The sequence below is a fragment of the Pseudophryne corroboree genome, chromosome 5, assembly GCF_028390025.1.
Source record: "Pseudophryne corroboree isolate aPseCor3 chromosome 5, aPseCor3.hap2, whole genome shotgun sequence".
In the NCBI taxonomy this organism is placed as follows: domain Eukaryota; kingdom Metazoa; phylum Chordata; class Amphibia; order Anura; family Myobatrachidae; genus Pseudophryne; species Pseudophryne corroboree.
Window position 1 is genome coordinate 82,046,122 of NC_086448.1, and position 576,716 is coordinate 82,622,837.

At 46.5% G+C, this 576,716-nt stretch overlaps 2 protein-coding genes across 13 annotated transcripts; one reads left to right on the plus strand and one right to left on the minus strand.

The window, feature by feature from the left end:
- Positions 1-551: 551 nt before the first annotated feature.
- AKAP9 (A-kinase anchoring protein 9) lies at positions 552-467,640 on the minus strand. 10 transcript variants are annotated; one of them, XM_063921432.1, is made up of 51 exons: positions 467,410-467,640; positions 391,262-391,516; positions 383,630-383,674; positions 371,818-371,871; positions 371,202-371,372; positions 352,798-352,953; positions 350,806-351,003; positions 343,245-345,554; positions 341,639-341,819; positions 339,188-339,267; positions 338,069-338,177; positions 329,370-329,455; positions 327,555-327,648; positions 326,210-326,423; positions 323,325-323,418; positions 315,939-316,301; positions 247,452-247,796; positions 235,546-235,770; positions 233,514-233,657; positions 233,017-233,120; positions 193,435-193,643; positions 164,000-164,220; positions 96,827-96,989; positions 76,431-76,643; positions 71,994-72,032; positions 70,597-70,829; positions 69,551-69,670; positions 58,952-59,128; positions 56,426-56,530; positions 56,024-56,176; positions 54,090-54,263; positions 42,374-45,436; positions 28,961-29,098; positions 27,266-27,778; positions 25,493-25,556; positions 23,417-23,523; positions 23,127-23,315; positions 22,659-22,847; positions 21,353-21,497; positions 19,773-19,992; positions 16,641-16,791; positions 14,208-14,873; positions 10,242-10,441; positions 8,793-8,901; positions 6,774-6,956; positions 5,040-5,228; positions 4,647-4,879; positions 4,405-4,490; positions 4,012-4,144; positions 3,076-3,197; positions 552-1,056 (listed from the first exon to the last, which is right to left on the minus strand). In XM_063921432.1, exons 1-51 carry the CDS (start codon positions 467,542-467,544, stop codon positions 1,013-1,015), a joined length of 13,914 nt encoding a protein of 4,637 aa, XP_063777502.1. In that variant the 5' UTR covers positions 467,545-467,640; the 3' UTR covers positions 552-1,012. The 10 variants fall into 10 exon arrangements, with proteins under 10 accessions (XP_063777502.1, XP_063777495.1, XP_063777493.1 ...); XM_063921425.1 differs by having other exon boundaries at positions 19,773-19,995; XM_063921423.1 differs by having other exon boundaries at positions 19,773-19,995; positions 164,000-164,217; positions 326,210-326,441.
- A 44,779-nt stretch (positions 467,641-512,419) lies between these two features.
- MTERF1 (mitochondrial transcription termination factor 1) lies at positions 512,420-542,579 on the plus strand. Of its 3 annotated transcripts, none has more exons than XR_010177584.1 (2): positions 512,420-512,616; positions 541,323-542,579. XR_010177584.1 is itself a non-coding variant. In XM_063921433.1 (2 exons), exon 2 carries the CDS (start codon positions 521,444-521,446, stop codon positions 522,617-522,619), a length of 1,176 nt encoding a protein of 391 aa, XP_063777503.1. In that variant the 5' UTR covers positions 512,434-512,616; positions 521,431-521,443; the 3' UTR covers positions 522,620-524,586. The 3 variants fall into 3 exon arrangements, 2 of the variants coding, with proteins under 2 accessions (XP_063777503.1, XP_063777504.1); XM_063921433.1 differs by lacking the exon at positions 541,323-542,579 and adding an exon at positions 521,431-524,586 and having other exon boundaries at positions 512,434-512,616; XM_063921434.1 differs by lacking the exons at positions 512,420-512,616; positions 541,323-542,579 and adding exons at positions 512,632-512,813; positions 521,431-524,586.
- Positions 542,580-576,716: the final 34,137 nt, after the last annotated feature.

Sequence of the window (576,716 nt, forward strand, 5' to 3'; positions counted from 1 at the left end):
GTGTATGCCGCCAGCGACGGTCATTGGTGTGCGGCCCCTCAGGTCGGCAACGATCGTCGCTGTCGGCAGTGCATACAAGCTCTACCTGGACTGTCGTCTAGGAGCTGCATGCACGGCCGGCGGCTGCGTGACGTCACTGAGCAATATGAGCAGTCATATCGCTCAGTGCACACGGGCGGCCTCTGACTGCACGGCCCAGCAGGAGAAACACTAGACGTCGTCACTCGTGGAGCGACGTTGTCTAGTGTGTATGGACCATTAGCCAGTAACTTAGGAAGCTTTAACTTTGCAGAGTACTTTTAACCCTTTTGCGCAATGTTCGTTTCAGGGAACAGTTTATTTTCCCCATTTGTACCTCATGGTAAATTGATGGAGGTTAATGTCCAACATTTCCCAAAAAATATAAATATAATTCGATAGATTTTTAGCGGAGAATAATTGAGACTGTTACTGAGTTCTGGTTATTTTCTGACAGCTTGTAGCCTTATTCCTAGCTATGATGAGAGAATGCTTTGTGTTAGACTTGGACAGTAATTTCTCCAAAAACGTAATTGTTGAAATTGATGAAATTTATTTCAGTACTTTGACAAAATACCCATAAAATTCAAAACTTCTACCATTACAAAAATAGTTCTCTACATAGGATATCTTTTGCAATGCCAGTAGCAAATATTCGGACAAGACAGTCTCAATTTCAGCCTCCAAGCAAGGCCTCCTGTTCCATAATACATAAAAGTTCCTTTCACCCTCTTGATAAATACGTATAAGTTAATCATTTAAATTAGAAATCCACAAAATGTACAGGTCATTGACAGCTGATTTAAAAAAAACAAAAATAAAACAAAAAACAAAATAAAACACAGAAAGCGGATATACAGAAATGTCAGAATGCTCGATGCGGCTTTGCTGTATCCGATTGTTCTACGGGGCGGATGTTGGTCCCACAACATACACAATACGTGTGAACAGAAGCAGCAGTCTTACAGAAGGCAATTCAAGTATTGCAAGGACATTATCTTCTAATGCCGCAGTGTGTTGTGTTGTTTGCACTTGACCCTGTAATGAAAATACAATGAGATATGAATAGTTATTATGAGGTGAGGGTATTAGGATGAGCTCAGGAGATTCCAAGGTATGATGCAGTCAGCAGGTTGCCGTGGGGGTGGGCATTTTAAAGTATTAGGCCCCGTCACCCCTGTGGCATTAATTGCGTCAATAATGTTTCGATTCATTGCTCTCTGGGGAAGGGGAGTGACTAACATGATGCAGTTTTGTATATTCAAGTCATATTTGGCTACGCCTTTAAACAGACCTGCAAATCACAGTATTACAGCTGAGGAGGCGGGGCTCCAATCGTGGTCCATCTGCCCAGTCTATCGGGGGAGGAAGGGGAGGTTCTGGGTACTCCGAAACCCCCCCAGTGTGCGCCACTGCACAAGACACTGTTTCATTATAGATGCTGCTATGATGTGTAAGGGATGGAGCTAATAAATGCACGCAGACTAGCGATAGACAATATCAGGTAATAGCTATATATATTTCCTGCGTATATCACGTACTGAAACTTACAGTACTAACAGTTGACTGCCACCGAACAAAAGCAGAAGCGCTAACCACACCTTCACCATATAGAGCAGACCCATCTAGTTGGTGAGTTACCAAATTGGACAGATATTATTGTGTCTAGGGGACTAAACAATCACTGAGCTTTGGTGACTGAATAATCAAAGCCGAGATGATCAGTAGGCATTTTGAGGCTAATTCAGACCTGATCGCTCGCTAGGTTTTTTTTGCAGTCCTGCGTTCGCATAGTCGCCGCCCATAGGGGAGTGTATTTTCGCTTTGCAAGTGTGTGAACGCATGTGTAGCAGAGCTGTACAAACAGATCTTCTGCAGTCTCTGAGTAGCCCAGGACTTACTCAGTCACTGCGATCACATCAGCCTGTCCGGGACCGGAAATGACGTCAGAAACCCTCCCTGCAAACGCCTGGCCACGCCTGCGTTTTCCCAACCACTCCCAGAAAACGGTCAGTTGCCACCCACAAACGCCCTCTTCCTGTCAATCTCCTCGCGAATGGATTCTTCGCACAAACCCATCGCTGAGCTGCGATCCGCTTTGTACCCGTGCGACATGCCTGCGCATTGCGCAGTTTAGACCTGATCGCCCGCTGTACGAAAACTCAGCCAAGCGATCAGGTCTGAATTAGTGCCCTTTGATCGGACTGCCATGTGGCCTTATATAATAATAAATGGTGCTAGTAATTTTATTGCTCTGTGTGCAGCTGATTTGGTTACAGGTTTTGCTAGATGAAATATGAAATCAGCCAATCATAAACTAGTAAACAGTTCTGTGTGTGTGGTGGAGCCAAGTGGCAGCATCTCTAGATACAGTATTAAGGTGGGTACACACTGGCCGATATATATCGGGCGTTGTATTGAACGGACGATATATTGCGGGTCCGTCGGCCAGTGTGTCCGGGCAATATGTCTGTGAACTCTGTCGTTCACAGACATATCGCGTCAGTCCCGCAGCACAGCTGACGGCCAATATATCTACCGATAAATTGGCGCATCGCTCAGTGTGTACGGGCGACCAGCCGGCCGCCCGTACACATTCTGCGGCAGCCGGCGGTGATTGACAGCTGAACTGGGCGAGCGTGTGTACACGCCCGCCCAATTCATGACATCAGTCCATGATAGATCGGGCAGTGTGTATGCACAGCACACTGCACGATCCGTCCATAGATATATCTGCAGATCAATTGATCGGCAGATATATCTATCAGTGTGTACCCACCTTCAGTCACATATGGGAAGTCACACCATCACGCTCTGTCTTATGCCTGTAAGGCCACTACTACCTGAGGTCACTACTGCTCTCGTAGTCAGAGCACAGGTCACATACTGTAAGCCTAGGAACCAACCAGACATAGTGGGAGACCAGTCTGGGATGAAACCATTACTACTGTACCTACATTACAAGTGCAAAACAAAACCCATATTGGGAAGAAGAAGGGCATTCTGTGCATTGGGCACTGATGCTATGAGAGACAACATAACACTAGCTTGCATTACCTGACGGCACACTCCCTAGTCTTTTCTGCAAGGCCTCCAGCCGGGCTATGTAGTCTGTTAATGCCCTGTCGGGATCATAATGCTGAAGATGGGAGCAGGGACTCAGTTCCGATGAAATATACCTGCGAGAGGAGGGGGAATATTTGCATTTATTGGGAGAAAAAAATAAATATACAATTAGAATTTGAATGTACACCTAAAGATTATAAAGCTCACATCAATCTATAATAGAAAAATAGTAAGTTGAGTATTTGACATGGGAACATGTAACTATAAAATACACATTGTATTGTGTTCTGCGCCTGGTTTACATCATGGTCAGCATGTAACATGTGCACCTGCACTGTAGCAAGGGCTAATTATAATCCCCTTTCGGGAGACTATGTATTAGGGCCCGGGGTTTCAGAAACAGCGCGATTCCAGCCAACTAGGCTGCATATTTAAAACGGTAATACTTTATAAAGGCAAAAGCAGACTGGTTTTGTCATTTCAATTCTTGCCGCTTTAAATCTGTAGCCAAGACTGCTGGAATTGTGCTGCTTCTAAAAACCCGGACCGTATTACATAACCCCCGCAGTGACTGAGGAGGAGATGTATCAATCTTTTTGAAGAGGACAAGTGAAGAAGTTTCCCATAGCAACCAGTTTCTAGCTTTCATTTATCTAGGACATTCTGTAAAATCAAAGGTTCTAATTGGTTGCTATGGGGAACTTCTCCACTTGTTCTCTTTAGAAGGTTTGATACATCTCCCCCTAAGTTCTCCATTCCCCATCCTGGAAGGCGGACACTTTTGTGTATTAATATGTTTTCTATTCTGTACCCATTATGTAGTAGTGAGGTCTCCATATGCACAAATACAGTAGGACATCATAGAATCATCAACAATTAGTAACTGTGGATTTATCATTGTGAACTGGGATTTATATGTATATATACCTATGTTGGGAATTCACAGTGGACTGTGGGGAATCGAAGCCTGATCGTGACCGACATGAAGAAAGCCTCTGCTCCCCGTACAAATCAACACTGCCGGCCGGATGATACGGCGAGTCCGTCCTCACCTCATTACCTGAAAACGATGCAACAATTGATGTTACTGGTTTTTACATGGTTAATTAAAGTTTTGGAGGACTGTATTTTATGAATTCGGTCAAATCCCCCACCCCTACCCCCATCTAATGCTTCCCTGCGGCTTTAGCATCAAGCCACAAAAGCTCAGTAACACATTTGCCAGCACATGTACTGTAGTTGCCCCATCTGGATGAGACCAATCCGTTCTCTTCTGGAGGACAATAGGCCCTGTAAGGAAGTACAGAATATTCTTCTCACCTATGTTTTGTCCAAAACCATTTCGGTTCACACCGCCTGTGCCGGGACTAGTAGCTCGTTGCCAGCGCCGCACCAGAAATTTCATCCTGTATTGAACAAGCAACCCAACTATAATATTTTTATGGTTCCAGGGTAAAAGTAAAAAGCATTTTTCAAAGCGTTACTATTTTTCCTTATTATTTAGTATAAGGATGTTCACCAAACCCTTTGTGCAGCAATACTATAGCATAAATCTTGGTTACCTGGAAATGGCTATTGCCACTCGGGCAGTAGAACGGAAGCGGGTGAAGGCTCTAGAATGCTTTGTGACAACTTCTAGGTCAGTGTAGGACGGACGGCCACCCATCCGGGCAATGAGAGCCAGAGTGGCTTCCTCACACTCCTGGAACCCGCCGAGTAACAGCAGCAGGTATTTCTTCTGGTACACCAGGGCTTTCCTGAAGCTCTCCGACCTCAGGTATTTGCCATACACTCTCTGGAAGAAGGAACACACATTTAGGAACAAGGCACGCATAGATCTTTCTGCATTCAGAACCCGTTTGGCCTTCACACACAATCTCACATCACAGTAACATGAATCATAGGCCACAGTCTTGAAGAGTCTGACCACCTATTACAATAAAACCCTCTCTCACCTTCAGGGCTACATTCTCTGTGTCCCGTCCTAGATCCCTCTGTATGGCTTCATTCCGCAGCTCCACTTTTACTTTGGACAGCTCGGCCTCTGTCTGTTTCAGGGACTTGTGCAGATTCAGCTTCTCTCTGTTCCACGCTTCTCTCTCTGCTGCAAACGCTTCCATGGTCACTGTGTTATCCTGGGCAGACTGGGGGAGGAAAGAGAAGAAGACATCCCTTCTATAAAATGCACTGGCATAAGGAGAAGACAAATTACATCACTGAGCAGGCTTTAATGATGATATCAACAGGGGGCGCTGTCCGATCAGCAGGTGATAGAGCAGCCAACTGTCACCCCGATCCCATCAGGGAGTTATTAGCTGAGCAGACAGCTCTCTCCAGGCGCTAAGCCCAGGTAGTTAGAAGAACACAGAAGAGAATAAAAGTGGCCTAGAGCAGCTTGCACATAATAACGGATACTGTTTAGCTATGTATACATCGGCATTCACATTCTGCATTTAAGATAAGCTAGCACAGGCTAAATACATGTACACAGTTGTGAAAATATAAAATCACTGTACCAAAGGATATCATTCACATATTGGCTACTTTCCCGGCCTATAGACGGGAAGTAGACCAGCTGGCCCAGTGGTGCATCCACAACAACCTCGAGCTCAACCCCCTCAAAACTGTCGAGATGATAGTGGACTTTAGGAAGAAGTCATCTAGTGCACCTCCGCTAACGATTGCTGACAGTGTGGTATCGCTAGTGGACTCCTTCAAGTTTCTAGGGACAACAATCTCCCGGGACCTTAAATGGGGGTCCAACGCCGACGCCACTGTTGGGAAAGCGCAGCAGAGGTTGTTCGTCCTCAGGCAACTAAGGAAGTTCAACATCCCACAGAAGCTTCTGCTCCTCTTCTACTCCGCAATTGTGGAGTCGGTACTGTGCTCCTCGATACTCGTATGGTACAGCTCCGCCAGCGCGAGGGACAGATGTAGGCTCCAAAAGGTGGTCAGAACCGCAGAGAAGATCATCGGGGCCAACCTTCCCTGTACTTGTCCAGAGCTAAAAAGCGGGCAATGAAGATAGTAAAAGACCAGCTACACCCCGGCCACAGCATGTTTAACTTGTTTCCTTCAGGCAGGCGTTACAGGGCCGTCCCCGCCAGGTCCACCAGAAGCCTCAAAAGTTTCTTTCCCCAAGCGGTCCGCCTGCTGAACTCCTGAACATTGACTGACTAGACGTACACGTAACTAACTTGTGTCCCTACAGTATACCTATATGTGTGACTTTACTTCCCCCCCCCCCCCACTTATCTGTTACCTATTTGGCTGTTGTATAGCAAACTGAAGACAAATTCCTAGTATACGCAAGTATACCTGGCCATTAAAGCTGATTCTGATATTTAACTTGTGTTGTGGCTCATATTTTGGAAGGTTACACTTTAGTGCTTTTATCTCAATGACAGAGAATTGTAAAGTTTTTTATGGGAAGAGAGAAAAAGTACCAACCAATCAGCATCAGATATTTTTCAAACAGAGCCTGTAACATGGCAGTTAGAATCTGATTGGTTGGTATTTGATCTCTCTCTGCTTTATCACCCTCCAAGTCTTGATACATCTCCCACTTAGGGAGGCCCTCTGCTGAAACGGCCACAGGCATAAGGAAACTCCCCAGCATCAGTAACTGTGGGAGGAACTGCACTTGTGACATGAAGACTGACCCTTGCTGGCTGCCGTCAGGTACTTACATAGTCTCCAGATGATCCTTTGGCTCTATGGCGAGAGACCTCACCCTCCAGTCTGAGTAAGGCGTTCTGCAGATCGTTCTTCTCCCCAGTCAGTCTGCTGACGTAGCCGGTCAGTTCAGCATTCTGAGTCAGCAGCTTCTCGGTGAGCGTGTTGGCCGGTAATCCTGGTGGTAGCACCAAGTTCTGGAGAGATATTAGAAAGTAAAGTTAGGGGATCCCTAATACGGAAGCCGGTTATGTGTGTTACAGATTAACTCCAGTATTTACACAAATATAACCCTGATACAACTTCAATAGCCCAAGACGGCGTAGTAGACCTTTCCTTCATCAGTACAAATGAGAATACTCATAAATAAAGTGAATGTCGGTAACATATAACTATGTTATGCTCCAGCTGCAGCTAGGGGATTTCTGTAGGTACATGATGATTGTTCCTCTTTAGTAAGAATGTTTTCATATTTCATTGGAAATCTTCCTTTGTTTGTTTCATAAGATCTTCCGCATTGAAGGACAGCATATTGCCTGAGCAGAGATCCGTGGTTTGGTTCCTATTATATGTTGAGTCTCCCATTTCCAACATACTTGGGACCAGACGTATTTTGGATATCGGATTTTTCCATATTTTGGGATATTTGCATACCGTAATGAGATATCTTGGGGATGGAACCTAAGTCTAAACACAGAATGCATTTATGTTTCATATAGACCTTGTACACACAGCCTGAAAGTCATTTTTTTTTGTATCACTTTGTACATTAAACAAAGTTTGCGTGCATTGAACCATCATAGATCAAAAGGTTTAACATTCTCAGCTACGCTCGAAACATTCTGTATTTCGGAATATTCCGTCCTTTTACAGCCTTGGTGCGTTGCAGGAAATTCCCAGCATAGCGTGGCATATGATACGCTATGCTGGCTTTTGAATTGGAGCTGGCGGTCGCGTGCGTATGTACGCTCCTGCCGCCCATTCATTCTAATAGGAGCCGGCTAGCGATGCGTACGCAGCGGCATGCCGTGACTCGCCTGGAGCCAGGACTCCCAAATGCTGGACTATACTTCTACAAAAATTCCAGAGAGGCATTTTTCCCCTGTCTTCCTACTGTATGTACTGTAGATTTTATGCCTTTTTAGCCAATACCATCCTTGTGAATGATTAGTAATACTCCAGTATACTTTTTCTTGTGTCTTAGGAGACTGGACTCCCAAGTGCAGGACTATGTTTCTACAAAAATTCCAGACAGGCTTTTTATTCCTCCTGTATGCAGATTTTATGTTGTTTTATCAAATAACCTTTTTTTTCCTGCTTAAGCACAATGTGGATTTTCCTCTGAGAATTAAAAAAAAAAACCCTACGCCCACTAAGTCTCAGAGGAACATAATTCTTTACATATATTTTTATTCCAGTGAACAGGTGGGAAGTCTGATTTATACAGCACTTTGCTCTTTAAACTGGATCCCAGACAATTATTCTTTCACATTTTTTCCTTTCCAGGTGATAAGTGACTAGGTACTGTGATTTCACATTGCCTGAATTATGGTTCCAGAAGGTCAAGACAGGATCCAAAAACAGATACCCAGGCTTGGGTACATCAGTAAACAGTAAGTGCATACAAGTGTTCTTTGGTTCGCATGCACCTGACCATTTTCCTTCAGCTGTTTTTGCGTGATAGTTTCTCGCTAAGCTATGGCAGTGGTATATAGCTACAGTAAAGTTTTTATGAATCATTTTTATTTTTACGGGTGTTGTCATTTGAGAACTGGAAATGGTTACATGGAGAATCCAGTGATCAAGGATTAGGCGGTTTTCCACAGGTTGTGCAACAACAACTCCTAGTAAGCCATCCCAGCCTGCAATAAATATTTCCTTAGATATGGATGGGCCCTTACAGGCAGACAGAAACTCACGCGAGAAAGTAAAAGCAATGTATTTAATACAAGGTGCAGGAAGGCATGCAGAAGTCATTCAATCAAAGTCATCTGAAGGCAGAGAACTCCTTCCAATCCCCAGTGTCACCTCACCTGTCCTTGGAGTGACAACATGGCTACGTGCTCGAGCTGAGACAGAACATCTTGAATGCTGTTTTGGGACCAGGCAAATGCGTCGTCATCTGCACCCTCAAACAGTACCCTTCAGGAAAGAATACAACCCATGTAAAATGCATTATATATACCTTATCCGTAACAATTTCTTCTAGGCTGCAGGATAGCAATATGAAACATATACTTTTAAGCGGCTTGCTGAATATATGAGGGTGCTGGCAGCACTGAGAGCGGGGCTATACAGCGCATTATGCAGGGTGAGAAAGTGTCCTGGCAGCTCTAGGATTTATACCATACAGGATTCCCTATACTGTCTGCAGCCAAGTGTCTGTTGTCATCAATGCAAGTGCTCACTCACCTCAGCCCCTGACATCTCACTGACATGTTTAAGTACAACCCTTATTCAATGCCGGACGTCTAAGGTTTCGCTGACTGATTTAATGAATGGCATTTCGTAGCTGCTTCAGAAGAGTTAGGAAATTAAAATGATTATAGCATGTACTGTGCAGCCTGGGTAATGAATGCTATGCCAACCTATGGCAGGAGTGGGCTGTGATCCAATACACATTTGGTGGAATAATCAGTATTGCTAAATAACATAATAGTAGTAAGTTGTCATGTAAATAACAAGAGCTGTAAAATGTGTTGGGTAAATGTAACTAAATGTATTTAAACTGAGCTGTTATTTCCTGTGAATGAGGATCAAAGGCTTTATTACATATGCAATTCCGCTATAGTACATATTTATACAGCTTGTGCTCAAACATTCCAAACAATAAATATGCCAAATAAAACACATGCCAGCCTACATCTAACCTGTATTACACACAGTATAAACACTATACACGGCTACATGTAATATAAATAAGACACACAAACACTACATATAATCTAAATATTACAAAGTTAAAAATTACTCTATATTCTAAATATGACAATACAAACACTACATCTAAACTAAATGTTACACAATGTAAAAACTATACACTAATCCTAGTAATGTAAATATGACAATAAAAAAATGATGATGTTATAGTGTATAGTTTTTACTTTGTGTAATATTTAGATTAGATGTTGTGTTTACATCTAATCTAAATACGACACAGGAACACTACTGTACATCTAATAAAAATAATACACAAGGTAAAAACTATACACTGCATCTAATCTAATTATGACACACAAACAACGTTACATCTAAATAATGCACAAAAAGAAACATCTCTACACTGCATGTTTCATCCAAATATCTAATCTAAATATTACACATGGTAAAAAGCATACAATGCTACAATTAATCTACATATGACACACACACACACACACACACACACACACACACACACACACACACACACACACACTGCTACCTTACATCTAATTATTATACACATGGAAACATGTACCATGAATAATACCCGGCCTCACCTCTGACTGGCTTTGGCTGCCAGCTTTCTCAGTTTAACGGACACCTGTCGCAGCCTCCGCCTGACGCCGTCTAGGCTGAAAGACGCCTCATCTGTATCACGTCCACCATCCGGCACACTCAGAGGATCAGGGCACAAAACATTTGGGGCGTCCCCAGCCTGCAGCTGGACGTCATTTCTTGCTGGGATTTTACTTGGAGTCTAGGGACAATACAGGGGATATAATTTGGCCTTTTTTTCAAATATACATAAATCACAGTTATTTATTTTCATTTCAAAGTGTATTCAGGACGGCAATGTGTTTAGTGTGAATTATGGGGATTAGCGCCTGAGTCCATGTATCTGGTATGAATTCACTATTTGCAGGCGAAGAACAGCGGGCATGCACCCCAACATGGAAGCACGTATATGCGCCGATGCAGCTAGGCTTTGTTTTACCACCTATACCTGCTGGCACCTAGATAAGTGTGAAATAAGCATTCTTACATAGGCCGAGTAAAGTAGTGGCATGTTTCTGCTGACCAGGAAAAATACATATTTACACTTATCTGTAGGAGATCAGGGGTAGGTACCAGCAGTGGCTGATGATGACATAGAATCAGCAGGGGTAGTTATTGTCAATGATTTTTAAGGCATTACCCTATTTTGCTGCATAGGGAAAACAGGGCACACCGATGTGACCTCGTACACTTAGCTTCTGTATGACATAAGTCGCAAGACTCCCGGTGAGACCGAGATGCCCCGAGAGGAGAATATTTCTGTACATTTTGCGATTTATACACATAGCGGAATCAGAGAAAAGACAATCACCGTGTCCTAGAGACGCCGGGCTGAGGTGAAGCTGCAGCTGTCTGCATCATAGCTCTCTTGTTACAGATTCAGACTCTGTCTCATACAGATGTACAAATGCTGCACATTACAGTAGTCTGCATACACTAGCAAAACAGTCTTGTCACTTCACATCGTTTTATTTGTGTGTACAAGAAGAACATTTTGAGCGATAAGCTGATTGCAGCGGCCAAGTTGCCCCTTGGCGAGACTTGAGCCACAGTGTATGAGAACGCATCGGTACTTGGCTCCTTAACTTCCATATAGGGGGGTCATTCCGAGTTGATCGCTAGCTGCCGTTGTTCGCAGCGCAGCGATTAGGCTAAAAATCGGCATTTCTGCGCATGCGTATGGGCCGCAGTGCACACGCGCGTCGTACTTTCACAAAAAACTATGCAGGTTCACACAGGGTCGAGCGACTTTTTTCCGTTGCTCTGTTGATCGGTGAGTGATTGACAGGAATGGGGCGTTTCTGGGAGGTAACTGACCGTTTTCCGGGAGTGTGCTAAAAAACGCAGGCGTGTCAGGTAAAAACGCAGGCGTGCCTGGGGAAACGGGGGAGTGGCTGGCCGAACGCATGGCGTGTTTGTGACGTCAAAGCAGGAACTAAACAGACTGAAGTGATCCCAAGGACGGAGTAGGTCTGCAGCTACTCTGAAACGGCTTGAATTTTTTTTAACCCAGTTCTGCGATCCTTTCGGTCGCACTTCTGCTAAGCTAAGATACACTCCCAGAGGGCGGCGGCTTAGCGTTTGCACTGCTGCTAAAAGCAGCTAGCGAGTGATCAACTCGGAATGACCCCCATAGTCTTAACTCGTCCGGATTTCTAGTAAGTGCATACACTATGGGGGTAATTCAGAGTTGATCGCAGCAGCAAATTTGTTAGCAGTTGGGCAAAACCATGGCCCTCATTCCGAGTTGATCGCTCGCAAGGCGAATTTAGCAGAGTTGCTCACGCTAAGCCTACGCCTACTGGGAGTGTATCTTAGCTTCTTAAAATTGCGACCGATGTATTCGCAATATTGCGATTACAAACTACTTAGCAGTTTCAGAGTAGCTTCAGACTTACTCGGTATCTGCGATCAGTTCAGTGCTTGTCGTTCCTGGTTTGACGTCATAAACACACCCAGCGTTCGCCCAGACACTCCCCCGTTTCTCCGGCCACTCCTGCGTTTTTTCCGGAAACGGTAGCGTTTTTATCCACACGCCCCTAAAACGCCGTGTTTCCGCCCAGTAACACCCATTTCCTGTCAATCACACTACGATCGCCGGAGCGAAGAAAAAGCCGTGAGTAAAAATACTATCTTCATTGTAAAATTACTTGGCGCAGTCGCAGTGCGATTATTGCGCATGCGTACTAAGCGGAATTTCACTGCGATGCGATGAAAATTACCGAGCTAACGACTCGGAATGAGGGCCCATGTGCACTGCAGGTGGGGCAGATATAACATGTGCAGAGAGCGTTAGATTTGGGTGGGTTATTTTGTTTCTGTGCAGGGTAAATGCTGGCTGCTTTATTTTTACACTGCAGTTTAGATTTCAGTTTAAACACACCACACCCAAACATAACTCTCTGTACATGTTATATCTGCCTCCCCTGCCGTGCACATGGTTTTGCCCAACTGCTAACAAATTTGCTGCTGCGATCAACTCTGAATTACCCCTATGTGCAGCAGTTACCGCTTCACCCCCATGTAAAAATGTAGTGATTACCAGCAAATGCCGGGGGCACTATGCGTCCCCATCATTATCGGCGATGCTATCTACAAGATAGTGCGCTGATGTGACAGGGAATGTATGAACAGTCAGTGGCACTGACTGTTCCGACAATACCTGGCTGCATCGGCTGGCAGCTATGGGATACATGGGAGATCTTGCGTTGCTTGCGTATGCCCAGTAGAGCCGGCCGGGCAGTGAGAGGCAGCACTAGGCTGATGCGCTGTGGGCTCTGACAGTGATCGCCGGAGGGTGGAGTTTTCACTCGCCCACTTCAGCAGCTGAGATGTTAATACATTTTGTCGCTAGTACTTCTTGCTTCGCCTCGGTAAAGAGATCCGTGCCGCTATAGTACACCTACCTCCCAGTGAGTTAACATACTTTTGCTCTCTAATCCTACCACAATTACAAACCTAACCTTTTAAATAGAGTCCTTTATAGCTTAAAAAAATTGGATTTTGGTACTTACCAGGTAAATCCTTTTCTTTGAATCCACAGGGGGCACTGGAGTACTCTTGGGGATATGGACGGGGCGTTAGCAGGGATAGGCACATTTAAATATTTAAATGTGTATCCCTCCTCCCCTCTCCATACTCCCCAGATGCCTCACTGCAAGTAAGGGAGGAAGAAAGGGAAATGGGGGGAGAGAATACATTTGCCCTTCTGGGTTTAAGCAACATGTAGCATGTCAGCTGCTAGGGAATCCCAAGTACCAACCCAACCTGCAGCCTACTGTATATAGATTTGTCCTTTTATACCTAGCGTCTTTGCGTTATACGGCACAAGACACATGGCACAACGGAGACACTGTAACACGGGTAGCGTAGCAAATCTTTTTTAAATTTTGCACCCTAGCCCCATTGCAAACAAAGCTGCTCACCAGAGACGCACAGCTGCGACTTTTCTCACACAGGAATTGGTATAACACAAGTACTAGTTGCAGATGAGGCATAACGGAACTTAGCGGGAGGAAGAGCAGCAGGCGCTCATATGAGAACCCATTTTACACCGAGACGAGACTCCGTTGCACATAGATGTACAAGTACCGCAAGCCCCAGAGGTCAGTGTATACCATCAGATTCTATCATGTTCTAGAATGCAATAGAGAAATGATAGCTAAAATCTGATTGATTATTATGGGTAACACCTCAACTTTTAGTTTTTAGAAGCTTTAGTAAATCTACCCCATGGTTTCACACCTTTAGAACATGAATGAACTAACTTTCGAAGTCATGAACGACGCATTTCACCAAATGCTATCTCGCAATGTCTCTCTTAGACATAACTCAAGCGACAAAATCATAGCAGCAAACATTAATTATTGCCTAAAATGTATAGAAGAAAGTACATACTTACAAAACACAATAAACCATTCGATGTAAATTACTTTGATATTTTAGGAATAAAATAACACTGAACTTACAGATATTTCTGGACGTTCTCTTCTTTCAGAACCACTTTCTTTGACCCTTTCATGTGCAGTGCTCTGAAGTCTCTGGATGGTCTCCTTTAGCTGCTTCCCCTCTGTCTGGTGCCTTCGGACCTCAATGTCTCTCTCCTGTATCTGCTGCTGAAGACCTTCCACCGTGGCCATCAATTCCTCTAGCTGAGTCTCAGCCAGCTTTGCAGCCTCTTGCTCGGCCTCTAACTCTTTCTGTAGGCTTTGCCTCTGCTCTTCTAAGCTCTGCCTCAGTTGAACACACTCCAGTTTATGGCTCTCCACATCGCTCACCAACTCCACTATACGACTATGTTTACTATCTAGCTGGCCCTGTAGTTCCCTCAGCAAGTCCTCACTCAGTTTGTGCGCTTCTGATTGTCCATTTCCGTCCGAGCTCTGCACATTTGCATCTAAGCCTTGCTTGCATTCCAGAGCATTAGCCAGTTCACTAGAGTGAGTCTTTTCGGCATCCAGAAAAGCCTGAAGCTCTGATACTTTGCTTCGCTCTTGGGATAGCTTAGCTTCATGCAGATTCTCCCTGGATGCTATCTGCTCTTGGAGTTCCTTAACCAGCTGCTCTTCCTCTTCCAAACGCTTGCTGATCTCCAGATTCTTGGCCTTCTGGTCCTCTAAAAGTATTTGAAGATCCTTAGAAAACAAAACCATTATTAACTTAATATAAAATCATGTTTGCAAACAAACAGATCAGAAATTACGGTTTCATAAAAGGCGACTTGTAAGCATGATTGAAAACTAATCACATTACCGCTGAGATTTATGCTGTAATAATACATGCACCACTAGAACTTTATGTTGCAACAGCGGAAGGCTGCTACAGTATCAACTGAATGAGGAACTTTGCTGGGGCGCCTTGCGTGTGGAAGGTTTCCGTGATGCTGCGCTCATGCAGAACGTTGCGGCGACTCCACATAAGTGGAAGGTTTCTGTGAAACTATATATAGAGCAGAAAACATTTTAGAATCAATATTACTCTTATTAATGTAAATTAATTTATCCAGTGTGAGCCCAGAGCGTCACATTCATTCCTAGCATCCGCGGATGTGTGTAAATGTTTGCAGATATGTCTTCAAATATTTATATTGTAAACTGTTTTTGAGTTCATTTAAGTGTCAGAAGTAGGGCTTGTGGCGTTCTGCTGTGGCCCTAGGGGTACACATATCTCAGGTGAGGAAACGTGGAGTAGGAGGGTTGGATTATTCAATATGCTGCAGCAGGAACAGGAAACATTTCATTTAACTAGTAGAGAAAGAAAATTCTCTCCTGGTAAAATGTTTGATCCTAAGTTATTTGGCGGTTTTATATATATCTAAGGGATATCTGTCCTTCTTAATGGTTACTGAGATCATATACTAATACACTATCTATACCGTTAGTAGACAGACATTACTGTATAGAAAAGTCCCTATAAGGAGGGATTACCAAGAGTTTACAAATTACGTGACACCGGGTATACCAAGATACCTTGCTATTATACTCAAACAGGGACGAACTCAGGCTATACCTTGCGTGCTGGAGAAAGGGGGCGTGGTCATGCCTTGCAGCACATGCCATGTGTTACAGGGGTGCGGGCTCGTGCTAAGCCCCCATCTAAGCATGCCACCCGAGCCAAGCGCCAGGAGGCAGGGCAGAGCGTCAGGAGAGGCAGGGCAGAGCGCCAGGAGGCAGAGCAGAGCGTCAGGAGAGGCAGGGCAGAGCGCCAGGAGGCAGAGCAGAGCGCCAGGAGGCAGAGCAGAGCGTCAGGAGGCAGAGCAGAGCGTCAGGAGGCAGAGCAGAGCGTCAGGAGGCAGAGCAGAGCGTCAGGAGGCAGGCCAGAGCGTCAGGAGGCAGGCCAGAGCGTCAGGAGGCAAAGCTGCTCAGCCAGGCATTCACACGGCTGGGCCAGTCCTATCTGGCCATCGACCCTTCTGGGATTTGCCAGTAGAGCCAGACGTAAGTCCGGCTGTGCTGAAATACCGTTGCTACGGTCTTTATTTACTTTATTTTTAGAAAACCAGGCCTTACACATTACTGTTTAAAGACCTTGGTTGAATGATATCTTATTTATATAGATGTTTGTGTGTCATACTGTAGTTTGTTATACTGAGTACTCCAAAAAAAAAAAAAGGGGGGGTGTCATCCAAATCATTGTGGGGAGTCACTTACCCAAGCCCACGTTCCGGTCATGGCTTCAGTACTCCTGCATGCTCCGGTGCCCCAGTCAGTAATAAAAATAACAGCTGCACCTGAGAAGAACGTGCCCAGCACCTTGTGGCACTACATACAGCTGTGTGCTAAGGGCAGGAGGTGGGGTATAGGGGAGGAGGAGCCTGTGCCGTCACACTGTAACTAGTACCAAACAATAATCACAAAAAGCCGATGACAGAAAAAAATAAGGGTACACCGGAAATCTCATACCTCCAGCTCTTCCTTTTGTCGCTGCTCATTGCGTTCCCTCTTTGTCTTCTCCTTCTCCAGAGACCACTGGAACTCTCTGCTCTTCTTTTGTTCATTTGCTAATGCATCACTAATACTGTCCAGTTCCTCCCTTTTCTTCTTGGCCTCCGACCTGATATAAAGCCAGTATATAGTAAGATACACTTCTAAATGTTTTCTAGAAAACATGCTCTATAAGAGGGATCAGTACGAAATCCCTCCGGACGGAATCCCGGCGGTCGGAATACTAACACCGGGATCCTGACCGTCACAATCTTGCCAGGGGGGCGAGCGCAACGCAGCCCCTTGCGGGCACGCTGCGCTCACCACGATGCGGGCCCAGTGCCTCGCTACGCTCGGCACACTAATTTATTCTCCCTCTAGGGGTGTCGTGGACTTGTGCCGGGATTGTGCCAGTCGGGATCCCGATGTCGGTATTTCGACCGTCGGGATTCCGTCCGGCGGGATCTTGACCGCATCCCGTATAAGATGCTAGCTTCATAACAAGTGCGTAGTCTAAGAAGTATAAAACATAATCCATGTTACACAACCCATAAAATGTTCCTTTCTCAATCTGCGCAATTATGGGGCCTCTTTTGTGGTGTCGCCTGCTGAGTAACGGGGACGTGAAAGGGTTAAAACAGCAGCATCTACAGGTTGCTGGCACAGTCTATGAGAGAGTAAGAAGAGGGAAAGTGTGGCCTAATGGCAGCCCAATCATTACCTAAGTGCAGCAAGGGCGTGTCCTAAGGGCAATGGGGGCATGGTCTAAGAGCAGTGAGGGCGTGGCCCAAGGACAAATTGTATAGGTTCAAACTAACAGAGAAGAACACAACTTTACATATAGAGAAAGGGCGTGACCAGGAAGAGGGTGAGGCTGCATTTATTGGAACAGCGAAATGGGCTGGAGGGAGTGTGAGATGTTGATTCTGTAGGGGACAGGGGCCAATGGACTGACTGGTAGAGGGAGGGGGGAGGTGTCAGCAGAGGGATGCAAGAATTTACATGGTCTGCACTATACAGGGGGATACACGATGGTGTGCACTATGCAGGGGGATACACTGTGGTGTGCACTATGCAGGGGGGATACACTGTGGTGTGCACTATGCAGGGGGGATATACTGTGGTGTGCACTATGCAGGGGGGATACACTGTGGTGTGCACTATGCAGGGGGGATACACTGTGGTGTGCACTATGCAGGGGGGATACACTATGGTGTGCACTATACAGGGGGATACACTATGGTGTGCACTATGCAGGGGGATACACTATGGTGTGCACTATACAGGGGGGATACACTGTGGTGTGCACTATACAGGGGGATACACTGTGGTGTGCACTATACAGGGGGATACACTGTGGTGTGCACTATACAGGGGGGATACACTGTGGTGTGCACTATACAGGGGGATACACTGTGGTGTGCACTATACAGGGGGGACACACTGTGGTGTGCACTATACAGGGGGATACACTGTGGTGTGCACTATACAGGGGGATACACTGTGGTGTGCACTATGCAGGGGGATACACTGTGGTGTGCACTATGCAGGGGGATACACTGTGGTGTGCACTATGCAGGGGGGATACACTGTGGTGTGCACTATACAGGGGGATACACTGTGGTGTGCACTATGCAGGGGGGATACACTGTGGTGTGCACTATGCAGGGGGATACACTGTGGTGTGCACTATGCAGGGGGGATACACTGTGGTGTGCACTATGCAGGGGGGATACACTGTGGTGTGCACTATACAGAAGGATACACTGTGGTGTGCACTATACAGGGGGATACACTGTGGTGTGCACTATACAGGGGGATACACTGTGGTGTGCACTATGCAGGGGGGATACACTGTGGTATGCACTATACAGGGGGATACACTGTGGTGTGCACTATGCAGGGGGATACACTGTGGTGTGCACTATGCAGGCGGATACACTGTGGTGTGCACTATGCAGGGGGATACACTGTGGTGTGCACTATGCAGGGGGATACACTGGTGTGCACTATGCAGGGGGATACACTGTGGTGTGCACTATACAGGGGGATACACTGTGGTCTGCACTATACAGGGGGATACACTGTGGTCTGCACTATACAGAGGGATACACTGTGGTCTGCACTATGCAGAGGGATACACTGTGGTGTGCACTATGCAGGGGGATACACTGTGGTGTGCACTATACAGGGGGATACACTATGGTCTGCACTATACAGGGGGATACACTAAGGTCTGCACTATACAGGGGGATACACTGTGGTCTGCACTATACAGGGGGATACACTGTGGTCTGCACTATACAGGGGGATACACTATGGTCTGCACTATACAGGGGGATACACTGTGGTCTGCACTATACAGGGGGATACACTGTGGTCTGCACTATACAGGGGGATACACTATGGTCTGCACTATACAGGGGGATACACTGTGGTCTGCACTATACAGGGGGATACACTGTGGTCTGCACTATACAGGGGGATACACTGTGGTCTGCACTATACAGGGGGATACACTGTAGTGTGCACTATACAGGGGGATACACTGTGGTCTGCACTATACAGGGGGATACTACAGAAAATATCAATGCACACTACAGTATGTACAATGTGCTGCAATGTTTATGTCTGTCCTACAGAGAGCTCACCATCCATTGCACCATACGGTGTTTGGTTTCATACAGTCTCAGATGGCTTTGTGACAGTATTAGCCATCCCTGTGGAATACTGTCCACAACAACTATTACTGAACTCACATTCAGAGGGTGACAGTGCAGTAGGAGTGTCTGTAAGGTAAATATAATAACACTAGTTACCAGTCCGTTAAAATGACGGAACAACATAACAGTAATGTCAGCGCCGGCGGCTGTGCGCGACCGAATGGAGCAACACTTGAATTGCTCCGTCGGGCGCCATCTGGTGGCTGCTGGCGCGCAAAATGCTTGAATTCCCCCCACAGAGGTGAGGAGCAGTGTTAACCTTTTATTATACAGGATTTATGTTGTGATTACAGTAGTCGTTGCACAATAGTTACTGAAATGACTCCATAATGAAAGTACACAGGTCTACATACTGAGAAGCGTTTCACTACATGACGTAGTAAATCACCTGACAGACTCCAGTTCTTTAAAGTGCTTGTGCTGCAGTTTGAGCGCAGATTCCAGCTCCATCTTGGTTAGCGCAAGTTCGTTCTTGACTTCGGCTGACGAGAGCCTCTCGGAGGCCAGCTGTTCCTGCAGCTCGGCGGCTTTTGCACTCAGACTGTTGAGCTGTAAGTGAATTTCTTGCGAGTGTGAGGGCTGATCCTGCTGAATGTGCTGTGCGCCCCCTGCTGGTAGAACAGTACATAAATAAGTGCTACTGCAGTGATCACCTGTAGAGAGTACATGATGTGCATTCGGCTAGAAGGTCCACATTTGGCCGATCATCATATGTCAGACTTCAGGGTGTAGACAAACACTAACCTGCATTACACAATTAAATGGAAGACAAAGTGTGTTCAATAATTCCACACAGCAGCTAAGATGCTTTTAATGATGTTGCCCACATTTGTACAGCCCACTGCCTTACAATGATCCATTAATGTAGTGCTCTGGTGGGTGTCGTTCCCATGAGGAGAATCAGAGAACTCTCCACTGTAACCTGTCCTCTAAACTCAATCTGCTCGGATGCTGGGTGTGGGGGTATGGCAGCTCCTGTCCAATCAGGGCCCACATTCACTACACAGCACCCATCCTTGTGCAACTTAATCCCTAACTAGCCTGTTTGTACCTCCCTACAACTCTTCATAGGAACAGTGGTAAATGTGGGGTTCCAAGGAACCAGGAACACAATAGAGGTGCATTTATAATGATAAGTTTAGAAAACTGTCTCTGTTTCAGTTTCAGGCCTCTGCTAAGGGTCCCCTACAGAGCATGTTTTAAGGATTACCCTGGTAAATATACCAATTCACCTTTGCACAGTTGAAAGAAAACTCCTCCTTAAAATAATTGTACTGTCTTGGATAGGACAACAGATATACTCATGTATGTGCACTGGATACAATCATATATACAAAGGAGGTTTGTTGTATCTAAAGGTGACAGAAATAAAAGTGATTTGCCCGGAACTCAGAATCCTCTGAAGGTAAACTTCCCCTTCCATCTTTACACCATGCTCCTCTGGCCTTAGCCAAGTCACTGGCTTGGATGACACCAGTACTCTGGCTAGGAGATCTTCCCTTTCTGCCTGCTAGACTCAGGTAACAGACGTGGAATGGTCCTCACCAAGTTGCTACAGGGGGTGGACTCAAAGATGGGCGAGTGTCCTAGATTGCATTACCTGCCCTGTAACTCTTATAGTCACATGTTCTGAGACTACTGTTCCTGTAGCGTAAACTATTTGTTCTGTAACAGCAGTATGTCATACATTTGTTGTTTCTAGAACTCTGGGAACATTTTACAGATGTCAGTGAAAATAGGGAGTGTTAACAGGTACAAAGGAACACAGCCAACTGGGAAGTAAGGGGGGAAACCAACACAGATAGCAGACAACCCACCAGAAGCACCACAAGCCATCTATAGAACATTACCTACAGGGCTGGGATAATCACCCCCCCCCCCCCCCCCTCCATATAATAGATAATGCCCTCTTTTCTTACTTGTAGCCCCAAATTTAAATCAGAACACCCAAAAGAAAAACCAAGATACCTTCAGTGTTTGCATGAAATATTGGACTGACTTCAGCATCACTCTGCAAGTTTGTCAGCTGGGCTCGCAGATCCTGAATTTCAAGCAACAAACTCCGCCGGTCAGCATTCTGTATGCAGTCCATGGCATTTATTTGCTCCATCCCCTAGAAGGAAAGGGACATCGCCAACCAGGTAACTACAGACGTCATTCGACTTGCCAAACAGTACAGTACCCATGGTAAAGTATTATTGACACTTAAATATGACTATTAAAAAATATATAAATAATACTATCACCAACTGATAAGATGATTTGCAAACCTGGTTATTTAAAACACACATATCTATCTATCTATGCTAGCCACGTGGCTGGAACAGTTCACCTGTAAAACCATTACATAGGTGTCCTAAGCCAAGCTCCGGAGGACACAGGCCTCCCATGGTGCAGTAGGGCCAACAGGCGGTCAAATAAGATTACATCCAGCCAGTTAGCTCCTGTCATTTTTCAAATCTGTGATGATTGTATGGTGCGTTATAACCTTGCGCTTATCACTGGTTTATAACTTCTTTATCCCTTCTCCTGGTTAATATATCTGCCCCCCTCCCCCCTGTCTGGTAGTAGTCCTCTCTCAACCATCTCTCACTTGTGATTCTGTGAGGAGACTTGCAAAGCATGTACTGTGTGGGGTCCTGAGGACCGAGTTTGAGAACCTATGCTAAAGACCATATGCTATACAACAGGGAATTGAGAGGATTTTCCAAATTTGCTGCTGCTATTGCCTGAGAGGGATTCTTGTTATGCTTTTATCTTCTATGTTTGTAAGTGTGTTATGTTGTTAAACCTTTTGTGTTTTAAAACGATAATTTGCACTATTATCTTTCTCATTGTGTTCCCCTTTATGAGCAAAAAACTAGCTCCTGTACACATTTGTTACAGATTGTACATCAAAGAATAATTTGGAAACACCACCAGTCAATTGTGAAGTTGAAATATCTCAAAAAGACGGTATTATCCCTCTTTATTTTCAACTTTGTGGTGAATAAAGGGTGAATTGGTTTACCTTCGTGCCGCTTGTGCTCTATGTCTTTTTTTGAAACACCATTCTCATGGCCCTGTCATTGTAGTTAGAGAAGGTCACATATTGCGTCCATGGCTGGATGTCCATTTAATAGATTTATAACAACTACAGGGCAGTGAAGCCTGACCACCAATGCTGTAAACCCCATAACATGGGGAAAACTGACTCGCAAAACAATTCATAGTGGAGACAACCCCCCAGAAAAACTTACAACTTATTATAGCATTCGACAGAGCACCCAATCACCTGCTCCTGTAGCCTGTGCTGCATTTGGTTCAGTAGCGCAGGTGCATTGCAGTTGGCCAGTGCGGTCAGCTGCGTATGGAAAGCTGACATCAGCACATCCTGCTCTCTGCAGAAGACTTCCTGTATCGCCCTCAGCAGCTCTCCCCTCCAGTCCGGGGTCAGGTCATGAATATCTGACCGTGTATGAGGCTGAAATACAGGTAAATCACAATCATTAAACCTTTATTACACATACACATAATCAGGCTGTATATCTGTAGGTAATAGCATGTGTTATCACAAGGTAGTTGCCATAGTGTTTGATCTGAAGTGAAAAGTAACTGGAAGTAAAAGGAATATAATTTATCATGAGCAGGCAGGTAGAATGAATGGGATTGCCACCTAGGAATTATGTCCTTTCACACAGTGGAATCCCCAGAGAGAAGCTTACGGCAGACTTCAGCACTGGTCCCTGTTGTGTATACCAACCTCAGACTCCTTGTGGACCTGTATTTTCCTGATCAAGGCTTTCAGGGAACCAATGGTCTCTAGTAAAGCTTTTCTTTCCCGATGCCAGGACTGTGCGTTCACAGGGAAAGAGGTCTCTTTATCGGGGCTGGCGGCTTCGGTCAGCGACAAAACTTGCATTCCCTCCTGATGGACGGCCCTCAACAAGTCCTGTAACCAAAGTTGACATTGCTATTTAGTAAGAGCGCCAGGTACATAGCTATAAGCGGGAATAAGGCATAAGAGAGTTGCGGTCTCCCAGTGACTAGTACCTTGATCTGGCTCGGAATTAACTCTGTTGGAATGTCGCCCTCTGCTGTCAGCCCTGGGAGCTGGTCAAAGCTCTGTACATCGTATGTTCCCTGGCTCCAATCACACTCTGCCCCCACAGGCACAAAAATAAATAAATATTAAGGTGAACCAATTTTAAAAGAAAATATTACATTAGGTATTTACTGTAATATAACTCAACATGAGACACAGAAAAAGTGGTAAGTTATCCCTCCCTGTCGCCATCCCTGTCCCACCTCCCCCCCTCTCCCCCCAAATAGCTGCAGCATGGCATTCGTGCTGAAGCTTGGGGTCACTGTGAGTGGCAATACAGGACCAGATCTGCACATGCACAGTGTATCCACAATCTTGGTTGTGCGCAGTGCATCCCTATGAATCACGCCCACTATTGCTTAGTACAATTTATCATGGGGGGGTATTATCACTGATGAATAAGAGGGGCATGACAACTATGGGCTTAGAACAAAGAGATAAAGAACTCTCTATACTCCATGGTGAGGACTGCACACAGTGTCAGTAACACCAGTAATAACCCCTGTAACTGCACATACACATTCTTCAACAATTACTGCCATACTTCAGGAGCTACGGGAATATAAACCGTTTCATGAGGTCCTTACATAGTGTGTTGCTGGCCCTCAGCTCCTAGAAAAATAATTTCCAACAGGATGCAAAGTACAAATGTGCCCTCATACATCTAGCCTCAATGCACCACACAGTGATCCCCCAGGTCCCGAGCAATTCTGTGCTAGCGCTGGGCGTCTCTTTTGGCCGAAAATGAGTCTTAGTCGCAACGCAATGCAACTCGGACTGTGCTTATTAATTTGATATGGGACATTTGTAAATCTGTGAGAGTATATGAAGCACAACAAATCTTGGCAGCAGCATCATAGTACTTCACATACAGATTCAGACTCAGTCGCGTATCAAATTAATCAGTGCAGCCTCTCGGTGTGCCCCAGCTGAGTTGTGCTGCGACTAAGATGCATTTCTGGCAACATAAGAAAACCCAAAACACAAAAAAAAAAAAAAGACACTCAATGCTAGCAGAGTCTCCTGGGATCTGGTGTGCAGAGAGGGGCTGTTCGGTGTGACTGCAGCAATGCAGTATGAGGACATGTCTGTATAGTGTATGTAAAACAGCAGTTCCTATACTCTCTCTGCTTGGAAAAAGTGTATGATTAACAGCAGGTGCAGTAGTCCATTGCCCTGACGTGGCCTTATATATGTTCTCTCCCATAGAGCTTCTTTCATACGTCACACATCCCTGCCTCCACAGGGCAGTGGAACTGAACTAGTAACTGCCTGGGAGAGAGAAACGAATCAGGGAACTTGCATATTACTTGTACAGTTTCCTGCTCCGTGCACCTGGGAGGGCACACAAAACTAAAATATACACACATACATATATACATATATATATATATATATATATATATATATATATATACACACACACACACACACACACACACACATATATATATTTATACACATGGTCAAGTCACATTATTATGATCACCAGCTAATAGCCAGAGTAACCGCCGTATGCAGCACGGACAGCAGCTAGATGGGCTGGGATTGACTCCATAAGGTGATGGTAGTTTCGCCCGGTTAATTTTGACGGTGAGCGTGTTGGTCGGCCCTCACGCACCTTTGTAGCCGATGTGCGCCTCTCAAATAAATGGCACATGGGGCTCCACAGTTTCCACGTCGGTTATATGCAATGGTGCCATCTGTCCAGTCACGATACACCGTCACCACAGCAGCACGCCAACAGTTCACAAATTTTCAGGAATACTACCACCCTTGGCCCGAAAGCGGATAATCATCCCTTTTTGCAACTTGGATAAATCGCCACATGTGGTATGTGTGCAGACGGCCTATTGCAGACCTTATATACCCACCAAGCCAGCGCGTGACACGTGACTAAAAGGTGGTCATAATAATGTGACTCGACTGTGTGTATATAGGTCACATGTTGGCAGTTTTTCTCTAATAGCAGCTTCTCTTTAAATCTGCATTTATCAAGTTATCCTGCAGAACGTTGATCTCACCACTAGAGGCAGCGTCTGTGAAGTGAAATGATGTAGACAGTGCAGAATCCGGCGCACCACCTGCCTGGAAGCAATACAGAAATAAGACCACAAACTGTGTTTAAAACAAATTAAAAGAAAGTACAGTATATAACATAAAAGTTTACTTCTATATTCAAACTTTTGGGAGTTAGACCAAAAGTGCCCAAGTGTGGACCTCTGCCAAAGGGTCTTACTATATTAACTGTACAATAAACCTGGGCAGTACAGGTTGAGTATCCCTTATCCAAAATGCTTGGGGCCAGAAGTATTTTGGATATCGGATTTTTCCGTATTTTGGAATAATTGCATACCATAATGAGATATCATGGCGATGGGACGTAAGTCTAAGCACAGAATGCATTTATGTTTCATATACACCTTATACACACAGTCTGAAGGGCATTTTAGCCAATATTTTTTATAACTTTGTGCATTAAACAAAGTGTGTGTACATTCACACAATTTATTTATGTTTCATATACACCTTATACACACAGACTGAAGGTCATTTAATACAATATTTTTAATACCTTTGTGTATTAAACAAAGTTTGTGTACATTGAGCCATCAGAAAACAAAGGTTTCACTATCTCAGTCTCACTCAAAAAATTCCGTATTTCGGAATATTTGGATATGGGATACTCAACCTGTATATGCATATTTAGACATAAAAACAACAAAAGTAATTTAGAAGTGACACATAATAGCTAATTACATCGAAAATCACTACTGTAGTTGCTGGCACGGAGGCCTCTTTATCGGAATTAAACTTTGACCATATATACAGATTGCCAAATGTTGGGGTAGATGTGTCATGCCTTCTAAAGTGTGGAGAGGTTACTCATAGCAACCAATAAGCTTATAGCTAGTATATAGTACCTTCTATAAAATGATAGGTAGAAGCGGATTGGTTTCCATGGGCAACTTCTCCACTCTTTAGAAGACTTGATACATCGCCCCCATTGAAACTGTGTTGATACTATTCAATTATTTTCTCATTTTATTAATTGTTGATTAGGCCTTATTTGTATTTATTAATGGGATTCAGTATGTATCAGTGGAGGTCACCTTCATTAAATGTTATGTTCCTCTAACCACTTTCCTGGCGTGGTCACATCAGAAGCGTCCAGATACAAACGCCCTCTGGGCGGCTGGTGGAAAACAAAATCAGCAGCTGCCGCTCTTAGAGGGACCTCCCATCTCCTCTACTTCTGGTTCCCTCCCCAGTGCTTGCCGTGCCGCCAGTCACTGCTGATTGGGCAGCGTGGTGGCACCCCCCACCCCGTAACTGCAGATATTAGCAGCTGCTGGGGATATGTAAAAACCTCATCTTCCCCTGTGTACACCCAGTGGCTGCAGAGGTGCAGCCGCAAGGTAAATCCAAGACGTGATATTCCGATCAACGGTGGACCAAAATACAAAAATGTCAGTACGTACATCAGTCATCAATAGAAACAGATGTTTCTAAAAAAAAATTTAGTTTAAAAAAAAAAAAAGTTTGTATTGACTATGTTTTAAATAAACGTTTTAAGCAAATTCAATCATAATAACCCCCCAACAATTTCTGAGCATTTTTTAGAAAAAATATTAGCCATTTCAGTGTTTAATAAATAATATTAGGAATGTCGCAGTGCACACTTATTTGGGATCAATATGAAAGTGCCAACTGTACACAAGTATTACGAGTTCAGAAAGGAAACAACAATTTGTGTAATCAGCAAATTAATTTATCTTTAACGTAAATAAACTTACTGAGGTTTTCAAGGCTTCAATTACGGCTTTCAAGGCGTCGCACTCCTCAGTAAGAGCCTGGACCACAGCGTACTGATCTCTCCTCAAAGAGTCCGCCTCACTAATGTGCCGGGCCTCCATGTCTAGTATCTCCGCCGCGTGGAGCTCCTGCATTTGGCCGATCTTATCTGAATAGCGCTCCATTAATTCAGCCACCTGGTCAGAGCTGTTGCCCAGTTGTGTGACCCCCAGTTCATTCTGCACTCCTATGTGCTTCTGGTGAACATGGGAGGTCTGGTTGCTGTTGTTAACACTTGAAACCTTATCAGTCTGCGATGATGAGGTTGTCTTGTCAGAGGAAGTCCAATCTGTGCTCCTAACACTGTCCGTGGAGTCTATACCAGACGTGCTTTGTTGTTGCAGCTGCTGAAGTTCCCTTTGCATGTAAAAGGCCAATTTCTCCTCAGCGTGGGCAAAACATTTCTTCAGCTCTTGAAGGTCTTCCTCAAGATGGGCTAAACTGGATTCTTTTACCTGTCAAATCAGTAAATATGGATCACTTTTAAGACAAACTAGATTTCATCAGTGGTGACAGCAGTGTTCAATTTCTAAACTACGGGTTAAAAGTTGCATTACCACCTAGGAAGATGTTCTCCTAGGCTGACCGTCTCCAAAGCCCTGCTGCTTCCTTCTCTGCTGTGGATGTCCAAAAAATGGGATTGGGGCTTGCTATTTGCTCCCCATAACCCACAGCTGCCATAAAAGTGGTGCAGACATTTCTCTGAAGTCTCTAGCTGGGCGACGATGTCACCTTGAGAAAAATGTTTGTGATAATGGCGTCCTAAAATGCTACCTACAATGGAGGCAGCTATCATGTGGGCTGAACTAGAAATTATGAGAATGCAGACTGAACTGATTAAATACAAGGGTCTCATGAATTCCGGTCAGGCCTTATGAACCCTGTTAATGAAGTGCATCAGTGATGTCACTGGTTCCTAGTGAAATGATGGGCTGCAATCTCATGAATGATACTTTATTCCATAATATGGCAGCTGACGCTTTATATAATATAACTGGCTGGAATGTTGCTACACTCTGACTTGTGAACATGCCTCCTTACAGACACTGGTGGTCATTCCGAGTTGATCGCTTGCTTGCAGTTTTCAGCAGCCGTGAAAACACTATGCCGCCGCCCACTGGGAGTGTATTTTAGCTTAGCAGAAGTGCGAACGAAAGGATCGCAAAGTGGCTACAAAATCATTTTGTGCAGTGTCAGAGTAGCTTCAAACTTACTCAGCGTTTGCGATCACTTTAGTCCATTCAGTTCCTGATTTGACGTCACAAACCCTCCCAGCGTTCGCCCAGCCACCCCTGCGTTTTTCCTGGCACGCCTGCGTTTTTCCGAACACTCCCTGAAAACGGTCAGTTGACACCCAGAAACGCCCTCTTCCTGTCAATCACTCTGCGGCTGCCTGTGCAACTGAAAAGCATTGCTAAACCCTGTGTAAAACTACATTGTTTGGTGTAATAGTACGCCACGCGTGTGCAATGCGCCGCATGCGCAGAACTGCCGTTTTTTTGCCTCATCGCTGCACAGCGAACGAATGCAGCTAGCGATCAACTCGGAATGACCACCACTATTCTATGAAATGGCCTGTTATACCCTCACTGACCAGTATTACACTTGTTTTAAAAGTCGTTCAAATGTTTCCTCACCGTCAGCTCCTGTCTAAGTGTTTCTGTCATCTCTCTGTAATGATTCAGTTCTTCTTTGGTTACTCTTCCTTCTGCTTCAATTATTTGGACCTTGCGCTCCAGATCAATCACGGTGCTATAAGATTCATCATAATTTCCCTGCAAATACGTACAAATATTCTAGCACCAGTGCCATAGAAAATAATATACACAATTACATTTATGCGCCAATGGTACAGGTGCACCAGAGTTCTAATTGTTAAATATAAGTCATTTTTTTTCAGAGGTGCATCATTCTTATTGGTCTTTACGAAACTAAACGATCGTACAGTAAATCAATATCCCCAAAACAAAAAAGAATTTAACTTGGTCAGTATTTATGGATTACGGCCTGCCTCTCAATGACATTTGCGCTACATATGTGATTAGCAAAAAGAATAAAACAAAAGTAGAAGGCTACACCTGCCCATAAGGGATGCATTTAGCATCCCGATGGACAGGATGCCAGAGGTCACGTGACAACCGGAACACCTACAGCCGACATGCCGAAGGTTTCAGGGTACCCGGCCGGGGTGGGAGGCCCCGTAGGGTTAGGCACAAGGTGGGTTAAAATTAGGCACTAGTGGGGGAAGTTAGCCCTAGCTGCCACCCCCGAGGGGTAGCCCTAGCCGCCACCCCCAGGGGATTAGTGTAAGAGTGGGGGGGTGAAAAATACTTACCCCCTCCGACGCTGGGATCTTCACGGGCAGGATGCCGATGTTGGTCATGTGAGCACCGGCATCCCGACGACCGGTATTTCACACTGAACCCGGCCATAATAGTCACAGACTAACAGTTTCATGACCAGTGATGGTTTGCACCTTAATGAAATGAATATCTTTTGTTTGTTTCTAAACTAAGCAACTATGATACTGCTTGTTTTAAAGACAGAATAGACATTTGGTGGCATATTGGATTAAATATATCCTATCTTCTTAATTGTTTGCAGAGGAGATAAAACATCAAATCATAAAAAAAAAAAAAGTTTCTCTGAATTCCTCGAGTAATTCACACAATCCAACAAGGGGGGCGGGTCCATGGTTCTCGGGGGTGTGGAACAGGTCATGGGGGCCTGGGTTTGCAGCACACCTCATCTATCCGTGTGCCAGCCACGGACAGGCATGGGGCAGGCAAACAGAGATTCAGAACAGCTCTCTTCATGGCCAGGTCGGCCCAACAGGATGTCGCCCCCTTCTGGCATTTGCCAGATGGCGGTCCGGCCCTGGGTAAACCTATGTTTTTATATATATATATATATATATATATATATCTATATCTATCTATCTGCACAATGTGTCTGGCACTCACGCTTGGAAGATTTCAACAGGTCCGGTGCACAACCTCTCAGACGAGTATATGGATCCCACACAATGGAGGCACTCGGCGAATAATAACTGACACCACCACAGCCGGTACGGTCAACGTTTCAGGGACTTCTCCCTTTTATCAAGACACAACCAGCACTGACATAGAAAAACATATATATACAAAATTATCTCTTACCGAACACCAATAAACGAGCAGGATACATTGTCCCCCCAGCTGCAGGCACTAAACTCCACAGCTGTCCCACTAGCTGCCGAGAACAGCGTCCGAGCAGGGTGGGCGCGGCCTTCTCACGTCGGGGAATGGTTGCATAGCAACACTCCCCACAACGTCTCACAGCCAACCGCCGCAGCCCGCAGGTGCTGACCTCACTCCCGCGTCACCTCCTCCGTAGGTGTGGCCTGGTGGGCGGCAGACGATTGGCTCCACGCTGCGAGGGGTTGCCTAGTAACCTATGCCTATATACAAGAAGTCGAATTTCAACCCTCTGTCGTTGAATAAAAGTATCAAAACCTTCACCAATTGCATGGAGACGTACATTGAAGAAAGTACCCCCATACAGCATCCAGGTGTGCACAACCTCTCGAGGATAGAGTTTGCAGCTTTGAAGCAATTAGGCAATTATAAGGACATTACTATACGACCGGCGGATAAAGGTGGAGGCATCGTGGTGCAAGACCTTACCGCCTATAAAATTGAAGCGTATAGACAATTGGATAATACAGTGACCTATGAACAACTCAGTAAGGATCCGACTGCACAATACCAAACAGAATTGCATAAGATCTTAAAAAAGGCAGTGGAAGATGGAATCATCACAGATAACACTAGAGAGGCATTGAGCGAACAATGGCCCATCCTTCCGGTGTTTTACACCATCCCTAAACTCCATAAGGATGTGGTTAACCCTCCGGGACGCCCCATTATAGCGGCAAGGGATTCTCTCTACTACAATCTTTCTAAATTTCTGGATTTTTATGTACAGCCATTGATCCAGAAATTACCGCTTTGCCTGAAAGATACCACGGCCTTCATTCTTACATTACAGTCCATTTCACCTCTACCGACTCGCTATTTGCTGTGCACAGTCGATGTGATTAATTTATACACCAGCATTCCCCACGAGAGGGGTCTACATGCAATGGAAACATTCCTGAGGAACCAACCGGAATATGGTGGTCCCGATATTGCCTTCTTCATTACCCTTCTAGGTCTCACACTAGAAAGAAATTACTTTCTGTTTGATAACAAGATTTTTCGCCAACGGACTGGGTGCGCCATGGGATCATGTGTGGCACCCAGTTTCGCCAACGTCTTTATGAGCGAATTAGAGAAACATCTTTTTTTCAGCAACAAGGGCTATGCGGATAACATCCTCCTTTTCCGTCGCTACATAGACGATATCTTTATCATTTGGACGGGGACGGAAGCAGAATTCAAGGATATGATGACATCAATCAATGAAAAGGATTCTGACATTAAATTCACCTTTGAATGTAGTTTTGAAAAGATCCATTATCTGGATGTAGCTGTTTCAATAGGGACTGACTTCAGCATTAATACGAGTATGTATTACAAACCCACCGACCGCAATACGGTCTTAAGAGCAAACAGTTTTCATCCAGAATCCACAAAGTGGAGTCTCCCGTTCTCCCAATTTCTACGCATAAGACGAATCTGTAGCGACGAGGAGGACGCCCGGATACAGATCTCTAATATGACAGAAAAATTCAAAGCCAGAGGGTACTCTATAGATTCTCTTCAAAAAGCTGAACAAAAAGCTTTAGCCATTTCACGATCTGAGGCATTAAGGACTAAAACACGGACTGAAGACCAGTCCCGGATGGTGTGGACTCAGGATTATACAACTGCCAGTAAACATCTATACAGCAGGGCCAAAGGAATTTGGCCTGTGATTTCCAGAGACAAAGAATTGCCCTCATTGAAAAATACCTCACTGATGGCTTCATATAGGCGAGGACGTAATGTGAAGGATATTGTAGTCCATAATGATATTTCTAATCATGGTCCAGAAAAGCCAGTTCACTTCCTTACACGTCAACCTGGGAACTACAGATGTACAGGATGTACAACCTGCAGTTGCCTGGAAATAGGTGATACGTTTCTACACCCCAGATCAGGGAAATCCTTTAAGATCAGATATGCCCTTACGTGCACTAGCAAATTTATTGTGTATTATATCAAGTGCCCTTGTGGCCTGTTATATGTGGGTAAGAGTATAAGGCAGTTCAAAGAGAGAATTGCGTTACATAGATCCAGCATTAGAGCGGCACTGGAGGGGAAGGGAAGTGATCAGCCGGTGGCAAGACACTTCAAGAATTGCCATCATTCTTTGGCGACTATTCGCTATAAAATTATTGATCACATTCCAGACAGAGTCAGAGGTGGTGACAGGGGTAAAACCCTGTTACAGAAAGAAGCTTGGTTGATACACAAATTGCAGACTGTGCATCCCCATGGTCTTAATGAAGCATTAAGCTTCAATTGCTTCTTGTAATTTCTCCAGAGAGAAGTGAGCATAGGCCAGTTCAGGTCTGGTTTATTAGTATACAGATAAGTTGTTTTTCCATGCTTTTTACTAGGTACCTGAAACACTTTATTTAATCTATTAGTCTTCTGTAATTGTTATAGCATTACTGATTAGCAATATAACAACATGTTATTAAGATACAGGCCAGATGAATCTTATCCGTTATATTATATGTTTATTTTGCCTGATCGTTTTTCCACTATTGGTTAGGGAGGACGATCAGAATACCTCAGAGTCTTTTTTGTTATGTTTGGATATTTGTGTATGTTTTACATGTGCACATTGGGTGTTGTTCGGGATCCGTGCTCTCTTTCTGTTGGGAGTGGTTGCTAGGCAACCCCTCGCAGCATAGAGCCAATCGTCTGCCGCCCACCAGGCCGCACCTACGGAGGAGGCGACGCGGGAGTGAGGTCAGCACCTGCGGGCTGCGGCGGTTGGCTGTGAGACGTTGTGGGGAGTGTTGCTATGCAACCATTCCCCGACGTGAGAAGGCCGCGCCCACCCTGCTCGGACGCTGTTCTCGGCAGCTAGTGGGACAGCTGTGGAGTTTAGTGCCTGCAGCTGGGGGGACAATGTATCCTGCTCGTTTATTGGTGTTCGGTAAGAGATAGTTTTGTATATATATGTTTTTCTATGTCAGTGCTGGTTGTGTCTTGATAAAAGGGAGAAGTCCCTGAAACGTTGACCGTACCGGCTGTGGTGGTGTCAGTTATTATTCGCCGAGTGCCTCCATTGTGTGGGATCTATATATATATATATATATATATATATATATATATATATATATATATATATATATATATACACACACACACACACACACACATATAAACCCCTTGATGAAGTCTGAGGACGAAACGCGTTGTGTACACCTCCATTGACCCTCCATTTTCAAAGATAAGCATCACTTTTTTAACCTTAAGCATTTTTTATCAGTAGAAATTTGTTTTTACTGATTTTATGTGATTTAGGGTTCTAGCTTAAACTGCAGTATTTTATCTCTATCATTTTTTATTGCTCTTATTATCCAGCCTTTTATCTACTTTTTTATCCCATTATCATACTTTGTATAAATAAATTTGTTACCACTTTTTTTGAAAACCGTATCCAGCTATATTCTTCATAGTTAATTCTAATTAGACATTGTAAGTCGCTGGTACCCCTATTCCCCCCTTCCACATCTTAATCTCAAAGGCAGCTTATCACTGCCGAATATTTAGGGGTTAGCTGACACCTTACATTTTTAAAGGAGTGTCTTTAATCACTGTATTATCTTTTTATAAATATCTGTTCACACACACCTGTGGCGCCATACCCCCACTACCCAACACACACACACATATATATATATATATATATATATATATATATATTTATTTTTCATGCGTGTGCAGGTCCCTTCTGGACCTGCACACGCTGCCCAAAATCGCTGCTGCAGTAACGCCTAAATATCCTTTTTGCATTCCAGATGTGCATACTCCAGCTCTTACAGGCCCCCAAGGAACATCCTTAGGACGTTCCAGTCAGTGCTGTAATTCCCGGCATGGCAGGCCCCACCCCCTCCGAATGACATCATGGGGCATAGCCGGCACAGGGCGCAGAAGAGCTCGGTTACGGCACAGTTATTCATTTAAATAACAAATATATATAGGAGAATAGATAAAGAAGCAGAGACCTAGGCGCTATAGTACAGACGTGCGGTGGAAAAAATAATAAAGAACACTCTTTAACCCTTTTAAGAGTAGCAGCTCATAATACAAGATCAGTGTATGGTGTACACATAGATAAAAATAGGTAGTAGAGAAAATAAGCGCTAATGAGTGTAGTAACAATTATAACGGAAATACTCAGGTGGGTAAAAATTATGGCCTTGGACACTTATCTGGTAAGTGAGAACTTCCAGCCGATGTTCATCATTTTAAGATTAACATGTAAAAAGAAAAAAACAGCAAACATAGTGTGTATCGTTCATGGATTAAAATTATGTCATTTGCAATATAGGGCAAGAACTTAGGGAACTTGCTTATTCCCAATAAAATGTAATCTGTAGCTTCACAACATAAAATACAGATTTAATGAACAATAACATAAAAACGGCTAGACAACACACGTACAAGATTTAAAATGATAAAAGCTTATCTGTCCATCATAGGAATAGGGAGGTCAGCAACAAACTATCCCAAGGACACAAGATAGCCAAAGATTATGCGTACAGGATAAAAAAGTTCAAACGCTTATCTGTCCATCAAGGGGAGTTCAGCAGCAAACAGTCCCAACGCGTTTCGTCCGTCAAGGTGTGGACTTCCTCAAGGGGATCAAGACAGTGAGCTCAAACAGCTCCATTTATACCATCCAACAGGAAGCTGCACATGTCAGTTCTTAGTGACATCACTTCCTGTGTTGTTATTGATGTCAAATTTATTTAGAGACAAAAAAAGGACTTAAAAAATACCTAATTTGTTAGAAACATGAAGTGGGATAACTAATATTACCAGGCCAATCGTTATAGGAATATAAGTGATTAGGAAAGTGATTAAATGATGTAGACGGCGGTGGAGCGCATTGTGGAACGCACCGCCGTCTAAAATACCGGTGGAACGCACCGCCATCTTACGTACGTCACTTCCGCCAATGCAGACGGCGGTGGAACGCATTATGGAACGCACCGCCGCCCCTTAGGTGCGTCACTTCCGCCGCTGGTGCAATGACTAGGTGGAACGCACCGCCATTTTAGGTGCGTTACTTCCAAAATATGGAGCGCACCGCCATTTTGGGCGCCGTATCTGGCGGGGGGGCGGCTTATAACCACGGGGAACGGCGTATTGAAAAATATAAAACATAATAGTTAAAGAAAACGTCATGGTGATTGTGAGGAAAATTGTGGTTTGTGCTTCCTATTTTTAGTGCGAGTGACGCCATAATGCTGTGGAACGCACCGCCATTTGGAAAAACGGGCAGTGGAACGCACCGCCATTAAATTGAGTGACAGCTTCAATAAACTGATGCATAAAATTAGTGAATATGGAGAGTGAATGTATCTAACCTAAAATAAATATATATAGAGATCCAACTAGAATTACGTGAGGCAGTGGAATACGTGTTGTGAACGCTTATATAAATAGTGATGAATTTTAGGACTACAGTGAAGGGGATTGAAATAATTAAAAAAATGAATGAAAAAAATGAATTCTCTTTGTGCCGCATAAAAGCATCCAAATATCCTTAGATATATCCGGAAAATCCCGTTTTTTGAAGAGATGATTCTTATTTACATTTTTGGTGGGAGAAAATAGCTGAAATGGGAACACACAAGAACAAAAAATGGGCGAAAGGAACTTTCGTATTTGTAGCATAAATTATCATAAAAAAGAAGAAAACAGTACCATAAGTGAAAGAATGAGTGTAAAATACAGATCGCTAGTTAAAGAAAAGGGGCAATTTCAAAGGCTTCATTTAATCCTTGTGGTGATAATGTTTGGAGCTCATAAATCCAAAACATTTCACGTTTGGAGAGTTTGTTCAATATATCTCCTCCTCTGTCTCCAAGTTTGACCCATTCAATAGCTTTAAATGTGATCTCCTCTGGGTTCGATCTGTGTTTATCTATAAAATGTTTGGATACTGTATGATTATCAACTTTATTTTTGATATTTCTAATGTGTTCCTGTATCCGCAATTTTAGAATCCTCTTAGTTTTGCCCACATATTTTAGTCCGCAAGTACATTCCAATAGGTATATGATCATTGTAGAGTTACAATTAAGGAAATCTTTGATGGAATATTCCTTTGTGTTATTATGGTTGAAATTTTTTTTTCTATTGGGATGAAGAAATTTGCAAATATTACAGTTGCCGCATTTGTAGCAGCCCTTGCAGGTTCCAATGGTATTTCTTGTATTAGTGGTTTTGGTTGGCAAGTGACTAGGAGCCAGAATATCCTTTAAATTACTCGTTTTCCGAAAGACTATATCTGGTCTGGAAGGAAGTATTTCTTTAAGGATAGGATCAAGCAGAAGGAGATCCCAATGTTTTTTAATGGATTGCCTGATTTGGTGTTCTTGATTACTAAAAGTGGTAATAAAGGGGGGTGACATTTTTGTCTTTTTCTTTGGTGCTCTTGCTGAAAAGTTCTTGTGTAGATGTAATAGCTGTTTTCTCCAGTGCTTTATTAATCACAGTATCAGGATACTTTCTCTCATTAAATCTGTTGGCATATGTAGTTAGTTGATTCTCGCAGTCTTGTCTGTCGCTGCAGTTCCGCTTAATGCGGTAAAATTGGGAGTAGGGGATGTTTGTTTTCCAGTTTTTAGCATGACAGCTTATGAAGTGAAGGTAACTATTGGTATCAACGTTTTTAATATGATTGCTGATGACGATCTGTGTTCCATTATTTGACAGGGTTAAATCCAGAAAATTAATTTGTTCTTATTGATTTCATGTGTAAATTTTAGGTTATAGTTGTTGGATTCCAATGTACCTAAAAAGGCTTTAAACAGGTCTAGGTCTCCTTCCCAAATGATCAAGATATCATCTATGTATCTCTTGTAGATGATCAAATTATCAAGGTATGGATTATTGTTGTAGATGCATTCTTCCTCCCACGATCCCATCAGCAGATTAGCAAAGCTGGGCGCGAAGGTGGTGCCCATTGCGGTTCCGCAAGTTTGTAGAAAGAAGGTTTTCTGAAATATGAAATAATTGTGGCTAAGAGTAAATCTCATAAAGTCACAAATTGCGTTTTTATGGGTTGTTGTGATCTCCAGGTCTCTATCCATGAATTTTCTACAGGATTCTATGCCTTTCTCGTGTTTAATGCAAGTGTATAGACTTTGTACGTCAATGGTAATCCAGATGTAGTTCTCTTTCCATTCAATTTCAGATAGAATATTAATCACATTGCCCGTATCTTTCAGATAAGATGGTAAAGACATAACATATTTTTGCAAAAAAATATCGATATATTCTGAAAGATGGCTTGTGAGAGAGTCGATGCCCGAAATTATAGGTCTCCCTGGTGGACTTGTTAATGACTTATGTATCTTAGGTAGATAATAAAATGTAGGTATCACCGGGGTTGTCATCATTAGGAACTGGAATTCATTTTTATCCAATGTATTGTTATGGAAGTAATGGAGTAGTATTGGTCGTAGTTCTTCGATAAAGGAGTTAGTGGGGTCTTGTGAAAGTTTTTTATATGATGTAGTATCATTCAGCAGGCGATATGCTTCTTGTTCATATGCTTCCCTATCCAAGAGGACTATACCGCCTCCCTTATCCGCTTGCTTTATCACGATATTTTTATTATCTTGTAGAGCTTTAAGTGCTTCTTTTTCCTTGTTTTTCAAGTTCGAATAGGGATGTGGTGTTAAATCCATGTCGCATATATCCTTTTTAACAAGTTCCTGAAAGACGTTGATGTAGTTACCTTTAGACTCCAAGGGATAGAATTTCGATTTCCGTTTAAGGCCTGATTTAGATGGTTCTGTATGTGCCGCATCCTGCTCTTTCTTAGCAAAATGTCTTTTGAGAGTCAGTGATCTAGCAAATTTATTTATGTCAATGTAAGTGTCAAATTTATTAATCTGTTTTGATGGGGCAAATTTAAGGCCCTTACTTAGAATAGCAATTTCATCCTTCTTTAATTCATGACTGGATAAATTGAAGATGCCTTGCTCGACTGGGTCTTTCGCTAAAGGTGACGTCTTTTGTTCAGTCTTCCTGCGTCCGCCCCGGGTACCTCTTCTTCTTGTAGGCCTCTTCTTAGGGGAGATCTTCCCTTGAACCTCTCTCTGAAAAAGGTTTTCCTTGTGGAGAATTGATTTTCTGCGGTAGGGTCTGGAGATAAAAAATCAGAATCACTATTTGAATCGCATCTTGAAGTGCTGAAAATCTGTTATTGGTGTTCACATAGGTGGGATATGGAGAGTTGATCTTTTCTCTAGCTTGTTGTCCCTGTTGTCGGAATTGATTCTGGCCGGTATTCCTCTTTTGATAATATGGAGTAGTTTTCCATTTTCTCGCTCTTGGATCTTGAAAGACCGGAATGATCGGATGTTTTCTCTCTTGAAATCTGCTCCAATTTTGGAAGCGGTTATTCAGGTAGTCTTGTTTGTCTCTAAAGAATTTTTTTTGTTTGCCTTTAATAACTTCCTCCTCTATACGTTCAAGTTTCTTCGTCAGTGTTGTATCATTAGCTCTAAATTCATCTTTATCTTTGTGGGCCACTAATTGTTGTTCTTTAGTTGAGAGATCTTCTTCAATCTTGGTTAGGGTCTTCCTTTTTTCTATGATAATAAGCTTCATGAGGTCTATGGAACAATTGTGGAGAATCTCGTCCCAATTCTTGATGAATTCTTGATTTTCTAGACCAAATGTGGGTCTTTTTAAAAGTCTTAGGCCCCTGGGTATCCTATTAACTGTGATATATTGTTCCAGGCCTTTTATTTCCCACCATGTTTTAATTTCCCTGGTGAGAAGTCTTTCTGCTTCCCAAAATAGGGAGTCTATATCAGAGGTGTTGGGTGTATCTTTTACATTAGTAGAGTTTCCTTCATCAAAGATTTGATGACAGAGGTCGTTCCTTTTATCGTGGCCTCTATTTTTAAACATTATTTTTGTAGCACAAGTACTAGCTGCCTTTGGAAAATTACCAGAGTAAAGATAAAGTAGCAGAGACCTAGGCGCTATAGTACAGACGTGCGGTGGAAAAAATAATGAAGAACACTCTTTAACCCTTTTAAGAGTAGCAGCTCATAATACAAGATCAGTGTATGGTGTACACATAGATAAAAATAGGTAGTAGAGAAAATAAGCGCTAATGAGTGTAGTAACAATTATAACGGAAATACTCAGGTGGGTAAAAATTATGGCCTTGGACACTTATCTGGTAAGTGAGAACTTCCAGCCGATGTTCATCATTTTAAGATTAACATGTAAAAAGAAAAAAACAGCAAACATAGTGTGTATCGTTCATGGATTAAAATGATGTCATTTGCAATATAGGGCAAGAATTTAGGGAACTTGCTTATTCCCAATAAAACGTAATCTGTAGCTTCACAACATAAAATACAGATTTAATGAACAATAACATAAAAACGGCTAGACAACACACGTACAAGATTTAAAATTATAAAAGCTTATCTGTCCATCATTTTTGTTCTTGTGTGTTCCCATTTCAGCTATTTTCTCCCACCAAAAATGTAAATAAGAATCATCTCTTCAAAAAACGGGATTTTCCGGATATATCTAAGGATATTTGGATGCTTTTATGCGGCACAAAGAGAATTCATTTTTTTCATTCATTTTTTAATTATTTCAATCCCCTTCACTCTAGTCCTAAAATTCATCACTATTTATATAAGCGTTCACAACACGTATTCCACTGCCTCACGTAATTCTAGTTGGATCTCTATATATATTTATTTTAGGTTAGATACATTCACTCTCCATATTCACTAATTTTATGCATCAGTTTATTGAAGCTGTCACTCAATTTAATGGCGGTGCCTTCCACTGCCCGTTTTTCCAAATGGCGGTGCGTTCCACAGCATTATGGCGTCACTCGCACTAAAAATAGGAAGCACAAAGCACAATTTTCCTCACAATCACCATGACGTTTTCTTTAACTATTATGTTTTATATTTTTCAATACGCCGTTCCCCGTGGTTATAAGCCGCCCCCCCGCCAGACACGGCGCCCAAAATGGTGGTGCGCTCCATATTTTGGAAGTAACGCACCTAAAATGGCGGTGCGTTCCACCTAGTCATTGCACCAGCGGCGGAAGTGACGCACCTAAGATGGCAGTGCGTTCCACAGGTATTTTGGGCGGCGGTGCGTTCCATAATGCGTTCCACCGCCGTCTGCATTGGCGGAAGTGACGTACGTAAGATGGCGGTGCGTTCCACCGGTATTTTAGATGGCGGTGCGTTCCACAATGCGCTCCACCGCCGTCTACATCATTTAATCACTTTCCTAATCACTTCTATATTCCTATAACGATTGGCCTGGTAATATTAGTTATCCCACTTCATGTTTCTAACAAATTAGGTATTTTTTAAGTCCTTTTTTTGTCTCTAAATAAATTTGACATCAATAACAACACAGGAAGTGATGTCACTAAGAACTGACATGTGCAGCTTCCTGTTGGATGGTATAAATGGAGCTGTTTGAGCTCACTGTCTTGATCCCCTTGAAGAAGTCCACACCTTGACGGACGAAACGCGTTGGGACTGTTTGCTGCTGAACTCCCCTTGATGGACAGATAAGCGTTTGAACTTTTTTATCCTGTACGCATAATCTTTGGCTATCTTGTGTCCTTGGGATAGTTTGTTGCTGACCTCTCTATTCCTATGATGGACAGATAAGCTTTTATAATTTTAAATCTTGTACGTGTGTTGTCTAGCCGTTTTTATGTTATTGTTCATTAAATCTGTATTTTATGTTGTGAAGCTACAAATTACATTTTATTGGGAATAAGCAAGTTCCCTAAGTTCTTGCCCTATATTGCAAATGACATCATTTTAATCCATGAACGATACACACTATGTTTGCTGTTTTTTTCTTTTTACATGTTAATCTTAAAATGATGAACATCGGCTGGAAGTTCTCACTTACCAGATAAGTGTCCAAGGCCATAATTTTTACCCACCTGAGTATTTCCGTTATAACTGTTACTACACTCATTAGCGCTTATTTTCTCTACTACCTATATATAGGAGAATGATTACATATTCCCTTAAACAATAGAAACTTTCAAGAGTCAGTGCAAATTGGACATAATGGCAGCTAACATGTTCCATGAAAGTGTGAAGTGAGAGCCAATCCCTGCCAAGGATTCTAACAGAAAGGAAATGATTGGCCACTACTTGAGAAGTGATTTTTCCACTCCTTTATCTCATTTCAATATTCTTGTGCAGCATTATTAAATATACATTTTGTCACTGCTGCACAAAACTAGGTTGACTATCGCTGCTTCTCCGAAACCCCCGCACACTCTACGCAACACCTACTAGCAGATGATGCAAACTTCCAGACTTCTACAAACTTCAACTTGCTCCAAAAACACCAAATTTTGGTCTGCAGTTCACCCATTTTTAACTTTGTAAATGACCTATTTGGATAATGATTGTGACACCAGAGACCAACACAGGAAGCAATCTGTAGGTTTTAACTTTTTCACTGTACTGTAGAAGATCTCTGGTGGTGGCTAGTTTAATGTGGCCCATATATCTACAGCTCTATTCCGCATTCTGAAAATGCTTATTGGCAGACTCTGATGACGTGTGCAGAAATCGTCAAAATCCTAAATTAAAAAACCCAGACTCGCTGATTTCGATAATTTCCAACATATTGGATTCTGACGATGACCCGACTGAGGGACCAGTAAAATGGGCAAGTATGGGGCCCATTACTTTAACAAGTGATTTTCTTTTCCATTTCTATATAAATTTTACAATAAAAATGTAAAAATTCTGTAGATATAACTTTTATTAGTCCATCAACAGATTCAGTGTACCTTACCTGTGATATTGCAGAATCTACATTTTCCACATGACTTTGTGCCCAGTCCATATCTTGCTTCCCCCCTGTGCTGTCCAAGACTTGTTGCAGTTCGTAGAGTTGTTGCTCTTTCTCAGCTACCTGTTGGTTTGCGATGTTGACCAGATCCCGTTCTTCTTCCAGCTGCTCATGGAGGTCAGACAGCTGCTTCTCCAGCTCTAGCAGTCTTAAAGTCAGTACAGTCACATCTGGCTCTGCTCCCTCCTCCATGGAGTGTTCAGACACAATTGCCTGCAATGCTGTGGATTCTTTCTCCAGGATGCAGGACCTATCGTCTTCACGCACCTGTTTGGCGTGCACTTGAAAGGCTTTCAGTTGGGCTTCACTCACGAGAGCTGCAGCCACTTTTTCCCTGAGTGTGTCCTCCATGTCCAACATAATCTGACTATGATGATCACTTTCCACCTTTAACTGATCTTTGAGAGTCTCAATCTCTTCTGAATTCAGCAAAATGTCCAATTCTTTCTCTTTAATAACTTTACGAAGTTCCTGCAACTGAGATTCCATGCTGTCTATTGTACTCTGCATGGTCTCTTGGACAGAGGGAACTAAAACTTGGTTTTCAGTCTTCTCTCCCAATACTTTATCCACACGGTCACCAAGGACAGTACTCTGTGTGACAAGTGTGGCATATCTACTAGATTCGCTTTGACCAGCGTCTTGTGCAAGAAATGTCCTTTGCATCTGTCCTGGCTCTTCTTTCAAACAGTTGACCCCTGTTTTGGCCTCCAATGTATTGGCGGTATCTGCTGTATTACCATTCATGTGCTGGGCTAACGTCTCTGGCCACTGAGCTATAAGCTGATGTGAGCTACTTTCTGATTTCTCTATGGAGGTCCACTGCCCCGCTTCGCGTGATTTTTGGCAGAGAGTTTCAATCACACCATTCAGTCGCTCGATCTCCTTCACTTGCTGGTTGAGCAGGTTTTGCTGATTGACATACTGCAGCAACTCTAAATCCTTCACCTGAATCTCTTTTTGAAGTTGTTGTAATTGTGACTCCATATTGTGGATAGCAGCTTGGGTGGCGTCTTCCAGAGAAGTAATCATTGCTTGACTTGCTAAGAGCTCGGAGGTCTTTTCGATCAATGCTTCTTCCAGATGGGCTGCCTTTAGTCCCTCTTTGGTGGTTTCACGGTCACTGGATGCATTTTGTTCCGTTACATTGATGTGTTTCTGAGACTCTCTCAGTTTTTCCAACTCTTCTTTCAAATGAGTAAGCTCTATTCTTGCCTCCTCAAGCTCTGCCTTTGCTTGCATGGCCTCACCACCATCTAATTCTGCTTTCTGTACCAAAAACTCCTGGTTTTCTATTAATACTCCCTCATGGCTTGTGACGCTTTCTCTAGCCTTTGTCTCAACCTCGGAATTTATTGAGACTTTACGCCCTACTTCTGAGAATTCCTGCTTGAGTGTTCGGATCACCTCATTCAGCCGCTCGACCTCCTCTGTCTGCTGGATGAGCAAGTCTTTCTGGTTCACATACTGCAGCAATACTGAATCCTTCTGCTGGATGACGTTTTGAAGGTCTTGCAACTGTAACTCCATATTCCGGAAAGTTTTCAAAGTGGTCTCTTCCATGGCGGTGACCATAGCTTGGTTGACTAATGCCTGTGCAGTCTCTTCAAGCAAGGTTTCTTTTAGATTGGTCACTAGAATCCCTTCTTTGGCAGTTGCACTTTTTCCAGAATCGCTGTCCTCACTTACGCCAATATGTTTTTGAGCCTCCCTCAGTTTTTCCAGCTCTTCTTTCAATACAGTCAGCTCCATTTTTGTCTCCTCAAGCTCAGCCACAGCTCGTATTGCTTCCCCTTCATGCCCCTCTACCTTCTGCAGCAATGACTTGTTGCTTTCCATTAAGGTTTGACTTTCTCTATCCATTGACTCAACATTAGGATCCACCAAGCCTTTTTGCTTGAAGTCTGCTAAATCCTGCTGTAAAGTTCTGATCATGGCATTCAGACGTTCTATCTCTTGGTTTTCAAGCAGGTGTGTGGAGCTTGCAAGTTGCAGCAGTTGCGAGTCCTTGTCTTGTACAGTTTTCTGGAGATCTTGCAACTGACTCTCCAGACGATGTATTGTGCTCTCAGAAGCCTCCTGCACCGATGCCAGTAAGGCTTCAATTGCCAAGTGCTGTGCTGTTTTTTCTCTCAAAGCCTCCGTCAGCTTCTCTGTGCTAACTGTATAACATGCATCAATCTTGTCCTCTGATTTGATTGCAGCAACCTTATTAACTGCAATGTTTTCTGAAGAATTCCTAATGTTTTCCAGCTCTCTCTCTAATTGTTCTAGTTCGGCCTTAGTTGACTCCAGCTTACTGTTCAAGGGGGTCACATCGGTGTCACATATTTCAATTCTTGGAATTATTAATTTTTCTCTGCTCACAGAATTAATCTGGTGTTTAGAACAATCGACTTCACATATTTTATTGTCTTTGTCTGCTAGTTTCAGCTGAAGCCTCCCGATTATCTCGTTCAACTCTTGTATCACTTGGGTCTGTTCTTTCAACGTCATAACTTGATCATAATACTGTTTCAGAGATGCATCTTTTTCTTTAATAACCTGCTGCAGCTGTTGCAACTGAGACTCCATGTCCTGCATAGCAATGCGGACGTCTTCCCGCAGAGGTACGGATACTTGGCTGGATGGACTTGATACGTCATTTTCCCTTTGGCTACTGGACATGTTCTCAGTCTCTGCCACTGTAGTGCTCATCATTCTATTGGCACCAAGCTTTTGTTCCTTCGTGTTGGCGAGAGTGACATCGCTTTCTCCAGACAATGACTGTAAGAGGTCTTCCCTGTCAGCCAGGTCTGCAAACTGGTGCTGCCTGTCCTCTGCACTGGTGACTTCCACTGGCACTTTTTGCTCTATACGAGACAACTCGTCTTGTAGCTTCTCTATGACTTCATTGAGCTTTTCTACCTCCTCCTCGCTGTTTTTCTTCAAACGTTCCTGATCACTTTTCAAGCATTTAATCTGGCTCTTGTACTCCTTTAGTTTTTCGTTTTTCTCCTCAATCAACTGAAAAAAAAAAAAAAATGAAAATAAAAAATAGGAAAAAGGTTTAATAGTTTCATATATATATAGTTCCACAATCCGGAACTCAAATGGTCCAGTAGGTATCAACCTGTACGCCTTTATTGGGTTGTCAGTAAGTCCAGATAGGCAGGTTCACTCCTGACTAAAATCACGGCACTCCAGGATTTTGCAAAAAATTTGTTATTTAGAAAAACATACGGCAAAGCATAGCTATAAAGATAAATACAATACAGCTTCAATTTCTTAGTAATCCTCTGTAGATCAACGTTTCTGGGTCAAGCTGCACCCCCGTCATCGGGATCAAGGAGTTAGAGAATACTTTATATAATATTGTGCATAGCAATAAAAAAAAAAGAATCGGTCTAACAATCTTTTTTTGATTGCTATGCACAATATTGTATAAAGTATTCTCTAACTCATCGATCCTGATGACGGGGGTGCAGCTTGACCCAGAAACGTTGATCTACAGAGGATTACTAAGAAATTGAAGCTGTATTGTATGTATCTTTATAGCTATGCTTAGCCGTATGTTTTTCTAAATAAATGTTTTGCAAAATCCTGGAGTGCCGTGTTTTTAGTCAGGCGTGAACCTGCCTATCTGGACTTATATATATATTCTATAAAATGCCATTCTCTAAGAGCGTAAGAGTAAATATGGATGTGTGAAGGAAGCAGTCGAATGAAACTGGTGGAATCTACTGCAAACATCCTAGCGGCTTCACAGACTACCGACTTCCCTTCCTCAACCTTCTCATGGCCTTTGGTCACCAACCACTCCACATTAACTGATGGCAGATAAGGGGCTAAATGTAATATCCTGCAAGCTGTTGGAGGTGCGGAACTTTGTGTGCGTCTGCCTGTACATTTAAAGCAGCAATCATTTACAATACAAAATCAACCTTCTATATGTTTGCAGCTTTAAAAATACGGGCAGACTGGCACAAAATCCTGCACCTCCGGCAGGCCCCAGGCTATTACATTACGCCCAAAATATCAGTCTGACATAAGTCACGTGGGCAGCTGTAGTGCAGCATGAGAGGACTAACGAAACACTCTCCCTCAGTACTCTCCCTTTCTTACTCCTCTAACCATGCAAGTCACAGGTCAGTACTCCTGCAGGGGAGCAGCCAAATACCAGGGTCTGAAAACTTGTGCAAAAGAGGGGTCATAAAATAACCAATAAATAAAATATGATTTCTCTGCTATAATTAAAATGACTTACAGTATGGTGGTGCCTGCTATTTAACAGACTGCACCACTACTCGTTTATCAGGACAAAATACAGTATTGTCACTAGTGGTAGAAGACCTGTAACTTACAGACATTGGAAGCAACCATTTCATTGGCTGAACCAAGTTTTATAATAGTGCATTTCTCAGCGATGTCACTAGTTTCCCCAGCTCGTGGGTAGAGGAAGCTAAAAAACTGTAGGTACAAATTGTGTCATCTCTTCTAGGGGTGGACTATTCCACCCTGGGTAATCCTACGCTGTGCGCCCAAGATGGCTGCCGCACTTGGTACATTGTGAGGGTGGAATACACAACCCTTAGAAGTTATTACCCAAAATGCCTACACCAATCCTGCATTATGCTTCTGTGTGCTTAAGGTTTTCTTTTATGTCTGTGTGGCTTATCTATTGCTGTATTACTTAAATCTTCTGTATTATGTGCATTGTTTTTGATGTTTGTAAAGCACCTTGAGTCCTGTTGGAGAAAGAGCGCTATATAAATAAAAATAAGAATTTACTTACCGATAATTCTATTTCTCATAGTCCGTAGTGGATGCTGGGGACTCCGAAAGGACCATGGCGAATAGCGGCTCCGCAGGAGACTGGGCACAAAAGTAAAAGCTTTAGGACTACCTTGTGTGCACTGGCTCCTCCCCCTATGACCCTCCTCCAAGCCTCAGTTAGGATACTGTGCCCGGACGAGCGTACACAATAAGGAAGGATTTTGAATCCCGGGTAAGACTCATACCAGCCACACCAATCACACCGTACAACTTGTGATTTGAACCCAGTTAACAGCATGATAACAGAGGAGCCTCTGAAAAGATGGCTCACAACAATAATAACCCGATTTTTGTAACAATAACTATGTACAAGTATTGCAGACAATCCGCACTTGGGATGGGCGCCCAGCATCCACTACGGACTATGAGAAATAGAATTATCGGTAAGTAAATTCTTATTTTCTCTAACGTCCTAGTGGATGCTGGGGACTCCGAAAGGACCATGGGGATTATACCAAAGCTCCCAAACGGGCGGGAGAGTGCGGATGACTCTGCAGCACCGAATGAGAGAACTCCAGGTCCTCCTCAGCCAGGGTATCAAATTTGTAGAATTTTGCAAACGTATTTGCCCCTGACCAAGTAGCTGCTCGGCAAAGTTGTAAAGCCGAGACCCCTCGGGCAGCAGCCCAAGATGAGCCCACTTTCCGTGTGGAATGGGCTTTTACAGATTTTGGCTGTGGCAGGCCTGCCACAGAATGTGCAAGCTGAATTGTACTACAAATCCAACGAGCAATCGTCTGCTTAGAAGCAGGGGCACCCAGCTTGTTGGGTGCATACAGGATAAACAGCGAGTCAGATTTTCTGACTCCAGCCGTCCTGGAAACATATATTTTCAGGGCCCTGACTACATCCAGCAACTTGGAATCCTCCAAGTCCCTAGTAGCCGCAGGCACCACAATAGGCTGGTTTAAGTGAAATGCTGAAACCACCATAGGGAGAAATTGAGGACGAGTCCTCAATTCTGCCCTGTCCGTATGAAAAATTAGGTAAGGGCTTTTATAGGATAAAGCCGCCAATTCTGATACACGCCTGGCTGAAGCCAGGGCTAACAGCATTACCACTTTCCATGTGAGATATTTTAAATCCACAGTGGTGAGTGGTTCAAACCAATGTGATTTTAGGAACCCCAAAACTACATTGAGATCCCAAGGTGCCGCTGGAGGCACAAAAGGAGGCTGTATATGCAGTACTCCCTTGACAAACGTCTGAACTTCAGGAACTGAAGCTAGTTCTTTTTGGAAGAATATCGACAGGGCCGAAATTTGAACCTTAATGGACCCTAATTTGAGGCCCATAGACAGTCCTGTTTGCAGGAAATGCAGGAATCGACCCAGTTGAAATTCCTCTGTAGGGGCCTTCCTGGCCTCACACCACGCAACATATTTACGCCAAATACGGTGATAATGTTGCACAGTTACATCCTTCCTGGCTTTGATCAGGGTAGGAATAACTTCATCCGGAATGCCTTTTTCCTTCAGGATCCGGCGTTCAACCGCCATGCCGTCAAACGCAGCCGCGGTAAGTCTTGGAACAGACATGGTCCCTGCTGGAGCAGGTCCTTTCTTAGAGGTAGAGGCCACGGTTCTTCCGTGAGCATCTCTTGAATTTCCGGGTACCAAGTCCTTCTTGGCCAATCCGGAGCCACGAATATAGTCTTTACACCTCTCCTTCTTATGATTCTCAGTACCTTGGGTATGAGAGGCAGAGGAGGGAACACATATACTGACTGGTACACCCACGGTGTTACCAGAGCGTCCACAGCTATTGCCTGAGGGTCCCTTGACCTGGCGCAATATCTGTCCAGTTTTTTGTTGAGGCGGGACGCCATCATGTCCACCTTTGGTTTTTCCCAACGGTTCACAATCATGTGGAAGACTTCTGGGTGAAGTCCCCACTCCCTCGGGTGAAGATCGTGTCTGCTGAGGAAGTCTGCTTCCCAGTTGTCCACTCCCGGAATGAACACTGCTGACAGTGCTATCACATGATTTTCCGCCCAGCGAAGAATCCTTGCAACTTCCGTCATTGCCCTCCTGCTTCTTGTGCCGCCCTGTCTGTTTACGTGGGCGACTGCCGTGATGTTGTCCGACTGGATCAACACCGGCTGACCCTGAAGCAGAGGCCTTGCCTGACTTAGGGCATTGTAAATGGCCCTTAGTTCCAGGATATTTATGTGAAGTGACGTTTCCCTGCTTGACCACAAGCCCTGGAAATTTTTTCCCTGTGTGACTGCTCCCCAGCCTCTCAGGCTGGCATCCGTGGTCACCAGGACCCAATCCTGAATGCCGAATCTGCGGCCCTCTAGGAGATGAGCACTCTGTAACCACCACAGGAGAGACACCCTTGTCCTTGGAGACAGGGTTATCCGCTGATGCATTTGAAGATGCGATCCGGACCATTTGTCCAGCAGATCCCACTGAAAAGTTCTTGCGTGGAATCTGCCGAATGGAATCGCTTCGTAAGAAGCCACCATCTTTCCCAGGACCCTTGTGCATTGATGCACTGACACTTGGCCTGGTCTTAGGAGGTTCCTGACTAGGTCGGATAACTCCCTGGCTTTCTCCTCCGGGAGAAACACCTTTTTCTGTACTGTGTCCAGAATCATCCCTAGGAACAGCAGACGTGTCGTCGGAATCAGCTGCGATTTTGGAATATTTAGAATCCATCCGTGCTGTCGTAGTACTACTTGAGATAGTGCTACTCCGACCTCTAACTGTTCTCTGGACCTTGCCCTTATCAGGAGATCGTCCAAGTAAGGGATAATTAAGACGCCTTTTCTTCGAAGAAGAATCATCATTTCGGCCATTACCTTGGTAAAGACCCGGGGTGCCGTGGACAATCCAAACGGCAGCGTCTGAAACTGATAGTGACAGTTCTGTACCACAAACCTGAGGTACCCTTGGTGAGAAGGGCAAATTGGGACATGGAGGTAAGCATCCTTGATGTCCAGAGACACCATATAGTCCCCTTCTTCCAGGTTCGCTATCACTGCTCTGAGTGACTCCATCTTGAACTTGAACCTTTTTATGTAAGTGTTCAAGGATTTCAGATTTAAAATGGGTCTCACCGAGCCGTCCGGCTTCGGTACCACAAACAGCGTGGAATAATACCCCTTTCCCTGTTGTAGGAGGGGTACCTTGATTATCACCTGCTGGGAATACAGCTTGTGAATGGCTTCCAATACCGCCTCCCTGTCGGGGGGAGACGTTGGTAAAGCAGACTTCAGGAACCGGCGAGGGGGAGACGTCTCGAATTCCAATTTGTACCCCTGCGATACTACCTGCAGGATCCAGGGGTCCACTTGCGAGTGAGCCCACTGCGCGCTGAAATTCTTGAGACGGGCCCCCACCGTGCCTGAGTCCGCTTGTAAGGCCCCAGCGTCATGCTGAGGACTTGGCAGCAGCGGGGGAGGGCTTCTGTTCGTGGGAAGAGGCTGTCTGCTGCAGTCTTTTTCCCCTTCCTCTGCCCCGGGGCAGATATGAGTGGCCTTTTGCCCGCTTGCCCTTATGGGGACGAAAGGACTGAGCCTGAAAAGACGGTATCTTTTTCTGCTGAGAGGTGACCTGGGGTAAAAAGGTGGATTTCCCAGCCGTTGCCGTGGCCACCAGGTCCGATAGACCGACCCCAAATAACTCCTCCCCTTTATACGGCAATACTTCCATATGCCGTTTGGAATCCGCATCACCTGACCACTGTCGCGTCCATAACCCTCTTCTGGCAGAAATGGACATCGCACTTACTCTTGATGCCAGAGTGCAAATATCCCTCTGTGCATCTCGCATATATAGAAATGCATCCTTTAAATGCTCTATAGTCAATAATATATTGTCCCTGTCCAGGGTATCAATATTTTAAGTCAGGGAATCCGACCAAGCCACCCCAGCACTGCACATCCAGGCTGAGGCGATTGCTGGTCGCAGTATAATACCAGTATGTGTGTATATACTTTTTAGGATATTTTCCAGCTTCCTATCAGCTGGTTCCTTGAGGGCGGCCGTATCAGGAGACGGTAACGCCACTTGTTTTGATAAGCGTGTGAGCGCCTTATCTACCCTAGGGGGTGTTTCCCAACGTGCCCTAACCTCTGGCGGGAAAGGGTATAATGCCAATAATTTTTTAGAAATTAGCAGTTTTTTATCGGGGGAAACCCACGCTTCATCACACACCTCATTTAATTCATCTGATTCAGGAAAAACTACGGGTAGTTTTTTCACACCCCACATAATACCCTTTTTTGTGGTACTTGTAGTATCAGAAATGTTCAAAACCTCCTTCATTGCCGTGATCATGTAACGTGTGGCCCTACTGGAAAATACGTTTGTTTCCTCACCGTCGACACTGGAGTCAGTGTCCGTGTCAGTGTCTGTATCGACCTGAGGTAACGGGCGTTTTAGAGCCCCTGACGGTGTTTGAGACGCCTGTACAGGTATTAACTGATTTTCCGGCTGTCTCATGTCGTCAACAGTCTTTTGTAAAGTGCTGACACTATCACGTAATTCTTTCCATAAGACCATCCAGTCAGGTGTCGACTCCCTAGGGGGTGACATCACTAACACAGGCAATTGCTCCGCCTCCACACCATTTTCCTCCTCATACATGTCGACACAACGTACCGACACACAGCACACACACAGGGAATGCTCTGACAGAGGACAGGACCCCACTAGCCCTTTGGGGAGACAGAGGGAGAGTTTGCCAGCACACACCAGAGCGCTATATATATATATATATGGGGACGAAAGGACTGAGCCTGAAAAGACGGTATCTTTTTCTGCTGAGAGGTGACCTGGGGTAAAAAGGTGGATTTCCCAGCCGTTGCCACCAGGTCCGATAGACCGACCCCAAATAACTCCTCCCCTTTATACGGCAATACTTCCATATGCCGTTTGGAATCCGCATCACCTGACCACTGTCGCGTCCATAACCCTCTTCTGGCAGAAATGGACATCGCACTTACTCTTGATGCCAGAGTGCAAATATCCCTCTGTGCATCTCGCATATATAGAAATGCATCCTTTAAATGCTCTATAGTCAATAATATATTGTCCCTGTCCAGGGTATCAATATTTTAAGTCAGGGAATCCGACCAAGCCACCCCAGCACTGCACATCCAGGCTGAGGCGATTGCTGGTCGCAGTATAATACCAGTATGTGTGTATATACTTTTTAGGATATTTTCCAGCTTCCTATCAGCTGGTTCCTTGAGGGCGGCCGTATCAGGAGACGGTAACGCCACTTGTTTTGATAAGCGTGTGAGCGCCTTATCTACCCTAGGGGGTGTTTCCCAACGTGCCCTAACCTCTGGCGGGAAAGGGTATAATGCCAATAATTTTTTTAGAAATTAGCAGTTTTTTATCGGGGGAAACCCACGCTTCATCACACACCTCATTTAATTCATCTGATTCAGGAAAAACTACGGGTAGTTTTTTCACACCCCACATAATACCCTTTTTTGTGGTACTTGTAGTATCAGAAATGTTCAAAACCTCCTTCATTGCCGTGATCATGTAACGTGTGGCCCTACTGGAAAATACGTTTGTTTCCTCACCGTCGACACTGGAGTCAGTGTCCGTGTCAGTGTCTGTATCGACCTGAGGTAACGGGCGTTTTAGAGCCCCTGACGGTGTTTGAGACGCCTGTACAGGTATTAACTGATTTGCCGGCTGTCTCATGTCGTCAACAGTCTTTTGTAAAGTGCTGACACTATCACGTAATTCTTTCCATAAGACCATCCAGTCAGGTGTCGACTCCCTAGGGGGTGACATCACTAACACAGGCAATTGCTCCGCCTCCACACCATTTTCCTCCTCATACATGTCGACACAACGTACCGACACACAGCACACACACAGGGAATGCTCTGACAGAGGACAGGACCCCACTAGCCCTTTGGGGAGACAGAGGGAGAGTTTGCCAGCACACACCAGAGCGCTATATATATATATATATAGGGATAACCTTATATAAGTGTTTTTCCCTGATATAGCTGCAATATATATATTTATCTGCCAAATTAGTGCCCCCCCTCTCTTGTTTTACCCTGTTTCTGTAGTTCAGGACTGCAGGGGAGAGTCAGGGAGCCTTCCTCCAACGGAGCTGTGAGGAAAAAATGGCGCCAGTGTGCTGAGGAGATAGGCTCCGCCCCCTTTTCGGCGGCCTCTCTCCCGCTTTTTTATGGAAAAATTGGCAGGGGTTAAATGCATCCATATAGCCCAGGAGCTATATGTGATGTATTTTTTGCCAAAAAAGGTGTTTTTATTGCGTCTCAGGGCGCCCCCCCCCAGCGCCCTGCACCCTCAGTGACCGGAGTGTGAAGTGTGCTGAGAGCAATGGCGCACAGCTGCGGTGCTGTGCGCTACCTTATTGAAGACAGGACGTCTTCTGCCGCCGATTTTCCGGACCTCTTCAGTCTTCTGGCTCTGTAAGGGGGACGGCGGCGCGGCTCTGGGACCCATCCATGGCTGGGCCTGTGATCGTCCCTCTGGAGCTAATGTCCAGTAGCCTAAGAAGCCCAATCCACTCTGCACGCAGGTGAGTTCGCTTCTGCTCCCCTTAGTCCCTCGGTGCAGTGAGCCTGTTGCCAGCAGGTCTCACTGAAAATAAAAAAACCTAAAACTAAACTTTTTTCTAAGCAGCTCAGGAGAGCCACCTAGACTGCACCCTTCTCGTTCGGGCACAAAAATCTAACTGAGGCTTGGAGGAGGGTCATAGGGGGAGGAGCCAGTGCACACAAGGTAGTCCTAAAGCTTTTACTTTTGTGCCCAGTCTCCTGCGGAGCCGCTATTCCCCATGGTCCTTTCGGAGTCCCCAGCATCAACTAGGACGTTAGAGAAATTATTATTATTACCTTGCTATATGTTGCAGCCTCAAGTTGTGCCTGTGAGTTTACTATCTGCTCATTCAGTAGACTGATCTCCTGGTCTTTCGATAGCAATATTTCCTCCACCTTGTCTGCTCTGAAATGAGGCAGCTTAGACGAGTTGGTCTCTTGATGTTCCTGTTGTGTCTTTTCGATTCCTTCCTTAGATGTGTAAAACAAGAAAGACATTTAATGCTTTTGACATTTCTTACCGTTTTCTCATCACAAATGTTGATGAGGTTACTCTTCTTGCAATGATAATCCATCAGCATCCCTACACTTATTAAAAAACACAGGATGGGAGATCAGATGGAAGATCAGTACCATGGCCAAAGACAAAGCTCGATACAAAAATGCATATAGGCTCAATTCTTTAATTCAGATATATGAGCTGCCCCCAAATGCTTCTTTTGGGACTGGGAGTGGAGAGGGGACATTGTGGCACAGTGGTTAGTGGTGCTGCCACACAGCACTGGAGTCACTCATTCGGTTCTGACCAGTGCCCTATCTGGGAGTAGTTTGCATGTTCTCCTCGTCTTTACATGGGATTCTCCTGGGTGTTGATCTGGTCCCCACGCCCCCCCCCACACACACACACTCTAAAAGACATACGGTACATGTGGGTTTATTGGCTTCTCATAAAGTTAAGCATGTGTAGGAGATATAGATTGTGGCCTCCTTTGGAGCAGTACACTTAGAAAAAATGTGAGAGTAGGCGCTACATAAATACCAGTTAATAAATAAGTTAACCTCAGATTTTGGTGGTCAATTTTGGTAATTTCAACCAAGCTCACTAATAATTACCATCCGTGGGCAAACTGCCCATCCTCTTGTTGTCAGTGGGCAAAATGAGTACCCTTTGTTTGCATGACTAGCTGTAAGTAAACAGGACAACCTGCCTAAATTAATCATTTAAAATATACTAAATGATACATGTAATGAACGGTTTGTAATTTAAAGCCGGGTACACACTGGGCAACCTCAGCTAGCTAGCAATCAGCGCTATATCGACGATTACTAATTAGGGGAGATCGCCAGTACAAAAACACTGAACAATATCGATGTACAATATCGTTCAGTGACGTCATCCCCCTGACTCCCCGAACATGCATCTCAAAGATATAGTTAACATTGAGCTGCATGTTCAATAGTTCATAGATGAATGAAATCGACACGCGGGTCCATGCATAGTTCATCCATACACACTGGACGATATGAACGATAGATCTTTTAAAAATTTTTTTTTTAAAAAGATAGTTATCGTTCATATTGTCTAGTGTGTCGCTTAGTGTGTACAGTGCTTAACTCAAACAGATGTTGCGATCCCTGTCCTTCTTACCATCAACATGGCATCGTCCATATTTTAAATATTTTTTTTTAAATAAATACCAACATTTCTGAACCAATTTAAGCCGGGTACACATTAGACAATGTGTGTACCCGGTGATGGGACCCGGCAGGTGCATACACACTTGCTGATGTCGGCTGCGATGAAGCGGTGGCGGGGAAGGAGCTGGGCCATGCTACATTCAGCAGCATGGCATCGCTTGCGACATCGCCAGATTGAGCTGCATGTACAGCCGACAGGCGATGTTGCAAGCGACCATCGGGAGCGCGCATCGTTGACGATATAGTGGGTACACACTAGACGAAATCATGAACGATGTGTCGGAATCGGGCACATCGTCCACTATATCGTCTAGTGTGTACCCAGCTTTAAACTTTTTATTGTGACGATGCAATATATCTCAGCTGTCTCATATCTGGGACCTAATGTAATCACATGTTGCATCAAAAAGACTTTCACCAATGACTTGTATATTAGCATTCTCGGCAAGATGTATTTATGTGAGGGGGCTAGCCAAGACAATAGATATATATTTTGTACCCTAAACGGAAAAACAAGAGTAACGACATCGCACCTGTAGAACTTTATTCTCCTGCTCCAGCTCTTGCAGCCGGGTGGCAGACTCTTTTCTCTGGATCTCTAGCTGCATATGAAGCTGCTGGACCTCCTCGTTCTTATTCTCCAGCTCCTCCCTGAACTGCTCCAGCTGCTCCACCAGGTTTGTGACCTGAGGACCCAGAATGTGGAAACAAAGTGGTGATGAGAGTTTTCGCTTTATCACCTAGGACTTTAACCACGCCACATATCTCATCATTTCACATCTCAGGAACTATGGAAGGAGTGAGAGGCGTCTCCTTTATTACACAGTACTATAATGATAAAAGGCTCTCAAGGAGGGTCATGGGAAACACTCTAATTAATCAATGAATACATGATGTATTCATTGGCAATTCAGGTTTACTACAGAAAATGTCACCTCTTTCTCTTTTCTGTCTATTGCTTCTCGCTCCACCTGGAGCTGGGCTTCAAGAGGCATTTCTCCCTTTACTCCAAGGACGATAGAGGTCCTTCTCTCCTCCACCTATGTAAGGACATTAAACAATCAGGGTTATTGCCTAGCTGCAGTATTGGTTCATATTGGCCTGAAACAGTGTTTAAGTGGAATGTGCACTTTTGGACATTCTCTTATTTATGCAGCACAGGGAAGCACGGTTCTCGTAGTGGTTAGCATTACTGCCTTACAGCACTGAGGTCCTGGGTTTGAGCTCCTCCTCCTGATTGTGTGTTCATGTAGCTCCTCTGGGGCAGGGACAGATGCAAATGACTGACATTCTTTTTAAAAAAAATTACAAAATTAAGACTTTATTTAAAGCAAGAATGACAAAAATAATCAGACATAATCAAGCACAATGGCAATACTGAGAAAATCAGGTATTAATTCAGTCCTGAGCTATGTCCACACAAGTTAAAGTCAAGAAAGGTGTCATTTGTTTTTCTATGTAGGGGGAAAGAGAACAGAAGAAAAGAAAGAAAGAAAGGAGAGAGAACGGCTGGTGTGCTAGTCACAAGCGATGGAGCGGAGGAGGGAAATAGCTAGAGAGGGAAAACAGGGGAGAGGGCGAGAGGTTGTCTCTGGAAAAAAAGAAAGAGCTAAGGGAGAGCGTGCCCCAAAATGTGAGATCCAAGGTTCCCAGACCTCAATAAACGAAGTTGCAGAGTTATGCAGAATACCAGTCATATTCCATTGGATACATGTGCCAAATTCTATTAGTGATAACAAGCATAGATGGGGGAGATGGTTGACGCCAGGTCAAAGCAATTTGACAGGTGATTGCAAGCGCAAATACAGTACTGTATGTCTGATAATCTGACTGACATATTCTTTATAAAAAGACCGCAGAATATGTGGGAACTACATAAATATTTATAGAGCTACATAAATAGCTACAATAAACAAATAGAAGGGGGGGGGGACTGGACCAAACTATGGGCCTAATTCAGACCTGATCGCTCGCTAGTGTTTTATTGCAGTCCAGCATTCGCATAGTCGCCGCACACCGGGGAGTGTCTTTTAGCTGTGCAAGTGTGCGACCGCATGTGCAGCCGAGCGGTAAAAAAAACAACAACTTTGTGCAGTCTCTGAGTTGTCCAGAACTTACTCAGCTGCTGCGATCGCTTCAGCCTGTCCGGGCCCGGAACTGACGTCAGACACTCGCCCTACAAACGCTTGGACACGCCTGAGTTTTTCCAACCTCTCCCAGAAAACGATCAGTTGCCACCCACAAACGCCTTCTTCCTGTCAATCTCCTTGCGATTGGCTGTGCGAATGGATTCTTCATAAAACCCATCGCACAGCAACGATCCGCTTTGTACCTGTGCGACGCGCCTGCACATTGCGCGCTGCAAAAAAAACTAGCATGCGATCAGGTCTAAATGACCCCCCCCCCCTCATGTGTCTGACTGCAGCTCAGAAATGTTCCATTCTGCTTTATTGAATAAAAAACAGCAAATTGCATGCTTACTGTATTTGCAGTTATCTGCAGAAGCTACTTTCGTATAAGCCTAGAGCTTATATCAGTGACTGTAGGGTCCAGATTGATGATTCCTAAAGCTAGGATTTGCTTTTAAATAAAAAAATCCCATAGAGTCCGCTCAATCTATCTGCCTATTAGGTGGAAAATAAGCTGCAGGTGAGGCCGGGGGACGAAAGTTCCATCTCATTTGTGCAACTTATCGAAGACCTCAACGAGCCAATGGTGGGAATACAAACTGTCTTTGTGAAACAGTCCGTACCCTTCAGGTGTACCAGTCATGAAGCTATAACATTCTAACCCTGCTACTACAGTGTGAGTAAAAGAAACATTGCAATGTGTAGCTAGTAAGACACATCACTGCTGTGACAAAGCAGCTGTGATTGTGCCCCTCTCTATCACCAATGACGTTATATGGCGTCACATAAGTCAGCGGCTGGTGTAGTCGACACTAAGGTCACGTGCTGACAGTACTGCGCTAATCGCTGGGTGATGTCACAGGGCGTTACACAGGAGCACAGCGAGAGCACCTGCCAGTGCACGGGCTTTCTCACACTTACCAAGACACTGACGAGTACTGGCTAATGTCAAGCAGGAATTAAGAAAGGCGAAAACAGAAGGAACTATAAATTTTTCTAAAAGTAGACTTATATTAGATTATGTGCTGTGTGCTTCATTTTTGTTTTATTGAGCAGTTGCGTGTAGAAGACAGGTATGCATTAACCACTAACTAAGAATGACGCTACGATCTCAGTAGACCTTCCATGGTAAATCTTGGTTGTCTGTTAAAAACACTGCAGATTGCGCCACTTATACTATACATTGTGGAGAGAAACTGCACCGACGACACCATAAACATAAGTGTCTAAGTGGTGTCATCTGATGCCATGGAAACCTCTGCCATGTTCTAGGTGTATGGAATCACGGCACAGAGTGGCATTTGGAGGGGAGCGGCATATACCCCCCTTTACCTTCTGCAGACTGTCCGCGCTTATAATCAGGGCCTGCTCCAGCTCCCGGATCCTGCACTCCAGCTTCTCAATCTCCTCATTCCTCTCCAGCACGTCCCGCTGCAGCTGCTCTTTGCACAGTAGAAGCTCACTGCACTTGTCCGTCTTTTCCTTCAGGCTGCTCTCCAGCTTCTCCACCTGCCAGGGACAGAGATAACCAACTCTAAACATTTGAAAAGCATTTTAAGACAACATGATAACTAAGTGTTAGCTGCAACATACAAGTAAGTACAGAGAGAGAACATCACACCTCCCTTACACCAGAGGGATGAAGAAATCTTCATGGCAAAGCAGCCTATGATTTGAATACTACATGAGGGAATACCACACAGACATAATACAACATGAAGTGACCCCCAAAAAAACAACACATCAAAATGTGTGAAATTACACACTTACACACACACACACACACACACACACACACACACACACACACACACACACACACACACACACACACACACACACACACACACACATATATATAGACAAACGATCCAGGAGGCACTCAGAATGAAATAACAGACGACAACCAAACTGGTTCCAGTCGACGTTTCGGGGACTGCTCCCCTTTTATCAAGACACAACCAGTACAAATGAAAACAACATGTATAAATACATAACAGTAACTCACCAAACACCAATCGCGCCATTGTCCGCGCCCCCCCGAAGCCCGGTAATGACATCACCCATACGATCCCGTGTGAGGAATCACCGTCAGCTGTGTGAGGCGTGCGTTCCTGCAGTGCAGTGTATACCGGGTGCCTAGCAACGATCCCAAGGAGGCCTAGCTGACGCTCATTTCCGCTCCTGCGGCCCGGCGTCATGACGTCAGACGCTCCGTAGCCGAGGGCGGAGAGAGGCCCCGGATCACCCACTGGAATAGGTTGCTAGGCAACCGCACAACACCGAGCAAATGGCGTGATCTAGTGTGGACACAAGTGAAAAAACAAAACATAAACACAATACGAGTGATAAACTGAGAACATGGATATGTCTGTGAACCTAAAGTCCACATATTAAAGATATAAGACATCCGAAGCACAAAGCTCTAAGCCCGTCCCATTCTATAATTGCATATAGACATAAACACTAGTGAATGAGGCTAGCAATGTCTAGATATTTAAATTAGTCAGTAAAAAAAGAACAAAATCCTGACTTGAACACATAGTACATGTATTACCCAGGCCAGATCGAAAAATATGCTCTATCCGACCAAGTAGTGCAGATACTATTAATGTAACAATACCCAAATAAACTGCATGATAATTTAAACCAAATCAGAAGTTGAAAATTTATAAAAATAAGAATTTACTTACCGATAATTCTATTTCTCATAGTCCGTAGTGGATGCTGGGGACTCCGTAAGGACCATGGGGAATAGCGGCTCCGCAGGAGACTGGGCACATCTAAAGAAAGCTTTAGGACTATCTGGTGTGCACTGGCTCCTCCCCCTATGACCCTCCTCCAAGCCTCAGTTAGGATACTGTGCCCGGACGAGCGTACACAATAAGGAAGGATTTTGAATCCCGGGTAAGACTCATACCAGCCACACCAATCACACCGTATAACCTGTGATCTGAACCCAGTTAACAGCATGATAACAGAGGAGCCTCTGAAAGATGGCTCACAACAATAATAACCCGATTTTTGTAACAATAACTATGTACAAGTATTACAGACAATCCGCACTTGGGATGGGCGCCCAGCATCCACTACGGACTATGAGAAATAGAATTATCGGTAAGTAAATTCTTATTTTCTCTAACGTCCTAAGTGGATGCTGGGGACTCCGTAAGGACCATGGGGATTATACCAAAGCTCCCAAACGGGCGGGAGAGTGCGGATGACTCTGCAGCACCAAATGAGAGAACTCCAGGTCCTCCTCAGCCAGGATATCAATTTTGTAGAATTTTACAAACGTATTTGCTCCTGACCAAGTAGCTGCTCGGCAAAGTTGAAAAGCCGAGACCCCTCGGGCAGCCGCCCAAGATGAGCCCACCTTCCTTGTGGAGTGGGCATTTACAGATTTTTGGCTGTGGCAGGCCTGCCACAGAATGTGCAAGCTGAATTGTACTACAAATCCAACGAGCAATAGTCTGCTTAGAAGCAGGAGCACCCAGCTTGTTGGGTGCATACAGGATAAACAGCGAGTCAGATTTCCTGACTCCAGCCGTCCTGGAAACATATATTTTCAGGGCACTGACAACGTCTAGCAACTTGGAGGCCTCCAAGTCCCTAGTAGCCGCAGGCACCACAAATAGGTTGGTTCAGGTGAAACGCTGAAACCACCTTGGGGAGAAACTGAGGACGAGTCCTCAATTCCTCCCTGTCCGAATGGAAAATCAGATAAGGGCTTTTTCAGGATAAAGCCGCCAATTCTGACACGCGCCTGGCCCAGGCCAGGGCCAACAGCATGACCACTTTTCATGTGAGATATTTTAACTCCACAGATTTAAGTGGTTCAAACCAATGTGACTTTTGGAACCCAAAACTACATTGAGATCCCAAAGTGCCACTGGAGGCACAAAAGGAGGCTGTATATGCAGTACCCCTTTTACAAACGTCTGAACTTCAGGGACTGAAGCTAGTTCTTTTTGGAAGAAAATTGACAGGGCCGAAATTTGAACCTTAATGGACCCCAATTTCAGGCCCATAGACACTCCTGTTTGCAGGAAATGTAGGAATCGACCCAGTTGAATTTCCTCCGTCGGGCCTTACTGGCCTCGCACCACGCAACATATTTTCGCCAATTGCGGTGATAATGTTTTTGCGGTTACATCCTTCCTGGCTTTGATCAGGATAGGGATGACTTCATCCGGAATGCCTTTTTTCCTTCAGGATCCGGCGTTCAACCGCCATGCCGTCAAACGCAGCCGTGGTAAGTCTTGGAACAGACAGGGTCCTTGCTGGAGCAGGTCCCTTCTTAGAGGTAGAGGCCACGGATCCTCCGTGAGCATCTCTTGAATTTCCGGTTACCAAGTCCTTCTTGGCCAATCCGGAACCACGAATATAGTGCTTACTCCTCTCCATCTTATCAATCTCAGTACCTTGGGTATGAGAGGCAGAGGAGGGAACACATACCCTGACTGGTACACCCACGGTGTTACCAGAGCGTCTACAGCTTATTGCCTGAGGGTCCCTGGACCTGGCGCAATACCTGTCGAGTTTTTAATCATGTGGAAGACTTCTGGGTGAAGTCCCCACTATCCCGGGTGGAGGTCGTGCTGAGGAAGTCTGCTTCCCAGTTGTCCACTCCCGGAATGAATACTGCTGACAGTGCTATCACATGATTTTCCGCCCAGCGAAAAATCCTTGCAGCTTCTGTCATTGCCCTCCTGCTTCTTGTGCCACCCTGTCTGTTTACGTGGGTGACTGCCGTGATGTTGTCCTACTGGATCAACACCGGCTGACCTTGAAGCAGAGGTCTTGCTAAGCTTAGAGCATTGTAAATGTCCCTTAGCTTCAGGATATTTATGTGAAGTGATGTCTCCAGGCTTGACCATAAGCCCTGGATATTCCTTCCCTGTGTGACTGCTCCCCAGCCTCGCAGGCTGGCATCCGTGGTCACCAGGACCCAGTCCTGAATGCCTAATCTGCGGCCCTCTAGAAGATGAGCACTCTGCAACCACCACAGGAGGGACACCCTTGTCCTTGGTGACAGGGTTATCCGCTGATGCATCTGAAGATGCGACCCGGACCATTTGTCCAGCAGGTCCCACTGGAAAGTTCTTGCGTGGAATCTGCCGAATGGGATTGCTTCGTAGGAAGCCACCATTTTACCAAGAACCCTTGTGCATTGATGCACTGAGACTTGGCTCGGTTTTAGGAGGTTCCTGACTAGCTCGGATAACTCCCTGGCTTTCTCCTCCGGGAGAAACACCTTTTTCTGGACTGTGTCCAGGATCATCCCTAGGAACAGAAGACACGTCGTCGGAACCAGGTGCGATTTTGGAATATTGAGAATCCAATCGTGCTGCCACAACACTACCTGAGATAGTGCTACACCGACCTCCAACTGTTCCCTGGATCTTACCCTTATCAGGGAATTGTCCAAGTAAGGGATAACTAAAATTCACTTCCTTCGAAGGAATACCATCATTTCGGCCATTACCTTGGTAAAGACCCGGGGTGCCGTGGACCATCCATACGGCAGCGTCTGAACTGATAGTGACAGTTCTGTACCATAAACCTGAGGTACCCTTGGTGAGAAGGGTAAATTTTGACATGAAGGTAAGCATCCTTGATGTCCCGAGACATCATGTAGTCCCCTTCTTCCAGGTTCGCAATCACTGCTCTGAGTGACTCAATCTTGAATTTGAACCTCTGTATGTAAGTGTTCAAAGATTTTAGATTTAGAATCGGTCTCACCGAGCCGTCCGGCTTCGGTACCACAACAGTGTGGAATAATACCCCGTTCCCTGTTGCAGGAGGGGTATCTTGATTATCACCTGCTGGGAATACAGCTTGTGAATGGCTTCCAAAACTGTCTCCCTGTCAGAAGGAGACATCGGTAAAGCCGACTTTAGGAAACGGCGAGGGGGAGACGTCTCGAATTCTAATTTGTACCCCTGAGATATCACCTGAAGGATCCAGGGGTCTACTTGCGAGTGAGCCCACTGCGCGCTGAAATTCATTGAGACGGGCCCCCCACCGTGCCTGATTCTGCTTGTAAGGCCCCAGCGTATACGGAGGGCTTGGCAGAGGCGGGAGAGGGTTTCTGTTCCTGGGAACTGGCTGATTTCTGCAGCCTTTTTCCTCTCCCTCTGTCACGGGGCAGAAATGAGGAACCTTTTGCCCGCTTGTCCACGAAAAGACTGCGCCTGATAATACGGCGTCTTCTCATGTTGAGAGGCGACCTGGGGTACAAACGTGGAATTCCCAGCTGTTGCCGTGGCCACCAGGTCTGAAAGACCGACCCCAAATAACTCCTCCCCTTAATAAAGCAATACTTCCAAATGCCGTTTGGAATACGCATCACCTGACCACTGACGTGTCCATAACCCTCTACTGGTAGAAATGGACAACGCGCTTAGACTTGATGCCAGTCGGCAAATATTCCGCTGTGCATCACGCATATATAGAAATGCATCTTTTAAATGCTCTATAGGCAAAAATATACTGTCCCTATCTAGGGTATCAATATTTTCAGTCAGGGAATCCGACCACGCCAACCCAGCACTGCACATCCAGGCTGAGGCGATTGCTGGTCGCAGTATAACACCAGTATGTGTGTAAATACCTTTTAGGATACCCTCCTGCTTTCTATCAGCAGGATCCTTAAGGGCGGCCATCTCAGGCGAAGGTAGAGCCCTTACAAGCGTGTGAGCGCTTTATCCACCCTAGGGGGTGTTTCCCAACGCACCCTAACCTCTGGCGGGAAAGGATATAATGCCAATAACATTTTAGAAATTATCAGTTGTTATCGGGGGAAACCCACGCATCATCACACACCTCATTTAATTTCTCAGATTCCTCACCGAACATAATACCCCTTTTTTGGTGGTACTCGTATTATCAGAAATGTGTAAAACATTTTTCATTGCCTCAATCATGTAACGTGTGGCCCTACTGGAAGTCACATTCGTCTCTTCACCGTCGACACTGGAGTCAGTATCCGTGTCGGCGTCTATATCTGCCATCTGAGGTAACGGGCGCTTTAGAGCCCCTGACGGCCTATGAGACGTCTGGACAGGCACAAGCTGAGTAGCCGGCTGTCTCATGTCAACCACTGTCTTTTATACAGAGCTGAGACTGTCACGTAATTCCTTCCAACAGTTCATCCACTCAGGTGTCGACCCCCTAGGGGGTGACATCACTATTACAGGCAATCTGCTCCGTCTCTACATCATTTTTCTCCTCATACATGTCGACACAAAAGTACCGACATACAGCACACACACAGGGAATGCTCTGATAGAGGACAGGACCCCACTAGCCCTTTGGGGAGACAGAGGGAGAGTTTGCCAGCACACACCAGAGCGCTATATATATACAGGGATAACCTTATATAAGTGTTTTTCCCCTTATAGCGGCTGTATAGTTAATACTGCGCCTAATTAGTGCCCCCCTCTCTTTTTTAACCCTTTCTGTAGTGTAGTGACTGCAGGGGAGAGCCAGGGGAGCTTCCCTCCAACGGAGCTGTGAGGGAAAATGGCGCCAGTGTGCTGAGGAGATAGGCTCCGCCCCTTTTTCGCGGACTTTTCTCCTGCTTTTTTATGGATTCTGGCAGGGGTTAAAATTCATCCATATAGCCCTGGGGGCTATATGTGATGTATTTTCGCCAGCCAAGGTGTTTTTATTGCGTCTCAGGGCGCCCCCCCCCAGCGCCCTGCACCCTCAGTGACCGAAGTGTGAAGTGTGCTGAGAGCAATGGCGCACAGCTGCAGTGCTGTGCGCTACCTTGTTGAAGACAGGACGTCTTCTGCCGCCGATTTTCCGGACCTCTTCTGCCTTCTGGCTCTGTAAGGGGGCCGGCGGCGCGGCTCTGGGACCCATCCAGGCTGGGCCTGTGATCGTCCCTGTGGAGCTAATGTCCAGTAGCCTAAGAAGCCCAATCCACTCTGCACGCAGGTGAGTTCGCTTCTTCTCCCCTTAGTCCCTCGATGCAGTGAGCCTGTTGCCAGCAGGTCTCACTGAAAATAAAAAACCTAAACTAAAACTTTCACTAAGAAGCTCAGGAGAGCCCCTAGTGTGCACCCTTCTCGTTCGGGCACAGAGATCTAACTGAGGCTTGGAGGAGGGTCATAGGGGGAGGAGCCAGTGCACACCAGATAGTCCTAAAGCTTTCTTTAGATGTGCCCAGTCTCCTGCGGAGCCGCTATTCCCCATGGTCCTTACGGAGTCCCCAGCATTCACTTAGGACGTTAGAGAAAAGCAATTGAAACTTAAGGCTTCATTCAATCCATATGGTTGAACAGTTTGAAGTTTGTGGATCCACCATGCCTCTTTCTGGAGGAGAGTCCTTCCTCTGTCACCCCCCCTCCTATTAGCTGGAACATGGTCAATCATACGATAACGATATGAGGCCATCAACGAACTGTCCTTCAACAACCGAGTGTTGAAGGACAGTTCGTTGATGGCCTCATATAGAAGGGGCCAGAACATCAAGGACATTGTAGTCCATAATGACATTTCAGAGATGGGCCCAGATAGACCAGCCCATTTCCTCACACGAAAACCCGGCAACTACAGGTGCACAGGGTGCACCACTTGTAGTTGCCTGGAGATAGGAGATGAATTCCAACATCCCAGATCTGGAAAGTCCTTCAAGATTAGGCATGCATTGACATGCACTAGCAAGTTTATAGTATATTATATTAAATGTCCCTGCGGCCAGTTATACGTAGGTAAGAGTATACGACAGTTTAAGGAACGCATTGCTTTGCATAGATCAAGTATTCGTGCAGCCTTAGAAGGTAAAGGGAGCGATTTACCAGTAGCCAGACACTTTAAAAACTTTGGTCATTCATTGGCCACCATACGTTATCGTATGACTGACCATGTTCCAGCTAATAGGAGGGGAGGTGACAGAGGAAGGACTCTCCTCCAGAAAGAGGCATGGTGAATCCACAAACTTCAAACAGTTCAACCATATGGATTGAATGAAGCCTTAAGTTTCAATTGCTTTTTATAAATTTTCAACTTCTGATTTGGTTTAAATTATCATGCAGTTTATTTGGGTATTGTTACATTAATAGTATCTGCACTACTTGGTCGGATAGAGCATATTTTTCGATCTGGCCTGGGTAATGCATGTACTATGTGTTCAAGTCAGGATTTTGTTCTTTTTTTACTGACTAATTTAAATATCTAGACATTGCTAGCCTCATTCACTAGTGTTTATGTCTATATGCAATTATAGAATGGGACGGGCTTAGAGCTTTGTGCTTCGGATGTCTTATATCTTTAATATGTGGACTTTAGGTTCACAGACATATCCATGTTCTCAGTTTATCACTCGTATTGTGTTTATGTTTTGTTTTTTCACTTGTGTCCACACTAGATCACGCCATTTGCTCGGTGTTGTGCGGTTGCCTAGCAACCTATTCCAGTGGGTGATCCGGGGCCTCTCTCCGCCCTCGGCTACGGAGCGTCTGACGTCATGACGCCGGGCCGCAGGAGCGGAAATGAGCGTCAGCTAGGCCTCCTTGGGATCGTTGCTATGCACCCGGTATACACTGCACTGCAGGACCGCGCGCCTCACACAGCCGACGGTGATTCCTCACACGGGATCGTGTGGGTGATGTCAATACCGGGCGTCGGGGGGGGGGGGGGCGCGGAGAATGGCGCGATTGGTGTTTGGTGAGTTACTGTTATGTATTTATACATGTTGTTTTCATTGGTACTGGTTGTGTCTTGATAAAGGGGAGCAGTCCCCGAAACGTCGACTGGAACCAGTTTGGTTGTCGTCTGTTATTTCATTCTGAGTGCCTCCTGGATCGTTTGTCTACATGCTCCATGGAGAGGTTGTGCACCAGACCAGTATACATCTTATAAGCGTGAGTGCCGGACATTTGTTTGTTCTTATATATATATATATATATATATATATATATATATATATATATATAGTGTTCATTCTAGCACCCTGCACCTTTCAAAATCCGTGTAGTCCCTCTTTCCTGCCTGGGGTGTCGCTCTCTGCTGTGGTGCTTCTCAGCACACTCTGATCTGTTACTCAGTGCTGTGATACAGACCTGTGTGTGCTGAGAAGCACCAGCGCAGAGTGCGACACCCCAGGCAGGAATAAGGAACTGCACGGATTTTGAAAGGTGCAGGGTGCTAGAATGAACACTATATATATATATATATATATATATATATATATATAGGTTTAAGCCTCTTCTGGTACTGCTGTCTGTTTATTATCCGGAGTGCCAACCACGTTTGCATGCATATTGTATACACCAGTTAAGGGGAAGGTGAGGCACCCGGTAAGGTGCAATTTTGTCAGTATCTGTGAGTGCCGGACATTCTCTGCTATCTATATATATATATATCTTTTTTTTTTCTTATTGCTTTTACAATAATTATAATTATATTTTAATATAATGCGTCATTCTAGTTCACATCCTGCTGCATGTTACTGAAACTTAATTAAATCCCACCCCAAGAGATTTTGTTGCGATAAGATTTTTAGTAAGTTACTGCTGAATCCTTTCCTCTGAAGTAGGCTGGGGAACACTGGACCATGGGACTGCAGGTTGGTGGAAGGAGCAGGCACTTAAACTAAACTATAGCTTTAAATCCTAGCTCCTCCCAACTGCAACCCTATAATACTTCTTTAAGAGAGTCCGGGAAGGAATAGCAGTAACCCAGGGAAACTGTTAAACAATTAAATCAAACCAGTAGGGAAAGAGACTGTCAAGAACCAAAACCCCACACAACTGAGAGTAAGGGAGGAATGCAGTATCCCGCAGCCTGCTCTGGAGATAAGGATTCAACGGTAAGTGACCAAAAATCCTCATCTCTTTCAGCAAGACAGCCACCCACAGGGGAGGGAACGCTGACCGGAGAACTGTAACGCCCAAAGTGGACGTGTCACTGGAAGCAAAAACATGAAAACGGTAAATCTGAGAAAAGAAACTAGTTAGAACAAGGCCATCCAAAACGTGCCCTCCTCCGTGAGGCACCTAATTAAGACTACCATTATTGCAGAGGTTCTCAAACGCAGTTCTCAAGGCACCCCAATAGTCCAGGTTTTAGGTATAACCATGGCTCAGGACAGATGGTTAAATCAAATTCACTGAGGTGCTAATTAAGTCACCTGTGGCCAAGCATGGATAAACTTAAAACCTGGACCATTGGGGTACCTTGAGGGCCGCATTTGAGAACCTCTGCATTATGGGGATGCTCCCCCGGAGCTTAGGATTTAAAGCTAGAGTTTAGCTTAAGTGCCCGCTCCACCAGCCATCCTGCAATCCCATTGTCCAGCCTTGCTAAAAGAGAAAATCACATTCATCTTCAGACCTTCACTGAAATGAGTGTGTTGGTTGAAGATACAAATATTTCAAATCTATTTCAAGAGTGGGGCAGACAGAATAAGGTTGGGAACTTGGGGGAATCATTCAGACCTGATCGCTCGGTGCCGTTTATCACAGTGCAGCTATCAGGTCAGAAGTGCACATGCGCCGCCGCCGTTTTGTGCGCGCAGTCCGGCCAACGCAGGTGTGGCCGGACCGTTTGGGGGGCGGGACGCAGCGGCTGCTTGACCTCACATGCAGCCACTGCGACCCGGGCAGCGAAGAGTAGCTCCCGGCCAGCTTCAGGAGCTGCGCTGGCCGGGAGTTACTCTTCAAGTACAAAAGCATCGCCGCTGTGCGATGCTTTAGTACTTGTGCGCTGTGGGGGGGGCCTGACATGCGGGGCGGACTAGCCCTGTGCTGGGCGTCCCCCGCATGTCAGTGTAAGTGATCATAGCTGTGCTAAATTTAGCACAGCTACGATCAGGTCGGAATGACCGCCTTAGTGAGGAGAGAGAGACTGAAGCAGCCGTGCAAACTGTTATGCTTCAATGCTGACATATCACAAGGGACTGGTTTATTTGTATCCTACCTCATTGCTTTGATGATCATTAACAGGTTGATGTCTTTGTGGCATTTTAAGCTGCTGCTCGAGCTTCTGGATTTCCTGTTGGAACACATCTCTCTCGTGTTCCCGATCCACTGCCTGTTCCTGTGGCCAATGACAAGCAGAGAGTGAGCAGAATACGTACACGATGGCGGACGTGAGTCAAGTGCATGTACATACAATCATCGAACCAAGTGAGACCACACATATACGCCATTCCCCGTGTGTTAAGCTTGTGCTGCGCTGCTGTGCATTTATTGGAAAGCTTCCATTTCAGCGTGTCTGATGCACATTACCGCAGTTACAAATTTACATTCATTTCAATCAGAGCACATTTCAAACATAATGACGTGTGATTACCAAGCAATTTTTTTTTTTTTACAGTCCTGTCTGAAAGATACGAAGTCAAAAAGGATTGCCTGTTGTGTTTAAGGAGTTTTACTATTCTTCTTTATAACCTAGCCCAGGGGTCGGCAACCTATGTCAGTGCCAATTACATATCCCAGCATGCTCTGCCACAGTGTCGTTAGGGCATGCTAAACCTGTGACAGGGCATGCTGGGATATGTAATTCCACAGCAGCTGGAGTGAAACAGGTTCCCTATCCCTGACTTAGCCAGTGGGAGGCGCTGTTCCGTCACTTTGTATAATCACTGATTCATTTGAACCCCTACCCAGCAATGCATGCTCCCATTTTCAGCAAAGTATTTTTAGTCTATTCTTTGAAACATTTCCCTTTCAAACAACACTTGCTAACTACTCATACATAACTGACTGAGGAAAGAATTGAAGTAAAACCTTCATACAACTATGCTTTCTTTTCTTGTAGTGTTTCACGGGGGTCACAAAAACATAGCCAATGTCAGGTTTGCCTGGTCATGGTGTAGTTCATTAATGCGTAGTACTTTAACTTACTAAGTCAACAGAAGATATATATATATATATATATATATATATATATATATATATATAAAAATTTGTAAAAGAGTAACAGTCTCAAGTTACAGCATCTGGTCTTGTTCATTCACTTACATCTAAGAACCTGCGTGTCTTCTCCAGCTGTTTCTCCAGGGAGATGTTCTTCTGGCGGAGATCCACCAGATCAGCATTTTTCTCCTGTTCCAGTTCCGTGTAATGATTCACCTGCTCTTCCAGCTCAGCCTCCAGCACTTTCACTTGTTTGTGGAGATCCCCCGAGTCCTTCTCCGCTTGGCGCTGGACCTCGATTCTCTCCTTCAAGAGCTTCTCAGTCTCTTCTAACAGCTCTGTTCAGGGAGATCACACAGATCTCATCAGTTACTACTCAGGAGGGTAAGGATTTCCAATCACAGGGGCTCGATAAACCATACATTCACGTTAAGAAAAACATCGGATCGGCTTGACATATCGGTATAATCTCGGAACGCAAGTCAGAATGTTGCGCTATTTCCTAGCGAGTTTTAGCTGACCTGTGCAATACGGTCTCCTTTATGGAGCAGTGTCTTTGGTTACTATAGAACAATGCACAATATACCCACCCCTATGTATAATAGCTGTTTCAGTTTGCAAATTTACTCTCTTTTTTTTTCTTAATTAAAACTTTAATACATTTACAAAAAAAGAACAGTTTGATCCTACAGGAGGTCTCTCTCTCTCTCTATATATATATATATATATATATATATATATATATATATATAATAAAAAACCACAGCATTCACATATATATTTAATACTATATTGACCGATCTTCCGATATGTCAATCTTCCGAATCCGAGGTTTTTCCCAACCATGTGGAAAAGCAGGACACGTGCGCCCCGTGCACCGGGTGCAGGTGTAAACATAGTACTTCTCAGTTTGGAGTTTGTAGCAAACTGCAAACGTTCACCAGGTTCTGTTACCAGGGGAAGAGAACCATCACAAAGATGATTAATGTGAAATAGACAATGAAAAGAAAATCACCAGGTACGGAGTGCAAAATTTTTTTATTGCTATTTCAGCAGGCCCTGCCTATTACCATCATCTTACGGAAGTGCTAGACAGTGATCGTGGAATGCTCGGTGATCCAAAAAACATAAATCAAATCAAATCAATTATATTTGAGGTTTTGGAGCAGATTTCTAAATGGTGAGTGATAGAGGGATGAAAGTCACTGGGTAGCTATCGATGGTTGATGAATAAGATGATGGTTATTTCATATGAATGGATGGGCGATGTTAGTAACGATCAGAGATTAACCCCTTGCTAGCAAAAGGGGGTTGTAGCACCACAAAAGAAGTGGTTAAGTACAAGAGGGTTAGAAGCTGGTAACTGAGCAGTGGCAAGCGATTATTGGTTAGTGCGAGATATCAAGAGTGCAGAAAGCCCGAAAAGCCATAGGATTAATTCATTCCCAATCTGTGCCATTAAACACCCGATTAAAGTCTGGCCATGCGGGATACAAACACACCTTCTTTGGGAGCTGCAACGACTGCAGCTTCTACTAAGCCTGGGAGAATAGAGAACAAAACAAATGCAGTGTAATTCACATGCCATCTAAAGTTCTTCTGCAATGTGACAATACTAAGAAGGAGACAGAGTAGCACAGGGGAGAGTAGAGGTGAATTATGACAGGAGTAATGCGGTGACTAGTAAAACTAACGTAATAATATAAGCAATGCACAGACCCAGATAAATTGCCTGTGAGCAGCTGATCTCATCCTAGTACCACAACGGGGGAAAGCTGTACTGACCTGATACCGCTTCTATCCCAGGCTTTACCTGGAGCTGTCACACTAATGTCTTACCTGTACTGGAGGATGAGCATGGGGTACTGCTTATTCTATACATGTTATACTCCATGGGCAAAACAAAATACTTTTAAATAAATAAACCATGTATGAGAGGAGAGACTGAAGTCTCAAAATATGAATGCGCTTAGACAGGATGCATCAAAAAGGGGAGAAAAGGAACTTAGAATTAACTTGACCAGAGGTTCTCAAACGCGGTCCTTAAGGCACCCCAACGGTCCAGGTTTTAAGTTTATCCATGTTTGGCCACAGGTGACTTAATTAACACCTCAGTCAATTTGATTCAACCGTCTGTGCTGAGCCATGGAAATACTGAAAACCTGGACCGTTGAGGTGCCTTGAGGACCACGTTTAAGAACCTCTGAACTAGACTCTAGAACTAAATATTAATAATAAGTAAAAACCTCTGTTCAACTGGGAGGGTATCTACTTTGAATGCTAACCATACAGCTGTACATCAACACCCCCGGTCCTCTCTGCTGGCGCCCAGAGCAGATGTGGGCACCAATTCAGAGACGGACACCAACCCAATATTTTCGCAGGTGAACGATTATCGTTCATATGCGCATATATGAGTTGCACTGCGCATGCGTCAAGTTACAGTACCGTGGGTGGTTGTAGCAGAGGATTTGCCCACAGTGTGACTGACAGGGAGTGTTTCTGGGAGATAACGGAGGACAGGCGGCTCAACCGCAGCAGTGTCCTGACCGGTTTGGTTGTGTGTAGCAGAATGCGTCTGCAATCCCGTTTTCAGAAGCAATGGCTCCGGTGTCTCAATTTTGTGAGCCATTCTGAGCCACTGCGTACACATTTGCAGAAGTGGTGGCATTAGCTACAATCTCCGAATCAGCCCTGTAGAACAGAGCTTGATGTGGGGGTGGAGAGTCAGAGCTCTGTCCAGCATGGTGATTAGCATACTAGTCTGGATGATTAGCATACTAGTCTGGCTGATTAGCATACCAGTCTGGCTGATTAGCATACCAGTCTGGCTGATTAGCATACCAGTCTGGCTGATTAGCATACTAGTCAGTCATTCTCCGTGCAGCACCTTGGCCAAGAGTTGGAAACATTTTATGTTCTGCATTAAGGATATATAAAGACAGAATTGGACTGGACAAGCCATGTTGATCTTTGCTGCAATGTGGCATGCTGCATTGCAGCATGGCACACCGGGCTGTGACTATTCGCAGTCGGCTGTCGCTCCATTAATTCCATTAGGAATTAATGAAGTGATTGCAGGCTGTGTATAGTTGCAGACCAGCACACATCGCAGCAAGTTGAACATGGATACATCTGTATATCATTAATCAAAACAATATTAAATATTCAGCTACTTGTCAACATTTCCATGAACACGGAACCCACAGAAAACAATGACTGCTGTAACCACGGTAAAATGTGAATGAGAAAATAAATTGTATAAATAGACAGACAAGAGAACTTCATAGTTATCAAAGTCATTTAATTGTACAAATTATCCCACATACTACAGTCTCATCCAGTCCATGTACTTATTACAAAGGCTGCTTTGGGGAACATTAGTCGCTGTGTTTCTGTAAGACTCTTGTGATCAGGGTACTGGTATTATCAGTACGTTACACTGGGGAAGCCTCTTACATAAACTGTTGAATGAATGTCTAAGTACTGGGTACTGAGTACTGTATATATCTTAATAATCCTGAAAATTCTAGAATCATCAGACGACACTACCGCCAGGCAATGTTACTTTAATTTCATGAAAGAACCATGCACTCACTTATTTAGTTTGGTACAGTGGGGGTAATTCTGAGCTGATCGCAGCAGCAAGTTTGTTAGCAATTGGGCAAAACCATGTGCACTGCAAGGGGGGGGGGGGGGGGGCAGATATAACATTTGCAGAGAGAGGTAGATTCGGGTGGGTTATTTCGTTTCTGTGCGGGGTAAATACTGGCTGCTTTATTTTTACACTGCAAATTAGATTTCAGTTTGAATACACCCCACCCAAATCTAACTCTCTCTGCACATGTTATATTTGTCCCCTCTGCAGTGCACATGGTTTTGCGCAACTGCTAACAAATTTGCTGCTGCGATCAACTCAGAATTAGGCCCAGTATACTAAGCCAATGACTGAAACAACAGAATGATGTAGAAGGACAAGTATCTCTCCTACAGCCCAATCAGGCACAGGCTTAAAGCATGTAATGTTCAGGGGACAGTATGAAACCTGTTTGCAGTTAATTCCCTTGATCTTTGCAATGCTTTCAGAGTTCTGGAAAGGGGATACCAGCACATACTGGCTGATTCAGAGTTGAGCACAATTCAGTTTTGCTGACGGAACTTACAAATTTTCGCACTATGCATGTCCCATGGCGCATCATGCGCAACTATGGGCGATTAAAACTTGTTCGCAACTCAGTTATATCGCCACTTGCAACTGAATGGGTGTAACTGGGAGACAATATAATGTTTGCACACAGGCAAAGAGTTCTCAGGGCGTATCGTGGGAGTGTATATGGAAGTGGGGACTATAAGTCAGGTGAGGGTACGCAGAGGTCAGTCTGATTTTGGATGGATATCTTGCACCAGGTACAGAGTTTGTGCACATGCGCATATAGTGATGTCTGTTACTTTCACAAGCGTATGGATAGGGGCTATGAGGCCAGATAGAAGCCAACAGGATTGGCCAACAATCAATGGTTTTCTACCGATGGCCAATGATGCCTCACCATCAATAGCAGAGAAGGTGGCAATGTTTTATTTTTTTCCCATGTGCAGCAAAGGGGCACTGAGCTTAGCTCTGCCCCCTAGTGGCCCACTCAGTCCATCCCCTTCTGCGATTGGCCTGTAGTTTAGGCCTGCCACCCAGCGTAGGAATGCCCATCTATGGAGTAAGACCATCAACAGTTTTGCATCTATAGTTTCATGCCAAGCGCTGATGACATCATCAATGGTGACACCCAGCGGTGGCTATTGATAAAGCAACTCGGCATACCAGTGAAGATATTCGCATTTATTTACGTCTACACAATGCGACCGACTTGCGTTCAACTCTGAATGAGCTCCGTAGGGTGAACATCTCTTGGGGGTAAGCCTATGCTAATGATGAGCCCAACTCTAAATATGATCTTATAGACTACTGAATAATCAATTATTGTTATTACCTAATGGCTAAAATTATTTCATACTCAGGGTCAGGTGATGGAGGAACCAGTCTATCAATTAGACGTATTTATGGGTTCAAAGTTTAGACAATAGAATTGTGTACATCTGCTAAATGGAAAAAGAATAAACACTCCAAGAAGCTGCTAATAGAGGGACAATAATCACTAATATATATTTATTAATAATCATTCTAGGGCAATATTTCAGTCAACAGCATGATCCCCTGCTGCCTAGTGTCTGAGTGTGGCTGCACTATACAGATACTAGCACGATCCCCTGCTGCCTAGTATCTGAGTGCGGCTGCACTATACAGATACTAGCACGATCCCCTGCTGCCTAGTGTCTGAGTGCGGCTGCACTATACAGATACTAGCACGATCCCCTGCTGCCTAGTGTCTGAGTGCGGCTGCACTATACAGATACTAGCACGATCCCCTGCTGCCTAGTGTCTGAGTGCGGCTGCACTATACAGATACTAGCACGATCCCCTGCTGCCTAGTGTCTGAGTGCGGCTGCACTATACAGATACTAGCACGATCCCCTGCTGCCTAGTGTCTGAGTGCGGCTGCACTATACAGATACTAGCACGATCCCCTGCTGCCTAGTGTCTGAGTGCGGCTGCACTATACAGATACTAGCACGATCCCCTGCTGCCTAGTGTCTGAGTGCGGCTGCACTATACAGATACTAGTACTAAAGTGGACAGAAACATTAACAGTGCTGTATTAACCATCATACTGCCGTGATCTGCTGCTGTGTAAAGTTCAATGGCTTTAGTTCAAGTATAACATTATGCTGTTGTAAGTGAATATAATGACGGTCATTATGTAAGCTGCCTGCCAGCTGTCTGGCGGGGCCCTGCCACACGTTACGTGCTGGCAGTGATGATGTGTAATAACGTGACCTGGCATAATACACATAACATTGCAGGTACAATAAATGTTTATGGTACGTACTCTGCTCAGCTGGTGCTGCGTCGGCTTTCAGGGCTTCTCTCTGCCGGGAGAGCAGCTCCTTTTCCTCTTCTATCTGCTGCCGGTCCTGCTCCAGTTCCTGCAATCGGTTACCTGTACTTTGTAGCTCCTGTTCGAGATGCCGGATGAGATCGCTCTTTTCCTGCAGTTGCTTTTCAAGAAAGACTCTCTCGTCCGAGTACCCATCGAGGAGGCCTGGAGCGTGCAAAGGGAAACGGCTGTTACAGTGTGCAGTAATTCCTCACTGCTAGTTCTACAGAGTGACGGTGGTTTTGCAAATATTACACTTTAAAGAAAAAAAAAAAAGACAAACACAAACAAAAGTTTTTATGGCGACTTCCGTCTCCAACAGTAAACACCAATTTAGTTTTAAATTGATCTGCATGACCGATGCACATTGATGTTGATGGAATACAGAGCTGGCCCCTTTAAGAGCACAGTGGATGCAACTGCTTTAAATTTAGGTTAGCAGTATAACCTGCCAATCAAGGATGACACGGCTCAGCCACCCTGCTCTATTTTGGTCTCATTATACTGTAATGTCAGGATTTCATGAGTTAAGCAGAGGAAACAATGGTGGTGACATCATGGGAATGGGGGGGGGGAGGGTTGAGGTGGAGTTCTCAAAATAGACAACTTGCATTGAAATAGTGAAAAAGAAAAAAAAGAAAGTGGAAAGAAATAAAAGATTAAATCTTTTGGCCTGAGGTGTTTTACAGATATATCTATAGGCAATTCTATTGGAATAAAAAAAAGGATTTTAATTACCTGCCGGTAAATCCTTTTCTCGTAGTCCGTAGAGGATGCTGGGGTAAATTTTAGTACCATGGGGTATAGACGGTTCCGCAGGAGCCTTCGCCACTTTAAGACTTTTCAACAGTGTGAACTGGCTCCTCCCTCTATGCCCCTCCTCCAGACCTCAGTATAGGAACTGTGCCCAAGGAGACGGACATTCTCGAGAGAGGATTTACTAATAAACTTGTGGCGAGATTCACACCAGCTCACACCGTCCATAAACAACATGTTGGCTAACATGGCCTTTAACATAAGTCATGCCAACCAGCATGTATAACGCAACAGCTGTTAACAATTGAACACATGAAACAATGTGCAAAACAATAAACGTAATCAGCAGGAAAAATGAGCACTGGGCGGGCGCCCAGCATCCTCTACGGACTACAAGAAAAGGATTTACAGGTAGGTAATTAAAATCCTATTTTCTCTTACGTCCTAGAGGATGCTGGGGTCCATTTTAGTACCATGGGGATATACCAAAGCTCCCAGTACGGGCGGGAAAGTGCTAATGTTCCTGCAGAACTGACTGACCAAATTGAAGGTCGTCAGCAGCCGAGGTGTCAAACGTATAAAACTTATCAAATGTGTTTGCACCCAACCAAGTAGCAGCTCGGCAGATTTGCAAAGCCGAGACCCCCCGGGCAGCCGCCCAGGACGAACCCACTTTCCTTGTAGAGTGGGCTTTTACCGAAGATGGTAACGGCAATCCTGCCGTGGAATGAGCGTGCTGAATGGTACCCCTGAACCAGCGCGCAATAGTCTGCTTAGAAGCAGGACCCCCAATCATGTTGGGGTCATAGAGGACAAACAGAGATTCTGTTTTCCTTATCCGAGCCGTTCTTGCAACACAAGTCCTCAGCGCTCTGACAACATCCAAGGACCTTGAGACGGCTGAGGTGTCAGAAGCTACTGGCACCACCACTGGTTGGTTGATATAAAAAGAAGACGCAACCTTTGGAAGAAAGTGCTGACGTGTTCTCAGTTCAGCCCTATCTTCATGAAATATCAAATAAGGACTCTGTGACAGAGTTTCTAACTCAGACACTCGTCTGCCTGAAGCCAAGGCCAACAGCATGACCACTTTTCGAGTGAGAACTTTAACTCCACCTCTTGCAGAGGCTCAAAACAGTCCGATTTAAGGAACTGCAACACCACATTAAGATCCCATGGCGCCGCAGGAGGCACAAAGGGAGGTTGGATGCGCAGAACCCCTTTCACGAACGTCTGGACCTCAGAAAGAGAAGTCAATTGTTTCTGAAAGAAAACTAACAAGGCCGAAGGAGACTTCTTGGTTACACACCAAGATACATATTTTCTCCAAATACGATGATAATGTTTGGACATTACCCCTTTCCTGGCCAGAATAAGTGTGGGAATGACTTCATTGGGAATACCCTTATGGGCTAGGATCTGGCGCTCAACAACCATGCCGTCAAACGCAACCGCGGTAAGTCCTGATAAACTAACGGCCCCTGCTGGTCCTCGCGAAGAGGAAGAGGCCGAGGATCTTCCATTAATAACTCTTGAAGATCTAGATACCAAGCCCTCCTTGGTCAGTCCGGAGCAATGAGTATTGCTCGAACTCCTGTTCTTCTGATGATCTTGAGAACTTTTGGAGTAAGTGGAAGTGGAGGTACCAGATACACCGACCGAAACACCCACTGGGTCACCAGTGCATCTATCGCTATTGCTTGTGGATCTCTCGACCTGGAACAATATTTCTGAAGCTTCTTGTTGTGGCGTGATGCCATCATATCCACTTGAGGAACACCCCAACAACTTGCCACCTCCGCAAAGACTTCTTGGTGGAGGCCCCATTCTCCTGGGTGGAGATTGTGTCTGCTGAGGAAGTCTGCTTCCCAGTTGTCCACTCCCGGAATGAAAATTGCCGACAGAGCTTTTGCATGTCTTTCTGCCCAGAGGAGTATCTTTGTCACCTCTGCCATTGTTGCTCTGCTTTTTGTTCCGCCTCGACGGTTTATGTAAGCTACTGCCGTTACATTGTCTGACTGGATCTGTATGGGACGACCTTGAAGAAGGTGTGCCGTTTGATGAAGACTGTTGTACACAGCTCTCAACTCCAGAATATTTATGTGAAGGCGAGTTTCTTAATTTGACCCTCTTCCTTGGAAGCTTTTGCCTTGCGTGACTGCTCCCCATCCTCGGAGACTTGCATCCGTGGTCACCAGGATCCAGGCCTGAATCCCGAACCTGCGTCCCTCCAGGAGGTGAGAAATTTGTAGCCACCACAGGAGCGAAATTCTGACTTTCGCTGACAAGATTATCCTTTGATGCATGTGGAGATGCGACCCTGACCACTTGTCCAGTAGGTCCCACTGGAAGACCCTGGCATGGAAACGGCCATATTGTAGCACCTCGTAAGCTGCTACCATTTTCCCCAACAGGCGAATGCACTGATGAATTGATACTGTTCTTGGTTTCAAACGTTGTTTGACCATGCTCTGGATGTCCTGAGCCTTTTCCACCGGTAGAAATACTCTCTGTATCTCAGTGTCCAGAATCATTCCCAAAAATGATAATCTCATTGTCGGTTCGAACTGCGATTTTGGAAAGTTGATGATCCAACCGTGGTGTTGAAGCACCTTCGGGGACAATGCTATGTTCTGGAGTAGCTTGTCCCTGGATCTCGCTTTTATGAGGAGATCGTCCAAGTATGGAATTATGTTGACTCCTTTTGTTTGCGAAGGAGAACCATCATCACCTTGGTGAATATTCTCGGAGCCGTGGAGAGCCCGAACGGTAATGTCTGGAATTGGTAGTGGCAATCCTGAACCGCAAACCTCAGGTATGCTTGATGTGGAGGGGTAATTGGGGACATGCAAGTAAGCATTCTTGATGTCCATCGACACCAGAAATTCCTTTTCTTCCAAGCTGGAAATCGCCGCTCTCAAGGATTCCATCTTGAATTTGAACCTTTTCAAATAAAGATTCAGAGATTTTAGGTTTAAAATCGGTCTGACCGAGCCATCCGGCTTCGGCACCACAAACAGGCTTGAATAAAAAACCTTGGTTTCTATGTTCGGCAGGAACCAAGGCAATTATTTTGTCTTAACATAAAATTTGTGTATTGCGTTCAGGACATTTGTGCCGTCCTGAGCAGAAACTGGCAAGGCTGATTTGAAAAAATCGGCATGGGGGAAGGTCTTGAAATTCCAACCTGTAACCTTGGGATACTATCTGTAATATCCAAGGATCGTGGCCCCACCCGATCGCACTCCCGCAGAGGAGCCCCAGCGTCATTCTGTGGCTTTTGCAGAAGTAGTTGCATGACTTCTGCTCCTGGGAGCTTGATGGTGTTGTAGATTTTCTACCTTTTCCTCTCCCTTTTCCTGTGACAAAAGGGGTACTCTTAGCCTTTTTGTACTTGTTGGGCCAAAAGGACTGCATAGTATGAGAATGATATACTTTTTTTTTTTTTTTAAGCCGGTTTAGCTTCCGACGGCAGAAATGCTGACTTGCCAGATGTAGTAGTTGATATCATGGCATCTAGTTTCTCCAAAGAGGGCCTCACCCATGTAGGGGAGCGCCCAATATTTCTTTTGGATTCAGCATCAGCATTCCATTGGCGGATCCAGAGCGCCCTGCGGCTGAAATCGCCATAGTAGAGGCCCTTGAGCCCAGTAAGCCTATGTCTTTCATAGCCTCAACCAAGTAACCTGCAGAATCTTTGATATGACTTAGAATTTGCACCATATCATCTTTATCGACCGTGTCAATATTAACAATTAAATTGCTCACTTTTACCTACCCACACAGAAGCAATCGCGGGCCTGAGTAACGTACCCGTAGCAACATAGATGAATTTGCGGGCAGCAGGTTCTTTTAATGAAGCTGACCCTGGGGCAGGTAAAAATAAGAATTTTACTTACCGATAATTCTATTTCTCATAGTCCGTAGTGGATGCTGGGAACTCCGTAAGGACCATGGGGATTAGCGGCTCCGCAGGAGACTGGGCACAAAAGTAAAAGCTTTAGGACTACCTGGTGTGCACTGGCTCCTCCCCCTATGACCCTCCTCCAAGCCTCAGTTAGGATACTGTGCCCGGACGAGCGTACACAATAAGGAAGGATTTTGAATCCCGGGTAAGACTCATACCAGCCACACCAATCACACCGTACAACCTGTGATCTGAACCCAGTTAACAGCATGATAACAGAGGAGCCTCTGAAAAGATGGCTCACAACAATAATAACCCGATTTTTGTAACAATAACTATGTACAAGTATTGCAGACAATCCGCACTTGGGATGGGCGCCCAGCATCCACTACGGACTATGAGAAATAGAATTATCGGTAAGTAAATTCTTATTTTCTCTGACGTCCTAGTGGATGCTGGGAACTCCGTAAGGACCATGGGGATTATACCAAAGCTCCCAAATGGGCGGGAGAGTGCGGATGACTCTGCAGCACCGAATGAGAGAACTCCAGGTCCTACTCAGCCAGGGTATCAAATTTGTAGAATTTAGCAAACGTGTTTGCTCCTGACCAAGTAGCTGCTCGGCAAAGTTGTAAAGCCGAGACCCCTCGGGCAGCCGCCCAAGATGAGCCCACCTTCCTTGTGGAATGGGCTTTTACAGATTTATGCTGTGGCAGGCCTGCCACAGAATGTGCAAGCTGAATTGTACTACAAATCCAACGAGCAATAGTCTGCCTAGAAGCAGGAGCACCCAGCTTATTGGGTGCATACAGGATAAACAGCGAGTCAGATTTCCTGACTCCAGCCGTCCTGGAAACATATATTTTCAGGGCCCTGACTACGTCCAGCAACTTGGAGTCCTCCAAGTCCCTAGTAGCCGCAGGCACCACAATAGGCTGGTTCAAGTGAAATGCTGAAACCACCTTAGGGAGAAATTGAGGACGAGTCCTCAATTCTGCCCTGTCCGTATGAAAAATTAGGTAAGGGCTTTTATAGGATAAAGCCGCCAATTCTGAGACACGCCTGGCTGAAGCCAGGGCTAACAACATTACCACTTTCCAAGTGAGATATTTTAAGTCCACAGTGGACCAATGTGATTTTAGGAAACCCAAAACTACATTGAGATCCCAAGGTGCCACTGGAGGCACAAAAGGAGGCTGTATATGCAGTACCCCCTTGACAAACGTCTGAACTTCAGGAACTGAAGCCAGTTCTTTCTGGAAGAAAATCGACAGGGCCGAAATTTGAACCTTAATGGACCCTAATTTTAGGCCCATAGACAGTCCTGTTTGCAGGAAATGTAGGAAACGACCCAGTTTAAATTCCTCTGTAGGGGCCTTCCTGGCCTCGCACCACGCAACATATTTTCGCCAAATCCGGTGATAATGTTGCACGGTTACATCCTTCCTGGCTTTGATCAGGGTAGGGATGACTTCATCCGGAATGCCTTTTTCCTTCAGGATCCGGCGTTCAACCGCCATGCCGTCAAACGCAGCCGCGGTAAGTCTTGGAACAGACAGGGTCCCTGCTGAAGCAGGTCCTTTCTTAGAGGTAGAGGCCACTTCTCTGTGAGCATCTCTTGAAGTTCCGGGTACCAAGTCCTTCTTGGCCAATCCGGAGCCACGAGTATAGTCCTTACTCCTCTCCTTCTTATGATCCTCAGTACCTTGGGTATGAGAGGCAGAGGAGGGAACACATACACTGACTGGTACACCCACGGTGTTACCAGAGCGTCCACAGCTATTGCCTGAGGGTCCCTTGACCTGGCGCAATACCTGTCCAGTTTTTTGTTGAGGCGGGACGCCATCATGTCCACCTTTGGTTTTTCCCAACGGTTCACAATCATGTGGAAGACTTCTGGGTGAAGTCCCCACTCCCCCGGATGGAGGTCGTGTCTGCTGAGGAAGTCTGCTTCCCAGTTGTCCACTCCCGGAATGAACACCGCTGACAGTGCTATCACATGATTTTCCGCCCAGCGAAGAATCCTTGCAACTTCTGCCATTGCCCTCCTGCTTCTTGTGCCGCCCTGTCTGTTTACGTGGGCGACTGCCGTGATGTTGTCTGACTGGATCAGCACCGGCTGACCTTGAAGCAGAGGTCTTGCTAGGCTTAGAGCATTGTAGATGGCCCTTAGCTCCAGGATATTTATGTGGAGTGATGTCTCCAGGCTTGACCACAAGCCCTGGAAATTTCGTCCCTGTGTGACTGCTCCCCAGCCTCTCAGGCTGGCATCCGTGGTCACCAGGGCCCAGTCCTGAATGCCGAATCTGCGGCCCTCTAGAAGATGAGCACTCTGCAACCACCACAGGAGAGACACCCTTGTCCTTGGTGACAAGATTATCCGCTGATGCATCTGAAGATGCGACCCGGACCATTTGTCTAGCAGATCCCACTGGAAGGTTCTTGCGTGGAATCTGCCGAATGGGATTGCTTCGTAAGAAGCCACCATCTTTCCCAGGACCCTTGTGCATTGATGCACTGAGACTTGGCCTGGTTTTAGGAGATTTCTGACTAGTTCGGATAACTCCCTGGCTTTCTCCTCCGGGAGAAACACCTTTTTCTGGACTGTGTCCAGGGTCATCCCTAGGAATAGGAGTCGGGTAGTCGGGATCAGCTGAGATTTTGGAATATTGAGAATCCAACCGTGCTGGCGCAGCACTATCTGAGATAGTGCTACCCCGACCTCCAACTGTTCCCTGGATCTTGCCCTTATCAGGAGATCGTCCAAGTAAGGGATAACTAAAACTCCATTCCTTCGAAGGAGTATCATCATTTCGGCCATTACCTTGGTAAAGACCCGGGGTGCCGTGGACAATCCAAACGGCAGCGTCTGAAACTGATAGTGACAGTTCTGTACCACAAACCTGAGGTACCCTTGGTGAGAAGGGCAAATTGGGACATGTAGGTAAGCATCTTTGATGTCCAGAGACACCATATAGTCCCCGTCTTCCAGGTTTGCGATCACTGCTCTGAGTGACTCCATCTTGAATTTGAACCTTTGTATGTAAGTGTTCAAGGATTTTAGGTTTAAAATTGGTCTCACCGAGCCGTCCGGCTTCGGTACCACAAATAGTGTGGAATAGTACCCCTTTCCCTGTTGTAGGAGGGGTACCTTGATTATCACCTGCTGGGAATACAGCTTGTGAATGGCATCCAATACTGCCTCCCTGTCTGAGGGAGACGTCGGTAAAGCAGACTTTAGAAAACGGCGAGGGGGAGACGTCTCGAATTCCAATTTGTACCCCTGAGATACCACTTGAAGGATCCAGGGGTCCACTTGCGAGTGGGCCCACTGCGCACCGAACTTCTTGAGACGGGCCCCCACCGTGTCTGCTTGTAAAGCCCCAGCGCCATGCTGAGGACTTTGCGGAGGCGGGAGAGGGCTTTTGTTCCTGGGAACTGGCTGTTTGTTGCAGCCTTTTTCCTCTCCCTCTGCCACGGGGTATAAATGAGGCGCCTTTTGCCCGCTTGCCCTTATGGGGCCGAAAGGACTGCGCCTGATAATACGGCGTCTTCTTAGGTTGAGAAGCTACCTGGGGTAAAAATGTGGATTTTCCAGCAGTTGCCGTGGCTACCAGGTCTGATAGACCTACCCCAAATAACTCCTCCCCCTTATAAGGCAATACTTCCATGTGCCTTTTAGAATCCGCATCACCTGACCACTGCAGCGTCCATAAACCTCTTCTAGCAGAAATGGACAGCGCGCTAACTCTTGATGCCAGTCGGCAAATATCCCTCTGTGCATCACGCATATATAGAAATGCATCCTTCAAATGCTCTATAGTCAGTAATATACTGTCCCTATCTAGGGTATCAATATTTTCAGTCAGGGAATCCGACCACGCCAGGCCCGCACTGCACATCCAGGCTGAGGCGATTGCTGGTCGCAGTATAACACCCGTGTGAGAGTATATACATTTTAGGATATTCTCCAGCTTTCTATCGGCAGGTTCCTTTAGGGCGGCCGTATCAGGAGAGGGTAGTGCTACCTGTTTTGACAAACGTGTGAGCACTTTATCCACCCTAGGGGGTGTTTCCCAACGTGCCCTATCCTCTGGCGGGAAAGGGTACGATGCCAATAACCTTTTAGGAATTATCAGTTTTTTATCGGGGGAAACCCACGCCTCATCACACACTTCATTTAATTCCTCGGATACAGGAAAAACTACAGGCAGTTTTTTTCTCACCAAACATAATACCCTTTTTAGTGGTACTTGTATTATCAGAGATATGCAATACATTTTTAATTGCTTCAATCATGTAACGTGTGGCCCTAGTGGAAGTCACGTTTGTCTCATCATCGTCGACACTGGAGTCAGTATCCGTGTCTGTGTCTGCCATTTGAGGTAACGGGCGTTTCGGCCGGGCACAAAAATCTAACTGAGGCTTGGAGGAGGGTCATAGGGGGAGGAGCCAGTGCACACCAGGTAGTCCTAAAGCTTTTACTTTTGTGCCCAGTCTCCTGCGGAGCCGCTAATCCCCATGGTCCTTACGGAGTTCCCAGCATCCACTAGGACGTCATAGAAATTATTTTCTTTGACAACCTAGAGACTGAGGTGTCTATCATTGGGTGTGACTCCCACTTACGCCTATCCTCTTCAGGGAAAGGGTACGCTATCCTTAGACGGAGGAAAAGTCACCACCTGTTTTTTTTATTTTTTATTTAAAATAATCTTTTTCCTCAGGTGGAGGTGTTGTGTCAGGAAATTTCAACACCTCTTTTATAGTGACTATCATACATTGAATGCTCTTAGCCAGTTTGGGATCTACCCCCCTCAAATCTCCAGTGTCGACTTCAGTGTCGGAATCTGTGTCAGTGTACCTTTGCATAATTTGGGTCAGAGACCTTTTCTGGGAAAAGTAGGGGTCCCGAGTGGGTGACGTGGAGGAATCCGCAAACAGAGCATCCTCCACAGACTGTCTTGCTTTGTCTGTTGTTCAGACTCAGAGAATTTACATATTACTCTGCAGCTTTCTCACCCACACAGGCTCAGAACACTCTTGTGCCTCCAAAATGGTTTCCTCTGGGGAAGAACTTTCTCTAGACATGTTACACACGTGTACAGTCACACCACTCACACACACTATTGGGGACAGATCTACCTAAAGTCTGTCAGAGAGGCCTAGAGGGGACTGCCAGTCCACACCACGCGCCCTATATGTATTACATACAATGAATATACATATATACCAAAACAGCGCTTTTTATCCAATGTGAAGCCCGCAGACTTCAATAAATTATGTGCTCCCCTCCCCTTCTATAACACCCTGGTACTTGTATCAGCGATGTGAGAGGAGAAGCAGCCTGTAGGATCAGCGCTCCGGCATCTCTGTGAGGAGAAAATGGCGCCAAATGAGTGTTACAAGCAATTCTGAGGTGAAGCCCCGCCCCCTGTAATGGCGCGGGTCAGCCACAGTAATATTTATACTGGCAGGGGTAGTGTACATCAGTGGCTCACATGTATGAACATCTTGCCAGTGAGAGTAAGGATTTATTATGTCCCTCAGAGCGCGCCCCCCCCCCCGCGCGCCCTGTGCTGAGAGACATGTTGCTGCGCAGCGTCCCGTGCTGCGCTGGTACCTTTATGCCGCCATGATGACCGGAGGGCCCCTCTCTGCAGGTCTCCGGTTAATACTCACCAGCCTTCTGACTTCTGGCTCTGTTAGGGGGTGGCGGCAGTGCTGTGGCAAGGGCTGTGTTCAGTATCCTTCAGGAGCTAATGGTGTCCTGTCAGCGGAAGCAGAGCCATTAAACTAACTGAGAAGTTGGTTCCTACTTCCCCTCCTAAGTCCCACGAAGCAGGGAAGCTGTTGCCAGCAGCTTCCCTGTAAAATAAAAAAACTAACAAAATCTTTTTCAGTCAAACTCAGTAGAGCTTCACTGATGTGCAGCCAGTCCCCCGGGCACATTTTCTAAACTGAGGTCTGGAGGAGGGGCATAGAGGTAGGAGCCAGTTCACACTGTTGAAAAGTCTTAAAGTGCCGAAGGCTCCTGCGGAACAGTCTATACCCCATAGTACTAAAATGGACCCCAGCATCCTCTAGGACGTAAGAGAAAGAAGGGTACTCCTATCATTGGAGACACTTTCCTTACCAGATATGTTGGGTAACGTAGCCTATAATTGTACATGCAAATCTGACCACTACCAGCAGTTTTGAAGACTCTAGGTGAAATTTTACTGTACCTAAAGCTGGGTACACACTGAGCAACATATCCGATCCTGGGTACACATTAGAATGATATACAGTATGAAGGACAGAGCGACAAATTACTCTGTGCTTCACTTACACAGAACTAGGGGCCTAATTCAGACCCGATTGCTCTCTGCGGTTTTGCAGAGGTCTGCGATCAGATCTAGCTTATTAATAGGCAGCATTCTCAATACCAAAGTGAAGTCACTGGCTGAAAGTGTATTAACCACATAAATTATTCTTATTTAGTTAAAAACATATTTAAAACAGTATATAAATACTTTATTTAAAAAAAAAAAAATTAGAAAACATGCCTAGGGGGTATACACAGGCCCCTCACTATGCCCCACATTACTCTCACTAGTACCAAATACAAAAAATTGTACACCCCTTCCTCATCCCCAACCCCAATAAAACGTTATGTGGAAATACTCCAGGTCAGGGAACAGTGGTGGTCCCAAGATGCGACCGTGTCATTGAAAGCCCGACTGGTTAAGTGGTTAATACAGAGGCTGTACTCTCAGTGCCTCAATGATGTCACTGGTTCAAAGCTTATTTATTGGCTGTATTCTCAGTGACTTATACCCCTTTTACACCTACGAGCACGGGTCGCAGCCGGGAGCCTGACACGGGAGCTGCCCCCTGCTGCGACCCGTGCTCGGTCCCTTTCCCATCAGCAGTCACAACCCGGCATATGCCGGGTTGGTGACGCTTCTAGCTACACGGCAGGGGCGGCGCAGGGAGATCACATGATCTCCCAGCGCCGCCCATCCATACAGTGTAAACGGGAGCCGTGTCGCATCGACACGGCTCCCGTTTACACTACACCCTACCCGGATCATTCCCGTGTCCTACCCAGGTAAATAGCCGGGTAGGATTCACGGGTCACTTGATCCGGGTTGACCCTTTTCCACTTGCCAAAAACACGGGTAAATGCGCGCCCCCGTGCATTTACCCGTGTTTTTTGAGCTAGTGGAAAAGGGGTATTAGTGATGTAACTGGTTCCTAATCTAAATTCTCAGTGCCTGTGCGAGGACTCAATTGTAAAAGAGGTTTGGTCGCTGACTAAAAGCTGTCAATAGAGCAACATATGTACTTTTGCAACACTAATTCCCCATCCTTTTGGGAACCTTTGTGTTTAGTTTTCAGCAGTATCCAATTGTAAAGGTTTTCTTTTTTAGAAAGTTTGGTTATAAAGCAGAACAGTGAAGCCGCAGAAACGTGAAGCAGATGTATAAGAATAATAAAAGAACATGTAGAACTAGGAAAGCGCAAAAAGGATAAAAGATTACGAGACTGCGATGACCTAGAGATACGGAATTAAGTTGTTCCCATTTGCAGGGATAAAGGGAGATTGGGAGGATAAGCAGTGTGGCTAACTATCTCATTCGTGTTCCTCTAGTAGAGGGATGCGGTACATGCCAGCTCACCACGTTCTGCCCCCTCTTACACATGCCCGCTGGCGCTCCTCTCGGCACAATGGTATGTCCCGTCCCATTGCTGCTGTGGGAGCCATTGGCGGGATGTGGTGTTGGCTCCCACATTGCATGTCGGAGACGGGACAGACCTTAGATTTGCAGATTTGTAACTTCCCCGAACTGTACTTCTGTAAATGTGTTCTATGTTGTATCTCCTCTCTACAGCCCTACAGGAACCCTTGTGAGAATAATAATAGAACGTGCAATCATGATGACCAGTACCTAGAACAACAAGAGAAAGATATGCACATTCTGTACCGCGTACACACTATTACTAGGAGACCGTGGACAACAAAACATTACTGTCCTGACAATCCATTCAAACCAGAGAGGGGACTAAATGTAAGTCATACACGGTTTTACATGTACTTACCTCTTCACGCCTATCATATGAATAACTAACTAGCTGAGATAAATATTGACGGAACAAGTCTCCACAGGGCTATAGCATTGTCTCTGAATTCCAGCTGTCATCACCAATCCGTATCTTAAGGATTCTCACACCTGGAGACTATTGCAATATCCTCTCTGGAAACACTGTTCTAGAATGTACAAAATCCCTCCGACAATGTTAATTGAGTTTGAGATGTTCTGCACCACTGCCAAACCAAGCGGACAACACGTACCATTGAGCTCACCAACATGCATGTAACACAGATAACGGAACACTGAAAAAAGTAAGTTTTGGCCAATACTAATGCACTGACGGATCTTCTGATCGTTCAACTACAGTGTACTATATATCAGGTTGTGCATGGAGAACAGGCCATTTCCTAGAGCTGGTCTAGATACAGTTCCATCTAGTGCAGAGAGAAGACCTATATCATGTCCCTGGGTAACGAAAATAAAGACATGTCTAAAAAGTATCAAAGGAATCCAGGAAAATGAGGTGTAGGGAAATAAATGGCAGACATCTGAAGGGGAAAAGCTCCTCTAAAGGCCCGTACACACTAGTCGATATAGTAAACCACGTCGCTCATTTTGACCCTTCCTGAGCGACGTAGTTTACTATATCGACTAGTGTGTACGCTGTAAACGACAAGTGATGCACGGTTCCGCGGGTCGTTAAGGCCCTTGGAGTCAGCCGTGCACGCAGCTCAATTTGGACTCATCGTCCATAGCTGCATGCTCCCGCCGGCCGCGGCTTGACGTCACTGTGCGATATCGCACAGTGTGTATGCCTACTTTGGGTGGCCCAGCCTGGGAATGGGACACACTAGGTGATGTCGCTCACCAAGCACATCGCCTAGTTTGTATCCACCTTAAGTCATTTTTGTTTCCATTGCTTTGATAAGGAATTCAATTCTATAGCAGTTTTGTTGGTTATACAGTACAGATATGTCCTCATACATCTTTGCTGCAGTTACGCCAAACAGCCGCTCTTGGCACGCCAGGCCGCGTGAGAATCTTCAAGCGTCAGGCGTTCTTTTTATTCCTTTTTTTGCCGCAACTCAATGTGCAAGGAGCCTGAGCAGATTAATTTGATATATGACAATTGTATATCTCTGTGCGACTTGGTGTCTGAATCTGTACACGATGTGCTACAATGTAGCAGCAGCAGCTTTTTTCCAACACAAGTTCTGTTCTGCTCCGTATACAGACTCAGTCACACACAATATACAAGTGTCACATCAAATTATTCTGTATCTGTATATGTATCAAAGATTGCATAGAGACAAAGTGGACGGAGATAAAAATAGCAACCAATCAGCTCCTGTCATTTCTCAAACACAGCCTGTGACATGGCAGTTAGGAGCAGAATGGTCTGTACTTTCTCTCTCTCCGAGGCTTGGTACATCTCCCCCTTAGAATTCTAAAATGTGAAGAAGTAGAAAGAAACCTGATGAATGTACTTGTACTATTTTGAGATTACAGGACACATCAATCCTGCTGCGGATTCAGTGATCCAAGTGGAGTGTATATTAGAGTCAGGCATTGTACAACTAACCGATTTCCACAAAGAAATAGTAAATCCGCATACAATTAACTCAGAGCTGTCAGACGATATGAGTTGTGATCACTCTGGGGTCAGGATTTAGGTGGCACTGACAGGCTGGGGTGGATATAATGCTGCTAGTCAGATGCCCGGATTACAGGAGTCACAACTAGCAATTATAATAATATATATAATAACATATCATTAACAAAAACAATTAAACTTGAAAGGCGGTCAGGGAGCTCGCTGTACAATATAAGCTGAAGAGAAAGAACATTTATGTTTCTAATTATAGTTCATAGGAGAAGCACACATACTGAATGTACACATGTATGTACGAATATATTTTTACACACAATTGTGTGTGTATAATTGTGTGTGTGTGTGTGTGTGTGTGTGTGTGTGTGTGTATGAATGATATACAGTGTCTATCTGCTGGATGGTGTGTGTAGCATTCAGTGTAATGGGATTGTTACTACAGGAACTTCCTGCGCAGTCCTGGATACAATGTGCAGACTCATGAATAAGTTCAGATGTGTAATAAAGCACTAATATATCTGTCTGACACATCTGCCCTGTAGTAAATTCCTTCCTCACCGGCGCAGTGTGGAGAAAATGCCACGTCCCCCAGCATGACAGTACACTAGTGGCTGATAACTCTGATATAATACAGTGGATGTAACATCACACTCTGGAGTCTTACAGGCACAGAACAGAGATATTTCTAATTATGGGGATAATGCAGAGTGGAACCAAATGCAGAAATACAAACGTACATAAAATAGGGTCATTACAGCCATATGCTGGGCCAGGAGCACCAGTAGGATTCGCTACTTCCACCTATCCCGGTCTGAGGGGACCATCCCATGATTGGCATATTACTCCCAATTTGTGGGAGGTATCTCCCCAGAGGCATCAAATAGTGTTGTGCAAAGCGTACGCTGGCCACTATGTACACAAAGCGTACGCTGGCCACTATGACACGGTGAAGCCCTCAGTGTGCCACAGCCTTCCTCCTCCGTATGGATCCCATGTTGGGAGGTATGAGCCAGGCTTACATGAGATACACTTACATCCAAACTAATAAGTGAGTAATGCATTTGCTAGGTTTGCGCAAAATAAAAACTCCTCTGTAATACAGCAGGTGTCATCTTGTGCCTTGTGTACGTATGAAAGTGGCAAAAAAAAGAGCAATTTCCGGAATAAGCCCACAAGACCCTATAACTTAGGCTAGTGCAAGGAATACAGAGCAAGACCTCCCCTTCCCTCACCCCGTTCCAGCTCTACGATCATAAGGACAGGCGAGTGCACAAATCAGAATACAACGCCATTTGTGCACAGACACTGTACATAACAGAATATAAACAACCTCCTGTTTGCCCCACTCAGCACCAGTCCCTCTAGGTGTTAAAGCAATGCATTTATGTTATTAGTTACCCAACTGTGCACAAACCTAGTGTGAGTGGTCAGGTGTTGTTTCCACTACTACAATGTAGTAATAAACGTTCTAGGCTAAACAAATACAATGTGTGCGTGGTTTAATCACCTGGCAGTTGTGTTATAAATGTAACGTAATCATTTATCATAATTTATGTAGAACCACAAGCATCAGCTACTCTACCAATATCATAAGAAGGGGAAATTCTACCAGCCCAAGTAGGGTGTGTACCCATAGCTTGCATGCAGTGTAGGCACACGTTTTTTGCTGTTATACACATAAATAATAATAATAATAATAATAATATGTAGCCTATAAATTCACTAGGAACGTGATATCACTTGAAGCATATTGGTGGAGATGTATCAAACCTTTGAGAGAGATAACGTGGAGAGATAAAATACTAGCCAATCAGCTCCTGTCACGTTATAGGCTTAGTTTGAAATATGACAGGAGCTAAGTGGTTGGTACTTTATCTCTCTCCAAGCGTTGCTACATCTCCCCCAAAGATTTCAATGTCTTTATTATGCTCTTAGGGGGTGATTCAGATCTGATTTTAGATGTGCTAAATTTAGCACATCTACGATCAGTTACTCAGACATGCGGGGAGACGCCCAACAAACGGCTAGTCTGCCCCGCATGTCAGGCCCTTGCATGCTTTTGCACCCACTGAGTAGCTCTCTGCCTGCGCAGCCTAGCTGCGCTAGCAGGCGGCTACCCGACACGTTCTGGGTCACAGCAGCTGAGTGTGATGTCACGCAGTCGTCACAGCCCACCCTTGCAACGTTCCGGACGAGTCTTCATTATCTGGAACTACGCCCTACCAACTGCGTTCTATCGCCGCTGGCACGCCCCCGTCCCGCCTCTGCCTGTCAATCAGGCAGAGGCGATCGCAGCCCTGAGATGCTTTAACATCTCACTGGGCCTCCCGGGCTGCGCGAGCACACTCCCCAAATGGCTTCAGCCCGCAATCGCTGCCGCTGCAGTGATCCAGTCTAAATTAGGCCCTTAATACGTACATGAACAAGCTACATTCCCATGAATACTGTTATACCACACAAATCCATTGCAAGCACCCACTGCATGTAGACGTTCTCTCCATCCTAAAGTACACTGATTTATGGTTGCTACAGTACATTAATGCCCAATTACGTGTCACAATAAGAATGTATGTAAATACTGATTATAAAGCAATAAAGCCTACAAATCATATCATCTGGAACATACTGGCTAGTTTATTACAAATAAATGATTGCTGCTGTCTGTACATAGCTATAAACAGGCAGCAAATAATGATCTTGCAGGCAGTCAGTCTGGATACTCGCTAGCACTATACACACAGTGGGGCTGATTCAGAGGAGGGCACAGTGAGGATCGGTGCTGCGTATTCTGTTGCAGCGGATCTGCACGTATATGTACGTCTGAGGAAGCAGCATCAGATCCACAGCTATCGGCCAGCCCATCAACCAAATGAGTAACCCTCAGGTTACCCACGATGTCCGTCAAAACTAAGCTGTCTAGGCCAGTGAAACGGAGTCAGCCAACGACACGTAACAGTGGTCAATAATGCTGCAAAAAAAACAGGGGACTGGGACACCAACCAGTCCTCTAAACATTCAGAAACTTCGTCAAAACCAGAACAGCGTCCACCTGTCAATCAGTCCCAGTGTTAGCCGCAGCACGCCTGGAATGCTGAGCACGTCACACAGGCACTCCAGCCGTGCAGGGGATCAATACAACCTTGGTCTGTAGTCCTTGTAGAGGGAATTCTGACGTAATGCTCTCTCTCCATACACCCCCCCCCTATAATGCAGTAATACTCTACACAACAGTACACTAACATGTGCTAATGCCATTTTATATCACCCTCTGTATAATGATGTAACATGTGCGGAGAGAGTTAGATTTGGGTGGGTTATTTTGTTTCTGTGCAGGGTAAATACTGGCTGCTTTATTTTTACACTGCAATTTAGATTTCGGTTTGAACACACCTCACCCAAATCTAACTCTCTCTGCACGTGTTACATCTGTTCCCCCCTGCAGTGCACATGGTTTTGCCCATTAGTGTGCTTTTTTGGTTTACTAACTAACTTGAATAAGGCCTTTGGTCCTATATTTGAGCAGGCTTCATCTAGAAGAAGCACTGTATATATATTTCCTCTAGCCAGCTTCTGCCATGTCTCCATTTCTGTGGTGACCTGTCCTGTCAGTAAGAAATCGGAAACATCGGGGCATGTTTGCTATTGAAATAATGAAGACGATAACGAGAAAAGACTTGGTGTGGATTAATGTGTACAGCTAGGTGTTGGAGAGACAGGGACCCAGCAAGGTATGGGCAGCAGGAGTATAGAGGGAGGAAGTGGAGAAATGGTGTATAGGTTCAACTAATATTCATTAGAATGTAGTTTACCAATTGAAGTGGAACTCATTATATTGCTGAGGCATGAGGTACATTCTTCCTCATGCCTCACTGAAGATCTTAGTCAAGCGACAGGCTGCACATAGCTTGATTACACCATGTAAATAATGCAAGGAGCAGGAGACGCCAGTGTCTGTATATAATGTAAGTTCTGTAATGTTACTTACAGGAATTAGCCATGATTGCGGTACAGGTAGACGCACTGCTTCTGTGTGACCCTGAATATGAGCCATGTTATTGGAAGAGGACTATAGGATCTAAAGAGAATGAAAAATATTCACTCATCCGTCTATAGGGAGAGCCGGCCCGCAGAGGGATTGATCAATGTCAGATGTAACCACACAAAGCCTATTTCTGTACAGCTTGAATATGATACGTCATTATTACCCTATGTAGAAAGCACAATAGGCTTTGTTTCCTATTTGCTCTGCCCTGAGACAGACAAACCAGTCTCAATGAAAGAGTTTATGCTCTCTCTGTTTTATCACTCATAATGGCTGTTTTCATGATAAACAGGTGCGCCTTCGTGGATGACCTTAGCCCTGACACCTGGCTTGTCACTATAAGTCTCTTTACCATGGAGTAGGGAGGTTTATAAGGATGGCTATAGATTCAGCCTGAGGCCAGCACCAACTCGGAGTAGCAAAATAAGTGGTTCTCAACCATACAAACCACAGTAATCCCACGATCTAGTGCTGTTCACTCAGTGCATTTGCTATATAACCCTGTGTATTATTTAAGACATGTGCTTGTTTTACATTTGAAAATGTGGAACTTACAATAAGCACAGATGCAGTGGCAGGTGTCTTCGCAGTGCAAGCAGGAAGGAGTCCTGGGACATGCCTCCAGGAATCTTGCCTAACTTTCTCACCCTGGTCTAGTGTCCCACCTCAGGCCAAAAGAGGATACCTCCTCACACCCACTCTAAAGACCAGTACACACGGGGAGATGTGAGCCAGAGATGTGTGCTGAGCGAGGGAGGCGGCGAGGGGGCTGGGTGAAATGAGCGATGTGCTAGATTGTGTCTGCATGCTGGCCAATTTAGGACCGGCGATAGCGACGCACAGGGCCGCACATCACTATTGCTGTGGGGCATACACACGGAGAGATCCGTGCTTAACTTCTAAGCAATCTTAGAATTTAAGCACGGAACTCTCCGTGTGTACCCCCCTTACCACATCTCGCAGAGTTCCCCTGGCTTGCTCCCCCACAACCCTCCTTCTCTTAGCCTGGAACCTCCACTCCACTGACGCAATAAGGAAATAAGGAGGGGATCACCTACAGACTGTGGGGTATATTCAATTGAATTCGGATCCATTTCGACATTCATTTGTCGGAATGGATCCGACCTGGGCTATTCAATGCCATCTCAATTCAACTTTAAAAAAAAGTCGAATTGAGATGCGGGAGCTGAGTCGGGGGAGAGCCTCGGGCAGACGGGGGAGAGCAGCGGCTGTAGCGCTGTTTTTCCCAGTCTGCCCGCGGCTCTTCCCCGTCTCTGCTTCTCCCCGTCCCGCATCACAGCCGCCGCTCACGGCAGCGTCCACCCGGCTCCAGCAAGCGAGGTCTCGCTTGCTGGAGCCGGGTGGACGCTGCTGTGAGCTGCGGCTGTGACATCCTCTGACGCTGCTCTCCCCTGTCTGCCCGCGGCTCTCCCCGTCTCTGCTCCCGCACCTCACTTCGACTTTTTTTAAAGTCAAATTGAGATGGTCGAAAAGGGGGCCAAAACGCCCCATTTTCGACACAAGCACGTGGATCGGCAGCTATTCCGCTGATCCACGTGCTTTTCGACAAGTCGAATTCCTCAACTTGTCGAATAATTTGGGGTTAGATTGAATAGGTCGGAACCCCTTCCGACCTAAAAAAGTCGAAAACTAACGTCTTTTCGACAGACGGCAGCTTTTGACTTCAATTGAATATACCCCTGTATCAGATATTTGGGAATAAAATAAGCTGTTTTCTATGGGAAATCCATGTTTGTTTAGTGATGTTTCAGATTTGTAAAACAAATTATTAATGTTGGGAGGAGTGATTACGGCTTCAAACAATTAGGAATTATCCAAAGAAGCAGCACTGCCTTAAAACTGGACGGTATGAATATTTGAAAGGTTTCTAAGGCCGCTTGCAGAGGTCACTGACGTCCTGTATGTGTGCAGCATCGCATTTTATTACTGTCGCCATACCTTCTGCTTTGCTGAGTTCCAGGACCAAGTGCTCTCTAGCGCTGGCCTCCTCGTTGAGTCTTTCTTGAAGCTCTTCCTGGCATCTGAGCAGGTCAGTAGTCTCCTGCTTCCTCTTGATGGATTCCCGCACCAGCTCGGTCTGTGTCGCTTTGGCATGTTCAAGCTGCAGAGGGAATGAGACACATGATGAGAGAATGCAGAGAGCATCACTACTGAGAGTATGCATTTTCACCATCCTTATTTAAAATGCGACACAAGGGGCCTGCAGCACCTTACACAGTACATAAAGGGTGTGGAGCACGGGTGGTTAGCATAACTGCCTCACAGCACTGAGGTCATGGGTACAATTCCCACTAACTGTGTGGCGTTTGTACATTCTCCCTGTATTTGCGCGAGATTCCTCCGGGTGCTCCGGTTTCCTCCCAAAATTCAAAAATATATACTGGTAGGTTAAGTGGCTCCCTACAAAATTAATCCTAGCGTGAATGTGTACATGTGGTAGGGAATAAAGGGGCAGATGTATTAACCTGGAGAAGGCATAAGGAAGTGATAAACCAGTGATATGTGCAAGGTGATAAAGGCACCAGCCAATCACATCCTAACTGTTAATTTACATAATGGAGCTGATTGGCTGGCGTCTTTATCACCTTGCACATATCACTGGTTTATCACTTCCTTATGCTTTCTCCAGGTTAATACATCTGCCCCATAGATTGCAAGCTCCACTGGGGCAGGGCCTGATATGAATGGCCAACTTTTCTCTGTATAGTAACGCTAATAATAATAATAGTAATAATGAAAAACACAGTATAAACAAAACACTGCAGAACATGGACTACAAGGTTTATAAACATTGTTGCATCGGTTTGGTGCCGTTGTTAGCAGGGGGAAGGAGATAATGTTACAGGTTGGGTATCCCATATCCAAAATGCTTGGGATCAGAAGTATTTTGGATATCAGATTTTTCCGTATTTTGGAACAATTGCATACCACAAGGAGATATCATGGTGATGGGACCCAAGTCTAAGCACAGAATGCATTTGTGTTTCATATATACAGTACCTTATACACACAGCCTGAAGGTCAATTAATACAATTATCTTTAATAACTCTGTGTAAAGTGTATGTACAATGAGCCATCAGAAAACAAAGGTTTCACTATCTCAGTCTCACTCAAAAAATTCTGTATTTCAGAATATTTGGATATGGGATACTTAACCTGTATAAGTGAAGGAAGGAAAAGTACATGAGAGAAGAGGGCCCTGCTTGTGAGAGCTTACAGTCTAAAGGAGAGTGGCAGACAGATAGGGTGACACAGGGGGAAGAGACCGTATGCGAGAGATCATTAATATGCAAATAAAAAATAATCAAATCACTCTTTGGACACGATTGCACAGTGCACTGACATGATAACCTCCATTACACGATATCTGACCAGCACGCACCGTTCTCATCTGTATTTTTATTACAAGCGCTCACTTCAAAATTCATATACACCTAATATATATGTATACAGAAAATGAACCGATCCAAAAGGTCTGAGCAATGAGCATTTACCAAATTTAGAAACATAATAAAATAAAAAATTGGGCCATGTGAGGTAAATGGGAGGGAAACCTCCCTTAATCAAAGCAAGGTGTCAGCGTTCCAAACAGTAAAACAATAATTATCAAGTATAACAAGTTATTTCCTTAAATAGCCACGGCGGGGTATATTTACTAAAGTGCAGGTTTTTAGAAGTGGAGATGTTGCTCATAGCAACCAATCAGATTCTACTTATTTATCTAGCACCTTCCAGAAAATAATAGCAAGAATCTTATTGGTTGCTATGGGCAACATCTCCACTTCTATTTATCAAAAGCAGTGTCCATGCATGGGGAGCATTTTGAGGGGAAGAGATGAGAGGTGGCTAGACTGCACATGAAAATTCATACAACATGCTGAGACTTGTAGTTCTACACAGAAAGAAACATATTTCTTTTTTGCATGTGCACACCCTAGGGACCAAGCACTGCTGATAACAATAGTGAACTCTGCAATTTAACATACATCAAGAACTAAAGAACTAGGGGTGTGGTTCATAGGGTCGACCACTATTGGTTAACAGTAACTAAGTTGACACCCAAAATAGGTCGACACAAGCATTAGGTTGACGAGCAAGATCGACATGACAAAAGGTCGACATGAGGTTTTTTGTGGTTTTCTTCGTAGAGTGACCGGGAACCCCAATTAGTGCACCGTGTCCCCTCGCTTCGGGCAAGGTTACCGCTCCCATTGTAGTCCACATGATTCGTAAAGTATGAAAAAGTTAAAAAAACAACAACATTTTTTGAAAAAAATCGTGAAAAACTCATGTCGACCTTTTTGGCATGTCGACCTAGAACACGTTGACCTAGTGACCAGGTCGACCTAATGCATGTTGACCAATAGTGGTCGAATTACTGACTGTCGACCTAAGTGTGGTCGACCTAGAGACCGGATACCAAAAATTAGGTGCTTGGCATTTTGGTCCAAAAATATATAGGCCCACCCACCGTGTGCCTGTGACCTCATTATCAGGAGGGTTCCTAACACTTAGATACAAGTCCAAGGCGCGGGACCCCCCCCCCCCCCAAGTCAGAACAGGCCAAATGTCCCAATGCACCCCACTATTAAAGTGTTAGAAAGTGTTACTAAGAAGCATAAGCTATGGGTAAAAAGTGTTACATGAGTGAGAGGCAATGTTAGCAGTTGTTAAATAGACAGTAAAATAATAATGCGCTAACATTTTACAATGGGATGACCCAATTCAGCCAGGGCAACACCAACCCAGGTGCCCTGCTCATCCCTAAAACTGACAAATTGTATACATTTATTCAGGACTTACCATTATAGTGCCTTTCCCAAAATGCAGTCTGCAAATGTAAAGAACACATTCCTAATTAAAAACACCCAAGGCAGGTGGGAGGAGTGGTAATCAAGCTGAAGGAGTCTCCGCCTTTAAGTATTTGCATGTACACAATATAGAATATGGGGGGAGGGGCTAGACTGCACAACCTAATTCCAAACATAATGAAGCAATTCTCCCAGCTAGCAGAACAGCTGGAGCCCCAAATGTCTTCAGTTCTATAATCAGTGCACTCTACAGTCACCAGGATGTCCTTATTTCAGAAGCAGCAGTGTACCTGTATGTGGGAAACCTTACGTTGTAATAGGTGGGCAAGGGGGACTTCCCATGAAATATTTACTACGGGTTGGTGTGCCATTTAAGGCCTATGGTACATTTTTGTTTTAATCTACAATGCACAAAGTAATGAAACCATAACACCCATGTGAATGAAAACCTATACATATTTTTTTAGTGTTAATTATAATTACCAATAGGTTAAATTCAACAGTTATTAGATGCAGCAACAAAGGGCAATTATCTCTCGCTATCAGTGAATGGAGAGAGGACGTAGCAGTACGCGGGAAAACTCTTATGTCTGCCAGGGGAAGCGCGCAAAACATTTCTCCAACACCACCAGCTCAACAACCCACAGACTGTGTGTCTGGGCACATTCAATTGCGGCACAAAATTCTGAAAGTTGAAGATTTACATTTGGGATACTTTGATGAAATACTCTGAAATACTCTGAAATTTCTGCACGTGCTCATATCACATTTTCACAGGCAAATTCCTATCATACGAAAGCCAAGGATTCACTCACACAGAGAATGGTTCTGGCTGGGTATTATACATGTGAAGTAAAGCCACACTGATCCTTGGGCACATTTTTCTAAACTGAATCTGCTAGGGGGGCACAGAGGGGAGGAGCCAGCCCACACTAATGTTTTCTTAAAGTGCCAGGCTCCAATGGACCCAATGTATACCCCATGGTACTAATGTCACCCCAGTATCCACTAGGACGTTAGAGTAAAATAGGTGAATGAGGGATTGCCGGCACGATCTGCGTCATGAACTGGACAGAGCAATGCTGTCATCACACCCCTGTCAATCTGTATTATCTAAAGGGTGGGGATTTTGCGTGGGGTTGGGCGTGTTGACATGAGTATGTACCCTCACCCATTGTGGCAGGTAAGTGTCCTTTGGCTGGTGTACCCTTTATTCAGAAGTCTTCTACCTTTTGTATGTAAATATTGAAATAGTCATAATAATAAAGTGATAATTATTAGGAATAGAGAAACTTGTGTCCTTCTACATGAAGCGCCACACGTGTAATTCTTTACACTCAGCAGTCAACTCATATTCTGGTCTAGTAGCCAGTACCTACCTGATTTACCACGCATGATATAATAAGATTTTACTTACCGATAAATCTATTTCTCGTAGTCCGTAGTGGATGCTGGGGACTCCGTCAGGACCATGGGGAATAGCGGCTCCGCAGGAGACAGGGCACAAAAGTAAAAGCTTTAGGATCAGGTGGTGTGCACTGGCTCCTCCCCCTATGACCCTCCTCCAAGCCTCAGTTAGGATACTGTGCCCGGACGAGCGTACACAATAAGGAAGGATTTTGAATCCCGGGTAAGACTCCTACCAGCCACACCAATCACACTGTACAACCTGTGATCTGAACCCAGTTAACAGCATGATAACAGCGGAGCCTCTGAAAAGATGGCTCACAACAATAATAACCCGATTTTTGTAACAATAACTATGTACAAGTATTGCAGACAATCCGCACTTGGGATGGGCGCCCAGCATCCACTACGGACTACGAGAAATAGATTTATCGGTAAGTAAAATCTTATTTTCTCTGACGTCCTAGTGGATGCTGGGGACTCCGTCAGGACCATGGGGATTATACCAAAGCTCCCAAACGGGCGGGAGAGTGCGGATGACTCTGCAGCACCGAATGAGAGAACTCCAGGTCCTCTTTAGCCAGGGTATCAAATTTGTAGAATTTTACAAACGTGTTCTCCCCCGACCACGTAGCTGCTCGGCATAGTTGTAATGCCGAGACCCCTCGGGCAGCCGCCCAGGATGAGCCCACCTTCCTTGTGGAATGGGCCTTGACAGATTTAGGCTGTGGCAGGCCTGCCACAGAATGTGCAAGTTGAAATGTGCTACAAATCCAACGAGCAATCGTCTGCTTAGAAGCAAGAGCACCCAGTTTGTTGGGTGCATACAGGATAACAGCGAGTCAGTTTTCCTGACTCCAGCCGTCCTGGAAACCTATATTTTCAGGGCCCTGACAACATCTAGCAACTTGGAGTCCTCCAAGTCCCTAGTAGCCGCAGGTACCACAATAAGCTGGTTCAGGTGAAACGCTGACACCACCTTAGGAAGAAACTGGGGACGAGTCCGCAGTTCTGCCCTGTCCGAATGGACAATCAGATATGGCTTTTGTGAGACAAAGCCGCCAATTCTGACACTCGCCTGGCCGAGGCCAGGGCCAACAGTATGGTCACTTTCCATGTGAGATATTTCAAATCCACAGATTTGAGCGGTTTAAAATGTGATTTGAGGAATCCCAGAACTACGTTGAGATCCCACAGTGCCACTGGAGGCACAAAAAGGGGGTTGTATATGCAATACTCCCTTGACAAACTTCTGGACTTCAGGAACTGAAGCCAATTCTTTCTGGAAGAAAATTTACAGGGCCGAAATTTGAACCTTAATGGACCCCAATTTGAGGCCCATAGACACTCCTGTTTGCAGGAAATGCAGGAATCGACCGAGTTGAAATTTCTTCGTGGGGCCTTCCTGGCCTCACACCACGCAACATATTTTCGCCACATGTGGTGATAATGTTTTGCGGTCACCTCCTTCCTGGCTTTGACCAGGGTAGGAATGACCTCTTCCGGAATGCCTTTTTCCCTTAGGATCTGGCGTTCCACCGCCATGCCGTCAAACGCAGCCGCGGTAAGTCTTGGAACAGACCTGGTACTTGCTGAAGCAAGTCCCTTCTTAGCGGCAGAGGCCATGAGTCCTCTGTGAGCATTTCTTGAAGTTCCGGGTGCCACGTCCTTCTTGGCCAATCCGGAGCCACGAGTATAGTTCTTACTCCTCTACGTCTTATAATTCTCAGTACCTTGGTTATGAGAAGCAGAGGAGGGAACACATACACCGACTGGTACACCCACAGTGTTACCAGAACGTCCACAGATATTGCTTGAGGGTCTCTTGACCTGGCGCAATACCTGTCCAGTTTTTTGTACAGGCGGGACGCCATCATGTCCACCTTTGGTCTTTCCCAACGGTTCACAATCATGTGGAATACTTCCCGATGAAGTCCCCACTCTCCCGGGTGGAGGTCGTTGCCGCTGAGGAAGTCTGCTTCCCAGTTGTCCACTCCCGGAATGAACACTGCTGACAGTGCTATCACATGATTTTTCGCCCAGCGAAGAATCCTTGCAGTTTCTGCCATTGCCCTCCTGCTTCTTGTGCCGCCCTGTCTGTTTACGTGGGCGACTGTCGTGATGTTGTCCCACTGGATCAATACCGGCTGACCTTGAAGCAGAGGTCTTGCTAAGCTTAGAACATTGTAAATTGCCCTTAGCTCCAGTATATTTATGTGGAGAGAAGTCTCCAGACTTGATCACACTCCCTGGAAATTTTTTCCTTGTGTGACTGCTCCCCAGCCTCTCAGGCTGGCATCCGTGGTCACCAGGACCCAGTCCTGAATGCCGAGTCTGCGGCCCTTTAGTAGATGAGCACTCTGCAGCCACCGCAGAAGAAACACCCTTGTCCTTGGAGACAGGGTTATCCGCTGATGCATCTGAAGATGCGATCCGGACCATTTTTCCAGCAGATCCCACTGAAAAGTTCTTGCGTGAAATCTACCGAATGGAATCGCTTCGTAAGAAGCCACCATTTTTCCCAGGACCCTTGTGCAATGATGCACTGACACTTTTCCTGGTTTTAGGAGGTTCCTGACTAGCTCGGATAACTCCCTGGCTTTCTTCTCCGGGAGAAACACCTTTTTCTGGACTGTGTCCAGAATCATCCCTAGGAACAGCAGACGTGTCGTCGGAAACAGCTGCGGTTTTGGAATATTTAGAATCCACCCATGCTGTCGTAGAACTACTTGAGATAGTGCTACTCCGACCTCCAACTGTTCTCTGGACCTTGCCCCTATCAGGAGATCGTCCATTTTCTTTGAAGAAGAATCATCATTTCGGCCATTACCTTGGTAAGGACCCGGGGTGCCGTGGACAATCCAACCGGCAGCGTCTGAAACTGATAGTGACAGTTCTGTACCACGAACCTGAGGTACCCTTGGTGAGAAGGGCAAATTGGGACATGGAGGTAAGCATCCCTGATGTCCCGGGACACCATATAGTCCCCTTCTTCCTGGTTCGCTATCACTGCTCTGAGTGACTCCATCTTGATTTGAACCTATGTATGTAAGTGTTCAACTATTTCAGATTTAGAATAGGTCTCACCGAGCCATCTGGCTTCAGTACCACAATATAGTGTGGAATAATACCCCTTTCCTTGTTGTAGGAGGGGTACTTTGATTATCACCTGCTGGGAATACAGCTTGTGAATTGTTTCCACTACTGCCTCCCTGTCGGAGGGAGACGTTGGTAAAGCAGACTTCAGGAACCTGCGAGGGGGAGACGTCTCGAATTTCCAATCTGTACCCCTGGGATACTACTTGTAGGATCCAGGGGTCCACTTGCGAGTGAGCCCACTGTGTGCTGAAACTCTTGAGACGACCCCCCCCACCGCACCCTAGTCCGCTTGTACGGCCCCAGCGTCATGCTGAGGACTTGGCAGAAGCGGTGGAGGGCTTCTGTTTCTGGGAATGGGCTGCCTGCTGCAGTCTTCTTCCCTTTCCTCTATCCCATGGCAGATATGACTGGCCTTTTGCCCGCTTGCCCTTATGGGGACGAAAGGACTGAGGCTGAAAAGACGTTGTCTTTTTCTCCTTTATACGGCAATACTTCCATGTGCCGTTTGGAATCTGCATCCCCTGACCACTGTCGTGTCCATAAACTACTTCTGGCAGATATGGACATCGCACTTACTCTTGATGCCAGAGTGCAAATATCCCTCTGTGCATCTCGCATATATAGAAATGCATCCTTTAAATGCTCTATAGTCAATAAAATACTGTCCCTGTCAAGGGTATCAATATTTTCAGTCAGGGAATCCGACCAAGCCACCCCAGCGCTGCACATCCAGGCTGAGGCGATCGCTGGTCGCAGTATAACACCAGTATGTGTGTATATACTTTTTAGGATATTTTCCAGCCTCCTATCAGCTGGCTCCTTGAGGGCGGCCCTATCTTGAGACGGTACCGCCACTTGTTTTGATAAGCGTGTGAGCGCCTTATCCACCCTAAGGGGTGTTTCCCAACGCGCCCTAACTTCTGGCGGGAAAGGGTATACCGCCAATAATTTTCTATCGGGGGAAACCCACGCATCATCACACACTTCATTTAATTTATCTGATTCAGGAAAAACTACAGGTAGTTTTTTCACACTCCACATAATACCCTTTTTTGTGGTACTTGTAGTATCAGAAATATGTAACACCTCCTTCATTGCCCTTAACAAGTAACGTGTGGCCCTAAAGGAAAATACGTTTGTTTCTTCACCGTCGACACTGGAATCAGTGTCCGTGTCTGTGTCGACCGACTGAGGTAAAAGGACGTTTTAACGCCCCTGACGGTGTTTGAGACGCCTGGACAGGTACTAATTGGTTTGCCGGCCATCTCATGTCGTCAACCGACCTTGCAGCGTGTTGACATTATCACGTAATTCCTTAAATAAGCCATCCATTCCGGTGTCGACTCCCTAGAGAGTGACATCACCATTACAGGCAATTGCTCCGCCTCCTCACCAACATCGTCCTCATACATGTCGACACACACGTACCGACACACAGCACACACACAGGGAATGCTCTGATAGAGGACAGGACCCCACTAGCCCTTTGGGGAGACAGAGGGAGAGTTTGCCAGCACACACCAAAAACGCTATAATTATACAGGGACAACCTTTATATAAGTGTTTTTCCCTTATAGCATTTTAATATATATAGTCATATCGCCAAATAAGTGCCCCCCCTCTCTGTTTTAACCCTGTTTCTGTAGTGCAGTGCAGGGGAGAGCCTGGGAGCCTTCCCACCAGCATTTCTGTGAGGGAAAATGGCGCTGTGTGCTGAGGAGAATAGGCCCCGCCCCCTTTTCGGCGGGCTTCTTCTCCCGTTTTTCTGAGACCTGGCAGGGGTTAAATACATCCATATAGCCCCCAGGGGCTATATGTGATGTATTTTTAGCCAGAATAAGGTACTATCATTGCTGCCCAGGGCGCCCCCCCCAGCGCCCTGCACCCTCAGTGACCGCTGCTATGAAGTGTGCTGACAACAATGGCGCACAGCTGCAGTGCTGTGCGCTACCTTATGAAGACTGAAAAGTCTTCTGCCGCCGGTTTCTGGACCTCTTCACTTTTCGGCATCTGCAAGGGGGTCGGCGGCGCGGCTCCGGGACGAACCCCAGGGTGAGACCTGTGTTCCGACTCCCTCTGGAGCTAATGGTGTCCAGTAGCCTAAGAAGCCAATCCATCCTGCACGCAGGTGAGTTCACTTCTCTCCCCTAAGTCCCTCGATGCAGTGAGCCTGTTGCCAGCAGGACTCACTGAAAATAAAAAACCTAACAAAACTTTTACTCTAAGCAGCTCTTTAGGAGAGCCACCTAGATTGCACCCTTCTCGGCCGGGCACAAAAATCTAACTGAGGCTTGGAGGAGGGTCATAGGGGGAGGAGCCAGTGCACACCACCTGATCCTAAAGCTTTTACTTTTGTGCCCTGTCTCCTGCGGAGCCGCTATTCCCCATGGTCCTGACGGAGTCCCCAGCATCCACTAGGACGTCAGAGAAAACACCTTATACGGGTTGGGTATGCGTGACCGGCGGTCACCATACCGACGGCGGGATCTCGGCCGGGTGGGCGAGCGCAAGAAGCCACAGGTTCTATTCCTACTCTATGGGTGTCGTGGAGACCCACGAGTGGGAAAAGTCTCTGGTAGACGGCACGCCGACTGTCGGGATTGTAAATTGTCGGTATGTAGGGGGAAGTATTGTGACCGGCACATAGCTACTGTACATCCCCCCTATACTAGAAGGCAAATCTATGAAATGCTGGCCGTACATTAGTCTCATGACTTCCCCTGAACTCCCCAGGGAGCTCCTGGACACACGATCTGGTTTTTTTTGGAACACGATGTGCATACGATCTACGACCCATTGGCCACCCCCCATACGATGGATCATCTCATGATACATCATATGCTTCACAAACAGCATTACACTCAAATGACACTGACAGAAGGATCCATGGAACGGTGCATTGTATGTACATAAAACGTGGTACGATGTGCATACGATTACGACAGTTAATACGGGCTGCACGTATGATCAGAGGATGAGACGGTCGACCCGCGGGATTCTACCCAAAACATGTACGATGTGCACACGATGCAGCGTATGAGGCGTCAAAATCGTGTATTTATACATGATATTGTCTTAGTGTATGGCCAGCTTAAGAAAAGTGCCTCTGTAACCTATTCTATAAACGGGTGTAGTATGTGTTGCCGGCGCTCAGGCTCCCAGCGACCAGCATACCGGCGCCGGGAGCCCGAACGCCGGCATACCGACAGACTGACAAGCGCAAATGAGCCCTTTGCGGGTTCGCTGCCCTCGCCACGCTGCGGGCACGGTGGTGCGCTACGTGCGCCACGCTATTTATTCTCCCTCCAGGGGGGTCGTGGACCCCCAAGAGGGAGAAAAAGTGTTGGTATGCCGGCTGTCGGGACTCCGGCGCCGGTATACTGTGCGGCGGGATCCCGACAGCTGGCAAACTGAAGACCACCCCTATAAACAAGCATGATGTAACGCACATACCATAGGGGTTATTCCCCGTGATGACTAGTAGTTAATCTGTGATGGCAAGTGAATAACACTAAACGTAAGGTCATTGCAATACAGGTAAAAGTCCGAAAATTAGTATATCGTGCAAAAGTTAATTTATTTCAGTAATTCACGCCTGTGGCACTGCTTTAATAGCGGCCTTCAGATCTTCTGCATTGTCTGGTCTCCTATCTTTCTCTTGGCAATGCCCCATAGATTCTCTATGGGGTTCAGGTAAGGCGAGTTTGGTGGCCAATCCAGCACAGTAATCCCACGGTCACTGAACCAGGTTTTGGTACTTTTGGCAGTGTGGGCAGTTGCCAAGTCCTGCTGGAAAATGAAGTCAGCATCTGCATAAAGCTGGTCTGCTGAAGGAAGCATGAAGTGCTCTAAAATGTCCTGGTAGATGGCTGCGTTGACTCTGGACTTAATAAAGCACAGTGGACCAACACCAGCAGATGACATGGCTCCCCAAATCAATACAGACTGTGGAAACTTCACACTGGACTTCAAGAATCTTGGACTGTGTGCCTCTCCATTCTTCCTCCATACATATGGCACCTTGGTTTCCAAATGAGATGCAAAGTTTGCTCCCATCAGAAAAGATGACTTTGGAACACTGAGCAACAGACCAGCTCTTTTTTTTCTTTAGCCCAGGTAAGACGCTTCTGACGTTTGTTTTTCAGGAGCGGCTTGACAAGAGGAATACAACATTTGAAGCCCATGTCCAGGATCCGTCTGTGTGTGGTGGCTTTTGATGCACTAACTCCAGCCTTGGTCCACTCCTTGTGAAGCTCCCCCACACTTACCTGAGCTGAACCCCATAAAGAATCAATGGGGCATTGCCAAGAGAAAGATGAGAGACATGAGACCGAACAATGCAGGAGAGCTGAAGGCCGCTATTGAAGCATCCTGGTCTTCCATAACACCTCAGCAGTGCCACAGGCTGATAAAGTCCATGCCACATCGCATTGAGGCAGTAATTAATGCAAAAAGGGCCCAAACCAAGCACTGAGTACATATGCATGATTATACACTGCTCAAAAAAATAAAGGGAACACTAAAATAACACATCTTAGATCTGAATGAATGAAATATTCTTATTAAATACTTTGTTCTTTACATAGTTGAATGTGCTGACAACAAAATCACACAAAAATTATCAATGGAAATCAAATTTATTAACCCATGGAGGTCTGGATTTGGAGTCACACTCAAAATTAAAGTGGAAAAACACACCACAGGCTGATCCAACTTTGATGTAATGTCCTTAAAACAAGTCAAAATGATTAATGGGTTAATAAATTTGATTTCCATTGATAATTTTTGTGTGATTTTGTTGTCAGCACATTCAACTATGTAAAGAACAAAGTAGTTAATAAGAATATTTCATTCATTCAGATCTAGGATGTTATTTTAGTGTTCCCTTTATTTTTTTGAGCAGTGTACTTTTCAGAGGGCCAACATTTCTGTAATTAAAATACTTTTTTTTTTTTTATTGATTTTAGAATAAAATACTTTTTTTTTTAATTGATTTTATGTAATACAGGTATTTAAATTTTCTGAGATTTTAGATTTGGAGTTTTCTTAAACTGTAAGCCACAAACATCAAAATTACAGCAAATAAAGGCTTGAAATATCTCAGTTTGCATGTAATGAGTCTATATAATACATCAGTTTCACCGTTTAAGTTGAATTACTGAAATAAATGAACTTTTGCACAATATTCTAATTTTCTGAGTTTTACCTGCACCTGACCCAAAGCTAGAGCCTAAACCATGATGTTCTGTTTCATTCACACACTGGGCCCGATTCTGATTTGCAAGCAAAGCAAAAAAGCAAGCAACTGGGCAAAACCATGCTGTACTGCAAGTGGGGCAGATGTAACATGTGCAGAGAGAGTTAGATTTGGGTGGGGTGTGTTCAAACTGAAATCTAATTTGCAGTGTAAAAATAAAGCTCTCTAACATTTGTGGGCTACATGCAAAAGCAGACATTATTTACCCTGCACAGAAAAAATATAAACTGTATTTGCTCGCCTTGCATGGCAACATGGTTTATTCACGACACAAAGTTACTTGCTTTTTTTTGCTTTACTTACAAATCTGAATCAGGTTCAATATACCGAGCAGTTTTATTGCTATGTCCAGTTACCGAATCATCAGTCAATTAAAGAATTCAGAAGCTCTTCACAGACAAGGACTGTGAGAAATGTGTCTTTTGTCAATAGCAAACAGACTCTATTTGTAGCGCTGAGCACAATGAGCTTATTTGGAATGTCCACTGAGCAATCATTAATTATTTACACCAGAGTCTAAATTACTACGATACGGTGCTTGCTTTGGGCAGCCAGGTAATGTAATAGCCAGCCCAGCGGATTGCATTACTTCTAGTAACAAATATTTTCCACAGCAAACAGACCCAATAATGAGGTGGGTACAGTATGTGGAGCCTCATACAGAACACAGGGAGATGTCAAGTTGTAAGACTTTATTTTTGGCCAGCTATCACCAGATTCTTTTTACAGTGCATGCAAATTCACGAATACCCCTTTCACATCTCCAACGCCGGATCCCACCCGGGAATTGGAAACGGGTCCGCCTCGGGTGGGATCCGGCATTGGAGACTCTCCTACCTCTTTCTGCTGGCTTCCAGACCCGGCAATATGCCGGGTCGGTTACCATAGCGGCGGGGAACGGAGGCGGCGATGGGAGATGAGCTCATCTCTGTGCCGCCTCTCTCTATCTAGTAAACGGGTCCCGGATCGACTTGACTCGAGAATCCGTTTACGCAGCAACTGATCCGGTATTCAACCTGGGAATAACACTGCTTTATTCCCAGGTTGAATTACCGGGTCAGGCGACCCGGGAATTCCACCCTGGCGCCTTCACACCGCACACTGACCCGTGTCGACCCGGCAGTTAGTGCTGGCTCGCGCCAAGGGTAAGGGTAAAAGACATGAAGACAGGAATACCAGGGGCATTTTCAGCTAAGGTCCTATAGAAATAACATGTATGCTGATATGATTTCAGGTATTCTTAAACCTAAATGTGATCTGGTGGTGGTAAGTTGTGCAGGACAGCAGACCCAGAAAAGGAAACATAACTATACATCAGTACGGATAATGAACTGATCTTTCCAGATTTATCATATGTTGTACCCCCCTTCCTTATCTGGTAAATGTGCTTGGGACATTCATTTGGGTTCCAGATGTCCGTCAGTGGCTAGAACACTGGATGGACTTATGAGAAAAGTATTTTTATCTGAGGTGCAGGTGTATACTCTCCCCCCCCCCCAAAAAAAAAAAAAAAAGTTTGTATTAAAGCACTGCATGTTTTACAATAAAAACATTTCAAATAAAATATAAACTGTGTACAGTCCCATTATTGCATATAAACAAATTACAGTGTGTACAGAGATAAAGATATTATACATAAAACAATATTGTGTTTTGAAAATTGTATTCCGTACAGAGACTGAATATTAACATTTAGAAAGATTCAATACATATCAGTATCGGGAAAGTCACTATAGCATAAAAGAGAACTCTCTCCTGGTAACAGAGTGAATAAATATGTAAAGTATTGTACATTGCTCAGACCATGGGGGGTCATTCTGACCCGTTCGCTCGCTGCTGTTTATCGCAGCCGAGCGAACGGGTCTCTACTGCGCACGCCAGACGGCTGAAGGGCGTGCCAGGGCTGCGATCGCCTGATTGGCAGGCAGAGGCGGTCGCTGGGCGGGAGGGGGCGAAACGGCTGCGTTTGGCTGCCGTTTCGTAGGCGTGGCCGCTGCGAGCCGGGGAGCGAGGGGGGGGGGGGGGGGGAACTGACATGCGGGGCAGACTAGCCCTGTGCTGGGCGTCCCCCTGCATGTCAGTGTAAACGATCGTAGCTGTGCTAAATTTAGCACAGCTACGATCAACTCGGAATGATCCCCCATATCTCCATGCAGAAAAGAAAATAAGATTTTACTCACCGGTAAATCTATTTCTCGTAGTCCGTAGTGGACGCTGGGAACTCCGAAAGGACCATGGGGAATAGCGGGCTCCGAAGGAGGCTGGGCACTCTAGAAAGATTTATGACCACCTGGTGTGCACTGGCTCCTCCCACTATGACCCTCCTCCAAGCCTCAGTTAGGACACTGTGCCCGGACGAGCTGACATAATAAGGAAGGATTTTGAATCCCGGGTAAGACTCATACCAGCCACACCAATCACACCGTACAACTCGTGATACTATATCCAGTTTGACAGTATGAAAACAACTGAGCCTCTCAACAGATGGCTCAACAATAACCCTTTAGTTAGCAATAACTATTTACAAGTATTGCAGACAATCCGCACTTGGGATGGGCGCCCAGCATCCACTACAGACTACGAGAAATAGATTTACCGGTGAGTAAAATCTTATTTTCTCTGACGTCCTAGTGGATGCTGGGAACTCCGAAAGGACCATGGGGATTATACCAAAGCTCCCAAACGGGCGGGAGAGTGCGGATGACTCTGCAGCACCGAATGAGAGAACTCAAGGTCCTCCTCAGCCAGGGTATCAAATTTGTAGAATTTTGCAAACGTGTTTGCCCCTGACCAAGTAACAGCTCGGCAAAGTTGTAAAGCCGAGACCCCTCGGGCAGCCGCCCAAGATGAGCCCACCTTCCCTGTGGAATGGGCTTTCACTGATTTAGGATGCGGCAGTCCAGCCGCAGAATGCGCCTGCTGAATCGTGTCACAGATCCAGCGAGCGATAGTCTGCTTAGAAGCAGGAGCACCCAGCCTGTTGGGTGCATACAGGATAAATAGCGAGTCAATTTTCTTGACTCTAGCCGTCCTGGAAACATAATTTTTCAAGGCCCTGACTACGTCCAGTAACTTGGAATCCTCCAAGTCCCTAGTAGCCGCAGGCACCACAATAGGTTGGTTCAAGTGAAAAACTGATACCACCTTAGGAGAAACTGGGGACGAGTCCTCAATTCTGCCCTATCCATATGGAAAATCAGATAAGGACTTTTATATGACAAAGCCGCCAATTCTGATACACGCCTGGCCGAAACCAAGGCCAATAACATGACCACTTTCCACGTGAGATATTTTAGATCCACGGTTTTTAGTGGTTCAACCAATGTGATTTTAAGAAACTCAACACCACGTTGAGATCCCAAGGTGCCACTGGAGGCACAACCGGGGGCTGAATATGCAGCACTCCTTTTACAATGTCTGAACTTCAGGTACTGAAGCTAATTCTTTCTGGAAGAAAATCGACAGAGCCGAGATCTGTATCTTAATGGAGCCTAATCTTTGGCCCATAGACACTCCTGCTTGTAGGAAATGCAGAAATCGACCTAGTTGAAATTCCTCTGTTGGGGCCTTTTGTGGCCTCACACCAAGCAACATATTTCCGCCAGATGCAGTGATAATGTTTTGCAGTTACATCTTTCCTGGCTTGAATCAGCGTAGGAATGACTTCCTCCGGAATGCCCTTTTCCTTTAGGATCCGGCGTTCAACCGCCATGCCATCAAAACGTAGCCGCGGTAAGTCTTGGAACAGACAGGGCCCCTGCTACAGCAGGTCCTGTCTGAGCGGCAGAGGCCATGGGTCCTCTGATATAATTTCTTGAAGTTCTGGGTACCAGGCTCTTCTTGGCCAATCCGGAACCACGAGTATCGTTCTTACTCCTCGCCTTCTTATTATTCTCAGTACCTTTGGTATGAGAGGCAGAGGGGGGAACACATAAACCGACTGGTACACCCACGGTGTTACCAGAGCGTCCACAGCTATCGCCTGAAGGTCCCTTGACCTGGCGCAATATCTTTTATAGCTTTTTGTTGAGGCGGGACGCCTTCATGTCCACCTGTGGCCTTTCCCAATGGTGTACAATCCTTTGGAAGACTTCTGGATGAAGTCCCCACTCTCTCGGGTGGAAGTCGTGTCTGCTGAGAAGATCTGCTTCCCAGTTGTCCACTCCGGGAATGCACACTGCTGACAGTGCTAACACATGATTTTCCGCCCATCGGAGAATCCTTGTGGCTTCTGCCATCGCCATCCTGCTTCTTGTGCCGCCCTGTTGGTTTACATGGGCGACTGCCGTGATGTTGTCTGATTGGATCAGGACCGGCCGGTTTTGAAGCAGAGGCCTTGGCTGACTCAGGGCATTGTAAATGGCCCTCAGTTCCAGAATATTTATGTAGGGAAGTCACCTGACTTGAGCAAAGTCCCTGGAAGCTTCTTCCCTGTGTGACTGCCCCCCAGCCTCAAAGGCTGGCATCCATGGTCACTAGGACCTAGTCCTGTATGTCGAACCTGCGGCCCTCTTGAAGATGGGCACTCTGCAGCCACTACAGTAGAGATACCCTGGTCCTTGGAGACAGGGTTATCAGCCGATGCATCTGAAGATGTGATCCGTACCACTTGTCTAACAGGTCCCCCTGAAAAGTTCTTGCATGGAACCTGCCGAATGGGATTGCTTCGTAGGAAGCTATCATATTTCCCAGGACTCGCGTGCAATGATGCACCGATAACTGTTTTGGCTTCAGGAGGTCTCTGACTAGAGATGACAGCTCCTTGGCTTTCTCCTGAGGGAGAAACACTTATTTCTGGTCTGTGTCCAGAACCATCCCCAGGAACAGTAGACGTGTCGTAGGAAACAGCTGTGTCTTTGGACTGTTTAGAATCCAACCGTGCTGTTGTAGCACTTTCCAAAATAGTGCTACCCCGACTAGCAACTGCTCCTTGGACCTCGCCCTTATAAGGAGATTGTCCAAGTACGGGATCATTAAAAACTCCCCTTTTTCGAAGGAGTATCATCATTCCGGCCATTACCTTGGTAACACCCTCGGTGCCATGTACAGTCCAAACGGCAGAGTCTGGACTCGGTAATGGTAATCCTGTACCACAAATCTGAGGTACTCCTGGCGAGGATAGTAAATGGGGACATGCAGGTAAGCATCCTTGATGTCCCGGGATACCATGTAATCCCCCTCGTCCAGGCTTGCAATAACCGCCCTGAGCGATTCCATCTTGAACTTGAATTTTTTTATGTATGTGTTCCAGGATTTTAAATATAAAAAAGGGTCACACCGAACCATGCGGTTTCGGTACCCCAAACCGTGTGGAATAGTAACCCCGTCCTTGTTTAAGTAGGGGCACCTTAAGTATTACCTGATGGGAATACAGCTTATTAATTGCCTCTAGCACAGCCTCCCTGCCTGAGGGAGTTGTCGGCAAGGCATATTTGAGGAAACGGCGGGGGGAAGACATCTCGAATTCCAGCTTGTACCCCTGAAATACTACTTGAATGAAACAGGGATCCACCTGTGAGCGAGCCCACTGATCGCTGAAATTTTTGAGACGGCCCCCCACCGTACCTGGCTACACCTGTGGAGCCCCCGCGTCATGCTGTGGACTCAGAGGAAGCGAGAGAAGAATTATGATTCTGGGAACAGGCTGACTGGTGCAGCTTTTTCCCTCTTCCCTTGTCTCTGTACAGAAAGGAAGCGCCTTTGACCCGCTTGCTTTTCTGAAGCCGAAAGGACTGTACCTGATAATACAGTGCTTTCTTAGTCTGTGAGGAAAACTGAGGTAAAAATATTTCTTCCCAGCTGTTGCTGCGGATACGAGGTCCCAGAGACCATCCCCAAATAATTCCTCACCCTTATAAGGCAGAATCTCTATGCGCCTTTTAAAGTCAGCATCACCTGTCCAGTGACAGGTCTCTAATACCCTCCTGACAGAATGGACATTACATTCATTTTGGATGCCAGCCGGCAAAATATCCCTCTGTGCATCCCTCATATATAAGACGATGTCTTTAATATGTTCTCATGTTAGCAAACTAGTATGTTTGACAGGGTCACCGACCACGCTGCAGCAGCACGCTCTGCAGGTTTCAGTCTAGTACCTGAGTGTGTAAATACAGACTTCAGGATAGCCTCCTGCTTTTTATCAACAGGTACCTTCAAAGTGGCCGTTCCTAAAACGGCAGTGCCACCTATTTTGACAACCGTGTGAGCGCCTTATCCACCCTAGGGGATATCTCCCAGCGTAACTTATCCTCTGGCGGGAAAAGGTACGCCATCAGTAACTTTTTAGAAATTACCAGTTTCTTATCAGGGGGAACCCACGCTTTTCACACACTTCATTCATTCAGCTGATGGGGGAACAAAACACTGCCTGCTTTTTCTCCCCAAACATAAAAACCCATTTTTAGAGGTTAATGTCAGAAATGTGTAACACATTTTTTATTGCCGGGATCAAGTCACGGATGTTCCTAGTGGATTGTGTATATGTCTCAACCTTGTCGACACTGGAGTCAGACTCCGTGTCGACATCTGTGTCTGCCATCTGAATGAGCGGGCGTTTTTGAGCCCCTGATGGCCTTTGAGACGCCTGGGCAGGCGCGGCTGAGAAGCCGGCTGTCCCACAGCTGTTACGTCATCCACCCTTTTATGTAAGGAGTTGACACTGTCGGTTAATACCTTTCACCTAACCATCCACTCTGGTGTCGTCCCCACAGGGGGCGACATCACATTTATCGGCATCTGCTCCGTCACTATATAAGCCTCCTCCTCAAACATGTCGACACAGCCGTACCGACACACCGCACACACACAGGGAATGCTCTGACTGAGGACAGGACCCCACAAAGCCCTTTGGGGAGAGAGAGAGAGTATGCCAGCACACATCAGAGCGCTATATAATGTGGGGATTAACACTATAACTGAGTGAATTTTCCCCCATAGCTGCTTGTATATACAATATTGTGCCTAAATTTAGTGCCCCCCCTCTCTTTTTAACCCTTTGAGCCTGAAAACTACAGGGGAGAGCCTGGGGAGCTTTCTTCCAGCTGCACTGTGAAGAGAAAATGGCGCCAGTGTGTCTGAGGGAGATAGCTCCGCCCCTTTTCCGCGGCCTATTCTCCCGCTTTTTTCTGGATTCTGGCAGGGGTATTTACCACATATATAGCCCCTGGAGCTATATATTGTGGTATTTTTGCCAGCCAAGGTGTTTTTATTGCTGCTCAGGGCAGCCCCCCCAAGCGCCCTGCACCCTCAGTGACCGGAGTGTGAAGTGTGTATGAGGAGCAATGGCGCACAGCTGCAGTGCTGTGCGCTACCTTGGTGAAGACTGATGTCTTCTGCCGCCGATTTTCCGGACCTCTTCTTGCTTCTGGCTCTGTAAGGGCGACGGCGGCGCGGCTCCGGGACCGAACACCAAGGACTGGGCCTGCGGTCGATCCCTCTGGAGCTAATGGTGTCCAGTAGCCTAAGAAGCCCAATCCGGCTGCAAGCAGGCGAGTTCGCTTCTTCTCCCCTTAGTCCCTCGCTGCAGTGAGCCTGTTGCCAGCAGGTCTCACTGAAAATAAAAAACCTAATTCTATACTTTCTTTCTAGAGGCTCAGGAGAGCCCCTAGTGTGCATCCAACCTCGGCCGGGCACAAGATCTAACTGAGGCTTGGAGGAGGGTCATAGTGGGAGGAGCCAGTGCACACCAGGTGGTCATAAATCTTTCTAGAGTGCCCAGCCTCCTTCGGAGCCCGCTATTCCCCATGGTCCTTTCGGAGTTCCCAGCATCCACTAGGACGTCAGAGAAAAAGTAATAAATTAAATTACAACCTTATCTGTATCTCAACCCACACTCTCCCAACCCCAGAAACACCCTATGCTAAGAACAATCATATAAAATTCATCAGTCACCTAAGATGTACTATGTGTAGTTGGGATCAATCTCCACAGGTGAATCATTACCTATCAAACGTAATAAATACCAGGATGTATCTAATAAATACCAGGATGTATCTAATAAATACCAGGATGTATCTTTTAAACTGTGATTGAATTGTCTCTTCATCTCCGCAGACAGCGTAGCAATATAGCTTTCCCACATTGTGAAAATATTTCCTACTTTAGATTCTAGGCTAACTTCGACCCAATCCATTCTAAAGAGGTAGAAACGTTTACATTTAAACATGGAAAATGTAGAGGGGGAGTGGATATCCATTCCTGCAAAATGGTCTTGCGGGCCGCCGCACTAATCGCCAAAAGGAGGCGTTTGCCTCCTTTGCTAACTCTCATTGAGGATGGGACCATGCCAAATATCGCCCACTCTGCAGTGAAGGGAACATAGTTAAGTAGTGAGGTTTCAGCATACTGTTTTACTTGCAGCCAAAATCTTCTTACCAAAGGGCATGACCGAAAACAATGATAAAGGTCAGCGTTAGCTTCCCCACATCTGTAGCAGGCAGAAGTAGTAGAGCGTCCCATAAGGAAACTCCTATGAGGGGCTAGGTAAACCCTATGGAAAATATTCAAACACATTTCCGTATATACAGAAGAAGGTAAAGTTTTGCATGACGTTATGAGAGCAGCAAGATCTTTCATTTCATAGTCAGGGAACCACTGTGCCATACCTTTAGTTAAAACCGAATGATCCAAGGTGATCCTGAAGTGTTGGTAATATTGAGTAACAGAGGGGGTTTATTTAAAAGAGTATCCACTGGATTTTACCAATCTTTTTCTGAAAATGCCCGTATCACAGATGCAGCACAATGTTTAGCTTGCAGGAAGGCCAGAGGGTATCCCATTAAAGTGCTATGTTTTTCCAAAGCTTTGGTAAATGCAAAACCCGGTGTGTGGTCATCCAGGCAGCCCAGATCACTGACCCCGCCCACTTCCCATATTTTGAATGGATAAGTCGCTTGACCATTTTGAAAATCAGGTTTGTCCACGAATGGTAAAAAACAGAGATTTGTGACAGGTGTAAACTCATATCAATTTACTGGATTGATATTAAACATATGCATGCCTAAATATAAATGTATAAAATATAGCAGCAGATGGTATACTTTATAAACAAGTACAACACGTAAAAAAATGTAAATCAGAAAGCCATTTATTGTTTGTGTTGTTCTTGTTTATGAAGTATGCCATCTGCTGCTAATCTCTATGGATCTGTATTTAGAAGTTCAAGTTTATACATACATCTCGCATGGGAGTTATATTATTATTTTAGCCCATTCAATATTGGGGATCTCTTACAGTATATATTCTGTACCTCACAGAATCCTAGTTTTGTCATATAAAGTACAACTGGTCCAGTGTTCTAACCACGGGAACTCAAATAAATGTCCCAATCGCATTTACACATAAGGAAGGGTAGTACAACATATAATCTGGAAAGATCAATTCCCTGTCTATACTGGTGTATAGTCATGTGGACTTTTGGGTAATCCATTCCTTGGTATTAAAGTCCAGCACTGAATTATCACTGCAAACTCTTCATCTCTTTGTTGCTTAGCAACCACTGACGGACAACAGTGAGAGATTATCCAATGTCTACATTGAACTTAAAATGAGCTAATATAATCAGAATCACTCCCCTAATATTAATTTCCCCAAACACACTGTACACCAAGGTGGAAAAATCACTTTTAGCTTTAAGAGGTGTCAAAATCATTCCAGCATACAGAAGAGAAGATGTCATATGAAGTTTTCCTGCCTGATCGAGTTAATAATCTATCACCTTGTTCTGGCGGGTACAGGGATGGAAAATGACTTGTCCAAGATCACAAGAAGATAACAGTGGATCTTATTCACTAAGCGCACTAGCTGCACAATACAGATGACTGGTTTTGTGTCGGTGTGCCTACCCCACGCACGTTGCATGCCTCAGGGACTCACCTCCTCACACTAACTGTGCCAGTGTGTATAGGTGACTTGTGAAAACTACAACTTCCATCCACTATAGGACCTCCCGTTTCTTCAAATAAAACCACTTCTACAACACTGCTCACTTCAGTCCCATGTATGGCTTACATTTATTACGAGAGGAAAGAGACATCACAAGTGACGAGGTTTAGGAGATTATTTATTACCAGTTATTTATATAGCGCACACATATTCCGCAGCGCTTTACAGAGAATATTTCCCCATTCACATCAGTCCCTGCCCCAGTGGAGTTTATAATCTATATTCCCTATCACATGTACACAGACACATTCACGCTAGGGTTAATTTTGTTGGGAGCCAATTAACCTACCAGTATATTTTTGGATTGTGCAAGGAAACCGGAGTACCCGTGGGAAACCCACGCAAGTACGGGGAGAATATATAAACTCCACAGTGTTAGGGCCATGGTGGGAATCGAACCCATAACCTCAGTGCTGTGAGGCAGTAATGCTAACCATTACACCATCCGTACTGCCCATATGTACTAAACCCTGGAGAGTGATAAAGTGAAGAGAGATCAAGCACTAACCAATCAGCTACCAATGGTCATGTCACAGGTTGTGTTTGAAAAATGACAATTAGGAGCTGATTGGTTGGTAGTTTATCTCTCGCCAAGGTTTAATACATCTGCCCCTATATGTGACACTTTTGTGAGTTTGAAGCTTTATGTTACACTGGACACCCATAAATGCACTTCTATACCAAAGTGCAGTAACAAGCTGCTGAATGTGTTCCATGAAAACAAAAGAATGAGACACATCCTCCGTCATCTAAGCCCTTGTGCAAATAAAACCAATGCTCCCCCAAATGTGTCCCTTCGCCACTGTATTGCACTTTAATACTAATCTCACTGCTAACTGAAATCTAACTTTTACACTGCTCCAGAAAACTCTGCGACGATGCCCTCACCATGCAAAGAACATTGGTCCAAATGTATTAAGTGATACAGTGGAGACGGATAATGAGTGATAAATGACCAGCCAATCAGCTTCCTAACTGTCATTTTTCAAACACAGCCTGTAACATGGCAGTTAGGAAGCTGATTGGCTGCTACTTTATCTGTGTCCACTTTTAAGGCTTAATACTTAGTCACTCTAACGCAGAGGCGGCCAAAACGTCGATTGCGATCTACCAGTAGCTCGCGGAGCTCCCGTGGGTAGATCGCGACCAACTTCAGTCATCTGCTGCCTGCCGGTGATTTGCAGCGTTCCCAGTGCTGCATTGCACAGGTGCGTGGCTGATGTCATGACGTCACCCGCAAACCCACGCTGTGAGGAGCCTGTGCGCCGCTGGATGCAGTAAGCGGCGACGGGAAGCGGGATTCGGGAGCTGGCACAGCATCACAGCAGGCAGCCAGCCAGCCTCTGAAGCAAGCCAGCCAGCGGGGACCCTCTGAAGCCAGCCAGCCAGTCTCTGAAGCAAGCCAGCCAGCTCCCAGCCAGCCTTTGTAGCCAGCCAGCCGGGTCCCTCTGCAGCCAGCCAGCCATCGTGGATTACAGTATGTTGCACAGCAGCCTGTTCTTGAGTGGGATGGAGAGGTAATGCTGCACATGAGAGTATATGTACAAGGTGGGGGGGAATCTGCACAGAGGGGGACTCTCCACATGGTGGGGGAGTATGCTGCACAGTGGATTGTTCTGCAATGAGAGAGGGAGGGGGGATATGCACTGCACATGGGGCTGTTGTCTGGACCACACTTAGAAAACGCTGCCAACACGCCCCGCAACCGTCTCTGCCTGTCAATCAGGCAGAGGCGATTGCACAAGTGAGATGCCGTCGCATCTCACTGTGTGCACACGCGCGGTGCGGCGCTGTTCGTGCGCACACAGCACAGGGCTTCAGCCTGCGTACACCGCCGCTGCATCAACCAGGTCTGAGTTAGGCCCTAGTGACAGTAAAGCTGACACAGAGATTCCAATCAGGGTCTTAAGCCATTCTTCTATGGCCCAATCACTGGTACTCCATTTAGACGGTGCAAATTTGCACTTAGCGGCAGTAACTGCATGCAATATAAGCAAATGAGCCCCTGCTCGCCACTGTCATACAGTGTTATTCTGGTTTTCCTCCACCCAGTGATAATACCTATTAACTTATTACTCTGCATGGTACTATTTTAAGAAGGCAAGACAGACAAGGAGAGAGGGTGGTTTCCTTGTGGTAAAATAAAAAGACAACACCCTAATTTCTGCATAATGCTGACCCTCAGCTGTATTCCCGAGACTCTCCTGTTCTATTACTTACTGAAAACCGCAGCTAACTACTGTATGTATGTACCGACTGGCTGACTACAAAACACCTACTGCGCCATCACAGCAGGCAGCCAGCCAGCCTCTGAAGCAAGCCAGCCAGCGGGGACCCTCTGAAGCCAGCCAGCCAGTCTCTGAAGCAAGCCAGCCAGCTCCCAGCCAGCCTTTGTAGCCAGCCAGCCGGGTCCCTCTGCAGCCAGCCAGCCATCGTGGATTACAGTATGTTGCACAGCAGCCTGTTCTTGAGTGGGATGGAGAGGTAATGCTGCACATGAGAGTATATGTACAAGGTGGGGGGGAATCTGCACACAGGGGGAAGAGTTATTCTGCATGGGGGGGGGGGGGGGGGGGTATTGCACAGAGGGGGACTCTCCACATGGTGGGGGAGTATGCTGCACAGTGGATTGTTCTGCAATGAGAGAGGGAGGGGGGATATGCACTGCACATGGGGCTGTTCTGCATATGGGGGTATAGCGCTGTGAGGGGAAGGGGGGTATTCTGCACAAGTGGGAATCTGCAAAACATTGTGTTTATTAATATTAAAGTTTTTTTGTAATACGGACATTACTTTTGGTGCTGTTATTTAATGATGTCATTATTAATGCTTTTTTTTTTTTTTTTTATAAATGTGTGCGTCCTTACTAGTGGTGTTATTTGGCGTCATTCTTAATTCTGTTTTTAAATATGTGCGTTCTTATTGGTGTGATTTGATGGCGTCATTATTAATGCTATTTCTAAATGTGTGCGTTCTTATTGGTGTTATTTGATGGAGTCAGTCTTAATGCTATTTTTAAATGTATGCCTCATTATTGGTGTTGTTATTTGATGGCGTTATTCTTAATTAAACAAGTTTCAACGCATGGACGCCGGTAGATAACCGGTAAGTAAGTGAATAAAAAGTAGATCCCAGGTCCGAAAAGTCTGGCCACACCTGCTCTAACGCCTCCCATCTGCCGATGCAAACTGCTGCTCTACTGCAAAAGCTGCCATCTTGCCCTTGGGAACTTTGGTGGAAATCTATATGCACTTGCGTAAATTGAGGAGGACCACTACACACTGTATTTCAGCTGTTTTGCATGCCGTAAATGAGGCCTAATAGAAAATGAACTAGGCTATATTACAGTGAAGGTTGTGTTTATAATCAATTGAAACAGCAGGAACGTATTCCCTAACGAGGAACAATTCAAATGAACACCCGCCATAAAGAGTTGCTGCAAGTTTAAACTCGTAAAAAAAATAAAAATATTTCCATAATGCATGGAGACGTTAAAAATAAATCTTAAACTATGCTTCTCAGATTTCCAATATATTCAATAATAAAGAGTGGTAACGATACAACACAGCTTTAAGTAACAGGCATTATAAGTACTGTAGCTAACGGGTCTATTTACTAAGCCTTGGTTGGAGGTAAAGCGGACGGAGATAAATGATCAGCCAATCAGCTCCTAACTGCCATGTCACAGGCTGGGTTTGAAAAATGACAGTTAGGAGCTGATTGGCTGGTACTTTATCTCCGTCCACTTTACCTCTATCCAAGGCTTAGTAATTAGACCCATAAATGTATAAATGAGATAGTTGGGTATGATGGACATTTCTCAGTCTGTGGAGAATGTGTGGAAATGGACTGTGGGTGTGTATGTCCATGCCCCGCTTTCGCTCCTGCAGAGTAGCTCTCGGCCGGCAGGCGGCTACCCGCCATGTTTAGGGTCGCAGTGGTTATGTGTGACGTCACGCAGCTGCCGCGGCCCACCCTGCAGACGGTCCGGATACGCCTGCGTTGTCTGGACCACACTTAGAAAACGCTGCCAACACGCCCCGCAACCGTCTCTGCCTGTCAATCAGGCAGAGGCGATTGCACAAGTGAGATGCCGTCGCATCTCACTGTGTGCACACGCGCGGTGCGGCGCTGTTCGTGCGCACACAGCACAGGGCTTCAGCCTGCGTACACCGCCGCTGCATCAACCAGGTCTGAGTTAGGCCCTAGTGACAGTAAAGCTGACACAGAGATTCCAATCAGGGTCTTAAGCCATTCTTCTATGGCCCAATCACTGGTACTCCATTTAGACGGTGCAAATTTGCACTTAGCGGCAGTAACTGCATGCAATATAAGCAAATGAGCCCCTGCTCGCCACTGTCATACAGTGTTATTCTGGTTTTCCTCCACCCAGTGATAATACCTATTAACTTATTACTCTGCATGGTACTATTTTAAGAAGGCAAGACAGACAAGGAGAGAGGGTGGTTTCCTTGTGGTAAAATAAAAAGACAACACCCTAATTTCTGCATAATGCTGACCCTCAGCTGTATTCCCGAGACTCTCCTGTTCTATTACTTACTGAAAACCGCAGCTAACTACTGTATGTATGTACCGACTGGCTGACTACAAAACACCTACTGCGCCAGCAACCAAAGTCTCACCCAATGACACACAAAAAGCTGATAGTTGGGGGCAGTTCATTCAAACTGGGTTCAATATGAAAAGCCGACGGTCAGTATACCGATGCCAGCATCCCGATCGTGGCAATGCCGACAGGGGTGCGTTCGGTACCCTAACCTCCCTACCCTAACCCTCCCTGACCACATCCTAACCCTAACCTCCCCTATTGGTGCCTAACCCTAAACTCCCTCCGGTGGTGCCTAACCCTAACCCCCCTTCTTTGCAGCTTAACCCCCCCAGAGTGTGCCTAAACTTCCCACCCCCCCTCACAGCCTAAACCTAAGCTGGCTGTTCATACATACCTACGGGATCCTGACTGTCGGGACTCCATCGTCGGGATCCTGATCTTTTCGGGTTGCCGGAGTCGGTGTTCTGACGGCTGTCGGGATTCCGGTGTCGGTATTACGGTTGCCGGGATCCCAACAGCCGGGATCTTGAACGTATACCATTCATATGAACGTTAGGTGCCCACACGGCTGGCGGCCAAGTGTAGGATGGATCAACATTTAGGAGGATGTGGCCCATCCATTCACTTGGTGCCGCAGTAATTCCAATAGTGGATTCATCATCTGCATTTAAATGTTAAGCAAGGCCAGAAAAGGACTGCTGTGTACAGCACCGAGTACCTGGCCTCGCTCTCCTGATACAGTGCACTGTTTTCTTATCGTGAGGACAATGGGACAAGTGGCGTCTTTACTTACTGCAGAATAAACAGTCGATGTCACATCCTTGTCTTCCCGCAGCAGGTCCTGGCAGAAGTCTCCAACTGTTCCCTGTCCGTGTTTACCGATTGCATGTTTTATTTGCTGATCATTACACAGTGTGCTTGTTAACTACATACAAGTCTACAAAACGCACACATAATCCTTCTAATCTTTCCTCCCATAGATGTGCTCACCCGATAAACACACACAAGTGGTGAGAATGCCAAACGCAATGTATAAAACTTAAAGGACTGCCCCATGAACTAACAAAGTATCTCATGCGATGCAGTCATTAGGTCGGCAATAATAATAATTTACACACCACAAAGTCGACGTTTATGATGTCAACACTGTTACAATGTTGGGGGTCATTCCGACCCGTTCGCACGCAGCGGTTTAACGCTGCGGTGCGAACGGGTACGGAATGCGCACGCGCGGCGGCCGCAGTGCGCGACGTTGCCCGGCAACAGGGGTCGTTGGGTTACGTCGCGGCTAACGAAGGAAGCAACGTTCCAGGACGGATCCGGACCGCTGGCTGCCGTTTTCGGGAAGTGGTAAGGAAAAGGCAGGCGTGTCCAGGAGAACAGAGGGTGGATGTCTGACGTCAGAGCTGGCTCCAGCATCGCAGGGATCGTTGCACAGGGTAAGCATTTCCAGGGCTACTCTGAAACTGCTTGAAACTTTTTTTAGCTTAGCAGGGCTGCACAAGCGATCGCAGCCCTGCTAAGCTAAAATACACTCCCCCATAGGCGTGGACTAGTTGATCGCAGCAGCAGCAAAAAGTTGCTACGTGCGATCAACTCGGAATGACCACCGTTGACAGGCAACTTGCTGACATTTTCAGAATGTTGACATGCTCACAATAGACACTAGAGAGAGGGTTGGGGTTAGGTACTAGAGGGAGGATTAGGGGTAGGGCTAGTGTACTCACCGGGACACCGCTCCGTCAGTTGACTTTGCCGTAAGTGACAGTCGCATGATTACTGGGACCCGGAAGATGGCGTGGAGCCACCGCAATCGTCGGGAGCAGGTTAGTCCCAGAAGGCCCCCCAGTGGGAATATGTCGACATGCTATTATGATGACATTTCATCTGTGTTAACATGATGGATGTTGATATGGACATTGTCAACATGCTCAGCATGTCATCATGATGACCATTGTCTACATTCACGTCAACATTGTGAATGTCAGCATATCACACCACATCTTATTTAATAGGTGAATGCTGCCCCGTCTTATGGAGATGTTCATCTCTAGAGCCACCTTATGGTGGCATTGTGCCGTTGCAGTGTATCACCTATGATTGAGGAAGGGTACTGCTAGCCCCGGCGGGTCATAATGTCGTCAGTTGTGGGCTGCAGACACTTGCCAGCATGTTGAGTTGAGTTTATGCATTTGGGTTGTCACAGCGTTGCCATAAAGAAGACCACAGTGCTCTTGGAGCAATCAGCCCTGTTGGATTACACCATGCCCTTTTCTGCAGAATGGCTGGAGTCAGGCACTTGGCAGGAGGGTGGTGGATGCTCAATAGAGTCTATGGGGGTAAGTCAGACCTGATCGCTCGCTAGCTATTTTTTGCAGTCCTGCGTTCGCATAGTCACCGCCCACCGGGGATTGTATTTTAGCTGTGCAAGTGTGCGATCGCATGTACAGCCGAGCGGTACAAAAAGATCTTGTGTGGTTTCTGAGTAGCCCAGGACTTACTCAGCCGCTGCGATCACTTCAACCTGTCCAGGACCGGAATTGACGTCAGACACCCGCCCTGCAAACGGTTGTACATGCCTGCGTTTTTCCAACCACTCCCTGAAAACGGTCAGTTGCCACCCACAAACGCCTTCTTCCTGTTAATCTCATTGTGATCGGCTGTGCAAATGGATTCTTCGTAAAACCCATCGCAGAGCAACGAACGCTTTGTACCCGTGCGACGCGCCTGCGCATTGCGGTGAATATACATGCGCAGTTCTGACCTGATCGCAACGCTGCAAAAAACGCTAGCGAGCAACTGGGTCTGAATTATCCCCTATAAGTACTGAATAGCATCTTCAGCCTTTGTGGCACAGTTACATACAGTAGCCAGCAAGGTTAATAAAAAGGCAAATGCGTGAAATTAAGCCGCCATTAATTCCAAGAGATTGCACAAGATAACCTCCCTTACAGAAACGCTCTCCTTTCTATGTTGTCTTCTATTCCCAAAGGACAACCCTTTGTCTTCCGTATGGCGCTTGGTACAAAATGTTAATCAGTAAACTACTAATTAGACGCCCTCTCTCCCCAAAGTAAACAAACATATTAACAATTTAAACTATTCCATTCCCTTCAGGTTCGCCTATGTCCTTTTTACTGTAAGGTGGCCAAAGAGGCTACCCCTTATTCTAGTTCAGTATGTTTGACAGAACGTAAACATTCATAATGTTGACGTGTTTAGAATATCGACACTGATGACATGACAGTGGTGCATCGATGCGATTATTTAAGTGGTTGTGGATGTGAGTACCCTAAACATAGTCCGGCAGCTGTGGCTAATAACCCAGGGGTTGCGGCTAATGTTGTAAACCGGCGGTTGCGGAGGTATGTATGTCCTCAATCCTTATGTCGGCATTTCACTTGTTGACATTTACAATGATGGCATTGTGAACGTGTCAAATGTTAGCTGTCGGTGGTAAAACAGGAGACAGTGGAATACTAGTGACATTGACGGTGCTAGAGGAAAAGAATGAAGGCAGAGGCCCAGCCTCTTATAATAGTAATAGTGTTGCCATATGATACGAGAACACGATCACTCTGTTACAGTGCATCTACCACTTCCTTTTATTTCAGCGTCTCTATCCTGGTGGGGCAAGACGCATGACGTTTCCTGTCTAGGCTGGCCCCCCAGTCCCATTTCATATAGCCAATGTCCCCAGTATGAATATAGTAGAGTAGAAAGGTAAAAGTGCTAATCAGTTCAGAGGGAACGATGTTGCATTTGTGAGAATCTGGTTAGGGGCTGCATACCCCCATAGGTAAATGCTAGATACACTCTTGCACAGTTTATCTAGCAAACTATTTTACATAGAGCAGGGTATATATGCCCAATAGACCCTAGAGAAGCAATACAATAGCGGGCAATCCGCGGCGGAACACACCACTTGGAATTACAGTAGCCCAACATCACATTGCCATGGAGGGAAAGGGAGGTTTTGGGGGTGCGGAATTATCGATGGTGGTGGTCGTGAGGTGCACGTAAATGGATTAAATGCTGTCACTTGTCGCCTTCATGTAGAATAAATAGAGTTTCCTCTTTCGACCCTATTTTGCACAGCCCCCTAATTATAATCCTTTCACACCGAAAACCCGGGTCCGACCCGGTATTCTGAACCTGGGTTCGACACGGGTCAGACCCTTTCACACTACACTTTCAACCCGGGTTATTGCAGGGTTGGCTCCTTTTAACTCAACCCGGGTCAGCAATTAAAACACCATGGATGTCATTTTAAATTGACTTTTTTGGGCTCAGAAAGATGAGGTGTCAGAAGGGGACAAAAGGAGAGGGTCGGGACAGGGTTTATTCAATATCGGAGTGGAAGAAGGGACCTTCTGACCTAACTAGGGGAGGAGACACGTCACCAGGGGAAGGAGCCATGGGCGAACATGGGGAACCGGAAAAGTACGCTCGCCACGCTTCGGGCTTGGTGGCTCGCTTCGTTCGCCACCTGATTACTAAAGGTACTAGTTGGTGGCATGGATAGTAGAGGAACTATCCCGCTGGCCTAGCTCCTCCCCCTTGTGTCGTGGGTGCTCCCCCTGACGGAAAAGGTCCCTTAGGCCACTTGGATCTAGCATCAACCGTGGGGACAGCTCACAGCATTGCAGGAATCATGGCTGACAGAACTATGTTTTTATACACAATTGCATCTTTAACTGTCCCAATAACATACCTTCCAACTGTCCCGTTTTTCACGGGACAGTCCCGTTTTTTTGGGACTGTCCCACCCACGGGCTGCAGTGTCCCGCGTTGGGGAGGGGGGGGGGGCGGGCAGTTGGGAGGCTCTTGTCACTGCTGCTTTGCTTAGCAGAGCAGCGGTGAATAGACACTGTGCGCATGCGTACAGCATCTATTCACAGGCGACAGAGGGGGCATGCCAGCAGCTCAGAGAGTGCTGGGCGTGCCCCCTCAGTGACTGTACAAGGGGGTGTGACCCGCGATCGCAGCTCTACTACTAGACCACGCCCATTTCATATAGGTCACACCCCCTTTTCGGGCACACCTGCCCCTGGCGCGCCCCTTTGTATTTTTAATAAGTTGGGAGGTATGCAGTAAGCTGCCTAGCAATCTCTGCCTCACCCCTAATTCTTAGTAGCTCTAATTCTTAATGCTCTCTGTTCTCTCCTGTGTAGCTGGGCTCAGGCTGCTGACATCATCAAGGCACACAATGAACAGCCAATCAGCACTTTTACATGAATACAGGGTTGAATAACACTTTAGAGTGCACATTGACATGGGTCCAACCCGTGTATAACACTGCTTTTATACCGGGTTGAAATGCAGGGTTACTCGACCCGGGATATTCAAAAGTGGTGCTTTTAGACTGCACCTCGACGCGGGTCGAGCTGGCTCAACCCGGCAATATCCCGGGGGTATATTTGCGGTGTGAAAAGGGTATTAGTGGCATCCAAATTACAATAAGATGAGTTCTCACTTACTGGGGCTGTCAACATTATATTGCAACAAGGGGCACAAATGTGTCCGCGGACAAGTTTATTAACAAACAATACAGTGTATATGTACATTATCTGCCGACTGTCCCTGGCAAATGCCCTGCCGCTGTATTCTAACCAGTGACTCTCCACCTGACAAGCGGCTCAACACCTCTGCTATGTTACTGCTGCTCCTGTAGGTAAATGGACTCTCATTCATGTATGGCCTACACTGAAATGACTAGTTATGGATTAAATGAAGCTGCACAGCCATGTCCAAACACATCCACTGGGGACACTAGAGGGCCGGTGTGGAGAAACCTGCTCTAGATGTAATAACCGGAAAGAATGAACTTGGAAAATAATCTCTTGGTGCATCAGTAATAAGGACATGTGGATTAGAGCGATGCTGCGGGATTATATGGGGCGGGATACATTCACTAATGAAAGGACACATCCCGGGCTTCCCTTTATCATCACTACAAACATGTTTACATAAAACACAATACATCATCTGCAGTAATTCAGGTCACTGATAAAAGCTGCAGGAAAGGGCCAGGTTGGACAGGAACAGAAAACCCTAACGCCTCTACAACACCAGACCGTGTTCCAGGACAAGTCTAAATAAAGATTACTTAGATACAATGGGCCTAATTCAGACCTGATCGCTAGCAGGCGATTTTTGCACTGCTGTGATCAGATAGACGCCACCTACAGGGGGAGGGTATTTTAGTTGTACAAGTGTGCGAACGCATGTGTAGCAGAGCTGTACAAACAGATTTTGTGCAAGCTCTGAGTAGCCCAGGACTTACTCAGCCGCTGCAATCACTTGTCTGTCCGGGACCGGAATTGACCTCAGAAACGGCCCGCGTTTTTCCAGACACTACCTGAAAACGGTCAGTTGACACCCACAAACGCCTTCTTCCTGTCAATCTCCATGCGATCGCCCGTGTGAACGGATCCGCCGTACAAACCCATTGCTGAGCGGCGATCCGCTTTGTACCCATGTGACGCGCCTGCATATTGCGGTGCATACGCATGCGCAGTTTGGACCTGATCGCCCGTTGTGCAAAAACGCACAGCAGCATCAGATCTGAATTACTCTCAATATACAGAGCACGTCAGCTATCGGCACCATAGCTGATGAATGAAGCACAGAAGGCTGAAGTAAAGGCTGTGGGCCAGGACTGTTTAATTAAAAAGCAGAGGTGCCAGGACTGAGGCGGAGATGCCAATTTTAACAAAAGTTTGGAAGCAGATTAGAATAAAATGTTGTAATGCACAGGTGATGTTAATACATGTGGAAACTTCTGTAAATAATATCTGTATAAACAGGAAGTTCTGATGTTGTCACTTCAATGGGCATAATAAAAGATCAATGCAATACCTACTGTACTTTACTAAAGATATTAGAAGTCACCTTGGGTTTCGGTCACCTGTTTAAAGGCACTCTGCCTATAGCATCATGCTTTTATATAGTCACAGAAGTCCTTGGTTGATTTTAATGCCCTTATAATTTACAATATTAAATGCACAGTATATATTATCAGCACTGTATGTTATGAGAGCGTCAGGACTATAATCGCAGGCACTGCTGTACTGGCGCTATGGAGTAATATAAAGCGCATGTTTAAATTGGAAAAATCGATCAGCAATGTTTGTTTACACACCACTTGGGTAACCCAGTGATACAAGTAACACGGCATTCACTCTATTACCTGGAGGGCTGGGACGAGTACTTAACATACCAAAGTATGAAGCTACAGACATATTTGTATTTAGTTAAGTCAAACTTTTGTGTTAGAAAAAGAAGACGTACACTAAAAAAAAAAAAAAAAAAATGTATATATATATATATATATATATATATAGAAGATGGAAGGCGGCACTCAGGAGACTTACTTGAGAAAGTAGAAAACGTGCTTTTAATGGGTGACGTTTCGGGAGACGCACTCCCTTCTTCAAGACACAGCAATACAAATGAACACAGTGAAGAACAAAACTTAAATACCTTACCAGTCCCCGGCTCCGTTCCCTCCGTCACGGCCGGCGGCGTCCCGAGCTCCGGAGCCCGCACTTCCGGTTTCGGCTATCTCCGCCCTTTCCGGCTGACGTGACTCCGTTGCCGGGCGACGCGGCCGCTGGGAGGGACCACCTAAGCAAGGGATCTGTGTTGTCATGGCAATGCGTTGTCATGACACCAGAATGCTATAGAAAAAAACATGTGTAAATAAAGCAATATACAATCGGACCACTTCCGTGGAAATAAACAATATCAAAGTGTTTAAAAACGTGCTAGTGGCTGCCACAGAGTGATATACCATACATATTATAAAAAACACAAATCACATGTGTATAAAACAGTAAATGATCTACAGCGAATCCTATCAGACCATATATACTGACTATCTTTAGTGAAAAAAACAGAAGGAACTTTAAAAAGCACTAACAGCTAAGTCCAATCTAATAATAATGACCTATTCTAACGGTCTGTCAATAGTTAAACTACCTGAACTTCAGCCTCAAGAACCAACCCACCTGTAGAAGGGGGCTGTGGGTGTAAGGGTCCCTGTCTAGATGTTCTATCTGACCTTCCATATTAGTTCTGGTGGTCTGATATAACTACCCTATCAGCTATATATAGGATAATCCTTCCCCTGGGACTGTGGGGGTACGTCCTATATAGACCTATTTCAGCCCTGATCCACCAATAATCCTCACAAAAAGCAATTGAGGCTCAGGTATTCATTCAGACCGCGAGGATGAATCGTGTCTAATTTGTGGATCCACCTTGCCTCCAATTGCAACAGCTTTTTTGCTCGGTTGCCACCTCGAATAGACTCTGGAACCTGGTCCACTATTTTGTAGCGGACAGAGGCAAGACTGTGGCGCATCTGCGCAAAATGGCGGGCCACTGGCTGTTCGCTACTCCCTGATGCCAGGGCCGCCCTGATCGCTGACCTGTGTTGGGCCATCCTCTCTTTGAAAAGACACTGGGTTTTACCCACATAATAAAGACTGCAGGGGCAGATTAACACATAAACTACATATGTCGAGCTGCATGTTATTGCTTTGGGTATCTTCAATTTCTTTCCTGTATGTGGGTGTGGAATCGAGTCCCCAGTAAGCATATAGCTGCATGTGGTGCAGCCCAAACATTTGTAGCACCCTGCCTTACGTGTTAAAAAATGAGTGGTGGGTCGTGTTCTTGTAAACCCCGTTACATCATTCTTTACAACTAGGTCTTTAATGTTGGAACTGCGAGTATAGCAAGGCATTATTTGGCTGTTCTTTAGACTTGCTAAATTAGGGTCTGAAGAAATCATCGGCCATAATTGCTTAATTTTCTTGTTAGTCCTTCTGCTGGAGGTGTTATACTGGTTCACCCAGGCCATTTTAGGGGCAGAAGGAACAGGGGCTTTAACCTGTAGCAATTCCTGTCTATTTAGGGACACAGCCCTGGCACGAGCATTCTTCAGAAGCTTAAGTGGGTAGCCTCTCTGTGAGAATTTGTTCGTCATGATATCCAGCTGTATCTCCAGTTCCCCCGGGTCGCTAGTAATTCTGCACACCCTGAGGAATTGGGAATACGGTAAACCCTGTATTAGAGCTGGGGGGTGGAAGCTATCGAATCTAAGAAGTGTATTGCGATCCGTGGGCTTGGAATATAGAGTGGTGTGTAACTCGCCATCTCGTATCTGGATTTTAGTATCCAAGAAACAGATCTCCGACCTGTGTGTAGACACAGTGAACTTGATCGGACTGGAGGAGTTGTTATGTTCCTCTATAAGAGTGGCTAAGGTTCTTTCATCTCCAGTCCAAAACAACAACAAGTCATCTATATACCGAGTATATAGAAAAATGGCCTTGGTTGTCACACTGTTCTCAAAAAAAGTTTGTCTCTCCACCTCCCACATATATATATATATATATATACACACACACAGTCATGCTAGAGTTAATTTTGTTGGGAGCCGGTATATTCTGAAATTGTGGGAGTACCCAGGGGAAACCCACGCAAGCAAGGGGAGAAAATACAAACTCCTTAAAGTTAGGGCCATGGTAGGAATTGAACCCATGACAACAGTGCTGTGAGGCAGTAATGCTAACCAGTACCTTGTCCGTGCTGCCCCATGGCAAAATGTTGCACCTTCTGAATAAAGGGGAGCTTGGGTGGATGTGTACGTCTCTTCTTGAATGAAGGCTAAGACCAGGGTGAGATATGTGTGGAGTTTGTATGTACTCATGTTTTCCGTGTAGGGTTCATGTTTTATCCCATGGTCCAAAAACATATATGTACAGTAGATTACTTAATTAAAAGTGGCTATAGCTGGCCCTGTGGTACGGAGAACGGATTGTATACGAGGTGGGGCAGGGATAGATGTAAATGCCTGTACAACGTTGCATAATATATTGCCACTACAAAGTGTATGATGGTTTTGTGTGAAAAGAAATGCAGGGGTGGGTGCACGTAGGAGGCTATTACCTCGAGAACATCACTATTATGTATTCACAGAAGATGGCAGGAAATAGAGCTAGGCCTATACGAACAATGAGATGCCTTCTGCATCTTCTAGGTGCACCTCATAATGGTAAGTGCAAGCACAATCTGACCAAACTAAAAGGCCCCACACACTTGGCGATACTGATGAATGATATCGTTCAAAAATGAATGATAAATCGTTCATATCGTTCTGTGTGGATGCATCAACGATGAACGATGCGCGCCCCCGCGGTCGTTCACCGTTTATTCATGCAAGTCAATTTGGACGATATCGATATAATGTAAAGTCATATCGTCCAAATCAGCCAGAAAAATCATTGAGTGTGTATGTAAAAAAACGTTGATGGGGGGCGTGGCCTAGCTGTATCCTGGAGCAGACGTGCTGCGGAGGAGCTCCCAAGGATAAACCCAAATATACCCCTTATCCACAGCCAAACCTGGAGTGAAACACACCCAGGTGGGGTATTTGCCGCAGGAGAGTGCCCTGCTGTGCGTCCCTGGACAGCGCTGTCATACAGCGGACGAATCCGGCATTGCGGCCTATGCCAACCACTGAAGCCCGGGGCCTCGAGTTTGGAGGAGGCCCGGCGGGAAGCTCCAGAGCGGCGCGCGGCCGCAGCGGGACCCGGGACGCGCCCTACGGACACCCCTTGGACCCCACAGCAGTCTGGAGACCTCCCCAAGACCCTCAGGTACCTGGTTATAGGGAGGGAATCATCCAGGGACCCACGGGCTCCACACACAAGGAGACATCCTCCAGCCTGTCACAGCTGCGGCGGCCATCTTGGATTCAAAGTTACAGTACACACAGGCTGCCCACATAGAGAGCCCTTTCTGAGCTATCTGGCTCACAACTCCACACCTCACCAAATTGATATCACATCCAGGACTGTTATATTAACTAAAGCTCACTCACTCCCCACTGCCTGTGGGGGTGTCTGGAGCTGTGGGGTGATGCCAAACTGATTCCTGCCTGCCGAACCCCACTGAGGTCACCGGCCATCATCACTGCCTGCTGACAGACAAAGCGGCCCCTAGACACCACCGGACCCGACGGGTGAGCCCTCTCGCGGCCCGCTGCTTATTGCGGGACCCGCGTCTCCTCTATTCCACCCCCACGAGTAATAACCTGTCTGAAGCCAACGACACAGGACCCCTGGACCTCCTACGACACGGCATCCTAACCTGGATTCCTGGGGAGTGCCCGCGCCCTGGAGGCACGGAACCACCGACCCTCCACCCTCCCCTCGCTAACTACGAGGAAAGCTGCGGTCCCACAGTGCAGGTGCTTGGATAGCCCTCACCCCACCTACCCATCGCAAGAGCGACCTGCAAGTGTGACCTGCACTCCATTACCAAACCAAATTTCTCTCCCCGCTCGCTGAGCCTCATAGAGCTCATGGCCCCTTAAGCATAACGACCACGAAGTGACAGGGGGCTCTGCCATACATATTGCATTATTCTATTACATTGGTACAAAGCGCCCTATTTACAATGTCGCAAAAAAACCGCAAGAACTCTCAGATACCTAAAGCTAGTATCCTGCGTGCTTGGGAGAAGTCCGGCTCCTCCACCCGGAGCTCCCCATCAACTGAACAATCCTTTGATCCAGCTGACATCGCCACCTCCAGCAGCCCATTGACCACTCAGGATGTGGTGGCTATCGTTACAAAAACGATTCAGTCAGAAATGAGGTCGGTTTTAACTGAGTTCAGATCCGAAATAGCCGACTTGGGCTCCCGCACAGATACACTAGAGCGCAAAGTGGACGACGTCTGCCAATTTCAAACGGTGGTGGAACAGGAACTTTTGGATATTCGGGCAGATATGGAAGCGTACAAAGAACAACTAGAGGATATGGACAACCGCAATCGTCGGAATAACATCCGAGTCCGCAACATCCCTGAAAATGTGTCCCCCAGCTCTCTCCCTGAGTATCTGGAGAGCCTTTTTTTACAACTGACGCCGGATGTCCCCGAGGCCCTTCTCCAGCTAGACCGAGCCCACAGGGCCCTCCGCCCTAGACCGCCTCCGACACAACCGCCACGAGACGTCATTATGCGTTTTCATTACTACGCCACCAAAGAGCGGGTCATGCTGGCGGCTAGAGGTCTAACGACGGTGTCTTATGCGGGCTCCCAGTTACAGCTGTTCCAGTACCTTGCCCCCTCTACACTCAAGAAGCGCAGAGACCTAGCACATATTACCAAGGTTCTCCGAGCCCACTCCATAAAATATAAGTGGGGCTTCCCCTTCTCACTGCAGGTAACGCAGAATGGGAAGACTTTCACAGTCAAGACACCAACGCAAGGAGCTGATCTACTTAAAACTTTTGAAAGAAGAAGAGAAATTTTGCTGCGCCGATGTGTCTCTATTCCTCTAATAAATTAAGCGAAATAGCTTATAACTTGAAAATAAGATCCCAAGTGTCAGAGGTGTGTGCGCTTCTATAAGGAGTAGTGAGTTACTCCTAGATTGATAAACTAAAGAAAAGTGGATATAGAATAGAAGCGCTCAACACTCACTGACCCTGTGATCTAAAATTAATAACAACCAAGGTGTCCTTGGGGATTTTTTGAATGTAAAAATATATTTATTATAATACAGTAAAAATTGTACAATAAACCAAATCTATATCTTATCATAAAACCCTTTATCCTCACTGCAATTCTATTGCCAAGAGCTATTCTACATTCACATCAAATTGCAGATGTCAGCTAGATAACTAGCAGCAATATAGTGGTAACAATTGTTGCAATCAGATCTTCAGGCTATCTATTCAACAATGTTGAGTGTATATTCAGACACAATTGTTACGATGTAAAGAAAAGAATTAATGGATGTAGAATGCACTCACTCGCTCTGAATTCAAGAGCTATGTTATGTAACGTCTCAGAGTTCCAGGAGCCGATGACAGGTGTTGGTGAAATAATTGATTACCTCTCCGGTAGGCTGGCTGGTCCCGAGCGTCCTCGGGTAAAGCCAGAAAACTCAAATGAAGCTGCAGAATTTTGAAGCACTGGCCGTGCTAGCCGGGGTCCCACTGTTAAACCTGCTGTCCCTGGGCGTGCACCGCCCGTTGCAGTCTGTGGGGAAGAACAGGTGTGTGACTGCTGTTGGAGGGAACCCGCTGCAGAGAGAGTACCTTGGTGGAACGCCTCGATCTCCCTGGACTGGCACCGTCCGTAGGATATGTGGGGGAGAGAGACTGCTGGTGACCACTGGCACTGTGCGGAGAGGAAATTCGGCTGTGTCCTGTCCTGGCTATCGTGCTGATTAATCCCGTGGGAAATGTAGCAGAGCCGTCCGGAGAGTGTCAGAGACAATGATCGGTCAGTGAGGCAAACGGGGGAGGAGTCCTGACGCGTTTCGTCACGTGACCCGTGACTTTTTCACGGGTCACGTGACGAAACGCGTCAGGACTCCTCCCCCGTTTGCCTCACTGACCGATCATTGTCTCTGACACTCTCCGGACGGCTCTGCTACATTTCCCACGGGATTAATCAGCACGATAGCCAGGACAGGACACAGCCGAATTTCCTCTCCGCACAGTGCCAGTGGTCACCAGCAGTCTCTCTCCCCCACATATCCTACGGACGGTGCCAGTCCAGGGAGATCGAGGCGTTCCACCAAGGTACTCTCTCTGCAGCGGGTTCCCTCCAACAGCAGTCACACACCTGTTCTTCCCCACAGACTGCAACGGGCGGTGCACGCCCAGGGACAGCAGGTTTAACAGTGGGACCCCGGCTAGCACGGCCAGTGCTTCAAAATTCTGCAGCTTCATTTGAGTTTTCTGGCTTTACCCGAGGACGCTCGGGACCAGCCAGCCTACCGGAGAGGTAATCAATTATTTCACCAACACCTGTCATCGGCTCCTGGAACTCTGAGACGTTACATAACATAGCTCTTGAATTCAGAGCGAGTGAGTGCATTCTACATCCATTAATTCTTTTCTTTACATCGTAACAATTGTGTCTGAATATACACTCAACATTGTTGAATAGATAGCCTGAAGATCTGATTGCAACAATTGTTACCACTATATTGCTGCTAGTTATCTAGCTGACATCTGCAATTTGATGTGAATGTAGAATAGCTCTTGGCAATAGAATTGCAGTGAGGATAAAGGGTTTTATGATAAGATATAGATTTGGTTTATTGTACAATTTTTACTGTATTATAATAAATATATTTTTACATTCAAAAAATCCCCAAGGACACCTTGGTTGTTATTAATTTTAGATCACAGGGTCAGTGAGTGTTGAGCGCTTCTATTCTATATCCACTTTACTTAAAACTTTTGGCATTTTTGAAGATCTTCCTGAATCAACCCAAGACCAGATGTCACCCTCAATCTCAAGCCCACGGGCCCCAGCCCCGGAATGGTCTTCTACTTGAAAGATTTCAGATACCCGTGTTAAATGTACACTCAATAATTACTGAAAGCTTACATACCTCGGTTCGCCACGTATTCATATACGTTTTTCAGGCTCTACGTGTGACCTGCTGGCTACGGCGCCATGGGCGGTGCTCTCCACTTGGTTACGCGTGAGAGTCAAATAGTTCTCCATTTATATTTTTGTCTTATTTATTTATTTTTATTTTTTATTTCTATAGTATGAAGGCCTTCATACTTTGGTTTGCCATGTTTTCATATATGTTTTTCAGGCTCTCCGCGTGGCCGAGTCGCTGCGACGCCATGGGCGGTGCTGTCCACTTGATTACGCGTGAGAGTCAAATAGTTTTTCTTTTTTCTTTTATTTATTTATTTTTACTTCTATAGTATGTTATCATGTCTGTTCATGTTGGTTTATGATTAACATGGTGCACACTTGTTATTGTTATTATTCATAATCTCCTGGTTAGACTGATGTCGATTTTGACCCAAGACCAGATGTCACCCTTAATCTCAAGCCCAAGGGCCCCGGCCCCGGAGTAGTCCTCTACTTGACTGCTCGCAGGCACCCCATGATACAATCCTTGTTAAATGTGATACGTATAGTTGCTGAATACCCTAATCTGCATACTCTACTGCCTTGACGCGCTAAGTGATCACATGTATTTACTCAGGCCCTCTGCGTGGCCGACTGACTGCGACGCCTCGGACGGCGCGGTCCACTTGGCTACGCGTGAGCGTCAAGCTGTTTTCTTTTTTCAAATTTTATTTATGTTTTTATTATTTCTATAGTCTGTTTTCATGTTTGTTCATGTTGGCCTATGATTAGCGTGGCGCTCATTTGTTACTGTTCATAGTCTCCTGGTAGGACCGATGTTGGTTTAGTATCCGACACCATTGCATGCTTTATCCTTCTCCCTCATCATATCTATACCGCTCACACTACTCCTATTTATCTCAATAATGCGATCCTCCTCGCTACCTTTATTCCCCCCTGTCACTTGGTCGTTCCTATTACAACCTCTCCCTCCCCTATGCCCCTCCTTACCCTACTTATCGTTCTGTCACAATGCCACGTCCCCCCCGAAGGATACGCCAGGATGGCGTTTTTCCTTTTAATGTTAAACCTTGCCCTTCTACAGGAAAAGGTTCTCCCCCTCTGTATTTTCATACAGTCCCTTTCCCCTTTTCTCTCTGTCTCTATTTCTCCTTTCCCCCTCTCCATCCCCATGGTCGGACCGCTCCCATCCCGCCCCTCTATTTGCGTCACCCACAGTTCTTCCCACCATGACCCTGAAAATTATATCGGTTAATGCTAATGGCCTTAACTCTCCCACCAAACGAGCCATGGCCATCCAATTCTTTAACAGACAAAAATCTGATGTGGTACTAATTCAGGAGACTCATTTTAAACCCCCACACCCCTCTATGTCCTGCAAACAATTTCCACATGTCTATTATTCAAACATGCCTACCAAACGAAGGGGAACCGCTATTATGATACGTCGAGGCCTCCCTATAACTGTTCATGATACTATCTTGGACCCCCAGGGCCGTTACGTTATCCTTTCATGTTCCTATAACCAAGCTCCCCTGATCTTGGCTTCCATATATGCCCCTAATGCGCAGCAGGGCTCTCTATTTACAGCCTTTTTTGACAGCCTATCCCGCCTTCCTACGGGCACGATTATAATTGGTGGAGACTGCAATGTCACGCTGGATCCACTCCATGACAGATCTCGCCCCGCCCCTACTACTTCTACTCCCGCCAAACTAGCCAAGCGTCTGCAGACGCATTTAACACTATATAACCTGTATGACAGTTGGAGGACCTTGTACCCCTCAGCGAAGGGTTTCACTCACTACTCCCCGCCCCACGACCTCTATACCCGCATAGACTATATGTTCGTCGACCGAGACACTACTCGTAAACTCCTCAGTGCCCAGACGCTCCCTATCTCCTGGTCGGACCACTCCGCTGTTTTGCTCGAGATCTCATCCTCTTCACCCCTCCCCACCAGATTCTGGCGGCTAAATGAATCTCTTCTGCTTAAAAAATGCACCGTAGCTGATATTGCCACCGCCTTAGCTAACTATTATGCGGAAAATGCGACTCCTGACGTCTCTCCCTCCCTAATATGGGAAGCACATAAGGCCACCATCCGAGGTTACCTTATAAGCCTTTCGGCTGCCCAAAAGAAAACTGAAGCCCAACGGATCCGAGTTTTAGAAACAGAACTTGCCGCCTTGACCCTTCTGCATCAGCGCCGCCCCAGAAAGAAAACATATTCCAAACTCCTAGCAGTTAAAGGTCAGCTATCCCAAATCCTCACCAAAAAGGCAGTCAAGGCACTCTTATGGGCACGCCAAAGGTTCTATGAGAAATCTGATAAGGCTGACACCCTGCTAGCCCAAAAACTAAGAGCGAAACGCACTCAAAATCGCATTATATCCCTACGCTGTGCGGACGGGTCTGCCACATATGATCCATCGCGAATGGCCGCCCAATTCCGGGATTATTATACATCCTTGTACAATCTCCCTTCCACTCTTGATGCAGATCCTGATCACGTCTCTAAACTCCGAGACTATCTTTCCACTTGCAAACTCCCTAAACTTTCCGACTCGGATATATTGACACTCAATGCCCCCATTTCCACAGAGGAAATCTCAGTGGCCATTCAGCAGTTACGCCGCACCGCAGCCCCTGGCCCTGATGGCTTCACCGCTCTATATTATAAAAAATTCACTACCTCTTTGCTCCCCATGCTCCAATCTCTGTTTAACGCAATCCTAGATGGGGACTCATTCGATGCAGCCACCACCAGGGCCAACCTTATCCTCATTCCGAAACCTGACAGGGACCCGATGGAGATGAAGAACTATCGACCCATCTCGCTCTTGAATGTGGACCTAAAGCTTTTCGCCAAAATCTTGGCTAATAGACTTGCTCCATTCTTGCCCGCCCTCATTCACCCCGACCAGGTCGGTTTCATTCCCTCCAGACAAGCCGCAGATAATACCAGGCGCCTCATTGACCTTATCCAGTTGGCACAAGACAAGTCTCTCCCGACGCTGGTCGTGGCTCTCGACGCAGAAAAGGCCTTCGATAGGGTAGCTTGGCCATTCCTACAACAAACACTCCTAAATATGGGCCTGCATGGCGCCTTCTATAAAGGCGTTACTTCGCTGTATCAGAACCCCTCAGCCTCTATCTTAATTAATGGCCTCTCCTCTGATCCTCTTCCCATACGCAACGGCACCCGACAGGGCTGTCCCCTTTCCCCCCTACTCTTCGCCCTTATTATGGAACCGTTGGCAGCTAGAATTAGACTAAACCGTAACATATCTGGTGTCATGTCGGGAGCTCACAATCACAAAATTGCTCTATATGCCGATGACGTCATTCTCACCCTGACTGACCCACCTGCCTCCCTCCCACATCTGATAGAGGAGATAGCTACGTATAGCAGATTTTCAAATTACAACATTAACTCAGACAAAACCGAAATATTAGCCCTACATGTCGCGGACCCAGATCTTCGACTCCTACAGGCCGCCTTCCCATGTGCTTGGCGAGCTGATAAACTCAAATACCTGGGCATCTATCTCACTAAGTCCTACTCTAGTCTCTATGCTGCCAACTTTCCCAGACTCTTAACCTCTATTAAACACGATATGACAAAGTGGAATAAATACATTCTGTCTTGGTTTGGACGTATGACGGCCGTTAAGATGACACTACTGCCCCGTCTGTTATATCTATGGCAAACTCTTCCCATCCACGTCCCCACCTCAATCCTTAAAAATCTTCAAGCAGACCTCACCAGATTTATCTGGGCAGGGCGAAAGCCCAGAGTAAAGATGCGAATCCTCCAAAAGCATCGTCTAGAAGGGGGTCTAGGAGTTCCTGACCTCCTTAAATACTATAGAGCTGCTCACTTAACCACATGTGTCCTTTGGCACGATAATCCTGGACACAGAATCTGGACGCAACTAGAGACTACCACACTCCACAGATATTCCCCCTACAGCTTGCTCTGGTGTCGACCGAATAGCCGTCCCCCAGCTTCCTCGCTGTTGCCCACAGTGAAATTCACCCTTGCCATATGGGACCTTTGCTCACGTCTTTACCGGCTACGCTCCTTTCACCCTCTACTCACCCCTCTGTGGAACAACCCGGCATTCCCGCCAGGGGAGAACCACTTAGCTTTTGAGTCCTGGACCAGCCATAACTCACTTTTCCTTCTAGACATCGCCCCGCTACATACGTTCCCCACGTTTGACGTCTTACAATCCCGTTTCTCGCTCCCACGCTCAACCTTTTATCAATTCTTGCAGATACGCCACTTTTTTGCCTCTATCTCCGGAACACCGCCCGTGGGAGGTAAAACGAGCTTTGAATCCCTCTGCTGTACCTGCCGATCAACTAAAGGCTTACTCTCAACTATATATCAAATCTTATTAGCTCACAACTCGCCCCCGAAGGAACCCCACGAAGTAGCGTGGGAGCGGGAGGTAGGTGAAACCCTGACGACAGATGAGTGGTCTGAGATCAGGCAAGAAATTTCCACGAGCTCCATTTCGGTCCGAATTAAAGAAAATGCCTACAAACTATATTACCGTTGGTACCTGGTACCATCGCGTCTCCATTCAATTTACCCCTCCTGCTCGGATAACTGTTGGCGTCAATGCGGCCAGCGCGGAACCCTGTTGCATATTTGGTGGAACTGCCCGCAAATTAAGGGATATTGGACTAGGGTCCATAGACTTATCTTTAAGGTCCTCGGATTGACGATCCCGATGTCTCCTCTCTATTCCCTGCTCTCTCGCCCAATACCTCACACCCCTCGCCACCAACAAAAGCTAATTAAGCATATTTTAAATACGGCCAAATGCCAAATCGCGGCTAACTGGAAATCTCTGTCACCCCCCACGACCCCTGCTACCATTAATGCTATATGGTAAACCTATAGATTGGAACGTATTACAGCGGTTCTCCGCGACACCCCTGATAATTTTAGCAATACGTGGTCACCCTGGACGTCACACTACGGTGCTGAACCTCCACTAACTACCATATAAGATAATGGGAACCATCACAATACCCTATCCAACTGAGGATAATCTGACGCACTGCCCAGGCGACTGGGACCGCCCGACCATTCCTCCCTTTCCTCCCTTCCCAATCCTCCCTCCCTTCTTTTCTCTTCCCCCTCCTTGCCTCTTTTCTCTTCTACTTCTAATCTTAAACTTACTCTTTGTTTTTCTTTTATAAGCTATAATGCTTCATTAAGAGATATTCCTTCGCCCTTAGCTACGGTACACACCAAATGTATTACACTATCTATTGACAGCTTTCTATACATTGGCATGCGTGCCTGTTTGATTCTTTACTCACTCGATATTGTACATAGATAGATACTCTGCCACTGCTATTTGACAGTTGAATGCGATATGTACCAATGTGTGATACCTGTAATGTATATCTTATGAATATCTTGTTAAAAGTTCAAAATTCAATAAAAACTTTTTCTCAAAAAAACAAAAACAAAAAAAAAAAAACGTTGATGAAAAATCGGCCAACGATGATATCGTTGGTCGCCAAAATTGGCAAGTGTGTAGGGCCCTTAAGCATTCAAATGACCAATAGCGATACATGAAGTAAAGACAGTCACCTAAAGACATGGGGCATAATAAGATGTGATGCCGACCAATTACCCAGTTAGTAACTCACCCCAATATATACAAACAATCTCACAAACATTCTTGGAATGTAAAAATAAACAGTCTTTTTGCCTTTGAAGTAGAAGTACTGTGTTGTGCGGTATTTATTTTTTTATTATTATTTCATGATACTGTAATCAAGTTATACTGCAATTTTCATAATTAGAAAATTAGAGCTGTTGGCATAACTGAAATAGAATAAGGCGGAGAACTGAAATAATACTACAACTACCACACCATGGGCCTAATTCATGTTTGCACGCAATTGCGATGTTTAAGGTTTCAGAACTGCTAATGTTAGCAAGTGTAGCTGCAGCACAGAAAGCATGATAGACGCCCATCAGAGCCACCGAAAACTCACTCCCAACTGCGCACACACAGGCAGCCTGAACGCAATAAAGAGGAACATTGACTGCTAGGGTTGCAATACAGCTACGCAGTCTGGCCACGGCAGTAGCGATGCAGGAACCACGGGTCACTACATGCATGATCGCAGCTGATGGCATATACACACGCTCTGAAAACGGGCATGATACACCTGCGTTTTTCTAGTGATGAGCGGATTCGGTTTTACTCGGTTTTACTCGGTTCTCAAAACCGAATCTTATTGGCTCACTGATGTCACGTGTTTTGGATAGCCAATAAGATTCGGTTTTGAGAACCGAGTAAAACCGAATCCGCTCATCACTTTTGCTGCCATTCCCCGTTACCTCCCCCAAATTTAGACCTGATCATAGATGAGCTAAATTTAGCACATCTACGACCAGGCACACTGACATGCAGGGGGACGCCCGGCACAGGGCTAGTCCGCCCCGCATGACAGGCCCGAGGCCCCCCCCCCCCTCGCACAAGTACAAAAGCATCGCACAGCGACGAAGCTTTTGTACCTGAAGAGGAGCTCCCTACCAGCGCAGCTCCAGCACGCTGGCAGGGAGCTACTCGTCGCTGTGCTGGTCACAGCGGCTGCATGTGACGTCAAGATGCTGCCACGGCCCGCCCCCCGCACGGTCCAGGCTCGCCTGCGCCTGGCACCAGCGCAGTTCAGACCTGATCGGCTGCTGCGCGAAAACACACAGCACCAATCAGGTCTGAATTAGGCCCTTAGTGCAAGCGTGATCGCAAAGGTATCGCAGTCTGCAGCGAATCGCTTACTTGCGTGAACACCGGCCATTACGTACAAACATGAATTGGGCCCATGTTTGCTTAGTCCCATGTGGAACAACTGTCACCACTTGCCAATGGGAACCCGGCCGATTCAGAGTCCGATAGTCGGCATGCCGACTAACAGGGACTATTCCCACTTGTTGCACCCACCCCCACCAATCTAAGGATCGGGATCCCGGCATCGGTATGGTGACCGGCGGGATCCCAAACACCGGTCACCCGAACCCAACCCCTTGCCAACAGGTAGTGGTGACATCCTGCAAACACAAAGCTGGGGATCCTGTCAATCAATGTACAACCCAATTTCCCTTCTAGTCTCTAGCCCTGGACTCTACACATTGCCAGCATCACCGACAATATCATCCAGACAAGTACATTCTTATAACCTGGAGTAAAGACATACAGACTTTCAAGTTCTGCAGAACTGCTTTTGCATACCAGGTACATCGAGCTTCACATCTAACAAGACCCGGTCACGTGATCGGGAGAAACCCGGAAGCGGACCAGGTTGCTGAGCAACAGAAGACGGATAAGCCGGTGACGGGACCTGGTGAACACAGAAGAAGGTAGGAAGCGAGTCTCTGTTGCGGCGAGGGTCACTCAATAGGCGGCTCCGGAGAGCGCTCTCTGAGTTTCTCCCTCGCCCCAGACGAGATTACCGGTGCGGCGCCTCGGCTATCAGGGGGTGTCTGATCCAAGGCGCACCACGGGAAGCTGAGGCCGGCCTGTAAGACCAGTCCAGAGCCTCCCTATCATACCCCCCATGTGTAATTGCCGTATGCCCACACCGTGAAGATTCAAAGTGTGACACATACAGAATAAGCGCTATATGAGAGACTGTAAATAATTTGAGTGCACTCTAACAGAGACAGGAATATTTGCATGCGGGACGCCGCTAGTTTGAACTAATTTGCTGACCAAGAGTGACATTACTTATCAGTGCCATCCAGCACTCATCTTCACAATATTTAGTTATTCACAATATTCAGTTAATTACAATAAAGTGTACATTAATACCGAATCTATATGATATTTACTGAATTTAAGGGTTTATATCCAATTAACCATTTATCAATCCAATCATTTATTTATTTATTTATTCATTCATCACATCCTCATCCATACTTGATAAAATCAAGGGCTCATATCTTATTAACCACCTAATTGAATAAACAGACCAATCATCCGGATTGAGCGCAACACCATTCCCAATTATTTCTATAGTTCCATCAGGTCAGTCACCTGAAGGTGTAGCAGCTCGTCCACACAAATAGATCCCAGTGCGCAGGTTATCACATTTCTATTCTTATAACCTGGGCTGTTCCACCTGTCATTCCATGTCATTAGGGGACATTACAGGAATACTGACTCGGCTACTTGTCAGTATCATTTAAGTCCATTAAAATGTACAGGAATGGGAATGCACAATACCTTTGAGTGTAACCCATTAAACAGTAATACAAAAGTCAACATGAAAAAGCTAGCTACAGGGGGGACTACAAATACCAGTATACCCTGTCAGCCAGTTGTTATTGTTCTCAGTGTGTGTTTGAGACAAACTAAGCAGGGTGCAGCACTTACACGTTTATACTCACCGTATATGGTGGGGTTGGTAACGATATTTTGGAGACTACTTTTAATAAGTGCCCATTTTTTTTGTGATTAATGTGGGCAATGGAAGTGTTGATCACTATGGCGTTTCTATCATTCAGATTCCAAGTGAAAGGGTAGGGTTCCGGCAACGGGACAAGAGACTCCACTTCATAGTTGTCCTCTTCACGGTCCGTGGGCCACAGACCACTCAGTATGTCTGTAGACCACATGGACTTGTGAGAATCCATTGGAAGCGTTACAGCTGCGGGGATCTCACCCCCTGCTATCAGAAGGCAAGACCATGCCTCAGATTCCTGTTTACATGTGGAAACACCGACATGGTCAGATAGTGTAGGTAGAAGAGAGGGCTTCTATCATCCGTCATCGTGGAGGAACCCTGAGCACACTACTGATGGTGTAAGCGAGCTCCTCAGAAAACATTACGCAGGAGTGTGAAGCATCTTTAAATGGGCCACATAATTCTCTCATCTCTGGACGGTTCGGCGCCGGCAGAGGAAGGTGGCCACATCATGCACCGGCCACATCATGCAAAGCAGGCTGTACTAACGGAGCACATCCATGATCCGTGGCAAATCCAGAACCACCGAAAGACAGGTAGGATTAGGTCGGACCTCCTGCTCTGGGATATCTTCACAGAGGCGCAGCACCACGAAACCTCCACTGACAGAGACACCAACTATCTTCAGCAGCACTTTGCAAAGCCAAAGCCTCTTCAGCCCTGCGTTGTAAATCTGCTGCCTCCCACGGAGCACAAGTTGTTTCGCTCCCTGCCTTTCGTGTGAAAGAGACACAGGCGGAGGGAGTGGCCTGATACCTTCAGGCAGGTAAATATTAACTCTGTACAGGCTGGAAGGGCATGCAGTCAGGGAACTCTAAACAATACAGCACCAGGCCTGGGGCACTATGTGTGCTAATGTATTACGCCTACGATCACCAGCCTGGCATACCCTTACATGACACAATGCGTGGGGATGGCATGAGCAGAATATCTGTTCTAGGCTACATATATCTAACTGGTAATTTGTTACAGACTGCTAGACAGATAATGACTGTGCAGTCTTGTTAAGTTAATATCAGTCATATACGTATGTACGTATTTATTTATGTATCTATGTATGAATGGCTCATCAATACTCCGAAGACCAGTTCCATACAAAGCAGCAGGTACAGATTTTGCATTCCCTTGAAATCTAGAATTAACCCCTCAATGCCCTGTACTTTGCAAAGCAGTTCCTGCAAAGTACCTGTTAGTTTTCCTATGACTAGAACGCCTCCGGTGTTACAAGAGCACTTATAAAGAAGGGTTAAGGAAATGAGATTAGCATGGGAAACAAGTAATGTCACCCTTTAGAATGCGGAGAGTAATAAAATTCCACAAGTCTCAGGCACCTGATGAAATATAACCCTAATAGTGAATGGGGAAGTTATGGGAAAGCAGAGAACACGGGGCTTGGTGAGAATACAGCTACATATTTTGCGAATCGCTTAACATTCCTCCGTCTAGTTAATAATTGATTCAGTGATGGTCTTTGCCTTACATTACACAGGCTCGGTACATTCTAGTTCATTAACAAAAATCAGGCAAAAATACTCCTTCGCTAAACATAGGAGCTTGTATACATTGGCAATTCAAAGAGCAGACCTTAAACATGGGCAAAACGGCCTTCCCGTAAGCTCTATTGCATGGTTACACACTTGTGAAAGCTGCCGTCAGGGCTGGAATGGACTCAAAGAGGAGAAGAAAGTGTGTGTAGCGGCCCACCTGGGATTATTCTTTAGCACTATAAGCGCTATAGTACCGTTAGTGCGCTTTGATAATAGGCATTAACGTTTAACAAACAACCCTGTGTACACGAAGTCTAATGCCCAAATGTTGCTAAACTTTACTAGGCAGCAATGAATGAACAAATAGATTTGCTTTTATGTAGATGTTAATCGTGCACAGGGCACATAGGTAAATGTGAAATCACAGATACTGTAAAGTAACTTCCCTGATATGAATTAATGCCTGTAAGGCCCATTAAGAATAATAAGTTTATATTTGGCCTTGTTCCCATCATTGCTTTCTAAAATATTAACATTCTTAAACCACAAAATACCCTATTTCTTGTGTTAAATTGCATTGGTAAAAACACAAAACGTGGATAGTGTAATAAACCTGACTCATTAATATGTATCCATTTTCAAGCATTTTACCAGTGCATACATGAGCCTTACGTGTTTGCACGCAGTGTCTATGACAGTGGTTTTCAAACTTTTTTGAATCACGGCGCCCTAGAATATCAGAATTTTTTTCCCGGCATCCCTAGGCCAAAAATTTCTTATTGAGAAATTTAGAAAGAAATATTACATTAAGTAGATTGCGTTTATATGTCATCCTTAGGGTCAGTTGTGTGGTGAGGGACAAGATTTGCTTCTGTTTGGCCACATATTTTATGACTGGCAGTCACCAGCACTGGTTTTGCCTATTATATTGACCATGAATAATTTGAATTGGCCCTGGACCACCAACCCAGGGCACCCCTGCAAGTGTCACGAGGCACCCCAGGGAGCCACGGCACACAGTTTGGGAACCTCTGGTCTATGACATAAGAAGTACAACAATTCATTCATTTGGGGTTTTTTTTATTCAGCAAATCCATAGTGTCCAATTTTATGCATGTGACATGGTGGGAGTAAGGGTATGAACTAGTCTACAATAACCAGGTAAACTGAATCAAGCTTTGCCGTATGAATGAGCGTGTTGTGAAATGATTGTGCTTCTGGACAGTATGGTTCTAGGCAGCTTAGAGTGTACACGTCAGCTATACGCAGCAGCAGCAGCAGATGCCACGTCATAGGCTGAACCAATATTCTGCAGAATGCAGCCAACTCATTCACTAAGACCCACTGATGTGACACTAATACCTCAATGAGTCACTAAATCCTAGTAAAATAATGGGCTGCATTCCTACCAGTACTGGTCCAGCCTATAACACGGATGTCTCCACTGTGTGTAAGCATCAGGCACACGTACTGTAGAGACGGTCACTGTGCCAGGTAGAGGAAATCTAAACAAGGTTTTACGTACAATTGTCTGCACTTTAATCCTTCTGGGATTTCTCTGAAATCTCTTAATGTACATATACAACCCTGAAGGCTTATATAGAGGAAAGAAAATTGAAGTTTTAATGGGAGCTAATTATTAAGTAGCATTTTTACTTCAGGGCAGCAAAGCAATATCAAGTACTACAACAAGGTACCCTTGTGACATGTGACTGCGCTGTCCTTAACATTCTGTATGCATTTTTAAAAAAAAATATATGTAATACGCACTTATTGTATACAGATGTGTACTCTTACATCTTTGCTCCGTGAGCTACAAGTCGTGTTACACATAACGCGCGAGTGCCGTGTGACTCAGTAGCACCAAGCATCTTATTTTTTGTTTTTGTCCCGTGAAAATGCGTCTACGATGCAAAGTAATGTAATAAGATGCACAAACAGCTTCTGCTGATTAAAATTATATGCAGTATGCCTATAGTGTGTGACTGTGGCTCTATCTGCCTCCGAAATGTCACGTTAACGGAGAAAAAGCCCAAAAAAAGAGACTCGCCCTACAGAGTCCCGTAATGGCATGGCGCGACTTCAAGGGCTGTTTAGCGTGACTACAGCAAGGATGCAAGAGGACACATCTGTACTTACTAAATTTATAGAGGTATTAATTAGTATCTCTCTACTTATCTGGTACAACTCTGGTGTACAGTAACAGGATACTGACACTTCCGTACTGCTAGATCAACAAAAGTTAAAACTGAAAGTGACCTGTACCTTTTACAGTGGTGGCAGCTACTCTATAGGCTACACCAACATTGATTAAACCCCAGACTTTCAATTTACTATTTATTTTTATTTATTAACAGTTTGTTATATAGCGCAGCAAATTCCGTTGCGCTTTACAATTGGAAACATCACTTATAAAACAAACTGGGTAATAACAGACAGTCACAGAGGCAGGAAGGCCCTATCCTACTAGGAACATTACTGAGGATGCGCGACTACACCCTGTCACTCAACAAGGAACATTCCGGGGGGTGGGGTGAGACTGCAGCCTATCACCCCACTAGGAACATTACTGATGGTGTGAGAGTATGCCCTATCACTCCACTAGGAACAGTACTGAGGGTGTAAAAGTACACCCTATTACTTCACTAGGAACATTACTGAGGGTGTGAGAGTACACCCTATTACTTCACTAGGAACATTACTGAGGGTGTGAGAGAACACCCTATCATTCCACTAGGAACATTACTAACGGTGTGAGAGTACACCCTATTACTTCACTAGGAACATTACTGAGGGTGTGAGAGTACACCTTATCATTCCACTAGGAACATTACTGAGGGTGTGAGAGTACACCCTATCACTTCACAGGGAACATTACTGATGGTGTGAGAGTACGCCCTATCACTCCACTAGGAACAGTACTGAGGGTGTAAAAGTACACCCTATTACTTCACTAGGAACATTACTGAGGGTGTGAGAGTACGCCCTATCACTCCACTAGGAACAGTACTGAGGGTGTAAAAGTACACCCTATTACTTCACTAGGAACATTACTGAGGGTGTGAGAGTACACCTTATCATTCCACTAGGAACATTACTGAGGGTGTGAGAGTACATCATATCACTTCACTAGGAACATTACTGAGGGTGTGAGAGTACATCCTATCACTTCACAAGGAACATTACTGAGGGTGTGAGAGTACACCCTATTACTTCACTAGGAACATTACTGAGGGTGTGAGAGTACACCTTATCATTCCTCTAGGAACATTACTGACGGTGTGAGAGTACACCCTATTACTTCACTAGGAACATTACTGAGGGTGTGAGAGTACACCTTATCATTCCTCTAGGAACATTACTGAGGGTGTGAGAGTACACCCTATCACTCCACTAGGAACATTACTGAGGGTGTGAGAGTACACCCTATCACCCCACAAGGAACATTACTGATGGTGTGAGAGTACACCCTATTACTTCACTAGGAACATTACTGAGGGTGTGAGAGTACACCTTATCATTCCTCTAGGAACATTACTGACGGTGTGAGAGTACACCCTATTACTTCACTAGGAACATTACTGAGGGTGTGAGAGTACACCTTATCATTCCTCTAGGAACATTACTGAGGGTGTGAGAGTACACCCTATCACTCCACTAGGAACATTACTGAGGGTGTGAGAGTACACCCTATCACCCCACAAGGAACATTACTGATGGTGTGAGAGTACACCCTATTACTTCACTAGGAACATTACTGAGGGTGTGAGAGTACACCTTATCATTCCTCTAGGAACATTACTGAGGGTGTGAGAGTACACCCTATCACCCCACTAGGAACATTACTGAGGGTGTGAGTACAACCTATTACTTCACAGGGAACATTACTAAGGGTGTGAGAGTACACCTTATCATTCCACTAGGAAAATTATTGAGGGTGTGAAAGTACACCCTATCACTCCGCTAGGAACATTACTGAGGGTGCGAGTACAACCTATTACTTCACAGGGAACATTACTAAGGGTGTGAGAGTACACCCTATCACTTCACAGGGGAACATTACTGAGGGTATGAGAGTACACCCTATTACTTCACTAGGAACATTACTGAGGGTGTGAGAGAGTACACCCTATTACTTCACTAGGAACATTACTAAGGGTGTGAGAGTACACCCTATTACTTCACTAGGAACATTACTGAGGGTGTGAGAGAACACCCTATTACTTCACTAGGAACATTACTGATGGTGTGAGAGAACACCCTATCATTCCACTAGGAACATTACTGAGGGTGTGAGAGTACACCCTACCACTCCACTAGGAACATTACTAAGGGTGTGAGAGAACACCCTGTTACTTCACTAGGAACATTACTGAGGGTGTGAGAGCTTGTCAAGTCACTAAGAAAAAGTGAGATCACAGAGTCTGGGACTACAGCCTATCAGATCACTAGGAACCAGTGACATCATTAAGAGTCCGTGAATACAGGCTATCAATTGCTTTCATTTCATCATTCAATTTTTACAATTTAGAGACAGCTAACCACTAATTACCATAATATTCTAATTATTAAAGCGGTCACGGTTATTTCAATAAATGGAAACAAATACCCTGGATTTTAAAGACATAGAAGTGTAGCAGATCAAAGAAACCTTTGATTCTTTTTGACATTTATACTATAATCACATCATTGTCCTGCCAGCCATGTTTAGTCACTGTCTAACTTGGCTCCAGGACAATACTGCATGTCAGCAGGTATGTGACAGTGTGAATAGACAGGCTACAACAACAATCATTAGAACACCGGCAACTGTGAAGTCATTATTATAAACTAAGGACAAAAATGACACAAGAAAAACTATTACATGTTACTCAATTAACACTTTTGTTTTCGATTAGGAGAAATAGGTTTAAGATATAGGGGGTCATTCCGAGTTGTTCGCTAGCAGATTTCGGTCACAGCGCAGCGATCAGGCAAAAAATCGGTACTTCTGCCCATGCAGTGCAATGCGCACGCGCGTCGTACTATTACAACGAACAATGTAGTTTCACACAAGGTCTAGCGAAGCTTTTCAGTCGCACTGCTGGCCGCAGAGTGATTGATAGGAAGTGGGCATTTCTGGGTGTCAACTGACCGTTTTCAGGGAGTGTGTGGAAAAACGCAGGCGTGCCAGATAAAAACGCAGGGTGTGTACGTGACGTCAAAACAGGAACTGAACATTCTGAAGTGATCGCAAGCTAGTAGTAGGTCTGGAGCTACTCTGAAACTGCACAAAATTATTTTGTAGCCGCTGTGCGATCCTTTCGTTCACACTTCTGCTAAGCTAAGATACACTCCCAGAGGGCGGCGGCATATCGTTTGCACGCTGCTAAAAACTGCTAGCGAGCGAACAACTCGGAATGAGGGCCATAGAGTTCAGGTTTAATGTATGCTGTGCTATAGTGAGATATCACTCAGCCAGACAACTAGCCTTGCAATCAGTGACTGCTGGTGAGATGCCGGAACATGAAAATGCATTAAATCACCCTAACTGCAGCCAGGCGATTAAATGTGAAGGTGCATACATGCGGTGCGATATGTACTACCAATATGGACTATATAGTCCATATCAGTAGAAAACATAGTGCATATCGCACCGCCTGCATACACCTTGCGATGCCGATGCGCGGTCCCGCAGGGTCGGTATCTCAAGAAAAAATAGACTGTGCAGGCATGGCAATGTTCACTATATTATTATTATTACTACCAGTTATTTATGTAGCGCACACATATTCCACAGCGCTGTACAGAGAATATTTGGCCATTCACTTCAGTCCCTGCCCCAGAGGAGCTTAAAATCTATGGGGGTCATTCTGACCTGGTCACTCGCTGCAGTTTATCGCAGTGCAGTGATCAGATCAGAACTGCGCATGCGCCTCTGATTGACAGGCAGAGGCGGTCGCTGGGCGGCACGGCGACGTTTGGCCGCCGTTTTGTGGGCGTGGTCTGCAGTGACTACGTGACGCAGGGACGTGCGGTGAGCTAAATGGCTCAGGAGGCACTGGCTAACCCCAGAGCCAGATTTACATGCAATATATGAGCCAAAGGGTACATCTGGGCATTATATACAGGTGCAGCATTATAAACTCCTGGAAATCTGGTGAGTTTTGATTAGAGATGTGTGGAGAGGATACACAGGTGAGGCACTGCCTCACCTGCCATAGACTTTTTACTCCAGAGTTTGGGCTATAAAAATTATTAGAATAATGCAAAGAAGATAATTCAAACAAATTATCAGTATTTTTCATATATTTTATTCAGTCAAAACTCTGGTTTAAACGTAAGTATGGCAGGAAAGGCTCTGCCTCACCTGCCTCACCCCACCGTACGTCACTGGCGTGATGTCACATGCAGCCTCTGCGACCCAGGGCAGCGACGAGTAACTCCCAGCCAGCTGCAGGAGCTTTTTGTACTTGTGCGGTGGGGAAGGGGGGCCAGCCTGACTAGCCCTGTGCTGGGTGTCCCCCCCACATGTTAGAGTAAGTGACCGTAGCTGTGCTAAATTTAGCACAGCTACGATCAGGTCGGAATGACCCCCTATATTCCCTACAACAGGGCTGGCCAAACCGGTCCTTGAGATCTACCAACAGTTCATGTTTTCCAGGCCTCCTGGAGATCTGTAGAATTGTCAGTTAGGAATGAATGCAGCACATCTTAATTAGTAATGACTACACCTGTGCACCAGCTAGGTGGTCTGGAAAATGTGAGCTGTTGGTAGATCTCGAGGACCGGTTTGGCCAGCCCTGCCCTACAACATGTACACGCTCACACATACAGGCTAGGGTTAATTTTGTTGGGATCCAATTAACCTACCAGTATATTTTTGGAATGTGGGAGGAAACTGCAGTTCCCGGAGGAAACCCACGCAAGTATGGGGAGAATACAAACTCCACACAGTTAGAGCCATGGTGGGAATCAAACCTATGACCTCAGTGCTGTGAGACAGTAATGCTAACCATTACACCATCCGTACTGCCCACTATATTGTGTACAGTCTAGTGCATATCGCACGTTTCCAGTAGTGACCAATATTATCTTGCGATACCGATCTACGTCCCCCTGAAATGTCATCCCAACATTCAAATGAGCTGTCAAAACCGGCAATAGCCAAAATCGCAGTCAAAATTGGAAGTACATATAGTCAAAATCGCAAGTAAATATAGTCAAAATTGGTGGTTCTGGGCTCCGGGGAGTTCAAGGATAATCGCATAGTCAAAATTGGTCATAGTAATAATCTCACCGTGTGTATGCACCTTAAGATATACCTAGCAAAAACGCATAGGGTTAGGGTGAGAGGTGGCTAGATTTGATGAAGAGGTCTTGAGAGCCCGTTTCAAGTTTTGTAAAGAGGTCTAGAGTCTGATAGGGAGAGAGAGAGTGTACAAGAAATAATACTTTCCAGCCCAATTAAGGACTTTTCTAATAAATCAAAAACATCAATAAATTAAGTATTTGTTAAAATATGAATTAATATATAGGATACTTTTCTATTAAGGCGGTTTTGTGATGTCAAATTTAGCACCGTAATGTCTAAAACACAACCCCCGTAAGCCATAACCAAGCACTTTTAGCAGAATATGATGCAGTGTCTCCCATGCATCTTGGTGTCTACACACAACGGAGGTATCGGTTTTGAAAGTCTAGCCAACATTTCACAAGACACTGTGCCTCGTGCCTCAGTGACATCACCCGAAAGGCTGCTCTCTCTCATGAACAAAGTTTCAGCACACAATACTGTTTGCCTTATTTGGGAGCAGGCACAGAGCCTACAATAAAGAGCATAATATCAACTTTTACTCAAAAAGGGTATAATGGTAGAAGCACGTTAATGAATACTGGTGGAGATTACAGGTTTTATAAAAACACTGTGATCCGGATTATGGTGACACCTTTCAGTTGAATAAGAGTATTGGACTAATGTGTGGGGCCTGTGTCAGCCAGAGAGGTGAAGAAACTAACCCCCCTCCGTTTCAGGCGAGCATGTTCATCAAAGAGCAGGATTAGCTACGCCCAATACCTCACACCCAGGTACCTGATATCCTCTGTTGCCTACTGTCATATCTGTACTCTGTTGTCCATTTGAGTCTACATACACACTATAGTACTTGGCAGAAGGCGAGATAAACTTCCTACCTTTATGTCTGTTATTATTGCCCAGTTTTATTCTGTTACCATTGTTCCAATTGTAAAGCGCAACGGAATATGCTGCGCTATATAAGAAACTGTTAATAATAACTATGACGCCCTTGGACACAGCATTGAACTGCTCTTTGAAACAGAGTAGGTGCAGACAACAGTAGAAGTCGAGGGCCCATCGTAAACATACACAACACAGTTTTAAGACAACAATTCTTAAATCAAACATTTCCAGTGCTGGTTTCTAAATGAATTCTCAGCTACATTTTCTGTGCTTTTGTCAGGCAAACACCTGTCTACTAATGTGTGAGCTTTTAGAATGCGGAGTAAGTCTACAGTGTGTACTGTCCCGATGTAAGAAATCCTCAGGCGACAGAGAAGAAATAGCAAATCATCCTCTCCTACAAGGTACAACTAGGCTGCAGGCCAAGATCATATTGCTACAGTCACACACCCAATCTCTACTAACAATTTTGCATATTAAATAATCTCCAGCAGGCTCCAACTGGCCCTTTACTACAAACCGTACATCCCCAGGCCCTGTATTGTTTTACGGATCTCAAAAACAGGTTTCATGGATATAGTGTATTATGAAAGAGGGTATTTCCAGCATATGCGGAGCTGAAGAGGCGTTTTGGCCCGGCAGAAATTGAATAAGCGCCTGGTTTACGCTAGGTACACGTTACAGATACTTGTGTCCCTCTTGTACCCATATTGTAAACCATTTCATTTATGTGCAACAAAGGCACTTGGTATTAGACATGAATGAAACTGCAAAAGAAGTGACGTTTATATGCAAAATAAAAAATAAATATAAAAAATACGTTAAACATAATCTCAGACCGACAAGGTAAGCACTAATCCGCATCAGTGGTCATTTGCAAACACGCGGCCACTAAAGGTGCATACACACTTGCCAAGAAAATGAGCGGCCTTGCTCATTTTCACTCTTCCTAAGCGATGTCACTCTCTTTCTCGGCAAGTGTGTATGCCGCCGCTGACCAGCAATGCGCGGCCCCGCGGGTCGTTAACGGGCCTCACTGTCGGCCGTGCAGGCAGCTCAACTTGGACTGTTGTCCAAGAGCTGCCTGCACGGCACGGCCCTGCGTGATGTCACTGAGCGATATGGTTGTCATATCGCTCAGTGTGTACACACTGCCGCCGACCACCCCAGCCCAGGAGGGGAAACACTGGGCAGCGGCACACATTGAGCACGTCACCTAGTGTGTACCCACCTTAAGTCTGTAAATTGACACCATGGGGAATATTTACTAAAGTGTGAGTTTTTTTAAAAGTGGAAATGTTGCCCACAGCAACCAATCAGAGTTTAGTTATTATCTTATAGAGGTGCTAGATGAATGATATGTAGAATCTGATTGGTCGCTTCGGGCAAGCTCTCTACTTCTAAAAAATATATAACACTATAGTAAATGTACCCCCATTATCCCTATTTGTACCTGCCCCTGACCAAATACAAATACTGCAAGCTTTACTAGGTGACTCTGCAAGTATTCACAGCTGCAATTATGCCTTTACTGTACTTGTCCTACATTATATAACCCCATCCTGCCCATCCAGCTATAAGTAGCACAAGCACCCAGATCTGCTTTGTGCTTGTGCAGTGTAATTTTATGCTACACCAAATGGGACGAACTTGATGGTGACTAAAAATAAGATTTTACTTACCGATAAATCTATTTCTCGTAGTCCGTAGTGGATGCTGGGGACTCCGTCAGGACCATGGGGATTAGCGGCTCCGCAGGAGACAGGGCACAAAAATAAAGCTTTAGGATCAGGTGGTGTGCACTGGCTCCTCCCCCTATGACCCTCCTCCAAGCCTCAGTTAGGATACTGTGCCCGGACGAGCGTACACAATAAGGAAGGATTTTGAATCCCGGGTAAGACTCATACCAGCCACACCAATCACACCGTACAACTTGTGATCTGAACCCAGTTAACAGTATGACAACGTAGGAGCCTCTGAACAGACGGCTCACAACAATAACAACCCGATTTCTTTGTAACAATAACTATGTACAAGTATTGCAGACAATCCGCACTTGGGATGGGCGCCCAGCATCCACTATGGACTACGAGAAATAGATTTATCGGTAAGTAAAATCTTATTTTCTCTAACGTCCTAGTGGATGCTGGGGACTCCGTCAGGACCATGGGGATTATACCAAAGCTCCCAAACGGGCGGGAGAGTGTGGATGACTCTGCAGCACCGAATGAGAGAACTCCAGGTCCTCTTTAGCCAGGGTATCAAATTTGTAGAATTTTACAAACGTGTTCTCCCCCGACCACGTAGCTGCTCGGCAGAGTTGTAATGCCGAGACCCCTCGGGCAGCCGCCCAGGATGAGCCCACCTTCCTTGTGGAATGGGCCTTGACAGATTTAGGCTGTGGCAGGCCTGCCACAGAATGTGCAAGTTTAATTGTGCTACAAATCCAACGAGCAATCGTCTGCTTAGAAGCAGGAGCACCCAGCTTGTTGGGTGCATACAGTATAAACAGCGAGTCAGATTTTCTGACTCCAGCCGTCCTTGAAATATATATTTTCAATGCCCTGACAACGTCCAGCAACTTGGAATCCTCCAAATCGCTAGTAGCCGCAGGCACCACAATAGGCTGGTTCAGGTGAAACGCTGACACCACCTTAGGCAGAAAATGAGGACGCGTCCGCAGTTCTGCCCTGTCCGAATGGAAAATCAGATATGGGCTTTTATACGATAAAGCCGCCAATTCTGACACTCTCCTGGCTGAAGCCAGGGCCAGTAGCATGGTTACTTTCCATGTAAGATATTTCAAATCTGCCGATTTGAGTGGCTCAAACCAATGGGATTTGAGAAAATCCAAAACTACATTAAGGTCCCACAGAGCCACTGGGGGCACAACCGGGGGCTGTATATGTAGTACTCCTTTTACAAAAGTCTGGACTTCAGGAACTGAAGCCAATTCTTTCTGGAAGAAAATCGACAGGGCCGAAATTTGAACCTTAATGGACCCCAACTTGAGGCCCATAGACAATCCTGTTTGCAGGAAATGTAGGAATCGACCCAATTGAAATTCCTCCGTGGTGGCCTTCCTGGCCTCACACCACGCAACATATTTTCTCCAAATGCGGTGATAATGTTGTGCAGTCACCTCCTTCCTGGCTTTTACCAGTGTAGGAATGACCTCTTCCGGAATGCCTTTTTCCCTTAGAATTCGGCGTTCAACCGCCATGCCGTCAAACGCAGCCGCGGTAAGTCTTGGAATAGACACGGTCCCTGCTGAAGCAGGTCCCGTCTTAGAGGTAGAGGCCACGGATCTTCCGTGAGCATCTCCTGAAGTTCCGGGTACCAAGTTCTTCTTGGCCAATCCGGAGCCACGAGTATCGTTCTTACTCCCCTTTGCCGTATAATTCTCAGTACTTTTGGTATGAGAGGCAGAGGAGGAAACACATACACTGACTGGAACACCCACGGCGTTACCAGAGCGTCCACAGCTATTGCCTGAGGGTCTCTTGACCTGGCGCAATACCTGTCCAGTTTTTTGTTGAGGCGAGACGCCATCATGTCCACCTTTGGTTTTTCCCAACGGTTCACAATCATGTGGAAGACTTCTGGATGAAGTCCCCACTCTCCCGGGTGTAGATCGTGTCTGCTGAGGAAGTCTGCTTCCCAGTTGTCCACTCCCGGAATGAACACTGCTGACAGTGCTATCACATGATCTTCCGCCCAGCGAAGAATCCTTGCAGCTTCTGCCATTGCTCTCCTGCTTCTTGTGCCGCCCTGTCTGTTTACATGGGCGACTGCCGTGATGTTGTCCGACTGGATCAACACCGGCTGACCCTGAAGCAGGGGTTTTGCCAAGCTTAGAGCATTGTAAATCACTCTTAGCTCCAGTATATTTATGTGAAGAGACATCTCCAGGTTTGACCATACTCCCTGGAAGTTTCTTCCCTGTGTGACCGCTCCCCAGCCTCTCAGACTGGCATCCGTGGTCACCAGGACCCAGTCCTGTATGCCGAATCTGCGGCCCTCTAACAGATGAGCACTCTGCAACCACCACAGAAGAGACACCCTTGTCCGTGGCGACAAGGTTATCCGCTGATGCATCTGCAGATGCGATCCGGACCATTTGTCCAGCAGATCCCACTGAAAAGTTCGTGCGTGGAATCTGCCGAATGGAATCGCTTCGTAAGAAGCCACCATCTTTCCCAGGACTCTTGTGCATTGATGCACAGACACTTTCCCTGGTTTTAGGAGGTTCCTGACAAGTTCGGATAACTCCTTGGCTTTCTCCTCCGGAAGAAACACCTTTTTCTGAACCGTGTCCAGAATCATTCCCAGGAACAGCAGACGTGTCGTCGGGGTCAATTGAGATTTTGGAAAATTCAGAATCCACCCGTGCTGTTGCAGCACTATTTGGGTTAGTGCTACTACGTCCCCCAGCTGTTCCCTGGACCTTGCCCTTATCAGGAGATCGTCCAAGTAAGGGATAATTAATACGCCTTTTCTTCGTAGAAGAAACATAATTTCGGCCATTACCTTGGTAAAGACCCGAGGTGCCGTGGACAATCCAAACGGCAGCGTCTGAAACTGATAATGACAGTTTTGCACCACGAACCTGAGGTACCCTTGATGTGAAGGGCAAATTGGGACATGCAGGTAAGCATCCTTGATGTCCAGGGACACCATAAAGTCCCCTTCTTCCAGATTCGCTATCACTGCTCTGAGTGACTCCATCTTGAACTTGAATTTTTGTATGTACAGGTTCAAAGATTTCAGATTTAGAATAGGTCTTACCGAGCCGTCCGGCTTCGGTACCACAAATAGTGTGGAATAATACCCCTTTCCCTGTTGTAGGAGGGGTACCTTGACTATCACCTGCTGAGAATACAGCTTGTGAATGGCTTCCAATACCGTCGCCCTGTCTGAGGGAGACGTTGGCAGAGCAGACTTTAGGAACCGGCGAGGGGGAGATTTCTCGAATTCCAACCTGTAACCCTGAGATATTATCTGCAGGATCCAGGGGTCCACCTGTGAGTGAGCCCACTGTGCGCTGAAATTCTTGAGTCGACCCCCCACCGCCCCTGAGTCCGCTTGTAAAGCCCCAACGTCATGCTGAGGGCTTTGCAGAAGCCGGGGGGGGGCTTCTGCTCCTGGGAAGAAGCTGCTTGGTGCACTCTCTTACCCTTTCCTTTGCCTCGGGGCAAATATGACTGTCCTTTCGCCCGCTTGTTCCTATAGGAACGAAAGGACTGCGGCTGAAAAGACGGTGTCTTTTTCTGTTGGGAGGGGACCTGAGGTAAAAAGGTGGATTTCCCGGCTGTTGCCGTGGCCACCAAATCCGATAGACCGACCCCAAATAATTCCTCCCCCTTATACGGCAATACTTCCATATGCCGTTTGGAATCCGCATCACCTGACCATTGTCGCGTCCATAAACTTCTTCTGGCAGATATGGACATCGCACTTACTCTCGATGCCAGAGTGCAAATATCCCTCTGTGCATCTCGCATATATAGAAATGCATCCTTTAAATGCTCTATAGTCAGTAAAATACTGTCCCTATCCAGGGTATCAATATTTTCAGTCAGGGAATCCGACCAAACCACCCCAGCACTGCACATCCATGCAGAGGCGATGGCTGGTCGCAGTATAACACCAGTATGAGTGTATATACTTTTCAGGGTAGTTTCCAGCCTCCTATCTGCTGGATCCTTGAGGGCGGCCGTTTCAGGAGACGGTAACGCCACTTGTTTTGATAAGCGTGTGAGCGCCTTATCCACCCTAGGGGGTGTTTCCCAGCGCGCCCTAACCTCTGGCGGGAAAGGATATAATGCCAATAACTTCTTTGAAATTAGCAGTTTTCTATCGGGGTTAACCCACGCTTCATCACACCCTTCATTCAATTCGTCTGATTCAGGAAAAACTACAGGTAGTTTTTTCAGACCCCACATAATACCCCTTTTTGTGGTACATGCAGTATCAGAGATATGTAAAGCCTCCTTCATTGCCGTGATCATATAACGTGTGGCCCTACTGGAAAATACGTTTGTTTCTTCACCGTCGACACTAGATTCGGTGTCCGTGTCTGGGTCTGTGTCGACCGACTGAGGTAAAGGGCGTTTTACAGCCCCTGACGGTGTCTGAGACGCCTGTACAGGTACTAACTGGTTTTCCGGCCGTCTCATGTCGTCAACTGATTTTTGTAATGTGCTGACATTATCACGTAATTCCATAAATAAAGCCATCCATTCCGGTGTCGACTCCCTAGGGGGTGACATCACCATTACCGGCAATTGCTCCGCCTCCACACCAACATCGTCCTCATACATGTCGACACACACACGTACCGACACACAGCAGACACACAGGGAATGCTCTTATCGAAGACAGGACCCCACTAGCCCTTTGGGGAGACAGAGGGAGAGTTTGCCAGCACACACCCAAGCGCTATAAATATATAGAAACAACCCTATAGAAGTGTTGTCTCCCTTATAGCAGCTTAATATATATCAAAAACGCCAAAAAAAGTGCCCCCCCCTCTCTTTTTTACCCTGTTTCTGTAGTGCAGTGCAGGGGAGAGTCCTGGGAGCCTTCCTCGCAGCGGAGCTGAGCAGAAAAATGGCGCTGTGTGCTGAGGAGATAGGCCCCGCCCCCTATTACGGCGGGCTCTTCTCTGGAGTTTGTGAGACCTGGCAGGGGTTAAATACATCCATATAGCCCCAAGGGCTATATGTGATGTATTTTTTAGCCAGAACAAGGTATTCTCATTGCTGCCCAGGGCGCCCCCTACAGCGCCCTGCACCCTCCGTGACCGCTGGTGTGAAGTGTGTGACAACAATGGCGCACAGCTGCAGTGCTGTGCGCTACCTCATGAAGACTGAAAAGTCTTCTGCCGCCGGTTTCTGGACCTCTTCGCTTTTCGGCATCTGTAAGGGGGTCGGCGGCGCGGCGCCGGGACCGGACTCCATGGCTGGGCCTGTGTTCGATCCCTCTGGAGCTAATGGTGTCCAGTAGCCTAAGAAGCCAATCCATCCTGCACGCAGGTGAGTTCACTTCTTCTCCCCTAAGTCCCTCGTTGCAGTGAGCCTGTTGCCAGCAGGACTCACTGAAAATAAAAAACCTACAAACTTTTTCTAAGCAGCTCTTTAGGAGAGCCACCTAGATTGCACCCTGCTCGGACGGGCACAAAAACCTAACTGAGGCTTGGAGGAGGGTCATAGGGGGAGGAGCCAGTGCACACCACCTGATCCTAAAGCTTTATTTTTGTGCCCTGTCTCCTGCGGAGCCGCTAATCCCCATGGTCCTGACGGAGTCCCCAGCATCCACTAGGACGTTAGAGAAAATAAAGAAAAATGGAAATGAACTATTCAAACACCAGCTCAAAATACCTGTAGGAGAAATACAAGTATCTGCAACGTCTGTACCTGATTGCTCGTCTCGTTAATGGCCTCCAGCAGTTTCTCCACAGCGGCCTGAAGTCGGTTGCTGATGTTGAGTATCTGGGCTTCATCTTCAGGGCTTATATCTGTCCCACACACGTCTCCCTCAGTGAGCTGCAGGGGAACATCCACCTCCTCATCAACGGCTTCTGATTGAGTACCTGGTTCCTGTCCCTCAGCACCGCTGTCCACATCACCAGGACCTGCTTGAGAGTAGAGCATTATCTTCATCAGAACATATCAGCGGTTATTAGATATTATAACTTATTTTGCTTTATTTTATATCTACGACTACAAAGAATTGATGTGACCCCGTATTATTGTTACTGTAAATAGAGTTCTTTCGGGGAGGCTGTCTAATGACAAGTCAAAAGGAAAAATAAGGGAGAAAGATGATGTCTTAAGGTGGCGAACGTTAAATGAAAACTTTACTTTTAATAAATTCATATAAAATGTTCAAATTTGGACATACATACTGAGACACGCTCTCAGGCCCTTTTGGCAAATCCGTGTATTCACCATATTTGAACTGAACCCTAAATGGACTCCGTGGGGTAAATTTACTAAGATGGGAGTTCTATTTAAGATGGGATGTTGCCCATAGCAACCAATCAGATTCTACTTCTCCTTTATCTAGCACCTTCTAGAAGATAATATCTGGAATCTGATTGGTTGCTATGGGCAACATCCCATCTTAAATAGAACTCCCATCTTAGTAAATTTACCCCCCGTCTGTCTAAACAGGATTTTTGACAATAATAGTTCGGACCCACATGGTTGTTTTTGCAGAGCGGACAACTGTGTCATGTTGGACCCACAAGCTTTATGGTTTGTGGTGTTGTATTACTGTTACTTATGTACTGTGCAGAACTATGGTTCCCTGAAATAGAGATCTGCCTAATTATGGAGGATTCTATTACACTGTGATATATATTTGTTCACGTGAGAAGCACCACGATACCTACACACAGCGGATTGTTAGGATCTCTCTGCATGCGTCCGCTTGCCTACACCTAAGGGAAGATGTATCAAACCTGGAGAAGTGATAAAGCCAGTGATAAGGGCAAGGTGATAACGCACCAGCCAGTCAGCCCCTAACTGTCAATTTACATATTGGAGCTGATTGGCTGGTGCGTTATCTCCTTGTATGCGTTATCACTTCTCCAGGATTAATTCATCTGCCCCCTTGTGTCTTATGAGAAGTAATAGTCCCAGAATACACAAAGGACAGCTTAGATTTTTCAGCATTTTGTGTGACAGCATGAGACTCATTTCACACATATTTGAGCTGATTTATTAGAGAGAGGATGTCCACACCATAAGATTTTCTTCTAACTATACACCCTGCCTTTTCTTTTCCCAATTCAAGGGGATTATATTATTAAATATGTCACCACGAGACAGTTTTTCTGTCTGTAATTTATTCACTTAGATGTATACCTGTTGATGTGACTCATTAGCCTTGTGAATACTTATGGGTATACGTCCGATAAAGTGAACTCTACCTTAATGTCGTTCTTCAGAATACATAAATGTATTGATGTGAGGGGTATACTGTGCCATAATCTGTTTTATAGTCTTTACACAGCAGTTTTTTTTTAATGAGAACTTTAAGAAAAGTTATGTTTTAGGATAATTATCAGATTTTTTCTATCAAACAAAAGAGTGCCCCACAAAAGGAATCTTCTTTCTACAGCTGGGTTGTGCCAATTATTACCCTTGATGAGATCTCTACCAGGGATACACAACACTCTCCATCGTATACATGCTGATAATTGTAACAATATTGGCCAATACAGAAAAATATTATAGGAAGGATAGAAGGGGAAAGGAAGAAAAGGAAGGAAGGAAGAAAGAAAATTAAGGAAGGAAGGGACAAGGAAGAAGGAAAGGAAGGAAAAGGAAGAAGGGGAAAGGAAGGGAAAAGGAAGAAGGGGAAAGGAAGGAACAGGAAGGAAGGAAGAAAAATGACAGTAAGAGGAAAACAAAGGAAGGCAAGAAGGGAGGACAGGATGGAAGGTGTAAAGTTCCTCATACTCTACTGCATACGATGCATTGTATGTGATCCCAGCCAAGGCTGCTGTATCCGAGAAATCTATAGTGCAGCCCTTGCGATCTACAGGCTCCAATCCGATAAGCAAGGAACTGCGCACTGGATCAGATTCACATGTGATTTGCCACTTTTCAATCGATTTCTCGGCCTGATGCGTCGGAATTGGATGAAAAGGACCCAAATCGCACTCTTTTAGTTCATAATTTTTGGAGAGAGTCCCAAGTGGCAAACGTGTCACTGTAAACGTGCTTCAATACACCTAACAAACTGTCCCTATTTTAAAATGCCTAAACCTATGATATTTTACTGAATAAGGATGTTTTAGCAATGATGAGAAGTAATAGGACAGAACAGATGGGCTTACTGGTATCTCGCTATGGTCATATTTCTTATGTAAATATTTACAATATTTACATATATTCTACATGCTCTTATATTACAAGGTAGGTTGGATAACGCAGTAAAACAATAATTACTCTGTGAAGCGTGATATATTTTACTTGACGTGTTTTGGGTGAAATATAGGAACAGATTTATGAATGTTTGGGGAAGGGACTATTAAGTATTACTATACACTGATCCATACAGGTACATATACAGTATGTGTTTGTATAGCACCACACAGTGTCCACAGAGAGAATTACATCAGGACTGTGTTTTCTAGGCTCCATTACTATAAAAATGACAGATGACAGTACATGTGGCAAATAAACATCTGCTGTGTATTATTTTGCATTCCTAGTCTGCTGGTTACTACACTGATGCTTCCTGCGGTTGTAATGACATAACCATGTTTTGGTATATAGTAAATGGTAATATAAACCTACTGATTATGAGCGGGACTGTCCTGTGAAAAATTTGCATCATTTGGCATTGGGTGCAGAATTTGTGCATGTCTCCGCCAGAATTTGGTTTTCCTGGAAACTCCTGCGCTTTAGTTTCTAGGTGCAGAGAGATGTGAGCGAGCTGCACCACACCTCATACTTCCTTTACCAAGGCACAAAATGTCGCAAACAAACTAGAGCGAGCGTTGCACCTTTTGTGTGTTCTCCTCCTCGTTACAAGCCTTCAGTTCACGTGATTTCCAAGACGGAAATACGTAATTATGAAGATCCGGGTGTGTTCCACAAGCGGTGGAACGCATATCAGCGGACTTATTAAACAGTTCATGTTTTTAATAATTTTTAATCGTTTAAGGCATCTTATTTATTTTTTAAGCCTATTAAAGTTTTATTATATGCCTGCGACAAACACAATTATTAGTTTTACAGATATCCACTACATGCTGCCACAATCCCTCCCCTAGGTAACAGGAAGTGGGAGTGTTAATTATACAGGGTATAAAATAGCAGCATTTGCTCACTACCACAATAAACCCTGAAGAAGACTCTTTGGAGTTGAAACGCGTTGGTGGTTTTGTGTACCTTGAACGAGCCGGTGAGGTATCCTTGCAGAGCAATCAGGAGGGCAGTCCTACCCGGGTTATACCATCTGTTCTGTCATTGTGTTTGCTTATGCCTTGGGACCAACAAGGCTTTACACGGTACCATGCTTTATTTTTAATGTATTTTTAATATATCTATTAAAACCATTTCTGTTTTACTTATTACACTATGTGGAGCATGTTTACATTTCTTTGAGGGAGATTTGGATTGGTTATACCACAGTGTGTGAAGGTCACCAGGTGTGAATTCTGAAGGAACCACGTGAAGAGCTGTGCCTAGTGGAGGCCTAGAAAGGGTACGAAGTAAATCCCATTTTGTATCTCATATACCTCATATCAAGATTATCTGATATACACTATGAGGAGTGTTTTTTGTCCTTTCTTGTCGTTTTTCTGAGGTTATTCTGTGGACAAAGGGAAGAGCTCCAACCGTTACCACTACAAGATTTTATGAGACACAATATCTAAAAACTCACCATTATCCCAATTCAGGAGCGCATGATCCATTCTTTGTTTGTTGTATCATTGTTTATTGACACCTTTGTGGGTGGGTGTCAGGATTATTTGCTGCACCTTTTGTGAAGCGCAGGGTTTCAACATATCTTTTTTTCTACAAAATGCCTCATGTCTCAGTGATGTAACTCGCTCTTGGAAAACTGATCGGCTGAATTCTTATGAATATTCAAACCGCACAATAGTTGCTTCTGCTGTATCTAGGTGGTGGGACCACTTACATCTGTAAATAACCAAGCTGGCTGTTTAGACATTAAACAAATGTAAAGGTGGGTACACACTAGATGACGTACTCTATGAGCGACGTTGTCTAGAGTTTCCTCCTCCCGAGCCACACTGTGCGATATGGTGACCATATCGCTCAGTGACGTCATGCCGCGGCCAGGCGACAGTCCAGATTGAGCATGCATGCACGGCCAACAGCAAGGGTCGTTAACGACCCACGGGGCCGTGCATCGGTTGTCGCCGCCGGCATACACACTTGCCGAGAAAGTGAACGCCGTCGCTCAGGAAGGGTGAAAAGCATCACCCCTTTAAATATTGGGCATAAACACATTCAGAAGCACCGGGTTTTACGGCAAACCCCAATGTGTCTACAGAGGAGACTGGTGGGACAGTCCAGCAGAGACGTGTAAATGTTTTTCCTGTGATGTGTAGTATAATAAGTATAATAGTATAATAAGATTATGCCTGCTCATGAACCACTCCCCTGAGATTTGGAGCCCAATGTCCAGATTGAAGTGGATTGTTTAAACATGTCTGTGCTTGCTGAGAAGATAAAACAAGCTGGGTCTTGCTGGCAAACTATGACGAAGGGACACACATTGTGAAGCTTAGCTGCTCCCTGGCCAGATGCAAGCAAGTCCGTGTTCTCAAAGGCCATTCTGCCTTTTGCCAACTTCTATACTTATAACTGGGAAAAGAACCTTAAAATAAGAATTTACTTACCGATAATTCTATTTCTCATAGTCCGTAGTGGATGCTGGGGACTCCGTAAGGACCATGGGGAATAGCGGCTCCGCAGGAGACTGGGCACATCTAAAGAAAGCTTTAGGACTAACTGGTGTGCACTGGCTCCTCCCCCTATGACCCTCCTCCAAGCCTCAGTTAGGATACTGTGCCCGGACGAGCGTACACAATAAGGAAGGATTTTGAATCCCGGGTAAGACTCATACCAGCCACACCAATCACACCGTATAACCTGTGATCTGAACCCAGTTAACAGCATGATAACAGAGGAGCCTCTGAAAGATGGCTCACAACAATAATAACCCGATTTTTGTAACAATAACTATGTACAAGTATTGCAGACAATCCGCACTTGGGATGGGCGCCCAGCATCCACTACGGACTATGAGAAATAGAATTATCGGTAAGTAAATTCTTATTTTCTCTAACGTCCTAAGTGGATGCTGGGGACTCCGTAAGGACCATGGGGATTATACCAAAGCTCCCAAACGGGCGGGAGAGTGCGGATGACTCTGCAGCACCAAATGAGAGAACTCCAGGTCCTCCTCAGCCAGGATATCAATTTTGTAGAATTTTACAAACGTATTTGCTCCTGACCAAGTAGCTGCTCGGCAAAGTTGTAAAGCCGAGACCCCTCGGGCAGCCGCCCAAGATGAGCCCACCTTCCTTGTGGAGTGGGCATTTACAGATTTTTGGCTGTGGCAGGCATGCCACAGAATGTGCAAGCTGAATTGTACTACAAATCCAACGAGCAATAGTCTGCTTAGAAGCAGGAGCACCCAGCTTGTTGGGTGCACACAGGATAAACAGCGAGTCAGATTTCCTGACTCCAGCCGTCCTGGAAACATATATTTTCAGGGCACTGACAACGTCTAGCAACTTGGAGGCCTCCAAGTCCCTAGTAGCCGCAGGCACCACCAATAGGTTGGTTCAGGTGAGACGCTGAAACCACCTTGGGGAGAAACTGAGGACGAGTCCTCAATTCCGCCCTGTCCGAATGGAAAATCAGATAAGGGCTTTTTCAGGATAAAGCCGCCAATTCTGACACGCGCCTGGCCCAGGCCAGGGCCAACAGCATGACCACTTTCCATGTGAGATATTTTAACTCCACAGATTTAAGTGGTTCAAACCAATGTGACTTTTGGAACCCAAAACTACATTGAGATCCCAAAGTGCCACTGGAGGCACAAAAGGAGGCTGTATATGCAGGGACTGAAGCTAGTTCTTTTTGGAAGAAAATGGACAGGGCCGAAATTTGAACCTTAATGAACCCCAATTTCAGGCCCATAGACACTCCTGTTTGCAGGAAATGTAGGAATCGACCCAGTTGAATTTCCTCCGTCGGGCCTTACTGGCCTCGCACCACGCAACATATTTTCGCCAATTGCGGTGATAATGTTTTTGCGGTTACATCCTTCCTGGCTTTGATCAGGATAGGGATGACTTCATCCGGAATGCCTTTTTTCCTTCAGGATCCGGCGTTCAACCGCCATGCCGTCAAACGCCAGCCGCGGTAAGTCTTGGAACAGACAGGGTCCTTGCTGGAGCAGGTCCCTTCTTAGAGGTAGAGGCCACGGATCCTCCGTGAGCATCTCTTGAAGTTCCGGTTACCAAGTCCTTCTTGGCCAATCCGGAGCCACGAATATAGTGCTTTCTCCTCTCCATCTTATCAATCTCAGTACCTTGGGTATGAGAGGCAGAGGAGGGAACACATACACTGACTGGTACACCCACGGTGTTACCAGAGCGTCTACAACTATTGCCTGAGGGTCTCTTGACCTGGCGCAACACCTGTCGAGTTTTTTAATCATGTGGACGACTTCTGGGTGAAGTCCCCACTCTCCCGGGTGGAGGTCGTGCTGAGGAAGTCTGCTTCCCAGTTGTCCACTCCCGAAATGAATACTGTTGACAGTGCTATCACATGATTTTCCGCCCAGCGAAGAATCCCTGCAGCTTCTGCCATTGCCCTCCTGCTTCTTGTGCCACCCTGTCTGTTTACGTGGGTGACTGCCATGATGTTGTCCGACTGGATCAACACCGGCTGACCTTGAAGCAGAGGTCTTGCTAAGCTTAGAGCATTGTAAATGGCCCTTAGCTTCAGGATATTTATGTGAAGTGATGTATCCAGGCTTGACCCTAAGCCCTGGATATTCCTTCCCTGTGTGACTGCTCCCCAGCCTCGCAGGCTGGCATCCGTGGTCACCAGGACCCAGTCCTGAATGCCGAATCAGCGGCCCTCTAGAAGATGAGCACTCTGCAACCAGCACAGGATGGATACCCTTGTCCTTGGTGACAGGGTTATCCGCTGATGCATCTGAAAATGCGACCCGGACCATTTGTCCAGTAGGTTCCACTGGAAAGTTCTTGCGTGGAATCTAACGAATGGGATTGCTTCGTAGGAAGCCACCATTTTTACCCAGAACCCTTGTGCATTGATGCACTGAGACATGGTTCGGTTTTAGGAGGTTCCTGACTAGCTCGGATAACTCCCTGGCTTTCTCTTCTGGGAGAAACACCTTTTTTCTGGACTGTGTCCAGGAACATCCCTAGGAAACAGAAGACAAGTCGTCGGAACCAGCTGCGATTTTGGAATATTGAGAATCCAATCGTGCTGCCGCAACACTACCTGAGATAGTGCTACACCGACTTCCAACTGTTCCCTGGATCTTACCCTTATCAGGGAATCGTCCAAGTAAGGGATAACTAAAATTCCCTTCCTTCGAAGGGATATCATTTCGGCCATTACCTTGGTAAAGACCCGGGGTGTCGTGGACCATCCCTACGGCAGCGTCTGAACTGATAGTGACAGTTCTGTACCATAACCTGAGGTACCCTTGGTGAGAAGGGTAAATTTTGACATGAAGGTAAGCAACCTTGATGTCCCGAGACATCATGTAGTCCCCTTCTTCCAGGTTCGCAATCACTGCTCTGAGTGACTCAATCTTGAATTTGAACCTCTGTATGTAAGTGTTCAAAGATTTTAGATTTTAGATTTAGAATCGGTCTCACCGAGCCGTCTGGCTTCGGTACCACAATAGTGTGGAATAATACCCCGTTCCCTGTTGCAGGAGGGGTACCTTGATTATCACCTGCTGGGAATACAGCTTGTGAATGGCTTCCAAAACTGCCTCCCTGTCAGAGGGAGACGTCGGTAAAGCCGACTTTTGGAAACGGCGAGGGGGAGACGTCTCGAATTTCAATATGTACCCTTGAGATATTACCTGAAGGATCCAGGGGTCTACTTGCGAGTGAGCCCACTGCGCACTGAAATTCATTGAGAACGGGCCCCCACCGTGCCTGAGCTTGTAAGGCCCTAGCGTCATACTGAGGGCTTTGCAGAGGCGGGAAAGGATTTCTGTTCCTGGGAACTGGGTAATCTCTTCAGCCTTTTTCCTCTCCCTCTGTCACGAGCAGAAAAGAGGAACCTTTTGTCCGCTTGCCAACAAAGGACTGCGCCTGATAATACGGCGTCTTATTTTGAGAGGCGACCTGGGGTACAAACGTGGATTTCCCAGTTGTTGCCGTGGCCACCAGGTCTAAAAGACCGACCCCAAATGTCCCCTTTCAAAGGCAATACTTCCAAATGCCGTTTGGAATCCGCATCACCTGACCATTTTACTGGTAGAATTGGACAACGCACCTATACTTGATGCCAGTCGGCAAATATTCCGCTGTGCATCCTGCATATATAGAAATGCATCTTTTAAATGCTCTATAGGCAATAATATACTATCCTTATCTAGGATATCAATATTTCCAGTCAGGGAATCCGACCATGCCAACCCAGCACTGCACCTCCAGGCTGAGGCGATTGCTGGTCGCAGTATAACACCAGTATGTGTGTGAATACATTTTTGGATACCCTCCTGCTTTCTATCAGCAGGATCCTTAAGGGCGGCCATCTCATGAGAGGGTAGAGCCCTTGTTCTTACAAGCGTGTGAGCGCCTTATCCCCCCTAGGGGGTGTTTCCCAACGCACCCTAACCTCTGGCGGGAAAGGGTATACAGCCAATACTTTTTAAGAAATTATCAATTGTTATCGGGGGGAAACCCACGCATCATCACACACCTCATTTTATTTCTCAGATTCAGGAAAACTACAGGTAGTTTTTCCCTCACCGAACATAATACCCCTTTTTGGTGGTACTCGTATTATCAGAAATGTATAAAACATTTTCCATTGTCTCAATCATGTAACGTGTGGCCCTACTGGAAATCACGGTTGTCTCTTCACCGTCGACACAGGAGTCAGTATCCGTGTCGGCGTCTGTATCTGCCATCTGAGGTAACGGGCGCTTTAAAGCCCCTGACGGCCTATGAGACGTCTGGACAGGCACAAGCTGAGTAGCCGGCTGTCTCATGTCAACCACTGTTTTTTTATACAGAGCTGACACTGTCACGTAATTTTCAACAGTACATCCACTCAGGTGTCGACCCCCTAGGTGGTGACATCACTGTTACAGACACTCTGCTCCGTCTCCACATCATTTTTCTCCTCATACATGTCGACACAAACGTACCGACACACAGCACACACACAGGGAATGCTCTGATAGCGGACAGGACCCCACTAGCCCTTTGGGGAGACAGAGGGAGAGTATGCCAGCACACACAAGAGCGCTATATATATATAAAGGATAACCTTATATAAGTGTTTTTCCCCTTATAGCTGCTGTATGTTTTAATACTGCGCCTAATTAGTGCCCCCCTCTCTTTTTTTAACCCTTTCTGTAGTGTAGTGACTGCAGGGAAGAGCCAGGGAGCTTCCCTCCAACTGAGCTGTGAGGGAAAATGGCGCCAGTGTGCTGAGGAGATAGGCTCCGCCCCCTTTTCGGCGGCCTTATCACCCGTTTTTCTGTATATTCTGGCAGGGGTTAAATGCATCCATATAGCCCAGGAGTTATATGTGATGTATTTTTTTTGCCATGTAAGGTATTTTTATCATGTTTTATTGCGTCTCAGGGCGCCCCCCCCAGCGCCCTGCACCCTCAGTGACCGGAGTATGAAGTGTGCTGAGAGCAATGGCGCACAGCTGCAGTGCTGTGCGCTACCTTATTGAAGACAGGAACGTCTTCTGCCGCCGATTTTTCCGGACCTCTTCGCTCTTCTGGCTCTGTAAGGGGGCCGGCGGCGCGGCTCCGGGACCCATCCAGGCTGGGCCTGTGATCGTCCCTCTGGAGCTAATGTCCAGTAGCCAAGAAGCCCAATCCACTCTGCACGCAAGTGAGTTCGCTTCTTCTCCCCTTAGTCCCTCGATGCAGTGAGCCTGTTGCCAGCAGGTCTCACTGAAAATAACAAACCTAAACTAAAACTTTCACTAAGAAGCTCAGGAGAGCCCCTAGTGTGCACCCTTCTCGTCGGGCACAGAAATCTAACTGGGGCTTGGAGGAGGGTCATAGGGGGAGGAGCCAGTGCACACCAGTTAGTCCTAAAGCTTTCTTTAGATGTGCCCAGTCTCCTGCGGAGCCGCTATTCCCCATGGTCCTTACGGAGTCCCCAGCATCCACTTAGGACATTAGAGAAATATTGCTCCATCCTCATCTTCATTGTTTCCTTAAGAAATGCCACAAATCTAGTCTACAGTGTAAAACTTTTTTGGTAGTGGCTGACAAATGTGTGGGGGAAACGGCCTACTGTGCACCCGGAGATACACTTTCAGATCACTGTGTAAGTGTTTGCCCAATACAGTATTCCTCTCCTAATCAGCATAGTGCCATGAAATACTGCTTCCCCTACAGCATATATAGGTCTCCTATAGAGTGTAAGGCAGTCTATGACAAGTCTTCACGAGATGCAGCACAGCTCCCACCTTGTACAGTGACACCATCTGATGTACCGCAAAACCTCTCTGCTTACATGGGCACTATACCAGGGACAGCGGGTTCCACAGACAGTCCTTTTTTATTTTCATTTAGTAGCAAAGCGACACATCTACATGATGGTACATGCTGTGCATAATATCTGAAGAGTAGATGCAGAGTCACTTAAGCCTATCTCCCCATAATACTCTGCTGTGAAGTTCCATGTGTGAAATCTGCGTCGTCCCTCCCTGGCACGTCCAGTCTGCAGAGAGATCTGACAACTGTGCGGTCCTCACTCTTCTCCTCACTCCCACTGTTCCTTTCTGATCTCATACCTCTCTCCTCTTCCTCACTACAGCACCTTTACTCCTGCTGCTCGCTATACTGTAATGTAGCCAAGGCTGAACGGTGGGGAGAGCACTGATGCAGCTGAAATAAAGAAATGTGACAGATCATTTTCCATAGCTGTAGTTTCCAACCTACTCACTACAAGTGTAACCTGTCAGGATGCTTATTGGCATCGGCAGATAATTGCAGTCACCTGGTTGTAGCTGCTTCTCATTATGCATCACAATGTAAGCAGCCGGTGGAACACTCTGCCTCTTGAAGAAGCCGCCTGAGGTGCGGAGAAACGCATTGAGGGTACAGAAGTAAGGGCCACACTTGACCATTAAGTGTCCCACGGAGCACGACATCCATCACTTTCAGCCGTTTGTTACAAGTTACCGGTGAATGATCCAGCCTGTGATTCAATCACTCCACTCTAACTCTCCTTGCATTTGGAACATTGTTACCTCCTGCCCGGCCGGGCGTCGCTCAGCAAGCTGGAGGATCTGTATGGTGATCTAATACAGGCAACTGGTGCTGCACAGAAAGAAGTGGCTTTCATCTGAATATACCGCTGACGGATGTCTCACCCGTGCACAGGGTGATAACAAGCGGTTTCTTAACCATTTATCCCGTACAGCAAGAGATCATTACGTCTCAGTGAGTAACATTAATCGGCTGGTTTATTTTGCTCCAAGGAAACACTATTTAAATCTGGACACCTTTATGGTCACAAACGCTAATTACATCAGTTTACAGGACTTCCTTTTCATTTAAACTGTCTGATATGGAATTAATGTGAGAGATTAACCCTATCTTACAGAGACGGGTTCTCCTGCATATTAGTGTCCCTTTCACTTATTTATACACTTTATGTGTGAACTATAAGGTATAATACCTCAGTTATATGCTCTGTGTAGTGTTGTGTCTTTTAATCAGTTTGTTATTGGTTTTATGTTAATAAATTGTGTTTTTATCAACATCACTGGTACCGTGCGCCTACTTGGTGATTTTGTTTAAGCAGCCGGTGGGCCTGATTCAGACCCGGATACAGCCCCGATTTGGCTGCTGCTGGCCAATATTTTCGGGGCTGCACATGGGTCGGAGCCATGATGCCAATCTTAGTATCTGTTCTTATTCTGCATGTATGGAGAGCCAACATAATATCTTAAGCTGGGAACACACTATCGCCCAATATATCATTCAGACTTGGATCAGAAATATATCGTACATGTCTTATAGGGTGTACATCCAAACCGCTGTTCCAGGCTGTTGTTTATTGAATCATCGCACTGCATGTGCTGCACGTCCAATGGGACGATTTCACGTCTGACGTTGTACAGTTATCTAAAGCACAGGTTCTCAAACTCAGTCCTCAGGACCCCACACGGTTCATGTTTTGCAGGTCACCTGTAGATTTTTAAAATGTGACAGTTGGTGATACACAGTGCACCTGCCGGGTGACATGGAAAACGTGAACTGTGTGGGGTCCTGAGGACCGAGTTTGAGAACCACAGATTTAAAGCATGTAAGGCTACATCGTGCTGTCGTGCAATGGATTGCGTGGTGTGCACAGCAGTGCGATGCAGTTTAACTCATTTGTTCACATATTGCAAAGCTATATATTTAATAATAAGAATTTACTTACCGATAATTCTATTTCTCGTAGTCCGTAGTGGATGCTGGGGACTCCGTAAGGACCATGGGGAATAGCGGCTAAAGGACTGAGGCTGAAAAGACGGTGTCTTTTTCTGCTGAGATGTGACTTGGGGTAAAAAAGGTGGATTTTCCAGCTGTTGCCGTGGCCACCAGGTCCGATGGACCGACCCCAAATAACTCCTCCCCTTTATACGGCAATACTTCCATGTGCCGTTTGGAATCTGCATCACCTGACCACTGTCGTGTCCATAAACATCTTCTGGCAGACATGGACATCGCACTTACTCTTGATGCCAGAGTGCAAATATCCCTCTGTGCATCTCGCATATATAGAAATGCATCTTTTAAATGCTCTATAGTCAATAAAATACTGTCCCTGTCAAGGGTATCAATATTTTCAGTCAGGGAATCCGACCAAGCCACCCCAGCGCTGCACATCCAGGCTGAGGCGATCGCTGGTCGCAGTATAACACCAGTATGTGTGTATATACTTTTTAGGATATTTTCCAGCCTCCTATCAGCTGGCTCCTTGAGGGCGGCCGTATCTGGAGACGGTAACGCCACTTGTTTTGATAAGTGTGTGAGCGCCTTATCCACCCTAGGGGGTGTTTCCCAACGCGCCCTAACTTCTGGCGGGAAAGGGTATAACGCCAATAATTTTCTATCGGGGGAAACCCAAGCATCATCACACACTTCATTTAATTTATCTGATTCAGGAAAAACTACAGGTAGTTTTTTCATACCCCACATAATACCCCTTTTTTGTGGTACTTGTAGTATCAGAAATATGTAACACCTCCTTCATTGCCCTTAACATGTAACGTGTGGCCCTAATGGAAAATACGTTTGTTTCTTCACCGTCGACACTGGAGTCAGTGTCCGTGTCTGTGTCGACCGACTGAGGTAATGGGCGTTTTAAAGCCCCTGACGGTGTTTGAGACGCCTGGACAGGTACTAATTGGTTTGCCGGCCGTCTCATGTCGTCAACCGACCTTGCAGCGTGTTGACATTATCACGTAATTTCCTAAATAAGCCATCCATTCCGGTGTCGACTCCCTAGAGAGTGACATCACCATTACAGGCAATTGCTCCGCCTCCTCACCAACATCGTCCTCATACATGTCGACACACACGTACCGACACACAGCACACACACAGGGAATGCTCTGATAGAGGACAGGACCCCACTAGCCCTTTGGGGAGACAGAGGGAGAGTTTGCCAGCACACACCAAAACGCTATAATTATACAGGGACAACCTTATATAAGTGTTTTCCCTTATAGCATCTTAATATATTATAATATCGCCACACAAAATGCCCCCCCTCTCTGTTTTAACCCTGTTTCTGTAGTGCAGTGCAGGGGAGAGCCTGGGAGCCTTCCTAGCAGCGGAGCTGTGTAGGAAAATGGCGCTGTGTGCTGAGGAGAATAGGCCCCGCCCCCTTTTCGGCGGGCTTCTTCTCCCGTTTTTCTGACAACCTGGTAGGGGTTAAATACATCCATATAGCCCCAGAGGCTATATGTGATGTATTTTTAGCCAGCATAGGTACTTTCATTGCTGCCCAGGGCGCCCCCCCCAGCGCCCTGCACCCTCAGTGACCGTTGGTGTGAAGTGTGCTGAGAGCAATGGCGCACAGCTGCCGTGCTGTGCGCTACCTTAAGAAGACTGGGAAGTCTTCAGCCGCCGATTTCTGGACCTCTTCTCTCTTCAGCATCTGCAAGGGGGTCGGCGGCGCGGCTCCGGTGACCCATCCAGGCTGTACCTGTGATCGTCCCTCTGGAGCTAGTGTCCAGTAGCCTAAGAAGCCAATCCATCCTGCACGCAGGTGAGTTCACTTCTTCTCCCCTAAGTCCCTCGTTGCAGTGAGCCTGTTGCCAGCAGGACTCACTGAAAATAAAAAACCTAACAAAACTTTTACTCTAAGCAGCTCTTTAGGAGAGCCACCTAGATTGCACCCTTCTCGGCCAGGCACAAAAACCTAACTGAGGCTTGGAGGAGGGTCATAGGGGGAGGAGCCAGTGCACACCACCTGATCCTAAAGCTTTTACTTTTGTGCCCTGTCTCCTGCGGAGCCGCTATTCCCCATGGTCCTTACGGAGTCCCCAGCATCCACTTAGGACGTCAGAGAAAAGTCATTTAAAACTGCCAAGCTAGTCTTAAGGCCCGTACACACTGGCCGATATATTGGCTGTTCTCTTGAACGGCCGATATATCGCGGGTCCGTCGGGCAGTGTATACGGCCGATACGTCTGTGAACTCCGTCGTTCACAGACGTGTCGCGCCGGCCCCGCAGCACAGCCGACGGACAATATATCTACCGATATATTGGCGTGTCGCTGTGTGTGTACGGCGGTCGGCCGACCGCCCGTACACATGCTGCGGCGACTGGCGGTGATTGACAGCTGAACTGGGCGGGCGTGTGTACACGCCCGCCCAGTTCATGACGTCAGTCCCAGACGGATCGGGCAGTGTGTATGCTCAACACACTGCCCGATTCGTCCATAGATATATCTGCAGATCAATTGATCTGCAGATATATCTACTACTGTGTACCCACCTTTAGTTGTGTAATACACACCCGCTGCATTTTTTTTAAATCCCATTTTTGTAAAAATCAGTGGCACCCAGTGTGTGTGCTGTTTGCATGTGTATAAGGGTGGCCGATCCTGGGATTTAGGCTAAAAATCAGCTGAGCTCCAATCCTGGGGATTTCAGGATGAAGCGGTCCATTGTTGTTGTTTTTTAATGCCGGGCAGCGTTGAGCGACTTCACGCCGAAGGAAGTGACCTACCCGCCCTCCCAGGTATCATGGTGATTTATGTGTGTGGGGCGGTGCGGGAAGGGGCTACACCGTAAACAAACCAATCCCGGGATTGCCCATTTTTCAATCCCGATACCCAGGATTGCAAAAAATGGCCCGGGATTGGCCACCCTAATGTATACGGTCTTTAAAGAACAAGTAAAGCCATTATTTCATTTTAGTATATACCACAGGCTGTATATGGCTAAGCTGCTTAATACACATGCGATAACTACATGTTTATAATAATAATACAGGTCCTCCATGCTGTCACTCCTCAGCAGCAGGCTGCCATATTGGTAGGGAGCGGAGGGCCTGATTCAGGAATGAGCGCAGAACACATCGCTACTGCAAGGTAAGCACCACTAGACAACCAGGGATACTTGTCGACATTCTAATCATGCAGACCTTTTAGTTATTTAATGTTGGCATTTTCATGTCCACATTATGAATGGTGACAGAATATACCTCAGCCATGTCAGGGTAACGCTGCAGTTGTACCTTTATTTGGGGCTGTAGTGGTCCATATAAAGGATAATGAATACAATTTTTCTGTTTCATTTAATTTCCCAGCAATGATCACACAAGGTGAGCGGTGGAGATGAAAATGTCACGCTTTGCTAGAGGACGCAATGATCTTCACTTCTCTAGACCTTTGTGCTAGTCATATTTATGGTGCTATAACATCTATCTGGCACTATAGGTCAGCAGCTCAACGCTTTTCTGGGCCCATACATTTCAGTAGATGGACTTATGCAATCAGAGTCTCTGTATATTTGCCAAGATCTCCAGAACAGTAATGAAACAAGTGACAATCACTGCTTGGCAATACTCCAAACTCAGCAGTGTCAGGCTCTAATAACCCCAGGGGCATGCCCCAACACGCTCACAAATAAACGCCATTATACACTATGTTCCTCAGCTTTTACACATCACAAATCAAGGAAGAAACTATAACCGTTACAAATCAAGGAAGAAACTATAACAGGCACTTGAGATTGTCACAGTCCACTTAGCTTCTTCTGAACAACTTGTTATTGTGTACTCTTAAAACATGACAAACACTTCAATACATTCCAACCATAACAAACCCCAAGCTACTCTCCTCTTCCTACCATATCCGACCCCCTGCTGCTCTCCATTCTCCTCTTCCAGCCATATCAAACCCCCTGCTGCTCTCCATTCTCCTCTTCCCGCCATATCAAACCCTCTGCTGCTCTCCACTCTCCTCTTCCTACTATATCCGACCCCCTGCTGCTCTCCATTCTCCTCTTCCAGGCCAGCCATATCAAACCCCCTGCTGCTCTCATCTTCCTTCCATATCCGACCCCCTGCTGCTCTCCATTTTCCTCTTCCTAACATATCCGCCCCCTGCTGCTCTCCATTCTCCTCTTCCCGCCATATCAAACCCCCTGCTGCTCTCCATTCTCCTCTTCCCGCCATATCAAACCCCCTGCTGCTCTCCATTCTCCTCTTCCCGCCATATCATACCCCCTGCTGCTCTCCATTCTCCTCTTCCAGCCATATCAAACCTCTATAGTCATGTAGTATATCCTTCACCGAAACCCAAAAAGTTAATACTTCTTACATTTTTAAAAACCAGCTATCTGACAAGTTCCCCATAATAATTTGGATTTTTATTCATCCTGAGCTGGAGGTGCTCCAACAATCATAATTTAACCTTGTAAATAAACAAAAACCGGCAGTTGCCAAGAAAAGAAGGAGATTGCCTTTTTGGAGCACTCTTTTAAATTAATTAATATTACAATGATATGATTATTTATATTAAAACGTAACTTTTAATATTCTCGTTAAAATATAAGGGATATGAATTTATTTATATCTGCCATGTACATATGCACATGTGCAAGGTAAGTATTTGTGTCAACTCCCCCAAAAAGAGCTATTTTATTTGTTGTATAGACATGTAACTGTCTTTGTGGTGAGTATTTTTCAGTGTGAATTTATTACTCAATCCTGTAATAAAACAGATATTTTCCAAAGTCACACGGCTTAATTGTCTTATTGTTAGCTAAACATATTAAAGTTATATTTCTTAGTTCAACAAAAAGCCACTGCAACATAGATCCGGCTTCCATAAAACGTCTTCCCATACACCAGTGGTTCCCAAACTGGGTGCCTCAGGACACTTGCAGGGGTGTCTTGGATTGGTGGTTCAGGACAAATGTAAATTATTTATGATCAGTGTAATAGGCGAAACCAGTGCTGGTGGCTGCCAATTATACAATATGTGGACAAACAGAAGCAAATCTTGTCCCACACCACACAATTGAACCTAAGGATGACATACAAACACAATTTACTTAATTTAATATGTATTCTAAATCTCTCAATAAAAAAGTTTTGGCCTAGGGGTGCCGTGAAAAAAATTCTGATAGTCTAGAACGCCGTGATTCAAAAAAGTTTGGGAATCACTGCCATAAACAATTTAACACTATTTCCCTCAATAATTGAGGAAATTTATAAACCACGCTGCTGCCCTCTATTTACTAATAGTCAAATATGACCGGGCTTGCTAGGTTCACATATTAGGAGTCCTCAGATGGTTGTAACGATACAAATGTAACAAGTGCAAGTTGTAAGCACTTGTTACATTTGTATCGTTACAACCATCTGAGGACTCATAATATGTGAACCTAGCAAGCCCGATCATATTTGACTATTAGTAAATAGAGGGCAGCAGTGTGGTTTATAAATTTCCCCAATTATTGAGGGAAATAGTGTAAAATTGTGTATGGGAAGACGTTTTATGGAAGCCGGATCTATGCTGCAGTGGCTTTTTGTTGAACTAAGAAATATAACTTTAATATGTTTAGCTAACAATAAGACAATTAAGCCGTGTGACTTTGGAAAATATCTGTTTTATTACAGGATTGAGTAATAAATTCACACTGAAAAATACTCACCACAAAGACAGTTACATGTCTATACAACAAATAAAATAGCTCTTTTTGGGGGATTTGACACAAATACATACATTGCACATGTGCATATATACATGACAGATATAAATAAATTCATACCCCTTATATTTTAACGAGAATAATAAAAGTTCCGTTTTAATATAAATAATCATATCATTGTAATATTAATTAATTTAAAAGAGTGCTCCAAAAAGGCAATCTCCTTCTTTTCTTGGCAACTGCCACTCTTTGTTTATTTACAAAGCCATATCAAACCCCCTGCTGCTCTCCATTCTCCTCTTCCCACCATTTATAACTCCATGCTGCTCTCCACTCTGCTCTTGCCACAGCATTCGACCCCCCCCCTCGCTGCTCTCCATTCTCCTCCTCCTCCCACCATATCCGACCCCCTGCTGCTCTCCATTCTCCTCCTCCCACCATATCCAACCCCCTGCTGCTCTCCATTCTCCTCTTCCCACCATCTCTAACTCCATGCTGCTCCCCAATCTCCTCTTCACACCATAAGCTAAATGTAATAGGGTGCGATTTCAAAAAACGTGCAATTTTTACCACGAATTTGCACATTTTCCGAAAAATCACAAATGTAATAGCTTGCGATTTTTGTTAAAGTTTTTAATATATACCAAAAATCGCAAGTGAAAAATTGCATCCAGATGTATTCCCATTGAAAACAATGAAAATACAAATGTAACAGGATGCGATTTTTTCACTTGCACACAAAACCTTACCAAAAATCGCCAGACGTGCAGGTCCCCCCCAAAAGCATAACCAGCCCCGGGCTCTTTGAGTCGGTACTGGTTGCAAAAATACAGGGAAAAAATTGATTGGGGGTTCCCCGTATTTAAACAACAAGCACCGGACTCTTGGACCGGTCCTGGTTCCCAAAAAATAGGATTTTAATTACCTACCGGTAAATCCTTTTCTCGTAGTCCGTAGAGGATACTGGGGTCCACATTAGTACCATAGGGTATAGACGGGTCCACTAGGAGCCTTTGGTACTTTAAGAAATCAATAGTGTGAACTGGCTCCTCCCTCTATGCCCATCCAACCAGACTCAATCTAGGAACTGTGCCCGAGGAGACGGACATATCCTGAGGAAGGATGTAACAGATCAGTGGTGAGAGTCGAACCAGCACACACAAACAAGAGGAAAGCCATGTTAACAAAACGAACAGGAACAGCAACAGATGAACCAACAACAATACTTAACGAAGTAACAGTGCAGGAAACACGAAGCACTGGGCAGGCGCCCAGTATCCTCTACGGCAGTGTTTCCCAACCTCGGTCCTCAAGGCACACTAACAGTTCTGGTTTTAGTGATATCCAGGCTTGAACACAGGTGACTTAATTAGTACCTCAGTTATTTTGATTTAACCATCTGTGCTGAAGACTGGATATCACTAAAACCTGCACTGTTGGTGTGCCTTGAGGACCGCGGTTGGGAATGCCTGCTCTACGGAGTACGAGAAAAGGATTTACCGGTAGGTAATTAAAATCCTATTTTCTCTTACGTCCTAGAGGATACTGGGGTCCACATTAGTACCATGGGGGATGTACCAAAGCTCCCAAACTGGGTGGGAGAGTGCTGAGGTTCCTGCAGAACTGATTGACCAAACTGAAGGTCCTCAGAGGCCAAAGTATCGAACTTGTAGAACTTAACAAAAGTGTTTGAACCCAACCAAGTAGCTGCTCAGCAGAGCTGTAAAGCTGAGACATCCCGGGCAGCCGCCTAGACCTAGTAGAGTGGGCCTGTACTTTAGTAACCGGCAATCCTGCCGATGAATAAGCCTGCTGGATAGTAAGCCTCTTCCAGCGAGCAATAGACTGCTTTGAAGCAGGACACCCAATTTTCTTGGGATCATAGAGAACAAACAGCGAGTCAGATTTTCTGTGACGAGCTGTCCGCTTCACATACAACATCCGAGGACTTTGAGATAGCAGAGGTGTCCATAAGCACCGGAAACCACAATAGGTTGGTTGATATGAAACGAAGACACCACTTTAGGAAGAAATTGCTGACGAGTTCTGAGTTCAGCTCTATCTTCATGAAAAATCAAACAGGGGCTTTTGTGAGACAACGCCCCCAATTCCGACACACGCCTTCCGGAAGCTAAGGCCAACAGTGTAACGGTCTTCCACGTAAGAAACTTTCCGTCAACCTCCTGTAAAGGCTCAAACCATTCTGACTGTAGAAACTGCAACACCATGTTGAGATCCCAAGGTGCCGTGGGAGGCACAAAGGGCGGTTGGTTGTGCAGAACACCCTTCAAGAACGTCTGAACATCAGGAAGGGAAGCCAATTGTTTCTTGAAGAAAATGGATAAGGCCAAAATCTGGACTTTTAAGGAGCCCAAACGTAGGGCCACATCCACACCTGACTGTAGAAAAAGGAGAAAACGTCCCAGTTGAAATTCCACTGTAGGTATTTTCCTGTTTTCACACCACGAGACATTTATTTTCCAAACACCGTGGTAATGTTTAGACGTTACCTCTTTCATGGCCTAGATCAGGGTTGGCATAACCTTGTCCGGAAATCCCTTCCGGATTAGGATTTGACGTTCAACCTCCATGCTGTTAAACGTAGCCATGTTAAGTCTTGATAGACGAACGGACACTGTTGTAGAAGATCCTGTCGAAGAAGCAGAGGCCACGGGTCCTCTAGGAGCATCTCCAGTAGATCCGCGTACCAGGACCTTCTTGGTCAGTCCGGAGCAATGACAAGTGCTTGAACCTTTTCCCTTTTTATTCTTTTGAGAATTCTGGGGATCAATGGAAGAGGTGGGAAAACGCAAACCATCTGGTAGACCCATGGAGTTACCAGAGCGTCCACCGCCACTGCTTTTTGGTCCCTCAACCTGGAACAATACTGCTTGAGCTTCTTGTTGAGACGAGAGGCCATCATGTCTATTTGTGGAATTCCCCACCGACGTGTCAAGGACTCGAACACATGCAGGTGGAGGCCCCACTCTCCTGGGTGGAGGTCGTGTCTGCTGAGGAAGTCCGCTTCCAAGTTGTCTACTCCCGGAATGAAGATTGCCGACAGCACCACCGCGTGTCTTTCTGCCCAGAGGAGAATCCTTGTTACCTCGGACATTGCTGCTCTGCTCTTCGTTCCGCCCTGTCGGTTTATGTACATTACTGCCATCACATAGTCCGACTGAACTTGAATGGTGTGATCTTGAAGAAGATGCGATGCCTGTAGAAGGGCGTTGTATATGGCCCTCAACTCCAGAACGTTGATCGGAAGGATGGTTTCCTGACTTGACCATTTTCCTTGGAACGGTTCCTCCTGGGTGACTGCTCCCCAACCTCTGAGGCTTGCATCTGTGGTTAGCAGAATCCAATTTTGAATCCAGAACCTTCGACCCTCGGTCAGGTGAGAGGTTTGAAGCCACCACAGAAGAGAAATCCTGGCTTTTGGCGACAGACGTATCCTCTGGTGCATGTGAAGATGCGATCCGGACCATTTGTCCAACAGATCCAGCTGGAAGGGCCTTGCATGAAACCTTCCGTACTGCAGAGCCTCGTAAGAGGCTACCATCTTTCCCAGAAGGCGAATGCACAGATGCACCGATATCCGGGTTGGTCTTAGAACATCCCACACCATTGACTGGATTACCAATGCTTTTTCCAATGGAAGGAATACCTTCTGTTCCTCTGTATCTCCATATCATCCCCAGGAACGGAAGCCTCCGTGTTGGTTCCAGGTGGGATTTTGGTAGGTTCAGAATACACCCGTGATCCTGTAGTCGGGTTGAGAGGGCAATGCTGTCCAACAACCTAACAACCTCTCCCTGAATGGTGCTTTTATCAGTAGGTCGTCCAGGTACGGTATTATGTTCACTCCCTGCTTGCGGAGGAGAAACATCATCTCTGCCATTACCTTGGTGAACACCCTCAGTGCCGTGGAGAGGCCAAATGGCAGGGCCTGGAACTGGTAGCGACAGTACTGCAGTGCAAACCGTAGATAAGCCTGATGAGGCGGCCAAATTGGAATATGAAGGTACGCATTCTTGATGTCCAGAGACACCAGAAATTCCCCCTCCTCCAGACCTGAGATCACCACTCTCAGAGACTTCATCTTGAACTTGAACACCCTTAAGTACGGGTTCAATGACTTGAAGTTTAAAATGGGCCTTACCGAACTGTCCGGTTTCGGTACCACAAACAGGTTGGAGTAATAACTCTTGTTTTGTAGTTGAAGTGGAACTGGGACAATGACCTGAGTTTGTACCAGTTTCTGAATTGCTGCCTGCAAAGTCATACCTGCTTCTGGAGAAGCTGGTAAGACTGATTTGAAGAACCTGTGAGGAGGGTGTTCCTGAAACTCCAGTCTGTAATCCTGGGCGATAAGGTCTTTGACCCAGGGATCCTGGCATGATGTTGCCCAAACGTGACTGAAATAACGTAACCGGGCTCCCACCTGCCTGTCTTCCAGGCAGTGCACTCCACCGTCATGCTGAAGGCTTTGAGGAAGCAGAGTTGGGAGTTCTGTTCCTAAGAACCTGCAGCTGCTGGTTTTCTGGGTTTACCTTTATTGCCTTTGAAGGCTGTAGAAGATCCTTTGGGTTTGCCTCTAAACTTCGCTGTCCGAAAGGACTACAGAGTTGGAGCAGAGTAAGTTTTTCTAGCTGGGGGTGCTGTGAAAGGAAGGTATGTAGACTTACCCGCCATAGCCTTGGATATCCACGTATCCAGTTCACCTCCAAAAAGGGCCTCGCCTGTGAATGGTGGGCTTTCCACGCCTTTTCTGGCATCCGCAGTCCACTGGCGCAGCCACAAGCGTGTGTTGAGCAAACAAATTTTCTTTATGGGCTCCACCATAAAGTTAGCAGAGTCCTGAATATGCTGTAGGAGTAAAATTATCTCCCCCCTGAATAAGGAATCCAATCCATCAATTAGGTTACCTGACCATATAGCAATGGCCTTAGTGATCCATGCACAAGCAATAGTGGGTCTCTGGGCCACACCAGAAGCAGTATATAAAGATTTCAGAGTGGTCTCAATCTTGCGGTCAGCTGTGTCCTTTAAGGATGCTGCCCCAGGAACAGGCAAGACTATCTTACGTGACAACCTAGATACCGATGCGTCCACAATCAGCGGGTTTTCCCATTTCTTTCTATCATCCAGAGAAAAGGGAAAGGATGTGATTAACCTTTTAGGGATCTGAAACTTTTTGTCAGGATTAGCCCAAGTTTCTTCAAACAGGGCATTCAGTTCCTGTGATGCAGGAAAAGTAGTTGAGGATTTCTTTTTTACATTAAAATAAGATTCCTCCTCTACCTCCACCACCTTGTCAGGAATGTGCAGGACATCTCTGATGGCTTCTATCAGGGCCTGTATTCCTTGTGACAGGACAGCATCCCCCGCACTCGCATCCACTTCACCCTCTTCTGGGTCTGAAGTATCGTCGTCAGTATCATCCTGCATGAGCTGGGCCAGAGTACGCTATTGTGGGCAAATGGCAGGGGTCAGACGTTGGTATGGGAACCGACTCTCTATTCATCAGGTCATCCATAGACTGTCTTAAGTATTGCGTCTCTTACTCAGTATGGGATAATTTAGTAGAAATATTGGATATCATCCCTTTAATGGAATCTAACCATGTGGGTTCTGCCCCACTAGCCTGTGAATGTGCACTATTCTGGGTACATGGTAGTGAGTCTCCGGGGGAGGACAGACACTCTGCTGTGCAGGAAACAACAGTCTCTCGACATGGTAACGTGAAGGGACACACACACCCACACACAGAAGGTGAAAACACAGTTTAACCCACACAGAGCCCTCAGGGAGACACAGAAATGAAGCCAGCCACACTGGGCCCTTATAGCCAAGTAAAACTCAGTAGGGTCGCCACACTAAGAGAGTCATTCTGAGTTGATCGCTAGCTGCCGTTGTTCGCAGCGCAGCGATCAGGCTAAAAATCGGCCCTTCTGCGCATGCGGCTCAATGCGCACGCGCGACGTACTTTCACAAAAGCCGATGCAGTTTCACACAAGGTCTAGCAACGCTTTTCAATCGCACTGCTGGCCGCAGAGTGATTGACAGGAAGTGGGTGTTTCTGGGTGGTAACTGACCGTTTTCGGGGAGTGTGTGTAAAAACGCAGGCGTGTCAGATACAAACTAGGGCGTGCCAGGAGAAACGCAGGCATGGCTGGCCGAACGCAGGGCGTGTTCGTGACCTCAAAACAGGAACTAAACAGTCTGAAGTGATCGCAAGCTAGGAGTAGGTCTGGAGCTACTCTGCAGCTGCACAGAATTTTTTTGTAGCAGCTGTGCGATCCTTTCGTTCGCACTTCTGCTAAGCTAAGATACACTTGCAGAGGGCGGCGTCTTAGCGTTTGCACGGCTGCTAAAAGCAGCTAGCGAGCGAGCAACTCGGAATGAGGGCCTAAGTCTCTTAATACGGTTTAGTATTCTACAAAACCCCCCCCCCCCTTCTAAGACTCTCTGGATACCGCTGAGGAGACGTGGAGTCTTTGTGGAGGAGCTGCGCTTTCCTGTGATTCCTGTCAGTGTAAGAAGCAGAGGGGAAATGGCGCTGATGGGCTGCTGGATCCGCTCATAGTGAAGCCCTGCCCCCGTAATGGCGCGGTGTTTCCGTTTTTTTTTTATACTGGCCTGAGGTCGAAGTGTGCTTAGCAGAGGGTTAGAACCCCTGTTAAGTATGTTGGTCAGTGTGGGTAATCATTGGTGGCTCAGCGCGCCACTCACAGCGGGACACACTTATTTGCATATCCTCCTGAGCCCCCTGGAGCACAGCCTGCATCAGCGCTGCGCTCCTACCCTTGTGCCACCATTCCCGTCGGCAACCCGCTAACCGGGACGCCGGCGTTGTACTCACCACTCTTCTATCTTCTGGCTCTGTTAGGGGTGGCGGCGTGCTGTGGAAGGGTACGTTCGCCATGGTGGGGCTTACGAATGACTCCCTCAGAACCTCAGTGTCCTGTCAGCGGAGAAACGGGACAATTAACTCTATAGGAAGTTGGGCCGTTTTCTCTCCCCTAAGTCCCACGAAGCAGGCAGTCTGCTGCCACCCAGCAGTGCCTGTAAAATAACAAACAGAAAATAAAGGCAGAAAACTCTTCAGGAACTTCCCTAAGCGTAACCGGCTCCTCCGGCACATTTTGTAAACTGAGTCTGGTAGGAGGGGCATAGAGGGAGGAGCCAGTGAACACTTGATTCCTTAAAGTGCCCAAGGCTCCTTGTGGACACGTCTATACCCCATGGTACTAATGTGGACCCCAGTATCCTCTAGGACATAAGAGAAATATGGGGGACAAAAGAAGTAAGGCTCCCCCGTATTTCTGAAACCAGCACTGGGCTCCACTAGCCAGGGAGGTGATGTCGCAGCCGGGGGACACGCCAGAGAGGTGATGCCGCAGCCGGGGGACACTTTTATACAGGTCTCTGCGGCCAAAGCATCCCTCCCCCCAACTAGTCACCCCTGGTCGGGGTTCCCTGGGAAAGTGGGGACCCCTAAAATAAAGGGGAGCCCCCCACCCCCAAGGGTCAGGGATAAAGCTGGGGCTGTCCACAGCATCCCTGGGCAGTGGGTGCTTGGCTGATAGCCGTGAAAGTGTTAAAAATAATAATATTTCCTTTGTCTGTGGAACTACAGTTGCCAGCAATCCTCCCCCGCATGCTGGTACTTGGAGAACCACAAGTACCAGCATGCGGGGCATTAAAGGGCTCACTGGTACATGTAGTTCCACAACAAAAGAAATATTACAATAATCACACAGACACCGTGACAGTAAAACTTTAATAAAACATACTTGCACACTCACATACATACACACACTTACACATACTTACCTACATCGAACATAGCCATTCACGTCCACTTGTCCTGTAGCATCCACGATTGCTGTAAAAAAAAATACTCACCTACCCCTTGTCTCGAGTCCTCTTCTTTTCCTGTAGGCATCCCAGGGGTTAATAAAATAAAAAAACGAGAAACCCGATACAACGCAGTAAAGGGGATCCATGTTTACACCCTCTTCCCACCATATCTAGCCCCATGCTGACCTCCACTCTCCTCTTCCCACACTATCCAGCCCCGTGCTGCTCTCAACTCTCCTCTTCCCACAGTATGTGGCCTTATGTTGCTCTCCACTCTCCTCCGAGCACTCAATGGTTCTTAAAACCAATGCGGGGGAGTTCATAAGGGCGGGGCAATGACAACCGCTCAGCACTGTGCTGAATACTGTGAGCGTGGAGCTCTATGTCAGGAGTATACAGTGGTTACTCTGACTTTGGAAACATTTATGTTGGGCACTGGGATTGTATTTGTGCACAGTATTTATTTCTTAGTCATAATGTGCACTTAGCACTCATTTATTCTTTTTGGCTTTACCACTAAAGTATTATCTTTTGTTGACACGGCCTGCTGGCCATTGATAGGTTTAGATAGCGTGTTATTAGCCTGTAAGGAATCAGGAATGACCAATGGCCAGTGCAGGAAGACGTGGAGCTTAGTTATACAGTTTGACAGTAAGGACAAGCAGATTTGGTACATAGGTAACAACAGTACAAGTATCACAGGTACAAACCACATTAATCAGTCAAAAGGGAAACTGCTGGGTTTAAGTCCTCTGAGTCGAAGTTTAGAATATAGTTGCCTATGTTTGAAAACTAGATTCATAGAGATTATGGTAGAATGCGCAATGCAAATTGTGGAATGTTACTGAGTGGGTGTTTCATGCTCCAACCAAAGTGCTTGTCTAGCTCCAAATATGAGCATATCTAAGCTTAAATGTTGTTGCGATATATTCCTATATAAAATTAGCAGCAATACATTTTGGGACATTTTGCAATTATTTGTACTACCACTGCTGCCTGTAATACCGGATTTCTCGTTTGCAATTATTTGTGGTGATATTTCTTTTCTTCTCTTCTCACTCAGCACAACATATATGATAAATGTGATGCCTATGCAATAAATTCCAAAAGCAATTTGAACTTGTGTGTTTGTCACCTGGTAAAAAAAACCAGATTATATAACTTTTTGTTGTATCGGCTTTTTTGTGTGTTTAACTAAAGATTACTAATAAAACATTCCATAGCTCACTCACACTAGCAGCAGCAGTAGCAGCAGACATGAGATAAGAAGACACAGATCTCAGGGGTCGGGCAAGCTGTATTCTCTACTACTAAGTATCCTACAAGGATTTGTTGAGAGGTGACAGCAGATGAGGCCGAACAGTAGTCAAACTGCAGTAAATCACTGTCCTTGCCCAGAAATTCCTTGGTGGTACTCTGGCTGCAGTAAAGATTTTAAAGAATTGGGAGACTTGTTTCATAATGCAGGGCAGTTGGAGATAAGAGCTCCAAAAGGGACTCTGCCACAGGTTGCAGGAGGAAAGGCAATTTTGTATGTAAACCTCATTAATTAGAAATACTTGGTAATAGTCAATCAAAAATTGTGTATCTGTGGCAGACTATCAATGCACCAGGGCACACAAAATACGGGGTCAGTCCATGCATTTGGCCTTTATTCACAGCTTTGTAGCACCCTCCATAAAAGTCACAGATCATCAAAGATTTAATCAGCGCTCCATGGGGGAGATTCAAATGTTTGAAAAGTCAGTTGCGAGTCTGTTTTTTCCTATCTAATAGACAGTAAAAAACAGACACCCAACCGACTTTTCAAACATTTGAATTCCAACCTTTAAGTCTGACATTTACTTCAAAGCAATACTTTAACCATACATATAACACCTACTGTACACTACCATCTACTGTAACTTCTACATTACTATCCCATATGATCAGAATATGTGACTACTGAATAATCAGTAATTGCTGGCACAACAGTCCAACTTAGCAGCAGAACTATCCAGTACTCTGCCCACTGGCTACTAAGCAGTGTTTATTTATTTGGCTCACTCATACACACTCAAGGGGCAGCAATACACAGAGAAAATAAACGCACCCATTATTGGGCTCCAAATGTCAAAATTAATGTTTTGGGATGTTCCTTTCTCTCAATGACACATGTAACAGTCAATGATTGCCTTTAAAATGGGATATGCCATGTATACAATACAGGTCTTGTTAAGGATACTAAAGGGGGGTACTCACGGAGCGATCGCTGCTTAAAATCTAAGCAATCTGACTAGATTGCTTAGATTTTAAGCATGATCGCTCCGTGTGTAACCCCCACAGCGATAGCGATGCGCAGCCCTGCGCATCGCTATCGCTAGATTGGCCTGCCGTGCAGGCCAATCTAGCAGGTCGCTCGTTTCTCCCCCCGCACGCTCAGCACACATCGCGCTGTGTTGAGCGGCGGGAGAGATGTGTGCTTAGCGGTTTGCTCGGCACACATCTCTCCCGCATCGGCTGGTGAGTACCGGCCTTAAGAGTAATAACTCATTTGGAGGGGCAGATTTGTTAGCCTGACCTCAGGCGCTGAAATCCTGACCGTAAACTAGAGAGTGATATAATCATTACTGGGCAATGTAGCCTACTTTCTCAGCCACACACACAACCACAGCTGACTAATTGCTGATACTGCGCGATACAGCCAGCACCAGAACTATAGATAGCCAGCTGCTCTGCTGCAATACATTACACACTTAACGGGGAATTGTATCAAGCCTCCTACAGTGGGGAAGTGGAAGAGTTTCCCATAGCTAGAAATTATCAAGTACATTCTATAAAATGACAGATGATAGGTTAGTTGCTATTGGCAACCTCTCCACTTGTCCACCCATTAGAAGGCTTGATATATCTCCCCCATACACACCAATATAAGAGTGCATCCACAGACAAGAACTTCAATCTACGTAAAAGTTAGGATTAAACACGCCTCATTGACAATATTATCTGTTACTTTGCTGCTCGTCTTAAAACTCCAGAGTGACAGCAAGAATTCCTTGTAACAGGGCTACATCATAAACCTTACCAGTAACCGTGACCCCCGCGGCAGACGCAGCTTGTAGCTCCTCCGGCTTGGTGCTCCAAACAGACACCTTGGGAACAGATTGCCGCCTTCCAGATTTGTCTAGCAGACTGAGGACGTGCCGCCCTATGGTCTCTTCCACCGCGCCCGTCGTCTTCACTACTTCCAGAAGAATCTTCAGTAAGTGCTTATTGGCCCTCTTCAGGCTTTTCCTATAGATACACACAGAGCGGAATCATTAGCTGTGCTCACATCCCATTAACACAGAAGCGTGCAGGAGATTTCATGCTTTAGGTGCCTAGATAGCAGCATAAGTAATGAGAGAAGCAGATTTGTCTGTGCTACAATCCACATCGCATCATATATGAAAAACTAAAGCGGACTTGTCACAATTATTTAAAATAAATAAAGTGTATACGATATCTCTATAGACTAACCCAGAAGAGAGGTCACTCTGTATAGCGCCTAATACGCTAATGGCTTGCCTGGGCAACATTGTATATCCTTCATCAGCAAATATTACCGGAAAGATTACTTATGCTGGGTACACATTGGCGATATATCGGCCTTTCAATTGAATGGCGGATATATATTGTGGACACGTTGGTGGATGTGTACCAGCGATATGTCTGAACGACATACACAGACATATTGCGTCGACCCAGCAGCACATGCGATGACTGATATATCGGCAGATATATCTGTCCATCATGCTGTGTGTACGGGCGGTCTGTACACTTGCTGCAGGGGCCGACTGCTGGGGAAAATTCAAATGCCTGCCTAGTTGCATGACAAGGATCGACATATTAAGCGTCCGATCGGCAAGTGTGTATACTTACTTAGATCCGCCGTTCGGTCGGCACGAGCGCAGGTCCACAGTCATGCTGTATGTACCCAACCTTAGAGGAAGGATTCCTTACTATGGATAGATACAGCGCTGACATTTATTAGCATACCCATTCCATAACATCAGGAAATCAAGCTTGATGATTGGGGGGGTTTTATTGTCTGCAGTGGGGGATTGATGTATATATACACAGATGTGTCCTCAAATATCGTTGCAGCGCATCGTGTAGCAGGCGGCATGCAACTTGCGCCCGCTCCTTGAGTTACAAGTCCCATTATAAGTTGCGTTATAAATGTAACATCACGCTATAATTGTAACGTGCATACTACTTTCTGTCCACCAGATGTCGCTTTTCCTAAACTGTACAGCGCATGCCTAAATAGCCAACAGACCCTTCCTTGCGCCGCCTCCTGATTGGCTGACATTTATTGTGACAATAAAGAACCATTAATCACTTCCCTTTATAAAAAAAAAAAATCCCCTTCTACAAAATACAATGCCATGCTTATACAATGCCACGCTGCCGCTCTGTTCACACTATTCATTTTGTTGTTACATTGTGTACTAAATTCTGGATTTTATTAGCATAAACAGCTTTATTATCTCAGAAAGCATTCCAGGTTCTGTTACTATCAAATGGATAGAAACATGTAATCCACTGTACCACTGGTTCCTATCTCATTAATATGACTTCCAGATGGTCTCCACTTGCTGTGCCGCCATGCTTGTTGGATTCGATACAACTTTTTCTTTCATTTTAAACGGGGCTGCAAATCAGACAAGACACATCACATATACACTAGGGGTTCTTACGCTTACCACAGATGGCTGTGGCCTAGCGAATACGGTCACAAGCTGCAATGCGAGCACCCTGGGGTTCGATCCCCAGCGAGGCGCACAATTAATATTATTTTTTAAATGTATTTTATTATATTTTATTCAATAAAGTTATTTGGTATGTTGCTACTTCCTTTTATATAAAAAAAAAAATCCCGTCTACAAAATACAATGCCACGCTGCCGCCCTGTTCACACTATTCATTTTGTCGTTACATTGTGTACTAAGTTCCAGATTTGCGTCCCCGTTTAAAAAACAAGTCGGACTGAATCAGACAAGCATGGTGACACAGCAATGGAGACCATCTGGAAGACATATTAATGAGATAGGAAGCAGTGGTACAGTGGATTACATGTTTCTATCCATTTGATAGCAACGAAACCTGCAATGCTTTCTGAGATAATAAAGCTGTTTATGCTAATAAAATCCAGAACTTAGGGGGTCATTTAGCATAGCTACGATCATGTTCCCAAACATGCGGGGTGACGCCCAGCACAGGGCTAGTCCGCCCCGCATGTCTGTTCGGCCCCCCCGCACAAGTACAAAAGCATCGCACAGCAGCGATGCTTTTGTACTTGTTAAGTAACTCCCGGCCAGCGCAGCTCCTGCGGCTGAACGGGAGTTGCTCGTCGCTGCCCCTGGCACGGTCCGGCCACGCCTGTGTTGGCTGGGCCGTGCCCCCAAAACGGTGGCCATACACCGCCGTGCCGCTCCCTCCCGCCCAGCGACCGCCTCTGCCTGTCAGGCAGAGGCGATCACTAGGGGTCAAAAGTGTGCCGGCGTATGCGCAGTTTTGACCCGATTGCTGTGCTGCGATAAACTGCAGCGAGCGATTGGGTCGGAATGACCCCCTTAGTACACAATGTAACGACAGAATGAATAGTGTGAACAGGGCGGCAGCGTGGCATTGTATTTTGTAGAAAGGGATTTTTTTTTATATAAAAGTAAGTAGCAACATATCAAATAACTTTATTGAATAAAAAAAAAATAAGATTTTAAACCTACCGGTAAATCTTTTTCTCCTAGTCTGTAGAGGATGCTGGGGACTCTGTAAGGACCATGGGGTATAGACGGGCTCAGCAGGAGATATGGGCACTCTAAAGACTTTAGGATAGAATGGGTGTGCACTGGCTCCTCCCTCTATGCCCATCCTCCAGACCTCAGTTAGATCCTGTGCCCAGAGGAGACGAACAGTAGGAGGAAAGGATTTTGTTAATCCAAGGGCAAGATTCACACCAGCCACACCAATCACACCATATAACATGGAATATACGAACCAGTCAACAGTATGAAACAGAACAGCATCAGTCCAATACTGAACAAAACTGTAACATAACCCTTATATAAGCAATAACTATATACAAGCCTTGCAGAATGTAGTCCGCACTGGGACGGGCGCCCAGCATCCTCTACGGACTAGGAGAAAAAGATTTACCGGTAGGTTTAAAATCTTATTTTCGCTTACGTCCTAGAGGATGCTGGAGACTCCGTAAGGACCATGGGGATTATACCAAAGCTCCAAAACTGGCGGGAGAGTGCGGATGACTCTGCAGCACCGATTGAGCAAACATGAGGTCCTCATCAGCCAGGGTATCAAACTTGTAGAATTTTGCAAAAGTGTTTGAACCCGACCAAGTCGCCGCTCAGCAAAGCTGTATAGCCGAGACGCCTCGGGCAGCCGCCCAAGAAGAGCCCACCTTCCTAGTGGAATGGGCCTTTACAGAATTTGGTAACTGCAATCCAGCCGTAGAATGAGCCTGCTGAATCGTGTTACAGATCCAGCGAGCAATAGTCTACTTAGAAGCAGGAGCGCCAACCTTGTTGGCCGCATACAGGACAAACAGAGCCTCTGTTTTCCTAACCCTAGCCGTTCTGGCTACATAAATTTTCAAAGCCCTGACCACATCAAGGGACTCGGAAACCACCAGATCCCTTGTAGCCACAGGCACCACAATAGGTTGATTCATATGAAAAGAGGAAACCACCTTAGGCAAAAATTGAGGACGAGTCCGCAACTCAGCTCTATCCATATGGAAAATCAGATAGGGACTTTTGTGAGACAAAGCCGCTAACTCAGACACTCGCCTTGCAGATGCCAAGGCCAACAACATGACCACTTTCCAAATACTTTAATTCCACGGTTTGAAGAGGCTCAAACCAGTGAGACTTAAGGAACTGTAACACCACGTTAAGGTCCCATGGTGCCACAGGGGGCACAAAAGGAGGCTGGATATGCAGCACTCCCTTTACAAAAGTCTGGACTTCTGGGAGAGAAGCCAATTCCATCAGAAAGAAAATGGACAGGGCTGAAATCTGTACCTTAATGGAGCCTAATTTGAGACCCAAATTCACCCCAGTCTGTAGGAAGTGGAGAAAACGGCCCAGATAGAATTCTTCCGGAGGAGCATTCTTGGTCTCACACCAAGACACATACTTCCTCCAGAAACGGTGATAATGTTTCGCCGTCACCTCCTTCCTAACCTTTATCAGAGTAGGAATGACCTCATCCGGAATGCCCTTTCTAGCTAGGATCTGGCGTTCAACCGCCATGCCGTCAAACGCAGCCGCGGTAAGTCTTGGAACAGACAGGGCCCCTGTTGCAACAGGTCCTCCCTGAGAGGAAGAGGCCACGGATCTTCTGTGAGCATATCCTGCAGATCCGGATACCAGGCCCTTCGAGGCCAATCTGGAACAATGAGAATTGTCTGTACTCCTTTTCGTCTTATGATTCTCAATATTTTTGAGATGAGAGGAAGAGGAGGGAACACATAGACCGACTGAAACACCCACGGTGTCACCAGGGCATCCACTGCCACTGCCTGAGGGTCCCTTGACCTGGCACAATACCTCCGAAGCTTCTTGTTGAGGCGTGACGCCATCATGTCTATTTGAGGCAGTCCCCACTGACTTGCAATCTCTGTAAAGACTTCTTGATGAAGTCCCCACTCTCCTGGATGGAGATCGTGTCTGCTGAGGAAGTCTACTTCCCAGTTGTCCACTTCCGGAATGAAGACTGCTGTCAGAGCGATTACATGATTTTCCGCCCAGCGAAGAATTCTGGTGGCTTCTGCCATTGCCACTCTGCTCTTTGTTCCGCCTTGGCGGTTTACATGAGCCACTGCTGTGACGTTGTCTGACTGGATCAGAAACGGTAGGTCGCGAAGAACATTCTACGCTTGACGCAGGCCGTTGTATATGGCCCTCAATTCCAGTACGTTGATGTGTAGACAAGCCTCCTGGCTTGACCACAGTACCTGGAAGTTTCTTCCCTGTGTGACTGCTCCCCATCCTCGGAGGCTCGCGTCCGTGGTCACCAGAACCCAGTCTTGAATGCCGAACCTGCGACCCTCTAGAAGGTGAGCACTCTGCAGCCACCACAAGAGAGATATCATGGCCCTGGGGGACAGGCTGATCATCTGATAAATATGTAGATGTGACCCGGACCACTTGTCCAGAAGGTCCCACTGAAAAGTCCTCGCATGGAACCTGCCGTAGGGAATGGCCTCGTAAGACGCCACCATCTTTCCCAGAACTCGAGTGCATTGATGGGCCGACACCCTTTTTGGCTTTAACAGGTCCCTGACCAAGTTATGGAGTTCCTGGGCCTTTTCTAAAGGGAGAAAACCCCTTTTTTTGTTCTGTGTCTAGAATCATGCCTAAGAAAGGCAATCGGGTCGTTGGAACCAACTGTGACTTTGGTAGATTGAGAATCCAGCCGTGCTGCTGCAACACCCTCAGGGAGAGTGATACGCTGTTCAGTAACTATTCTCTCGATCTCGCTTTTATCAGGAGATCGTCCAAGTACGGGATAATTGTGAATCCCTGCATGCGCAGGAGCACCATCATTTCCGCCATTACCTTGGTGAAAATCCTCGGGGCCGTGGAAAGCCCAAACGGCAACGTCTGAAATTGGTAATGACAATCCTGTACAGCAAATCTCAGGAACGCCTGATGAGGAGGATATATGGGGACATGAAGGTATGCATCCTTTATGTCCAGGGACACCATATAATCCCCCCCTTCCAGGCTGGTGATGACCGCTCTGAGTGATTCCATCTTGAATTTTAACCTTTTAAAGTATAGGTTTAAGGATTTTAAATTCAGAATGGGTCTGACCGAACCGTCCGGTTTCGGGACCACAAACAGGGTTGAGTAGTACCCCGTCCCCTGTTGAAGTAGGGGAACATTGACCACCACTTGTTGAAGACACAGTTTTTGAATTGCATTTAAAACTACCTCCCTCTCTGGGGAAGAAGCTGGTAGGGCCGATTTGAAAAACCGGCGAGGAGGCACCTCTTCGAATTCCAGCTTGTAACCCTGGGAAACAATGTCTATTGCCCAGGGATCCACCTGTGATTGAACCCAGACGTGGCTGAAAAGTCGAAGACGTGCCTCCACTGGGGCGGACTCCCTCAGCGGAGCCCCAGCGTCATGCGGTGGAGTTTGTAGAAGCCGGGGAGGACTTCTGCTCCTGGGAACTAGCTGTAGTTGGCAGCTTTTTCCCTCTGCCCTTACCTCTGGAAGGAAGATCCCCGTACTCTTTTGGATTTATGCGACTGAAAGGACTGCATCTGTTAATGTGGCGTTTTCTTTGACTGTGAGGAAACATAAGGTAAAAAAGTGGATTTACCTGCAGTAGCTGTGGAGACCTTCCCCAAATAAGTCCTCACCCTTGTAAGGCAACACCTCCATATGCCTCTCTGAGTCGGCATCACCCGTCCATTGGCTGGTCCACAGGGCTCACCTAGCAGAAATCGCCATGTCATTGGCTCTGGAACCCAGTAGGCCAACGTCTCTCTGAGCATCTCTCATATATAGGACAGCATCCTTAATATGACCCAAAGTCAATAAAATGGTATCCTTATCCAGTGTATCAATTTCAGCTGACAAGGTATCTGTCCACGCTGCTACAGCGCTACAAACCCAAGCCGACGCTATCGCCGGTCTGAGTAATGTACCAGTATGTGTGTAATTCAACTTCAAGGTAGTCTCCTGCCTGCGATCAGAAGGATCCTTGAGGGCTGCAGTTTCTTGAGACGGCAGCACCACCTTTTTGGATAAGCGCGTTAACGCTTTGTCCACCCTGGGGGAGGATTCCCACCGTATCCTGTCCTTTTGGGAATCTGCAGTTTTTTGTCTGGAGTTTCCCAAGCCCTTTCAAACAACTAATTTAGCTCATGTGAAGGGGGGAAAGTAACCTCAGGTTTCTTTTTTTTAAACATGTGGACCCTCGTGGCAGGTACAGAAGGGTCATCTGTGATATGCAACACATCTTTTATTGCAATAATCATATAATGAATACTTTTTGCCAATTTTGGCTGCAACCTCACATCATCGTAAACGACACTGGAGTCAGAATCCATGTCAGTATCAGTGTCTACTACTTGGGATAGTGGGCGCTTCTGAGACCCAGAAGGGCCCTGTGACATAGTAAAAGGCAGGGATTGACTCCCTGTACTTTCCCTGGACTCCGCTTTGTCCAACCGTTTGTGTAATAAATTCACATTTGCATTTAAAACATTCCACATATCCACCCAATCAGGTGTCGGCGTTGCCGACGGAGACACCACACTCATTTGCTCCACCTCCTCCCTAGAAGAGCCTTCCGCTTCAGACATGCCGACACACACGTACCGACACCCCACACACTCAGGGAAATCTCTAATCTGGAGACAGGTCCCCAACAAGGACCTTTGGAGAGACAGAGAGAGTATGCCAGCACAACACCCAGCGCCAATGACCCTGGAAACACAATTCCCAGAAATATAGCGCTTTTTTATATACGTATTGACTGCGCCAAAATTATGTGCCCCCCCCCTCCTTTAAAGCCCTCTGTCACCGTGTTTAGCAGGGGAGAGTCCGGGGAGCCAGCTTCTCAGCAGCGTGCTGTGGAGAAAATGGCGCTGGTTAGTGCCGTGGGATCAAGCTCCGCCCCCTCAGCGGCGGGCTTCGGTCCCGCTCAAAATACAAACAAACCTGGCGGGGGATTGTATATAATAATGCCACAACATATTATACCATTATTCATGCCAGCCAAGAGGATTATTGCTGCCCAGGGCGCCCCCCCTGCGCCCTGCACCCATCCGTGCCTGCATCGTGTGTGTGTGAGTGTGTGTGGGAGCAATGGCGCGCAGCGGTACCTCCGTGAAGATCCGAAGTCTTCTGTCGCCTGTGAAGTCTTCTTTCTTCGTTACTCACCCGTCTTCTATCTTCTGGCTCTGCAAGGAGGACGGCGGCGCGGCTCTGGGACGAACAGCTAGGGTGAGACCTGCGTTCCGATCCCCCTGGAGCTAATCGTGTCCAGTAGCCTAAGAAGCAGAGCCTATCACTGAAGTAGGTCTGCTTCTCTCTCCTCAGTCCCACAACGCAGGGAGCCTGTTGCCAGTAGGACTCCCTGAAAATAAAAATCATAACAAATTTATTTTTTACAGAGAAGCTCAGGAGAGCTCCCCTGAAAGCACCCAGTCTCCTCTGGGCACAGGATCCAACTGAGGTCTGGAGGAGGGGCATAGAGGGAGGAGCCAGTGCACACCAATTCTAAAGTTTCTTTATAGTGCCCATGTCTCCTGCGGAGCCCGTCTATACCCCATGGTCCTTACGGAGTCCCCAGCATCCTCTAGGACGTAAGAGAAAAATACATGAACATTTTTTCATTGTTCGCCCCGCTGGGGATCAAACCCGAGGGTGTACACATTGCAGCCAGTGACCGTATTCGCTACGCTACAGCCATCTGTGGTAAGACTAAGCACCCCTGCTGTACATGTGATATGTTTTGTCGGATTTGCAGCCCCATTTAAAAAAAAAAGTCGGATTGAATCCAGCAAGCATGGTGGCACAGCAATGGAGACCATCTGGAAGTCATATTATTGAGATAGAAACATGTAATCCACTTTACCACTGGTTCCTATCTATTTGATAGCACCAAAACCTGGAATGCTTTCTGAGATAATAAAGCTGTTTATGCTAATAAAATCCAGAACTTAATACGACAATATCAACCTCGTGAATGGGCGGCAGCGTAGCATTGTATTTTATAGAAGGGGAATTTTTTTGTTATAAAGGGAAGAACGTGTTTGGCCAGTCTTTCGCAGATCACTGTCTACTGCCACAGCATTGTATTCAGCACTGTAGGCTAAACGTGGAGCATTCGCCACCCAGCGGTTAAACTGTGTATTATATGGCGTGGGACATAACTCACGCCATAACGTTATTTACAACTCGCGACTCAGGAGCCTAAATCGTATGCTATGAGCCACGATGTTTGAGGACACGTCTGTAAGCCCTGTTCCACCAGAGACGGGCAGCCACAGAAAAGACAAGTGTTGGATACGTCGTGCCAGAGAGTTTATCTAGCAAACAATTATGAGAGACAAAAATAGCATATGGTGTATATGCGCAAAGCACATATGTCGAGTCTATTTTGCACATGTATTCTCAATAAAACCATTCCGCAAAGTGGAAATGGATTCAGACGGCTCTCTGCAATTGATTCTGCATTGTCCTGTGGAGTCTGCGTCACACTACGAGCTGCAATGTTATCGTCACTCATTCGGAGTGCTAATTATCTTTTTATTTCAACATCATTTAAACGGGTGTGGATCATAGAATCAACACTATCTAGGTCGACAATGTTTGAGTCAACCACTGAAGGTCGACAGGAACTAGGTCGACATGGGTGGAAGGTCGACGTGTTCTATGTCGATAGTTCAAATGTCGACATGAGTTTTTAACTTTTTTTTTGTGTCGTTTACTCTGTACAGTGACCGGGAAGCCGAATTAGTGCACCGTGTCCCCTCGCAAGGATCGCTTTGCTTCGGGCATGGTGCCTTGCTCCGCTGCTGCTGCGCTCGGCACAGGTTACTATTCCCAATTATAGTCCACGTGGATCGTTACGTATAAAAAAAGTTAAAAAAATTAAATTAAAAAAACGCATGTCGACCTTGTGAACTGTCGACATAGAACATGTTGACCTAGGAGCCATGTCGACCTTCCATCGCTGTCGACCTAGTGCCTGTCGACCTTCCTTGGTCGACTCAAACATTGTCGACCTAGGCAGTGTCGACTTTCAGACTGGATCCGCATTTAAACACAATGTAAATTTTACTATTAATGATGAGATTATACTGTAAATATAATAACAGTACTTAATTTCAATTAACAGGAACTGTAGGAGGTTTCCATTTCGTTGAAGCCTTGACAAGCAGCACACAAACTGAGAATAGCAATGAAAGTAACTAGGCCACGTGGACTGACATTAAGGCTGCTGACTGATGTGACATTTACCCGTGCTAGCACATGCACAGCCTCCAAGCTCACAGCCGGCTGCCAGAAACATAAAACTGTATGAATAAGCAGATTCACAAGTATTCAAAATAAAATGAACTTGTTCAGGTCCTCATTAATAATCCTCTGAGTAAGCAGTGCCATTTCCTCAACTGCAATAAAGCTGCTTTATTCAACAAGAGATGGCACTGGTGCTGGAAAATCCGACCAGAGTAAATGCTCCGCACACGGGTCCTAGTGCCCTCCAGAGAAAATAGGAATTCAGAAAAACAGACATGAAGCATCCGTTGTTTTCATGGGATCAGTATGATTTACCTACAATCAAAATCCCGACAACAATTGACCGATGGTCAAAATACCGACAAGGTCAAAATACCGGCATGGTAAAAATAGACATTTAAAATGTCGATGCAGTCAAAGCACCGACGTTTAAAATGTCGACTGCTCAAAAACTCGACACGAGTTGTTTAAAAAAAAACATTTGGTGTGTATGTCGACATAGGTCGATATGGATACCGTATATGTGTACCGCTGCGCTCGGCCCACTATTATAGTCCCCCTTCACGTCCACTGGGATGGTAAAGTATGCACTGGGATGGTAAAGTATGCACTGGGATGGTAAAGTATGAACAAGTCGGTTTCAATGAAAAAATCATGAAAAACCCATGTCAATTTATTGAGCTTTCGACATTTGTAATGTCAGTATTTTGACCATGACGGTATTTTGACCATGACGGTATTTTGACCATGTCGGTATTTTGACCATCGGTCAATGGTTGTCGGTATTTTGACCGTCGGCAAACTGACTGCATCCCGTTTTCATGGTCTCTGACAACAACCACTTAGTAGATAACTGTTTAAAAATATTAAAATCTAAGACAACCATTAGATGAATAGTATGTGTGGCAAGAATTTAACACTATTCTAGCTAAAGACGTCTGTTAACACAGTGTTTTTGTCGGAACTGGGGTTAAGTGGTATAAAGCAACATACTAGACTGATGTCATAATCATAGAGTCGCACAATTTCTGGGCCAGATTCATGTTTGTATGAACGATGCAATTTAGTCTAATTAAAATTCGAATGCAGCAGGAGGCGTCTGCAGAAGATAGACACCTCCTGTAAGCATTAGCAAGGATCGGAGTGAGGCGTCTGAGGACGCAGTCTTGGATCACCATTGCGACCATATTTATGCATCTCTGCACAGATTCGGTCAAGTTGTGCGAGTCAGACGCAACTTTGCTGAATCTGTCTTTCCATCAAATAGGGTGTTTTGGTGAATGAACTGGGCGGTGGGAGTCTCGTGGGCCTCTATCAAAACCTCTGTGCGATTCTGAATCGTATGTACTGGGGAAAGAAGCTTAGCATAGCACTGCGATAAGTACAGATACTAATCATGGCACTTGCGTCGGCCAGCATAACAACACTGGGCAGCATAGGCAAACGCGGGGAAGGGGGGGGGGGGATTGTTCCAGTTGCCCGGAAATCCACCTTCCCCACAATCTGGCCAGTGGCAGCAGATTTTCTTACCAAGTCTGCTGTGTGTGTTTGTGGATCTGAGTGCTCAGTCATCACATCACAGAGAGAATCTGTCTTACCGTAATCATTGGTACAGAGTTTATTTGAAGATGAGCATTATTTGAAAATGTTTGTGTCTTGAAACCAAACTGAAAAATGGGAAGAGGACACCGATATCGGCATAGGTGGAAAGTAGTTAACATACAGCAAATTAATGAATACTATAGACTCCTTGGAGATCCTAGTATTCTTGTATTTCCTTCCTCATTATACAAAACTCCACTTCATATGACATATAGGAAAGAAAATAAAACCAATAGCGTATAGTATTGTCATCAACGCCCCAAAAAAGGTCCAAATAGAAGAAATTAGCAGGTGTACAAAGGTTTCTTTATCATACACAGACTTGGTAGGAAACCTTTTTTTTTTCTCCACATATTGGATTGCATTCCCATTTTTTTCTGGCCTGATTTTTTAAACATCTACCATTGACCGGTGTGGAGAACGTGTCCATCCTTGGCAGGATCAAAGAAACCCAGATAGGAGTACATTAACTTCGACTATCATGAGTGTGGCACGCCAGCACTTAACCTCTGATTTGTGTATTATAAAGAAACCTTTACACAGCTGCTGTTTTCTGAGTGAGTTGGGGTACGCTATCTGTCTTCTATTTCTGTTGGATGATCCTTGCACATGAGTAGAAGCTACATTTACAAACTTTGTGAGTTTGGGTAAGCCATATGACACCATACTGTATACCTATATTGAGAGTGTTTATAGAGTCACCCCTATATTCTTCTTTTTGACAAATTATGACAATACTAAACACTGTTGTTTTTATTTTCTGTTCTATGTGCTACATGAAATCTGCAACAAAGTTGAGTTCTGTATAAGGAGTAAAGAAAATAGGATTTTAATTACCTACCGGTAAATCTTTTTCTTGTAGTCCGTAGAGGATTCTGGGGTCCAGAAGTGTCCACTAGGAGCCACTGGCACTTTAAGAGTTTAATAGTGTGGGCTGGCCCCTCCCTCTATGCCCCTCCTACCAGAATCAGTCTAGAAACTATGCCCGAGGAGACGGACATACTTAGAGAGAAGGAAATACACAGATAGTGGTGAGATTCACACCAGCTCACACATAACAAAAGGAAAGCCAAGCTAACCAACCAACATGAAACAATTCAGCAACGGCTGAAACAACAATACTTAACCAAGTAACAATGCAGGAAATCGAAGCACTGGGCGGGCGCCCAGCATCCTCTACAGACTACGAGAAAAGGATTTACCGGTAGGTATATAAAATCCTATTTTCTCTTACGTCCTAGAGGATGCTGGGATCCAATTTAGTACCATGGGGATCTACCAAAGCTCGCAGTACGAGAGGGAGAGTGTGAGGTTCCTGCAGAACAGATTGACCAAACCTTAGGTCCTCAGAGGCGAAAGTATCGAACTTGTGGAACTCAGCAAACGTGTTCGACCCAGACCAAGTAGCTGTTCGGCAAAGTAGAAGAGCCGAGACACCCTGGGCAGCCGCCCAGGAAGAACCCACTTTATGGGGTAGAGTGGGCCTGAACAGATTTTGGAATCAGCAATCCTGCCGTAGAATAAGCATGCTGGATAGTAAGTCTGATCGAGCAAGAAATGGTCTGCTTAGAAGCAGGACACCCAATCTTGTTGGGATCATAAAGGACAAACAGTATATCTGACTTCCTGTGACGAGAGGTTCTCTTCACATATAATTTCAAAGCCCATACAACATCCAAGGACTTAGAGGTAATCGAGGTGTCCGTAGCCACAGACACCACAATAGGTTGGTTGATATGAAAAGCCGACACAACCTTTGGAAGAAACTGCTGACGCGTTCTGAGCTCAGCTCTATCCTCATGGAAAATCAAGTAGGGGCTCTTGTGCGACAATGCCCCCAATTCTAACACACAAGACGTGTGTCAGAATTGGCAGATGCCAATGCCAACAGTGTGACCGCCTTCCAGGTTAGAAACTTTACGTCTACCTCCTGTAAATGCTCAAACCAATCCGATTGCAGGAACTGCAACACCACGTTAAGATCCCAAGGTGCCATTGGAGGCACAAAAGGTGGTTGGATGTGCGGAACTCCTTTCAAGAATGTCTGAACCTCAGGGAGAGCAGCCAACTCTTTCTGAAAGAAAATGATCAAGGCCGAAATCTGGACCTTTATGGAGCCCAAGCATAGGCCCACATCCACATCCGCATGCAGAAAGAGGAGAAAACGTCCTAGTTAAAACTCCACTATTGGAAACTTCTTGGATTCACACTAAGACACATACTTCTTCCAAATCCGATGGTAATGCTTAGACGTTACTCCCTTCCTAGCTTGGATCAGAGTAGGAATGAACTTGTTTGGAATGCCCTTCCGAGCTAAGATCTGGCGTTCAGCCTCCATGCCGTCAAACGTAGCTGCAGTAAGTCTTGATAGGCGAACGGCCCCTGTTGTAGAAGGTCCTCACGAAGAGGAAGGGGCCTCGGATCCTCGAGCAGTAATTCTAGAAGATCCGCATACCAAGCTCGTCTTGGCCAGTCCGGAGCGATGAGGAACGCCTGAACTCCTGTTCGCTTTATTAGTTTGAGAATCTTTGGGATGAGCGGAAGAGGAGGGAATACATATACTGACCGGTACACCCACGGAGTTACCAGAGCGTCCACCACCACTGCTTTTGGGTCTCATAACCTGGAACAGTACCTCCTGAAACTCCACTCTGTACCCCTGGGTAACAATATCTTTCACCCAGGGGTCTAGGCATGATGACGCCCAGACATGACTGAAATCTTTTAGTCTCGCTCCCACCTGACCAATCCCCAGGCTAGGAGGTCCACCGTCATGCTGAAGACTTGGAGGAAGCAGAACCTGGTTTCTGTTCCTGGGAACCTGTTGGTGCAGGTTTTCTGGGTTTTCCCCGACCTCCTCTAAAGAAGGGTGGGGCCCTTGGATTTTTTAAATTTTGCGGTCCGAAAGGACTGCAGTGTACACGTAAGACAAGTTTTCCGAGCCGGTGCAGCTGTGGAGGGAAGAAAAGTCGACTTATCCGCAGTTGCCATGTATATCCACGCATCCAGTGCATCCCCAAACAGGGACTGACCTGTGAAGGTTAGATTCTCCACGCTCTTCTTGGATTCCGCATCCGCAGTCCACTGGCGTAGCCAGAGTCCTCTGCGTGCCGAGACTGCCATGGAAGTAGCCCTTGCATTAAGCAGGCCAATGTCCTTCATGGCTTCCACCATGAAACCTGCAGAATCCTGTATGTGACGTAAAAACAAGTCAATGTCACTCCTGCATTGTATCTAATTCCTCTAGTAATGTGCCTGACCACTTTACTATGGCTTTAGAAATTCACGCACAAGCAATAGTGGGCCTTAAGGCCACGCCTGTAGCAGTGTATAGTGATTTGAGTATAGTCTCAATCTTGTGGTCAGCCGGCTCCTTTAAGGCGGTTGAACCAGGGACAGGCAAAACCACCTTTTTTGACAGCCTAGATACAGAAGCTTCGACTATAGGTGGATTTTCCCACTTTTTCCTGTTCTCTTCCGGGAAAGGAAAAGCAATGAGAATTCTTTTAGGAATTTGGAATTTTTTTCTCTGGGTTTTCCCAGGATTTCTCAAACAAGGAATTTAACTCCTTAGAAGCAGGGAAGGTAATTGAGGATTTCTTATTTACAGTAAAATAAAGATTACTCTTCCTGCTCAGGTATCTTTTCAGTAATGTGCAAAACATCCCTAATTGCTTAATCATTAGTTGCATCCCCTTAGCAAAGGATGCATCCCCCCCTGTGCATATCCCCATCACAGTCCCCTGTATCAGAGTCGGTATCAGTTTCAGCTTGCATTATCTGGGCAAGTGTATGCTTTTGAGGGTATGTAGATGGGTCTTTTGATGAAGTAATGGGGGTCGAATATTGTAAACCCTCCACAGATTTCCTCAAAAACTGCGTCTCTTTCTCGTTATGTGACATCCTGGTAGAAATCTGGAATATCATTCCCCCTAAAGAATCCACCCATGCAGGTTCGTATTCAGAAGGCGAGAAGGCGTATTCAGGAGAAGATAAACAATCTGCAGCACAGGACACAGAGTCCTTAGACATGGTAATGTGGAATACACAAACACACACATACAGACACACACACAGGAAAATGTCAGACACAGTTTCCCCCAGAGTACCTTCACAGAGTCACAGAGTATAAGGAGCCAGCCACACAGCGCTTCTGTAAGCAATTATTATGATAAAAGCTCGGCGCTGACTAACTATTCTTTTTATAGGGTAGTCAGTCCTAAAATAACACTCCCTTCCCTGTCTATAACACCATGGTGCCGCAGAGTACTTGTGGAGTTATGTGGAGGGCAGCGCTCCAAGTCAGCGTTTCTGTATGATCTGCAGGGAGAAAATCGTGCTGGTGAGTGCTGGATCCGCTCTGAGAGGAAGCCCCACCCCCTGTAATGGCGCGCGGCTTCCTGCACTAAGTGATTATACTGGCCTGAGGTTTTTATAGTGTTAACAGCGGGATTAGCCCCTGTTAACTAGCGTGACCAGTGTAGGGTAATGCGCTGGCCCAAGGCGCCCCTCAAGCGCCGACATGATGCATGTTGCTGGACCTTCTGACGGGCTGCGCTCCAACCCTTGTGCCGCCATACCCACCGGCGACCTGCTAACCGGGACGCTGGCGCTGTACTCACCACTCTTCTATCTTCTGGCTCTGTTAGGGGGTGGCGGCTGTGCTGCGGCAGTGAGCGGTCACCACGTGGGCTTGCGATCATCACCCTCAGGAGCTCAGTGTCCTGTCAGCGGAGTAGAGAACCATTAACTCTTCAGGAAGTTGGTTGCTACTCCCCCACCCCCGTAAGTCACACGAAGTAGGGAGGCTGTTGCCAGCAGCCATCCTGTAAAAATAAGATTTTAAACCTACCGGTAAATCTTTTTCTCCTAGTCCGTAGAGGATGCTGGGGACTCCGTAAGGACCATGGGGATAGACGGGCTCCGCAGGAGACATGGGCACTAAAAAGAACTTTAGATATGGGTGTGCACTGGCTCCTCCCTCTATGCCCCTCCTCCAGACCTCAGTTAGAGAAACTGTGCCCAGAGGAAACGGACATTACGAGGAAAGGATTTTTGTTAATCTAAGGGCAAGATTCATACCAGCCCACACCAACCACACCGTATAACATGGAATATACGAACCAGTTAACAGCATGAAAACCAAACAGCATCAGCCCGAGACTGATCAAAACTGTAACATAACCCTTAAGTAAGCAAAAACTATATACAAGTCTTGCAGATGTAGTCCGCACTGGGACGGGCGCCCAGCATCCTCTACGGACTAGGAGAAAAAGATTTACCGGTAGGTTTAAAATCTTATTTTCTCTTACGTCCTAGAGGATGCTGGGGACTCCGTAAGGACCATGGGGATTATACCAAAGCTCCAAAATGGGCGGGAGAGTGCGGATGACTCTGCAGCACCGATTGAGCAAACATGAGGTCCTCATCAGCCAGGGTATCAAACTTGTAGAACTTTGCAAAGATGTTTGAACCCGACCAAGTAGCAGCTCGGCACAGCTGTAAAGCCGAGACACCTCAGGCAGCCGCCCAAGAGCCCACCTTCCTAGTGGAATGGGCCTTTACAGAATTTTGTAACGGCAATCCAGCCGTAGAATGAGCCTGCTGAATCGTGTTACAGATCCAGCGAGCAATAGTCTGCTTCGAAGCAGGAGCGCCAACCTTGTCGGCTGCATACAGGACAAACAGTGCCTCTGTTTTCCTAACCCGAGCCGTTCTGGCTACATAAATTTTCAATGCCCTGACCACATCAAGGGACTCGGAATCCTCCAAGTCCCGTGTAGCCACAGGCACCACAATAGGTTGGTTCATATGAAAAGAAGAAACCACCTTGGGCAAAAATTGAGGACGAGTCCGTAACTCTGCTCTATCCACATGGAAAATCAGATAGGGGCTTTTGTGAGATAAAGCCGCCAACTCCGACACTCGCCTTGCCGATGCCAAGGCCAACAACATGACCACTTTCCAAGTGAGATATTTTCATTCCACCGTTTTAAGTTGTTCAAACCAGTGAGACTTAAGGGACCGCAACACCACGTTAAGGTCCCAGGGTGCCACTGGAGGTACAAATGGAGGCTGGATATGCAGCACTCCCTTCACAAAAGTCTGGACTTCTGGGAGAGAAGCCAATTCCTTCTGAAAGAAAATGGATAGGGCCGAAATCTGAACCTTAATGGAGCCTAATTTTAGGCCCAAATTCACTCCCGTCTGTAGGAAGTGAAGGAAACGGCCCAAATGGAATTCTTCCGGAGAAGCATTCCTGGACTCACACCAAGATACGTACTTTCGCCATATACGGTGATAATGTTTCACTGTCACGTCTTTCCTAGCCTTTATCAGAGTAGGAATGACCTCATCCGGAATGCCCTTTTCTGCTAGTATCCAGCGTTCAACCGCCATGCCGTCAAAAGTAGCCACGGTAAGTCTTGGAACAGACAGGGCCCCTGTTGTAACAAGTCCTCTCTGAGAGGAAGAGGCCACGGATCTTCTGTGAGCATTTCCTGCAGATCCGGATACCAGGCCCTTCGCGGCCAATCTGGAACAATGAGAATTGTGTGTATTCCTCTTCGTCTTATGATTCTCAATATCTTTGAGATGAGCGGAAGAGGAGGGAACACATAGACCGACTGAAACACCCATGGTGTCACCAGGGCGTCCACCGCCACTGCCTGAGGGTCCCTCGACCTGGCGCAATACTTCGGTAGTTTCTTATTGAGGCGTGAATTTCCTCCTCTATGTGATAAAAACACACCAACAACAGTATCACCACTAATTCTATCCTGCAATTTCTCATCATAGTGTTTACATTATTAGCAGTTTCTTTGACTGACTTATGATGCCCACAAATTTTTCTTGAAATTTTTCTTGCAATTATGGCATTTGTATGTAATTCAGGTGTACAATCCTTAGAGTGATGACTGCTGATTACCATTCTAGTTATTCACGGTCTAAGTGTTTGGACTTCCCTTACAAAAACTGTGTCTTGACCAACCCCTGGTTCCATCAATACAGAAACCCTGTACTGGTCAGGGGAAATGGGGGTATGACAATCTAGATAAACCCTGTGCCAGATCGCCCTTTGTCTTTCTGAGGCGTGACGCCATCATGTCTATCTGAGGCAGTCCCCACCGACTTGCAATCTCTGTGAAGACTTCCTGATGAAGTCCCCACTCTCCTGGATGTAGATTGTGTCTGCTGAGGAAGTCTGCTTCCCAGTTGTCCACTCCCGGAACGAAGACTGCTGTCAGGGCGCTTACATGATTCTCCGCCCAGCAAAGAATCCTGGTGGCTTCTGCCATTGCCACTCTGCTCTTTGTTCCGCCTTGGCGGTTTACATACGCCACTGCGGTGATGTTGTCTGACTGGATCAGAACCGGTAGGTCGCAAAGCAAATTTTCCGCTTGTCGAAGGGCGTTGTATATGGCCCTCAACTCCAGTACGTTGATGTGAAGACAAGCCTCCTGGCTTGACCAGAGACTCTGGAAGTTTCTTCCCTGTGTGACTGCACCCCAACCTCGGAGGCTCGCGTACATGGTTACCAGAACCCAGTCCTGAATGCCGAACCTGCGACCCTCCAGAAGGTAAGCACTCTGCAGCCACCACAGGAGAGATACCCTGGCCCTGGGGGACAGAGTGATCATCTGATGAATCTGTAGATGTGACCCGTACAACTTTTCCAGAAGGTCCCGTTGAAAAGTTCTCGCATGGAACCTGCCGAATGGAATGGCCTCGTAAGTCGCCACCATCTTTCCCAGAACTCGAGTGCAGTGATGCACGGACACCTTTGTTGGCTTCAATAGATCCCTGACCAAAGACATGAGTTCTTGGGCCTTTTCCATCGGAAGATAAACCCTTTTCTGGCTGTATCCAGAATCATGCCTAAGAAGGGGAAACGAGTCGTTGGAATCAACTGTGACTTCGGAATATTGAGAATCCAGCCGTGCTGTTGCAACACCCTCAGGGAGAGTGATACACTGTTCAGCAACTGTTCTCTCGATCTCGCTTTTATTAGGAGATCGTCCAAGTACGGGATAATTGTGACACCCTGCTTGCGCAGGAGCACCATCATTTCTCTGACGTCCTAGTGGATGCTGGGAACTCCGTAAGGACCATGGGGAATAGCGGCTCCGCAGGAGACTGGGCACAACTAAAGAAAGCTTTAGGACTACCTGGTGTGCACTGGCTCCTCCCACTATGACCCTCCTCCAGACCTCAGTTAGAATCTTGTGCCCGGCTGAGCTGGATGCACACTAGGGGCTCTCCTGAGCTCCTAGAAAAGAAAGTATATTTTAGGTTTTTTATTTTCAGTGAGATCTGCTGGCAACAGACTCACTGCTACGAGGGACTAAGGGGAGAAGAAGCGAACCTACCTGCTTGCAGCTAGTTTGGGCTTCTTAGGCTACTGGACACCATTAGCTCCAGAGGGATCGAACACAGGACCCGACCTCGATCGTCCTGTCCCGGAGCCACGCCGCCGTCCACCTTACAGAGCCAGAAGCATGAAAATAGTCCTGAAAATCGGCGGCAGAAGACTTCGGTCTTCAACAAGGTAGCGCACAGCACTGCAGCTGTGCGCCATTGCTCCTCATGCACACCTCACACTCCGGTCACTGATGGGTGCAGGGCGCTGGGGGGGGGGGGGGGGCGCCCTGAGCAGCAATATTAACACCTTGTCTGGCAAAATAAGCACAATATATAGTCCTAGAGGCTATATATGTGTAAAACACCCCTGCCAGGATCCATAAAAAAGCGGGAGAAAAGTCTGCCGAAAAAGGGGCGGGGCTATCTCCCTCAACACACTGGCGCCATTTTCTCTTCACAGTGCAGCTGGAAGACAGCTCCTCAGGCTCTCCCCTGTAGTTTTCAGGCTAAAAGGGTTAAAAAGAGAGGGGGGGGCACTAAATTTAGGCGCAAATCTGTGTATTATAGCAGCTATAAGGGAAAAATCACTGTGGGTAGTGTGAATCCATGCATTATATAGCGCTCTGGTGTGTGCTGGCATACTCTCTCTCTGTCTCCCCAAAGGACTTTGTGGGGTCCTGTCCTCAGTCAGAGCATTCCCTGTGTGTGTGCGGTGTGTCGGTACGGCTGTGTCGACATGGTTGATGAGGAGGCTTATGTGGAGGCGGAGCAGATGCCGATAAATGTGATGTCGCCCCCTGTGGGGCCGACACCAGAGTGGATGGATAGGTGGAAGGTATTAACCGACAGTGTAAACTCCTTACATAAAAGGCTGGATGACGTAACAGCTGTGGGACAGCCGGCTTCTCAACCCGCACCTGCCCAGGCGTCTCAAAGGCCATCAGGGGCTCAAAAACGCCCGCTACCTCAGATGGCTGACACAGATGTCGACATGGAGTCTGACTCCAGTGTCGACGAGGTTGAGACATATACACAATCCACTAGGAACATCCGTTGCATGATCTCGGCAATGAAAAATGTGTTACACATTTCTGACATTAACCCAGGTACCAAAAAAAAAAGGGGTTTCATGTTTGGGGAGAAAAAGCAGACAGTGTTTTGTTCCCCCATCAGATGAGTGAATGAAGTGTGTGAAGAAGCGTGGGTTCCCCTGATAAGAAACTGGTAAGTTCTAAAAAGTTACTGATGGCGTACCCTTTCCCGCCAGAGGATAGGTCACGTTGGGAGATATCCCCTAGGATGGATAAGGCGCTCACACGTTTGTCAAAAAAGGTGGCACTGCCGTCTTAGAATACGGCCACTTTGAAGGAGCCTGCTGATAAAAAGCAGGAGGCTATCCTGAAGTCTGTATATACACACTCAGGTACTATACTGAGACCTGCAATTGCCTCAGCATGGATAGTGCTGCTGCAGCGTGGTCTATTACCCTGTTTGGACAGGGATACTATTTGCTAACCATAGAGCATATTAAAGACGTCGTCTTATATATGAGGGATGCACAGAGGGATATTTGCCGGCTGGCATCCAGAATTAATGCAATGTCCATTCTGCCAGGAGGGTATTAGGGACCCGGCAGTGGACAGGCGATGCTGACTTTAGAAGGCACATGAAGATTCTGCCTTATAAGGGTGAGGAATTGTTTGGGGATGGTCTCTGGGACCTCATATCCACAGCAACAGCTGGGAAGGAAAAAATTTACCTCAAGTTTCCTCACAGCCTAAGAAAGCACCGTATTAAAAGGTTCAGTCCTTTCGGCTTCAGAAAAGCAAGCGGGTCAAAGGCGCTTCCTTTCTGCACAGAGACAAGGGAAGAGGGAAAAAGCTGCACCAGACAGCCAGTTCCCAGGATCAAAAATCTTCCCCTGCTTCCTCTGAGTCCACCGCATGACGCTGGGGCTCCACAGGGAACTTCAGCGACCAGTGGGCTCGCTCACAGGTGGATCTCTGGGTTCTGCAAGTAGTATCACAGGGATACAAGCTGGAGTTCGAGGCGACTCCCCCTCGCCGTTACCTCAAATCAGCCTTGCCTGATGCCTTCGAGGAGAGGTAGTACTGGCGGCAATTCACAAGCTGTACTTCCAGCAGGTGATAATCAAGGTACCCCTCCTTCAACAAAGCCGGGGTTACTATTCCACAATGTTGGTGGTACCGAAACCAGACGGTTCGGTGACACCCATTCTAAAATTGAAATCCTTGAACACTTATATACGAAGGTTCAAGTTCAAAATGGAATCGCTCAGGGCGGTTATTACAAGCCTGGACGAAGGGGATTACATGGTATCACTGGATGCTTACCTGCATGTCCCCATTTACCCTCCTCACCAGGAGTACCTCAAAATTGTGGTACAGGACTGTCATTACCAATTCCAGACGTTGCCGTTGGTCTGTCCCCGGCACCGAGGGTATTTACCAAGGTAATGGCCGAAATGATGATACTCCTTCAAAAAAAGGGAGTTCTAATTATCCCGTACTTGGACGATCTCCTTATAAAGGCGAGGTCCAGGGAGCAGTTGTTCGTCGGAGTAGCACTATCTCGGGAAGTGCTACAACAGCACGGCTGGATTCTGAATAGTCCAAAGTCGCAGCTGGTTCCTACGACGCGTCTACTGTTCCTGGGTATGGTTCTGGACACAGAACAGGAAAAAGGGTTTCTCCCGGAGGGAGAAGGCCAAGGAGTTGTCATCTCTAGTCAGAGACCTCCTAATACAAATACAGGTGTCGGTGCATCAATGCACGCGAGTCCTGGGAAAGATGGTAGCTTCTTACGAAGAAATTCCATTCGGCAGGTTCCATGCAAGGATCTTCCAGTGGGATCTGTTGGACAAGTGGTCCGGGTCGCATCTTCAGATGCATCGGCTGATAAATAAACAAATAGAATAGCAGCGCTAATGGAGGCTTGTTAGGCCACCATCTCTTGATACTACAGCTGCCTTGGTGTGTCCGGACCAGGACTGGAGTGCAAAATTTACAAAGAATCTGAGGTGAACCAAATCATCTGGAATACCACCCATTCTCTCCATAACAGGAGGATACCGCAATGCAGTGAGGATCCCTCTAAACCCTTGCTTGGGTTTGAGTCCAACAAAAGGATAATTTAAAGGGACTACACCTCCAGCGGCTTACTGTGGTAATGACCTATGTGGGACTTCATTTGGTTTATTGCATCACCAAAGTCTTTGCCAGTCCTTTTAACAATAGGAACGGACTACACCTGATAGGCAGCAATTTCATTAATTGGTTAATTATATGAGTGGCCATACTATAGTTTTTTTATGTGTTTTTAATAATATGTGTAATTAAACTGTGATTAATTTTTCACTCAATCCTTCATATTTACATTATTCCATTAGCACTGCTATTCTATTTGTTTATTTGTATGTGGTTTTGGGTTTGACTACCCCATTTTTTTAGCAGCAGCATTAGAAACGCAACATCCATTAAGCGCCCGACCCTTTTCTATCTTGATAGAAGAAATTCCTTTGCATCGGCTGATAACCCTGTCCCCAAGGGCCAGGGTGTCTCTGTTGTGGTGGCTGCAGAGTGCTCATCTTCTAGAGGGCCGCAGATTCGGCATACAGGACTGGGTCCTGGTGACCACGGATGCCAGCCTTCGAGGCTGGGGGGGCAGTCACACAGGGAAGAAACTTCCAAGGACTATGGTCAAGTCAGGAGACTTCCCAACACATAAATATTCTGGGACTAAGGGCAATTCACAATGCCCTAAGTCAGGCTAGACCCCTGCTTCAACACCAGCCGGTGCTGATCCAGTCAGACAACATCACGGCGGTCACCCATGTAAACCAGCAGGGCGGCACAAGAAGCAGGATGGTGATGGCAGAAGCCACAAGGATTTTCCGATGGGCGGAAAATCATGGGTTAGCACTGTCAGCAGTGTTCATTCCCGGAGTGGACAACTGGGAAGCAGACTTTCTCAGCAGGCAGAGTGGGGACTTCATCAAGAAGTCTTCAAAATGATTGTACACCATTGGGAAAGGCCACAGGTGGACATGATGGCGTCCCGCCTCAACAAAAAGCTAAAAAAATATTGCGCCAGGTCAAGGGACCCTCAGGCGATAGCTGTGGACGCTCTGGTAACACCGTGGGTGTACCAGTCGGTGTATGTGTTCCTTCCTTTGCCTCTCATACCCAAGGTACTGAGAATACTAAGACGGAGAGGAGTAAGAACTATACTCGTGGTTCCGGATTGGCCAAGAAGAGCTTGGTACCCAGAACTTCAAGAAATGATCTGAGGACCCATGGCCTCTGCCGTTCAGACAGGACCTGCTGCAGCAGGGGCCCTGCCTGTTCCAAGACTTACCACGGCTGTGTTTGACGGCATGGCGGTTGAACACCGGATCCTAAAGGAAAAAGGCATTCCGGAGGAAGTCATTCCTACGCTGATTGAGGCTAGGAAAGATGTGATCGAAAAACACCGCATATGGCAAAAATATGTTGCTTGGTGTGAGGCCACAAAGGCCCCAACGGAGGAATTTCAACTGGGTCGATTTCTGCACTTCCTACAGTCAGGAGTGACTACGGGCCTAAAATTGGGTTCCATTAAGGTCCAGATTTCGGCTCTGTACATTTTCTTCCAAAAAGAACTGGCTTCACTGCCTGAAGTTCAGACTTTTGTTAAGGGAGTGCTGCATATTCAGCCCCCGTTTGTGCCTCTAGTGGCACCGTGGGATCTCAACGTGGTGTTGGATTTCCTGAAGTCGCATTGGGTTGAGCCACTTAAATCCGTAGAGCTAAAATACCTCACGTGGAAAGTGGTCATGCTGTTGGCCTTGGCGTCGGCCAGGCGTGTATCAGAATTGGCGGTTTTGTCATGCAAAAGCCCTTATCTGATTTTCATATGGATAGGGCGGAATTGAGGACTCGTTCCCAATTCCTTCCTAAGGTGGTATCAGCTTTTCATGTGAACCAACCTATTGTGGTGCCTGCGGCTACGTGGGACTTGGAGGACTCCAAGTTACTGGACGTAGTCAGGGCCCTGAAAATATATGTTTCCAGGACGGCTGGAGTCAGTAAAACTGACTCGCTATTTATCCTGTATGCACCCAACAAGCTGGGTGCTCCTGCTTTTAAGCAGACTATTGCTCGCTGGATCTATAGCACGATTCAACTTGCACATTCTGCGGCTGGACTGCCGCACCCTAAATCTGTAAAAGCCCATTCCACGAGGAAAGTGGGCTCTTCTTGGGCGGCTGCCCGAGGGGTCTCGGCTTTACAACTTTGCCGAGCTGTTCCTTGGTCGGGTTCAAACATTTTTGCAAAAGTCTACAAGTTTGATACCTTGGCTGAGGAGGACCTTGAGTTTGCTCATTCGGTGCTGCAGAGTCATCCGCACTCTCCCGCCCGTTTGGGAGCTTTGGTATAATCCCCATGGTCCTTACGGAGTTCCCAGCATCCACTAGGACGTCAGAGAAAATAAGATTTTACTCACCGGTAAATCTATTTCTCGTAGTCCGTAGTGGATGCTGGGCGCCCGTCCCAAGTGCGGATTGTCTGCAATACTTGTATATAGTTATTGCCTAACTAAAGGGTTATTGTTATGAGCCATCTGTTACTGAGGCTCAGTTATATTTCATACTGTTAACTGGGTATAATATCACGAGTTATACGGTGTGATTGGTGTGGCTGGTATGAGTCTTACCCGGGATTCCAAATCCTTTCCTTATTGTGTCAGCTCTTCCGGGCACAGTATCCTAACTGAGGTCTGGAGGAGGGTCATAGTGGGAGGAGCCAGTGCACACCAGGTAGTCCTAAAGCTTTCTTTAGTTGTGCCCAGTCTCCTGCGGAGCCGCTATTCCCCATGGTCCTTACGGAGTTCCCAGCATCCACTACGGACTACGAGAAATAGATTTACCGGTGTGTAAAATCTTCTTTTCCGCCATTACCTTGGTGAAAATCCTCGGGGCCGTGGAAAGCCCAAACGGCAACGTCTGAAATTGGTAATGACAATCCTGTACAACAAATCTCAGGAACGCCTGATGAGGCGGATATATGGGAACATGAAGGTATGCATCCTTTATGTCCATGGACATCATATAATCCCCCCCTTCCAGGCTGGTGATGACCGCCCTGAGCGACTCCATCTTGAACTTGAACCTTTTTAAGTATAGGTTTAAGGATTTTAAATTCAAAATGGGCCTGACCGAACCGTCCGGTTTCGGGACTACAAACAGGGTTGAGTAATACCCCATCCCCTGCTGCAGCAGGGGGACCTTGACCACCACTTGTTGAAGACACAATTTTTGAATTGCTTTTAAAACTACCTCCCTCTCTGGGGAATAAGCTGGTAGGGCCGATTTATAAAACCGGCGAGGAGGCACCTCTTCGAATTCCAGCTTGTAACCCTGGGACACAATTTCTATTGCCCAGGGATCCACCTGTGAGTGAACCCAGACGTGGCTGAAAAATCGAAGACGTGCCCCCACTGGGGCGGACTCCCTCAGCGGAGCCCCAGCATCATGCGGTGGATTTTGTAGAGGCCGGGGAGGACTTCTGCTCCTGGGAACTAGCTGTGGCTGGCAGCTTTTTCACCTTGCCCTTACCTCTGGCAAGAAAGGAAGATCCCCGCACTCTCTGTATCTGATAATGTGGCGTTTTCTTAGGCTGTGAGGAAACATAAGGCAAAATAGTTGATTTACCTGCCGTAGCCGTGGAAACTAGGTCTGTGAGACCTTCTCCAAATAATTCCTCACCCTTGTAAGGTAAAACCTCCATATGCCTCTTCGAGTCGGCATCGCCCGTCCATTGTCGGGTCCATAGGGTTCGTCTAGCCGAAATCGCCATAGCGTTGGCTCTGGAACCCAGTAGGCCAATGTCTCTCTGAGCATCTCTCATATATAGGACAGCATCTTTAATATGACCCAGAGTCAATAAAATGGTTTCCTTATCCAGCGAATCTATATCAGCAGATAAGGTATCTGTCCACGCTGCTACAGCGCTACAAACCCAAGCCGACGCTATTGCCGGTCTGAGTAAGGTACCAGTATGTGTGTAAATAGACTTCAAGGTAGTCTCCTGCATGCGATCTGCCGGATCCTTGAGGGTTGCCGTATCTTGAGATGGCGGTGCTACCTTTTTGGATAAGCGTGTCAACGCTTTGTCCACCCTCGGGGAGGATTCCCACCGTATCCTGTCCTTAGTCGGGAAAGGATACGCCATAAGAATCCTTTTGGGAATCTGCAGTTTTTTGTCTGGAGATTCCCAAGCCTTTTCAAATAATTCGTTCAGCTCATGAGATGGCGGAAAAGTTACCTCAGGCTTCATTTCTTTAAACATGTGTACCCTCGTGTCAGGGACAGAGGGTTCATCCGTGATATGCAACTCCTCTTTTATAGCAATAATCATATAATGAATACTTTTAGCCAATTTTGGCTGCAACTTTGCATCATCGTAGTCGACACTGGAGTCAGAATCCGTGTCGGTATCAGTGTCTACTATTTGGGATAGTGGGCTATTTTGAGACCCAGAAGGTCCCTGTGACATAGTGATAGGCAGGGCTAAACTTGTACAGTCCCTGTACTCAGCTTTGTCCAACCTTTTATGCAATAAAATAAGAATTTACTTACCGATAATTCTATTTCTCATAGTCCGTAGTGGATGCTGGGGACTCCGTAAGGACCATGGGGAATAGCGGCTCCGCAGGAGACTGGGCACATCTAAAGAAAGCTTTAGGACTATCTGGTGTGCACTGGCTCCTCCCCCTATGACCCTCCTCCAACCCTCAGTTAGGATACTGTGCCCGGACGAGCGTACACAATAAGGAAGGATTTTGAATCCCGGGTAAGACTCATACCAGCCACACCAATCACACCGTATAACCTGTGATCTGAACCCAGTTAACAGTATGATAACAGAGGAGCCACTGAAAGATGGCTCACAACAATAATAACCCGATTTTTGTAACAATAACTATGTACAAGTATTGCAGACAATCCGCACTTGGGATGGGCGCCCAGCATCCACTACGGACTATGAGAAATAGAATTATCGGTAAGTAAATTCTTATTTTCTCTAACGTCCTAAGTGGATGCTGGGGACTCCGTAAGGACCATGGGGATTATACCAAAGCTCCCAAACGGGCGGGAGAGTGCGGGTGACTCTGCAGCACCAAATGAGAGAACTCCAGGTCCTCCTCAGCCAGGATATCAATTTTGTAGAATTTTACAAACGTATTTGCTCCTGACCAAGTAGCTGCTCGGCAAAGTTGTAAAGCCGAGACCCCTCGGGCAGCCGCCCAAGATGAGCCCACCTTCCTTGTGGAGTGGGCATTTACAGATTTTTGGCTGTGGCAGGCCTGCCACAGAATGTGCAAGCTGAATTGTACTACAAATCCAACGAGCAATAGTCTGCTTAGAAGCAGGAGCACCCAGCTTGTTGGGTGCATACAGGATAAACAGCGAGTCAGATTTCCTGACTCCAGCCGTCCTGGAAACATATATTTTCAGGGCACTGACAACGTCTAGCAACTTGGAGGCCTCCAAGTCCCTAGTAGCCGCAGGCACCACAAATAGGTTGGTTCAGGTGAAACGCTGAAACCACCTTGGGGAGAAACTGAGGACGAGCCCTCAATTCCGCCCTGTCCGAATGGAAAATCAGATAAGGGCTTTTTCAGGATAAAGCCGCCAATTCTGACACGCGCCTGGCCACTTTTCATGTGAGATATTTTAACTCCACAGATTTAAGTGGTTCAAACCAATGTGACTTTTGGAACCCAAAACTACATTGAGATCCCAAAGTGCCACTGGAGGCACAAAAGGAGGCTGTATATGCAGTACCCCTTTTACAAACGTCTGAACTTCAGGGACTGAAGCTAGTTCTTTTTGGAAGAAAATTGACAGGGCCGAAATTTGAACCTTAATGGACCCCAATTTCAGGCCCATAGACACTCCTGTTTGCAGGAAATGTAGGAATCGACCCAGTTGAATTTCCTCCGTCGGGCCTTACTGGCCTCGCACCACGCAACATATTTTCGCCAATTGCGGTGATAATGTTTTTGCGGTTACATCCTTCCTGGCTTTGATCAGGATAGGGATGACTTCATCCGGAATGCCTTTTTTCCTTCAGGATCCGGCGTTCAACCGCCATGCCGTCAAACGCAGCCGCGGTAAGTCTTGGAACAGACAGGGTCCTTGCTGGAGCAGGTCCCTTCTTAGAGGTAGAGGCCACGGATCCTCCGTGAGCATCTCTTGAAGTTCCGGTTACCAAGTTCTTCTTGGCCAATCCGGAACCACGAATATAGTGCTTACTCCTCTCCATCTTATCAATCTCAGTACCTTGGGTATGAGAGGCAGAGGAGGGAACACATACCCTGACTGGTACACCCACGGTGTTACCAGAGCGTCTACAGCTTATTGCCTGAGGGTCCCTGGACCTGGCGCAATACCTGTCGAGTTTTTAATCATGTGGAAGACTTCTGGGTGAAGTCCCCACTCTCCCGGGTGGAAGTCGTGCTGAGGAAGTCTGCTTCCCAGTTGTCCACTCCCGGAATGAATACTGCTGACAGTGCTATCACATGATTTTCCGCCCAGCGAAGAATCCTAGCAGCTTCTGCCATTGCCCTCCTGCTTCTTGTGCCACCCTGTCTGTTTACGTGGGTGACTGCCGTGATGTTGTCCGACTGGATCAACACCGGCTGACCTTGAAGCAGAGGTCTTGCTAAGCTTAGAGCATTGTAAATGGCCCTTAGCTTCAGGATATTTATGTGAAGTGATGTCTCCAGGCTTGACCATAAGCCCTGGATATTCCTTCCCTGTGTGACTGCTCCCCAGCCTCGCAGGCTGGCATCCGTGGTCACCAGGACCCAGTCCTGAATGCCTAATCTGCGGCCCTCTAGAAGATGAGCACTCTGCAACCACCACAGGAGGGACACCCTTGTCCTTGCTGACAGGGTTATCCGCTGATGCATCTGAAGATGCGACCCGGACCATTTGTCCAGCAGGTCCCACTGGAAAGTTCTTGCGTGGAATCTGCCGAATGGGATTGCTTCGTAGGAAGCCACCATTTTACCCAGAACCCTTGTGCATTGATGCACTGAGACTTGGCTCGGTTTTAGGAGGTTCCTGACTAGCTCGGATAACTCCCTGGCTTTCTCCTCCGGGAGAAACACCTTTTTCTGGACTGTGTCCAGGATCATCCCTAGGAACAGAAGACACGTCGTCGGAACCAGGTGCGATTTTGGAATATTGAGAATCCAATCGTGCTGCCGCAACACTACCTGAGATAGTGCTACACCGACCTCCAACTGTTCCCTGGATCTTACCCTTATCAGGGAATTGTCCAAGTAAGGGATAACTAAAATTCACTTCCTTCGAAGGAATATCATCATTTCGGCCATTACCTTGGTAAAGACCCGGGGTGCCGTGGACCATCCATACGGCAGCGTCTGAACTGATAGTGACAGTTCTGTACCATAAACCTGAGGTACCCTTGTTGAGAAGGGTAAATTTTGACATGAAGGTAAGCATCCTTGATGTCCCGAGACATCATGTAGTCCCCTTCTTCCAGGTTCGCAATCACTGCTCTGAGTGACTCAATCTTGAATTTGAACCTCTGTATGTAAGTGTTCAAAGATTTTAGATTTAGAATCGGTCTCACCGAGCCGTCCGGCTTCGGTACCACAACAGTGTGGAATAATATATAATATATATATAATATATACTGAGGGCTTGGCAGAGGCGGGAGAGGGTTTCTGTTCCTGGGAACTGGCTGATTTCTGCAGCCTTTTTCCTCTCCCTCTGTCACGGGGCAGAAATGAGGAACCTTTTGCCCGCTTGTCCACGAAAAGACTGCGCCTGATAATACGGCGTCTTCTCATGTTGAGAGGCGACCTGGGGTACAAACGTGGAATTCCCAGCTGTTGCCGTGGCCACCAGGTCTGAAAGACCGACCCCAAATAACTCCTCCCCTTAATAAAGCAATACTTCCAAATGCCGTTTGGAATACGCATCACCTGACCACTGACGTGTCCATAACCCTCTACTGGTAGAAATGGACAACGCGCTTAGACTTGATGCCAGTCGGCAAATATTCCGCTGTGCATCACGCATATATAGAAATGCATCTTTTAAATGCTCTATAGGCAAAAATATATTGTCCCTATCTAGGGTATCAATATTTTCAGTCAGGGAATCCGACCACGCCAACCCAGCACTGCACATCCAGGCTGAGGCGATTGCTGGTCGCAGTATAACACCAGTATGTGTGTAAATACCTTTTAGGATACCCTCCTGCTTTCTATCAGCAGGATCCTTAAGGGCGGCCATCTCAGGCGAAGGTAGAGCCCTTACAAGCGTGTGAGCGCTTTATCCACCCTAGGGGGTGTTTCCCAACGCACCCTAACCTCTGGCGGGAAAGGATATAATGCCAATAACATTTTAGAAATTATCAGTTGTTATCGGGGGAAACCCACCCATCATCACACATCTCATTTAATTTCTCAGATTCAGGAAAACTACAGGTAGTTTTTCCTCACCGAACATAATACCCCTTTTTTGGTGGTACTCGTATTATCAGAAATGTGTAAAACATTTTTCATTGCCTCAATCATGTAACGTGTGGCCCTACTGGAAGTCACATTCGTCTCTTCACCGTCGACACTGGAGTCAGTATCCGTGTCGGCGTCTATATCTGCCATCTGAGGTAACGGGCGCTTTAGAGCCCCTGACGGCCTATGAGACGTCTGGACAGGCACAAGCTGAGTAGCCGGCTGTCTCATGTCAACCACTGTCTTTTATACAGAGCTGACACTGTCACGTAATTCCTTCCAACAGTTCATCCACTCAGGTGTCGACCCCCTAGGGGGTGACATCACTATTACAGGCAATCTGCTCCGTCTCCACATCATTTTTCTCCTCATACATGTCGACACAAAAGTACCGACATACAGCACACACACAGGGAATGCTCTGATAGAGGACAGGACCCCACTAGCCCTTTGGGGAGACAGAGGGAGAGTTTGCCAGCACACACCAGAGCGCTATATATATACAGGGATAACCTTATATAAGTGTTTTTCCCCTTATAGCTGCTGTATAGTTAATACTGCGCCTAATTAGTGCCCCCCTCTCTTTTTTAACCCTTTCTGTAGTGTAGTGACTGCAGGGGAGAGCCAGGGAGCTTCCCTCCAACGGAGCTGTGAGGGAAAATGGCGCCAGTGTGCTGAGGAGATAGGATCCGCCCCCTTATCGGCGGCCTTATCTCCCGTTTTTCTATGTATTCTGGCAGGGGTTAAATGCATCCATATAGCCCAGGAGCTATATGTGATGCATTTTTTTGCCATCCAAGGTGTTTTTATTGCGTCTCAGGGCGCCCCCCCCTAGCGCCCTGCACCCTCAGTGACCGAAGTGTGAAGTGTGCTGAGAGCAATGGCGCACAGCTGCAGTGCTGTGCGCTACCTTGTTGAAGACAGGACGTCTTCTGCCGCCGATTTTCCGGACCTCTTCTGCCTTCTGGCTCTGTAAGGGGGCCGGCGGCGCGGCTCTGGGACCCATCCAAGCTGGGCCTGTGATCGTCCCTCTGGAGCTAATGTCCAGTAGCCTAAGAAGCCCAATCCACTCTGCACGCAGGTGAGTTCGCTTCTTCTCCCCTTAGTCCCTCGATGCAGTGAGCCTGTTGCCAGCAGGTCTCACTGAAAATAAAAAACCTAAACTAAAACTTTCACTAAGAAGCTCAGGAGAGCCCCTAGTGTGCACCCTTCTCGTTCGGGCACAGAGATCTAACTGAGGCTTGGAGGAGGGTCATAGGGGGAGGAGCCAGTGCACACCAGATAGTCCTAAAGCTTTCTTTAGATGTGCCCAGTCTCCTGCGGAGCCGCTATTCCCCATGGTCCTTACGGAGTCCCCAGCATCCACTTAGGACGTTAGAGAAATTCACATTTGCATTTAACAAATTCCACATATCCAACCAGTCCGGTGTCGGCGTTGCCGACTGAGACAGCACACTCATTTGCTCCACCTCCTCCCTAGTAGAGCCTTCCGCTTCAGACATGCCGACACACGCGTTCCCCGACACCCCACACACTCAGGGAATTCTCTATCTGGAGACAGTTCCCCCCACAAGGCTCTTTGGAGAGACAGAGAGAGAGTATGCCAGCACACACCCCAGCGCCAATGACCCAGGGAAAAAAATTACCCAGATAGTGCTTTTTACAATTATATATATATATATATATATATATATATATATATATATATAAATAACACTGCGCCAAATTATGTGCCCCCCCCCCCCTTCTTTCAAACCCTCTGTCACCGTGTTCAGCAGGGGAGAGTCCGGGGAGCCAGCTTCTCAGCGTGTGCTGTGGAGAAAATGGCGCTGGTGAGTGCTGAGGATCAAGCTCAGCCCCCTCAGCGGTGGGCTTCGGTCCCACTTGATTGCTTTGAAAAACTGGCGGGGGCTCTCATATATACCGAGCAAAGCTAATATTTATATCCTACTATGCCAGAGAAGAGGTTTAATTGCTGCCCAGGGCGTTCCCCCTGCGCCCTGCACCCTTACAGTGCCTGCCGTGTGTGTGTTGTGTGGGAGCAATGGCTGCGCGTTACCTCAGTGAAGATCTGAAGTCTTCTGCCGCCTTTGAAGTCTTCTTTCTTCATATACTCACCCGGCTTCTATCTTCCGCCTCTGTGAGGAGGACGGCGGCGCGGCTCCGGGACGAACTGCAAGGAGAGACCTGCGTTCCGACTCCCTCTGGAGCTAATGGTGTCCAGTAGCCTAAGAAGCAGATCCTAGCAATTAAGTAGGTCTGCTTCTCTCCCCTCAGTCCCACGATGCAGGGAGCCTGTTGCCAGCAGGCTCCCTGAAAATAAAAAACCTAACAAAATACTTTTTCAGGGAAACTCAGGAGAGCTCACTGTAATGCACCCAGTCTTCTCTGGGCACAGTATCAAACTGAGGTCTGGAGGAGGGGCATAGAGGGAGGAGCCAGTGCACACCCATATCTAAAGTTCTTTTTAGTGCCCATGTCTCCTGCGGAGCCCGTCTATCCCCATGGTCCTTACGGAGTCCCCAGCATCCTCTAGGACGCAAGAGAAATAACAAACTCTAAACATTTAAAAAATTTATATAAAACTAAGGAAACTCCTAGGAGCTCCTCTAGCTGTGACCGGCTCCTCCGGGCACATTTTCTAAACTGAGTCTGGTAGGAGGAGCATAGAGGGAGGGGCCAGTCCACACTATTAACTCTTAAAGTGCCAGTGGCTCCTAGTGGACCCGTCTATACCCTATGGTACTAAATTGGACCCCAGCATCCTCTAGGACGTAAGAGAAATACAAGAATACCAACATCTCCAAATAAGGAGTGTATAGTATTCATTCATTTGATTTACAGACGGGTCCTCAGTTATCTTGGCTGTTTCTGCGCCTAGACGGAGGTTTAGTCACGCCTAGGTGATAGCTTAGGTTGCTGAGTTTAATCACGGACAGGCATGTTGAGGCACGACTACATACTCAGCATGCAATACACATCTCCACCACTGGGTGGCTAATGCTCCACTAATCCAGTACTTTAGAGCGAAAAGCGGCGGATTGATCTACAAGCTCTTGCAAATGGTCAGTGACGAATGTACGTACTGCATACTGTACACACAGACCAATGGTAAGATGGAGAGAGTAAAGAGAAATTTATTTTTATAGAGACGCAAACGAACGTGTTAAAACACTTGTGCCGTGTAAGTGTATACAGACTCAAACGCAATAAGCAACACAGTAGTTTATATAGATGCAAATCATGATATACTGTAGAATGTGTTACAAACTACAGTATGTAACGATAAGGATACAGTATGATGAAGTGTCCAATATGAGCGTCCAAGTCCCCTACACAAAAACCAATGGGAGGGGCTCACTGCTTACAGTACATTTACACATGAGCTTGTGCAGTTGCGCAGACTATGATTGGGAATAGTAACTTGTGCCGAGCGCAGCAGTAGCGGAGCGAGGCACCTTGCCCGAAGCATGGCGAGCGGACACGGTGCACTAATTGGGGTTCCCAGTCACTGTACGGAGAAAACGACACCAAAAATACATTAAAAAACTCATGTCGACCTTTTGACCTGTCGACCTAGACCATGTCGACAAATAGTGGTCGACCTAGTTACTGACGACACTCCAAACCACACCCGTCTGCTTGCACATGCAGGATAGCCCGCATTAGTTGAACGGATACTCGCATTAGCATAAGGTAGCAAGTTTCGCTTTAGCAGCAGCCTGCACCTACAGCTGCTTTGCCTGCCGCTCAGAATCAGCACCTAGGAAAACTGAAGCAATATGCTGTATCAAAAATACATACAAACTGCATAAAAAATGACTTGGCAGCTTTAAACTTCAGTGTAAAGGTAGATCTGTCACTACACATTAAGTAGGTATCTGAATATAAATAAATGTATATTTACTGTGTGTTACAGCTGCATTGTTTCATCTACATTTCAAACTTTACATGTCTCCATGAAGTTACCCCATGACTATTACCTCTATGCACTGGCAGGAGCATGGCAGTTTAATCCTTGCAGACACTGTGACTGGGTCGGACAAATATTTACTATGACAGTTTCACTGTGAAACTGCGTAAGAAATACATGAAAGAAGCAGACAGCATAGATGACAGGAAATAATAGAGGCGGACAGATTACGGGGAAGATTCGACCATCCCAAGCGGGAAATAAATGGTGAAGATTATATTGCAATTGATCAAATACATACTTTCATTTTGCTCACTGGCTTTGGCATATTCTTTGCTTTAAAGGCAAATGATCATCAAAAATATTTTAAAGAATCCCATCACCTGCCCACAGCAGATGTAGTAATCTTGGGTCTTGTGTCGGACTAGCAACCGTGAGAATGCACTCGATCAATGTTTCTAGGTGACTGGTGTGCATCAGTGAACAATGGGGGTAATTCTGAGTTGATCGCAGCAGCCAGAAAGTTAGCAATTGGGCAAAACCATGTGCACTGCAGGTGTGGCAGATATAAAATTTGCAGAGAGAGTTAGATTTGGGTGGGTTATTTTGTTTCTGTGCAGGGTAAATACTGGCTGCTTTATTTTTACACTGCAATTTAGACTGCAGATTGAACACACCACACCCAAATCTAACTCTCTCTGCAAATGTTATATCTGCCTCCCCTGCAGTGCACATGGTTTTGCCCAATTGCTAAAAAATTTCCTGCTGTGATCAACTTGGAATTACCCCCAATATTTGCTTGCTCTGGTGTTGTATGAAATGTCACAGCGCCCCCACTAGGTAATGTATAAGCCGGACGCTTGTCTGCAGGAAATGTGTAGAGGGAATGCCCGAGTAAAATGTGTAAAGGCTGAAATAAAAGCGCGTGAGCCATTACTGACATTCCTACTGACTGGCTATAACTTCTACCTCTCTGGCCTGTTTATTTACCATTGTACTAAAGGGGTTTTCCACCTTTGGATTATTTTCATCTATTTATTTGCTTCTACTGCAAGATGATTGTCAGCCGTGCCTAAATACTGCCAAATAACATTTTATTTTTTGTTGCCCTGGGATAGGACGCAAAGCCGTTCTCTGGATGAAGATCACAGCAGAGATGTTGTATATCCAGAGGAAACATAATATAAATACATGGCTGAAACATGCAGAAAGGCATCCGAAAGAAAAAATGGATAGCAAAAGATGCAGGGGCCCTTGTCCAACCCAATAATACAAAGCCATTTGGAGATAGAAAATCTGTCAATATTCTGCAACTACTGACACAAAGTATGGATTTCAAGGGGAAGATTTATCAAAGCTTGGATAGGGATAAAGGGGGGGAAGGATGTATTACCCACAGATTGTTTCAGTGGTGAAGCAGGAAGCAGTAGAGACAAGGGTGGTCATTCAGAGTTGATCGCTCGCTAGCAGTTTTTAGCAGTTATGCAAATGCTAAGCCGCCTCCCACTGGGAGTGTATTTTAGCTTAGCCGAAGTGCGAACGAAAGGATCGCAGAGCAGCTACAAAATTATTTTGTGCAGTTTCAGAGAAGCTTCAGACCTACTCAGCGCTTGTGATGACTTCAGACTGTTCAGATCCTGTTTTGACATCACAAACACGCCCTGCGTTCGCCCAGTCACGCCTGCGTTTTTCCTGGCATGCCTGCGTTTTTCCGAACACTCCCTGAAAACGGTCAGTTGACATCCAGAAATGCCCACTTCATGTCAATCAGTCTGCGGCCAGCAGTGCGACTGAAAAGCTTCGCTAGACCCTGTGAGAAACTACATCGTTCGTTGTAATAGTACGACGCGCGTGCGCATTGCGCTGCATACGCAGTAGTGCCTTTTTTTGCCCCATCGCTGCACAGCAAACGAATGCAGCTAGCGATCAAATCGGAATGACCACCCAGAAGTATAATCATTTCGCTTGCCGGAGTTGTGGTAGGAGGGAAAACTGACCATTCATACATTGCCTGGCATACCGTAGTGTGTACATAACGCACACCGATACAGATTCTCTCCCATACCGACAAATCATACCAACCAATCAACTTCTAATTGTCATCATTCAAACACTCCCTGTAAAGTTACAGTTAAAAGTTGATTGGTTGGTACTTTAAACTCTCTCCAAGGCTTGATACATCAGTATAGACTGAGCAACAGATTAATACCCAAACGAATCACAGCCGCTGAAAAGCAACTCCCAGTTTGCTCTGGGATTTGTAGTTCTTCAACAACTGAGGTGCCATTACTTTCCCACTCCAAGATTAGAACATAACCCGGCTAAAGTGGTCAATAAATGCCAACAGCCAAACACAGAGCAACTTTGTGCAGTGACATGTCATTTATATACACTCCTATACAACAGCAGGGCATTCCGTAGCACAGGCAATTATACACGTGACACACAATACATACATGTGCTGGATATTACTGGTCTACAAAACATAAACAAGGAACTAAAGCAGTGTGGAACAGCAGCAAGCAGAGCTTCGGGATATTACAGAAATACAACTGCATAGATTTAATATATTCCTATCAAAGTCCATTTTTACGACTATGAACAGCTGACGCATACAGTTTATAAACCGCTAGTGACACCCAGAGACAAGCTGTCCGGCCATGTATATACCTTTATCAGATAAAACGAGGTGACACACAGGCTACACATACAGACTGCATTCACTGATCACTGCTGGGGTCACTCACCAGGCTGCAAACACCTCTCCTTGCAGATGTCACACACACACGGCATACACACACACGGCATACACACCCCACCCTGCAGGTGGGCACTGATAAAGACTGCATACTCTCCCTCAGTGCTAGGGTCACTCACACATCATACACACTCACACAGCATACCTCTCACTGCTGGGGTCAGTCACATGACATACCGCCCACTGCTGGGGTCAGTCACATGACATACCTCTCACTGCTGGGATCTGTCACATGACATACCTCTCACTGCTGGGGTCAGTCACATTACATACCTCTCACTGCTGGGGTCAGTAATATGGCATACCTCTCACTGCTAGGGTCAGTCACACGGCATACCTCTCACTGCTGGGGTCAATCACATTACATACCTCTCACTGCTGGGGTCAGTCACACGGCATACCTCTCACTGCTGGGATCCGTCACACGACATACCTCTCACTGCTGGGGTCAATCACATTACATACCTCTCACTGCTGGGGTCAATCACATTACATACTGTACTTCTCACTGCTGGGCTCTGTCACATGGCATACCTCTCACTGCTGGGATCCGTCACATGGCATACCTCTCACTGCTGGGGTCAGTCACACGGCATACCTCTCACTGCTGGGCTCCGTCACATGGCATACCTCTCACTGCTGGGGTCAGTCACATGGCATACCTCCCACTGCTGGGGTCAGTCACATTACATACCTCCCACTGCTGGGGTCAGTCACATGGCATACCTCTCACTGCTGGGGTCAGTCACATTACATACCTCCCACTGCTGGGGTCAGTCACATGATATACCTCCCACTGCTGGGGTCAGTCACATGATATACCTCTCACTGCTGGGATCAGTCATACGGCATAACTCTCACTGCTGGGGTCAGTCACATGGCATACCTCTCACTGCTGGGGTCAGTCACACGGCATACCTCTCACTGCTGGGGTCAGTCACATTACATACCTCTCACTGCTGGGGTCAGTCACATGGCATACCTCTCACTGCTGGGGTCAGTCACACGGCATACCTCTCACTGCTGGGGTCAGTCACATTACATACCTCTCACTGCTGGGGTCAGTCACACATTACCTCTCACTGCTGGGGTCAGTCACACGGCATACCTCTCACTGCTGGGGTCAGTCACATGACATACCTCTCACTGCTGGGGTCAGTCACACGGCATACCTCTCACAGCTGGGGTCAGTCACATTGCATACCTCTCACTGCTGGGGTCAGTCACATGGCATACCTCTCACTGCTGGGCTCCGTCACATGGCATACCTCTCACTGCTGGGGTCAGTCACACAGCATACCTGTCACTGCCGGGGTCAGTCACATGGCATACCTCTCACTGCTGGGGTCAGTCACATGGCATACCTGTCACTGCTGGGGTCAGTCACATTGCATACCTCTCACTGCTGGGGTCAGTCACATGGCATACCTCTCAGAGCTGACGTCACCTGAAGGGATCTCCTTGTCCTCCACTTTCCTTTCTCCATCTTCTTGCTCACACTCTTCCCTCTCTGGCTGAGGCTCAGGTTCATGCTGGTTCAGTTTTTGCAAAGGTAAGTAGGAGAAAAAAGACAGGAAGCCTGTCATGCCGCAGTCAGCATAAAGAGTCAGACATAGAGCCAATCACCACTTTCCTTTCTAAAGACAACTTAAAGAACTTAAAGCAAGTCAGCTTTCACCTAAACATAAAACGTGTCATTAGCATGCTGTGACATTGCTGTAGCTCCACAGACTCTCCTGACAACACTACGGTAACCATAGATGGGAGCCAATCTGTCATATAAACACTGTAACTCCACCCTCTCCCACTGCTATCAGAACACAAGGGCTAGAACTTGATACTCAAAAGGGAAAATAAACAGTGTACAGTCTAAATACAACGGGAGCCTGCAGAGTTCAGCACCCAGCATCCAGACATGATCCTACCTGTGTCTGAGAGCTGCTATCCTGCACAGTGGTGACAGGCGTCCGGCCAGCGGCTTCTGCGCAGGACTGTTTCATGGTCTCCAGCTCCTCCAGCAATATCTTCTCTCTCTCCGTGACCTGATTTTCACTGATCGCTGATGCATTCTGAACACATTATACTCATTTCACTTCCTTGCTACATAATAGATTGTTTCCACAGTTACAGTAAAACTTAAATGTCCACATAATTCTGTTTGTTTTTTTTTTGAGAATGCTGAAGGGAAAGATACTGGGCTGGATATTAGGATACAATGACAGAATCAGCCTCTAGATAGAACCAAAGTGGAACAAGGTTGGCAAATTCCTTTTTCCTTTATATAGGCTCTGATGTTGTCAGAGCTCAAGTGACTAAGGGCCTGATTGAGAGGTGGACACTAATCATGTCGCTGCTACGTCTTTGTACGGACCGGAGAAGATATGCAAATGTCGCAGCCGCCATATTTTATACAGAGACGCCTACCACAGGCTACTCAGATCCGCCGCTTGTGCATGAAGACGCAACAATGGATCAACAATGGCTGCACTATGGGACCTCTTCTGGGCAAGCCTAGGGTTGCTGAGAATGGGGCCAAAACTAGTGTATAAGAAGATGCAGTTGCTGGCTGCGGCACGTCCCGAAATAGTTGCAGTACAGCTGCGTTTCAGTTGCCGCACCCCCGTTACCTCCTACAAACGGTCACTATCTGTCAGTCACTCTGCAGCACACAACGAGCATTGCTGCAATACAATCATGGCACATGTGCGCAGTGTGACTCTGATGCAGGCGCTGTAGCAAAAACATTGGCCAACTGTGCAAATATGGGCTTTGCATCCAACTCCGAATCAGACCCAGACTGATCTGTCCACATAATGGTAAGGGTACGGAGTTTCAATTACTATTACGGCATATAAAAATATACTGCTACCTTCATCCAGTGTATGTAACACAACAAAGAAGTATCAAGGCCACAAGCACGCTAGGGACCAGAGATGCATTGTGCTAGGTCTATTGTCTCACCAGAACACCGAGCACTGCCACGTGTACTCTCTGAGAAAACATTTAGCGTTGTGATTGTTCCATCTGTCCACATGCGTGAAATCCGGTTCATCGTTATTCAGTGACATGCGTTATCATTACACTGGTCAACAGTCATGTTAGTTCTCCCCCCTTACACCCCCCCCCCCATTTATCACCAATCACACATTCTGCAAAATATAAAGAGTGCATTATAACAGTGATAAATCCATTATAAGTCACCCACTCCCCATTGCTTTTGCCTTTCTATACTGTACAATGGTGGTCATTCCGAGTTGTTCGCTCGGATGCTGCTTTTAGCAGCTTTGCACACGCTAAGCCGCCGCCTACTGGGAGTGAATCTTAGCTTATCAAAATTGCGAACGAAAGATTAGCAGAATTGCGAATAGACACTTCTTAGCAGTTTCTGAGTAGCTCCAGACTTACTCGGCATCTGCGATCAGTTCAGTGCTTGTCGTTCCTGGTTTGACGTCACAAACACACCCAGCGTTCGCCCAGACACTCCTCCGTTTCTCCAGCCACTCCCGCGTTTTTCCCAGAAACGGTAGCGTTTTTTCACACACTCCCATAAAACAGCCTGTTTCCGCCCAGAAACACCCACTTCCTGTCAATCACACTACGATCACCAGAACAAAGAAAAAACCTTGTAATGCCGTGAGTAAAATACCTAACTGCATAGCAAATTTACTTGGCGCAGTCGCAGTGCGAACATTGCGCATGCGCAGTTAGCGGAAAATCGCTGCGATGCGAAGAAAAATACCGAGCTAACAACTCGGAATGACCCCCAATGTCTTTGCCAGGTTTTCTAGTTAGCCATTAAAGGTTATTATTTTGTTGTACTGTTTTAGCCACACAAAGGTATCTACGGCTACACATTTGACTAACATAGGGCAGCAGTGTTCCTGATTGCAGTGCGATGCAAATCCCATGTTATTCTGGATAAGCCTGTTCCTATGACAGCGCAGATCATCCTCTCACCTCTGCTAGTTGTGTCCTGAGCTGGTGCAGATCTGCAAGGAGCTGTTCCTGGTCGTACATCTGTCTCTCCAGCTGTGCCGTATGAGCCAGCCTCAAGGCCTCGGTCGCTTGCTGGTACTCCTGCTCCTGCCTCACCAGCTCCTGCGACATTTCCTCCACTCGCTCCTCATACATTTGTTTGAATTTGGCGCTTTCTGCACCCATGGCAACCAACTGGTTATAGTCCTGCAGGAAGTGGACGATTTCAATTAATTTCCAGCACATGTCACTCAGAGACCGCTCATATTCCTTTCACACCATAGTACAAGGTATCTCTTGTATGCCTCTAGGAAACAACTTTAATGTGTGGACGTTAATTCAGATAGAAGTGTACTTGGCAGTAGGGTTTTCTTTCATCGCTCTGATAAAGGCTTACATCACTACTCGTGTCATTGGGGATTCCGCTAATTCCACCACATAATCCTTGTGTTTTTCTCCACTCTCCTCCTAACGTCATGGTACTGCCCCGGTCACACACAGCCCTCGCAGACACATCACTCATCTCTTTATATATGCAGCGCTGCTGGGAACCCTGCTATTCCCATTATATAACTCAGACTGTGGCTTCCTTCTGCCTCCATTCCCTTGCTCACATCATGACACTACCCCTACTAAATACAGCCCAATCCCCTCTAATACATCACACATCTCATGGTATACTGCTGGGAACCCTGTAATTCCCATTATATAACTCTGAGACTGTGGCTTCCTTCTGCCTCCATTCCCTTGCTCACATCATGACACTACCCCTAGTAAACACAGCCCACTCCTCTCTAATACATCACACATCTCATTGTATACTGCTGGGGATCCTGCTCCTCCCATTATATAACTCTCAGTCTGTGGCTTCCTTCTGCCTCCATTCCCCTGCTCACATTACCCCTACCATATACAGCCAAGTCCCCACTAACCACATCACTCATCACAAGGTATACTGCTGGGGATCCTGCTCCTTCCACTACATGCAGTTTCTATGCCCCCTCTATCATGTTGTTGCTCCTGTCACATATAGCCCTGTCCTCACTGACTTAATTACATGAGTTGAGACAGGGCCGACGAGCAGTGCAACCGCACTGGGCGCCCACCGCGGCACTAACTGTGGCTCCCTGCTTCCCCCTCCTATTTCTCCCCGAGTAACCCGCTCGCGGGGCGAAGTTTCACGGAATGACGCGGTTGCGTCGTTACGTCACGATGCAACCCCGTCACTCCGCGAACCCCCCCGAGCGGAGTACAGAGGGGGATCCAAGTTAGGAAGAGGGAAAGGACGGAGCGAGGAGCGACTGGTGAGGCGGGCCGAAGAGCGGTAATCGCCTCTGTAAGTATTCTCTCTCTCTCAATGTGTAAAATGGGGACACCTGCCGTAATGTGTGAAATGGGGACTCTTGCCTGCCGTAGTGTGGGGATTTAATGTATCGAGGGCATTGTGGTGTGTGGCATAATATGGTGCAGGGGGCATTACTGTGTGGGGCTTAATATGGTAGAATTTTTTTATTTTTTTTCCTGTGGTGGTCGTGATCTGTTGGGGCAGGGTCAAAAACTGGATTGTGAGGTAGTCTTTTCAGACGAGGCCATGCCCATTTAAATGAGGCCACACCCATTTAGATGAGGTCACGCCACTTGCCGTGTGCGCGCGCACATTTTTTTTTATCTAGGTGGGTGGGGGGGCGGGGGCACATTTTTTTATGTCATGGGGGGGCGCATTTTTAAATCTCGCACTGGGAGCCAAATTGGCTAGAAACAGCCCTGAGTTGAGAATCACTTGGGAAAATTCAATTCCCAACATCAATGCAATGAGCCATTTTGGAACAACATCACAACATCAAGAATTATTAATTGTGAACATCCTCTGCAAATAACTACACTGGAACACTATGCTTAAAGTGGAATCACCATAATGTTAACTACAGAATATTAGATTTATTACAGCAAAATAAGGCATTTTTTAATTTGGTCATAAATTAATATCATCAATAGAGAAAAATATAAGAGAGACTTTGCTATACAACTTAATGGGAACATGGAGTGAGTGACGCTAGTGGCCATGGCAGCTCCAGCCCCCGCCCACTAGTGATGTGCTGAGAGACTGGGGGTGTAACAGCAGTTCACACATGCACCAAGAGCTTCCTATTGGTCCACGCATCACAAACAGGGGCAGATTTTGCGGCAACCATAGCCTGGCATGAAAGGAACTGGTGCAATGTGGCCCAAAATGTACGCAGTGGTTGAGCTTATAAAATAGAAGACAAAGTGCGCAGTCCTCACTCTAAACCAGCTACCAGCGAAATGCCGCCATAACAACACGCTGGACTCTGAACAGAGGATCATGAGTAGCTTTACACGTTACTCGGAATGCCACAGAACGCAATGGCATTGCTATGTGATATATCATCTGTAATATGAAGATGCTGGTGCACATTTTGATCAAATAGGGTTTGCCAATCTACTGAAGTAAGGTGACATTATCCAGCTGGTACTGCAATAAAGTAATCTTGTTCAGATGGCTACCACGACAAAGTAATCTCATACAGGTGGGTACTTCAACATTGTAATCTGATTCAGATCAGTAACACACCAAGGTGATCTTATTCAGATGGGTGGCAGACCTAGGTGATCTTATTCAGATGGGTGGCACACCAAGGTGATCTTATTCAGATGGGTGGCAGACCTAGGTGATCTTATTCAGATGGGTGGCACACCTAGGTGACCTTATTCAGATGGGTGGCACACCTAGGTGACCTTATTCAGTTGGGTGGCACACCTAGGTGACCTTATTCAGATGAGTGGCACACCTAGGTGACCTTATTCAGATGAGTGGCTCACCTAGGTGATCTTATTCAGATGGGCGGCACACCTAGGTGACCTTATTCAGAAGGGTGGCACACCTAGGTGACCTTATTCAGATGGGTGGCACACCTAGGTGATCTTATTCAGATGGGTGGCACACCTAGGTGATCTTATTCAGATGGGTGGCACACCTAGGTGATCTTATTCAGATGGGTGGCACACCTAGGTGATCTAATTCAGATGGGTGGCACACCTAGGTGACCTTATTCATATAGTCATCCATAATTTGATCACTATACAGGTACACCACCGATTTTCCGGCAACCGATGATCCGGAACCTCTTTTAATCCGGACAATTTTGATTTGTCCGGATTAAAGGGGGTTAGGGACATCCTTTAATCCGGAACATTTTCTGCGCATGGGCGTAACACGCAATACGCGCAAGTGTCAGTGGGTACAGCTTCCACGGACACTGCAGGTGACACAGCAAGCATCAGTGGGGCTGTTATGGCGTCCAAGGTCACAGCAAGTACCGCACATGGGCGGAACACACAGCCTGAGCCCGCACATGGGCGGAACACACAGCCTGAGCCTAATACCTGTTTTGCTTATAAACAGTTTTGCATACACTACTGTGTTTATTCATTAATTAATATTATACTGTAGCATAAATTTTTACTATTTATTACTTTAGAAATGTTCTGAAGGTGCAAAATTAGTTTCCACCGTTAATCCGGCAAAATCGATAATCCGGCACGGCACTGGAACCGAGGATGCCAGAAAATCGGTGGTGTACCTGTATTACAAACTCAGGACATCATGTGATCGGACATTTCCTTAGGCCATAAAACCAGCCCACTCATCACTTTGGTCCATATATAAAGTCATCATCAATAGGAAACTATTAGCATTTATGGTGTTTAATTTGGATTCCTTCAATACTGTGTACAATTCTGGGCACCTTACTACAAAAAGGATATCCTGGAGCTAGAAAAGGTTCAAAGGCGGGCGACCAAACTAATTAAGGGTATGGAGACGCTGGAATACGAAGAAAGGCTTGCAAGACTAGGCATGTTTACACTGGAAAAGAGGAGATTAAGAGGGGACATGATCAACATTTACAAATATATAAGGGGACAATATACAGATCTTGCGCAGGACCTGTTTTTGGTTAGATCAACACAGTGAACTCGTGGACACTCACTCAGGTTAGAGGAGATTCCACACAATACGGCGTAAAGGCTTTTTTACGGTAAGGACGATACGTGTTTGGAATTCCCTGCCTGAGGGAGTTGTAATGGCCAACTCAGTCAACACCTTTAAGAATGGGTTAGACAAATTCCTAATGGATAAGGATATCCAGGGTTATGGGGCATAGTCACGCACTATGGTTATTATAAAAAAGAGGGGTTAATCGGAACGGCAGTCAGCAACTTCAGTCAAAATTTTATACAAAATAATCGTGCATAGGAGACCACAAATAGGTTGAACCCGATGGACAATTGTCTTTTTTCAACCTTAGATACTATGTTACTATGTTACTATGTATGTCACAACCAAGTCACAGAAGTCAGATGCAAAGAAGGTAAAAATAAGAATTTACTTACCGATAATTCTATTTCTCATAGTCCGTAGTGGATGCTGGGAACTCCGTAAGGACCATGGGGGATAGCGGCTCCGCAGGAGACTGGGCACAAAAAGTAAAAGCTTTAGACTAGCTGGTGTGCACTGGCTCCTCCCCCTATGACCCTCCTCCAAGCCTCAGTTAAGATACTGTGCCCGGACGAGCGTACATAATAAGGAAGGATCTTGAATCCCGGGTAAGACTCATACCAGCCACACCAATCACACCGTACAACTCGTGATCTGAACCCAGTTAACAGTATGATAACCGTAGGAGCCTCTGAAAAGATGGCTTCCAACAATAAACAACCCGATTTGTTTGTAACAATAACTATATACAAGTATTGCAGACAATCCGCACTTGGGATGGGCGCCCAGCATCCACTACGGACTATGAGAAATAGAATTATCGGTAAGTAAATTCTTATTTTCTCTGACGTCCTAGTGGATGCTGGGAACTCCGTAAGGACCATGGGGATTATACCAAAGCTCCCAAACGGGCGGGAGAGTGCGGATGACTCTGCAGCACCGAATGAGAGAACTCCAGGTCCTCCTCAGCCAGGGTATCAAATTTGTAGAATTTAGCAAACGTGTTTGCCCCTGACCAAGTAGCTGCTCGGCAAAGTTGTAAAGCCGAGACCCCTCGGGCAGCCGCCCAAGATGAGCCCACCTTCCTTGTGGAATGGGCTTTTACAGATTTTGGCTGTGGCAGGCCTGCCACAGAATGTGCAAGTTGAATTGTACTACAAATCCAACGAGCAATCGTCTGCTTAGAAGCAGGAGCACCCAGCTTGTTGGGTGCATACAGTATAAACAGCGAGTCAGATTTTCTGACTCCAGCCGTCCTGGAAACATATTTTCAGGGCCCTGACTACGTCCAGCAACTTGGAGTCCTCCAAGTCCCTAGTAGCCACAGGTACCACAATAGGTTGATTCATGTGAAACGCTGAAACCACCTTAGGGAGAAATTGAGGACGAGTCCTCAATTCCGCCCTATCCGAATGAAATATCAGGTAAGGGCTTTTATAGGATAAAGCCGCCAATTCTGATACGCGCCTGGCTGAAGCCAGGGCCAACAGCATTACCACTTTCCATGTGAGATATTTCAAATCCACTGTGGCAAGTGGTTCAAACCAATGTGATTTTAGGAACCCTAAAACTACATTGAGATCCCAAGGTGCCACTGGAGGCACAAAAGGAGGCTGTATATGCAGTACCCCTTTGACAAACGTCTGAACTTCAGGCACTGAAGCCAGTTCTTTCTGGAAGAAGATCGACAGGGCCGAATTTTGAACCTTAATGGATCCTAATTTTAGGCCCATAGACAATCCTGCTTGCAGGAAATGTAGGAAACGACCCAGTTGAAATTCCTCCGTAGGGGCCTTCTTGGCCTCACACCACGCAACATATTTTCGCCAAATGCGATGATAATGTTTTGCAGTTACATCCTTCCTGGCCTTGATCAGGGTAGGGATGACTTCATCTGGAATGCCTTTTTCCTTCAGGATCCGGCGTTCAACCGCCATGCCGTTAAACGCAGCCGCGGTAAGTCTTGGAACAGACAAGGTCCCTGCTGGAGCAGGTCCTTCCTTAGAGGTAGAGGCCACGGGTCCTCCGTGAGCATCTCTTGCAGCTCCGGGTACCAAGTTCTTCTTGGCCAATCCGGAGCCACGAGTATCGTTCTTACTCCTCTCCTTCTTATGATTCTCAGTACTTTTGGTATGAGAGGAAGAGGAGGGAACACATATACCGACTGGAACACCCACGGAGTTACCAGAGCGTCCACCGCTATTGCCTGAGGGTCCCTTGACCTGGCGCAATATCTGTCCAGTTTCTTGTTGAGACGGGACGCCATCATGTCCACCTTTGGTTTTCCCAACGGTTTACAATCACTTGGAAGACTTCTGGATGAAGTCCCCACTCCCCCGGGTGGAGGTCGTGTCTGCTGAGGAAGTCTGCTTCCCAGTTGTCCACTCCCGGAATGAACACTGCTGACAGTGCTATCACATGATTTTCCGCCCAGCGGAGAATCCTTGCAGCTTCTGCCATTGCCCTCCTGCTTCTTGTGCCGCCCTGTCTGTTTACGTGGGCGACAGCCGTGATGTTGTCCGACTGGATCAATACCGGTTGACCCTGAAGCAGATGCCTTGCTTGACTTAGGGCATTGTAAATGGCCCTTAGCTCTAGGATATTTATGTGAAGAGACGTTTCCATGCTTGACCACAAGCCCTGGAAATTTCTTCCCTGTGTGACTGCTCCCCAGCCTCTCAGGCTGGCATCCGTGGTTACCAGCATCCAATCCTGAATGCCGAATCTGCGGCCCTCTAGAAGATGAGCCTTCTGTAACCACCACAGGAGAGATACCCTTGTCCTTGGAGATAGGGTTATCCGCTGATGCATCTGAAGATGCGATCCGGACCATTTGTCCAGCAGATCCCACTGAAAAGTTCTTGCATGGAATCTTCCGAATGGAATCGCTTCGTAAGAAGCCACCATTTTTCCCAGGACTCTCGTGCACTGATGCACTGACACTTGTCCTGGTTTTAGGAGGTTCCTGACTAGCTCGGATAACTCCCTGGCCTTCTCCTCCGGGAGAAACATCTTTTTCTGGACTGTGTCCAGAATCATGCCTAGGAACAGTAGACGTGTTGTTGGAATCAGCTGTGATTTTGGGATATTTAGAATCCACCCGTGCTGACGTAGCACTACCTGAGATAGTGCTACTCCGACCTCTAACTGTTCCCTGGACCTTGCCCTTATCAGGAGATCGTCCAAGTAAGGGATAATTAATACGCCTTTTCTTCGAAGAAGAATCATCATTTCGGCCATTACCTTGGTAAAGACCCGTGGTGCCGTGGACAATCCAAACGGCAGCGTCTGAAACTGATAATGACAGTTTTGTATCACAAACCTGAGGTACCCTTGGTGAGAAGGGTAGATTGGGACATGGAGATAAGCATCCTTGATGTCTAGAGATACCATATAGTCCCCTTCTTCCAGGTTCGCTATCACTGCTCTGAGTGACTCCATCTTGAATTTGAACCTTTTTATGTAAGTGTTCAAAGATTTTAGATTTAAAATTGGTCTCACCGAGCCGTCCGGCTTCGGTACCACAAACAGCGTGGAATAATACCCCTTTCCCTGTTGTAGGAGGGGTACCTTGATTATCACCTGCTGGGAATACAGCTTGTGAATAGCTTCCAATACTGCCTCCCTGTCGGAGGGAGACGTTGGTAGAGCAGACTTCATGCCCGAGTCTGCTTGCAGAGCCCCAGCGTCATGCTGAGGACTTGGCAGAAGCGGGGGAGGGCTTCTGCTCCTGGGAAGAGGCTGCATGGTGCAGTCTTTTTCCCCTTCCTCTGCCCCGGGGCAGGAACGAGCGGCCTTTTTCCCTCTTGCCCTTATAGGGACGAAAGGACTGGGTTTGAAAAGACGGTGTCTTTTTCTGCTGAGAGGTGACCTGGGGTAAAAAAGGTGGATTTTCCAGCCGTTGCTGTGGCCACCAGGTCCGATAGACCGACCCCAAATAACTCCTCCCCTTTATACGGCAATACTTCCATATGTCGTTTGGAATCCGCATCACCTGACCACTGTCGCGTCCATAACGTTCTTCTGGCAGAAATGGACATCGCACTTACTCTAGATGCCAGGGTGCAAATATCCCTCTGTGCATCTCGCATATATAGTAATGCATCCTTTAAATGCTCTATAGTTAATAATATACTGTCCCTATCCAGGGTATCAATATTTTCAGTCAGGGAATCCGACCAAGCCACTCCAGCGCTGCACATCCAGGCTGAGGCGATCGCTGGTCGCAGTATAACACCGGTATGTGTGTATATACCTTTTAAGATATTTTCCAGCCTTCTATCAGCTGGTTCCTTGAGAGCGGCCGTATCAGGAGACGGTAACGCCACTTGTTTTGATAAGCGTGTGAGCGCCTTATCTACCCTAGGGGGTGTTTCCCAACGTGCCCTAACCTCTGGCGGGAAAGGGTATAGTGCCAATAATTTATTAGAAATCAGCAGTTTTTTATCGGGGGAAACCCACGCTTTATCACACACCTCAATTAATTCATCTGACTCAGGAAAAACCACTGGTAGTTTTTTCACACCCCACATAATACCCTTTTTTGTGGTACTTGTAGTGTCAGAAATGTTCAATGCCTCCTTCATTGCCGTGATCATGTAACGTGTGGCCCTACTGGACATTACGTTTGTCTCGTCACCGTCGACACTGGATTCAGTATCCGTGTCAGGGTCTGTGTCGACCATCTGAGGTAACGGGCGTTTTAGCGCCCCTGACGGTGTGTGAGACGCCTGAACAGGCACTAATTGATTTGTCGGCTGTCTCATGTCGTCAACAGTTTTTTGCAAAGTGCTGACATTGTCACGTAATTCTTTAATTACTACCATCCAGTCAGGTGTCGACTCCCTAGGGGGTGACATCACTAACACAGGCAATTGCTCTGCTCCACATCATTTTCCTCCTCATACATGTCGACACAATCGTACCGACACCCAGCACACACACAGGGAATGCTCTGATAGAGGACAGGACCCCACTAGCCCTTTGGGGAGACAGAGGGAGAGTTTGCCAGCACACACCAGAGCGCTATATATATATATACAGGGATAACCTTATATAAGTGTTACTCCCTGTTATAGCTGCTGTATTTATATATTAGCTGCCAATAGTGCCACCCTCTCTGTTTTACCCTGTTTCTGTAGTGCAGGACTGCAGGGGAGAGTCAGGGAGCCGTCCTTCCAGCAGAGCTGTGAAAGAAAATGGCGCTTGTGTGCTGAGGAGAAAGGCCCCGCCCCCTTCACGGCGGCCTTTTCTCACGCTTTTTTCAGGAAACTGGCAGGGGATAAATGCATCCATATAGCCCAGGAGCTATATGTGATGCATTTTTTTTTAGCCATATAAGGTTTTTATATCGTTTTTATTGCGTCTCAGGGCGCTCCCCCCCAGCGCCCTGCACCCTCAGTGACCGGAGTGTGAAGTGTGCTGAGAGCAATGGCGCACAGCTGCAGTGCTGTGCGCTACCTTATTTGAAGACAGGAACGTCTTCTGCCGCCGCTTTCTCCGGACCTCTTCGCTCTTCTGGCTCTGTAAGGGGGCCGGCGGCGCGGCTCCGGGACCCATCCAGGCTGAACCTGTGATCGTCCCTCTGGAGCTAATGTCCAGTAGCCAAGAAGCCCAATCCACTCTGCAGTCAGGTGAGTTCGCTTCTTCTCCCCTTAGTCCCACGATGCAGAGAGCCTGTTGCCAGCAGGACTCACTGAAAATAAAAAACCTATTTAAACTTTTACTTCTAAGCAGCTCAGGAGAGCCACCTAGCTTGCACCCTTCTCGTTCGGGCACAAAAATCTAACTGAGGCTTGGAGGAGGGTCATAGGGGGAGGAGCCAGTGCACACCAGCTAGTCTAAAGCTTTTACTTTTTGTGCCCAGTCTCCTGCGGAGCCGCTATCCCCCATGGTCCTTACTGAGTTCCCAGCATCCACTAGGACGTCAGAGAAAAAGTGGATATACAGATGCGTCCTCATACATCCAGCCTCAATATGCCATGCCGTGTGAGATGCCTGGCCTGAGTGAGGCAGCAGATCCCATACAGCTCTGCTAGCATAAGGCACCTATCTTTGCAAAAAAAGCAATGCGACTAAGACGCACCAGGAGACTGTGCTGATTATTTGACACTTGTATATTGTGTGTGACTGAGTCTGTATATGGATCAGAACAGAACTTGAATTAGAAAATAGCTGCTGCTGCTACATTGCAGCACTGCGTATACAGATTCAGAGTCTCAGTCGCACACAGATATACAGGTGTCACACAGCAAAGGTGTCCGCACAGTCTACTGATGCATCCTAGTCGCATCGCATTGTGACTAAGATGCACTTTCTGTGATAAAAGACGCCACACGCTAGTGGAGTCTCACAGGACCTGGCGCGCATAAAGGGGCTGTTTGGAACGACTACAGCAATGATATATGATGACACATCTGTATACAGCTGCGTGCAATGGCTGCGTGCAATCATTCACAAACAGAAATACAGGTATACAGACTCCTAGGTTTGTTGGAGGTATTCTTCATATGCAAGATTTTTATTTCATTAAGGAGTCAGGAATTATGCAGCAGCTGAGAAAAATAATCACAATCTTCCATTCTATCTTGGACTATAGATGTGACCTTAAATAAGAGTTCAAACTTCTATACACCGAGATCTTTAAATAATACAAATGGAAAAAAAATTATTTATAGCAGATTTACAACATATAACCACAAAATTCTATATACAACAGATATACAGTTTATGACCCCAAAAATCCATATAGAGCAGATATACAGCATAAGACCCCAAAAATCCATACACAGCAGATATACAGCATAAGACCCCAAAAATCCATACACAGCAGATATACAGCATAAGACCCCAAAAATCCATATAGAGCAGATATACAGCTAATGACCCCAAAAATCCATATAGAGCAGATATACAGCATATGACACCAAAAATCCATACACAGCAGATATACAGCATAAGACCCCAAAAATCCATATAGAGCAGATATACAGCTAATGACACCAAAAATCCATACACAGCAGATATACAGCATAAGACCCCAAAAATCCATATAGAGCAGATATACAGCTAATGACACCAAAAATCCATATAGAGCAGATATACAGCATATGACCCTAAAAATCCATATAGAGCAGATGTACAGCATATGACCCCAAAAATCCATATAGAGCAGATATACAGCATGCGACCGCAAACAGTTCGCACTGCAAGAAATATACCATGTGTTAATATAAAGACATAGCTAAAGCAAAATTAAAGCTATTATAGTAATTAACCCTAACTTATAATTGCCCAATTGCTAATATAATATAAAATATATACGGAATAGCACGTGCTACTTACAGCAACGCAGCACACCCGCAGCCCCTCTCCTCACAGACAGAGATCCTTCCGGACTGTTCCTCATTACCTGAACAAATATTTGACTTTCCAAACAAGACACTTTTCCGACACAATTCAAACTTGTTTTCCCAGAGCCATACAATGTGTTGATTGTTTAACAATTTGTTACAACCTATGACTGAACAACAAATGATTGAGCATTGAACGTAAATTCTGCAGAGCTTATAATTTATTATGCAGGAGCGTCCATATATCCGCCATCTGCGGACTGATCAAACAAGCCCCCATTTTCTAGAGGTGGTCACATCGGTCTAATTTGCGTAGCCACATGAGTGCCGAATTGGAAAATGATCAGTTGTCAGAAGGCCACTGCTGCTCCAGTGAATACATTTCTACACAGATAGAGAACTATAGAGAGACACCATATATGGTGCTCTACAGAGGAGTACCAGATATACAAGTAACACATTGTCTGCACCAATATAGATGGTGAGTTTGGGAACGTTAGCACCGGGCTTACACTTACCTTTTCTTTAAGGACCAGAGTTTTATCCTTAGAAAGAGCCTCTATTCCAAGGTCTGTATTGCGCCCTTCTGGGGTCATCTCTTTTTCATTAGAAGCTGTAATTGAGGACTGTGCAATAATTAAATCCACATCCTGCTCGTCACTCTCAGGCATTTCCTTTAATTGGATTCCCCCCTGGAGTTTCCCTTCCAAGGGCTGCGACTCTGGTCTCTGCTCGTCACCCAACTTCTGTCCATCCTGGTCAGTGACCTCAATATCACGGACCTTGCTGTCTACAGTCTTCTGGGAGGACAGCCGTGTCAGCTCAGTCTGCTGGGCAAATGCTATGGTCATCTCAACAATAACCTGGGGCGGAAAAAGGAAAATGCAGGATTAACGCCAAACGTGAGCATATTAAGAAGTAATGAGTTAACAAACGAGCTTTTGTGCCATTAACTGAAAGACCCATAAATGTATGCTTAGAAATGAAGTGTAGACAATATACAGTATCTGTTACAGATGTATGGACATGGGTACGGAGTCCCTTTACAAAACTGCGTAGGGTCCGGAGGCCCTTTGTGGGACTGCGCACTAGCCAGAGGCCCTTTGCAGGACTGCGCACAGTGTCCGGAGGCCCTTTGCGGGACCGCGCAGTGTCCGGAGGCCCTTTGCGGGACCGCGCAGTGTCCGGAGGCCCTTTGCGGGACCGCGCAGTGTCCGGAGGCCCTTTGCGGGACCGCGCAGTGTCCGGAGGCCCTTTGCGGGACCGCGCAGTGTCCGGAGGCCCTTTGCGGGACCGCGCAGTGTCCGGAGGCCATTTGCGGAACTGCACGAATCCAGACTCAGCGTTTTGTTCCACAATACAGAGAATTACGGTACATTTACAAAGCAAAGTCTGAAATTTACTCATTTATATGACATGAATTACAGTACATTTAAAAACCAAAGTTTGGAGATTACTCATTTATACGATAGACTGATTAATGATTAAATAAGTTCAACTTTAATATAAAGCTATTTCAAATTAATAGAAAGCAGAGCAGAAAAGTAACATTACTCTATAATAGGTGTGGATAAATTGATCAACAAAGTTATATTCAACAAGCGTTAGGTCAGCTGATAAAATGTCGATGGTGCTTACGGTCGATACGGAGAAAAGGTCGACACAATTTATTTATTTATTTATGCTGCGGGGTACACTGGGCTCCACAAGTCTGGACAATGGGGTTCTGTTCCCAGAATGCACAGTGCCGCTTCCTATATCACCCCGCCTCCCAGCACAGGAGCTCAGTTTGTCAGTTGGTGCTGCAGTAAGCAGGCACTTAACAGAGGGGCTGCTCCAAGCAGCCCTGAGAAAAGCTTTTTATGAAGGACCTAGCCCGGCTGTCTTTGACGGCGTGGCTCCTGAAGCTTCCGTATTAAGAGCTAAGGATTTTTCTGAAGAGGTCATTAAAACTATGTTGCAGGCCCGGAAACCGGCCTCTGCTCGGATTTACCATCGGGTCTGGCATTCCTACTTTGTTTGGTGCGCATCTAACCATTATGACGCTTCCAAGTTTAGTACAGCCAAACTTTCGGCTTTTCTACAGCAGGGCCTAGATTTAGGCCTGCGTCTGGCCTCCCTCAAGGTTCATATTTCTGCCTTGTCGGTGTGGTTTCAGAGAAAAATTGCGATTTTACCTGATGTTCATATTTTCACTCAGGGTGTGTTGCGTATCCAACCTCCCTATGTCCCGCGTGTGGCTCCTTGGGACTTGTCGGTGGTTTTGGAGGCGTTGCAGGAGCCTCCATTTGAACCTCTTGGTTCAGCTGACCTTAAGTGGCTTTCCCTTAAGGTGGTGTTCTTGCTGGCTATTGCCTCTGCTAGAAGAGTGTCGGATTTGGGTGCCTTGTCTTGTAGTTCCCCCTATCTGATTTTTCACCGTGACCGGGCGGTTCTTAGGACTCGTCCCGGATATTTACCTAAGGTGGTTTCTTCGTTCCACCTTAATCAGGAGATTGTGGTTCCAGCTTTTGTCTCTCCTGATTTGTCTCCCAAAGAGCGGTCTTTGGATGTGGTACGGGCTCTCCGTATCTATGTGAAGAGAACTGCTTCTATTCGAAACTCTGATTCTCTCTTTGTTTTGTTTGGATTTCACAAACGTGGCTGGCCTGCTCACAAGCAGACCCTGGCCAGGTGGATTAGAATGGTGATTGCGCATGCTTATGTGCAGGCTGGTCTGTCAGCTCCTGTTCACATTACGGCCCATTCTACTCGGTCTGTTGGACCTTCTTGGGCGGCCCAACGTGGTGCGACCCTTGATCAATTGAGCAAGGCGGCTACGTGGTCCTCCGGGAACACGTTCATAAGGTTCTATGCCTTCGATACTGCCGCTTCCCAGGATGCTTCCTTTGGACGCCGGGTTCTTGTGCCCGCTACAGTGCGTCCCCTCCCATAAGGAACTGCTTTAGGACATCCCCATTGTCCAGACTTGTGAAGCCCAGTGTACCCCGCAGCAGAAAATAAGAATTTACTTACCGATAATTCTATTTCTCGGAGTCCGTAGTGGATGCTGGGGTTCCTGAAAGGACCATGGGGGAATAGCGGCTCCGCAGGAGACAGGGCACAAAAAGTAAAGCTTTAGGATCAGGTGGTGTGCACTGGCTCCTCCCCCTATGACCCTCCTCCAAGCCTCAGTTAGGATACTGTGCCCGGACGAGCGTACACAATAAGGAAGGATTTTGAATCCCGGGTAAGACTCATACCAGCCACACCAATCACACTGTACAACCTGTGATCTGAACCCAGTTAACAGTATGATAACAGCGGAGCCTCTGAAAAGATGGCTCACAACAATAATAACCCGATTTTTGTAACTATGTACAAGTATTGCAGATAATCCGCACTTGGGATGGGCGCCCAGCATCCACTACGGACTCCGAGAAATAGAATTATCGGTAAGTAAATTCTTATTTTCTCTATCGTCCTAGTGGATGCTGGGGTTCCTGAAAGGACCATGGGGATTATACCAAAGCTCCCAAACGGGCGGGAGAGTGCGGATGACTCTGCAGCACCGAATGAGAGAACTCCAGGTCCTCCTTAGCCAGGGTATCAAATTTGTAGGATTTTACAAACGTGTTTGCCCCGACTAAGTAGCCGCTCGGCAAAGTTGTAAAGCCGAGACCCCTCGGGCAGCCGCCCAAGATGAGCCCACCTTCCTTGTGGAATGGGCATTTACATATTTTGGCTGTGGCAGGCCTGCCACAGAATGTGCAAGCTGAATTGTATTACACATCCAACTAGCAATAGTCTGCTTAGAAGCAAGAGCACCCAGTTTGTTGGGTGCATACAGGATAACAGCAAGTCAGTTTTCCTGACTCCAGCCGTCCTGGAACCTATATTTTCAGGGCCCTGACAACATCTAGCAACTTGGAGTCCTCCAAGTCCTTAGTAGGCGCAAGGCACCACAATAAGCTGGTTCAGGTGAAACACTGACACCACCTTAGGGAGAGAACTGGGGACGAGTCCGCAGCTCTGCCCTGTCCGAATGGACAAACAGATATGGGCTTTTTTGAGAAAAAAAACCACCAATTTGACACTCGCCTGGCCCAGGCCAGGGCCAAGAGCATGGTCACTTTTCATGTGAGATGCTTCAAATCCACAGATTTGACTGGTTTTAAACCAATGTGATTTGAGGAATCCCAGAACTACGTTGAGATCCCACAGTGCCACTGGAGGCACAAAAGGGGGTTGTATATGCAATACTCCCTTGACAAACTTCTGGACTTCAGGAACTGAAGCCAATTCTTTCTGGAAGAAAATCGACATGGCCGAAATTTGAACCTTAATGGACCCCAATTTGAGGCCCATAGACACTCCTGTTTGCAGGAAATGCAGGAATCGACCGAGTTGAAATTTCTTCGTGGGGCCTTCCTGGCCTCACACCACGCAACATATTTTCGCCCCATGTGGTGATAATGTTGTGCGGTCACCTCCTTCCTGGCTTTGACCAGGGTAGGAATGACCTCTTCCGGAATGCCTTTTTCCCTTAGGATCCGGCGTTCCACCGCCATGCCGTCAAACGCAGCTGCGGTAAGTCTTGGAACAGACATGGTACTTGCTGAAGCAAGTCCCTTCTTAGCGGCAGAGGCCATAAGTCCTCTGTGAGCATCTCTTGAAGTTCCGGGTACCAAGTCCTTCTTGGCCAATCCGGAGCCATGAGTATAGTTCTTACTCCTCTACGTCTTATAATTCTCAGTACCTTAGGTATGAGAAGCAGAGGAGGGAACACATACACCGACTGGTACACCCACGGTGTTACCAGAACGTCCACAGCTATTGCCTGAGGGTCTCTTGACCTGGCGCAATACCTGTCCCGTTTTTTGTTCAGACGGGACGCCATCATGTCCACCTTTGGTATTTCCCAACGGTTCACAATCATGTGGAAAAACTTCCCGATGAAGTTTCCACTCTCCCGGGTGGAGGTCGTGCCTGCTGAGGAAGTCTGCTTCCCAGTTTCCATTCCCGGAATGAAACACTGCCGACAGTGCTATCACATGATTTTCCGCCCAGCGAAAAGTCCTTGCAGTTTTTGCCATTGCCCTCCTGCTTCTTGTGCCGCCCTGTCTGTTTACGTGGGCGACTGCCGTGATGTTTTTCCCACTGGATCAATACCGGCTGACCTTGAAGCAGAGGTCTTGCTAAGCTTAGAGCATTATAAAATTACCCTTAGCTCCAGTATATTTATGTGGAGAAAAATCTCCAGACTTGATCACACTCCCTGGAAATTTTTTCCTTGTGTGACTGCTCCCCAGCCTCTCGGGCTGGCCTCCGTGGTCACCAGCATCCAATCCTGAATGCCGAATCTGCGGCCCTCTAGAAGATGAGCACTCTGTAACCACCACAGGAGAGACACCCTTGTCCTTGGATATAGGGTTATCCGCTGATGCATCTGAAGATGCGATCCGGACCATTTGTCCAGCAGATCCCACTGAAAAGTTCTTGCGTGAAATCTGCCGAATGGAATTGCTTCGTAGGAAGCCTCTTTTCCAGGTTTTAGGAGGTTCCTGACTAGCTCGGATAACTCCCTGGCTTTCTCTTCCGGGAGAAACACCTTTTTCTGGACTGTGTCCAGAATCATCCCTAGGCACAGCAGACGTGTCGTCGGGAACAGCTGCGATTTTGGAATATTTAGAATCCACCCGTGCTGTTGTAGCAGTATCCGAGATAGTGCTACTCCGACCTCCAACTGTTCCCTGGACTTTGCCCTTATCAGGAGATCGTCCAAGTAAGGGATAATTAAGACGCCTTTTCTTTGAAGAAGAATCATCATTTCGGCCATTACCTTGGTAAAGACCCGGGGTGCCGTGGACAATCCAAACGGCAGCGTCTGAAACTGATAGTGACAGTTCTGTACCACGAACCTGAAGTACCCTTAGTGAGAAGGGCAAATTTGGGACATGGAGGTAAGCATCCCTGATGTCCCGGGACACTATATAGTCCCCTTCTTCCTGGTTCGTTATCACTGCTCTGAGTGACTCCATCTTGATTTGAACCTTTGTAAGTGTTCAAATTTTTTTAGATTTAGAATAGGTCTCACCTAGCCTTCTGGCTTCAGTACCACAATATAGTGTGGAATAATACCCCTTTCCTTGTTGTAGGAGGGGTAATTTGATTATCACCTGCTGGGAATACAGCTTGTGAATTGTTTCCCATACTGCCTCCTTGTCGGAGGGAGACCTTGGTAAAGCAGACTTCAGGAGCCTGCGAGGGGGAAACGTCTCGACATTCCAATCTGTACCCCTGGGATACTACTTGTAGGATCCAGGGGTCCTGTACGGTCCCAGCGTCATGCTGAGAGCTTGGCAGAAGCGGTGGAAGGCTTCTGTTCCTGGGAATGGGCTGCCTGCTGCAGTCTTCTTCCCTTTCCTCTATCCCTGGGCAGATATGACTCTTATAGGGACGAAAGGACTGAGGCTGAAAAGACGGTGTCTTTTTCTGCAGAGATGTGACTTAGGGTAAAAACGGTGGATTTTCCAGCAGTTGCCGTGGCCACCAGGTCCGATGGACCGACCCCAAATAACTCCTCTTCCTTTATACGGCAATACACCTTTGTGCCGTTTGGAATCTGCATCACCTGACCACTGTCGTGTCCATAAACATCTTGTGGCAGATATGGACATCGCACTTACTCTTGATGCCAGAGTGCAAATATCCCTCTGTGCATCTCGTATATATAGAAATGCATCCTTTAAATGCTCTATAGTCAATAAAATACTGTCCCTGTCAAGGGTATCAATATTTTTAGTCAGGGAATCCGACCAAGCCACCCCAGCTCTGCACATCCAGGCTGAGGCGATCGCTGGTCGCAGTATAACACCAGTATGTGTGTATATACTTTTTATGATATTTTCCAGCCTCCTGTCAGCTGGCTCCTTGAGGACGGCCCTATCTATAGACGGTACCGCCACTTGTTTTGATAAGCGTGTGAGCGCCTTATCCACCCTAAGGGGTGTTTCCCAACGCGCCCTAACTTCTGGCGGGAAAGGGTATACCGCCAATAATTTTCTATCGGGGGGAACCCACGCATCATCACACACTTCCTTTAATTTATCTGATTCAGGAAAAACTACAGGTAGTTTTTTCACATCCCACATAATACCCTCTTTTGTGGTACTTGTAGTATCAGAAATATGTAACACCTCCTTCATTGCCCTTAACATGTAACGTGTGGCTCTAAAGGGAAATACGTTTGTTTCTTCACCGTCGACACTGAAATCAGTGTCCGTGTCTGTGTCTGTCGACCGACTGAGGTAAAAGGACGTTTTAACGCCCCTGACGGTGTTTGAGACGCCTGGACAGGTACTAATTTGTTTGCCAGCCGTCTCATGTCGCCAACCGACCTTGCAGCGTGTTGACATTATCACGTAATTCCATAAATAAGCCATCCATTCCGGTGTCGACTCCCTAGAGAGTGACATCACCATTACAGGCAATTTGCTCCGCCTCCTCACCAACATCGTCCTCATACATGTCGACACACACGTACCGACATATAGCACACACACACAGGGAATGCTCTGATAGAGGACAGGACCCCACTAGCCCCTTGGGGAGACAGAGGGAGAGTTTGCCAGCACACACCAAAGCGCTATATTTTACAGGGATAGCCTTATAATAAGTGCTCCCTTATAGCTGCTTTTATAAAATCACAATTTCGCCAAATTTTGCCCCCCCTCTCTTGATTTAACCCTGTTTCTGTAGTGCAGTGCAGGGGAGAGCCTGGGAGCCTTCCTGACCAGCGGAACTGTGTGAGGAAATGGCGCTGTGTGCTGAGGAGATAGGCCCCGCCCCCTTTTCGGCGGGCTCGTCTCCCGCTTAAAAATGGATTCTGGCAGGGGTTAAATATCTCCATATAGCCCCGGAGGCTATATGTGAGGTATTTTTTGCCAAAAAAAGGATTTTCATTGCTGCCCAGGGCGCCCCCCCCCCCCAGCGCCCTGCACCCTCAGTGACTGCCGTGTGAAGTGTGCTGAGAGCAATGGCGCACAGCTGCAGTGCTGTGCGCTACCTTAAGAAGACTGAGGAGTCTTCTGCCGCCGATTCTGGACCTTCTTCTCTTTTCAGCATCTGCAAGGGGGCCGGCGGCGAGGCTCCGGTGACCATCCAGGCTGTACCTGTGATCGTCCCTCTGGAGCTAATGTCCAGTAGCCAAAGAAGCCAATCCATCCTGCACGCAGGTGAGTTCACTTCTTCTCCCCTAAGTCCCTCGATGCAGTGATCCTGTTGCCAGCAGGACTCACTGTAAAATAAAAAACCTAAGCTAAACTTTTCTAAGCAGCTCTTTAGGAGAGCCACCTAGATTGCACCCTTCTCGGCCGGGCACAAAAACCTAACTGAGGCTTGGAGGAGGGTCATAGGGGGAGGAGCCAGTGCACACCACCTGATCCTAAAGCTTTACTTTTTGTGCCCTGTCTCCTGCGGAGCCGCTATTCCCCCATGGTCCTTTCAGGAACCCCAGCATCCACTAGGACGATAGAGAAAACGGGTTTTATGGTAAGAACTTACCCTTGTTAAAACTCTTTCTGCGAGGTACACTGGGCTCCACAAGGCGCCCACCCTGACGCACTTAGCTTCTTTGGGTTGATATGGCATTAGACGCTTCTCTTGTCGTGAGAGTGTGGTGTATGTGGCTACTAACCGTTGTTGTCTCTTTTCCTGCTACTGCATTGGGCTGGTTAACAAAACTGAGCTCCTGTGCTGGAAGGCGGGGTGATATAGGAGGCGGCGCTGTGCATTCTGGGAACATTCAAAGCTTTGAGCCTGTTGGTGCCTCGGATCAAGATCCTACTCTACACCACATTGTCCAGACTTGTGGAGCCCAGTGTACCTCGCAGAAAGAGTTTTAATAAGGGTAAGTTCTTACCATAAAACTCTGTGTTTTTTTTTGCACATTTTGAATATTTCAGGTCATGTTACCACCATCAGTACAAACAAATAAACGTGCCACGCTTTGGGAAAGGTGGTACGCTCTGCTCGCCACAGGTTACCAAACAGATGTTCACGTGGATAGTAAATAAAGAAAATGTTGAGAAAACAGGTGAAAAACCCCAAAAACTTGTGTCAACCCGTTGTCTCGTTGACCTGTTGTACCTGTCGACCATATGGTGTTGACCTACTGACTGTCGATCTATCATCTGGACACCCTCTATATTCCAGTGTGAGATGACAGCACAAAGCCCTTATGTACAAAGGGTGACCACACATATAGGGCCCAGATGCATGGCGTCGGAGGTAACCGGAGGTGCGGGTTCCCCACGTAACTTAAGACTTTTTTTTTTAAAAAGCAATCATTTATAACTCAGACCTCATTACATCCGGCCCACGGCGCGTAAGAATTACGTCAAATGCTTGTTAATATCAGTGCTATCTACTGGATTGTAAATTAATTTCCTTATGTTGAGGGCATGAGGCCCTTCACCACGAGGATGACCACATGTATGGTATGAGAGAATCTCTCTATGACAGAGCAATATTCATTACTCTTATCTTATTAGCGGTGTTATATCATCTGCTAGATTCAAAATTCAGAGGCAGATTTATTAAGCCTGGTGAAGTGATAAAGTGGAAGGTGATAACGCACAAGCCAATCAGCTCCTAACTGCCATGTTGCAGGGTGGGTTTGAAAAATGACAGTTAGGAGCTGATTGGCTGGTGCGTTATCACCGTCCACTTTATCGCTTCGCCAGGCTTAATAAATCTGCCCCTCATTTCCTTATGCTCAGAGTTTAGAATGGACTCATGTATCAGAGACCTGGTTGGATACATGAGCGGTGAGAAACTCATCACACCTGCCCGCACAGGATGGAGAGCAGATAGAGATTCGGGATATAATATAACATCCATCTATACAAGGCTACACCAAGGGTCTCAGAAGACATCACATGAAGCTGTATACTTTACAGTAAAAGTATAAGGAGATTTATGGTAAGAACTTACCTTTGTTAAATCTCTTTCTGCGAGGTACACTGGGTTCCACAGGGATAACATGGCACCAACAGGCTAAAAGCTTTTACTGTTCCCAAGATGCTCAGCCGCCTCCTCTATAACCCCGCCTCCGTGCACAGGAGCTCAGTTTTGTTAACCAGTCCTATGCAGCAGGCAAAAGAGACGACAACCGTTAGTAGCCACATACACCACAGTCTCACGGCAAGAGAAGGTGTCAGCGGCTAATGCCATACAAACCCAAAGAAGCCAAGTGTGTCAGGGTGAGCGCCCTGTGGAACCCAGTGTACCTCGCAGAAGGAGATTTAACAAAGGTAAGTTCTTACCATAAATCACCTTTTCTGCAGCGGGGAACACTGGGTTCCACAGGGATAACATCGGGGATGTCCTAAAGCAGTTCCTCAAGGGAGAGGACGCACTGTAGCGGGCACAAGAACCCGCTACATCCTGGAAGCATCCTGGGAGGCGGAATTATTGAAGGCATAGAACCTTATGAACGTGTTCACTGAGGACCACGTAGCCGCCTTGCACAATTGCTCAAGGGTCGCACCATGGCGGGCCGCCCAAGAAGGTCCAACAGACCAAGTAGAATGGGCTTTGATGGTATCAGGATCTGGAAGACCAGCCTGTACATAAGCTTGTGCAATCACCATTCTAATCCACCTGGCCAGGGTCTGCTTATTCGCAGGCCAGCCACATTTGTAAAAACCAAATAGTACAAAGAGAGAATCAGACTTCCTAACGGAGGCTGTCCTCTTCACATAGATACAGAGAGCCCATACCACATCCAAAGACCACTCTTTGGAGGACAAGTCAGTAGAGATAAAGGCTGGAACCACAATCTCTTGGTTAAGGTGGAAAGAAGACACCACCTTAGGTAGATAACCAGGGCGTGTCCTAAAAACCGCTGATCACGGTGAAAAATCAGAAAAGGTGACTGACAGGATAAGGCACCCAAGTCTGAAACCTGTCTGGCAGAGGCAATAGCACGCAGAAACAAGACCTTAAGAGTAAGCCACTTAAGGTCCACAGATTAAAAAGAGGTTCAACTCTTGTAAGGCCTACAGAACCAACGACAAATCCCAAGGAGCCACAGGTGGGACATAGGGAGGTTGAATCTGTAAAACACCCTGAGTGAATGTATGAACATCAGGCAGAGTCGCAATATTTCTCTGAAACCATATCGACAAGGCAGAAATATGAACCTTGAGGGAGGCCAGACGAAGGCCTAAGTCCATGTCCTGTTGCAGGAAAGCCAACAGTTTGGACGTACTAAAGCGTCATGATTGTTAGATGCGCACCAACAAAAGTAAGAATTCCAGACCCAATGATAAATCCGAGCAGAAGCCGGTTTACGGGAGTTCAAAATAGTTTGAATGACCGCCTCAGAAAACCCTTTGGCCCTCAGAACTGAAGCTTTAAGAGCCACGCCCTGAACGAGGAGGTCGGAACGTTGCGGAAGTAAAAGAGGACGCTCTAACGAGAGACCCTGTAGGTCTGAGAACCAATGCCGTCTGGCCACGCTGGAGCGATCAGAAGTAGGATTCCTCCTTCTTGCTTGAACTTCCTGATTGCTCTGGGCAGGAGTGACAATGGAGGGAACACATACAGCAGCCGAAAGTTCCATGGAATTGCCAGTGCGTCCACGAACGCTGCTTGAGGATCCCTTGTCCTTGCTCCGAAGACCAGAACCTTGTTATTGTGACGAGACGCCATCAGGTCTATGCCTGGTAGGCCCCACTTGTCCACTAAGAGTTGAAGTACTTCTGGATGAAGGCTCCACTCTCCAGCGTGTACGTCCTGATGACTGAGGAAGTCCACTTCCCAGTTGAGGACCCTCAGAATGAACACTGCCGATATGGCTGGATGGCGTTCCGCCCACTGAAGAATCCTGGACACTTCCATCACTGCCATGCGGCTTCGAGTGCCACCTTGATGATTTATGTATGCCCCTGTGGTGGCGTTGTCCGACTGTACTTGAACAGGCCAGTTCTGTATCAGATGCTGGGCCAGGTTCAGAGCATTGAACACCGCCTGCAATTCCAGAATGTTTATCGGGAGGAGAGACTCCTCTCTGGTCCAAAGACCCTGAAGAGAGTGTTGCTCCAACACCACGCCCCAACTCCTCAGGCTGGAATCCGTTGTCAGGAGGACCCAGTTGGAGATCCAGAAGGGACGCCCCCTGCTCAATCCTTAGTCCTGTAGCCACCAGCTCAGTGACAGACGAACCTCCGGAGACAAGGAGATCATTTGAGACCTGATCCGGTGAGGCACCCTGTCCCACTTGGCAAGAATCATCTTCTGCAGAGGGCGTACTCTACCATGTCGAAAGCAGACACCATGAGGCCTAGTACTTGCATCACCGAGTGTATCGACACTCGCGGGCGAGAGAGGAAGCATCGAATCCTGTCCTGAAGGTTCAGGACCTTCTCCTGTGAGAAGAACAACCGCTGGTTGTGAGTGTCCAACAATGCCCCCAGGTGCACCATGCTTTGAGCAGGGACCAGGGAAGATTTCTTTCAGTTGATGAGCCACCCGTGGGCTTGCAGAAACTGGACCGTCAGATACAGATGGCGGAGGAGAACTTCTGGGAAATTCGCCAAGATCAACAAGTCGTCCAGATACGGTAGGATGAAGTCTTGCAGAGCCGTGGTCAATCCAAAAGGTAAGGCCCGGAATTGATAATGGAAGTTGCAAATAGCAAACCGCAGGTATTGCTGATGCGACATGGCAATAGGAATATGGAGGTAAGCATCCTGTATATCCAGGGATACCATATAATCCCCAGGCTCCAAAGCCAGAACAATAGAGTGAAGAGTTTCCATACGAAACTTGGAAACTCTCACAAAGATGTTCAAATTCTTCAGGTTGAGAATGGTCCGGGAGGAACCATTCGGTTTCGGGACTAGGAACAGCGGTGAATAGTACGCCTGATGAGGGGGACGTTTCTTGAAGGATATGGCGTATCCGTGAGTGACGAATTCCCTTACCCAGGCGTCTGAAGTGGTCTTCAACCATACTTGGGTAAAACGTAGAAGTCGGCCTCCCACTCTGGGATCCCCAGGGGGAGGCCCGCCCCGTCATGCAGCAGGCTTGTCTGATATGGAAGCAGGCTGACGGGCAGCCCAGGCACGTTTAGGTTTGGGCTTACTGGTTTTGGAAGTGCGAGCCTGTTTCGGGTACGCCTGACCCTTTGCTTTACCTGGAGGTCGAAAGGAACGAAAGGAAGTACTCTTAACCTTCGGAGCCGAAGAAGCAATACTAGGTAGACAAGGCCGTCTTAGCGGAAGCTAAAATCAGCAACAATCTTGTTGTGATCTTCACCAAAAAGGATGTTCCCCTTAAAGGGGAGCACCTCCAAGGTTTTCTTAGAGTTCAGATCCACAGACCAGGACCGTAACCAGAGAATCCCGCGAGCCAGAATAGACATAGTAGAAGCCTTGGCCGCCAGAACACCGGCATCAGAAGCCGCCTCCTTAATGTAATGAGAGGCTGTGACAATATACAAAAGACATTGTCTAGCATTATCAGAAAAATTGGACAGCAGCTCTGCTTTCACCTCCTGAGCCCACGCTTCAATAGCTTCTGCAGCCTAAGTAGCCGCAATAGTGGGCAGATGCACAGCTCCCGCAAAGATATAAATAGACTTTAAGCAACCCTCCACACGCTTATTCGTCGGTTCCTTCAGAGACAGGCAGAGTAGAGGACACCACCAGCCAAGCGACTTGCGAATCCACCGGCGGTGGCGTTTCCCAATTTTTACTTAACTCCGCAGCGAGGGGGCAGCGAGCTAGCATCTTCTTGTGAGGTGTGAATTTCTTTCCTGGATTCTCCCAGGATTCCTGACGTATATCAACCAAATAGTCAGAATGAGGCAAAATTAATTTGGTAACCTTCTGACGTTTGAATCTGTCAGGTTTCTTGGAGGCAACAACAGGTTCTGGGTCATCATCAATTTGAAGAATCAGTCTGATAGCCTCTAACAGGTCAGGAACATCCACCTGTGAAACAGACTCCCCATCAGAAGCATCTGGATCAGTGTCTGAGGGGTCAGTATACACGCCATCCTCATCGGACGAAGTATCTGAAACATGAGTGCATTGCGAGGAAGAAATGACCCGCTTAGAGGACCCCTTGGTCTTAGGCTGGTGAGGGTTAGATTTTTGTTTAGTCAATGAGTGATTCAATTGCTGTAACTGAGTGGACAGGAGATTAACCGCAAGGACGATATGTGGCTGTAAATGCACGTGAGGTCATATAGGGGGCGTAAGTCTAATTAACAGCGTAGTCAGTAAATTAGAGAAAGTAGCCCAAGGTGGGTCGTGATGTGCCCCCGTTGCTACAGACTGACTGGGGGGAAAGGAACCCCCAGAACCTGAACCCTCCGCTGCTATATTTTCCTCTAATGCACATGTAGCATCACCACAGCGTATTGCGGGATCAGCCACAGAACCATCGCCCCTTGTAGCTGACATGATATGAAAGCGTAAACCACGGGCAAACCCAGTACAATATCAGCAGATATAATACCTCACCAAGAACCCCCTGTGCAGTGTGACAGCACAAACAGAGGATTCAGGAGGTATATGGTGACTGAAAATCACAGAGAAAAATATACGTTATGGTAAGAACTTACCGTTGATAACGTGATTTCTCTTATGTCCACAGGTATCCACAGGATAACATTGGGATATTGTCGAGCGACAGCGAAAATGGCACCAGCAAGGTCACAAGCTTTCTGGCCTCCCAGGATGCATTGGGGCATCCACTATATAGTCCCGCCCACTGACTCAGTCAGATCAGTTCTTTCCACAGCGATTTTAGGCAGGAACATTAGGTAGAGACCTGTACAGGCGATAAGAACACACATTCACACCCTTCCATACAAGAAGGAAGAGGTTTTAGTGATTGTCTAGTTCCTCAAATCAGATGCGTCAGTGTGGGATCCCTGTGGACATAAGAGAAATCACGTTATCAACGGTAAGTTCTTACCATAACGTATATTTCTCTGGCTGGGTCCACAGGATTATCCACACGATAACATTGGGATTCCCAAAGCCATTTTAGTGGTGGGGACGCTCCTAAACCTCCTAGACCTTTCGCCCGAAGTCTGCGTCATGAGAGGCAAAAATAAGATTTTACTTACCGGTAAATCTATTTCTCGTAGTCCGTAGAGGATGCTGGGACTCCGTAAGGACCATGGGGAATAGACGGGCTCCGCAGGAGATAGGGCACTTTAAGAAAGCTTTGGACTCTGGGTGTGCACTGGCTCCTCCCTCAATGCCCCTCCTACAGACCTCAGTTAGGGAAACTGTGCCCAGAGGAGATGGACAGTACGAGGAAGGATTTTTGTAAATCTAAGGGCGAGATCCATACCAGCCACACCAATCACACCATATAACTTGTGATAAACTTACCCAGGAAACAGTATGAACAACAACATAGCCACGGTTCAACCGAAAAACTATAACATAACCCTTATGTAAGCAATAACTATATACAAGTCTTGCAGAAAAAGTCCGCACTTGGGACGGGCGCCCAGCATCCTCTACGGACTACGAGAAATAGATTTACCAGTAAGTAAAATCTTATTTTCTCTAACGTCCTTGAGGATGCTGGGACTCCGTAAGGACCATGGGGATTATACCAAAGCTCCCAAACGGGCGGGAGAGTGCGGATGACTCTGCAGCACCGATTGAGCAAACAGGAGGTCCTCCTCAGCCAGGGTATCAAACTTATAGAACTTTGCAAAGGTGTTTGTCCCCGACCAAGTAGCTGCTCGGCACAACTGTAATGCCGAGACCCCTCGGGCAGCCGCCCAAGAAGAGCCCACTTTCCTAGTGGAGTGGGCCTTAACCGATTTCGGTAACGGCAATCCTGCCATAGAAAGCGCCTGCTGAATCGTGTTACAGATCCAGCGAGCAATAGTCTGCTTTGAAGCAGGAGCGCCAACCTTGTTGGCCGCATACAGATTGAACAAAGCTTCAGTCTTCCTGATTCTAGCCGTTCTGGTCACATAAATCTTCAAAGCCCTGACTACATCCAAGGACTCGGAATCCTCCAAGTCCCGTGTAGCCACAGGCACGACAAGAGGTTGGTTCACATGAAAAGATAAGACCACTTTTGGCAGAAAGTGAGGGCGAGTCCTCAACTCTGCCCTATCCACGTGAAAAACAAAGTATGGGCTTTTATGTGATAAAGCAACCAATTCGGAAACACGTCTTGCCGAAGCTAACGCCAACAACATGACCACTTTCCAAGTGAGGTATTTCAACTCCACAGTTTTGAGTGGTTCAAACCAAGGTGACTTGAGGAAACGCAACACCACGTTAAGATCCCAAGGCCCCACCGGAGGCACAAAGGGAGGCTGAATATGCAGCACCCCCTTGACAAAGGTCTGTACTTCAGGAATAGAGGCCAATTCTCTTTGAAAGAAAATGGATAAGGCCGAAATCTGGACCTTTATGGACCCTAATTTTAGGCCCAAAGTCACTCCTGTTTGAAGGAAGTGAAGTAGACGGCACAAATGGAACTCCTCCGTAGGAGCAGCTCTGGCCTCACACCAAGAAACATATTTCCGCCATATACGGTGATAATGTTTTAACGTCACGTCATTCCTAGCCTTGATCAGGGTAGGAATGACTTCCTCCGGAATCCCTTTTTCCGCTAGGATCCGGCGTTCAACCGCCATGCCGTCAAACGCAGCCGCTGTAAGTCTTGGAACAGACAGGGACCCTGCCACAGCAGGTCCTGCCTTAGAGGAAGAGGCCACGGATCCCCTGCGAGCAACTCTTGCAGCTCCGGATACCAAGTCCTCCGTGGCCAATCCGGAACAATGAGTATTGTTCTGACCCTGCTTCTTCGTATTATTCTCAACACCTTGGGTATGAGAGGAAGAGGAGGAAACACATAGACCGATCTGAACACCCAAGGTGTTACCAGAGCGTCTACCGCTACCGCCTGAGGGTCCCTTGACCTGGCGCAATACCGCTTTAGCTTTTTGTTGAGAAGGGATGCCATCATGTCGATTTGAGGCAGTCCCCAACGATCCATGATCTGTGCGAAGACTTCTTGATGAAGTCCCCACTCTCCCGGATGCAGGTCGTGCCTGCTGAGGAAGTCCGCCTCCCAGTTCTCCACCCCCGGGATGAACACCGCTGATATCGCGCTTACATGGCCTTCCGCCCAGCGCAGAATCCTGGTCGCTTCTGCCATGGCCATTCTGCTCCTTGTTCCACCTTGGCGGTTTATATGAGCCACTGCCGTGACATTGACTGAATCAGAACCAGTTTTCTCCGAAGCAATTCCTCCGCTTGACGCAGGGCGTTGTATATGGCCCTCAACTCCAGGAAGCTGATGTGGAGACAAGACTCTAGGCTTGACCAGAGACCTTGGAAATTTCTTCCCAGTGTCACTGCTCCCCAGCCTCGGAGGCTTGCGTCCGTGGTCACCAGGACCCAGTCCTGAATGCCGAACCTGCGACCTTCTAGTAGGTGAGCACTGTTCAGCCACCACAGGAGAGATACCCTGGTCCTGGGAGACAGGGTGATCCTTTGATGCATTTGTAAATGGGACCCGGACCATTTGTCCAAGAGGTCCCATTGAAAAGTCCTCGCATGGAACCTGCCGAAAGGGATGGCCTCGTAGGAAGCCACCATCTTCCCCAGGACCCGCGTGCACTGATGCACTGAAACCTTTTTTGGTTTTAATAGGTTCCTGACCATGGCTATGAGTTCCTGAACCTTTTCGATCGGAAGAAAAACCTTTTTCTGGTCTGTGTCTAGAATCAGCCCCAAAAAGGTCAGACGCGTTGTAGGGACTAGCTGGGACTTCGGTATATTGAGAATCCAGCCGTGTATCTGCAAAGTCTTCATGGACAGAGACACGCTGTCCAGCAACCTCTCCCGAGATCTCGCCTTTATGAGGAGATCGTCAAAGTATGGGATAATTGTGACCCCCTGCCTGCGCAGGAGCACCATCATTTCCGCCATTACCTTGGTGACAATTCTCGGGGCCGTGGAAAGCCCAAACGGCAACGTCTGAAATTGGTAGTGACAGTCCTGCACTGCAAATCTCAGGAACGCCTGATGCGGGGGGAATATCGGAACATGAAGGTAAGCATCCTTTAAGTCCATGGACACCATCTAATCCCCCCCTCCAGGCTGGCGATGACCGCCCTGAGTGATTCCATTTTGAACTTGAACCTCTTCAAGTACAGGTTCAGAGATTTCAGGTTTAAAATGGGTCTGACCAAACCGTCCGGTTTCGGGACCACAAACAGGGTTGAGTAATATCCCTCTCCTTGCTGGAGATGAGGAACTGTGACAATCACCTGTTGAATACACAATTTTTGGATTGCTGCCAACACTAGCTCCCTCGCTGACGGGGAAGCCGGCAGAGCCGATTTGAAACATCGGCGAGGAGGCAAGTCTTCGAAATCCAGCCTGTATCCCTGAGAAACAATCTCTAACGCCCAGGGATCCACCTGCGAGTGAACCCAGACGTGGCTGAAAAACCAAAGCCGAGCCCCCACCAGATCTGCCTCCCCTCGGGAAGCCCCAGCGTCATGCGGTGGACTTTGCAGACGCAGGGGAGGACTTCTGCTCTTGGGAACTAGCTGTGTGCAGCTTTTTCCCCCTGCCTTTCCCTCTGGCAACAAAGGATGATCCCCGTACCTTCTTGTTTTTATTGGAACGAAAGGACTGCATTTGATAATGAGGTGCCTTTTTTGTATGCTGCGGGGGGACATAAGGTAAGAAATTTGACTTACCAGCCGTAGCCGTAGAGACAAGATCCGAGAGGCCATCTCCAAACAACTCCACCCCTTTGTAAGGCAAGGACTCCATATGCCGCTTTGAATCGGCATCTCCCGTCCACTGTCGGGTCCACAAGAGCCGCCTAGCAGAAATAGACATAGCATTTATTCTGGAGCTTAATAAACAAATGTCTCTCTGAGCATCCCTCATATACAAGGCAGCATCTCTGATATGCTCTATGGTCATATGAATGGCATCCCTATCTAAGGTGTCAATTTCCGTAGATAAGGAATCTGCCCATGCCACAACCGCACTACAAACCCAGGCCGACGCCATAGCCGGTCGAGCAATAGTACCGGAATGATTGTAAATGTGCTTTAAGGTAATTTCCTGCCTGCGATCAGCAGGTTCCTTGAGGGAAGCCGTATCCTGAGAAGGCAGTGCCACCTTTTTGGACAAACGTGTCAGCGCCTTGTCAACTTTTGGCGAAGATTCCCAGTGTATCCTATCAGTTTGTGGAAAAGGATACGCCATGAGAATCCTTTTGGGAACTTGTGGTCTCCTATCCGGAGATTCCCAAGCCTTTTCGCACAAGTCACTTAATTCAAATGAGGATGGAAAAGTGACTTCAGGCTTTTTCCCTTTATACATGTGTACCCTCGTGTCAGGGACAGGGGGTTCCTCAGTAATATGCAAAACCTCTTTAATGGCAATAATCATGTACCGTATACCCTTTGCCACCTTCGGCTGTAATTTTGCATCTTCATAGTCGACACTAGAGTCAGTATCTGTGTCGGTATCTGTGTCATCGATCTGAGATATGGTGCGCTTCTGAGACCCCGAAGGACCTGGTGCCCCAGGGACAGGCATGGACTGGCTACCTGACTGATCCCTAGCTTCTGCCTTGTCTAACCTTTTATGCAATAGATTGACATTTGCATTCAAGACATTCAGCATATCCACCCATTCCGGTGTCGGCGTTGCAGACGGCGACCTGACATTCAAGCACTCCCCCTCCACATTAAGCGAGCCTTCCTCGTCAAACATGTCGACACACGCGTACCGACACACTTCCCACACACACAGGGAACCCCTTTCCTGAAGACAGTATCCCTGTCAAGGCCCTTTGGAAAAACAGAGAGAGAGTATGCCAGCACACACCCCAGCGCAATGACCCTGGAGACCAACACAAAATGTTTTTCCCCAGCAGCGCTGTATAATATGTAAACCGCCAATTATGTGCTCCTCTCTTTTAAGCACCCTTTCACCGTGTGTAAGCAGGGGAGAGTCCGGGGAGCTTCCTCTCAGCAGTGCTGTGGAGAGAAAATGGCGCTGGTGAGTGCTGAGGGAGAAGCCCCGCCCCGTCGGCGGCGGGCTTCTGTCCCTCTCAAACTTAGTAAAATATGGCGGGGGCTCTTTTATATACATGTACAGAGCCCACCTGTACATGTATATAGTCTTTTTGCCATGCAGAGGTTTATATTGCTGCCCAGGGCGCCCCCCCCCCCCCTGCACCCTTACAGTGACCGGAGTATGTGAGGTGTATGGGAGCAATGATGCACAGCTGCAGTGCTGTGCGTTACCTCAGTGAAGCTGAAGGCTTCTGCCGCCTGACGACTTCTGTCTTCTGTACTTCTAGCTCTGTGAGGAGAACGGCGGCGCGGCTCCGGGGGTGGACGCCCAGTAAGAACCTGCGTTCACCCCGTCTGGAGCTAATGGTGTCCAGTAGCCGAGGAAGCAGAGCCTATCTCCACAGTCCCTCGATGCAGGGAGCCTGTTGCCAGCAGTGCTCCCTGTGAAAAAGTAGTAAAAGGTAGAAAAAAATCCAAACAAAAATGCTTCTAGGCAGAGAACTCTGGAGAGCTCTCTGCAGTGCACCCATCTTGCTCTGGGCACAGTGTAAAACTGAGGTCTGGAGGAGGGGCATAGAGGGAGGAGCCAGTGCACACCCAGAGTCCAAAGCTTTCTTAAAAGTGCCCCATCTCCTGCGGAGCCCGTCTATTCCCCATGGTCCTTACGGAGTCCCAGCATCCTCTTGGACGTTAGAGAAAGTATCCAAGGCATAATGTCTAATGAATGTGTTTATGGAAGACCATGTGGCTGCCCTACATATCTGTTCTGCTGAAGCACCCTGCTATGCTGCCCAAGAAGGACCTACCTTACGTGTAGAGTGTGCAGAGACATTAGCGGAATAGGGAGATCTGCATGAGAATAAGCTTCTGATATTACCATTCGGAGCCATCTCGCCAGCGTCTGTTTACTAGCAGGCCATCCTCTTCTATGGAATCCGTAGAGGATGAAGAGAGAATCTGTTTTCCTGATGGCACTAGTACGATCTATGTAGATTCTTAAAGCCCAGACCACGTCCAGCGACGCTTCTCCCGCCGAAAGTCCAGAAACCTGAAAAGCTGGGACTACAATTTCTTCATTCAGGTGAAACTTTGATACCAACTCTGGAAGATAGCTAGATCTCGTTCTGAGAACTGCTCTGTCTGGAAAAAAACTTAGGAAAGGAGATTTACATGATAATGCTCCCAAATCTGACACTCTTCTGGCTGACGCCATTGCCAGTAAAAAAAGAACTTTAACCGTTAACCACTTAAGATCTGCTCTCTCAAGTGGTTCAAACAAAGGACCCTGGAGAAATTTAAGAACTAAATTCAAATCCCAGGGAGCTGCAGGAGGAACAAAAGGAGGTTGAATATGTACTACTCCTTGGAAAAATGTACGTACATCCTGTAAATCAGCAATCTTCTGCTGAAACCATACAGTTAACGCTGAGACTTGAACCCTCAAGGAAGCAGCTTTCAACCCTTTATCCAATCCTGAGAAACAACAAAAAGTGGTTGCGCTGTGTATCAGCAGCTATATAAAAGTAGAGAGCACAACGTGTAATATATTAAATATTTATTCTCATAATAGAAACAATTTAAAAACATATAGATTGACAGCACACCTATATCTGTCTCAGGTGATATAAAAGTTCAGCCATATAATAAAGGTAGCTATCCAAATGAATACTTCCTATTGTGCAATGTAGTGGAAACAGGAGGATTGATAAGTACAATTCCAGATGGTAAGTTCTATCATTTACTGGATAGATAATAAGAGCGTATACTACCTCTCCGACAGGGGCTGGTATATAATAGCCGAGCGTCCCCGGCTAGTAAGTCCTGCGTTGCCCGATGTTATGCACAGCAGAGAGGAAAGATCGGGTGCCCAATGCTGAGCACCTGCCGCTGTAGAGGAGTGTGCGGTCGTCTCCTGTTCTCCTGGTCGCTGGCCGGCGGTAGTAGCAAGCTGCTGCGGTGAAGTGAAAAGCGGCCTCTTGCCGCGGTCAGCTTTGATGGAGATGTAGCTGTATGAATTGCACAAGGATGATTCACTTGGACCAGGTGTGCAGAAGGCGGAGTCCTGACGCGTTTCGTCACGATCACGTGACTTTATCAAAGGTGTAGTCCTGCCTCCAGACAAGTCAATATTTATAGCCCAAATGTCTAATCACAGACAGGTGTCAGTAATAGAAAATTAAAACAAAACATTCAATACACGTTGGCTCTCATCATAAAACAAAAGGTGTATAACAACAAAATATATGGCAGAAATATTTAGTAATATAGTTACTTATATCATATGGTAAAATACAGATAAACATATATAAAGGCGTAAATGATCCTATAATATACATAGATTCGTATAATAAACACTGATATGACAACACCAGATTATCTTTGTCTTCAATCAAAGGTCAATAGTAACAGCTGCAAAAGCAGCTGATCGTGACAAATGAAAAAATGCCTCTCTGAAAGCAATGGCAATCTTAAATATATAATACAGAGAGAGAAATATATAAGTATAAAACTCTACAAGAACAGCTTTTTTGTCCAGCGCTATTAACCCTCTAAATACAGGGCTGAGTAGATTCGAAGCTGAAAAACCTGACATGCACAAATACTGCCAACATGGGTTCGAACTCAGATCTGGACAGACACATTAATCAGTGGCTTAACCTCTTACACCACTGATTTCACTTGTATGGGGGGGGGGGGGGCGACTATATATTGTCGTTCCAAGATGATAGATCTTATATTGTGCGCTTGACTGACTCTTCTCAGCAAAAAGTTGGAGGATCATACTGGTGCCTGGTAATACATTATATATGAAAATACATATAATAAAATAAGATAAAATAAAATAAAATAAAGCGGAAGCCTGGATCTCTCTATCCGGCATCCTAATACTCCAGACATTAGGCTGGTTTAATCTATACTAAGACCTTGGGGCCATATGCCGCTATCAAACACCAACTTAACCGCCTAAAACGAGGACATAAATCTAACAGAGAAACATTCTACGATTCATATCCCACAGGAACTTCCAGTCCTACCAAAATAAAACTAAACTATAAAAACTGTGTTAGAGTGTGTATAATAATTTAAGTTTTGATTAAAGAGCTTCAAAGAGGTGAGCATAAATGAACCAATAAGTTTTTCTTATCATAAATCGAATTCAATGCACTCGTTTAAACCATTCGGCATTAAAGTTCTTAGTTTATGGATCCAATAGTTTTCCCTAAGACAGAGTTTTCTATGTCTATCTCCTTCACGTACTGTTGGTGTAATTGTTTCAATACCAATCAATTGGATATCATCTGGATTTTTTTTATGTTTTTAGATAAAGTGTGTCAAAGTCGAAAAATATAGCGACCTATGATGCCTTGTACTAACCCCATGCGCTTGCCCGCTGCACGTGCACATTCTCTCCCGTGCGTGCGCATATTCGCAGTTGCGTGACGGCGCCTCCACGGTCGTGCGCTCAGGCGCGTGGTATGCGCATTTACGGTAGAGTTTGTGTGCGTCTGGCGGGCAACTCGATCGTTACATAGTTAATCTAAATAGTGTATTTTATAGGTTATGGTCCCCTTAATAATATCAGTAAGTTTGTTTAGTGTAACTGGTTCATGGACAGAGAGATCCCTCTTTACATGATACGAAGGGTCAGACAGGTTTTGAGCAGTGGTGTTTAGTATGCAACGGTAGAGTATATTATTAGTAACATTCCGGTGTTGGTTAAAAAGAGATTAATCGCTCCTGCGTATAGTTATGTTTATAAGAAGTTTATGGACATTTACTGTATTTGCAGTTCATTATCCATGCGGCGGGAAACCTGGGATTCCCTCCCTCCTGAGCAGTTTGAAATAGTCACAGCCCACCTGTTCGAATCAACCTATGACCTTTTGTTATAATGTGAAGACAGACTCCTGTGTCCAATGAACAATGAGATTGTAGGGCCCTTTGTAGTGTACTGTATGTAGTGTATATAAGAACAGCCAGCCTGGCCCAGCTCAGTCTACTCTCCACAACGGTTTTCATCATTGACTAACTAGAGTGCTGGTTCCAGGACTGCGCTAGCGATCATTCCCCAGTGTGTAAGTTTTACTCTGTGACCAACTTATTCTCTGTTTGTATTTGCCATACGCTCTCTCACTGTTATTGTTTAGGATTAAGACGCTGTTGTATATTGTATATTTTCAGTTATTCTGTTTAGGTGTTTTATGTTAGTGCTGTAGTGCATAAGCTGTTAACTGTTTTCCCCTTTTTACATAGCTAAATCTCGTTAGTAAAGGTGTTGGAACTTCAGCAAGGTGTCTGTGTTTCTCTAGCTAGTATAGAGGGATTCTGAGCGTCTCAATCGCTCAATCAGCTTTCATGTAATAGAGGTTAATCAGCGTTACATTGTGTTAACATTACAAGACCAAGATTTACAGTATAAGCTTAGCCTTTCAGTGTGTTGCATACAAGGTTTACTGTGTGTCATCCTGTGAGCGTCTGCGCCGCTCGTGTTCCTCTCGTGGACACAGCGTCCACTACGCTAGTAGCGTAGCATTACAGTGCTCGGTCCGCCTATATCGTGCTCGATACCCAGCGGAAGCCGTGAGCGAATGTGCCGCACGTGCGTCTCGACCACGGCCTAGCGTCTGCTACGCTAAGTGCGTACCATTACGGTACCCCGTACGCCCATTGCGTACTGAGTCTTTTACCAATATATAGTGAATGTTATAAGATAAATAATTAGCTTTATCAAGTGTCTAGAGACACTATGGAATAAAAAACCTTTTTGGATATTGCGTCTGTGTTCGAGAAATCTGATTCTCAGTTTTCGTGTTGTTCTGCCTACGTACATCAGGTTACATTTGCAGATCAATAGATATATTACAAAAGAACTATTGCAATTTATGTGTGAGCGAATTTCTACCTTAAAGGAGTTGGGAGTATTGAAAATTTTCACATTGTTGATAATATATGCACAGGTGATGCACTGTTTTGCCCCGCATCTAAAGCATCCAATAATTTTAGGAAGCCACTGCACATTTTCAGTGGAAATGATATTACTCTCTGTTTTTCTTTTATCTACAAACAAACTTGGTGCAAGATGTTGTTGTAGATTATGGGATTTCTTGAAAATGACCGATGGTACATCTTTTAACTCTGTTCTCAGAACTTGATCTGTCAAGAGTATGGAATAGTTATTGTATATAATATTCTTAATTTTTGATGAAGAACTATTAAACTGTGAAATAAAATGAGGTTGATCCTGTTCAAACTTACGAAGAGGGTTTTTTTGTATCAAAAGATCCTTCCTATCTAGAATATCTGCCCTTTCACGGGCTGATTTGATAAGGGTCTCGGGTTATCCTCGACTCTGAAACGAGGTTGATATTTCATCTGCTTGTAATTTGTAGTCTAACGGATCAATACAATTGCGTTTAATGCGTCTAAGTTGTCCAAAAGGGATATTGTTTAACCATGGTTTATAATGAGAGCTGTTATAATGTATAAAGTTGAGGGTGTCTACCTCCTTACGATATGTTTTAGTGGAGATTTTACCATCAACTACACTATGTGTAATATTAAGAAAAGAAATGGATGTATTACTCGTAGTGCCCGTAAAGCGCAGATTATATTCATTAGTTTTCAATTGGGTGATAAAGTCAGCAGAAAGCGAGATATCACCATCAAAAATAAAAAACATGTCATCTATATAACGGCCACAGTAGACGAGGTCCGCGCCGAAGCTCCGCCCCCACACATGATGGTCCTCAAAGGCACCCATGTAAAGGTTGGCGAAGCTCGGCGCGAACCTCGTCCCCATGGCCGTCCCAAGTGTCTGCAAATAATATTTCTTATTGAAAACAAAAAAATTATGTGATAAAATGAAAGCGATGGAGTCTATTATAAATTGCTGTAACCCAGGCTCAATATCATTATTTCTGGAAAGATGGTTTGTTATGGTTGATAGGCCCTTTTGATGTGGGATATTCGAGTATAGCGCCTGTACATCACAGGTCATAAAGAAGAAAATAAGATTTTACTTACCGGTAAATCTATTTCTCGTAGTCCGTAGTGGATGCTGGGGACTCTGTAAGGACCATGGGGAATAGACGGGCTCCGCAGGAGACTGGGCACTTTAAGAAAGAATTTGGATTCTGGTGTGCTCTGGCTCCTCCCTCTATGCCCCTCCTCCAGACCTCAGTTAGAGAAACTGTGCCCGGAAGAGCTGACAGTACAAGGAAAGGATTTTGGAATCCAGGGCAAGACTCATACCAGTCACACCAATCACACCGTATAACTTGTGATAAACATACCCAGTTAACAGTATGAACAACAACAGAGCATCAGATGCAACTATAACACAACCCTTATTTAAGCAATATCTATATACAAGTATTGCAGAAGAAGTCCGCACTTGGGACGGGCGCCCAGCATCCACTACGGACTACGAGAAATAGATTTACCGGTAAGTAAAATCTTATTTTCTATAACGTCCTAGTGGATGCTCGGGATTCCGTAAGGACCATGGGGATTATACCAAAGCTCCCAAATGGGCGGGAGAGTGCGGATGACTCTGCAGCACCGAATGAGCAAACACAAGGTCCTCCTCAGCCAGGGTATCAAACTTGTAGAACTTTGCAAAGGTGTTTGAACCTGACCAAGTAGCCGCTCGGCAAAGCTGTAATGCCGAGACCTCTCGGGCAGCCGCCCAAGAAGAGCCCACCTTCCTTGTGGAATGGGCCTTAACTGATTTAGGCAGCGGCAATCCAGCCGCAGAATGAGCCTGCTGAATCGTGTTACAGATCCAGCGAGCAATAGTTTGCTTTGAAGCAGGCGCCCCAAGCTTGTTGTAAGCATACAGGATAAACAAAGATTCTGTTTTCCTGACCCTAGCCGTTCTGGCTACATAACCTTCAAAGCCCTGACTACATCAAGTAACTCGGAATCCTCCAAGTCAGTAGTAGCCACAGGCACCACAATAGGTTGGTTTATATAAAAGGATGAAACCACTTTCGGCAGAAATTGTGGGCGGGTCCGCAATTCTGCTCTATCCGCATGGAAAACCAGATAGGGGCTTTTATGTGACAAAGCCGCCAATTCTGACACACGCCTAGCTGAAGCCAAGGCTAGTAGCATGACCACCTTCCACGTGAGATATTTTAACTCCACGGTTTGAAGTGGCTCAAACCAGTGTGATTTCAGGAAACTCAACACCACGTTAAGATCCCAAGGTGCCACTGGAGGCACAAAAGGGGGCTGAATATGCAGCACTCCCTTTACAAACGTCTGAACTTCAGGCAGAGAAGCCAGTTCTTTTTGAAAGAAAATAGACAGGGCCGAAATCTGAACCTTAATGGAACCCAATTTAAGGCCCAAAGTCACTCCCGACTGTAGGAAGTGAAGGAAACGGCCCAGCTGGAATTCCTCCCTATGGGCATTCCTGGCCTCACCCCAAGCCACATATTTTTGCCATATACGGTGATAATGATTCTGCTAGGATCTGGTGTTCAACCGCCATGCCGACAACCGCAGCCGCGGTTCTTGGAACAGACAGGGCCCCTGTTGCACAAGTCCTGTCCTAGAGGCAGAGGCCACGGGTCCTCTGTGAACATTTCTTGCAGATCTGGATACCAAGTCCTTCTTGGCCAATCCGGAACAAAGAGTATTGTTCTCACTCCTCTTTTCCTTATGATTCTCAGCACCTTGGGTATGAGAGGAAGAGGAGGAAATACATAGAACGACGGGAACACCCACGGTGTCACCAGTGCGTCCACAGCTATCGCCTGAGGGTCTCTTGACCTGGCGCAATATCTCTGCAGCTTTTTGTTGAGGCTGGATGCCATCATGTCCACCTGTGGCAGTTCCCACCGACTTGCAATCTGCATGAAGACTTCTTGATGAAGTCCCCACTCTCCCGGGTGGAGGTCGTGCCTGCTGAGGAAATCTGCTTCCCAGTTGTCTACTCCCGGAATGAACACTGCTGACAGTGCGCTTACGTGATTCTCCGCCCAGCGAAGAATTCTGGTGGCTTCTACCATCACCACCCTGCTCCTTGTGCCGCCTTGGCGGTTTACATGAGCCACTGCGGTGATACTGTCTGACTGAATCAGAACCGGTTGGTCGCGAAGCAGGGACTCCGCTTGACGTAGGGCGTAGTATATGGCCCTTAGTTCCAGGATGTTGATGTGAAGGCAAGTCTCCTGACTTGACCACAGCCCTTGGAATTTTCTTCCCTGTGTGACTGCCCCCCACCCTCGGAGGCTTGCATCCGTGGTCACCAGGACCCAGTCCTGAATGCCGAATCTGCGACCTTCGAGAAGGTGAGCACTCTGCAGCCATCACAGGAGAGACACCCTGGCCCTGGGGGATAGGGTGATTAACCGATGCATCTGAAGATGTGATCCGGACCACTTGTCAAGTAAGTCCCATTGGAAGGTCCTCGCATGGAACCTGCCGAAGGGAATGGCCTCGTATGATGCCACCATCCTTCCCAGGACTCGAGTGCAGTGATGCACTGACACTTGTTTTGGTTTTAATAGATTCCTGACCAGTGTCACGAGCTCCTGAGCTCTCTCTATCGGGAGATAAATCCTTTTCTGGTCTGTGTCTAGGATCATGCCTAGGAGAGGCAGATGAGCTGCAGGAACCAACTGCGACTTTGGAATATATAGAATCCAGTCGTGTTGCCGTTACACTTCCAGAGAAAGTGATAAGCTGTTCAGCAACTGCTCTCTTGATCTCGCTTTTATGAGGAGATCGTCCAAGTACGTGATAATAGTGACACCTTGCTTCCGCAGGAGCACCATCATTTCCGCCATTACCTTGGTGAATATTCTCGGGGCCATGGAGAGACCAAACGGCAACGTCTGAAATGACAATCCCGTACCGCAATTCTGAGGTACGCCTGATGAGGTGGATAAATGGGGACATGAAGGTATGCATCCTTTATGTCCCGAGTCACCATAAAATCTCCCCCTTTCAGGCTTGCAATGACCGCTCTTAGCGATTCCATCTTGAACTTGAACCTTTTCAGGTATATGTTCAGGGATTTTAATTTCAATATGGGTCTGACCGAACCGTCTGGTTTCGGGACTACAACATGGTCGAATAATAACCCCCTCCTTGTTGAAGGAGGGGAACCTTGACCACCACCTGTTGAAGATACAATTTGTGAATTGCAGTTAACACTGTTTCCCTCTCGTGGGGGGAAGCCGGCAGGGCCGTCGGTGAGGAGGCATCTTCCCAAAGTCCAGCTTGTATCCCTGAGACACAATATCTATTGCTCAGGGATCTAACAGGGAGTGAACCCACTTGTGGCTGAACTTACGAAGGCGTGCCCCCACCGGGCCTAGCTCCGCCTGTGGAGCCCCAGCGACATGCGGTGGATTTTTGTAGAGGCCGGGGAGGACTTCTGTTCCTGGGAACTAGCTGTGTTGTGCAGCTTCTTTCCTCTGCCCATGCCTCTGGCAAGAAAGGACGCACCTCGGACTTTCTTGTTTCTTTGTTCGAAAGGCTGCATTTGATAATGACGTGCTTTCCTAGGCTGTGCAGGAATATAAGGCAAAAGATCAGAATTACCAGCTATAGCTGTGGAGACCAGGTCCGAGAACCCTTCTCCACACAATCCTCAGCCTTCCATATGCCTCTTAAGTCGGCATCATCTGTCCATTGTATATTCTACAGGACACGTCAAGCAGAAATCGACATAGCTTTGACTCTAGGACCCAGTATACTCATGTCTCTTTGGGCATGTTTTATTATATATATCTCTTAAGACAGCATCTTTAATATATATATATCTATATCTCTCTCTCTCTCTATATATATATATATATATATATATATATATATATATATATATACATACTAGGGTCTCAATCTCTGCTGATAAGGTACCTGTCCACGCTGCCACAGCGTTATAAACCCATGCCGACACAATCGCCGGTCTGAGTAGTGTACCAGAATGTGCACGCTATCTGCAGGATCCCTGAGAATAGCTGGAACGACAGTGCTACCTTTTGGGCAAACGTGACACCCTAGGTGAAGATTCCCATCATATCCTGGCCCTAGTGGGGAAAGGATACTGCCTGAGAATTCTTTGTGGGAAACTGCAGTCTCTTGTCTGGAGATTCCCGCTCTTTTTCATCCTGAGAGGAGGGAAATTTACCTCAGCTTTCTTCCCCTTACCCATGTGTACCCTTGTGTCAGGGACAGATGAGTCATCAGTGATATGCAAATCATCTTTTATTACAATAATCATATTGAATACTTTTCTGCCATTTTGGCTGTAACTTTGCATTATCGTAGTCGACACTGGAGTCACCTCCGTGTCGATATCAGTGTTTATTATTTTGGATAGTGAGCATTGAGAGACTCTGAAGGTCTCTGCGACATAGGGACAGACATGGGTAGATTTCCCGTCTGTTCTCTAATCTTTTGTGCAATAAATTCACCTTAGCACTTAATTACACATATCCAAACAGGTGTCGGCGTTGTCGACGGAGACACCCTTACACACACATATTTGCTCTATCTCCTCCTTAGGGGAGCCTTTTACCTCAGATATGTCGACACACACGTACCGACACACCACACACTCAGGGAATGCTCATCTGAAGACAATTCCCCCATAGGGCCTTCGGAGAGACAGAGAGAGAGTATGCCAGCACACACCCCAGCGCTATTAACCCAGGAATAACACAGTAACTTAATGTTAACGCAGTAGCTGCTGTTTATATTGATTTTTGCGCCTAATTATGTGTGTCCCCCTCTCTTTTTACCCTCTTCTACCGTGTAACTGCAGGGGAGAGACTGGGGAGCTTCCTCTCAGCGGTGCTGTGGAGAAAAAACATGGCGCTGGTGAGTGCTGAGGAAGAAGCCCCGCCCCCTCAGCGGCGGGCTTCTGTACCGCGTTTCTGTGTAAAAATATGGCGGGGGCCCATGCATATATACAGTGCCCAACTGTATATACGCCCACTTTTGCCAAGAGGTCTCTAATTGCTGCCCAGGGCGCCCCTCCCTGCGCCCTGCACCCTACAGTGACCGGAGTATGTGGGTTTAGTGTGGGAGCAATGGCGCACAGCTGCAGTGCTGTGCGCTACCTCATATGAAGACTGGAGTCTTCTGCCGCCGATTTCGAAGTCTTCTTGCTTCTGTCACCGGCTTCTGTCTTCTGGCTCTGCGAGGGGGAAGGCGGCGCGGCTTCGGGATCGGACGACCAAGGGTGCGATCCTGTGTACGATCCCTCTGGAGCTAATGGTGTCCAGTAGCCTAAGAAGCAGGACCTATCTTCAGTGAGTAGGGCTGCTTCTCTCCCCTCAGTCCCACGTGGTAGAGAGTCTGTTGCCAGCAGATCTGAAAATAAAAAAACCTAACAAAATACTTTCTTTTTAGCAAGCTCAGGAGAGCTCACTAAGATGCACCCAGCTCGTCCGGGCACAGATTCAAACTGAGGTCTGGAGGAGGGGCATAGAGGGAGGAGCCAGAGCACACCAGAATCCAAATTCTTTCTTAAAGTGCCCAGTCTCCTGCGGAGCCCGTCTATTCCCCATGGTCCTTACGGAGTCCCCAGCATCCACTAGGACGTTAGAAAAAGTACTCTGCCATTTAATATTAGAGACCGTGTTCAAAAATGTAGTGGTGTCTTTAATGTGTGAACGTAGGGAAGATGCAAGTGGCTGTAAGAAAAAATCAACAAAATGTGATAAATTGTGATAAAAGACATTAAAGACACCAATACATTTCAAAAGGGCCTATCAACCATAACAAACCATCTTTCTAGAAATAATTATATTGAGCCTGGGTTACAGCAATTTATAATAGACTCCATCGCTTTCATTTTATCACATAATTTTTTTTGTTTTCAATAAGAAATATTATTTGCAGACACTTGGGACGGCCATGGGGACGAGGTTTGCGCCGAGCTTCGCCAACCTTTACATGGGTGCCTTTGAGGACCATCATGTGTGGGGGCGGAGCTTCGGCGCGGACCTCGTCTACTATGGAAGTTATATAGATGACATGTTTTTTTATTTTTGATGGTGATATCTCGCTTTCTGCTGACTTTATCACCCAATTGAATACTAATGAATATAATCTGCGCTTTACGGGCACTACGAGAAATACATCCATTTCTTTTCTTAATATTACACATAGTGTAGTTGATGGTAAAATCTCCACTAAAACATATCGTAAGGAGGTAGACACCCTCAACTTTATACATTATAACAGCTCTCATTATAAACCATGGTTAAACAATATCCCTTTTGGACAACTTAGACGCATTAAACGCAATTGTAGAGATCCGTTAGACTACAAATTACAAGCAGATGAAATATCAACCTCGTTTCAGAGTCGAGGATACCCTGAGACCCTTATCAAATCAGCCCGTGAAAGGGCAGATGTTCTAGATAGGAAGGATCTTTTGATACAAAAAAAACCTCTTCGTAAGTTTGAACAGGATCAACCTCATAATAGTTCTTCATCAAAAATAAAGAATATTATATACAATAACTATTCCATACTCTTGACAGATCAAGTTCTGAGAACAGAGTTAAAAGATGTACCATCGGTCATTTTCAAGAAATCCCATAATCTACAACAACATCTTGCACCAAGTTTGTAGAAAAAAGAAAAACAGAGAGTAATATCATTTCCACTGAAAATGTGCAGTGGCTTCCTAAAATTATTGGATGCTTTAGATGCGGGGCAAAACAGTGCATCACCTGTGCATATATTATCAACAATGTGAACATTTTCAATACTCCCAACTCCTTTAAGGTAGAAATTCGCACACAAATAAATTGCAATAGTTCTTTTGTAATATATCTATTGATCTGCAAATGTAACCTGATGTACGTAGGCAGAACAACACGAAAACTGAGAATCAGATTTCTCGAACACAGACGCAATATTCAAAAAGGTTTTTTATTCCATAGTGTCTCTAGACACTTTATGGAAAAACATCAAAAAAAATCCAGATGACATCCAATTGATTGGTACTGAAACAATTACACCAACAGTACGTGAATGAGATAGACATAGAAAACTCTGTCTTAGGGAAAACTATTGGATCCATAAACTAAGAACTTTAATGCCGGATGGTTTAAACGAGTGCATTGAATTCGATTTATGATAAGAAAAACTTATTGGTTCATTTATGCTCACCTCTTTGAAGCTCTTTAATCAAAACTTAAATTATTATACACACTCTAACACAGTTTTTATAGTTTAGTTTTATTTTGGTAGGACTGGAAGTTCCTGTGGGATATGAATCGTAGAATGTTTCTCTGTTAGATTTATGTCCGCATTTTATGCGGTTAAGTTGGTGTTTGATAGCGGCATATGGCCCCAAGGTCTTAGTATAGATTAAAATAAGATTTTACTTACCGATAAATCTATTTCTCGAAGTCCGTAGTGGATGCTGGGACTCCGTCAGGACCATGGGGAATAGCGGCTCCGCAGGAGACAGGGCACAAAATTTAAAAGTTTGACCACTAGGTGGTGTGTACTGGCTCCTCCCCCTATGACCCTCCTCCAAGCCTCAGTTAGGATACTGTGCCCGGACGAGCGTACACAATAAGGAAGGATTTTGAATCCCGGGTAAGACTCATACCAGCCACACCAATCACACCGTACAACTTGTGATCTGAACCCAGTTAACAGTATGACAAACGTAGAAGCCTCTGAACCAGGCATTCCCAAACACGGTCCTCAAGGCACACTAACAGTGCAGGTTTTAGTGATATCCAGGCTGCAGCACAGATGGTTAAATCAAAATAACTGAGGTGCTAATTAAGTCACCTGTGCTGCAGCCTGGATATCACTAAAACCTGCACTGTTGGTGTGCCTTGAGGACCGTGGTTGGGAATGCCTTCTCTGAACAGACGGCTCACAACAATAACAACCCGATTTTTTTGTAACAATAACTATGTACAAGTATTGCAGACAATCCGCACTTGGGATGGGCGCCCAGCATCCACTACGGACTACGAGAAATAGATTTATCGGTAAGTAAAATCTTATTTTCTCTGACGTCCTAGTGGATGCTGGGACTCCGTCAGGACCATGGGGATTATACCAAAGCTCCCAAACGGGCGGGAGTGCGCGGATGACTCTGCAGCACCGAATGAGAGAACTCCAGGTCCTCCTTAGCCAGGGTATCAAATTTGTAGAATTTTACAAACGTGTTCTCCCCTGACCACGTAGCTGCTCGGCAGAGTTGTAATGCCGAGACCCCTCGGGCAGCCGCCCAAGATGAGCCCACCTTCCTTGTGGAATGGGCCTTGACAGATTTAGGCTGTGGCAGGCCTGCCACAGAATGTGCAAGTTGAATTGTGCTACAAATCCAACGAGCAATCGTCTGCTTAGAAGCAGGAGCACCCAGCTTGTTGGGTGCATACAGTATAAACAGCGAGTCAGATTTTCTGACTCCAGCCGTCCTTAAAATATATATTTTCAATGCTCTGACAACGTCCAGCAACTTGGAATCCTCCAAATCGCTAGTAGCCGCAGGCACCACAATAGGCTGGTTCAGGTGAAACGCTGAAACCACCTTAGGCAGAAAGTGAGGACGCGTCCGCAGTTCTGCCCTGTCCGAATGGAAAATCAGATATGGGCTTTTATACGATAAAGCCGCCAATTCTGACACTCTCCTGGCTGAAGCCAGGGCCAGTAGCATGGTTACTTTCCATGTAAGATATTTCAAATCCACCGATTTGAGTGGCTCAAACCAATGGGATTTGAGAAAATCCAAAACTACATTAAGATCCCACGGTGCCACTGGGGGCACAACCGGGGGCTGTATATGTAGTACTCCTTTTACAAAAGTCTGGACTTCAGGAACTGAAGCCAATTCTTTCTGGAAGAAAATCGACAGGGCCGAAATTTGAACCTTAATGGACCCTAATTTGAGGCCCATAGACAATCCTGTTTGCAGGAAATGTAGGAATCGACCCAGTTGAAATTCCTCCGTCGGGGCCTTCCTGGCCTCACACCACGCAACATATTTTCTCCAAATGCGGCGATAATGTTGTGCAGTCACCTCCTTCCTGGCTTTTACCAGGGTAGGGATGACCTCTTCCGGAATGCCTTTTTCCCTTAGGATTCGGCGTTCAACCGCCATGCCGTCAAACGCAGCCGCGGTAAGTCTTGGAATAGACACGGTCCCTGCTGAAGCAGGTCCCGTCTTAGAGGTAGAGGCCACGGATCTTCCGTGAGCATCTCCTGAAGTTCCGGGTACCAAGTTCTTCTTGGCCAATCCGGAGCCACGAGTATCGTTCTTACTCCCCTTTGCCGTATAATTCTCAGTACTTTTGGTATGAGAGGCAGAGGAGGAAACACATACACTGACTGGTACACCCATGGTGTTACCAGAGCGTCTACAGCTATTGCCTGAGGGTCTCTTGACCTGGCGCAATACCTGTCCAGTTTTTTGTTGAGGCGGGACGCCATCATGTCCACTATTGGTCTTTCCCAATGGACCACAATCATGTGGAAGACTTCTTGTGGACAATTTTATCCGCTGATGCATCTGCAGATGCGATCCGGACCATTTGTCCAGCAGATCCCACTGAAAAGTTCGTGCATGGAATCTGCCGAATGGAATCGCTTCGTAAGAAGCTACCATTTTTCCCAGGACTCTTGTGCATTGATGCACAGATACTTTTCCTGGTTTTAGGAGGTTCCTGACTAGATCGGATAACTCCCTGGCTTTCTCCTCCGGAAGAAATACCTTTTTCTGAACAGTGTCCAGAATCATCCCTAGGAACAACAGACGTGTCGTCGGGATCAGTTGGGATTTTGGAAAATTCAGAATCCACCCGTGTTGTTGGAGCACTACTTGGGTTAGTGCTACTCCGACCTCCAGCTGTTCTCTGGATCTTGCCCTTATCAGGAGATCGTCCAAGTAAGGGATAATTAAGACGCCTTCTCTTCGAAGAAGGATCATCATTTCGGCCATTACCTTGGTAAAGACCCGGGGTGCCGTGGACAATCCAAACGGCAGCGTCTGAAACTGATAATGACAGTTTTGGACCACGAACCTGAGGTACCCTTGGTGTGAAGGACAAATTGGAACATGAAGGTAAGCATCCTTGATGTCCAAGGACACCATAAAATCCCCTTCTTCCAGATTCGCTATCACTGCTCTGAGTGACTCCATCTTGAACTTGAATTTTTGTATGTACAGGTTCAGAGATTTTAGATTTAGAATCGGTCTTACCGAGCCGTCCGGCTTCGGTACCACAAATAGCGTGGAGTAATACCCCTGTCCCTGTTGTAGGAGGGGTACCTTGACTATCACCTGCTGAGAATACAGCTTGTGAATGGCCTCCAATACCGTCGCCCTGTCGGAGGGAGACGTTGGCAAAGCAGACTTTAGGAAACGGCGAGGAGGGGACTTCTCGAATTCCAACCTGTAACCCTGAGATACTACCTGCAGGATCCAGGGGTCCACCTGCGAGTGAGCCCACTATGCGCTGAAATGTTTGAGGCGACCCCCCACCGCCCCTGAGTCTGCTTGTAAGGTCCCAGCGTCATGCTGACGCCTTTGTAGAAGCCGGGGAGGGCTTCTGCTCCTGGGAAGGAGCTGCTTGTTGCAGTCTCTTACCCTTTCCTTTGCCTCGGGGCAAATAGGAATGTCCTTTTGCTCGTTTGTTCTTATAGGAACGAAAGGACTGCGGCTGAAAAGCCTGCGGCTTTTTCTGCTGGGAGGTGACCTGGGGTAAAAAGGTGGATTTTCCGTCCGTTGCCGTGGCCACCAGATCCGATAGACCGACCCCAAATAATTCCTCCCCCTTATACGGCAATACTTCCATATGTCGTTTGGAATCCGCATCACCTGACCACTGGCGCGTCCATAAACTTCTTCTGGCAGATATGGACATCGCACTTACTCTTGATGCCAGAGTGCAAATATCTCTCTGTGCATCTCGCATATAAAGAAATGCATCCTTTAACTGCTCTATAGTCAGTAAAATACTGTCCCTATCCAGGGTATCAATATTTTCAGACAGTGACTCCGACCAAGCCACGCCAGCACTGCACATCCAGGCTGAGGCGATTGCTGGTCTCAGTAGAACACCCGTATGTGTGTATATACTTTTTAATGTATTCTCCAGCCTCCTATCAGCTGGATCCTTGAGGGCGGCCGTATCAGGAGACGGTAACGCCACTTGCTTTGATAAGCGTGTGAGCGCCTTATCCACCCTAGGAGGTGTTTCCCAGCGCGCCCTAACCTCTGGCGGGAAAGGGTATAATGCCAATAACTTCTTTGAAATTAGCAGTTTTCTATCTGGGGTAACCCACGCTTCATCACACACTTCATTCAGTTCCTCTGATTCAGGAAAAACTATCGGTAGTTTTTTCACACCCCACATAATACCCCTTTTTGTGGTACTTGCAGTATCAGAGATATGCAAAGCCTCCTTCATTGCCGTGATCATATAACGTGTGGCCCTACTGGAAAATACGTTTGTTTCTTCACCGTCGACACTGGATTCAGTGTCAGTGTCTGGGTCTGTGTCGACCGACTGAGGTAAAGGGCGTTTTACAGCCCCTGACGGTGTCTGAGACGCCTGGACAGGTACTAACTGGTTTGCCGGCTGTCTCATGTCGTCAACCGACTTTTGTAGCGTGCTGACACTATCCCGTAATTCCATAAACAAAGCCATCCATTCTGGTGTCGACTCCCTAGGGGGTGACATCACCATTACAGGCAATTGCTCCGCCTCCACGCCAACATCGTCCTCATACATGTCGACACACACGTACCGACACACAGCAGACACACAGGGAATGCTCTGATAGAAGACAGGACCCCACTAGCCCTTTGGGGAGACAGAGGGAGAGTTTGCCAGCACACACCCAAGCGCTATAAATATATATAGGGACAACCTTAATAAGTGTGTTCCCTTTATAGCAGCTCAAATATTATAAATATCGCCAATAAGTGCCCCCCCTCTCTGTTTTTACCCTGTTTCTGTAGTGCAGTGCAGGGGAGAGTCCTGGGAGCCTTCCTCGCAGCGGAGCTGGGCAGGAAAATGGCGCTGTGTGCTGAGGAGAATAGGCCCCGCCCCCTTTTCGGCGGGCTTCTTCTCCCGGTTTTTTTGGAACCTGGCAGGGGTTAAATACATCCATATAGCCCCAGGGGCTATATGTGATATATTTTAGCCAGAATAGGTATATTACATTGCTGCCCAGGGCGCCCCCCCCAGCGCCCTGCACCCTCAGTGACCGCTGGTGTGAAGTGTGCGGAGAGCAATGGCGCACAGCTGCAGTGCTGTGCGCTACCTCATGAAGACTGAGACGTCTTCTGCCGCCGGTTTCTGGACCTCTTCTCTATTCGGCATCTGCAAGGGGGTCGGCGGGGGGGCTCCGGTGACCCATCCAGGCTGTACCTGTGATCGTCCCTCTGGAGCTAGTGTCCAGTAGCCTAAGAAGCAAATCCATCCTGCACGCAGGTGAGTTCACTTCTTCTCCCCTAAGTCCCTCGTTGCAGTGAGCCTGTTGCCAGCAGGACTCACTGAAAATAAAAAACCTAACAAACTTTTTCTAAGCAGCTCTTTAGGAGAGCCACCTAGATTGCACCCTGCTCGGACGGGCACAAAAACCTAACTGAGGCTTGGAGGAGGGTCATAGGGGGAGGAGCCAGTACACACCACCTAGTGGTCAAACTTTTAAATTTTGTGCCCTGTCTCCTGCGGAGCCGCTATTCCCCATGGTCCTGACGGAGTCCCAGCATCCACTAGGACGTCAGAGAAAAAAGCCTAATGTCTGGAGTATTAGGATGCCGGATAGAGAGATCCAGGCTTCCGCTTTATTTTATCTTATTTTATTATATGTATTTTCATATATAATGTATTACCAGGCACCAGTATGATCCTCCAACTTTTTGCTGAGAAGAGTCAGTCAAGCGCACAATATAAGATCTATCATCTTGGAACGACAATATATAGTCTGCACCCCCCCCTCCCCCATACAAGTGAAATCAGTGGCGTAAGAGGTTAAGCCACTGATTAATGTGTCTGTCCAGATCAGAGTTCGAACCCATGTTGGCAGTATTTGTGCATGTCAGGTTTTTCAGCTTCGAATCTACTCAGCCCTGTATTTAGAGGGTTAATAGCGCTGGACAAAAAAGCTGTTCTTGTAGAGTTTTATACTTATATATTTCTCTCTCTGTATTATATATTTAAGATTGCCATTGCTTTCAGAGAGGCATTTTTTCATTTGTCACGATCAGCTGCTTTTGCAGCTGTTACTATTGAAGACAAAGATAATCTGGTGTTGTCATATCAGTGTTTATTATACGAGCCTCTATGTATATTATAGGATCATTTACACCTTTATATACAGATAGGATTGAAAGTTTGGGCACCCCAGGCAAAAATTCATTTTATTGTGCAAAAAGAAGCCAAGGAAAGATGGAAAAATCTCCAAAAGGCATCAAATTACAGATTAGACATTCTTATAACATGTCAAAAAAAGTTTGATTTTATTTCCATCATTTACACTTTCAAAAGAACAGAAAACAAAAAATGGTGTCTGCAAAAGTTTGGGCACCCTGCAGAGTTTATAACTTGTACTGCCCCCTTTGGCAAGTATCACAGCTTGTAAACGCTTTTTGTAGCCAGCCAAGAGTCTTTCAATTCTTGTTTGAGGTATCTTCGCCCATTCTTCCTTATAAAAGTTTTCCAGTTCTTTGAGATTCCTGGGCTGTCTGTGACGCACTGCTCTTTTAAGGTCTATCCATAGATTTTCAATTATGTTGAGGTCAGGAGATTGTGAAGGCCATGGCAAAACCTTCAGTTTACGCCTCTTGATGTAATCCACCGTGGATTTTGAGGTGTGTTTAGGATCATTATCCATTTGTAGAAGCCAGCCTCTCAGCTTTTACCTTCAGCTTTTTCACAGTTGGCATCAAGTTAGCGTCCAAAATTTGCTGGAATCTAATTGAATCCATTTTTCCTTCTACTCGTGAAATGTTCCCTGTGCCACTGGCTGCAATACAACCCCAAAGCATGATTGATCCACCCCCATGCTTAACAGTTGGACAGAGGTTCTTTTCATTAAATTCTGTGCCCTTCTTTCTCCAAACGTACCTTTGCTCATTCCGGCCAAAAAGTTTGATTTTAACCTCATCGGTCCACAGAACTTTATTCCAAAATGCATCAGGCTTGTCTATATGTTCATTTGCAAACTTCAAACGCTGATTTTTGTGGTGAGGACGTAAAAGAGGTTTTCTTCTGATGACTCTTCCATGAAGACCATATTTGTACAAGTATCTCTTTATAGTGGAATAGTGTACCACAACTTCAGTGTCTGCCAGATCTTCCTGGAGGGATCGTGCAGTCAAACGTGGATTTTGACTTGCTTTTCTCACAATCCTGCGAGCTGTTCTGTCTGATATTTTTCTTGGTCTTCCAGATCTTGCTTTAACTTCCACTGTTCCTGATGACTGCCATTTCTTAATTACATTCCGAACAGAGGATATGGGCATCTGATAACGCTTTGCTATCTTCTTATAGCCTTCTCCTGCTTTGTGAGCGTCAACTACTCTCAATTTCAGTGTTCTACACAACTGCTTAGAGGAACCCATGATGCTGATTGTTGGAGCAAGGTCAGATGAGTCTGGGCTTTTAAAACCTTTGAGATTGACATCACCTGGTCCTTCCAGACGATGATTGAGAACAATCCATGACACTGCCAGGTCTCAGCTGTCCAAAGGGGGCAGTACAAGGTATTAACTCTGCAGGGTGCCCAAACTTTTGCAGACGCCATTTTTTGTTTTCTGTTCTTTTGAAAGTGTAAATGATGGAAATAAAATCAAACTTTTTTTGACATGTTATAAAAGAATGTCTAATCTGTAATTTGATGCCTTTTGGAGATTTTTCCATCTTTCTTTGGCTTCTCTTTGCACATTAAAATGAATTTTTGCCTGGGGTGCCCAAACTTTCAATCCCCACTGTATGTTTATCTGTAATTTACCATATGATATAAGTAACTATATTACTAAATATTTCTGCCATATATTTTGTTGTTATACACCTTTTGTTTTATGATGAGAGCCAACGTGTATTGAATGTTTTGTTTTAATTTTCTATTACTGACACCTGTCTGTGATTAGACATTTGGGCTATAAATATTGACTTGTCTGGAGGCAGGACTACACCTTTGATAAAGTCACGTGATCGTGACGAAACGCGTCAGGACTCCGCCTTCTGCACACCTGGTCCAGGTGAATCATCCTTGTGCAATTCATACAGCTACATTTCCATCAAAGCTGACCGGCTGACCGCGGCAAGAGGCCGCTTTTCACTTCACCGCAGCAGCTTGCTACTACCGCCGGCCAGCGACCACGAGAACAGAAGACGGCCGCACACTCTTCTATAGCGGCAGGTGCTCAGCATTGGGCACCCGATCTCTCCGCTCCGCACAACATCGGGCAACGCAGCAGCTTGCTACTACCGCCGGCCGGCGACCAGGAGAACAGGAGACGACCGCACACTCCTCTACAGCGGCAGGTGCTCAGCATTGGGCACCCAATCTTTCCTCTCTGCTGTGCATAACATCGGGCAACGCAGGACTTACTAGCCGGGGACGCTCGGCTAGTATATACCTGCCCCTGTCGGAGAGGTAGTATACGCTCTTATTATCTATCCAGTGAATGATAGAACTTACCATCTGGAATTGTACTTATCAATCCTCCTGTTTCCACTACATTGCACAATAGGAAGTATTCATTTGGATAGCTACCTTTATTATATGGCTGAACTTTTATATCACCTGAGACAGATATAGGTGTGCTGTCAATCTATATGTTTTTAAATTGTTTCTATTATGAGAATAAATATTTAATATATTACACGTTGTGCTCTCTACTTTTATATAGCTGCTGATACACAGCGCAGCCACTTTTTGTTGTTTCTCAGTTTGTTAATCCATCTCACATAGTAGTTGTGGCAAGCGCGGTGTCTCAGGAGCCCGTTTCATATTTGTTTGGTATATTAATTTATCTATTTGGGTGAGGCGCTGTATAAGTAGTTTTCTCTGTTGTTCTTTATCCAATCCTGCCTGAAGGAAATCCAAAATCCTAGCTACTTTAAAAGATCTCGGATTGTAATTTTTTCCAGTACACCAATGAATATAGGCTTGCCATATTCTATGATACACACGGGCTGAAGAAGGCTTTCTTGCTCTAAGCATAGTTTGGATTACTTGTTTCGAAAAACCTTTAGCCTCTAGGATAGAGGTTTCAACAGCCACACCGTCAAAGATAGGCGATCCAGATGACTGTGATAACAAGGACCCTGCATTAACAGATCTGGACGTTGAGGGAGCAGTATCGGTGCTTCCACGGACATTCTCAACAGATCTGTGTACCAATGCCTTCTTGGCCAAGCTGGAGCTATTAGAATGATTGCTCCTTTTGCGTGTTTTATCTTTCTCACAACTCTGGGTTACAGAGATATCGGAGGGAACAGATATGCCAGCTAAAACCTCCATTCTACTGACAGTGCGTCTACCAGGACCGCTCCTGGGTCCCTTGCTCTTGATCCGTACCTCGGAACCTTGTTGTTTAGACGAGACGCCATAAGGTCTATCTCCGGTAGACCCCATCTGTTCACCAGTGTCTGAAACACTTCTGGGTGTAGTGCCCATTCGGTTTCCTGAATGGTGTGTCGACTGAGAAAATCCGCTTCCCAATTTAGTACACCCGGGACAAATACTGCTGACAATGCCGGGAAATGGAGTTCTGCCCATTTTAGAATGGGAGTTACTTCCTCCATCAGACTCTTGCTGTGAGTTCCTCCTTGAAGATTGAGGTATGATACTGCCGTCGCATTGTCTGAGCGGATCTGGACTGGTCTGCCTTGTAGATTGTCCTTTGCCTGAACTAAGGCCAAGTAAACGGCCCTTATCTCCAACAGATTTATCGGCAGGCGACTTTCCCTTGCGGTCCATTTTCCCTGGAACCATAGGCTTCCGAGTACCGCCCCCCAGCCTTGCAGGCTGGCATCTGTTGTCAGGACTTGCCACTCTTTTATCCAAAAGGGTCTCCCCTTGTTTAAATGGTCTGTCTGTAGCCACCACGCTAGAGACCTTTTTACATTTACTGGAATCTTTATCATCTGCTTCTTAATCGTTTGATTATTTCCGTTCCATTTGGTCAAAATCAGGTGCTGCAATGGTCTGGAGTGGAGTTGCGCATATTCCACCATGTCGAAGGTTGCTGCATGGACTGACATTGTCTGGGCTTGCATTGCTTCCTGAGCCATGACCTGCACCTTGACTATCTTTTTCTCTGGTAAGAGAACTTTCTGTAGGTCTGAATCCAATATGGCCCCCAAATGCACCATCCGCTGTGACGGATTCAGGGACGACTTCTCCCAATTTATGAGCCACCCGTGTCTCTGTAAACAAACTATCGTCTGTTGAAGATGGCTCAACAGTAAATCTTGCGACTGTGCTAAGATTAACAGGTCGTCGAAGTATGGGAATATTCTTATTCCCTGCTTGCGCAGACAAGCTGCCATAACCACCATGATCTTGGTAAACACCCTGGGTGCTGTAGCTAGCCCGAAAGGCAGAGCTTGGAACTGGAAATGTTCCTGGAGGATGGCAAACCTGAGGTAACACTGATGTGACAGTGCTATAGGCACATGTAGGTAAGCATCCCGTACATCCAGAGATACCATGTAATCTCCCGGTTCCATAGCCAACATTATGGAGCGTAACGTCTCCATGTGGAACTTCGGGATCCATATGTATTTGTTCAACATTTTCAGATTTAGAATTGGTCGATATGACCCATTTGGTTTCTGGATTAGAAATAGATTGGAGTAATACCCCTGTCCCTTTTGTGATGGAGGTACTGGGACAATCACACCTGACTGCAGTAATTTTTGGACTGCTTCTTGCAGGGCATTGGCCTTCGACTCTATACGAGATAAGCTGGTGCAAAAAAATATTTGAGGAGGCTGCCTCCTGAATGGGAACCCATACCCCGGGTGTAGTACAGGTGACCGGTGGTCTCCTGACCGCCGGTCACCTTACCGACGCCGGGATCCCGGCAGCATACCGACGCCGGGATCCCGGCGGGGAGGGGCGAGTGCAGCAAGACCCTTGCGGGCTCGGTGGCGACCTGCGGTCGCCACAGGTTCTATTCCCACTCTATGGGTGTCGTGGACACCCACGAGTGGAAATAGTCCCTGTTGGTCGGCATGCCGACCATCGGGATAGTGAGCCGTCGGGCTCACGGAGGAGGTCATGTGACTGTCGGTCAGCCGACCGGCGGTCACATGACTACCACCCCCATACCCCTGAGATACTACCTTCTGCACCCAGGCATCTGCTGTTGACTGTCGCCATATGTGTGCAAATTGAAGGAGTCGGCCCCCAAACCCGGAATCCTCCAGGCGGAGGCCCGTCTCTTCAGGCTGAGGGTTTCTGTTCAGGTTTGGAAGCTGGCTTTTTGCTAGCCCACTGCTTCCTACCCCTGGATTTAAACTGGGGTTGTTTAGGTTCCTCTTTTGCTTTTGCTTTGCCAACGAAAAGAGCGAAATTTTAAACCCTTGGACTTAGGGTTATAGGTAGCCGGAAATCTGACCTTTTTCGATTCAGCCTCTGATTCTAGGATATCCGATAAAGGTTTTCCAAACAATATATTACCCACAAAAGGCAATGCTTCCAATTCTTTCTTGGATTCCGCATCTGCCTTCCAGGTACGTAGCCAAATAGCTCGACGAGCGACTACTGTCAAGGCTGAAGCTTTAGAAGCAACTGTACCTACATCAATTGCTGCTTCTTCCACATACTGGGCAGATTGTCTTAAACGGCAAAAATGATCCTCTTGCTCCCTAGTAGGAGAAGAGATGCTATTCTCTAGTTCCTCTATCCATTCGCCCATTGCCTTTGCTACCCAGGCCGAAGCCATAGCAGGTCTTACCACTGCTCCTACTAGAGAAAAAATATTTTTCAAAAGGCTATCTACCCTTCTGTCTGTGACATTATTTAGTGAGGTAGATGACAGCGGTAAAGCAGATTTATGCACGAGTCGCAGAACATGTGCATCTACTTTTGGAGGAACTTCTCTTTTCGAACAATCCACAGCTGGAAATGGATAATAAGAATCCCATCTCTTAGGAATCTTATACTTTTTACTGGGCGCTGCCCAAGACTCCTCCATCATTTCTGTCAGCTTATCTGACGCTGGGAATTCATCTTTCACCGATTTTGTTCGTTTAAATACAGGTGCTTTAGATTTTAACACTGTCTTGGCTGGCTCTTCCAACGAGAGAACAGCTTTCACAGCATTAATAAGTTCAGCTACATCATCTGAATTAAAACTCTGCGACTGATCATCATACGGAGTCGAATCTATTGTCTCATCGTCCGATGTATCATCTTGTGTAGTCTGCCACATAGACATATCTGTCTTAGTCTTAACTGTCTCTTGGTTGCTTGTAGAGGCTACTGGAACCAAGCCGTAGGAAGGGAGCTGCATGTATGGGTTCATAGTGTAACCTAACCCCTGAGGTGGTGCTACTGTAGTTAACTTGTCCGCTATAGAAGATAGAGTCTTTGCGAACATATTCCATGGTGGCTCTGTTGGTTGTTGAACCAACTCCTGTCTTTTACTTCGCTGAAAAGCGAAACAGTTTGCACACAAACCCTCATAAGTGACCAATTGATTCATATCAATTACCCCTGACTTACAAGATAAGCATGTTAGGGCTATAGGAGTGCTTGATAAATTCTCCTCATCACTTTTGCCGCTCACAGACATGGTAATAATCTGTTATTGACTACACAATTTTGTGACTGAAAAACACCCTATATGTCAGTATATAGAGATGAGATCAATCTGACCACAGTGCACCTGATTTGAGGGTCAGAACAGGACTGACATTACACAGAAAAGTCAGCACACATACTAGCAGTCAGTCACATGTTAAAGCATTAGACATTGTCATATGAGAATACAACCTCCATAACAACTTATACATAAGTAGGAAAATTGTACTTCTGTTTTAACTGGCTCTTTTTTTCAACATAACATGCAGAAAACACAGTAATATACAGGTCTCATATGCAATAGGTACTAAAAATTAACAATGCATACTAAAAAGTAGAAGGAATTTTTAGTACTGTATACCCTGCCTCCGGAGAGCGGGATACAGGGAGACTCATCACACTTCCATATCCAAGCAAATACGCTCGTAAGACGCTGAGTGGATTCAGACGCTACTGATGTACACTGCCGCTCTTGGTAACTGATAACGGACACGGACGCTCACCAACGGACACGGACGCTGAGCGACTTCCACGTGTATGCAGACGCTAAGGCCTGCGACTTGGTCTGGCGGGTTTCATCTCCAGTGTACACAACCGCAGCGTCTAAGCTGCGACCGAGTACCCTCGTGGTAGCGTCTGAGCCGGAAGTGAGGTCATTCAGTTCATGAAACGAGAGACACGCGGGAACTGGCCCTGAACTCGGAGGAGGGACGGCCAGGAGAGCGTCTGAATCCCCCCATTGACTTAAACTCCCAGGATCGCGGCCTCTACCTAGTCCTGGCGCCTATGATCCCCGGAGCATAGCGCTGTCACACTCGAGATGTTCGGCGCATCAACACACTGTTTGTAGTCTCCACCAAATCAGTGTAGCTGTGTCCTGAACCCTCTAGTAAGAGGAAGTCCATAGACTCAGTGTCTCCCCATGCTCTGGCCACAGCCTGGTTACGTTTGCTGGACATGCTAGAACATCCGACACAGACGCCCGTCGAGACAGCACTGATACCCGAAGGTAAGCGTTGTTGCGACCCGGTGGGGAGTTGTTGGAGCGACTCTTTCTAATATGTGTTTAAGACGCTGTTAAGAGAAGTCGCTCAAAAAAAAAAACAATATAGTAAGTCTTTGAAAAATAAAATAATAAAAGCTTTAGGCTGCTTTATTCACAGCAGCCCTGTGACCATGCGGCTTCCTGCCGCACAAAGCAAAAAACTGATCTGACTGAGTCAGTGGGCGGGACTATATAGTGGAGTTCCCAATGCATCCTGGGAGGCCAGAAAGCTCGTGACCGTGTTGGTGCCATTTTCGCTGTCGCTCAACAATATCCCAATGTTATCCTGTGGATAATCCTGTGGACCCAGCCAGAGAAAAATAAGATTTTAAACCTACCGGTGAATCTTTTTCTCCTAGTCCGTAGAGGATGCTGGGGACTCCGTAAGGACCATGGGGTATAGACGGGCTCCGCAGGAGACATGGGCACTATAAAGAACTTTAGAATGGGTGTGCACTGGCTCCTCCCTCTATGCCCCTCCTCCAGACCTCAGTTAGAGAAACTGTGCCCAGTGGAGATGGACAATACAAGGAAAGAATTTTGTTAATCTAAGGGCAAGATTCATACCAGCCCACACCATCCACACCGTATAACCTGGAATATACGCAACCAGTTAACAGTATGAACAAAAAACAGTATCAGCTAAAGACTGATCTCAACTGTAACATAACCCTTATGTAAGCAACAACTATATACAAGCCTTGCAGATTTTGTCCGCACTGGGACGGGCGCCCAGCCTCCTCTACGGACTAGGAGAAAAAGATTTACCGGTAGGTTTAAAATCTTATTTTCTCTTACGTCCTAGAGGATGCTGGGGACTCCGTAAGGACCATGGGGTTTATACCAAAGCTCCAGACCGGGCGGGAGAGTGCGGACGACTCTGCAGCACCGACTGAGCAAACGCAAGGTCCTCATCAGCCAGGATATCAAACTTATAGAACTTTGCAAAAGTGTTTGAACCTGACCAGGTAGCTGCTCGGCAAACCTGTAAAGCCGAGACGCCTCAGGCAGCCGCCCAAGAAGAGGCCAACTTCCTAGTGGAATTGGCCTTTACCGAATTTGTTAACGGCAATCCAGCCGTAGAATGAGCCTGCTGAATCGTGTTATAGATCCAGCGAGCAATAGTCTGCTTCGAAGCAGGAGCGCCAACTTTGTTGGCTGCATACAGGACAAACAGTGCTTCTGTTTTCCTAACTCGAGCCGTACTGGCTACATAGATTTTTAAGGCCCTGACTACATCCAGGGACTTGGAATCCTCCAAGTCACTCGTAGCCACAGGCACCACAATAGGTTGGTTCATATGAAATGAAGAAACCACCTTAGGCAAAAATTGAAGACGAGTCCTCAACTCTGCTCTATCCACATGGAAGGTCAAATAGGGGCTCTTGTGAGACAAGGCCGCCAATTCGGATACTCGCCTTGCAGATGCCAAGGCCAACAACATGACCACCTTCCAAGTGAGAAACTTCAATTCAACTGTTTTAAGAGGTTCAAACCAGTGAGACTTCAGGAACCGTAACACCACGTTAAGGTCCCAAGGTGCCACTGGGGGCACAAAAGGAGGCTGGATGTGCAGTACTCCCTTTACAAAAGTCTGGACTTCTGGGAGAGAAGCCAATTCCTTCTGAAAGAAAATAGATAGGGCCGAAATCTGTACCTTAATGGAGCCTAATTTTAGGCCCATATCCACTCCTGTCTGTAGAAAGTGGAGAAAACGGCCCAGATGGAAATCTTCCGTAGGAGCATTCTTGGCTTCACACCAAGAAACATACTTCCTCCAGATACGGTGATAATGTTTTGCCGTCTCCCTAGCCTTTATCAGAGTAGGAATGACCTCATCTGGAATACCTTTCCCAGGTAGGATTCGGCGTTCAACCGCCATGCCGTCAAACATAACCGCGGTAAGTCTTGGAACACGCAGGGCCCCTGTTGTAACAGGTCTCCCTGAGAGGAAGAGGCCATGGATCTTCTGTGAGCATCTCCTGAAGATCTGAATACCAGGCCCTTTGAGGCCAATCTGGAACAATGAGTATTGTTTTCACCCTTTTTTGTCTTATGATTCTCAATATTTTTGAGATGAGAGGAAAAGGGGGGAACACATAGACCGACTGATACACCCAAGGTGTCACCAAGGCGTCCACCGCTACTGCCTGAGGGTCCCTTGACCTGGAACAATACCTCCGAAGCTTCTTGTTGAGGCGTGACGCCATCATGTCTATGTGAGGAATTCCCCAAAGACTTGTTATCTCTGTAAAAACTTCTTGATGAAGTCCCCACTCTCCTGGATGGAGATCGTGTCTGCTGAGGAAGTCTGCTTCCCAGTTGTCCACTCCCAGAATGAAGACCGCTGACAGAGAGCTTACGTGATTTTACGCCCAGCGAAGAATCCTGGTGGCTTCCGCCATTGCCACTCTGCTCCTTGTCCCGCCTTGGCGGTTTACATAAGCCATGGCTGTGACGTTGTCTGATAAAATCAGAACTGGTAGGTCGCGAAGAAGATCCTCCGCTTGTCGTAGGCCGTTGTATATGGCCCTCAATTCCAGTACATTGATGTGTAGACAAGCCTCCTGGCTTGACCATAGCCCCTGAAAATTTCTTCCTTGTGTGACTGCTCCCAATCCTCGGAGGCTCGTGTCCGTGATCACCAGAACCCAGTCCAGAATGCCGAACCTGCGACCCTCTAGAAGGTGAGCACTTTGCAGCAACCACAGGAGAGACACCCTGGCCCGGGGGGACAGGCTTATCTTCTGATGCATTAGTAGATGGGACTCGGACCACTTGTCCAGGAGGTCCCACTGAATCGTCCTTGCATGAAACCTGCCGAAGGGGATGGCCTCGTAGGCCGCCACCATTTTCCCCAGAACACGAGTGCATTGATGAACAGACACTCATTTTGGTTTTAGCAAGTCTCTGACCATGTTCTGGAGGTCCTGGGCTTTATCCATCGGGAGAAAAACCCTCTTCTGTTCCGTGTTTAGAATCATGCCTAGGAATGATAGTCGAGTCGTTGGAATCAATTGTGACTTTGGCAGATTGAGAATCCAACCGTGTTGTTGTAGCACTCTCAGGGAGAGCGACACGCTCTTCTGCAATTGATCTCTTGATCTTGCTTTTATTAGGAGATCGTCCAAGTATGGGATAATTGTGACTCCCTGCCTGCGCAGGAGCACCATCATCTCCGCCATCACCTTGGTGAAAATCCTCGGGGCCGTCTCTGAGGTACGCCTGATGAGGAGGATATATGGGGACATGAAGGTATGCATCCTTTATGTCGAGTGACACCATAAAATCCCCCCCTTCCAGACTGGAGATCACAGTCCGGAGTGATTCCATCTTAAATTTGAACTTTCTCAAGTACAGGTTTAGGGATTATAGATTTAAAATGGGTCTGACCGAACCATCCGGCTTCGGGACCACGAACAGGGTCGAATAGTACCCTTTCCCCTGTTGGACTAGGGGAACCTTGACAATCACTTGCTGTTGATACAGCTTTTGAATTGCAGCGAACACTACTTCCCTCTCTGGGGGAGAAGCTGGCAAGGCCGACTTGAAAAATCGGCGAGGGGGCACCTCTTCGAATTCCAGTTTGTAGCCTTGGGATACAATATCCATCGCCCAAGGAACCACGTCTGACAGAACCCAGACCTGGCTGAAGAGTCGAAGACGTGCCCCCACCGGTGCGGACTCCCTCAGTGGAGCCCCAGCGTCATGCGGTGGATTTAGTAGAAGCCAGGGAGGACTTCTGCTCCTGGGAACTAGCCGTAGCAGGCATTCTTTTCCCTCTACCCTTACCTCTGGCGAGGAAAGATGAGCCCCGACCTCTTCTGGACTTAAGGACTGCATCTGATACTGTGGAGTTTTCTTTTGCTGTGGGGGAACAAAAGGCAAAAAGGTAGATTTACCCGCGGTAGCTGTGGCAACCAGGTCCGCGAGACCTTCCCCAAATAAAACTTCACCTTTGTATGGCAAAACCTCCATATGTTTCTTTGAGTCGGCATCACCCGTCGATTGGCGAGTCCACAGGGCGCGCCTAGCAGAAACCGCCATGGCGTTGGCTCTCGACCCCAGCAGCCCAACGTCTCTTTGAGCATCCCTCATATATAAGACTACGTCTTTAATGTGGCCTAAGGTTAATAAAATAGTATCCCTATCTAGGGTATCAAGGTCAGCTGACAAGGTATCTGTCCAAGCTGCAACTGCACTACACACCCATGCCGATGCTATTGCCGGTCTGGGCAATGCACCTGTATGCGCATAAATAGACTTTAAAGTAGTTTCCTGCCTGCGATCAGCAGGATCTTTGAGGGCTGCCGTGTCCGGAGACGGTAGCGCCACTTTCTTGGACAGGCGTGTTAAAGCCTTGTCCACCCTGGGTGAGGATTCCCAACGTACCCTGTCCCGTGCAGGGAAAGGATATGCCATAAGAATCCTCTTGGGAATCTGCAGTTTTTTATCAGGAATTTCCCAAGCCTTTTCAAATAACTCGTTAAGTTCATGAGATGGGGGAAAGGTTACCTCAGGTTTCTTTTCCTTATACATGCGCACCCTCGTGTCAGGGACCGAGGGGTCATCTGTGATATGCAAAACCTCTTTTATTGCAATATTCATATAATGAATACTTTTTGCCACCCTCGGGTGCAACCTCGCTTCATCGTAGTCGACACTGGAGTCAGAGTCCGTGTCGGTGTCAGTGTCTGCTATCTGGGATAGGGGACGTTTTTGAGACCCAGAAGAGCCCGGTGACTCAAGCGAAGCCGTGGATTGACTCCCTGCTCTTTCCCTGGACTCTGCTTTGTCCAATCTCTTATGTAATAAGGTCACATTTGCATTTAAAACATTCCACATGTCCATCCAATCATGAGTCGGCGTTGCCGATGGCGACAGCACAATCATCTGCTCCACCTCCTCCTTAGCTAAGCCTTCCGCATCAGACATGCCGACACACTCGTACCGACACCCCCACACACACAGGGATATAGTTATAAGGAGACAGTTCCCCAATAAGGCCTTTTGGAGACACAGAGAGAGAGTATGCCAGCACACACCCAGCGCCAACTGACACTGGAAAATAATGTCCCAGATAATAGCGCTTTTATATTAAATTACTGTGTAATACACTCACTGCGCTTTACAAGTGCCCCCCCTCCTCTATTCAGCCCTGTGTCACCGTGTTCAGCAGGGGAGAGACCGGGGAGCCAGCTTCTCTGCAGATCTCTGTGGAGAAAATGGCGCTGGTTAGTGCTGAGAGACCAAGCTCCGCCCCCTCCAGCGGCGGGCTTCGGTCCCGCTCAAAATATCTCAAACTGGCGGGGGATTGAAAGAAATACTGCCTCCGCAGTATCTATGCCAGATATAGAGGCTTTATTGCTGCCCAGGGCGCCCTCCCTGCGCCCTGCACCCATCTGTGCCCGCTAGTGTGTGTGTGTGTGTGTGAGAGCAATGGCGTGCAGCGTTACCGCTGCGCGCGTACCTCAGTGAAGATCTGAAGTCTTCTGCCGCCTTGAAGTCTTCTTTTCTTCTTACACTCACCCGGCTTCTATCTTCCGGTTCTGCGAGGAGGACTGCGGCGCGGCTCCGGGACGAACAGCAAGGGGAGACCTGCGTTCCGACTCCCTCTGGAGCTAATGGTGTCAAGTAGCCTAAGAAGCAGAGCCTATCACTTAAGTAGGTCTGCTTCTCTCTCCTCAGTCCCACGATGCAGGGAGCCTGTTGCCAGCAGTGCTCCCTGAAAATAAAAAACCTAACAAAATTCTTTATCAGAGAAACTCAGGAGAGCTCCCCTGTAGTGCACCCAATCTCCTCTGGGCACAGGATCTAACAGAGGTCTGGAGGAGGGGCATAGAGGAAGGAGCCAGTGCACACCCATTTTAAAGTTCTTTATAGTGCCCATGTCTCCTGCGGAGCCCGTCTATACCCCATGGTCCTTACGGAGTCCCCAGCATCCTCTAGGGCGTAAGAGAAAAACTAAATAAGTATATCCTGTGAAAATTCCTATATCAAACTAATAACCCTGATCACTTAGCCCCGATCAGGGTACAGAATATAGGGATAGCAATAGGAGTGAGATACACGAAGTAGATATCACACAGCAGCTATATGCACACACACATAGTCACATGTACAATGCAGAAATTATAACAAACAATAAAACTGCACTGGACTAGCAATACTAAGTAGTACTAAGTAACGCTACATAGACTTATAGATATATCAATGCACAGTAAAGACTGGATGTATATCACAGGGTACTTGTACTAAATAGCCCTGTAGTAATGCACTGTTTCTTAACTAACACTGTCAAAAGACATGTAGAATACTTAAGTGTCCTGTAAAATGCACAGCGCCGATGATGCAGGCGGCTTTACATGAGGAGGAATTGCCCATACGGTCCCAGAATCAGCTCAGCATGTGTAATGGTGCCCAAACGCTGACAGGGAGTGAGGGAGAGAGATGCAGCTCGAAGGCAGGAACATTTACTCTAAATGGCGCCGAGGGGCTACCGGTCAGAGCCTTATCACCTTGCTGGACTTCACCACCGGGTACTGCGGGTCTTAGCAAACGGATTTTTAAGAGAATCTGACCTGTGCCCTTGCCCTGGTGGTCTAGATGGGTCCCTGTACCAACACAGTGTCCACGCCAGCGCGCGCGGCCCGACTCCTAAAGGCTGCGCTGGATCGTGATTTACAGCGGGTCACGCCTGGGGGACCCTCTTACCTCCTCCCTTGATGCGGCCATGCGATCCCGGAGAGCTGCGTTGTGTGTGTCTGACCAGAAGAACAGGAGCCCTCCGCTGTAAGTACCCGGCAACCAGGGCGCGGGAGTATACAGCACCACCGGGGGAGGTGATGGAGCTGCAGCATGAGATGTCAAAATGACTTCTAGCACTGTGAGTGCCTCTGCTGCAGCCCTTGATGTCTTCTATCTTCATTAAAAAAGCTCTTTTTAGGCCTGCCTGTTAGCTGCCTGCACTGCAGGCACCAACTTACAAATTGAGCTCCTGTGCACGGAGGCGGGGTTATAGAGGAGGCGGTGCTGAGCATCTTGGGAACAGTCAAAGCTTTTAGCCTGTTGGTGCCTCGGATCAAGATACTACTCTACACCCCGATGTTATCCCTGTGGAACCCAGTGTACCCCGCTACAGAAAATAGGATTTTAATTACCTACCGGTAAATCCTTTTCTTGTAGTCCGTAGAGGATGCTGGGGTCCACATTAGTACCATGGGGTCTAGACAGGTCCATCAGGAGCCATGGCACTTTAAGAGTTTGAGAGTGTGGGCTGGCTCCTCCCTCTATGCCCCTCCTACCAGACTCAGTCTAGAAACTGTGCCCGAGGAGACGGACATCTTCGAAAGAAGGATGATACACAGATAGTGGCGAGATTCATACCAGCTCACACATACAAGGCAAACCAAGCTAACAAGCTTGAAACTCAGCAACAGCTGAAACAATACTTAACCAAGTAACAAGGCAAAACTTAACTAAGAACAAAGTTGTACTGAACCAGACAACCACTGCAGGACAACAAAGCGCTGGGCGGGCACCAGTATCCTCTACGGACTACGAGAAAAGGATTTACCGGTAGGTAATTAAAATAAGATTTTACTTACCGCTAAATCTATTTCTCGTAGTCCGTAGAGGATGCTGGGACTCCGTAAGGACCATGGGGAATAGACGGGCTCCGCAGGAGATAGGGCACTTTAAGAAAGCTTTGGACTCTGGGTGTGCACTGGATCCTCCCTCTATGCCCCTCCTCCAGACCTCAGTTAGGGAAACTGTGCCCAGAGAAGATGGACAGTACCAGGAAGGATTTTTGTAAATCTAAGGGCGAGATCAATACCAGCCACACCAATCACACCGTATAACTTGCGATAAACTACCCAGTTAACAGTATGAACAACAACAGAGCCTCGGTTCAACCGATAAACTATAACATAACCCTTATGTAAGCAATAACTATATACAAGTCTTGCAGAAGAAGTCCACACTTGGGACGGGCGCCCAGCATCCTCTACAGACTACGAGAAATAGATTTACCGGTTAGTAAAATCTTATTTTCTCTAACGTCCTTGAGGATGCTGGGACTCCGTAAGGACCATGGGGATTATACCAAAGCTCCCAAACGGGCGGGAGAGTGCGGATGACTCTGCAGCACCGAATTGAGCAAACAGGAGGTCCTCCTCAGACAGGGTATAAAACCTACAGAACTTTGCAAAGGTATTTGACCCCGACCAAGTAGCAGCTCGGCACAGCTGTAGTGCCGAGACCCCTCGGGCAGCCGCCCAAGAAGAGCCCACCTTCCTAGTAGAATGGGCCTAAACCGATTTAGGTAACGGCAATCCTGCCGTAGAATGCGCCAGCTGAATTGTGTTACAGATCCAGCGAGCAATAGTCTGCTTTGAAGCAGGGCCGCCAACCTTGTTGGATGTATACAAGACAAACAGTGCTTCTGTTTTGCAGATCCTAGCCGTTCTGGCCACGTAAATTTTCAAAGCCCTGACCACATCAAGGGACTCTGAATCCTCCAAGTCACGCGTAGCCACAGGCACGACAATAGGTTGGTTCATATGAAAGGATGAGACCACCTTTGGTAGGAATTGAGGACGGGTCCACAATTTCGCTCTATTTATATGGACAATCAGATAGGGCTTTTAGTGATAAAAGCCTCCAATTCCGAAACTCGCCTAGCCGAAGCCAAGGCGAACAACATGACCACCTTCCCGGTGAAATATTTCAACACCACTGACTTAAGTGGTTCAAACCAAAGAGTCTTAAGGAACCGTAACACCACGTTAAGGTCCCAAGGCGCCACCGGCGGTACAAAAGGAGGCTAAAAATGCAGTACTCCCTACCCAAACGTTTGTACTTCAGGAAGAGAAGCCAATTCTATTTGGAAGAAAATGGATACGGCCGAAATTTAAACCTTTATCGATCCTAATTTTAGGCCCAAGTTCACTCCAGTTTGAAGGAAGTGAAGCAGACGGCCCAAAAGGAATTCCTCCGTAGAAGCATTCCTGGCCTCACATCAGGAAACATATTTTCGCCAAATTTGGTGATAATGTTTCAATGTCACTTCCTTCCTAGCCTTAATTAGGGTAGGAATGACCTCCTCCGGAATACCCATTACCGCTAGGATCCTGCGTTGAACCGCCATGCCGTCAAACGCAGCCGCGGTAAGTCTGGGAACAGACAGGGCCCCTGCTGCAGCAGGTCCTGTCTTAGAGGAAGAGGCCACGGATTCTCTGTGAGCATTTCCTGCAGATCTGGATACCAGTTCCTCCGTGTCCAATCTGGAACAATGAGAATTGGTCTCACTCCTCTTTTTCTTATTATCCTCAACACCATGGGTATGAGAGGAAGAGGAGTAAACACAGAGACCGACCGGAACACCCAAGGTGTCACTAGGGCGTCCACAGCTTACTGCCTGAGGGTCTCCTGACCTGGCGCAATAACTCTGCGGCTTTATGTTGAGGCGGGACGCCATCATGTCTATCAGTGGCAGTCTCCACCGAATTGCAATCTGTGCTAAGACTTCCTGATGAAGTCCCCACTCTCCGGGACGTAGGTCGTGTCCGCTGAGGAAGTCTGCTTCCCAGTTGTCCACTCCCGGAATGAACACTGCTGACAGTGCGCTTACATGATTCTCCGCCCAGCGAAGAATTCTGGTGGCTTCCGCCATCGCCACTCTGCTCCTTGTGCCGCCTTGGCGGTTTACATGAGCTACTGCGGTGACGTTGTCTGACTGGATCAGAACCGGGTGGTCGCGAAGTAAGGTCTCCGCCTGACGTAGGGCGTTGTATATGGCCCTTAGTTCCAAGAAGTGAAGAAAAGTCTCTTGACTTGACCAAAGACCTTGGACATTTTATTTTTCCCTGTGTGACTGCTCCCCAACCTCGGAGGCTCGCGTCCGTGGTCACCAGGATCCAGTCCTGAATGCCGAACCTGCGGCCCTATAGAAGGTGAGCATCCTGCAGCCACCACAGGAGAGATACCCTGGCCCTGGGGGAGAGGGTGATCAACTGATGAATCTGTAGATGTGACCCGGACCACTTGTCCAGTAGGTCCCATTTGAAAGACCTCGCATGGAACCTGCCGAAGGGAATGATTTTCCCCGGACTCGGGTGCAGCGATGCCGACACCTGTCTTGGTTTCAAAAAGTTCCTGACCAGAGTCATGAGTTCCTGGGCCTTCTCTATATGAAGGTAAACCCCTTTCTGGTCCGTATCCAGAATCATACCCAAGAAGGGCAGACTAGTCATAAGAACCAACTGTGACTTCGGGATATTGAGAAACTAGCAGTGTTGCTGTGACACCTTCAGCGAAAGTGACACGCTGTTCAACAACTGCTCTTTTGATCTCGCCTTATAGGAGATCGTCCAAGTATGGGATAACTGTGACTCCTTGCTTGCGTAGGAGCACCATCATTTCCGCCAATTACCCTGAAATTGGTAATGACAATACTGTACCGCAATTCTCAGGTACGCCTGATGGGGTGGATAAATGGGAACATGAAGGTATGCAGCCTTTATGTCTAGATACACCATCAAATCCCCCCTTTCCAGGCTGGCCATGATCGCTCTCAGCGATTCCACTTTAATTTTGAACCTTTTCTAGTATAGGTTCAGAGGTTTTAATTTTAAATAGGTCTGACCGAACCGTACGTATTCGGGACTACAGTCAAGGTTGAGTAATAGCCCCTTCCTTGTTGCAGGAGGAGAACCTTGAGCACCACCTGTTGGAGATACAATGTGTGAATTGTATTTAATATAACTCCCCTTCTGGGGGAGAAGTCGGTAAGTCCGATAAGGAAAAACCGGCGAGGAGGCACCTTTCGAATTCCCTTGTAACCCTGAGAACAATTTTTATTGCCCCGGGATCCACCTGTGAGTGAACTCAGATGTGGCTGAAGAGTCGAAGACATGCTCCCCCTGGGACGGACTCCCTTAGCGGAGCTCCGGCATCCTGCGGTGGATGTTGTAGAGGCCGGGGAAGACTTCTATTCCTGGGAACTAGCTGTGCCCCGTGCCCTACCTCTGGTAAGAAAGGACGCTCCTCATACTTTCTTGTTATTCTGCGACCGAAAGGACTGCATTTGATAATGTCGTGCAAAAGATCAGAATTACCAGCTATAGCTGTGGAGACCAGGTCCGAGAGCCCTTCTCCACACAATTCCTCAGCCTTGTGAGGTAAACCCTCCATATGCCTCTTTTAGTCGGCATCACCTGTCCATTGCATGTTCCACAGGACAAGTCTAGCAGAAATCGACATAGCGTTGACTCTAGAACCCAGTAGACTAACGTCTCTTAGGGCATGTCTTATATATATATATATATATATATATATATATATATATATATATATAAGACATCTTTTACACATATATATATATATATATATATATATATAAGACAACATCTGTAACATATATATATATATATATATATACACACTAGGGACAATAACATGGCATCCTTATCTAGGGTTTCAACCTCCGCTGATAAGGTATCTGACTACGCTGCTACAGCGCTATAAACCCATGCCGACACAATCGCCGGTCTGAGTAGTGTACCAGAATGTGTGTAAATGGACTTCAAAGTACTTTTACTGCATGCTATCTGCAGGATCCCTGAGGACAGCTGTTAAATCAGCGCTACCTTTTTGGGTAAACGTGTCAATGCCTTGTACACCCTAGGGGAAGATTCCCATCTTATCCTGGCCCCATTAGGGAAATGATACTCCCTGATAATTCTTATTGGGAAGCTGCAGCAGCTTGTCTGGAGATTGCCGCTCTTTTCCTTCATGAGAGGAGGGAAATTAACCTCAGCTTTCTTCCCCTTAAACATGTGTACCCTTGTGTCAGGGACAGATGAGTCATCAGTGATATGCAAAACATCTTTTATTACAATAATCATATATTGAATACTTTTCTGCCAGTCTTGGCTGTACTTTGCATTAACGTAGTCGACTGTGTCGATAACAGTGTCTATTATTTTGGATAGTGAGCGTTGTGAGACTCTGAAGGTCTCTGTGACAGAGGCAGACATGGGTAGATTCCCTGTCTGTTCTCTAATCTTTTGTAATAAGTTCATCTTAGCACTTAATTTCACATATCCAATCAGGTGTCGGCGTTGTCGACGGAGACACCACGCACCCACACAGATTTGCTCCATCTCTTCCTTAGGAGAGCCTTTTACCGCAGACATGTCGACACACACGTACCGACACACTCCACACACACACACAGGGAATCTCTTATCTGAAGACAGGTTCCCCCCTAGGCCCTTTGGAGAGACAGAGAGAGAGAATGCCAGCACACACCCCAGCGCTATTTAACCCAGGAAAAAACACAGAATGTTTACCCAGTAGCGCTGCTGTAATGTATAATCGCCAAATATGTGCCCCCCCCTCTACTTTAAAACCCTCTTCACCGTGTGTCAAGCAGGGGAGAGTCCGGGGAGCTTCCTCTCAGCGGTGCTGTGGAGAGAAAATGGCGCTGGTGAGTGCTGAGGGAGAAGCCCCGCCCCCTCGGCGGCGGGCTTCTGTCCCGCTCAAACTTACTAAAATATGGCGGGGGCTCTTTTATATACATGTACAGTGCCCATCTGTACATGTATATAAACTTTTTGCCATAAGAGAGGTGTTATATTGCTGCCCAGGGCACCCCCCCCCCCCTGCGCCCTGCACCCTTACAGTGACCGGAGTGTGTGAGGTGTATGGGAGCAATGACGCACAGCTGCAGTGCGTTACCTCAGTGAAGCTCTGAAGGCTTCTGCCGCCTGAGACGTCTTCTGACTTCGTTTCTTCTGGCTCTGTGAGGAGAACGGCGGCGCAGCTCTGGGGGTAGACACCCAGTAAGAACCTGTGTTCACCCCCTCTGGAGCTAATGGTGTCCAGTAGCCGAGGAAGCAGAGCCTATCTTAGACAAGAAGGTCTGCCCCTCTCTCCTCAGTCCCTCGATGCAGGGAGCCTGTTGCCAGCAGTGCTCCCTGTAAAAATGTAGAAAAAATCCAAACAAAAATGCTTTTTAGGCAGAGAACTCAGGGAGCTCCCTGCAGTGCACCCATCTCGCTCTGGGCACAGTGTAAAACTGAGGTCTGGAGGAGGGGCATAGAGGGAGGAGCCAGTGCACACCCAGAATCCAAAGCTTTCTTAAAGTGCCCTATCTCCTGCGGAGCCCGTCTATTCCCCATGGTCCTTACGGAGTCCCAGCATCCTCAAGGACGTTAGATAAAATCCTATTTTCTCTTTTGTCCTAGAGGATGCTGGGGTCCACATTAGTACCATGGGGATGTACCAAAGCTCCCAGAACAGAAGGGAGAGCGCGGAGGCTCCTGCAGAACTGATTGACCAAACTTTAGGTCCTCAGAGGCCAAAGTATCGAACCTGTAGAACTTAGCGAACGTGTTCGACACTGACCAAGTAGCCGCTCGGCAAAGCTGTAAAGCCAAAACACCCCGGGCAGCCGCCCAGGAAGACCCCACCATACGAGTAGAGTGGGCCTTAACAGATTTTGGACACGGCAATCCTTCCGTAGAATACGCATGCTGGATAGTGAACCTGATCCAACGCAAAATCGTCTGCTTAGAAACAGGACACCCAATTTTCTTGGGATCATACAGGAACAGAGAGTCCGTTTTCCTGTGACGAGCAGTCCTCTTTACATAGATTTTCAGAGCCCTTACAACATTCATGGACTTTGATGGAATTGAGGAGTCTCCAAATGCGATGGTAATGTTTAGACGTTACTCCCTTCCTAGCCTGTATCAGGGTAGGAATAACCTTGCTCGGAATACCCTTTCGGGCTAAGATCTGGCGTTCAACCACCATGCCATCAAACGTAGCCGTGGTAAGTCTTGAAAAGCGAACGGCCCCGCTGCAGAAGGTCCTCGCGAAGAAGAAGAGGCCTCGGATCTTCCAGCAGTAAGTCCAGAAGATCCGCGTACCAAGGCCTTCTTAGCCAGTCCGGAGCAATGAGAATTGCCTGAACCCTTGTTCTTTTTATCAGTTTTAGAACTCTTGGAATGAGTTGAAGTGGTGGGAACACATACACTGACCTGAACACCCACGGAGTTACCAGGGCATCCACCGCCACTGCTTGTGGGTCTCTCGACCTGGAACAGTACCTCCAAAGTTTTTTGTTGAGACGTGAGGCCATCATGTCTATTTGAGGCACGCCCCAACGACAGGTCACGTCTGTGAACACCTCCGGATGGAGGCTCCTGGATGGGGATCGTGTCTGCTAAGGAAGTCCGCTTCCAAGTTGTCCACTCCTGGAAGGAAGATCGCTGACAGTGCCAATGCGTGCCTTTCTGCCCAGGAGAGGATTCTTGTTACCTCTGACATTGCAGCTCTGCTCTTTGTTCCTCCCTGTCGGTTTATGTAGGCCACTGTCGTTACATTGTCTGACTGTACCTGAATGGCCCGATCTTGTAGAAGATGTGCCGCTTGGCGAAGACAGTTGTACACAGCTCTTAGTTCCAGAATGTTTATTGGAAGAATGACTTCCGGATTAGACCATCTTCCCTGGAAGGTTTCCCCCTGTGTGACCGCTCCCCAACCTCTGAGACTTGCATCCATGGTTAGAAGGATCCAGTTCTGAACTCCGAACCTGCGGCCGTCCAGAAGGTGAGGCATTTGCAGCCACCAGAGGAGCGAAATCCTTGCCTTCGGTGAGAGACGTATCCTCTGGTGCATGTGCAGATGAGATCCCGACCATTTGTCTAGGAGATCCAGCTGGAAGGGTCGAGCATGGAATCTTCCGTATGGTAGAGCCTCGTAGGCGGCAACCATCTTCCCCAGAAGGCAAATGCACTGATGAACAGATACCCGGGCAGGGTTCAAGACATCCCGGATCATTGATTGTATCACCAACGCTTTCTCCACCGGTAGAAACACCCTCTGCACTTCTGTGTCGAGGATCATCCCCAGGAAAGATAATCTCCTTGTCGGTTCCAAATGTGACTTTGGAAGGTTCAGGATCCAACCATGATCCCTCAGCAGTCGAGTCGTGAGAGCAATGGATTGCAACAACCTCTCCCTGGACACTGCCTTTATCAGCAGATCATCCAGGTATGGAATTATGTTTACTCCCTGCCTGCGGAGAACCATCATCTATGCCATCACCTTAGTGAACACCCTCAGTGCCATTGAGAGGCCGAACGGCAGTGCCTGGAACTGATAGTGAAAGCCTAACAGTGCGAATCAGAGATAAGTCTGATGCGGCGGCCAAATTGGAATGTGGAGGTACGCATCCTTGATATCTAGGGATACCAGGAACTCCCCCTTCTCCAGACCTGAGATCACCGCTCTCAGAGACTCCATTTTGAATTTGAACTCCCTCAGATAGGGGCTCAACATTTTCAAATTCAAAATTGGCCTGACCGAACCATCCGGATTCAGTACCACGAAAAGGTTCGAATAGTAACCCTTGTTGTGCATCTGAGGTGGAACTGGTATAATGACCTGTGACTTTTCCAATTTTTGGATGGCTGCCTGAAGGACAGCCCTCTCTGCCAGCAAAGCTGGTAAGCCTGATCTGAAGGAACGGTGAGGCGGGAGTTCTTGAAACTCCAGCCTGTACCCCTGGGCCACAATATCCTGCACCCAGAGGTCCAGGCCGGACGACACCCACACGTGGCTGAACCATCTGAGCCTCACCCCAACCGGCCCTTCCTCCAGGCCATACGGTCCACCGTCATGCGAGGATTCTGATGTACCAGAAGCAGGCTTCTGGTCCTGGGAAACTGCAGCAGCAGGTTTTTGGGATTTTGCCCGACTCCTCTAAAGAAGGTGTAAAGAAGGCTAGGTCCTTCTTGTTTTAGCTGTCTGAAAGGACTGTGACGTAGCAGAAGAATAGGGTTTCTTCGTAGCAGGCGCAGCTGAGGGAAGAAAAGGTCACTTACCCGCAGTTGCCGTGGAAATCCACGCATCCAACGATTCCCCAAATAGAGCCTGACCTGCGTAAGGTAGGTTCTCCACACCTCTCCTGGATTCCGCGTCGGCAGACTATTGGCATAGCCAGAGTCCTTTACGAGCCGAGACAGACATGGAAGATATCCCTGCAGCCATCGAACCCAGGTCTTTCATGGATTCCACCATAAATCGTGCAGAATCCTGTATGTTACGTAAAAACAAATCAACGTCTCTTTTATCCATTGTATCCAATTCCTCAAGTAATGTGCCTGACCACTTTAATGTAGCTTTAGAGATCCATTCACAGGCAATAGTAGGTCGGAGTATCGCCCCTGAAGCCGTGTATATGGATTTAAGCGTAGTGTCAGTTTTGCGATCAGCCGGTTCTTTTAATGCGGTAGATCCTGGGGACAGGTAAAATCACCTTCTTTGACAGTCTGGAAACAGATGCGTCAACTATGGGTGGGTTTTCCCATTTCTTTCTATCCTCCTCAGGGAAGGGAAAGGCAACCAGAACCTTCCTTGGAATCTGAAATTTTTCTCCGGGTTTTCCCAGGATTTTTCAAATATAGCATTTAAATCTTTATATGCAGGGACAGTGAGCGAGGCTGTATTATTATCGGTGAAGAAAGCCTCCACAACCAGCGCGGGTGTTGTGTCAGCTATATTCAACACATCTCTAATGGCCTCAATCATCAACTGCACCCCCTTTGCAAGAGATGCCGCCCCCCGCAGCACATCCCCATCACCTTCAGCCGTGTCAGAATCGGTATCCGTGTCATCTTGCATAATCTGGCCAAGAACACGTTTTTGAGGGTGTACGCTAGGGGGGCCTGAAGGAACAGCACTAGACCAAACCCCCATAGAGTTCTGTAAAACCTGAGTTGCAGTCTGTGCTACCCTAGAAGAAATCTGAGCAATCATGCTCTTAATAGAGCCCAACCACTCAGGCTCCTTTGCTGGGATCTGTGATAAAACAGTACAATCCTGAGTACATGGAATGGGATCATCCTGAGAGGAATTATCCTCTGCAGCGTATGACACAGAGTCCCTAGACATGGCGTTGGTAAACAGCAAACACTCCACACACACACACACACACACACACACACACACACACACACACACAGGGAAATGACAGACACAGTTTCCCCTCCAAGAATGCCAAGAGAGACACACAGAGATTGGAGCCAACCCACACACAGCGCTTTTCAGATAGAGAGAAGCCCCTATCTAGCGCTTACTGTGCACCTTAATAGGTTACACAGTATTCACACAGCCTCCCTCCCCTTCTACAACCCCCAAGATAGCTGGAGTTGAAATGGAGGGACAACTCTCCCTGTCAGCGTCTCCACATTGGTCTGCAGGCAGGGAAAATGGCGCTGAACGCTGCTGGGTCCACTCTGAGGAGAAGCTCAGCCCCTTTCATGGCGCTGCTTCCCGCTCCACCGTTCTTTATACTGGCCTGAGGAAAATGCTGGCAGTGAAACCGGGCCCCTGACATACTTTACAACCAGTGTAGGGTATGGCGCTGGCTCAGGGTGCCCCTCACAGCGCCACACTAAGTACCGCTGAGCCTCCCACCCTATTGCCACCATCTTCACACCGGCTCCCCGCTTGCTAGGGGGGCCGGTGACTCACTCGCCACTTCAGTATTCTGGCTCTTTAAGGGGGTGGCTGCATGCTGCGGGGGTGAGCGATCCCCTGTGGCGGCGAACAATCATTCCCCTCAGGAGCTCAGTGTCCTGTCAGTGGAGATAGTGGCTCAGACCCCTTAGGGTGGACACTACTCCCCCCCTTAGTCCCACAAAGCAGGGAGGCTGTTGCCAGCAGCCTCCCTGTGCCTAAAATCTAAAAAAGAAACAATTAAAATAGAAGAACCCCTATGGAGCTCCCCTAGCTGTGACCGGCTCCTCCGGGCACATTTTCTAAACTGAGTCTGGTAGGAGGGGCATAGAGGGAGGAGCCAGCCCACACTCTCAAACTCTTAAAGTGCCATGGCTCCTGGTGGAACCGCCTACACCCCATGGTACTAATGTGGACCCCAGCATCCTCTAGGACGTAAGAGAAAAGTTTGTGAGGGAGAGGCCAATCCGGTGTCAGCTGTTACCACCGTCTTCATTACTGAAAGCCTGGGCAAGCAACCACCATACTGTACATAAAGGAGGAAAGGGCTGACCATTGTGAAAGAACTTGGGGTACCTCATGGAAAGTTAACACTTTAAAAACATGAGTGTATGATCCAATACAGTGATTCTCATTGTTTAGCATTAGCAGAAGCGCCGTGGAGTGGCGCGAGTGGCTTGTCATGAATTTGCAAATGTGTGTAACAAAGTTTTCTGCATATTATTTACATATGAAGTAACCGCTTTTATCACTGGCTTACTGCAGTGTGCTCAGCCTTACAACATTATACATCATGGTAAAGCATCATGACTAACGATATAGAGTGGAGATGGTGATGGAGCTTTGCAGCAGAGCTAGTATTGTAACTATGTCCCTGCTAGGGGGGATTTGTGTGTTTTCTAGTTGTGAAAGAACACAGAAAACATGTACATGTATGTACGTGTGTGCATATTTCATAGGCTTTGAGAATGCACGTTAGGCACCGTACACCAAGATGGGTTTTTAAATTGTTAAAGATACAGGACAGACAGGAACTTAAGTAAATAGTAATGAATCTGGTCCTTAATAAAAACAGAGGTATACCATACAAGACCCACTGGCTACAAATTGCTCTATCGCCGGACTGTACATGATTTGTGCAATGCTTTACAGCATATCGCTGTGCAGCTCCTTCAAGAACAGTGATTCGAGGGCAATTCACGTTCTTTACCATTGGACACGCAAGTTAAGGGGGGTACACACAGAGAGATCCATGCTGAAATTGTACTAGATTGTGACTAGCTTGCTTAGAATATCAGCACAGATCTTTCCGTGTGTAGGGTGCCGGTGACAGCGATGCGCGGCCCCACGCGTCGCTATCGCCGGCTCTAGATTTCACCGCTAGGTGAAATGAGCTCCCCCCCCCCTCGTCCTCCCCCCTTGCTCAGCACACATTGCTCCGTGTGTACCCCCCTTTAGATTTATGCTCGATGGCTGTGGACCATTCAGAACCTATTGATGGCTGTGGACCATTCAGAACCTACAGTAAAGGACGTAATGGATTGGCAGGAGATCACATGAACCAATTGGAATAGTAATATATGGAACATTTATGAGAAGGCATACAGGGTACACCATGGGTCTTCAACCTGTCTTCCTCCAGCTGTTGTGGAACTACACATCCCAGCAAATCCCTGCCCAGTTTTGCTATTAAGGCATCTTAAAACTGAGGCAGGGCATGCTGGGATGTGTAGTTCCGCAGCAGGTGGAGGGTCACAGGTTGAAAACCCATGGGGTACACTAACAAACCTCCCAACATTTTAAAAAGCAAAATTGAAACACAATAAGCCCCACTCAGATCTACCCCAGCCACGGCTACGTTCTCACAAGGCCATGCCCAAAAATAGGGACTGCTGGGAAGTATTTATTAATGATAGCGTGGGGACTATGAGGAGAACACAATTAATGGTTGTTCTGGGAAAACGGTATCTGGATGAGAAGTAAAGATAGCGTCTCTGTTGACAGTCAATTGTTCTACACCATATGGTCGACAGGTACAAAAGGTCCACAGGTCGACAAGATAAAAAATGTGACATGACAATTGTCGACGCATGCTTTTTTGTGGGTATTTGTAGATGTTTACCCAACATTTGCTTGATTTACTATCCACGTGGAACATGATTGGGAATAGCAACCTTGCCTATCGAGTGATGGTGGTCACATATTACACATTTGACCCAAAAACTGAAAAACCTTGTGTTGTGTCAATCTTTTGAACCTGTCATCTTAATGCATGTCGACTATTTGTGTGTCAATCTTTTGAACCTGTCAACTTAATGCATGTCGACCATTTGGCGTTGACCGATTGACTGTTGACCTAAATACTGTAGATCTTCTAAACCACACCCTGGGAAAAGCAGAAACCAGTTATATCTGGACATAGAACAGTGCTACCATACAGGTAATACACTGCTGCATGTAATGGTAATCACTTACACATACTCCTGAGCGATGCAATGTTACGTCTACTGCTACCAGATCAAGCTCACAAAGAAGAGAAATTCTGACTGTGAAAGGACAGTGAGACCGGATAACGTAGTCTTGAAGCGTAACCCCATCCCAGTAATATCTGCTACCGGGACACCACTACCAGATCTGATGAACGACACAAGTGCCTGGTTCTAGGTGACTGGGCCCTGACCTCAGGAGAACAATATAACCGGGTACAAAGCCTCGGCAAGTACAAGAGACTGTACTCATCCCCTCTGGATACTAGAGAACGTGTGATTAAATATACATAAGTAAATCCCAGTAAATAAAATAAAAACAATCTTATGAATAATACTTGCTGAGCTCAGGTTAGTACAGACGCCTGGTACACAACATGATAAAAATGAGATTACTCTGCAAGGTGATGCTGGAAATTACTTCTTAGTTTTTAAAATCTACCCAAGAAATTTTATATTGTTGTTATTTTTTAGGTTTTTTTTGGGTGGCCAGTTATAGGGGTATTTTTGATGCATATCAAAAAATGTCAGCTTTTATTTTACAATTGATTTCCTAAGGAGAACCAGACAAAAACAACAATTTCTAAATATAGAATTTCTCCTAGGGTTACTTTTGCATAGAACGATTCCAGAAAATAAATTACAGTAGGAGTTCTCAACCTGAACCCACAAGTATCCGCGACAGGTCATGTTTTGAGGATTTCTTTCTGTGAAAGCAAGCGGGATAATTACCAACTCAGCAAAAAAGTATAACTCACCTGTGCCTGATTAAAGAAAATCCGTAAAACATGACCTGCTGGTGGTACTTGGAGGACTGGAGTTGAGAACCCGTGTATAGTAATACTAGAAAAGTATTTTGGAATCCTTTCTTGCATTTGTTAAACTGAACCTGAACCATATACTGTACATATCAAAACACTTGATGAAACGGTACCTGTCCGGTTCCCGGCCCCAGACGGCTGTCACTGACCGACACGATTCTGTAGACTTTCTACATTTTTTTCAGTGAGAACCGTCCTGCTTTTTTGTTTTAAGGTTTATCATTTCTCAAGTACATTCTATAAGATGAAAGCTAGAAACTGTGCCTGTCCTATATGGAGGGTTTGATACACCTTCACCTTGGTTTGGGCAGGTCAGGCTGTGACTTGGACATCTATCCCAGAGTTCTAATCAACAAATACATTTTCAATGGCTAGCAGTGCATGCTGGGATATCCACAACAGCGGGAGAGCCAGAAGGAGGCAACCTCAACCTAAAATATATGGCATCACGACCTGGTAAGGTTGTGACATTCACATTGTTCCAGCATAGGAGAGGATGTTATCAAGTCCGAGCTGGCCGGAGGAAATGTAATGAAGTCTGCGTTGGCTGGAGGTGTGGGTTCCCGGCTGAACTCTGATTAATTTATTTATTTATTAAAGCGGCAATCATGTACAAGGTAAAACCTGCACCTCCGGCCAACTGGGATTTCATTACATCCGACCCCTAATGTGGCGGGAGAGAAGGACATTGGGGCAGATGTATTAAGCCTGGAGTAGGGATAAAGAAGTGATAAAGCAGTGATAAGTACAAGGTGATAACGCACCAGCCAATCAGCTCCTATCCGTCATTTTTCAAACCCGTATTGATTTACTGGTGCGTTATCACCTTGCGCTTATCACTGCTTTATCCCTTCTCCAGGAGGGTGTGGTATGGCTGAACGATGGGCTCCTGACCATCGGTCAGTATACCGACGCCGGGATTCTGGCAGCATACAGATGCTGGGATCCCGGCGGGGAGGGGCGAGTGCAGCAAGCCCCTTGCGGGCTCGCTGCGCTCGTCACGTTGCGGGCTCGGTGGTGAACTGCGGTCGCCATGGGTTCTATTCCCACTCTATGGGTGTCGTGGACACCCGCGAGTGGAAATAGTCCCTGTGCGTTGGCATGCCGACCGTCGAGACAGTGAGGGGGCGGGATTTTAGGGGAGATCAGGTGACCGTCGGTCTGCTGACTGCCGGTCACATGAATACCACCCCTCCAGGTTAATACATCTGTCCCACTGTATGATGAGGTGAAAACAGAGGATAACGTGGACTCACTCGTGCAATTTCTTCCTCAATTTTCTCATGGTAGCGTTCCTCCAATAACTGATTTAAGTCAACAGGATTCTTCTCCTCTGTCCGAGTAACCAGAGTCGGTGCCTGGAGGCTGCCGTTGAGGATTTCTTGCTTGGCGCTGGTCAGGCGAGCGATCTCCTGTTTCATAGCAGCGTTTTCACGGTCATGTTTTTCCGTCAGGTCTGCTCTTAGCTGACTCAGCTCTGCTTCATGCTGCTTCTTCAGGGCATGCACCTCTTCTACATACTTTGAAAACAGCGCTTGTCTCAGAGTTTGCAATTGATGGTAAATTGGACCACCGGGCATCCTTACTGAATGTTCTCCCATTTGTGCTACCTCATCGGTCTGTTTGGAGATAGACAAAGACAAAAATTAATTAACATTTTCTATTATAATTTTCCTTTGACAAAATCAATATTCATCCCCTTTTAATAAATACTAAAAGCAGATAGCCTTGATAACTGTACTTACGCCGGTTTGCTACCATAGATTGCGCAAATTTGCCCTGCGCATGCAGTTATGCCATTTTTTTTTTTTAGTATTTTTCATGAAAATTGAAAGACCTGGCACCCATAAACGTAATTAAACAAGAACATAAAAAAGAACAATAAAACAATAAGCATGAAATTGAACAAAACATAGTAATAGGACAAAAGAAGAACAATTTAAACATAAAAAGGATGTCAATAGAATGCATGTATTACACAATACAGTAAAAAAAAGAATAAATAGAATAATCGGAGATAAAAATAAGATAACCCTCAGAAGAAATCAAGAGTAAAACGGGTTGATACCGATATCCTGGTACACAGGATCCCAGCAGTCAGAACGCAGACAGCGGCATCACAACGGATATTGCAATTTTAGCCCTAACCCTAAACCTTCCAGTAGTTCCTAATCATAACAACAGTACTTACCATCAGGATTCTGACCATAGGGGTCTTGAGCGCAGGAATATTAACTACATCCCAAGTAAAACAAAATTTAAGGAATAAATAAGGCCAGGAAAATCCACGGGATACCCAATGGGAGTTTAGGGAGTAGAGCAGTGATTTTCAACCTTTTTTTACTCGTGGCACACTGAACGATATTTTAAAATTGAAAAATAAAATGTTTCTAAAAGGACTATTAAGCACTATTCTTAAATCAGCTTTTCTCTCAAAACAAGCAACTGGTTATTTAAAAAACAACCGTGGATTTATTCGAAACAATGACAGTCCAAATCTGATGTCCTCTTTATACCAGAAATTTTATATGGCCAAAAACATATATCGACACTTCCTTATGAATAAAAATTCAATAAAGTCCCGCAATGAGACTCCAATCTGAAACAATTCCTTGTGTCTTTTCTATGCACCACATATGATACAGTCCTGCAATGTTTTTTTTAAAACATGGAAGATTTATTAAAAAATAAAGAATAAAAGATAAAAAAAAGTGCTTCTTCTAAAACATCCAAGAATCTCCATCAAATACACTTTACACAGCTTAGCATTTGGAAATAGCAGCGTTGAGGTTGTTAATCGCTAGGCAGGGGTTTATCTCACCGGACCTCCAGGACGCCGTTATATCTCACGGTTCCGCCTTTACCACCAGGGATTTTCTGCCCGGGGCTGTGCACAAATTTTAGGCTTGATCTAACCGCTGGTCGTCCAAGGACTCCTTTCCCCAAGCCGCTCCTGAGCTGCTAATCCTCCCACTGCTCTACCAACTGCAAGCGTGTGAATGTAATTTTGATCGTGACCAGATGCACCTGTAGCCTATATTTATTTATTTTTTCTCTTTAAACTTTGGTGCACTGATTGGCTGAGCGGTGCTTTCTGAAGGACACGGCTGCAGTTCTTGTAGTAAGCGAATGAATAAGGGTCCCTTTCCTTTTTATATTGAATCCAATATTTTAAAATTGCCAAGGCACACCATCAGTTCCTCACAGAAAAAAACAAAAAACACAAATTGGCCCTCACAGTAAAAAAAAAAATCCACACATACACTGGCCTACACAGAAAAAAACAATCACACTGCGCACCACATAAATCATGTTGCTCCCTACATAAATCCTATTGCTCCCCACATAAATCAATCACATTGCTCCCCGACATAAATCCAATTGTTCCCCACAGGAGAAATAAATTAACAAATATTTGCCCCTACCGCTCAGCTGTCCTTCTCCCTGTCCCTCAGTGGCGGGAGTTGTTCTCAGTGGAGTGCTGCGAATACTGAGCAGCGGGCGGTCGGGCAGGTGTGGATGTGGGTGGGTAAGGAAAGCTGTGGGTGCAGGCAGGAACTAGAAGATGTGTATGAAGGCGGGTGGGCTCTCTGGGTGGTGAGACGCGGCGGCCGTGACCTATGATATCACACCGCCGCGTCTTCAAGGTATAGGTCACGGCCAGAGCACAACTGATCCTCTAAGAAGAACCTGGGCCAACAGTTCACTCTGAAGGTGCAGGAAGCTGCTCTGCCTCCGCGGCACACCTTGCAACTGGTCGCGGCACACTAGTGAGCCACGGCACACTGGTTGAAAAAGCCTGGAGTAGAGGGTTCCGGTCCAAGGCAAAGTGGGATGATTGCTAAAGAGACCACACCTAAGCAAATTTATCACGGCATTTGTGTTCTGCGTTTAAAATACATAAAACATTCAAGGGGGGTGCCAGAATTTGACAACCTAATCCAAACAGCAAGTGACGGATCCAATGCAGCCCCTGGCAATAAGCACTTTGCCTAGTGTTGCAAAAACAGTAAAAAAGTTGTAGAAAGGAATTACAGCATTCTGAAAGGCTGAGGCCACAGATACAAATACAGTCAGCAGGGGGGAACCCGGTCTCACCAACGTAACACTGCAGAGCAGAATTTAGATACTTAGGGACCTGACCATAGAAGATGCCAGAAATCAGCATAAGGAATGTGTTGTCTTTAGGGCAGAAGGGAGAAGTTGACCGCACAAGCTTAGCTAAACGCTCTGGGGTCCAGGAACCCCTGCGCACTATATAAATGTGTATTTACTGAAAACAGGCATGGGCCGAAGGCAATCAGGGGGAGCCACGTACCTCTGCTCAGTCATCATCTGTTAGCGAGTTATCTCACCATGATCTAAGTGACTACAGCCCCCCCCCCCTCCCCCCCCTCTCCAAAGTGTAGAATCAGGGAGGAATAGATATAGGAGTTTCTTAGAAGCCATGGTGTACAGCACAGTAGGTATTATTCGGATACAGCCGGGACCACACCCCCCACCCCCACCCTAGCTGAGCACAGACAGCATGGTGGAGCTGCATATATCTATAAAACACATTATTCAGAAGTCCATATTCAGTTCTAATCTCAGAAAGAGAATACAGCTAACCCACAGTTCCTAGTCTAGTCCGTATAACAACCAGAGACAGAGCTGCCCGCAAAAGGGAGTTCAGAAAAAAAGATGGTTACATCAAAGAGGGGTACAAGGTCAATAACAGAGTCATCTAAAATCTTGGTCACCGACTGCTAGAAACTGCGAGCCTGTACTAAAATAGGAGGGAAAAACTTTAGGTAGAACGTAGCAAGTAAAACCTGGAGAGGATTAAGTGGACTTTCAGCCTGATGAAGTAAAGCCCAGTGCGTATCCCATTGGTCAGAGGGCCTGATGCAGATGTGGAAGCGGTTACTCAAATTGGCCGTAGCAGCTGTGTAAGCGAGGCCAGTATTTTTCATTGGAAGGTGCAGACCCTGGCCACGGCATTCCCTCTCCACCCCCAAATGACCGCAGCCTGTCAATCAAGCTGCGTGTGTCAGGCCGCATTGGATTTCTGCGTAAACCATTGGGTTTGCATAGAAATCCGAATCAGGCCTAGAATTAACAATCCCAGAGATGCAGCAATTGGGCACCTAATTAGTATAACCTTATATCCGTAAGAGCTGGAGCCTCCTCTCCCTGGGGACAGCATCAAGGTTTTGTATGCAATTTGTGAATGCTTACTCCCCCAGATAAAGGAAGACACATAGCGGCAATTAAGGAGCATAAGGAGAATATTGAAGGATAAATTACTTTTGGTACCAGGTCCTCTCTACCTGTAACAGAAAGCCACAAACCCCACAAGGGACATTACGGGATAACATATTCATGTGGAGAGGAAGAAATCTGAATACATTGGTATTTAATTTGTAAGTACCAGCATAAGGGGAACTCTGCACATTAGAGAAAGTAAACTGGTCAGGGAAAACTAATCCCAATTACTCTGTATACTGGAATAAAAGCAGGAGCATCCACCAGGTCATGAAGCATTGCATATCAGACAAAAATAGATTTTACTGGTAAGTACAAAAATCCTGTAGAAATAATTATTTCCATTCAAACTGCCTTTATGACGGGGGAATCGACTGTTATTATTTAATATGTTTGTTTTGTCAACTGCAGCATGCTTAGGATGAACCATATACAGTATCTGTCTTGCCTTTTGATGCAGCCTGAGCATATAAAATTGGTTGAATGATTTAATTTATGGGATGTGATCTCTCGTTTTGGGGAGGATGATGGGTTTACAGGCTGGATCCGTTTGTTGCACTTGTGTCCCTTGGCTGGAGCTTGTGTTAATGGATATGATGCTGACCCTTTTCTTTGGGCAGGGGTACCAGGCGGGGCAGCCCGCTCTCCCCTTCCTTCTTTGCTGTTGCCATTGAGCAGTTAGCTTATGCTGTTCATGGACTTGGGTCGAGAGGAGAAGTTGTGTTCAGATGTTTCTCCTTCATCCGTGGGGTATAGGAAGTGATGGAGGAGCCTGGCACTTTAAGAATTAAACAAGTCTGAACTGGCTCCTTTCCCCTCCAGGCCTAGCAAGCTCAGGTTAGAAGAGGTGCCCGTTAGAGCCGGAATCTTGTTTTCAGGCTGATTTGTCTTTTTACGTGTCCCGAGGGTAGACTATGGCTTTGCAGGAGTTTGCCTGCTACGTGGGACCCGCAGCATAGCCAGTTTAATTTGGAATTTTAAAACAACTTTATTGAGCTGTGAAGCAAACACTTTTGCCAATAAATTATCAGTAGGAAACAGGGCGATAAAAGTCCGGATAAGCAGCATCCTTACTAGGTATGGCACGAGGGTAGCGAGTCAACCTCTAGAAGTGCAACAAATATTTCCAACAGCTTAGGGACAAAGAAACCCAGATGAGAATTATAAAGTTCAGTAGGAAGCCTTTCAATACCAGACGCCTTGCCAGAAGCCATCCTTCGTCTCAGAAGTGGAGGAATCTAAAAAAAACAACAACAAAAAACCTGCTACTATTCTCCGACAGCGAAGGAATAACTATCTGGGCTAAATAAAAAGTGAGATCAGGGAGTACCGAGCATAAGAAGCATACAGCTTTCGAAAGTAATCATAACATACCGCAGCTATAGATGGGGTGGCGATATAAACCACCTCCGTTTTGTTCCAGCAGTCTGTACAGAGAGGGAGAGGCAGAGTCAACTCGTGCCATATATGCCAAATATTTGCTCAGCCTAGCCGCCTGAATGTAGTGGTTGTGAGAAGACTAAAGAAAACTCCATTTAGACTTATCAAATAGGAAGTCAGACCACTCCTTATGAACAATAAGCCATTCCACTCGATTGGCTATAAGGCAACTAGCAAGGTAACAGGCCTCAAGAGCACATCATCATTTTTCCAACTCCTCCTACCGCTTCCTGTGAAACACCTTGATCTGATCCACTTTAGAAATGAAAGTGCCCTGGAGAAAGGTTTTATAGGCGTCCCAGACTACTGGGGCAGACTGTCCTACAGGAAGGTCCAAAAAGAAACCATCCAAACAAAAAACTGATTTGTCTGAGCCAGGAGGCGGGGATATATGGACAGGCCTGTTGCCTTTTGGGAGGCTGAAAGCTTTGACCGTTTGGTGCAAATCCGCTGTCGCATCATCATATCCCAATGTTATCCTGTGGATAACCTGTGGACCGAAAGAAACCATCCCAAGCCACCAGGAGCCCGGATGAAGCCCCCATATGCGAAAGTCAAAAATAGCTCCCCTAGGAAGCTATAAATTCAAGGCGACAGCCAACAGAGAGGAGGAGTGCTCCGAGGCTCCACAAGACAAGTAGCTTGTACTCATGTTTTAAAGAATTTGTTGGCTGGTGAAACATTGTGCCAAAAGTCATGGTATAGTATATAAAGGTAATGGTAGGTGCCGCCAATGTACTGTGATGTCTTTGGAATGCCTAAACCTGTATCAGTTGCAATCCGACACCTCATGAGTCAGTAGGAACACCGGCTAGGTTGCTCACGGCAAGGCGACGTGACTTATAGGAATTCTAATGGGGTATGATAGCGGGTACCCGGCGGATGGGACATTCCATTTCTGAAGTTGTGTGAACATTCAACATTCCTTGATCTAAGGAGTCATGCTTGTACCGGAAATACCTCATGGAAGGCTTAACCACCTATGGAGGACAGTGCAGTGGTAACATACAAGCGACACGGGTTCAAATCACATCCACATTCACTGCAGGAGGTACTACCAGACGCATATCCAGCAGGTCAATGCAGCCTTCTTTAGCTTCCATGGTATAGGCACCAGAGTGCCCGTTAACACTATACAGACACAGCTCCTCAACTGGGCTTGTGATGTCGCTAATTTGACGCCGGTGGACTGACGACACGTGGCATGATTCGATGAGTCACGGTTACAGTTTAGAGCTAAAGGTATTGTTTGGGTGTGGCGTCGACCCCATGATGCCATGGACCTCAGTTGTCAACAAGTCACCTTGCAAGCTGGTGGTGGTTCCATAATGGTGTGGGGTGTATTCACGTGACATGGGTTGGGTTCCTTGGTTCTCATGAGCACGTCATTGACTAGTAACCACTTTGTTGCAGTGCTTGGTGACCACTTGCAGCCCTTCAAGGACTCCCACAACGAATGAATATTCCAGCAGAAGTTTAGACGTGAGGTACTACTGTAGCGATACATCACGTCAAAAATTTGGCCCTTCAAAATCAAAATATGCCCTCCTCACTGATTAAAAAACACCTCTACGTTTCATGTACGGGTGAAAGGGGGGATGCACAAACAATCAATTAAAAAGCAGATACTGTTTCTGAGTACATTAAGACAATGAAAAATAAAATAAAAAATACAAGAACACACATTAATTACTTACCATCAGCTAATGTAACATGTGAAAACTCAAACATCAGTTATAAGACCCTGTGGCTCCAATATAAGCAGAAGTAAGACATCCATTAGACAGTGCTCTGGACGGACAGCAATCACTCTCAGTACAGGTACCAGTGTACCTCTCCAGTACGCATTGCTTGGTCTGTTACCAGCCAACACAGTGCAGGGGGTGTGTACAGCAATGTGCTACACAAACAAAGACTGATATCAAACACTCCATTCTCTCATGCCCGTTGTTTACCTTCTGCATATCAGGAACTGAAGCACAAACGCTCTGAAATATGGCAGCTTCCTGTAACCCGAGCCCCACTCCAGCTTCATTCTCACACAGCTCCCTAAAATTGCAAAACACCCCAAAAATACACAAGTCAGTATAGATGTAAAAAAATGCACCGGCTGAAGATCTGCGGCAGCCTATAAACTGAAAATGTACACATTTTTAAAACAATGAAGGTTTTCTGAAACTTGCTATTTAAAACAGGGTTACTCACATGTCATCTGTATTTTATATAGTGATGCAGCCACTTAGTGAGATGAATCAATGTTCACGACAACGTAGCCGATCAATTCACAAGAAACCAGTGATTCCTCAGCAATTTAGCAGCTTTTATGTGAGGCTGCATTCTGATAACTACTCATTCAACACACAATATGGGTGCCTTCATTACATGTAGATGGAAAAAGGGAGCGTCAGCGCGGGAGAAGGTAGAGGGAGAGATGTGGGAGGGAGAGAGTAAGATGGGAAAAAAAGGGAGGGACTGGGGAGGTGGAAAGAGAGAAACTGGGGAGGAGGAAGACAGAAATGCTGGAGAGGGGGTTGGACGGAGAGAGCGCAAGGGGGTTGGACGGAGAAAGAGAGCGCAATGGGGTTGGTTGGAGAGAGAGCGCAAGGAGGTTGGACGGAGAGACAGAGAATGCAAGGGGGTTGTAAGGAGAGAGAGAGAGCGCAAGGGGGTTGGACGGAGAGAGAGAAGATGAGAGAAATAAAAGATGGGGAGAGACTGAGACGGGAAAGGTGAGAGAGGGACTAAGGAGAAGGTGGAGAGAGAGGGACTAAGGAGGAGAAAGATACTGGGGAGGAGGAGGAGGAGGAGGAGATGAGACACTGGGGGGGGGGGGGTGAAAGATGCTGGAGAGAGAGAGACAGGGGAGAAGAAAGAGAGACAGGAGAGTAGAGAGAGAGAGAGAGAGAGAGAGAGAGGGGGAGAGAGAGAGAGAGAGGGGAAGAGAGAGAGGGAGAGAGGGGTAGAGAGAGAGAAAGACAGGGGAGGAAAGGGCAGAGAGAGACAGGGGAGAAGAGGGCGGGAGGAGAGGGCAGAGAGAGACGGGGAGGAGAGGGGAGAGAGACAGGGGAGGAGAGGGGAGAGGACAGAGAGAGACAGGGGAGGAGAGGGGAGAGGACAGAGAGAGACAGGGGAGGAGAGGGGAGAGGGCAGAGAGGGACAGGGGAGGAGAGGGCAGAGAGAGACAGGGGAGGAGAGGGGAGAGGGCGGAGAGGGACAGGGGAGGAGAGGGCAGAGAGAGACAGGGGAGGAGAGGGCAGAGAGAGACAGGGGAGGAGAGGGCAGAGAGAGACAGGGGAGGAGAGGGCAGAGAGAGACAGGGGAGGAGAGGGCAGAGAGAGACAGGGGGGCAGAGAGCGACAGGGGAGGAAAGGGCAGAGAGGGACAGGGGAGGAGAGGGCAGAGAGGGACAGGGGAGGAGAGGGCAGATAGGGATTGGGGAGGAGAGGAGAGGAGAGAGAGGGATAGGGGAGGAGAGGAGAGAGAGGGATAGGGGAGGAGAGGAGAGAGAGGGATAGGGGAGGAGAGGGCAAAGAGAGACAGGGGAGGAGTGGGCAGAGAGAGACAGGGGAGGAGTGGGCAGAGAGAGACAGGGGAGGAGTGGGCAGAGAGAGACAGGGGAGGAGAGGGCATAGAGAGACAGGGGAGGAGAGGGCATAGAGAGACAGCGGAGGAGAGGGCAGAGAGAGACAGCGGAGGAGAGGGCAGAGAGAGACAGCGGAGGAGAGGGCAGAGAGAGACAGCGGAGGAGAGGGCAGAGAGAGACAGCGGAGGAGAGGGCAGAGAGAGACAGCGGAGGAGAGGGCAGAGAGAGACATCGGAGGAGAGGGCAGAGAGAGACAGCGGAGGAGAGGGCAGAGAGAGACAGCGGAGGAGAGGGCAGAGAGAGACAAGGGAGAGAGAGAGAGAGACACAGAAGAGGAGGGAAATAGTGAGATGGGTGAAAGAGAAGGGGAGAGAGCAAGGAAAGAAAGATGGTGAGTAGAAAGACTGAGAGGTCTATTTATCACCATCCGGATCTGATGATGTGGATGACAGGTGACAAACTCGACCAATCTCGCATGGATGTATCAATTATCGCATGCAGGGACAGAGCTTGCGGGCAAGCTGTCCCTGTGATGCCTCTTCGCAGCGTCATCAGGGTATTTTTCGTAAAAAATACCCTGATGGCCTCCTGCCGCCGGGTTCCCCCCCCCCCCCCCACATCGCGTCTACCCCCCACGCCGGATATAGCACGCAACCACCCCTGGATTCATACTTTTCAGTCCAGGAGCCGGCTGCGGCGTCACTTTACTGCACCGGGGTCACAGTGCAGCATATGGAGGTCCCGACATCCGGCAGCGCACACCGGAGCAGCAGACACCGGCTCCCTGGACTGGTAAGGGTGCTTTTTTTTTTTTTTTTACCTTTTTTATTTTTCACACTGCAAATTCGCCATCCTGAGCTGGCGAAATTATCACAGGGCACACTGCGGTTATTTTTCACATTTTTTTTTTTTTTTTAGTAAATTCCGCCACATCGCAATTAAAGGGATTGGAGCAGTTTTTCATGGAAACTGCTCCAAATGCCCTTTAATACATTCAGGTGATACTAAAATAATGTGGAAAGGGTGTGAAAACACTTTTTCACATTATTTTAGTAAAAGTAATGTTAATAAATAGGCCCCTGAGTGAGACTAAGTAGAGAAGGAGAGAGAGAAATTGGGAAAATTTGGAGGGCGAGAGAGGAAAAAAAGATTACACTGCACTGCCGAACACAACAGCTAGCGACCAGACATATGAAGAGTCCAAAATATTAATAAGGCTTTTGCTGCATATTCATATTTATACCCCCAACAGCCCACCTGAACTGCACAGAGCCCTCTGTGACGTCCTGAAACTGCTCCTGCAGATGGATTATCTCTGTTGAAAATCGATCTTCATTTTCCTGCAGCTGTTGCTGGAAGTACGCTCGCAGGTGCTCAATTTCCTCAGAGTGCTTGTCTTCAAGCTGTGCTCTTTGCTGGCTAAACTCAATCTTTAGTCTCTCAACTTCCTCTGATGCCGATTCCTGCACATCTAAGGAGAGCAGATTCACTGTGCGAGGACATTTTGGAGCAGATTTAGAGAGAACATTATGTTGCTCTAAAGAACAACGTTAATATGACTACAGTGAAGGTTACAGCGAGTGTTACTAACAATGGACACAAGTGGCACATATACAAGTATTGAGAATAGATAACGCTTTATATGTAAACACTTTGGACTATGAAAAGCACTCCTGTGGCTTCAAAATTAAATTACATTAGCTATTAATTCACATTTGTACTATATAATCTTAACACCTTATTTTAAAAGTTAATAGTGCTCCCAAGTGCACAGCTCCCGGGCTGTCCAGGGAGGACATGTGCTGCTCATTGGGGAAGGGGCCTTGCTGCACTTCTGGAAGAGAGACCCCCTGCTGCACACTGAGGGGAGGGAGAACCTTGCTGACAAATGGGGTTGGGGCGGAATAGAGCTTGTTGCACGTAGGGCAGGAGGACCTTTGTTGCTCATTGGGCAGGAGGACCCTTGCTGCTCATTGGGCAGGAGGACCCTTGTTGCTCATTGGGCAGGAGGACCCTTGCTGCTCATTGGGCAGGAGGACCCTTGCTGCTCATTGGGCAGGAGGACCCTTGCTGCTCATTGGGCAGGAGGACCCTTGCTGCTCATTGGGCAGGAGGACCCTTGCTGCTCATTGGGCAGGAGGACCAAAGATGCTCATTGGGCAGGAGGACCAAAGATGCTCATTGGGCAGGAGGACCCAAGATGCTCATTGGGCAGGAGGACCCAAGATGCTCATTGGGCAGGAGGACCCAAGATGCTCATTGGGCAGGAGGACCCAAGATGCTCATTGGGCAGGAGGACCCAAGATGCTCATTGGGCAGGAGGACCTAAGATGCTCATTGGGCAGGAGGACCCAAGATGCCTATTGGGGGAGTACCTTACCTGCCCTTTGGGAAAGGATGCTTGTTGTCCAAATAAATCAGTAAATTTAAGCTAAATTTGGTACTGTCATTGTTGTGAATGTAACCATGCTATAGCCTCTACTTGAAACTCAAGTTTCCTAAGAACGCTTAACTACTTTTAATAAGAAACGCCATACCCCCTACCATATATAAAAGCCCTGCAACTCCAATACTATACCTTTTCTGTGTATTACACATTTACCTGATCGGCTCAGTGCTGAGGTCTGAGACTCGATCACAATCTGCCTCACCCCAGTTATGTCTGGATCTTCTCTTCTACTATGGAGATCCCCTGTCTGGGAAAAAAAGGAAAAATAAGACAAACACATATGAAAGTCTTTTCATCAGCAATAAAAGGAGCTACAGTATACATTTATTTTAAGTCCTCTATTCTCTCTTTCTTCCGAAGTCTGCATTAGAAAGAACATCCAACTAATATGTCAACAGATTACTTTTAATAAACCTGAATAGCAAATCATGTTTTAAAGGGCTCCACACAATGGAGACGGTTGTTTTGAGTACTGGACGAATATTGATGAGAAAGCAGCCTATTAATTCACCAGGTATGGGTGACATCAAAGAGAAACAAATGTGTCTCAGTGCTATAACTAGCTCCTAGGGAACGGATGGACAGCTGTATTCTCAGCACACACAATGTCTGCCTCCACTAAGGTCATATTAGTCTGAATCTCTCCTAGATCCAATTAAACCCACATTGCCTAGTTTCTGTCAGTTTGTTGTTTACAAACATAAGAAACAGGTTTGCAAAATGATTTCCGACGATGCTGTTTAACATAAGCTGTATTTAAGGGATGCAGTCAAGATTTCGATGGCGGAATCCCAACAGCCGTCAGAATGCAGACGTCGGCATCCCGACAGTAAGTGTAGTGGGGGGTTAGGGTTGGGCTGCAGGGGGAGGAGGGGGTGTAGGTTTAGACACTAAGCGGTAGGGTTAGGCTGCAGGGAGGGAAGGGGGGGGGAGGTTAGGTTTAGCACTAAGGGGGGAGGTTTAGGGTTAAGCTGCAGGGAGGGGGAGAGGGGGTTGGGCTAAGGCACTAAGGGAAGAGGTTTAGGGGTAGGCTGCAGGAAAGGGGGGGGGGGGGGGGGTGTTAGGGTCAGGCACCACCAGGGGGAGATTAGGGTTGAGCACCATCGGAGGGAGAGTTAGGGTTAGGCTGCAGGAAAGAGGGGGGGGGGGGGGGTGTTAGGCTCAGGCACCACCAGCGGGAGATTAGGGTTAGGAACCACCAGGAAGAGATTAGGGTTAAGCACCATCGGAGGGAGAGTTAGGGTTAGACTGCAGGAAAGAGGGGGGTGGGGGGGGGTTAGTGGGTATGAGAGAGAGGTGGGGGGAATGCCAGTGTAAATCCTGACAGGGGGGAGCTAAGACTATCGGGATGCCGGAGTCGGTATTCTGACTGCTGGTATCCCGTCAGCCGGGATATCCTACTGAATCCATATTGAAATATTATAATTAAGACTACTTATTAAGAAAAAAAAAATGTTTCCGATTACACAGATACCAGTTATTAATTCTATTTCCCATAACACAGTCAATTATAAAGTATAAAGTGAACTAAAGCTGGCTGCACACGCAAATTCACGTTTGCCAGTTTGGTCGTTCTACACTAAAACCAGGACAGCATTATAGGGGGGAACATAATATCCTGGGAGAAGCAGGTAGTGCAAAACTACGTGCAAGTTCTCGGTTTTTTGGGGGGGGGTTAAAGCGGCAAACATTTACAGGGTAAAACCAACCTAGTTTTACCGTGTAAATGACTGTCGCTTTAAAAAAAACTGGGAGAACTTGCACAGTCTCACACTTCCTGCTTCTCCCAGGCTATAACATTCTCCCCATAGTGTGCGTTGCTAATGAGATAATTAAATCCTTAGGCCAGAATGTAAAAGCTGATCAGTCAATAACATCTACTTGTGCATGCAGCATATGATATTTCCAGGTGGGTTGTTTTTTTTTTACAAACCATATATATGAATTATAGAACCAAACCAGTCATACCTTTTCCACGCAACTGGAAATATCTCTCATTTGTTTATATTCTTTCAAAAACCTCTCCAGGAGTACTGTCAGGTTTGTATGTAGAGCTGTAATAAGACACAATGGCGGGTAAGACAGGTGCTCACTAACAGTAATGCATCTGTTAAACTTTAATAAAAGTAAAGCCTAAAACAGTGGTTCTCACACTCAACCTTCACGTCTTCCCAACAGGACATGGTCTGAAGATTCCTGTCAGTGGGAACAGGGGGGATAATTACTGTCTCAGCAACAGAGATTAACTGACCTGTGCATCATTAAAGATATCCACAAAACATGACCTGTTGAAGGTACTTGAGGGCTGCAGTTGAGTACACCTGCCTTAAAGAATACATGACTGATAAGAAGGTAATATCTTCTAATGAAAGAGGAATGGTTATCAGAAACATTTTCCGCATATTGGGCCTGATTCACGTTTGTAAGTAAAGCAAGAAAAAGCAAGCAAATGGGCAGAATTATGTTACACTGTAGGTGGGGCAGATGTAACATGTGCAGAGTTAGATTTGGTTGGGGTGTATCCAAACTGAAATCTAAATTGCAGTGCAAAAAATAAGATTTTACTCACCGGTAAATCTATTTCTCGTAGTCCGTAGTGGATGCTGGGGACTCCGTAAGGACCATGGGGAATAGACGGGCTCCGCAGGAGACTGGGCACTCTAAGAAAGATTTAGTACTACTGGTGTGCACTGGCTCCTCCCTCTATGCCCCTCCTCCAGACCTCAGTTAAGGAAACTGTGCCCGGAAGAGCTGACATTACAAGGAAAGGATTTTGGAATCCAGGGTAAGACTCATACCAGCCACACCAATCACACCGTATAACTTGTGATAAACTTACCCAGTCAACAAAGCATCAAACAATGGATGCCAACATAACATAACCCATTATTAAGCAATAACTATATACACGTATTGCAGAAAGTCCGCACTTGGGACGGGCGCCCAGCATCCACTACGGACTACGAGAAATAGATTTACCGGTGAGTAAAATCTTATTTTCTCTAACGTCCTAGTGGATGCTGGGGACTCCGTAAGGACCATGGGGATTATACCAAAGCTCCCAAACGGGCGGGAGAGTGCGGATGACTCTGCAGCACCGAATGGGCAAACACAAGGTCCTCCTCAGCCAGGGTATCAAACTTGTAGAACTTAGCAAATGTGTTTGAACCCAACCAAGTAGCTGCTCGGCAAAGCTGTAATGCCGAGACCCCTCGGGCAGCCGCCCAAGAAGAGCCCACTTTCCTTGTGGAATGGGCTTTCACTGATTTTGGATGCGGCAATCCAGCCGCAGAATGAGCCTGCTGAATCGTGTTACAGATCCAGCGAGCAATGGTTTGCTTTGAAGCAGGAGCACCCAGCTTGTTGGATGCATACAGGATAAACAGCGAGTCAGTTTTCCTGACTCCAGCCGTCCTGGCTACATAGATCTTCAAAGCCCTGACTACATCAAGCAACTTGGAATCCTCCAAGTCACGAGTAGCCGCAGGCACCACAATAGGTTGGTTCAAATGAAAAGATGACACCACCTTCGGCAGAAATTGCGGACGAGTCCGTAATTCTGCCCTGTCCATATGGAAAACCAGATAGGGGCTTTTACATGACAAAGCCGCCAATTCTGAAACACGCCTAGCCGAAGCAAAGGCCAATAGCATGACCACCTTCCACGTGAGATACTTTAGCTCCACGGTCTTAAGTGGCTCAAACCAGTGGGATTTCAGGAAACCCAACACCACGTTGAGATCCCAAGGTGCCACTGGTGGCACAAAAGGGGGGCTGAATATGCAGCACTCCCTTAACAAACGTCTGAACTTCAGGAAGAGAAGCCAGTTCCTTTTGAAAGAAAATGGATAGGGCCGAAATCTGGACCTTTATGGACCCCAACTTCAAGCCCATAGTCACTCCAGACTGTAGGAAGTGCAGGAACCGGCCCAGCTGGAATTCCTCTGTAGGGGCCTTCCTGGCCTCACACCAGGCAACATATTTTCGCCATATACGGTGATAGAGTTTTGCTGTCACGTCCTTCCTAGCCTTTATCAGCGTAGGAATAACTTCATCCGGAATGCCTTTTTCCGCTAGGATCCGGCGTTCAACCGCCATGCCGTCAAACGCAGCCACGGTAAGTCTTGGAACAGACATGGCCCCTGTTGCAACAGGTCCTGTCTGAGAGGCAGAGGCCATGGGTCCTCTGTGAGCATTTCTTACAGTTCCGGGTACCAAGTCCTTCTTGGCCAATCCGGAACAATGAGTATTGTTCTCACTCCTCATTTTCTTACGATTCTCAGCACCTTGGGTATGAGAGGAAGAGGAGGAAACACATAGACCGACTGGAACACCCACGGTGTTACTAGTGCGTCCACAGCTATCGCCTGAGGGTCTCTTGACCTGGCGCAATACCTTTGTAGCTTTTTGTTGAGACGGGATGCCATCATGTCCACCTGTGGCAGTTCCCATCGATTTGTAATCTGAGTGAAGACTTCGTGATGAAGTCCCCACTCTCCCGGGTGGAGGTCGTGCCTGCTGAGGAAGTCTGCTTCCCAGTTGTCCACTCCCGGAATGAACACTGCTGACAGTGCTTTCACGTGATTCTCCGCCCAACGAAGAATCCTGGTGGCTTCCGCCATCGCCACTCTGCTTCTTGTGCCGCCCTGGCAGTTTACATGGGCCACTGCGGTGATGTTGTCTGACTGAATCAGCACCGGTTGGTTGCGAAGCAGAGGCTCCGCTTGACTCAGGGCGTTGTATATGGCCCTTAGTTCCAGGATATTTATGTGCAGGCAAGCCTCCTGACTTGACCACAACCCTTGGAAGTTTCTTCCCTGAGTGACTGCCCCCCATCCTCGGAGGCTCGCATCCGTGGTCACCAGGACCCAGTCCTGTATGCCGAACCTGCGGCCCTCGAGAAGGTGAGCACTCTGCAGCCACCACAGAAGAGACACCCTGGCCCTGGGGGACAGGGTGATTAGCCGATGCATCTGAAGATGCGATCCGGGCCACTTGTCCAACAGATCTCACTGAAAGATCCTTGCATGGAACCTGCCGAAGGGGATGACTTCGTATGATGCCACCATCTTTCCCAGGACTCGCGTGCAGTGATGCACCGACACCTGTTTCGGTTTTAAGAGGTCTCTGACTAGAGTCACGAGCTCCTGAGCCTTCTCTGCCGGGAGAAACACCTTCTTCTGGTCTGTGTCCAGAATCATGCCCAGAAAGGGCAGACGCGTCGTAGGAATCTGCTGCGACTTTGGGATATTCAGAATCCAGCCATGCCGCTGCAACACTTCCTGAGAGTGTGCTACGCTGATCAGCAACTGCTCTCTGGACCTCGCCTTTATGAGGAGATCGTCCAAGTATGGGATAACTGTGACTCTTTGTTTTCTCAGGATCACCATCATTTCGGCCATTACCTTGGTAAATATTCTCGGCGCCGTGGAGAGCCCAAACGGCAACGTCTGGAATTGGTAATGACAATCCTGTATCACAAATCTGAGGTACTCCTGATGAGGTGGATAAATGGGGACATGCAAGTAAGCATCCTTGATGTCCAGAGACACCATAAAATCCCCCTCTTCCAGGCTTGCAATGACCGCTCTGAGCGATTCCATTTTGAACTTGAATCTTTTCAGATAAATGTTCAGGGAATTTAAATTCAATATGGGCCTGACCGAACCGTCCGGTTTCGGTACCACAAACATTGTGGAATAGTATCCCCTTCCCTGTTGAAGGAGGGGAACCTTTACCACCACCTGCTGGAGATATAACTTGTGAATTGCCGCTAACACTACCTTCCCTTTCTATGGGGGAAGCTGGCAGGGCCGATTTGAGGTAACGGTGAGGGGGCATCACTTCGAATTCCAGCTTGTATCCCTGAGACACAATCTGTATAGCCCAGGGATCCACCTGTGAGCGAACCCACTGATGGCTGAAATTTCGGAGACGCGCCCCCACCGCTCCTGGCTCCACCTGTGGAGCCCCAGCGTCATGCGGTGGATTTAGTGGAAGCCGGGGAGGACTTCTGTTCCTGGGAACTAGCTGTAGGTGCAGCTTCTTTCCTCTACCCCTGCCTCTGGCAAGAAAGGACGCACCTCTGACCTTCTTGCTTCTTTGTGATCGAAAGGACTGCATTTGGTAATACGGTGCTTTCTTAGGCTGTGAGGGAATATATGGCAAAAAATTTGACTTCCCAGCCGTAGCTGTGGAAACTAGGTCCGAGAGACCGTCCCCAAACAATTCCTCACCCTTGTAAGGCAAAACCTCCATGTGCTTTTTGGAGTCGGCATCACCTGTCCATTGCCGAGTCCACAGGACCCTTCTGGCAGAAATTGACATTGCATTTATTCTAGAGCCCAGTAGGCAAATGTCCCTCTGGGCATCCCTCATATATAGGACAGCGTCTTTTATATGCCCCAGGGTCAGTAAAATGGTATCCTTGTCTAAGGTATCCAGTTCCTCAGACAGAGTATCTGTCCATGCTGCTACAGCACTACACATCCAGGCCGACGCAATTGCCGGCCTCAGTAGAGTACCTGAATGTGTATAAACAGACTTCAGGATACTTTCCTGCTTCCTATCTGCAGGATCCTTTAGGGCGGCCGTATCCTGTGACGGCAGGGCCACCTTCTTAGATAAGCGTGTCAGAGCTTTATCTACCCTAGGGGAGGATTCCCAGCGCACCCTGTCCGTTGGCGGGAAAGGGTACGCCATAAGTAACCTTTTGGAAATCAGCACTTTCCTATCTGGGGAATCCCACGCTTTTTCACATAACTCATTTAACTCATGTGAAGGGGGAAAAGTCACTTCTTGCTTTTTCTCCCCATACATATAAACCCTCTTGTCAGGGACAGGGTTTACCTCTGATATGTGCAATACATCCTTCATTGCTATAATCATGTAGCGGATGGCTTTTGCCATTTTAGGCTGCAATTTTGCATCATCGTCATCGACACTGGAGTCAGAATCCGTGTCGATATCTGTGTCAACAATTTTGGATAGTGGGCGCTTCTGAGACCCTGACGGCCTCTGTGCTGTAGGATCAGGCATGGGCTGAGACCCCGACTGTCCCAAGGCATCAGCTTTATCCAACCTTTTATGCAAGGAGTTTACATTATCATTTAACACCTTCCACATATCCATCCAATCAGGTGTCGGCACCGTCGGCGGAGACACGTCATTCATCTGCACTTGCTCTGCCTCCACATAGCCCTCCTCGTCAAACATGTCGACACACGCGTACCGACACACCACAAGGCCTTTTGGAGAGACAGAGAGAGAGTATGCCAGCACACACCCCAGCGCTATATGACCCAGGAATCACACAGTAACTTAGTGTTTACCCAGTAGCTGCTGTATATATGATTAATGCGCTAAATTTATGTGCCCCCTCTCTCTTTTTACCCTCTTTCTACCTTGAGACTGCAGGGGAGAGCCTGGGGAGCTTCCTCTCAGCGGAGCTGTGGAGAGAAAATGGCGCTGGTGAGTGCTGAGGAAGAAGGCCCGCCCCCTCAGCGGCAGGCTTCTGTCCCGCAATTTTGTGTAAAATTAATGGCGGGGGCTCATGCATAATACAGTGCCCAGCTGTATATATGCTGCTTTTGCCAGGAGGTAATCAATTGCTGCCCAGGGCGCCCCCCCCCTGCGCCCTGCACCCTACAGTGACCGGAGTGTGTGGGTTAGTGTGGGCGCAATGGCGTACAGCTGCAGTGCTGTGCGCTACCTCAGTGAAGACAGGAGTCGTCTGCCGCCGATTTTGACGTCTTCTTGCTTCAACCCGCCGGCTTCTGTCTTCTGGCTCTGCGAGGGGGGCGGCGGCGCGGCTCCGGGAACGAACGACCAAGCTTAGGTTCCTGTGTTCGATCCCTCTGGAGCTAATGGTGTCCAGTAGCCTAAGAAGCGCAACCTAGCCGCAGTTAGTAGGTTTGCTTCTCTCCCCTCATTCCCACGTAGCAGAGAGTATGTTGCCAGCAGAAGCTCTCTGAAAATAAAAAACCTAACTAAAATACTTTCTTATTAGCAAGCTCAGGAGAGCTCACTAAAATGCACCCAGCTCTGTCCGGGCACAGATTCTAACTGAGGTGGAGGGGCATAGAGGGAGGAGCCAGTGCACACCAGTAGTACTAAATCTTTCTTAGAGTGCCCAGTCTCCTGCGGAGCCCGTCTATTCCCCATGGTCCTTACGGAGTCCCCAGCATCCACTAGGACGTTAGAGAAATAAACCTGTCTAAAAGTGGGCTACATGCAAAACCAGCCAGTATTTACATGGCAACATGGTTTGTACCAGAATTACTTGCTTTGTTGCTTTACTTACAAACATGAATCAGGCCCATTGTACATACACTATGTAATCAAGTGGATCACTGAGATGTTCTTCTACTAGAACCACACATTACACATCACTTCTAGAGCACAATACATTCCGTATGCTATAGGTATTTAATTCATGAACTTCACATTCAATTAAAATCTGTATCAAATAACCTCAACTCCCAATGTTAATGCACTGCACTGGATATCTCCCCAGGAACCTGCACCATGCTCTGTCATTAGCAGGATCCCAGCACTTTAATATAGCTCTGGCCTTTGCTGATCACATTCAGTGCTGCTCTCGCTCTCTGCTACAGAAGGGCCAGAGCAGCAGAAGTCCTGGCTCTGGGAGGGGAGGGGGTAATTCCGTGTTGATCGCACGTAGCAACTTTTTGCTGCCTTTGCGATCAACTAGACGCCGCGTAAGGGGGAGTGTATGTCTGCATGGCAGGGCTGAGATCGCTTGTGCAGCCCTGCTATGCTAAAAAAAGTGTTTCCTGTAAGAGTTACTTACCCTGTGCGATCGATCCAGCGATGCAGGTCCCGGAATTGATGTCAGACATCCGCCCTCCAAACGCCTGGACACGATGCGATGGACTAACCACTCCCAGAAAATGGTGAGTAGCTGCCCCGGAACGCCTTTCTGCTGTCAATCTTCTTGCGATCGCTCCAGCAATCGCTTTCTTCGTTTCTCTGGTCGTTGCCCGCCGACGGCCGTCGCTAGGCAACGACGTGCGTGTGCAATGCGGCAGGCGCAGACCTGACCCGTTTGCACCGCTGCGACAAACAGCAGCGTGCGGACGGGTCGGAATGACCCCCTATATGCAGGTGCTGGGACCCTGCTACATACACCCATACTGAGTACTACTATTGCGAATGGAGGGGAACTAGTAAGTGGTTATGTAAAACAGAAAACTCCTATAACATTTTAGCGTAAATAGTTGTGTCATGAAGAGTGTAAAACACACTGCATCGCCTCAATCCCTACTAGTAACGACATTTGTTCAAACTCATGTTTATACAGAAGTATAAGGTGCTTAATATACAATAACTCGCAGAACAGGGTAATAAATATAATGTGTATGGTGACCACCAATGCATTAGGCCCAGTGTGGCATCACAGAAGAACCAGCTTTGGTCACTTCTGCACATGATGGAGCAATCTGAACCATATCCCTGCGGGGAAAGCACATCATGATGAGACCTATTGCCTATAAAAACAATGAAGAGGCTGAAAGACAGGTGGAGAGCGCTGGCATTTTCTGCGATGCTGCTTTTTTCCATGGAGCAATAATGCACTCCGTTAATATGCAGCTAAAACTTTCTCAGTGTACAGTCATCCAAGCGAGTGATGTTTCTGCTACTGTTAACTCCCCACCAACGGGAAGTTATCACTGCGTTACTTTATTAGATGTAGATTTCCACTGACAGTAGAAGAGTGTTTTTCCTAAACGCAGCAGACTGTGAACGACAGCAATGGGATGCGGTTAGTATCCCGACAGTCAGGATGCCCGCGGTCAGGTGACCGACCCCGGAATCCCAACACCACTCAGAATCCCGGTACCAGAACACCAGCCACCAACACCCTGAAGGTAAGTATCAGGGTACCTGATAGGGCCCGACGGTGCACTAATGGGGGGCTTAGCCGTATCCACCACTCCCTGTGTCTTAGCCCTAAGCTGACACCCCTGGTGTCTTAGCCCTAGCCGCCACCCCAGGCAGGTTTGGGTTAGGGTAGGGGGCAGGGGATGGCTATAACAAATTATCCCCTGACTGCATTCAGAACGTCTAGATGCCGGTGTCGGTCATGTGACCACCGGCACCCCGACCACCGGGATGGTGTATCACACCAATAGCAACACATGCTCGTGTAACTAGAAAAGAGAAAAAACGGCACTGGGGCTATATCACGGGGTGACAACTGTACAGTACAGTAAGTACTCACTGGTGGCACTTTGTACTGTACAGCCAACCCAACGTTTTAATCTGCACAAACCAGTAGTGGATACTTGCTAGTCTGTGTGTTCCCTTTGAGTTTATTCATTAAACCATTTTGTTTCTCCAAACAATGTTATTTCTAATGGAGAGGTATTTCCACACAAAATACCGAATCCTTTTAACCAGTCAATAAGCCATCTGATGCCACATCTTACCTTTCATCTATCGCCCCCACCCCCTAGAGTCCATATCGCCCGCTTTATACTGCACGTCTCTGTGTGAACGGACTGTGCAATCGCCTAACATACATTAAAACAATGACACATTAATCTACACTGAATACCACCAATTAGCCATGCGCCATATCTCCTATATAAACCTCATGCACCCAGTAAACCAGTGTAGTCAGAGCGTTAGGCTATATGCATTACTTTGCACCGCAGTTCTGTGTTGTTCCAAACATGTAAAGTGCGCGACATCCTCCAACATTTGTGTTCCCTCGGCCTTATCTTCCTTATCGGTCAATCTTCCAAAAAGAATCTGGTTAAAAAAAATTATTTTGTAAATAGAAATAACCAACGGAACATATTTATCTACCTATCCTATCCTATGGGAGGTTTACGTTAAGAAATTCTTATATGCATTTTATTGCTTTAAAAATGTGAACGTTCAATGAAATATATGGGCAGAAGTCACTTCATACATGGAACCTTACTTCTCTGCATTATTATATGTATCTTTAAAGGTGAATACACACTTGTCTAGAAAATGAGCGACATCGCTCATTTTCCCCCTTCCTTAGCAACAGCGCTCATTTTCCCCCTTCCTTAGCAACATCGCTAATTTTCCCCCTTCCTTAGCAACAGCGCTCATTTTCCCCCTTCCTTAGCAACAGCGCTCATTTTCCCCCTTCCTTAGCAACAGCGCTCATTTTCCCCCTTCCTTAGCAACATCGCTCATTTTCCCCCTTCCTTAGCAACAGCGCTCATTTTCCCCCTTCCTTAGCAACATCGCTCATTTTCCCCCTTCCTTAGCAACAGCGCTCATTTTCCCCCTTCCTTAGCAACAGCGCTCATTTTCCCCCTTCCTTAGCAACAACGCTCATTTTCTCCGCAAGTGTGTATGCCGCCAGCGACGATTGATGCGCGGTCCCGCGGGTCGGCAACGATCGTCGCTGTCGGCAGTGCATGCATGCTCGATCTGGACTGTCGTCCAGGAGCTGACTGCACGGCCGGCAATATGAACAGTCATATCGCTCAGTGTGTACGGGCAGCCCCGGACCGCCCGGGAAGGGAAAAATGAGGCGACGTCGCTCATAGAGCGTGTGTATGGACCTTTAGTTTCCCATAAGATTAAAAACATTTTACACTTATTTAGCAATAATTCACATGATAATAACTTACTCCTTATTCAACCCATGACCATAAATCTGATTCCGGTCTTTCACGGAACTAGTGTCTGCTTGTGAAGCAAGAGAAGTCCTGACAGTGAATCTTATGTAAAATCTAGGTCTTCGTAGGAATAGCGTACAGCTTGTACTGTAAACCAACCTGATTAATATGATCACATTCTTTATTGATGATCTTCATCAACGTTTCTGTAAGAACCTGACAGGTTTCCCCTTCAACAGCTGTGGAAACAATAAGGTTAAATGCAGAATATTTTCATGCATAGATGAGAACTGTGCTGCACTGTGGTCTGCCTAGAATCACAGAACAAAGATAAGGTAAGTTCAAATCGTAGACGGTTACAGTAGTTACTTTGGGAGAGGCATAGGGCAGAGTTAACGATAACTAAAATCAAGTGTTATCAAGGCTGAGTACTCAGAGATGTCACTGGCACATGACAGTTAAATTATATAACTTATGGACAAATGCTAAAGACAGATATTTACATGTCTGCGGTAAGTGAGGTTGAACAGCCTGGGCCAACAGTAGCCTAAATGAGTGCCCTCGCTGATACCACCAGTGCTGGTGAACTACTGGCACCATCAAAGCTTTGCGACAATGATATAGGGGGTTATTCCGAGATGATCGCACGTAGCAACTTTTTGCTGCTCATGCGATCAACTAGACACCGCCTATGGGGGAGTGTATTTTAGCATAGCAGGGCTGCAATCACTTGTGCAGCCCTGCTATGCTAAAAAAGTTTAAAGCAAAACAAGACCAGCCCTATATCTACTTACCCTTTGCGACAGATCCAGCGATGCAGGTCCCGAATTTGATGTCAGACATCCTCCCTCGAAACGCCTGGACACGCCTGCATTCGCTGCACCACTCCCGGAAAACGGTCAGTTGCCGCCCCAACACGCCTTCCTCCTGTCAATCTTCTTGCGGTCACCGCTGCGACCGCTTTCCTCGTTCCCGGCGATGGCTGTCGCCAGGCAACGACGCGCGTGCGCGATGTGCACACCACGCATGCGCAGTCCCGAACCGTTCACACCGCAGCAAAGAACCGCTGCGTGCGAACGGGTCGGAATGACCCCCATAGTTTGGCAAATTAGAAGGACGACAGGAGGCTATTGAAAGAAGAGAAGGGTAGACTGGTAATATAATCTGGGGGGGGAGTCCTCTGTACATGGGCCTAGGATAATCACAATACTAAATGTCTGTGGGAAATGAGGGAAGGCTATGATAGCTTATTACAGATGACATAATGGATCACCAAAACTACTGCCTTAGCTGAAAACGTGATTTGAAAGTCTATGGCCAGCACCGGGCTGAGAAATCAACATTTTCCAAAAATAACAGTTCTTAAATGGGGTACAGTATGTTTCTCGACATTCATCTATCTTAGCAAGAGAATGTCGACATGTTTAGCATATCAACATTGACCATGTCGACATCAAAGAAATGTCAACATGGTGAGAATGTCGAAAATATTAGTGGGTCCAGCCGGTGTGGCGGTCACTTCTGGGTCTGGCAGTGTCAGGTGATAGAGTTCTGGTACACTGACCCCTATCCCCAGCCCTAACCCCCGACCCTGCAGCCTAACCCTAATGTCAGCATTTCAGATAATGAGACAATAAGATCAATAAAAGATATTAATCAGGCGCTACAAAAATCAATAAACCACACTAATAAAATATTGCAACCTATGTTATGTGCAATTAGCAGCTCTCATAAGGTATTTTGATATACCCAATAGAATAAACTAAAAACTAATATAATCCATATAATTAGACCGTATAAGAGAGCGCATTAAATGAATGACAATTTATTCCAACTTTACAAAAAGGATATATAATATCCAAGCATAAATAAAAACAATTGTATCTTATAATAAAACCACAATGATAAGTCCTTGATGATCACCTATATAAACCACCAGAAATGTATAGACAATTGAGATATACATCTGCACTTTGTTGGAACTTTGGACATTATCAACATGCTCCAGTAGGGAGTCAATTGTCTATACATTTCTGGTGGTTTATATAGGTGATCATCAAGGACTTATCATTGTGGTTTTATTATAAGATACAATTGTTTTTATTTATGCTTGGATATTATATATACTTTTTGTAAAGTTGGAATAAATTGTCATTCATTTAATGCGCTCTCTTATATGGTCTAATTATATGGATTATATTAGTTTTTTCAGATAATGACACTGTGAACATGTAGACAATCTGGTGTTGACATTATGACTGTCAACATTCTGAGTGTCTACATGGTGACTGCAAGATTGTAAGCTTGCGAGCAGGCCCTTCCTACCTCTATGTCCGTCTGTTTTTGCCCAGTTTTGATCTATTACTGTTGTTGCGCTATATAAGAAACTGTTAAGAAATAATAAAATAAATCTCCTTAAGAGTGTAACGTACAAGGATATGTATACTGTAAAACATGGTAGGGTTTAATTCAATAAATGAATTATGGTAATGTGAAACAATGAATATAAATACATTTTCTAAACTGAAACTCTGGTTTTACATTAATAAGCAATAAACTAAGTAAAACGGGGACACACACACACACACGTCTTTTCCTGCTCATCGTTACCTGTGTGTTGCACTAATTCTGGATGGGGCACATCCTGCAGCACTTGTGTTCTTTGGTCTTGAGCTGTGAGCAGCGAATCTCGGAGGCTACAACGCTCGCTCTCCGTATCAGCATGGAAGCTTTCACTGATCTGCTCCAAATGAGCCTTGGGGGTCTGAGTGAGACTGACACGCTGTGCCTCCTGTTGCATACAGCATATGGGAATGACAGTAAACAATAGTATGATACCACAAAACCATCTATTAAATTGAACTAGAGTTTCATGGAAATTACAGGACAAACTACAAAAATTCTAAAAACTTAAAAGAAAGGTGTCCTCTGTCACTGTAGAAATGAAGTTAGGGTGGGTACACAATAGAACGATATTCGGGACGATTTGCAGCACTGGAACGACAAATAGTCTATATTGCGTGAATGCACAATTGAGCTCTTCCGCGGGTCGCATGCAACATCTTCTGGTCGGCCGTGCTGCACAGCCAATCAGATTATACCGTGTGCGTGGCAGTGCAGTGTAATGGAGGATGGAACGAGGTATCATTCTGTTGTTCAGTACATCGTGTAGTGTGTACGCCCAATTTGGCATGGTCCGGGCAGAAGGGAATTCGGTTTGATCATCGGGACTATCAGCTATTGTTCTGGTGTGTACCCACTCTTAGACTTGACACAATGGAGTGCTTACAAGTAACAGCGTTATACAGTTTACTGCACTTTAAAAATGGTAGACTTAGTTGGGCTCCATTATTATTCCTACACACTGTATTTAAATACAGTGCAAATTAAAGAAAATAAAATAATTATCACTTTCAGATCAGATTTTCAGAGTCCTGATTTTTGTCATTTTGGAAAGGGCAATTAATGGCAAAGGAAAAAAGTATTTCTTTCTGGTGTTTATTAAATAAAACAAAACAAAAAAGATTTTAGTTCAAATTTGTTCTTTTTGTGAACTCTTAATAGAAAAACTCTTCCTTTGTATTTTTAGTAAATTTTTTGGTCCGCATTAAAACATGTTTGAACAAGGTTTCTAAATAGATAGCTACTTTTCACTTTATTAATACTGTATAAATAATCAGGATCCATTAAAACATTAATGCCAAAACACTAGTTTAAACCCCAAAAAAGTGTTTGGTTTTTCTTTTTTTCTTTTTATAAACAAAAACTTTTTCCCCCAACCCTGAAAATAAGGGAGATTGATGTTGAAATGTGATGCTCAATAACCTACATCATTACATTGTGTAAATGGTAGAAAAAGATATTCTCCGCTCTTTATTTTTAAATAATGTTGACTTACTAAACCCTACAAATTGGAATAGGTATTGATAATTACATCTAATATCCAGATATTTGACAGTAGGTCAATTTTGAATAATAATTAATTTGCTAGGTAAAACCTGTAAAACATGAGACGTCCTTGGAAATTAGCTGCCTACTGCGACATTCTCATAATAAGCAGTATAAAAACCTAAACAAATAAAGTATAAGACACACAAACTCCTACACCAGACAAAACTTGGAAAACCATATATTATGAACGAAGGCTCAGTAACAAAAACAGAACTACAGTATAACATACATACTTTGTCTGTACTGCTGACACATGGAAACACACCTGATCCTGAAGTATATCCAGTGTCTGCGTAAGAGCATCTTTTTCCGGTTGATCGCACCCTGGCAGTGAAGATCCAGAGTCGGGTTTACTAGTCAACTCCTGCAGCCTTTCTAAATGTGTGTCTCTCTCTACAACAGAAAGCTCAGGCTGTTTGGACACGTTGTAAACTTGTGGGGATAAAGGCAAGAGGGGACTATCATCTGAAATCACTTTGTAGTCTACCAAATGTTCACCTTTAGCAGTAGACTCACTACCATTGCCTTGTTTGCTCTTTTGGATGTTCTCGGATAGAACGTGGTCTCTTTCAAAGCATAATGCATTCACTTGTTCTTTTAGCCGGTTGATTTCATTTTGCTTTACCTGTAACTGTTCGATGAGATTGGAAAGCTTTGCCGATAGTTCTTGTTTATCACGTTGGACATTTTCCAGTTTTTCCATTAATTCAGTGGTGTCCTTCTCAACAATTTCTCCACCACCTAGTTTATCGGCATTGATCGACTCTGAAGGACCCAACTGGTCCTCCCCTGCTGAAACCCCTTTCAACTTTGCAAGCTCATCATTAACAGCTACTAACTGCATTCTAGACTCTTTCTCTAGCTTTGATTTACTGTCTTCTAACTGCTCTTTCACCTTTACCAGACAGGTGTATTCTTCCTGAAGTTCATGATAGTTGACCTCAAAATTCTTCTCGGCAAAAGAGAATGTGTTTTTCTGCCGCTGAATCTCCTCTTTCAGCTGAAGTTCTAGGTTTTGGAGTCGTTTGTTTTCCGAAATGAGAAATTCAATGTTATTTTTAACATCGAAGTGACCAGAGTGAACCAGTTCGGGAAGGTTTTCGCAGATTTCCGTGTTGCACTCTTTCAAGATATTCTCCAAAGTCTCGTTTTTATCTTTGAGAAGTCTACTGTCGTCCTCCAGGACCGTCAACTTTAAATTGAGGGCGTCTTTGTCTTTCACTTCGTTCTCCAGGAACTCAATTCTCAGCTGCAAAGCCTGAACTTCTTGCTCAATTGTCCCCTTCTCCTTTTCCTCGTTCCTCAAATAGTCCAACTGTTTCTGCAGTTCATTAACCTGAATCATCAGCTCCTCTGACTTGGGGTCTCTGACAGATTGCATTAAGTCCTTCATAGTAGAAATTTCCTGCATTAGACTAGTCTGTTTGGTTATCAAACTATCGTTTTCTGACTGCATGGCAGTGATGGTCCGACTACTTTCATCTTGCATCTGATCTATTTGCTGTTTGTACTGTACTTCTAAGTTATCCTTCAGGTTCTCAAGGTTTGTCTTATGCTCAAGCGTTAAGTCCTCCCGGAGTTTAGTGAGCTCCTCTTCCTGACTGAATAAAAAGTGTGTCCTGAGTTTCTCAAACTCGGCTTCTTGAGATTCGGCCATCCGGTCCAGTACCGCGTCCTTCTCTCTCTCCAGCATTTCCAGCTTGATCTTGTAATTGGTTACTTCAGCCTCGTGTTTCGATTCCAATTCTTTGGTAGATTCATTGGCTGCGGCCAGCTCCGCTTTGAGGTTGTCGATTGTGACGAACAAACTGCTGGCCTCGTTGAGCTTGTTCTCCTTTTCAGTGAGGCTCTGCTTGACCCTATGAACCTGTTCCCTGGCATAGCTCAAGTCCTGTAGCAAATCTTCAATTTGCCTTTGCAGATGTGATTTTTCTGACGAAACAGTCTCTAGTCTCTGGGAGAAATCTTCCTTCATTTTAATCCTCTGCTCGTCAGACTGCAGCAATCTAGCATTTAATTCACTAATGACTGCATTAAGTTCATTTATTTGATCGTTGGTCACGCGGATGGTTGTTTGGCTGTTGACGTTGTCCACCTCTTGCCTGTGCTGGACGAGGAGCCTCTCTATATCCAGCGCGTGCTGCTTGGCCAGCTCCTGCTTCATTTGTACAATCTGCTGTCCGTGAATCTCGTCTAGCTCAGCCTGAAGCTGTTCCAGTTTCTTTTGTGTCTCTAATTCCATTCGCTGAACAAGGTCTGCCTCCGACTGACTGCCTTTATAGTGCTTTTTCTGTAGGTCTTCTACGGTGCCCATTAACTGCTTGATTTCATCCGAGGATCTCCTCTCCTTTTGTTTAGAAATGTTCAGCTCGTCGCAAAGACTATTTATTTCCTGGATCTTCTGGGTTAATTGTTCCCGCAGCTCATCGGCAGATTTCTCAGATGCACTAATTCGCTCTTTCAGTTCCAGGCACTTGATTTCCTCGTTGTGTAAAGCAGATTTCAGGCTATCGAGCTCCAAATCCTTTTCATTCATCTTTTGTTTGTGAGATAATTCAAGTTCTTTCTGTTGTACCTTAAAGAGATCCAATAGATATAAATTATGTTATAGAAAACATTTTCTTGCTACATGAAGCCTGCGATCCAATTAGTCTGACAATACATGTCCCACCCTACAAAGGGTTTATGGAGTTGATAAAACCCCTCCCAGCTAGATTGGGACTGAGAGTCCTGTGGCACTCCTTTCTACAAAGCTATGCCTGAAATAATGCCATAATACATATTATAAATAAGATTTTATTATGTATCCAATTTGATAAGTTATTTTTTAACATACACATAATATATTTAGCTTCCTGCGAACATGAAACACAATTGTGGCAATATCTGGGTCTTTCTCTCCCCCGGCTGAAAAAGGGAAACAATAATTAAACAATAGGTGGCTGCATTTCTGGTTCATTGTCTTGAGTGTTCTTGCTAAATAGCCCATGGTTCAGACATCCAGATGTGAGTGCCCTCTATAAAATATAAACACCATCCCGGTGACATTAACCAGAACATACCTGGCATGTGGGCACTTAGGCTACGTTGCTGCCTGGGAAGACAGATCTACTGCAATTGTAATATGAACTTGTTTCAATATGCTCCAGACATGTTACAGTTAATTAAACCAGAAAGTCAAATAAAAGAGTCAAGCTTTTGCCACAATAAAAGTATAGTAGCACAGAGGTATATCATCGTCATTCTCTGTAAAGACTGAATCAATCCATTGATTACTCCTCACTGTTTCCAAAATAATGTATTGCAGTGGTAATAGTTAAAAAATTCTGACCGTCTTCTCTACCAATTATACAGCTGTAGCAGCCCTCATTTATCCCGCGATGTGGTGACCGGGTGTGGACAGTCATACCCCGGATTAAACAATGCATTGCCTATGGCCCAAGGGTGTGAATACTTGCACGTGTCCCCGTTTGCAGGCACTCTACCCACGAAAATCTAATTGCGGGTGCGATTAATCGGAAGCGAGATAAGAGCTGCTATACCTGTACAAAACACACACACCCAATGTTCTAGTCTAATTAATGGAAAAACCTTTAGTAATCTCTGTTTAGCATATTTTGTCGCTAGAAATAGGCAAATACAGCTCTCCACTTGCATATATGGATGTTCCAATGTTTATTCTTTTACAAGAAAGAACAAAAACAGCCATCCAATGTGCAAATATAAATAAAACCTTCATTTAATCAATGTGTGACCATGGGGGAAACCATCTACTCACTGGCTACCCGAAGTTCAGGCACAACTAGGTCATTTCTCTCCACCACCTCAACAAACTGACCCTCCGCTGGAGATGGCCCCAACTCGCCCCACATCCCAGACACAGGGGGAAGGGAGGGGAACCCATCACACAACTATCAAACTAGCAAACGATAGGTCCAAAATAATGGTTTGACAACGTGATACTACAGGAATATAAAGGGGAATATAACCTGACGAGATATCCTCTTGACACTATGGGGTATATGCAATTGCGGTCGAATTCCCGAAAATGTCGAAAAACTGGACTTTTTCACCAAAAAAAAAAAAAAAAAAATCGACAATGCAATTCAGTACTTTCCGTCAAAAAAACGGACTTTCAAAATTCGACTTTTTGAAATTCGACATTTGTCAAATTTGACTTTTCTGCAATGGTACAAATGCGGCAATTCGACAAAAGTATATTCAATTGAAGTTTGGAAATTCGACAACAGTGCTTTTAGACAGTAAATTCGTCATTTTCAATCCGCCACACTTTGGTGGGTGAATCTAATAAAAAAAAATTAAAACATGTTTTTTTTGGTGTTTTTTTTATTGGTAATAGCATATCTATTTATATTAGAAGGGGTTAGGTACTTGGTTTGTCTTTTTGGGAGGCACAAGTATTATTTATATATTTAAAATTTTTTTTTTTTTTTTTTTTTTTTAGATGGAATGGTAAAATCCCGGAAAAAAATGGCGTGGGGTCCCCCCTCCAAAGCATAACCAGCCTCGGGCTTTTCGAGCCGGTCCTGGTTCTAAAAATCCGGGGGGGAAAATGGACAGGGGATCCCCCGTATTTTTAAAACCAGCACCGGGCTCTGCGCCTGGTGCTGGTGCAAAAAATACGGGGGACAAAAAGAGTAGGGGTCCCCCGTATTTTTTACACCAGCATCGGGCTCCACTAGCTGGACAGATAATGCCACAGCCGGGGGTCACTTTTATACAGCGCCCTGCGGCCGTGGCATTAAATATCCAACTAGTCACCCCTGGCCGGGGTACCCTGGGGGAGTGGGGACCCCTTCAATCAAGGGGTCCCCCCCCAGCCACCCAAGGGCCAGGGGTGAAGCCCGAGGCTGTCCCCACCATCCAAGGGCTGCGGATGGGGGGCTGATAGCCTTGAGAAAATGACAAGAATATTGTTTTTTCCTGTTGTACTACAAGTCCCAGCAAGCCTCCCCCGCAAGCTGGTACTTGGAGAACCACAAGTACCAGCATGCGGGAGAAAAACGGGCCCGCTGGTACACATGGGACCCCTTTCCCCGAATGCAGAGACCCCCCCGTGACTGCTGTCACAGAAAGGTCTCTTAAGCCAATCAGCGAGCGCAACGTCCTAGCACTCTGCTGATTGGCTGCACGTCTGAGCTGTCAGACAGCGCCTCGCAAAGCCTCTCCATTATACTCAATGGTGGGAACTTTGCGTCAGCGGTGAGGTCACCCGCGGTCAGCGGCTGACCGCGGGTAACCCCACCGCTACCCGCAAAGTTCCCACCATTGAAAGTAATGGAGAGGCTTTGCGATGCGCTGTCTGAGGTCACACGCGCATACAGCCAATCAGGTGAGTGCAACGAAGTAGCGCTTCCTGATTGGCTGAAGGGACCTCGGTGACAGGAGTCACGTGGGGTCCCGGCATTCGGGGAAAGGGGTCCCATGTGAAAACATGGGACCCCTTTCAGTCCGCTGGTCCGGGTGTGCGTTTATTTGTTTTGCCAAGTACGAGGATTTATATCTGGACACTGGATTAAGGTGAGTATAATTTGATTTACAGGTACCCTGGATCGTCGGATCAGGAGACGTGGCAGTCGGCGGGTCAACATAGGTAAGTATGTGTGTGTCGGCAGGTGTGCAATAAAGTTTTACTCTCAAGGTGTGTGTCTCCTGTTTTTATTTGGGTATTTTTTTTCCAGTAGTACTACAGGTACCAGCGGGCCCGTTTTTCTCCCGCATGATGGTACTTGTGGTTCTCCAAGTACCAGCTTGCGGGGGAGGCTTGCTGGGACTTGTAGTACTACAGGAAAAAACAATATTCTTGTCATTTTCTCAAGGCTATCAGCCCCCCATCCGCAGCCCTTGGATGGGGGGGGGGGGGGGGGACAGCCTCGGGCTTCACCCCTGGCCCTTGGGTGGCTGGGGGGGGGGGACCCCTTGATTGAAGGGGTCCCCACTCCCCCAGGGTTCCCCCGGCCAGGGGTGACTAGTTGGATATTTAATGCCACAGCCGCAGGGCGCTGTATAAAAGTGACCCCCGGCTGTGGCATTATCTGTCCAGCTAGTGGAGCCCGATGCTGGTGTAAAAAATACGGGGGACCCCTACTCTTTTTGTCCCCCGTATTTTTTGCACCAGCACCAGGCGCAGAGCCCGGTGCTGGTTTTAAAAATACGGGGGATCCCCTGTCCATTTTTCCCCCGGATTTTTAGAACCATGACCGGCTCGAAGAGCCCGAGGCTGGTTATGCTTTGGAGGGGGGACCCCACGCCATTTTTTTCTGTTTTTTTTCCCGTTTTTACCCGTTTTTAAAAAAACGGAACAAAATCCGTCAAATCGTCCGTTTTTCGTCAGCGGGACTGTCGAATCCGTTTTTTATTGCATATGGTCAATTTCGGCACCCACTTGCCGAAATTAGACTGTCGAATTGAAAAACGGCCGAAAAATGGCCGCGATTCGCCGCTAATTGCATATACCCCTATGTGCCGGAGTCTGATTTGTGAGTAAAGTACAAAAAAAAAAAACAACAAACAGGTAACTTGGTACCTGGACAAACCATGTTGCAATCCAAGTGGTGCAAATACATGTATTTTTGGCATTTAGGGTAAACACTGGCTGCTTCTCCATGTAGCCCACAAATGCTGGACAGCTTTATGTTTACACTGCAATTTAGATCTGCATTTGGACAAACCCCTCCCAAATCTAAAGCCAGGTACACAGTGGAGTGATGTCGGGCTGAAATGCCATATCGTAACGACATATCGCCTACATTGTTCAGTGTGTGCGCTCAATATGCGCTACCACGGTCGCATGCGTAGTCAGTTTTGATTTGCTGCACATCAAACCTAGTGCTATCGCCAGCAATTTGGTGCCTATCGTCCAGTGGGTACGGCCAACCGGACGACATACGATATGTCTGTCCAATCTGACGTCACCTTCTTTCCATTCATTATTCAAATTTCAAGGGGATCCTGATGCCAAGTTGGTCTCCTGTGTACAGGAGCAAAGATAAATCGTATCCTACCAAGCAATACGATGACTGTTCAGAAGTTAGCAAGATTGCAGCGTGTGCGCGCTCAGTTTGGCTACTTCTGGGCTCAAGGGAAATCTTCATTAAAGTCAGCACGATTGTCGGTGGCTTCAGTGTGTACCCCAGCTAGGATCTCTCTGCACATGTTACATCTGCTCCTCCTGCAGAGCAGCATGATTTTACCCCGGAGCAAAGTTACTGGCTTATTTTATTATTAAGGAATGAATATATGTAAATTTTCCTTTTACAGAAGTCATTCTAGCATCTAAGATGGTACTAGTGAATGCATAAACATTCCTTGTATTTTCCTCTTCCAATATAATTCCTTCCTCCCTTCCTAGGGCTGCCCTGTCAATCTTATTGATGACCAGTATCTATATCCTGAAACAATAGCTTGGGGTGTGATCCAGTATGTAACGACAGGGGATAGAGAATATAACATAGTCCAGAAATATATATTTATGACGAACAGCTTGCAATCAGTGAATATCAGGCGGCTGCGAGGGGGTGATTTCTCTCTCATTGCTGGCGTTTGTATGCCGATGCAATGGCATCTCGCCCCTAACTGAATTGACCCCAATAACTGTTATGATTACACAAATGCCCAAAACAGCAAAATGTACTACATGCCAAAATCGTGCACTCACTATGTAGTGCTTACATGGTTCTGGCATGTGGTGCATTTCACTGCTGCACATGCACGAACATCTTTCACTCACAGTATTATTACCAATGCATCCGTCCCGCAGCACAAACAATACCCTACAGAAACAGAGCAGTTCTCACTGTACAGACCTGGTGCAGGATGTGCATCTGTTCTCGCAGAGAGATGACCTGGGTCTGGAAGTCCTCATTCTCTTTCTGGCACTGCCGCAGCTGGTGACCCCGCTCCTCTAGCTGCTGCTGGTAAGTGAATAGCTGTTGCTTAGAGTGAAGGAGATCGGCGGCTGTACTCGTGTGGCTGGTGTTCCTCAAGGTCTCTCCGGCCTGTAGCTGCAAGCAACACAGAGGGCAGCCTGTCATCACAAATGGCTACTAAGAGAAGTAAGCACCAGCAGCTTCGTTACAGCTTCCCAATGAATGATACAGAATAAATGGGTGTAGTACGGTATGCCGGCGCTCGGGCTCCCGGCGACCAGCATACCGGCGCCGGGAGCCCGACCGCCGGCATACCGACAGCGTGGCGAGCGCAAAGGAGCCCCGGGATCCCGGCGCCGGTATACTGTGCGCCCGGGATCCCGACATTCGGCATACAGGAGACCACCCGAATAAATAGACTCTGAATGGTTTGTATTATGGCCAGAAGGTGACCAGAACACGTATACATGAAATTATCATATTAGATAGCGACTGCTGTTTCTGCTGGACGTTTGACCCTTGCAGGAAGGTGGTATTTGCCAACCACTGGGTAATATTAAATGTATCGCTAGACATTACCAGCCGATTCTAGACTAGACACTAGTAAAATGATTAAAAACCTAAGGCTGTATATATTTTCCAATAACCAATACACCCTCATTGCATGGTTTGTTTACATTGGGGGGGGGGTATTAAGGAGGATTACACATCAAAAAATCTACCAAAAACAGTAAAAAGAATAAGTAAAGTCGACACAAAACCCTTTTCCATCTTGATCCCAGATAAGTTCTATCCTAACACAGGTACCTAGCTCGCCTATACGTTACATACAGTCCTACTTTGGTCTGTGTGTGCATATAAAGCAATGCTACACTAACCGTATTTTAAGAAACTATTCTGGCAGGTCAAGTATAATGTGCTAGTCATATCTGACATTGGCATATCAATTGTCTGTACACCGGTGATAGGCCCCATGATATCTGAGTGGGCCTCACACGTGGAGAAGCCTCAGGTCACATGGGGGATAGGTTGACAAGCATGAATCTATGACTGTCGCACACTAACCTGCTAGATGCATTGTGCAGCTACACAGCGCTATATCTGTAACTTCAGAAACTCATAAGAGTATAAAACTAATACCGTCGAACACATTCCATGTAGCCAGTATGAGGGTGGCAAAGGCCCCCCTTTGTTCACTCCTTAATAACAACGTGGGTGCAGCCATTCTCTGCACTGAACAAATATGTGGAGAAGCGCCCATATGATGTCACAGGTCTCTAGTGGATTGAGGGGCTGCAATCGGCAGGTGTACATACAGTAAATGAATGGAAAATGCAAATAATAAAAGTGTAACATGGTGTATACATACACGCAACACATTAAAAGATTTAAATTAAAAAAAAATTCTGTTTTAAAAATGGAATCAATTTGCCTTAGATATACAATTAAGCACAAAGGGGCAGATGTATTAACCTGGAAAAGGCATAAGGAAGCGATAAACCAGTGATAAAGCAGTGTTAAGTGCAAGGTGATAATGCACCAGCCAATCAGCTCCTAACTGTTAATTTACATATGGGAGCTGATTGGCTGGTGTGTTTATCACCTTGCACATATCACTGGTTTATCACTTCCTTATGCCTTCTCCAGGTTAATACATCTGCCCCAATGTTCTGGCTGCGCACGTAGGAGGATATCAGGGTGGGAAAACCGTGCTTGCTGGCCTTTCCTGCTTGTTGGCGAATAACCCACCGTACTTTACAGCACTAGCTTTCAAGGGAATATCCCCTTTAATATACAACAAGGTCCAATAGGGACTGGAAGCCATTCCTACAATGTGATTCCTACTTCTATCTAACCTCCATAGAGGACTGACTGATCACTCATCTAGAAACATTCTGTTATCTCTGGAAATGAAATAAACCTGCTCACATGCTGAAACTGGATCTTCAGCTTCTGACTTTGTTCTGTAAGATCCAGAAATTCCCGCATGATGTCGTCCTTCTCCTTCCGTGCTTGCTGGAGATTGGTGGTCAGCTGGGTGATAATGCTGTCCCTCTGCTTTATGGCCATTTCAAACTCCTGAAGCTGGAAAGGAAGCACAAAGCACAGAACAGGGGGTGGGCTTACTGTACATGTCTTGCGCTCAAGACTAAGAAAAGATTTGGAATTCATGAGGATAAACGTGAAATATAGAATATTATGTGACGCACAAATGACCCTTATCTCCCTAACCTCAATAGAGGACTGATTACTCATCTAGAAACATTCTGCTATGGGTTCTCTTATCCAGAACACAGTCTGCCAGAATGTACAGGAACCCTTAAAAGAAAAGGCAATATAGGCTCATGCCTACCAAGCGGGACGGAGAATTGGGGAGGCAAAATTTGCTGAGCAGGGGTCCAGATTGCCTCTTTGCTGCCAGAACCATTCCCAAATGTCTTCCCCCCCTACATTTGGTGGTGATCAGGGCTGCACTAGAGAGCACTGCTACATACTGTCAGTGCGATTGTTGGGAAAGACAGGGGCCCTTATAAGTATAACTGACTAGAGGCAGGATGCCATTATCATCCTGACACAAACCCCTTAACTGCCACACAATCTAAACTATAGATTAACATTTTGCTGTCATCTACTCTCATATATCTCGCTTAGGGCCAAATGCAATTAGTCACAAAATTGTGGTAATTTACTGCGATTGCTGTTTACAAGGTTTTCGCGTGTATGTGCGCTCCCACGATTCACCTATTCAATTGCAAATTTGAAAAATGGGATTACCGCAAAAATTGTTGCCGAAAGTGATAAGTGAAAAATGGGTAAATCTGTCTTTACCCCCAAAAAGGTTAAACTACTGTAACATCGGATAACAGTAAAGTAGTTTGTTATCGGTTATAATAAAAGTATTTCTGGTACAGGTTGAGTATCCCTTATCCAAAATGCTTGGGACCAGAGGTATTTTGGATATCAGATTTTTCCGTATTTTGGAATAATTGCATACCATAATGAGATATCAAGGTGATGGGACCCAAGTCTAAGCACAGAATGCATTTGTGTCTCATATACACCTTATACACACAGCCTGAAGGTCATTTTGTCCAATATTTTTAATTAAACAAAGTGTGTGTACATTCACACAATTCATTTATGTTTCATATACACCTTATACACACAGCCTGAAGGTCATTTAATACAATATTTTTAATAACTTTGTGTTTTAAACAAATTTTGAGTACATTGAGCCACAGAAAACAAAGATTTCATATGTCACTCTCACTCAAAAAAGTCCGTATTTCGGAATATTTGGATATGGGATACTCAACCTGTACTTAAATTGGGTAATATAAATGTAAAAAAAAAAAAAATGATAGGGCATTTTTCCCCAGCAAATTTAGTGCAAAAATTAATTTGAGTGTACATAAAAAAAGGTATACGTATATATTTGGGTCATTATAGGAGACTTAAAAAAAGTGAAAACAGACCAATTACACCAACCTGCAAGTCTAAAAACACTTGTCCTACTCATAAACCACCCAGTATACCTTGTACCCCAACTTCCATCATTTTGCACTTTTTAAACCCAAAAATGACGTGTCATTATTTGATCAATTAAAAATAATGACAAATTTTCAAGTGACTAATTAGTCATTCATGGGGGTGTCCCAGAGGTTCTGAACCAAATTCCAACATTTTTAACTTAAACTAGGCATTTCCAACTTTTCATCTGCTCAGAGGTGGTGAAATGAAATTTGTGGCAAAATTACCGCAAATCCGTTTTCGCGGACAATGAAATAGGTCCTTTTCGCAATTTGCAGTAAAATCTAGATTTTTACAGAGAAAACAGCTTTTCACAGGTAATTGAATTCAGCCCTTAAAAGGAACCATAGATTGAAGACACAACTAATTTAGTATTATAAAGAAGGTGAAAAGGTATAAAAATGGTGTCTATATTTGATAGAATTTTTTTTTATGAATTACAAAGAAACACATTAACAATCACAATCTAAATCATCTGTCAAGAATTTTAGGTAATCAACAGGTTATTGATTACAAAATAAACCAAGTTCTGTTGGTCGCCTATTAATGAAGATTGTATATATGTTGTAACATTTTATAAAAAAAATAAAAAAAATCTGGTACACCAAGGTTTGGGCGACATGTTCCTCAGGGCGATTAGGAGACACCATAGCAGGACCTCACTCTTATCAGCTATAGATATCCAGAATGACTACCTCCAGGCCTGGATTTAATAACATTTGGCCCTATATCTGGATTTTTCTGTCTTTCTCCTTAACACCATCACCATACAGGTTCCATGGCCCTGACCTACCCAAGATTTCACTTATTTAGCAGAAAAATGTATAATAAAGTGTTCCCTACCAGTAATTCACAATGACTACTGTTTTCACTGGTATCCGGTCCCTAGGTCGACATGGTTACTAGGTCGACATGACAAAAGGTCTACATGAGTTTTTCACAATTTTTTTTTTTTTTTACTTTTTCATACTTTACGATCCATGTGGACTACAATTGAGAACAGTAACCGAGCCATGCGAAGAAAACGACACAATTAAAATGAAAAACTCATGTCGACCTAGTGTCATGTCAACCTAATGCTTGTGTCAACCTATTTCAGGTGTCTTTTAGTTACTGTCGACCAATAGTGGTCGACCCTATGATTCACACCCGTTTTCACTATACATAGTTAATCCATATTATGCAAACCAATAGTGTACAGTACTACAGGAACTGGTAGCAGCCATTCAACAGCTATTCTGTATAGGGAAATGCCCAAGACCTAGACCGGACCTCTTTGGTAGGGTGACCCGTACAGTTCTCAAACAGCACAATCTACTCCCTGGCTTATTAAAAGTTATAGTTTAGTTTCCAGATCAAAGAGAATTGTACATTATTTTGTAGGACTAGAACTACAAGCCAAGTCCACACACCTAGTTACAGATGGAGCCCTGCTCATCTATCCCTTTAATAGGATAAACTGAGCCTTGGCAGTCGGATTTAATCCCCTGCTGTATTGTTCTCTCTGTATTGTATTGCAGCTGAGAACAATAGATGGAATGCTTATGCTAATAAACCTTGGTGCACCATGGCGGACCAGAGAAGGCTAAATGAGCGAGGCTCCATCTATATTGTGTACAGAAATCCCTGCCTGACGGGACTGGATAAACACACTTTAGGTAGAAATATACATGGAGACTCTTTGTTACATGGGAAACATCACTGCTGCCTCCGTATCCACCATTAAGATGATCTGTTCAAATGCATTTAAAGCAACATTCCCACTCTGTCACCTGTCACTGACCTGCTTCTTGCCCATAGTGGAGCCCTGGAAACTTCCATTTCTGCATTATAGGGCACATTGAGTTAGTTTTGCTCACCACTAAAAAGGCAAAGTGAAGGGGGGGGGGGGGGAATTGAGCAGGAGCTCTGATAGGAAACTCTTGGGACTTATATGAGGAGGAGGAAGAGGAAGAGGAAGAAGACAAAGAAGAAAAAACTGCAGACTGTCAAACACAAATGTGATTGACATGTAATGGTTTGCTGCACATTTACCCATGCTCAGGATTCCATAATTACCTTGTGGCCAGGTTTGAAAAAACACATTTACGATTGCAAGTACGGGGTCAACGAAAACAAGACTTTTTGTTTAGACCCAGCTACATGCGTTGTCCTTACCTTAAAACTGAACAGACCTAAGACCTCTGGATTTCTATATAGTCCTTCATGTCTAAGTACAGGTAAAGCTTGGTGTGCTGGGGGACACCAATGGATTTCTAGTTTAGACTACCCCCTCCCTTTAACGCACCTGAATTGTATTTTCTAATTGATATGAGCAACTTACATCCTGTTCTGTTGGTATGAGGGGCACAGATGGAACCAGTGTTTGGAGGGCATGCTGGTCTCTGTAGTGCTATTTGGAGATCCCAGGGGGTATCTTCAAGTAAGTTAGCTCTCAATTCGGATACATTTGCTTAGATGCCATTATCATGTGGCATTAGGTTACATAACCCGGAAGAGTTGATATTATTATTATTATTATTAGTGCCTGGGGCGAGTCTGGGATGCAGTTTCCCATGGATTGGTGAGGCTGGGCTGCTTTGGGGTAGCAAAGTGCGAGATCTTATTTAGAACCCCCTTAACACACTTATTAATACTTCTGGCCTTTTAATTACACCTTCACTGGTATAATCATTTTGGTATATAGATATTGCTTTCCTTTCATTAACACTTACTAATACCCCTTTCAGACCGCATGAGGTGGGTCGCACACGGGAGCTCCCAGTGTGCGACCCGCCTCAGGTGCCCCGCTACCGCTGACTGCAACCCGGCATATTGTCGGGTTGGTGATGTCAGCGGTGACAGCACTTGGAGATCACATGATCTCCAAGCGCCGCCCGTACGCACACAGTGAACGGGAAACGAGTCGCATCGACCCGGCTCCCGTTCACACCGCACAGTGGGCCGGGTTGAAGACGTGTTCAACCCTGCTCATGACCAGGGCTGAAATACCGGGTCACTCAACCCGGTATTTCAACCCTTGCACGTTTCAGACCGCACCTGAACTTGGGGTATGTGTGTTCATGTGCCCATAACCCGTCTTAATAGGTGGCGGTCTGACAGGGAAATTACACTTTACCTTCTCGCAATGTGCTGCCCTGGGGTAGCTGGCTTTTGCCGGTTTGTGGGGTTCTGCACCCCAGGCCCAGACCTAGAGTTAGGGAACACCAGCATCAGAAAAGCCCTGTCAGGGCCTGGTGGCTTTATCATTCATTTGCAAATGTATGTAACTAAGACCTCTGGAGATTATAAGCATTTAGACTGTTTTCATGTCAATAGTTTTTTTGTTGTTGTTTTTTTCAATGTATGCTTTTTTTAAAAATGCTTCAAAAGAGTGGTCAATGCGAGTAAAATGCAAAACTAAGTACTCATTAATTTAAGTACATTGCATTAAAAGGTGTCTATACTTAGTGTGAATGAACAAGCACTTTAAAGCATTGTAAGCGCCTTGAGTCCTGTTGGCGAAAAAGTGCTATATAAATATATGATTATTATCATTATTATTGTTGTTGCTGGCAGTTTTAAGATAAGAAATACATTGGGGATTAACTCTTGGTGTCCGCCAGCACACAAAGCTGTACCTGTACTAAGACATAAAGGAATATAAATATATATATATATATATATATATATATATATATATATATATATTTTCTAAAGATAAAAATGAGGAGAAGGTGCGCTCATAGTGCAGGTAAGTATTTTAATGGATAAAACAACACTGTGTACAATCCAGGACAGGTAATTCAAAGACTCGTACCCTGATTACCCACTCTGTGGGCTGATTACCACATGATATGAAGGTTTCCACAAGGCTGTCTCAATGATCGCCCACCGCAGTCCGGGACAAAGCACCGAATCCAGCCGTGAACACGTCAGGATCCGTCCAGCCACCGTGCCGTGCAAACAACCAGATCAACCAGTGCACTTGTGGAGAGAAGACGTCAGACAGACCACGCCCCAACGCGTTTCGTATACCACTTCGTCAGGAGGCTGGTCTGTCGGTTGTCAAAAGCGGTTTTTATAAGGGAACAAAACCGCTCCCATACAGCGTCATCATACTAAGTTTCACAGAGCCGCTGACTATCACAGCTTGCCATAATTACATCTTTATATAAAATCTAACAGTCTAAATAAACACAAGTATTTATCTCGGATTTCCACATATGAGAACGCATATTCACAATACATATAAAAATACATATAACAATACATATAAAAATACAAAAATACAAAACCCATATATATAACACATCATCGGTACGCATATCACATTTATCATTACAAATGATCATATAAATAACACACACATATCGGGTCCATTAGTAGATATTCGCTCGTCCTGTTTGAACATATCCATCAATTATTTTTGTCTTATTGTCATATCATTCAACAGTTATTTTTTAGAAAAATATATCTATATATAAACCGACTTTTTTCTCAGGATATCTTGTTCTACCTGAGATGATACAACTAGATATAAACACAAGAAAAATACATTTTATCAATGTTGGACAACAACTTATTTAAATCATACTCTAATAAATTTACTGGTTTCCGACATATATACTCCAAACACAAAATACCTGAACATGCAAAGAGAATTTGTTAAAAATACAAAGAGAATTTGTTAAAGATACAAAGAGAGGTAATAGAAGCAATATTGGTAAAGACTCTAATTCACTAATAAATTAATTCCTTACTCACTTCATTTTAGATTAATTCTACAATTCCACAGTGGAAGGAAAATATCCCCTATTCGCAATATACAAGGCTTAGGCGAAATTGCACTGACCTAACAAAATTTGATGAACAGTCAGATACATATACAGAGAGATTTAAAGCAAGAGGTTATCCCTTAAAATTATTGGACTTAGCACGTGAAAAGGCAAAAGCAAAAGATCGTGAATCCTTATTGACATATAAAAATAAGATCACTAATGAGAAGAAAAAAATATTTTGCCCGATGGTCACTCAGTTCAGTACAGGTTTTAGGGATTTAGAGAGAATAGCCAAGAAGAACTGGCATGTGTTACAAATGGACCCTATTTTAGGTCCAGAACTAGCAAAAAAAACAGATATTATATACAAGAAGGCAAAAACGCTTAAATCAATGTTATCTAAGAGTACGTTACCTATAGCTGTAACTGAGAAGAGTGACTATAAGTTTTTGGGGACGACAAAAGGCTTTTTCAGTTGTGGCAGTTGCAAAGTGTGTAGTTTAGACAGAAAAGAAAAAAACGTTTCAAGGTAATTACAGGAGAAAGGAGCCTTTAATTATTAGATCTTTTATGAATTGCAACTCGTCATTTTGTATTTACCTGTTGACTTGCCCCTGTGGGCTAAGATATGTGGGGAAAACAAAAAGGGTCCTCAAGATCAGGATTCTGGAGCATTGTAGGAATATTAAAAACAGAGTGTTAAATCACAGTATCCCACGCCACTTTGCTGAATTCCACAATGCCGACTCCAGTGTACTAAAGTTTATGGGGATAGAACATGTGGCTTGTAGTAAGAAAGGAGGTAATAGGGAAGAACAATTATTAAGGAGAGAAACCTTCTGGATCTTGTCCCTGGATACGTTAATACCCAGGGGGTTGAACGAAAATTACGAGATCACCCCCTTTATTAGAAAACGGTAATTTAGTGTACGTTAATGTACTAGATCTCGTGAATCACTAACCCTGGAGTGCTAGAGCACTATTGTCTTTTGGAATTAATCTAAAATGAAGTGAGTAAGGAATTAATTTATTAGTGAATTAGAGTCTTTACCAATATTGCTTCTATTACCTCTCTTTGTATCTTTAACAAATTCTCTTTGTATTTTTAACAAATAATTGATGGATATGTTCAAACAGGACGAGCGAATATCTACTAATGGACCCGATATGTGTGTGTTATTTATATGATCATTTGTAATGATAAATGTGATATGCGTACCGATGATGTGTTATATATATGGGTTTTGTATTTTTGTATTTTTATATGTATTGTTATATGTATTTTTATATGTATTGTGAATATGCGTTCTCATATGTGGAAATCCGAGATAAATACTTGTGTTTATTTAGACTGTTAGATTTTATATAAAGATGTAATTATGGCAAGCTGTGATAGTCAGCGGCTCTGTGAAACTTAGTATGATGACGCTGTATGGGAGCGGTTTTGTTCCCTTATAAAAACCGCTTTTGACAACAGACAGACCAGCCTCCTGACGAAGTGGTATACGAAACGCGTTGGGGCGTGGTCTGTCTGACGTCTTCTCTCCACAAGTGCACTGGTTGATCTGGTTGTTTGCACGGCACGGTGGCTGGACGGATCCTGACGTGTTCACGGCTGGATTCGGTGCTTTGTCCCGGACTGCGGTGGGCGATCATTGAGACAGCCTTGTGGAAACCTTCATATCATGTGGTAATCAGCCCACAGAGTGGGGAATCAGGGTACGAGTCTTTGAATTACCTGTCCTGGATTGTACACAGTGTTGTTTTATCCATTAAAATACTTACCTGCACTATGAGCGCACCTTCTCCTCATTTTTATCTTTAGAAAACTTATCTCCTGGAGTTCGGAGTGAATATAGGAGTAAAGTGCTGCGGTAATTAAATTTACCTGTGCGTGAATCCCGGATTGCTGGTCTGTGGACTACCTAGCATAGAGTCACCAGCGCACCTGTATATACTTGTTTAAAAAAAAAAAAAATATATATATATATATAATTTTTTTTTTTTTTTTTTTTAATTATTTTTTTTTTTACAATTTCACATGTTTTTGAGGACAGTGGATAGTGATTGTCAAGTGTGCGATGCTGGCTAAAATTATTTCTACTGTGTCAATTACCATGAATGCGTGGGGTACTTTATTCAGATATATTCCCATACACCTAGCCTTAATACGCCATGCAGCACGAGACACCTGGTGTGACTGAGCCGCACCGAGCAACATTTTTGCACAAAGGTGTATCTTAATCGCAATACGATACAACCACTTCACAGGACTGCACTGATTCATTTGATAAATGACACTTGTATATCTGTGTGCATCAGAGTCTGACTCTGTATACGAAGAACAACAGAACAATATGGAAAAAATAAGATTTTACTTACCGGTAAATCTATTTCTCGTAGTCCGTAGTGGATGCTGGGTACTCCGTAAGGACCATGGGGAATAGACGGGCTCCGCGTGAGACAGGGCACTTTAAGAAAGAATTAGGATACTGGTGTGCACTGGCTCCCCCCTCTATGTCCCTCCTCCAGACCTCAGTTAAAGAAACTGTGCCCGGAAGAGCTGACAGTACAAGGAAAGGATTTTGGAATCCAGGGTAAGACTCATACCAGCCACACCAATCACACCGTATAACTCGTGATAAACTTACCCAGTTAACAGTATGAACAACAACAGAGCATCAGATAAACCCTGATGCAACCATAACATAACCCTTATTTAAGCAATAACTATGTACAAGTATTGCAGAAGAAGTCCGCACTTGGGACGGGCGCCCAGCATCCACTACGGACTACGAGAAATAGATTTACCGGTGAGTAAAATCTTATTTTCTCTAACGTCCTAGTGGATGCTGGGGACTCCGTACGGACCATGGGGATTATACCAAAGCTCCCAAACGGGCCGGAGAGTGCGGATGACTCTGCAGCACCGAATGGGCAAACACAAGGTCCTCCTCAGCCAGGGTATCAAACTTGTAGAACTTTGCAAAAGTGTTTGAACCCGACCAAGTTGCTGCTCGGCAAAGCTGTAATGCCGAGACCCCTCGGGCAGCCGCCCAAGAAGAGCCCACCTTCCTTGTGGAATGGGCTTTTACTGATTTTGGTAGCGGCAATCCAGTTGCAGAATGAGCCTGCTGAATCGTGTTACAGATCCAGCGAGCAATAGTTTGCTTTGAAGCAGGAGCACCCAGCTTGTTGGGTGCATACATGATAAACAGTGACTCAGTTTTCCTGACTCTCGCCGTTCTGGCTACATAAACCTTCAAAGCCCTGACCACATCTAGCAACTCGGAATCCTCCAAGTCACGAGAAGCCACAGGCATCACAATAGGTTGGTTCATATGAAAAGATGACACCACTTTTGGCAAAAATTGCGGACGGGTCCGCAATTCCGCCCTGTCCATATGGAAAACCAGATAGGGGCTTTTATGTGACAAAGCCACTAATTCTGACACACGCCTAGCTGAAGCCAAGGCTAACAGCATGACCACCTTCCACGTGAGAAATTTTAACTCCACGGTTTTAAGTGGCTCAAACCAGTGTGATTTCAGGAAACTCAACACCACGTTAAGATCCCAAGGTGCCACTGGAGGCACAAACGGGGGCTGAATATGCAGCACTCCCTTTACAAACGTCTGAACTTCAGGAAGAGAAGCCAGTTCTTTTTGAAAGAAAATGGATAGGGCTGAAATCTGGACCTTAATGGAACCCAATTTTAGGCCCAAAGTCACTCCCGACTGTAGGAAATGAAGGAAATGGCCCAGCTGGAATTCCTCTGTAGGGGCATTCCTGGCCTCACACCAAGCAACATATTTTCGCCATATACGGTGATAATGTTTAGCCGTCACGTCCTTCCTAGCCTTTATCAGCGTAGGAATAACCTCATCCGGAATGCCTTTTTCTGCTAGGACCCGGCGTTCAACCGCCATGCCGTCAAACGCAGCCGCGGTAAGTCTTGGAACAGACAGGGCCCCTGTTGCAACAGATCCTGTCTTAGAGGCAGAGGCCATGGGTCCTCTGTGAGCATTTCTTGCAGCTCTGGATACCAAGTCCTTCTTGGCCAATCCGGAACAATGAGTATTGTTCTCACTCCTCTTTTTCTTATGATTCTCAGCACCTTGGGTATGAGAGGAAGAGGAGGAAACACATAAACCGACTGGAACACCCACGGTGTCACTAGTGCGTCTACAGCTATCGCCTGAGGGTCTCTTGACCTGGCGCAATACCTCTGTAGCTTTTTGTTGAGGCGGGATGCCATCATGTCCACCTGTGGCAGTTCCCACCGACCTGCAATCTGCGCGAAGACTTCTTGATGAAGTCCCCACTCTCCCGGGTGGAGGTCGTGCCTGCTGAGGAAGTCTGTTTCCCAGTTGTCCACTCCCAGAATGAACACTGCTGACAGTGCTCGTACGTGATTCTCCGCCCATCGAAGAATTCTGGTGGCTTCCGCCATCGCCACCCTGCTCCTTGTGCCGCCTTGGCGGTTTACATGAGCCACTGCAGTGATGTTATCTGATTGAATCAGCACCGATTGGTTGCGAAGCAGGGTCTCCGCTTGACTTAGGGCGTTGTATATGGCCCTTAGTTCCAGGATATTGATGTGAAGGCAAGTCTCCTGACTTGACCGCAGACCCTGGAAATTTCTTCCCTGTGTGACTGCCCCCACCCTCGGAGGCTTGCATCCGTGGTCACCAGGACCCAGTCCTGAATGCCCAATCTGCGGCCCTCGAGAAGGTGAGCACTCTGCAGCCACCACAGAAGAGACACCCTGGCCCTGGGGGATAGGGTGATCAGCCGATGCATCTGTAGATGCGATCCGGACCACTTGTCCAACAGATCCCATTGAAAGGTCCTCGCATGGAACCTGCCGAAGGGAATGGCTTCGTATGACGCCACCATCTTTCCCAGGACTCGCGTGCAGTGATGCACCGACACCTGTTTTGGTTTTAAGAGGTCTCTGACCAGTGTCATAAGTTCCTGAGCCTTCTCCATCGGGAGAAAAACCTTCTTCTGGTCTGTGTCCAGAATCATGCCCAGGAAGGCAGACGCGTCGTAGGAATCAGCTGCGACTTTGGAATATTCAGAATCCAGCCGTGCTGTTGTAACACTTCCCGAGAGCGTGCTACGCTGATCAGCAACTGCTCTCTGGACCTCGCCTTTATGAGGAGATCGTCCAAGTATGGGATAATTGTGACTCCTTGCTTTCGCAGGAGCACCATCATTTCCGCCATTACCTTGGTAAATATTCTCGGTGCCGTGGAGAGACCAAACGGAAACGTCTGGAATTGGTAATGACAATACTGTACCACAAATCTGAGGTACTCCTGATGAGGTGGATAAATGGGGACATGAAGGTAAGCATCCTTTATGTCCAGAGACACCATAAAATCCCCCTCCTCCAGGCTTGCGATGACCGCTCTGAGCGATTCCATCTTGAACTTGAACCTTTTCAGGTATATGTTCAGGGATTTTAAATTCAATATGGGTCTGACCGAACCGTCCGGTTTTGGTACCACAAACATTGACGAATAGTAACCCCTTCCCTGTTGAAGGAGGGGAACCTTTACCCCCACCTGCTGGAGATACAATTTGTGAATTGCAGCTAACACTATTTCCCTCTCTAAGGGGGAAGCTGGCAGGGCCGATTTGAGGTAACGGTGAGGGGGCATCTCTTCGAATTCCAGCTTGTATCCCTGAGACACAATCTCTATAGCCCAGGGATCCACCTGTGAGTGAACCCACTTGTGGCTGAAATTTCGGAGACGCTCCCCCACCGGGCCTGGCTCCGCCTGTGGAGCCCCAGCATCATGCGGTGGATTTAGTGGAAGCCGGGGAGGACTTCTGTTCCTGGGAACTAGCTGTATTGTGCAGCTTCTTTCCTCTACCCCTGCCAAGAAAGGACGCACCTCGGACTTTCTTGCCTTTTTGTGATCGAAAGGACTGCATTTGGTAATATGGTGCTTTCTTAGGTTGTGAGGGAACATATGGCAAAAAATTTGACTTTCCAGCCGTAGCTGTGGAGACCAGGTCCGAGAGACCGTCCCCAAACAATTCCTCACTCTTGTAAGGTAAAACCTCCATGTGCCTTTTCGAGTCAGCATCGCCTGTCCATTGCCGAGTCCACAGGACCCTTCTAGCAGAAATCGACATTGCATTTATTCTAGAGCCCAGTAGGCTAACGTCTCTTTGATCATCTCTCATATATAGGACAGCGTCTTTTATATGCCCCAGGGTTAGTAATATAGTATCCTTGTCCAAGGTATCAAGTTCCTCAGATAAGGTATCTGTCCATGCTGCTGCAGCACTACACATCCAGGCCGACGCAATCGCCGGCCGTAGTAAGGTACCTGAATGTGTATAAATGGACTTCAGGATACCTTCCTGCTTTCTATCAGCAGCATCTTTAAGGGTGACCGTATCCTGTGACGGCAGGGCTACCCTCTTGGATAAGAGTGTTAAAGCTTTGTCTACCCTAGGGGAGGATTCCCAGCGTAACCTGTCCATTGGCGGGAAAGGATACGCCATAAGCATCCGTTTGGAAATCTGCAGTTTTCTATCTGGAGATTCCCAAGCTTTTTCACATAACTCATTTAACTCATGTGGAGGGGGAAAGGTCACCTCTTGCCTTTTCTCCCCATACATATAAACCCTCTTGTCAGGGACTGGGGTTTCCTCTGTGATGTGCAACACATCTTTCATTGCTATAATCATGTAGCAGATGGCTTTAGCCATTTTAGGCTGCAACTTTGCATCATCGCCATCGACACTGGAGTCAGAATCCGTGTCGATATCGGTGTTAACAATTCGGGATAGTGGGCGCTTCTGAGACCCTGACGGCCTCTGCGATGTAGGATCAGGCATGGGTTGAGACCCTGACTGTCCCAAGGCTTCAGCTTTATCCAACCTTTTATGCAAGGAATTAACATTATCATTTAAAACCTTCCACATATCCATCCAATCGGGTGTCGGCGGCGACCCCACATTCATTTGTACCCGCTCTGTTTCCACATAGCCTTCCTCGTCAAACATGCCGACACAAGCGTACCGACACACCACACACACAGGGGATGCTCTATTTTAAGACCGTTCCCCCACAAGGCCTTTTGGAGAGACAAAGAGAGTATGCCAGCACACACCCCAGCGCTATATGACCCAGGAATCACACAGTAACTTAGTGTTAACCCAGTAGCTGCTGTATATACTGTTTTTGCGCCAAATTTATGTGCCCCCCCCTCTCTTTTTACCCTCTTTCTACCGTGATTCTGCAGGGGAGAGCCTGGGGAGTTTCCTCTCAGCGGAGCTGTGGAGAGAAAATGGCGCTGGTGAGTGCTGAGGAAGAAGCCCCGCCCCCTCAGCGGCGGGCTTCTGTCCCGCGTTTTGTGTGTAAAATAATGGCGGGGTCTCATGCATATATATATATATATATATATATATATATATATAGTGCCCAACTGTATGTATGCTGCTTTTTGCCAAGAGGTTCCCAATTGCTGCCCAGGGCGCCCCCCCCCCCCCCCCCCTGCACCCTACAGTGACCGGAGTGTGTGGGTTTAGTGTGGGAGCAATGGCGCACAGCTGCAGTGCTGTGCGCTACCTCATATGAAGACTGGAGTCTTCTGCCGCCGATTTTGAAGTCTTCTTGCTTCTCACGCCGGCTTCTGTCTTCTGGCTCTGCGAGGGGGACGGCGGCGCGGCTCCGGGATCGGACGACCAAGGGTGCGTTCCTGTGTACGATCCCTCTGGAGCTAATGGTGTCCAGTAGCCTAAGAAGCAGGACCTATCTTCAGTGAGTAGGGCTGCTTCTCTCCCCTCAGTCCCACGTAGCAGAGTCTGTTGCCAGCAGATCTCTCTGAAAATAAAAAACCTAACAAAATACTTTCTTTTTAGCAAGCTCAGGAGAGCCCACTAAGTAGCACCCAGCTCGTCCGGGCACAGATTCAAACTGAGGTCTGGAGGAGGGACATAGAGGGAGGAGCCAGTGCACACCAGTATCCTAATTCTTTCTTAAAGTGCCCTGTCTCCTGCGGAGCCAGTCTATTCCCCATGGTCCTTACGGAGTCCCCAGCATCCACTAGGACGTTAGAGAAAAAAGCCGCGCCCGCTGCATCGTAGCACTTCATATACAGATTCACACTCAGTTGCACACAGATGTCTAAGTGTCGCATATAGGATTAATCAATGCAGTCTCATGAAGCGGTTTTGTTGCACTGCAATTAAAATGCACATCCATACAAAAACAGCGTCCGGCGCAAGAGGAGTCGTACGGGACTTGGCACGCCGAGAAGGGGTGTTTGCCACAACTGTAGCAATAGTTGCTGAGGGTACAACTGAAGATAAATGAGGTGCAAGAAACATTGCCAAGCTTGCAGGTTACAAACGTTCTGCTTTGGTTTGTAAATGACGCTTATTGTCTGATGATCGAATATACAGATGGAAGCTACAAAAAGAAAGGGGGTTATTTAGGTTTCTTAGCAAACCAGAAAAGTTAGCAATTGGGCAAAACCATGTCGCACTGCAGGTGGGGCAGAAGTAACATGTGCACAGAGAGTTAGATTTGAGTAGGTTATATTGTTTCAGGTTGGGTATGGGTGACCGGCGTTTGGGTTCTAGCCGGTCACCATACCGACTGTGGGATCCCGAGTTATAGACTGGCGTGGGGGGGTGTTAGGGGGGCCAGTGTAACAAAGTCCCTTGGCGAGAGCAGTGAGCCACCGAGCCTGCTGCGTAGAGCATCTCGCTACGCAGGATCTATTCACACTCTAAGGGTGTCGTGGACACCCACAAGTGGGAATAGTCCCTGTTATTCGGCATGCCGAATGTCGGTCTTTCAATTGCTCTGGATCCCGGCGTCAGTATAGTGACCGGCGGCATTGTTTCTGTGCAGGGTAAATACTGGGTGCTTAATTTCTACACTGCAATTTACGTTTCAGTTTGAACACACCCCACCCAAATCTATATCTCTCTGCACATGTTACATCAGTCTGCACTGCAACATGGCTTTGCCCAAATGCTAACTTTTTTGGTTTACTATCAAACCTGCATATGGCCCAATGTACTGTATTCAGTATAAAGTTAGAAAGGTTAAAATCAAAATAAAACCCCCCTTTAAGATAAAAAGTAATAGTCTTCAATGTTAACAAGTACAAATATAGCAATAAAAGCTGTTGAGAAAGTTCTAGAACAAACGAGGGACAATGGTAAGACGGAACAACTTGCACTGAACTGGACTAGCTACACACAGAGGAACAGTTGTGCTGGACAGCTTACAACTGCATTGTCTCACCATGAATCTGGCTGCCATTTGAGATGATAGGCGACACACTGTTTTTCTGATGTGTAACTTGACATGTGAGGGCAATTTAATAGTAAAACAAAAAAATAAATTAGAAGGAGCTACTCTATTTAACAAATACTTTAGTGTTACAAGTTAAAGTGGCGGTAAGCAATATATAGTGCAATAGTACCCATCCTCTTCTGTGCCGAACCCACCTCCTTCCCCTAGTACTGTGCTTTGCCATGTGATGTCCCATCTACTTGTACACAGTTTATATTACAATATCCATGTAAGTCACATGTGGGCAGGTAGGTAATTTTATTTCACATTTCATAGGATTTTAATGTTTTGTTTTTGGTGGACAATTGGTTCAGTTTTATGTGCAAATTCTTAGAAATAGATTGCAGCTCCATACAAATGAAACCATGTAGATGAATGACGTCTGCCAGGGCCACCATCAGGGGGGAGCTGCAGGGACTGGGACAAAGGAGGTCCTGGTCCTACAACTTAATAGTGTGAAATAGAATAGTCTTCTGTCTTACAGGACTCCGGAGGTAATGGTTCTGCGCCTGCAATCTCGCCCCGTGCTGTGCAGCAAATAATTACATAAAAACTACATGTCCCAGCAGCACCTGCTCTCCAGGACCAGACTTGTCTAAATGATGCATCTTTCGGGAGACCAACTGCTCCCTCTGAACGGAAGAAGAATCCTGCAGGGAGGTGGCATCTGATTGTGAAGAGAGGAGGAGGAGCAAAGACATTCGGGGCAAAAGGAACCCAATGCAACCAGGACCACCCTCTCAGCCTCCCCACCAAGGTGAGTATGAGTCTGCTGTATTCTAGTCAGGGAGCTCTCTCCCTCTATTCCTCCATTCTCCCATTTCCCCTATTCTTCTCTCTCTCCTCTCCATTTCCCCTATTTATTGTCTCTCTCTCTCCTCCATGTCCCCTTATTCATTCTCTCTCTTTCTCATACTATTCCCCCTACACCGTCTCTCTCCCATTTCCACCCTATTCATTCTCTCTCTCTCATTGTCTCCTATTTCCACTTTTTATTCTCTCTCTCTATTCCTCCTTTCTCCCTATCCATCTCTCTGTCCCATTTCCCTCTAATAATTTCCTCTCTCCCCCCTCCTCTCTCTCACTCTGTCCCATTTCTCTCTATTCCCTATCTCTCTCCCATTTCCCCTATTCCTTCTCTCTCACGCTCTTATTTCCCCTATTCCTTCTCTCTGTCTGTCGCTCTCTCTCCCATTAGCTATTCATTCTCTCTCTCCCATTTCCCCCTAATAATTTACTCTCTCTCTTCCATTTCCCCCTATTCATTCTCTCTCCCTCCCCCCACCCCTCTGTCTGTCCCGTTTCCTTCTATTTCTTCTACCTCTCCCATTTCCCCTTCATTCTGTCTCTGTGTGTCTCTCTCCCCCACTGGGTATTCATTCTCTCTCTCTCATTGTCTCCCACATATTTATTTTCTCCCCCTTCCATTTCCCGCTATTCATTTCTCTGTCTCCCATTTTCCCCTATTTATATTTTTCTCTCTCCCATTTCTCCTCTATTCATTCTCTCTAACCTCCTCCCCCATTGCCCCCTAATTCTTCTCTCTCTGTTCGTCCTCTCTATCCCATTACCCTCTATTCTACCTCTTTCTCCCCATCTCCCCCTATTCCTCCTCCTCTCTCTTCCCCGTCTGCCCATATTCCTTCTCTCCCACCTACTATTTCTGTTTCTCTCTACCATTTCCCTCTATTCAATAATTTTATTCTCACTGTTGTTCTCACGTCGTCCGATCTCCCCTCCCCATGGTGGAGGGTTAGTGGGGTCCTGTCTATTTGCCAGGGCTGGGCCCCACAATTTCTGATGGCGGCCCAGACATCAGTCCCTAGCACATTTCTTCTATAACCAGCCATAAAGCATTAATTTCTCAAAAGTCATGAACCAATAACCTATATATTGTTATAATACCATGCAAGTGGCTACAGGTAACTAATGAATAATACTCAGAACTAATAATAAAACGTCCCTACATGAAAACAAAAATAAAAATCAGACAGACTAATGTCTGCTAATACAGTACTGTCTGAGGAAATCTACAACGTTTTAATATTATTTTATCTATCCCGAAGTGTTGTAGAGTCTGTTAAGCCAAACCGTCGACTCTAACTTATCTATTAGTAAAACAGAAGAGCCTGAGCTGAAGGTTTGACTTACAGACCTCACAGCCCTGGGAATAGAGAAAACATTTATAATGAAAAGTGTTTCCATCTAACACCCATGTTGCCAGAGCGAAACAGATTAACTGTCCCTGACTCAAAGCAAATCTGTGGTTCCACTCACTTTGCAACCAATGCAGCAGGGAAAAGCTCATTTCTACAGGTCTCTGCTCTTTTTGTAAAACCACAAGACATTAAAACAACAACTGTCACATGATGCGTCACATTCCACCAGTAGTGGAAGGCAAACATAAGCAAATCAGCTATGTGGCTCCATATATGTTTCAACGTGTAGATCCGCTATGGGGCAATATATATTAATTACTCATATTCACAGGTAGACATATAACAGGGAACAACAGAGGCAAAAGAAACACAATGTTCTCATCCATAACGCGGGTGCTAGAGGGGAACGCAGAAACGCCAGAAACAGGTGAATTCTGCTGGATCACTAACCAGGTAGATCCATCTGTGTTTATATATATATATATATATATATATATATATATATATATATATGTGTATATCTTGATTAAGTGGTGAAAGTCTATGTACCTGCTGCAGTCCTTCGGTGCCGTAGGCTGCCCTCATCTCTTCCAGTTCCCTGTTCAACTCTTCAATCTCTTGCCGCTTTCCAGCCAGCTCATCCTCCATCACCTCCAGCCGCGACAGCGAGCTCTGGTTTCCACGCTCAGAGAAAGTCTCCTGGACCCCAAACTCTTCCTCCTGAATAAATCCAGCTTGGTTAATGAACACAGCACTTGCAAGTCTGCAAAGTCACTCTGCTAATCTCCGACTCCACCGCTGCTGGGACGATGGCCACATTAAATGATCAGGCAGCACAGAGCAGGCTTATTGCCAGGGCAACCACCGTTGTTGTGGAGATAATTTGCGCCACAAGAGCACGGACACATTTCCAGCACATTGGCGGTGTGTGAAAGAGAATTAGGGGCTATTTGTTTCTCTCCACCATATTATTATGCAACAGGTATCAAGGATGCCAGCAACTCACAGGAGAGAGAGAAAGAGGGCTAGTATGTGTTAATAGAGGAGGCGGTGTAGCTAAATAGTCCCAGCATTATCTCACTTCAACACGGTGATGCTTGGCGGGTATGGAATGTTAGCTATGCCGTTAGTGATACAGCGAGACACTTCTCATAGTATACTGTACCCAATGTGTGTGTGATGCACTGTCTGATGATAGGAGAAAATGATCAGCCACTGCCTGTGACAAAGCACAAAACCCAGGAATCCATTATTCAGAGAAACTGTTTATACAATATATTTCATGATTGATAGATGTGAGAGAGAGAGAGAGAGAGAGAGAGAGAGAGAGAGAGAGAGAGAGAGAGAGAGAGAGAGAGAGAGATGGGAGAGATAAGACGTGAGAGAGAGAGAGAGAGAGAGAGAAAGACTGATTCAGAGTAGGATGTAATGACAACGTTCATGTAAATTGCTCATTTTTTGCTGTAAAAAGCTGCCCGGCGCACGCATCCCACGGAGTCTGCGTAGAGAATTTCAGGTCTGATTGTGCAGCACGTACTCCGGAATGTACTGGGCAGTGACTGGAAAGTGGCTAAACAGACGCACAGAGATATTCTGATGGGCGTGTTAAGGGAGTGTCCCGGGTGTGTCACAGAAGTGGTTGCACACTCAGAAGCTTAATCGAGTATATAGGAGGCCATACTGTGGTGGAGATTCTGCACCTAGCATGGTGCTTGCGATGGCTGCCACTGCAGACACACCAAGTGGCCGCCCCTGCCCTTGCACATTCAGACACGGCTGTGCACCAGGGAAAGGGTTATACTAGCATTAGCATAAAGCTGCAGACGTGATGACGACAAAAGGCGCTAATGCAGTCTCAGCGGTGTGCAATTCGGAATCAGCCCGAGAGAGAGCGAGAAGAGGAGGTTAGAAAAAATTCTCTCTACTTTTATAGATTTGATTTAAAAAAAATAGCTGTATCTTATGTAACTGGCGAATACTGATCCATGCGCTGGGTCCGCTATGCACCCCCCCCCTCCTGTCTCATACCCGATTTTTAATCAACCACCTCATATGCAATCAGTTCTGATTTTTTTGTATGATCCATTACGCTATCCGACACCTTACACATAGGCGATGGTTATAGCGTAAATAAAGGGAAATGGTAAGTAGATCAGACGCTGTACAATTAGTAAGCAGCCCCGTCCCAGCACTGGTGCATCTGTATAAAGTATCTTATTAACATGTAGCAATATGCATTTATGTGCCGGCTTATTCTTGCGGTGATTTGCTCCACTTTGTGACAACATGTTGACTGCTGCTTGTTTGATTGCTAATTCTGCTTCTCACCGGGGAATATGTCCTGACAAAAGCTGTTCTCATCTCCACAAAACTGTAAACAGACGCATGTCCCATCCTCCAATTCCTTGCCTTGTGATCACTCAGAACTAAACAGATTATTTTAAAAGACAGACAAGTTAAAGACTTGCTGTACAAAAAGTGATAATTTTTTTTATTTTATTTTTTAAGTAAACGGGTTCTAGGCACAGAAACAGAAAGGCTTAAAGTATCAGATTATAGATGGAGAATCATCAGTGGTCCTTAGAGACACAGGGGTTACGTGTCCTAGGCACGATGTCAAAGAGCAGTAAAGGCAGCACAATGCTACGCCCACTAACGAATGTAAACAGAATGGACTTAAGGTCCGTACACACGGAGTGATTTTGACTGAGCGTTTTACTTTGGACTGGCAGTAGGCGATTTTGACTACCTGTACCAGCGATTTTGACTAAGTGTGCAAGCGATTTTGGCTATGGGCGATTTTGACTAACTCATTTAAATAGGGGGGTGCTTTTGCTTTTCCAGCGACCTAGTGAAAATTGACTTGCCTGCAGTTATTTTTCCCAGTGAAAGCAACCTGGCAGCGACGCACATCACTGTCGCTCGCCGTGTACACACCGAGCGATCTTACGGACTTTGACTCTGTGATGAAAATAATAGATCAAGGGGGAGCTGTAGATGTAGCATATCTAGACTTTAGTAAGGCATTTGACGCTGTCCCACATCGCAGACTGATAAATAAACTTGAAAGTGTGGGGGTGGATTATAAAATAGTTAAATGGATAAGAAACTGGTTGCAGGATAGGAAACAGTTGTAGTAAATGGAGTGCAATCTATGGAGGGAAATGTTACCAGTGGAGTACCCCAGGGATCTGTACTCGGACCAGTTCTCTTTAATATCTTTGTTGGTGACATTGCAAATGGTATTGAAGGGAAAGTATGCCTTTTTGCAGATGATACAAAGATATGCAACAGGGTAGACACACCAGGAGGGGTAAAACAAATGATTGATGACCTAGCTAGACTTGAAAAATGGTCAAGAACATGGCAACTACAGTTTAATGCTAAAAAATGCAAAATCATGCACTTGGGTCTCAAAAACCCAAAGGCTAAATATAGTATCGAGGGTACTATAATGGAAACTACTGAGGAGGAAAGGGATTTAGGAGTCACTATTTCAAGTGACTTAAAGGCAGGAAAGCAATGCAACAAAGCAATGAGAAAGGCAAGTCAGATGCTTGGTTGCATAGGAAGAGGAATCAGTAGCAGGAAAAGAGAAGTAATAATGCCACTGTATAGGTCAATGGTGCGGCCTCATCTGGAATACTGTGTCCATTTCTGGAGACCATATCTCCAGAAGGATATAAATACATTAGAGAGTGTACAAAGAAGGGCAACTAAAATGGTGCATGGCCTACATCACAAAACTTACCCGGAAAGGCTAAAAGATCTTAACATGTGTAGTATGGAGGAGAGAAGGGAAAGGGGGGACATGATAGAAACTTTCAAATATACCAAAGGTTTTAACAAAGTTCAGGAGGGAAACATTCTTCAAAGGAAGAGAAGTATTAGAACTCAAGGACATACACTGAAACTTGAGAGAGGCAGGTTCAGGGGAAATTTAAGGAAAAATTATTTCACATAAAGGGTAGTGGATAAGTGGAATAGTCTCCCATCAGAGGTGGTAGAGGCTAAGACTGTAGAGCAATTTAAACATGCTTGGGATAGGCATATGAATATCCTTACAAAGAATTAAGGTTCAAAAAGGGTTGAGATTACCTAAAGGATAAAAAAAAGGGGCCGACTAGATGGGCCAAGTGGTTCTTATCTGCCGTCAAATTCTATGTTTCTATGTTTATGTTTCTATGATATGCACTAACTTTCTTAGCGATTTAGACTATATAGTCAAAATCGCTGAGCCACATCGCTCCGTGTGTACACACCTTAAGTAGCGGTAACATGCCAAGGCTGGGTGGAAATGCTGAATTGGCACTGGCCAAGACGTATCTGACCTGCATCTGACCTCAATGAACTCTGCAGATGAGCATGCACTTCAAGTAACATGGACGGAGATAAAGTACCAGCCAATCAGCTCTTAACTGCCATGTTACAGGCTGTGTTTGAAAAATGACAGTGAGGAGCTGGTTGGTTGGTACTTTATCTCCGTCCACTTTCTCTCTCTCCCAGGCTTAGTACATAGACCCCCATAGTTTCTTACTCTTTGATCATGAGTGACAGTGCTACTAACATGGGGAATTTAAGCACATATACTGAGTGTGGCGTTTGCACTCACATGAGGACTTGGGACCAGTGTTCCTAACTAATATTAGTGAGAAAATAAGAATTTACTTACCGATAATTCTATTTCTCGGAGTCCGTAGTGGATGCTGGGGTTCCTGAAAGGACCATGGGGAATAGCGGCTCCGCAGGAGACAGGGCACAAAAGTAAAGCTTTTACAGGTCAGGTGGTGTGTACTGGCTCCTCCCCCTATGACCCTCCTCCAGACTCCAGTTAGGTACTGTGCCCGGACGAGCGTACACAATAAGGGAGGATTTTGAATCCCGGGTAAGACTCATACCAGCCACACCAATCACACCGTACAACTTGTGATCTAAACCCAGTTAACAGTATGATAACAGAGGAGCCTCTGAAAGATGGCTTCCTAAACAATAACCCGAATTAGTTAACAATAACTATGTACAAGTATTGCAGATAATCCGCACTTGGGATGGGCGCCCAGCATCCACTACGGACTCCGAGAAATAGAATTATCGGTAAGTAAATTCTTATTTTCTCTATCGTCCTAAGTGGATGCTGGGGTTCCTGAAAGGACCATGGGGATTATACCAAAGCTCCCAAACGGGCGGGAGAGTGCGGATGACTCTGCAGCACCGAATGAGAGAACTCCAGGTCCTCCTTTGCCAGGGTATCAATTTTGTAAAAATTTACAAACGTGTTCTCCCCTGACCACGTAGCTGCTCGGCAGAGTTGTAATGCCGAGACCCCTCGGGCAGCCGCCCAAGATGAGCCCACCTTCCTTGCGGAATGGGCCTTAACAGATTTAGGCTGTGGCAGGCCTGCCACAGAATGTGCAAGTTGAATTTTGTTACAAATCCAACGAGCAATCGACTGCTTAGAAGCAGGTGCACCCAACTTGTTGGGTGCATACAGTATAAACAGCGAGTCAGATTTTCTGACTCCAGCCGTCCTTTAAATGTATATTTTTAAGGCTCTGACAACGTCCAACAACTTGGAGTCCTTCAAGTCGTCTGTAGCCGCAGGCACTACAATAGGCTGGTTCAGGTGAAACGCTGATACCACCTTAGGGAGAAAATGCGGACGCGTCCGCAGCTCTGCCCTATGTCGAATGGAAAATTAAATAAGGGCTTTTATAAAACAAAGCCGCCAGTTCAGATACTCTCCCGGCCGAAGCCAGGGCCAGTAACATAGTCACTTTCCATGTGAGATATTTCAAATCCACATTCTTTAGTGGTTCAAACCAATTGGATTTGAGGAAATCTAAAACTACATTTAGATCCCACGGTGCCACCTTAGGCACCACAGGAGGCTGTATATGCAGTACTCCTTTGATAAAATCTGGACCTCAGGGACTGAGGCCAATTCTTTTTGGAAGAATATTGATAGGGCCGAAATTTGAACCTTAATAGATCCCAATTTGAGACCCATAGACAATCCTGATTGCAGGAAATGTAGGAAAACGACCCAGTTGAAATTCCTCCATCGGAGCACTCCGCTGCTCGCACCACGCAACATATTTTCGCCAAATACGGCGATAATGCTTCGCGGTGACTTCCTTCCTTGCCTTTATCAAGGTAGGAATGACTTCTTCTGGAATGCCTTTTCCTTTTAGGATCTGGCATTCAAACGCCATGCCGTCAAACGCAGCCGCGGTAAGTCTTAAAAAAGACAAGTACCCTGCTGAAGCAGGTCCCTTCTCAGAAGTAGAGGCCACGGATCGTCCGTGACCATCTCTTGAAGTTCCGGGTACCAAGTCCTTCTTGGCCAATCCGGAGCCACTAGTCTTACTCCTCTTTGCCGTATAATCCTCAATACCTTTGGTATGAGAGGCAGAGGAGGAAACACATATACCGACTGGTACACCCAAGGTGTTACCAGCGCGTCCACAGCTATTGCCTGCGGATCTCTTGACCTGGCGCAATACCTGTCCAGTGTTTTGTTGAGGCGAGACGCCATCATGTCCACCATTGGTTTTACCCAACGGTTTAATAGCATGTGGAAAACTTCTGGATGAAGTCCCCACTCTCCCGGGTGAAAGTCGTGTCTGCTGAGGAAGTCTGCTTCCCAGTTGTCCACGCCCGGGATGAATACTGCTGACAGTGCTATCACGTGATTCTCCGCCCAGCGAAGGATCCTGGCAGCTTCTGCCATTGCCCTCCTGCTTCTTGTGCCGCCCTGTCTGTTAACATGGGCGACTGCCGTGATGTTGTCCGACTGGATCAACACCGGTCTTCCTTGAAGCAGAGGTTCCGCCTGGCTTAGAGCATTGTAGATTGCTCTTAGTTCCAGAATGCTTATGTGAAGAGACTTTTTCAGGCTCGACCACACTCCCTGGAAATTTCTTCCCTGTGTGACTGCTCCCCAGCCTCTCAGGCTGGCATCCGTGGTCACCAGGATCCAATCCTGCATGCCGAATCTGCGGCCCTCCAATAGATGAGCCTCCTGCAACCACCACAGAAGGGATACCCTTGTCCTCGGCGACAGGGTTATCCGCAGGTGCATCTGAAGATGCGACCCTGACCATTTGTCCAACAGATCCCTTTGCATGGAATCTGCCGAAAGGGATTGCTTCGTAAGAAGCTACCATTTTTTCCCAGGACTCTTGTGCATTGATGTACAGACACCTTTCCTGGTTTTAGGAGGTTCCTGACCAGGTCAGATAACTCCTTGGCTTTTTCTTCGGAAAGAAAAACCTTTTTCTGAACTGTGTCCAGAATCATCCCCAGGAACAGCAGACGAGTTGTCGGCATTAATTGGGATTTTGGAATATTCAGAATCCATCCGTGCTGCTTTAGCACCTCTTGAGATAGTGCTAAACCCATCTCTAGCTGTTCTCTGGACCTTGCCCTTATTAGGAGATCGTCCAAGTATGGGATAATTAATACGCCTTTTCTTCGAAGAAGAAATATTATCTCGGCCATTACCTTTGTAAAGACCCGAGGTGCCGTGGACAAACCAAACGGCAGCGTCTGAAACTGATAGTGACAGTTTTGTACAACGAACCTGAGGTACCCCTGTGTGAGGGGTAATTGGAACGTGGAGATACGCATCCTTGATGTCCAAGGATACCATAAAGTCCCCTTCTTCCAGGTTCGCTATCACTGCTCTGAGTGACTCCATCTTGAACTTGAACTTCTTTATGTACAGGTTCAAGGACTTCAGATTTAGAATAGGCCTTACCGAGCCATCCGGCTTCGGTACCACAAAAAGAGTGGAATAATACCCCTTCCCTTGTTGTAGAAGAGGTACCTTGACTATCACCTGCTGAGAATACAGCTTGTGAATGGCTTCCAAAACCGTCTCCCTTCCTGAGGGGGACGTTGGTAAAGCAGACTTCAGGAAACGGCGAGGTGGCTCTGTCTCTAATTTCAACCTGTACCCCTGAGATATTATCTGCAGGATCCAGGGATTTACCTGCGAGTGAGCCCACTGCGCGCTGTAATTCTTGAGACGACCGCCTACCGCCCCCGAGTCCGCTTGCGAAGCCCCAGCGTCATGCTGAGGCTTTTGTAGAAGCCGGGGAGGGCTTCTGTTCCTGGGAAGGAGCTGCCTGTTGCTGTCTCTTCCCTCGTCCTCTGCCTCGTGGCAGATATGAATAGCCCTTTGCTCTCTTATTTTTAAAGGAACGAAAGGGCTGCGGTTGAAAAGTCGGTGCCTTTTTCTGTTGGGGAGTGACTTGAGGTAGAAAGGTGGATTTCCCGGCCGTAGCCGTGGCCACCAAATCCGATAGACCGACCCCAAATAACTCCTCTACGCATCGCCTGTCCACTGTCGTGTCCATAAAGCTCTTCTGGCCGAAATGGACATAGCACTTACCCGTGATGCCAGTGTGCAGATATCTCTCTGTGCATCACGCATATAAAGAAATGCATCCTTTATTTGTTCTAACGACAGTAAAATATTGTCCCTGTCCAGGGTATCAATATTTTCGATCAGGGACTCTGACCAAACTACCCCAGCACTGCACATCCAGGCAGTCGCAATAGCTGGTCGTAGTATAACACCTGCATGTGTGTATATACCTTTTTGGATATTTTCCATCCTCCTATCTGATGGATCTTTAAGTGCGGCCGTCTCAGGAGAGGGTAACGCCACTTGTTTTGATAAGCGTGTTAGCGCTTTGTCCACCCTAGGAGGTGTTTCCCAGCGCTCCCTAACCTCTGGCGGGAAAGGGTATAAAGCCAATAACTTCTTTGAAATTAGCAGTTTTTTATCGGGGCACCCCACGCTTCATCACACACGTCATTTAATTCTTCTGATTCGGTAAAAACTACTGGTAGTTTTTTCACACCCCACATAATACCCTGTTTAGTGGTACCTGTAGTATCAGCTAAATGTAACATCTCCTTTATTGCCAAAATCATATAACGTGTGGCCCTACTGGAAAATACGGTTGATTCGTCACCTTCACCACCGGAATCAGTGCCTGTGTCTGGGTCTGTGTCGACCGACTGAGGCAAGGGGCGTTTTACAGCCCCTGACGGTGTTTGAGGCGCCTGGACAGGCACTAATTGAGTGTCCGGCCGCCTCATGTCGGCAAACGACTGCTTAAGCGAGTTGACGCTATCCCGTAATTCCACAAATAAAGGCATCCATTCTGGTGTCGACCCCCTAGGAGGTGACATCCTCATATTTGGCAATTGCTCCGCCTCCACACCAATAACGTCCTCATACATGTCGACACACACGTACCGACACACAGCAGACACACAGGGAATGCTCTATACGAAGACAGGACCCACTAGCCCTTTGGGGAGACAGAGGGAGAGTCTGCCAGCACACACCAAAAAGCGCTATATATGACAGGGATAGCCTTATGATTAAGTGCTCCCTTATAGCTGCTTTTATATTAATATATTGCCATTTATTTTGCCCCCCCTCTCTGTTATACCCTGTTTCTGTAGTGCAGTGCAGGGGAGAGACCTGGGAGCCTTCCTGACTAGCGGAGCTGTGACAGAAAATGGCGCCGTGTGCTGAGGAGATAGGCCCCGCCCCTTTTTCGGCGGGCTCGTCTCCCGCTATTTAGTACATTTAGGCAGGGGTAAATATCTCCATATAGCCTCTGGGGCTATATGTGAGGTATTTTTAGCCTTTTTAAAGGTTTTCATTTGCCTCCCAGGGCGCCCCCCCCCCAGCGCCCTGCACCCTCAGTGACTGCCGTGTGAAGTGTGCTGAGAGGAAAATGGCGCACAGCTGCAGTGCTGTGCGCTACCTTAAGAAGACTGCAGGAGTCTTCAGCCGCCGATTCTGGACCTCTTCTTGCTTCAGCATCTGTGAGGGGGCCGGCGGCGTGGCTCCGGTGACCATCCAGGCTGTACCTGTGATCGTCCCTCTGGAGCTTCATGTCCAGTAGCCAAGAAGCCAATCCATCCTGCACGCAGGTGAGTTCACTTCTTCTCCCCTCTGTCCCTCGTTGCAGTGATCCTGTTGCCAGCAGGAATCACTGTAAAATAAAAAACCTAAGCTAAACTCTCTAAGCAGCTCTTTATGAGAGCCACCTAGAATTGCACCCTTCTCGGCCGGGCACAAAAATCTAACTGGAGTCTGGAGGAGGGTCATAGGGGGAGGAGCCAGTACACACCACCTGACCTGTAAAAGCTTTACTTTTGTGCCCTGTCTCCTGCGGAGCCGCTATTCCCCATGGTCCTTTCAGGAACCCCAGCATCCACTTAGGACGATAGAGAAAAGGAATTTGAGCTGTTTATTTATCATTGAAGTGGGACTTTTTGCTCCGGAATCATTCCAAGTTGTACTTTTTGCTACTGACCACTTAGACTTTGGCACTAAGGAGATACATTATAGTGGCATATAAATAACATATGTGCCTTTTATTAAATGTAACGGTTGGTAATTTATCAGTCTGTGCAGGTGTAAAATCCGCTGACATTAATGCTATCATTTGTTTCTGTTACTTTTGTGTTATTTTTCATACTTTATCAGATAAATTTAATGTAATAATTGATCAACATTGGTGTCATTATTCACACCGGAACGAAGGAGATCTACAATATGTACCATTCTATTTTATGTAGATACTCCATTATAACTATCAAATAAGAACAATTTAAATACAGGTTGAGTCTCCCTTATCCAAAATGCTTGTGACCAGAAGTATTTTGGATATCGGATTTTTCCGTATTTTGGAATAATTGCATACCATAATGAGATATCATGGCGATGGGACCTAAGTCTAAGCACAGAATGCATTTATGTTTCATATACACCTTATACACACAGCCTGAAGGTAATTTTAGCCAATATTTTTAATACCTTTGTGCATTAAACAAAGTGTGTGTACATTCACACAATTCATTTATGTTTCATATGTACCTTATACACACAGCCTGAAGGTCAATTAATACAATATTTTAATAACTTTGTGTATTAAACAAAGTTTGTGTATATTGAGCCATCAGAAAACAAAGGTTTCACTATCTCACTCAAAAAATTCCGTATTTTGGAATATTTGGATATGGGATACTCAACCTGTACTTCAATATCTATCTAAGATCTGTAGGTCTTGTTCAGGGGTGGTCTTCAGTATGCCGACTGACGGGATTCCGGCGCACAGTATACCGGCGCCGGGATACCGACAGCCGGCATACCGACACTTATTCTCCCTCGTGGGGGTCCACAACCCCCCTAGAGGGAGAATAAAGTGGCGTGCGTAGCGCGCCACCGTGCCCGTAGCGTGGCGAGCACAGCGAGCCCGCAAGGGGCTCATTTGCGCTCGCCACACTATCGGTAAGCCGGCGGACGGGCTCCCGGCGCCGGTATGCTGGTCGCCGGGAGCCCGACCGCCGGCATACCATAGTGAACCCCTTGTTCAGGAGCGTCTTCCAGATGCCCACGTGTGGACCAGTCACTGGTTCAACCAACTACATACACAGTGTGCTCCTATGGGCCTTGGAGAAGATACTCAAAATAGGCACTTTGAGAGGCCTGAAATCTGGTGTAACAGTTCTGATTGGATTCCTGTTTATATTAGATTGGGTGGCAGATTTGTCTTTGTGGATTATAGCCCCTCCGTGTCACTTACTCCTCCTCTAGATCGGACACCTATCCAACAGCGATGGACAGAACTGAAGAGCTGACTGTAAAATTCTCTCATTTAAATATATCTGGAAGGCTGCTCCGCTCACTGAACAGGTAGTCCGAAAAAACATGGAAGCTCTTCCTTTCGGACGATTTATTAATGTTGAAAGAAAGGAGCTACGGAGTCTGGTAGTGCTATATAAAATCAGTGTATTTAAATAAGAAAAAGGTCATAGCATCAGGTATCAGGTCTTTAATAGGCTAAATAAACATTTTATTTGAAGGTATTAAAGTGGACCCATCATATACAACATGAAATACAATTGAGGTAGAATAGAGCAGAACATTTACTTTTTGAATAAACTGCTTAAATAAACAAAAAACAATTTACAGTGAAATTTTAATTCCCGGGTGCCTTTCAGTATAGGCGTTTGTTAGCTCCAATTTATCCACCCATCGGACACTGGGGGTCATTCCGAGTTGTTCGCTCGCTAGCAGTTTTTAGCAGCCGTGCAAACGATATGCCGCCTCCCACTGGGAGTGTATTTTAGCTATGCAGAAGTGCGAACGAAGGGATCGCACAGCGGCGGCATAATTTTTTTGTGTCGTTTTAGAGAAGCTCAATACCTACTCAGAACCTGCGATGACTTCAGACTGTTTAGCTCCTGTTTTGACGTCACAAACGCCCTGCGTTCGCCCAGCCACGCCTGCGTTTTTCCTGGCACGCCTGCGTTTTTACGAACACTCCCTGAAAACGGTCAGTTGACACCCAGAAACGCCCTCTTCCTGTCAATCACTCTGCGGCCAGCAGTGCGACTGAAAAGCATCGCTAGACCTTGTGAAAAACTACATCATTCGTAGTAATATTACATTGCGCCGCATGCGCAGAAGTGCAGTTTTTTTGCCTCAACGCTGCACAGCGACCGAAAGCAGCTAGCGATCAACTCAGAATGACCCCCATTGACTTAAAACCTCAGAACATAGTGGGTATTAGCAAATTAGTAATTACTACCACCCAGTGATGCCATTACCAATAGTCTTTTGTTGAGACCATTTAAGTGTAGATTTGATCAGCTGCCCCAATCACTGTATTTCTGCACGGATCCACCTTGACACCAAACAAAGAGGGGGAGGAAGGGGGTGGGGGGAGTTCTCTCCTGTTGGTAAGAGGAGTAAGAACACATGCAATGGAACACTGAATGTTGATTTCGGAAACCGTGACCAATCAGAATGTTTACAATCCTGAGAAAGGAAGGTGCAATTCATTCACAGGAGCCATACAAATCTCAGGTTCATTAATGAGGAGGAGATGGAGAGCACCCACACACTGATGAATGATCTGCATGCAGCACACCTAGCTTACCTCCGAGCTATAATCGTCAGCAGTGGTGGACACTTCGCTTTCAGGCTACAATTAGAAACACAGTCTCTCTCAATAACTTTTCTTCCAGCTCATAAAGAACTGTTTGTTGTGTGATTACATAACTGTAATTGCATGAACTGGAAGCCGATCAAGTCTGTTTGTTTACCTGAGTATTAGAACTTTAATTCAGTGATGCACGTTCCCATATTGTGACACGTATTAAATGTGATGTGGCCACTGCGAGCGTTCTGTCAGAGTGCAGTGGCTGCACTGCATGTACACGACACAAAGTCTGTGTGTCAATGAGGGCCAAGGGTACGTCAGCAAGATATCGGAGAGCTTGGGCTCTTCCCTGGCGTCGCAGGAGGCCCTTGGCCTGTGGAGCAACTCTCACAATGAATCTGCAGAGCTCCCATTACACTGACAACTGAGCGCTTTATACCGTGCTCTGCGATATCGTCACATGATCATCTCTGCGCACGCAACAAGCCAATCCATAACTCGTAGCTCTAGGTTACTATACCAGAGGACATGAGAGTCTGATTAAGGCGTGGCAATTGCTATTTGTAGGGTTAGGCCTTGTGTACTGACAAAATGGCTCAGTAGATGGGATACAATAGCCACTGGATTCAAATTGTTATTCAGAAACTTTGTACAGTAGCAGAATAAGGGGAATACAAATGAAAATCTTGAAATTATAATTTAGCCGAAAAAAAATAAGAATTTACTTACCGATAATTCTATTTCTCGTAGTCCGTAGTGGATGCTGGGAACTCCGTAAGGACCATGGGGAATAGCGGCTCCGCAGGAGACTGGGCACAAAAGTAAAGCTTTAGGACTACCTGGTGTGCACTGGCTCCTCCCCCTATGACCCTCCCCCAAGCCTCAGTTAGGATACTGTGCCCGGACGAGCGTACACAATAAGGAAGGATTTTGAATCCCGGGTAAGACTCATACCAGCCACACCAATCACACCGTACAACCTGTGATCTGAACCCAGTTAACAGCATGATAACAGAGGAGCCTCTGAAAAGATGGCTCACAACAATAATAACCCGATTTTTGTAACAATAACTATGTACAAGTATTGCAGACAATCCGCACTTGGGATGGGCGCCCAGCATCCACTACGGACTACGAGAAATAGAATTATCGGTAAGTAAATTATTATTTTCTCGGACGTCCTAGTGGATGCTGGGAACTCCGTAAGGACCATGGGGATTATACCAAAGCTCCCAAACGGGCGGGAGAGTGCGGATGACTCTGCAGCACCGAATGAGAGGAGAACTCCAGGTCCTCCTCAGCCAGGGTATCAAATTTGTAGAATTTAGCAAACGTGTTTGCCCCTGACTAAGTAGCTGCTCGGCAAAGTTGTAAAGCCGAGACCCCTCGGGCAGCCGCCCAAGATGAGCCCACCTTCCTTGTGGAATGGGCTTTTACAGATTTTGGCTGTGGCAGGCCTGCCACAGAATGTGCAAGCTGAATTGTACTACAAATCCAACGAGCAATAGTCTGCTTAGTAGCAGGAGCAGCTTGTTGGGTGCATACAGGATAAACAGCGAGTCAGATTTTCTGACTCCAGCCGTCCTGGAAACATATATTTTCAGGGCCCTGACTACGTCCAGCAACTTGGAGTCCTCCAAGTCCCTAGTAGCCGCAGGTACCACAATAGGCTGGTTCAAGTGAAACGCTGAAACCACCTTAGGGAGAAATTGAGGACGAGTCCTCAATTCTGCCCTGTCCGTATGAAAAATTAGGTAAGGGCTTTTATAGGATAAAGCCGCCAATTCTGAGACACGCCTGGCTGAAGCCAGGGCCAACAGCATTACCACTTTCCATGTGAGATATTTTAAGTCCACAGTGGTGAGTGGTTCAAACCAATGTGATTTTAGGAACCCCAAAACTACATTGAGATCCCAAGGTGCCACTGGAGGCACAAAAGGAGGCTGTATATGCAGTACCCCCTTGACAAACGTCTGAACTTCAGGAACTGAAGCCAGTTCTTTCTGGAAGAAAATCGACAGGGCCGAAATTTGAACCTTAATGGACCCTAATTTGAGGCCCATAGACAGTCCTGTTTGCAGGAAATGCAGGAAACGACCCAGTTGAAATTCCTCTGTAGGGGCCTTCCTGGCCTCGCACCACGCAGCATATTTACGCCAAATACGGTGATAATGCTGTACGGTTACATCCTTCCTGGCTTTGATCAGGGTAGGGATGACTTCATCCGGAATGCCTTTTTCCTTCAGGATCCGGCGTTCAACCGCCATGCCGTCAAACGCAGCCGCGGCAAGTCTTGGAACAGACAAGGTCCCCGCTGAAGCAGGTCCCTTCTTAGAGGTAGAGGCCACGGATCCTCCGTGAGCATCTCTTGAAGTTCCGGTTACCAAGTCCTTCTTGGCCAATCCGGAGCCACTAGTATAGTCCTTACTCCTCTCCTTTTTATGATTCTCAGTACCTTGGGTATGAGAGGCAGAGGAGGGAACACATACACTGACTGGTACACCCACGGTGTTACCAGAGCGTCCACAGCTATTGCCTGAGGGTCCCTTGACCTGGCGCAATACCTGTCTAGTTTTTTGTTGAGGCGGGACGCCATCATGTCCACCTTTGGTTTTTCCCAACGGTTCACAATCATGTGGAAAACTTCTGGGTGAAGTCCCCACTCTCCCGGGTGGAGGTCGTGTCTGCTGAGGAAGTCTGCTTCCCAGTTGTCCACTCCCGGAATGAACACTGCTGACAGTGCTATCACATGATTTTCCGCCCAGCGAAGAATCCTTGCAACTTCTGCCATTGCCCTCCTGCTTCTTGTGCCGCCCTGTCTGTTTACGTGGGCGACTGCCGTGATGTTGTCTGACTGGATCAGCACCGGCTGACCTTGAAGCAGAGGTCTTGCTAGGCTTAGAGCATTGTAGATGGCCCTTAGCTCCAGGATATTTATGTGAAGTGATGTCTCCAGGCTTGACCACAAGCCCTGGAAATTTCTTCCCTGTGTGACTGCTCCCCAGCCTCTCAGGCTGGCATCCGTGGTCACCAGGACCCAGTCCTGAATGCCGAATCTGCGGCCCTCTAGAAGATGAGCACTCTGCAACCACCACAGGAGAGACACCCTTGTCCTTGGTGACAAGATTATCCGCTGATGCATCTGAAGATGCGACCCGGACCATTTGTCTAGCAGATCCCCCTGGAAGGTTCTTGCGTGGAATCTGCCGAATGGGATTGCTTCGTAAGAAGCCACCATCTTTCCCAGGACCCTTGTGCATTGATGCACTGAGACTTGGCCTGGTTTTAGGAGATTTCTGACTAGTTCGGATAACTCCCTGGCTTTCTCCTCCGGGAGAAACACCTTTTTCTGGACTGTGTCCAGGATCATCCCTAGGAATAGAAGTCGTGTCGTCGGGATCAGCTGCGATTTTGGAATATTAAGAATCCAATCGTGCTGGCGCAGCACTATCTGAGATAGTGCTACTCCGACTTCCAACTGTTCCCTGGATCTTGCCCTTATCAGGAGATCGTCCAAGTAAGGGATAACTAAAACTCCCTTCCTTCGAAGGAGTATCATCATTTCGGCCATTACCTTGGTAAAGACCCGGGGTGCCGTGGACAATCCAAACGGCAGCGTCTGAAACTGATAGTGACAGTTCTGTACCACAAACCTGAGGTACCCTTGGTGAGAAGGGTAAATTGGGACATGTAGTCTCACCGAGCTGTCCGGCTTCGGTACCAAAAATAGTGTGGAATAGTACCCCTTTCCCTGTTGTAGGAGGGGTACCTTGATTATCACCTGCTGGGAATATAGCTTGTGAATGGCTTCCAATACTGCCTCCCTGTCTGAGGGAGACGTCGGTAAAGCAGACTTTAGAAAACGGCGAGGGGGAGACATCTCGAATTCCAATTTGTACCCCTGAGATACCACCTGAAGGATCCAGGGGTCCACTTGCGAGTGGGCCCTCTGCGCACTGAACTTCTTGAGACGGGCCCCCACCGTGCCTGAGTCCGCTTGTAAAGCCCCAGCGTCATGCTGAGGACTTTGCGGAGGCGGGAGAGGGCTTTTGTTCCTGGGAACTGGCTGTTTGTTGCAGCCTTTTTCCTCTCCCTCTGCCACGGGGCAGAAATGAGGCGCCTTTTGCCCGCTTGCCCTTATGGGGCCGAAAGGACTGCGCCTGATAATACGGTGTCTTCTTAGGTTGAGAAGCTACCTGGGGTAAAAATGTGGATTTTCCAGCAGTTGCCGTGGCTACCAGGTCTGATAGACCTACCCCAAATAACTCCTCCCCCTTATAAGGCAATACTTCCATGTGCCTTTTAGAATCCGCATCACCTGACCACTGCCGCGTCCATAAACCTCTTCTTGCAGAAATGGACAGCGCGCTAACTCTTGATGCCAGTCTGCAAATATCCCTCTGTGCATCACGCATATATAGAAATGCATCCTTCAAATGCTCTATAGTCAGTAATATACTGTCCCTATCTAGGGTATCAATATTTTCAGTCAGGGAATCCGACCACGCCAGGCCCGCACTGCACATCCAGGCTGAGGCGATTGCTGGTCGCAGTATAACACCCGTGTGAGTGTATATACATTTTAGGATATTCTCCAGCTTTCTATCGGCAGGTTCCTTTAGGGCGGCCGTATCAGGAGAGGGTAGTGCTACCTGTTTAGACAAGCGTGTGAGCGCTTTATCCACCCTAGGGGGTGTTTCCCAACGTGCCCTATCCTCTGGCGGGAAAGGGTACGATGCCAATAACCTTTTAGGAATTATCAGTTTTTTATCGGGGGAAACCCACGCCTCATCACACACTTCATTTAATTCCTCGGATACAGGAAAAACTACAGGCAGTTTTTTCTCACCATACATAATACCCTTTTTAGTGGTACTTGTATTATCAGAGATATGCAATACATTTTTCATTGCTTCAATCATGTAACGTGTGGCCCTAGTGGAAGTCACGTTTGTCTCCTCATCATCGACACTGGAGTCAGTATCCGTGTCTGTGTCTGCCATTTGAGGTAACGGGCGTTTTAAAGCCCCTGATGGCGTTTGAGACCCCTGGACAGGCACAAGCCGAGTAGCCGGCTGTCTCATGTCGTCAACTGTTTGTCGTAAAGAGCTGACACTGTCACGCAATTCCTTCCATAAGCTCATCCACTCAGGTGTCGACTCCCTAGGGGGTGACAACTCTATAATAGGCAATTGCTCCGCCTCCATCTCATTTTCCTCCTCAAACATGTCGACACAATCGTACCGACACACCGCACACACATAGGGAATGCTCTGATAGAGGACAGGACCCCACTAGCCCTTTGGGGAGACAGAGGGAGAGTATGCCAGCACACACCAGAGCGCTATATATAGACAGGAATACCACTATAAAATGTGCTTTTCCCTTTATAGCTGCTGTTAGTATCAAAACTGCGCCAAATTAGTGCCCCCCTCTCTTTTTTACCCTTTTCTGTAGTGCAGGACTGCAGGGGAGAGTCAGGGAGACGTCCTTCCAGCGGAGCTGTGATGGAAAATGGAGCCCGTGTGCTGAGGAGATAGGCTCCGCCCCCTTCTCGGCGGCCTTTTCTCCCGCTTTTGGTGAGTTCTGGCAGGGGTTAAAATACATCCATATAGCCCTGGGGGTTATATGTGGTGTATTTATGCCAGCCAAGGTGTTTACATTGCTGCTCAGGGCGCCCCCCCCTAGCGCCCTGCACCCTCAGTGACCGAAGTGTGCCTGAGTAACAATGGCGCACAGCTGCAGTGCTGTGCGCTACCTTGTTGAAGACTGATGTCTTCTGCCGCCGATTTTTCCGGACCTCTTCTTGCTTCTGGCTCTGTAAGGGGGCCGGCGGCGCGGCTCTGGGACCGAGCTCCGAGACTGGGCCTGTGTTCGGTCCCTCTGGAGCTAATGGTGTCCAGTAGCCTAAGAAGCCCAATCCACTCTGCACGCAGGTGAGTTCGCTTCTTCTCCCCTTAGTCCCTCGATGCAGTGAGCCTGTTGCCAGCAGGTCTCACTGAAAATAAAAAACCTAAAACTAAACTTTCACTAAGAAGCTCAGGAGAGCCCCTAGTGTGCACCCTTCTCGGCCGGGCACAAAAATCTAACTGAGGCTTGGAGGAGGGTCATAGGGGGAGGAGCCAGTGCACACCAGGTAGTCCTAAAGCTTTACTTTTGTGCCCAGTCTCCTGCGGAGCCGCTATTCCCCATGGTCCTTACGGAGTTCCCAGCATCCACTAGGACGTCAGAGAAATAACAGTCCTCTTCTTTTTAACAAATTCAGTCAATTAGCTTAATTTGCATGTATGGGTATATAAGGTGTGCGATAGGCAGTCTGCACACATATCACTCGTTGCGGTCATTGGTAAAAGGGGCGATTTATCAGAGTTGCAAAAAGGGATGATTATCGGCTTTCGTGCCAAGGGCGGCAGTATTTCTGTAACAGCGCAGTTTGTGAACTGTGCGCGTGCTGCTGTGGTGACTGTGTATCGTGACTGGACAAATGGCACCACTGCGAATAACGGACGTGGAAACTGCGGAGCACCATGTGCCATAGAGATTAATGACAGCTACAAAGGTGCGTGAGGGCCGGCCGACACGCTACAGTGGAGCAGCTCACCATCAAAATGAACCTGGGGTCTACCAGACGTGTGTCTAAAACGACAGTTCAGCAAATCTAGCTGCTGTCTGTGCCGCACACGGTGGTCACTCTGACTACTAGCTGGTGGCCATAATAATGTGACTCGACCGTGTATATTTCACGGTGCATGCTGAATAATTAATCTCTAATTAAGGTGACAAAGTCAAAGGTAGAATCATTGAGTGAATGCTGGCTGTGGCCATTAGGTGTGACCAGGGGTTCACTACGATATGCCGGCGGTCGGGCTCCCGGTGACCAGCATACCGGCGCCGGGAGCCCGACCGCCGGCTTACCGACAGTGTGGCGAGCGCAAATGAGCCCCTTGCGGGCTCGCTCGCCACGCTACGCGCGCCACACTATTTTATTCTCCCTCCAGGGGGGTCGTGGACCCCCACGAGGGAGAATAAGTGTCGGTATGCCGGCTGTCGGGCTCCCGGCGCCGGTATGCTGGTCGCCGGGAGCCCGACCGCCGGCATACTGAAGACCACCCGTGACCAGTAGTTGCAAGGCTTTGAAACCAATCAAGGACCGATTGCCCTCACTTGAAAACTCAGGATCTAAGATTAGTTCATTTATCCATTTTACATAATCCTGTAACGTGATGACAGTGAAGTTGTCAGGGATTTCCCAGAGTGAAAGGAAGCCCAGATTGCTTTGGGGAATAACAATCTCAGATCTAACTTGCCCTGGCAGATTGAAGGTAACTTGGATCTAAAGTGACTGACAGCTAGTTCCAAGAAGAGTGGCCGCACTGAGAAGCCCCAGGGCTCCACTACTCAGAGGCAACCTTATGGTGGTAATGTGGATTTAAAGAAATGTATTTTAAAACAAGCTGCGTAAAAAAAGTTAATAGAATGGCCACTAGTACATTGTTATTACTTGTGTCATGCATTGCCAGTTCAGCGTTCTACTTTGCCTCTGTATGAAACGGGCTAAATAAAATGTAATGTGCTATTGCAACAGTGGAGGCCCTGTAAATGTATACAGTTCATGGTAGAACCACCTACCTCTATGGTATACGTCTTGTCATGTTTAATAGTTTCCCCATGGGGCATTGTTCTCATGATGGTGAACTCAGCAGTGGTACTGGCCCCACTTGGAGCCGCCTGGGAGCGGGTGTCATCGCTCTGTGATAAGGCGGCTTCTGAAGCCTCATCGGGGTGATCCTGTTGCTTGGAGCTAGAGGACGACTTCTTCTTTTTGGTTTTCTTTGCTGAAGACTGGCTGTCTGGCTGTCCCTTGCGTTGTCTGAACTGGGCAAGCTAATAAAGACAAAAAACAGTCATTACTTTCATATTATGTTACAAAGAGGCCGCATTAGGTAGATATATGCTGCACAAGGGTCACTGGTATGTCCATATACCGGCATGAGTGACCTCAGGATAGATCTGGAGCACATAACGCAAGCACCAATGTTCTGACACTCAACAGTTGTCCATAGACACAGAACAGAAAGATCTGATAACTATATAGTTACATACACAGAAGGGAAACATATAGTGGCATATAGTAGCTCGGTGTATGAGGGCACATCTGGTGATACATTTATACAGTGTACGGAACACAGGCTTTGCACTCTACAGCAACAGATGTCCCTACATACAAGAGAAAAATACAGAACAAGGAGAAGGAGTGTTGTGCGACTGCTGATACATAAACACTGAGGACTTGAATTTAAGTTGAACGCATACGTGGCTGCATTTACCACCCTATGCTAATGCCAGTCTATGCGGAATATCCACCCTTCATCAATGACGAAGGCCACACCATCTGCTGTTTTTTCATCCGCAAGTCTTATTATTAGTATCAGAACTTACACTCACCCTGTAACGAGTGCAAAGATGCAGCGGAAACAGCAGTCCTATCACTGCCCAGACACGCCAAATAAGCAGGATAATCGGCCTACACACCCACAAGACAGATAAGTTCTGTGCATCTGCCAGGCTGCCGCACAGCTGCCACTCAGAAACGCATATATCCGCCCGCATATACACATTCTGTGATTGATTTCTATTGGGCCAATTCAAATGGGTTTGAGTTGTTGCTCTGATAGAGTGCCTAAAAACACCGGGTTTGGCCCAAAATAGCTAAAGCCGACAAAAATAGTGCCCATAACGTGAAAAGTCCCATTTTCGCACATTTCTGCATGCCACTTCCGGAGGCTGCGAGCAGAAATGTCGGCAGTGATATCACCCGAACAGCAGAATAATTGGATTGCTGCCTTTGAGCGCCATCTAGTGCCCGTGCCTAAAAAAAATAATACTGAATTGCCCCCATAATACACATAAGCAGTTTGCAGACATCCGCGGGTTCCAGTACAGCCAAATAGCCCCTCTTGGCGTGCCAGGTCCCAGGCAGATGATCTGCTGCACCAGGCGCCTTTCTTGCTGACACATATGTCTGGCATAAATAAGACACCTGTGAGCGACAAAACTACTTTTCTAGATTGTACGGTTCAATTTGATAAGTGACATTTGTAAATCTGTGTACGACTGAGTCTGAATCACATCTAGTACAGAAAACGAGAGGTGGCACTACAGTAAGTTGCTAGACAAATATACATGCACCGCGCAAGTGACGGGAAGAAAAGTAGCAACTATTTTGGAACTGCTGGACTCTGTAGAACATCTACATTACAATAAGACTGCAAAGCATATCTGCATCACAGGATAAAACACATTGATTCCCTCTGGATGATACCTGCAAGAGGTTTAAATAATGTACAGTACACCTTACTAGAAATACAGTAAAAAGAGGATATACGGGGAGAAGATTAAAGCAGATAAATAACTTCATATAACCACAAATAGCCTTAAAAAAAAAAAAAAAAAAAAAACAATCATTTCCTTCCTGTCATATCACTTGATTAACATTCTGCATTCTCACTTGTACTATTGTAACTGGAAGACTGACGTCTGTAGAACCACACACTGTACCCAGACATTTCTAAACAAATCCAGTTGCAGAACAGTGATTCAGCCTTTCTAGCACCCACTGTAATGCATGAAAGGCTCTTGTTGCAGATTACAGCAGCCTAAGAGGTTAATGACACAATCGATTTAATCAAACGCCCTGAAGACTGTTTCTCCTGCAAAGCTCCGTGTTAATCCTGCAAATCAAATTTAGAGATTGACAGCGGCTGTTGTTTGCCATGTGCCAGGATCTTATTTGGCGCAAGCACTCTTACAACACGGCACTTACAAGAAAATACAAGTACAGTGAAAGTAAACGGTTAAAACCCAGGGGCAGATTAAAAAGGGTACAGAGTTGTAATTAAGTCAGGGGCCACTATTCCTCACACATTTTTCTTGCCAGATCATCCATCTGATGTAAAGATCTCTCTGTAACAGTTCTGATGGAACATTTTCCAGCAAGAACCAAACCAATTGCATGCGAATACAACTTAGCAATGAATTCAAACATGCAGCGCCCAGAACAAAGCGGACTAAGGCCCTTAATAAGCAGGGTGTGGTTCAATGGATCGACAGTTACTAGGTCGACACATGAAATAGGTCGTCACGGTCATTAGGTCGACGTGGAAAAAGGTCGACATGAGTTGAATTTTTTTGGGCGTCGTTTTCTTCGGAGAGTGATCGGGAACCCCAATTAGTGAACCGTGTCCTCTCACCATGCTTCGGGCAAGGTGCCTCACTCTGCTACCACTGCGCTCGGAACAGGTTACTATTCCCAATTGTAGTCCACGTGGATCGTAAAGTATGAAGAAGTAAGAAAAATGGAAAAAAATAAATTGAAAAACTCAAGTCGACCTTTTCATGTGTCGACCTTTGCTACGTCGAACCAGTGACCATGTCGACATAATGACCACGTCGACCCAGTGCATGTTGACCAATAGTGGTCGACCTAATGAGTGTCGACCTAAAGACCAGATACCAATAAGCAGACCATCTTGAGTTTAAAGGGATTTCTGTAAGAGTGGAGAAAACATCACTTGTGACTGTAATAAGCAATGTTGTCTACTGGAATATGCTCACACAGATGTGTTATTTTAGGTGTAGAATAGGCATCGTATAACTAGAATGGTCCAGTTACCTTACCTATACCGCCTAGTATGTTCCATTTGTACAATATCCAACAAGAAATGTTTATTAGTAAGACGATTGCTACCAGGGATTTTTCCTTTTCATTACAGTGTTTCAAGCTATATCATTTATAAAGGATGGGATGTGAGAATTACTGCGTACTATGGTCTGCTTGGTGCGTATCGGATTTATAAGTAAATGCAATTCTCATTCATTCGTTAGAGGAACTTCTGGGTTTTGATTTTTTCCAAAATGCTTACAAGGGGGTCGATTCAACTCAGCGACAGTTGAATAGCGACGGGAGTTAGCTCCCGTCGCTATTCAAGTCAGCTCAAGTTAAGTCGGCGAAGGCCCGTTCTCACCGACTTAACAGGTTGAATTGTTGGGAGAACGGGCATTCTCAACTCCCCGCCGCGATGCCGATTCCCAACAGAATCAGCCTCACACCGGCCGCGCGGCAGCACTTTTGTCGGATTTCTTCTCTCATACCCCGGGGGTAAGAGAAGAATTCCCGACAATTGAGAGTCGCTTGTCGCTGTACTGAATAGCGCCGGGAGCTAATTCCCGGCGCTATTCAATTGTCAGTGAATTGAATCGACCCCTAGGTGTCATTGGGTATGGGTCATTAGGTCAACCACACGTAGGTCAACAGTCATTAGGTCGGCCACTATTAGTCGACATGCAGTAGGTCGACATGGTCAATAGGTCAACATGAGTTTTTTTTACTGTTTTTGGTGTTGTTTTCTTCGTAAAGTGACGGGGAACCCCAAATTAGTGCACCGTGTCCCCTCGCATGGCTCACTTCACCCGCCATGCTTCGGGCAAGGTTCCTCGCTGCGCTCGGTAGAGGTTACCGTTCCCAATTGTAGTCCACGTGGATCGTAAAGTATGAAAGTTCAAAAAATGAAAAACAAAAAAATGTGAACTCATGTCGACTTTTTTCCATGTCGCCTAGTACATGTCGACCTACTGACATCGTCGACCTAATGCATGTCAACCTAATGACTGTCGACCTAAGTCCTGTTTACCTAATGACCGTATCCCGTGTCTTTTGCATCATGTGCTGTAAGAAACAAAAAAATTGCTGTAATCAAAAACAACGTGGACCAGCGCTAATTAAAAATAAATACTAACCATCAATACGGCAGAAATTTAAAAATCAACACAGAATAAGAAATAAAAAAATTATAGATTTAATATCTAAAATAAAGCATGTAATATAGGAGTGGGTGAAACGCGTCAGTGGTTGTCTCATGTTTGTGTATGTCCTATTGGATTCTATTTGCCCTGTGCCCGTAAGTGACTGACCTGTCTGTCATGATTTCTCACTCTGGGGCAGATGTATTAACCTGGAGAAGGCATAAGGAAGTGATAAACCAGTGATATGTGCAAGGTGATAAAGGCACCAGCCAATCAGATCCTAACTGTTAATTTACATATTGGAGCTTACATATGCCTTCTCCAGGTTAGTACATCTGCCCCTCTGTTTCATGATGCCGTAGTCAAAGAGGAAGCAGAGGTGTGACGCCACGAACAGAGCGGTTATGAGAGATGGAGCCCGGAGCACTTTTGTAATCCGCACCAATATATTCACCTAACTTGGAGTGGTGAGCTGTGCCACAGAGTGAGCGGCAAATACTCTATACTATTACATACAGCCGGACTGCATACTGAAGTCTCTCCACTGGATTCGGGGTAAAACTGCATTGTATCCATTCTACTATGGGACCTGTAGTTCCACAGATTGCCTTATAGACTGGATGAGTGTCGCATTCTCACTGTAACATCAAACTTTAACTGCCACTTTATTCTATCTAAAACGTGAAACACTTTTTATATAAAAAAAAGGACTACTGTAATATAGATTTATTACCTAGTTTATTAATTTTTAATAGGAAAAAAGATCCTTTTCTATATTATATGCTGTATTTCTATATTAGATCGCTATAAAAAATTTTTGGACATCAGCAGCTCATAAGTAACTATATATATATATATATATATATATATATATATATACACACACACACACACACACACACACACACACACACATTTATATATTTTTTATTGTTTAAAGGAAATTTTGAGACTAGCCCTGGAGTAAATATTTTAGCCTTTGTAGAAACAAAACACTCAGGGGGACATGTACTAAGCAGTGATAAAAGTGGAGAAGTGAGCCAGTGGAGAAGCTGCCCATGGCAACCAATCAGCTGCTCTGTATACTTTTGTATTATGCAAATTATAAATGTTACGTCAATGCTGATTGGTTGTCATGGGAAACTTCTCCACTGGCTCACTTCTCCACTTTTATCACTGCTTAGTACATGCCCCCCTTACTCCTGGGAGAGAAGCACAGAAAACTGCCCGTGCTGCAATCAAATGCCCTAGAGCTCAGCTTGAATGCTGGCTAGGGTACTGAACAGAGGACACGGTAGGACATGGAACAGAGAGCCGGGTAGGACACAAGAACAGAGAGCCGGGTAGGACACAGGAACAGAGAGCCGGGTAGGACACAGGAATAGAGAGCCGGGTAGGACACAGGAACACAGAGCCAAGTAGGACACAGGAACAGAGAGCCGGGTAGGACACAAAAACAGAGAGCCGGGTAGGACACAAAAACAGAGAGCCGGGTAGGACACAGGAACAGAGAGCCGGGTAGGACACAGGAACAGAGAGCCGGGTAGGACACAGGAACAGAGAGCCGGGTAGGACACAGGAACAGAGAGCCGGGTAGGACACAGGAACACAGAGCCGGGTAGGACACAGGAACAGAGAGCCGGGTAGGACACAGGAACAGAGAGCCGGGTAGGACACAGGAACACAGAGCCAAGTAGGACACAGGAACAGAGAGCCGGGTAGGACACAAAAACAGAGAGCCGGGTAGGACACAAAAACAGAGAGCCGGGTAGGACACAAAAACAGAGAGCCGGGTAGGACACAAAAACAGAGAGCCGGGTAGGACACAGGAACAGAGAGCCGGGTAGGACACAGGAACAGAGAGCCGGGTAGGACACAGGAACAGAGAGCCGGGTAGGACACAGGAACAGAGAGCCGGGTAGGACACAGGAACAGAGAGCCGGGTAGGACACAGGAACAGAGAGCCTGGTAGGACACAGGAACAGAGAGCCGGGTAGGACACAGGAACAGAGAGCCGGGTAGGACACAGGAACAGAGAGCCGGGTAGGACACAGGAACAGAGAGCCGGGTAGGACACAGGAACAGAGAGCCGGGTAGGACACAGGAACAGAGAGCCGGGTAGGATACAGGAATAGAGAGCCGGGTAGGACACAGGAACAGAGAGCCGGGTAGGACACAGGAACAGAGAGCCAGGTAGGACACAGTCATGCTCACTGCAATGTAGTCTCCTCACTTTGTGCCCTGCCTCACAAGCAGAGTAGGAGAAGTAGTGAACTACAATTTCATTGCATAGTGCAAAAAATAAGAATTTACTTACCGATAATTCTATTTCTCGTAGTCCGCAGTGGATGCTGGGAACTCCGTAAGGACCATGGGGAATAGCGGCTCCGCAGGAGTCTGGGCACATCTAAAGAAAGCTTTAGGATCACCTGGTGTGCACTGGCTCCTCCCCCTATGACCCTCCTCCAAGCCTCAGTTAGGATACTGTGCCCGGACGAGTGTACACAATAAGGAAGGATTTTGAATCCCGGGTAAGACTCATACCAGCCACACCTATCACACCGTACAACTTGTGATCTGAACCCAGTTAACAGCATGATAACAGAGGAGCCTCTAGAAAAGATGGCTCACTACAGCAATAACCCGAATTTTTTGGTAACAATAATTATGTACCAGTATTGCAGACAATCCGCACTTGGGATGGGCGCCCAGCATCCACTACGGACTACGAGAAATAGAATTATCGGTAAGTAAATTCTTATTTTCTCTGACGTCCTAGTGGATGCTGGGAACTCCGTAAGGACCATGGGGATTATACCAAAGCTCCCAAAACGGGCGGGAGAGTGCGGATGACTCTGCAGCACCCAATGAGAGAACTCCCGGTCCTCCTCAGCCAGGGTATCAAATTTGTAGAATTTTACAACGTATTTGCTCCTGACCAAGTAACTGCTCGGCAAAGTTGTAAAGCCGAGACCCCTTGGCAGCTGCCCAAGATGAGCCCACCTTCCTTGTGGAGTGGGCATTTACAGATTTTTGGCTGTGGCAGGCCTGCCACAGAATGTGCAAGCTGAATTGTACTACAAATCCAACGAGCAATAGTCTGCTTAGAAGCAGGAGCACCCAGCTAGTTGGGTGCATACAGGATAAACAGCAAGTCAGATTTCCTGACTCCAGCCGTCCTGGAAACATATATTTTCCGGGTCCTGACAACGTCTAGCAACTTGGAGTCCCCCAAGTCCCTAGTAGCCGCAGGCACCACAATAGGTTTGGTTCAGGTTAACGCTGAAACCACCTTATGGAGAAACTGAGGACGAGTCCTCCATTCCGCCCTGTCCGAATGGAAACTCAGATAAGGGCTTTTACAGGATAAAGCCACCAATTCTGACACGCGCCTGGCCCAGGCCATAGCCAACAGCATGACCACTTTTTCTGTGAGATATTTTAACTCCACAGATTTAAGTGGGTCAAACCAATGTGACTTTTGGAACCCAAAAACCACCTTGAGATCCCAAAGTGCCACTGAAGGCACAAAAGGAGTCTGTATATGCAGTACCCCTTTAACAAACGTCTGAACTTCAGGGACTGAAGCTAGTTCTTTTTTTGGAAGAAAATCGACAGAGCCGAAATTTTAACCTTAATGGACCCCAATTTCAGGCCCATAGATACTCCTGTTTGCAGGAAATGTAGGAATCGACCCAGTTGAATTTCCTCCGTCGAGCCTTACTGGCCTCGCACCACGCAACATATTTTCGCCAAATGCGGTGATAATGTTTTTCGGTTACATCCTTCCCGGCCTTGATCAGGATAGGGATGACTTCATCCGGAATGCCTTTTTTCTTCAGGATCCGGCGTTCAACCGCCATACCGTCAACGCAGCCGCGGCAAGTCTTGGAACAGACAAGGTCCCCGCAGAAGCAGGTCCCTTCTTAGAGGTAGAGGCCACGGATCCTCCGTGAGCATCTCTTGAAGTTCCGGTTACCAAGTCCTTCTTGGCCAATCCGGAGCCACTAGTATAGTGCTTACTCCTCTCCATCTTATCAATCTCAGTACCTTGGGTATGAGAGGCAGAGGAGGGAACCCATACACTGATTGGTACACCCACGGTGTTACCAGAGCATCTACAGCTATTGCCTGAGTGTCCCTTGACCTGGCGCAATACCTGTCGAGTTTTTCCCAACGGTTTATAATCATGTGGAAGACTTCTGGGTGAAGTCCCTACTCTCCCGGGTGGAGGTCGTGCTGAGGAAATCTGCTTCCCAGTTGTCCACTCCCGGAATGAAAACTGCTGACAGTGCTATCACATGGTTTTTCGCCCAGCGAAGAATCCTTGCAGCTTCTGCCATTGCCCTCCTGCTTCTTGTGGCACCCTGCCTGTTTACGTGGGTGACTGCCGTAGTGTTGTCCGACTGGAACAACACCGGCTGACCTTGAAGCAGAGGTCTTGCTAAGCTTAGAGCATTGTAAATGGCCCTTAGCTTCAGGATATTTATGTGAAGTGATGTCTCCAGGCTTGACCATAAGCCCTGGATATTCCTTCCCTGTGTGACTGCTCCCCAGCCTCGCAGGCTGGCATCCGTGGTCACCAGGATCCAGTCCTGAATGCCGAATCTGCGGCCCTCTGGAAGATGAGCACTCTGCAACCACCACAGGAGGGATACCCTTGTCCCTGGTGACAGGGTTATCCGCTGATGCATCTGAAGATGCGACCCGGACCATTTGTCCAGTAGGTTCCACTGGAAAGTCTTGCGTGGAATCTGCCGAATGGGATTGCTTCGTAGGAAGCCACCATTTTTACCCAGAACCCCTGTGCATTGATGCACTGAGACTTGGTTTGGTTTTAGGAGGTTCCTGACTAGCTCGGATAACTCCCTGGCTTTTTCCTCCGGGAGAAACACCTTCTTTCTGGACTGTGTCCAGGATCATCCCTAGGAACAGAAGACAAGTCGTCGGAACCAGCTGCGAATCTGGAATATTGAGAATCCAATCGTGCTGCCGCAACACTACCTGAGATAGTGCTACACCGATCTCCAACTGTTCCCTGGATCTTACCCTTATCAGGGAATCGTCCAGTAAAGGATAACTAAAAATTCCCTTCCTTTGAAGGAATATCATCATTTCGGTCATTACTTCAGTAAAGACCCGGGGTGTCGTGGACCCTCCCTACGGCAGCGTCTGAACTGATAGTGACAGTTCTGTACCATAACCTGAGATACCCTTGGTGAGAAGGGTAAATTTTGACATGAAGGTAAGCATCCTTGATGTCCCGAGACATCATGTAGTCCCCTTCTTCCAGGTTTGCAATCACTGCTCTGAGTGACTCAATTTTGAATTTGAACCTCTGTATGTAAGTGTTCAAAGATTTTAGATTTTAAAATCGGTCTCACCGAGCCGTCTGGCTTCGGTACCACAATAGTGTGGAATAATACCCCGTTCCCTGTTGCAGGAGGGGTACCTTAATTATCACCTGCTGGGAATACAGCTTGTGAATGGCTTCCAAAACTGCCTCCCTGTCAGCGGGAGACGTCGGTAAAACAGACTTTTTGGAAACGGCGAGGGGAATACGTCTCGAATTCCAATTTTGTACCCCTGAGATAACACCTGAAGGATCCCGGGGTCTACTTGCGAGTGAGCCCACTGCGCACTGAAATTCACTGAGAACGAGCCCCCACCGTGCCTGAACTTGTAAAGCCCTAGCGTCATACTGAGGGCTTGGCAGAGGCGGAAAAGGGTTTCTGTTCCTGGGAACTGGCTGATCTCTGCAGCCATTTTCCTCTCCCTCTGTCACGAGCAGAAAAGAGGAACCCTTTTGTCCGCTTGCCAACCAGGACTGCGCCTGATAATACGGCGTCTTATTTTGAGAGGCTACCTAGGGTACATCCCCTTTTTTTTTTAAGGCAATACTTCCAAATGCCGTTTGGAATCCCTGACCACTTTACTGGTAGAATACAACGCACTTATACTTGATGCCAGTCGGCAAATATTCCGCTGTGCATCATGCATATATAGAAATGCATCTTTTAATTGCTCTATAGGCAATAATATACTGTCCTTATCTAGGATATCAATATTTCCAGTCAGGGAATCCGACCACGCCAACCCAGCACTGCACATCCAAACTGAGGCGATTGCTGGTCGCAGTATAACACTAGTATGTGTGTAAATACATTTTAGGATACCCTCCTGCTTTTTATCAGCAGGATCCTTAAGGGCGGCCATCTCAAGAGAGGGTAGAGCCCTTGTTCTTACAAGCGTGTGAGCGCCTTATCCCCTGTAGGGGGTGTTTCCCAACGCACCCTAACCTCTGGTGGGAAAAGGTATACTGCCAATAACTTTTTAGAATTATCAATTGTTATCGGGGGGAAACCCACGCATCATCACACACCTCATTTTATTTTTCAGATTTAGGAAAACTACAGGAAGTTTTTCCTCACCAAACATAATACCCCTTTTTTTGGTGGTATTCATATTATCTGAAAAGTGTAAACATTTTCCATTGCATCAATCATGCAATGAGTGGCCCTATTGGAAATCACGGTTGTCTCTTCACCGTCGACACAGGAGTCAGTATCCGTGTCGGCGTCTGTATCTGAGGTAACGGGCGCTTTAGAGCCCCTGTATGAGACGTCTGGACATGCACAAGCTGAGTAGCCGGCTGTCTCATGTCAACCACTGTCTTTTATACAAAGCTGACACTGTCACGCAATTTCAACAGTACATCCACTCAGGTGTCGACCCCCTAGGGGGTGACAACACTATTTCAGACACTCTACTCCGTCTCCACATCATTTTTCTCCTCATACATGTCGACACAAACGTACCGACACACAGCACACACACAGGGAATGCTCTGATAGAGGACAGGACCCACTAGCCCTTTGGGGAGACAGAGGGAGAGTTTGCCAGCACACACCAGAGCGCTATATATATATATATAGGGATAACCTTATATAAGTGTTTTTCCCTTTATAGCTGCTGTATTGTTTATACTGCGCCTAATTTGTGCCCCCCTCTCTTTTTTAACCCCTTTCTGTAGTGTAGTGACTGCAGGGGAGAGCCAGGGAGCTTCCCTCCAACTGAGCTGTGAGGGAAAATGGCGCCAGTGTGCTGAGGAGATAAGGACGCCGAGAAAGGGGCGGAGCCTATCATCCGTTTTTCTGTATGTTTTGGCAGGGGTTAAATGCATCCATATAGCCCAGGAGTTATATGTGATGCATTTATTTTAGCCATATAAGGTTTTTATCGATTTATTGCGTCTCAGGGCGCTGCCCCCCCAGCGCCCTGCACCCTCAGTGACCGGAGTGTGAAGTGTGCTGAGAGCAATGGCGCACAGCTGCGGTGCTGTGCGCTACCTTATCTGAAGACAGGATCGTCTTCTGCCGCCGATTTCACCGGACCTCTTCGCTCTTCTGGCTCTGTAAGGGGGCCGGCGGCGCGGCTCCGGGACCCATCCAGGCTGAACCTGTGATCGTCCCTCTGGAGCTAATGTCCAGTAGCCTAAGAAACCCGATCCACTCTGCACGCAGGTGAGTCCGTTTCTTCTCCCCTTAGTCCCACGATGCAGTGAGCCTGTTGCCAGCAGGTCTCACTGAAAATATAAACCTAAACTAAAACTTTCACAAAGAGCTCAGGAGAGCCCCTAGTGTGCACCCTTCTCGTCGGGCACAGAAATCTAACTGAGGCTTGGAGGAGGGTCATAGGGGGAGGAGCCAGTGCACACCAGGTGATCCTAAAGCTTTCTTTAGATGTGCCCAGACTCCTGCGGAGCCGCTATTCCCCATGGTCCTTACGGAGTTCCCAGCATCCACTAGGACGTCAGAGAAATAAGATTTTACTTACCGGTAAATCTATTTCTCGTAGTCCGTAGTGGATGCTGGGGACTCCGTAAGGACCATGGGGAATAGCGGGCTCCGCAGGAGACTAGGCACTCTAAAGAAAGATTTAGTACTACTGGTGTGCACTGGCTCCTCCCTCTATGCCCCTCCTCCAGACCTCAGTCAAGGAAACTGTGCCCGGAAGAGCTGACATTACAAGGAAAGGATTTTGGAATCTCGGGTAAGACTCATACCAGCCACACCAATCACACCGTATAACTTGTGATACACTTATCCAGTCAACAGTATGAACAACAACAGGGCATCAACCATGGATGCCAACATAACATAACCCATTATTAAGCAATAACTATGTACACGTATTGCAGAAAGTCCGCACTTGGGACGGGCGCCCAGCATCCACTACGGACTACGAGAAATAGATTTACCGGTAAGTAAAATCTTATTTTCTCTGACGTCCTAGTGGATGCTGGGGACTCCGTAAGGACCATGGGGATTATACCAAAGCTCCCAAACGGGCGGGAGAGTGCAGATGACTCTGCAGCACCGAATGGGCAAACTCAAGGTCCTCCTCAGCCAGGGTATCAAACTTGTAGAATTTTGCAAATGTGTTTGAACCCGACCAAGTAGCAGCTCGGCAAAGCTGTAATGCCGAGACCCCTCGGGCAGCCGCCCAAGAAGAGCCCACCATCCTTGTGGAATGGGCTTTCACTGATTTTGGATGCGGCAGTCCAGCCGCAGAATGAGCCTGCTGAATCGTGTTACAGATCCAGCGGGCAACGGTTTGCTTTGAAGCAGGAGCACCCAACTTGTTGGGGGCATATAGGATAAACAGCGAGTCAGTTTTCCGGACTCCAGCCGTTCGGGCTACATAAATCTTCAAAGCCCTGACTACATCTAGTAACCTGGAATCCTCCAAGTCACGAGTAGCCGCAGGCACTACAATAGGTTGGTTCAAATGAAAAGATGACACCACCTTTGGCAGAAATTGGGGACGAGTCCGCAATTCCGCCCTGTCCATATGAAAAACCAGATAGGGGCTTTTACATGACAAAGCCACCAATTCTGACACACGCCTAGCCGAAGCTAATGCCAATAGCATGACCACCTTCCACGAGAGATATTTTAGCTCCACGGCCTTAAGTGGTTCAAACCAGTGGGATTTTAGGAAACCCAACACCACGTTGAGATCCCAAGGTGCCACAGGTGGCACAAAAGGGGACTGAATATGCAGCACTTCCTTAACAAACGTCTGAACTTCAGGAAGAGACGCCAGTACCTTTTGAAAGAAAATGGATAGGGCCGAAATCTGGACCTTTATGGATCCCAACTTCAAGCCCATAGTCACTCCAGACTGTAGAAAGTGCAGAAATCTGCCCAGTTGGAATTCCTCTGTAGGGGCCTTCCTGGCCTCACACCAAGCAACATATTTTCGCCATATGCGGTGATCATGCTTTGCTGTCACGTCCTTCCTAGCCTTTATCAGCGTAGGAATAACTTCCTCCGGAATGCCTTTTTCCGCTAGGATACGGCGTTCAACCGCCATGCCGTCAAATGCAACCGCAGTAAGTCTTGGAACAGGCAGGGCCCCTGTTGCAACAGGTCCTGTCTGAGAGGCAGAGGCCATGGGTCCTCTGTGAGCATTTCTTGCAATTCCGGGTAACAAGGTCTTCTTGGCCAATCCGGAACAATGAGTATTGTTCTCACTCCTCTTCTTCTTACAATTCTCAGTACCTTGGGTATGAGAGGAAGAGGAGGGAACACATAGACCGACTGGAACAGCCACGGTGTTACCAGGGCGTCCACAGCTATCGCCTGAGGGTCTCTTGACCTGGCGTAATACCGTTGCGACAGTGCTTGTACGTGATTCTCCGCCCACCGAAGAATCCTGGTGGCTTCCGCCATTGCGACTCTTCTTGTGCCGCCCTGGCGGTTTACATGAGCCACCGCGGTGATGTTGTCTGACTGAATCAGCACCGGTTGGTTGCGAAGCAGGGGCTCCGCTTGACTCAGGGCGTTGAATATGGCCCTTAGTTCCAGGATATTTATGTGCAGACAAGTTTCCTGTATGCCGAATCTGCGGCCCTCGAGAAGGTGAGCACTCTGTAGCCACCACAGAAGAGACACCCTGGCCCTGGGGGATAGGGTGATCAGCCGATGCATCTGAAGATGCGATCCGGACCATTTGTCCAACAGATCCCATTGAAAGATCCTCGCATGGAACCTGCCGAAGGGAATGGCTTCGTACGATGCCACCATCTTTCCCAGGACTCGCGTGCAGTGATGCACCGACACCTGTTTTGGTTTTAAGAGGTCTCTGACTAGAGACACAAGCTCTTGAGCCTTCTCCGTCGGGAGAAACACCTTCTTCTGGTCTGTGTCCAGAATCATGCCCAGAAAGGGCAGACACGTCGTAGGAATCAGCTGTGACTTTGGGATATTCAGAATCCAGCCATGCTGTTGCAACACTTCCTGTGAGTGCGCTACGCTGATCTGCAACTGCTCCCTCGACCTCGCCTTTATGAGGAGATCGTCCAAGTATGGGATAACTGTGACTCCTTGCTTTCACAGGATCACCATCATTTCTGCCATTACCTTGGTAAATATTCTCGGTGCCGTGGACAGCCCAAACGGCAACGTCTGGAATTGGTAATGACAGTCCTGTACCACAAATCTGAGGTACTCCTGATGAGGCGGATAAATGGGGACATGCAAGTAAGCATCTTGATGTCCAGAGACACCATAAAATCCCCCTCTTCCAGGCTTGCAATGACCGCTCTGAGCGATTCCATTTTGAACTTGAATCTTTTCAGATAAATGTTCAGGGACTTTAAATTTAATATAGGTCTCACCGAACCGTCCGGTTTCGGTACCACAAACATTGTGGAATAGTATCCCTTCCCCTGTTGAGGAAGGGGAACCTTTACCACCACCTGCTGGAGAAATAGCTTGTGAATTGCCGCTACCACTACTTCCCTTGCTATGGGGAAAGCTGGCAGGGCCGATTTTAGGTAACGTTGAGGGGGCATCACCTCGAATTCCAGCTTGTATCCCTGAGACACAATCTGTATAGCCCAGGGATCCACCTGTGAGCGAACCCACTGGTGGCTGAAATGTCGGAGACGCGCCCCCACCACTCCTGGCTCCACCCGTGGAGCCCCAGCGTCATGTGGTGGATTTAGTGGAAGCCGGGGAGGACTTCTGTTCCTGAGAACTAGCTGTAAGGTGCAGCTTTTTTCCTCTACCCCTGCCTCTAGCAAGAAAGGAAGCACCTCTGACCTTCTTGCTTCTTTGTGCGCGAAAGGACTGCATTTGGTAATACGGTGCTTTCTTCGGTTGTGGGGGAATATATGGCAAAAAGTTTGACTTCCCAGCAGTAGCTGTGGAAACCAGGTCCGAGAGACCGTCCCCAAACAATTCCTCACCCTTGTAAGGTAACACCTCCATGTGTTTTTTGGAGTCGGCATCACCTGTCCACTGCCGAGTCCACAGGACCCTCCTGGCAGAAATTGACATTGCATTAATTCTAGAGCCCAGTAGGCAAATGTCCCTCTGGGCATCCCTCATATATAGGACAGTGTCTTTTATATGCCCCAGGGTCAGCATAATGGTATCCCTGTCCAAGGTATCCATTTCCTCAGACAGATTATCTGTCCACGCTGCTACAGCACTACACATCCACGCCGACGCAATTGCCGGCCTCAGTAGAGTCCCTGAATGTGTATAAACAAATTTCAGGATACTTTCCTGCTTTCTATTTGCAGGATCCTTTAGCGTGGCCGTATCCTGCGCCAGCAGGGCCACCTTCTTAGATAAGCGTGTCAGAGCTTTATTTACCCTAGGGGATGATTCCCAGCGCGCCCTGTCCTCAGGCGGGAAAGGGTACGCCATAAGTAACCTTTTGGAAATCAGGACTTTCTTATCTGGGGAATCCCACGCTGTTACACATAACTCATTTAACTCATGTGAAGGGGGAAAAGTCACCTCTTGCTTTTTCTCCCCATACATATAAACCCTTATGTCAGGGACAGGGTTCACCTCTGATATGTGTAAAACATCCTTCATCGCTATAATCATGTAACGTATAGCTTTTGTCATTTTTGGTTGCAATTTTGCATCATCGTCGTCGACACTGGAGTCAGAATCCGTGTCAACATCTGTGTCAACCATTTTGGATAGTGGGCGCTTTTGAGACCCTGAGGGCCTCTGCGCTGTAGGATCAGGCATGGGTTGAGACCCTGACTGACCCGAGGTATCAGCTTTATCCAACCTTTTATGTAAGGAGTTTACATTATCATTTAACACCTTCCACATATCCATTCAATCAGGTGTGTCGGCACCATCGGCGGCGACACGTCAGTCAACTGCACTTGCCCTGCCTCCACATAGCCCTCTTCGTCAAACATGTCGACACACGCGTACCGACAAACCACACACACAGGGGAAGCTCTAAATGAGGACAGGACCCCCAAAAGGCCTTTTGGAGAGACAGAGAGAGAGTTTGCCAGCACATACCCCAGCGCTATATAACTCAGGGATTACACAGTAACTTAGTGTTTACCCAGTAGCTGCTGTATAATGATTAATGCGCCTAAATTTATGTGCCCCCCCCTCTCTTTTTTACCCCTCTACCGTGATTCTGCAGGGGAGAGCCTGGGGAGCTTCCTCTCAGCGGAGCTGTGGCAGGAAAATGGCGCTGGTGAGTGCTGAGGAAGAAGGCCCCGCCCCCTCAGCGGCGGGCTTCTGTCCCGCGATTTCTTGTAAAATAAATGGCGGGGGCTCATACATATAACAGTGTGCCACTGTTTATATGCAGCATTCGCCAGGAGGTAACAATCGCTGCCCAGGGCGCCCCCCCCCTGCGCCCTGCACCCAACAGTGACCGGAGTGTGTGGGTTAGTGTGGGCGCAATGGCGCACAGCTGCAGTGCTGTGCGCTACCTCATGTGAAGACAGGAGTCTTCTGCCGCCGATTTCGATGTCTTCTCCGCTTCTGCCGGCTTCTGTCTTCTGGCTCTGCGAGGGGGACGGAAGCGCGGCTCCGGGAACGGACGACAAGGTCAGGTCCTGTGTTCGATCCCTCTGGAGCTAATGGTGTCCAGTAGCCTAAGAAGCGCAACCTATCCGCAGTTAGTAGGTTTGCTTCTCTCCCCTCAGTCCCTCGTAGCAGAGAGTCTGTTGCCAGCAGAAGCTCTCTGAAAATAAAAAACCTAACTAAAATACTTTCTTATTAGCAAGCTCAGGAGAGCTCACTAAAAGCACCCAGCTCTGTCCGGGCACAGATTCTAACTGGGGTCTGGAGGAGGGGCATAGAGGGAGGAGCCAGTGCACACCAGATAGTACTAAATCTTTCTTTAGAGTGCCCAGTCTCCTGCGGAGCCCGCTATTCCCCATGGTCCTTACGGAGTCCCCAGCATCCACTAGGACGTCAGAGAAAATGCAATATGCAAAAAAATAAAAAATAATCAAAACTGATCTAAAAACAAAAGATAAAGTTTCACAGGTCCTTTTTTTTTTTTATATGAAAGATCTGGGTCCCCCTATTATATTCTACCATTGGATAAAGTAAACAAAGTACCAAACAGAAACATTTTGTTTTTTCCATTTTATGTCATCATTGAGTCTGAATGGATTTATCTGGCCCCAGATCGACACAAAATGCATTCATTTTCGTGACTGTTTTTCAGGATTACTGCACTCATCCAATACATCTGTCAAATACCATTCATTTAAAAGAAACCTCCAATGAAAAGTGACAAAGTACCTCTGCATAAGTGCGTCGCCTCATGAAAACAATTTAAAGCACACAAGTTACTGTTAGAGATTTCCGTCATTACCGACTATTATGCCCCAAAGGACCTGAGATATACACCCAAAACCGAAGATCAACACCTTAAAATAGGTCATCAAATATAAAACGCAGCCAGGAGATGATTCAGTATTTGCGCCCTGGCTAACGTAACATTACGATCGATCAAGAAACAAAACGTAATAAATATATATATTTATATACACCCTACCTTGTAACAAAACATGACAGCCGGAGGACAACGTCCCAGTCTGCAACTTCAAGGAGGCAATTACCACGCTACATGACAATGACTTGTGATAGCAGAGCTTATGTGATTTACAGCAGCGTTAGGATTTATGTGCACAAATCCTGTTACGATGTGAGAACCTTAGAGAGGCCGTAAGCCGGTCACCGTGCAACCATTAATTAGGCCCTTCCAGTCACGGCTTGGGTAGTAAGTGACAAGAAACAGATCTGATGGCAGAAGACACGCACCGCACAAGATTTCTGTAACCTTCACTTACATTACCAATTCACCGGATTTGGTGAAGAGCTGCCACGACACCGATTTCAATCAGTCTGCGAGTGTTCAATACATTTCTACCAAACCAGCAAATTCATTGTATAACAAAAGTCATTCATTATAGCAAAGGCGAAAAGAAATATGCTGCAAAAAGACTGCAAGAGAGAAGGTCCCGTATTCATTAAATTTATTTTATTATTTATTAACAGTTTCTTATATAGCGCAGCAAATTCCGTTGCGCTTTACAATTTGAAATAACAATAACAAAATGGATGATAACAAACAGTCATAGAGGTAGGGCCTGACGGTCCCCCCGATTGGATCCTTGTACTTGTTCTATGCTGGGTCTGACTTGGTGTTGGTCAAGGGGTCTAACAGGGCTAGTCCTACTGACTTGCACAGCGGAGAATATCCCACTCTGCACATTTACATACAGCGGCTAAAATAAGTATTGAACACATCAATATTTTTGTCAGCAAATATATTTCTAATGGGGCTATTGTAATGAAATTTTCACAAATTGTCAGCAACAACCCATACAATCCACACATGCAAAGGAATCAAACCATAGCAGGTCCATAAATTAGCCACTTGGCCGGCATGGTCACATCAGATGCGACCACATCAGCAAGTGTTTTATCTGATATGGTGGCACAGGATGCGACAAGTCAGATAAACAGTGTGTGCAGCTGCAGGGAAGAGAAACTTCCCCCCGCTGCTGCTCTCTCCGGTCCCTCTGCCTTCTTGCACCCTGCCCCCAATGTTTGCCATGCCGAAGATCATTGATGATCGGTCAGCACGGCAGGACCCCCACCCAGCGGCTGCAGATAATAGCAGCTGTTGGGGGAAGTGTAAATCAGTCTCCCTGTGTACCTGGTGGCTGTACCCACCGGAAGGAAGTCGCGACTGTCACAATGTTTCCGATGTTCTGACGGTGCAGACCGTTTTTTTTTAGATAAGGTTAAATTGATGTTCTTCACCTAATTCATTTAAAAAAAAAAAAAAACATAAATTTCTGAGCGGTATTTGGGGAACAAAAAGTTGTCAATTAAGTGGTAAAGTTATGTGTAATAATGTGAAATGACACAGAGAAAGAGTATTGAACACGCTTACTGAAATTTATTTAATACTTCATACGAAAGACTTTGTTGGTAATGATAGCTTCAAGATGCCTCCTGTATGGAGAAACTAGTCACATGCATTGCTCAGCTGTGATTTTGGCCCATTCTTTCACACACACAGTCTTCAAATCTTGACAGTTCCGTGGGCCTCTTCTATGGACTCTGATCTTTAGTTCCTTCCATAGATTTTCAATTGAATTCAAGCCAGGTGATTGGCTGGGCCATTCTAGCAGCTTTATTTTCCTCTCTCCTAAACCAATTGAGAGTGTCATTAGCTGTGTGTTTGGGATTATTGTCTTGCTGAAATCTCCACCCTCGTTTCACCTTCAGCATCATGGTAAATGGCAGCAGATATTTATCAAGAATGTCTCAGTACATTTTTCCATTCATCTTTCCCTTAATCACATGAAGTTTGCCAGTACCGTATGCTGAAAAATAACCTCACACCATGATATCCCTACCTCCAAACTCCACTGTTGGTATGGTGTTTTTTGGGGTGATGTGCCGTGCAATTTCTCCTCCAAACATGGTGTGCATTAGGACATCCAAAGAGTACAATTTTGGTCTCACCTGACCAGATTATATCCTCCCAGTATTTCACAGGCTTGTCCAAATGTTGTGCAGCAAACTTTCAAGGAGCTTCAACATGCTTTTTCTTCAGCAATGGGGTTGTGCGTGGTGAGCTTGCATACAGGAATGGCGGTTGAGTGCAATTACTTACAGTTTTCTTTTAAACAATTGTACCTGCTAATTCCAGGTCTTTCTGAAGCTCTCCTCAAGTGGTCCTTGGCTCTTGGACAACTCTTCTGATAATTCTTTTCACTCCTCTGTCAGAAATCTTACGACTAGCACCCGGTTGTGGCCGGTTTATAGTGAAATAATGTTCTTTCCACTTCCGGATTATGGCCCCAACAGTGCTCACTGGAACATTCAGAAGTTGAGAAACCCTTCTGTAATCAATGCCATCAGTATGTTTTGCAACATTAAGATCGCAAAGGTCTTGAGAGAGCTCTTTGCTATACCCATCATCAGATGTTTCTTGTGTGTTCCTTGGTAATGAGACAACTTTTTATAGGCCATCAGTTGGGACTAAACCAGCTTTTATTAATTTGCACTGACAAGGGGCAGGATTGCTTTCTAATTACTGATAGATTTCAGTTGGTGTATTGGCTTTCCATGCCATTTTGCCCCTCCTTTTCTTCATGTGTTCAACACTTTTTCACTGTGTCATTTCACATTATTACACATAATTTATGGACATTCATGGTTTGATTTCTTTGCATGTGTGCATTGCACGGGTTGTTGCGGACATTTGGTGAAAATTTCATTACCATAGCCCCATTACAAATATATTTACTGAGAAAAATGTTGATGGGTTCAATACTTATTTTGCCTGCTGTTGATGCCAGATACCCGCTGCAGCAGAAGTGCCTCATGCCTAATTCCCTTGACTAGTTCCAAGCGAATAGATAGGTTCAGTGTGTAGATGACTGGTCTACGTAAAGGGCTCATAGACAAGTGCCTATCAAACAGGGTGATTCAGACCGGATTGCTGGGCTGCAAACTTTGCTGTCCTGCGTTCGGATAGTCGCCACCTCCAGGGTAAGTGTAAATTTGCCGTGCAAGTGTGCGATCCCATGTGTACGTAGAGCTGCAAAAATCCACTTTGTGCAGTCTCTGCGCAGCCCAGGACTTACTCCTACAGTGCGATGAGAACAGGCTGATCGGGGCCGGAGTTGACGTCAGACACCCTTCCTGGAAACGCTTGGACACACATGCGTTTTTCCGGACACTCCCAATAAACGGTCAGTTACCACCCACAAGCGGCTTCCTCCTGTCAAATCACCTTGCGAACGCCCGTGCGATCGGATTTTTTGCACCATCCCGTCGCTGACCGGCGATGCCCTTTGTTGTTGTCCAGCGCACGTGCGCATTGTGGTGCATATGCATGCGCAGTTACTACCTGATCACCCACTGTGATTCTGTGTGACCCACAATCACTGCATGGGGATTTCTGCTCCACCTCCACTCCTGATAGGGCTAATTGCATCCTATAAGGAACACGTTGACCGGACCATTAGCAGCAATTCTGAACAGAACATGGAAGAGAGAGGATATGTTACAGGTTGAGTATCCCATATCCAAATATTCCGAAATACGGAATATTCCAAAATACAGAAAATACAGATAGTGAAACCCTTGTTTTCTGATGGCTCAATATACAGAAACTTTGTTTAATACACAAACTTATTAAAAATATTGCATTAAATGACCTTCAGGCTGTGTGTATAAGGTGTTTATGAAACATAAAAACATCCTGTGCTTAGACTTAGACCCCAACGCCTTGATATCTCATTATGGTATGCAATTATTCCAAAATACGGAAAAATCCGATATCCAAAATACTTCTGGTCCCAAGCATTTTGGATAAGGGATACTTAACCTGTACAAATAAATGGTAAACAAGGCACGGACTAAACATATCATGGAAGCAGAAAATCGCTCACATACGCAAATTCTAATTCACGCAGAAACGTAAACTTATCTAGACGCAGGTTTTTTTGGGTTTAAACAAGGTTTTGTGTTTTTGTATTAATGTTTTAATGAAAAGAAAATTGAATCCTGCTTATTATATTAATACTGTGAATCATTGCTATGTATTAGAAACCTTTATCAACCATGTTTTAATGCTTTCTAACTTTAACAATCCAAAGTATATGATTTATTTTACAGCTTTCAATAAAACCACTTTTTTCACTGATTATTATTCCTATTACGTCTGAATACATGTAGATAGACTAAACATATTAAAACATACACAGTACACTCAGAGATAGACTAAATTGAAAATAAGAATGTGAGTTGTGGTTCTCTCCTGTCCTATAGGATTGTCAGGGGAGGAGTTGTGGAGCCTTAGCTGATGCTAGGTAGATTTAGTATCTTTCTGATCTGGTTCACCCTCCATATATCTATGTTGTGATTGTGAATTTACTGCATTGGCTCATCTCACTCAAAATGAAGACTACAAGCAACACGAATGTGGAATAATACCAGGGGAATTCCCTTATAATAGGTTTTTTTTAAGATGTCACAATATCATAAAACAAAAACAGTTTTTGAGGGCTTTTTTTTTTTTAAACATTTGGTTTAAACCATGGTTTTAACCAGCCAACCCTGTCTAGATGAAAACATGAGCTCTGAATACACATAAAACTTAAAATTTATTAAGCACAATTCTGGTTATGTATCAGCTCTAAGTGTGTGGCTTTATATAGCGCTTTGTGTCTTACAAATTTACTTTTAGCTGTGTATGTTAATCTACGGTATATACTGTATATCTAAATGAGAAAAGTTAGTCACATCTACAATGAAGGCCCATCTCGAAAAAGCTAATTTTAAATTGCAGTTGAAAAGTACTCTTTTCTGTCACCAGTATTATACTGCAAGTATTACAGTGTATGTGATTAATGCTGGAAAGTAATACATAATACATAGGTCATTCATTAGAGTACATTAATAATCACAAGCAGGTGCTCCAATTAATTAGATCTGGATTCCAGCTATTTAACTATTCCCTCTGTAGATGGAGCAGGGCTCACACTAAAGGTCTGAAAACTGCATTTGTAATAGTTTGAAAGATTTTTTTGGTGTTTTTTTTGGGTCGTTCCCACCTTTGAATATTTTTTTATAAAATTTAAAAACATGACACAATTTCTCATGTTAGTAGTACAACAGGTTGTAATGGCGTAAGAGTGCTGCGTCATGAATGCCTGGCATCGCTACAATGCCTCTACAGAGAAAGTTATTTTGCATGTGTTTTATCATCTCCCGAGCATGTTTATGTGAATGTACCTTGGACAGCGATACTGAATAATGCATAAATTAAATTAACATCCCAACGGTCTCCGGAACTTAAAACGTGTCAGTGAGAGGTTTAAATCACTTGTACATATTTATGAGCTAGAACGGTGACATGTGAGGGTGTAATCAGAGCTGAGGCGACGCGGCCTCTCACTTTCTTGTGGATAAGGACTCTCTCTGCCTTTCTCCTCTGAAATTACCGTGATGGGAAATCATGGGCAGACATGATCTCTTGTATGTACACAAGGTAGAATTCTAAATCATCTTCTGTGATTTCAGACATTGGTGCAAAGCCAGTCTGCCATGCCTGCAAAAGACAGCCGCAGTAGATATTACAGGGTTCCCTATAACCAAGGAACATGCTACAGTTAATAAACCCAAATCCCACATTTCAGTTTCCTGCCTACCTTTTGCTTTTAAAATAACTGAAAAGGAGCACTCCTGAGGGGTGTGGATCATTAGATCTACACTAAGAAGGTCTACAGTCACTAGGTCAACCACTAATGGCCGACATGCATTAGGTCAACAGGTCGACATGGAAATTGTCGACACAAAACATATTGACTTTTCTGATACAAAAAAAAGTCCCATTAGTTTAACGTTTCACTCGCTGTGCTTCGGGCAAGGTGTCTCGCTCTGCTGCCGTGGATGGTAAAATGTGAAAGAGTAAAAAAAAAAAAAAAAAAAAAAAAAAACTTGGGTCGCCCATTGTTACGTTGACCTTTTGAACTGTCTACCTTTAGACCATGTCGACCATTGGTGGTCAACAATTTGACTGTAGACCTTTTTAGTGTAGCTCTATAGACCAGATACCCTCCCGAGTCCAGTTACACTTTACTAAGCTGCTTGTTCCCCATAGTGGAAGCACTGGCGTACTAAAATCTGCTGAAACCGGGTGCGATTGGGGTACACATAATACCAATCACTCGGCTAACCGGATTAAACTCTCCAGATCAGATTGACCCTCTGTGACCCTCGTACACACCGAGTTACAAATAGCTCAGTGTGTACATTCTTCTATGGGATAGGTAGGTCGGTGTCTAAAATAGTAAACCTGCACATAAGTTGCAACCTCCCGTCTCCCGATCAGGCAGTTTCAAGAGCACTGTACACACCTATACAATCGTCGATCCAATTAGCAGATATGAGGTGATCAGGCCAACGATTATATAGGTGTGGACCCAGCATTAGAAAAGCTCCTTCACATCCCAATAAGTTGTCTTAAGGGTTTATAGAAGTTGCAATAATGTATGGGTATAAGCAAGATATAAATGGAATGCATATTTTATATACAAGATTTTAATTTTTATGAAGAAATGTTTTTATTGAAAGACCAATGAATGAACATTACAATATTCATTTGCAGTAAACAGACATTGTGAAGCCATACACGAGTTTGCATTTTTTTATTTTTTAATCTCTCTCTCCTGTCCTTCTCCAGCTTGATCCAACAGTGTGGAAGGAGACTTTAAAAGAGGCCACAGGAAAGGCATTGGACATTCCTCTAAACGCAATGCAGCCCATAGGACTGAAGTATGAAACTACAGCCAGATTATACCCTTTTTAGACAGAAATGTTTTGCAGGGACCTGCCTGACCCCCCCCCCCCCCCCCCACCCCCCTTCCTGCCTCTTTCACACAGAGAGGCAAATTACCGGGTCAAGAACTCTGACCAGGTAATTTGCGGAACAAAATGGCTATTTTGTCTGTGTGAAAGGGTCAACACAGGTCGAAATTCCCGGGTCTCCAACCCTGGTATATTCCTGGGTCGAAGTTCCGGGATTTCAACCCGGGTTGACCCTTTCACACAGAAAAAGGTCCCATGTTTTTCATGAAATTACCAAGTAGAACGGTGTCACCTGGTAATTTAATTTTCTGTCTGAATAGGGTATTAGTTAGATCAGGGTGCCCGCTTAATGCTACAGTGAGGCAAACTTTTACACTGAACGAGCTACAGAAGTTACTTGGTGAGATGGAAGATCATGCACTCCAAAGCACGTGACAAAGAGAACCTTTGCAGGAGGGTAACATGGAAGAAGCTCCATATCCTTACCTACAGATTCCAGAACACCATCTAGAAGACAGGGTAGAGATAGTGGAGATTCTTGTCGAATGGGGAATATGAAGCTTAAAAAGACATACAATGATACCATCTCCACCATGGGTAGGTGGCGATGTCACAGGGATTCGGTGGCACAGACTGGTAACCTCATCAAGGTTGATGGTTAAATGAAAACAATATTAATGGACAACCTGCAACACTCTTCTCATAAGCAAAATTTCATGCACACACAGATGTGGCACTTGTAATACATATTCCCAATGTTTCTTTCACGCTCATAATTTAGGCTAAAAAAGCCTAAACCGAGCTGTATTTTAGGAGAGAAATTTAAAAGTATAATTTTGTGAAATGAGTGGTTCTAATCGGAGGCGTTTTGGGGTGTGCACTGAGGTTATTCTCATATACACCAACCAATATTGGGGGCTGAGACCAATCTGTATTGGTTTCTTTGCTAGAAAGCTTACAATGATGATACAAGCTCCCCTCAAACATTGGGGTCAGTTCAATCTGCCGACAGTTGAACGGCGCCGGAAATTAGCTCCCAGCGCTATTCAATACAGCGCCATGTGACACTTAATTGTTAGGATTTCTTCTCGCACCCCACGAGGGGGTGCAAGCTGAAATCCGACAAAACTGCTGGCGTGCGGCCGGCGCGATGCTGATTCTGTCGAGAATCAGTATCGTGTCGGGCATTTAAGTCGGAGAATGCTCCTTCACCCAACAAATCAACCTGTTAAAGTCCAGGAGAACAGGCATTCGCCAGCTTAACATTGAGTAGAATTGAATAGTGCCAGGAGCTAATTCCCGGCGCTATTGAACTGTTGGCAAATTGAATTGACCCCATTGTTTCTAACCTGTAACCTCACTCCGATATATTAAATAAATACAACAGAAAAACCTCCTATCTACATATCTGCGTACTCCGTTTTGGCGTCATGTAATTTCGCTTAGCCACTTGACTTTAATGATACAAATGCATGCTGTGCTTTTCTAGGGCTTAATAAGGTGTGACTTATGACTGGACGTCTTATCTGTTTCATGGCCCATTTAGTTCCATTCCACACTTAGGAGGCTGCTCTGATATGTAAAGCAGACATTGGTCAATAAATGCTGAATAAAACACATCTGTTGTCAGTTTCCTTTTTTAAAACCCCAGTATTCCAGGGCCAGATAAGACTACAGTGTATGTAATAGAAAAGGGCGTCATAGCTGCTGTGTCATTTTACACTGTGACCAGTTTTAGTTTTCTCACTTCTAACAAACATCACTAAATTGCACTTTTACCATGCTTTCCGGTCACAGAAGATGGAATGTTTGGTTAGAACGGTATCTGGTCTATAGATGTGTGTGTCTACAGTCAACAGATTGACCACTAATGATCGACATGCATTCGGTCGACAGAGTCAAAAGGTCGACCTATAAAAATGTAGACAGCTCAAAAGGTCAACATAACAATGGTCGACAAACATGATATACACTTTTTTCTTTTCTTTTGTCATTTTCGTAAAAATTTTCATATTTTGCCAATTGTAGTCCACGTGGATGGTAATAGTAACCTGTGCCCGAAGCTTCCCTCGCCATGTGAGGGGACGCGGTACACTAATGGGGGGGTTTTGTGAGAGAAAAGTGACTAAACGACACCTCCCCCCTCAAAAAAATAAGAATTTACTTACCGATAATTCTATTTCTCATAGTCCATAGTGGATGCTGGGAACTCCGTAAGGACCATGGGGAATAGCGGCTCCGCAGGAGACTGGGCACAAAAAGTAAAAGCTTTAGACTATCTGGTGTGCACTGGCTCTTCCCCCCATGACCCTCCTCCAAGCCTCAGTTAAGATACTGTGCCCGGACGAGCGTACATAATAAGGAAGGATCTTGAATCCCGGGTAAGACTCATACCAGCCACACCAATCACACCGTACAACTCGTGATCTGAACCCAGTTAACAGTATGATAACCGTAGGAGCCTCTGAAAAGATGGCTTCCAACAATAAACAACCCGATTTGTTTGTAACAATAACTATATACAAGTATTGCAGACAATCCGCACTTGGGATGGGCGCCCAGCATCCACTACGGACTATGAGAAATAGAATTATCGGTAAGTAAATTCTTATTTTCTCTGACGTCCTAGTGGATGCTGGGAACTCCGTAAGGACCATGGGGATTATACCAAAGCTCCCAAACGGGCGGGAGAGTGCGGATGACTCTGCAGCACCGAATGAGAGAACTCCAGGTCCTCCTCAGCCAGGGTATTAAATTTGTAGAATTTAGCAAACGTGTTTGCCCCTGACCAAGTAGCTGCTCGGCAAAGTTGTAAAGCCGAGACCCCTCGGGCAGCCGCCCAAGATGAGCCCACCTTCCTTGTGGAATGGGCTTTTACAGATTTTGGCTGTGGCAGGCCTGCCACAGAATGTGCAAGTTGAATTGTACTACAAATCCAACGAGCAATCGTCTGCTTAGAAGTAGGAGCACCCAGCTTGTTGGGTGCATACAGTATAAACAGCGAGTCAGATTTTCTGACTCCAGCCGTCCTGGAAACATATTTTCAGGGCCCTGACTACGTCCAGCAACTTGGAGTCCTCCAAGTCCCTAGTAGCCACAGGTACCACAATAGGTTGATTCATGTGAAACGCTGAAACCACCTTAGGGAGAAATTGAGGACGAGTCCTCAATTCCGCCCTATCCGAATGAAATATCAGGTAAGGGCTTTTATAGGATAAAGCCGCCAATTCTGATACGCGCCTGGCTGAAGCCAGGGCCAACAGCATTACCACTTTCCATGTGAGATATTTCAAACCCACTGTGGCAAGTGGTTCAAACCAATGTGATTTTAGTAACCTTAAAACTACATTGAGATCCCAAGGTGCCACTGGAGGCACAAAAGGAGGCTGTATATGCAGTACCCCTTTGACAAACGTCTGAACTTCAGGCACTGAAGCCAGTTCTTTCTGGAAGAAGATCGACAGGGCCGAAATTTGAACCTTAATGGATCCTAATTTTAGGCCCATAGACAATCCTGCTTGCAGGAAATGTAGGAAACGACCCAGTTGAAATTCCTCCGTAGGGGCCTTCTTGGCCTCACACCACGCAACATATTTTCGCCAAATGCGATGATAATGTTTTGCAGTTACATCCTTCCTGGCCTTGATCAGGGTAGGGATGACTTCATCTGGAATGCCTTTTTCCTTCAGGATCCGGCGTTCAACCGCCATGCCGTCAAACGCAGCCGCGGTAAGTCTTGGAACAGACAAGGTCCCTGCTGGAGCAGGTCCTTCCTTAGAGGTAGAGGCCACGGGTCCTCCGTGAGCATCTCTTGCAGCTCCAGGTACCAAGTTCTTCTTGGCCAATCCGGAGCCACGAGTATCGTTCTTACTCCTCTCCTTCTTATGATTCTCAGTACTTTTGGTATGAGAGGAAGAGGAGGGAACACATATACCGACTGGAACACCCACGGAGTTACCAGAGCGTCCACCGCTATTGCCTGAGGGTCCCTTGACCTGGCGCAATATCTGTCCAGTTTCTTGTTGAGACGGGACGCCATCATGTCCACCTTTGGTTTTTCCCAACGGTTTACAATCACTTGGAAGACTTCTGGATGAAGTCCCCACTCCCCCGGGTGGAGGTCGTGTCTGCTGAGGAAGTCTGCTTCCCAGTTGTCCACTCCCGGAATGAACACTGCTGACAGTGCTATCACATGATTTTCCGCCCAGCGGAGAATCCTTGCAGCTTCTGCCATTGCCCTCCTGCTTCTTGTGCCGCCCTGTCTGTTTATGTGGGCGACAGCCGTGATGTTGTCCGACTGGATCAATACCGGTTGACCCTGAAGCAGAGGCCTTGCTTGACTTAGGGCATTGTAAATGGCCCTTAGCTCTAGGATATTTATGTGAAGAGACGTTTCCATGCTTGACCACAAGCCCTGGAAATTTCTTCCCTGTGTGACTGCTCCCCAGCCTCTCAGGCTGGCATCCGTGGTTACCAGCATCCAATCCTGAATGCCGAATCTGCGGCCCTCTAGAAGATGAGCCTTCTGTAACCACCACAGGAGAGATACCCTTGTCCTTGGAGATAGGGTTATCCGCTGATGCATCTGAAGATGCGATCCGGACCATTTGTCCAGCAGATCCCACTGAAAAGTTCTTGCATGGAATCTTCCGAATGGAATCGCTTCGTAAGAAGCCACCATTTTTCCCAGGACTCTCGTGCACTGATGCACTGACACTTGTCCTGGTTTTAGGAGGTTCCTGACTAGCTCGGATAACTCCCTGGCCTTCTCCTCCGGGAGAAACACCTTTTTCTGGACTGTGTCCAGAATCATCCCTAGGAACAGTAGACGTGTTGTTGGAATCAGCTGTGATTTTGGGATATTTAGAATCCACCCGTGCTGACGTAGCACTACCTGAGATAGTGCTACTCCGACCTCTAACTGTTCCCTGGACCTTGCCCTTATCAGGAGATTGTCCAAGTAAGGGATAATTAATACGCATTTTCTTCGAAGAAGAATCATCATTTCGGCCATTACCTTGGTAAAGACCCGTGGTGCCGTGGACAATCCAAACGGCAGCGTCTGAAACTGATAATGACAGTTTTGTATCACAAACCTGAGGTACCCTTGGTGAGAAGGGTAGATTGGGACATGGAGATAAGCATCCTTGATGTCTAGAGATACCATATAGTCCCCTTCTTCCAGGTTCGCTATCACTGCTCTGAGTGACTCCATCTTGAATTTGAACCTTTTTATGTAAGTGTTCAAGGATTTTAGATTTAAAATTGGTCTCACCGAGCCGTCCGGCTTCGGTACCACAAACAGCGTGGAATAATACCCCTTTCCCTGTTGTAGGAGGGGTACCTTGATTATCACCTGCTGGGAATACAGCTTGTGAATAGCTTCCAATACTGCCTCCCTGTCGGAGGGAGACGTTGGTAGAGCAGACTTCAGGAACCGGCGAGGGGGAGACGTCTCGAATTCCAATTTGTTCCCCTGTGATACTACCTGCAGGATCCAGGGGTCCACTTGCGAGTGAGCCCACTGCGCGCTGAAATTCTTGAGACGGCCCCCCACCGTGCCCGAGTCTGCTTGCAGAGCCCCAGCGTCATGCTGAGGACTTGGCAGAAGCGGGGGAGGGCTTCTGCTCTTGGGAAGAGGCTGCATGGTGCAGTCTTTTTCCCCTTCCTCTGCCCCGGGGCAGGAACGAGCGGCCTTTTTCCCTCTTGCCCTTATAGGGACGAAAGGACTGGGTTTGAAAAGACGGTGTCTTTTTCTTGACCTGGGGTAAAAAGGTGGATTTTCCAGCCGTTGCCGTGGCCACCAGGTCCGATAGACCGACCCCAAATAACTCCTCTTCTTTATACGGCAATACTTCCATATGTCGTTTGGAATCCGCATCACCTGACCACTGTCGCGTCCATAACGTTCTTCTGGCAGAAATGGACATCGCACTTACTCTAGATGCCAGGGTGCAAATATCCCTCTGTGCATCTCGCATATATAGTAATGCATCCTTTAAATGCTCTATAGTTAATAATATACTGTCCCTATCCAGGGTATCAATATTTTCAGTCAGGGAATCCGACCAAGCCACTCCAGCGCTGCACATCCAGGCTGAGGCGATCGCTGGTCGCAGTATAACACCGGTATGTGTGTATATACCTTTTAAGATATTTTCCAGCCTTCTATCAGCTGGTTCCTTGAGAGCGGCCGTATCAGGAGACGGTAACGCCACTTGTTTTGATAAGCGTGTGAGCGCCTTATCTACCCTAGGGGGTGTTTCCCAACGTGCCCTAACCTCTGGCGGGAAAGGGTATAGTGCCAATAATTTATTAGAAATCAGCAGTTTTTTATCGGGGGAAACCCACGCTTTATCACACACCTCATTTAATTCATCTGACTCAGGAAAAACCACTGGTAGTTTTTTCACACCCCACATAATACCCTTTTTTGTGGTACTTGTAGTGTCAGAAATGTTCAATGCCTCCTTCATTGCCGTGATCATGTAACGTGTGGCCCTACTGGACATTACGTTTGTCTCGTCACCGTCGACAATGGATTCATTATCCGTGTCAGGGTCTGTGTCGACCATCTGAGGTAACGGGCGTTTTAGCGCCCCTGACGGTGTCTGAGACGCCTGAACAGGCACTAATTGATTTGTCGGCTGTCTCATGTCGTCAACAGTTTTTTGCAAAGTGCTGACATTGTCACGTAATTCTTTAATTACTACCATCCAGTCAGGTGTCGACTCCCTAGGGGGTGACATCACTAACACAGGCAATTGCTTTGCTTCCACATCATTTTCCTCCTCATACATGTCGACACAATCGTACCGACACCCAGCACACACACAGGGAATGCTCTGATAGAGGACAGGACCCCACTAGCCCTTTGGGGAGACAGAGGGAGAGTTTGCCAGCACACACCAGAGCGCTATATATATACAGGGATAACCTTATATAAGTGTTACTCCCTGTTACAGCTGCTGTATTTATATATTAGCTGCCAATAGTGCCCCCCTCTCTGTTTTACCCTGTTTCTGTAGTGCATGACTGCAGGGGAGAGTCAGGGAGCCGTCCTTCCAGCGGAGCTGTGAAAGAAAATGGCGCTTGTGTGCTGAGGAGAAAGGCTCCGCCCCCTTCACGGCGGCCTTTTCTCCCGCTTTTTTCAGGAAACTGGCAGGGGATAAATGCATCCATATAGCCCAGGAGCTATATGTGATGCATTTTTTTTAGCCATATAAGGTTTTTATATCGTTTTTATTGCGTCTCAGGGCGCTCCCCCCCAGCGCCCTGCACCCTCAGTGACCGGAGTGTGAAGTGTGCTGAGAGCAATGGCGCACAGCTGCAGTGCTGTGCGCTACCTTATTTGAAGACAGGAACGTCTTCTGCTGCCGCTTTCTCCGGACCTCTTCGCTCTTCTGGCTCTGTAAGGGGGCCGGCGGCGCGGCTCCGGGACCCATCCAGGCTGAACCTGTGATCGTCCCTCTGGAGCTAATGTCCAGTAGCCAAGAAGCCCAATCCACTCTGCAGTCAGGTGAGTTCGCTTCTTCTCCCCTTAGTCCCACGATGCAGTGAGCCTGTTGCCAACCTATTTAAACTTTTACTTCTAAGCAGCTCAGGAGAGCCACCTAGCTTGCACCCTTCTCGTTCGGGCACAAAAATCTAACTGAGGCTTGGAGGAGGGTCATGGGGGGAGGAGCCAGTGCACACCAGATAGTCTAAAGCTTTTACTTTTTGTGCCCAGTCTCCTGCGGAGCCGCTATTCCCCATGGTCCTTACGGAGTTCCCAGCATCCACTAGGACGTCAGAGAAAAAGTAAAAATAAAAAAACAAAATGCATCGACCCTTTGAACCGTCAACCTTTTCTACTACCTACCTATTCCATGTCGACCTTTTGACTGTCAACCTAATACATGTCGAACATTAGCGGCTGACCTATTGACTGTAGAACTTTTTAGTGTAGATCTAATGATCCACACCTGGTTACAACTTCACTTCACTGGTGGTGGCATCTTACCGACATGTATACAGACATGAGGAAGAGTCATGAACGGAGTAGCAGAGTAACATTTCATAGCACTAACCCCTTCACTTCCACACGCAACCGTGACATCTGTAACCTACACTTCATGACAAAATACACATCAGAATAAATACTGAGTGGGGTCAATTCTATTCGGCAACTTAAGAATAGCGCCGGGAATTAGCTCCAGACGCTATTCAGTTCAGCTCCAGTTAAGTCGGCGATGTCCCGTTCTCGCCGACTAAACAGGTTGAATTGTCGGGAGAACGGGCATTCTCCGACTTAACTCCCCGGCGCGAGGCTGATTCCCGACAGAATCAGCCTCGCGCCGGCCGCGAGGCAGCACTTTTGTCGGGTTTCTTCTCTCATCCCCCGGGGATGAGAGAAGAATTCCCGACAATTGCGGGTCACTAGCAGCTGAATTGAATAGCGTCGGGAGCTAATTCCCGGCGCTATAATTAAGTTGCCGAATAGAATTGACCCCATTGTATCTGTTCCGCGCCAGTGAGATAAACATTGGGGTCATGTAAATCTACAATGTTCCTCAGCATCTGCTGCTGATCATCATCTCTCATGCAGGAACACCCCTTCTCCTTCATCATATGTACCAGACATTACCTGCTAGCACAGCTACTAGCATGGACAGGTAAATGTAAATTCCCATAAAGCTGGCTTCATATGCAAACTGCACTAATACTGGCACAGGACTGGTCCTACAATGATTGACATGCCCAAGAAGGGTCCAATCATATCTGGCCAACAAATGTCATCTGCCACGTGCAATAACAGGCCCAGCGTAATCCGGCCACTCGCCTCCATCCTGTTACTCGTTTGTGTACGGTCAGGCCTAACTATTAGATCATTTTATTTTACCACAAACGACTTGATGGACAATGACACAATTTGTATTGAAATGATATATGTTAAAAAAGAAAATCAACGGCAGATATGATATTGTAACAGGAGGCCCACTGTAGGGCTGAGGAGGGAATAGCTGGATCAATGAAGGCATTTCAGTCCCCTGCCATATTACAAGTCCAAAGGGTGTTAATTTGACTGAACCACAATCAGCAGTATGGTAAATATTGTCTATATAAGTGTGTTCTGTCCACCCTGAAATCACTATACAATTAACTATATAACTATATATATATTTCTCCTAAGTCCACAGGTTCCACAGGAGAACATTGGGATATGATGAAGCGACAGCGGATTTGCACCAGTCAGTCAAAGCTTTTCGGCCTCCCAGCATGCAACGGGCCCGTCCATATATCCCCGCCTCCTTGCTCAGGCAAATCAGTTGTATTCCCAAAGCTCAAGGCAGGAGCATCATAGATTAGGCGAGAAGCCTCATCAGGCGAGAAGAAACACATACACACCCTTCCGTACAAGAAGGAAGAGGTTAGTGAGTAAAAGGCTCCTCAAAGGACTTCCGGGGGCGGAGCATCATGTATGGCCGCTATCCTAACTCTATACTTTCCCTGAGGCTTGGAGTAGCTGAGGATTCGTTAATTCTGGAAAGAACAATCATTATTCCCCGGAACCCAGCCCTGAAATAGTGGCGTGGATGACAGCCGGACATTTTGGCGCGAAGACCGGGCTTCACTGCGCTGGAGAGCCCAGACTACACTAATTATATAATCGACCTCTCTTGCCTCACCCTTGATTTATGGGGTGCCTTTTGCTGCTGGCTGGAGTCGTTTCTTGGAGCTGGTGACTTGGAGCTACTGGTCTCCGTGCTCTGTGGCTGATGGGTGCTTGGTGCTAGACGTGGCGACGCGATATGGAAACTGTGGAAGAGTCGCCCACTATATTTACCCATCTGATGCTTACCTGTATACTGGCCCTGACTGCCGACGCCGACGGGCGCTGATCGTCGTGGTTCATTGGACTGGTGCTATTTGCTTCTACTGGGCAGCTGCTGGGGAGTTGCGGGTGGCCGCCGGACATAGCGGACCACCTGTGTGTTGCTGCTCTGACTGTTGACCTCGATCCCCTGCTTGGTGAGCAGATGCTGATCGCCCCCTGCTTTGACCGGGATGTTGTGTGGAGCAGTCCTTGGAGGTGGAGTGAAGCTCTGGGTTTTATCTGAGGCTTCTGTGTGCCTGGATGAGAGAGGGGACCTTCGGAGAGTTTTGGGGTCTGGTGCCTGAGGTCTTCTGGATTGGAGTTTGGGAGCCTTGCTCTGCTTCCTGACTGGATCTACGGTCAGTGTCCTCGCTGATCCCGTTGACCACCCACTTCAATGCAGAGTGATACTTTCCCCTCTAACCCGGTATTTGTGTTGTATCCCTATTAAAGAAGGGATTGTTCCCTTTCCCCCCCATACCCATCAGTCCTGCCTTGTCCATTTTCCCTTGCCAATCTCCCCTCTCTTTTCTGTACTTAATACTGGACAGTTTACTGTATATAACGGTTACATTTAATCCTATAGTAGTGATAAACAGTTTATACCACATTAACAGACTTTATTACGGATTTTATATTGGTAGTAGCGGATATCCTTTATATATTTCTGAACTTTATAAAGAGGACATTTTTACTGTGTATGACATTAAAAGGGATTACTTTCAGAACTTATTCTGTTATTCTGGGAGCCTATGCTCATCATCTGCTACCTAGTGTCCTTTAGTATTATTACAGGACAATTCTGCTGTTGAAAACGCACATTTATTACCTGAACTATATGAAGGATTCAGCCTCGTAGGATTAATACTATTTGTCATTTATATTGTCAATCCAGCCTAGAGGACTTCAATACCTCTTTTATATCTGATAACACATTGATCAGTCAACCATATTGTGACTTGGTAATGAGAATTAGAAATTTTTATTAAGACATTGCTTGGTTATCACAATTATTTTAGCAGTAATACCATAAATTCTATTCTGGAATTTCTTACTCTACCCTCTCTGGATCACCCTACTTTTACGACATTTGGGGACACGTTGCAACTAATAGCCGCAATGTCTCTGTTGAGCAGGAAACTAGATGATATCTTGACGTCTTTACAGGCTGTACTGTCACATCTTAATGTCTCACCTGTTTCTAGTTCCCAACATGCTCCTAATGATAGTGATAGTTTACCATTTTTAATGTTGAATGATACTCACTAAACAATTTAAAAAATTACTTCTATACCCACTGCTTTGGCCAATTTGATAACCCCTGAGCTTTGTCCTAAAGTTACTCCATTTGATGTACGCGAGAGGTCTGGGGAGTTTAATGTGCCTGTGTTTACAAATGTACAGTTGTGCTCATAAGTTTACATACCCTAGCTGAATTTGTGATTTTCTGGCCATTTGTCAGAGAATATGAATGATAACTCACAAACTTTTCTTTCACTCATGGTTAGTGGTTGGGTGAAGCCATTTATTGTCAAACAACTGTGTTTACTCTTTTTAAATCATAATGACAACAGAAACTACCCAAATGACCCTGATCAAAAGTTTACATACCCCAGTTCTTAATACCGTGTATTGCCCCCTTTAACATCAATGACAGCTTGAAGTCTTTTGTGGTAGTTGTGGATGAGGCTGTTTATTTTCTTCTTGGCAAAAAGCCTCCAGTTCCTGTAAATTCTTGGGCTGTCTTGCATTAACTGCACGTTTGAGATCTCCCCAGAGTGGCTCAATGATATTGAGGTCAGCAGACTGAGATGGCCACTCCAGAACCTTCAATTTATTCTGCTGTAGCCAATGACAGGTCGACTTGGCCTTGTATTTTGGATCATTGTCATGTTAAAACGTCCAAGTACGTCCCATGCGCAGTTTCCGGGCTGATGAGTGCAAATTTTCTTCCAGTATTTTTTGTTAACATGCTGCATTCATCTTGCCATCAATTTTGACCAAGTTTCCAGTGCCTTTGTAGCTCACACATCCCCAAAACATCAGAGATCCACCTCCGTGTTTCCCAGTAGGAATGGTGTACCTTTCATCATAGGCCTTGTTGACTCCTCTCCAAATGTAACGTTTATGGTTGTGGCCAAAAAGTTAAATTTTGGTCTCATCACTCCAAATGACTTTGTTACAGAAGTTTTAAAGCTTGTTTCTGTGCTGTTTGGAGTATTGTAAGCGGGATGCTTTGTGGCATTTGCGTAGTAATGGCTTTCTTCTGGCGACTCGACCATGCAGCCCATTTTTCTTCAAATGCCTCCTTATTGTGCATCTTGAAGCAACCACACCACTTTTTTTCAGAGAGTCCTGTATTTCAGCTGAAGTTATTTGTGGATTTTTCTACACAGGGCGGTAGGGAGGGGATACGGAGAGGCGGGGCAGTAGGGAGGGGATACGGAGAGGTGAGGCGGTAGGGAGGGAAGAGGGAGATGCGGGCGGTAGGGAGGGGCTACGGAGAGGCGGGCGGTAGGGAGGGGATACGGAGAGACGGGCGGCAGGGGGGGATGCGGAGAGGCGGGGCAGCAGGGAGGGGATGCGGAGCAGCGGGGAGGAGACGCGGGGCGGAGACGCAGGGCGGCAGGGAGGAGATACGGAGAGGTGGGCGGTAGGGAGGGGATACGGAGACGCGAGAAAGCAGGCAGGGAGGGGATACGGAGAGGCGGGGTGGTAGGGAGTGGATACGGAGAGGAGGGGCGGTAGGGAGTGGATACGAAGAGGAGGGGCGGTAGGGAGGGGATACAGCGAGGCGGGGCGGTAGGGAGGGGACACACCGACGCAGGGCGGTAGGAAGGGGACACACCGACGCAGGGCGGTAGGAAGGGGACACACTGACGCAGGGCGGGGATATGGAGACGCAGGGCAGTAGGGAGGGAATACGGAGATGCGGGAAAGCAGGCAGGGAGGGGATACGGAGAGGCGGGGCGGTAGGAAGGGGCTACGGAGAAGCGGGCGGTAGGGAAGGGATACGGAGATGCAGGGTGGCGGGGGGGACACGGAGACGCAGTGCGGCAGGGGGGACACGGAGAGGCGAGGTGGCAGGGCGGGGACACGGAGAGGCGGGGTGGCAGGGCGGGGACACGGAGAGGCAGGGAGGAGACGCGGAGAGGCGGGGCGGCAGGGAGGGGACGCGGAGAGGAGATGCGGGGCGGCAGGGAGGGGACGCGGAGAGGCGGGGTGGCCGGGAGAGGACGTGGAGACGCAGGGCGCTGGGGAGGGGACGCAGATTGTGGGGCGGCAGGGAGAGGACGCAGGGCGGCAGGGATGGGACGCGGGGTGGCAGGGTGGGGACGTGGAGACGCAGGGCGCCAGGGAGGGGAGGCGGAGAGGCGGGACGGCAGGGAGGGGACGCAGGCTGCAGGGAGGGGATGCAGAGGCACGGGCGAAAGTGAGGGGATACAGAGAGGCAGGGCGGTAGTAAGGGGACACACCGACGCAGGGCAGGGATATGGAGACGCAGGGCAGTAGGGAGGGAATACGGAGATGCGGGAAAGCAGGCAGGGAGGGAATACGGAGAGGTGGGGCGGTAGGAAGGGGCTACGGAGAAGCGGGCGGTAGGGAAGGGATACGGAGAGGCAGGGTGGCGGGGGGGGGGGGGGGACACGGAGAGGCGGGGTGGCAGGGCGGGGACGCGGAGAGGCGGGGCAGCAGGGCGGGGACGCGGAGAGGCGAGGAGACGCGGGGTGGCAGGGAGGGGACGCAGAGAGGCGGGGTGGCCGGGAGAGGACGTGGAGACGCAGGGCGCTGGGGAGGGGACGTAGAGAGGCAGGGCGCCAGGGAGGGGACGCGGGGTGGCAGGGAGGGGACGTGGAGACACAGGGTGCCAGGGAGGGGGCGCAGAGAGGCGGGGTGGCAGGGAGGGGGCGCGGAGAGGCGGGCGGCAGGGAGGGGGCGCGGAGAGGCGGGGAGGGGACGTGGAGACACAGGGCGCCAGGGAGGGGGCGCGGAGAGGCGGGGTGGCAGGGAGGGGACGCGGAGAGGCGGGCGGCAGGGAGGGGACGCGGAGATGCGGGGCGGCAGGGAGGGGAGGCGGAGATGCAAAGGCTGCAGGGAGGGGACGCGGAAAGGCGGGGAGGCAGGGAAGGGACGCAGGCTGCAGGGAGGGGATGCGGAGGTGCGGGCGGCAGGGAGGGGACGCGGAGAGGTTACAGGTAAAGTATGGGGGGCATGGTGGATGTGGGCAGTGGAGGAAGTGGTGACAGTGTGACCCCACATACCTGTGGTGTGCAGTGAGGGCATCGGCTGTGGCGACGGTGGGAGGCAGCGTCACGTGTGCGGAGAAGGCAGCGGGTCTCTGGCGGTGGTGTGTCCGGAGGAGGCGGCGGGTCTCTGTACGTGGCGCAGGGAGGGCTTCTCCTGCACCACCCGTCCTTTGTGTATGGCGGCGGCAATTGTGCGTCAGCCAGGCGCCGCTGCCGGGGAGAGAGGGTGTGCTGATGGCGGAGGGGGCTTATAGACAGGCGGCAGTTGTTGCTGTGCCGCGGCCGGGGAGAGAGGGTGTGCTGATGGCGGAGGGGGGTTATAGACAGGCGGCAGTTGTTGCTGTGCCGCTGCCGGAGAGTGAGGGTGTGCTGATGGCGGAGGGGAGTTATAGACAGGCGGCAGTTGTTGCTGTGCCGCTGCCGGGGAGTGAGGGTGTGTCTATGGCGGAGGGGGGTTATAGACAGGCGGCAGTTGTTGCTGTGCCGCTGCCGGGGAGTGAGGGTGTGCCTATGGCGGAGGTGGGGTTATAGACAGGCGGCAGTTGTTGCTGTGCCGCGGCCGGGGAGTGAGGGTGTGCTGATGGCGGAGGGGGGTTATAGACAGGCAGCAGGAGGAAGGACGCAGCAGAGAGATTTGCAGGACATGTGGAGGGCTCTGTGACTCCGCCCAGCGTTAGAAAGCCAGGCACAGAGTCACAGGGCTATTATATAGGAGATTACTGAAAATGTTTTTGCGACTTCTATATTCTTAGTAACAAAATTCTGTTTCTTGATATTCTGTACTGTTATATACCTATTTGATATTACAATTGTAATGTCTATTGTTATTGTAATTGAAATGTTAAAACTCCAATAAAAACATTTTTGGGGGAAAAAAAAAAAAAAAAAGGATCCTCAAAACAGGTGCATCAGGGTGGGATCCCTGTGGAACCTGTGGACTTAGGAGAAATACCGTTATCAACGGTAAGTTCTTACCATAACGTATATTTCTCCGGCAGGGTCCACAGGTTATCCACAGGATAACATTGGGATTTCCCAAAGCAATTTAGTGGTGGGGACGCTCTTGATTGGACAGGAGAATTCTTCGCCCGAATTCAGCGTCATGAGAGGCAAAAGGTATCCATGGCATAATGTCTAATAAATGTGTTAATGGAAGACCATGTGGCTGCCTTACATATCTGTTCTACCCATGATGGATCCACATTACGAGTAGAGTGAGCAGAGACATTAGCCGGAACAGGGAGATCAGCTTGAGAATATGCTTCTGAAATAGTCATCCGAAGCCACCTTGCCCGTGTCTGCTTATCAGCAGGCCATCCTCTCTTGTGAAATCAGTAGAGAATGAAGAGAGAATCTGTCTTTCTGATGGCACTGGTACAATCCACGTAGATCCTTAAGGCACGGACCACATCCAGCTATGCATCTCCCGCAGAAAGGCCCAGTAGCTGGAAAGCCGAGACTACAATTTCTTCATTAAGGTGGAACTTAGACACCATCTTCGGAAGATACCCAGATCTAGTTCTGAGAACTGCTTTATCTGGTTAAAAAATCAGAAATGGGGAACGACATGACAATGTCCCTAAATCTGACTCTCTTCTAGCTGACGCCATGGCCAGTAGAAAGAGAATTTTAGCTGTCAACCATTTAAGATCCACTTTATTAAGTGGTTCAAATGGGACAACTTAAAAGGCCATTAAGACTAAATTTAAGTCCTAAGGCACTGTAGGAGGAACAAAAGTACGCACATCCTGTAAGTTGCCAATTTTCTTTTGGAACCATACAGTCAATGCTGACACTTGCACTTTCAAGGAAGCCACCTTCAAACCTTTAGCATTCCTGCAGGCAGGAATGAATAAGACCCTGGAAACTCTGAAAGACTTAGGGTCCATTTTCCATTCACTGCACCAATGAATATAAGTTTGCCATATTCGGTGATAAATGCGAGCTGAGGAAGGTTTTCTTGATCTGAGCATTGTTTGAATTGGGTTCACTATGATATGCCGGCGGCCGGGCTCCCGGCGACCAGCATACCGGCGCCGGGAGCCCGACCGCCGGCTTACCGACAGTGTGGCGAGCGCAAATGAGCCGCTTGCAAGTTTGTTGCACTCGCCACGCTACTGGCACGGTGGCGCGCTATGCGCGCCACACTATTTTATTCTCCCTCCAGGGGGGTCATGGATCCCCACGAGGGAGAATAAGTGTCGGTATGCCGGACTCCCGGCGCCGGTATACTGAGCGCCGGGAGCCCGACCGCCGGCATACTGAAGACCACCCGTTTGAATTACCTGTTGTGAGAATCCTCGACTTCAGGATAGAGGTTTCAAGAGCCACGCCATCAAAGACCATCGATCCAGATGTCTTTGATAACAAGGACCCTGCATCAGTAGATCTGTACGTTGAGGGAGCAGGAGTGGAGCATCCATCGACATTCTCGGCAGATCTGTGCACTAATGCCTTCTGGGCCAAGCCGGAGCTATTAGTATCATGGAACCCTTTCCTTGCTTTATCTTTCTCACCACCCTGGGATCCTTTGTTCTTGACCCTTATGCAGGAACTTTGTTGTTCTGACGGGACGCCATGAGATCCATCTCTGGCAACCCCCACTTGTCTACTAGAGTCTGGAAGACATCCAGGTGTAGAGCCCATTCGCTTGCCTGAATGGCGTGTCGACTGAGAAAATCCGTTTCCCAGTTTAGGACTCCTGGAACGAACACTGCGGACAAGGTTGGATGATGAAGTTCTGCCCACTTTAGTATGTGACTTACCTCCTTCATCGCTTTTTGGCTGCGAGTTCCTCCTGATGGTTGAGATACGCTACTGCTGTCGCATTGTCCGAATGGATCTGAACTGGTTTTCCCGAAGAATGTCCTTTGCCCGAATCAGTGCCATGTAGTGGGTGCCTGGTGGAGCAATTCAATTGTTACTGGTGCGTGTGTTACACACAGCTAAACCCGGTCGCAGCAAGCATGACAATTAATGGGCGCCCAGAACAATTTAATAGCTCTGTTGTGCGCCCATTAATTTAGCGCTACTGATAAAACAATTGAATTCCCCCATTAAGGCTTTCAATGCAATGTTTTTCTCATTTTTACAATACCCTTACTTTCACAGGGGTAGAGGCAATTTATCCTACTGTGTGGTAGAGTGATTGAGGAACTTGAGCCATTAAGTTACTTGATAATTAGAAAGCCTTTCACGTTCCAACAGGCGGGGAAAAATGGCATTTTCTTAGCTCTCAGGAATCTGAAGAGACACTTCTAGGAGCAGGGCTACAATAATCCACTAGACACCTTTCTATCTCAAAAACTCATAAGGTTATTTCTACTAATGACTTTATACGGGATAACAATGGGAGCACGACAGTAGTTATATCACTTTCCTGTTCTAACAATAGAGAACCTTATTGTGGCCTGCCAGAAACTTGCCTCCTCATAGAAGGGATCGTTATTGTGTTCTGTAGAACATACTGAAGCCCATATCATGGTTATACAATAACATCCAAGATGATGAGGCAGACTTATTTCATTATTATTGAAACTGTCCTTTAATAAGGAACTGGTTCTGTGTACCTTGAGATATTTTGTAAACTTTCTTCCTTTTAATCCTATTTGGGCCATACTGGGCATACTTCCGTAAGCATGTCCCCAGAGTTTGTTGGAGACATCTTCTAACTTGGAGTGTCTCTGCTAAGAGAACAATCCTTCAGGAGTCATACAAGGAGGGGTACCTCGATTTACCTTGCTTATACCCTTTTCACACCGCAAAAATAACCCAATATCGACCCGATATGTTGCCGGGTCGACGCGGGTTGCTGTGCGGTGTGAAAGGGGCCATGGAAGAGTTCCCAGGCCACCTTACCCGTTAATTCAACCTGTGAATAAAGCAGTGTTATTCCCGGGTTAAATACCGGGTCAGGTGGAGTGTGAACGGGTTGCCGAGTCGATGCAACCCGGGACCCGTTCACTGCATAGGGAGAGGCAGTGTGGAGATGATGTCCTCTCCCAGCGCCGCCTCCACAACCGCCCCTGATGCCGGCTCCGCCCCTGCCCACGATAGCAAACCGGGTGGCAGTGTGAAAGGATCCAATGCCAGGTCCCACCTGGGAAGGACCCGTTTTCCAATTCCCGGGTGGGACCCGGCATTGCGATGTGAAAGGGGTATTATACTTTCAGAATGGACTGTTACTACATTGGCTGAAGAGTCTAAAGTCAGCATTTGCTGGCAATGTGGGAAAGCTATATTGAGATATTTCCCACAGATATGCAGTTGGTTATCATCCACAATGTGCAGTTACCTGAGAATATCAGATGATAACCCACAAAATATGTCTGATTGATATTTCATTATTTTTATTATTTTGCTGACCACTTAAAAGATTAGCAATACACCTGTACTTTGACTTACTCCGATAATCTATACATCCTCACTACTTGTTAAGGTGGGCACACACTAGGCGATGTGCCCTAAGAGCGATGTTGCCTAGTGTTTCCCCGACAGTCGGACATACACACTGTGCAATATAACTAATGATATCGCCGCGGACAGCCGGAGCATGCAGTTTTGGACGAGGAGTCCAAATTGAGCTGCATGTACGGCCAACACAGAGGGTCGGTAATGACCCGCGGGACCGCACATCTCTCGGCAGCGGAGGCAAACATACTTAGCGATAAAGTAAACCTTAACTTCTACAAATTCTACTACAGAATATAGTACATAATATCACTGAATCTGGTCTATTTTCTATGCTTCACAGCTAATAAAAACATATTTTGAAGTACATGGGATTTTTCTGTCAAATGCGTTTTATTTATTTAACTATCAAAAGGTGGTATTTTGTCGCCATTATAAACTACAGCTACAATATACGTAGGCATCAACAACTGTGTCAGAAACTCAGAGATTTGCGGCAGTCATTTAAACTTCTGCTAAAAAAAATGTTTCAGCCGCCCTGGCCCAAAAGCTTACAATATCTGCAGCACTTGTGAATAATTTATACCCAAAGCTCAGTGCTGTAAACCACGCCATGTATCCTGCAATCTTCCAACTGTAAACTCGCATCTGGAAATGATGAATCACTGTAGTTAGTGGCTCTGGACGTCTAAAGGACAGGACCGCTTTAAATCTCACTATCACAGAGAGGTTCACCTTTCCTCTGGGGGAATGCATCCTTTACGGAGTGCGTGCATTTATTAACAATCGGAAGAGATTAATCTCTTGGTGGTAAATAAGCATGCCAAAGTTTTTCCATGACGCAAAGCACTGCAAATTGAACAGTAAAATAAGTAATTAAAACACCAAGATTATATTAACCTCTGCTATGTATTTGTGCGAGACAGTATTGAAAGTAAGAAATAAACAGCACGGATGATGTAATGGTTAGCACTACTGCCTCACAGCACGAAGGTCATGGCCCTAACTGTGTGGAGTTTGTATATTCTCCCCGTGCTTGCGTGGGTTTCCTCTGGGGGCTCCGGTTTCGTCCCACAGTCCAAAAATAGGTTAATAGGCTCCCAAAGAAAATGAACGCTAGCGTGAATGTGTGTGCGTGTACATGTGGTAGGGAATATAGAGTGTAAGCTCCACTGGGGTAGGGACAGGTGTGAATGGCCAAATATTCTATTACCCCTTTCACATAGCAAAAATAACTCGGTATCGACCCGGCAATATGCCAGGTCGGCACAGGTCGCTGTGCGATGTGAAAGGAGCCTTGGAGAACTCCCGGGTCGCCTGACCCGGTAATTCAACCTGGGTTATAAAATGGGTTATTCCCAGGTTAAATATCGGGTCAGTGGCAGTGTGAACCAGTTGCCGGGTCGATGCAATCCGGCACCCGTTAACTACATAGGGAGAGGCAGCGCAGAGATGAGCTCATCTCCTAGCGCAGCCTCCGCCCCCGCTGCCGGCTCTACCCCCCACCGCTATGGCAACCGACCCGGCAAATTGCAGAGTCAGGAAGCCTGCCGTTAGAGTCCAATGCCAGATCCCTCCCGGGAAGGACCCGTTTCCAATTCCCGGGAGGGAACCGGCATTGGAGATGTGAAAGGGCTATATACAAAGCGCTGCGGAATATGTGCGCTATATAAATAACTAATAATAATTAAGAGTCTTGCATTGCAGCAGAGGTGAATGCAGCACAAAGCAAACACAAAATGTAGAAGCACAGAATAAATGTAAGGCCAGACAGACATAATCAGACAGGGTCTACCGTCCTCAAGCAATAATTTTATTGGCTATACCTGTACTATCAGAGTGGAATAAAATAATGTAACTTAGCCATTTACTGTTAAACAACATTCTCTGTACATTTATCGCATACAGACTGCAGTATCAGAACATTTTAGTGAAAAGGACCTTTCTGTTAGTGCACCCAAGAGACCGGTAAAATCATGGCGGCTTCATAAGTAAAAGTACTTTGAAAAACTTGTTTTTCTAGTTAAAGCAATAGTAATTGAGTTAGTAAATCACAGGGAATCTATATCACCATGTGATACAAAGTAGCTGCCACGGGCTCAGACTATTATGTGCCTGTTATGTAACCACAGCTGCTTTTCTGGCATTTAACCATTCACTTTATAGCTACAGCTTACGTATTCGCAAATAATTCACAGGTGACGCTAACTGCGCAAAGTTCAACTTTAAAACAACTGGACGATAAGCTATAAAACTTAAATGATGGTACATGCACCTCCAGCCAGACCTTAGCAAATTGTAAGGGAAATCCAATGTTAAATGAACAAATAACGAATATGTAGTCAATATTGACAGAACCACACTTTATAAACACACAATTAGTGTTCATTCTAGCACCCTGCACCTTTCAAATCCTGTGCAGTTCCTCTTTCCTGCCTGGGGTGTCGCTCTCAGCACACACAGGTCTGTATCACAGCCCTGAGTAACAGATCAGAGTGTGCTGAGAAGCACCACAGCAGAGAGCGACACCCCAGGCAGGAAAGAGGTACTGCACAGGTTCTGAAAGGTGCAGGGTGCTAGAATGAACACTACACAATAATAACACACAGTTACAGGCATATTTGAGTACTGCTGCTGCTTTGTAGAACGCCTTAAAGGGCCTCATCCGGTGTCGCACGCAGCAGCGTCTATTGGCGGTCACACATCTGAGCATTTATGTAAATGGCATACAATTTCTCTCCATTGTGTACATTCGTGCGATCAAATGTGTAAGGACTAAGATGCCCGCGCTTAGCGCCAGTGCGCTCTGTAATACCGATTGATGCGTCCGTACACGCACACCCACTAAAGGGCCCATTTCTGAGTGTCCACCTCGCCACCTTCCAGTCACCAGTCAGGAATGCTCGCCACCTTCCTGATACCATCAGAATCAAACGCAAGAGCAGCGAACGCTCTGTGTAACGTATGTACTGTAGGAGTGCGCAGACGTTTCTGCACATGCACAGGTGCAAATAATCGCTCAGCTTAGTGAACATCGATGTTGTGTTGCTTTGAATAAGGCCCAAAATCTCACTGAAATCACTGGAACCGCTCACTAAGGATTCAAACGGGCACACACTGACCAGCTTTATTTTACAGAAGTAGAATGATTAAATATTGTTTGTTTCTGGAAAATAAAATAACATTCTTTTTTGTTTTTAAAAACCTATGATGATGAAAAGTCTTGAAAGACATGTAATAAAATAAACCCTGCAATGAAGTGAAGGTGGGCACAGTATTGCAGGGACGGCTGCCAGGAAGTTACAAATAACAGACGATGGATGGCACCGGCAGAGGAATCAGACAGCAGCAGAGGATTTCCCAGCATTATACCATGATAGTAACTGCTTTCATTCAGCAAGGAAACATGGAATACATGATGACTTTACTAAGACTCCATCGCACACTATTTGCTCCATCACGCGGACCTCTGCTAATGGTTTCATATGACCACCAGATTCCCCAATCCAAATATTCTCTTTTCCCCAGACATCAACATATGAAGGGGAAGGTGTCTGTGTCACCACGTTAAAGGCGCTCTAAATTGGTCTGAGAAAGTCTTAAAAACAGAATAAAATCTTATGTATTACTTACACATTACAAAAAGTAAAAGTTAATGGTTTTGAACTTCAGTAACTTAAAGTTGCTCACACAATCTTCTGGTCCAGACTTTTCAGCATCGGTTGCATTGGTAAATGTTACTGTAGAGAATGACTATAATAATTAATGCATCTCATTCTCAAGACAATATCTAGATCTGACCATATGTGACTATACAGTGGGGCAAAAAAGTATTTGGACAGCCACTGATTGTGCAAGTTGACCCACTTAAAAAGATGAGAGAGGTCTGTGATTTCCATCATAGGTACACTGCGACAGTGAGAGACAGAATCTGAAGGAAAAGAAAAAGAAAAAAAAAAAACAGAAACTCCCATTGTATGATTTTTTTTTTTTAAATATATATTTATTGAGAAGGGAACATGCAATAAAATACAGGTCATATGTCAAAATGCTTGCGAGAATACATCAACCACTGCGGTGTACAGAAATTGTCAATCAAAAAGCTGAACCAAAACTTTAGTTAGTATAGGCAAGGTTAAGAGGACAATCAACCATATAGTTCAAGCGGGGAAATGCAATAACAGCTAACAAATTTAAAAGGGTAGTGAGCCTTGAATGAGAGATTCCGTATTATACCACGTTGTTAATCTAACTACTCTGCGCACATATTCCCTGGTAGCAGTTGGTAGCGTATGTAGGTAGGGTAACCAAATGGCAAAAAAATTTGGCGCGCGGGACTCTGCGTCCAGGGAACAATCAACCCAGTCCATTTGGTAGAGATATGTTAAACGTGGTAACATGAGGGAAAGGGGTATCGGCTCCGAATGTATCCATTGGGATAGAATAGTTTTCTTTGCTGCAGCGGCCACACGAGCCAACAGTAATTTCGTCCCTTTGGAATATGGGGGATCCCGAGTCTGGACGGAGTTCCAGAAAGCCCAGGCCATAGTGATATTAAAGGAAATGCGAAGTTCCATATTAATATACGTTTGGACTGCCATCCAAAATGTCTGTACTACCGGGCATGCCCAGAGACAATGAATAATATCGGCATCGGGGGAATTACATTTAAAACATAAAGAGTTATCAGATACTCCAGTGAGAAACCTGTCTAGGGGTATAGTAAGCTCTATGTAATATCTTAAAGTGCATCTCTGCATAGGAAGATGAGACTAGTTGTTTATTTAGTAGACCACACCACCGAATCACCGTCAGAAGATCGGTGTCTGGGAAGTCGTCTGTCCATTTGGCCATCCCTGTTGTGAGCTTAGATAGATCCAACCTCCGCCTAGTATGAGAATAAATTAAAGAAGTATTATATGGGGCTCCGGGGGACTGTCGTACCAGACCATCCAGGGGAAAGGTGCGATCAGGGGGGTGTAGTCGTGATATTTTGCTAGTGACAAAACTACGAATTTGGAAATAGGCAAACAGGGGAAAATGGAGAGTGGGGAATTTTTCTTTTAGTTGTGCTATAGTCAATATCGCGGAGCATTCTGTATTCAGAAATTGATATAGAAGGGAGAGGCCCTGGAGAACCATGAACAATCCTATTATCCTCTCCACCCTGAAAACGCGGGTTACACCACAAAGGCTGAAATAAAGAATCCGTTAGGGATAGGCCTAGACGTTTCCTGAGTTTACGCCAAGCTGTACATGGCGTGTATAGTAATGGATTATGAAGTCTGTCATGTTGAGGGGGAATATCAGCAAAATGCAACAAATGTACGAAAGTGTGTTGAGGTGAGAGAGCCTGCTCCAAAGCTCCATTAACGAAATTGTCACAATCCCCTATCCAATCCAGAGCATATCTATAGTTGGCGGCTAGGGAATAGTCTTCAGGACAGGGGAGATTAATACCACCAAGTGAAGGGGGTTGTTTTAGTTTAAAAAGTGAGATGCGGGGACGTTTGTTTGCCCAAATAAATTTAGTAAGGGCTTTGTTAATAGAATGGACATCTCGTTTGGACAATATAAATGGAAGCATCTGGATTGGATAGAGTAGTCGAGGGCAGGAGACCATCTTATATAAATGACGCCGACCCAGATAAGAAATAGGGAGATGTTGCCATTTCAAGAAATCATTCGTCATTTGGGTAATGTGGTAAGAAAAGTTCACCGTATATAGGTCAGTGAGGAGTGGCGGGATGCAAAGGCCCAAATATTTTAAGTAATTGTGGGCCCATTTGAAGGGAAATGAGTCCCCTCAATCCCGTGCCGCTTCCCCTCCCAACGCCAGCGCCTCTGTCTTATCAAAATTGATAAGAAATCCAGAAATTAAATTAAAATCATGCAGTGTGGTTAGTAACGATGGAAATGCCTGTTTGGGGTCGGCAAAATATAATAACAGGTCGTCCGCAAAATCAGACACCTTAACTTCGTTGTCACCTACCCTAATACCTTGCCAAGTAGGATCTTGTATAAAGTGATGTATCAAAGGGTCTAGGGCTAGATTGAATAGCAGGGGGGAAAGAGGGCATCCCTGACGGGTCCCTCTACCTAACGTAAAAGCAGACGAGTTTAAGCCATTTATAGTCAGATGTGCCTGAGGTAGTGTAGTGTATATAACATTTTGAACAGATGGATGAATTCCTCACCAAATTGCTGGGCATGAAAAATACGAAGCAAATGAGACCAGGAGACACGATCAAACGCCTTGTCGGCGTCACAACTAACAATAAGAGCGTCTGGGCAGGCAGACTGTTGTGCACTATACATTGCTGCAATTAGCGTGCGGATATTACGAACTGAGGTTCTACCTTTGACAAACCCTGTTTGAGCAGGATGTAGGACCCTATTCAGGATTGGTTGAAGTCTCATTGCAATTAGTTTTGTGAAAAGCTTCAGGTCCTGATTCAGTAATGAAATCGGTCTATAAGATTGAGTATATCGGGGATCTTTTCCCGGTTTTGTAAACACAATTCTGGCGTCTCCAAATCCCATAGGGGGAGGTTTTCGCTCCAACAGTGCATTGAAAAGGGATAATAAATGGGGTGACAGATGGGGGGGCCAGAATTTGATAATACTCCGCCCCAAATCCATCCGGCCCAGGGGACTTACCATTGTGTAATGATTTAATCAGGGAAAGTAGTTCCGGTTCTGTGACCGGTTCGGTTAAGGATTGTCTCTCCTCTTCCGTTAAAACAGGTAGTTTTGCCCTCTCAAGGAATTGCATTCCAAGAGTCGGATGATCCGGGGGGCTTCATAGAGAGTGTTATAATATTGTAAGAAGGCCTCAGATATTGAGGGGGTATCAAAGATGGTTGTAGACGAGTCTGTGATTAGTTGGGGGATACGGGAAGGAGCGGAGTATGACCGTACCAGGTTCGCCAATAACCTCCCGGATTTATTTCCCCCTCGAAAAAATCTATTCCGTTGTAGATCATACGAGAATCTCGCCCGCTCCGTACATAATGAGTCGTACAGTTGCTTAGCAGCAAGATAGGCCTGCCGGTTGCCGGGTGAATCCTGCAACAAAAGTGCGTCATAGGTTTTGGTCAGGTTACAAGCAAGGTCCTGTATTTGGGTCGCAAGCCGCTTGCGTCTCCTGGAGACATATTCCATAATATGTCCTCGGATCACTGGCTTCGAAGCTGACCAAAACAAATTGATATCCTCCATATGTGTACTATTATCTGCTACATAATTCTGGAACGTTTGTTCCAGGTGGGTGCAAAAATCAGAGGATTTCGTAAAATAAGCTGGAAATCTCCAATTGTATGATTGAGAGACAGGGGACTGTAGGTTAAGGGTAAACCACACTGGGGCATGGTCAGACAATGATATGGGTCCTATTTTAGTGTCAGCCACGTGCTGCAATAGGGTGTCAGCTATTAGCCAATAGTCAAGGCGAGAAGAGGAGTGATGTGGATGGGAGTAAAATGTGTACTCCCGGGAGTCAGGGTGTTGGCATCTCCAGGGGTCGCAGAGTCGCAGCGAATCAGTCAATAGGGATAGGGATTGGGGCGGTGTAGAAATATGCGATCTAGCAGAGGTGGATCTTTCCAAACCCGAAGACTGGACAGTATTGAAGTCTCCGCCTAAAATAATCTCCCACTCCGCCCATTCTTGCAGCTTATTGTAAATGTTAGAGAAAAAGAGTGAGTTGGGGCCATTAGGCGAGTATATAGTGGCTAAGGTGTAAAGAACACCAAAAATAGTGATTTTAATAAATAAATAGCGACCTTCAGGGTCACTAAGCCTATCATTTATTTGGTACGTGAGACGTCTACTAAAAAGAATCAGTACACCCCTTCGTTTGGCTGAGTAAGAGGCCGATTTGAATTCCCCTATCCAAGAATCTCTCACAACATTAGGGTCCGTATTTTTCCAATGAGTCTCTTGCAAGAGGCCTATGTCAGGTTTTAGATGTTTAAGATAGGAGAGGATCTTTCTCCTTTTGACTGGGGTGTTGAGGCCCTCAACATTCCATGTTACAAATTTGATATGGGACTGTACTCTAGTGGAGGTGACAACATTCAAAGACATTTAGCCTATACCTACTCTAGGCCAAGATTCCCATTTATCTAATAAGGAGAAACCCAGCCAGCCCGTCCCAGCAAGCGGTCTAGTGAGCCTGATGCCTGTACCTAAGCAGCTTAAGGATAAAAGGAGCAACAGTGACAATGACATACAAAAAATTAGAACAACTTCTAAATCAAAATCCCGACTCAAAGATATTTTAAATATTATACGAACCAAAGCGTACAGGTCTATGGGACGGTCCACCGAGACGCCTCATAGATTCCAACCTAACACATGCGTGTAGTGGGAGACCGTGCCAAAAGACCGTACAACAATCAAACATAACAATAACAAATAAGTAAAGAGAAAAGGGGGGGTGGGATTAAGTCGGAGAGGGGGAGGGAGAGAGTCAAAGAGAGAAGAGAGCAGTTCAAGAAGAGTTGAGAACAATAAGATAAGCGGTCGCAGAGAGAAAGACTGATTCCGTAAATACAATACGGTATAGATGACAATATACCCACATATACTATAGGCAAGATATATATCAACCAGTGGTAGGACCCACTCTTAGTAGTTACTAAGAACCTGAATGTGTACTGTTCAAGAAGATGCTAAGAAACAAGGCCATGAGGTATCAATCTTCATCGTCATTCCCGGCAGAGGAGTGTGAGGATAGTGAATCTACAAAGTTCTTGGCCGTCTTCGGATTCTCAAAGAAGTAGGCCTTTCCCGCATGAGTGACTCTCAATTTAACCGGATAAAGAAGCGCAAAGCGGTGGCCTAGTTCGAAAAGTCTCTTGCAGACAGGCGAGAATTCCCTCCGTTTGGAAGCCACCATATAGGAATAGTCCTGGAAAAGCAGCAATTTAGCATCTTGGTATTTCAAGTCTGCACATTTTCTATAGGCGTCCAATAGCATGACCTCGTCAGCGTAGTTAAGGACACTCAGTATGACGGGCCGGGGTCTATCATTTGTGGATTGCCGCTCCTGGCCTATACGGTGTACACGTTCCACTACTATGAATCCTGAACTCGGAACACAGCCCAGCTCCCTAGGCATCCACTGAGAAACGAGCGTCATGAGGTCACGAGGTTTCACCGACTCCGGTAGGCCGATGAGGCGCACATTATTTCTCCTATTTCGGTTTTCAAGGTCCTCAAGCTTATCCTGAATAGATGCAATAAATTTTTCTTGGTCAGAAAGAGCCGTCTTAGCCGTAGTGAGATCATCCTCTAGGTCGGAAATTCTCTGTTCTGCCTCGGTGAGTCGCTGAGCATGTTGGTTCAGTTGAGTGAGAGCGGAGTCAAGCGAATCCTTTAGAGGAGCCAGTTTTTGTCCAATAACTGGGACAGGATATGTTATCTCATTCGTCGTGCAGGATTTTGCAGAATCCATTGCAGATGCAGATTCGGATCAGCCTCGGGGACTAGAATGCGGACCCAATGGAGGTGAAGTAGGGCTATCGACCGAGGAGTTATCACGGCCTCTGCCTCTACCCGACTGATTGCCACGAGTACCCCGTGCCTGCTTGGCCGCAAATTTGTCCAACATCAGAATAGTGAGATAATAACAGCAGTGAGTGCAGCAGTAAATAGCTTGAGATATATAATAATATGAGTCGCAATATAAAGTTCCACCAGCAGAGGGAGTTCAGCAGATGTATTAAGATATTAGATGTAATATGATTGAATGATATTCCTTCAAGAAATAAAATATAGATACTGGAGGTATGATAAGAAGAGGGCATGAGGTCCCAGGTCCCTTTTAGTAGGTTCCAACTAGGCCAAAGAGGACAGCCAGCAGAGATCACGGACCTGCCAGTGACCACAGCTGACTGCCCGTGGCAGGGAGCTCCAGCTTACCAGCTCGCCTCCTCCAAGATGGCCGCCGGGTGCAGGGGGAGATGTGTTGCAGCCAAAGAAAAGTCTTCCTCCCGGCCGCCCAGCGTCCCGGTGTCGCCAGAGGGGGACCTGACAGGTCAGTGGCCGCCTTCCCGGGGAGTACAGCGAGCGGGTGCGTCCGCCGCGGGCAAAGCTGGATCTTCCGCTCCGCCGCCCTGGAAGTCCGCGGCGGGTCACGGTCAAACTTTAGGTACCGGCCTGTGGAGGCGATGTAGGCCGCTGGGCTCCGGAGCTCCCCGAACGGTCCCCAGCTCTCGGGAAAGTGCCCCCCAATAGCGGGCCCGGCAGGGCAGGGAGGCAGGGGGCAAGGAGTGGCACAAAGTGTGGGCCAGCGGCAGGGGGGTGCTATGAAATAGCGGACGCAGTGCTAGAAGCTCCAGGGCACGTCTTCCTCCCCTGCTGGCCACCGCTGGACCATCACATTGTATGATTTTTAAACAATTTACTTGTATAGTCTTGTGGAAAAAAATATTTGGACACTTACCAAGCAGCAAGATTTCTGGCTCTCACAGACCTGTTACTTCTTCTTTAAGAAGCTCTTCTATCCTCCACTTGTTACCTGTATTAATGGCACCTGTTTGAACTGGTTATCTGTATAAAAGACACCTGTCCACACCCTCAAACAGTCAGACTGCTACCTCTCCACCATGGCCAAGACCAGAGAGCTGTCTAAGGACACCAGGGACAAAATTGTAGAGCTGCACAAGGCTGGGATGAGCTACTCGACAATAGGCAAGCAGCTTGGTGAGAAAAGATAAACTGTTGGCGCAATGATTAAAAAATGGAAGAAATACAAGATCACTGACAATCTCCCTCGACCTGGGGCTCCATGCAAGATTGCACCTCGTGGGGTATCAATGATCTTGAGAACGGTGAGGAATCAGTTCAGAACTACACGGGGGGACCTGGTCAATGACCTCAAGAGAGCTGGGACCAAAGTCACAAAGGTTACCATTAGTAAAACACTACGTTGTCATGGATTGAAATCCTGCAGCGCCCGAAAGGTCCCCCTGCTTAAGCCAGCACATGTCCAGGCCCATCTAAAGTTTGCCAGTGACCATCTGGATGATCCAGGAGGAGGATTGGTAGAATGTAATGTATGTCAGATGAGAGCAAAATCAAACTTTTTGGTATAAACTCCACTCGCCGTGTTTGGAGGGAGAAGAATGATGAATGGCTTCTCAAGAACACCATACCCACTGTGAAGCATGGGGGTGGAAACATCATGCTTTGGGCCTGCTTTTCTGCAAAGGGGACAGGATGACTGATCCGTATTAAGGAGAGGATGAATGGGGCCATGTATCGTGAGATTTTGGACAAAAACCTCCTTCCCTCAGTAAGAGCATTGAAGATGGAACGTGACTGGGTCTTCCAGTATGACAATGACCCCAAACACACTGCCCGGGCAACTAAGGAGTTGCTCCGTAAGAAGCATTTCAATGTCCTGGAGTGGCCTAGCCAGTCTCCAGCCCTCAACCCAATAGAAAATCTGTGGAGGGAGTTGAAAGTCCGTGTTGCCTGGCGACAGCCCCAAAACATGACAGATCTAGAGAAGATCTGCATGGAAGAGTGGGCCAAAATACCTGCTACAGTGTGTGCAAACCTGGTCAAGAACTACAGGAAACGTTTGTCCTCTGTAATTGCCAACCAAGGTTATATTACAAAGTATTGAGTTAAACTTTTTGATTGTCCAAATATTTATTTTCCACAAGAATAAACAAATAAATTGTTTAAAAATCATACAATGTGATTTCCTTGTTTTTTTTTTTCAAATTCTGTCTCTCACAGTTGAAGTGTACCTATGATGGAAATTACAGACCTCTATCATCTTTTTAAGTGGGTCAACTTGCACAGTCGGTGGCTGACCAAATACTTTTTTGCCCCACTGTATATACCCCCAATGGCCTCCTAACACTCCCATCCTGCAGCCTAAACCTACCCAACCCCCCCTCCCCCTCGAAGCCTTACCCTCACCCCCCTTCCAGCAGCCTAAACCTAACCCTGCAGCCTCACTTTATCCATCAACCCCCCAAGTATGCAGCCTAACCTTAATGCACCCCCCGCATCCTAAACCTAACACCCCCCTCCCCCATCGCGGCTTACCTCTCCTGCGGCCCAGCACAAGATTGTTCGGAAAGCCGGCGGTCGTGATTCCTGCGCCGCGCTTGTGACCCTATTCGGGATGCCGATGTCAGCATTCCGAGAAGTGTTGAGATCCCGGCATCTGTATTTTGACTGCCGGGATCCTGAACAGATCCCCTAGTCAGGAGGTATTCCATGAGTGGCCCTTATTTACTTATTCTGTTCTCTTATGTTACTATGGGTACTGTACTCCATTTTATTTTATTTTGTTTTAGGTTTGTTAGTTTGGGTTTTTTGTCTGTATAATATGTAGATTGATCTTGGCTTATCTGATTTACCAACAGTGGGACCAATTCAATCGAATTGTCACTATTCAATTGATGTTTGGACGCACCTCTATTCCGCACCAAAACAGACCGTATTTAGCCGCCTAAAACTGCTGCTTTGGGCATCCAAACTCCGGTTTGGACGCCCAAAGTGCCGAGTTTGCACACATTTTTTTCTTGCACGTCAGGAGGGTACAAGAAAACGTGTGTCCTCCACGGCTGCTGGGCAACAGAACAGCAGAACAACTGAATTGCTGCCGTTGGGCGCCATCTGGTGGCGGCCACTCAAAAAAAATAATAATAATTGAATCGTCCCCAATGTGTTTACTGTTTGTACGGTGATTGCTTAAGGACCCGTTGTTATTCTTGAATATATTACTGTATACAGGAGAACAACTGGGTCTTTCCATGAAATATAGGACACAATACATGAAAATAAAATTTTACATAACCGCTAACATTTTAGTATATTTATGCTGCTAAAGATCGTAATATATTGTGTGATAAATGAAAATGTGTGTATATATATATATATATATATATATATATATATATATATATATATATATATATATATATATATATATATATATATATATCACATATCGATTTCCCACGTGTATGAACATTGAACACATATGGTAGTTGCTAAAGTGGATGGCAGATGGTGAATATTGTGTGAGCACAATGCAGCAGCTGGGAATGGTCATCATCACCAGATGAGATATTTTATACATTTTCAGAGTTAATCAGAATATAAACAGGCCTACACTGATTAATTCAAGTGGATTCTACAGGTTTGAGTCATTTTTATCAGAGCCCTTTGACTGGGGACGGAAATGTAACATGAGTCACATATGTAGGTAACATGAGTCACATATGTAGGTAACATGAGTCACATGTCATAATAGATTTTTAGTGTAGTTTGGTTTACATTCAGTTTTCTGGTTTGTGTGTCAATCATAATTTAGGGTCTTATAAGTGTATAGTATAACACTCATACTGTAAAAATAAGGACAGCAGGTTTAAATAAATATATAAGTACCCTCTGTTCCTATGTCCATTCTGTTGAGTCATGCAAAAAAAATAAAAAATTATATATTATATGTCAAAGTCGAAAAATATCATGATGCATATCCCTTGTACTAACCCCTCATGCACATGCACGCTGCTCGTGCACCTGGTCCCCCGTGCGTACACATACCCGCAAGTTGCGTAGGAGACGCTCCAGCGTCTCGTGCGCATGAGATGTGTATTTACGGCGGAGTTTGTGAGCGTGTGACTCGATCGTAGCATATTTAACCCAAATAGTGCATTTTGTAGTTAATATTCCCCTAGACCATGTTAGCGAGTATGATTAGTTTAAACAGTTCCTGGACAGAGAGATTCCTCTTTGCATGATAGGAAGGGTCAGATAAAGGTTGAACGGTGGTGTCTAGTATCCAGCCGTAGGGTATTTTAAGGGTAACATTCCGGTGTTAGTTAGGAGAAGATTGCATGTTCCTGCGTATAGTTATGTACAGAAGTAGATTATGAACATTAACTGTATTTGCTGTAAATTACACATGCGGCGGGAATCCTGAGGATACCTCCCACCAGAGCAGTTGGGGAAAAACACAGCCCACCTGTTCAAATCCACCTATGACCTTTGCTGTAATGTAGAGACATATCCCTGTGTCCAATGAACAAAGGGATTACAGTGACCATTGTATTGTTTTGGATGAAGTGAATAAATAGAGCTTACAGCAGGCTTGGTCACACAAGACTCTGAAGGCTTTCTACCTGAACAGCTGAGGACTGGATTCCAGGTCGCGCATGCGAAAGATTCCCCACGTATGTATATTCTCTGTAGCCATTATTCTCCATTATTCTGTTTAGATTTACTTGTTAGTTTGTAGTGTATGACTTGTATTGTTTTACCTTTTATTAGAATCAATCCACAGCGGTGTTAGAGCTGCTGTGGTTGTAACCAAAACAAACGGTGTTGTGTTTCCTCTTTCCTGCCTGGGCTTTTAAAGTAGTTTAACCTGTTTAAAGTGTATAAGCATTGTTAAGGTGTACGCACTGCGGATACTTTGTATCACCAGCGCTAATTAAGGTTTTTAAGCGTTACATCATTACAGTATTTGACTACTGAGGTTTAGAGTATAAGTATATTCTTATTGTGTTTTATTAACAAGGTTTAAAGGTTATCAAATGTGTGTGCGCCCGCTGTGTGTATTCCGTACACTCAGCGCAGCGTGTGTACGCCAAGTGCGTACCACGTGCGGGACTCTGTACGCAAATAGCATACAAAGTGCGTAGCACGTGCACGTGGTCTGGCGGCCATAGCGGCTCCACGGTAATAGTGTATAGCTTTATGTTTTAAGATAATTGACATTATTATATTATATATATATATATATATATATATATATATATATATCTCTACTAAGAATGTACATTTTATTCTGTTTTTAATTATTAATTATAACTACCTATCCCATATTTTATGGTCATATTTTTAAAATGTTGAGTTTCAGCTTCACTTGTGTGTCTGGTACATTAAAACTTCTAAAAATTAACATGAAATGTAACGTGAGACACATGGATTGACCCAACTATATATTATTTTGTACTGAACAATTTTGTATACTTTGCTCTGAGTGTTAACCGGTACTGTTGATTTTTTTTTCTGCATTTCTTTTCATTAAATATTACTGGACCTGTGGTGCCCTTGCTTTTGCATGTTGGGAAATATGGTGCTGGAGTGATACAGGTGAGGAATGAGGCTGGAGAGAGACGGGGGGGCATAAGCCAAAGGCCGACCAGCCTGTACCTACCTGAGTGTAATACGAGTGTACCAGGTCCCAAGATTTCTGTTGCCGGACCTGACTGTTGGTCTACATGCAACTAGTTGTGCAAAAAGAATACTTTACCCAAAAAGAAAGAAAAAAAATAATTCAGACGCGGAAAAACTATGCTGTATGCTATGAAGTCATAATGTCAACATTCTGTACATTCACTTCGTAAAAGGGCCCTGCTTATTCCACTACAAAACCTCAAGCTCTTTTGCATTTATTCCTAAGGTCATTTTAAAACAATCAAAGCCACCAATGATTGGCAACTTTGACAAACTGTACCTTATTAAATCTACCCCTCAATCTGTGGCTTCCTGCTGCCTCAATTTCCCTCCTCACTTCCCTGTCACATGCAGCCCTGTCCTCACTGACATCACTCATCTCCCAACATACTCTGGGGCAGATGTAATAACCTGGAGAAGGCATAAGCAAGTGATAAACCAGTGATAAGTGCAAGGTGATAAATGCACCAGCCAATCAGTTCCTAACTGTTAATTTACATATTGGAGCTGATTGGCTGGTGCCTTTATCGCCTTGCACTTATCACTGGTTTATCACTTGCTTATGCCTTCTCCAGGTTAATACATCTACCCCTCTGTGCTGCTGGGGACCCTGCTCCTTCCACTATATAACTCTCAGGCTGTGGCTTTCTGCTGCCTCCATTCCCCTCCTTACATCATGACTGCCCTGTCATTACTTACTGAATCACACAAATGGACAGGTCACTACCTCCTACAAGATCAGCATCTCATAGAATAATCTGATACTGTGTTACTTAAGATCGATTTTGAACCAATGAAAATCAATCTAAATCGATGTTTTTAACAACTAAAAATGAATTTCCTAACATTCAAAAATGAATATTAAAAAAAAGCATGTTAGTAAATATATGTTTTAGCCCTTGAAACACAACATCGATTTCAACATTTAGTAAATATACCCCTTGGTGTGCAAGTTTCCAGGCAAGTGAAATCTTGTCATGTTTCCTACCAAGCTAGTGATCCCCTGAGCAGTTGTAGTGATTAGGAGGAAAGATCCATCTGTGTTTTCCAACCCATCTGTCACTCATTGCTGCACTGTCAATAAAGTGTCTGTCTGGCTCCAGACACCCAAAGCTCCCCTCACATTTTATCTTGAGCCAAGAATAGTACAGTGTAAGTTATTCATTCATGCGCCCCAATGCGTGCACACAGAGCCCAAATCCTTTATCTCAGATTAAGAGTCCTGCTGCATGTTGCACTTCTACAGAACCTAAATATGGATTTCACACCGGGTCTAGCCAACAGGACAATATTCACTTAAACGCCTGCTAAATCTAGTGATGGCCTCACGCTGTATAATACTGCAGCCTGGGTGAGATCAGAGTCTGATATATGTGGTCACTCACATAAACATGGACAAGATCCATCCAGGTCAGTATAATCGCAGAGCCAATGGCTCATATGGACCATTCGTGTAAAACAGCTGATAATGGATCATTAGAATGTGTACTCAGCTGTAAATGCAATGTCAGACGTCCCAAGTTCTCACATATTGCTTTACATTCAATATTGTCCAGGCTGTTAGGTTCTGAAGCAGGCACCAGCAGAGGTCAGTGTCAAACCAGGAGAGGATCAGGGAAGGGAGGGGGCTCCCCACAACCTCGTCCTGCTAGTTGGGGGAAAGGAAAACTGAATGGAGTCCTTCAGGAATGTCAATTATTTCCCAACTACCAAATAAAAAAAATGAAATAACTTCAGTATTCATGTGTCCAAAGCTAACGTGGTCAGGAACAGTGGTGACTGGTTTACTCTTAAAGCCTTCATGACAATGCCAAGCAGCCAAGGTACACTGAGTAAATAATAAGTTGGTAGCCTGGCATATAGATGGCTTTTACATGGAAGCCAAGAGGAATGGAGTAAGAACGTGCTATGCACATTGCCAAGTACTTTCATCATACCTGCAAATGACCAGCCCATATGTTCATCCTTTCATACACTGCACAGTGTAACACACACTACACCAGCCTGTGCACAACACATTACAGCCAGTCTGCACCCCAATAAAATGTAATACACCGTATCCCACTAAGGGGCTGATTCACAGGTGGATGCAAAAGCGCCCACAGCTGCGTCTCTTGGCAGCCGCCCGTCTCTGACTTTACACAAGTGCCACTACACAGTCCTTCCCTGGTACATCTGTGTGCGAGATCTAAGATGCCCACTTACAGCATCCATACACGCCGCAATACAGATTGTTGCGTCTTTAGAGGCATCAATGTTCGCAACATTTAAACGATATAGCAGGCGCAGCTTCGCTGTCCAAGTATGGCCTCCGACGTGAGCGGGTGACCACCTGTATATGCAACCACTGTCAGAGATACTTCCGCAACACGCCCAAAAAAAACCAGCCCATCTCTGTGCATGCAGCTCCCTGCCGCTGCCCAGAAACACAAGGGAATGCAACCAGGACTCATGCACCGCAGATCTCTATGCACTCACAGATGCATACGCAAATCCAGGAACATCGAAGAGTCTTTGCCGTCTGAGCCAATGTGAATAGGTCTGAGGCTGCCACTAATCTGCGACTGAGAGGGACTGGAAGTGGTCTGCGGTGACCCTCTCAAAAACGCCTGGGCACGCCTACATTTTTTGACACACCCAGAAAAAGGCAGATTTCTGCACAGAAATGCTGGCTTCCTGTCAGTCAAACAGCGGCTGCATTGCGTTTATGCTCTGTATGCATTTTCTGTCTTTATTACCCCACATGCGAGCACAATGAGAACGCTACGTATGCGTAGTCGTTTGATAATCACTCCATTTTCGAATTCTTTAATTAGCGATTCATGCTGAATTAGGCCCTTAGGGCCCATTTCAGTAAGAATTGCAGATTCTGCTCAGTAGCAGAATTTGCAATCCTTGTGATCGCATGCTGGAGGCCGCCCATCGCAGGGCAAGAGCGCCCAGCATGCTGACCGCTGGGCGCCCCCCTTCACCAAGCAGAAATTACAATCACACCTCAATTATTGCTTGATCGCAGAAAGTAGGGCGGGAGGCTCGCCGCAATCTTTCTGATCGCGGTGGCTGCGTGTGACATCACGCCCACACCACGCCCCCAGTTTGGATGATGCCACCCCCGTTTCCCTGCCGCGTAATGCTCCATCTCCGCCTAGGAAACGGAGCGTTGCCGCCCCGCGAACGCCTCTGCCCGATTGACAGGCAGAGATGTTCGTATTTTATGCGGGCGGACATTGCGCATGCGCCCGCATCCTTTTAGTAAATTTTGCGGTTGAATCGGGCCCTTAATACCAAATTCACTAAGTCCAACAGTGGCAGTGCCTCTACCTCTGAATCAGGGTTAAAGTGACTAAGGGGGAGATGTATTAAGCAGTGAAAAGAGTGAAGTGAGCTAGTGGAGAAGTTGTCCATGGCAACCAATCAGCTGCTCTGTATACCCTTATATAGTATGCAAATTATAACTGTTACTTCAATGCGGATTGGTTGCCATGGGCAACTTCTCCACTAGCTTACTTCATCACTCGTTTCACTACTTAGTACATCCCCCCTAAATCCCTGCAAAGCACAAGCCTGTGCTCCCACACACCTGTTACACTGCCATGTACCAGACTACAGAGGTCTGTGCCCAACGCATTACAGCCAGTCTATGCCACCAAAGAGGGTTATGTCTATCGTCCGCTACAAACGGAATTCTTACAACTTATGACCAAAAAATGATTTCTCTAGCATGTGCCTTCACAGGACATTCCCTTATTACCTATGCACCCCAAGAGCACCGGCTAGGAACCATTTATAATTACTTCAAGGAAGACTGTAGAATATTGCTCCTATAGGAAATACGGACTGTGAGGTTGGCAGAATTTCCAAAACCTGGGCCAGAGACCATAGCCACTTCTGCAATAGGCCCGTGACACTCCCACAACTCGCCCATAAGATGGACTATCTCTGTGCGTATGAATAGCCACCTCCCAGTCACCATCCAGGGATGTCCAATACATTTGCAATACATTTCTGAGACCGTGAACCTCAATCGATACTGTGACTCTGTGCGCACACACCGTTTGATGCATGCGACTTGCAACTTTTCACGACCTAAGACGTACATGCAGTTGTTGGAAGGCACTACTCAGCTACATGAATATCATCGCTGGATCGAATGCAGAAACAGGCCCTTAATGTGCAGACTGCCACAAAGTGGAGTAGATACATTTTAAATTGAACCTGCCTTTGAAAAGGAAAGTGGGGGCATCCCCAGATAAATTGTTTCCTTAACAACCCTGCGCAGACAGGTTCAACATTACCTTTAAAAAGGGAAATTCCATCTGAAGAAAAGCTGAAACGTTCCTGTACATAATTCTGGGGCAGATGTATTAAGCCTGAAGAAGTGATCAAGCAGTGATAAGTGGAAGGTGATAATGCAGCAGCCAATCAGCTCCTGTTATTTTTCAAACCTGTAATGATTGGCTAGTGCGTTATCACCTTCAACTTATCACTTCCTTATCACTACTCCAGGCTTAAGACATCCGCCCCTCTGTGGACATCCAACATGCCCCCAATCATAACTTGGATTAAACAACTCCCTTAGAAAATAGGATTTTAATACCTACCGGTAAATCCTTTTCTCTTAGTCCGTAGAGGATGCTGGGGATGCTTCAAGAACCATGGGGTATAGACGGGATCCGCAGGAGACATGGGCACTTTAAGACTATGAATGGGTGTGAACTGGCTCCTCCCTCTATGCCCCTCCTCCAGATTCCAGTTTAAGTAACTGTGCCCAGGGAGACGGACATTTCGAGGAAAGAATTTATCACACCTCCAGTATGCCGCAGAACGTGGCATTCAATAGAACACCAGCCGACGGCATGAAGAATATGCAGCAATATGCTGACATAAAGCATAACACAACCTGTGTGTAAACACAACCAACAACAGTATAACGCATGCCGCGGCATGAATAACGTCAGCAACAGGCTGATTTAAACGCAACACACCATGTGTGTAACCATACCCAATAACTGCAGATACAGTACGCACTGGGACGGGCGCCCAGCATCCTCCACGGACTAAGAGAAAAGGATTTAACGGTAGGTATTAAAATCCTATTTTCTCATACGTTCTAGAGCATGGGTCTTCAACCTGTGGCCCTCCAGCTGCTGCGGAACTACACATCCCACCATGCCCTGCCACAGTTTTGCTATTAAGGCATGGTAAAACTGAGGCAGGGCATGCTGGGATGTGTAGTTCCGCAGCAGCTGGAGGGCCACAGGTTGAAGACCTATGCTCTAGAGGATGCTATGGATGCTTCAAGAACCATGGGGTTTATACCAAAGCTCTAGAACAGGCGGGAGAGTGCAGATGACTCTGCAGCACCGATTGACCCAACAAGAGGTCCTCAACAGCCAGGGTATCAAACTTGTAAACTTCTCAAAGGCGTTTGAACCCGACCAAGTAACTGCTCGGCAAAGCCGTAATGCCGAGACCCCTCGTGCAGCCGCCCAGGATGAGCCCACCTTTCTGGTAGAAAGGGTCTTCACCGATTTCGGTAACGGCAATCCAGCCGTAGAATGAGTTTGCCGAATCGTATTACAGATCCAGCGTGCAATAGACTTCTTGGAAGCAGGAGTCCCAATCTAGTTGGGATCATACAGGACAACAGAGACTCCATTGTCCTAATCTGAGCCATTCTGGCGACATTGAGACAAAGCCGCTGATTCAGACACCCGCCTTGCAGATTGCCAAGGCCAACAGCATGACCACTTTCCAAGTGAGGAATTTGCGCTCAACCTTATGTAAAGGTTTTCAAACCAATGAGATTGCAGGAACTGCCACACCACGTTAAAATCCCCTGGTACCACTGGGGCACAAAGGGAGGTTGGCTGTGCCGCACTCCTTCCACGAAGGTCTGAACTTCTGGAAGGGAGGCCAATTCTTTCTGAAAGAAAATTGACAAGGCCGAAATTTGTACTTTTATGGAGCCTAACTTTAGACCCGCATCCACACATGCTTGCAAAAATTGGAGAAAAACGCCCCAGCTGAAATACTTCCGTAGGAGCCTTCGTGGATTCACACCAAGACACATATTTTCTCCAAACACGATGATAATGTCTCGCCGTTACGTCTTTTCTTGCCTGAATTAGTGTGGGAATGACTTCACTGGGAATACCCTTTCAGGCTAGGATTTGGCGTGCAACCGCCATGCCGTCAAACGCAGCCGCGGTGAGTCTCGATACACGCACGGTCCTCGTAAAGGGCGAGGCCAGGGATCTCCTATGAGTAATTCCTGAAGATCCGGATACCAGGCCCTCCTTGGCCAGTCTGGAACAATGAGTATTACCTGAACCCTTGTTCTTCTTATGATCTTTATCACCTTTGGAATGAGTGGAAGTGGAGGGAACACATAGACCGACTGAAACACCCACGGTGTCACTAGGGCGTCCACTGCTATTGCTTGAGGGTCCCTCGACCTGGAACAATATCTCTGAAGTTTCTTGTTGAAGCGAGACACCATCATATCTATTTGAGGAATTCCCCAACGACCTTCCACTTTTGTGAAGACCTCTTGATGAAGACCCCACTCTCCTGGATGGAGATCGTGTCTGCTGAGGAAGTCTGCTTCCCAGCTGTCCACGCCTGGAACGAAGACTGTTGACAGAGCGTTTGCATGTCTTTTCCGCCCAGCAAAGAACTTTTGTGGCCTCCGCCATTGCCGCTCTGCTCTTTGTTCCGCCCTGGCGGTTTATGTACGCCACTGCTGTTATGTTGTCCGACTGAATCAAGACGGGCCGACCGTGAAGATGTTCCGCTTGCAGAAGGCCGTTGTAACTAGCCCTTAATTCCAGAATGTTTATGTGCAGACAAGCATCCTGGCTTGACCATTTTCCCTGGAAATTTTTCCCCCTAAATGACTGCTGTCCAGCCTCGGAGACTTGCATCCATGGACACCAGGATCCAATCCTGGATCCCGAACCTTCGTCCCTCTAGGAGGTGAGAACTGTGCAGCCACCACAGGAGAGAGATTCTGGTCCTGTAAGATAGGATTATTTCCCGGTGCACGTGCAGGTGAGACCCGGACCACATGTCCAACTGGTCCCGCTAAAATCACTCTGACATTTAACCTGCTCACTGAATGGCCTCGTAGGCCGCAACCATCTTTTTCATCAACAGAACTTATTGATGGATTGACACTGTTGCAGATCTGACCCGACTCTGAATCCTCAGAGCTTTTTCCACTGGAAGAAACAAACTCAACAGTTCTGTAACTAACATTATTCCCAACGCCGACACCGCGTCGTTGGGAACCACAGTGATTCTGGCAAGTTCAGGAGCCAACCACTTTGGTGAAGAACGATCAGGGAGAAAGCAACGTTTTGCACCACTTGTTTCTTGACCTCGCCGTACTCAAGAGCGCGTCCCAGTACAGAATATTAATGACACTTTTACTATCGAAGGAAAACCATCATACCGCCATCACTCCGGTAAATTGGTAATGACAATCCTGAATAGCAAACCCAGGTAAGCCTAATGTGGAAGAAACCGCACTTAGACCCACTTTCTCCTTTTACAGATTGGAGATCCCTGCCCTGAGAGATTCCATCTTGTAGTTCAACTTCTTAAGTATAAATTTTTTTGGGATTTTAGAGAGAGGATTGTTCTGACCGAGCCGTCTGGCCTCAGAAGCACGAAAAAGCTTGAATAACAGCTTTTTTTTTTTGTGACCGGGACAGCGGGACAATGACCTGATCCTGCCACAACTCTTGTATGGCATCGCATACTACCTCCCCGTCCAGAGGAGAATCGGTAAGGTCTATTTGAAAAACAGTGAGTGGAATCGTCTGGAAACTCCAGTATGTCCCCCTTGGGACTCTATTCTCAAACTCACTGGTCCATGTCCGTTTCAGGACTGACTGAAGAGTATTAGACGTGGTCCCACCGGTGTGGGCTCCCGCAAGATAGACCCAGCGTCATGCGGTGGTTGTGGCAGAAACAGAGAATGATTTCTGCTTCTGCGAACTTGAAAAGGCTGCTGACCTCTTACCTTTTCACCTTCCTCTACCTGCAAAGAAAAGGAAACCCGTATCCAATTCGGTCGAAATGACTGCATCCTACAAAAATGCGTCACCAACCGTTGTGGGGGAACATATGTCAAAAAGGTAGACTTACCAGTGGTATCTGCCGAGATCAACTTAACAAGCCATCCCCCAAACCAGGTTTCACCTTCATAGGGAAGAGACTCCAGTTCTTCTCGGAGTCAGCCTCAGCATTCCATTGGTGAATCCACAACGCCCTCCTAGTCGAGACCGCCATGGAATTGGCCCACGAACTCAAGAGTCCTATATCCCTTGTAGTCGCACGTCAGTATGCTGCAATGATATAGACATGACCCAACTTAAGGAGTACCCTGTATACAACTACTCCCCCAGTATAATCAACGTACATGCAGACACATAGAGTATCACATATTTTCCTGCATACGATCCTTTGTGACAGTCCACCGTGTAGAACAGGGGGTGACTCTCACTTTATTCTACCCACGGCGGGAAAAGAATAAACACTCGGATCCTTGACCCAGAGTTTTTTTTGTTCGTTTTTTTAACAGAGCGCTCAGCACATGAGAAGGAATAACTTTACCTCAGCATGCATTATAAAATCTTATATATATATATATATATATATATATATATATATATATATATATATATACATATATACATATACACATATATACACACACACACATACACACATACTTTTAAATTCACCTATACACACATATAACCATATATATATATCCCATATACATATATTCTTTTGTCAGGAACAGCAGGGTCCCTAGTGACGTTAATACGTTCTAATGTGTATGAACATGTACCGAATGCCGATTTTATGGATCTGATCAGGAAACATTATGGTCGACATAAGAAACATTATTCGAGTTGATCTCAGGGAGTAGTAACTGGGCAAAATAACATTTTTGCAATCCCGAGAGGTCTGATTCTATGAATATGACTCCCTCCATAAATAATATCACGTCTGTGATCATGCCACAGACCTATGTAACCTCACTATACATACATATACATATAGCTCTTCTGATATGCATCACATTATCATGCCAATTTTCACCCAGTCAGATATTGTTGGTGCCGACAGGGTCACCCCCCCCCCCCCACCGTCTGTCTCTCCCATATAGTTTTCTCTTGGGAAAAATATACCTCTACTGACATGTTGACAGTTATTTACATGTACCAAGTACCATTAGGAGTCGACAGTGCCGACAGTCATTCCCTTTGTGGCAGAGCACTCAGCCTCAGACATGCCGACACACGTGTACCAAACACCCACCGACATTACACTGGCTATAAGGGATAGACCCCAGTACATTCTGTCATGGAAACACAGAAGGAGTTTACCAGCTCATTTCCACAGCGCTCATTATATAGTGTTCTTTTATTTTTAACTTATATTGCACCAAACAACTGTGCCCCCCCCTCGTTTTTCACTCTGATCTGTACAGCAGTGCTTTGGAGGGACCAGCGTCTCTGTGAGGAGAAAAAGGCGCTGAAATGAGCTGTGAGGGGGAAGCCACGCCCCCTTAATGGCGCGCCTCAGCCCCGCTATTACTTACATATATTTATACTGGCGGGGGTTAAATATAGTGCCTAGACACTTATATACTCAATTGCCAGTCTCTGTTGAGGATTTATATGCTGCCCAGGGTGCCCCCCCGCGCCCTGCACCCTACAGTGCGTGTGTGTAGTGGGAGCATGGCGCGCAGCGTGCGATCGCTCTGCGGTACCTCAAAGCCGTCACTGAAGTCTTCTGATCTTCTTCTACTCACCCGTCTTCTGACTTCTTGCTCTGCAAGGGGGGTGACGGCGCGGCTCCGGGAACGAGCATCTAGGCGTACCTAGCGATCAGACCCTCTGGAGCTAATGGTGTCCAGTAGCCTAAGAAGCAGAGCCTTGAAACTCACAGAAGTAGGTCCTGCTTCTCTCCCCTCAGTCCCACGATGCAGGGAGCCTATTGCCAGCAGGTCTCCCTGAAAATAATAAACCTAACAAAGTCTTTTCAGAGAAACTCAGTAGAACTCCCCTGTGTGTGACCAGTCTCACTGTGCACAGAATCTAAACTGGAGTCTGGAGGAGGGGCATAGAGGGAGGAGCCAGTTCACACCCATTCAAAGTCTTAAAGTGCCCATGTCTCCTGCGGATCCCGTCTATACCCCATGGTTCTTGAAGCATCCCCAGCATCCTCTAGGACGTATGAGAAACAATAAAATTACATTCACCCATCTAAAGGCAAGGAAAAAGGCAAGGCTAACTTCTACAGACAGTTCTCTAGTTCCAGAGTCACACCAAACTGCAGGACAGAGATCGGACGCTGCTTTCTCCACCACGTACCTGCTGACAGGAAAGGAATACAGTAGCAACGAGCTAACCCTGTAAATGTCAGGAGCTTAGAAGCTATGTATACTGTATATGTCATATACAGACAGTGCATAACACCACTCATTCATTATAATTGAAGGTACACAATGGAATAATTAGAAGGGGGATTTAACTTGAGATCTATTAAACCAGGCTGACACACAGGCAATAAAATCTTAGAGACATAATAAAATGAGTGTATATTAAGAGAGCTCTTACAATAGAGGGCGGACACCACAGTAATTGGTATGTATACACCGATCAGCCATATCATTAAAACCACAGACAGGTGAAGTAAATAACATTGATTATTTCTCATTATATATATTAAGCTGGGCACATACTATGTAATTATCTGCCAGATCATTGTATAATGTATGCCCAGCTTTAGGCAGCAAGTGAAGTCAGATCTTGGAAGTTGATGTGTTGGAAGCAGGAAAAAAAAATGGACAATTATAAGGGTCAGAACAACTTTGACAAGATCCAAATTGTGAAGGCTAAATCACACCTCCCAACTTCTGCTGTGCTGAGCGCGGGACATGCCGCGCCGTAGGCGCGACTGCAAATGTAAAGGGGGTGGGGCAGCGCTAAATTGGGTGGGACCTCTGGAGAAGGGGCGTGGCATTGTGCTACTACGTCGTTTGTTGTTGTTGTGTTTTTTTTGGGGGGGACGTGACCAGCGCTCCCCAGCAGCTGGGCAGCCCCTTCCTCTCCTCCCCGCACTGTTCAGATGCCGTTCGCACAGTATCTATTCAGTGATCACCGGCTGCTTTGCAGAGCAGCGGTGATCACTGGTTCTCCCAACTGTGTCCCCCCCCCCCCCCCCGCCCGCGGGTCAGTGTGACCCGCGGGAGGGACAGCAGGACAGTGTCTGAATAGCGGGACTGTCCGCTGAAATCGGGCCAGTTGGAAGGTATGCTAGAGGACTGCGTCGGAGCATCTCCAAAGCGGCAGGTCTTTTGGGGTATTGCAGGTATGCAGTGTTTAGTACCTACCAAAAGTGGTCCAAGGAAGGACAACTGGTGAACCGGCGACAGGGTCCTGGGTGCCCAAGGTTCATTGATGCATGTGTGGTACGAAGGCAAGCCTGTCTGATCCGATCCCACAGAAGAGCCGCTGTAACACAAACAGCTGAAGAAGTTGATGATGGCTATGATAGAAAGAGGTCAGATCACACAGAGCATCGCAGCTTGCTGCGTATAGGGCTCTATAGCCACAGACCGGTTACAGTGCCCATGCTGACCCCTGTCCACCGCTGAAAAGTGCCTACAATGGGCACGTGAGTGACAGAACTGGGCCACGGAGCAGTGGAAGGTGGTCACCTGGTCTGATGAATCATGTTTTCTCTTACATTATGTGGATGGTCATGTGCGTCATTTACCCAGTGGAGAGATGGCACCAGGATGAACTACGGAAAGAAGGTGAGCCGGTGAAGGCAGTGTGATGCTCTGGAGAATGTTCTGCTGGGAAACTTTGGGTTCTGGCATTCATGTGTAAGTTGCTTTGACACGTACAACCTACCTAAACATTTTTGCAGACCAAGTACATCCTTACATGGCAATAGTATTCCCTGATGGCATTGGCCTCTTTCTGCAGAATATTGCACACTGCCCAGTGTTCTCCACAGATAATTTTGGCAGCAAGTAGCAGCCGGGTGGGAGCCTTCGTGCAAAAAGGGGTGTGGCCTCACATGGAAGGAGCGTGGCCACACAATAGTACCAATTCCCATTATGTCTACACAGTATGGCCCCTTATACACCACTGCACAGTAGAAAATGCTTCTATCAGGATACATACATCTAAGTAACCTGGTGGCATTTCCAGCCTGAAGAGGGTAGGTAAACCCACGAATGATCCATGCAACACACAACTGAACACACGCAAGGCATCTTACCCTAAGGTGGGGGACATCTGCCAGCTTAGCCGTAACCAGAAGAAGGAAAGTATTCCCTGTGATGGGCACAATGAACACTCACGCTTAATCATTTCTATAAGTCAAATATCACTAGATAGTTTATCCGTAACACCAGGTCAGGTCTGAGGTCCACCAGGAGCTTAATGCTCCTTCCAGCTTACTAATATGGCTGAAGAGGACTTTGTAATGGGGTGTGAGGTAGAACCTCAGCCTGTCCTCCACCTGCAGGACAGTGCCCAGGTCCCTCTTCTGCTGAGCCTGCACCAGCTTGCTGCTGATTTCTGCCACCTGGGCATGGTTCATTCCAAGCTCAGCAGCAAGCTGCAGCTCAAAGGGGGGGGGCCTCTTCTCCTTTATCTCGTAGGGAGGCAGAGGGGGCACAGCCTTGCTCAGGAGCTACTCAATGACTGTGGGCGAGGAGCTGACCTTCCTGCATGAGAGATTACGTGAGACCAGGGAGAGTGCTTGCAGGGCAACCTCCACCTGCGATTCCCTGCAAAACGTATGGCTACAGGAGGTGCATTAGTCTCATCATGAAACAGGGCAAGAGTCGAGTGGCCGGGTTACGCCACGACAGCCGGGGACCTGCGGGAGAGCGAGGGCAGTCAGGTGGCGCGTCCGACATCAGGGCTTGAGTGGGGCAGCCGATCGCAGGGAAGAAGTATTGTGCACCAGCATCACAGTGCAGTGGGACTTTAAGCCATGTAAAAATGCCGGACGGCAGGGTAATTTTGGCGGGCAAACTGCACGAAAAATAGAGCGTGGGGAGAACACTGCTGCATCACTGCAAACATTGTTCAGGAATGGTTTGAGGAACATGACAAAGAGCTCAAGGTGTTGATTTGGCCTCCACATTCCCCAGATCTCTATCAGAAGTAGCACCTGTGGGGTGTGCTGGAAAAATATGTCCGTGCCATGGAAGCCCCACCTCGTAGCTTACAGTACTAGAAGGGGGCAATTCAATTGTTTTTAGGCAGTGATAATTAATGGACGCAAGTGTCACAGGTGCTCATATTTCTGCTCACAAGACTCCTTTTTTTTTTTATGGTGAAGCACACAACAAATAGGACAAAATAACAGAAACTTCAGCATGCATAACTATTCACCCCCCTACAGTCAGTTCTTTGTGGAGCCACCTTTTGCAGCAATTACAGCTACAAGTCGCTTTGGATAAGTCTCTATGAGCTTGCCACATCTTGTCACTGGGATTTTTGCCCATTCCTCAAGGCAAAACTGCTCCAGCTCCTTCATGTTGGATGGTTTCCACTTGTGAACAACAATCTTCAAGTCAGACCAAAGATTCTCAATTGGATTGAGATCTGGGCTTTGACTAGGCCATTCTAACACATTTAAATGTTTCTCCTTAAACCACTCGAATGTTGCTTTAGCAGTATGCTTCGGGTCATTGTCCTGCTGGAAGGTGAACCTCCGTCCCAGTCTCAAATCACAGGCAGACTCAAATAGGTTTTGCTCAAGAATATCCCTGTATTTAGCACCATCCATCTTTCCCTCGACTCAAAACAGTTTCCCAGTCCCTGCTGCTGAAAAACATCCCCACGGCATGATGCTGCCACCACCATGTTTCACTGTGGGAATGGTTTTCCTGGGGTGATGGGATGTGTCGGGTTTGCACCAGACATAGCGTTTTCCTTGGTGGCAGAAAATTTCAATTTTAGTCTCATCTGACCAGAGCACCTTCCTCAATACATTTGGGGAGTCGTCCACATGCCTTTTGGCAAACTCAAAACGTGCCTTTTTATTTTTAACACTAAGTAAGCAGTCTCTGCTGAGGAACTCTGCAGCTCCTTCAGGGTTACCTCTAGTCTATGTGCTGCCTCTCTGATTAATGCCCTCTTTGCCCGGTCTGTGAGTTTTGGTGGCCGGCCCTCTCTTGGCAGGTTTCTTGTGGTACCATGTTCTTTCCATTTGAAGATGATGGATTCGATGGTGCTCCGGGGATCATCAAAGATTTGGATATTTTTTTTTTTTTTTTTTTTTTATAAGCCAACCCTGACTTGTACTTCTCAACAACTTTGTCCCTGACTTGTTTGGAGCACTCCTTGGTCTTCATGGTGTGATGCCTCTTGCTTAGTGGTGTTGCAGCCTCTGAGGCCTTTCAGAAAAGGTGTGTTTATACTGACAGATCATGTGACACTTAGATTGCACACAGGTAGACTTCATTCACTAATTATGTGACTTCTGAAGGTAATTGGTTGCACCAGAACTTTTGAGGGGCTTCATAGCAAAGGGGGTGAATACATACTGTATGCACATGCCAATTTTCAAATTTTTATTTTTTTATATCAATTTTTCTCATTTCACTTAATCACGTAGACTATTTTGTGCAGATCCATCACATAAAATTCAGATAAAAAAATAAATAAAATTACAGGTTGTAATGTAACAAAATAGGTAAAAAGCCAAGGGGGGTGAATACTTTAGCAAGGCACTGTATGTGTGTATACTATATACCACATAAAAATAACAAGAAGGTAAAGGACACCTTTTACTGTGGTATAGTCAAATTAAAAATACACCAATGGTAAGGAAACATCCAAAACTGAGTGAGCAGTTTCTACTTAGATGACATATTATAAAACATCGGCCATTATCTAAGCAAGGGAAAACACTCACAAAACCACTGGGATGTATGAGAAACTCGTGGGACTAAATCATATCTCAGTAAACATTTCATTGCTAGGAGATATGACTATATACCATACAAAGCTCTTTGAGATCACCATATAACGGGCTCCTTCAATGTGTACGCAATCACTCTCTGCGATGTCACCATACTGTATATAGCAGAAACAGCAAACCTGGGCCTCTACAGCAGCTATTGACCGACTTTACCCCACTAGGAATTAGCCACCGGCTTGTAGTCCCATATCCAGAAAATGCCAAGCGGCAAGTATTCTAGATAAAAGATCTCGCAAATTGCTCAAAGTAGAATCCTTGCAATACGTCCGGTTCCAGGGTATCAATATTAATCTCCAGTCACTGTTAGTGCAAAGTTATCGAATTAGCATTTGGCTGTTTGCAGATATACCAGGCACTGTACTGACATACAGTAAGACAGAGTCAGTGAACTTCACACAGCTGAAATGTCACACAGAGGAGCCATGCTGTGCAGCTGTCACACACAGAGACAAAAATTACTCCGACAGCCGTGCACCGCAAATGGCCATCTCCAGACCACAGCACTTTGTACAAGCAGAAGCCATTATAAATATCCCTTATATTAAATTGCTAATCTCAACAGGACACACATGCCTTGTACATTGTCATAGAAATGTTTGTAAACCTCCAAGGACGGAATATAACAAGAGCTGAATCATTTTTATCAACCAAACAATGCTAGAATTTCCACAACTATATAATAAATATAGCCTGGTATATAGATTGACAATGGTAATGTCTGAACAGTAACATCTGCTGCGACAACTGCAGTGTGCCACAAGTGCATAATACCAATCTCCTCCTGCATCAACAACCACACAGGAGACAGGTGCACGTGTTCCTGACACAGAACAGTGACAGTTGCACAAATAAGAAACACACTGCGCTTTGTGTCCACACAAGTGAAACTCAGATGTCTGCGCGCTGGTAACAGTACTTGGAAAAGCCAAAAATGTGACAGAAGATTTAAAAATAAAAAAATGAAATACAGCTTATTTAACGATTCATGTAAAACACTTAGGGGTCTATTCACGAAGCAGTGAAAAGTGTGGGGAAGTGAGCCTGTGGAGAAGTTGCCCATGGCAACCAATCAGCATTGAAGTAACGTTTATAATTTGCATACTATACAATTGTAGGGAGCAGCCGTTTGGTTGTAAGGGGCAACTTCCCCACAGGCTCACTTCTCCACTCTTTTCACGGCTTCATGAATAGACCCCATAGATAAATAACACAAAATCACAACAAATTACTAATTCTGACATCTGTAAACAAACAGCAATACACATGCTTTAATATTTAAATAACAGTACAATATGTAAAATAACTATTCATAAATATCTTTATTTACATACACTATATTAAATTAGTTCTGCAGAGTGGTGACCACACTGAAATAGACACACTGACACACACACCTTAGAATGGGTACCATATCTTGGAATGGACACGCATACAAACGCAGCCTGCAATTATTATTTATTACCAGTGATTTATATAGCGCACGCATATTCCACAGCGCTTTACAGAGAATATTTGCCCATTCACATCAGTCCCTGCCCCAGTGGAGCTTACAATCTATATTCCCTAGATGTACACACACACACACAATCATGCTAGGGTTAATTTTGTTGGTAGCCAATTAACCTACCAGTATATTTTTGGATTGTGGGAGGAAACCGGAGTACCCGGAGGAAACCCACGCAAGTATGGGGAGAATATACAAACTCTACACAGTTAGGGCCATGGTGGGAATCGAACCCATGACCTCAGTGCTGTGAGGCAGTAATGCTAACCATTACACCATCCGTAGTGCAATGAACACACAGGCATCTGCACACCCTGGAACTGAGGCACAGACACACGTGCATCCTAAAATGGGGGCACAGACATGTGCAAGCACCTTGAAACAGGCACACCGACACACTGAAACGGGCACACTGACACACACGCACCCTGGAAGGGGCACACTGACACACACGCACCCTGGAAGGGGCACACTGACACACACGTACATAGAGTACATACGCACGAGACAGGACACACACACATTGGAAAATACATATATACGACAGGACAAATTACGCTGTTGAAATGGCATACAAACATGTGACAAGCCTACACCCTGAAACATACATACATGCACATACACCCTGAAATATATATACGTGACAGGACACACACACACACACACACACACTGGAATATATACACACACACACATATGACAGAACACATACACTTTGGAATGGGCACACATACATACATATGTGACAGGATACACAGATTACATACATACATACATACATATGACAGAACACATTCACTCTGGAATGGGCACACATACATGATACATCATTAGACTCCGGAATGGACACATACTGTACATCTATGAGAGGACACGCACACTCTGGAATATACATACACATGTGACAGGACATAAACACACCCTGGAATGCGCACATACATATACACACATGTGACAGGACACACAGAGTGGCATATGCTGACAGTGACGCGGTTGCTTAGTGGCGGTATTACCTTGGCTTTGCCGGCCTCCAGCTTTCTCCTCCTCTCCGGGTCCTCTGGCTCCATGACGCCGGCCCCTGCACACACACAATGCGCAGTGTTATTAGCGGCCGCCGCAGCTCTCCCCCATCTCCTCCACGTAACCATGCGGCGCACTGCGGTGACGTCACTAGCCTGAGCCCGGCCCTCCCTGACAGCTCCTGGCTGCCCGGCTTCTCTACTTGTGTCCTGTCACTGAGTGTATATTACCGGCGCCCAGTGCTGCTAGTCCCCGTCATATGTACTGTGCTGCTTACACTACACCCTACACAGCCTGACCCAGCCCAGACAGGGGCACTACACCCGTACGTTACACTCTTACACAGCCCGGACAGGGTACTGCACCCCTACACAGCCCAGACAGGGGTACTCCCTGCATTACAGCCCAGACAGGGGTACTCCCAGCACTGCACCCCTACATTACACCCTACATAGCCTGATCCAGCCCACACATGGGTACTCCAAGCACTACACCCCTACACAGCCCAGACGGGTACTCCCAGCACTACACCCCTACATTACACCTCTCCACAGTCTGACCCAGCCCAGACAGGAATACTCCCAGCACTACACCCCTACACAGCCCAGACAGGATAATCCCAGCACTACAGCCCCTACATTACACCTCTCCACAGTCTGACCCATCAATGTGAGATTGCAGAAAACCATCAAATCTGCAGTAAATTTACCCCCTAAACCACTGGCATATTTATAATGGGTGCAGTGTGTGCGGTGCACACGGGGTCCCGGGGGGTCCACACCGCACACCCAGCACCGATTATTGTAAAACTTACCCTCCGGAGTCCCGTGCGAAGCAGCAGCACTGCAGAAATCACTGGGAAAATGGTGCGTTGCCATTTTCCCGGTGTTTCGCACATGTGCAGTAGGAAAATCTCTGGGAAAATGGGTGCCGTGACATTTTTCCAGAGATCTGCGCATGCGCTGTAAATTCTGGGACAGAGTCACAGCGCTACCACCGTCTAGAGAGTAGGGGGCCCAGATGGAGCCTGCACACGGCCTCCTCCTCTCTAGATACGCCCCTGCCCTAAGCTGATTTATAGCAACACAGAGAATAAGTCAGGTTCAGGCTTTCCTTGCCACTGGCCCCCGTTGCCCACTAGTGCTCTAGACCAGTAGTTCCCAAACTTTTCTGAATCACGGCGCCCTAGAGTATCAGAATTTTTTTCACGGCCCCCTAGGCCAAGAATTTGTTATTGAGAAATTTAGAAAGAAATATTAAATTAACTAAATTGTGTTTATATGTCATCCTTAGACTCAGTTATATGGTGAGGGACAAGATTTGCTTCTGTTTGTCAATATTTCGGCAGCCACCAGCACTGGTTTTGCCTATTACACTGACTATAAATAATTTGAATTGGTCCCACACCACCAATCCAAGGCCCCCCTACAAGTGTCCTGAGGTACCCCAGGGTGCCACACCACACAGTTTGAGAACCACTGGTCTAGGCTTTTTTTATTTTTCTGATTTCTCCTCTGTCTCTATTCAAAGCTGCATGATTTAATCAACTACTAATATCAACATTTCAAATCCAGAGTGTGAAATGATTCCACATGAGAATTCCAAAGCCTGTGATCTCCGCATATGGAGGGGGGGGTTGTTCAGGTTTGTTAGCAAACCAAAAAAAGCACACTAATGGGCAAAACTATGTTGCACTGCAGGTGGGTGCAGATGTAACATGTGCAGAGAGATTTGTGCAGAGAGATTTAGAGGTGGGTAAGTTCAGGGCTGTTTCTAGACAATTTGTCTCCCAGTGCGAACACAAAAAAAAATGTGCCCCCCTAGAGAGAAAAAGGGGTGTGATCTTGCTGAAATGGGCGTGGTCTTGCTGGAAAATACTACTTTAACCATATTATGCCCCAAACAGTAATTCCACTAGCACCATATTATGCCCCACACAGTTATGCCCCTTGCACATTATTATGCACAACACAGTTATGCCCCTAGCACCATTATTATTTCCCACACTGTAATGCCCCTTGCACCATATTAAGCCCCACACAGTAGTGCCCCTTGCACATTATTATGCACCACACAGTAATGCCCCTAGCACCATATTATGCCCTACACAGATAGTAATGCCCCTTGCAGCAAAGTATGCCCCACATAGGTGTGCGCAGGGGGGGGTGCCTGGTGCGCACAGGCACCCCCTAATGTCTGGCACCCCGATCTCACATGCCTGATGCAGCGATCGCCGAACAGGCTGATTACTGTCCCCTCTGCGCTGCACCCTGTCAGGACTGCATTACTGACCGGACGCCTGGGTTAATCAAGGGTGCCACTGCCACCGGCTTTCAAACTCCTGCCTCCACTTCCATGTACAAAAACAACGTAATGTGATGTGATTACGTCATGCTGCTCGCACGCCCACCCGTCACACCCGCCCACCTCTCTCCTTCTACGCTATGCCAACGCCAGCCACTGATGAGGAGCAGCATGCAGCCAGCGTTCCTCTTAGGAAGACAAATTCAGTACTGGCAGGCGGTCGGCAGCAGCATTGACACATCTCTCGTTTTTCCGGCAGCAGCAGCAGTACTAGTCTGCGACTGTCAGTGTCAGTGAATGACTGACTTGTAAGTAAGCTGCTGCAGCTTGCAGGGGAAAGAGAGGCGGAACCAGACCAGGCTGAGGAGGAGCAGTGTAATTGCAGTGAGTGCCATCTGGGGTGTTTGTTTGGTGCACACCACAACATCTGACAATGTATCTGCTTTATTAGGATTGGTACAAGGGTGGATATTTTATATTGCGTTGACTGTTAATAGATGGTGCTAGACACGCCCAAAAGGTGGTGCTAGACACACCCCTCTGATGGTGCACCCCCTAATAAAATGCGCTGCGCACGCCTATGATGCCCCACACAATAATGCCCCTAGTGATGCCCCACACAGTAATGCCCTTTGTGGTGCCCCACACAGTAATGACCTTTGCACCATGCCTCACTTAGTAATAATCGCAATGCCCGTTAAAATTGGCACTGAACCTGGTCTTGCTCGTTGTCAGGGGTTTCATGCTGCTGCTGCTGATGAAGATAGTCTGCTGCTCCCTCCGCTACCACTGCCACCGCCACATTCCTGGCTCTATTGGAGCTATTAAAATTTTGCTCCAATCAGCCGCCCATTAGCAGCAGCAGTCACATTTCAGCTCGCACCACTGGAGGCTGTGAGCTGAAATGTGTGAACACTGTGCAAAAGTTTTAGGCAGCTGTGGAAAAAAATGCTGCAAACTAAGAATGCTTTCAAAAATATAAGTGTTACTAGTTAATTTTTTATCAATTAACAAAATGCAAAGTGTATGAGGAGAAGATTAATCTAAATCAAATCAATATTTGTAGTGACTACTCTTTTGCCTGTAAAACAACATCAATTCTTCTAGGTACACTTGCATAAACTTAGGTATTTTGTAGGATTATTGTCAGGTGTTTGATTAACCAATAATAACAAACAGGTGGTGATAATGATCATCATTTTCATATGTAGGTTGAAACAGTCATTAACTGAAACAGAAACAGCTGTGTAGGAGGCTTAAAACTGGGTGAGGAACAACCATACTCTGCTACAAAGGTGAGTTTGTGGAAGACAGTTTCATGTTGCAGGTCACAGATTTATTCTACAGCAAGACAATGACCCGAAACATGCAGCCAGTGTCATTAAGAAGTATCTTCAGCATAAAAAAAAGTACAAGGAGTCCTGGAAGTGATGATATGGCCCCCACAGATCCCGGATTTCAACATCATTGAGTCTGTGTGGGATTACATGAAGAGACAGAAGGATTTGAGGAAGCCTACATCCACAGAAGATCTGTGGTTAGTTCTCCAAGATGTTTGCAACAAACTCCCTTCCGAGTTCCTTTAAAAACTGTGTGCGAGTGTACCTAGAAGAATTGATGCTGTTTTGAAGGCAGGGGGTGGTCACACCAAATAATGATTTGATTTAGATTTCTCTTCTGTTCAATCACTTTGCAGTTTGTAAATTGCTAAAACATAAACTATTAACACTTCTATTGTTGAAAGCAGTCTTACTTTGCAGCATTTTTTTCTACACCTGCCTAAAACTTTTGCACAGTGCTATATATATATATATATATATATATATATATATATTCCACAGGCCTGGCACTCCTCCACCATAACACATCTAGACCCGGCGCGTCCACAGTATTACTCACATAACCCCTATAGGGGATGTAGTTATGTTACAAGCGGTCAGGTGACCGGCAGTTACAATACTGACACCTCCATACCGCCCCCTGAACATCCCAACAGTCGGTATTGCGACTGACAGGGACTATTCCCACTCGTGAGCCAGCAAGGGGCTTCGTTGCGCTCGCACCCCTCTCATCGGCAGTCTGCGGGATGGATCCCGCCCGCCGGTGAAGCAGCCCCAACCCCTCCATATGTGCGGCACTCAGGGCACAATCAGTTACATGACCAGCATGTGTTTATAATGTTTCAGTTTTATAAAAAAATAAAACTGTCTTCAAGATCTTGAAGACAGGTTTATGATAAAACTGAAATGTTATGAACACAGGCTGGTCGTGTAATTGATTGTGCCCTGAGTGCCGCCTATACTGTAAGGAGGATTTATATATATATATAAATATATATAATATATGGAATGTGCCTGTCACCATAATGTACATTGGAGGTCATTCCGAGTTGATCGCTAGTTGCCGTTGTTCGTGGCGATTAGGCTGAAAATTGGCACTTCTGCGCATGCGCGACGTACTTTCACAAAAGCCGATGCAGTTTTACACAAGCTCTAGCGACGCTTTTCAGTCGCACTGCTGATCGGTGATTGATTGACAGGAAGTGGGTGTTTCTGGGAGGTAACTGACCATTTTCGGGGAGTGTGTGCCAGATAAAAACGCAGGAGTGGCTGGGGAAACGCAGGAGTGGCTGGGCGAACGCAGGGCGTGTTCGTGACGTCAAAACAGGAACTAAATAGACTGAAGTGATCGCAAGCTAGGAGTAAGTCTCCAGCTGCTCAGAAACTACACAATCTTTTTTTGTAGCATCGCTGCGATCCTTTCATTCGCACTTCTGCTAAGCTAAGATACACTCCCAGAGGGCGGCGGCTTAGCGTTTGCACTGCTGCTAAAAGCAGCTAGAGAGCGAACAACTCGGAATGAGGGCCATTGCTTGCAGGATGATTGTCTATGGCACTCTAGCACTTAGTGGTAGAGACACGTCTTCTCCATCTTTTTGCTGCTCAGAGCATTACGAAAATATCCTGACACCTTGGCAACTGGAAATCTCTGACTGCTTTGCTTCTCCGTTACATATTATTGTCGTACTTTTACAATGAGTAAAAACGAAATTCTAACCAGAGTTTTGTTTAATATTTGCAGACAATTTTTTTGTGAAAAGCTTACTATTGTCTGTGACCTCCTCTCTTGGACTCTCCTCCACATCAGGATGGCCACCCCTCTACTGTGCGTTGAGATTGTGTACTCAAGACTGTGCATTGTTCCTGTAGTGTATTTTCGCTGTGCAAGTGTGTGATTGCATGTGTAGCAGCGCTGTACAAACTGATTTTCTGCAGTCTCTGCGCAGCCCAGGACTTACTCAGCCACTGCGATCACATCAGCCTGCTTAGGACCAGATTTTACGTCAGACACCCTCCCTTCAAACGCTGGGACATGCCTGCGTTTTTCCAGACACTCCCTGAAAACGGTCTGTTGCCATCCACAAACGCCCTCTTCCTGTCAATTTCCTTGCAAACGCCCGTGCGAATGGATCCTTCGCACAAACCCATCGCTGACCGGCGATCCCCATTGCAGCCATGCAACGCGCCGGCGCAGTGTGGTGTATACGCATGTGCAGTTTGGATCTGATCACCCGCTGTGTGAAAACGCACAGCAGCGATCAGATCTGGATTACCCCCTTCATTTCCAACAAGTGCCCACCTCTCCACACAAACGTCCCTCACCAAGCTCTACATTCTCCGGTTTTGATAATGCTGTACCACATCGTAAACAAAGCAATAGAAATAGAACCTTTGCTGAAGTGGCTCCAGCTACTCCTCACACTGCACGTCTACTTCGATGTCATCCGTGGCACACAAATCAAAACTTTTTGACAAAGTAGAAAATAATTGGTGTAAAGCTCGTATTGCCAGTGACTTCTTCACATATTCACAATCTCTAATCTCTTATCAGGCTCTAACCTCCAGACACCTTTTTGAATACATTAAAATCTCTACTCCAGGGGGCGTGGCCTAGCTGCTGAAGAGAGTGGAAGTGTCTGAGGAGAGCTCCTGCGACACTTGCTAATAAAAGACCCCTCTCCTGCACCTTCTTGATCCCCGGAGGTGTCTAGAGACCCCCTATCCCTCTCTGAACTATCCGAGTGTGAGCAGCAGAATCGGGGAGCAAATTTGGAGCTCCTGCGGATTGCGGCCCACTCGCTCCTCCTAGCCCGGGGACTCGATTTGTGCCCGCTGCCGACGCTGATCCCCGGAGACGTGGACCTACTCACCGGCCGCTGGTACCACTCATAAGACCCTCCACTACCGCGGGCACTGCCTGGAAGAGCCCTTGGTACCCCAGCCCTGCTCGCCGACCAGGAGAAAGACGAGCTCCGGCCGGCGTGCCAGACGAGGTAGACGCGCGGCGGCCATCTTGCCGGATCCCACGGAGGCCCCCGGTCACCCCCGCTGCATCTCGACTGCCGAAGATGGCGCCCTCTAGCCTGGCGGGTGAGTCCTCACGAGGCCCGCTGCCTGTCGCGGGACCCGCGATCTCTCTATCTTTCCCCTGCGAGCTGCGGCCTAGAGGGACCGGCGGCACATGACTCCCAGGCCTCCTGCGACACGGCGCCCTGGGCTGAATACCCCCACGCTCTGAAGGCACGAATCCGCCAACCCCCCTCCCTCCCCCCGCATTAAATCCCTGGTCTCCCGCACCCCTTGGGGTCCCGCTGCGCACAGCAACAGAGTCAGACCCTTCGGGCACTACCGCAACTGAGACAAGTGGAGGGTGGGCCTCCATTACTGGGCCACATCCACAGCTTGTCCCCACCGTCGCTTTCAACCAGCCCAAAGCAGAGGTTCCTCCCTGTCAACCACAGGCACTCCTCGTTACCCAGGATACCCTGCCCGGATAGGGGCCTGACCTGCCTTGCACACACCTGACTGCCCTCATCACACACTGTGGTGCCCGCTCCTCGGAAGCAAGCGCTCACTCGGCCACTCCGAGCCCGACGGATAACTGCGGGGATAGCTGCGGATCCACATTGATGGTGTGTAGATAGCCCCTACCCTTACCTGCCCACCGCAGGAGTGACCTGCACGCTATTACCAAACCAAACCTCTCTCACCACTCGGTGAGCCACATGGAGCTCATGGCTCCTTAAGCATAACGACCACGAAGTGACAGGGGGCCCTGCCGTACATATTGCATTATTCTACTACATTGATACGAAGCGCTGTATTTACAATGTCACAAAAGAACCGCAAGAACTCTCAAACACCTAAAGCTAGTATCCTGCGTGCTTGGGAGAAGGCCGGCTCCTCCACCCGGAGTTCGCCGTCAATTGAACAATCCTTTGATCCTGCTGAGATCACCACCTCCAGCAGCCCACTAACCACTCAGGACGTGGTGGCCATCGTTACGAAAACGATCCAGTCAGAAATGAGATCGGTTTTAACTGAGTTCAGGTCCGAAATAGCCGACTTGGGCTCCCGCACAGATACACTGGAGCGCAAGGTAGACGACGTCTGCCAATTTCAAACGGTGGTAGAACAGGAACTTTTGGATATTCGGGCAGATATGGAACCGTACAAGGACCAACTGGAAGATATGGACAACCGCAATCGTCGGAATAATATCCGAGTCCGCAACATCCCTGAAAGTGTATCCTCTAGCTCTCTCCCCGAGTATCTAGAGAACCTTTTTTTACAACTGACGCCGAATGTTCCCGAGGCCCTTCTCCAGTTGGACCGTGCCCACAGGGCCCTCCGCCCTAGACCGCCCCCGACTCAACCGCCACGTGACGTAATTATTCGCTTTCACTACTATGCTACCAAAGAGCGAATCATGATGGCGGCTAGAGGGTTACCGTTGGTCTCTTATGCCGGCTCCCAGTCACAGCTGTTCCAGGACCTTGCTCCTTCCACCCTCAAAAAGCGCAGAGATCTAGCCCACATCACCAAGGTACTCCGAGCCCATTCCATAAAATACAAGTGGGGCTTCCCCTTCCAACTACAGGTCACGCAGAATGGGAAGACTTTCACAGTCAAGACCCCAACGCAAGTAGCTGATTTACTTAAAACTTTCGGCATTTTTGAAGATCTCCCTGAATCGACCCAGGATCAGATGTCACCCCCAGTCTCAAGCCCAAGGGCCCCGGCCCCGGCATGGTCTTCTACCTGAACGTTCTCAGACACTACATGATATAACCCTTGTTAAATGTGATGTCAATACTTTCTGAGTACTCTAATTTCTCGGTTTGCTATGTGTTCACATATGTTTTTTCAGGCTCTCCGCGTGACCCACTGGCTGTGACGCCATGGACAATACTATCCACTTGGTTACACGTGAGAGTCAAGTAGCTTTTTATTTCTAAAAGTTTGTTTTCATGATTGTCCATGATTAGCATGGTGTTTATTTGTTATTATTCATAATCTCCTGGTAAGACTGATGTCGGTTTAGTATCTGATATCATTGCACACTTTACCCCACTCCCTCATTATGTTTCTTCCGCTCAAACTATTCCTATCTGTCTCCATAATGCAATTCTACTAGCTTCCTCAATTCCCCCTGTCACTTGGTCGCCTCTATTATACCCTCTACCCCCCTATGCTTCTCCTCACCTCCCTTATCGTTCTATCACAAATCCACGTCCCCCACCGAAGGATGCGCCAGGTCGGCGTTTATCCTTTTCATGTTAAACCTGGCCCTCCTACAGGAAAGGGTTTTCTCCTTCTGTATTCTTATACAGACTCTTTTCCCTTCTCTCTCTTTCCCTTTCCCTCCTCTCCTCCTTTCCATCCCCATGGTCGGTACGGTCCCTTCCCGCCCCTCACTTTGCGTCGCCCACATTTCTTACCACCATGACCTTGAAAATCATTTCGGTCAATGCTAACGGCCTTAACTCTCCCACTAAACGAGCCATGGCCATCCAATTATTTAATAGACAAAAATCTGATGTGGTACTGCTCCAAGAGACCCACACCCATCCATGTCCTGCAAACAATTTCCACATGTCTATTATTCAAACATGCCTGCCAAGCTCAGGGGAACTGCCATTATGATTCGTCGAGGCCTCCCTATAACTGTTCACGATACTATCTCGGACCCCCAGGGCCGTTACGTTATCCTCTCATGTTCCTATAACCAGGCTCCTCTGATCTTGGCCACCATATATGCCCCTAATGCGCAGCAGGGTTCTCTTTTCACAGCCTTCTTTGACAGCCTTTCCCACCTCCCTATGGGCATGACTATAATTGGTGGAGACTGCAATGTCACTTTGGACCCACTCCAAGACAGGTCTCGCCCCGGCCCTACGGCCTCTACTCCCGCCAAACTGGCCAAGCGTCTACAAGCTGTCACAACCGAGGGCCTGAGCTGACGGGAGGCAGCCTCAGTTGTAGGGGCTAAGATGTAACGGAACCTGGGAGGTTGTATCAGACCCCTAGACATGTAAGTAACATGTAGAATAACTGCCCGAAGGCGTGACCACGACAACCAGGATAAAAGTCAATGATGTTTATTATGACAAACTCCGTAACACAGCAGCAGTAAAAGGAAACATAAAAGTCAACAGAGGATAAATACAATTCCTGGGTACTACAGGGTGGCAAGGGCCACAGGCACTGGTAGTGTGAGACAGTTCTTATAATCTTCTAGTTGGAAAGTCCTTACCAGGCCTGACTGTAGCAATGGAGAGAACCCAGGATCGTACCAGCTGATGTTCCAGGAAAGGCTGGGCTGCTGAAGGTAAAACGGCTGCTGTGGATACTGGCTGGAACCAGACTGTTGTTGGTACGGAGTGGATACTGGCTGGAACCAGTTAAATAATAAACGAACTTGAGAGCGATGAAATAATAATGAAGTTTGGAGTTTGAGAGCGGTGAAATAATAATACCGGTGGAGAGTGGTAAACTGCAGAAAAGGACACCGGCCCTTTAAGAGAAGCTATACACTGCTGGAAGCTGGGCTGGAAGCAGGTGATTGTTTGAGAGCGGTGAAATAATAATACCGGTGGAGAGTGGTAAACTGCAGAAAGGACACCGGCCCTTTAAGAGAAGCTGTACACTGCTGGAAGCTGGGCTGGAAGCAGGTGATTGTTGTAGCTGGAAACAGGTGAGTCCAGAATGGATCGGCGAGTCAGGCTACACCGCAGATGGAATGCTGGTGCGGGTCTCTATAGCAGAAGTCTGGAGACAGGAGCTGGAACCTGGAAGACAACCACAGGAGAGAGACAAACTGGAACTAGGTTAGACAACCAAAGCACTGACGCCTTCCTTGCTCAGGCACAGCATACTTATACCTGCAGCAAGGAAGGGGTTGGCTAGGCAATTATGCAAATCAACAATACAGACAGCAGATTGGTGGAAATAATCAGATGACAAAATCCAAGATGGCTGCGCCCATGCAGACACTTGGAGGGAAGTTTGGTTTGTAATCCATGTGAGAATTGAAACAGTAATGGCGACGCCGGCCACAGGAGACAGGAGACGCCAGACTGACAAGCGCACATTTAACCACGCGGGCACAGCGGAGGCCGCGGCTGATGAAATCACCACTCTGACATTCTGCATGTGGAAACTCAGGAACAGCGGGATCCGGTCCTGGAACGCTGAGCCAGCCTTAGGAGGCATCTGAAGGGTAAGTAATGGCGTCCAGATACCCGGATCGTGACAGCACCCCCCCTTTAGGAGTGGCCCCAGGACACTTCTTAGGCTTTAAAGGAAACTTTGCGTGGAAATTTCGGACCAAGGCAGGAGCATGGACGTCTGAGGCATTGGTCCAAGAGCGTTCTTCAGGACCATAGCCCTTCCAGTCAATGAGGTATTGTAACTGACCGTAACGGAAACGTGAGTCCAAAATCTTGGCCACCTCGTACTCGACTCCCCGTTGAGTCTGAACTTTGGGAGCTGGAGGAAGTGCGGAATGAAACCGATTCAGGATCAGCGGTTTCAACAAAGAAACATGAAATGTCCTGGGTATTTTCAAGAAGGATGGTAACTGTAACCTGTAGGCAACAGGATTGATGACTTGTTCAATCTTGAAGGGTCCGATGTAGCGAGGTGCAAATTTCATGCTGGGAACTCTCAACCTCAAATTCTTCGTGGACAGCCACACACGATCACCCACCTTGAGAGCAGGAACCGCTCTACGCTTCCTATCAGCAAACTTCTTATACCTGAATGAGGCTTTAAGCAGGGCTGCGCGGACGTTCCTCCAGTTATTTGAAAACTGACGCAAGGTGACATCCACTGCTGGAACAGAAGTTGCGGGAAGCGGTTGGAATTCTGGGACTTTAGGGTGGAATCCATAATTAATGAAGAATGGTGTAGAAGAAGATGAGGAATGGTATTGATTGTTGTGGCTGAACTCGGCCCAAGGAAGGAGTTGAACCCAGTCATCTTGAGAGGAAGACACATATATACGGAGGAAGGCCTCCAAGTCCTGATTCACCCTCTCGGTTTGACCATTGGTCTGAGGATGGTAAGCCGTGGAAAACTTTAACTTGACTTGGAGGGCTTGACACAAACTTCGCCAAAATTTGGCTACAAATTGTACTCCACGATCCGAGATGATCTCTTCAGGAAGACCGTGAAGTCGGAAGATCTCTTGTATAAACACTTGAGCCAACTTGGAAGCTGACGGAAGACCGGTGAGAGGGATGAAATGTGCCATCTTGGTGAACCGGTCAACTACCACCCAGATGGTATTAAACTTGTTGCAGATAGGTAGATCGGAAACAAAGTCCATCGACAAATGGGTCCAAGGACGACGGGGAACAGATAATGGAACCAGTTGCCCCGCAGGCGACTGGCGGGAGACTTTGTGTTGGGCACACTTTGGGCAGGAGGCAATAAATTCCATAACGTCCTTCTTCAGAGTTGGCCACCAGTAGGACCTAGAAATAAATTCAAGGGTTTTCTGAATGCCTGTATGTCCAGCAAAACGGGAAGCATGGGCCCAATGCATGAGCTTCTTCCTTAGAACTGGCTTAACAAAACTTTTCCCTGGTGGAGGCGTAGAGTCCATCCCTACCGTGGAGAATGCCAACGGATTAATAATAGGATGCTTGTCTGCAGACTCGGACTCATTTTCTTGCTCCCATGAGCGGGAAAGGGCATCGGCCTTACGATTCTGAGAACCCGGACAGAACTGGAGTTTAAAGTCAAACCTAGAGAAGAAAAGTGCCCATCTGGCCTGACGAGGATTCAGACATTGTGCGCCTTTGAGATATAAAAGATTTTTGTGGTCGGTAAGTATGGTGATTGAGTGGGAAGCTCCCTCCAACAGGTATCTCCACTCCTCCAGAGCGAGCTTGATGGCTAGCAACTCCTGATCGCCAATGGCATAGTTGCTGTTATGCACACCAGTGCCTGCAGGAAAGTACTAGTGTCAGAACTGTTATGCACTCCAGTGTCTGCAGGAATGTACTGGTGTTTGAACTGTTATGCAAAACAAATGGACTCACAGACAAACTGGGGAATATGACATAACGTACACAGAAGGTGATAGGGTAACAAAATACACACACAGTGAACAGAGAAGCCCAGAGGCTAAGGAACTGGGTATCTCCCTTGTATTAGAACTGCTCAGATGTAAAAAGCAAGATGTTGTGTTTTAATACGTAGAGAACCCGAAATGCTGTTGCTAAGGGCAACAGCAAAACCCTAAAGGGTTACCAACGGGTGTGGCAGTAAACTCCTTGGTCAGAGATGGAATGATAGACACAAGGAGAGCCTCCACAATCCTGATTCTCACTTGCAGTGCACAGGTTTAAGCTTACTGCCACTAAACTGACCCCTGACACCTAGCACAGTGAGACAGGATTAGACAGGCAAGTGTTAGAATACAGCCGCAAACTTGCTAAGTTCACAGAGTAATAACAGAACCCCAGCAAGCTAAATGACTGACTCCAGTCTTACTGCTAGGTCTGGATTGGCAGAGTGTAATACCAAATCCCCAGGCCTATTTGCAGTAAGCAACAAACAAATACAAAGCTACACAGTACTGGCTAACTTTCATGAACTGACTAACCAACAGAGATTCAGCAGCATCTGCTTACCCTGAAAAGAGGCCTTATAAAGCAGGTGCTGTCCACGCCCCACTCAGACCTCACAGACTGTGAGCACAAAAACCAGCACCGGATCCCCTGCCGTGCACAGAGCCTATAACCACTGCACAGCAAAAGACCCGAACCGGAGTATTAGCTGCGCTCAGGTTACTCCACTAGCACTTGTCTCCCGGTTGCCATGACGACGTGGCAGCACAGGGCAGGAGACCCTAACAGTACCCCCCCTCTGACGAGGGGTCAAAGAACCCCTACCACCGGGTTTATCGGGGAACTGCGAGAAGAAAGAGCGTATCAGTCTGGGGGCATGAAGATCACAACTGCGCACCCACGACCGCTCCTCCGGGCCATACCCCTTCCAGTGCACCAAAAATGACAGCCGACCCCGAACCACCTTGGAGTCAAGAATCCTTTCAACAACAAACTCCCTCTGGCCACGTATCAGAAGAGGGGAAGGTCTTCCACTGGAAGAAGGATTACTAATCGCCCGTTTTAAAAGGGAACAATGAAATGTTTTATTGATACCCAAAGAACGGGGCAGATCTAACTGAAATGCCACCGGATTGATAACCCTGGTGATCTTATAAGGGCCGATGAACCGGGGCCCTAACTTATGAGATGGCTGTCTCAACTTCAAATTCTTGGTAGACAACCAGACGAAGTCTCCTAATTTGAAGCTGCAGGGTCTTTTCCGCTTATCAAAAACCCTTTTGGTCACTAATGACACAGACACAAGGGCTTTCTTCACTTTCCGCCAAATACCTCTAAGGACCGAAACCACAGAGGAACCACCAGGCGTGGAGTCCAGGGGGTCAAAAGAATTGGCCTTAGGATGATGCCCATACACACAAAGGAAGGGAGAGATCCCTGTAGCAGAGTGAGCCGCGTTGTTATAGGCAAACTCCGCCATGGACAGATGAGCAACCCAGTCAGTCTGACACTTGGAGACATAACACCTGAGGAACTGCTCCAAGGACTGGTTCACCCTTTCAGTCTGCCCATTAGACTGCGGATGGTAGCCTGACGACAAGCTGACAGAAATCTGGAGATCGGAACAAAATGCCCTCCAGAATTTGGCCACAAACTGGGATCCGCGGTCAGAGACCACATCAAGTGGCAACCCGTGGAGACGCACAACATGCAGCATAAATAATTCAGACAGGCGTCTGGCTGATGGCAGCCCAACCAGTGGAACGAAGTGCGCCATCTTCGAAAACCTGTCAACGACAACCCAGATGGCTGTCATCCCCGAGGATTTGGGCAAGTCCACCACAAAATCCATTGAAATGTGGGTCCATGGCTTAGATGGGATAGAGAGTGGATGTAATGGGCCAACAGGAACCCCTCTAGGAGTCTTATTTCGGGCACAGATGTCACATGCCCGAACCCACTGATCCACATCCTTAGCCACCGAGGGCCACCACACCGCCCTAGATAGCAACTCCCGAGTTCTGGCAATACCCGGGTGACCTGCCGACTTCTTGGCATGAAATTCCAGGAACACTCGCTGTCTTAACCTAGGAGGCACAAACAAAAGACCTACCGGAAGGTCTGGAGGAGCCTGCTCCTGTGCTCTAAGGACTAATGATAAGAGGTCCTGGGTAATGCCCACTTTAATACATGATGGGGAAACAATGGGCAACGGCTCCTCGGTGGTCTCCTGGATTGGAGCAAAACTCCGCGAGAGCGCATCAGCCTTGATGTTTTTTGACCCAGGGCGATATGTTATCAAAAAATTAAAGCGAGCAAAAAACAAAGCCCATCGTGCCTGCCTGGCATTGAGACGCTTCGCTGACTCTAAATATGCCAGATTCTTATGGTCAGTGAGAATTGAGACCACAAACTTAGCCCCCTCAAGCCAGTGTCTCCACTCCTCGAGTGCATCCTTAATAGCCAACAATTCCCGGTTACCCACGTCATAATTCATCTCGGCAGGCGAAAATTTACGGGAAAAGTAAGCACAGGGATGAAGGCGATTATCAGACACTCCCATCTGAGAAAGCACTGCCCCAATACCCATCTCAGAGGCATCCACCTCCACCACAAAAGGACGCTCTGGATCTGGGTGTCGCAGCACCTTGGCCGAAACAAATGCCCTTTTGAGACGGGCAAAAGCCGCTTTAGCCTCACAAGACCAGTGAGCAACATCCGCCCCTTTCTTAGTGAGTGCCACCAAGGGCGCCACTATAGACGAAAATCCAGCGATAAATCGTCTATAAAAATTCGCAAAGCCCAGGAAACGCTGAAGCGCCTTCAAACTAGTGGGCTGCACCCAATCCAGGACTGCCTGTACCTTGGAACCCTCCATTTGGAAACCTTCTGGGGAGATAATATATCCTAGAAATGCGATTTGCTGAACTTCAAATTCGCACTTCTCCAGCTTCGCCCCAAGCCGGTGGTCTCTGAGTTTCTGGAGGACTAAGCGTACATGCTTCCGATGTTCCTCCAGGGAATGGGAGAAGATTAGGATGTCATCTAAGTATACAACTAAGAATCTATCCAAATATTCCCTGAGCACATCATTCATGAAATCCTGGAAGACTGCCGGGGCATTACAGAGCCCAAAAGGCATCACCAAATATTCATAATGCCCTGAGTGGGTATTAAAGGCAGTCTTCCATTCATCCCCCTCTCTTATTCGGATTAGATTGTACGCACCGCGTAGGTCAATCTTAGAAAAAATGGTGGCAGTACGAAGCTGGTCAAACAAGACCGAAATGAGAGGCAGTGGGTATGAGTTTTTAATCGTGATACGGTTCAATTCCCTGAAGTCGATGCAGGGTCGCAACGAACCGTCCTTTTTACCCACGAAGAAGAACCCCGACCCAACTGGAGACTGTGAAGGTCTGATAAATCCCTTAGCCAAGTTCTCCTGAATGTACTCTGCCATAGCCTGAGTCTCAGGACGTGACAGGGAGTACAACCTGCTCTTGGGAAGCTTAGCATTTGGCAACAAATCAATGGCACAGTCATAGGGGCGATGGGGAGGTAGTACCTCTGCAACTTTTTTGGAGAACACGTCCGCAAAATCTGCATAACACCCTGGCAATCCTGGCAAACTTAGCTGCGAGAGCCTGACTGGAAGGCTCAAGCAACTCCTGAAACAATCAGTACCCCAACTAAGAATCTCCCCAGAGACCCAGTCAAATTGAGGATTGGGGGCCCTTAACCAGGGTAACCCCAACACCAATGGGGCAAAAGTACAGACAGTCACATAAAAGGACAATTTTTCAGAGTGTGTGGCTCCAATAAACAAAGAAATCTGGCTAGTGCAAGAGGTAATTTTACCTTGGGATAATGGTTCCCCGTTTAACCCACAAATCTCAATTTCCGATGCCAAGGGTACTAAGGGAACAGAGTGTTTTAGGGCGAATTGGCGGTCCATAAAAACCCCGTCGGCCCCACTGTCCACAAAGGCCTCAGTCTTGACAGTTTGACCGAGGATCTTCAAGGTCACCGGAATGATAAAAGTCTTCTTGGGAAATTCTGACTTCTGGCCTGACAGGATATTTCCCATCACCCTCAGGCCCTGAAGTTTTCCGGCTTTTCTGGGCATGATACTACCACATGACCTTTATTCCCACAGTACAAACACAACCCCTGCTGTCTCCTCCGCGTCTTCTCACGCGAGGAGAGGCGGGTAGCCCCAACCTGCATAGGCTCCTCAGAAAATTCCTCAGAGTCTGAGGTTCCCTTGGGAAGGAAGGAAATCTCAGTCTCCCTTTCAAGCCTACGCTCTCTCAGCCGTCTATCCACCCGGATGGATAACTGCATGAGCTGATCCAAGCTATCAGGCAAGGGATATTGTACCAGTTGGTCCTTTATCTGGTTAGAAAGACCTCTTCGGTACTGGTGTCTCAGGGCTGGGTCATTCCACTGGGTATCATGGGCCAACCTCCGAAACTCCGTACAGTAAACCTCAACTGGCCTTCGCCCTTGCTTAAGGATCGAAATCTGAGCCTCGGCTGAGGCCGTCTTGTCAGGGTCATCATACAACATGCCCAGTGCCGTAAAAAAAGCATCAACACTTTTAAGCGACGGACAGTCAGGCTGCAACCCATATGCCCAGACCTGTGGGTCTCCTTGTAGCAAGGAAATCACTATGCCCACCCGCTGAATCTCCGACCCAGAAGACTGAGGCCTAAGCCGGAAGTATAGCTTGCAGCTCTCCTTGAAACAAAAGAACTGCGAGCGATCTCCAGAAAAACGATCCGGGAGATTTACTTTCGGCTCCTTAACCCCTGCAGGTGCTGCTGCTGCGGGAGCTCCGCCAGCAGCCTGGGAGGTGTGCATTTTAATGGACAAATCATTAAATTGTCGAGTCAGGACCTGCACCTGATCGACCACCTGTTGCAACGTATTTTGAGGGGTATGCTCCATATTCCCACAAAATTTCAACAGGAGTATTAGGCTGCTGAATATGTTATGCACACCAGTGCCTGCAGGAAAGTACTAGTGTCAGAACTGTTATGCACTCCAGTGTCTGCAGGAATGTACTGGTGTTTGAACTGTTATGCAAAACAAATGGACTCACAGACAAACTGGGGAATATGACATAACGTACACAGAAGGTGATAGGGTAACAAAATACACACACAGTGAACAGAGAAGCCCAGAGGCTAAGGAACTGGGTATCTCCCTTGTATTAGAACTGCTCAGATGTAAAAAGCAAGATGTTGTGTTTTAATACGTAGAGAACCCGAAATGCTGTTGCTAAGGGCAACAGCAAAACCCTAAAGGGTTACCAACGGGTGTGGCAGTAAACTCCTTGGTCAGAGATGGAATGATAGACACAAGGAGAGCCTCCACAATCCTGATTCTCACTTGCAGTGCACAGGTTTAAGCTTACTGCCACTAAACTGACCCCTGACACCTAGCACAGTGAGACAGGATTAGACAGGCAAGTGTTAGAATACAGCCGCAAACTTGCTAAGTTCACAGAGTAATAACAGAACCCCAGCAAGCTAAACGACTGACTCCAGTCTTACTGCTAGGTCTGGATTGGCAGAGTGTAATACCAAATCCCCAGGCCTATTTGCAGTAAGCAACAAACAAATACAAAGCTACACAGTACTGGCTAACTTTCATGAACTGACTAACCAACAGAGATTCAGCAGCATCTGCTTACCCTGAAAAGAGGCCTTATAAAGCAGGTGCTGTCCACGCCCCACTCAGACCTCACAGACTGTGAGCACAAAAACCAGCACCGGATCCCCTGCCGTGCACAGAGCCTATAACCACTGCACAGCAAAAGACCCGAACCGGAGTATCAGCTGCGCTCAGGTTACTCCACTAGCACTTGTCTCCCGGTTGCCATGACGACGTGGCAGCACACGGCAGGAGACCCTAACAGTTGCGCTCAGCTGGGGAGAACTTCCGGGAGAAGAAACTGCAAGGATGTAGATGTCCATCTTTGGCCCTCTGGGATAACACTGCTCCTACTCCAACGGAGGAGGCATCTACCTCTAAGATAAAAGGAGAGTCGGTGTCGGGCTGTTTCAGAACTGGTGCAGAGATGAACCGTTGCTTCAGAAGGTGAAAGGCCTGTGTAGCTTCCTCGGACCACTTGGACGGATTAGCACCTTTCTTGGTTAATGCAGTGATAGGCGCCACGATGGTGGAAAAGTCTCGTATAAATTTTCTATAATAATTGGCGAACCCTAAGAACCTCTGGACCCCTTTGAGGCTTAAGGGTATAGGCCAATTCTGGATTGCTTGGAGTTTCTCAGGATCCATCTCTAGTCCGGAACCGGACACAATGTAACCTAGAAACGGAATGGTTTTAACTTCAAACACACACTTCTCCAATTTACAATAGAGGTGATTGACACGGAGACGGGAAAGAACCTCTTTTACCCAGAAACGATGATCTTCGAGATTATTAGCAAAGATGAGGATGTCGTCTAGATAAACCACGACATGGCGGTACAAGATGTCCCTGAAAATCTCATTCACGAAGTGCTGGAAGACTGCTGGAGCGTTGCTCAATCCGAAGGGCATGACGAGGTACTCATAATGTCCGTCACGGGTGTTAAAGGCGGTCTTCCACTCGTCACCCTCACGGATTCGGATGAGATTGTAGGCACCCCTCAAGTCCAGCTTTGTGAAAATAGTTGCACCACTAACTCTATCAAAGAGCTCGGTAATCAGGGGTAAAGGGTATCGGTTCTTGACGGTAATGTCGTTCAGACCTCTGTAGTCGATGCACGGACGCAGACCACCGTCTTTCTTCTTAACGAAGAAGAAGCCTGCACCGGCTGGAGAAGAAGATGGTCGGATGAAACCCTTCGCCAGGTTCTCTTTGATGTACTCTTCCATGGAGTGTGTCTCAGGCAGAGACAACGGATAAGTTCGGCCTCGCGGTGGAACCTTCCCTGGAATGAGGTCGATTGGGCAGTCCCATTCTCTATGAGGAGGAAGGATATCAGCAGAGGCTTTACTGAACACGTCCGTGAAGTCTTGATATGGAGGAGGCGGAACATCAGATGACCTGGGGAAGGAAGAACAAACAGGAAGAATTTTGGCTAAACAAGTCTCAGCACAGGAGGGACCCCATGCCAGTATTTGCGTAGTCGTCCAGTCAATTGATGGGTTGTGGAGACGGAGCCATGGAAGGCCTAAAACCACTGGATGTGTGGCTCTTGGAATCACTAAAAAAGAAATATACTCAGAATGAAGAACTCCCACTCTCAGACGAACTGGAAGAGTCCTTAAGGAAATGACTGCGTCAAAAATCTTGCTGCCATCCACGGCAGTCAAAGAGATGGACGAGGACAGTCTCTCGGTGGGTAGGGACCACCGTTTAACATAAGCTTCGGTTATGAAATTCCCAGCTGCTCCGGAATCAAGGAGGGCAATGACGTTCCTGTAACGTTGAGCAATTTGGAGCGACACTGGGAGGTTACAGTCATGAGGAGATGGAGAGGAGATCATTACTCCTAGCCGGCCCTCTCCTTGGCGAGCTAGGATCTGGAGTTTCCCGGACGTTTGGGACAGGCATTGATAGTGTGCGACGGAGCTGCACAGTAGAGACAGAGAGACTCAGAGAGACGTCTTCGGCGCTCAGCGGGAGATAGACGGGAACGACTAATTTGCATAGGCTCATCCTTGGATGGAGATGGTTGACGAGGAGGAGGAGCAGAAGATTTAGGAGTAGATGATCTTCCTCGCTCGGTTGCTCTCTCTCTGAAACGTAGATCAACCTTCGTGCAAAGAGAAATTAGCTCATCCAACTTAGAGGGCAAGTCTCTGGTAGCTAACTCATCCTTGATGCGTTCTGATAAGCCATGCCAGAATGCAGCATACAGGGCCTCGTCGTTCCATGCCAGTTCGGATGCCAGGATTTTAAACTGTATAAGATACTGTCCCACAGTACGTGTTCCCTGGCGTAAACGGAGAATCTCAGATGAAGCAGATGTTATCCGGCCTGGCTCGTCGAAGATGCGCCTGAATGTAGCTACAAAGTCAGTATAGGAGGATAGCAGGGGATCAGACTTCTCCCATAAAGGTGATGCCCAGTCAAGGGCTGAGCCACTGAGAAGGGAGATGATATAGGCAATTTTGGTACGGTCACTGAAGAAATTGCCAGGTAGAAGCTCAAAGTGGATTTCACATTGATTGAGAAATCCCCTGCAGAACCTTGGAGATCCATCAAATTTTGCTGGCGTTGGAAGATGAAGATGTGGACTGGAAATGGGTAAGGTGGGTGGGGTTACAGCTGGTGTTACTGTAGTGGACGCACCGGACGTGCCAGGTCCACGGAGGGTCGTTTGAATCCCATCCAGCCGTGTAGAGAGATCCTGGAGACAGCGGATGATGTGGCCCTGTGCAGCCTCCTGATGTTCAAGTCGGGCTGCCAGTTCTTGCATCGGCCTGGCCGCTTGATCCTGGTCTCCGGCTGGATTCATTAGGTCAGTGCTTACTGTCACAACCGAGGGCCTGAGCTGACGGGAGGCAGCCTCAGTTGTAGGGGCTGAGATGTAACGGAACCTGGGAGGTTGTATCAGACCCCTAGACATGTAAGTAACATGTAGAATAACTGCCCGAAGGCGTGACCACGACAACCAGGATAAAAGTCAATGATGTTTATTATGACAAACTCCGTAACACAGCAGCAGTAAAAGGAAACATAAAAGTCAACAGAGGATAAATACAATTCCTGGGTACTACAGGGTGGCAAGGGCCACAGGCACTGGTAGTGTGAGACAGTTCTTATAATCTTCTAGTTGGAAAGTCCTTACCAGGCCTGACTGTAGCAATGGAGAGAACCCAGGATCGTACCAGCTGATGTTCCAGGAAAGGCTGGGCTGCTGAAGGTAAAACGGCTGCTGTGGATACTGGCTGGAACCAGACTGTTGTTGGTACGGAGTGGATACTGGCTGGAACCAGTTAAATAATAAACGAACTTGAGAGCGATGAAATAATAATGAAGTTTGGAGTTTGAGAGCGGTGAAATAATAATACCGGTGGAGAGTGGTAAACTGCAGAAAAGGACACCGGCCCTTTAAGAGAAGCTATACACTGCTGGAAGCTGGGCTGGAAGCAGGTGATTGTTTGAGAGCGGTGAAATAATAATACCGGTGGAGAGTGGTAAACTGCAGAAAGGACACCGGCCCTTTAAGAGAAGCTGTACACTGCTGGAAGCTGGGCTGGAAGCAGGTGATTGTTGTAGCTGGAAACAGGTGAGTCCAGAATGGATCGGAGAGTCAGGCTACACCGCAGATGGAATGCTGGTGCGGGTCTCTATAGCAGAAGTCTGGAGACAGGAGCTGGAACCTGGAAGACAACCACAGGAGAGAGACAAACTGGAACTAGGTTAGACAACCAAAGCACTGACGCCTTCCTTGCTCAGGCACAGCATACTTATACCTGCAGCAAGGAAGGGGTTGGCTAGGCAATTATGCAAATCAACAATACAGACAGCAGATTGGTGGAAATAATCAGATGACAAAATCCAAGATGGCTGCGCCCATGCAGACACTTGGAGGGAAGTTTGGTTTGTAATCCATGTGAGAATTGAAACAGTAATGGCGACGCCGGCCACAGGAGACAGGAGACGCCAGACTGACAAGCGCACATTTAACCACGCGGGCACAGCGGAGGCCGCGGCTGATGAAATCACCACTCTGACATTCTGCATGTGGAAACTCAGGAACAGCGGGATCCGGTCCTGGAACGCTGAGCCAGCCTTAGGAGGCATCTGAAGGGTAAGTAATGGCGTCCAGATACCCGGATCGTGACACAAGCACATTTATCACTTTATAATCTGTACGACGGTTGGAGGACTTTGTATCCCTCGGCGAGGGGATTTACACACTACTCCCCACCCCACGATCTCTATACCCGTATAGACTATGTGTTCATCGACCGGGACACTACCCGTAAACTCCTCAGTGCCCAGACGCTCCCTATCTCCTGGTCGGATCACTCTGCTGTTCTGCTTGAGATTTCGTCCTCCTCACCCCCCCCCCCCCCACCCGATTCTGGCGCCTAAATGAATCTCTTCTACTTAAGAAATGCACCGTAGCTGATATTGCCACCGCACTAGCTAATTATTATGCAGACAATGCGACCCCAGACATTCCTCCCTCCCTGATATGGGAGGCACATAAGGCCACCATCCGAGGCTACCTTATAAGCCTTTCAGCTACCCAAAAGAAAATTGAAGCACAACGGATCCGAATCTTAGAATCAGAACTTGCCGCCCTGACCCTTCTGCATCAACGTCGCCCCAGAAAGAAAACGTACTCCAAACTCCTAGCAGTTAAGGGTCAGCTGTCCCAGATCCTCACCAAAAAGGCAGTCAAGGCACTCTTATGGGCACGCCAGAGATTCTACGAGAAGTCAGATAAGGCTGACACTTTACTAGCCCAGAAACTCAGAGCAAAACGTACTCAAAATCGCATTGTATCTCTACGCTGTGCTGACGGGTCCACCACATTTGACCCAACACGAATGGCTTCCCAATTTCGGGATTATTATACATCACTATACAACCTCCCCTCCACTCTAGATGATGATCCTGATCACGCCTCTAAGCTCCGAGACTATCTATCTGCTTGCAAACTCCCTAAGCTTTCCGATTCGGACATATCGACGCTTAATGCCCCCATCTCCACAGAGGAAATCTCAGTGGCCATTCAGCAGCTACGCCGTAACGCAGCCCCTGGCCCTGATGGTTTTACCGCTTTGTATTATAAAAAATTTACAACCCCTTTACTCCCCATGCTTCAATCTCTGTTTAACGCAATCCTGGACGGGGGCTCATTCGATGCAGCCACCACCAGGGCCAATCTTATCCTCATCCCAAAGCCAGATAGGGACCCGCTGGAGATGAAGAACTATCGACCCATCTCGCTCCTAAATGTCGACCTAAAGCTTTTTGCCAAAATCCTGGCAAACAGACTAGCTCCATTTTTGCCCTCCCTCATTCACCCCGACCAGGTCGGCTTTATCCCCTCTAGACAGGCCGCAGATAATACTAGGCGTCTCATCGACCTCATCCAGCTGGCACAAGACAAATCTCTCTCGAAGCTAGTCGTGGCCCTCGACGCAGAAAAGGCCTTCGACAGGGTGGCCTGGCCATTCTTACAACAGACACTTCTAAATATGGGCCTGCATGGCGCCTTTTATAAAGGCGTTACATCGCTATATCAGAACCCCTCAGCCTCCATCTTAATTAATGGCCTTTCCTCCGACCCTCTACCCATACGTAACGGCACCCGACAGGGCTGTCCCCTTTCCCCCCTGCTCTTCGCCCTCATTATGGAACCATTGGCAGCTAGAATTAGGCTGAACCGTAACATATCTGGTATCATGTCGGGAACCCAAAATCACAAAATTGCACTATATGCCGATGACGTCATTCTTACCCTGACCGACCCGTCTACCTCCCTCCCACATCTGATGGAGGAGATAGCTACGTACAGCCGATTTTCAAATTACAACATTAACTCTGACAAAACCGAAATCCTAGCCCTGCATGTCGCGGACCCAGATCTTCGGCTCCTACAGGCCTCCTTCCCATGTGCTTGGCGAGCTGATAAACTCAAATACCTGGGCATCTATTTAACTAAGTCCTACTCTGGTCTTTATGCTGCTAATTTTCCCAGATTATTAACCTCTATTAAACATGATATGATCAAATGGAATAAATATATCCTGTCCTGGTTTGGACGAATGACAGCAGTTAAGATGACTTTACTGCCCCGCCTGCTATATCTGTGGCAAACTCTCCCCATCCACGTCCCCACCTCAATCCTCAAAAATCTCCAAGCAGACCTTACCAGATTTATCTGGGCAGGGCGGAAGCCCAGAGTAAAGATGAGAATCCTCCAAAAGCACCGCCTAGAGGGGGGCCTGGGAGTCCCTGATCTCCTTAAATACTATAGAGCTGCTCACATAACCACGTGTGTCCTTTGGCACGATAAAACCGGACACAGAATCTGGACACATTTGGAGGCTACCACACTCCACAGATATTCCCCCTATAGCCTGCTCTGGTGTCGACCAAATAGCCGTCCCCCCGCTTCCTCGCTGTTACCCACAGTGAGATTTACCCTTTCCATCTGGGACCTTTGTTCACGACTTTACCGGCTACGTTCCTTCCATCCTCTGCTCACCCCTCTATGGAACAACCCTGCTTTCCCGACGGGGGAAAACCATCAGGCTTTTGACTCATGGACCAACCATAACACACTCTTCCTTCTGGACATTGCTCCGCTACACACGTTCCCCACATATGCCGACTTGCAATCCCGTTTCTCCCTCCCACGCTCAACCTTTTATCAATTCTTACAGATACGCCACTTTTTTACCTCTACCCCCAGACCACCACCCATGGGAGGTAAGTCGAGCTTTGAATCCCTGTGCTGCACTTGCCGATCAACTAAAGGCTTGCTCTCAACTATATACCAAATCTTGTTGGCCCACAATTCGCCCCTGAAAGAACCCCACGAAGTGGCGTGGGAGCGGGAGGTGGGTGAAACCCTAAAGCCAGATGTTTGGTCTGAGATTAGGCAGGAAATCTCCACGAGCTCCATTTCGGTCCGAATTAAAGAAAATGCCTACAAATTATATTATCGTTGGTACCTGGTGCCATCGCGTCTCCATTCAATCTACCCTTCCTGCTCGGATAGATGTTGGCGTCAATGTGGCCAACGCGGAACCCTGCTGCACATTTGGTGGAACTGCCCGCAGATTAAGGAATATTGGACTAGGGTCCATAGACTTATTTTTAATGTCCTTGGACTGACGGTCCCGATGTCACCCCTCTATTCCCTGCTCTCTCGCCCAATACCTCACACCCCTCGCCCCCAACAGAAGCTAACTAAGCATATTCTAAATACGGCCAAATGCCAAATCGCGGCTAACTGGAAATCTCTGTCACCCCCCACAATCCCTGCTACCACAAATGCTATATGGCAAACCTATAGACTAGAACGTATTACTGCGGTTCTCCGGGATACCCGAGACAACTTTACCACCACGTGGTCACCCTGGACAACACACTTCGGTGCTGAACCTCCGTTAACTACCATATAAGATAATGTGAGCCATCATGTTACCCTATCCAACTAAGAATAACCTGACACACTGCCCAGGCGCCTGGGACCGCCCGACCATCCCCCCCCCCCCCCTCCCTCCCCAATTCTCTCCCCCCTTTTTTTCTATTTCCTCTCTTTCTTCTCTATCGTTATGTTTACTTCCTGCTCTTCTTTTATAAGCTATATTGTTTCACTAAGATATTCCTTCACCCTTAGCTACGGTACATACCTGACGCGCAACACCACCTATTGATGGTTTTCCATACATTGGCATACATATTTGTTTGACCTTCCGCACACCCGCTGTCGTACCTAGGTAGATATCCTGTTACTGCTATTTAACTATTGACTGCGTTATGTGCCAATGTGTGATACCTGTAATACCTACTTTACGAATATCTTGTTAAAAGTATAAAACTCAATTAAAAAAAATTCTCAAAAAAAAAAAAAAATCTCTACTCCACCCTCCTGTACCAAAGGCCTAATTCAAGGTTGATTGCAAAATAAAATTTTCCTCTAATGGGCAAAACCATGTACACTGCAGGAGGGGCAGATATAGCATGTGCAGAGAGAGTTAGATTTGGGAGGGTTATATTATTTCTGTGCAGGGTAAATACTGGCTGCTTTATTTTTACACTGCAATTTTGATTTAAATTTCAACACACCCCACCCAAATCTAACTCTCTCTGCACATCTTACATCTGCTCCACCTGCAGTGCATGTGGTTTTGCCCATTAGAGGAAAATTTTATTTTGCAATCAACCTTGAATTAGTCCCCAAAACCACTGACCTCCATCCGTTCTTCCCCCTTCATGGACAATATGGATAAGATCCAACATGAAATGCTATCCTCTTCCTCATCCAGCAACCTGCCTATTTCCTTTTACTAGGCCCTCTGGCACCTTTTCCTCATTTGATCCCACAACAGTATCTATTCTCTTCTTAATTCCCACTTTACTTCTGCTATACTTGATCCTGCACCTGCACAAATCAGTTGTTCCCTTTCTCCTGTGCTTAGTCTCATTTTAACTTTTGAACCAATATCTGTACTTTCTCTCTACTGGTGTCTTTCCATCTTCATTCAAGCATACAGTGATTTGTTCTATACATACGTAATTCTTACCCACACTCCCCAATTACTGTCCCATCTCTCAACTCTCTTGCCCCTCCAAGCTGCTTGATCCTGATCGCTAGGCTGCGTTTTCGTACAGCAGGCGATCAGGTCCGAACTGCGCATGCGTATACACCGCACTGCGCCAGCGCATACAAAGCAGATCGCCGCTCAGCGATGGGTTTGTGTGAAGAATCCATTCGCATGGGCATTCACAAGGAGAATGATAGGAAGAGGGCGTTTGTGGGTGTCAACTGACCGTTTTCAGGGAGTGGTTGGAAAAACGCAGGTGTGTTCAAGTGTTTGCAGGGAGGGTTCCTGACGTCAATTCCGGTCCTGGACAGGCTGAAGTGATTGCAGCGGCGGAGTAAGTCCTGGGCTGCTGGGCTCCTCTCCAAGTGGTCTATTCATGAAGCAGTGGAGAAACAGACTGGTGGAGAAGTTGCTCGTGGCAACCAATCAGCATCTTCCTTACATTTTACAGAATGTACTGGATAAAGGCTTCCTTCTAAGCTGATTGGTTGCTATGGGCAACTTCTCCACTGGTCCTTTTCTCCACTCCTTTCACTGCTTCATGAATAGTCCCCTAAGTCCTCTGCCAGATGGAGACCACAAGGCCCATTCCTGGGTTTTCTGTTCTTCTCTATGACACTTCTCTTGGAAAACTAATACACTCTATGCAGATGATACACAAACGTACCCAGTGGCGCTGAAGGGGGGGGGGGGGAGGAGGGGGGGGGGAGAGTACAAATTACCTGGGCCCAGGTCTGATGGAGGGGCCCAGGTCCGTCCGTCCCGTCTCACCCCCCTCTTACCTGGATGCAGCAGCTGCAGCTTTTCTTCTCATCCAATCTTTTAAACAACACAGAGCTTGTAGTTACGATTCCGACATCTATCTATCTATTTCTGTTGAGAAGCTGACAACAAAAAGCAGCCCTCAAGCTTGCTGCCTAATGCACACTTTGAACCCCATGATCTGTTTTGAACACTGCAGCTAGAATTCTGCTGCTTTTCTGCTCTTTCAGGGGGTCATTCCGAGTTGATCGCTCGCTAGCTAGTTTTAGCAGCCGTGCAAACGCTAGGCCGCCGCCCACTGGGAGTGTATTTTAGCTTAGCAGAAGTGTGAACGGTTGTATCGCAGAGCGGCTACAAAATAATTGTGTGCAGTTTCAGAGTAGCTTCAGACCTACTCAGTGCTTGCGATCACTTCAGACCATTCAGTTCCTGTTTTGACGTCTCAACACACCCTGCGTTCGCCCAGCCACGCCTGCGTTTTTCCTGGCACGCCTGCGTTTTTTCGAACACTCCCTGAAAACGGGCAGTTGACACACAGAAACGCCCACTTCCTGTCAATCACTCTGCGGATAGCAGTGCGACTGAAAAGCTTCACTAGACCTTGTGTAAAACTACATCGTTCGTTGTAATAGTACGACGCGTGTGCGCATTGCGCCGCATACACATGCGCAGAAGTGCCGGTTTTTTGCCTGATCGCTGCGCAGCGAACGAAAGCAGCTAGCGATCAACTCAGAATGACCCCCTATGTGTACTGCAGGTGGGGCAGATATATCATGTGCAGAGTTAGATTTGGGTGGGTTATATTGTTTCCATGCGATTTTAATTTGAACACACCCCACCCAAATCTAACTCTCTCTGCACATGTTACATCCAGTAGCGGATCTTGCCACGGGAAAGTAGGACTTTTGCCCGGGGCGCCGCCTTCCGGAGGGCGCCGCACCGTGGCAAGATTCGCTGCTGCTGTGCCCCCCCTGCCGCTGCCCGCTGTCCCCCTGCCCGCTGTGAAGGGAAACTAGATGCTATGCGTCTAGTTTCCCTTCGTGGAGAGGACCTTTACTGTAATGATGTGCAGTGCGCGTTGACGTCATCGCGCACCGCACAGCAAAGGTCCTCTCCACGAAGGGAACTAGACGCGTAGCATCTAGTTTTCCTTCGTGGAGAGGACCTTTGCTGTGCGGTGCGTGATGACGTCATCGCGCACCGCACATCATTTCAGAGGCGCAACTACTGTACAGGGGGCGTAACTGACCACGCCCCCTTATGAAGCCACGCCCCATTTTGCCGCCCGGGCCGCAAAAAGCCCCTGAACCGGCCCTGGTTACATCTGACCCCCCCCCCCGCATCCCCCCATCCCTGCAGTGTACATGGCTTTGCCCATCTGCTATCAAATTTGCTGCTACGATCAGGTCTGAATTAGGCCCATCCATCTCTTCACTTATCTCACCTCCTCCTCTGTCCAGTAGCTGTGCTATTGCCTATGAGGCATCCATCGGCGCATGTGCAGGAGGGCAACACCTGGGAGGGACCCTACAGATCCCTCTCCCGGACAAATCTGCAAACTGATTTCATAAACTACTATGGGCTAATGTCCTCCGAATATGGTGCTTGCTACGAGAGTCAAGCTCTGCAATACATTGCACAGCTTAATAAACTGGACAGCATAACAGTCCCCAAATAAACTTGTGGAGGCTACTTTGTGGTCAGAAATGAAGTGACAGTGGCAGATATCAAATATATCTGCTGCGATCCCTCCATGTTAAATACGGGTGTGCATTGCGTGACCGGCGGTCAGGAGACCACCATACCCTTCAACATGACCCGCTCCATTAGGTACAAACAAGCTACGGTGCAGGAAGTAGTCCCTATTGGTCGGCATGCCAACCGTTGGGATTGTGAGGGTGCGGGATGTAGGGGGAGGTAATGAGACCAGAGGTCTCCTGACCGCCGGTCACATAACTACATCCCGTTAAATACAGGTGATAATTAATAATTGCGTGTACCAAAGGATATTCCACAAATATACTTTATTAAACAGGCCCATAATCTTCTCTCTGTTGGTAGAGCTACTGTTCCATCTATTTCTGGCTAGGGGGATGGTGTAATGGTTAGCATTACTGCTTCACAGCACTGAGGTCATGGGTTTGATTCCCACCATGGCCCTAACTGTGTGGAGTTTATATATTCTCCCCATACTTGCTTGGGTTTCCTCCAATCCAAAAATATACTGGTAGGTTAATTGACTTCAAACAAAAATTACCCCAGGGGGTTTATTTACTAATATTCGTGTTTGTGTAGAGTTTAAACTCATTTTTTATCGGGTGCATTTTACTGCAACTTTTTAAATCCTGATACGGTAATTTACTAAGCTGCCTATTTTGCAACATTCGTATTTTCCGATGTCTACGTGATTCGTAATGTCAGGCAGTGTTTTACGGGAGTGATTAGTAAAACACTGCCTGACAAAACACAAGGAATCCCGGCCGGATCTGTGAGATCCGTGCAGGGCTTCATTGTGTGCATTGTAAGCAGTGCAGAATGGGTTAAAAACTGTAAAAAAAATTGCGTGGGGTCCCCCCTCCTAAGCATAACCAGCCGCGGGCTCTTTGAGCCGGCCCTGGTTGTAAAAATATAGGGAAAATAATGACTGAGTTCCCCTATATTTAAACAACAAGCACCAGGCTCTGTGCCTGGTGCCAAAAATATGGGGGACAAAAAACGTAGGGGTCCCCCGTATTTTTACCACCAGCACCGGGCTCCACTAGTCAGAGAGATAATGCCACAGCCGGGGGACACTTTTATATTGGTCCCTGCAGCCCTGGCATTAAATCCCCAACTAGTCACCCCTGGCCGGGGTACCCTGGAGAAGTGGGGACCCCTTAAATCAAGGGGTCCCCCCCTCCAGCCACCCAAGGACCAGGGGTGAAGTCCTGTAGTTACTTATCCTGTGCGATGATTGCTGCGACGAGTGATACGGTAATGACGTCAAATACCCGCCCAGCAAACGCCCGGCCACGCCTGGGTTTTTCCAAACACTCCCAGAAAACGGTCGCTAGAACCAGTGCAAAACCACAAAGGACTTCGTACCCGTACAACACGCATGCGTAAATTAGCCTTTTTTTTCCCACTGATCGCTACGCAGCGAACAACGGCAGCTAGCGATCAACTCGGAATGACCCCCCCCATGTGCACTGCAGGGGGGGGGGGGAGGCAGATATAACGTGCAGAGAGAGCTAGATTTGGGTGGGTTATATTGTTTCTGTGCAGGGTAAATACTGGCTGCTTTATTTTTACACTGCAATTTAGATTGCAGATTGAACACACCCCACCCAAATCTAACTCTCTCTGCTCATGTTATATCTGCCCCCCCCCCTCTCTCCCCCGCAGTTCACATGGTTTTGCCCATCTGCTAACAAATTTGCTGCTACGATCAGGTCTGAATTAGGGGGGTAATTCCAAGTTGATCGCAGCAGGAATTTAGTTAGCAATTGGGCAAAACCATGGCCCTCATTCCGAGTTGTTCGCTCGCAAGCGGATTTTCGCAGATTTGCTCAAGCTAAGCCGCCGCCTACTGGGAGTGAATCTTAGCATCTTAAAATTGCGAACGATGTATTCGCAATATTGCGATTACACACCTCGTAGCAGTTTCTGAGTAGCTTCAGACTTACTCGGCATCTGCGATCAGTTCAGTGCTTGTCGTTCCTGGTTTGACGTCACAAACACACCCAGCGTTCGCCCAGACACTCCCCCGTTTCTCCAGCCACTCCTGCGTTTTTTCCGGAAACGGTAGCGTTTTTTTCCCACACGCCCATAAAACGGCCTGTTTCCGCCCAGTAACACCCATTTCCTGTCAATCACATTACGATCGCCAGAACGATGAAAAAGCCGTGAGTAAAATTCCTAACTGCATAGCAAATTTACTTGGCGCAGTCGCAGTGCGGACATTGCGCATGCGCATTAAGCGGAAAATCGCTGCGATGTGAAGATTTTTACCGAGCGAACAACTCGGAATGACCCCCCATGTGCACTGCAGGGGAGGCAGATTTAACATGTGCAGAGAGAGTTAGATTTGGGTGGGTTATTTTATTTCTGTGCAGGGTAAATACTGGCTGCTTTATTTTTACACTGCAAATTAGATTGCAGATTGAACACACCCCACCCAAATCTAACTCTCTCTGCACATGTTACATGTGTGTGTGTGTGTGTGTGTGTGTGTGTGTGTGTGTGTGTGTGTGTGTGTGTGTGTGTGTGTGTGTGTGTGTGTGTGCACAACTACTGGGGTCACTACGCTGTCTGCCATAATGTGTAAACAGGGGACGCTGTCTGCCGTAATGTGTAAACAGGGGACGCTGTCTGCCGTAATGTGTAAACAGGGGACGCTGTCTGCCGTAATGTGTAAAAAGGGGACTCTGTCTGCCGTAATGTGTAAAAAGGGGGACTGTCTGCCGTAATGTGTAAAAAGGGGGACGCTGTCTGCAGTAATCTGTAAAAAAGGGACGCTGTCTGCCGTACTGTGTATAAGCAGCACAACTACTGGGGGCACTGTGTATAAGCAGCACAACTACTGGGGGCACTGTGTATAAGCAGCACAACTACTGGGGGCACTGTGTATAAGCAGCGTTACTACTGGAGGCACTGTGTATAAGCAGCACAACTACTGGGGGGCACTGTGTATAAACAGCACAACTACTGGGGGCACTGTGTATAAACAGCACAACTACTGGGGGGACTGTGTATAAGCATCACAACTACTGGGGGCACTGTGTATAAACAGCACAACTACTGGGGGCACTGTGTATAAACAGCACAACTACTGGGGGGACTGTGTATAAGCATCACAACTACTGGGGGCATTATGCGTGTCAGTTGCGCTACTACTGGGGGCACTATGCGTATAAGCGGCGCTGCTGCATGTGGTGTAATGTGAATAAGATTATGCTACTGTGTGGAGTAATTTGAAATGGGGATACTATTGTGTGGCCACGCCACATCCTTGTGAGACCACACACCCTTCTTCTTTGTGTGCTGTCCCTCTGTAAAGTATGGGAGGGCGCAAATTTATAGTTTGCAGGGGGGCGCCGAACACCCTAGCACCGACCCTGTGGCCGGCCATGTTCACTTACTACTCACCGCTCTTCACCTTGGAGCCTGTGACACAGGGGTTCGAGGTGCCGCCGGACCTGCAGCTGCTTGGATGTCCTCCCCTCCAGCTCCGCAGACATGGCCCCCTCTCCTCACCAGCCAAAGACCGCTCCCTGCAGCTGCGTGTTTCCCTCGCCCGTTACCTGATCTGCCTCTGAGGCGCATCGTTTACATCCATTGCAGGTGAGGAGAGCTGCTGCGGGGTGAGAAAAGTGGGTTGCCGATGGCTGCGGGGGGAAGGGTTGACGGCTGCAGTGGGGGAAAAAGGCGCTGCTGGGGGAGAGAGAGGGGGGGGGGGGGTTTGCCGGCCACTGTGGGGGACAGAGGGGGGAGCTGCCAGCTGCTGCAGGAGGGGAGAGAGGGGGTTGCTGGCTGCTGCAGGGGGGCGAAGGATTGGCGGCTGTTGTGGGGGAAAGAGCCGCTGCAGGGGGAGTAGGGTTGGCGGCCGCTGCGGGGGGCAGAGAGAGGGGTTGCCAACTGCTGCAGCGGGGAGAGAGAGAAGACTTTCCGGCTGTTGCGGGAGGGGGGGGGGGGGGGGCTTGCCAGCTGCTGTAAGGGGGGGAGAGAAAGGAGAGTTGCCGGCTGCTGCTGGGGGGGGAGAGAGGGGGGTTGCAAGCTGCTGCGGGGGGGGGGGGGAGAGGAGAGTTGCCAGCTGCTTCAGGGGGGGGGGGGGGGAGAGGGGAGTTGCTGGCTGCTGCAGGGGGTGAGGAGAAGGGTTGCCGACAGCTGTGGGGGTGGGGGGGTGGGGAAGATGCTGCTGGGAGAGGGGGTCTTCCGGCGCTGCTGTATATTGCAGCGGGGGTGTATTTGTTGGCTGGGTGTCACCTACTTATGTGTGTTATGTGTACGGTGCAGTGTGGCAGGAGGTGGCAGTGCAGGTGGGCACAGTGTGGCAGGGGATGGCGGTGCAGAGTGGCAGGGGGTGTCAGTGCAGGTGGGTGCAATGTGGTAAGAGGTGGTGGTGCAGTGTGTCATGGGTTGGCAATGCAGTTGGGTGTAGTGTGGAAAGGGGGAGCGGTGCAGGTGGGTGCAGTATGATAGGAGGTGCAGGTGGGTGCAGTGCAGTAGGGGGTGTCACTACAGGTGGGTCCAGTGTGGCAGGAGGTGGTGGTGCAGGTGGGCGCAGCGTGGCAGGGGTTGGCAATGCAGTTGGGTGCAGTGTGGAAAGGGGGGGGGCGGTGCAGGTGGGTACAGTATGACAGGAGGTGCAGGTGGGTGCAGTGCAGAAGGGGGTGTCACTACAGGTGGGTCCAGTGTGGCAGGAGGTGGTCCTGCAGGTGGGCGTAGTGTGGCAGGGGGTGGTCAGACAAACCTCCATGTGTGCCTCCCCAGGCACTGACCTCACCACACATCACTGGGCTCTCGATGCTTTAGCATTATTCGGGCCAGATGACTTGGGTCATACCGCTCACCCTGCCTGCTACCAGGGCTGAATTCCCAGGTAATACAACCCCTTTCACACCAAACCTGGACCCAGGTTGCCCCGCCAATAACCCGGTTTATAAGTTTGGTGTGAAACGGGTATTAGTTATTTTATCTTGTAGAGCAAAGTACATTTTGCTTTTGTCTCCCTTTAAATTGGTCACAAGGGAAAAGAAAATGATGAAAAGCCGCCTGTGTCTGTAAATGTGGAAAACACCTGACGCACTGTGATTCATATTTATGGGATAGGAATTTTCTCTGCTCTCCTGACTATAAATTACCACTTCAGGAAAACCATTGTTATGTTCATAGCATGTGAAGAGCCTCCCGCGCTGCAGAGTAGGAGAAGAGACTGAATACATAAATATTAATAATATATTATTCATGAACTACGCTAGAAATAATTTCTTTAGACACAAATAATAAGATTTTTTCTTACAGCAAATACATGAGCCACACAGCATAACATATCCTAAAAATATTTATATTTTATATAATTGCATCTAAACTAGTCATTGGTTAATTACGCTGAACGCCAATATTTTAGGTTAGGGTTAGGCTGCAGGGGGGGAGGTTAGGGCTAGGCTGTGGAGGAAGGAAGGGCTAGGCAGTGGGTGGAGGTTAAGGCTAGGCTATGGGGGGAGGATAGGGTTAGGCTGAGGGGGAAGGTTACAGTTAGACTGTGGGAGGTGGTTAGGGTTAGGCTGCATGGGTAGGTTAGGGTTAGGCTGCATGGGTAGATTAGGGCTAGGCTGCGTGGGTAGGTTAGACGGCAGGGGGGAGGTTAGTGTTAGAGTGTGGGGGAAAGTTAGGACTAGGATGCAGGGGTGAGGTTGAGGCTAGGCTGCAGGGGGGAGATTAGGGCAAGGCTGCAGGGGGGAGGTTAGGACAAGGCTGTTGGGGGAGGTTAGAGTTAGGCTGTGGGGACAGTTATGCATACCTCCCAACTTTCTTCTTCGGGGAAGCGGGACACTCGCGCGGCGAAGCCGCGCGCGTTCCCGAAAAGGGGCGTGGCCTACGAAAAGGGGGCGTGGTTTCGTGGGAGGACCCGCGATCGCGAGTCACGCCCCCGTTTTCGTCACTGAGGGGGCATGCCCAGCGCTCTGTGAGCCGCTGGCATGCCTCCTCTCCCTCTGTCTGCACTGAATAGACGCTGTGCGCATGCGCACAGCGTCTATTCACCGCTGCTCTGCTAAGCAGGGCAGCGGGTGACAGAGACTCCCAACTGCCCCCCCCCCCCCACCGCGGGACACTGCGGCCCGCGGGTGGGACAGCGGGACAGTCCCCAAAAAACGGGACTGTCCCGCGAAAATCGGGACAGTTGGGAGGTATGAGTTAGGGCTAAGTTGTGGGGGGGGGGGTTGTAGGGCTAGGCTGTGGGGAGAGGTTACAGTTAGGCTGTGGGGAAAGTTACGACTAGGTTGCAGGGGGGAGGTTAGGGCTAGGCTGCAGGGGGGAGGTTAGGACAAGGCTGTGGGGCGAGGTTAGAGTTAGGCTGTGGGGACAGTTAGGGCTAGGTTGCGGGGGGGGGTAGGGCTAGGCTGTGGGGGGAGGTTACAGTTAGGCTGTGGGGAAAGTTACGACTAGGTTGCAGGGGGGAGGTTAGGGCTAGGCTGTGGAGGGAGGTTAGACATAGGCTGTGGGGGAAAGTGAGAGCTAGGTTGCGGGGGGAGGTTAGGGCTAGACTGTGGGGGAAGGTTAGAGTTAGGCCGTGAGGGAAAGTTAGGGCTAGTTTGTGGCGGGGAGGTTAGGGCTAGGCTGTGGGGGGAGGTTAGGGCTAGACTGTGGGGGGAGGTTAGAGTTAGGCTGTGAGGTAAAGTTAAGGCTAGTTTGTGGCAGGGAGGTTAGGGCTAGGCTGTGGGGGGAGGTTAGAGTTAAGCTGTGGGGCAAAGTTAGGGCTAGGATGCGGGGAGGGGGGAGGTTAGGTCTAGGCTGTGGAGGGAGGTTAGAGTTAGGCCAGTGATGGCTAACCTTGACACTCCAGCTGATGTTGAACTACACATCCCAGCATGCCCTGCATCAGTTTTAGCATGGCCAAATAAAACTGTAGCAGGGCATGCTGGGATATGAAGTTCAACAACAGCTGGAGTGTCAAGGTTAGCCATCACTGAGTTAGGCTGTGGGTGAAAGTTACGGCTAGGATGCGGGGGTGGGGGGGGGGTTAGGGCTAGGCTGTGGGGGGGGGGGGGGGAGGTTAGAGGCTGTGGGGGAAAGTTACGGCTAGGTTGTGGGGGGAGGTTAGGGCTAGGCTGTGAGGGAGGTTAGGGATAGTGGAAAAGTACTTACCGTAACTCTGGAGGATTTGAGATCTTACTGGAACACAGAAGATGCCACTGTAGCAGCCTAGAGCAGGTAAGTCACCGCTGAGCCACCAAGAACAATATGTTGACTTTCTAACATTAATTTCTGCCAACATGATGAATGTCATCATGGTCAAAATCGGCATTATAACCATGTCAACATTCTCGTATCATCATGATGAATATCAACATTATGACTGTTGACATATCGTTACCAACACTGGTGTAGAGTATGTAGGTCACATTGTGATGTTGTTAAACGCATATACAAAACCTTGAACATTATTCTTGCTTTCTCAGTGCACTAACTTGCAATAAAGTGAATTATGAACTTTGGGGGTGATTCAGCATTTTTCCAATGAGGCCACACCCCCATAGTGACGTAAATGGGAGTCTTTTGTGAATGATGTCCTCTTTCTGCAAAGCCATGCCCCCTTTTTTCGGCCATGTACCTGTGATACTGACCCAGATGCCGCCACTGGTTCTGCCAATATAATAATGGACCCTTGTCCTAGTAGCCTGTAGGCAAATTCCCCTTTTATAAAATGCTCTAGGGTGTGTGCAGGTAAAGGGACAACTGATTGGACAGGAGTGGAAGACATTAAATCAGCTTCTGCAATCACCCTCTACTGCGCATGCATGGACTCCGGGAACATGGCCTCCACCATGTTACGGAGTCTAAATCTCTACTGCGGCTATTTTGGTGCTGATGTTTGCACCGCTGCTACCGCTCCGACACGGGACTCCGGAAAGGTAAGTAATAAAAACATGGGTGCAATGTGTGTGATGTGGGCCCCTCCTGGACCCAGGAACTGGTAATTGCACCTACAGTATTATAGAAACGCACTCCTCTTTGCCATTTATCATGTAAAAATTGCAGGGCTTGATACATCCAGCCCCTTTGTGCTGAAGAGCAGCTAGGAGCTCTGATTGGGGCTGCATTAGAAGCCAATACAATCAGTATATGAAATAGGAAGTGTCCCCTAATTAATCTCAAGTATATCACGTCTGAGTACACAATGTAATGGTGCTTTGCAGGCAGCTTAGATAGATTGAACTTGCTGGGAAAATGCGATGTGAAGTGTGTCACATCTGACATGTCATAATGCCCTACACTATCCATTATTCTGCTGTGCTACAGGGTAACAAGATATTTTTACTTTCAGGCATAAAATATATATACTGGAAAGCTGTCAGGAGAGGGATAATGACATTTTGCAGTCAGTTTCCCATTTTCATGTCACCGTCACAATTTCTCGTTCAGCACTATACTTATTGTTCAGCCTAGGCAGAAATTCATATATCACAGATGCGTATGTAATAACTGCGCGGTCAGGGGTGGCACTACAGTACCAGTCACCTGGCTCCACAGCTACATTATCATTATAGGGAGGAGGGGATTGGGGGGGGGGGGCACACCACTCTGAAAGATACCATTCTGCTACTCTGATCATGTGCTGGGGTTAGGGCATGCACAGTCGTATCCATATCCATTATACCTATGTGTGCATAAATGAGGGAGTGAGGATCCATGGTGATTTTCCCTTGAACCAAGGCCAACACAGATTATAGCATTCTAGGCAGTACCATATCTGGTGGACCGGGTGCCCCTCACAAAATGAAGGACTTTCTCAGCCGCACTGCAATGTCATGACGATATGTGCTGCACTCCTGGGCCACAACATCATGGAGGCTCCGTGATAGAACCCAGAGCCAGGAGCTTAGACCAAAAGACTTGGCCTGGGAAATGCGAGAGCCTTCCCCAGTGTCGAGTGGCTGCGGGCCGTTCAGGGATTCGGCAGTGCCCACTTCGACTGGTGCCCCTAGCAAGAACTTTCCTAGCCAACTGGTCAGTATAGCACTGATCCTAGGACAGTGATACCCCTTTTATACCCGGATCGCGACTCAGTGTAAAGGGTCCCCAAAAACTAAACTGGGTCCAGTGACCTGGGAATCCAACATGGGTAGCAGGTGGGCTTGGACCTCGGAAGGACTTGGGTAAGGGGTGAGTGTAAATGGGTGGCCCAGGTCATCCGACCCTGGTCCCGCTGCAAGCCTATGGATAGCCGGCTCACCAACGCTTGGAGATGTCATCTCCAAGCGCCGGCAGAGGGAAGACCCGACAATAACCCGGTTCCAGCCTGCAGTGTAAACGGGGTTTCAAGCCGATGTGAAGCGGCTTAAAACCCTGTGTTCAGTGACCTGACTGAACCCAGTTTGGCAGTGTAAAAGGGGTATAATATGTGTTCTATTGTCCCACACCTTTAGATTTCATCTTAGATTGTAAAATCTTGTAAGAGCAATCTCCATGGTGCAATTTATAATAATAATAATAATAATAATAATAATAATAATAATAATAATAATACTACTATATACATATATTCCAAGAGCTGTGCTTGTCACGTTACTTATTTTTTTCCGCCTAGTGGAAAGGAAATGACATGAACAGTTTGGGAATAATGTCCCATAGTCGGAATTGTTAGAACGTTGATAATATAGTGGGATTTTCTATGTTTGCAATATATAAAAGTGTGTTGTAACATCACATGTTTGGAGGGGCAAAGCACAGGGAGGAGGGACACACTTGCCAGCAAACACAGTATGTGTACTATGGGTGCAGGGTGTGCAATACAGCCCCTTCCCTGAACCCTTTAAATACACCTATAAATACACCTATGCAATATGCAAATTCTCATTTATTAAAACCCACTCAGCTGCAAGTGTAAGTGCAAATGCAGATGTGACTTAGACGCAACTGAGGTTGCTCAAAGTTGCGTACACTTAAGCACATGCGTGCAACTCACCCATAGGTGTTACAGTCCAAAAGACCTCCCCTGTCTCCATCTTCAACTCTGATTAAACAGTATATATATATATATATAGTACATACTGTACATGTAGTCCATGAAATAGTAGCACCAGTCCCTACCTTTGCTGGAGTGCTGCTTCTGTTTTCTGTACACCGGCGTTGAACACCTTATTGTCTGACAAATTTTAAGCTCTACACATCTTCGTTTGGACATCATATATTTGAATAGAATATATCAAATAAATCAGTAAAATGACATGAAAAAATTGCCCAGTTAGACTCTGCGCTCTGCTCCGTTCCCCAAGCACAGAGACACAGATCTATTGCACTTCAGAAAGTTGTGTGAAATGAATAATTTATTTGAAAGGAATTAAATATCAGACATTGTAATTCGAGAGCACATGCTTGTAATAAGGACAAATTCCAAGGTCCACGTTGTTTATTTAAGTATTAATATGGAGAACATCAGTATCACCAACATAAAATACGTACATGATTTTAGTGCGGATCGAGCACTATCTATAATACAGAGTGTGTACAGGATTATGGTGCGGACCAAGCACTATCTATACTACAGAATGTGTACAGGATTATGGTGCTGTCCGAGCACTATCGATAATACAGAATGTGTACAGGATTATGGTGCGGACCAAGCACTATCTATACTACAGAATGTGTACAGGATTATGGTGCTGTCCGAGCACTATCGATAATACAGAATGTGTACAGGATTATGGTGTGGACCGAGCACTATCTATAGTACAGAATATGTACATTATTATAGTCCGGACCGAGCACTATCTATAATACAGAACGTGTACAGGATTATGGTGTGGTCCGAGCACTATCTATAATACAGAATGTGTACAGGATTATGGTGCGGTCCGAGCACTATCTATAGTACAGAATGTGTACAGGATTATGGTGCTGTCCGAGCACTATCGATAATACAGAATGTGTACAGGATTATGGTGTGGTCCGAGCACTACCGATAATACAGAATGTGTACAGGATTATGGTGCGGTCCGAGCACTATCTATAGTACAGAGTGTGTACAGGATTACGGTGCGGTCCGAGCATTATCTATACTACAGAATGTGTACAGGATTATGGTGCGGTCCGAGCACTATCTATAGTACAGAGTGTGTACAGGATTACGGTGCGGTCCGAGCACTATCTATAGTACAGAGTGTGTACAGGATTACGGTGCGGTCCGAGCACTATCTATAGTACAGAGTGTGTACAGGATTACGGTGCGGTCCGAGCACTATCTATAGTACAGAGTGTGTACAGGATTACGGTGCGGTCCGAGCACTATCTGTAGTACAGAATGTGTACAGGATTATGGTGCGGTCTGAGCACTAACTATAGTACAGAACGTGTACAGGATTATGGTGCGGTCCGAGCACTATTGATAATACAGAGTGTGTACAGGATTATGGTGCGGTCCGAGCACTATCTATAGTACAGAATGTGTACAGGATTACGGTGCGGACCAAGCACTATCGATAATACAAAATACAAAATGTGTATAATACAAAATGTGTACAGGATTATGGTGCGGACCGAGCACTATCTATAATACAGAATGTGTACAAGATTATGGTGCAGACCAAGCACTATCTATAGTACAGAATGTGTACAGGATTATGGTGCGGTCCGAGCACTAGTATCTATACTACAGAATGTGTACAGGATTATGGTGCTGTCCGAGCACTATCTATAGTACAGAATGTGTACAGGATTATGGTGCGGTCCGAGCACTATCGATAATACAGAATGTGTACAGGAATATGGTGCAGTCCGAGCACTATCTATAGTACAGAATGTGTACAGGATTACAGTGCGGACCAAGCACTATCGATAATACAGAATGTGTACAGGATTATGGTGTGGACCAAGCACTATCTATAATACAGAATGTGTACAGGATTATGGTGCGGACCGAGCACTATCTATAATACACAATGCGTACAGGTTTATGGTGCGGACCGAGCATTATCTATAATACAGAGTGTGTACAAGATTATGGGGTGTCATTCCAAGTTGATCGTAGCTGTGCTAAACTTAGCACAGCCATGATCATCTACCCTGACATGCGGGGGTACGCCCAGCACAGGGCTAGTCCACCCCGCATGTCAGTGCCGCCTCCCCCCCCCGCACAAATACAAAAGCATCGCACAGCGGCAATGCTTTTGTATTTCAGGAGTTACTCCCAGCCAGCACAGCTCCTGTGGCTGGCCGGGAGTAGTTTGTCGCTGCCGCTGGCCGCAGCGGCTGCGCGAGATGTCACGCAGCCGCCGCGGCCCGCCCCACCAACGGTCCGGCCACGCCTGCGCAGGTTGGACTGCGCCTCCTAAACGGCGGCGTTAAGCCCCCCTCCCGCCCAGCGACCGTCTCTGTCTCAGAGGCGATCGCTAGGCAGCGACGACTGCCATGCGCCCGGGGTTTCCGACCCGATCGCTGTGCTGCGACAAACTGCAGCGATCGGGTCGGAATGACCCCCATGGTGCGGACCGAGCATTATCTATAATACAGAGTGTGTACAGGATTATGGTGCGGACCGAGCACTATCTATAATACAGAATGTGTACAGGATTATGGTGCGGACCAAGCACTATCTATAGTACAGAATGTGTACAGGATTATGGGGCGGTCCGAGCACTATCTATAATACAGAATGTGTACAGGATTATGGTGCGGACCGAGCATTATCTATAATACAGAATGTGTACAGGATTATAGTGCGGACCGAGCATTATCTATAATATAGAATGTGTACAGGATTAAGGTGCGGACTGAGCACTATCTATAATACAGAATGTGTACAGGATTATGGTGCGGACTGAGCACTATCTATAATACAGAATGTGTACAGGATTATGGTGTGGACCGAGCATTATCTATAATACAGAATGTGTACAGGATTATGGTGTGGACCGAGCACTATCTATAATACAGACTGTGTACAGGATTATGGTGCGGACCGAGCACTATCTATAATACAGAATGTGTACAGGATTATGGTGCGGACTGAGCACTATCTATAATATAGAATGTGTACAGGATTATGGTGCAGACCGAGTACTATCTATAATACAGAATGTGTACAGGATTATGGTGCGGACCAAGCACTATCTATAATGCAGAGTGTGTACAGGATTATGGTGTGGACCGAGCATTATCTATAGTACAGAATGTGTACAGGATTATGGTGCGGACCAAGCACTATCGATAATACAGAATGTGTACAGGATTATGGTGCGGACCGAGCATTATCTATAATACAGAGTGTGTGCAGGATTATGGTGCAGACCGAGCACTATCTATAATACAGAGTGTGTACAGGATTATGGTGCGGACCAAGCATTATCTATAATACAGAGTGTGTACAGGATTATGGTGCGGACCGAGCATTATCTATAATACAGAGTGTGTACAGGATTATGGTGTGGACCGAGCATTATCTATAATACAGAATGTGTACAGGATTATGGTGCGGACTGAGCACTATCGATATATTGTGCATACACATGGAATGTTGGTCGTTCGATCGATTCGGAACACCCCGATCGCTGGACAAATCATTCTGTGTGTATGTACCGTTACAGTCTACACTTGTCCTATAAAGAAAGTTGGAACTATTATAAGAGCATGTACACAAATGGCGTCACAGCTGCGATTTAGTACCCACATGTTGCAGCCACCGGGATTTGTAGTGAGACGTCCACTGGAGGGATCTCAGATCCATCACTTGTGCGTGAAGGCGCAGATATCGGGCGATAATCAGCCGAGTAATCCTATGGTCGCGCAGCATGGCCGTCGGAAGTAAGATGCCAGACCCATTGTAATTGCGTACGGGATCGCAAACTGTGACATGCCCCTGAAGCGGTCATGACACGCCTGCATTTGAGTCTTCACTCCCCCGTTATGCCAACAGTCCCTGACTCTCAATAACTGTGAGAATAAATTCTCTCTGTGACCACCATCACAGACCATGACGCTACTGGGGCGCAGTGTGACTCCGATTTATGCGCAGTGGCAAATAATCAGCATTGACCAGTGGCAAATAATCAGCATTGCGTCCATGTATGAATCAGGCCCAGTGATAACACTCCTCGGAAGACATCACTTGCAGTTTTTATTAACTTGTGGTATATGTTAGTCAAACACTGCCATCTGCTGGCAACGTAACAATAACACTCTAGGCTGCGTTTAATAGAATTGTTTCAAACGCACTTTGATGTGCTTGTTTTTCTTTTGTAAGAAATATGAAAATTATGTATATAGGGGGTCATTCCGAGTTGTTCGCTCGCAAGCTGCTTTTAGCAGCTTTGCACACGCTAAGCCGCCGCCTACTGGGAGTGTATCTTAGCTTATCAAAATTACGAACGAAAGATTAGCAGAATTGCGAATAGACACTTCTTAGCAGTTTCTGAGTAGCTCCAGACTTACTCGGCATCTGCGATCAGTTCAGTCAGTTTCGTTCCTGGTTTGACGTCACAAACACACCCAGCGTTCGCCCAGACGCTCCTCCGTTTCTCCAGCCACTCCCGCGTTTTTCCCAGAAACGGTAGCGTTTTTTCACACACCCCCATAAAACGGCCAGTTTCCGCCCAGAAACACCCACTTCCTGTCAATCACACTACGATCACCAGAACGAAGAAAAAACCTCGTAATGCCGTGAGTAAAATACCTAACTGCATAGCAAATTTACTTGGCGCAGTCGCACTGCGGACATTGCGCATTAGCGACTAATCGCTCCGTTGCGAGAAAAAAATAACGAGCGAACAACTCGGAATGACCCCCATAGGGGGTTATTCAGCACGTATTGCAGAATCTGGAATCCTTTCTTTTGCATGCTGGGGGCCGCCCATCGCAGGGCAAAGCCGCTCAGCATGCAGAATGGCCTGCCCAGTGGCTGTGACCGCAATTTAAGTGCTGTCGCAGCAACCGTGGACGACTCCTTGCAGCCGCAGCTAGGCTGCGTCTGCATGCAGTCAGCTGACATTTTTCTCATTGGGGCGGCTGCTTTTGATGCCACACAGCTGCCCAGAAAATGCCGTGACCCGCCCCCATTTCCTGTGTCGCCCCTGCAACGCTCTGTCGCCGTCTCCGCCTGCCCCCTCACTTAGCAATGCGACCCGAATAGCCCCCACAGTGAGATTTATAGAGTAAAAATTAGGTATATAGAGTAAAATGAGATATATATAGTAAATGTCAAAATAAGTTTGGCGTCTGATTTGGGCTGAGATACATTTGTTTGTGAAGTAGGGCTTATATTTACAAAGCTTCACAGCAGGTTTCAGGATGGTCCACTCCAGCCTAAACAGCCTCAAATCCCAGCATGCCCTGTCTGCTAGAGAGTAAAACACTGCTGTCTGCCTACAGCAGACCTGGCCAACCTGTGGCTCTCCAGCTGTTGTGAAACTACACATCCCAGCATGCCCTGTCAGAGTAATAGCAAAACTGTTGCAGGGCATGCTGGGATTTGTAGTTTCACAACAGCTTCACAGGTTGGCTTGTTTGGCCTATTCCTATAGCTTGTGTAGTTGCTATAGAGATGAATGGGATGCTGTAAACGGACAGGGCCAATCACAGAGCGGAGAAGATTAGCCAATCGGAGGAGCTGTTACAGTGCACCAGGAAGTAGTGTGCACAACACGGGAGGCATGGGGAAGGGGAGATGACGCGTTTGCCCTCAGCTGTGCGTGTGCCGGAGTGACAGGGATCACTCCCCGCGTCTGCCGGTGCCCGAGCTGCGGGATAGAGGGGATAAGAAGTGAGTGTACAGTAATGTATGTGTTCCTTCTCTCTCCCTGTCAGGGTGAGGAGCTGTCCTGCAGACGGGGTGCCTGCTCTGTGCCCTTGTGACTGTGGGGACTGTACATGGTGTTCTCTGTCAGCGTAAATCATTGGGGGTGTTCTGTATTTATTCTGCGCAAACTGCGTGGATTCTATTCAAGCTGCATGTGTCAGGTGAGACTCTGTCTCTTTATTATTGCAATCTATGACCGACACAAGCATGTACCATGTTCTATAGGGTGTGCTGAGCAGTCACTGTGTAGTATTTAGTGCTATATATATATATATATATATATATATATATATATATATATTATACAGATGGAGCCCTGCTCATCTATTCCTTTAATAGGATTAATTGACTCAGTGCAGTCGGACTTAATCCCCTGCTGTAATGACTTTTCTCTAACGTCCTAGTGGATGCTGGGGACTCCGTCAGGACCATGGGGAATAGCGGGCTCCGCAGGAGACAGGGCACATCTAAAAAGCTTTTTAGGTCACATGGTGTGTACTGGCTCCTCCCCCCATGACCCTCCTCCAAGCCTCAGTTAGGTTTTTGTGCCCGTCCGAGAAGGGTGCAAACTGGATGGCTCTCTTAAGGAGCTGTTTAGTAAAGTTTTTTTTAGGTTTCTAATCAGTGATTCCTGCTGGCGACAGGATCACTGCAACGAGGGACTTAGGGGAGAGACTTGCAACTCACCTGCGTGCAGGAGGATTGAAGTTTTAGGCTACTGGACACTGAGCTCCAGAGGGAGTCGGAACACAGGTCAGCCTGGGGTTCGTCCCGGAGCCGCGCCGCCGATCCCCCTTACAGACGCTGAAGAAAGACGGCGGAACGGAGGTCCGGAAACAGGCGGCAGAAGACTTCACAGTCTTCAGAGAGGTAGCGCACAGCACTGCAGCTGTGCGCCATTGTTGCTACACGGCTCACTGACACGGTCACGGAGGGTGCAGGGCGCTGCTGGGGGCGCCCTGGGCAGCAATATAAATACCTATTTGGCAAATAAATACATCACATATAGCCATTAAGGCTATATGTATGTATTTAACCCAGGCCAGTTTTCCTAATAACCGGGAGAAAAGCCCGCCGTGAAAGGGGCGGAGCTTATTCTCCTCAGCACTCAGCGCCATTTTCCTGACCAGCTCCGCTGGTGAGGAAGGCTCCCACTCTCCCCTGCACTACAGAAACAGGGTTAAAGAGAAGGGGGGCATAAATTGGCGATATAATTATATATTAAGAGCCCATATATAGAAACAACACCTTCTAGGGTTGTTATATACATTATGGCGCTTTTGGTGTGTGCTGGCAAACTCTCCCTCTGTCTCCCCAAAGGGCTAGTGGGTCCTGTCCTCTATCAGAGCATTCCCTGTATGTGTGTGCTGTAGGTCGGTACGTGTGTGTCGACATGTATGAGGAAAATGTTGGTGAGGAGACGGAGAAAATTGCCTGTAATGGTGATGTCACTCTCTAGGGAGTCGACACCAGAATGGATGGCTTACTTATGGAATTACGTGATAATGTCAACACGCTGCAAGCCGGTTGACGACATGAGACCGCCGGCGGACAAATTAGTATCGGTCCAGGCGTCTCAGACACCGTCAGGGGCTTGTAAAAACGCCCATTTACCTCAGTCGGTCGACAGACACTGACACGGACACTGACCCCAGTGTCGACGGTGAAGAAACAAACGTATTTTTCCTTTAGGGCCACAAGTTACATGTTAAGGGCAATGAAGGAGGTGTTACGTATTTCTGATACCACAAGTACCACAAATAAGGGTATTTTGTAGGGTGGGAAAAAACTACTTGTAGTTTTGCCTAAATCAGATAAATTAAATGAAGTGTGTGATGATACGTGGGGTTCCTCCGACAGAAAGTTATGGGCGGTATACCCTTTTTCCCGCCAGTAGTAAGGGCGAGTTGGAAAACACACCTTAGGGTGGACAAGGCGCTCACACGCTTATAAAAAACATGGCGTTACCGTTTCCAGATACGGCCGCCCTCAAGGAGCCAGCTGATAGGAAGCTGGAAAATATCATAACAGTATATACACACATACTGGTGTTATACTACGACCAGCAATCGCCTCAGCCTGGATGTGCAGCGCTGAGGGGGCTTGGTCGGATTTCCTGACTGAAAATTTTGATACCCTTGACAGGGACAGGATTTTATTGTCTATAGAGCATTTTAAGGATGCATTTCTATATATGTGTGATGCGCAGAGGCATATTTGCATTCTGGCATCAAGAGTAAATGTGATGTACATATCTGCCAGACGAAGACACGACAGTGGTCAGGTGAGGCAGATTCCAGACGGCATATGGAAGTATTGCCGTATAAAGGGGCGGTCCATTGGACCTGGTGGCCATGGCAACAGCTGAAAAATCCACCTTTTTGTTACCCCGAGTCACATATTGGCAGAAAAGGACACAGTCTTTTCAGTCTCAGTCCTTTCGTCCCCATACGGGCAGGCGGGCGAAGGCCAGTCATATCTGCCCAGGGGGAGAGGAAAGGGAAGAAGACTGCAGCAAGCAGCTCATTCCCAGGAACAGAAGCTCCTCACGGCTTCTGCCAAGTCCGCAGCATAACGCTGGGGCCGTACAAGCGGACTCAGGTGCGGTAGGGGGTCATCTCAAGAGTTTCAGCAACACTCGCAAGGGAACTCCGGGATCCTACATGTAATATCCCAGGTGTACATTGGAAATTCGAGACGTCTCCCCCCTCACACAATTCACAGGCTGTATTCCCAGCAGGTGATAATCAAAGTACCCTTTTTACAACAAGGAAGGGGGTAGTATTCCACACTATATTGTGGTACTGAAGCCAACCGGCTCGGTGAGATCTGAAATATTTGAACACTTACATACAAGCGTTCAAATCAAGATGGAGTCACTCGGAGCAGTGATAGCGAACCAGGAAGAAGGGGACGATATGATGTCACTGGATATCAGGGACGTTTACCTACAGGTCCAAATTTGCCCTTCTCACCAAGGGTACTTCAGGTTCCTGGTACAGAACTGTCACTATCAGTTCAGACGCTGCCGTTTGGATTGTCCACGGCGCCCCGGGTCTTTACCAAGGTAATGGCCGGAATGAGGATTTTTCTTAAAAGAAACATGGACGCTTTCCTGATAAGGGCAAGGTCCAGAGAACAGTTGGAGGTCGGAGTAGCACTATCTTAAGTAGTTCTACGACAGCACGAGTGGATTCTAAATATTCCAAAATCGCAGCTTTTTCCGACGACACGTCTACTGTTCCTAGGGAAGATTCTGGACACAGTCCAGAAAAACGTGTTTCTCCCAGTGGAGAAAACCAGGGAGTTATCCGAGCTAATCGGGATCCTCCTAAAACCAGGAAAAGTGTCAGTGCATCATTGCACAAGAGTCCTGGTAAAAAATGGTGGCTTATTACGAAGCAATTCCATTCGGCAGATTTCCCGCAAGAACTCTTCAGTGGGATCTGCTGGACAAATGGTCCGGATCGCATCCTCAGATGCATCAGCGGATAACCCTATATCCAAGGAAAAGGGTGTCTCTCCTGTGGTGATTACAGAGTGCTCATCTTCTAGAGGGCCGCAGATTCGGCATTCAGGATTGGATGCCGGTGACCACGGAGGCCAGCCTGAGAGGCTGGGGAACAGTCACACAGGGAAAAAATTTCCAGGGAAGTGTGATTAAGTCTGGAGAATTCTCTCCGCATAAATAAGCTTAGAGCAAATTTATAATGCTCTAAACTTAGCTAGACCTCTGCTTCAAGGTCAGCCGGTATTGATCCAGTGGGATAACATCACGGCAGTCGCCCACGTAAACAGAAGGGCGGCACAAGAAGCAGGAGGGCAGTGAAAACTGCAAGGATTTTTCGCTAGGCGGAAAATCATGTGATAGCACTGTCAGCAGTGTTCTTTCCGGGAGTGGACGACTGGGAAGCAGACTTCCTCAGCAGGCATGACCTCCACCCGGGAGAGTGGAAACTTCATAGGGAAGTTTTTCAACATGATTGTGGACCGTTGGCAAAGACCAAAGGGGGACATGATGGCGTCCCGCCCGAACAAAAAACGGGACAGGTATTCCGCCAGGTCATGAGACCTTCAGGCTGTGGATGTTCTGGTAACACCGTGGGTGTACCAGTCTGTGTATGTGTTCCCTCCTCTGTTTCTCATAACCAGGGTATTGAGAATTATAAGACATAGAGGAGTATGAACTATACTAGTGGCTCCGGATTGACCAAGAGGGACTTGGTACCCGGAACTTCAAGAAATGCTCACAGAGGACTAAGGGCCTGGGGAGCTAAGAAGGGACTTGATTCAGCAAGTACCATGTCTATTCCAAGACTTACCGCGGCTGCGTTTGACGGCATGGCGGTTGAATGCCGGATCCTGAGGGGAAAAGGCATTCCATAAGAGGTCATACCTACCTTGGTTACAGCCAGGAAGGAGGTGACCGCACAACGTCATCACCACATGTGGTGAAAATATGTTGCGTGGGTGAGGCCAGGAAGGCTCCACGACGGAAATTCAACTAGGTCGATTTCTACACTTCCTGAAAACAGGAGTGTTTTGGACCTCAAATTGGGGTTCATTAACATTTAAATTTCGGCCCTGTAGATTTTCTTACAGAAAGAATTGACTTCAGTTCCTGAAGTCCAGATTGTAAAGGATGTATTGCATATACAGTTTTTTTGTGCCCCTAGGGGCACCGTGAGATCTCAACATAGTGTTGGGATTTCTTAAAATCATATTGGTTTGAACCGCTCAAATCTGTGGATTTGAAATATCTCACATGGAAAGTGACCATGCTGTTGACAAATATCTCACATGGGAAGTGACCATGTTGTTAGCCCTGGCCTCGGCCAGGCGATTGTCAGAATGGGCGGCTTTGTCTTACAAAAGCCCATATTAAAATTTTCCATTTGAACAGGACAGAACTGGGACTCGTCTCCAGTTTCTTCATAAAGGGGTGTCAGCGTTTTCACCTGAAACAACCTCTTGTGGTGCCTGCGGCTACTAGGGACTTGGAGGACTCCAAGTTACTAGACGTGGTCAGGGCCCTAAAAAAATATATATATATATATATATATATATATATAGTTAGGACGGCTGGAGTCAGAAAGTCTGACTTGCTGTTTATACTGTATACACCCAACAAGCTGGGTGCTCATGCTTCTAAGCAGTCTATTGCACGCTGGATTTGTAGTACAATTCAGCTTGCACATTCTGTGGCAGGCCTGCCACAGACGAAATATGTAGATGCCCATTCCACAAGGAAGGTGGGCTCATCCTGGGCGGCTGCCCGAGGAGTCTCGGCATTACAACTTTGCCGAGCAGCTACGTGGTCAGGGGAGAACACGTTTGTAAAATTTTACAAATTTTGATACTCTGGCTAAGGAGGACCTGGAGTTCTCTCATTCGGTGCTGCAGAGTCATCCGCACTCTCCCGCCCGTTTGGGAGCTTTGGTATAATCCCCATGGTCCTGACGGAGTCCCCAGCATCCACTAGGACGTTAGAGAAAATAAGAATTTACTTACCGATAATTCTATTTCTCGTAGTCCGTAGTGGATGCTGGGCGCCCATCCCAAGTGCGGATTGTCTGCAATGCTTGTACATAGTTATTGTTACAAAAATCGGGTTATTACTATTGTTGTGAGCCATCTTTTCGGAGGCTACTTCGTTTTGTTATCATACTGTTAACTGGGTTCAGATCACAAGTTGTACGGTGTGGCTGGTATGAGTCTTACCCGGGATTCAAGATCCTTCCTTATTGTGTACGCTCGTCCGGGCACAGTACCTAACTGAGGCTTGGAGGAGGGTCATGGGGGGAGGAGCCAGTACACACCATGTGACCTAAAAAGCTTTTTAGATGTGCCCTGTCTCCTGCGGAGCCCGCTATTCCCCATGGTCCTGACGGAGTCCCCAGCATCCACTACGGACTACGAGAAATAGAATTATCGGTAAGTAAATTCTTATTAATCCCCTGCTGTATTGTTCTCTCTGTATTGTATTGCAGATGAGTACAATAGATGAAAGGATTATGCTAATAAGCCTTGGTGCACTAGAGAATTCTGTAGTTTACATGGTTAAATTGTAAGTGGTAAATAAATGGACCTGGCATCAACGTGACCCTCCCCCTACACCCCCACACCCCATGTCTGTGTGGCCCTACTTTTGACTGCACCTGTTTTCCATATTTACTGGAAATGATGCGGTCTTCATTTAAAAATAAAATAAAAAATGTAAATATATATATATATATATATATATATATATATATATATATATATATATATATATATATATATATATATATTAGTCAGGATATAAGCGGAATTAAATGACACCATCTCTAAGTGAATTGTGTTTTAGTTCTAATTTAAATAATTATTTGAAAAGAATCTGTAACTTGTCAGACATTAGTGTATATGTTTAAAAACACAGATCCGAGCGGTGTTGCAGTGTGCTCAGTATACTAGTAATCGACTTGCTGCATTTTGCCATCTACTCTCTCCTGCCCGAGTTGCTTCTGTTGTCCTAGGTCCACCGCCTCTCCAGCAGTCAGTGAGACATGGCGTTACTAACCATGGGAGAGAAAATCATGGTACAATGCCTTCAAAACTTGTGATTTACATTATAAATGATAGAATAAATGATCAGTACCTGCCTTTTACATACAGATGCATCCTCTTACATCTAGCCTCAATACGCCATGCAGCATGAGATGCCTGGCGTGAAAGAGCTGCCAGTTCCAGTGCAACTTTGCTAATGTCAGGTGTCCTTCTTTGACTAAAATGCATCTTAGTCGCAATGCAATGCGACTAAGGGCCTAATTCAGATCTGATTGCAGCAGCAGTACGGATGGTGTAATGGTTAGCATTACTGCCTTACAGCGATGAGGTCATGGGATCGATTCCCACCATGGCTCTAACTGTGTGGAGTTTGTATATTCTCCCCGTACTTGCGTGGGTTTCCTCCGGGTACTCCGGTTTCCTCCCACAATCCCCCCAAAAAATATACTGGTAGGTTAATTGGCTCCCAACAAAATTAACCCTAGCGTGAATGTGTGTACATGTACATGTGGTAGGGAATAGAGATTGTAAGCTCCACTGGGGCAGGGACTGATGTGAATGAGCAAATATTTTCTGGAAAGCGCTGTGGTATATGTGTGCGCTATATAAATAACTGGTAATAAATACATAAATAATAAATTTGTTAGATAATGGGCAAAACCATGTACACTGCAGGGGGGCAGATATAACATGTGCAGAGAGAGTTAGATTTGGGTAGGTTATAGTGTTTCTGTGCAGGGTAAATACTGCAGTTTAGATACTTTATTTTTACACTGCAGTTTAAATTTCAGTTTGAACACACCCCACCCAAATCTCACGCTCTCTGCACATGTTACATCTGCCCCCCCTGCAGTGCACATGGTTTTGCCCATTAGCTAACAAATTTGCTGCTGCTATCAGATCTGAATTAGGCCCTAAGACGCATGGGGAGACTGTATTGATGAATGTGATATACGCCACTTGTATATTGTGTGTGACTGAGTCTGTATACGGAGTAGAACAGAACTTGCATTGGAAAAAAGCTGCAGCTGCTACTACATTGTAGCACATTGTGTACATATTCAGATTCAGTGACTCAGCCACACACACATATACAAGTGTCCTAAATCAAATTAATCAGGACAAGCTCCTTGTGCGTCCTAGTCACATTGGGCTGCGACTAAGACGCACTTTCGTCAAAAAAGACGCCGGGCGCTAGAAGATTCTCACACAACCTGGCGTGCAAAGTGGGACTGCCTGGTGTGACTGCAAAGATGTATGAGGATACATCTGTAGTGTGGGGTCGGCATGCATTGTCCTGACCTGACTCTCTCACTACAGGAATAATTGTAGTCTGCTAAGGTGCTAGGGCTGTGTCATGGACATTATCCATGATCTCCAGTAATGAGCGTGCTCTACAGGTATATGAGGTTCTGATCTCTGCACCTCTCTCTCCTGAACAAGCAGCACTACACCGCAAGCCTAATTCAGTAAAAAATAAAAATCCAAGGCACAGTGACCAGCACAAAATTGTTAAGTGTTTTATCACGGACAGTCTGACTCAGGATTATCACAGTCCGTATCTGCATTGGCTGGATCGGAACTTGGGAATTTGCAATAGACGACCGACTAATCAGGAGTGGTCTTTCTTAAAGACTTCTGATTGGCTGCCCATGCCATCTGTTCACCGATTTCTTGCCCATTTACTGATAAAGGACCTGATTCAGAGAGTATACGCAGCCAGATCTGCGTCCATCTCCTCACATGCTGCAGGACGCCCAGCACAGGGCAGTGCCACCCAGCATGTGTAAGGCCTCCTCCCGATGCGCCCGCAGTTAGATTGCGGATGCATTGGAACTAAGGTTCACCCCTGGCTACGCTGTCATGCTATCGGCCGCCATTTTTTAAATTGGAGCTGCTGCGTGTGAAGTGAAGCAGCTGCCTTGAAAACGGTCTCGACCCGCCCCCGTTCACATCCCCCCCTTCCCCCAAACGCTGTGTCGCAGCCCCGCTTTTAATCACATTGCGGCTGCATATATCGAGGATGTCTTGTTGGGAATATAGTTCCCCCTCTTGGCGTCCCTGTTCCTATCTTGCAAGTACTGGTGAGGCAGGTGAGCTTATTTCTTAAATGCATATAGATTGTTGTTTTTTTTACCATTTTACTATAGTTCTATTTTTATGTTTCTGTATCCCCCAAAAAATATTTTAGAATTACAATTTTTTTTTTTTTTTTTTGTCCTTTAAATTTAGATAATTGTGAAATATGGCTCTGATAATTCGGATTTACACAACCGCTCATTGCGTGACACGTCTGAAAGGTACATGTCGGAGAGATGTTGCAAACCTAGCCCTTACCAACATGCTGCGGGGACGATTCTACACGCAGCCGGCACAGCTCCTTAGCAGGAAAGAAAAAACGTCCAGGGAGAATGAGAACCTGCTTAGAAATCTTCAGCTCATGGGGGTTGACGTTTCAAAGACCAGGAATCGCGAGTCGTTTATTCTCAGGCGGCCGATCACTTACGAGCGCATTCTCCAGGAATTTCTCCAGGAAAAAGGAGCTAGCACACATATGGTAGCAAGCATCATATCCCGGTACCCACGGGCAATCGGTCACAACTCTGAAGCCTTGTGTGATCTGTGGAACGTTTGGAAAAGTGTTCTGGATACTGACTCTGCGGTGCTAAATGTCGTGAACCGATCTCCGGAATCCTTCTTCCGAACAGTCAATATTGACAACTTAAAGGATAACATTCGTTTTTTCCGGTTTCTCGGTTTGTCCCCGAAGATTCTAAGCCAGTTGATGGCCAAGGCACCTCGAACATTTGCCAACAGTGTCCAGCTAAACAAACAGAAAGTATTCTTCTTACAAGAAGTCTGCACTAGCCTGGGTGGGGAGAACTGTCGGGAGTTTGTCCAACACATCATTGAACAAAATATATTTATTTTAACCAGAAGTACCAAGCGCATCCAAGCCAACATTGTGACGATCGAGTCCCTTATGAAGTTGGATAAAAAAGCTCTCCTGCTGTGGATCCAGTCTGATGGCGCTCACCTGCTCAGCCTCAGCTACACATATTTTGAAAATAACTTTAAAAACGCCCAGGAAAAACTACAAGCCTTGGGTTTTTCGGAAGACGAGGTAACCCGGTATATTTTCATGTCTCCCAAAGTTCTCCTTATGACTCCCCAAAACTTTGCCAAGAAGGTCAATCTACTTCTGGAATGTGGCATTGAAACTAGGGAGATCCTTAACACCCCTAATGTACTGGCCATGGGGATGGATCACATCGAAAGAAAAATTAAGGACCTTTCCAAATATGGTTTTGACTTCAAGTCTTCTGGGCTTGGCATTTTGAATCTGTCCACCACAAAATACATGTCTAAGCTGGAACAGTTGGCAAGTTCTGCATCGCTAGAGAAGACTGATAAAAAATAGCATTGTCTCCTTTTCTACCACAGTTAAACGGGAATTAGTTTGAGAACACAGCCATTTGTTTTTTTTCCCCCCAGTATCTTCATGAACCATCCTTCCACAGTGCCGCTGTATGCCTGTCCGCACTACCACATATTATTGGCACCAGAGACTCCTTGCACCATTGGTATCACATGCTTGCCTACTGCACCAGGAAATACTGACTTTGTCATTCCACTACTGGCACTCTCTATAGTATGCCAACCTGTGCGGCCACATGTAAGCCAGTGTTTACTATAGCAAGGCAGTACTACCATATAGTAGCCAGTACCCCACAGTATACCGGGTCCCAGTGCCAGCTACTGCCGCCACAATGTGCCATGCAATCTTCCCAAATATTAACCAGTGTTCCACAGTATGCCAATACACTCACTGTATGCCAGCTGTGTTTTTACATACTAGCTAATGTTCTAGTACGTGCAGGTTATTCATGTAGCCCCTTCCGTCCTGTAACAGCTGACAAATGGCGGTTTTGAAAAGCTGCCGCCTACTAAATATACCAAGTTATAGAATTATTTTCAGTTCTGCTCCATTTAAGATTTTCCCTTTTTTTTTTTTTTTTCCCCTGCCCCCACATGACACATGCAGCAGAGGAACACACCCCACAATGCAGTCTGCAGCGTCTCCCCTGTACTGGAATACCATGTACTCCCAGAGCTAATGTTCTGCTTTCATACTGCCTATCACACACACTGGCAAAACCACACCATTTAGAAAAGTGCGTCTCCCAGGAATATTAGTCTAGCAGTATTTCTCAACTCCAGTTCTCGGAGAACCCTAAGGGGTTAATTCTATTAGCCATGAAGGGGGCGAGTTGCAGGTTCAATGGCGTAGAAACTTTTGCAATGGCACCACAACTCGCCCCCCTTCGTGCCTGATATTGTCACGGATTTTTGTATGCAGTCATATGGAGCTGCGGACATAGGGGGTCACCATGCAGACCCGAACGTAGCCACGCATCTGTATTCGGGTGGTCTGCGCACATGCACTGGCTGCAGTGCGCCACCTTACACATTGCAGCTGCATCCATTAAGGATGCAGCCGCAGTGTGATTGACAGCGGCGGGCGTTCATGGGGCGACGATGATACGGTAGGTGGGCGGGCCAAACAAAGGAATGCCGTGACTGTTTTCGGGGTGGCTGTGTGACGTCACACACACACTGGCTGTGATTTAAAAATGGAGGCTGACCGCCTGTCTGCGCTACCAGGGGTCAACCTTATTTTGATGCATTCGCAATTTAATTGCAGACGCATGGGGAGGTGGTGCATCACATATGCTGGGCGGCCTTGCCCTGTGCAGCCCCCAGCATGTGAGGAGATGGACGCAGATCTGGCTGCATATACAGCAATCTGCGTCCATCTCTGAATCGGGCCCATAGACTCTCCATGTCCGGAGGAACCATAAGCACCTAATAGGATTGACCCCTTAAGTGTGCATGTTTCCCATACTCTGTGCTGGAGCACAGGTGTACTCATTACTGACTGATTTATACTTCCTGCTGAAACCCCCCCGAGAGGCTGTCACTTAGTAAATATACCCCATGTATCGGTGTTCCCCAAACCAGTTAGATTGTGGGCTCATTTGGGAAGGGCCGCCTTTACTTTGTGCTTCCTGACGCTATATGCAATGTATATGTTTCATGTGTATACATCAGAATGCCAGCACTGGATTGTTGGCATTGCCGACAGCCTGGGTAGGGGTTAGGTTTTGGCTATGGTTAGGGTAAGGCTTAGTTGACAAGTCTATGAAAAATGCATTGTTGACATGCCGACTGTCGGCATTCTGGCACCACAACCGTTTTATGACTCCCTCAAATATGATTGTAAATCAGGGATAATAAAATGTTTGGGTTTTTCTCAGTAACTGTGCATTTCACTAGTGGATTTTATTCAAGCAACAGCGACGACAAAATAAAATATATTTTTAATAATGTTTTCTGCTTTATTTTACACTTAAGAGGAAACCGTTTTTTATTTATTCGGAACAGTAACCTGAAATCGGGGGGCAATGTGCCGTGGGTTCTATGTAACGGAGAACAGCTGGTGGGCCGAGCAGGCAGCCCTTCATATGTCTGTAGATGTAAAGCTAAATACTTCTGCGCTGCTGAGAAAGACTGCTAAAGGGCCAACAGCGTACACAAGGCCTGGTTCAGACCTGATCGCTACTCTGTGGATTTGGAGAGGTTTGCTATTAGATAGTCGCCGCCCAGACAAAGTGAAAATCCACCCCGTGCAAATCTGTGTACATCTTGTGAAAAGCTTTGCAAATGCCGGCCAGCTGCAAATCTGTTCACAACTCTCTCACCAGTGCACAGCCCAGGACTTACTCCTACAGTGCGAAAGAAACAGGCTGATCGGGCCAGAGCTGACGTCATACACCTTCCCTAAAAACGCTTGGGAACGCCTGCGTTTTTCCTGACACTCCCAGAAAACGGGCAGTTACCACCCCACAAACGTCCGCTTCCTGTCAGTCACCTGCATGCGCCTAGCTGGATTCTTTCACAGTTTCGCTTCGCGTGTGTGCACTACGATCCGTACGCACGCGCATTCAATCGCTAATTGGCCTCCTTGCGAATTCGCACAATAGCTATCAAGTCTGAATCGGGCAGTGGCCATCAGTGTCCTAAGCAGCAAAACTTCTCATCCAGGAACTTAGCCGTGGAGGGAGATTGTCAGGAATCGACTCACCAAGCCGACATCCGTCCGCCGCTGCGGACTCCGTCCTGGCTCCCTGCGGTCACCTGTCATCTGTGTCTCTGCCATGGGACGCCATCACGGGCCTGGGAACACTCCTGTGACAGCGGGCGTGTAGCGCGCCGCGTTCCCGCTAGGCCGCGGCATGGGCGCCGCCATGACAGTCTACAAACAGCCAGCATACAGCGGCCAATCCGGTGCTTGGCCGCACCCACTTTTCCTCACTCACCCAATCCCTGTGCACCAAGGGGTATATAAGAGACTGCAGGATCAGTCTGCAGGCATCCTGGACTTTGTGTCACTCCTGCGACCCATGTGTAAGGATCTGTTCCGTTACTCCTGTGTTCCTGGCTCTCTGGCTAAAGACCTGTACTCCTGGTTATCTGCACAAGCTCCGTGGAACTTCAAGGCCCAGCAATACCTGCAAACAGGCTTCACACTCATCACCACCTTGTGTGCTTCAGCCTGCAGTTGAGACTGACTCCAGGTGTGTCTCATTCCAAACACCTGTGATACAGCTTGCTGCTGCCAGTGCTTCAATACCTGCACTGTGAAGTCAGACTCCTGCCTCTGCTACCAGGTTTGCCATTTAACACCTTGCTGCCTAAAGTTTCCTGTTTTATATCTGCACTGGTTTCCAAACCAGAACCACTTTACAAGCACCCGTTCTTCTGTTTATTACATTTCCGGTTATTATTTCTACAGTCATCTGCCATCCAGTTGCCATAGACTTTTCAGCTATTACGCTGTGTGATTGACATTTTACATCTGTGATTATTATTTCTGCTGCCATTTCTGTTATTATCATCTGCAAATAAATATCATTGCGCTGATGCGCTGAAACAACATCCAGCCTCCTCGTTTCCTCCCTTATACCTCCACTGACCCACTAGCGCCCCCTCTGGGGACACAGACAAGTCCAGACCTGACAGTAAGTCCAGGATCGATGGACTCAGATGGTGGACGGAGTGTGGGGTCAGAGGCCTTGCAAAACCTGGTCTCCCGTCTGGATGGTCAAGAGGCTGCGCAGCAGCAGATGTTTCAATTTCTGCAAGGGATGTCCTCCCGGATAGATACACTACAGCAATCCCTGCCTAGTGTCCTCACTCCTGTTGTTCCTGTTACTCCAGCACCTGCCAGTGCCGTGAGTTCCTCTATGCCGACTGCATCAGCTCCAGTGTCACGTCTGCACCTGCCCGTGCCGAGCAAGTATGATGGCAGTCCAAAGTTATGTCGCGGGTTTCTCAACCAATGTGAAATCCAGTTTGAGTTGTTGCCACATAATTTTTCCACGCCAAGATCCAAGGTTGCCTACATCATCTCCTTACTTTCTGGATCTGCTCTGAATTGGGTGTCTCCTCTGTGGGAACGTGCTGACCCTTTGATTAACAACTACACAGACTTCGTGTCAACTTTCAGACGGATCTTTGACGAGCCTGGTCGTGCAACATCAGCTTCCGCTGACCTGATTCAACTCTGCCAAGGTACCCGTAGTATGGGACAATATGTTATTCTGTTCCAGACGTTGGCCGCTGAGGTTCAGTGGAATAATCAGGCCCTGGTAGCAGCTTTCTGGCATGGACTTTCTGACCGGATCAAGGATGAACTGGCGACCCGCGACCTTCCTGTTCAATTATCTGACCTGATCTCCTTGTGCATTAAGTTGGACTCTCGCATCCGCGAACGCAATAATGAACGCGCTCGGAGTGAGCCACGCAGATCAAGGATAATACCTTCTGTACAGTTTCAGTCTCCCTCTTCTGACGAGCCTATGCAGATAAATAGGTCCCGCCTAACTCCTGAAGAGCGGGCAAGAAGAATACGTGAGAGACTCTGTCTGTACTGTGCGGCTGCGGGCCACCAGATTAACTCCTGCACAGTGCGTTCGGGAAACGCCAGATCCTGACTTGCAAAGGAGGAGTCAAGTTGGGATCTTTTTGTCAAGCTCCTTCTAATCCAGACCTTATCCTTCCAGTGACGTTAGAGACTTCAGTTGGGCTCCAGTCCGCATCAGCATTGGTGGACTGTGGAGCTGCAGGAAATTTCATCACCCAAGCTGCGGTAAATAAATTCTGCTTATCTACTTGTGAACTTTCCTGTCCAGTTTATATTACTGCTGTGGATGGAAGCCGAATCTCCAAGGGGAATATTTCCCATCAAACTGCCCCAGTGGTCCTGGGAGTTGGATTCCTACACTCTGAACTGATTAAGTTCTTGGTCATCCCTCAAGCCACCCAGGAGATCGTCTTGGGCATGCCCTGGCTCCAGCTACATAATCCACAGTTTAACTGGTCAACGTTGCAGCTTACCTCTTGGGGTTCACAGTGTCATCAATCTTGTTTAGCCCAAGTGTGTCCCATAAAGTCTACCGAAGTTAAGACACAGTCAAGTCTCCCAGCTGCCTATCAAGATTTCTCAGACGTCTTCTGTGAAAAGGCCGCTGATGTCCTGCCGCCCCATAGGGAATGGGATTGTCCCATCGATCTCCTTCCTGGCAAGAAGCCACCTAGGGGGCGCACCTACCCGTTGTCTGTTCCTGAAACTGAGGCGATGAGCGTTTACATCAGAGAGAATCTTCAGAAGGGATTCATCCGTCCGTCATCATCACCCGCTGGCGCAGGTTTCTTCTTTGTTAAAAAGAAGGATGGAGGACTGCATCCATGCATTGACTACCGGGGTCTCAATGACATTACCATCAAAAATAGTTATCCATTACCACTCATTACCGAATTATTTGACAGAGTCAAAGGAGCCCGCATCTTCACCAAGTTAGATCTCCGCGGTGCCTACAATCTCATCAGAATCCGGAGTGGTGACGAGTGGAAAACAGCTTTTAACACTCGAGATGGCCATTATGAATACCTAGTAATGCCATTTGGATTGAGTAATGCTCCAGCAGTGTTCCAACACTTTGTGAACGAAATTTTTCGTGATGTCCTGTATAAGTACCTCGTTGTTTACTTGGATGATATCCTCATCTTCTCCCAAGATCTTCCATCTCATCGTCTACAAGTCCGAGAAGTTCTCCGACGTCTTCGTGAGAACCGTCTTTACGGAAAACTATCTAAATGCACCTTTGAAGTACCCTCTATACCCTTCCTGGGTTATATAATTTCCGGATCGGATCTTCAGATGGACCCGACAAAATTGGAAGCTATTGCCAATTGGTCCATTCCAAATTCTCTCAAGTCTATCCAGCGGTTCCTGGGTTTTGCCAACTACTATAGGAAATTTATTCGGGGATTCTCCACTCTCATCGCTCCTATTACCAACCTGACTCGGAAAGGGGCAAACCATTCCAACTGGACAGAAGAAGCCTTAGCAGCCTTCCAGAAGATCAAGCTGGCCTTTATGTCTGCCCCAGTTCTGTCTCAGCCAGATGTTAACAAACCGTTCGAATTGGAGGTGGACGCCTCTACAGTTGGGGTTGGAGCTGTTCTCTCCCAGAAGGGAACCGATGGGAAAGTCCACCCTTGTGGGTTTTATTCTCGCAAATTCCTTCCTGCAGAAGCTAACTACTCCGTTGGAGACCAAGAACTACTGGCGATCAAGCTGGCTCTCGAGGAATGGAGATACCTCCTAGAAGGGGCCAAACATCCGTTTAATATCTACACGGATCATAAAAACCTGCTATACTTAAAGGCAGCTCAGTGCCTTAATCCTCGCCAGTCCAGGTGGGCTATGTTTTTCTCACGTTTTAATTTTAAGCTTCATTTCCGCCCAGGTTCGCAGAATGTTAAAGCTGACGCTCTATCCCGATCCATGGAATCCGAAGAGGAAACGCCTGACTCAGTGCCTCATTCCATCCTGAGTCCAGTGGTATTCGCTGCATCTCAAGTCTCTCCAGCTCCTCCTCCTGGTAAGACTTTTGTTTCCCCAGAGCTCCGTCCCAAGTTGCTATCTTGGGCTCATCAATCCAAGTTCACCGGTCATCCTGGTGTTCTGAAGACCTTCAAGTTTCTCTCTGAGACGTACTGGTGGCCAAAGATGAAGGCTGACATCAAGGATTTCGTGGCATCCTGTCCTAAGTGTGTGCAGCATAAGACTCCTCGTCAGTCTCCAGCAGGTCAGTTACAACCATTGTCTGTTCCTAGTCGTCCCTGGTCACACCTGTCCATGGATTTTATCACCGACCTTCCTCCTTCCCAAGGATATAATACCATCTGGGTTGTAGTGGACAGATTTACCAAGATGGCTCATTTTGTCCCTCTCCAGGGTCTCCCGTCTGCCCCGAAACTTGCCCAAATCTTCCTACGGGAGATTTTCCGCTTACATGGTCTACCCTCTGAAATAATATCTGATCGGGGGGTACAGTTTGTAGCGAGGTTTTGGAGGGCCCTCTGTGCTGCCATGCAGGTCAAACTGAAGTTTTCGTCATCATACCATCCTCAGACGAATGGGCAGACAGAGAGAGTTAATCAAGATCTAGAGACGTTTTTAAGATTATATGTTTCATCTTCCCAGGATGACTGGTTCGATCTGCTCCCATGGGCCGAGTTTGCCCACAACTTCCGATACCATACTGCTACTGAAACAACACCATTCTTTGCAGTATATGGGCAACATCCCCGTGTTCCTGACTTCCAAGAACTCCCTCATATGGATGTTCCTGCTGCCACTACTGCTCTGTCTCAGTTTTCATCAATTTGGAAAAAGATTCATGTATCTCTCAAAAAGGCCTCCAGCCGGTACAAATTCTTTGCTGACCGCAAGAGACGTGCGGTTCCTCACCTGAAACCTGGGGACAAGGTTTGGCTATCAACCCGTAACCTCCGTCTTAGGGTTCCGTCCATGAAGTTTGCACCCCGTTTCATTGGTCCTTTCCCTGTTGAAAGAGTCATCAACCCTGTGGCCTACAAACTGAAGTTACCACCTTCTCTTCGTATACCTAACGCTTTTCATATTTCTCTCCTCAGACCTCTAGTCCTGAACCGTTTTCAGAGTTCTCTTCCAGTTGGCCCCAAAATTCGAACTCAGCGGGGCGTGGAATTCGAGATCGGTAAAATTCTGGACTCCCGTTGCCGGTATGGACGTCTTCAGTACCTGGTCGATTGGTCCGGTTATGGCCCAGAGGAGAGGAGTTGGGTAAACTCATCTGATGTCCATGCTCCAAGGTTGGTCCGTGTTTTCCACAGCACTCATCCTTCCAAGCCACGTGGGTGTTCGGTGTCCACCCTTAAAGGGGGGGGTACTGTCAGGAATCGACTCACCAAGCCGACATCCGTCCGCCGCTGCGGACTCCGTCCTGGCTCCCTGCGGTCACCTGTCATCTGTGTCTCTGCCATGGGACGCCATCACGGGCCTGGGAACACTCCTGTGACAGCGGGCGTGTAGCGCGCCGCGTTCCCGCTAGGCCGCGGCATGGGCGCCGCCATGACAGTCTACAAACAGCCAGCATACAGCGGCCAATCCGGTGCTTGGCCGCACCCACTTTTCCTCACTCACCCAATCCCTGTGCACCAAGGGGTATATAAGAGACTGCAGGATCAGTCTGCAGGCATCCTGGACTTTGTGTCACTCCTGCGACCCATGTGTAAGGATCTGTTCCGTTACTCCTGTGTTCCTGGCTCTCTGGCTAAAGACCTGTACTCCTGGTTATCTGCACAAGCTCCGTGGAACTTCAAGGCCCAGCAATACCTGCAAACAGGCTTCACACTCATCACCACCTTGTGTGCTTCAGCCTGCAGTTGAGACTGACTCCAGGTGTGTCTCATTCCAAACACCTGTGATACAGCTTGCTGCTGCCAGTGCTTCAATACCTGCACTGTGAAGTCAGACTCCTGCCTCTGCTACCAGGTTTGCCATTTAACACCTTGCTGCCTAAAGTTTCCTGTTTTATATCTGCACTGGTTTCCAAACCAGAACCACTTTACAAGCACCCGTTCTTCTGTTTATTACATTTCCGGTTATTATTTCTACAGTCATCTGCCATCCAGTTGCCATAGACTTTTCAGCTATTACGCTGTGTGATTGACATTTTACATCTGTGATTATTATTTCTGCTGCCATTTCTGTTATTATCATCTGCAAATAAATATCATTGCGCTGATGCGCTGAAACAACATCCAGCCTCCTCGTTTCCTCCCTTATACCTCCACTGACCCACTAGCGCCCCCTCTGGGGACACAGACAAGTCCAGACCTGACAGAGATAAAGTATCAGCCATTCAGCTCCTAACTGCCATGTTACAGGATGTGTTTAGAAAATGACAGGAGCTAATTGATTGGCACTTTATCTCTCTCCAGGGCTTAGTACATCTGCCCACCAGTCTCTGAGCAAACACGCCTTTTTCATCTCCACAAAATCTATAAATTCTCTATAAGAAAAGCACACATCAGAAGGACTCCTCACAGTAAGTGAATGCTCACCCTGGCTAGACATGATAGACATTTTGAATTTGGTGCCAGACGTGAGCCAATCACGGCTTGAGCCAATCACAGGCCAAGAATGCTGATGAAGTAATGTACTGAACACTTTCACACTAGTGACTAACTGACCAGAATCTAGTCCCAAGACAATAGATTGTTTTGTATAGATTTTATTGTTGATAATACAAGGCACGTGAACATTAGATGTTCTGAATAAATCTCATAATTCAGTATTAACGTCCAAGAGGTTTTATACTCTTTGTGCTCCTGAGATGTTTTAAGTCTAGAGTGGGATCTGACCCCAAGAACTGGTGTACTTGTCCATCTGTCAGTGTGGAATCTCCGCCATACAGCATTAAACAGGTCTGCTGGGTAAAAACGGAAAAACAAACAGGAGATGAGTGTCATTTGCTGTATTTATTAGCAGAATCATCAGAATGAGGAGATGTTGGACTGTTTAACTACATTATGTTGCACTTGTGTGTTGGAAGCTGTGTTTTTATATTGACTGAAATGTGTCTAAACGTACGCTTGATCACAGTACAGCCACTTCCTGTTATTAGAGCCTGATTCAGAGATGTACGCAATTCTCATATTTACAGAGATGAACGATGATCGCCCATCTGCTTATGCCTCACGGACGCTCTGTGTATGCACCAAGTTACCTTTGTGATGCGGCTCGCAGTGAGGATTTGATCGGAAAGTGAATGACTAGGAACGTTCGAGGCTTGTGACAGGGAGTGGTGGCGGCAGGAATGTCTCAGCCTTCATCTGCAATCCTGTGCACAGAAAACATGGCGCCAAACTACCGCTGCATGTTTGTATGCAGTTGGTGGGATCAAAGCCTCCGGGGACGACTCAATCTATTCCCAGGCGGCTGAGGCATTAGCGTATTTTCACACGTTAGCTGTGTACGGGATGGGTCTGTGACTGCATTAGTGAACATCTCTGATTCCGCCTCATATCACAGAACACAAATACAGCCGGATGTAAATGGCTGTATGCTATTTCTGGAACACACTAAACACGTTCCCTCTCCAGCTCTTAATCAAACTTTAATCATCTCTGTGGCCGGGATGTAATGAAGTCCGACGGCCAGGCGGGATGCCGGCTGAACTCGGACCGTTTTTTTTTTTAAAAGGGGTAATAATTTACATGGAATGGTTTTGTCTTGTGAACAATTGCGCCTATTAAAAAAATGTCCGAGTTCAGCCAGCATCCCGCACGGTCACTGTAACGGACTTCATTACAGCCCGCTCCATCTGTATATGTAAATAATATTTGTCTCTGCACACTGTTAGATCTGTGTCGTACTTTTCCAGGAATGCACTTGCTCCACCTCACTCCTCCATAGTCTGCTGCATACTGTGGGGGACATGTATCAAACGGCGATAACCACACTTTGGCCTTTTCCACAAAAAGGGGGTTATCACTGCTTTTTAAATGGTATGCAGTCAGTTTACCGGCTGTCGGGATCCTGGCGTTCAGGAGGCCGACGCCGGAATCCCGACACCCGGTGATAAGCCGAAATCTGGAATCCCATTACCCACCTGGTATTCCCACTCGGTTGGTGAGTCCATGCCACCAGCCAAGTGGAAATAGAGCCTGGGCCCAATGTGTGGCGATCCTGCAAGCAAACTCTCTACCTCGCTGCCGGGGTTCCAGCAGACTGTATGTCGGTATAGTGACATCCGGCATCCGTCTGCCGGGACATCGTATGTATCCCTTTTATATATGTATTAGAAGGCTGACTGTGGGGAAATCAGGAATTTTTCCAGCGCAGTCTCTATATAGAGTAAATAACGTCACCGCCATAGCTGGCCAAGTGTTAGCACTTACTAAGCAACAAACTGATCACTGGCTCCCTGTATATAACAAATAACTGGATTACTGTATCGGATATCCTGCCTTCCACTTGGATTACTTCATTTAAAACATAATAATACCCCACTTGGTAGTAACAGTGCAGTCACTGATGTAGTGCAATACTGCTACACTGACTCCCATGGCAGCAGCTCAGGAACCTGTGTATGAATTCATCCGTTCATTTTACAACATTGCCAATTCACCCACCAAGCAACATGCTTCCCTTGTCTCATACCTTCCCAGTCTTCTAACACTTAAGAAACCTTCAACTCCCTTCTTTTCCCATTTACTCCACCTCCCCTCTTCCTCCTTCATCCTCCATAAATTTGCCCCCTGCTTCAAAGTCAACAATCAAAATGGTATCTCTTCTAGGAATGGACATCGGAATGCTATGGTTTGAAACCATCAATGTTATTGTAAAAACACTTCGATCGTAGCATTCCGATATTTGCCACCATCGCATGGTAAACATTTGATGGTGTTCCGATATTTATTCCAGGTCCTGTCCCCAGTCCCATCCCCGACCCGGCAACGGTGCAGAGGTATTGCGCATGCGCAAACAGGTTTACTGCACATGCAAAAATCAAATTAATTATTTTTTTCTATCGAATTCTTTTAATACGATGATTAGTTACCATTGCATCGAAAGATTCGATGGCGGAAGCCCAGCCATCATCAGATAGGGTATCCGGACTCAAGATCGACAGCAAAAAGGTCGACAACCCTTAGGTCGACGCCAATTGGTCGACACACCTTAGGTCGACATGGACAAAAGGTCGACAGGAACAAGGTCGACATGGAAAAAGGTCGACATGAGTTTTTCACGATTTTTTTCTTTTTTGGAACCTTTTCATACTTAACGATCCACGTGGACTACGATTGGAACGGTAATCTGTGCCGAGCGAAGCGAAGGCACCATGCGAGGGGACACGGTGCACTAATTGGGGTTCCTGGTCACTCTACGAAGAATACGACACAAAAACAAACAAACTCATGTCGACCTTTTTCCATGTCGACCTTGTTCCTGTCGACCTTTTGTCCATGTCGACCTAGGGTGTTTCGACCAATTGGCGTCGACCTAAGGTTTGTCGACCTTTTTGCTGTCGATCCTGAGTCCCAGACCCATCAGATAGTGGGTTTCTGATGTCCATCTCTAATCTCCTCATGGCAGATAATGCACTGCAGCCACCTTGCCCTATAACCCTCTATCCACCCTTAGTTCAGTCACACCAGTACAGTAAATCACAGCACTGAGGTCTTGGGTCATGTGTCATTGGGTATTATATACCGTATACTTATATATATATATATATATATATATAATGACACGGCCTGTCTCTCTAACCCCCGTCTCCTCTAGATACATAAGAAGTCTGTATTCTATGTTTCTTTTCTGTATTGTTTAGCATGTAAAGTCATTCTAAAAGAAACATCGCTGTGACTAACCTTCTCTGGTCGGCTTGCCGGCAGTTAGTGCAGGAAATGTGATCAGCCCTTGTTTGCCTTCTTCTTAGCCTTCTTCTTAGTTCTCCACCAGGCTCCCACGTAGACCGGCCTTTTCCCTTGTCTTACAGTCCCCAGGCACTTCCACTTTTCACTTAAGCATTGGGATACTGTTTTTGCAGCTTCACGTATCCCTGGATTACATATATTAATTGCATTTTGGAGACCCATGAATATGTCACTGAGGTCAGATGGAGCTAGCTCGCCATAAGGCATGAAGTCTGTTACAGATATAATGTGCCTCACCACCGCCTCAGGATCTGGAAATGTCATCAGAGCTTTTACTGCTTGGCATAGCATTGTCTTTAGTAGGTGCTTTTCAGCAAGGGCAAGATAAATGGCATGTAGGTACCTGGTGTCATTCCACTTGCTGCCCTTTTCTGGGATCATGGCCTTGCAGCCCAGATGGGGAAAAGACTGAATAAGGCAGATCCCTGCAGCCGATGTAATGTCTGAGTTATCACTGTGCAGCATTACCAGTAATGAGAGGCAATGTTCCTTTACTAGTCCGGTGACAGGACTACACGCTCTGCATCGCTGAACTATCTCGGCAAACAGCTTGGTGGCATGAAGTTGGATGACTGGGTTTGCACTAGTTAGATGTCTTGCGCTGTGGCTGAGGATTTCATCGTAGCTGTGATACTTTATCTGTGTCTGCATTTGAACTATGGTCACTAAAATTCTCAGGACCACGGTGAGCGAGGCCATATATCCTCTCTTCATCTCTTGCAGAAGGGTCTTTATAATTGCAGTCCTGAGCCTCGTAGCCATGTTTGGTGAGGCCCTTGTGAAACTGTCAATGTACTCAAAAACCTTCAGGCGAGTATTGATATCAAGGCACTCCAGGCCGGGTAATATGTCCTCAATGACGGCACTGTATAGGTCTTCAGATTGACACTCAGGATATGCCATAAGAGATGCACAAACTGTAACACTGGTCACTGTGTTCTGTTTGTCATGTGAGTCACACAGCGGCCTGAGAAGACCCAGGATTTCTTTCCAATCACCAGTCTGGACAATACGTTCAGCAAAGTCATCAACACATTCATGTTCATGAGACGACATGTCCTGTAGATCTGTCTGATAGATCACTGCAGGGCCAAAGGTAAAGAGTTGTTCTGGTCTTACCTTGGCTTCCTGGTCTGGGCTGCACGGTGGTGTAAGGCTGCTGCAATGGGCAGCCAGTAAAGCCAGTACTTGGTCTATGGTGGTGGTGATGGTTTCTCTGACCTCAGCGCAGTCCCAGTTTTGTGTCTCCCAGCTGGTGAGTATAGCACAGGCTTTTGTGAATAATAGTCTGATATTCGGCTCTTGTATAGCTTTTGATCCAAAGGCTACGGCAATATTATTAATGCACATAGAAAGAGCTCTCTGGGTGCGGGGATGAGTGACTGCTTCCATTTCTGTATATATCTCAAACAGCACATAGACTTTGGGAATGAAGTGCACGGTGGTATCAGACAGTACTGCAGCCAGTGTGGTAACTGCAGACAGTGGAGGGGAGCATGATGGGCAGGCCTGGAGAGCATCCATAAGCTTCATTACGGTTCTATTCCTGCTGTCCCTGGCTAAATAGAGAAGCACCTTGCTGGCTGATTGCCAGACGCATTCCGTCTCTTCCCGCTCTGCTTCTATCATTTTCTGAACAACAATAGGCACCATACTCTGGAATAAGCCGCCGACATCCATCCTCAGCTCTAAGATGTGGCACAAAAAATCCAGCATCATGTGCATCTCGGAAATGGCCAGGCGCTTCTTTCTCAGGGTGTATTTTACCATGGTGATCCTATGCACTAGTTTGTCCCATGGCATAGCGCCAATGATCTCCGGCAAACATCTCCTGATCACCGGAGAGTAGAGAAGTGTAAATTCATGGAGGAGCAGATTGGTGTTATCAGCTAAGTCGCTGGAGAGCCGCATGACTGGTAACTTCTTCTTAAAGTCTCCTTCCATGTCTAAGTCATGCAGTGTAAAGGGGTAAGTGTTCTAGGATAAAAATCACTAGCCAAAGTCCTTACCCATAGATGTTGATCAAATTCCTTATCGGATGATGTTACTCAAAGTCTTTATCAGAGGTCGCTATCTAAAATCGCTTAGATTAACGAGGAACTACTCAGAGAGTAGCAATGCAGGACAGGATGTCACTACAAAGTGGCTGCCAGCAGCTGGGCAACCGTTATATAGGGCTGAGGCCTGGCCTGTGACATCACAGCACAAACAGACAGGACCATTCCAGAACCAATGAAAGACAGGAAACATGAATCTTTGGAGTAAAAATCATATTTATTATAAGGATATTATACTGGAAATACCATGCTCAGTATTTTAATAATCACATTTCCTTTTCTATACACACATTATATCTTTATTTTTTATTTTTTTATGTCTGCAGTGTACACTGTATAAATACAATATTATAACTCCTGCGGAAGGCTTGATTATCTGATTAATGGATATATAACGGTAGGGACTCTGATGTGGTATAATGTACTCTACAGCAGGAGGGCCTGTGCTCAGGACCAGATTAGGGACTGTGGGCGCCCTCCAGACCGCTGTGAGATCGCTACTGGCCTCATAAATAGGAACATTTTCCTTCTATAGGCCATTACATATTTGGAATATATGTATTTTCTCACCCAGATATTATAATTGAGAAAAGGAGATATTATTGGTTTTAACTTTTGTCATGTTTTAGCATATTACAGGTTGAGTCTCCCTTATCCAAAATGCTTGGGACCAGAAGAATTTTGGATATCGGATTTTTCCGTATTTTGGAATAATTGCATACCATAATGAGATATCATGGCGATAGGACCCAAATCTAAGCACAGAATGCATTTATGATTCATATACACCTTATATATACAGCTTGAAGGTCATTTTAGCCAATATTTTTAATAACTGTACATTAAACAAAGTGTGTCTACATTCACACAATTCATGTATGTTTCATATACACCTTATACACACAGCCTGAAGGTCATTTAATACAATATTTTTATAACTTTGTGTATTAAACAAAGTTTGTGTACATTGAGCCATCAAAAAACAAAGGTTTCACTATTTCACTCTCACTCAAAAAAAGTCTGTATTTCGGAATATTCCGTATTTCTGAATATTTGGATATGGGATACTCAATCTGTATATACATTTATATGGTACATACATTTATAAAGAATTTTCATTTGGAGAAGACTTTGGCTTTTCTATGAACATCTAAAAATTGGACATTAAGTACTAATTTCTACAGCTAATTTGTAATGTCAACTACGATCATTAGATACGCACAGCAGTATACATTGTTAAAGGTATTTTACAGTGCCATACCTATTGTAATCAATGGGAGCACCCTCTGTCAGGATTTGTTATACGAGGGGAAACTCGCACAAGCACAGGGAAATGTACAAACTCCACACAGATATGACCTTGGTGGGAGCGTACCCAAGCCATCAGTGTTGTCGTTAGGCAGCAAGCTAGCTATTGCGCGACTGTGGAAATAATGCAGACTCACAATCAGCGTGGAGTCACAGTGCCCGGAGCATGTGCATGCTGTGTTCTGTGTGACTGACACTCTATTCGTGCGACCTAGGCCGGCTGATGTCAGGATCAGGATGGGACCCAGCTCAGAGGAGGCGGGGGGTAATATGAGGGAAGGGGACTGTCTCTGCGCCCAGCAGTGGCTGGCGTTAGGAGTACAAGCTCCAGTTCCTACGCTATGTCTCTGCCTGCAATGCTCCTCTCTTTGCTGGAAGGTGCCTATTTGTCGTCTAAGTGAATTCCAAGGTGACCAAAGATTGGCAAATCCTTGGAACTTCTCCAGTAAATGAGGATTACTTCAAAGTTTGTGGGCTGTAGGCGGAAACCAGGAAACCTGTTGGCGGAGAGCTGTCCCCAGTGAGAGAACCCTAACCAGAGGCGTATCTAGGGTAGGGCGAGTGGGGCACGTGCCCTGGGCGCCTTGGCAGGCCCAGGAGAGGGGGGCGCCGCCGGCAGCTAGGGCATCATGCCCCACTCGCCCCCGTCAACCCTAAATGTGAGGGGAGGAGAGCGCAGCGACTCTCCCTCCCCTCACCGCCGCTGCCAGCACTAGCAGCGCTGCCAGCAGCGCTGCTGTGTCCGGTCTCCGGCGTTAGCCAATTAGAGCTTGCGATTGGCTGCCGGTCCGCGAGCTCTGATTGGCTAGCGAACCGGCGCCAGACAGCCGCCGGAGACCTGGAGCGGTGAGGGGACGGAGAGGCGCTGGGCTCTCCTTCCCTCACATTCACATATCAACAACAAGGCGGCCGGTGAGTGACTCTTTGTCGGCGGCGGTGGCACAGTGGGGCATGTATCTGGCACCAAATGGGGCATGTAACTGGCACTGAGTGGGGCCTGGCACTGTGGGGCATGTAACTGGCACTGTGGGGCATGTATCTGGCACTGTGGGGCAATGTAACTGGCACTGTGGGGCATGTAACTGGCACTGTGGGGCAATGTATCTGGCACTGAGTGGGGGCATGTATCTGGCACTGTGGGGCAATGTATCTGGCACTGAGTGGGGGCATGTATCTGGCACTGTGGGGCAATGTAACTGGCACTGTGGGGCAATGTAACTGGCACTGTGGGGCATTGTATGTGGCACTGTGGGGCAATGTAACTGGCACCGTGGGCCATTTTCAGCGCGCACATCCTTTTTGTGTTTTTCTTTTTTTTTGTGGGGGGTGGGGGGGGGGGGGGGGGGCGCCATTTTCCATCTTGCCCTGGGCTCCGAAAACCCTAGCTACGCCTCTGACCCTAACTATGGGAGAGGGATAAGATTCAGCTGAGAGCAGGGAACACAGAGACAGCACCCAATAGAGAGAGAGAGGTCCTGAGGGGGAAACCTGATAAGCTGCTGTGGAAATACAGAGCTCAGGAGAAACACTATGTGGAGAGAGCCTGGGATACCGGCGAGGAACTGAGCGACTTATGTTTTAAACCATTTACCACCTATGTGCAGCTGTCATGAAGCCAGCCACTAACTTATTATAGAGCCCATTTATCAAGTAATATTTGCGGCTATGTGCCCGAAAACTCCAGTTTTCTGGGGTCAGCTGCAAATATTAAGTATCACCTGCATGTAAGAAGGAGGGACCGCAGCAGGTATTTCTGATACCTTCTGCGATCCCTCCATTTCCGCCCGCAGCCGCATCCCCCATAGGTTTCGATGGGGTATACGATGCTGCCCTATGTACAGTATCAATATTGGTCCCCGCAGCTACCACAATCTTTTGGTTGTGGTAGCCCATTGTAGGCTATGGGCTACATATCGCAGGAAGTAGATCCAGCTGGGTTCCCAGAAACCCTTCGATGGAAATGTCCCAGTGCATCGCGGTCACGTGTGGCCAAGCATGTGCAGGACCCCTGGCCGCCAGCAGAGTACATCACAGGGACAGACTCCTTTCCGAGCCCCTGTCTCTGCGGGTGCCTGGTGAAGCATTCACCCGAAGGGATTGCATATTGCAATGCGATCCTGGACGGTAAGATCCCGCCCAGATCGCATTCCATATATAGGGCCAGATGTATTAACCTAGAGAAGGCATAAGGAAGTGATAAACCAGTGATATGTGCAAGGTGACAAAGGCACCAGCCAATCAGCTCCAATATGTAAATTAACAGTTAGGATCTGATTGGCTGCTGCCTTTATCACCTTGCACATATCACTGGTTTATCACTTCCTTATGCCTTCTCCAGGTTAATACATCTGCCCCATTATCCTTAATAAATGGGCACCTATATGAGCTAGCCTAGAGAAAGCCGGAGTGAGAGACAACAGGTGCAGGTAAGAGATCATCCACTGTAAACCACACACACACCTGCGAGACGGGGGCTACAAACTGTTATATAAATGTAAGTTTTCTTTAGTTTAGCCCAGTGTTTCCCAACTGCGGTCCTCAAGGCACACTAACAGTCCTGGTTTTAGTGATATCCAGGCTTGAACACAGGTGACTTAATTAGTACCTCAGTTATTTTGATTTAACCATCTGTACTGAAGCTTGGATATCACTAAAACCTGCACTGCTGGTGGGCCTTGAGGACCGCGGTTGGGAATGCCTGGTTTAGCTATTGTATGCCGAATAGTGAGACTGTTTCTGTTAATCAGGGAACGCCCCCTAAATATGCCACCTCATCCCTTTCATCTCAGTTAGAAAGTATCATTGCATCTAATCTGCCCCCCCTGTTGTTTCTGACTTCTTTTTTCTTTTTTTTTTCAAAAGGAGAACAGCAGCAGCACTACTGCTATATCTGTCAGTCAGATTTCATAAGAGTCGGAAGGCACTAGGACCCGTCGCGGCTCTAACAGCAAGTCCGTGTGGTAACCAATGGGGAGACTAGAGCTGCAACTCCAGCCTCCCCCTGCTCACACCGCAACCTACCTCCCCCACTGCCAGCCGGCCAGAGTCCAGCCCGGGCGCGGGGTTCAAATGCCAACATTGAGTAAGACTGTTACTTATGATGGCGCAGAAGGTTTCATTGGCCCTCACTGCACCACACAGTTTCCCAGCACTTTCTCCTCCACTTCCTTTACCAGCATGCTAGGTGCAGTCACACTTAGTTCAGCTTTGAGAAGGCGGCCCGTGTGATTGTGACAGGGCTGTCCTGCAGATGTCTTATGCTGCTTGTTGGAGATCAGGCTGGCTGCTTCTGCTAATCAAAGATGGGCAGTTCGTGTCCTGCAGTCTGAGTCTCAGTGCAGTGCCCAAAACAAGGTATGCTGCACCTGCCACCACCAACTAAAAACTATAATAATTATATTGTGCTGGGGTGCCTTCCAGCTCCCATAACTAATGGAACAGGTGACCAACATTTCAAGGCCCAATCAGCCTTTTCATCAGGGTGAAACATTGGCTGTAGGAGAGCATCCTGGTTTATTGCCAATCATTACCTGATGGCGTATTCTGTGAGGCCACGCCCCCTGTGATACCACACCCCTTATCTGGGAGCACGCGTGTCTTAGGTGCATGTAAATATAACTATTATCGTTCCCCTTTCATTTTCTTCTGGATCCGCCCCTGTGTATGGTATATATATTAAAGAATATTTCCAAGATAAAACATCTGTTATGAACGACCAATTCCAGGATTTTCACAGAAAGCATTCAAAATCTAAATTCGACCCTGCTTCAAATAACCCTTCTTTAAAGACATTTTCACGTTTGCTGGATGAATCCATAACCAAATTTGACATGGCCCCCAAGAAGCATTTCCATAATCTGGATAAAGCACAAAAGCAAGCATTGCGGGACTTGAAATCATATACAGACATTGTCATACGGCCCGCAGATAAGGGCGGGGCTATAGTAATTATGGACACCAGTAAATATATAAAGGATATTGATTTACAATTAGCTGATGGTAACACTTATTTAAAATTGATGCAAAATCCGGGTGATCAATATAAGGGTGAATTAGACCAGATACTAACTGCTGCGGTGAAAAATGGGGTTATAAATAAAAAATTGTTTGATGCATTAATACAGTCCCACCCTGTTACTCCGATTTTGTATACCATCCCCAAGGTACACAAGAATGCCCAAGAGCCCCCTGGTAGGCCGATTATATCGGCTAGGGGTTCTCTCTTACAACCTATCTCTCAATTTCTTGATTATTTGTTACAACCCTTAGTGGCTAAACAGAGAACGTTTTTGAGAGATACTACACAATTTTTGTTAAAGTTGAGAGAAATAAAAAACATTCCCACTGGGGCTTTCTTGTGTACCTTGGATGTGAAGAATTTATATACGATCATACCACACAACATGGGGTTAGACTGTATGAGATCATTTCTACAAGCTAATCAATTTGTGGATTTTGATATTCCGTTGTTTTTGGAATTACTCAGATTTATCCTTACAAAAATGTTTTTTCTACATAACGGTAAATATTATTTGCAGCGCATTGGCTGTGCGATGGGGACGAACGTAGCCCCATCGTACGCCAATGTGTTCATGTTTGAGCAGGAGCGTAATTTTTTCTTCACAGATCTATGTGTCTAAAAAAATCTTGATGTATACAAGATACATAGATGATCTTTTTTTAATCTGGACGGGCTCTGAATGTGAGCTATTAGAGTTAGTTACTCATATCAACTCTTTAGAACATCCAGTGAAGTTTACGTTCCAATATAGCCAGACTGAAATTAATTATTTAGACGTGGTAGTTAAAATTAAAGATAACACTATATCAACTGAGGTGTTCCACAAGCATACGGACCGAAATACCCTGCTACACCACAGCAGTTGCCATCCACCCCCATTAAAGAAAGCTCTCCCAAAATCCCAGATGTTAAGAGTAGCAAGAATCACGAGCGACCCTAACCAGCTTGAACCTGCATTAGATTTGGTTTCGGATAAATTTGCTAGGCGGGGATATCCTTTATCCTCACTTAAGGAAACCAAAGAACAAGTATTAGCAATTCCAAGACAAAATTTGTTAGAACCAGAAGTGAAGGATAATATACAAGACAGGATTCCATTGATTTCTGAATACACATTAGCCAGCCCAGTTCGACCCCGTGCCACCAAGGCGCTGTGGCCAATTGTATCAGGTGATAGTGAATTACCGGCCTTTAAAAATAAAAGTATAATGCCCTGCTATAAAAGGGGTAGAAACCTACGTGATCTGTTGGTTAAAACCAACATCACGTATGTACCAGACAGTTCTATCAGTTCTTCTTTTTTGACACAAAAAAAGAAACTGGGTTGTTACAAATGTGTATCATGCACGACATGTAGTTTTATGGAACCTGGACCTTATTTTAAACATCCTCATACAGGACGGAAGTTCAAAATTAACCATGTTTTAAGTTGTACATCGCAATACGTTGTCTACATTATAATGTGCCCATGTGGGCTATATTATGTAGGCCAAACTATTCGCACGTTCAGAGAGCGTATGGCTTTACACCGCTCTGCTATAAAAGCTGCATTAGAAAATAAAGATTGCGATCAGCCGGTGGCACGCCATTTTAAGGAGGCTCATCACACATTATCCTCCTTAAGATATAAGATAGTAGATCATATCCCCAATGATATTCGTGGGGGGGATCGTAAGAGGCGTCTCAGTCAATGTGAGTCAAAATGGATACACATTTTAGATACCATTTCACCCCGAGGACTTAATGAAAAAATCTCTTGGAATATATTCCTGATGTGCAAAACGGTCAAAGCACCTGTGAGAAAGTTTACTGAATATACTGTTAATGGTCAAACCTATTCCATCAGGGATTTCATCACATGTCATACCAAAAATGTTGTATATGTGCTCGAATGCACCTGTGGACTTGCTTATGTGGGTCGGACAGGAAGAAGTGCTAAGGTGAGGTGGGCCGAGCACATATACAACATTCGTAAAGGCCTAGACACTCACAATGTCTCCTCTCACTTTAAGCGAGTACATGGCTCCAACACTTGTTGTTTGAGTAACTTTTGGGGCATACAAGTGGTATATCAGAAATGGAGAACGAGGGATTTAGAAAAGCGACTTGCGCAGGCTGAGATGAAATCTATACACCGTTTGGGTACCCTTACCCCCAGGGGTCTCAACGGGGATTTCGAGTTAAAATGTTTTCTCACCTAGTGCATGTCTTGTTAAGTTTCCACTACTATGTATTGCTTCATATATACCTTTAGATATGAAGAACGTTTTTGGTATGGGGCACCCCAATAAAATTCAAATGAATATATTAAAAATGAAATGTATTTAATAACAAGGTTTAAAAATAGGAATGTTCCATTCTTTCCACAAATGGATAGTCAGCAAATTTACAATCCAGGATTTTATGTGGAAAGAATGGAACATTCCTATTTTTAAACCTTGTTATTAAATACAATTCATTTTTAATATATTCATTTGAATTTTATTGGGGTGAGAAACAGTGTTCATGCATATGACGTATACTGTGACAAACATATTGCACTAGATGGTTCTTTTTTTCTCTCTGCCATATATATGCATTGATAAAGCCTAATATTTATCTTACTTAAAACCCTTTAAGAGGTCAAAGAACACAGTATGCTATTGGCGTATGGAATACCGTAGGGGTACGCACGTTGCGTAACAATCGCTTAGCCGTGGTCGAGACGCTCAAGCGTCACGTTCGCTCACGGCCAAGAGATCACAGGCAGGCACGCTATTGGCTGCCGACTAACGTAATGATACGCTATTAGCGTAGCGGACGCTCGGGACCACGAGGAGATCACCAGCGGCGCTGATGCTCACAATGTTAAACCTTTATAACTATACCATAAACAATGTACTTATACTGTAAACCCTTGTGTAGTGATAAGGTGAAAATGCAACACAGTGTAAGCTGATTTACACTAAAGCTGTTTGAGCGATAGAGACGCTCCTATTACCCACTGCAATATAATGAACACACACAATACCGGTCTAAGGGTCTAACGCCTTTTAAGGAAATGAATGAACGTTCAAAAAGATTAATACAATACAAGTCATACACTACCAATATAACATAGACTACCTAACCAGATAACTACACATGAAATACAATAGCAGTACAATAACAATATAAGAGAAACGAGAGAGAAAAGGGAGAAGAGAGAGAGAGAGATATATGGCTCACAATAACAAGAAAGACAATATGATTGCTGAGAAAACTAACGCACAAGGGGAAACAATCGCATGCGCCTCTGGATATCCAGCTCCCGATTATCAGCAATGAGAACCGTTGAAGAGAATAGAGAGCTGGATCAGGTCGGCTTGTCCTTTTATACCCTACACATAATACAGTACAATGGTCCTATATTCTTATTGTTCATTGGACACAGGAATTCCTCTTCGCATTATAACAAAAGGTCATAGGTTGATTCATACAGGTGGGCTGTGACTATTTCCAACTGCTCAGGTGGGTGGGAAACTAGGTTTCCCGCCGCATGGATAATAAAGTGCAAATAATTGTAAATGTCCATAAACTTCTTATGTCCATAACTATTCGCACGAGCGAGTAATCCGCTTCAAACCAACACCGGAATATTGCTAATTAAATACTCTTCCGATGGATACTAAACACCACTGTATAACCCTTGTCTGACCCTTCGTATCAAACAAAGAGGGATCTCTCTGTCTCTGAACATGCTATATTAACTAAACTTTCAGATTCTATCAAAGGGACCATAATCTACAAAATACATTATATGGTGAAAATATGTAACGATTGAGTCGCACGCTAGGCGCACATAAACTCTACCGTAAATGCGCATACCGTGCGCCTGCGGGTGCACATAACAGCGAGTATGCGCACGCACGGGAGAGCGTACGCATGCGCAGCGGGGACACATATGAGGTGCAAATATGGCAGTGTGCATCATGATATTTTTCTGACTTTGACAGTCCACCCTTTGGCAGTCACCAATAACTGCCACTTTCTAAAACATTTCAAAACGAGAAAAATATATGTCATGTATAATATATTTCTATGATTGGGTAGGGGAGGAGAGGAGAAGGTAGGAAAAGGGTATGACCTAGTGAGATAGCAGAAGCATGTGTGTATGAATCCATGTTTGGGGGGTCATGTATCATCGTGCCGTACGTGTTTTAAATCAAGCTTCGAGGTATTGCGAAGTATACATTGAATTCCTTCTTATCCCGTGGTACGGGTCTGTGGATGGGCTGTCAAACTTTACCGAGCTCTCTTCGGCTTTTGATTGCAACAAAATGGGGGAGCACATTTTAGTTGATGATACATGAATGGGGGAATATGTGAATGCTGATATCTGTGCCGGTACTGCCTATCGACTATGTGTGTCATTACCTGAAGGTTGTAGAGATGAAGATAAGAAACAATTATGGTAAATGCAGTGGTATTCTATGTGAGGTTATGGAACATTTGTCGATTGAAGTATTGTCTGGTGTCTGTTGAATGCAGTCTTCTTTGGGCTTTTGCCAAAAAGTGCGGGCAAAAAGCTTTGTCAATGTCCATAGACTTACAAAAGTGTTGGGCTAGCGTAAATTTAAAATTTCTAGGGAAACTGGGGGTCTATGGCATAGTTCATCAATTATCTGTGTACAAGGTTGTCAAAACTTCTTCTTTAATCCATCTGTTGTCTGTATACAGGATCGTCAAATTCCTCGTCCAAGTGGGTCTTTTTACCTTGGAGAAAAACAAAGGAGAAACGGGTGAAAGAAACGGACCGTAGAATCACATTTTCATCACATCATTGTCTCTAACGTTGGGTCATAAATCAAATCCATTGGAATTATAATGTCCTCACTCCTTAAACTCATCACCTTAGTACTTCGTTTACTCTTCGTTAAAGCCTGAACGCATCTAAATATCAAACCAATCGATATGACAACACCCAGGATACATAGAAGAAACTTCCCTACATCCATTATGACTCCTTGAGCCCATTCTCCTAAACCAGAGAACCAATTTCGCGGGTTCAACCATGACACCCAACTGGTCAGCTCATTACCCACAGCGGCAAGGGTGAGATTATGTCTCCTGCGAAATTCCCACTTTAATTGGAGAATGTCGTCCATCTTTTGGTCTATGACCTCGACCGGGTCCTCGGTGCTATTCGTAATATAAGTGCAGCATTTTACGCCGTACTGCGTTGCTAGGGTGACACAATATCCGCCTGTCACTGCCGTGAGATAATTAAGAACCATCCTATGCTGAACCAGTTCTGTTTTATAAGCTTGGAGCTCCCTTCCAGTATACCTAAATGTGTCATCATACATTTCAGTGATATTGTCTAATAAATTTGCAAGCGCAGATATATATTTATAATTTAACACTCCTCTGACGGTACGAGTGATATCTAACGCGATTAGGAATTGAATCCCGGTGGATTCACTGATCAGGTCAGAGGCCGGATGCTCTGTTCTCTCTATCAGGTGCCGTTTAACGATGTGCTCGTAATGAGTGTGAGTATAAGGAGCTTGGGCACTGCGGTGAATATCTTTCATTTTAGTATGTGATACAGTCATTACCTCAGGCAGTACTTTTCCAATATAACATAACCCTTCTGAGTTTGGGGCAAGCCACTTATACGCCTTCCTCCCGCATATGAAATATGCATCATCGGGGAGGACATATGGGACCGAGTAGGACATAACCATATTGCAAATTTTCCATATGAAATCTCCTAACCCTAATTCTCCCTTCTGTCTAGTACACGTATCAGTTTGTATGATATGTGCACAGTATCCTGGTGATACCTCTCCAACTCTCATGGTCCTACTTCCTAGGGTATACCTATATCGGAAATATTTTCCACTACCGGCTATGTGGCGTATAAGTTCTGTATCTGTTGGCATTCTATCGGCTCTGTATGAAAAGGTCATGGTTTGGTTATTCCATGACACTTCCCAATTTCCCGGCTTTCGGGGATTGGAAATGTTAAAACATACTAGGGATCTATCCACATGATATTGGTGGAGCTTCAAACTAGGAGGACTGGAGATATTAAACCTCCTGTCCACCGGTTTCCCACCACTTAGCTCAAGTACCTCCCCTATAGTTAACGGGAAGGGCACTAATCCTGATTTGCTATGGCCTTGAGGTACTTGAGAGCATACCCAACAATCTGTCTGATTTAACACTTTACCCACTAAGGAGTGATAGTCACTCAATGGATGCCGGTCCATGTGGATATTAAAACTGGATTGGCATTTCTTGATACACCCATCCTCAACTACACTGTCACAGAGCCTACAGATACAGTTCTCTTCAGCTAACAATCCTTCACAATTTCTTCTATTGTCAATGCTACCAGATCATTTTCTGATACTCGCCTTTACTCGGTGATTATGTTGTTCTTGGAAATCTACGCCTCCATCTCTGTCATCAGAACCCATTCCAGAACCTCTCTCGACCTCCATGGTACTCTCGCCGGAACAGACTGCTCTGGTCAACATCATGGTCAACAGGAAAATCCGGATCACAGTCTCTTGGGGCAAGTCCATCTTATAGGAGGAAATGGAGAAGAATGAGAAGGGGGAAAGAAATAATTGAGGGAGATGGGATAAGAAGTGGAGAAAAACAATAAAAGGGAACAGGGGATCGACAACTGCCTCCGATCTTATTATTTTCAATGCTCAGGTGCCGTCTCAGTCCTCCTGAAACAGACACTCCAGTGATACAACTTCCTCTACCGTCTGTTCTTTATCACGGGACCTCTCTGGATCAGCAACTTTCTTACAATGAGACGAATGAACCCAAGTCTCTCTCTCAGCAACCTTCAACGCTGTCGTGCTAATCAATAAGACTTGGTATGGTCCTTCCCATCTGTCAATAAGGCAACCTGAGCGTAGAAAATTCCGTATCATTACATAATCCCCAGGTTCAATGTCATAACAATTACTATCTGGCAAATCAGGAATCACTAACTTCAGATTGTCATTCTGATTCCTTAGCTGTTTACTCATGTTAACCAGGTATTTTACAGTCACTTCATTGTTACACTTCAAATCATCCTGAGGGTTAATCATAACATGCGGTTGTCGACCAAACAAGATTTCAAAGGGGGACAGATTAAGAGGGGACCTGGGAGTGGTTCTGATGCTGTATAGTACAATGGGTAAAGCTTCTGGCCATGTTAATCCTGTTTCTGCCATAACTTTGCTCAATATATTTTTAATAGTGCTGTTCACTCTTTCCACCTTCGCACTCGCCTGGGGGCGATATGGAGTGTGCAGCTTACTATCAATTCCCATCAACTTACACATTCCTTGAAAGACATCACCTGTAAAATGGGTACCCCTATCACTTTCAATTATTCTAGGGATACCATATCTACACACAAATTCCTGCACAATTTTCTTCGCAGTAAACATAGCGGTATTTGTGGCCGCAGGAAATGCTTCGACCCAATTTGAGAATACATCTATACAAACAAGTACATATTTCAAATTTCGACAAGGGGGTAATTGTATAAAGTCAATCTGTATTACCTGAAAAGGGCCGCCTGTAGGTGGGATATGAGATGGTTCTGTTGGTATTGCCTTTCCGATATTCTTCCTCAAACAGGTAAGGCATGACATTGCTCTCTTACCTGCATGAGATGAAAATCCTGGGGCGCACCAATATGCTCTTACCAACTTACACATTCCCTCCTTGCCCAGATGAGTCAGCCCGTGTGCTGCCTCAGCTAAACATGGAAGATATGCTCTGGGGGCCACTGGTTTACCCTGTCCATCTGTCCAGAGTCCTGAGGACTCCTGGCCATATCCTTTTGCCTTCCAGACTGCCTTTTCCTGTGTGGAACACAAATTTTGCATTTCACACAACTTCTGTGTGTTGATGGTATTAAATACCATCAGTTGTGTGGTGTCTGTCTGTCTGCGGGTACCAGCTGCTATCTTAGCAGCTTCGTCTGCTCGGCTGTTACCAAGTGATACTGGGTCCTGGCTATATGTGTGTGCTTTACACTTGATAACAGCCACTCTGTCGGGTTCCTGTATCGCTGTTAGAAGCCTTTTGATGTGAGCTGCATGCGCTATCGGTGTACCAGCTGCCGTCATGAAATTTCTGAGGCGCCATAGGGCTCCGAAATCATGGACTACCCCGAAGGCGTATCTAGAATCGGTGTAGATATTGGCTGACTTTCCCTTAGCCAATTCACATGCTCTGGTTAGGGCAACCAGTTCAGCAACCTGGGCTGAGTGAGGTGGGCCTAGCGGTTCTGCTTCTATGGTGCCTTGGTCATCTACGACTGCGTATCCAGTACACAAGTCTCCCGAGTCTGACTGTCTGTGACAACTACCGTCAGTGTAGAAAGTAAGATCTACATCTTCCAGTGGGTTGTCACTGATGTCAGGCCTTGCCGTGAAATTTTGGGTCAAATATTCCATACAATCATGTGTGTCATCCTTTGTATTAAATCCTCCTTCCCCACCACTCTCATCCTCCACCCTTTGTGCCTGCCCAGGCACACCTGGGAGATATGTTGCAGGATTTAATGCACTGCATCTCCTTATGGTGATGTTTACGGGGGCCATTAGTGCCAATTCCCATCTTGTAAACCGCGCTGATGAGACGTGCCTGGTTTGGGCAGAATTCAACAAGGCTGACACTGCATGTGGCGTATGAATTGTGAGGTTGTGTCCTAGCACTACATCTTCGCTTTTTTGTAACTAGCAATGCTATCGCAGCGACACTTCGCAAGCATGTGGGGAGGGATCGCGCTACCGTATCTAGCTGAGCGCTGTAGTATGCTACCGGCCTGCTGGCATCACCGTGCTTCTGGGTTAGGACGCCTGCCGCGCAACCAGCACTTTCTGTTCCGTACAGCTCAAAGGGTTTCCCATAATATGGCATACCTAATGCTGGCGCCTGCGTTAGGCACTGTGCCATCTCGGATTCGTCTGTATGCGAAATCCGATCAGGTTTGTTTGATGAGACCATCTCCTGCAAAGGTAATGCTAGAATGGAAAAACCTGGGATCCAGTTACGGCAATACCCACACATTCCTAAAAACGTTCTGATCTGTTGCTGGGTTTGTGGCAGAGTCATGTCTCTAATTGCTTGAATTCTATCAGCGGTCAGGTGTCTCAGTCCTTGTGTTAGACAGTGTCCCAGATATTTTACTTTAGGCTGGCATAATTGTAGTTTGTCTTTGGAAACCTTGTGTCCTGTGTCTGAAAGATGAAACAGGAGCTGTTTCGTATCCTTCAGGGACGCTTCCAGTGAATCTGAACACAGTAGTACTGTAAATCATCCACATACTGTATCAATATTGATCCACTCTCTGGTTGGAAAGACTGTAAACAATCATGCAAAGCCTGCGAAAATATACTTGGACTGTCTATGAAACCTTGTGGTAATCGAGTCCATGTGTATTGGACTCCTCTGTATGTAAATGCAAACAAATATTGGCTGTCAGGATGCAGAGGTACCGAGAAGAAAGCGGAGCAGAGGTCAATAATAGTGAAAAATTTCGCAGTGGGAGGGATCTGCATAAGGATGACAGCTGGATTTGGCACTACGGGGAACTGACTCAACTATTTTGTTAATCCCCCTTAGATCCTGCACTAGCCGGTAACCCCTCCCCCCACTCTTTTTCACAGGGAAGATGGGACTATTGGCAGTGCTGGATGTTCTTACCAAAATGCCCTGTTGTAGCAAGCGCTCTATTACGGGATATACTCCTAACTCCACCTCTGGCTTCAGAGGGTATTGTGGGATTTTTGGAGCTATCCTACCATCTTTTACTTGCACAACTACTGGAGCTACGTTTGCCATTAATCCAGTGTCTTGTCCATCTTTAGTCCAAAGTGACTCTGGTATTTGGGATGTCATTTTTTCTACCTGGGATGGATTCCTATTTAACATAACAGTGTGGGACATTAATTTTGACGGGGAGTCTAACATGTCTTGCACTTCCTGAGCGTTATTCTCAGGTATGTCTAAGAATACACCTTCAGGAGTACAATAAATGACACACCCCATTTTACACAATAAATCCCTTCCCAGGAGATTAGTCGGTGCCGATGCCGCCAGCAAAAAGAAATGCTTGGTGTGCAAAGGCCCTACTGTAACCTCGGCTGGTTTGCTAACAGGGTAGTGCTGGACTACTCCCGTTACTCCCATGGCTGGAATTGTCTTACCAGTGGTTCTCATGTCCACTGTCGAATTTATCACTGATTTGGCCGCCCCCGTATCTACAAGAAAGTTTAATGATTTACCAGCTACATCAATTGCAATTTCGGGTTCACTTCCAAGACTTGCAATCAATTTTACTGGCTGCAGATTACAGGTGTGGCCACACCCCTATTGGGTATGGTGACCTCCCTGAATCCCGCTGGCAGCAACTACTTGAGAGGGGGTTAACTGGGAACTACCAGAGGCTTGCCAGTCTCTGTTCGGGGGATATCTTTTTGTTTCCCTTGCATGTGGCTCATAACTCCGTTTCTGCGGACCCTGATCCCAATTTCGTGTGTCATGTCGTTGTCTAGGGGGTTGATATGATTTTTGTGATTTTTTCGCTCTACAGTCTCGTGCCATGTGTCCCTGTCTATGACAAAAATAACAAGTTACCACATTTGACTTACCCACAGGGTTTGGTGATTTATACAAAGGTTGCCTTGTGGTCAGGGCCTGTATACTTACGGACATTAACTTATCACTTTGTAATTCCCTGTGTCTGGTGATATTCCGATCATGATCAACAGCTGCCTCTCTCAAAGTAGCCACCGACAGACCTCGCCAACATGGTTGCGTGGTCTGTACCCTTGTCTTTAATGCTTCTTTTAAACCATCCATTAGCACAGATACTGCTACTTCTCTATGATTTATGTTTGTTTTAATGTCTTCTATGCCTGTGTATTTAGCCATTTCTAGTAATGCCCTGTGGAAATATTCTGAAGCTGTCTCTGACTCTTTTTGTTTAATGGAGAAAATTTTGTTCCATTTAACTACAGCTGGAAAATACTCTTTCAATTGTAAATTTATTCTTTTTACATTGTCTTGGTTGTACACATCCGTAAGGGGTACATCCTGATCCAATCCACAGTCAGCTAAAAATTGAGCTGAGTCGACATTGGAGGGTAAACATGCCCTCAGCAATATCTGCCAGTCTTTGTTATTGGGCTCTACAGTGTTCCCTAGGTCTCTGATGTATTTCTGACTGGCAACTAGATCTTTTCTAGGATCAGGGAATTCAGACACTATGGTTCTTAATTCCATTCGGGAAAACGGGCAGTGCATGGCAATGTTCCTGACAGGAGTGATTCCTGTAGTGTCAGTTTTCCCATTTGGCACTGTTATTACCCTAACGGGATTAAGTCTACTAACATCCTTCTGAATAGATTCTACAGCTTGTGGTGAAATGGTTTCAGCATAGTGTATGGTGCCGTACTTACCCGTTGATACGACCTCACCTGTCCCTCCGCTAGGGGCCTTTGATACTAATCTTACGGGTTGGGCTGTGCCCACTGCTGTTTCTGATATGGTGGCTGCTAGAGAGAGCGCTGATATTGTTGTCGATTCGTCCTCTTGATCACACTCCTGGGGAAAGTTTAGAACAGGGTACAACTTGCACGGGTTAATATTTGCATTAGTTAACTTATTAACATTATCCTTAACATTTATACAGTTACTAAGTGCTTGTTTATTACACCCTAGTGCGTCATTCTCCGCAACCAACTTCTCTCCCGTTATGTAAGGTGGCGGTGGTGCCGTAGCTATCAGTTTCCTGATAGGGTTAGATCCCGCCGCCTGAGCCAATCCTCTCTCTATTTCACCCTCCTGTTGCCACAATTTTAAACAATCATAATGTTTGATCCGTCTCTTTGCTGATTTAATAAGACTTATCCTTCTCCTTAGATTCAGTAACACATCTGGGCTAAAGCTGCCTACTCTTGGGAACTTCTCCCCGTCATGTACAGTCATTCTTTCCCATTCATCACATAAAACCTCTGTGTGTGAACCGTATTTTTCACACATTACATACCTTGCCGACCCGATTGGTCGGTTTACTAAATCAACCCGAACCGAGGTTGATCGCCCCCTACCTGAACAACTGGCCCCCATAACTTGCAGGTGTTGCTTTTACTACCTCTGACCTTAATCAGGGTCTTCAGCGAACCCTTACAAAAACCAAGATGTCCGGGGCAGGCCGGCGGCGAAGTTTACCGAGTACTCCACTCACTCCTCGCCCACGTTGGCCAGTACTGCAATCACTGTATCCAGAGCTGTTGTACCCAACCTAGGGCCCCTATGAACCTTTACTTACTGGGGCGTGTTGGCCCTACCAGTCCCCAGCAAGTATCGGTTGTTGGATAGTTCCTGAGTGACCAGCGAACCTCCCTTAAAATAAAAAAATTTCACAAATCACGTTAAAATGTACAAATAGCGTTTATGACCCCTCTAGCGTACGCAAATGGTACTGGGTCAAATTACTAACTAATGCACACAATTACGTGCGGTACAATCGTTCAGCACATAAGCAACTAATCTTATGTGCGGAGCGACCAGTGGAATCGAAATTTAGCAGCTGCGAATTCCTTCAGCCTGAGCTTTATGGCCTATATGGGTTCCGCACCAACCCTTCCTGGTGTTGTGCTACTTGTCTCTATTTATAGCGGACTTCCTTGTCTGCTGTACCTGGACCTACTGGTCTGTTCTGGACCTCCTGGTCTGTGCTACAGTATGACCTCCTGGTCTGCTATACTCTAATGCTCTTTGTATATTTAACAAGGGATGCCTCCCTAGCCACCGTGCATGTCACTTACACGTATGTAATTCACGAGAACTCGATGATTTCTGTGGTTCAATCCCAAAAATTGTAAAAACATATATATACAAACACTCACTCACCACATGTACACTTTACTTTTGTTTCTATTTCTGCGCAGAAATTTCTTTCCTTTAGACCAGATGAGTCGTAAATTTAGAGAAGGATCTATTAATTTAAATTTCAGACACTAAAATTGACTTGCGCTATTTATCGCGTTGCCACCTTTTCGCCTGTTAAAATAACCCTTATCGTGTGATTTGTTACGTGGGCGTACCCAGACGCTCCGTTGCGTAATATACGCTGCGTGCGTCGGCCTTTGGGTTGCGTACACTAGTCTAACCCTTTTGTTAGAAACACGTGTATGCCAGCCAGATATCCACCGTAACACAATTAACACGTTTATCAATGTAGGTGATCCTCGATCATCTACCGAGCACCACACAAGTCTCTCCTTGTATCTTAGGCAAAGCTGTGTGCGTGCTTTACAAATTACCCCTTAAATGTATTACCTTTACTCTTTAACTACTGATAGCAACAAATCTTTCTTAGCCCGTTAACAATTGTGAAATGGCAAACAGGAGAGTGATATGAAAATACACGAATGAAAAAGAGATGCAGATATATGCGTGCGTGTGTACGCAAGACAGAAATAAACAGTTTTAAAAGACACTAGCGTGTTGTTCTTACCTCCGGTTCCGGATTCCTTCAGCACCCTTTACCAAGCGAAGCAGGCGCTTATCCAGACAGCACTACGAGGAATATGACCTCCCGCCCTTTGCTGATGGATAATGTCTGCTGAAATTACCTAGTGCAGATATGTGAAGGACGGGCGAGCCGCCAATTGATAAAGCCTAATATTTATCTTACTTAAAACCCTTTAAGAGGTCAAAGAACACAGTACACTATTGGCGTATATGGAATACCGTAGGGGTACGCACGTTGCGTAACAATCGCTTAGCCGTGGTCGAGACGCTCAAGCGTCACGTTCGCTCACGGCCAAGAGATCACAGGCAGGCACGCTATTGGCTGCCGACTAACGTAATGATACGCTATTAGCGTAGCGGACGCTCGGGACCACGAGGAGATCACCAGCGGCGCTGACGCTCACAATGTTAAACCTTTATAACTATACCATAAACAATGTACTTATACTGTAAACCCTTGTGTAGTGATAAGGTGAAAATGCAACACAGTGTAAGCTGGTTTACACTAAAGCTGTTTGAGCGATAGAGACGCTCCTATTACCCACTGCAATATAATGAACACACACAATACCGGTCTAAGGGTCTAACGCCTTTTAAGGAAATGAATGAACGTTCAAAAAGATTAATACAATACAAGTCATACACTACCAATATAACATAGACTACCTAACCAGATAACTACACATGAAATACAATAGCAGTACAATAACAATATAAGAGAAACGAGAGAGAAAAGGGAGAAGAGAGAGAGAGAGATATATGGCTCACAATAACAAGAAAGACAATATGATTGCTGAGAAAACTAACGCACAAGGGGAAACAATCGCATGCGCCTCTGGATATCCAGCTCCCGATTATCAGCAATGAGAACCGTTGAAGAGAATAGAGAGCTGGATCAGGTCGGCTTGTCCTTTTATACCCTACACATAATACAGTACAATGGTCCTATATTCTTATTGTTCATTGGACACAGGAATTCCTCTTCGCATTATAACAAAAGGTCATAGGTTGATTCATACAGGTGGGCTGTGACTATTTCCAACTGCTCAGGTGGGTGGGAAACTAGGTTTCCCGCCGCATGGATAATAAAGTGCAAATAATTGTAAATGTCCATAAACTTCTTATGTCCATAACTATTCGCACGAGCGAGTAATCCGCTTCAAACCAACACCGGAATATTGCTAATTAAATACTCTTCCGATGGATACTAAACACCACTGTATAACCCTTGTCTGACCCTTCGTATCAAACAAAGAGGGATCTCTCTGTCTCTGAACATGCTATATTAACTAAACTTTCAGATTCTATCAAAGGGACCATAATCTACAAAATACATTATATGGTGAAAATATGTAACGATTGAGTCGCACGCTAGGCGCACATAAACTCTACCGTAAATGCGCATACCGTGCGCCTGCGGGTGCACATAACAGCGAGTATGCGCACGCACGGGAGAGCGTACGCATGCGCAGCGGGGACACATATGAGGTGCAAATATGGCAGTGTGCATCATGATATTTTTCTGACTTTGACAGCATTTTGGAAGTTCTTTGCATATAACACACGCAAAGGTATCCAGTTGTGGAGATCTATACAACAGAAATAGAGGATCTACCTTTTGAAGTTAAGTTGATCTTATTCCTACTTTTACTTGAAATTTAGAGCGCAAAGGGAAGGGTGCCCCATACCAAAAACGTTCTTCTAAGTTTATTTGAGGGTGAGGGAACACCCTCTCTTTGGGACACCATTCCACTCTTTGCGGCTAAAGTGCGCAATTGGAAATAAGTGCAAACCTTTTTCTAGTACCTTTAGATATGAGTCTGCTAATTTTTGTTATTTTTTTCGTTTTGTTTTTAAAATATATGTCAGTCCGGGACTTTGCCACTATATATATATATGGTGATATATCTATGGCTGCGGAAAGCAGACCAAGGGACTTCCTATTTGACGGGATCCATGAACAACCGATTTGTGCGTCTAGAGGACAGGAAACACTATCGCCTGAGACGCATATGGAACGCAAAATCTATTTCCGGTTCCGGCTATTGACATCGTGGAACGCAAGCGCGACTTCCGGTTCCGGTCACTGACGGCAGTGACGCATGCGCCGTTCCGGGCGTCTGTTGTTCAACGAGATGGACATCACCTGAGAACCCTAATGGGTGGCTGTTATAAACTGCTCTGTGGAGTGAATGGGTCATGCTTCTGAAGAAGGACTTTACGTCCGATACGCGTTAAGCGTGACCTTTGTTTTATTTCATTATTGACTCTGACACCAACGGACTTTACCACATATCTGGAGAACGACCCTGGTTGCTGCTAGGCATCCGGAAAGCCTGTCTGCATTCCACACTGGTTACATCTGTGGTCCTGGGCCCTCCTTGGTGATATACCTACTGTGAAAATATATGGAGTCTTTATTGATATGCTGTTTTATTTTAACCTGCTTGTAAGTTTAATCTGTGGCATTAAACTTGTGCGTGTTTTTAATCCATACTACACTATGGTCTGCCATTTCTTAGTACCTCTCTAAAATTCTCATTCATATTGGGAAGAGAGGTACTTTTTTGTTTCAGGATATACCAGTCCCACTTATGCCTTGCATGTGAAGGAAAAGAACTTTCCAGGAAATTACTATTCCATTTTTTCATTGAGGATTATCATCCTATTAAGGGTGATTGTATTTATTCTCTCACTTTGTCCGTCATGTCACACATGGGGTTAATATGGTAATTGGTGAGCGCTTCATCTGTATGTGCACAATCTTTGCCTCTATGTAATTGTTTTTTGATGTGTGGGATACACTTCTATTGTGCACACCGATAGCTGCTCACTGAGTTTTGTTGCGCATCTACACCGTAAATATCTGTTGTACCATTACGCTGGTAACAAGACTTACTCCCCCTGTGGGAACCTCCTGTGCCATTACAGCAACATATTGTCCCTGTAGTTAATCCGCCATGGGCGGATACTCTGTCAACTCTGTTACAGCAATTAAATCAGTCCTTGGTTAAACAAACACCTAACCCCCGCCCTCCTAGGACCAAAGGGTCATCTAAGCGGGCAATTTCTTCCTTACAATCCACTCATGGTTCGGATACTTCATCCGATGAAGATGGGGAATATCAGACACTGATGCAGCTGCTTCTGATAAGGAATCAATAACACAGGTTTATGTACCTGACCTAGTGGAGGCTATCACGCTGATTCTTCAGATTGATGACCCTCCAGATACATCTAAGAAACCTGATAAGTTCAAACATCAGAAGGTTACTAAATTAGTTTTACCACATTCTGAACATTTAGTTGACATACGTCAGGAATCCTGGGATTCTCCAAGAAAGAAATTCTCCCTGTCTAAATAGATGCTAGCTCGGTATCCCCTCGCTGCAGAGTTAAGTAAAAATTGGGAAACACCACCTCTGGTGGACTCACATGTCGCACGTCTTGTGGTGTCTTCTTCTCTAAAACGAAAAACTACTAATACAGCGCCTCAATAACAATATAGTGGATAAATGATTCATTTGGAGTTAAGAACTCCTGAGATACTGCGCTTGCCGACACACTATGTGGAGTGGTAGAACAAGCAAGAAAAAAGCAACAACGGCTGCGCTGTATATCAGGAGTTAATGAGTTAAAAACGAGAGCCAATGTGTGGATATATGAATTTAATATTTAATAGCAGTGCTTCACAATTAGAAAACATGAAATAATAAAAAATAATAATATTAAAACAGTAAAAGCACACCTATATCTGTCTCAGATGATTCGTAGCTAATTAGCCATGTACTTGGTAATAAATATAAAACCGTCCGTATTCCACAAGACGTTAATGATAGCTGAAGTGGGAATGATTCAATAATAGTGGTGCAGTTCCAAAAGGTTATAGCTCAGAGTCACCAGGTAAATGGTGGTAGGATTTATTACCTCTATACCTTCGACAAAATCACGTGAGAGTGACGAAACGCGTCAGGACCCCGCCTTCATGCACACCTGGTCTAGGTGAATATTTGGTGCAATCCGAATTGGTCTAGCTACAACATCATCTGACCATCTCACCGCTACAGACGGCTGTCGTCCATCTCACCGCTGCGGTCAGTGACAGCCATCCGGCGGCATCTGCATATCCTCTCCACGGCAGAGTGCAGTGGGCAATGCAGGACTTTTAGCCGAGGTCGCTCGGCTAATCAACCAGCCCACTTGAGAGGTAATAAATCCTACCACCATTTACTCTGGGTGTTTTACAGATTCAACCTCCCTATGTCCCTCCTGTGGCTCCTTGGGATTTGTCGTGGTTCTGGATGTCCTACAAGAGTCTCCGTTTGAACCTCTTGAGTCTGTGGACCTTAAATGGCTTACACTTAAGGTCTTATTTTGCTGGCTATTGCCTCTGCTAGAAGGGTTTCAGACTTGGGTGCCTTATCCTGTCGGTCACTCTTTTTGATTTTTCACCGTGACCATGCAGTTCTTAGAACTCGCCTTGGTTATCTGCTTAAGGTGGTGTCATCTTTCCACCTTAACCAACAGATTGTGGTTCCGGCCTTTATCTTTCCTGGTTTGTCCTCCAAAGAATGGTCTTTGGATGTGGTACGGGCTCTCCGTATATATGTGAAGAGAACCTCCTCTCTTAGGAGATCTGATTCTCTCTTTGTCTTTTTTGGTTATCACAAACGTGGCTGGCCTGCGAATAAGCAGACCTTGGTCCGATGGATTAGAATGGTGATTGCACAAGCTTATGTACAGGCTGGACTTCCAGCTCCTGCTACTATGAAGGTCCATTCTACTCGGTCTGTTGGACCTTCTTGGATGGCCCGAACAATTGTGCAAGGCAGCTACATGGTCCTCAGTGAACATATTCAGCAGGTTCTATGCCTTTGATTATCATTGCTACTTTAAAACATCGGCTACACTCGCTGGAAACCCTTTGACAGAGGCAGATTTAGACCTCAGGGGCCTTAGGGGACCTAAGCAAGACACCAATTTGGGGCCCCCCTTCCTCAAACAATCCATAGCGCTTTATCCTATTATCAACACCCCCTGTGCTGTGTGTGTGCCTCATTCCCTCGCATGTCCATGAGGCCTGCATTCCTGCAATGTGGGCAGATTCCGGAGCCTCTTCTCGGGCAACATGGGGACTGATTCTGCTTGTCTCCAGCCTCCACCATATGCAGCAGCTCTCCCAGTATCCCCGCTGCTTCTGGTGGTGAAGGCTGGAGATCAGTAGAATCGCACACTCTCTGCCACATTGCACACCTCCAACAACTATACTTATTTCTCTCTCCTGCTTTTACTAGCTGGTCACATATCCCCCAAATCCAGGTCCCATCCACATACCACTCTCACATTCAGCTGATTCACGACAGAATGTAAATCCAACAAACTTTAAAAAAATCATGTGTCTTCCATCTCCCTTCAAGTAACTAAAATTATGGAATGCACGCTATGTTAGCAACAAATTAACATCTATCCATGACCTTTTAACTTAAAAAAAATCTCCATATGATAGTTTTAACAGAAACATGGCTCACAGAATCAGACACGGCCTCCCCTGCAGCACTGTCACATGGTGGTCTCCACTTCACACACAGCTCCATGCCTGGTAACAGTAACGGAGGTGGGGTTGGAATACTATTGTCCCACTTTTTTCACATACACAGTTCTACCACTGGTTCCATCACTCACATTTTTCTTCATTAGAAATACATTCTATTTGGATTTTCACTCCTTTCTCTCTGCATGTTGCTGCTATCTATCACCCACCTGGGCAACCCAAAAAGTTTCTGGAAGATTTTTCTGCCTAGCTCCCTCTCTTCTTATACTCTGATATTTCCACCATCATTATTGGCGATTTCAAAATCGCTATTGACAGTCCACAATCTCCCCATCCCTCCAAACTACTCTCTCTAACCTCCTCTCTCGGCCTCTTCCAATGGACTGAATCCTCTACTCATCAGGAGGGCTACTGCCTTGATCTTGTATTCACCAGACTATGCTCTGTTTCTGAATTCTCTAACATTTCTTTTCCTCTCTCAGATCACAACCTTATGATCTCTATGCTTTCCTCCATTACTTCAAACTCAATGTCACTGAAGTCTACCAAACCCCCCCAAACCTACAGAAATATAGTATTAACACTATAAATTTTCAACAACTATCCACCTCTGCAACAACTATTCTCAACAATTTCTACATTCACCTCTCCTGAGACTGCTGTATTACACCTGAACCAGACTCTAGAAACAGCACTCTATGAAGTGGTTCCAGCAACCTATCACAATCCACGTAGACTTAGATGTCAACCGTGGCACTCCAAATTCACAAGACACCTGCAAAAAAGTTCACAGAAAGAGAACGTCAGTGGCGTAAATCTCGTAGTTCAAGTGACTTCCTTACATATAAGACCATTTACCACTCATTGTAATGCTCTTGACACTGCCAAACAAACAAGCCCTGAGGAAGAGACTACTAGTCTCAAAACGCGTTGGAATCCACACAAAGGATCTGATTCCCACGAACCATTGGATTACTCTGGGAGACTGCAAACAGTGACTGCTTAGGAGCCAGTAGCAGGGTGAAGTTAGCCCACCCTGTTATATTCCAACTGCAGGCTCCACACTTTGCTTTCTGATCTATCTCCATTTACCAAATGCTTTTTCTGTGTTATACCAATGGCTATTATGTGTCAATCCATGTCCTAGAGTTGACACTCATTTTATTTCTCTTTTACATTTTTTGTTATTTGCAAAATAAATGTCTTATTCATTCTAATGCATTATCACTGGATTTGTTATGTAGATTATGCCATGCAAATAGTGCTAATCATACATTCATATTTAACGTGTTTATTGTTTACATCTAAACGGTGACAATAAGGTATTAAAAAAATTGGAAATGTGCTCGTCCATATTGCATTTTTCATATTTGCATTTAAATCCTATTCATATCATCCACGGTGACACACTGATCAGCGCCCGGTTCTTACACCAATAGTTTTGAGCTGCCAAACAAACATATTTCCATTCTCTGCTCAAGCCTCTTACCCCAAACGACACTTTTTATCCCTACTACTAGCTACTATCAGTTCACAAGATCTTGCTTTCTATTTCAAGGACAAGATGCTAAGATCCGAAATGAAATGGTATGCTCTTCCTCAGCTAGTGACCTGCTTAATTCCTTTCCTGAACCCTCTAACACCCTCTCTTCATTTGATCCCACAAATGAAGATGAAATATCTGCCTACTCTGTTACCTCTCTCCTTGATCCTATACACTTGCAAATAAGTAAAGCTCTGTCTCCTGTGCTCATCCCAACTTTAACTAAAATCTCTCTCTGTCTACTGGTATCTTTCCATCCCTGTTTAAACATGCAGTGATTACTCCCATACTGAAAAACCCCCTGAAAATTCTGACCCTCTCTCTCAAATTACCATCCCATCTCTCAGCTCCCGTACCCCTCCAAGCTACTTGAGAGACTTGCCAATACTCGCCTCACACACTTTCTTAACTCACACAACTTATTGGACCCACTTCAATCAGACATTCATGCCCAACACTCCACAGAGACTGCACTGACTAAGGTAGTGAATGATCCAGTGACTGCTAAATCTAAAGGCCATTAGGCACTTCTTATTCTCCTTGATCTCTTTGCTGCTTTTGACACTTTTGACCACTCTCTTCTCATACAAACACTTCAATTTATAAGTCCCTTTCTAGGTCCTCAATGTCCCTATCTAATCACTCTTTCAGTATTTGCTTCTCTGAATCCACCTCCTCTTCGCTACCTCTATCAGTTGGAGTACCGAAAGGTTCAGTCTTAGGTCCTCTGCTTTTCGCAATCAATAACACATCTTTAGGCAAACTAATCAGCTCTTTCGGATTTCAGTATCCAGTGCTATTTTTGTAGAAAAATAGGTTCAGGAACTCCCGTGGGTGGGCAGTGGTTGGCAGAGCTGTGGGAGTAGCTACAGTGTGGGGGGGACACCTTTGCAAGAATAAAGAATTTGTGCAAAAAAGAGGTGTGACCTCACTGTAAGAAGCGTGGCTTTGTTGCAAGGGGCCGTGCCTTGCAGGAACAGACTACCTTATACCCCAGTTTTGCAACCCACACGCCCAGACATTGCCTACCACAGGAAAAAAAACACCTGATTCATGCCCCTACATTATTTGTCATTTTTCCTCCTTACATGTAATGCCCATTACACATTATGCCACACACCGTATTGCCCATTACACAATATGCCATACACCATAATGCCTAACACATATGCCACACACCGTAATGCCTAACACAATATGCCACACACCGTAATGCCCATTACACATTATGTCACACACTGTAATGCCCATTACACAATATGCTACACACCATAATGCGAAGTAAAAAAATATGTCACACCGTAATGCCCATTACACAAAATGCCACACACCATAATACCTATTACACAATATGCCACATATCGTAATGTCTATTACACAATATGCGACACACCGTAATGACGGTTACACATTATGCCACACACAGTAATACATATTACACGTTATGCCACACACCGTAATGCCCATTACACAATATGCCACACTCTGTAATGTCTATTACACATTATGCTACACACCGTAACACCCATTATGCATTATTCCAAACACCGTAACGCCAATTACATATTGTGCCACACACAGTTATGGCCCTGACACCATTTTATGCCCCACACACAATAATGCCCCTTACAAATTATGCCACACACTAAGGCTTCTAATTACTTTAAATTTACCTGCCTGTTGTCAGGGGTCTCATGCTTGTTGCCAAGGGTTTTCCTGCACGTTGTCACGGATTTCATGCTCTGGGTTCCATGCTCATTGCCAGGGATTTCATGCATATTGCCAGGGGTCCCCTGCGCATTGCTAGGGGTTTCAAGCATGTTGTCAGGGGTTTTATGCGTGTTGTCAAGGGTTTTATGCATGTTGTCAGGGGTTTCGTGCTTGTTTCCAGGGGTTTCATGTGTGTTTCCAGGGGTTTCATGCGCGTTATCAGGGGTTTCATGTGTGTTGTCATGGGTCTCGTGCTCGTTGTCAGGGGTGAGGGTGGGTGCGGGCTCTGAGTAAAGCCCCAGCAGCCCCGGTAAACATCCTGGCAGCTGCCCCATTAACGTTTGGGAGGGTGGGTGTGGTCATCAGTAAGTATATTGCTAGTCCCCCGCAGCCCTCGCAGCCCCCGCAGTGGATTGAGACGTGCTGGGGGCTGCGGAAGCACTTCCGTCCATAGCACTGTAAAGAAAACCTCTTAAAATGCCAGCCGCCGAGGAGACAGGCGCTAGAGGTCAAATGTGACCACTAACGTCTGTCTCCTCCTCAGCAGCAGCCATTTTGGTGGCTGTTTTGATGCTGCTATACACGGAAGCGCTTCCGCAGCCCCCAGCGCATCTCAATCCACTGTGGGGGCTGCGGAGGACTAGTAATATACTTACCCGCACCCACCCACCCACCCTCCCAAACTTTAATGGGGCAGCGGCCAGGACGTTCTGGAGCGTTCCGGACGAAAAATAGCCCTGTCAGTATCATCTGTATGCGGATGATACTTAAACTTACCTATCCTCCCCAGATTTGTCACCATCTGTATTGGTCCGTGTTACTGAATGCTTTTCTGCCATTTCATCTTATATGTCATCTCACCTCCTTGAACTTAATATTTCCAAAACAGAATTAATTATATTTCCACCAGCCAATAATAGTTACCAACCTGATATCTCTATCACTGTTGATAACTCAACAATCAACCCTACACCACAAGCTCGCTGCCTAGGTGTCATTCTTGACTCTGATCTGTCCTTTGTTCCCCACATTCAATCTGTCTCTAAATCATGTTGCAAATATCTAAGAAACGTATCCAAAATACGACCATATCTTACACAAGACACTGCAAAAACTCTAATGCACGCTCTCATTATCTCCCGCATTGATTTTTGCAATAGTCTTCTGACTGGTCTTCCCAAAAATAGGCTCTCACCGCTACAATCCATTTTGAATGCAGCTGCAGGGTTGATTTTCCTTGCTAGACATTCGTCTGCGGATCCACTCTGTCAGTCCCTCCATTGGTTGCCGGTATTCTACTGTGTTCAATATAAAATACTTTTACTTACATACAAGGTGTCAGGCTCCGGAGCCTTACCTCTGGCGGGTGCTCCCGGGGGTTGCCGTCCCCGCTGGTTGGCGCGGCTGCGACGTCAGGGAGCAGCTGATGGCAGATCCTCCTGGACGGATGTGCGGCTGCCGAGGGCCGGGGGTCTGGAGAGCCGGGCGCTGTGACGAGGATCGCTGCGGTAAGAACCTCTAGTGGTGACACAGTATAGTGTGTCAGAGACAGAAGCTGGCTAAAGCTGTGTGCTAACAGCTGAGTATGTCTCCTCATGTTGGAGACCAGAGCATTACCAATTAAGTTCCCATTCTGTGTCCAGCCAATCCTGCATGTTCTACCCTTACAAAAGGGGGCTGGCTCAGGGGGAGAGTGCCAGTGCTTCAAATTACCTCCTTGTGATAGGTTCTCCAGCTCTGTGCTCCCAGGTTACTTCTGGTGCCCTGGTCCTGGTTGCTCTCATCTATCGGTTACCTAAACGCTGCTGCAGACCTGCTGTCTAAGTCCGTCACCACTCGTGGAAGCGCTCACGGGGTCCAAGGTCATATAGGAGCTCCAGGTGCTAATGGTGGTTCTTGCAGACGTCTTAATTTCTTCAAAGTCCAAGTTCTTCAGCCTCGTCTTTCAATCACAAATCACAAGTCTTAATTTCTTCAAAGTCCAAGCTCTTCAGCCTCGTCTTTCAATAATAAATCACAAGTCTTCATTTCTTCAAAGTCAAAGTTCTTCAGCCTCGTCTTTTAATCACAGTCTTCAGTTCTTCTTTACTGGAGTTCTTCAGCTTCACTCTTCAAGTCATTTAACCATAGACTCTAATTCCTCCAGTTTCATCAATTTCTCCAATATTCGTGTACAGCCTGTTATTCATTAAAACTACAGTTATCTTCCTACGGAGTCCTCCTTTTCTTTACGCCTTCCCGACAACGTTAACACTTAGTTTGGCTTCCACCCCATGAGGAGGAATTACATTCAGCCACCTTGTTTACCAGTGCCGTAACTAGCCATTTTAGCGCTGTGTGCAAGAAACGACAGTGGCGACCCCCCCCCCCCCCATGTAAGACAAGGGCAGTGCGCGCCGCTGGCGCGCAAAAAAAATTATAGGGGCGTGGCTTCACAGGGAAGGGGCGTGGCCACAAAATAACAGCAATTCATACTACGGTGCACAGTAGTCTACATTATTCAAATTACGCTGCACAGTAGCGCCACTACACCAGGTAGAGCCCCTTTTATACATTACAGCAGACAGCGTCCCCCTTTTTACACATTACGGCAGCCAGTCCCCCTTTTTACACATTGCGGCAGCCAGGCCCCCTTTTTACACATTACGGCAGCCAGTCCCCCTTTTTACACATTGCGGCAGCCAGGCACCCTTTTTACACATTGCGGCAGCCAGACCCCCTTTTTATACATTGCGGCAGTCAGTCCCCCTTTTTACACATTGCGGCAGCCAGGACCCCATTTTACACATTGCGGCAGCCAGGACCCCATTTTACATATTGCGGCAGCCAGTCCCCCTTTTTACACATTACGGCAGCCAGGACCCCATTTTACATATTGCGGCAGCCAGTCCCCCTTTTTACACATTACGGCAGCCAGGACCCCATTTTACACATTGCGGCAGCCAGGACCCCATTTTACACATTGCGGCAGCCAGTCCCCCTTTTTACACATTGCGGCAGCCAGGACCCCATTTTACACATTGCGGCAGCCAGTCCCCCTTTTTACACATTGCGGCAGCCAGGACCCCATTTTACACATTGCGGCAGCCAGTCCCCCTTTTTACACATTGCGGCAGCCAGGACCCCATTTTACACATTGCGGCAGCCAGTCCCCCTTTTTACACATTGCGGCAGCCAGGACCCCATTTTACACATTGCGGCAGCCAGACCCCCTTTTTATACATTGCGGCAGCCAGTCCCCCTTTTTACACATTGCGGCAGACGGTGTCCCCCAGAGAGACAGAGAGAGAGAGAGAGAGAGATATACTTACCTTCTCCCCGCTGACAGGCTCCTCGTGCTGGCAGGCATCTCCCTCTCTGTGCAGTGTGCAGGCAGTTGAGAAGGAGGAGGAGGGAGGGGGAGCAGGGAGCCGCAGCAGCGCTATTTCATTGGTAGTAAGCACCGCTGCAGCATCCCCCTCTCCTTCCGTATTGGTTGCCTGGCGCTGCTGTGGATGCTGGGATGAAGGAACCGCATTCCAGATCCACAGCAGCGCCGGGCAGCCAATACAGAAGGAGAGGGGGATGCTGCAGCGGCGCTTACCACCAATGAAATAGCGCTGCTGCGGCTCCCTGCTCCCCCTCCCTCCTCCTCCTTCTCACTTGCCCGGCGCTGGTCTCTCCTCCAGCGCGGCTGCGGCGCACGGCGCAGGGACTTAGAGGCGGCATGTAATGAGTCAATTTGACTCATTACATGCCGCTGGCCGTGCGCCCTCGGGGCAACTGCGCTGTGTGCCAAGCCCCCTTGGCACACACGTAGTTACGGCCCTGTTGTTTACTCTCCTCACAGGTAGCTGTCCCTTCAGCCAAAACTCGGTTGTCGGAACCTCAATTTACGCCGAGACTGTTACTGTTGCACAAACATACATCTCTTCACTCATCTGAAAATGTTTCCCTTTCCCCGACCTCTCCGCTGTACACAAGATCTACAGCTCTCATCCACACACATTACTTGTTCACACTCAAAATTACAGGACTTTATCCGGACTGCACCCATTCTGTGGAACAGGGCTGGCCAAACCAGTCCTCGAGATCTACCAACAGTTCACATTTTCCAGATCACCTAGCTGGTGCACAGGTGTAGTCATTACTAATTAAGATGTGCTGCATTCATTCCTAACTCACAATTCTAAAGATCTCCAGGAGACCTGGAAAACATGTACTGTTGGTAGATCTCGAGGACCGGTTTGGCCAGCCCTGCTGTGGAATGTCCTCCCATGTACAATAAGACTCACCTCTAGTCTCCAAACCTTCAAACGTTCCCTGAAAACTCACCTCTTCAGGCAAGCTTCTCAAATTCCTCCCTATCTAATTACATCCCCTCTGTAAGTCCACACAGAACCTCACATATTTTGTCTTTCTTCACTTTCACACCCTCCTGACCCTTGGCCAACATTGCTGGGTGACCATATCATGCAGCCCATAAAGAACCTTTGTAATCTAGTGAGCCATTATGTAATAAGTAGCACCTATCCTTGTGTATCAATGCCTATTTCCCTATACAGTGTAAGCATGCGAGCAGGGCCTTCCTACCTCTATGTCTGTCGGTTATTATTACCCAGTTTTGTTCTATTACTGTTGTTCCATTTGTAAAGTGCAACAGAATAATCTGCGCTATATACGAAACTGTTAATAAATAAATATTACACTTACCACCTAGAGTTTTACTGACAGAACAACTTTGTGACATCAATTGTAGACTTTCTGAAATAATTTATAGATTTTCCCAGACTTGTCACAGCACACCTTGCACCTGCGTGTGACCTTACAGCTACTTACAGATAATCTTAGTAAACATAACTTGAAATATCACTGGGACTTCCCATTTAATCTCCAAGTTATCCATAATGGGATAGTCGCTATACTATAAGGGGACATCTCCCAGACTGACAAGCATAGTGCATCATGTACAGGGATAGATTAAGATGTGTGGGGGGGTCCTGGGGCAACTAACTTGTGGGGGCCCCTACTAATAACATTTTCAATAACATGTACTGGTGATGTTATTAAAAAGTGTAATATGTAAATACTCCCAGTACCACAAATGTATTAAACACATGGTAGTGCTGTGACATATATGGACCTCACATGTGGTTTGAAAGCTATGCCGGTGGTAGGGATATCTGAAGCTAAATCTGCTCTATCTGTCACAAGATGGAATCTGCAGATATGTTTGTTTTATAGGGTCGCAGACTAACCTGAGAAGAACTCAACAAACTATTCATTAATCAGTTCAATATTTTATTATTTGTTTTTCACCAGCTGGCTACAAAGTGGCTACTGGCAGTGCAGACGTACGAAATGTGCGATAAAAGTGTTTTTGGAAGAGCATTAAAGTCAGAAAGTTCCAAGGCCAGTAAATGCAGGAAAGGAAACCAAGTGCGGTCAGACTGCAGTGCAAGTGGTTACAGAAATAAAGCATTTTATAATCGCCCCATTCTGGAACCTCGCTAACGGTTTTCGTGTGTATGTTCAATTTCAGAGTAACTAGTTGGACTGGCTGATTCGGTGTACCTCACCAAAATAAAAAGTATCCGCTTTTAACTGTAATCACTCCAATTAAATCAAACTGAATGAAAGTCTTATTTAACTCTATAGCAGTGGTTCCAAAACTTTCTTGAATCGCGGCGCCCTAGAGTATCAGCATTTTTTTTTCACGGCACCACTAGGCCAATATTTTCTTATTGAGAAATTCAGAAGAAAAAAAATTAAATAAGTAAATCACGCTTATCTGTCACGCTTAGTGTCAGGGTTGGGCTTCTGTTTGTCCACGTATGATTGGCAGCCACCATCACTGATTTTGCCTATCACACTGAGCATAAATAATTTCTTTTGTCCTGGACCACCACCCCTGCAAGTGCCCTCAGTTTGGGAATCACTGTGTTCTATAGCAAAGCACAGCTGCCTCTGCCAATCTACTGTATTCAATGTGTAGGTAAAATAGTTATTATAAGTTTCTTCATGTTGCTGCTTTTTTATTTCTATATTTACTACTAGTTTATACAAGATTTATAGTAGTTTCCACACTCAGGATAAGTCTCATTTCTCTTACGTCCTAGAGGATGCTGGTGTTCCATTTAGTACCATGGGGTATAGACGGGTCTCTTGGGAGCCATGGGCACTTTAAGAGTTTAATAGTGTGTGCTGGCTCCTCCCTCTATGCCCCTCCTACCAGTCTCGGTTTAGAAAATGTGCCCGGTGGAGCTGATCACAGCTAGGGGAGCACCTAGGAGTTTTTCTAGTTTTATTGTTTTTTAAGAGTGTTAGGTACAGGGAGGCTGCTGGCAACAGCCTCCCTGATTTGTGGGACTTAGGGGGGGAGTAGGAACCAACTCTAGAAGTTAATGGTTCTCTACCTCCGCTGACAGGACACTGAGCTCTTGAGGGTGCTGATCGCAAGCCCACGAGGCGACCACTCACTCCCGCAGCACGGCCGCCACCCCCTAACAGAGCCAGAAGATAGAAGAGTGGTGAGTATGATGCCGGCGACCCGGTAAGCGGGTCACTGGCGAGAATGGCGGCACAAGGGTGGGAGCGCAGCTCTGACAGGCTGCGCTCCAGAGGTCGCAGCGGTACTTTATGTGTGTCGCAGTGAGGGGCGCCCTGGGCCAGCGCAAATACTCTACACTGGTCACATATGCTAACAGGAGCTAATCCCCCTGTTAGCAGCTAAATCACCTCAGGCCAGTATAATCAGTGAAAGAGGGAAGACGCGCCATTACAGGGGGCGGGGCTTCTCCTCAGAGCAAGAATCCAGCATTCACCAGCGCCATTTCTCCCTGTAGACACAAGCTGACAGGGAGCGCTGTCCTCCACATAGTACACTACAAGGTGTTATAAACAAGGGGAGGGGGGAATAAATTATGTACTAGCTACCCTGTTAAGGTTAAGTTAGTCAGGAGGGTTTTTTAGCATAATAAAAGCCTATTAGGGCGCGCTGTGGCTGGCTTCTTGTACTCTGTGACTCTCTGAAGATATTCTGGGGGGGGAATGGGGGGGACTGTTGACATTTTCCTGTGAGTGTGTAACTCACTTTACCATGTTAAGGGACTTTGAGGGTCATTCTGAGTTGATCACTCGCTGCCGATTTTCTCAGCGATCAGTTAAAAAATCGGAAAAACTGCGCATGCGTATGCTCCGCAATGCTCACTCACATCATACGGGTACAAAGAGCATCGTTGTTGTGCAATGCTTCTAGCGACGAATCCATTCGCACAGCCGATCGCAAGGAGATTGACAGGAAAAGGGCGTTTATGGGTGTCAACTGACCGTTTTCTGGGAGTGGTAGGGAAAACGCAGGCGTGTCCATGTGTTTGCAGGGCAGGTGTCTGACGTCAATTCCGGAACCTCCGTCGCTAGGATCATCGCACAGGATAAACAACTTCAGGGCTGGTCTTGTTTTGCACAAAATGTTTTTGTACCGCTCGGCTGCACATGTGAACGCACACTTGCAGAGCGAAAATACACTCCCCCGTGGGCGGCAACAATGCATTTGCATGGCTGCAAAAAGTAGCTAGCGAGCGATGAACTCGGAATGAGGGCCTTTGTCCTGTACTGCAGAATGTATATCTTCTCCTGGGGAGTCTATACCTTGCTCAAAACTGTATCGGTGGCAGATCCCCCTGCGGTGGCCTCCATAGGGTGTACTTTAAAGTATATTTCTTCAAGTATATCCCATACTAGGAAGAAGCCGCAGTTTTGAGTAGTCTGGGGATTAAAATCCCACAGCTGTGCCTCTCGTCCCAATTACGTACCTTAACAAGCGTACACTTGCCCATATACTACATGACATATGAGGGGGGCAACAGGGATAAGGAATATTTTATATATATATATATATATATATATATATATATATATATATATTCCAAGGTATCGTCCGGCACTCAGGTCCAAAACTAGTTAAAAGCTGCGATGCCCTCCTCATGAAGTAGCACATCCCACCAAATATATAGATGAATACAGGCGGCACTCTGCAGGCTGAAGTGAAGACTTGGTTACTTTATTGGCAACGGGCCGACATGTTTCGGAGAAACCCTCTCCATCCTCTGGCCCTGAGGACGGAGAGGGTTTCTCCGAAACATGTCAGCCCGTTGCCAATAAAGCAACCAAGTCTTCACTTCAGCCTGCAGAGTGCCGCCTGTATATATATATATATATATATGTATGTATATATGTGTATATATATATATATAGGTATGTGTATATATATATATATATATATATATATGTATGTGTATACTCCTCGCTGCAGTCCGGCACTCTCACTCCACCTATATATATATAAATAAATGCCTTCCCACTGTTTAGGGCGTTAAACCTGAGTTCATCCAGAGATATTATCCACATCCCTAAAGAGTGTCTAAATTGTCACAGACGGTTGTGTTACCTGTACCTGGTACAGCCTCCATAAAGGCTGATCGCAGATTGAGACTAATCTCTAGTACTGTACACTGCTGCAGGTGTGACTCGGAGACCCACATTTGCATAGATCTCTGGGGCTATTGTAACGTGGTCAGGCTCCTTATTTGATGATTTAGATTCTATGTGTAGACGTTACATGTACTTGTTTCTATGTCACATACAGGATTCTACAGGCTTCACGGCTGGACGCCATGAAGGAGAATTGGCCTGCATAATGCAGGGACCACTGCTCCGGCAGTTTCGACACGCAGGGGACGGTGGCTGCACCAATGAACTGCGGATACAGAATCCAAGAAAGGTATGGTGAGTCAGCCCTTCACGGGTGAGGCCCTGTTGAGATGCTCGGGATACGTGAATATCCGAGTCAACTGCGGGTAAGTTGACGTATCTACCCTCCGCAGCTGCACAGACAAGGACATTAGATCCTACACCTATCCTGCAATCCCTTGAAACTGCAAGGTTTTCACATGAATCCAAGGGTTCCTCCACTTCCTTTAGAGGACGTTGGGGAAATTCCAGAAAACCTGCACCGCCAGGTTCCTGGGAATGGGTTTCAGGTTCGGTATTCTCAAAAGCTTTGTTTTGACGAGGGACTTCACTGCCTGGAAATCATGCAGGTGGGAGAGAGACAAAAAAGATTTCAGTAATACATGTAGGCGATATCCTGCCTAGCCACCTGGGAAACTTAGGCTGCCCAGGGGTGCAGACTGGAGTTTCTAGTACTCCCGCCTCACAGGTTCTTCAAATCAGGCTTACTAGCTTTTCAGGCTGAAAGTACTGCTGGCAGCTATTCTAACATTTGACAAACAAATGTCATTATTCCAGTTCTAACTCGTTTACGTAACAGGGGTTACTTTTCAAACCTAAGGTCATTGAACCCCTACTGGTGGGTGTTCAATTCAGGATGGAGTCTGAGAGTAGTGATCTCTGGTCGAGATTGAAGGAATTCCTGGTATCCCGGGATATCAGAGGTGCGTACCTTCATATTCAAATATGGTCGCACTACAACTAGGTCACTTCCAGTTCAAAACACTGCACTTGGCTTCAACGCAGCACCGGGGGTGTTTATCAAGGCCATGGCAGCGATTATGTTCCTACTCCACAGACAGGAGTGGACATAATTCCATATCTGGATGACCTTCCACCCTCCAGGTAGATGTTGTTACAGAGGAATTTGCTCTCTCAAATCAACTGTCCTGGGATCTTGGGTGGATCCTAAAGCTTTCAATTTCACATTTGGAACCGACAAGGGGTGTTCCTTCCTGGGGATGATTCTCGGCACGGAAGTGCAGAGGGTGTTTCTACCAGTGGAGAAAGCGTTGGTGATCCAATCAATGGTCCGGGATGAACTGAAGCCAGCCCGGGTATCGGTTCATCAGTGCATTTGTCTTCTGGGGAAGATGGTTGCCTCCTACGAGGCTTGACAGTACAGAAGATTCCTTGCACGGTCTTTCCAACTGGATCTCCTGGTCAAATGGTCGGGATCTCATCTTCACATGCACCAGCGCATATGCCTGTCGCTGAAAGCCAGAATTTCTTTCCTCTGGCGGCTGCATACGTCTCACCTTCTTGAGGGCTGCAGTTTTTGGATTCGAACTTGAATCTTTCTTACCAAGGATGCCAATCTAAGAGGTTGGGGAGCTGTCACCCAAGGGGAAAACTTCTAAGGAACCTGGTCAAGTCTGGAATCCATCCTTCCGATAAACATTCTGGAGCTAAGGGCCGGGTACAACAGCCTTCTACAACCGGCACATCTTCTTCAAGATCAGGTCATTCAGGTTCAGTCGGACAATGTCACGGCGATGTCCTACATAAACCGACAGTGGGAACGAAGAGCAGAGCTGCAATGTCAGAGGTAACAAGAATCCTCCTCTGGGCTGTTAATCACGCGATGGCACTGTCAACAATCATCATTCCTGGAGTGGACAACTGGGAAGTGGACTTCCTCAGCAGACACGATCGCCTTCCAGGAGAATGGGGCATCCATCCGGATGTATTTGTAGAGGTCACATGCCGATGGGGTGTACCTCAAATAGACTTGATGGCCTCCCGCCTCAACAAGAAGTACTGTTCCAGGTCGAGAGACCCACAAGCAGTGGCGGTGAATGCCCTGGTAACTCCGCGGGTGTTCCAGTCAGTGTATGTGTTCCCTCCACTTCCGCTCATCCCAAGGATTCTTAAACTAATAAAGAGAACAAGTGTTCCGGCGATCCTATTGGCTCTGTACTGGCTAAGAAGGGCTTGGTACGCGGATCTTCTGGAACTACTGCTGGAGGATCCGAGGCCTCTTCCTCTTCACGAGGACCTTCTACAATAGGGACCGTTCGCTTATCAAGACTTACCGTGGCTATGTTTGACGGCATAGAGGTTGACTGCCTTATTTTAGCTCGGAAGGGCATTCTGAAAAATTTCATTCCTACCCAGATACAGGCTAGGAAGGGAGTAACGTCTAAACATTACCATCGCATTTGGAAGAAGTATGTGTATTGGTGGGAATCCAAGTCGTTTCCTACGGTGGAGTTTCAACTGGAACGGTTTCTCCTCTTTCTGCAAACAGGTGTGGATGTGGGCCTATGCTTCAGCTCCATAAAAGTCCAGATTTCGGCCTTGTCCATTTTCTTTGAAAATTAATTGTCTGCTCTCGCTGAGGTTCAGAATTTCTTGAAAGGGGTTCTGCACATCCAACCACCTTTTGTGCCTCCTACGGCACCGTGGTATCTTAATGTGGTGCTGCAGTTCTTGCAATCGGATTGGTTCGAACATCTACAGGAGGTTGAGGTCAAGTTTCTTACATGGAAGGCTGTCACACTGTTGGCATTGGCATCTGCTAGGTGTGTGTCAGAATTGGGGGCATTGTCCTACAAGAGCCCCTACTTTGTTTTCCATGAAGTTAGGGCTGAGCTTAGAATGCATCAGCAATTTCTTCCAAAGGTTGTGTCAGTTTATCATATCAACCAACTATTGTGGTCCCAATGGCTACTGATTCCTCAATTACCTCAAAGTCCTTGGATGTTGTGAGGGCTTTGAAGATATATGTGAAGAGAACTTCTCGTCGCAGGAAGTCGGACGCTCTGTTTGTCCTTTATGATCCCAACAAGGTTGGGTGTCCTGGACATGGTACTAAATGAAACCCCAGCATCCTCTAGGACGTAAGAGGAAATAGGATTTTAATTACCTACCGGTAAATCCTTATCTCGTAGTCCGTAGAGGATGCTGGGCGCCCGCCCAGCGCTTCGTTTTCCTGCATTGTTACTTGGTTACTTATTGGTTCAGCTGTTGCTGTTCCTTTTTCCTGCTAATTAGCATGTTTTCTTCTACTTCCTGCTATTTAGCATGGTTTCTTCATGTTCCTGCTGGGTAGCATGGTTTCTTTCATGTTGCATGCTGGTTGGCATGGTTTCTTCATGTTTCATGCTGATTCGCTTGGTTTCTTCAAGT

Coding starts and splice junctions, on each gene's coding strand:
- AKAP9 (XM_063921422.1), bottom strand. CDS start 467,544: ATGGTTACGTGGAGGAGATGGGGGAGAGCTGCGGCGGCCGCTAATAAC. Junction 391,517..467,409: donor TGGAGGCCGGCAAAGCCAAG/GTAATACCGCCA, acceptor TGTCTTTATTAG/CTTGCCCAGTTCAGACAACG. Junction 233,121..233,513: donor ATAGCAGCTCTCAGACACAG/GTAGGATCATGT, acceptor AAACTGAACCAG/CATGAACCTGAGCCTCAGCC.
- MTERF1 (XM_063921433.1), top strand. CDS start 521,444: ATGGCTCTGATAATTCGGATTTACACAACCGCTCATTGCGTGACACGT.